The sequence below is a fragment of the Mustela putorius genome, unplaced genomic scaffold (assembly GCF_011764305.1).
Source record: "Mustela putorius furo isolate JIRA1106 unplaced genomic scaffold, ASM1176430v1.1 tig00000382_pilon_pilon_pilon, whole genome shotgun sequence".
NCBI classification, from domain to species: domain Eukaryota; kingdom Metazoa; phylum Chordata; class Mammalia; order Carnivora; family Mustelidae; genus Mustela; species Mustela putorius.
Genome location: NW_025421367.1, coordinates 2,226,245 through 2,802,960, shown reverse-complemented (window position 1 = coordinate 2,802,960; position 576,716 = coordinate 2,226,245). Strand labels below are relative to the sequence as shown.

The 576,716-nt window shown below is 38.5% G+C and overlaps 5 protein-coding genes, 1 long non-coding RNA gene, 1 other non-coding gene and 1 pseudogene across 22 annotated transcripts; 3 read left to right on the top strand and 5 right to left on the bottom strand.

Moving 5' to 3' along the window:
• Positions 1-28,519: 28,519 nt before the first annotated feature.
• Positions 28,520-41,152, bottom strand: LOC101693112. The gene is made up of 4 exons (XR_001180057.2): positions 40,884-41,152; positions 33,196-33,316; positions 32,320-32,567; positions 28,520-30,414 (listed from the first exon to the last, which is right to left on the bottom strand). It is a non-coding gene; the product is annotated as an uncharacterized LOC101693112 (long non-coding RNA).
• A 111-nt stretch (positions 41,153-41,263) lies between these two features.
• Positions 41,264-165,546, top strand: HERC3 (HECT and RLD domain containing E3 ubiquitin protein ligase 3). Of its 4 annotated transcripts, XM_045079375.1 has the most exons (27): positions 41,264-41,386; positions 44,043-44,104; positions 54,079-54,346; positions 96,357-96,516; positions 101,127-101,203; positions 102,241-102,243; positions 102,403-102,462; positions 103,434-103,525; positions 104,631-104,761; positions 105,529-105,689; positions 107,858-107,934; positions 112,324-112,448; positions 114,252-114,311; positions 116,831-116,942; positions 117,570-117,759; positions 119,603-119,766; positions 119,899-120,012; positions 128,016-128,039; positions 128,133-128,222; positions 128,994-129,164; positions 131,229-131,372; positions 132,272-132,438; positions 134,672-134,738; positions 135,231-135,313; positions 161,298-161,481; positions 161,711-161,813; positions 163,825-165,546. In XM_045079375.1, exons 3-27 carry the CDS (start codon positions 54,121-54,123, stop codon positions 164,031-164,033), a joined length of 2,994 nt encoding a protein of 997 aa, XP_044935310.1. In that variant the 5' UTR covers positions 41,264-41,386; positions 44,043-44,104; positions 54,079-54,120; the 3' UTR covers positions 164,034-165,546. The 4 variants fall into 4 exon arrangements, with proteins under 4 accessions (XP_044935310.1, XP_044935308.1, XP_044935309.1 ...); XM_045079373.1 differs by having other exon boundaries at positions 102,241-102,462; XM_045079374.1 differs by lacking the exon at positions 114,252-114,311 and having other exon boundaries at positions 102,241-102,462.
• NAP1L5 (nucleosome assembly protein 1 like 5) lies at positions 142,998-145,006 on the bottom strand. The gene has a single exon (XM_013058079.2). It carries the CDS (start codon positions 144,884-144,886, stop codon positions 144,308-144,310), a length of 579 nt encoding a protein of 192 aa, XP_012913533.2. The 5' UTR covers positions 144,887-145,006; the 3' UTR covers positions 142,998-144,307.
• On the bottom strand, positions 154,345-154,435 carry LOC123391882 (annotated as a pseudogene).
• LOC123391887 lies at positions 160,113-160,206 on the top strand. The gene has a single exon (XR_006606571.1). It is a non-coding gene; the product is annotated as a small nucleolar RNA SNORD21 (small nucleolar RNA).
• Positions 165,547-189,147: 23,601 nt separating the features above from the next.
• FAM13A (family with sequence similarity 13 member A) lies at positions 189,148-556,073 on the bottom strand. Of its 13 annotated transcripts, none has more exons than XM_045079369.1 (25): positions 555,870-556,073; positions 502,413-502,602; positions 495,535-495,744; positions 465,160-465,337; positions 398,594-398,747; positions 368,353-368,439; positions 324,039-324,202; positions 298,985-299,026; positions 272,523-272,564; positions 255,807-255,848; positions 252,757-252,936; positions 247,390-247,576; positions 235,041-235,117; positions 234,609-234,651; positions 223,955-224,102; positions 215,118-215,328; positions 214,544-214,682; positions 213,672-213,753; positions 212,678-212,898; positions 211,969-212,052; positions 204,197-204,292; positions 202,022-202,105; positions 196,420-196,616; positions 195,738-195,839; positions 189,148-193,714 (listed from the first exon to the last, which is right to left on the bottom strand). In XM_045079369.1, the coding sequence occupies exons 2-25, from the start codon at positions 502,567-502,569 to the stop codon at positions 193,588-193,590; spliced, it is 3,054 nt and encodes a 1,017-aa protein (XP_044935304.1). In that variant the 5' UTR covers positions 502,570-502,602; positions 555,870-556,073; the 3' UTR covers positions 189,148-193,587. The 13 variants fall into 13 exon arrangements, with proteins under 13 accessions (XP_044935304.1, XP_012913494.1, XP_044935302.1 ...); XM_013058040.2 differs by lacking the exon at positions 555,870-556,073 and adding an exon at positions 528,970-529,197; XM_045079367.1 differs by lacking the exons at positions 202,022-202,105; positions 555,870-556,073 and adding an exon at positions 528,970-529,198.
• On the bottom strand, positions 316,690-318,102 carry LOC101691414 (phosphoserine aminotransferase-like). The gene is given in 2 exon segments (XM_045079372.1): positions 316,690-317,384; positions 317,387-318,102. Coding segments are annotated over 2 exon segments (1,197 nt in total). The 5' UTR covers positions 318,027-318,102; the 3' UTR covers positions 316,690-316,827.
• A 245-nt stretch (positions 556,074-556,318) lies between the features above and the next one.
• Positions 556,319-559,669, top strand: TIGD2 (tigger transposable element derived 2). Its single transcript, XM_004756084.3, has 2 exons — positions 556,319-556,688; positions 556,863-559,669. Exon 2 carries the CDS (start codon positions 557,749-557,751, stop codon positions 559,324-559,326), a length of 1,578 nt encoding a protein of 525 aa, XP_004756141.1. The 5' UTR covers positions 556,319-556,688; positions 556,863-557,748; the 3' UTR covers positions 559,327-559,669.
• The last annotated feature ends 17,047 nt before the right edge of the window (positions 559,670-576,716 follow it).

Here is a 576,716-nt window from a genome sequence, read left to right as displayed (position 1 = left end):
TTCCGCATATGGCTCTTGGGTCCTTTGGCTCTACGGTGTTGCTCAAGTTTGCTGTTTCCTTATTAATCATGTCTTAATGATTTATCCATTGATGAAAATGGGATTGAAGTTCCCTACTGTTACTATTTCTTCCTTCAATTCTGTTAATATTTACTTTATAAATATTGGTGTTCCAATGTTAGATGTATCCTCTTGATGAATTGACCCCTTTATTATTATATGATGACCTTTGTCTCTTGTGACAGTTTTTGGCAATTTTGTTTGATAGCCATCTTTCTCCGTGTCTTCTCATGGTCTTTCCTGTGTGCATATCTATTTCCTAGTCTCTGCTTCTTATAATAACATTAGTCCTGTTGGATTAGGGCCCACCTATATGATCTCATTCTACATTATTTACCCCTTTAAAGGCTCCATCTCAAAATATATAGTCACTTTCTGAGGTACTAGGGGCTGGGATCTCAACATATTAATTTGGAGGGTCACAATTCAAACTCTAACATTGCTCTTCCTCTCTTCCGGTTCCACTAGCTTGGTAAAAAATACTTCAGCTGTACAGGATTTAAAAGAAGGTGATCAAACATCTTAAAGTCTCTTAATAGACTTTGTAATACATATTTAAATGTGTTTAATTTTTAAAAGGAAGCCATTTACAGAATTCTCAATTATGAGGGAATTATATATGAGAAACATTCATTTTTAAAGTAATGATGGCTCCAAGGAAAATATCTCTTTTCTCTCTTTAAAGATTTATTTCTTTATTTGACAGAGAAATAAATCATAAATAGGCAGAGAGGCAGGCAGAGAGAGAGGGGGAAGCAGGCTCCCACCTGAGCAGAGAGTCCGATGCAGGGCTCAATCCTAGGACCCTGAGACCATACCTGAGCTGAAGGCAGAGGCTTAACCCACTAAGCCACCCAGGCGCCCCTGTTTTCTCCTTGTATATACTTGAAGGTAACTTGACCATAAAGAACTTTTATAGTCTGAACTTTAAAAAAAAAACTTTAAAACTTAAAAAAAATTTTTTTCAGGAAAAATTCTAAACTAAAGCATAATACAGAGTTCTCCTCATGTAACTATGTAGTAATTCAAGTACTTTCTTTTTTTAAAATTTTTTTTAAAAGATTTTATTTTTTTATTTATTTGTCAGAGAGAGAGATCACAAGTAGGCAGAGAGTCAGGCAGAGAAAGAGAGAGAGAAAGAGAAGGAAGCAGGCTCCCTGCTAAGCAGAGAGCCCAATATGGGACTAAGCCAAAGGCAGCGGCTTAACCCACTGAGCCACCCAGGTGCTCCTCAAGTACTTTCCGTATCTCATTTCTCCTTAACAGTGGTATAAATGTAAATAATGACCAAATATTTTAGAAGGGACTTCCTTCCCCTTTGGGAAACAATCAGTTAAGAAATGCTTAACTAGGGACGCCTGGGTGGCTCAGTGGATTAAGCCGCTACCTTCGGCTCAGGTCATGATCTCAGGGTCCTGGGATCGAGTCCCGCATCCGGCTCTCTGCTCAGCAGGGAGCCTGCTTCCCTCTCTCTCTCTCTGCCTGCCTCTCTGTCTACTTGTGATTTCTGTCAAATAAATAAATAAAATCTTTAAAAAAAAAAAAAGAAATGCTTAATTATAGTAGACTGAAAACAACTCTCAAATATCAGTGGCTTGGAATAATGAGTTTATTTTGTGTTCATCTGTTAGGTTAAAATATATGAGAGCAGCAGTACTTTAATCACTTTTGAACTAGGGATACTGCAAGTCTGTGTAGTTAACCCTAACCCATAACGGTTATAGATTGATTGGGGTCTCTTCTCCCTGTCGTCCTTATTGCTCTCTTTTTGCCAGCGAAGATGTTACTGGTTACTTTGAGACAAGGCAAGGAACCTAAGAAAGTCCACACATTCCACTTACACGCAAATATTATTGGCCAAAAACGTCACAACTCTATGTCTAACTTCAGTTGGCTGGTGGAGTACTATCTAAATGTTAGGAAGAAAGAGAACTGGAAATACTTGTGACTACCAGATCTGGTAATATTTATGTCACCATCAGCCAGTAATAATGATTCTTTTTTTACTTTTCTAGTCCTCCCATGCATCATAGAACCTGATTTGAAAAATCATAAGACTTCATTAATCAGATCATTGTTGTTGGCTTTTGTGTGTTGTAAAAATGGAAACACCCTTGACATTGTTAATCCCAGATGAATTTGATGTTATTTACATAGACTTTGTCACAGAGATCACAAATAGTTTTTGGACCTTGCTGTTGTTGAAATAGTAATTCTGCAATAATTGTCATGTTCCTCCATGATATATAATGTAATTCCTATGCTAGGGATATTTTTTCAAACTTTTGCTTGGTCTAGAATTGGAATTACACAACAGATGTTGAAGAAACCATGTTTTGATAGTTTCTTTACTTTTTTCGGTCTCTCTTATTCCAAACTTGTCATATAATATGATTTAATATAAATAATATAAAATATAATAGTTCAGATGATACCTATGTTTAATAATGAAATAGATGACATCTTTATTAAACTGGCTGGTCCTATTTGTCAGAAAGAAGTTGCTGGTCTAGTGAAATTCTAGTTCTAATTTTGTATTCTTTGTTAGAATAGTGGTGTAAGAATTGTGTTATAACTTTTTGGTTAAAAATTATAACAAGTATCTACTTAAAAATTATAACAAGTATCATATGAACCAATATCAAAGGAATGTATACTTGTAACTTTCAGTAATGGCTTTCTTTATTTTTATTTAAAATTTAGTTAACATACAGTGCAGTATTGATTTCTGGAGTGGAATTCAGTGATTCATCACTTTCGTATAACACCCAGTACTCATCACAAAAGTGCCCTCTTTAATATCCTGGAACATCTATCTAGTCCAATCCCCACCCACTTCCCTCCATCAGCCTTCTGTTTGTTCTCTATCCTTAAGGGTGTTTTATGGTATGTTTCAGTCTCTCCTTTTTTCCCCTCTTCCAATATGTTCATCTGTTTTCTTTCTTAAATTCTACATGTGAGTGAGATCATTTGGTATTTGACTTTCTCTGACTGACTTAGCTCATGTAGCATAATACACTCTAGCTCCATCCACATTGTTGCACGTGGCAAGATTTAATTTTTTAAAAAAGATTTTATTTTCTTATCTGAGAGAGAGACAGAGAGAGTATGAGTGGTGTGAGGGACAGAGGAAAAGGGAGAGGGACTAGAAGACTTCCTGCTGAACAGAGAGTCCCACATGGGACTCAATTCCAGGACCTTGAGATCATGACCTGAGCCAAAGTCAGATGCTCAACTGACTGATCCAGCCAGGTGCCCCAAGATTTCATTCTTTTTCATGGCCGAGTAATATTCCATCATATATATAGATATCTATATATGTCTGAAGATATATATATATATATCACTCTTCTTTATCCATTCATCAGTCAATGGACATTTGGATTCTGTCTACAGTTTGGCTATTTTTGATCATGCTACTGTAAAAATCAGGGTGCATATACCCCTTCAAATCTGTATTTTTGTATTCTTCGTGTAAATACCTAGTTGTGTAATTGCTGGATAATAGGGTTGTTCTTTTAACATTTTGTGGAGCTTCTATACTGTTCTCCAGAGTGGTTGTACCAATTTGCATTCCCACCAACTATGCAAGAGGGTTCCCCTTTCTCCATATCATTGCCAACACTTGCTTCTTATGTTGTTAATTTTAGCCATTCTGACAGGTGTGAGAGTAACAGCCTTTTTTTTTTTTTAATATTATTTATTTATTTATTTATTTAGACAGACAGAGATTACAAGTAGGCAGAGAGGCAGGCAGAGAGAGAGGGAGGGAAACAGGCTCCCTGATGAGCAGAGAGCCCAATGCGGGGCTTGATCCCAGGACGCTGGGATCATGACCTGAGCCGAAGACAGAGGTTTTAACCCACTGAGCCACCCAGGCGCCCCGAGTGACAGCTTTATTGAGATAAATTCATGTATATACAGTTTACACATTTAAAGTGTACAATTCAATGTTTTTTATTATATTCACAGAGCTGCACACCCATCACCAAGATCAATTTTGAAACATTTTTATCATTTTGAGAAGGAACCCTGTACCTATTAGGAGTTACTCTTCATTTCCTCACTCCCATCACACCCCTGGCCCTAGGCAACCACTAATACACTTTCTGTCTCTACAGATTTGCTTATTCTGGATATTTCTTATAAATGCAATCATACAATAGATAGTTTTTATGACTGGTTTCTTCAATTTAGCATAATGTTTTCTAGGTCCATCCATGTTGTAGCATGTAAATCAGTACTTCATTCCTTTTTATTGCCAAATAGTATCCAATTCTACAGACATACCACATTTCTTTATCCATTCATTGGTTGATAGATGTTTGGGTTGTTTCCAAGTTTTGGCTATGAATAATGCTGTTATGAACATGTGTTAAAATTTTTGTATACCTTTACATGTGTTCTTATTTTATTTGTGTATGTACCTAGAAGTAGAATTGTTAGGTCATATGATAACTCTGTATTTGACTTTTAGAGGAACTTGCAGATTGTTTCAAAACAGCTGTCCCATATTACAGTCCTTTCTAAAGTTTTTTTTAAAAAAAGTTTACATAATATCTATACACAACATGGGGCTTGAACTCACAACCTGGAGATTAAGAGTTGCACAGTCTACAGACTGAGCCATCTAGGTGTCCCCACTATTTTAGATTCTTAGCAGCAATGTTTGAGAGTTTCAATTTTCCACATCCTTGCTAGAACTTGTTATAAGTCTTTCTGATTATAGTCATTTTAGTGGGTGTGGTGTAGTATTTCCATGTGGTTTTGACTTACATTTCCCTAATAGCTAATGATATTGAGCATCTTTTTGTTTGTTTGTTTGTTTATGGCCATTTATGTGTATGTTTATTGACCATTTGCGTATCTTCTTTGGAGAAATGTCTGATCAGCTCCTTTAGACATTTTTCAATTGTGTTCTTTGTCGTTTTATTATTGAGCTGTAAGAGTTTTATATTCTGGATACAAATCTCCTGTGAAATATATGATTTGCAAATATTTTCTCTCAATCTTTGCATTGTCTTTTCACTTTTTAGTGGTGTCCTTTGATGCACAAAGTTTTTCTATTTTTCTTTGTTTGTGGCTTTTCTGTTTTGCTCTGAGAAATTATTGCCTAATACAGATTCACAGAGATTTATACCCATGTTTTCTCCTATGACTTTCCTAATTTTAGATCTTACCTTTAGGTCTTAGAACAATTTTGTTAAATTTTTTATATGGTGTGAGATAGAGTCTACTTTTAATCATTTGGAAGCAAATGTATAGTTATCCCAGCACCATTTGTTGAAAAGACTATTCTATACCCTTAATGTATTGTGTTTGGAGCTTGGTTGAAAACCAACTGACTATAAATGTGAGGGTTTATTTCTGGACTCAAAATTCTGTTGCAATGATGGATATGCCAGTACCACACTGTCTTGATTACTTGTAGCTTTGCAGTAAGTTTTAAAATTGGGGAGTATGAGTCCTCCAATTGTGTTCATTTTCAAGACATTATTTTGGCTACTCTGGATCCCTTGAAATTCCATATGAATTTTAGGATTAAATTATCAATTTCTCCAAAGAAGCCAGTTGGATTTTTTGCTAAGGAGTATTGCTATCGTTATAATATAAAGTCTTCTGGTCCATGGACATAGGATGTCATTCCATTTTTTTAGGCCTTTAAAAATTTTTTTAAATGACTTGTAGCTCTCAGAGTATGAGTTTCACACTTTTTGTTACATTTATTCCTTAGTATTTTATTCCTTTTGATGCTATTACAAGTGAAACTTTTCCCTAATTTTCAGTTTGTTAGGGAAACATAAAGCTACTATAGACATTTAGACATAATATAACATAATTTAGACATGTAGACATAATTGGTTCTTATTTGTTTATTTTTAAATATTTTATGTATTCATTTGACAGGGAGAGAGAGAGTACAAGCTGGGGGAGCAGCAGGCAGAGGGAGAGAGAGAAGTAAGCTTCCCATGGAGCAGGGAGCCAGATGTGGTGCTGGATCCTAGCACCCTGAGATCATGACCTGAGCTGAAGGTAGACGCTTAACTAACTGAGCCACCCAGGTACCCCTATAATTGATTTTTATATGAGTCTTGTATTGTACAACCTTGCAGAACTTATTTATAATTTTAGTAGTTTGTTTTTCACTAGATTCCTTGGGATTTTCTGTGTATAAGATTATAACATCTGCAAATAGAGATACTGATACTACTTCATTTCTTTTTTTTAAAAATACTACTTCATTTCTAATCTGGATGCCTTTTACTTTATTTTATTGCCTAATTTCCCTTTCCAGAACCTCTAGCACAATGTTGAATAGAAGTGGCAGGGGCAGTTATCCTTTGTTCCTGATCTTAGGAGGGAAAATTCAGACTTTCACCATTAAGTATTATGTTTGCTATGCGTGTTTTGTAGGTGCTATAAATAATCTTTTTTTAAAAATTTTTGATTTATTTATTTGAGAGAGTGAGAGAGACCACAATCATAGAGGAGAGGGAGAAGGAGGTTCCCAGTGAGCAGGGAGCACAATGTGGGGCTCAATTTCAGTACCTGAGATCATGACCAGAGCCGAAGGCAGACACTTAATGGACTGAGCCACCCAGGCACCCTGTAAAGAATTTGTAATTGTCACATTCTTCTCTTACACAGTTGCATTACCTAAATATATTAGTAGAACAGAACTTGGTAAAATTGAGAGAAACATTAAGCAAAGAATAGGATTACTTCTTGTTGTCTACTATGTAACTATCGAACATCTTCATCTTTGTTCTTGCCCTGTCTGTAATCTCCACTGAGGAAAGTGACCCACCATTGAACCCCACTGTCTGAGCAGCCATATTTGATACTGTGCTATGTTCCTTCCTTCCCCACCTTCCAATCCCCTTTATTGGACTGGAATAACCAACTAACCTAAGGACAACTAATCCTTGGGTGAGATCGTTATCTTCATCCTCTGAAGCCAGATTCAGAAACATTATTTTCATCAAGCGAATACTCTTTCTCATGATTGAACTTAATAAACAGAGGGAAGAATTTGTCGATTACTGGTGCAAATTCTAGCTGAAAATTTATGTGGGAGCAGAATCAGGTTGGCAGGCCATAATAGATCATGTATAAGCTAAAATTATTTTTTAAAAATAGAAATTATAAGTAAGCAACAATAGTTATTAAAGCAGGACAGGAAGAAGTAGGTACATAGGCTAGAACTAAGTAACACGAATAGCTGAATAGTAGAGGGAAAATTCTTGAACTCTCGCATCTCAGGTTTCTAGAATGAGCTTAAATTCAAAACCGGTCTTCTTTGGCCCTCGTTCTTGGAATCCCATGAAATCCTAGTCTTCTTATTCCTTCACATGAGCTAACTTTAAAGTCTTTATTGCTAGTAAGTAAATGAAATAACTGAAAGACTCAGGATAAGTTCATCACATTTGACAATTTTTTTTTCTCAAGTGAACTGAACTCTAAAGAGAAAGACATGGGAAAACAGAATGGATAGTAAAGAATGAAATCCATGAAAATAATGAAGAAGGAAAATAGAAGAACCTTAGGGTCCTTGCCCATAAGCAACCCATGTTGCCTAATGTTTTTGCTGTTAGTTGTTAGAAATGTGGGTAATACTGAATAAATAATTCCTATTCAGGAGAAATATTTGCTAAGATGGTAATAATAAGATTATTAAAATGACAATATTGTGCTTGATAAATTATTCAAGGATAAGGCATTTGGGAAGAAACCTTATTAATGGCAAACATCTCTTAAGGGTTTAAAATATTATGGTGACAATATGAACTACAGACTATATAAATGGTAAGAGGCTGTGTCTTGGCAGCTAGCATATGGTCTTAGATGAAGAATAAAGTAATTGTGAAGACGAGTTAAATAAAATGATTGAGATTAATTTAATTACAGTTGGTCTTTAAACAATAATGACTATTTAGTCTTGGTGAACAATTGAGGTGTAGGCTATAATTTTTCCAGCTAAATTGGATTAATCCTTCTCAGCTGCCAAATAAAGTTAAAGGACTTTGCTAATTAAAGATAGGAAGAGTTAATGATGGGAAGAATTTATCTGTCATTGAGATTGGGGCAACTTTTGATATGTTAGAGGAGTGTATGAGAAGTTAATGAGATACCTTGGCATGTAGTTGGGAAAAAGATAAGGCCTAGCTTCAAGGGTATCATCAGAATTATGGTAATTGAGGTATGGGGCTTACATTCCATTTATTGGCCCAGTAATCATGCCTTGTTAATTATAGCAAATATACTTAAAAGTACTGCTTTTAGATGGTGGTTTTGGCTAGGGTGTTAGTTTCTAGGCTTCCTCAAGCTAATAGTCATGGAAAGCCAAACACGGGATCTAGAATTGAACTAAATAAAACAATTACCACAAGGTGAATTTTAATACTGTAATAATTGCTATAAACCAATATTTTCAGAGTATGGATTCAACAATTGAATTAATTGAGTTCACTGAATTGTAGTGGAGTATAAAAACATGAGAGTTTTGCATTTTCCTGCAGGTGTGAATCCTTCAAAATAACTCTTGTCATTCATATTTATGATTGCATATTATATTAATGAGTATCCTCCAGAGAAACTGAGCCAATAAGATATAAATATAGAGATATAGATATATAAAAGATTTATTATATGAATTGTTTCATGCAAATATACTTCAAGAAGTCCCACAATCTGCCATCTGCAAGCTGGAGAACCAGAAAGCTGGTGGGATAATTCAGTGCTAGTCTAAAGGCTGAGAACCAGAAGAATTGATGTCTTAGTTCATGCAAAGAGAACAAATTCTCCCTTTCCCTGCCTTTGTGTTCTATTCAGGTCCTCAAAGGGAATGGGTGATTTTTATCCATATTAGTGATGGGTTAAAATCCAAGATGGTGACTCTTCACTCAGTCTATTCAAATGGAAGTGTCTTCCAGAAACATCCTTACAAGCACGCCAGAATGTTTACCAGCCATCTGGGCATCTGTTAGCCCAATCAAGTTCACATGCAAAATTGACCACACATATCCAAGTCATTATGAGGCAGTTTGAGACATGTCAAAACACATGGTTTTTTAACATGGAGGGTTTGCTTTCAAGTGGCCATTGAGTGTGCCACAAGTAGGGACTTGATTAAACTCGTGAAATTATGGTGTTATGTTTTTATATGCTAATTATTAATCATTGTAATAGAGTTTGACATAAAATGCTCTTGTGAAAAAAGAATGAAGGGCACCTGGGTGGCTCAGTTGGTTAAGCAACTGCCTTTGGCTCAGGTTATGATGCTGGAGTCCAGGGATCGAGTCCTACATGCAGGCTCCCTGGGAGACTCTTCTCCTGCTGACTTCTCTCTTCTCATGCTTTCTCTCTCATTCTCTCTCTCTCTCTCAAATAAATAAATAAAATCTTCAAAAAAAGAAAAAAGAATGATATTTAGTATATTTATTAAGAATAAAATCATCATATTTTACTAGCAAGACATTTCAAGTGGGCAGGAAGAATTTTTCATATAGCCCAAAATAAATTTAAATTTACTTATCATTCTGGTGTGATTATGTTTGCTTAAGTCAGGATTCAGGTAAATCCCATCATCATCAGAGTCTAATATATTCCTTCATTAAGTTTGATATGATGAGAAAAAGAAGAGAGAAAAAGTATAGTAAATGTTACCCTAAAGGAAATTAGTGGCTTGTTAAAGTCTGGTGAGAAGCTTCTTAGTTTGTAGTAAGCTTATCTAGGTGGGAGAACAGAGTAGCCTGAAAAGCTAGATATAGTGCCTATGAACAGGTTTCCAATTTATATTTATAATTGGATCAAATTTGGGGAGATGGGTCAGAACAGGAGTTCAGAGTCAGACTCAAGCAGTGGTTAGGAGCTTTGAAACTGATTCTATTGGAAGCTCTAAAAGTATGGAAAAGAATTGTGGTTGTTCATTCTTTGTTGATGGTAGCTTTCCACACAATTCCTTGGCATGATGCATAGTATCTTTCTCTTTTTAAAAGAAGATTTTATTTATTTATTTATTCGATCAGGGGGAAGCCAGGGAGAGGAGAAGCAGGAGAGGGACAAGCAGACTCTGACTGAGCCACCCAGGTACCCTGATACATAATATCTTTCTAGCTTTTCAAGCATCTTGCCATTCTCCAATATTCTTTTTTTTCCCCAAGATTTTATTTATTTGAGCAAGAGAAAGAGAGAGAGAGCATGTGCGAGTGCAAGCAAGAGCAGGGGGAGGGGCAGAGGGAGAAACAGACTCCCCCATGGGTGCAGCGCCCCTAGCAGGGCTTTATCCCAGGACCCTGAGATCATGACCTAAGCCAAAATCAAAAGTTGGACACTTAACTGACTGAGCCACCCAGGGACCCCTCCAATATTACTTATTGAAAAATGAAGCAATTCAGGTAACAGTAATTGTATTACAGGAGATTCCCTAGAATTCCTAAACCACAAGTGTAATTATGAAAAGCGATAATTTTGAATTTAGCACTCTGTCTAAAAATTTGTGCAAACATTTGCAATTATGGATTAAAACACGAATAAAGTGATAGTAATCCTTAGGAGCTCTAAACCACACTTTTTTACAACATCGATTGCAAATACACTTGTTTTGGAAGATGGGTTTGTTGAGACAAACACTTTCAAAGGAAATAAGCAATTTAGCTACATGCAATCAACATTTCTGAGTGCGTGTTAGGTTAGAATAATCGCTGCAGTAAGAGCTGTGGAACAGGCATCCTTCAACTACCACCTTCTCGCAAACCTCTGCCTCAGATCAGTCACAAATCCTGCAAGTTCTCCTTCTTTATCCTGGCCTTGACTTAGACCCTCACTCGCACTCAGTTCCAGCCTCATGACTGCTCTTGCTTGCACATCCTTCTATAAACCATCCTCCATCCTGCCACCATAGCTATCTTTGTAAAACACCAATTAGGTCATGTTGAATGCCTGTGTAAATTTCTTCGATGGTGCCCTGCAGCCTTCAGAATTAATTTTCCACTCCTCTGTATGGCACAAGCCCTTTTTATTCTCATTTGAGTTTCTCAAGCCTTGTTTCTCACCACATGTTCTCATGTACCTTCTGTTCACACGCAGCAAGCTATTTGCAGTTTTGCAGAATGACCTTACATCACTCCTTTCCCTCTATGTAGCTCTTCCAGGTTCATTTCTTTCCCCTCCCCTCTTACCCTTCTTCTTCTTTCTCTTTCTTTCCCCAATCTGAGTTAATCACATCTTCTCTGGGCAGCTAGAGCCACCCCCTCATACTGCTATCATAACGCTTTCTGTATTGACCTGTAATTGGTTAAACTGCTTGCATCTGTCACTGGACAGGAGTTACTTAAATACAAGGGCTGTTTATTTCCTTTCTATTTACTTAGTGTTGGTGCAGTGCCTGGCTCATAGCGTGGACTCATTAAGTGCTCAAATGTGCAGTCAAACCTGCATCCTTAACATCTCTCATCTAAGTCCTCCCTTCAGTCTCCACTGCCATCATCTTAACTTAGTCCCTGTTGCTCACTTGGAATCCCAACACAACCTCTGTCACCACTGTGTTTAGTCCTTCCCAGTGATGTTTCACTCTTCATACTGTCCCCAGACCCACTGTATCATAATGCTTTCCTTTCTACTATTTCTCCGGGACAGTTCTCCACCGACAGGGATTTTGTCCTGTTCATTTATCCAGTTGCTGATCGGTCAACATCTGTTGACCATGTAAATGAAGGACATATTTGATACAACTCGATATATTACAGTGGAATTTTATTTACTTCGTTTTCCAGTGATAATTGCTTTGTTGATCTAAGAAATCTTAATGGCTTTCAGTTAAGCAACTGGCTCAGAACAAAAGTGTCATATTTGTATTCATTCCAAGAGACATTTTTGCGCCCTGGCTGTGTTTCAGCTAATATGCTATATTGCTACACTTGATTTTGTTTTCCTTAACTGTATAGTCTCGAAATTATTCCTGTTAGACTTCTTCTGACCATCTGTTTATCAAAGTCACTTTGAATTTTCTTTATTCAAAACATTAGTAACCCTTTCAACCTAGTGTATACTACAAACCAAATAAGCCTGCTTGCTATGCCACTATTTCAGATCAAGCACAAAAATCTTAAATGGCATTAGCAAAAGAATGACTTCCAGTGACTGCCTTTTGATCCCTCTGCCAGTGTAATAGGAAGTCAGTGACAATTACTGTGACTTAACTTCTAATCTGTTGTGTTTCTACTTAATAATATCACTAATAAGGTTTTGTTTTGATTTCTCAATAATGATCATGCGATTTCCACACCAAATTCAAATGGGAAATTTTCTTTGCTAGGAGTTGCCAGTCTCTATTAGAAGACGATGCGTGGGGGCGCCTGGGTGGCTCTGTTGGTTAACAGACTGCCTTCAGCTCAGGTCATGATCCCGGAGTCCCGGGATTGAGTCCCGCATCGGGCTCCCTACTTGGCGGGGAGTCTGCTTCTCCCTCTGACCTTACCCCTCTTGTGCGCTCTCTTTCTCTCTCATTAAATAAATAGAATCTTAAATAAACAAAATCTTAAAAAAAAAAAAAAAAGAAGAGGATGCTTGGGGGCATGTGGGTGGCTCAGTGGGTTGAGAAACTGGCTCTTGATTTCAGCTGGGGTCATGATCTTAGGGTTGTGGGACTGAGCCACAGTCGAGGTCATGCTTACTGGGGAGTCTGCCTGAGATTCTCTCTCTCTCTCTCTCCCCCTCCACCTGCTTGCATTCTTTCTCTCTTTTTCTCTCTCTAAAATAAGTAAATAAATCTTAAAAAAAGGTTCTTAAAAAAAAATGATGCTCGTTCAGAAAATCCATAGCAGTATTTCAAAGTAAATATTTTTCTTTTGAAATGTGAACTGCTATTTACTTTTGTTGACTTTTTGGTCATAATGGGATACAAAGTTATGAATTCTTGTTCAACTAAACTAAAGTGGTGTTGATTTTCATCTTATTAAATATAACGACCTAGTATCTCTATTTTTATGTTTCTAGTTATTTTTTTACTCATTAATACGAGACCTGAATTGGGGCCTCTGGGTAGCACAGTTGATTAAGCAACTGACTCTTGGTTTCCACTCAGGTCATGATCTCAGGGTTTGTTTTTTTTTTTTAATTTTTTATTTTTTATAAACATATATTTTTATCCCCAGGGGTACAGGTCCGTGAATTGCCAGGTCCACACACCCCCACAGCACTCACCAAAGCACACCCCCCGCCATGTCCATAACCCCACCCCCCTTCTCCCAAGCCCCCTCCCCCCAACAACCCTCAGTTACACTGTTGGTGGGAATGCAATCTGGTGATCTCAGGGTTTTGACGCTAAGCCCTATGATGGGGTCTGTGCTCAGTGCGGAGTCGGCTTAGGACGACTCTCTCTCCCTCTGCTTCTCCTCCCACCGCCACATTCACGCTATCTATCTCCCTCTCTCTATCTCTCAAATAAATAAATATATATATATATATATTTAAAAATATATGAGGGGCGCCTGGGTGGCTCAGTGGGTTAAGGCTCTGCCTTCCGCTCAGGTCATGATCTCAGGGTACTGGGATCGAGCCCCATGTCGGGCTTTCGGCTTGGTGGGAGCCTGCTTCCCTCTCTCTCTCTTTCTCTCTCTCTCTCTGCCTGCCTCTCTACCTACTTGTGATCTCTCTGTCAAATAAATAAAATCTTTAAATACGTATATACACATATATATATATTATGAGATGTATATTTTGAACACGGATCTACAAGCAACTTATTAAATTGTCCAATTGCTTCGTGGTTCTATAAAATATTTATATAATAATAAATATAGCATTTATATAGTAATAAATATAGTATTTATTTATTACTGACTCAGTAATATCATAGAATTAATGCTTTTTGTCTAGAGTGCTTGTTTTCCTTTCCTCGGGCTACTGTAATAAGGTACAACATAGTGGGTACCTTAACAACAGAAATTTATTGTCTCACAGGTCTGGAGACTGGAAGTCTGAGATCAAGGTTTTGCAGATTTTGTTCCTCCTAAGGGATGTAAAGTAGAACGTGTTCTATGCCTCTTACCTAATCTCTAGTAGCCTTAAGCATTCCTTGGCTCATGGATGGCATTTTCCTTGAGTCCACCTGTTGCCTTCCTTTTTTACATGTCTCCGTGTCCCAATTGTCTCTTTTATCAGTACAGGTAATATTGGATTAGGACCTCACCCAATGACTTCATCTTAACTTGGTCATCTACAAGGACCTTTTTCTGAAAAAGGTCACATTCACAGATACTGAGGGGTTAGGACTTCAACATATATTTTTAAAATGATTATTATTTTAAAAATCAAAATTATATAGAAGATGGCTCTTCTCTTACCCTTCCTAGGTGTTATGAATGGTAACTTCGGATTCCCAGTCATTTTAGCTCTTTGATTGTTTCCACAGTTCTAGACATTGAGGTTTGTAGAATGAATGAAGAACACCTTCCTGAAAATACAATGTCCGCTCCTAGATTGCAAGTGATATGGTTTGTAAAACTTCAGTAATTCTTTCAGGATACCAACATATTCTTGGTTTTGTTTTCAGTACCAATCTCTCTTTAATAATAACATTGGGAGTGTGTAAGTGGCTCAGTCAGTTAAGCTTCCAATTCTTGCTCTCATCCCAGGTCTTGATCTCAGCGTGGTGAGCTCAAGCCCCTCCTTGGGATCCACCCTGGGTGTGGAAGCTATTTAAAAAATAAAAACAAATAAACAAACAAACATATAACATTGACATTTAAGGAGATACAATTAATGTTTAAGGGTATAGTTCACAGCCCTGCTATGAACGATACTGTAGCATCATGTCATGTGGTTTGTGGAGTGAGTTTATTGGTAGATGGTTGCAGTTTCGAGTAAGGTAGTAAGTTATGCTCCAGGGGCCTACCTGGTTTCACTTTTCTCATGGTTACAGACTGCGTACACCAACTGGCCATCTTGAAATGTAGGCCATGGGAAGGGACGAGGAAAATGGCAAAAAGGAGTCCAGATGGTTTAGCATCAGCTGGTTATCACTGGAAGGAACACACCTCTGTCTTCTATTTCTCCAATGCCATTTTACCTTTAAAGAACTATTGTTATGTCCTCATCATAATTCTGAAATAATATGGCTTCGCTGCTCCTAGTTGACTCTCTTGGAGTGATTTAAGTATTGGAAGGCTGGTTCTTATCACCTTGAATTCAAACAATCATAGAATCCAAAAACTTTGAATTAGAAGTAATTTTCCCATTGGTGGGTTCAAAGTTCCAACCTAGTGCACAGAGCTGGGCCATAGCACCCTGCAAATGGGGTTTTGTGCTACTTTAAAATAGGGAGAAATCAACTACAACTGACATTTTACAATATAATACTAAACAGTAAATACTAAGTCTAATGACGATAATATAATGACTTCCACTCAAGAATTTATGTTTATGCATGCCAAGGTTAAAAAAAATATCGAAGGCTTAGATGTATCCATGTACTTGGATATTACATTAGGCAAGACGGATATCAACTTGGTTCTCTAGGCTTGGTTCTCTTGGTTCTATAGTCCCTCAGAGAAGGAACGTTGTATTTCGGTCAAGTGTGGAAAGTTACAAGTGAGGAAGTTAAGAGTGTAACAAGATCTGTAAAGTTCTCTGGGGTAAGGCAAGGAAAGCTTCCATGATGAAGTGACATTTATGCCAACACTGTGAGGATGAGAAGTTAAGCATTGACAGAAGGAGGAGAAGAGTGTTGGGAACAAAATCTACAGTATGCACAAGGGTCTGGAGGTCAGAGAGGGCATGTTATTGGTGATTCTTGCAAAGAATATAACCAGTTATTCCATATTGTATTTATTTTACTTATTCAATTACAGTGTGGCTAATAGTCATGAACAGAGATATGTAGATATAGAAAACTTTAAAGAAATATTTTATTTATTTTTATATGAGAGAGAGAGCAAGCAGGGGGGTGCACAGAGATAGAGAATCTCAAGTAGACTTCGTGCCTAGCACAGAGCCCAGCGAGGGACTGGATCTCATGACCTTGAGATCATGACATGAACCGAAATCACGAGTTGGACGCTTAACTGACTGAGCCATCCAGGCACCTCTAGAAAGCTTTCTTTTCAATGAGCTTAACTGTGAATCATCATCTACTCCTTTCATTTTTTTATAGTGTTCTCCCTCCATCATCTCAGTGAAATTTCTCAGTGATAGTCAATGGTTCAAGGTCCCCCAGTTCAGGTTTTATTTATTTCTTGAATATGATAAGCTGTGTCTATTATTATGAGTTTTCTCATAATTCTCACAACAACCTTGCCCGCAAGTGTTATTATCTCCAACTTATAAATGGGGAAACTGAGTCCCAAAGAAGTTAAATAATATATCCAAGATCACACATGGACAGATGTCAACTCCCATCCGTCAGCTTCCCTAGTCCATTCTCTTTCCATTCTGCTTTACTGCCTATAAATTACACAGTGGATTGTGAGAAGCCAAGTTTCCAAGCACGAGTTAAGCTTTTTGAAATTGAAAGTCTCAGTCACAAAACTCCCCCCCCTTTTTTTAAATACTTTATTTATTTATTTGTCAGAGAGATAGAGTACAGGCAGGCAGAGTGGCAGGCAGAGGCAGAGGGAGAAGCAGGCTCCCTGCAGAGCAAGGAGCCTGATGTGGGACTTGATCCCAGGACGCCGGGATCATGACCTGAGCCAAAGGCAGACGCTTAACCAACTGAGCCACCCAGGCATCCCAAGACTCCCCTTTTCTATTCTCCTCTCATTCCAGTGAATCTTTACTCCATTCCCCCATGTATGTCACTGCCTCTGAAAAACTCATCTTCACTGAAGAAAACGAGCAATTCTTTAAGCCCCAAAGTGCTTGATTTACCTGTTTTAATAATTAAAAAGGCACACCATCAGAACTTTTGTTTCTTTAGATATATTCATTCTTTCATGCATCAGTTTAAATCAAATGTCTTATTGAGGTAGTCAATGGCAGAGAAAGAAAAGAGAGGAAAGGGAACTAATAATTCAGAGCCCCTATGCTAGGCCCTTTATGTTAGACCCTTTAAAAGACAGTAGCTCATTTCATCTGTAGCATAAATGTAGGGTTGATATTATAATTCCCACCTAACCAGTAAGGAAATGTCAGCACAGCTGCCGACTCTCTCTCATCTCTAAGTATCTAGTGTCCATAACTTTTCTATCGTGCTATGCTGATCATTCATTTATTTCTTTCAACATTTTCATTGAGAGATTCTATGTGATAGAGACTATTGAGATGAGAACTGAACTCAGTATTTTATGTTCCAACTGAATCTTTATGGGTGATTGGTAATTTGTGGCATTAGCCCCTGGCACATAATAGGATACTATTTGACACGTGGCATACTAATTTAATTTTCACCCCAGAATTTGGCCACTTGTCACCATGTCTCCATGCAGTTTATATCATTTAACCTTTCTCCTTAAGGATACCATTTGGGGGGCGCCTGGGTGGCTCAGTGGTTGAGCCGCTGCCTTCGGCTCGGGTCATGATCTCGGGGTCCTGGGATCGAGCCCCACGTCGGGCTCTCTGCTCGGCGGGGAGCCTGCTTCCTCCTCTCTCTCTGCCTGCCTCTCTGCCTACTTGTGATCTCTGTCTGTCAAATAAATAAATAAAACCTTTAAAAAAAAAAAGGATACCATTTGGACTTATTATTAATTTGCCCCCACTGGATGCAGTCACATAGCCAAAGGACCCATGAAAATCATTGTGTGTGTGCCTTGAATATTGATCCTCTGCTCTCCAGACCATACAGTTCTGTTCTTCCAGGCCTTTGTATCTGGCCAGGAGAAGGATCTTGAAGTGTATGGACCTGGTGGCATTCCCCAGCATCCCAGTTGCTTGTGTTTGGGAATTGGACAGCTTCTGCTCATGTAGGACTGCCCATGTGTCTGTCGAGGACTTCTACTTCAGTTTTCTTCTTTGGTTCCTCTATTGGTTATCATGCTGCTCCCCTAATTTAATTCTGAGTGGGAGGGAACATGTCTATGCAGAGTATACTGTCTGCTTCTCTCTACTTTATTTTTTTTTAACACTCCTTTCTCTACACCTCACCTTCCCAAAGTGGTGTGCAAACTGGAGGTTCAGGTACAGAGTCTCAGGTATATCTAACCAGAGGCTTTACACATGTAAGAATTTGATTTATATCATACCTGGGACCCCATTATTCTTAATAGGCCTTTGATATCCTCAGGCTTGTGAGATTTGTTGGTCCAAAAATCTGCCATCCTTAACAATAAGCATTTTGGAATCTTCAAGTAACATATACTTGTGCTGTTATCTGACTCCAGTTTGAATATCATTTAGATGTAATTTTTCTGTAAATATTCTGACTACTTTATTCCACCTAAACCAAATGAAAAACATGGGAAGTCTATGAATTGATGTTAAAATTAAATACAAAATGGAGACCAGACTTGTAAATTCTCTGGGTGATAAAACCATGTATGCTCTATAAGCAAAACTAAATATAACTTATTTCATGGACACAAATAATAACTTACTTAGATAATTTCTTGCAAAGGCCTCTGTTATCATAAAAGAATTGTCATCTTCCTAAAAACAGTGTACAGTAATCACTTTTAACCAATTCCCTGCCCTGTGGAAATGCCCCACTATAATAGCCAATCATTGTAAAGGTTAAACAACTTCCTGATTTTCACTTTCTAAGCCATCCTGTAACATCCTGTAACCTGGATGGGCTTCATATTAGTTTTAAATTTGAAAGCTCCCAGTTCTAGAACTGTCCTTACATGCACAGTAAAGTCTTATTAAATACTATTTATTGATCTGGTGGTTTTAATTTTGCTATTTATGAATTTTGGGCCAGTTATATGCTCAACTGTGCCCCTCCAAAATTCATATGTTGAGGCCCCAATCCCTAGCACCTGAGAATGTGACTATATTTGGAGATAGGCTCTTTCTAGAGGTAATTAGTTAAAATGAGGTTGGGTGGGCCCTAATCCAATATTATTAGTGTTTTCATAAGAAGAGGAAATTAGGATGAAGACATACAGAAGGAAAAGACCATGTGAAGATGGAGAGAAGGTAGTCATCTATAAGCTAAGGAGAGAGACCTCAGAATAAACCAATCCTGCTGCTACCTTGATCCCAGACTTCCAAGCTCCAGAACTGTGTGAAAACAAAGTTCTATTGTTTCAACTACTGGTCTATGGTACTTTGTCGTGGCAGCCCTAGCAAACTAATACAACTGACTTTCAAACGTGGCCAGAAGGTGTTGAGGATTTTCAGTTTAGACACTCTCAATTTAGGTAATACAATACAGTACCAAAAAAATAAATCCTCCAAAATAATCAGCTTTGACAATGTAGTTTTCCTGATGATGTAAATTTATACTCTACTAAGGAATAAGCACTCAGAAATTTGGAGGGATGGCCCTTGTTCCCTTGGTTGCAGTTAATGAACAAGGCCTTAAGCCATCATCTAACTAAAAATTCTTTTCAAGATTTTATTTTTAAGTAATCTCTACACCCAAAGTGGGGTTCCATCTCACAACCCTGAGATCAAGAGCCTCATGCTCCACCAACTGAGACAGCCAGGTTGCCCCTAAAAATATATTTATCAGTATGTAAAACTGATATAAGTGCAGTTTTTTCCCCCTTCACGAAGCCTATAAAGTTACATACATGGGAACATTTTAATCATAGATTCTACATTCAAGATAGAGTTGGTAATTTGATTCTGTTATCTGAAAATTATATTCTGGAGATACTTTCTCTCGGGTATCAGATGCCAAAAAGTATGGGACAAGACTGTATAGGGAGGAAAAGAACAGGAAAAGCATTCACTGGATTTTAATCAAAACAATTTGTTGAGGATTGCGCTTTACTAGAATGAAAGATATGTATATGTATAAAAACTAATTAAGACTGCTTTTGGTGGTAAAGAGAAGCAGCTGGGTTTTAGCATTTGTGTGTATTCAAGACCGGTGTTCGCTAGAAAAAGGAAATCCATGGCCATTTTAGAAGGAAAATAAAAACGTAGCTTACTCATCAGTCATTAAAAACATCCTTTATGTGCACACGGAGCATAAAACTCATTAGGCTTATAATCCAGCTACTTCCAGTTTTTATAAAGCTTGATCTCTTGATCAGATGCATTTTTAGTTGAGGACTTTAAACCTGATGTTAGAAATTTGTATGATGCAATTATCTATTTTCACTGCCACAGACAGTTTCACTAGGGCCCCTTGAACCATGAAATTCTGACTTCTGGAATTCTGGGATAGGGTGATGGGATGGAGACCCAAAGAGTTCAGGGCTTCCTTTCACCCCGTCTTTAGACTGATTTGAAATCTAACAACTCTGAGAATCTGGGAAAAGGAAGATCCTCCCAACAGATTCACTGATAGCCCTAAAGGAGAGTTTCGTGCTATAATCTGCCCTTTCCAAAACAAATCAGCAGGAATAAGGAGAAAGTAATGATTTTAATCTTTTTTTTTAAGAGATTTTATTTATATATTTGACACAGAGAGAGTACGTGAGGGCCAGAGACAAGCAGGGAGAGTGGGAGAGGGAGAAGCAGGCTTCCTCGCAGAGCAGGGAGCCCAAGGAGGGGCTCCTTCCCAAGACCCTGGGATCATGACCCGAGCCAAAGGCAGAGGCATAATGGACTGAGCCACCCAGGTGCCCCAAGAAAGTTATAATTTCAAAGGCAAACTGACCTGCAGCTGTTACAGCTTTTCCTAGCTGTCCACAACAAACCCATGATGTTCCAGAAAAGATGAAAACTTTCAAACCCCCCTTCCAAAAATGGTAGGGTTTCAGAGTCTATTGCCAGGATCTAAAAAGAATTTCTACCGTCCTTGAAGCAGCACAACAAAATTGAAAAATGAAAATAGTTGACGGACCCTGTGCCTATGCTGCCTGAAATGGAATGCTCCTTCCTATTTGAAAGCAGTTGTAGAAGCCCCTCTCTCATGTTCTCTTCCTCCCATGCCTCGAATGGGAGGGCACCACCTTCAGAGGCTGGCGGATTGCAGGTTTCCCTATTCCCACCTCCCTCCACCCTCCATGTGTCTTATCCCCTCTGACAGGATAAAATCACTCATATGACAGACCACTTACTCCTTAAAGTAGTAATCACAATTATTGTACTTAATTGTGATAAAATACACATACAATAAAATTTACTATTTTAACCATTTAAAAATGTACAGCTCATTAGAGGGGAAATATATTCACTTGGTCTGTGCAACCATCACCACTACTTATCTTTAGAACGTTTTTGTCTTCCCAAATTAAAACTCTTTTCCCATTAAATACTAACTCTCCATTTCTCCCTGGCAGTGACCATTCCACTTTCTGTCTCCATGAATTTGACCGGTTTGTATGATATAGGTACCTTGTAAAATGAAATCATACCATATTTGCCTTTTTTAATAGCTGGATTATTTCACTTAACATAACGTGTTCAAAGCTCATCTATGTTACACCATTTCCTTCATTTTTAAGGCTTTATCGTATTCCATTGTACATATAGATCACATTTTTTTATCCAGTCATCGATTGATGGACATGGGTTATTTTTACTTTTTGGCTATTGTAAATAGTGCTGCTATGAACATTGTGTACAAATATCTTTCTGAGACCTTGGTTTCAACTCTTTTGGGTATATACCCAGAAGTGGAATTGCTAGATCGTGTGGAATTAACAATTGTTTTTAATATTTCCAGAAATTTTTTTTAAAGAGTTATTTATTTATTTGAGAGAGAGAGAGAAACAGGTGAGCAGGGAGAGGGGTTGAGAGAGAAAGGGAGAGGGAGAGAATCCCAAGCAGGCTCCCTGCTGAGCACAATTCCAAGAGTTTCACCACATTATCTCATCTAAACTGGGACCACCCTATGAGGTAGGTACTATTACCATCTCCATTTCACAACTGAAGAAATGGAGACACTAAAAGGTAAGGCAGGGGTCCACTTTTAAGTCAAATTGAATCAAATCTCATAACCCTGAGATTATGACCAGAGCCAAAATCAAGAATTGGATGCTTAAACGACTGAGCCACCCAGGTGCCTCAATCTCCATAATATTTTTAAAAAATATTTTGCTTGGGTGTCCTGGAGAATTTTTGTTTGTTTTTGTTTCACATCTTACTTAGACAAGATATAAAACTTCAGATCTGGATAAACTTAACTCAGTTTGAAGTCTCTGATCAAATTTGATTTTCAATAATAGCTGGTGCCAATTTCTAAAAAGGCTTTATTGGAATAATAAGGACACTAGATGACAATCACCTGTTGAAAAGTATTGAAGTCTAGATACTTTTGGCAGAACACCAATGAAGATCCTTTTGTATAGGATTTCTCCTTTTCACACAATGCATAATCTGTATTCTAGAGAGTTGGGACATGCAAATCGCATGTCAATATGATTATGCTAAACACCATGTTGCCCTCAGGGTTTAAAAGCTGAATACTTATTTGGTCTCACTGTCAGTTGAGGACTCCTCTTTACCCTGTCTAATCCGACAAGCACCAGCAGCTGACACAAAGGTGATGTCACTTGCTCTCCTGTTTGCTCCCCTGTCTACTAAAAGCCAACAGCGTGAGGCTACAATGCCTTTAAGAGTCAAGTCTCTAAAACAATAGAATTTAATAACCTCAAGTAATAATAAAGAGCCCTCATCTACACTGACGTTCTTATGACTTTTTTCTTCTTAAAGTACCGATTTACAGCATGGATTGGTACATAAAATATTCTGTACATAAATATTTACATAAAATATTCTGTAAAAATTTGCTTTACATAAGGCTCATTTATGTGGAAGGCATTAACTTATCACTGTCACTTTATTCCTAAATTTGAAATGTGAATCTTTTTATTTTTTTTAAGATTTATTATTTATTTTAGAGAGACAAAGTTTGATTGGGGGGAGGGGCAGGGGAAGGGAGAGAGAATCCCAAACAGACCTCCCTCTGAGCTTGGAGCCTGATTTGGGGGTCCATCTCATGACCCTGAGATCATGACCTGAGCCGAAATCAAGAATCAGTTGCTCAATCGACTGAGCCACCCAGATGCCCCAAAACATGAATCTTAGAATTATGTATATCCCATATCCATTTAATATTTCACTTAATTTACCAAATCCCTCTTATAAGTGGTGAATTATCGGGATGTCACAGGATGGACAAACCCAATTCAGGTAGTATTCATTGTGTCAGCCAGTGTGCTGTGTGCTGGATGTATACTGCTAAGCAAAGATTAAACACAGATGCCCCCTCAAGGATCTTATCCTCCTGATTTACATTCTAAAACCTGTACCTCTTTCAATCTGCTTCACCTTAGGAAAGGGCATTGCTGTCCAACCAGCGGCTTTAGCCAGAAATCGTGGACTTTTCTTTGGTTTCCTCTCTCAAACCCCCGCTTCCACTCCCTTCTCTTCTTCCTCCAAAATAGATCTTGGCCATATTCACTTCTTTTCATCTCTGTTGCCATGATCTGAACCCAAGCCACTACCATTTAGAGCCTGGATTACTGTATTAGCCTTGATGGTTTCCTAACTCGTCTTTCAGGGTCTGCTATTCCTCCCTTTCCATCCCCCTTTTTGTTTAATTATTCTTATTTTTTATTATGTTATGTTAGTCACCATACACTATGCCATTAGTTTCTGATGCAGTGTTCCAAGATTCATTGTTTACATATAACATCCAGTGCTCCATGAAGTACGTGCCCTCCTTAATACCCATCACTGGTCCAATCCATCCATGGACCCCTCTCCCCTCTAAAACCATCAGTTTGTTTCTTGGAGTCCACAGTTTCTCATGGTTCATCTCCCTCTCTGATTTTGCCCCCCCCCATTTTCTCCTTTCTTCTCTTAATGTCCTCCATGCTATTCCTTATATTCCATAAGTAAGTGAAACCATATAATTGACTTTCTCTGCCTGACTTTGTTTCACTCAGCATAATCTCCTCCAATCCCATCCGTGTTGATGCAGAAGTTGGGTGTTCATCCTTTCTTTCTTTTTTTTTTTTTTTTAAAGATTTTATTTATTTGCCAGAGAGAGAGAGGGAGCGAGAGCGAGCACAGGCAGACAGAATGGCAGGCAGAGACAGAGGGAGAAGCAGGCTCCCTGCCAAGCAAGGAGCCCGATGTGGGACTCGATCCCAGGACGCTGGGATCATGACTTGAGCTGAAGGCAGCTGCTTAACCAACTGAGCCACCCAGGCGTCCCGTGTTCATCCTTTCTGATGGCTGAATAATATTCCATTATGTACATGGACCATATCTTCTTTATCCATTTGCCTACTGAAGGGCATCTCAGCTCTTTCCACAGTTTGGCTATTGTGGACATTGCTGCTATGAACATTGGGGTGCATATGGCCCTTCTTTTCACTACATCTGTATCTTTGGGGTAAATACTCAGTAGTGCAATTGCCAGCTCATAGAGTAGCTCTATTTTTAATGTTTTGAGGAACCTCCACACCGTTTTCCAAAGTGGCTGCACCAACTTGCATTCCCACCCTTCCATCTCTTGCCATCTATCCAGGAACGGGTGATCTGTTTAACATTTCCCACTCCCCCACTCAGTGGCTTTTTACTGCACTTATAATAGAACTAAAACCCCTGTAACAGCTGGCATGGTACGTCCCTGACTTTTTCTCCAAGCTTCCTTCTGCTCTCTGCTCTGCCCACTCTGCTCCTGCCACACCGGTGAGCTGGCAATCCTTTCAGGACTTTGACAATGACGAGCTCTTCTTAGCCTCAGAACTTTGACACATGCTGTTCCCTCTGCCAGGGATGATCTTTCCCAGCCCGGCAACTCCTCACATCCTTAAGACTTAAGCTTAAATGTTTTCTCTTCAGGGAATGATTCCCTGAAAATGCTGGATAGGTCTCCCCATTAATGTGTGTGTGCGTTTTACCTCATCAAGACTTCTGCTCTTTCTTAGAGTATTTTTTCTTATTTCTTATTATCTTATCTTATTTTCTTATTTCTTATTGTAAAAGCCTTTGTCATGCACAGAACAGATATTTTCCTAGTAAAATGTTGCCTTTTAACTTTTTTCAGGTTTAATTTTCTGTTCTAAGTTTCAAGTAATAAAACCCGTTAATCTTTTCCATTTTGTTTCATGGTACCATCCTTAGAGACTTTCTTCTCCACAAAGTTTTGTAAGCAATCACTTATTATTTTTTTTCTGAAGTTTTTGTTATTTCTTAAACTTTTCTGGAATTTATTTGCTATATGGTGTAAAGGTGGAATTCCTCGAGTTGTTGGCTGTGGCAATTTCTTCTCTCCTCCAAGGAAGAGGAGTTGCTACGGATTGGTAACGTTTTTGTTTGTTTGTTTGCTTTGGATTGGTAAAGTTAAAGGACATTAATTGAGTCATGCTTTCTCAGAATAGAGTCTTATGCTTGATGTATAAATAAGATTGTAGTGGGGATTAGAATAGGAAGATCTAAGACTTGGATGTGAGTGTTGGGGCAGAAATAGAGGACATAGGAAATAATCAGCTTAGGCAAAGGCGCTTGTTCACCAAGCTTCTGACTATTCCCTAAAGTTCTGCATTGAAGTCTGGCATTAAAGTTTTATGTAATAGCAAATATTTGTTTGTTGTAGCTTCTGTTTTTTTTTTTTTCTTAACAAAGTGCTTATTTTTATTTGCATCTTTCCTTGTGGACCTTAAGGGAAGAGGTTGTTGACTTAGTTTCAGGTGTTTCTGGCCAAAGATCATATTAATTACATCTTCCTTTTTCAACTCCCATTATACATTTGTTTCTAAAAGTATTTTTATGATATTATCTTCAATCAAGTGAATATTTATGTGAGTGCTACATATATATGCTGATTTAGGAAATTTTTGCCTTATAATAAAGTATCCTTTATTATAAAGGATATTTATTATAATAAAACATCCTTTATGCATGTATAAAGTAGGGTTCTAATACTGAAGATAGTTTCAGGTAATAGCTATTTAAGTAGTAGCTGTAAACCTAATCATATCTAGCAGTAAGTGGAATGGACTTTTCTGTCTCCATAAACAGACATGTTATCATAAATTGGCCCCATAGAATGGTGATACCAAAGTGAGAGCAGTGTTTGAGGAAATGATTTAAAGGTAAGAAAGGGCCCTAGCCTCAGCAACAAAAAGAAATAAAGGAAATAAAAAGGCATCCAAATCAGCAAGGAAGAAGTCAAACTTTCACTCTTTGCAGATGACATGATACTCTATGTAGAAAACCCCAAAAAGTCCACCAAAAAACTGCTAGAACCAATACATGAAGTCAGCAAAGTCACAGGATATAAGATCAATATACAGAAACCTGTTGCATTTCCATATACCAACAGTAGCAGAAAGAGAAATCAAAGAATCTATACCATTTATGATTGCACCAAAAGCCATAAGATACCTAGGAATAAACCTACCCAAGAGGTAAAAGATCTGTATTCTGAAAACTATAGAACACGTATGAAATTGAAAACAACACAAAGAAATAGAAAAACATTCCACGCTCATGGCTTGGAAGAACCAATATTGTTAAAATGTCTATCCTACTCAAAGCAATCTACACATTCAGAGAAATCCCTATCAAATACCAACAATTTTTTAGAGCTAGAACAAACAATTCTAAAATTTGTGTGGAACCAGAAAATACCCTGAATAGCCAAAGAAATGCTGAAAAAGAAAACCAATCTGGCAGCATCATAATTACAGACTTCAAACTGTATTACAAAGCTATAATCATCAAGACAGTCTAGTACTGACACAAAAACAGACACACAGATCAATGGAACAGAATAGAGAACCTGGAAATGGACCCTCAACTATAATGTCAACTAATCTTCAACAAAGCAGGAAAGATATCTAGTAGAAAAAAGACACTCTTTTCAACAAATGGTGTCAGAAATATTGGACAGCCACATGCAGAAGAATGAAACTGAACCACTTTTTTACATCATACATAAAAAAATCCAAAATGCATGAAAGACATAAATGTGAGATAGGAATCCACCAATGTCTTAGAGGAGAACATAGGCAGCAACCACTTTGACTTCAGCTGTAGCAACTTCTTACTAGATACATCTCTGGAAACAAGGGAAACAAAAACAAAAATGAACTATTAGGACTTCCTCAAGATAAAAAAAACTTCTGCAAAGTGAAGGAAATAAACAAAACTAAAAGACAACCTACAAAATGGGAGGAGATATTTGCAAATGATATCTCTGATAGTTAGTATCCAAAATATATGAAGAACTTATGAACCTCAACACCTAAAAAAATAAATAATTCAGTTAAGAAACGGGCAGAGACATGAATAAACATTTTTCCAAATAAGATGTCCAGATGGTCCACAGACCACTGAAAAAATGCTCAACATCACTCATCATCAGGGAAATACAAGTCAAAACCAGGATGAGATACCACCTCATACCTGTCAGAATGGCTAAAATTAACAACATGGGAAACAATAGGTCTTGGTGAGGATGGAGAGAAAGGGGAACACTGTTACACTGTTGGTGGGAATGCAAACTGGTGCAGCCACTCTGTAAAACAGTGTGCAGGTTCATCAAAAAGTTAAAAAGAGAACTACCTTATGATCCAGCAACTGCAATACTAGGTATTTATCCTAAGGATAAAAAATACTGATTCAAAGGGGCACATGCACCCCAATGTTTATAGCAACATTAGCAACAATAGGCAAACTATGGAGAGATCCCAAATGTCCACTGACTGATGAATGGATAAAGAAGATGTGGTATACATATCCAATGGAATATTACTCAGCCATCAAAAAGAATGAAATCTTGCTATTTGCAATGATGTGGATGGAACTACAGTGTATTATGCTAAGTGAAATAAGTCAGTCAGAGAAAGACAAGTACCATATGATTTCACTCATCTGTGAAATTTAAACAAACCAGATAAGCATAGGGGAAGAGAAGGAAAAATAAAATGAGATAAAAACAGAGAGGGAGGCAAACTGTAAGAGACTCTTAATGATAGAGAACAAAGTGAGAATTGCCAGAGGGGAAGTGGGGGATGGATTAAAAGGGTGATGGACATTAAGGAGGGCACTTGTGATGCACTGGGATGTTTTCGTAAGTGATGAATCACTATAGTCTACTCCTGAAATGAATACTACACTATATGTTAACTAATTTGAATTTAAATTAAGTCCTGGAGAGAGAAAATAAATATAAGAAAGGGTTATTTCTTGGTCAAAGTAGCTTCTTACTCTATTTACAGAATTATAGGAATAGTGGATTTTAGAGATTCAAAGGGCTGTGAGATTAATCAAATACAACTTCTTCCTTTTTCTTTATTTAAAAAAATTTTTTAAAAAGATTTTATTTATTTGACAGAGAGGCAAGCAGAGAGAGAGGGGGAAGCAGGCTCCCTGCTGAGCGGAGCCAAAAGCCTGACATGGGGCTCGGGGCTCAATCCCAGGACCCTGAGATCTTGACCTGAGCCAAAGGCAGTGGCTTAACCCACTGAGCCACCCAGGTACCGCATCCTCTTCCTTTTTCAAATAGTAACTCAGAAGTAAAGAAAGCAATGCAACAGACAGATTCTTGAACACAGATTAATTCTTTGTGCCAACACTTGATGAAGATCCGCTATTTGCCAGCCATTACCCTTAGGTGTTTCCATAGTTAATCAAATATAAATATTCTCTAAATATCTTAATAGAAATATAAATAGTTTGATGGAAGAGAAGGTGTTCATTTGTATTCCAGAATGGGAAATAGAAAGTGGGAAGGACCAAATCTGAAACATTATTGGAATCATCTCTTATATGATTAATTATTGTCATCAACAGTAATAGTGATAAAAGATACTGATCTTACAATGTATATGGTATATTTTAATGCATAAGAAATAGTCCCTTCCCTGAAAGAATTTTTAATATGGCTCATATGCTAAAGAAAGTAAATAGAAGAAAAAGGAAGGGGAGTTAACATTTATTAAGTGCTGTATGCTGAGCATTTTAAGTGCATTGTTATTACATTGAAAGATCAGAACATTCCTACGATGAGAGTACAAATATTATCAGTTTTATAGATAGGGAAACAGAGGCACGAGAATGGAAATTGACTTCTCTAAGATCATATGGTGGGAAACTGGTGGAGACACATAAATAACATGTAATAAATGCTAGGGACATCATGTTCATAAAAAGTGCTATAGGAAGTCAAATTGTGGGTTGGACCTCCAGAGGGTTTCATGGAAGAAGTGGGACTCATGTCAGCCAGTTAGGGAAACGTTGAAGTAGTCCAAGGGTACAGATAAGGACGAAAACTAGGGTTGAGGAAGAGGTGATGTAGAGTGTGGTAGGCTGAATAATGGTTCCCCAAAGATGTCTGCATCCTAATCTCTGGAACCTGTAAATATGTTCTCTGATATGGTAAAAGGGACTTTGCAAATGTGATTAAGGATCTTGAGATGGGGACATTATCCTAGATTTGAAATTCCTTCTAGGAGAGAATAGCCAAATATTAAGCCTTATTGCATTTAAGACAGATGAGCTTATCTGATTCTTAGATTTGGTCAGCAGTTAAGGCAAAGGTTCATAATGAAGAGGATGAGGAATACATAGGTCCATCCCTAGATGGAAAGAGTCCATAAATACTTTTAGAATGGTATTCATAATTATGTGAGCAAATGTACCATTTTTGTGGAGACAACATGTAATGCCATCAGATTCTCAAAAGGGTAGAAGATTGAAAACGAAAGCTTAGAATCATGCGCTAATGGCCTGGGGTGCCTGAAGGTGGAGGAAGAAGGGCAAAGGGGAAGAAGCAGCAGAAAGGGCAACACGGAAACCCCATATTCATTTCTTTTTTGCTGTAGATTGATACCACGAATTCCTGCTCCTCTTTTCCCATACTAGACCCTTACAGCAGGACTTTTTGTGTTTCTAGACCCAGTTTGCCAAGAGGCTGCAGAGCTCATTCTCTTAGTAGTTCTTTTATTTGTTGACAATGTGTTCTTTAAAAAATTCTGTTTTGGTGTTTTACCAAATATTTCATCTATATTTCTCAAAGGACTTTTCTCAATATTACAAACACTATTATCTCTACAGAATGGATATTAAAATAACTTGATATATTATCATTGGCAGTCTCTCTAAGAATAGATGAGGTATAGAAAGCTTAGGGAGCTTCTAATTAATAGCCACTGTTTTGGTTTTTTTTTTCAGTGATATAAATCATGGAGTTGCTTAGTTGGTCTCCTAAGTAAAATGTCTCTGTGGTTAAATTTGATGTCTGTTCTGTATACTAAGAGATCCTTCTCAGCGTAGCTTAGATTCAGCATAGCCAAGTCCACTGAATGCTTCAGAGGCAGACCTGGGTTCAGAATTTCTTCCCTAAACAATAAATAAACAATAAATTATATTATTATACTATATAAATATTTATTAAACAATAAATAACAAAATAATAAGCAATAAGCAATTTTTAAAGATATGTATTTATTTATTTGACAGAGAGAGAGAGAGAGAGATCACAAGTAGGCAGAGAGGCAGGCAGAGAGAGAGGGGGAGAAGCAGGCTCCCCGCCAAGCAGAGCACCGGATGTGGGACTCAATCCCAGGACCCTGAGATCATGAGCTGAACTGAAGGCAGAGGCTCAACCCTCTGAGCCACCCAGGCACCCCTAAATAAACAATTTATTTAAGTAACTCTTTTTTGACCTCTGTATGGATCAAAACAGTTTGTATTTTGTTTTACAATGTAATGCTGACCTGGGGCACCTGGATAGCTCAGTTGGTTAAGTGTCTACCTTTGGCTCTGGTCCAGCAAGCCTGCATTGTGCTCCTTGCTCAACAGAGAGCCTGCTTCTCCCTCTCCCTCTGCTGCTCCCCCTGCTTGTGTGTACCCTCTCTCTGTGTCAAATGAATAAATAAAATTGTAAAAAAAACCAAAACAACATAATGTTGGCTTGTTATTTATTTATTTATTTATTTTTAAAGATTTTATTTATTTATTTGACAGAGAGAGAGAGATCACAAACAGGCATTGAGGCAGGCAGAGAGAGAGAGGGGGAACCAGGCTCCCCACTGAGCAGAGAGCCTGATGCAGGGCTTGGATCCCAGGACCCTGAGGTTATGACCTGAGCCGAAGGTAGAGGCTTAAACCACTGAGCCACCCAGGAGCCCCTAATGTTGTCTTTTTAAAAAATAAAAATGATTGTCAAGATTTCCTTAAAAAATACTATGAAAAATCATTAAAAAGTACTACAAGGGGGGGTGCCTGGGTGGCTCAGTGGGTTAAAGCCTCTGCCTTTTTTTCCCAGGGTCCTGGGATCAAGCCCCGCATCAGGCTCTCTGCTCGGCAGGGAGTCTGCTTCCCCCTCTCTCTCTCTGCCTGCCTCTCTGCCTACTCGTGATCTCTGTCTGTCAAATACATAAATAAAATCTTAAAAAAAAATAGGTACTACAAGGGAATGGACTTGATGGAGTTTCCTACGGATATGACTGATTTTCTTGGGTCTTCCACTGACATGAAATTTCACTTTAACAAAGTCTTACATTGTGGGATAAATAAAATAGAATTAAATATTTCCCAGCTTCTATGTTACACTCATTCATAAAGGGTACCCGTTCTGCTATAAGATCAATGAAAACATGATTTGTCTTTGAAATGACTAGAATTTCAAGGTCAAGTCTTATATACACAAAATCTTACATAATTTATATGTTTTCTGGATGAAACTAATATGGAACTCTGGGTTTACTGCTACTATAATAAAATACCAGGTGGATGGGGCACCTGGGTGGCTCAGTGGGTTAAGCCTCTGCCTTCAGCTCAGGTAATGATCCCAGGGCCTGGGATTGAGTCCTGCATAGGGCTCTCTGCTCAGCGAGGAGCTGCTTCCACCTCTCTCTCTCTGCCTACTTGTGAGCTCGTCAGTCGAGTGAATAAATAAAATCTTAAAAAAAAAATAAAATAAGAGAAAGTATACTTTGTAAAATGGACTTGGCTAACCTACATTTGCTTGCAAAAGGATGTCAATGTTTATTGGAAAGATCTAGCCAGGGAGTTTAACTCCCTGTATATCTTGATTGAGAATAGACTTTGTCAGTTTGCAAATGTCATTCTTTTTGATTGCGTTGATACTTTGGGAAGGACACATCAGAGCTCTCAGGGCAAGGGAGCTCTCAGCTAAGATGCCAGACAAATCTCGAAGTCAATCCTGGCAATCACCCTGGTCACAGATGCCACAGCTACTGCATTAAAAGCCTATTATACTTTTTGCAGCAATGTACTTACCTCTGTACCACAAACTGGGTGGCTTAAAACAACAGAAATGTATTCTCTCACAATTCTGGAGGCTGAAGTCCAAAATCAAGGTGTTGGCAGTTTGATGCCCTCAGGAGGTTCTGAGGGAGAATCTACTCTCTATGCCTCTCTTCTTGCTTCTGGTGGTTACTTGGCATTTCTTGGCTAGGAGACACCCATCACTCCAATCTCTATTTTCACATGATGTTTTTCTTATTTGTCTCTGTGTATTCACATGGCTTTTTTTAAAAAAGGATTTTAAAAAAATTTATTCATTTGCGAGAGGTAGAGAGACAGAGACTGAGAGAGCACAAGTAGAGGGAGAGGCAGAGGGAGAGGGAAAAGCAGACTCCCTGCTGAGCCAGGAGCCCAACGTGGAGCTTGATTCTAGGACCTGGAGATCATGACCTGAGCCAAAGGTAGATGCTCAACCATCTGAGCCACCCAGGTGCCCCCACATGGCTTTCTTAAAAGGACATTAGTTCGGTGCCTGGGTGGCTCAGTGGGTTAAGCCTCTGCCTTTGCTTCAGGTCGTGATCTCAGGGTCCTGGGATCGAGCCCCTCATCGGACTCTTTGGTCAGTAGGCAGCCTGCTTCCCACCCCACCCCACCCCCTGCCGCCACCTGCCTCTCCGCCTACTTGTGATCTCTGTCAGTTAAATAAATAAAATCTTTAAAAAAAAAAAGGACTTTTGTTATTGGATTTAGAATCTTCCTAATTCTCATTTTATGATCCATGATCTCATTTTAATGAAACTAATTACATCTGTGAAGACCCTCTTCCAAATAATTCACATTCTGAAGTTCCAGGTAGACATGGATTTGGGGGGAAACTATTTAATTCACTACACCTTCCAAGCTACTTACCGTAAGTACAGGGTTCATCAGTACAATCCATCAGAAAATAATGCATAACATCCAGCATGCATGTTTCATTCCAGGTACTGGTCAGGTGGTTCTCTCTTGTTCTAGGCTGATAGCCATATATCTAGGTTGAAATTTTATCCAGTTACTCAAAAAGAGAACCAGGCAAGAACTTGGATGAAATAGTACAAATCTACTTCTGAAGGCTATGAAAGAACTTGAAGTACATGCTTATCTGATCGTTGGTCAATAAGGTCATTTTCTTCTATAAAGCCTGGGACTCACTGGTACACATAAGGTGACTGATGACAAAGGTGACTGAACCACAATGGATTATTACAAGTCATGACACTGTTTTCTTTTTGAGAAGTGCACAATAAAATGCCTTCTATTGATGGATGAAATAAATTCTGATACTTTGTCCCCCCTCCTTTTTTTAAAAGATTTACTTATTTGTTGGGTAAGGAGGGGCAGATGGAGATGGAGAGAGAGAATCTTAAGCAGGCCTCATGCTCAGCATGAGACTGACAGAGAACTCAATCTTGATCTCACGACCCTGAGATCATGATCTGAGCCTAAATCAAGAGTCCGCTGCTTAACTGACCGAGCCACCCACGTGCCCCACTTTGTCTGCTTTTTATTTTTCTATGGAACTTGGCGAACCATCAACTGATTGTTATTGGTATGTGCGTGTGTGTGAATAAGAATATGATTAACAACAGTCTAAGTTTGTACAGAACTTCCTTCCTGCAGCCTTTTATTTCTGGAAGGTGTGTGGGAAGATTGAGGAGTCACATGACATTAAACAATTTTAGAAAGGACCAACAACCCTACTCATAGATTTTTATGCATTTAGGTAATTTTTGATGTTCATGTTTAGAAACATCTTACCTGGGGCGCCTGGGTGGCTCAGTGGGTTAAGCCGCTGCCTTTGGCTCAGGTCATGATCTCAGAGTCCTGGGATCGAGTCCCGCATCGGGCTCTCTGCTCAGCAGAGAGCCTGCTTCCCTCTCTCTCTCTCTGCCTGCCTCTCTGTCTACTTGTGATTTTTCTCTGTCAAATTAATAAATAAAATCTTTAAAAAAACAAAACAAAACAAAAAAAAAACGCTGAGATTCCTCAGTCTTATTTAGAAACGTCTTACCTAAGCTGATTTTCAGATGTGGGCTATGTGGCTTTTTATTAGAATTTTTTTGTTTTAATTTTAATTATTCAAAATTCTAGTCAAGAATAATTCTTGTTAATTAACAAGATTAAATCTTGTTAATCCACATATTCTAGTCAAGACATAAGGTGACTTATTAATACAGTGAAAACAATAAAATGAAAACCAAACCAAAACAACCCCATTATTGGTAAGGAGGTTGGACAAGGGCTACTTAGACATTGTATATGTATTTAGCTGGTACCATGTTTTGTTAGGGAATATTGGCAATATTCTTTTTATTTTTTTTAAGATTATTTATTTATTTATTTATTTGGGAGAGAGGCAATGAGAGAGAGCATGAGCGAGGAGAAGGTCAGAGGGAGAAGCAGACTCCCCGTGGAGCTGGGAGCCCGATGCGGGACTTGATCCCGGTACTCCGGGATCATGACCTGAGCCGAAAGCAGTCGTCCAACTGACTGAGCCACCCAGGCGTCCCTATTGGCAATATTCTATAAAGTCTTAAGACTCTGCATTTTGCCTGACCTAGCAATTATTCTCGTAGGAATTTTTCTTAAGGAAATAATCAAAGGTGAGGGCAAATATTTAGTTATATTCACTATGCGTAGCTATGTTTGCCCTACTGCTTATAGAATGCAAAGAATGGAAAAGAATGGAAAATGAATACACAATAAGAAATTGGTTAAATTACAGTATATCCATTTTGTAGGTATATGTAATTTACATACAATTTAAAATGATGTTGTAGAATATTATTTAATTCTATTGAAGATGTTAAATATATTGTTAAATTCAGAAAGCATTGTGTAAAATGTAGAAAATGAGCCACTTTTAGAAATGTATATATGTGTGTGGGGAAAAGACAAAATAATAAGAACTAAAAAAATGTGGTAGACTGATCATTTTTATTTTCTTTTCTTATATATACTTTTGTGAAGAGAAAAGCAGGTTTGTTTTTCTTTAAGTAGGTAAGAAAATGAGTACAATGGGAAAATGTCATAGAAAAGTTATAATGAATCTTGAATTGAGGTTACTTCTCAAAATGTATGCAATAAACTTCTGTACAGATGGGATATACATTTTGTTCCAGGCTTTCAAAAGCCCATGGAAAGAGGGAAACAGAAATAGCCATAGTATCTATAAGATGATTCTATAGTATCTTAAATATCTGTAAGGTAAGAACAATTTGTTAGTCAACAATTTAAAAGCAAATATAATGGCTGACTTCACTGGGCTTTTATCTATATGTGGGATGAAGACAAATGCTGGAGACCAATGGAAAGTTAAATACCAATGATCAGTTCTCCTTTATATAAAGGGTAGCCATAAAGTTTGGAAACACAATACTATTTTATTTTTTTATAGATTCTTATTGTTATTTTATATCATATTATATAACAACCTTACAGATAGAACCCCCTCTGATTACTTCCTTCTTCCTGGAATATGTTAAAGATATAGGTTCATTTATTTATTTTAAAAAACTATTTATTTATTTATTTATTTATTTATTTATTTATTATTTGACTGACAGAGATCACAAGTAGGCAGAGAGGCAGGCAGAAAGAAAGGGGGATGCTCCCTGATGAGCAGAGGGCTTGATCCCAGAACCTGAGACGAAGGCAGAGGCTTTAACCCACTGAGCCACCCAGGTGCCCCCATTTATTTATTCTTAAAGATTTTATTTACTTGAGAGAGACAGAAACAGAGACAGCTAGCACTAAAGGGCGGGGGCAGAGGCAGAGGGAGAAGCAGACTCCCTGCCGAATAGGGAGCCCAGCTTGGGGCTCAATCCCAGGACTCTGGGATCACCACCCAAACCAAAGGTAAACACTTAGCCAACTGAGCCACCCAGGTGCCCCAAAGTTTATTTAGTAAAAATGAGAGAAGTCAACTGAGACAATACATTAAATATGCTTCTGCTAGGTTTGAGGAAAATGAATTACTGCATCACACTCCATGCAACCCAAACTATGCATTGCCCCAAGGGATAACACAGTGTATCAGGTAATGTCATGGAACATATGATGTATCATAACGGTAGAGCAAGAAACCATTTATTATGCATATTCACCTGTGTTCCTTGAATTTATGGCCAAGTTATAAAGCTGTCTAATACTGTTTTATGCATGCCCTTTATAATTCCATAGGGTCACTTTAGCTTTTCTAGGATATAATAAAATTCCTTAAATTTCATTTGACCCAGATTTCATCTTTAACTTCAAAGAAAGGGGTTTTTCATTTTGATGATTTTATTTTGATTTGACACAAATGAACTTCTGGAGATTTTTTTTCTTTTCTCTCTCTCTCTCTTTTTTTTTTTTTTTTTTGCATCTAGAAGGGTAAAACAGTTGCCTGATTTTTGGCAGTTAAAATCTGCACACTCTGCAGCTACACAGCAATAGACATGCTCTTTACTGTAATCCCCCAAGGTCTTATTTTGTCAGTGCAGTCCGAGTGCTAGGTTGGATGCCACTTCCAAGGATACAAAAGTTTTGGGACCTTGTAAGAAGAGAAATTTTCAGATGTCACTTCCTAAAGACTTTATTGCATAGGTCTTCAGGGACAAACTAAAGCTCACCCTTAAGGCTTTCTTAGGAAATGCTCAATCATCCAATGTTTTTTTGTAACATTAATTGATATTAACCTATATGATATTACTGAGTTTCTAATATTTAAGGTAAGGTGTTTGTGCTTCATCCAAATGGACTGATTTTTTAAAAATGCAAAATTAAACTATGAATAGTTTCAAGAAACACAAAGGAATAGTCATAAAGCCTGTAAGCTCTTTGCGGTAAGGAATAATGCTTCTTATCCAGCAATACATACAGAAGACATTAACTAAATATTTAATAATTATTTGATTGATGGAAATATTGATTTACCATGATATTTTTCTTCCAAGTTATTTTTCACAGTAATAAATCAATGCTGTATGTTATAGGACAGTTTTCAATAAGCTTAGATAATGTAGCCTGGGCATATATGGGCTTCTTAGGTAAACTATATTAAGCAACAAAAAAGAGTGAAAACATGTAAAAAATGTTTAAGAATGAATTTTTCCTTTGAATATTGACTACATGGACAAAATGAGTATTTTGGGCGGTGGAGGGACCAAGAAACACCTTTGTCATTATGTAGCTTTACAGAGTACGCACATACTGTCAAATAATCATTGGTTTCCTTTCCCAGAGGTGAAGACACTTATCGCTTCAAAAGTATACCTGAAAGACAGAATGTTGTGGCTAACCTATTTTTTCACCACAAGTCTGATCTGTCTCTAAGTTTACCAAGTTCATGTTTGTCTGCCAGGTAAATAAGTCAAACACAGAAAACAATCATCATTAAACAGTCTTCCTACTGTACTGAGAATTTCTTTCAATTTGAAATAGGCACAAGCATTTCAAAAAGTGAGCTGTAAAAAATGGTGCGAATGGGTATCTGTTCAGGTGGAGATGTAGCAGCATTGGGTATCATCCCCTTGTCACTGGGGATTCCTCATCTGTCCAGAGCTAGAGCTGGACTACATATCCCTTCTGCCTGTCAAAAGTTACAGTTACAATTTATCACATCTCTTATTATTTATTTTTTGTTTTCCAACACTTGTTATTGTAAAAAATTTTTTAAAAGATTTTATTTATTTATTTGAAAGAGATAGATAATGAGAGAGGGAACCCAAGCAGGGGGAATGGGAGAGGGAGAAGCAGGCTCCCCACTAGTAGGGAGCCCCATGTGGGGCTCCATCCCAAACATGACCTGTCGAAGGCAGATACTTAACCAACTGAGCCACCCAGGCATTCCAAAAACCCCAACCATCTACCTACCATGGAGAGTCTATAATTAACATCTTGGGATACTGGATTTATTACATGTATATCCAGCTATCCATCTCTCTATCCAGCCTTCAATCCATCTTTTAAAATGTACATTTCAAAATAACTTACAGATATCAGTATACTTCCTCCAGTGTACATAGCATTAACTGGAAGTCAGTTTTGTTTACAGTTATTTTTTAGGTTTTATATTTAACATGAATGTTTTCTTTACATAACATTTATCTTAGTTAGCAACTATGTACTCCTTGGTGCATTGATGTGGTTAGTGTTTGCCTCCCCCTTGAAGGCAACAGAAACTGTGCCATTTTCCTCACCAAGAAATCCGCAGGAGCTGGCAGTACAGTAGATGCTCAATATACAGTATATTTGTTGGGGGAACATACGCGAAGTCAGAAAGAAACGGATGGAAGATGGAGCTATAGAAATGCAAAGAAAAAGTAAAGTATGGTCTCTCAAGCCAGTTTAAATATGTTATTAAGACTATTGTTGGTGCTCAGTCAGAACGGCTAAAATGAACAAGTCAGGAAACAACAGATGCTGGTGAGGATGCAGAGAAAGGGGAATCCCCCAACACTGTTGGTGGGAATGTGAGCTGGTGCAGCCGCTCTGGAAAACAGCATGGAGGTTCCTCAAAAAGTTGAAAATAGAGCTACCCTTTGACCCAGCAATCACACTACCAGGTATTTACCCTAAAGATACAAATGTAGTGATCTGAAGGGGCACGTGCACTCGAATGTTTATAGCAGCAATGTCCACAATAGCCAAACTATGGAAAGAACCTAGATGTCCAACAACAGAGGAATGGATAAAGAAGATGGGGTATAGATACACAATGAAATACTATGCAGCCTTCAAAAGAAATGAAATCTTGTCATTTGCAACGACATGGATGGAACTAGAGGGTATTATGCTTAGCAAAATAAGTCAGTTGGAGAAAGACAACTATCATATGATCTCTCTGATATGAGGAATTTGAGAGGTAGGGTGGGGAGTTTGGGGGGTAGGGAAGGAAAAAATGAAACAAGATGGGATCTGGAAGGAGACAAATCATAAGAGACTCTTAATCTCACAAACTGAGGATTGCTGGGGGGTGGAGTGTAGGGATAGGGTGGCTGGGTTATGGACATCTGGGTTATGGGAGGGTATGTGCTATGGTGAGTGCTGTGAAATGTGTAAGCCTGATGATTCACAGACCTGTGCCCCTGGGGCAAATAATACATTATATGTTAATACAAATAATTTTTAAAAATCCTAAAAAAAAAAAAAAGACTATTGTTGGTGCTGCGGCCATTCAAAGCCATTTTGGTAAATGGAGCAGGACATGCTTATTAAGGAAATAGGCATTTTATGTTGGTTCAATTAAGAAAATAAAATGAAGTACTCCAAGTATCTTCACTGATCATTCTACATGTAAGTAATTTCCTAGGGTTCTGGATGTTTATTTAGTAAGGAAGCTGACAGTACTCCGGTTTGTACATACTTAAATCCCAACTTCAGGCTCGAGACTTTGATACCCAACTTCTTCCTCAAGATGAAATTTCTTATGAAAACACTTAAGCCATGGGACAAATATATTGACCTAAATGCTGACTGATTATAAACCTTATATTTGGCACATGAATCACACAGAATCTTGCTCTCTCCTTCTCAACCATGGGAAACCTCCCTTCCTACCCTAACTCCTCTCTGGCTATTAACCCAGTTCCTTTTTGTGATACCATCTCTTGACGGGGATTATGTCTTTGTGAGATATCTACATTTCTGTGAAACTGTATAAGGGAATCTTGCTAATATTGTCCCCACTGTTTCTAAAGGTGTCCAGTGTGATTCAAACTTCAAAGGCTGAAATTTTCTCAGATGACCTTAGCTACCTGATAATTTGAGATTTTGCTTTTTCTTCTCTTTCTTGTCTCAGGAGCATTTGACAACCTGCTTTATTTCATTGAGAGTTCCTAGGTCAGCCAAGATTGACCCATCCCCACGCCTCAAAACTTTTTTTTTTTTTTTTGGCTTGGTGAATCTATTAGATTTCCAGAACAGGTAACTGCAGACTTGACCTGATTTGAACGTCCTTGGGAAGTATCTGGCCTCCTTCCCAGTTCAAATGACAGGTTACAGAAATTCATCCACTAGGAAAGCCATTCTTTTGGGTTAGAGTGGTACTTCCCCAGTGTGTTCTGCTTCTGTGCTTCAAATTCAAGGGAGGGGGGTGAGGTGGGGGGGGGGGACAACAGATACATGAAGCCGTGTCTGTGAGAACGTTTACTTCAAAAGGACAAGGACCACGGGAACTCTGACAGCATTGTGACCTTGGGGAGGAGAAGAAAGCTCTGAGATTCAGTGCCAGGGAAAGGAGGGGAGGACAGATTTCTTTATCCATCAAAGAAGCCACATGGTGTCTTTCAGATAAGATTTAAGATCTACTCAGTGACTTCTCTGCATGCCCCGCCAGCCCCCACTCTCCAGCCTCCCAAGCCCCGCTCGCTCCCGCAGCACCGCTCTCCGGTTCGGCCCCCCCAACTCTCCTGGAGGGCCCAGGCGGTGCGGGCCTCGGCACCCGGCTTCCTTCCCGCCTCTCTCCCACCGCGCAGCTCCGCGTTTCAAAGGCTCCGCGCCTCCTCCAGTCCTCCCGAGAGGAGGTACGAAACAGAAGACTGCTCCCCTGCGGGATAAAACGCTTCATAACTCACCCTCTAGATTTTCCTCCCATGCTCAAGGCTTTCGGTCACCTCTGCATAAATATTAAGACCCAGAACCTGACAAACCGACCGCTGATCAGTCGCGCTCGCTTCCCCGTCGGAGAAAAGCAGTCGCGTTCCGGCGCGCGCGCTCTGGGTCGGCCGGCCGCCTCCCGGCCGACACACGCCCGCGCCGCTGTCCCCTCGCGGGGCCCGCAGGTCCTGTCACCTCCGCCTGCCCCCGCCTCCCTCCCCGGCCTGGGCCTCTCCCCGCCTCCCGCCCGCGGATCTCGCCGCCCCGCCTCCGGCGCCGCCGCGGCCGCCATTGGTGCCCATCCGCCCCAGCAGGGCCCCCATTGGCCGGGTGGGAAGTCACTCGCCCAGCGCATTCCGCCGCCCTCAGGCTTGCGGGGAAACTTCCTTATTATTGTGACGCCGAAAACGGAGAAACCCCGAGCCGGGCCGGAGGGGCTGTCACAGTCGGAATCCCGAGCGGCGCTTCGGCGGCCGCCGAGGTACGCGGGTCGGGGGCCGGGGTTCCCGGGAAGAAGTCAGCGCGGCGCTGCATCCGCGCGACCGCCGCGTTCCACCCGGCGGGGCTGTCCGCTCGCGGCTCCCGGAGGGGCTGCTGGGGCTGCTGGGGCTGCTGCGGCTGCAGGGCGCTCCCCGCGACGACCCGGAGCCGCGCGCGCGGGGAGGTCGGGGCGCGGTGGCTGCGGCGCCTGCGGGGCGCGGGCGGCGGGCGGCGGGGCTGCGCCGGGCCGGGCGCGCTAGGTGCCCTTCGGCTTCGCGCGCGCCTCCCCGGCGTTCTCGGGGCTTGCCCTGGGACCGAAAGAGCCCCCGCGCCCAGAAAGGCCGGAAGCAGCCTTAGAAATGGGAGCGCCCCCCACCCCAACTCGGCTGCGTGCAGACCGGGAGGAATTGCGACGCAGAAAGTCAAAAAGAGGATCCTCCCCTTCCTCCTCGCCTGTCCCCATTTGAATGCCGAGGCTCCGGTGACACCCTCGCGGTGAGGGACACGGACGTTTCCCGGCGTCAAGGGACCCGGCGAGGCCTCCGCGTTTTGGGGGGAACCCCGGCGGCCGCGAGGAGTTTGCACTGAGGACGCGGGGCTCGGGAGTCCGGGCTGACAGCGCCGGCGGGGCCGCGGCGTCCGGCACCACCCACCCGGCGGAGGCCGTACCCGGCTCGCTTCGCCTGAGTCCGCCTGCGGGGCGGAGCCGGGGCGAGGGTGTGTGTGTGGACACGTGTGTGTGTGCGTGTGTGTGTGTGTGTGTGTGTGTGCGCGGACACGTAAGTGCGTGGACGGACGCGGGGGTGTCAGGAGCTGGGACGTTCGGGGGCAGGTGGCACTTGGAGTCCTGTGTAAACGTGTGGAGTGGGCTAACGGGACAATTGACAGGGACGAGCGTGTGTGACCTGAAACCGACGAGCCGGGGAGCGCGGTAGAGCAGCACCTGAGGCAAACCGTGCCGTGACTCTGGGTGTGCACCGCGGCCCCGGGGAATGTGTATTTGAACTTTGCTTTTGGTCTGTCACGGCTTGGGGCTGTTTTCTGATTATTGTTCTTTAGCTTTTAAATCAGCCCCATTAGGAAGTCCCTTGGATTCAGAGCTAAGCAAGCCTTCCAGGATTTTGCTTGCATTCGTTACACACGGAATGCTTTAGCAAAGACGATTCGAGAGCTCTCTTCCATTTTTGTATGTCTTCTGGCTCCTTCCACAAATAGGAAGCTATTTCTAGACCCTTTCATTTGATGATCTGATAACATCAAGTGAGCTGATTTTTAACTCCAGACTGAGAAGAAAGAAAAGTGAAATAAAATGAGGATTGGCAGCCTTTTAAAATGCAGTGACTCTGGAGAGAGAGGTCTTGTTTTAGTAGGCAGATTACTGTGAAGCTGTCTCTTCTTGTACTTTATTTTATCCCGGGGCCAGGGGAATTACCTTATAAATCAGAAAAGGGGAGTAATATGTTTAACCTCCTTTTAAAGCAAAATAGATGAATTACACATTAATGTCTTACCACACCAAGGCTAGGAACTTTCTGGAGAAGGTATGCAGGAATCAAGGAGGAAGGCTCACAGCCTCTCTGGCAAAACTCCTCCTTTAGCATGTAAAAAAGAAACGGTCCATTAGCATACAGTTTTACTTGTTCTGTAAGTAGTTGGGTTTTTATTTTTGAAAAAAGAAACAGAGATTCTAAAATGTTCCCAATGGTGTGGGGAGTTGTTGGTTATAGCATTTCGTTCTGAGTAACTAATTTAAATTTCTTAAGATTTGCATAAGAATTAAAAAGATTTTTTTAAAAACGTGAGAGTTGCACTTCTCTTGGAGATACAAGATAGTTTTGCTGCAGTTTCAGAAATAAAAGTAATATTCTCCAAATTGGATGGGAGTTTCTACATAAGAAGATAGAAATAAAGTTATGATGATACTACATTAAAATTATGGACCACTTTTTCTTTTGGGAGATTTAAGGTGCCTCTCAGTCTCATCTTGTTTTGCATGAAAGAGGATGTGGTGATGACAGGAATGAAAGAGAAAGTCTTCAAAACAGTTCTGGCAAAATAAGCTATAGTGTTTGTGGTACATGGAAAAAATGGAGGAAAAGAGATAAAATTGAATTATTTTTCAAAATTTTCTCTTTTTAACTGAAATGGGAGATTTAAAAATAAAGTACTTTTCCCTTTATATTTACTACAAATGCCAGTAATTTTTTAAGGTGCTACCTGTGTCTTAAGTTCACTTTTTTTTTTTTAAGATTTTATTTATTTATTTGACAGAGATCACAAGTAGGCAGAGAGGCAGGCAGAGAGAGGGAGGGGGAGAAGCAGGCTCCCTGCCAAGCAGAGACCCTGATGCGGGACTCTGTCCCAGGACCCTGGGATCATAACCTGAGCTGAAGGCAGCGGCTTAGCCCACTGAGCCACCCAGGCACCCCTCAAGTTCACTTTTAAAGGTAACATCTTTGGAGTTGGTTAGAGATGATCTTATTTTGGTATTTAACCAAACTCCTGTTTTAAGGTGCAGTTATTGGGGAATATTTAAGTTTGCATAAATATAAAGATGTTCTTATTTTCAGTAGTTTGCTTCTCATTTTCTTTTCAATAACATGAAAGCACTTTGTAGCACTGTGCTAATGTTAATTATGACTTTTTTGAACTTGCAGGTCTTGGAGGTGAGGGAAAACCATTCTGGCTTCCAGTCCGAATGCCAAGGGTGTGACCTGTGGTGAGTTACCTAATTTCTCTGAATCCAGTTTCCTCCTCTTGTACATGGAGATAATATCTGACTCACAGAATTGACAAGAGGATTAAACAAGATAAACTATGTAAAGGACTCAGGTTAGTATAGCTCCTAGAAAGGGACCTTAACAAATCCTTAATGACGTCCCTCTGCTGTGATGTAGTGAAGAGAACAAGGTGAGCCCAGGAAGTAGGAGACCTAGTTTCTGGTCTCTGCTTCAGCCCACTCACTTCTCAGAGGGACCAAAGTCATTTGGCCTCGGAAGGTTTCAGCTGCCATTAAAATGAGGTTAGGAATGAAGTCTTTTGCCTAGAGGTTGGATCAGGTGGACTTTCAAAGTATTTTTAATAAGATGATCTCTTTGATAATATAACTCTCTTCTCTTTAGACATTTACTGCATTTGGAAAAAGTACTTACTGGTGTCAGAGCCCTGTGTTTCTGTGTGTGAATCAGTAATTGGATTAATATTATTATAAGTCAGGGTGGATATGGTGGAAAATCTGTCTGTCTATGAGATTGTTTTCCTTGCCTCTCCCCCATCTCTGGCTAACATAGGTTCTGGTTTCCTATAAAGATGGCCGGTGATTCAGCTAATATAAGCTCACTAACTTTAGGCAGTTTTCTTTAAACCTGTATTTTCTGAAAGTGGTGAAGGGGTAGAACTTGGCTTCATTTTGTTTGTGAGATGGTATCATGTCGTGTTTAAGAGCACGGACTTTGGAGTCTGGATATGAATCCTGCCTTTGCCACTTACTAAGTTTCTATTTCAACTACTTATATACATGTAGTGTTTTGGGCACTTGACCTTGCTAAGCCTTGAGGTTACTGTAAAGGGCAAACTAAATAATCTGTGTGAAGTTCCTAGCAAGATTCAGATACATAGTAGGCTTGCAGTAATAGTAACTATTTTTCTTTATTTAGCAACTGTTTATTGAGCCCCTAACAGTGTGGCAGACACTTCTCTGAGGATTGGGAAATGAACAAAAGAGGCTCAGTCCTTCCTTTCCGGAGCTTATGTTCCTGAGTTCTAGCGTGCTGGGGGTACTGAGAACCACTACCCTGTAATGATAATAAAAGCTTCGATCGTAGAAGGCATTCTGCTTTCAGATCTGCTAAAACATGGTTAGGAGGGTGCATTTTAGAATGCAGGAAATAATTATTTTTTTGTTACTGCATAGGGGAATGTTTCTCTAGTATAACCTGGTAAACAAAACTGTTAACAAACTTATGTTGTGGGAGTGCTGGTTTTCTCTGATCTGGGTTCAGGTCACCAGGACCCTTAGCAAGCAGCTGCTGGGCTCCTGCACTTTGCTGAGAACTGGAGATACAGAGATGAGTGAAACCTATCCCTGCCACGAAGAAGCTCCCAGCCTCTGCACAGGAGGAAGAGTGGTGGATGAGATGCAGGAAGCAGCAACAGTACCTCCATAGTACTTTCCAGTTTCTTTTACTGTGAAGTAATTGTAGACAATTACTTCATAAGACCTAAGACATAAGACAATATATGTAATATATATGCTAAGAGGCAACAATAAAAGAACAGAAGCAGAACATCAGCCATGCTGTCAAAACTCCCATCGTGCTCCTTATACTCTGTACCCTCCAACTCTCTTGGCTCCAAAATCATTACCTTGTATATTTCAGGGGTTTTTTTTTTTTGTCTTGTTTTTGTTTTTTTTGCTTTTCTTCAAAGCTTTGCCACCACTAATATTTTTATCTACAAATACTTGTTATACTTGTGTAACATTTTTTTCCCCCTCAACATTGCTTTCAAGGTTAGCTTCAGTGGTGGTTGTAGAGTGCATTTATTTTTGATTGCTGTGCCACAGGGCATCCATTTCCTTATTGATGGACATTTGGTTGTCTTTGTTTTACCTGTTTCAAGCAGTGCTGACCTGTACATCCTTGTGCATATATCTTAAGGTACCTGGCCATGGGGTCCTTGCTTCATTTTACAATAAGGTTGCTACTAGCTGTATATGACTTGGATTAAAATTAAAAGTGATTTCAGGTAATTTCAGTCCCTAAAGTGCATTAGCCACATTTCAAGTGTTTAGCAGCCATGTGTAGCTAGTGTAGTGTAGCTGCCTTACTGGACAGTGCAGGTATGTAACATTTCCATCTTAGCTGAAAGTTCAGTTTGCAGTTTTCACTCATCTTTGTATCTCCAGTTCTCAACATGGTGCAGGAGCCGCATAGGTCCTTGGTAAGTTGGACTGTGCAGGTCATATGTGTGGGAGTGAAACTGCCATGCTGTGGCTTTTCACATCTTCACCTCCACTGGATAATGCCAACTTGTTTTCCAAAGTGGTATGTCAATTTACACTCCCACCAGCTGTGTGTAAGAGCCCTGGTTGCTCCATATTTTTGACTTGGCACTGTCAGACTTTTCAATTCTTGTCAGTCTGGTCAAGTGTCTTTTGAAGGCAGCCCACAGTTTACACAGACAGCAGAGAGCTTGTTCTTCTAGTTTTATGGAGCCCAGCACCAGCTAGTGAAGAAGGTCCCACCTGTAATGAGATCATCTGGGGAGGGCTAGAAATGGTTCCTGTGCTGCCTAAAATAGAGAACCAAAGTCCAGCAGAAGTGAAGGAGAGAGAGAAAGCAGCAAGGAGCAGATTCTCATGATTGAAAACTCCTCTCTGCTTTCTGTGCCATTTCTGTCTGATAGCAATATTTTTAACAATATAGTGTGTCATCAGAATAATAAATCTCCTTTGTTACTGGAGTTAATTCTGCATTTGAATTTTGACTCCAGATTTATTTCAAGCTTGGATTTGGGGAGGGCCTGCAGAGCACTAAAGCCTTGGGCATTGCCTTTTCCTGCTGTTGAAAAAGAGCCCCCTTTCCCCCATACATCATGCAGGTAATGTCTTCTAAGCTTATTTGAAACGACGCTTATCCCTATTATGAATGAGATTAAAAGTTCTGCCCGAGTGTCATTTAGGTTTCAGTGACTTTCAGACAAGGAATAAGAATCAGTCATTAGGCTGCTGTGTGCCTGGTTTGATTAATAAGACAAAGTTTAAGAATTACAGTTTATCTTTTAGCACTTACCTTACTAGGACTAATAAAAAGAGCTTTATCTACTCCCACTCCACCCCCCACCCAGAATTTGAAAGAGTAGACATGCAAAAAACTTTCTCCTAGCAACCTGGAATCCCCTTCATCAACGTTATGACAGATGGTGTTTGTGCTGCTTTGCTGTAGCATGATTTGGTGGAACACAGCCAATGCTAACCGCGGGGAGGATGAAAGGAGTCATACCCCTAGCCCCTTTTGCGGGCTGTCCTGTTTGCTGAGGGCCTCGGGGAAGAGTACAAGGCCTAGGGAGGTACAGGTACAGCAGTTGACATTTACTCCTCACTTAGTCCTGTGTGTTGGGCATCATGCTAAGCGCTCTTCTCCCCATTTTAGAGACAGGAGACAGGAAACAGTGGCTAAATATCTTCTCCAAGGCTTTACTGCTAGCATGTAGTTAATTCAGGCTTGAACCTTAGTCCTTTTGACCCTTAAACCCTGCTGAGATTATCCTGAATCTTTTACCAAAAATAGATGAGGAGAAGGGCTGGGAAAAGTACCAGGTGAGACATAGAGGGAACAGAACGTCTTCCTTCCTTTTGCTTTGTGACCGGGAGATCAGGCAGGAAAAGGAGGGGCTGGGACTGCAGTGGCTGGCGTAGGTGCCGAGCCAGAGTGCAGTCCCGGGTTCTTCTGCAGCACTGCTCGTAACTGTGTGTTCTGGAAGGAGGGAGAAGATTCCACTCCTCCAGGAGCAAGGGAGAGACAGTGAGTGAGGAAAAATAGGTGCAAAATGGCAAGTGATGAGGAACACTGCTGAAGCTAGACTTTAAATTCACGGATGCCAGTGGCCACTAGAGCTGCGGGTTCTTCCAGAGTATACTTTTAAGTGAAAGCGAGATTAACGCTGGTTTCTGCACCGCCCTGAACTTCTCTCCTGAAAGCTAGATGATTTCAGTGCCTCCTGCTAGAGGTTTGGCAGAGCTTCATGATGACCTAGATCACATTTCTAATTAGGATTTTTAATCCATTCATGGGAATACATTTTATTTGTGGTTCCTCGTTTGTTACTCTTCCTAGTAAGTAGTTGTTATTTGACTACTTGAAAATTCCCTTACTGTAACTCAGGTGGGGAGGATTTTTGATGTTTTCTTGAATAACAGTTCTAGTTGTCTTTTTTGAAATAAATGGTAGTTGAATCAGGCTGAGGCCACACGTCAGACGGCTTCCTCAGGCTTGCAGCTGGCCAGAGCACCGAGAGCTCAGCTGCTTCTCAAGGACCGACTCGTGCCAAACAAACTTACAAGAAGCTAATACATCCAGGATGCCAAATTGATAATGAGAAGTAGAATGCCAGGAAGACTGGGACACTTGGGTCAGCTGATCACGGTGTTCTTTCCCCATAGTGGAAGCTGCCTTGGAAACCAAGTTATTTCAGGTTGCTTGTTAATCATGGAATCTACGTAAGGCAAGTGGCTGGGTGAATTTAATGACTAACGTTACGGAGTCCTATCTACCCACCTCCACTCTTGGGCAGTGATTACTTAGCATTTCACCCTTTCCCTCTGCATGGTGCTGGAGACATTGGGAAGTTCTGACCCCTTGGCTACTTCCTTATTTTCTAGGTTCCTTATTAGATGACATAATGGTCATGAGCATAGACTCTGGGCTTCAATCCTAATTCTGCCATTGCCTAGTTGTGTGAATTAGTCAAGACCCTTCATTCTTTTTTTCTTTTTCTTTACCTTTATCCTTTTGTTTTGTTTTGTTTGTTTTGTTTTTGGTTCCCCTTCTTTTCATTTATAAGTTAAACATGATAATAGCAGCACCTACCTCACAGAAGTGAAATAAGTTAGTATCTATGAAGCACAGAGCAAAAGTGCCAGACTCAGAGTCAGCTCAAATTAAGTCTTACCTACTGTTATTAAAAATAATGTAATTATTAATATTATCGGTCAGGACTTTTTAAAATTTCAAATGACAGAAATCTAATTTGAACAAATCTTATTTATTTATTTGATAGAGAGAGACATGGCTAGAGAGGGAATACAAGCAGGAGGAGTGGGAGAGGGAGAAGCAGGCTCCCCACTGAGCGGGGAGCCCGATGTGGCCCCATCCCAGGACCCTGGGACCGTGACATTAGGGGAAGGCAGACGCCCAATGACTGAGCCACTCAGGTGCCCCAATTTGAACAAATCTTAAATAAACAAAAAAGGGAGATTCCACTATCTACCGTTGATTTTCGTTGTTTGTGGTAGTTACTTTCCACAAAGCCGCTGCAAACACTGAATTCATGAGTACTGAGCTATGGCTTCTCTAGAGATATGGGGTAAGTGAGGTTCCTGCTAAGAGCCTCTGCTTAGTGGGTCCATGTATAACCTCATTTTGTGTGTGTTTTATGTGCATTTCTCTTTAGGCACCTAGGTTATTTATGTATATATTTTTCTTTTCTTTTTTTTTAACAAATGATCAGTTTGTATACAAGTGATCTATCTATCTATCTATATATATATATATATACATATATATATAAACATTTACAAATTATATATATATTTATAAATGATCAATTGTAGACAATATTTCTTTATGACAAAACACTAGCCAAGAGAGTTTTTAGCATTTTTCAGATCCTTGGTAATGTGATGGTGTTTCCTTTGGCCCCCAACCTGCCAGCAGTGCTGTCTACCACACATGCTGCTCATCTCATGAATCCCCAGATTCAGCTACTTTTCCATCTTCTCTGTGGCTTCCATGTGCACTCTATGGGTTACAGTAGCACTTTGCGCAACCACTGTGTGTAGAGATCAGTGAATGCCTTCTTCCTTTCCTTAGATACATCCCACGCTTGATGGAGTATCATTGAACTCACAGCCACTAGCAGTGTCCCTCAAGCTCGAGCGAAGCTTGTCTAACCCATGTGTTTTCTCTCTGAGCTATAGCACAGCCTTCCTGGACTTAGGAACACTGGGCAGCTCCAGTGCTGTGCTTGGGGGCATTCTAAATAGCAAAATCACCAAAAAAACTATAAAAACCTGAAAAGTGTGGCACAAAATAGATGGCAGAAAGACCACATCTTTACAGTATGAGAGTTGAAACGAGAAGGCAGAGCATCCTCTTGTTCGACTTCGGCTGGGAACGTGCACCTGGGTGACACACGGTGACCGGTGCCCCGATCTGAGAATGGCTGCAGAGGTGCTCCAGGTATTGCTCGTGGATTACAAATACATTGAGTGAGTAGGTAGATTCGCGTGCATGGAGTCCACGAATAACGAACAGCTGCAGCTAGGAAGAGGGAAGGGGGTGGTCCTGTCACCAGGCAAGGGGGGATCCCCCTCTAAGGAACAGTACTGGGACTCGTTCTGTCTCTTGTGTTTGAAACTCTGGCTGGGAGAGTCGTAATGTCTCAAAGGCATCCTCGTGTGGCAGGGACAGAGCTTCCAGCAGCTTCCGTCATCCTTCAGAGGCAAATGGCAGTCTTCCTTTAGAGTTCAGTGACTCTGATCCTATCCCTGAACCAATCACAATGGCTCAGGGGGCATTGGTTTGCTGCGGTCATGTCTTGTGGTTTACAGGTGGCCTTCTCTGGCTTGGTGGGGGTCATGTGTATGGCTTATAGGGTTTTTTTTTTTTTTTTTTTCATTTATTGGGGTGCCTGGGTGGCTCCCCTGGGTGGGTTAAGCCTCTGCCTTCGGCTCAGGTCATGGTCTCAGGGCCCTGGGATCAAGCCCCACATGGGGCTCTCTGCTCTCCCTTCCTCTCTCTCTCTGCCTGCCTCTCTGCCTACTTGTGATCTCTGTCTGTCAAATAAATAAATAAAATCTTTAAAAAAAATTATTTATTTATTTGAAACAGAGAGAGAGACCCGGGCCAAAGGCAGAGGCCCAACCCACTGAGCTATCCAGGCACCCCTGGTTTTTTAAAAACATTTTATTCATCTATTTATTTGATGGAGAACACGAACAAGTAGAGGGAGCAGCAGAGAGGGAGGGAGAAGCAGGGAGAAGCTCAATCCTAGGATCCCGGGATCATGACCCGAGCCAGCAGCAGCCACTTAACTGAGTGAGCCAGCCTCCTGCCCCTGGAGTGGTGTTCTTTGATTGGCTTGGCCAATCTTATCCTTGTGCAAGAGAGCAGTGAATTTTTGTTACTAGGTGAAGAGGGACTTGGATAAGAAAAAGCAGTTGATAACACCCTTGAGGAATATTTTTTAAACCTTTCTTATTCAGAAAGATTGCGTCACATTGAGTTGCAGCTTTATTTTAGGTTAAGTGGTTTTCAGCCATGTGCCTTCCCCTGTTTGATGAGTAGTGTTCCTTGTATGAATATACTATAATCTGTTTATCCAGCTTCCTGTTGATGAACATTTGGGTTTCTGCCATTTTTGTTTAGTATGAATAAAGCTGCTGCGAGCATTGTTTGTAGATCTTCTTGCAGACATATAATAATAGCTTCTTGATGTCATATTTTTAGATGCACTTTTTGTACTTGGCTGGTTAAGGGGATGGCTTAATGCTACAGCTGCCCAGTCTCAGCCATTATCTTTTAATTCTGACTAGTTTCACTCTTAGAGGGCAACTTTATTTTCAACTTTGCAGGGCATCCTGTATTGTATCCTGACGACAGTTAGTTGTTCTGCAAGTAATTTTTGTGTCCTTGCCCCTGTAGGTGACTGGTAAATCTGCTTGGGTAGTGTGCAGCCCAGTGGAGAAGACTGTGGAAATTGGCCTCAGGCCTAGATTCGAAGCCTGGTTCTGGCGCCTTCTAGCTGTGTGACCTTGAGCATGCTTCTCAGTCTCTCTGAGGCTTGCTTTACCTGAAAATGAAGCTAAAAATAGTACTTATGGCACACGATTGTTGTGAGGATGAAATAATATAAAATGCTTATTAGCACAGCGACTGTTGTGTAGTAAGCTCTATGATGCTGCTTAGGTAATTATTGGTAGGCGGGATAAGGTGAATTCATGAAACATTAAAAATGATGAGCGAAGTTAGTTGGGAAAATTAAATTATGAAAAGATTATGTGATTTTGCTGGTCTTTTAACATGTATATCCTACCCCCCCACCCCAGCTTGTGTTTCATCTTATGTCCCTTTGTAATTAACTCAAAGAATAACAGTTAAGCTGAATGTCCTTTTAGTTCGAGAGTCTAGACAAGGTATAAAAATCTTGGGAAGAAACAGAACTTTGTGATTAAGAAAGTATCTTGAGATTCAGTTTTATATTTATTTTGAGTTTTCCATACCTTTCCTGAAAGCCTTAGGAGTTCAAAGAATAAGTCAGATAACATTACTATAGGTAGCCAAATAATATTCTCCTGTATGGAAGTACCCCATTTTGTTGATCCATTCCTCAATTGATAGGTATTTGGGTTTATTCTTGCCTTTTGGTATTACGAGTAATGCTGCTATGAACACTTGTATACTATTTTTTTTTTTTTTTAAGATTTATTTGAGGGGCGCCTGGGTGGCTCAGTGGGTTAAGCCACTGCCTTCGGCTCAGGTCATGATCTCAGGGTCCTGGGATCGAGTCCCGCATCGGGCTCTCTGCTCAGGGGGGAGCCTGCTTCCCTCTCTCTCTCTCTGCCTGCCTCTCCGACTCTTGTGATTTCTTTCTGTCAAATAAATAAATAAAAATCTTTAAAAAAAAAATTAAAAAAAAATCTTTAAAAAAAAAATTTAAAAAAAAGATTTATTTGCGAGAGAGCGAAAAAGAGCATGCATGCACTAGAGGATCAAGCAGACTCCCTGCTGAGCAGGGAGCCTGACACTGGACTCAGCCTCAGGAACCTGAGATCACGACCTGAGCCAAAGTCAGACGTTTTACTGACTGAACCACCCAGGTCCCCCTTCTGGGCAAGTTCTTGTGTGGACATATGTTTGCAGTTCTCTTGGCTATACACCTAGGAATGAAATTGCCAGATCATATGGTAGCTATATATTTAGGCTTTTGACAAAGTGCCAGAATATTCTCCAAAGGACCAGCACATTTTTTACGTTCCTCCCAGCAACCTAGAAGTCTCTCGTTTCTCCACATGCTCACCAACATTTGTTATTATCTGTCCTTTTGATTATAGCCATTCTAGTGAATGTGAACTGGTAGAGAGCAATGAGATTTGGGTTTTGTTTATATTGAAAGGGAAGTATAAATTTCTAAAAGGTGGGGAAACTTTGGACTGGAGTCAGCAGCGATCAGCCAAGAGTTGATTGAGTAGCTGCAAAAGCGAAGAGGTCTCTTATACTGGGGTCCCTAATTAAGGGAGTTAAAATCTGGCTGAAGAGTTAAGATACAGAGAAAGTCTCCAATCAAGGCAAGACAGAGGTTGTGTCAGAGGGATGCAGGCCACCTGTGGCTGGAATGACCCCTAGAGGGTTTTAGGTAGGAAGTGAAGCTTGACTCAGAGCCACAAGGATGAATAAGAAGAAATGACAGAGAAGATAACATTTTTTTCTTCATTTTTTGTTTATGTTTCAAGTGGTGAATTATTACTATCCAGGCTAACCTAAAGGAGTTAATTAGTTCAAAAAATTTCAAAACATGAAATAAGCAGAAAACTCAAAAGGGGCACGGTGAAATGACAGGATGAAGTTAGTAGGATAATTTCCAGACTGTTATTGCCATAATGGTTTGCAAATAATGTTTTAGTGATTCTCCTGTACTTGGAGTTTCTTATCAGCGATCTAAAAGTCACATTTTGTCTGTGTTCACTATTCATTTATACAAACAAAATTTGTTTAGAAATTTTTTTTAAACTCCTACTGAAACACAAAAATAGTATCATTACTGTAAATATTTTCCATGATATGAATATGTATTATTTTGAGATGCAAGGTATCTGAAGAATATTAAGAGGAGGTATTTTTTTTTAAGTGATTATATTTATTACTTTAAAGTGATTTTCTCTGACCCGTTTTTTTCTTTAACCTTTTTTTACAGAACTCTCTTCTAGGCTACATGACTCCCTGAAGGATCAGAACAATGTTATGTTGGGGATATTGGTCTCTGGGCCAACCTGGGATCAGTACCAACCTGCAGGGGATTGTGGCCGAGCCACAAGTGTGTGGATTTATATCCGATAGAAGCGTCAAGGAAGTGGCCTGTGGAGGAAACCACTCCGTGTTCCTGCTGGAGGATGGGGAAGTTTACACCTGCGGTTTGAACACCAAGGGGCAGCTGGGCCACGAGAGGGAAGGAAATAAGCCAGGTGAGCATGCCTAGTCTGCCTCCATGATTGGTGAGAAAGCTGAGAGTGGGTTGAAGATCACCTACCCAGTCGATTACCTGCACCTCCCTGGTGCAGGGATCCTTACCGTGTGGAACTTTTGTGTTCAAATCAAGTCTTTTTGTGTGATATCCTTTTTTGTCTTATTAGATAACGTATAGAATATCATTGGCCAGGGGAGGGAGGTTGATGAGTTAGTTCAGAGTTAGAGAAGGATTTTCCCCAGTAATCGAATGCTACGACAGTATGATCATTTTGTGGATTTGTAACCCTCACACAGTCAACATCAGAAACGTTTTCCCTGATTGCATATTCACTCACCAGCTTTTGGCAACACACTTTCCGGTAGCATTGTGGGATGAGCACTGTGCTGGGTATGAAGAGATAGGTGAATGGGAGGTGGTTATGGTGTGGCTGTAGGAATTCCCCATGGAAGGATGTGTGAGGTAAGTTGAAGACTATGCTGGAAGGAGCCAGGGAGCAGGACCCATTCTGCCTTCGGGGGTCTAGTAAGAGGCACAGTTGGACTTTAGCAAGTGTGTGTGTATGCATGCCTTTGGCAGGAACACCCAGTTATTGCTCACACCTGAGTGTACCCTGTGACTTTTTTTTTTAAAGGCATAGCTGTCAAGGTGCCATCCTTGTTGAGGGAATGTTGAATAGTGTGGCAAGATGTGATGGAAGGTGCAAGGGGCTGTACATATAGGGTCTGTCCAGTGATTTTATTTTCTTCCCACTTTTTCTGTGTGAGTTTGACCTTCAGTATAGATGTAGCAAGAATTTATGAGGTACTTTCTCGTCTTGGATTTTTGGAAGGGGTGGTGATGATGTTGAAATGGGTCTCCCTTTGGTGAGAAATGATAAGGAAGTGTGTTCAGTTGTGGCCGTGTTGTGTTTTTTACACTAATGTGGGTGTGTGTCATTTTGTTGTTACTTGTTATCTTTTTTATTCAATCCAAATCAAGTGAACGTACAGAAGCTTGATATCAAGAACAGCCTTGATATTTTTTTTTCTAGATAATTTTACTCTTTTGTGTTTGTCTAGGAGGGTCAGTTTGGCATCAGGATGAGCTCAGTTTTTTCCATGACACATTGTCTTTCTCCTTTCTCATATTTATTCCCTCCCATAGCAAGTGGCTGTGTTCCATAATTCACCTGCCCAAATGTCAGTATTAATTTATAAATTTATAATTTGACCATTGGATAAAGGGCTGTAGGGCTTTTTTTTTTTTTTTTTTAAAGATTTTATTTATTTATTTGACAGAGAGAGACAGAGCCAGAGAGGGAACACAAATTTGGGGAGTGGGAGAGGGAGAAGCAGGTTTTCTGTTGAGCAGGAAGCCTGATGCGGGGCTCCATCCCAGGACCCCGGGATCACAACCTGAGCCGAAGGCAGACGCTTAATGACTGAGCCATTTGGGCACCCCCAGAGAGCTAATCTTAAGCAAAATTATGAAGTATGTGAAGTATGATTTGTGGGCTCCTTCCCCATTCTTTGCCTCAAGGTTCCCTCATTGGAGCCCTCCCTAAGACATCCCATCAGGCCTACTCACCTGGAGCAAATCTCAATGTTCTGTCAGGGCTTTATGGGCCCTGGGCTCTTAGGATTTCAAGGAAGGAGTTTGTAGCATGGGCCGTATGTTTGTACACCTTTATATGTACAATGTACCTGATGCTACCATTTTTCAATGTTAGTAGATTCTGTTATTCATTAAAATAAAAATTCGATAATGGTGCTGCCAATTCCTAATTGAATTAATAATTCTTATCCATTATGTGTTTTACCAATGAACATAAAAGTATAATATGTGGGAAAGTTTTTTGATTTCTAAAAATGGTTTTCTTTTTGGAAAAGAGTAAAAACTAAAGCCTTCTTTCCCTTCCCTCTGTTAAAACTCACATGAAGTTCCTATTCTTGCCCCAAGTGAGAGCAGGAATCTAACCATTAATGCCTAGAGAGGGATTAATGGCAAGTCACATTCCCAGAGCTCACTTCTTCCTGTGGGAATGCGAATGTTCAGCCAGGACTTAGAGGCTTTTAAGGCCCATTTCATACCAATGATCCTCAAAGGGTTTGTCCTCACCATGGCCAGCCTCGGAGGGAGGATTTTGGGGACCAGGAGGAGATCTTTCCAGGACTGCAAAGATGACGCAGTTAGGGTGGACTCTGGAGTCAGGCAAAGCTGGTGTAGGTGTTACCGGTCTCTGACTGAGTTTCTAAGCTCAGTTCCCTTTCCTGTAAAAGGAGACTCACTCCCTGTTGTAATGTAGCTCTTGACGCAGTAGATTCAAATCATAAAGACAACTCAGCAAAGCTACCAGTGCCTGTGAGGGCTGCCCTGCTTCCCCTTCCTGTCTGTCTGCTCTGTGACTCTGCCCTCTGTGGCGGCCTCCCCCACCCCACCTTTGTCTTAGAACCTGGGGTGAGAGGATCTGACCTGGGGTGGCTGGTTAGAAAGGAAACAAAAAGCTTGCAGTCCAATGATGGCAAGGACCCGTGGGAGGCACCATGGTGAACGCATCTCAGTGCGATGCGACATTGTTCCAGAGGAGCCTCCTGACAGCTCCGTGGAGCTGGCGGTGGGTGGTCTGTGGGCTCTGGGAGTGAGTGAGCAGGAGCAGTCCCTGCTCTTGCCTGCACACTGGGTCAGGCCAATTCCTGAGCCTGCAGCCGCTCCCTGTAGGCAAGGCTGAGTGATTGCAAGAGACTTGAGCTAGAGGTGCGTGGAGAAAGAAGGCTTTTGGATTCAGCCACAGAATCCAGCCCATGCTTGTAATCTAAATTTGTAATAAGCAAGGTCCTAGTGTAAATAACAGTAGATTCCAGAAACTTCTGTTGTTGGTTAAGCTTGTCTGTTAATTATAAACTCCATAGCAGCTGTGGAATAGTTCTTCTTTGAATGGAAAGATTATGTGGGTGGGCACCTCCCTCTCTTTTAACTTTTTTTTGTTGGTAGGTTTGTTCTAAATTGGGGACTGTTTGGGTTTATTTTTAATGACTGGAAAAAAGAGAATGAGCTTGTTTTCTCCATGTGTTTATTGAGAACTGTGACCTGGAGAGCCACTAGGCAGAGAGGGGAAGTCAGTGACAGACCCTTTTTCAGGCAGCCACTGCTGGCCCCAGCCTGCAGAAACGCTACTGCCAAGGAACCTCCGTGCTGTTTGGGGAGGGAACTTGATAGAAGACCACTTTCTCAGGACACTTCTGGGGACAGTGGGCAGATTTATGATTTCAATTCCACACCATTGCCCAGACCAAAGGACTTTGTAGGGTGAAGGATTAAAGAGAGTGAGGGGGAAGGAAAGGTGGAAGAAGATGGGGTAGGGGATGCACCGGGATGATGGGATGAGACTCTTCTGTCGGAACATGTTCCTTGAGGGGCACCTGGGTGGCTTAGTTGTTAAGCGTCTGCCTTGGGCTCAGGTCATGATCCCAGGGTCCTAGGATTAGGCCCCACATCAAGCCCCGACATCAGGCTCCCTGCTCGGTGGGAAGCCTGCGTCTCCCTCCCTGTGTCTCTCTGTGTTGGATAAATAAATTAAATCTTAAAAAAAAAAAAAAAAAAGAACATGCGCCTTGAGTCTGTCCTGCTGGTGGTTCAGCTTGTACACACTGTCTCTAATTGTCATGGTTGCAAGGGACACAAACTCATTTTTTGAGGAGGAATCCTATACCTGTGACATAGCAGTGGTAAAGCACTCCACAGTGATTTTAAAGGGTTTCTTTTTTTTCTCGAGAACATGTAATAGTTACCTATTGCTTTTGCTGTTCCCGAGGCTACTGTGCTTTTCTTGTCGCCTCATTTCTCTTATTTCTTAGTACTTACGTGACCACCTTCCTGTGTGTATCCTGTGTGTGATGAAGAGAGGGCATTTCAAGGACACAGCAAATCCTGAAACTCCTGGATATGAAGTTCTGAGATTTTCCCAGTGTGTTGGGCAGCCAGGGATTCTAGCTTAGTTGTCTCTGTGACGCATTCATTTGTGCTTTGGCCAAAGGCAAAGAGCCCTGTGATTCCCAGAAGCATTTTTTATGGGCAGAATTTCAATGTCCCATCTAAATTCAATGTCCCACTTAAAAAAAAACAAAACCAAAAACCAGTTGAATTATAACTGTTCTGTATGACTTTTCTCTCCCTCATTCTCCGCATCACATTGTGATTATCAACCTTACCTCTCCTCCCAAATCAGGGATAAGTTTCAGTGATGAAGGGCATTGTGGGATTATTACTAATTTCCTCGTGTTTTTGCCCATGAATTCATCTTCTAATTTCTGACAATATAGAGTCACAGAATTACAGGAAGACTTGTGTGCCTCCCCTTCTTTTTAAATTTTTAATTTTTTCCCCCTTCTTAAGAAAGCAAGCAAAACATGAGTTTTTTCCCCCAAAATTATGATATTTTTGTAAGTAAAGTGACTAAACTATAACTGAACATTAAGCACATCTTGAAATATTTTTTGAACTAAAATAGAAATTGGTTGCCCGTAGGAGAAAAATTCAAAAATTTTACCTTTGTTTACTCTGCTTCTCTTATTCCCACCCAGCCACATTGTCAGCACTGTATTCTTCAGACAAACCCACAGGTCTCCTCTCTTCATGCATACTCAGATTTTTCATACGGGGATTTTAGCTTCAGCTAATCCTTATGTTATTCGGGATATCTGCATTTATGTAAACCTCTTCCAGCCTTTCTTTCTGTTTTGAGTAGGCAAGAACTATGGTAGGTGCAATTATTTCATCTAACTTCACAATGTTAAATTTTTCAAATTCTGCATTGACATTCTGGGAAGCCTTTTCATAGGAAACCTCAAAGGTAACCATTTATAAGCAGACTTTAACATTTCTGTGCAACCGGGTTTGATTCCTGTCTATGATTCATTCCTTTTTTCCTTGCAGGCAATTTAATCCAATTCACATTCACATTTTGTATTCAAACTAAGCATTTCCATAATGCCCATTCCCATATGTAACAGCTCTCCCACTGTTTGATAAATGAGGTTTATAAAGCGGAATATCTCAAAAGTGTCAATTTCCAGAGCTGTGGTTGCTGCTAACCCTGGTAGAAGTAACACTTTCAACTAGTTTATCAAGTTCCTCTCGGGCATCTGAAGGACGTGGTAACTCGGTCATGTTGATCAGCTTTTGGGGAAAAGCAAACTAGCTGAGTTGGAAGGAAAGGGAAGCCACCCTGTAATGACTTCCCATTACTGAAGTGCCTGTTTCTTCCGGCATGACTCAGAAATAAAAGGCAGAAGGTGCCATAGGAAATGTTCCTATCTCAACACTGTCTTGTTAGGAACCCCATCCCTTTCTCATTAGGAGTGGCAGGTGGTCCAGGAGGCTGTGAAAACCTTTCTGATGATGATGATGACGATGGCGGTGGAAGTAATCAAACCCTATGGGATGTGGTGACTTCCTTTTAGCTGAGTGGACAGCTTTCTAGTTCAGAGGCCTGGAACTCAGGAGCCAATGTCATTCAATAATTTTTATTTTCTGGGGTGGGTCATCAAAATTTACTTTTTCCTGTCTGTACTCAGCCTAGTTTCTTTTTCTTTCTCTCTCTCTCTTTTTTTTGTCAGCCTACTTTCTTTAAATATACCTGAAAGTTTTAGAAAGTACATACTTATTAATGAGCATATTCTTTATTTTTTAAGATTTTAAAAATTTTAATTGTTTGACAGAGCGTGAGCACACAAGCAGGGGGAGCAGAAGGTAGAGGGAGAAGCAGGCTCCTCGCTGAGCAGGGAGGCTGATGGGGGTCTCTATCCCAGGACCCTGGGATCATGACCTGAGCCCCAAGGCAGCTGCTTAACTGACTGAGCCACCCGGGCACCTCGGCATATTCTTTAATGTGAGGTGTTATTTGTGACTTTTAAAAATTTGCAGTGTTACTTTTAACTAACAGTGGTTTGCATTGTGATAAAAGAGATTGAGTTCATTTGTTAATTTAGAAATGGTTAACTATAGGTATTATAATCTCTCTTCCTCTGGATGAGCTTGACATTTTTAAGCTGATTAATCCTCATTATAGTTCTATAAAGTAGGTCAGTATTATATCATCCCAGGTATAGTAAAGGAGAACAGGAAAGGGAGTTGAGTTTCAGTTTTGCTTGGGTGCTGACAGTTTGGTTTTAGTGATCGTAGAATTTTGCTGGCTGCTTGGAAGAAAACAATAGAATTTTATTCTTAAAACTGTTTCTCTTGTTTACTTTTAATCTCCCCTCATTCCTTACAAAAGAAACAAAAGGGTAGAAACTGGGCTGCCAAGAAGCTTGTGTACTTGCATTTATTGGTTAAATGCCAGATATACTCAGGGTATTTTGATTAAAGGTATAGAGAAACAATTAATTCCCTTTTCATCTTTAAAACCATCAGGTGACTGCCAGCCAGTTCTTTTATGCTCTTTTGACTGCCAGATATCTGGGGGAAAAACACACATGATCATTCATATCTCAGGCTGATATATTTTATTTTGCCTTGCAATTTGCCTCTTGTTCTTTATTCCTTTATTTCCTTGAATTACTTCTTATCATTCAGTCATTGATTCAGCTGATATTTACTGAGTGACTAGACTACTAGGTTCCTCATTTGTTGCCATTACTGTCAGAACACACTGCATTTTAATTAATTAATTAATTAAGAACACACTGCATTTAGTGCGGATCCTACCCTTTGGGAGTTTACAGGCTAGGTGGGGATGTAAAATGTGTTCCTGTTGTTCCTGTAAAAATTACATGATCCCGTTCATTGTGTGTGGAGCGAATGACCAGGGTCCTAAGTGTGTCCAAATGGGAGTTGTAGTGAAGAGTCAGGTTTGAGTCAGGTCACCCACAGTGCTACATTCACGTTTCTCACGGTTGCTATCTTTTACAACCACGCACATACAAAGTTCAAGTTTATCTTATGTTTGTGAGCTTGTGGGAGGAGGGAAATCTAGCTGTCGGAGTAGGGGCAGTTTTCAGAATGGTGTCATTCTCCAGGGATTTTTCATGACGTTAGTGGGTCAGTCCAGCCTTTGCTTCTGAATTTTTGTGTTGCAGTAACAATTTTGTCATTTTGATGATCTCTGGTATACCTTGGTGGTCTGTGAGCTTGATGGGTCTAGGATAGGTAGAGTGTTTTTGGAAAATTTATCAGTCTGGATGCTATATGTTTATTTAGCTGGTATTTTACAGTTCTTCAGGAGCTACTGGAATCTGAGTAAATACCCTTCCATAGCATGTAATGTTGATGTCTTTGGTAATTCTCCAGCAGATACGCTGTCCCCTGTCCTTGTGGATTTTGGATTAGTTTTTCACTCATTTTAAGACATGTCTTGCAATTTCTTTACAATTATTAGATGACTCATAGTAGTTGAAATTGTTATTGTGAGTGATTTTAATTTGGAGTGTTAGCTAATTATGGGAGACAGTCTAATGAGTAAGAGGATGGACTCTCGACCAAGCTTCAATATTGTAATCCTGGCTTTGCCAGTCACTGGTTGTGTGATTCTGGGAAAGTTGCTTAACATCTCTGTGTCCCGGTTTTCTTAGTCATAAAGCATGGATAATAATATCTACATAATAGGATTTCGTCAGGATTTAATAAGTTTATCTCAGGTGTTTGGAATAGTGCCTGGCCTGAAGTTAGGACTCATGTGCTCTCAGTAGTTGTAGTAGTTTGTGGTAACATCTTTCCCTGTAATGTTTTTGATCTTATTATTCTAGCGTATTAAATTAATAAATTCATTACATATATATATATACCTAAAAACGAGTACTTTGATTACTTTTTTAGTAATCACTATAGGATTTGATGAATGGCCTATGCATACAGGGGAGGAAGATGCTATAGATGCTATAAACCAGGGTCATTACGAGAAGCTACACACATTATGCTAATTTTTGTATTTTGAGTTTTCAAGGATAGTCTTTATTTTCAACTTTTTGGGGTCTTTTACTTTAGGTCCTAAGAAAAAGACCTTGCATATATATTGGGCACTGTATAAAAATGGGCTATCCACATATGGACATATATACATACATGTTCTCTTTATGCCATGGTTAACATTGCCTCCAGCATTCTGATCCAAAATTGCAAAGGGAAGTGAAGTGAATTAGGCCCCTGTGGACATTACAGTACACTAAGGCTTACTGTGTGATGCTCCTACAGGACTAGAAGTGGTTTGGCAACAGCTAGCCAGGTGATTTGATATTGCCACAGTTCCGGAAAATAGGGTGCAACTGATTTATGCTGAGCCCACCTGAATTCTGGGTGTGATTACTTTAGGCTTCTTGTTCTCTTTGATGGAGGTAGATCTTTGAGCAGGGATCCAAATGATGTGAAAGAAGGTAAGTGGTTTTCCTTTCTGCATTCTGCGATTGCCTAAGAAGAAATCTCTTTGGAGTCTGAACCTGTCTGACCCTGGCTTTTTTTTTTTTTTTTTAAGTGGGCCTGTGTGTATGGCCAGGATGCTTTCAGCTGCAAGTAACAGAATACTAAGCTACATTTCTGCAGGAACAATGAGTAAAACGTAGGCTCTCTTTATAGAAAGTTCTAGGATTGGTTAAAGTAGCACAAGGACACTGTCAGGCTTGCAGGTGCCTGCTGTCTTTTTGTTCTGCCATTTTCAGTCTGTTTTCCTTCTTCCTTGGGCTTTTCCCTTCATGGTCATTAGGTGACTGCCGCAGTTCCAGGCATCACATTCTCACACAGCTGTATTCAAAGGCAGACGGGAAGGGGAGTTTTCTTTTGTGTCACCTTTCAAAAATGGGGAAAACCTTGCTTAGGACCCCCTTGCATACACCCTCCTTTGTCTCATGGGCGTGGCCTGGGGTATGGGCCTACCATAGACTAGTCACTGGTGTGCCTGAGTTAGTGAAATAGGAACTATCAGTTTGGCATAGTCAAGTGTCATTTCCTAGGACTGGGGAGGAGCCCAGCAGCCCTAAAGATTCTAGTGCAAGGAGAAAGTGGGTGATGGCTAATGGGTAAGCAACAAGAGAGAAGGCCGATTTCATATTGTGTGCAATCTAGGCTCTTTGACACCTTAAAGTGGAATCATGGCATCTTCCTTTTGCTCATATTCTCATCTGTAGTTCCTTTCATGAAATCAACAGCAACACCTTAACTTTGGCCGTGAACAAAACTGATGGCTGTCATTATGAGGCAATGATTTGGTGGTGTTTAGTATATATGACACGGAATTGGGTATTTCTTTTTTTTTTTTTTTTAAGATTTTATTTATTTATTTGACAGAGAGAGATCACAAGCAGGCAGAGAGGCAGGCAGAGAGAGAAGGGGGAGCAGCCTCCCCACTGAGCAGAGAGCCCGATGCGGGGCTCAATCCCAGGACCCTGGGATCATGACCTGAGCTAAAGGCAGAGGCTTAACCCACTGAGCCACCCAAGTGCCCCGGAATTGTGTATTTCTTAAGAGTATCTTAGTTTTGTATTTAGTTGCTAATGCATGGTAGGTACATAGGGTAGGAAATGTGTTAAATAAATACAGGTCTCATAGGTTTTACTATTTTGTTATGTTGCTGTGTTCTGTATGGATTCTGGGAGATTTCTGGGGTTTGGTCAGTAAAGATCAGAATGATCTTTATTTAAAGAAGATCACAGAATTTTAAGGATGGAGGATAAAAGAGTGACTTGAATGATCAATAATTCCATTTATGAGGCTTCACAGAACTAATATTGGATTTAGTATCACACAGCAGAACTTCTGTATAGGGAGCTACAATAGACTCGGCTACTTCAGCTCAGTAAGCTTTATCAGTTTAACCCATTTTTTTTTTTTTTTAAAGATTTTTATTTATTTGTGAGAGAGAGAGAAGAAACACGCAGGGAGAGGGGCAGAGGGAGAAGCAGGCTTCCCACAGGGAGCCTGATCCCATGATGTAGGACTCCATCCCTGGACCCTGGGATCATGACCTGAGCTGAAGGGAGAAGGTTATAACTAACTGAGTCACCCAGGCGTCCCCAGTTTAACCCATTTTTAGAAAGACTGCCAAGATCATGAGTGTCCTGAGAACAGTGCCTTTAGCAAGTAGTACCATCTGGGTCATGAATCAGGCATTCGTCAACCAAATTTAAAATCATGCAGTAATGCAAACACTAAAGTATAGCCTTTCCCATACCTCCCAGCCCTTACCACCACCCCTTACCCCAGGGGTAAGTACATTTCCAGGTGACTGTGAATATCCATTTGTTAATAGAATTGATACACATACTTTCCAGTGACAGTTCTTTTTTTTAAACCAAATGTGTAGGTATGAGTTTATGTATATGGAAGGGGTGGATGGATGGGGGTGGAATATTGTAGTGATGCGGAGTTATGCTCCTTGCCAATTCTCTAGCTCACTGATGTGATTTAAGGTCTTTTGGGTCTGATTTAGAGCCTGCATTTATCCCCAAGTGCTTTATCAGCAAGGGTCTGCTTTGCCAATATGTTGTTTTTTGGATGCCATCATTAGCCTGTTGTATGGAAAGTTTTATTTTCTTTCTTTTGATATTTTTCTCCGTTGATACTCTATCAGCTATTGAAATGAAAACATTTGCAGTGGACTCAGACTTTCAAAGGAATATGATTTACTTCGTTAAAATTCAAGAGTGAGAACTTTCCATGAGGTCTAGTCACAATAGCATCTCAGCTGTCAACTCTTTGGGGAGTTGTACATGTTGCTATAGGAAGAAAGTTATAAGGCTCTTTTTTTCCCTCTTAAGGTGACAACACTAACAGTGACTATATTTCTTGTGCTGTACTTTTCATCGCCGTGACTTATTCATTCTATAACTGGAAGCCTATACTGCCTACTCCCCTTCTCCCATTTTGCCTACTGTCCCCACCCCCCTTCCCTCTGGCAACCACCAGTTCTCTGTATTTATGGATCTGGTTCTGTTTTTTTGTTTTTTCTTGTTTGTTCATTTGTTTTTTAGATTCCACATATAAATGAAATAATATTTGTCTTTCTCTGAATTATTTGACTTAGTACAATACCCTCTAGGTCCATCCATGTGGTCATAAATAGCAAGATCTCATTCTTAGGGCTGAGTAATATTTTACTATATGCGTATACACCACATCTTCTTTATCCATTTATCTATCAATGGATACTTGGGGTGCTTTCACATCTTGGCTATTGTAAATAATGCTACAGGACACATAGGGGAACATATGGCTTTTCTAATTAGTGTTCTTGTTTTCTTTGGGTAAATACCTACTAGTGAAATGAATGAAATTTTTGTTTTTAATTTTTTTGAGGTGCCTCTGTACCATTTTCCATAGTGGCTGCACCAATTTCAGGCTTTTATTTTTTTTCTAACCTCTTTTCAAAGTCATATTAATGAGAGCTTGCAGAGAATTCTTAACCATTTAAAGAATCTGTTTCCCACTTGGCATGGATTTGTGTTTAATGTCCTTTATCACGTGAGAAGACTTTTTCACTGATTGGTTGCATCGACCTAGTGCTGTATGGATAGTGCTGATCGTGGTTGAACAGATTGAGCTGAATGAGACGGCAAGTTCTCCGTTTTGCCTCTACGCAGAGGCTATGGGACACAACAATCAAAGTAGCAGAAGAGCATGGGGCTCATTATGGCCTTAGACGCAACTTCCCTGGTTTCTTTTAAGGAGTTGTGGGCTGCTTGCTGATGGGCTGCTGTAGGTCTCCTCCAGCCCAGCTGAAAGTAAGAATATTGGCCACCAGGAGAAGAGAAAGGAAAGGTAGGAAAAGTGAAGCTCGCAGTCATGCTGAGCTCAGCAGGAGGCACAAGTGAACTGCTCTTTTTCTTCACCCGGAGGAAAGAATGCTGAGGTAATTATGGAATGTTTTTGTTTGTTTACTGTGGGGTGGCACATGGTAGAGGTGCCCCAAACCGGCTAGTCATTCATGGGGAGTTGGAAGTTCTTGTGTGGTGTCATTCTGCGTGTTAGCCCATGCTTTCCCCCTCTTTCCGTTTTTTGTTCTTCACTGAAGATCATTTCTGAAGCACAGAAGCTTTGGTATTTAGTATTTCCATGTGGAGACATTAGTGGTGAACAGTATATGAGTATACATTTTCTGGCTATTTTATGCTTTCCTTTTGGTCACTGCATATAATTCAGATCGACTGGATGCCTCTCTCTTTACATTCTAGCTTGTCGTAAAGCATTGGCTGTCTTCTTATATGGAAAAGGACTCATCTATAGGCTTTGTAAAGCTTCGCAAATAGCTACTTTTTATATTTATAAACTGACATAAGGTGATTAGGAGTAGAAAGGGGTGGGCCAGGCCCCAGAGAGTAGTAAGTGATATTTCTTTTTCCCCGACTGTTCTGTCTCTCTGTGTCTCTGTGTCTGTCTCTCTCTCTCTCTCTCTCTCTCACACACACACACACACACACGTGCATCAGGAGCACAGGTTGAAGGTGGGGAGAGTGCTAGTACACTTCACCTGGGATTGGGCAGGACCATTGGACCCATAGAATTTCTTTCTCTGGTCACTGTATGAGCTCAAGAAGAAACCAAACTCCTAGTCTGTTTCTTCACTGCCCATCCTTTTGGTAAATCACTTTATGAATTAGCATTTACCAGCCTTGATTTAGATGTTTAGGGTCAGAAAAACACTATTTCAAATTTGTCCACAGTTTAAATGTGCCATTGACTTTGGCAGTGTTTCAGCTAAACAGAGCTGTCTAGAGACCTTCTTAGGACTGACCCTCAAGTGTCAGTGTTGGGGGTGGTAGTGGTATCAGGCTTCAGTGCATATGGATGAAACCAACCAGTGACAGCTCTGGGACAAGAAAGACTGGAGGGAGCCCAAGACTCCAATGAATTCTTCTTGGTTCTAGTTTAAGTGCCTCCTCTCTGTCCCTAGCCCTGGACTGGTTGTCATCATGACCAGACCAGAGCCACAAATCTAGAAGCCGCTGTCGGTCATCCTTCGCTTCTGTTGTTCCTCTTCCCTTATGGAATTCTTGACTTGGAATTTTGTATGTCTCAGCCTTGTGTAATTTGCATGTTTATATTAAGGATGAAGGCACTTTACACTTTTAGGCAGAATTTATTTTTGGTCAAGATTGCGTGGTTGCCCAGGTGAGTGGGGCATATGATACCAGAGCATTTCAGTGGGAAAGGATAGTTTAACTAAATAAGTGGTGTTGATATAGTTGGCTGTTTATCTGCAAATAGACCCAGACCCCCTATCTCCTTCCTTAGTCAAAAGTAACTTCTAGATGTATGAAGGACGTAAATGTAAAAAGTAAAACTATGAAAATGATAGACAAAAATTAGGGGGATGTGTTTAGAATTGGGGGTTCTAAAGTGAGACAGGTGGTCCAGAAACCACAAAGGAAATGATTGACAGATTTGCATGAAATTAAATTTTTTTTCTGTGATATAAGGCATTCATGAACAAAACCGAAAGGTGAATCTAGACTGAGAGTAATCATGCCATGAATTGCCAGATGAAAGTTTCGTATCTCAAATATAACAGAGCATCTTCAAGTTGTTAAGAAAAAGATAAGCAACCCTGTCATAAAATGGACATTTTACAGAGAAGCACTTACAAATAGCCAATGAATAGATGCAGATATGTTCAGGGAAATGAAGATTAAAATGAGATACCATTTTTTTTCATCCATATGATTGGCAAAAAATTTCAGAGAGTAATATCCACTGCTCACCAGTATTGGAAAACGGGCGCTATCCTGTGCCTGTTGAGAGAGTGTGGGCTGCTGCAGTCTTTTTGTAAATCAGCTTGCTGTATTTAGTAAAATTTAAAATGGTTATACCTTTTGAATAAGCAGTTCTATTTTTAAGCTTCCTTACACAAATAAAAATGCTAATCTATAGCAGAAGGAACTATTTCTAAGGATGCTTACTGCAGCAGTCTCTCAGTGGCAGAGTAATGGAAACAGCTTTCTCATACTTGAGGGAAGAGGTTGAAGAAATCAAATGGACAGTCACAAGTTCAGGCTTTAGGTGCCGTCTTTATACCATTGACCCACAGACCCACAAATTATTTCCAGCCTCATTTTCACCAAATTCCAGACTTGGTGTCCATTTAAGTCTCCACTTGGATGTGTAATTGGCATCTTAAATTTAACAGATCCCAAAGCCAAACCTGATTTTTCCCCTCAAGCCTGTTCCCCACCTTACTTTCTCAATTTTTGTAAACAGCAGTTCCAGTTGTCAGGTCAAAAACCTTGAAGCCATCCCTGAACCCACCTCCCTCACTTCACTATCCTGTGAATTTCTCCCCCTGCCCTACCAACTCCCAGCACCTCCTGTTTCCCTTCCCCACTTTACTTTTCTTCACAGTGTAGGCCTATCTCATATACTGCTTTCTCTCTGTCTTGTCTCTCTCTTATATTTGTTTAAGCTTCGTGAGGATCGAGGCTGTTTTGTGTCTCCCAATACCTAGAATCGTGTCTGGCATCTGTAAGTGCAGCCTTCAGTAATTATTTCTTGAATAAATGAGTGATTATATTGTAGAAAGAAACAAATTGCTAATTAAGGAATATAAAATCCCTTTTTGTATAAGTGAAATCAAGCCAAATAAGTCAGAGAAAGACAAATGCTATATAAGCTCTTATGTGTAGTTCCAAAAAAAAAGGAGAGAGAGAAAGGAAAAACTCAAGCTCAGAAGTGCAGAAGGCACTTCTGAGTGCCAGGGGCAGGGGTAGGAAGGGGTGGGTGAAACAGGAGAAGATGGTTAAAAGGTGCAAACTTCCGCTTACAAAATAAGTTCCGAGGTTGTGATATATAGCGTAGTGACTTTAGCAGATAATATTGTGTTTTTGAAAGTTGCTAAGAGTAAGTCTTGAAAACTCTCATAACAAGAAAAAAAAACGTAATTAAGTATGGTGATGGATGTTACCTAGACTTACTGCGGTGATCTCGCGGTATATACAAATATCACATCCTTATGTTGTACATACTCTAATGTCGTATGACAGTTATTCTTCAAATCAGGAAATCTCACTGCAGCTCCCTGAAGAAAAGTCAAGTCACAACTTTACTGGAAAAAAAATGGTGTCCGTTTGATTTTTCCTTCCTGTGACTCCTCCGTGGAATTTATTTCTAGATAGGCTTATACAGCTTCAGCTGTCAGGCATTTGCTTGTTAGCTTGCAGTAATCTCCATGTCTACAGGGGTGAAGCTGTGAGAAAGGAGGGTACTCCTAGAAAGACTGCCTGCACTCCTATAGGAGATTGGCCTGATTTCCTTTGGGGAAGATGTTTATGAAATCAGCTGTAAATACAGTTGACTCTTGAACAACATGGGTTGGGGGTGCCGACCTTGTGTAGTCAAAAATCTGTGTATAGCTTTTGCCTTCCCCAAAACTTAACTATTAATAACCTACTGTTGACTGTAAGCATTACTAATAACATAAAACATCGATTAATGTGTGTGTTGTATGTTATATGTATTATGTACCATATTCTTAGAATAAAGTAGGCTAGAGAAAAGAGAATATCGTTAAGAAAATCATGAGGGAGAGAAAATACATGTATACTACCATACTGTATTTGTCAAAGAAAATCCACATGTGAATGGGCCCATGCACTTCAAACGTATGGTATTTAGGGGTCAACGGTATATTGTTGGTATGGAGGACCCAAATATATTGAGTATTGATATCCTACAGGTCTTTAGTTCCCTTACCCAAATATTTATTGAGTTTCTTTTCTATCTTCAAACTCTAAGTATTCCAGAATGAGAAGTCATATGGTTACCTCTGTGCTAGATAATTATACTTGCATTGCAGTGACAGACTGCTGACTTAGGCTTGGACCCATCCTCTACCCTGAGACATCTTTGTTTTTAATAATAGCTTTATTGGGATATAATTCACATACCATATAATTTATCCAGTTAAGGTATACAGTTCAGTGGTTTTTAGTATATTCACAAAGTTGTGCAACCATCACCACAGTCAGTTCTAGAACATTTCATTACCCCAAAAGAGACCTCACACCATTAGCAGTCATCTAACTTTACTCCATGCCCCAACCACTGGCCTTGGGCAACTGCTAATCTACTTTTGGCCTTCACAGATTTGCCTATTCTGGACATTTTATATAAATGAAATCACACAGTATGAAGTCTTCTGTGACTGGCTGATTTTAATTTTAAGATTTATAGCATGTATTTTAATTTCTTTTGTTGACAAATAATATTTCATTGTATAGATATCCCACATTTAGTTTCTGTGTGGTCTATTGATGGGATTTTAGGATATTATTAATAATGCTGCTATGGACATTTGTGTACAAGTTTTTGTGTAGATATATGTTTTCATATCTAGGAGTGGAATTGTTTGGTCGCAGAGTTAACTAGGTTTAACTTTGTTGAGGAATTGCTGACTACTTTTCCAAAGTGATTGCACCATTTTACATTCTTGTTAGCAGAGTATGAGAGTGTGAGAGATTTTTAAAAAATTGAGTCTGTCCATAAGAGTACCTACCTCAAGAGTCCCTGGTACATAGGAAGCCGGGAATAAGTGCTAGAAATTTTAGTACTAATGATATAGTGGGTGCTTCCTGTGCAAAACAGGTTCAGAATCAATGCAGTGTTTTGTGTGGCAAAATGCATATAACGTAAAATTCACTATCCTCACTGTTTTTAAGTGTACAATGCAGTGGTATTAAATGCATTTGTAAATGTTATGCTACCATTACCATCATCTGTTTCTAAAATTCTCTTTCCATCTGAGAAGTGAAACAGTCTCATTCCATGTCCCTCTTCCCTCAGGCCCCTGGCAGCCACCATTCTGAGCTCTGATTTTTGAATACTTTAAACTACTTCATTTAAGTGGAATCATACAGTGTTTGTCTTTTTGTGATTGTCTTATTTCATTTAGCGTCATTGCCTCAAGTCTTGTCTGTGTTGTAGCATGTGTCAGAAGTTCCTTCCTTTTCAAGGCTGAGAGATACTCCGTATTGTGGTCTACTGCATTTCGTCATCCATTCCTCAGTTAGTGGATGCTTTGGTTGCTTCCATGTTTTAGGTATTGTGAATAATACTTCTAAGAACTGGGGTGTACAAATGTCGTTTTGAGACCCTGCTTTCAGATCTTTTGGGCATATACCCAGGAGTGGAATTGCTATATCATCTGATAATTCTGTTTTTAATCTTTCAAGGAACCCCTATCCTGTTTTTCATAGGGGCTGCACCATTTTACATTCCCGTGCGCAGTGCACAGGGCTTCCAGTTTCTCCCCATGCTCATAAACATTTGTTATATTTGTTTTTCTGATCGTAGCCATCCTAATGGGTGTGAGGTGGTATTTCATTATAATTTTGATGTGTTTTTCCCTAATGAGTGGCAGTGTTGAGCATCTTTTCATGTGCTCATGGGCCATTTAAGTATTTTTGGAGAAATGTGTGTTCAAGTTGTTTCTGCTTTTTGAATTGGGTTGTTTGTCTTTTTTGTTGTTAAGTCTTAGGAGTTTTCTATATATTCTGGACATTATTCTCTTATCAGATAGGCAAGTTGAAAGATTTTCTCCCATTCTGTGGGTTGCCTTTTTATTCTGTTGAAAAGAGTCTTTTGATGCATATATATATATATTTTATTCTCATGAAGTCCAGTTCACCTTTCTATTTTCTTTTTTTTTTTTTTTCCTGTGCCTTTGGTTTCATAGCCAAGAAATCCAAATGCCAAATCCAGAGTCACGAATAGCTTTTCATTGCAGTCTTTCTTAACATTAGAATTGTTTGGACAATTAAAACACACACACACACACACACACACACACACAATATGTGGTCTTCCTAAATTTGCTGATTCAAGTAGCTAGGATGGACCCAGGTATATGCATTCAGAGAAAAGTCTCCCTTTTAAGTATTGACTCTAAGGAAGCTGTTCTAGGCCCTCTCAGGCTGGTTTGATTACTCATTCTTTGTCCTCATTATATGATATACACAATTTTGTCATTGGATTTACCTCATTATAATATAATCTTTGAGTCTGTCTCCTGTTAGAGATTTTGAGTCATGATGAGTGGATGAATGGATGGCTGGGTGGGTGGGTAAATAAATAACCAGGCATTTATCACTCAGGACACATCTTGGATATTCCCTCTTCCAAGAAGCCTCTCTGTGGCGCCTGGGTGGTTCAGTCAGTTAAGCCTCTGCCTTTGGCTCAGGGCATGATTCCGGGGTCCTGGGATCGAGCCCCTCATCAGGCTTCCTGCTCAGTGTGGAGCCTTCTTCTCCTTCTCCCTCCTCCGCCTCCTCTCTTCCTGCTTATGCTCTCTCGCTCTCTCTGTCAAATAAATAAAATCTTTAAAAGAAAAAGTAGCAGCCTCTCCTCTCTCTCCCTCATGTGCAGGCTGGATTAGATGCCTGTCTCATGGGCTGTCTTTAGCCTCCTGCATGTGGTGCTGTAACATGAGTTTGCATGCCTTGTTTGCTCTTCAGTTAGAGGGAACTTGAGTTCAGAACCATATCTTATTTGACAGCTTCCCAGTGGCATTGGGAAAACTGGACAGCAACATGCATAAGAATGAAACTGGACCACTTTCTTATATCATACACAAAAATAAATTCAAAATGGATGAAAGACCTAAATGTGAGACAGGATTCCATCAAAATTCCAGAGGAGAACACAGCGGCCTCTGTGACTTTGGCTGTAGCAATTCTTATTAAACACATCACTGGAGGCAAGGGAAAACAAAGCAAACATGTACTGTTGGGAGTTCATCAAGGTAAAAAGTTTCTGGCAGGAGTGCCTGGGTGGCTCATATGGTTAAGCGTCTGCCTTTGGGTCAAGTCATGATCTCAGGGCCCTGTGATCAAGCCCCACATCAGGCTCCCTGCTCAATGGGGAGTCTGCTTCTCTGTCTGCTTCTCCCTCTGCCCCTCACCCCCACCACTTACTCTCAAGTAAGTAAAATCTTGAAAAAAGAAAAGTTTCTGTACACCAAAGGAAGCAATAAAACTAAAAGGCAGCCTTTGGGATGAGTGAAGATATTTGCAAACGACGTATCTGATAAGGGGTTAGTATCCAAAATCAGTAAAGAAATTAATAAACTCAATACCCCAAAACCAAGTAATTCAGTTAAGAAATGAACAGAAGAGATGAATAGATATTTTTCCAAAGAAGACAACCAGATGGCTGAAAGACACATGAAAAGGTGCTCAGCATCCCTTGGCATCAGGGACATAGAAATCAAAACCATGATGAGATACCACCTCACTCCAGTCAGAATGGGTAAAATTAACAACACAGAAAACAATAGATGTTGGTTAGGATGTGAAAAGGGAACCCTCTTGCACTGTTGGTGGGAATACGAGCTGGTGCAGCTGCTCTGGAGAACAGTATGGAGTTTACTCAAAAAGTTAAAAAGAGAACTACCTGCAATTGCACTACTAGGTATTTACCCAAAGGATACAAAGTACTGATTTGAAGGGATGCATGTACCCCAATGTTTATAGAAGCCATATCAACAATAGCCAGACTGTGGGGGCGCCTGGGTGGCTCAGTGGGTTAAAGCCTCTGTCTTCAGCTCAGGTCATGATCCCAGGGTCCTGGGATCAAGCCCTACATCAGGCTCTCTGCTCAGCGGGGAGCCTGCTTCCTCCTTTCTCTCTCTGCCTGCCTCTCTGCCTACTTGTGATCTCTGTCTGTCAAATAAATAAATAAAATCTTAAAAAAAAAAATAGCCAGACTATGGAGAGAGCCTAAATGTCCATTGACTGATGAATGGATAAAGAATAAAGAATCAAGATGTGGTGTATATACACAATGGAGTATTATTCAGCCATCAAAAAGAATAAAATCTAGCCATTAGCAATGGCCTGGGTGGAGCCTAGTGTATAATGCTAAGTGAAGTAAGTCAGAGACAAATACCGTGTGACTTCACTCAGGTGGATTTATGAAACAAAACAGGTTAACATATCGGGGGGAAGAGAGGGAAACAAACTCTTTTTTGGGGGGAGGGCTTGATCAAAACAAATACATATGTATTTATAAATTTTTAGGTTTAAACAGATCATTAAGTAATTGGGTAATTTTCTTTTTTTCCCCTTCCTTTTATTTAACATATAAGCTATTATTTGTTTCAGGAGTACAGTTCTGTAATTCATTAGTCTTAAACAACACCCACCCACCATTTCACATACTCTCTCCACTGTCCATCACCCAGCCACCCCATCCTCCCACCCGGCTCCTCTCCAGCCACCCTTGGTTTGTTTCTTAAGATTAAGAGTCTTTTAACCATAAAAGACTCTTAAAAATAGAGAACAAACAGAAGGTTGATGGAGGGATGTGGGTGGGGGATAGGCTAGATGATGATGGGCATTAAAGAGGGCACTTGTTATGATGAGCACTAAGTAAGTGATGAATCACTAAATTCTACTCCTGAAAGCAGTTTTGTACTGTGTGTCAATTAGAATTTAAATAAAAATTGGGGGGGAAAACCCCATATCTTAATTTTTTTTGATCTTTATATAGAATCATTTAAAAATTTTTTTTAAAAAAGATTTTATTTGACAGAGATTACAAGTAGGCAGGCAGAGGCGGTGGGGAGCAAGCTCCCCATTGAGCAGAGAGCCCGATGCAGGGCTCAATCCCAGGACCCTGAGATCATGACCTGAGCTGAAGGCAGAGGCTTAACCCACTGAGCCACCCATCGTCCCATCTAATGTATGTAGAATCTTGTAGATGATAAAACCATACTTTATTTGGTGTGTGTATTACATTTTAAAATCAGCTTTATTGAGATGTAATTTACATGCATTAGGATTCACCAGTTCTAAGTGTGTAATTTAATGGGTCTTAACAGTCATAGAGAAAAAGATGGCCACCATAATCATGATAGAGAACATTTCTTTTATCCCAAAACCTTTCTTGTGCTTCCAGTTTTTTCCCTACATCTACTTTTTGTTGTTATAGTTTTGACTTTTCTAAGATTTTATGTAAGTGGAATCATAAATAATCTTTTGTGTCTGGCTTTTTAGATTAATGCTTTTGAGATTCATATATTATTGCATATGTTAGTAGTTTATAGGGTTTTTATTGATGAACAGTATTCCACTTTATAGATATATCACATTATCCATTTATCAGTTAGTGGACATTTTTTCCCCTAAATTTGGGCTGTTTTGAGCAAAACTGCTAAGAAAATCTGAGTATGATTTTTTGGGTAGACAATGTATTTTGTTTTTTCTTGGGCAAATTCCTAGGACCTGGTTTATATGGTAACTCTGAGAACCTGCCAGACTTCCACAGTGACAGTACTGTTTTAAATTTGCCAGCAGTTCATTAGAGTTCTAGTTGCTCTCCATCCTCACCATCTCTTGATACTGTCTATCTTTTTAATTTTAGCCATTCAGATTGGTGTGCAATAGAATCTCATTGTGGTTTTAATATGTATTTCACTAATGACTAATGATCTTGAGCAACTTTTCACATGCTTATTTTAGCACAAGAAATAATATATCTTAATAATGTACCTTATTTTTAGCAAAGTATATATTCAAGTATGTTACCCATCAAAAAAGAAATCAATGTGCTTACCTTAATTTTTTTAAAATAAATTTTATTTTTAAGAATCTCTACACCCAGTGTGGGGCTCAGACTCATAGTCCTGAGATCCAGAGTCATTTCCTCTTCTGACTGAGCCAGCCAGGCATTCCACTGCTTATCTTAGTCTTGAGGTATGATAGTTATCTGTATATTCAGGGTGTAAGACTTTTATCTAATATTTTGCAAATATCCCAATCTGTGGTTTTCCTTTTCTTTTTTTTTTTTTTTGACAGTGTCTTTTGAAGAGAAAAAAAAAAAAACCCAAAACAAAAAAAACTTCACTTTTCCAAAGAACAAAAATTTTTATTTTGATGAAATTCAATGATCAGTTTTTACTTTTAGGATTCATGTTTTTTGTGTTGTAAGAATTTTACCTAACCCAAGATTATATTGATTTTTCTCCTAAGTTTTCTTCATCAAATATTATAGTTTAGGTCTTATATTTACGTCTGTGATCTTCAATTTGACATTTTGTATGTTTGTGATATAATGCTCAAAGTTCATTTTTTGCATATGGATATCCATTTTTAGCACCATTGTTGAAAAAAAAGACTTTAGTTCCCACTGAATTACCCTGACACCTTTGGAAATTAGTTGGCCAGGTGTGTACTGGTCTATCTCTAGACATTCTGTTCTGTTACTCTGCTTATCTACCTTTAATCAGTACTACACCATGTCGATCACTGTAGCTCTGTAGTAAATTTTGAAAGTATGTAGTGCAGATAGTCTAAATCCTCTGACTTTGTTTTTCTTTTTCAGACTATTTTGGCAATTCTCGAAATAAGCCAGTCAGAGAAAGATAAATACCGTATGATTTCACTCATACATGGGATTTTTTTCAAGATTTTATTTATTTATTTGTCAGAGAGCGAGAGCCAGTGAGCAAGAGAGCAGCAGCAGGGGGAATGGCAGGCAGAGGGAGAAGCAGCCTCCCCGCCCAGCAAGGAGCCTGATGTGGGACGAGATTCCAGGAACCTGGGATCATGAATTGAGCTGAAGGCAGATGCTCAACCAACTGAGCTACGCGGGCGTCCCTCGTATGTGGAGTTTAAGAAACAAAACAGATTAACATAGAGGAAGGGAAGGAAAAATAAAATAAGACAAAAACAGAGAAAAAGGCTAACTGTAAGGGACCATTAACTATAGGGAACAAACTGAGGGTTGCTAGAGGGGAGGTGGGTGGGTGGGTGGGGTAACTGGGTGATGGACATTAAGGATGGCACGTGATGGAATGAGCACTGGGTGTTGTATGCAACTGATGAGTCACTGAACTGTAACTCTGAAACTCATAGTACACTATATATTACTTAAATTGAATTTCAATAAAAAATTTTAAAAAAGAATATTTTGGCTATTCTGGGTCCTTGGATTTGCATATAAATTTGAGAATCAGCATTTCAGTTTTTATTAAAAAGACTTCTGGGATTTTCATTGGGATTACTTTGAATCACTAGACCAATTTGGGGAGATTGACTTTTTTTTTTCTTTTTAAAAGATTTTATATATTTGAGGGAGAGAGACAGATAGCGAGAGAGAGCACAAGCAGGGAGGAGAGGGAGAAGCAGACTCCCTGCTGAGCTGGGAGCCCGATATGGGGCTTGATCCTAGAACCCTGGGGTCATGACGTGAACCACCCAGTTGCCCCTGAGATTGACATCTTAACAATATTGAATCATTTGATTCATGAACACGGTACATGCCTCCATTTTCTGGTCTTTAATTTCCTTAGCAGTATTTTGTACGTCCCAGTGAATAGGCTTTGTACATATTTTGTTTCTAAGTACTTCATATATTTGATTTGATTATACATGGTATTTTAAAAACAATTTAATTTTTAATTTCTTTGGTATTATATAGAAATATGGTTAATTTTCTATAATTGATCTTGAATCACCTTGTTAAACTCTCTTAACAGTTCTGGTAACATTTTTTTTATGGCTTCCTTATGAATTTCTACATAAATGATAGTGTCATCTAAAAGTCAGTTTTCTTCCTTCCATCCATCCATTTTTCCTTTTATTTCTTCCTTCCCATGTGTTTTCTTTCCTCTTTCTTCCTTATTTTACTGAGTGAACTCTAGTACAGTGATGAATAGAAGTGGTAAAAGTAGATATCCTTGCCTTGTTCCTGATCTTAGAGGGAAGGCATTCATTTTCACCATTATGTGTTTTGTTAGCAGTGGGTTTTTCTTGGATTCCTTTTATCAAGTTGTGAAAGATGCCTGATACACTTACTGATTTTTTTTTTTTAAAGTCTGAGTGTTGAATTTTGTGAAATGCTATTCTCAACCTATTGAGGTGGTTATGGATTTTCATTTTTAGTCTGCTGAGTGATAAGTTATATGAATTGTTTTTGTATGTTAAATAGAACTTGCAGGGGCACCTGGGTGGCTCATTTGGTTAAGTGTCTGCCTTCGGCTCGGGTCATGATCCCAGGATTGAGCCCTGCATGGGGCTCCCTGCTCCGTGAGGAGCCTGCTTCTCCCTCTCCCTCTGCCTGCTTGTATTCTCTCTCTCCCTCTGTTAAATTAAAAAAAAAAAAATCTTTTAAATAAATTGAATTTGCATTCTTGGGACAAATCTCACTTGATGACTTTGACATATTCTTTTTTTTGATCTCTAAAAATTTGGCAAGGTTTGTGTGTCAGCATTCATGAGGATTATTGATTTTCTTTTCTTTTACTGTCTTTGATTTTGTTCTATCGGCAATGCCAGCCTCATACAATGAGTTGGGAAGTGTTCCCTTTAGTTTTCTGGAAGTTTGTCTATATTTTATATAGGCTTATTGCAGGTTATTATTTCTTCTTTAAATGGTTTGTAGAATCACCACTGAAGCCATCTGAGCCTAGAGATTTCTTTGGGGAGCATTTTTAGTTACAATTTAAATTAAAAAAAATACAGGGGTAGTAGGTTACCTATTTTGTCTTAGGTGAGTTATCATAGCTTGTGTCTTTCAGGGAATTTATTTATTTCACTTATGTTGTCACGTTTTCCCAATGTTCCTGTTATTCTTCTCATGTCTGTAAGACCTGTTTTTCTTTTTTTTTTTTTTTTTAATTTTTTATTTTTTATAAACATATATTTTTATCCCCAGGGGTACAGGTCTGTGAATCACCAGGTTTACACACTTCACAGCACTCACCAAAGCACATACCCTCCCCAATGTCCATAATCCCACCCCCTTCTCCCAAAACCCCTCCCCCCAGCAACCCTCAGTTTGTTTTGTAAGATTAAGAGTCACTTATGGTTTGTCTCCCTCCCAATCCCATCTTGTTTCATTTATTCTTCTCCTACCCACTTAAGCCCCCATGTTGCATCACCACTTCCTCATATCAGGGAGATCATATGATAGTTGTCTTTCTCTGCTTGACTTATTTCGCTAAGCATGATACGCTCTAGTTCCATCCATGTTGTCGCAAATGGCAAGATTTCATTTCTTTTGATGGCTGCATAGTATTCCATTGTGTATATATACCACATCTTCTTGATCCATTCATCTGTTGATGGACATCTAGGTTCTTTCCATAGTTTGGCTATTGTGGACATTGTTGCTATAAACATTCGGGTGCACGTGCCCCTTTGGATCACTACGTTTGTATCTTTAGGGTAAATACCCAATAGTGCAATTGCTGGGTCATAGGGCAGTTCTATTTTCAACATTTTGAGGAACCTCCATGCATTTAAAGAAGAACTAATTCCTATTCTCCTGAAACTGTTCCAAAAAATAGAAATGGAAGGAAAACTTCCAAACTCATTTTATGAGGCCAGCATCACCTTGATCCCAAAACCAGACAAGGATCCCACCAAAAAAGAGAGCTATAGACCAATATCCTTGGTGAACACAGATGCGAAAATACTCAACAAAATACTAGCCAATAGGATTCAACATTAAAAAAACATTCAACATTAAAGTACATTAAAAAGATTATTCACCACAACCAAGTGGGATTTATTCCAGGGCTGCAAGGTTGGTTCAACATCCGCAAATCAGTCAATGTGATACAACACATCAATAAAAGAAAGAACAAGAACCATATGATACTCTCAATAGATGCTGAAAAAGCATTTGACAAAGTACAGCATCCCTTCCTGATCAAAACTCTTCAAAGTGTAGGGATAGAGGGCACATACCTCAACATCATCAAAGCCATCTATGAAAAACCCACCGCAAATATCATTCTCAATGGAGAAAAACTGAAAGCTTTTCCGCTAAGGTCAGGAACACGGCAGGGATGTCCATTATCACCACTGCTATTCAACATAGTACTAGAGGTCCTAGCCTCAGCAATCAGACAACAAAAGGAAATTAAAGGCATCCAAATCGGCAAAGAAGAAGTCAAATTATCACTCTTCGCAGATGATATGATACTATATGTGGAAAACCCAAAAGACTCCACTCCAAAACTGTTAGAACTTATACAGGAATTCAGTAAAGTGTCAGGATATAAAATCAATGCACAGAAATCAGTTGCATTTCTCTACACCAACAGCAAGACCGAAGAAAGAGAAATTAAGGAGTCAATCCCATTTACAATTGCACCCAAAACCATAAGATACCTAGGAATAAACCTAACCAAAGAGGCACAGAATCTATACTCAGAAAACTATAAAGTACTCATGAAAGAAATTGAGGAAGACACAAAGAAATGGAAAAATGTTCCATGCTCATGGATTGGAAGAATAAATATTGTGAAAATGTCTATGTTACCTAAAGCAATCTACACATTTAATGCAATTCCTATCAAAGTACCATCCATCTTTTTCAAAGAAATGGAACAAATAATGCTAAAATTTATATGGAACCAGAAAAGACCTCGAATAGCCAAAGGGATATTGAAAAAGAAAGCCAACGTTGGTAGCATCACAATTCCGGACTTCAAGACCTGTTTTTCTGATATAGATAACTTGTGTATTCTTTCTTTGTTTCCTGATTAGACTAGGTAGAGGTTAGTCAATTTTACTGATAATTTTAAAGAGGAAGTTTTTGGGTTCAATGATTTTTCTTTTTTTGTTTTCTATTTTATTGGTTTGTGCTGTTAATATTTTTTTCTTCTACTTACTTTGTGCTTAATGTATTTTTTTTTTCCAGTTTCTTAATGTAAGAATTTAAATCACTGGTTTGTCATTTAAAATCTTTTCTTGGGGCGCTTGGGTTTCTCAGTGGGTTAAGCCTCTGCCTTTGGCTTAGGTCGTGATCTCAGAGTCCTGGGATCGAGCCCCACATCAGGATCTCTGCTCAGCAAGGAGCCTGCTTCCCCCTCTCTCTCTGCCTGCTTGTGATTTCTCTCCCTCTGTCAAAAAATCTTAAAAAAAAAAAAATCTTTTCTAATAAGCATTTCATGCTAAAAATTTCCTTTTAAGCTTCACTTTATTTAGTAGTATTCTACAGATTTTCACTGGATCTGTTCTTATGTAGTATTCAAAATACTTTGTAATAATTTCCCTTATGATTTCTTTTTTGACCTATGAATTATTTAGAGTATGTAGTTTAATATCCAAATACATGGATATTTTACTGACATTTTTCATTAATGATTTCTAGTTTAATACTCTATGCTCAGAGTACATATTTTGTATGATTCCAGGCCTCTTAAAATTATTTAGATTTCTATTATAGCCCCAAATATGGTCTATTTTGGTGAATGTTCTGTGTGCAGTTGGAATGAATGTGTATTTTGCTGTTGATGTGTAGAGTGTTTTATAAATATCAATTAGGTCAAGTTGGCTGATAGTGTTGTTAAGTAGTCTATATACTTACTGATTTTGTGTCTGCCTGTTCTATGCAGTAGTGAGAATACAATGTTTATATCTTTAACTATCATTGTTTATTTGCTTATTCTTTTTGCTCTCTAAGTTTTGCTACAGATATTTTGGAACTGTGTTATTAGGTATTTACACATTGAAGATTATTAGGTTCTTGATGAATTGTTCCTTTTAATGTCATAAAATGTCATTCTTTATTCCTGATAAAGTATTCACTGCTTTGAAGTCTACCTTACCTGATATGAATATAGTAGCTTCAGCTTTCTTTTGATTAGTGTTAGTATGATGTATTTTCCCCATCCATTTACTTCTCATTTTTCTGTGCCTTTATGTTTGAAGTGGGTGTTTTATTTTTATTTTTTTTAAGATTTTATTTATTTATTTGACAGACAGAGATCACAAGCAGGCAGAGAGACAGGCAGGGAGAGAGGACGGAGCAGTCTCCCTGCTGAGCAGAGAGCCCATGCAGGGCTCAATCCCAGGACCCTGGGATCATGACCTGAGTGGCAGGCAGAGGCTTTAACCCACTGAGCACCCAGGCACCCTGGAAGTGGGTGTTTTAAAGACAGCATATAGTTGGGTCTTGCACATCAATGCAGTCTACCTTTGTTTGATTGGAGTTTTTACACAGATGTGTTTAAGAAAAAATAGACAGAAGACTGCCAATTTATTTTTTTTATTTTTTATTTTTTTAACGATTTTATTTATTTATTTGACAGAGAGAGATCACAAGCAGGCAGAGAGGCAGGCAGAGAGATAAAGAGAGGAGGAAGCAGGCCCTCTGCTGAGCAGAGAGCCCAATGCGGGGACTCCATCCCAGGACCCTGAGATCATGACCTGAGCCGGAGGCAGAGGTTTAACCCACTGAGCCACCCAGGTGCCCCCAAGACTGCCATTTTAAATATAAAGTAGAGGGATCTTGATACAGAGATGTTTCACCTGCTGTGATAAAATTTTATCCAAATCTATAAAAATCAGTGGGATTAAGTATCTTTAGGAAGCCCCTCCAGGAGCATTTTATCTTGCATTATGATTATACATTTTTACATTTATTGTTTATAAGGTAGCACACAGTCTAGAATTGGAAAAATAACCTGCAAGGTTGGAAATGGTCTCCTATTGTTAAGTCACATTAAAGGGAAAGGATTTGAATTGTTGAAAAAGAAAGTGACTAGGACAGGGAAGTGGTAAGGAAGTTAAGAAGCTTTAACTTTTTTTTTTTTTTTTTTTTTTTTTTTTTTTTTTTTTTTTTTAATTTTTTTATTTTTATAAACATATATTTTTATCCCCAGGGATACAGGTCTGTGAATCACCAGGTTTACACACTTCACAGCACTCACCAAATCACATACCCTCCCCAATGTCCATAATCCCACCCCCTTCTCCCAAACCCCCTCCCCCCGGCAACCCTCAGTTTGTTTTGTGAGATTAAGAGTCACTTATGGTTTGTCTCCCTCCCAATCCCATCTTGTTTCATTTATTCTTCTACCCACTTAAGCCTCCATGTTGCATCACCACTTCCTCATATCAGGGAGATCATATGATAGTTGTCTTTCTCTGCTTGACTTATTTCGCTAAGCATGATACGCTCTAGTTCCATCCATGTTGTTGCAAATGGCAAGATTTCATTTCTTTTGATGGCTGCATAGTATTCCATTGTGTATATATACCACATCTTCTTGATCCATTCATCTGTTGATGGACATCTAGGTTCTTTCCATAGTTTGGCTATTGTGGACATTGCTGCTATAACTTTTTTTCATACTACTTAAGTAGTCTATGTATATTGCTCACAATTTAAATACCTATAAAAAAACAAATAAAAAATACTCTTTAATTCTACTACCCTGAACAAAAAACAGTTACTGGTCTGAAATATATCCTTCCAGTATTTAAAACACAAGTGTAATTTTAAAAAATGTAGTCATATCATATTACTTCTTTGTAACCCTTCTTTTCCATTTTATGTCTCATGAGTATTTTTATGACGATTGTTTATACTGATCTGTATCAGCCTTTTTAATGACTGCATATTTCTATTCATAGCATATAATCCCAATTTACTTCTAATTTTTTTTTCTGTTAATACTAATGCAGTGTACGCTATTCCTTTAGGATACATTTATACAAATACAAAACCTTTTATTCCCATGACTTATTCATTCTGTAACTGGGAACCTGTTATTTCCCATTCCCCTTCATCCATTTCCCATCCTTCTACCCCTTGCCTCTGGCAACCACCAGTTTGTTTTCTCTTTTTATGGGTTTATCTCTGTTTTTTAGTTTTATTTTTTAGATTCCACATGTAAATGAAACCGTATGGTATTTGTCTTTGTCTGACTTACTTCATTTAGCATTGTTCCGTCTAGGTCCATCAGTGTTGTCGCAGATGGCAGGATGTCATTTTTGATGGCTCAGTAGTATTCCCCAGTACCTATATACCACATCTTCTTTATCCATTCATCTGTTAGTGGATAGTTGGATTGCTTCTGTAGTTGGCTCTTGGAAATAATGCTGTGGGATGCGTGTATCTTATCAGTGGTTTTGTTTTCTTTGGGTAAAGACATAGTAGTAGAATGATTTGATCATATAGAATTTCTGTTTTTAATTTTTTGAGGAACTGTATACTGTTTACCATAATGGCTGCACCAGTTTACATTCCTACTGTGCACAAGTGTTCCTTTTTCTCCATATCCTCACCAATGTTTGTTCTTTTTTGTCTTACTGATTCTAGCTATTCTGAAGGTATAAGGTGATATCTTTTTTTTTTTTTAAGATTTTATTTATTTATTTCACAGAGAGAGAGAAGTAGTGAGAGAGGGAACATAAGCAGGGGAAGTAGGAGAGGGAGAAGCAGTCATCCTGAGGGCTCGATCAAGGACTCTGGGATTATGACCTGAGCCAAAAGCAGACACTTAACAACTGAGTTACCCAAGCACCCTTGTAAGGTGTTATCTTATTGTGGTTTTGGTTTGCATTTTCCTGATGATTGGTGATATTGAGCATTTTTTCATGTGTTTGTTTGCATCTGTAGGTCTTTTTTGGAAAAATGTCTATTCAGGTCCTCTGCCCATGTTAAATCACATTATTTATTTTTTGATATTGAGTTGTATAAGTTCTTTATATATTTTGAATATTAACCCCTTACTGGATATATCACTTGCAAATATCTTCTTCTAGTCAGTAGATTGCTTGTTGTTTAATTGATGGTTCCCTTTGCTGTGCAAAAGCTTTTTATTTCGGTGTAGTCCCAACAGTTTATTTTTTATTTTGTTTACCTTGTCTTTAGCAGACATATTTAGAAAAATGTTACTAAAGCCAATGTCAAAGAAATTATGTTTTCTACTAGGAGTTTTATGGTTTCAGGTCTTATATTCAGGTTTTTAATCCATTTTCAGTTACTTTTTGTGTATGGTGTAAGAAAGTGGTCTATTTTCATTCTTTGAATATTGTCCAATTTTCCCAGCACCATTTATTGAAGATACCATGTTTTCCCCATTGTATATTTTTGCCTCTTTTGATTAAATTGACCCCATATAAGCATGGGTTTATTTCTGGGTTCTCTGTTCTGTTCTATTGACCTATGTATCTGTTTTTGAGGCCAGTACCATATTATTTTGGTTACTACTACAGCTTTGTTGTATCTTGAAATTTGGGGTTGTGATACCTCTAACTTTGTTCTTCCTTCTCAAGATTCCTTTGGCTATTTGGGGTCTTTTGTGGTTCCATAAAAATTCTAGTTCTGTGAAAAATGCTGTTGGTGTTTTGATAGGAATTCCATCAAAACTGTAGATTGCTTTGTGTAGTATGGACATTTTAACAGTATTCTTCCAGTTCATAAACATGGTATATATTCCCAGTTGTTTGTGTCATTTTCAATTTCTTTCATCATTATTTTATAGTTTTCAGAAGATAGGTCTTTTCCTTCCTTGGTTAAATTTATTCTTAGATGTTTTATTATTTTTCATGTAATTTTTTTAAAAGATTTTATTTATTTATTTAACAGAGATCACAAGTAGGCAGAGAGTCAGGCAGAGAGAGAGGATGAGAGAGAGGAGGAAGCAGGCTCCCTGCTGAACAGAAAGCCCGATTCGTGGCTCAATCCCAGGACCCTGGGACCATGACCTGAGCTGAAGGCAGAGGCTTTAACCCACTGAGCCACTCAGGCACCCCTCTTATCTTTATTATTTTTCTTCTTTCTCATGCCCTTGGGTTTTGTTTATTCTTCTTTTTCTAGTTGTTTTAGGTGTAGCGTTACATTATTTATTTGTGATTTTTCTTGTTTCTTGAGGTAGTCCTGCATTGCTGTAAATTTCCCTCTTAGAGTTATTTCGAGAGCATCCCAAAGATTTTGGGATTTGTATCTTCATTTTCATTGTTTCCATGTATTTTTTAAATTCTTCTTTAACCTATCCACATTTATTATTTTTTTAAAGTAACAGTTTAATTGTATATGAATATAGAGAGACAAAACTTGGTTATTGGTGATGGTTTTCATTACTTTATTTCCCCTGCAGGTAATGATAGTATCAGAGGAGTTGTTCTAATGAACAAATAGTGTGTTAGTAGAACTTCAGCTTCATTAAAAGTAAATTCTCCACCCAGTGTGGGGTTCAAACTCACAACCCCATAATTGAGATTTGTATGCTTTACCCACTGAGCCAGCCAGGAACACGCCCCTCCCTCCCCCGCCCCCACTCCTCCTCAGTTTTTAAAAAATGCTTTCTGTTGTTGTTCCACTTGGATGCTTTTGATTTCTCTGTCTTCCAGGTCACTGCTCTCTTCTCTCTCTGCTCATCTGTTGATTCCCTTTAGTGTACTTTTCATTTCAGTTATTGTATTCTTCAGCTCTTATTCATTATTTTTTATATTTTTTATCTCTTTGTTGACATTCTCAGTGAGTTCCTACATTTTCCTCTCCAGTCCGGTGAGCATCTTTATGACCATTACTTTAAACTCTTTATCAGGCATGTTGCTTATCTCCATTTTGTTCTTTGTCTAAGGTTTTTGTCTTGTTCTTTCATTTGGAGCATATTCCTCTGTCTCCTCATTTTGCTTGATTTTTGTGTTTGTTTGTATGGGTTAGGCAGAACAGCTACTTCTGAACTTGAAGGAATAGCCTTGTGTATGGTCAGCCCTGTGTAGACTGTGTGTGCCTGGTGACTTTGTTTGTCCGCTGAAACTGTGGGTGGCATGGGCTTGCAGACCAAGGGCACTCTGTGCTGAGGCTGCCCTAGTGGGATGGTCAGAGCTGAATTGGGTGTGATTGTGTTGTTCTTTGTCTCTCTGTATAGAAGTTGCCTTGGCAGGACTTGCTAAAGCTGAAGTGGGTATAAGCTGGGGGATTCTGGGGTGCCCAGAATAGGGGACATAGGAGGTGGGGCAAATGGAGCCAAGGTTGATGTGGGCCAGGATGTTCCAGGGCACTCTATACAGGGGACATCCTGGAGATCCTGGTAGAGTGACTGGAGACAAGGTAGGGTATGGGCTGTGGGCTCCTCAGTCATTCCATGCAGAGGGTGCCCTGGTAGGGCAGCTGGAACAGAGGCAGGCATGACCTGGGGTTCTGGGGTGTTCCATGTGGTGGGTGTGGGGTGGCCAGAGCCAAAGCTAGCCAAAGCCAGGATGTTGGAGCAGTGTGCATCAGGGGAACCTTAGTCATCTGAGGCCAAACTAGTGCAGGCCTGGGGTGTCCTAAGGTACTTTGTGCCTGTGTTCCCTTGGTGCACTGGCTGGAGCTATAATGAGCTCTGATCAGGGGTCTCATGGTGTTGTATGCTGGGGCCACCTTAGTGGGATGGCTGGGGCTGGTGTGGGTTAGGGGTCTGGGGCTCACTGAGGCATTAGGCTACTCAGGGTGCCTGGACCTTGTTCTCATCCATGCTTTCAAGGTGGAAGAGGAATGTAAACCATGGGGCTCTCCTATCCCTCAGACCTGGAGAGAGAGTTCCAGCAGTTCTCCCACCATTTGGTGCAGTTCTAGAGCTGATCTTTTATGTCCTAGTTGGTCTTTTAAACCGAGGCTTTTTCCTGTGCCCCATGGTAGACAAATCTGCCCACGGTCCCTCTATTTGGGGACTATCTGTCTCCACTGCAGTTCACAGTGTTGGGGTGGTGGTTCCCTTTGTTACTGTTTCCTCTCTTTCTTGCTGTTCTCTGTGTGGTCTATCTTCTGATGTGCTGAAGCTGTTGAGTCAGCCCTTGGTTCTTCTTCAGAAGGAATTGCTCTATAAATAGGTGTGGCTTTGGTGTGTTCTGTGCAGGAAGTGATTTCACAGTCTTCTTACCTGGCCATCTTGAACCAGAGCCATGCCCCTCTATTAAAATCCTTTTCAAGCATCAGATTATGCCATGATTGACAGTTCTGAGTTCCTGAAAATAACTGAGTCACTGCAGCTAATCTTATTCTGACTGGTGGTAGTGCCAGTGACTCACGAACACAGTCTTCTTCCCTCCCATTGCCTGCGACAGGCCTCCATATGTTCCAGGCGCCTTAGTGTATCTGGTTTATTGCATCTGAAAGCATACATGGTAATTTGAAATTTATGGCTTTGAGAAGAAAATATTCTCAGAAGCATTCTTCAGAGTGTGTAAGTGGTTTCATCATCATCATCATCATCGTTGTAGTCATTGTTTTGGCGGAGAGGGTTGTATATGAACGCTAAAGCCCAAGGTAAAATCACCTGTCTCTGAACTGAGAAATACTACTCTGAACTCTATTATACCTGATCTTTTTTTCTCATTCTTCAGTTGCAAAGATTTGGTTTAATGGTTGTTTGAACTTGGACAGTCATACATAGGATTAAGCAAATAAACATTTGATATTCCTGGATAATTTAAATGGAGTATTAGCCACTCAGAGATGCTGCCTGTCTCCAGGAATCCAGCACTTCACTGTAGAGGAAGGTTAACTATAATTTTAGTTGGAGCATTTGTGGGAGAGATGTGCCTTTGGGTTTTTTTTTTTTTTTTTTTTAAATTTAACCAAGTTGTGGACTTTTCCTGATTAACTAAAATATACAACAAACAAAAACAAAACAAAAAGGCCCACATGTACAGGAAAAAAATGTTATTTTAAAATTCTGGCTCTGGGTTTCCAGTTTCAAGAAGGATGGGGTAAGCACACTTTTTTCTCTCTCTTCTGCTGAAGGCAACAGTGAAACCTGGACAGAAGGCATGGAGTAGCTATTTGAGGGCTTTGAAGAGCAAATGATGGTGGTTGGATTGGGAAAGAAGGCCAGAATTCAAAGTACCACTGGATTGCCATGTAGTTTCCCATGTCCCGCCTCCGGTCCTCCGGCCATTTGGCCCAGAGGCAGGCACAGCTGTGGAAGTTCAGTATATAGGCTAGAGAGCAGCAAAGGAGCCCCAGGAAACCTGAACATGTTGGGCTGATTTCACAGACTTCAGGGAAGGAGGACCTTCGGAAAGCAACTGCATATAGTCATCTGTGAACTGCTGGGCTCATCCCTGAGCTATTTATATGCAGATCTTATCCTACTTAGCATGTAAATGACTCTAAGAACTGAACTAAACACAGACCACCACTCACATTCCAGACGGGCCTCTTTGTGGTGCACACAGGACACATGTGAATGGCAATGCAGAAGCTTTGAAAACTACAACACAGCTGTCAACATTTTCCAGAAAATATAAATAAGAGCATATGAAAACCCAGGAAAGGGGCACCCCTCAGAATGGGTTGGTAGTGCTGGGGGACACTACCAGGGGATAGCTGGTAGTGGCTCAGTTGGTTAAGCATCTGCCATCAGCTCAGATCATGATCTCAGAGTTCTGGGATTGAGCCCCGTGACGGACTCCCTGCTAAGCAGGAGCCTGCTTCTCTCTCTGACTTTGCCTCTCCTCCCTCATTCCTGCACTGGCATGTAGATCAAAAGTCCAAATATATCGGATGAGTCTTCCAGGCATTACATTTAGTGAAAGAACCCAGTCTTGAAAGGTTAGAAACTATAGGATTCCATTATGTGGCAGTATTGAAAATATAAAACTATAGCGCTAGAAAACAGATTCGTGGTTGCCAGGAGCTAGGGATGAGGAGAGTGTGTGACCAAGGGACTTTTTTTTTTGAGTGATAGAACTGTTCCATATTTTCTTTGTGACATATGTCTAAAATCATAGGCTTGTACATAATAAAAGATCAGTTTTACTGTACAATGAATAAAAAAATTTGTTTTTGAAAAACTGACTCTGGTTTGAATGTCTTGGCTCAGAAACAGGACATAATTCCTGTTGTGGAGAGATCTCTTTTATTGGGGGTGTAGGAAATCACTTTAAAGTGTGAGCTGTATTACAGAGTTGAGATTCCACTGAACATAGCCCAGACTCCCCGTCTCCCAAATGTTTAGATGAGAATAATTATGAAAGTACTTAGAATATGGCTTAGGACAAGACTGATAGAGAAGCAAACAATGGAGAGAGAGCCTAGTCATGTTACAGGAAGACAGGGGACTCCGGGAGGAGAATCTAGGAAATTCTTTTTTGGGGATCTGGAGGAGAATTTGGATGATGTTTTATTTTGAGTGGTTTGCTGAGCTAGTGTTTATTTCCCTCATCCCAGAGCTTCAGTGAAAGTCAGTTGCACCCCTCAGAATGGGTTGGTAGTGCTGGGGGACACTACCAGGGGATAGCAAATGTAGCAGAGAGAGGCAGGGTGGGCACTAGGGCGAGTCCAGTGGGAAACAGGAACGGGGGGGTTGGGTGAATGTGAGGACTCAGAATCCACAGAATGGCAGGGCAAAGCACAACATTTCTCACAGGATGGCCCTGCTTTTGTTTTCTACTCTTAAAAGTGCAATCTTTGGGTAAACAGTTTGGGGAAACTCAGAAAAGAGACATTTGAGTAATGAGAGTTTAATCCCCCCCCCCTTTTTTTTAGTTTAATCCCTTTTGCCATACAAACTGCTGACATTTAATTTATTATTGTTTTGGGGCACCTGGGTGGCTCAGTGGGTTAAGCTGCTGCCTTCGGCTCAGGTCATGATCTCAGGGTCCTGGGATCGAGTCCCGAGTCGGGCTCTCTGCTCAGCAAGGAGCCTGCTTCCTCCTCTCTCTTTGCCTGCCTCTCTGCCTACTTGTGATCTCTCTCTGTCAAATAAATAAATAAAAATCTTTAATTTATTATTGTTTTATTAGTTAAAAATTTAGGAGCAAATATGGAGCACTAATTTTGTATATTCTCCTTGCTTTCCGTCCAAACTGCAAACTACTGACTGTATTTCTCATCTGAACAATGAGGAGAAAGTGTCCATTTCCCATTTTTCCTATGTAGGCTAATCACTTCACTGTTAACTTTTACCAGTTTCATAACTGTCTAATCTTTTTCCATGACAGAATATAATACAGCCTAGTAGGTACAATGGGTTCTGAAGTCAGAAGGACCTGGGATCCAGTTCTAGTTCCTCCACTCATTAGTTGTGAATCTTGGCCAAATTACATATGTCTTCTGAGATGGGGCTTATTACAACCCTGCCTCACAGGGTTGTTGCAAGATTAAGTGTTGGCACCATGCATCTACCCTCTAGGCTCGTACCATCCTTCAATGTTACCGTCCTTTGGTGGTTCAATGCCCAATTCACTGTTAACCCAAAAATACATTAAAAATTCGGTGGGTTCAGAAGTCAAGTAGAAATCATCATAATAATGTAAGCCCACCTGACCTGCTGACTTGCTCTAAGCAGTACCCCGCATTTGCTCCCGTCTGCCTGATTATCTTGGCACGTTCCAAGTTGAGAACATAGCTAAAGACTGTTAAAGACTTGAAAGGGTTGCTATGAGAGGATCAGAGAGAAAATATACTTTTTATCCTCAAAAAATGCCAAATATTTCTTCAGTGTGTTTAATTATTTTAATGTGTGGGTTGAGATTCTGTCATGATCTGCAAAATATAGCATAGAGTCTTGACAGAATGAACCAGAGAGACTGTGTGTGAAAATGTGCACTATAGTCTGAGCGTGACTTCCCACTGGAGCAGGGGGGTGTTCAGGGAGAATTGTGGATGAAGCCTTCATTCCCACATTGGCCTGACCTAGGGAGTGGGTTCTACAAGAGGGATTATGATTTCACTGTAACAGATCCCCAGTCTGAATCTGATGAGCTTAATTTTCTGGCTAGAAGAAGCAAACAAGTTGCACTTGGTGCAGTCACCGGTTTGATTCTTCACGCATCTTTCCCTGATGGAATGTTGCCTTTGGGGCTGCAGGTCTTGTTGTGGCAGCAGGGGCTGGATATCCGTTTAGATGGCTAATACATGGTGGGGCGGGAACTGATTTGTCTTAGGTTTGACCAGATCCGGAGTAAATGGTACTTGGAATAGAGATATGCCCTTTTTGAGGCTGTTGAGCTGTGGTAAACAAGATCAAAAGGAATGGTACTGATAGGTTTTGAGGCAAGAAAATAGTGTCAGATCAGGTAGAGTGTCCTGCCAGACAGTGGAGAAACTTACTAGTATCACATCAGGCTGAATGTTAACATCCAGGCAGGAAAGGCTAATGGTTGGCATAGGAAGTCAGGTATTAGGGGACAGGCCTCAGTCATGGCTCACGTGTTAGGCCAGGTACCCAGGCCCAGAAGGCCGTAAAAGCTGCCCAAATCCTGGAACTGTGGTACAAGGTGGATATTTGATCAGAGAAGTAGAGTCTGAATCACCCGAGTTAGGAGTTTCTTACCTTATTCCAAAGTAAAGACAGGACTGTTCCTAGTGTGGGAGGCAAAGCTGAGTTGGGTTGTAGGGCCCAATAGTGAGTAGAGGTTAAAGAAGTAGGGCAATGGGAACTATAGGAGTTAGAGCATCTTTAGGAGATTTCTCAGACATGAGCATATTTTTGGTTGCTTAATTAAAAAAATTTGTTTTTGTTTCCAAGTAATAAATTTATACCAGCTATCTTTAGGTCAAACAGAAGCTCACTGCCTCCCCTGCAGTCTCTGTAGCAGAGACCATTTCTTTTTTCTTTGTTTTTTTTTTTTAATTTTTTATTTTTTATAAACATATATTTTTATCCCCAGGGGTACAGGTCTGTGAATCACCAGGTTTACACACTTCACAGCACTCACCAAAGCACATACCCTCCCCAATGTCCATAACCCCACCCCCCTTCTCCCAACCCTCCTCCCCCTCAGAGACCATTTCTGTCAACAATTTTAGCTCTTTCTTTTAATATTTACCTTTTCTAAATGACATGCTTATAATGCTGTTTATTGATTTTTTTTCAATATTGGACATAGTGTAGAGATGCTGGGGAAGTTTAGCATTCCTTTATATTCTCCGCCTACTCTTTCCTCTTCCTCACCCTTAGATGCTCATCCTTTCGCCAATAATTGATTGCTTAAATCAATTGACAATTAAGTTTTTGATTATGCAAATTATATTTATTTGGTTATTTTGGTTCTGTCTTCAATGATTGCTTTTATTTCCTATAAAACATCTTATTTGTTTTCTGGAGTTAAGTATCTTTTTTTTTTCTTTTGCATTGTAACTTCTGTATTTTCTGACAGAATTGTAAAAGTCGTAACAATATAAAACTCATCAGATTGTATTTCACTTTTCACCTTGGAAACATTCCTTCAACTTTGCCTCTCATGGACTTGCTACATAATAGCTGTTTTGGAAATGTTCTTCACCTCTTGTTATGTAAGATTTCTGTTTCTTGGATCCTGAATCTTCCTTTGTTTAGGAGGCATTATCTTATGGTAACTTTCTGAAAGAGGCAGCTTTGGAGGTAAAATATTTTGAGAGCTTTACATGCCTGAAAATTATTTTTTTTTCCCTCTCTCCTCACATTTGATTCATGGTTAGTTAGGTATAGAATTCTCTGTTGGAAGTCATTTTCCTTCAGAATTGTGAAGGCATTGCTCCATTATCTTCTAGTTTTCAGTATTGCTTCTGAGAAATCTAATGCCATTCTGATTCCTGTTCTGTTGTGTATAAACTGTTTTCCTTTCTAGAAGCTTTTAAGAGTCTTTTTTGGTGTTCTAGAATTTCAGGATGAAGTCCTCTGAAGTAGGTCTTTCATCAGTCATTATTCCGAGTCCTTCATAGGTCCTATCAATGTGAAATTTAAGTCCTACTGAGAACATTTCTTGTGTTTCTTCTTTGAAATGTTTTACCTTGTGTTTTCCCCATTTTCTTTATGGAGTTCTTATTTTTCCATTATGGGACCTTTTGAAATAAACCTCTCATTTCTTTTTTCTTTTTTTTTTAACCCTCTCTGTTTTGCTCTTTGCCTTTTTGTTCTATTTCTTGGAAAATTTCTTTAATTCTTTTTTTTAATTTAAATTTTAATTAGTTAACATAAAGTACAATATTGGTTTCTGCAGTAGAAGTAGTGATTCATCACTTACATACAACACCCAGGGTTGATCACAACAAGTGCCCTCTTTAATATACATTCCCCACCCATGTCCCTCCATCAACCCTCAGTTGTCTGTTGTTAAGTCTCTTACGGTTTTTTCCCCTTCTCCTTTTCTCCCCCTTCCCATATCTTCATCTGTTTTCTTTCTTAAATTCCACATATGAGTGAGATTACATGGTATTTGTCTTTCTCTGACTGACTGACTTCACTTAGAATTATACACTCTAGTTTTACCATATCATTGCAAATGGCAAGATTTCATTTTTTTTGAAGGCTGAGTAATACTCCATTGTATGTGTATACCACTTATTCTTTATCCATTTATCAGTTGATGGCCATCTCTCCAAAGTTTGGGTATTGTTGATAATGTTGTTGATGTTGATGATAATGTTAATGATGTTGATAAACATCAGGGTGCATGTAACCCTTCGAATCTATATTTTTGTATCCTTTGGGTAAATACCTATTAGTACAATTGCTGGATAATAGGGTAGCTCTCTTTTTAACTTTTTGAGGAAACTCCATACCGTTTTCCAGAGTTGGCTGCACCAGTTTCCATTCCCCCCAACAGTGCAATAGGGTTCCCCTTTCTCAGCATTTTCACCAACACCTGTTGTTTCCTGTGTTGTTAATTTTAGCCATTCTGACAGGTGGGAGGTGGTATCTCATCGTGGTTTTGATTTGTATTTCCCTGATGATGAGTGATGTTGAGCATCTTTTCATGTGTCTCTTAGCCATCTGGTTGAATTCTTTGGAAAAATATCTATTCACGTCTTCTGTCCATTTCTTAACTGGATTATTTGGTTTTGGGGTGTTGAGTTTGATAAGTCCTTTAGAGATTTTGGATACTAACCCCTTGTCAGCTATGTCCCTTACAAGTATCTTCTCCCGTTCTTATAGACGGCCTTTTAGTTTTGTTGATTATTTCCTTCATTGTGTAGACCGTTTTTTAAAAAAAATATTTTATTTATTTATTTGTCAGAGAGAGAGAGAGAGGTCACAAATAGGCAGAGAGGCAGGCAGAGAGAGAGAGGGGGAAGCAGGCTCCTCGACGAGCAGAGAGCCTGATACGGGGCTCCATCTGAGGACCCTGAGATCATGACCTGAATCGAAGGCAGAGGCTTAACCCACTGAGCCACCCAGGCACCCCGTGCAGATCATTTTTATTTTGATGAAGTCCCAATAGTTCATTTTTGCTTTTGTTTCCTTTGCCCTTAGAGACATGTCTAATAAGAAGTTGCTCTGGCCAAGTTCAAAGTGGCTGCTGCCTGTGTTCTCCTCTAAGATTTTGGTGGTTTCCAGTCTCACATTTAAGCCTTTCTTCCATTTTGAATTTATTTTTGTTTTTGGTGTAAGGAAATGGTCCAGTTTTATTCTTTTGCTTGTTGCTATACAGTTTTCCCAAGACCATTTGTTGAACACTGTCTTTTTCTATTGGATATGCTTTCCTGTTTTGTTGAAGATTAGTTGACCATATAGTTGTGGGAATTTCTTCAATACTTATTTCCCGTTTTGCTTTTGAAGGGGTTTTGTCTTTAATTTGTGCTGCCATATTTTCATTTTCTAAGGCGATTTTGTTCCTCAAATGTTTGAATGGTCTTTATCTTCTATTTCTTTAACAACTTAATTTTTTTTTTCTGCTCCCAGCATGATCCTTATCTTCTGAGTTCATATTCTGTTTTTTTTTTTCTCTTCTCTTTTCATGTTAACATTTTCCTCATATGTAATTAACCTTGCCAAAGCTTTATTTTTAAGAGTGTGGTTCCAAGACGTGAGTGGAGCTGTATGAGGGCAAAGCTTGTTAACTCAGAGGAAGCTGGACATTTCCTTGGAGGACCCACAGATGTCAGTATCTGTGGATATTCTCTTTTGGGCTTTTTTCTTAGAGAAATTTTCCGTTTTCTCTGCTCGGTATGAATGAGGCTGTGTTCTGGAATGTTGGGGAAAAAGGTATTTTCTAGATTAGGGAGGGAGGGCTCTGGGAAATGAGTCTTATTGTTCCTGGGCAGAATTTCACTCAGTCCCACTACTTTAAGTAATATGCCTCATTCTCACTCACCTCCAGGCCTCTCTGGTTCAGTATCTCCAAATAGTAAACCTTCAGGCTTCTCCCTGGAGAGAAGCACCAGTCCCATGGCAGAACATCTGAGATGTATGTGCTGCTACAGGCGTATACGCTACCCAGTGGAGTGAACTGATAACTTGTAGAAATGTATGAAATTTATCATCTCTATAAATACTCAGATTTAGTGGTTCTTTCTGAAAAACAAAACTGCCTAGAAGGATAATGCTGTGTAAGAAAATCTTGTGTGATTCCTGTTTCTAGGCTCTATATCTTCCTCCTTGGTTTGGTCTCTTTCAGAGCAAATTGGAGCTTTGGCAGATCAGCACATTGTCCATGTGGCATGTGGCGAGTCTCACAGTCTGGCCCTCAGTGACCGGGGCCAGCTGTTTTCTTGGGGCGCAGGGAGTGACGGTCAACTAGGACTCATGACAACTGAAGACTCGGTGGCAGTGCCCAGGTAAGAAGGTCACAGACAGGAATTTGAGTTTCCAGAAGTCAGTTTTATAAATACTCTTTCCTGCTGTTGCTTTGTGAGACTCTGCTTTGGTTCTGCTTTCTCTCTTTAATTGCTGTTTTTTTGTTGTTGTTATTGTGTTTTTGGTGCCACTCCTGTGCCTTATACTTTATAGCACTTGTCACAAAAACTGTAATTATTTATAAAAGTGTCTGTCTCCAGTTAAAAAACTGTGAGTTGTTCAGGAATTGTACTTTATTTATTCCAGTAACCTACTTGTTAGCATAGTGTTTGGAATTCAGTAAATGTTTGAATAAAAAAAGCATCTTTTCTCCTGCTGTACTTACTAACCTTTAACTTAAAATTATAGACCTAAATCAATCACTCAATTAAGGACTCTAAACTCAAATCAAAAGGTTGACCCATTTTCTAATATTAGCCATCATGAGCATTACGAACCGCTAAAATACCAAATGTACAAAATTATTTTTTACACAAAAATACTAATACAGTGTTTTTTTTTTTTAAAGATTTTATTTATTTATTTGACAGAGATCACAAGTAGGTAGAGAGGCAGGCAGACAGAGAGAAGGAAGCAGACTCCCTACTGAACAGAGAGCCCAATGTGGGGCTCAATCCCAGGACCCTGAGACCATGACCTGAGCTGAAAGCAGAGGCTTAACCCACTGAGCCACCCAGGTGCCCCTAATACAGTGGTTTTAAGACTTTTAAATATTTACTTTATTTCCAGATATTAGGTGATTTAATAAAGTATCCAACAGGCACTTCACCACTAAGTAAATATTTGAAATACTGAAGTTACTTCCAGATGCTCTCCTTGGGGGATGGAGTCTAAGTTTGTGGAGGGTTCTTGGTGATCAGAGAGGCCACTCGCTTATTTCCATCACTTTTTTCCTGTTCTTTTAGATGACCAACATAGAGCACACCCCTACTGTCATACTTGCACATCTCTGTAACTGTTTATTTAATGACTATTTGTCATACAAAGCTGGGAACTTTTGATGACGAGACCTGGATTATGCATTTTTGCATCACCATTGTTAAGGGTGTCCAGCACATTTATTGTTTGTTACAAGGCTGTGTAATAAGTGGCCTCTCCACCCCAGCCCAATTATTGTCCCCTTTAAAGGACAAAATACTTTTCTTCCTCTTCCTTTTCTGCCCTTCTTAGATTTTTGTCACTTTAATCAAAAGTTGTTTTAAGGAAAAGAGGAACATGGAGGTAAGCGTGATTTGACTCATTTCCTGACTTAGAACAGGTAATATCTTGGATTCATTTTTCCAAAAATTAGTTGAATTTTGGGGAAGAGAGAGAGAGAGTGGCAATAAGAAAAAAAAAGGGTACTGTATATATTTTAATGAAATTATGTAAATATTAAGGAAAAGATTTATAGTGTAAATGACAAAAATATTTCACTTGTTGATGACCAGAGATTTAGAGATTTTTAATGGCATTTCATTTCTAAAAACGAAGTAGCCTGTGTTATAGTAGCAGTTTAATTTTCAATAGCCATGTCTAAATTATGGATGACTTTTGAGGCTTTGGTCTGTGTATAATTTTGTTATAACTTAATTGACATAAATTTCTTAATTCATACTCTAGTCTTGTAGAAAGGAACATAGCTTTGAAGTCAAACTGCCCTCACACTCTAATACTGGTACTATTATTAATTAGGTGAGTGACCTTGGGCAAATTCTTTTAACTTGTCTAAGCCCTGATTTCTTCAGTTGAAAGTGGAGTGTTGGGCGCCTGGGTGGCTCAGTGGGTTAAGCCATTGCCTTTGGCTCAGGTCATGATCTCAGGGTCCTGGGATCAAGTCTCGCATCGGGCTCTCTGCTCAGCAGAGGGCCTGCTTCCATTCCCCTCTCTCTGCCTGCTTCTCTGCCTACTTGTGATCTCTGTCTGTCAAATAAGTAAATAAAATCTTAAAAAAAAAAAAAAGAAAGAAAGAAAGTGGAGTGTTGGGGGTGCCTGGGTGGCTCAGTGGGTTAAAGCCTCTGCCTTCGGCTCAGGTCATGATCCTAGGGTCCTGTGATCGAGCTCCGCATCGGGCTCTCTGCTCAGTGGAGAGCCTGCTTCCTCCTCCCTCTCTCTCTCTCTCTCTCTCTGCCTGCCTCTCTGCCTACTTATGATCTCTGTTAAATAAATAAATAAAATCTTAAAAAAAAAATAAGAAAGTGGAGTGTTGTATTGTGTACCTTATGTTGCTAGGAGGGAAGAATGAGATGCATAGGTAAAACACATCCCATGCTTGCACTCTTTACATATCCCTCCTCTCTACGCAAGGCTACAGTTTCCCTGTTTCTTGTTCTTTTGACCTGCTCTCTTTCTATAACCAATTATGACATTTGTGACAAGGCTAGCAGTCAACCCATAAAGGGAGAATTATGGGGAATTTGAGTGAAAACTGGCCAGGAGAAAAAGGGCTGTTACTGCATGAAATTTCTGAAACATAGGTCCCCTAGGCAGTAGTGCATTTTCCAGTTTTAAAAAGGAGTTGGGTTCTACAGACTATTGGTAACTGTATAACTTGAATGAATGTCCAGGGAATTATTCAGAGAGGCAAAAAATCCAATCCCAAAAGGTCACCTACTATATGATTTTATTTATATAACATTTTTGAAATGACAGAATTTAAGAAATGGTGGGTGAATTAGTGGTTGTCGGAGGCTAAGGGGAGGGGAGGGGAGTAGTGGTCTAAGAGTTTAGCAGGAGGAATCCTTACGGTGTTCAGCTGCTCAATACCTTGACTGTGGTGGTGGATACATGAACCTACACAGATGGTAAAATTAATATACAGAATTGAGTACGAATAAAACTGGAGAAGTGTGGAAAAGATTTGTAGATTGTATTAATGTTAGTATCCTGGTTATGATCTTATTATTCTAGTCTGAGAAAATGTCACCACTGGGGAAAACTGGGCAAAGTGTAAAAGAGCTCTCTCTGTATTATTTCCTACAACTGCATGTGAGTCAATAAAAAATAGTTGGGTTCTATTAGATACTAAATTTGTATGTGAGTTCTGTTTCATAAGCTTTTTGTATGTGAGAAAAGGAAACAGTGACAAAAGTAATACCTGCCTCTCAAATAATCACTCAAATGTCACTCAAAATAATCTACTCCCACACTGGCCTCTGTCTTCTAAGATGCCCCTCTCCCGAGAGGACGGCCATCTGGCTCTTCTGTTCCCACGGCATAGACTTAATGAAGAGGATGGTGGCAGCTTGCAGGCTATTACATTAGAGAGCAGGAGATATTCCCAGGTGTCCAAGTCTGTGGGCCAGCACCGAGCATCGTTACGTGGACTTTTTTGTTTGTTTTTTCCACAATCCTGTGAAATAAGTGCTTTTCTTGTCCGTGTCTTTCATATGAGCAAGCAGAGGAGCAGGATTTGAAAAGGACTCTACGATCTTCCTCTTACCATCCTAGGGAATTTGGGTTTGGTCCTTATTTTTTAAAAATTGTGATAAAAAAATTGTGGTAAAATACACATCACATGGGATTTTGCATCTTACCCATTTTTAAATGCATAGTTCAGTAGTATTAAGTCTATTTATGTAGTTGTGTAAACAATATCCAGAAATTGCAAAAATTTATCTTGTAAAAGTTAGTCGGTACCCCTTAAATAATAGCTCCCCATTTCTCCTCTCCCAGCCACTGGCAAGCAGCGTCAAACTTGATTTGTATGAATCTGACTATTCTGGGTATCTTTCATAAGCGCACTCATAAAGTATTTGCCCTTTTTTTTTTTTAAAGATTTTATTTATTTATTTGACAGACAGAGATCACAAGTGGGCAGAGAGATAGGCAGAGAGAGAGGAAGGGAAGCAGGCTCCCTGCTGAGCAGAGCCTGATGCTGGCTCGATCCCAGGACCAGGACTGGGAGATCATGACCTGAGCTGAAGGCAGAGGCTTTAACTCACTGAGCCACCCAGGCACCCAGTATTTGCCTTTTTGTTACTGGGTTATATCACCTAGCATAATGTTCTTGAGTTTCACCCATATTGCAGCATATGCAGAATTTCCGTTCTTTTGAGGGTTGATTTAACATTCCCTTGTATGAATACAGCACATTTTGTTTTTCCATTCATCTGTTAATGGACAATTTAGTTGCTTCTACCTTTTGGGCACTGTGAATAATGCTATTCTGAACATGGGTGTACAGATATCTTTTTGGGACCCTGCTTTCAGTTCTTTTAGATGTATTCATGGAAGTGGGATTGCTGGATCATTGCATTGCCCTCATTTTGAAAACCACATAGACAGCAGCCACATTCCTAGGGATCTCTCTTTTATAGCTTATTCCACATTTCCCTCGACTGGAGAGGACAAGGTTGGAATTAACAAGAGTGTGGTAATGGGATTAAGTGCAGATGTGTTTTTTTGTCTTGTTTTTTGTTTGTTTTGTTTGTTTGTAACTGCCTAGGAGGTAGGAAGTTAGTGAAAGATCTAATAGAATTATTTCATGTAAGATTATGCATTTAATTTTAAAAAGTCTTTTAGGAAGGGTGTTATTTATTACCACTGTTGGGAATATTTCTCGTCACTGTTTGTGAATGCCTTCTTAAGAAGAAAGCCTTTTCTGTTTTAGGTTAATACAGAAGCTGAACCAGCAGACGATATTACAAGTTTCCTGTGGCAACTGGCATTGCTTGGCTCTTGCAGCTGGTAATATAACATTGAAATACATGCTAATGTTATGTTAATTTGGGAACCATTTCTCTTTGCATTTGTGTGTGATGTTATCTAACTGGACCCCTTTAACACACTGGTCCTGTTGGACAGTGGTGTTTCTCAGACAGCCTTTGTGCAGCTCATACCTTTTTTGGGGTGTGGACAGTGAAGGAGGTGTTCATCATTGCTCTCTCAGGGAAGGATGAGAAGGAGGCAGGACTGAACCTCAGTGTTCTTGAACATATGGAAGATTGGTTTTTCTTAGCTTTAGTCACTCTCAAGCTCCCAAATAAGTGAAAAGGAGGGAGGGAGTTAGGGAAATCTAAGTTCACAAATAATACTGTATTCCATGTTAGAATAAATTTGATGGGAACTCTGTACCAACATGCCATGCTTGATGCTCTGTGAGAGAGTCCAGCTTGAAGCCTGGACCTCCTAGTCCTGGGGTTCATGATCTTGGTGTGGTTAGAATTAGTTCAGTGCCCTTAGTGGATCTAAGCCCGGTAACTGGCCTAGTCATAACTAAATTGGCTTACACATTTAATTTTTTCTTTTCTTTATATAAATGTTAATAGCCTTTGAAGGGCAGTAAGATTCAATTTATCTCTCTGTTGTAATGACAAATGGGAGTTTGGGTTTGGCAGTCTTTTTTTTTTTTTTTTAAGATTTTATTTATTTATTTGACAGAGAGAGAGATCACAAGTAGGCAGAGAGGTAGGCAGAGAGAGAGGAGGAAGCAGGCTCCCTGCTGAGCAGAAAGCCTGACGAGGGGCTCCATCCCAGAACCCCAAGATCATGACCTGAGTTGAAGGTAGAGACTTAACCCTCTGAGCCACCCAGGTGCCCCAGGTTTTGGCAATCTTCATAGCTTGAAGTGTCTCTGTCCCTTGCTCTCAGGAGGGTTTGGTAGGTTGAAGGGGAGCAACTAACAAATGATTCTCCTGGGCCACTAAGTTGTTCTTACGAGGTTATTTTTGTGAAAGGAACTTGTATCCTGTCTGGTAACACCAGTCACCCTGTCTTTATTTCAGATGGTCAGTTCTTCACATGGGGAAAGAACAGCCATGGGCAGCTGGGCCTGGGAAAGGAGTTCCCCTCCCAAGCCAGCCCACAGAGGGTGAGGTCCCTGGAGGGTATACCCCTGGCTCAGGTGGCTGCAGGAGGAGCTCACAGCTTTGCCCTGTCTCTCTCAGGAGCAGTTTTTGGCTGGGGGATGAACAATGCAGGGCAGCTAGGGCTCAGTGATGAAGAAGGTAAGTAAAGTCTTTGTATGTATCTCTTTAGTTCAAAAACACTTTAATCTGTTTAACACATTCTTCTTGAGAATCTTCTGTGCGCTGGCCCCATGTTAGGTTCTAAGGGTGCAGGAGTGAACAGAACAGATGATACGCTCGACTTTGTGGAGACTGCACGCTGGTGGGTAGAAGTATAGTACGTCAGATGTGTTTGAGAGGATGGTGTCCTGTTTTATATAAGGTTTCCAGAGAAGGCCTTTTTGATAAGATGTTTGAGCAGAGCCCAAAGGAGGTCAGGAGGGAGAAAGGGGACATGTAGCTATCTGGGCAAAGAACGTTTCAGTCACAGGGAGTGGGGTGTGTGGAGTCTGTACTGTGGGAAGATAGGTGGCGTGTTCAAGAGGGGAATGAGTGAGGGGAAGAACAGCAGAGCTGCTCAGAGAGGTAGTATAGGCACGATGATGTGGGGCCATGGAAGGCAAAGGAAGAAGTGTGGCTTCCGTCAGTGAAAGGGGAAGACAGTCAATATTTTGAGGAGAAGACGGATCCAGTTTAACTTTGGCGAGCGCAGGCCCCAGGGAAGCTGGAAGACCAGTTCGGAGGCAGTGGGAATGAAGTTGGTTATGAATATACTGTGAAGGGGGTGGTCAGTTGGTTTTGCTCATCGTTGGATATGTGGTTGAAGGGAAGAGAGGAAAAGTGGGAGGATGAAGTTGCCATTTATGGAATGAGGGAAACTCTGTGTGTGTGTGTGTGTGTGTGTGTTGGGGGCTGGCGAGTGGACAGCGTTGGGTGGTGTGGGGACACCATGCATTAGGTTTTAGATGTGTTCAGAATGAGGTGTACATTAGATACTCCAGTGGATGTGCAGACAGGAAGCTGCGTATGTGTCAGGGATCCAGGAGGACTCAAAAGTCACGCTAAGATAGTTGTGTACGTTTCATCTCAAAACTAATGGGAGTGACGTTCTGATTTTTCTCTTATTGTAGATCGAGAGTCTCCTTGCCATGTGAAACTCTTACGAACGCAGAAAGTCGTCTATATTAGTTGTGGAGAAGAACACACAGCAGTCCTTACAAAGGTAAGGGACTCAGAGTGTTTGGGTTTGTTCTGTGATGGTTTGGTGTTGGGTATGGCAGAGATGAGGATTGTTACTCGATTAGTTTTGATAGTATCTTTTAGAGTAGTGATGGTGTTTAAAAACAGTTCAGTATAAATAACCTTGAAGTATAGTATATGGCAACATTCTGTGTTCCTCTAAAACCATTTAAATATGTGAAAAATACAGAGCAATGTACTTCATGTCTTAAAATTATCAACCTCTTTTTTCTAAAACTATCACATGCAGAGAGAACGAAAATGTATTTTTATGTTGAACAAATACTGTTAAAGATTCACTTTAGTAAAATGTCTTAACATTTCTTCAAGCACAGCTGTTAAAGAGTAGCTAACTGTGGTGAGTGCTGTGAAGTGTGTAAACCTGGCGATTCACAGACCTGTACCCCTGGGGCTAAAAATACATTAAATGTTTATAAAAAAATTAAAAAAATTTTTAAAAAGTAGCTAACTATTGAGAGTAGAAGGGGGGTGGGGTTATGGACATTGGGGGAGGGTATGTGCTATGGTGAGTGCTGTGAAGTGTGTAAACCTGGTGATTCACATACCTGTACCGCAGGGCATAAAAATATATTATATGTTTATAAAAAATAAAAATTATTTTAAAAAAAGGTAAATGATATCTTAAACAGTGATCATTGAAAAAAATTTTAGAATAAATTCATTTGTAAAGGAAAAAAAAAGTAGCTAACTTACCAATGGGTTGTAGAGCATTTAATTTCTTATATATGAGTGATTGTGCAAAGTCATCTCATTTCACCTATCTCTGTTTCCCCTCATTTTGTTTTGCTTCCTAGCACATCATTGTGCTTTGGAAATTTGCAGATGGCACATGGTCCCTTGAGCAGTGCTGTCTTTGGTCCATAAAGATATAGTTCTTAATATCTTTTTTTTTTAAATTACTTTTCTACTTAATGAACATTGCAAAGAAGGCATTTTGGTGAATGATCAAGTGAGTGTTGTGTTCTTGTACACACTGTTGTGATATGAATCTTGTGTACAGAGGCTTTTCAAGGGGTGTACTCAAAACTCAGATACAATGTAGTCATGTCATGTTTTTCCCTTGTTAGAGTGGAGGTGTATTTACCTTTGGTGCGGGTTCCTGTGGACAACTTGGACATGATTCCATGAATGATGAGGTTAATCCAAGAAGAGTTCTGGAGCTGATGGGCAGTGAAGTAACACAGATTGCTTGTGGCAGGTGAGTGCCCTGAAGAGTTTCCTAGTGTCTGTTAAGACCTTGAAATGAATCTTGTCTTTGTAATGACAGAGCATGTGGTTAGACTTAATCATTAACATTTTTTTTTAAAGATTTTATTTATCTAAGAGAAAGAGAGAGAGCAGGGGGAGGGGCAGAAGGAGAAGCAGACTCTCTGCTGAGCCTGAAGCCTGGAGCCAGGATATAGGGCTCAATGCCAGGACCGCTGGTATCATGACCTAAGCTGAAGGCCAAGGCTTAACTGACCAAGCCTCCCAGGCACCCCTCTGACTACCAGCATTTTAAGAGATCTTGGCTGCGTACACAGCTACAGTGAAATTTGGAGAAAGTCCTATCCGAGTAGAGTATGGCAAAGACAGGTTTTAGATGAGGGGAGCAGGATGGGGACATGAGACTTATTTTGGGATAAAGACTAGCAGGGAAGAAGACATGAAGAAAGGAAAGTGAGAGAGCCGCAAAGAACTTCTTGGAAATTTTGCCTGGTGTACCCTGCTTCTTCCCTGTCATCTCGAAGGCCTGATGCAGCTGGTCATTCAGCCTTTTCCAAGTGCTGCCATCTTCCTCATTGCTTAGAGTCTCAGAGATAATGGAGAGCCAGCCACTGCAATAACAGTCAGAAGTCAGTGTGGGGCATTTCTAGGGGGTACCCAGAGACAGTGCTGTGCTCGTGTGGGGGTGCTGAAAGTCAGTCTCAGTGTATATCACTAGCAGTAGAAACTATGCTGATATATGAATTTATTTTTCCCCAGACAACACACCCTAGCCTTCGTGCCTTCTTCTGGACTCATCTATGCATTTGGTTGTGGAGCAAGAGGTCAATTAGGAACAGGGCACACTTGTAACGTTAAGTGCCCATCCCCTGTGAAAGGGTACTGGGCCGCTCATAGTGGCCAGCTTTCAGCCAGAGCCGGTAAGAGCGATTTTCATTGGAATGTAATGTTATTTTAAAATATAACAAAATATTGTTTATAGAGCACATATCTGTATATGACCTTGGAGTCTTTTGGAGGAAATGAGTATGAGAGCTTTTTTTTTTTTTTTTAACATTAATCAACAGTTATTTGAGTAGTTACTATGCATGAGGGTCTATAATTGAGATACTAGAGATCTCAGTTGAGAGTAAGCAAAAAAAAAAAATCACGTTATTTTGGCCCTAGGGACCTTGGTAGTGGTGTATAAATTTTATTTGTTATTATTGCTGTTAATAAAAGTTAATGTTTATGTAACCAAGCTCTATTACTTACTTATGCTAAGCACTGAAAACAACCTTAAGAATTCGTGGTTATTATTTCATGTTGTAGATGGGGAAATTGAGTCTTAAGGAGGTTAAGTAACTTGTCAACATCACAGAGATTTTGGGGGCAGGAATTAAAACTAGGTCTGCCTCACTCTAGAGCCTGTCCTCAATGCTTATGCTGTTAGTTTCCTTTTGCTTTTGCTATTCTGATCATAACATGACATGATTTCTTTTTATGCCATTGTTTTCTTCTCTTAAAAAAAAATAGTTAAATAACACAGCGTTCATTTCATTGGAAATCAAAGTAAGTCAGTCACTCAGTATGAATGACTTGAAATAATGAATCCAGCAGCTGACAAGCAGCTGGAGAGTCATTAAAAAGAAGTGTGATTTAATAATAACTTGATTTTGAAGACTATAAAGTGACTTATGCCTTGATTAGGATTTTTTTTAAACAATAACTACCATAAGTTTCCTACTAGATTATAAGAAACTTATGTGCAGGGGACTGAGTCTTCTTTGTAAAACCTGGGTACAGCACAAGGCCTGGCACAGACTTCTCAGTCAAGAAAGATTTATGGAATGAATATATGAGCATATAAAAATGCAGTGGAACTCAAAATACAAAATAAATAAGATTTGGTTTTGATGATGTTCCCCAAAGTGAAAGAATGGCTAGGTGTCCTCTGCCGTTTGAGAATTTCTTTTACACCAAGGCGTTGTAGACATGCTGGGAATGCATGTATTTAAGAAAAAAAAAGCAATTTCATAAACTTAGCTGTTGTATAGGTTAATTTGAAATCACAACTTTTTGAAGTTTGATTAGAACCTAACTTGTGTGATCATAAATTTGTGTTTGGATGTCTGCCAAAATGATTTTATAACGTAAGTAGATAAATTTCCATTCATCATGTAAAGGCTGTGGTTTTAGGACCCTTCATGGGAGTGTGGGAGCACAGAGGAGGGCATCTGGGAGTATTCCGGTTAGAGGAAGTTTGAGCTGTGTCTTAAAGCCTGATTTGGAGTTAGCCAGGTAGAGGACTGTGAGAGAGCGAGCAGTAGTGAGTAGCACAGAAGCACCATGGCCGCCGCGCTGTAGGAGGCACCATGGTGGAAAGTACAGTTTGCATTGAGAGTGGTGGAAGGAAAAGATGTAGAGACAGGGGATAGTGCGGTATATTGGGAATGAAAGCAATGTTGGCGGTGTTGGAGGGTCACCGTGGATGGGAGATAAAGCAGAGAGTAGGAAACGGAGGTCCTTGGAGGACAAGCGTCATCCTGGAGAGGCTGGAGAACAGCACACTCAGACAGTGTTACTGTTGATATCAGTGACTTTTATTTATTCATTTTTTAAGATTTTATTTATTCATTTGACAGACAGAGACAGCGAGAGAGGAAACACAAGCAGGGAGAGTGGGAGAGGGAGAAGCACGCTTCTGGCCGAGAGGGAGCCCTATGCAGAGCTGGATCCCAGGATCCTGGGATCATGACCTGAGCTGAAGGCAGAAGCTTAACGACTGAGCCACCCAGGCTCCTCTAGTGACCGTTTTAAACTGCACATCAGTGGCTGGAAAGATTAGAATGAAAAATGGAAACAACATCCTAGCTTGCTGTTGGGGAGGGGCTAGGGGGAGAGTTGGAGGGGAGAATACCATTTTGTACATTTATTTTTAATTGAAGTAGAAACAGTTTTGGGCACAGAGCCAGGAGAGGTTTCTTCCTTGACATAAATAAAATGGATAGGAAAGCAGTCTGAAGCATATTTTGGAGTATTAGGAAAGGGGATCAAGGAAAAAGCTTAATTACTGAAAAATATGCTCTTGAAAAAATTTTTTTGACAGATCGCTTTAAATACCATATTGTTAAACAAATCTTCTCTGGAGGAGACCAAACTTTTGTACTTTGCTCCAAATATGAGGTAAAAAATTCTTTCGACTATTATTTTGGGGGTGGAATAATGGTGAACCAGTATTTATTTTAATAAATAATTACATGAGAGCAATATTACTCTTTGTTTCTACCAATTTTATCTTATTAAGGTAAGCCAACTGATCTTGAAGATGTTCTCTCCATTTTGCTTCCTTGAAGTGCCAGTAATTTTCCTGGTATTTTAATCATAGAGTTCTAATTTATAATTTAAAATCATTTGTTTATGTCTACATTTGTTCCAAAAGATATTTAAGGAGGCCTAGAGAATTCATACTTTGGCATTATTTGACTTTCCCTTTCTTCCCTATTAGGTAGCAACAAATGATGGGTACTTGAGAACTTAGTGGGTTTGTTTGATGTGATTGAGTATATGCTAAATATAAAAGAGATGATGCAATATTCAGATATCCTTTATTATTTATCATCTGCTCATAACACCACACTAAAATTTCACATTGTGTCCTGCGTCACTCTAGTGGGTAAGTCAGGAAGAATGATGTTCCAGTATCTTTCAGCATTGCAGGTAGAGGAGAATATGGTCCAGATAATAATCTGTGACAGAGCAGTAATCCCTCCCCTCCTCCTGGACAAGGGAAGTCATTCTGAAACCTGGGACACAGTTCTGTTTTCAGCCCTCCACTCCCTTCCTTGCTTTTGGGCACCCTCCCCTCCCCTCCCCTCCCCCACCCAATTTTATTCAACCAGCTTGTAGGGAGGACCTACTATATATCGTGCATGGATCCTTACCCTCTCATGGAACAGCAGGGAAGAGCTGTTTGTGATGATAGAGGAGTCAGAGTTGGTTGGGAAGAAAATAGGAACTGTGGAGACCGGCGGCCCCTTTGAGTCCTGGAAATTTCTCCCCATTCATCTGATACTTTGCCATCTTTAAATACACAATGTTCTTGCCTTCTAGTCAGTGAAAGTCTGTGATTTGGTAGAAGAGGTTATGCTGGAGCCTGAGGCTGCAGGTTGGACAGTGGAAACTGACAACTAGATATTTTCCAAGTCAGGAGCCTGGAGAAGGTTCTGTTTAGTGCTGCCATCTGGGGTGATTTGGAACTGCTGCTTTAGACCTATTTTGGGCCCAGCTTCAGTGCTTCACAGAGAAATCTTGAGGAAAACAGAGATTATTTTGCATTTCTTCAAAATGCCAGTGAAATGAAATACGAAAAGCACTGAATCTCTGTAGGATAGTAACTTTTGTCGACAAGTAGAGTTTGAAGCATTCATTTCCCTAAGAAATTGAGTTGAATAATATTATCCAATTTTAATTTGCCTATGAAAGCCAGTATAAAAGTCAGTTTTATACTTTTATAAATATGAGATCTGATCTAAGGGGTTGTTTTTAAAATGTATTGCAGTTAGCACCATTGGGACTAGAAAACAAAACATTGATGAAAAGGATATAAAATAATGCCATATTAGAGAAATAGGACAGTGAAAAGTTAAACAACTAATAAGAGTGGTCTGCATTAAAAATGTAAGATAACAAAAAAGAAACTAAAAGTTGACTATCCCTTAGGAAGGTGTTACTCACTCTTTAGAAGTGGAGGCTGTACATATTTACTTAGACACTGTGAAACAGACAGTTTAGACACAGTTTAGACTGAGAAAATCACGTGTTTACTGCGTTACCATAACACCTGAAGAATCACTTAACCTAAGAGAAAGCGTCTGTATTATGATAGGCTCCATTTTTATAAATGCAACTCCTTCCGCTAACGCCAGGTCTCAGATAGAAGAGGGGAAGGGGGGAGTTGCGTACAGATACTGCTTTCCTACATTGGATTCCACGTCTTGGCAATTTAGGGAGTGCAGGGCATAGTCCCTCCTTTTCCTTTTATGTTGTTTGCTGCATAGGCTTGAAGAGGGAATGTGCTTAGGATGTTAGGTGTGCTTGTGTGTGCGTGTTTAAGCTCATATGCCTGCAAACCAGCCTAGGTGACGTAATTTTCTTTTCCCAACGGTTATTCTCAACCTCGGTTGCCCACAGAAATCACCTAGGGGATTTTAAAAAAACACTGATGTCTCTCAAGACTCTGATTTAGTTGTCTAGAGTGTGACTTAGCCGTCAAGATTTTGAAAGCTCTGGTGATCCAAAGTTGGGAACACCCTAGATCAAATTTTTTTTTGGCCTGTATATAATTAGAAGACACAGAAAATTGATAACCTTTTCTTGGGTCTTTAAGTGATTCTGAGAGTATACTTCATCAAGTCACCTGTAGTTTATTGGACGTATGATGAAGAATAAGAAAATAGTTCCATATTTATTTTAAAGTAAGTATGTGTCAGAGTCTGTTCAGCTTCCCTGTGAATGGGGAGAGTCATTAAAAAGTAGGCAACAGTAGTTTTAAGACCAGGGTGAAGGGGCAGTCTTGCTTGTCTGTTTCCAAGTGTCCGCTTTATCTTGTGATTTTCCACTTTTGTTCTCTTATAACTGTCTGTGGCCATTTTAGTAAAGTATGATCAAGACCCAGATGATCAGAAATTTCGGCAAATGTTTCCAATTTGTTACTTGTTACATGTGCTCTTTCTTTCCCCTTATTATGATATCTTAACTCAAAACTAGGGGACGTAACCAAGAAAATTTACTTTGGAAGTTGTCTTTTTTAAAAATTTTTTTAAATTTTTTATTAAGATATAAGGTATTATTAGCCCCAGGGATACAGGTCTGTGCATCGTCAGTTTACACACTTCACACCATAGCACATACCCCCGCAATGTCCATAACCCAAACATGGAAGTTGTCTTTTTATGTGTCGGTACAAAGAAGAAAAAAAACAATCATCTTATGAATTGATGGATGAATGGTTTAATATAATTGTTTCTCATTTTTCTAGTGACAGTAATGGGGGTATAAAGCACTTTCAACTTTTTCTTAGTTCTATATCAGGAACAGGATTTGGGAAATATCAGTTGAATAAGATACATTTTACAAAATAAAAGTGCTTATTTTTTATTTTATTTTATTTTTTTTAGATCTTTCTGAATAAAGGATATAGAATGCTGTGCAGCACTGGGAATTTTTTATTATTTTTTTATTTTTATTTATTTATTTATTTATTCGCAGTGAGAATGAGTTTATTTTTTAATTTATTTTTTATTTATTTTCAGCATAAGAGTATTCATTATTTTTGCATCACACCCAGTGCTCCATGCAATCCATACCCTCTATAATACCCACCACCTGGTACTCTGACCTCCCACCCCCCCCCGCCCCTTCAAAACGCTCAGATTGTTTTTCAGAGTCCATAGTCTCTCATGGTTCACCTCCCCTTCCAATTTCCCCCAACTCCCTTCTCCGCTCTAACTCCCCATGTCCTCCATGCTATTTGTTATGCCCCACAAATAAGTGAAACATATGATAATTGACTCTGCTTGACTTATTTCACTCAGCATAATCTCCTCCAGTCCCGTCCATGTTGCTACAAAAGTTGGGTATTCGTCCTTTCTGATGGAGGCATAATACTCCATAGTATATATGGACCATATCTTCCTTATCCATTCATCCGTTGAAGGGCATCTTGGTTCTTTCCACAGTTTGGCGACCGTGGCCATTGGGGTACAGATGGCCCTTCTTTTCACTACATCTATATCTTTGGGGTAAATACCCAGTAGCACTGGGAATTTTTAAGGTTATTATTGACATGTCCTTTCTGCTAGCTTTCTTATAAATGTATAACTGTATACCTGGAACAAGAAATTAAAAGGCATTAAGCTTTCATAGATTATACTGTACATTATAACTGAACTTTTTAATGATATATTTTGTCGGAGTTAGTTGAATAGTTATGGCAAATGATTACTACCTTAAAAACCTTGAGGTTATAGTGATTCAAAGCAGAGGGGAAAGAAGTGTGGAAAAGCCATATTGGGCTTGTTTCTCTGGTGAATAGTCTCTGAGACTGAGATTTATGTTGAGAAAGTTTTTTGGGGTGGGGGGGTAGAAGGGCATCTATTTGGGGATGAAGGAGGTGGGGTTGGGTAGAGGGAGAGACTGCAGGTCAGTGTAACAGAGGCCTCAGCCAGTCTCCTTGGGAGTTCTGAGGTCAGGTTGGCTTTTCCCCAGTCCTGAGTAGATGGGAGGGGGCTAGGCCTTTGTACTCCACCTCTTCCTGCCACCAGATGTTGAAGGGGTGAACCATTAGCCCCAGAACTTAAGAAATTCGAAATGCATTCAGAAATTCGAAATGCGGAGAGCAGCCCAGCCAGTACCTGTCTGGAGCTGACACCTGCAGTGGTGAGGGAGTGAAGAGGGGTATGTGGGCAGTGCACCCGCACTCTATGAAACCCAAAATGGAGAATATGTCAGCAGAAAGAGAAAAGATCCATCCTACATAATTTCTCTTTTTTACTGTTTTACTTAATCCTCTAGAATTCTTCCCCTGCCGTTGACTTCAGGACGATGAACCAAGCACATTACACCAGTTTAATAAATGATGAAACCATAGCAGTTTGGAGACAAAAACTCTCAGAACACAATAATGCAAATACAATCAAGTATGTGGCTGCTTGTTTTCATTTTATTTTTTACAGGGTATATTGGAATGTTCTAGCTTAGTAATTTCCCTTACTTCCATATTGAGGTTGTAAATATACATGGAATTTTTTATTTTAGGGAATCCTTTTTTTTTTTTTTTTGGCCACATATTTCTTGAGGATTTAGTGTCCTTAGGCCCAGAAAACATAATAGATTGTTCCCCCATTCTCTCAGAGTGTGTCCCTTAAACTTACCTTGTTCATATCTTAAAAATCCTGACTGATGAAGGTGAGTTGGCCTTTCTGCTAAAAAAAAAAAGCTCAGGGTTATGGTTGTTTGTCCCCAAGATTTTCTTCATCTGCATAACCCAAAGTATCCCAAAAGTAAGACAGCTGTTATCTTACCTAATCTTGAATAATATTTAGCATTTTTACATTGAAAATTGATTAGCTGAGATGGCACTTTAATGTCAGGTTGAGAAAATCAAGTGAAAAGGATTGAAGCCTTTGACCAAGTTTATTTTGTTTTATTACTTTTTAAAAAAGATTTTTATTTATTTATTTATTTGACAGAAAGAGAGATCACAAGTAGGCAGAGAAGCAGGTGGAGAGAGAGGGGGAAGCAGGCTCCCTATTGAGCAGAGAGCCCGATGTGGGGCTTGATCCCAGGACCCCGGGATCATGACCTGAGCCAAAGGCAGAGGCTTTAACCCACTGAGCCACCCAGGTGCCCCTGATCAAGTTTATTTTAAAGGAGAATTCTGTCCTGCACATTTTTATGCATTTTCATTGACTTTCCTTAGCATTTTCATTTTTCTGCAGAACCTAGTAAGTGAATGAATCACACTCTGTCTACTCAGTGGTATACACTGAAATGGGTATAATACATCTTGCTTTGTGACATAGAATACAGTAGGGCAAATGACCAGGGCCCTAAACTTTGGGCTGTACCAAGGGATCCTTGGGAATGACCTCCAGTAGCTCATGTCCTCAGAGTTTCTCTAACCCTAAGTGGCTCTGATAGGGAATTCAGTCTGGGAGGATGTAGGGGTAAGGGAAGAGGACAAGACTCATCCAGGTAGGGGCAGGTGGCTTCCCCTTTGCTGGGACCTTGACAGTTGACTCATTCGAAGTTTTCTTATTTATAAAATGAGGGGATGGAGGAAGTGATCTCTAGAGAACTTTCTTGAGCCAGATTCTCTCATTACCAGCAATTACCGCAACCCCCTCCTTAACCACGTTTTTGTTGTGTTTCTTCCCTTTTCCATATACTAACTGAGAGGGTCCAGGACTCTTCACACACAGCTTTTTTCTGGGCTCTCAGAAACTAGCTGTTTTCCCAGAACCTCTGTTATATAGGTAATAGGGATAAACACTCATTTTCACTTATTTTCAATTTCTTTCTCAGGTAGGAAACACGATAGAAGGAAATGGTTGTTCATTTATTATTTTGCAAAGACAATTTCTGTGTTTGGGAGATAACAGCTGAGCTTTTCTTTTGTGATTATATGTTTGGAGATGAGCTGGGGAATATCTTAGATGGTTGATGGTGGAAGGTTGTTCAAGATGGTAATCAGTGCAAGAGTCGTTCTTTCAGTCGCTTGGTACTTTTGATTTTAACACGACTTATGGAAAATTTAAGTACTTGTCCATTTTGAGACACAGTGTTTCTCCACAGCAAGAGTACATTTTCCAGGGATTCATCTGGCTAGGAAAGCTGCTGTTAATGAAATCCTGGACTAGATAACTAACCTGTTGTTGAGGCTTGAATAACTATTTCTTTGTGATTATTAAAGGCTTGCCCACCTTTTTCTTTCTGAGCAGTGGTGTTGTTCAGATCTTATCTTCCGCAGCCTGTTGGAATGGAAGTTTTCTTGAAAAAAAGTAAGTGATTTAGAATCTTAAAAAAAATACCCACATGTGATGCAAAGACTTCTGTTCTCTTTGATGCTGGTTGGCCTTAATTCAGTGGATAGGCTGATGATTTGTGCAAAAACTGGAATGCCTAATAATGATGAACAAGAGGATGTCAGGAAGGGCAATGCTGATTCATGCCTGGTTGGCAAAGGTTAGCAAAGAGCGAGACTATCTCAGAGAGAGTTGATGTAATCAACAGCAGGATTTCTTAGGGCATTCTAAAATGTTACCCCCAACATGTGTACCATATTTGTTTTTAAATCCTTAATTCTTCAAGTAATCTCAGTTTCATTGGATTGCTTTCCCAGAGGTTTTACTCTTCTCAAAAAGAGCGAGCTTAGGGGGATGTTCCAAGGAAGCTGTAGAAGCTCCTTGGACTTAGGTCTAGCTTAGTTCACCAGGGTGTGCCATTTGGGCTGAATTTCCAAGTAGTAAATGGCATTTCCTTGCTTGGCCTTACCACTTTTGCAAATATACCCCTTGGGAACCTCATGCAGCAGAGCTCTTTGAACTCTGGTGATCCCAAGTCCTGATCATCTCTAGTCCTTTTTTGCCAGTGACCAGGTGAATGAAATCCCAAGAAGATTTAGAATTCAGTTCTGTGTGTGAATCCCACTCCATCCCCCACCAAAAATTTATGTCCCTACTTGGGTTGCCAGAGGTCAATTCAGAAACTCTCTTCAGTGTCAGCTAGAGATTGCCAGGTCATGTACTTATATCATTAGGGTGGCTGAAATGAGCTCTTCCAGTTTATTTCAGACTTAGTATTTAGCCTTTTCCTCCCGGGAAAATATCCTGGATTGTGCTGATGTTGGTCTTTTAGGACCGTGGTTTTCAACCGAGGGGACATTTAGCAATGTCTGGTGACATTTATTGGTTGTTCCAATGGTGGGGGGTAATACTGCTGGCATCCAGCGGGTAAAAACCAAGGGTGTTGCAAAGCACCCCACAATCCTATCCATCCAACAAGGAATTATTTGGCCCCAAAAGTCAATAGCACCAAGGCAGAGAAACCTTGTTCTAGAAGATTAGGTTTTTATGAAGGGTTGGAATGGCCCTTAGCCCGATTTGTCAGGCTATTCATCTTTAGTTTCATAAATTCCATAGAGATGTGGCTAAAGTCTTTTTTTTTTTAACTGACAGCTGTGCTATTTCAGGAGTCCTGCTTATGTAGTTTATGCAGAATGCCTCACAGGAAACCAATTAAAGTGAAGACCATTTTTACAAAGCATAAATACATTTAGATAAAATAGATAAAATATTTTGTCTTTTCTTAACAGCATGGCAAAAAATACCTCAAAGCATATGGAAGGTTACATAAAGGACACCAGAATTCATTTCTGTGTTTGGGGTAGATTTATTTTTAGAGTAAAAATAACAAAAGACCCAACAAACAAAGCCCAAGCATCTCTTTATTTGACCATTTAAGCTTCAGTACATATAATTATGATTTTTTTAATGTTAGAAAATCTACTTATGTTTTTATAAATTACAGCATTGCTGTCAGATGGTGTTAAAACTGTTTGAATGTGTCCATTACTCATAAACAGTAGCCTCTTTTGCAAATGCAGAGTTCTTTTGTAATTAATAGATGTGGTAATGTTCAAGAGTAGGAATTTAAGAGATATTCTCTAAAAGTCTCTAAAAGGCCAAGATTTTATTTAAGGTTAGAAAAAAATGATTAGTTGCTAGGAAGTTAAAAAAACAGTAGTGGTGAAATTAGTCCTTAGGTGTATGTAATTGTATCCCCTGTGTAAACTCAGAGAGACACTAACTTTGTATTTGTTGTAGATCTGCTTTTTTAAAAAAATTACTGAGAAAAGCTTTAGAGGAAGTTTGTTCTGCCTGCCATTTGTTGATGAGTGGGCCGGTTTGCACAGGGGGTGTGTTTTGCCCCTCAATACGGCATCTATCTCTAGGTCAGTGTACCAAAATTACAGAAAAAGGCAAAAATTCAAGAGTAAATCAGGGAAATAACACTCTGCTTATAAATTTCAAGATAGCCTCAAATGGAAATGATGATCCTTGCTTGTACTTTGAATGGAAAGAAAGAAAACTTGAAAATTTTAAGATCATCTTGACAAAGGGGTTCCAGAGCTTGATTCTGTGGGACTTTCTTGAAATGTAGTTTTATTTGCCTTTTTTTTTTTTTTTTTAGATCTAGTTATTTGACAGAGAGAGACACAGCAAGAGAGGGAACAGGAGCAGGGGGAGTGGGAGAGGGAGAAGCAAGCCTCCTGTCGAGCAGGGAGCCTGATGCGGGGCTCAATCCCAGGAACCTGGGATCATGACCTGAGCGGAAGGCAGATGTTAAACGACTGAGCCACCCAGGCGCCCCTGAAGTGTAGTATTTTTATGCAACTTGTCCACTAGGCAAACTTTAAATCCAATCAGTAGGGACAGACTATTTTGTTTCCCATTTCTAATTCCTATCAGAGTGTTTGCTTTGTTTTCTTTTATTACACACTTTTAAAATTTTTGTTTAGAATTGATGAACATTTTAAAACAAGTCCCAAAATCCCTGGGATTGACCTGAACTCAACGAGAGTGTTATTTGAAAAATTAATGAGCTCTCAACACTCCATGATTCTAGAACAGGTAAGTTCCTTACATTTACAGAGTGTATTTAAAAAAAAAAAAATGCATTTTTGCATTGCAGTGATTCAACTTTCTTCTTTAAAATTATTTTTATTAACATATAATGTAATATTTGCTCCAGGGGTACAGGTCTGTGAATCATCAGGCTTACACATCTCACAGCACTCACTGTAGCACATACCCTCCCCAATGTCCATAACTCAACCACCCTCTCCCTACCTGCCTTCCCCCGACAACCCTCAGTTTGTTTTGTGAGATTAAGAGTCTCCTATGGTTTGTCTCCCTCCCGATCCCATCTTGTAGTAATTCAACTTTCAAGAGAAACAAAGAGTAAGATAAAAAGGCAAAAATCTTTTATAAATCTTAACTCTAAAATATTCACTATGGGAATTTGACCTTCCTTTGGCTTTCTTCTTAGCTTAACTCTTTCTAAGCAAATGCCCTCCCAGAGTAAGGTCTGCAGGGGTGGGGATTTTTGGCTTTTTGTTCCATTGATGTATCTCTTGAGTGCCCCGGTGCATATACTGAGTGAATGGGAGTTGAGATATCGAATACCTTATATTTAGAGGTAAGGTAACTAAATCTCAGGCACGTTAGAATTTCTCAGTATTCTTTTCTTTCATGCAGATCTTGAACAGCTTTGAAAGTTGCCTAATTCCTCAGTTGTCGAGTTCACCACCAGATGTTGAAGCCATGAGAATCTATTTAATACTACCGGAGTTCCCCCTGCTCCAGGATTCCAAGTATTACATAACGCTGACCATTCCCCTGGCCATGGCCATTCTGCGGCTGGATACAAACCCCAGCAAAGTATTAGGTGAATTTGTGAATCTCAATACCAGTGGTTTTGTACTTTTTATTTTATTGGTGTGACCACTGACTCTCAGTGGACTGAGAGCCGAGCGAGAATCTATTTGTTGCCATTTAATATGCTTACCATTCAGATCTTACCTTTCTTTGCTGCTTGTCCTCTAACTGGCCATATTTGCACGATGAGCAAATTGAACCATTATTTACGTTATTTGAGATGATTCATGCCAGACTAATCTTGATTTTTAAATATTCACAAGGTTAGATTATGCAACTTTAAACTACTTTTTTCATCTCCTACCTTTGCTAGTTGTTAATAGCATCTCAAAAATTATTGTCCCTCTGTTGCACTTTCTCCCTTACCTAATTTAGGGGGTGGGAGTGAAATGAACAGTTTGGTGTGATGCACAGGTCTCCAAAAGAGGAGAGGAAGAAAATGACCTAGTGGAGACTTACCCAATGTTTGTTCTGTTTTTCTTTTTTAGGACAGTTGAGTCCACACTGATTTTTGCAGGCCACGGACACTTTGCTGAGATAAGAACCTTCCGTTCCTCAGTGAATTGGAGAGTGTCTCTCATGGGAGTAGCGCCTGAGATGTTTTTGTTAATCAAGTGCAGAAAGTCTGTCACCTGGCTTTTCCCTTTTATTTATTTATTTATTTTTTCTGGTAAATTTTTTTCAGGTGTTCATTGCAACTCAGTAACTTCTGCGTTCCATGTGGACTAGGATGTTACTTGAGTGTGTCTCCCCATGAGTAAAGAGACCTGTGTTCCTGAGGATGGAATCCCGGCTTTTCCATATTGCTTCCACCTTTGCAGAAGATTTAAAACAGAAATAATAAAGCACTAGGAATATGTTAGTTCTTCATTTTGCTTTTTTTAAGATTGAAGCCCCGAGGGGCATATTTTTTCAGGTATTCTAGTAGACCGTGAGGTAGAGGATGGCGATCTCCGAAGGAACATTACCTGATGTTTAAGTTTTGGTTTTCGTTTTTGTTTTTTGGTGTTTTTTTTTTTTTTAATTTTAATTTTTTCTAGGTAGGGCCATGCAGAGAGATCAGAGTTGTTAAGTTTTACGCTTGTTTTTAACTGCTAATTAAAGTAATTTAAATTTAAAAGAATATCCCAAAGTGTATGGAAACCACTGCAGGTACCCATTCACACAAAGATTCATGATTATTAGTATTTTGCCCTTTCTGTTTTCTGTATTCCCCCTATCACCACCTTTATATTTTTGCTGAAATATTTTTTAAAAATAACAGACATCCTATCATTTCATCTGCTAAGTATTTCAATATGGCTGAATTCACTTCTGACAATGTGGAAACCAATGCTTGAGCCTTCTTCTCTGGTTATGAGAAAGCACGGTTTGGGGAGAAACAGAAATAGTAGTTTTCCACTAACATCCCCCTTGAAGGGAGGGTGTGATTGCCCTGTGTTCAGGGGCATGTGGTCCTTTGCATCCCCGGCACAGCATGTAGGTGGAGGCAGAGGTGAGGGGGGCAGCAAGAATGAGGAGACGTGAATGCTCCTGCCCACAACAGGTGCCTCAGCATCTTGTCCATATGGACCTTTGGAACTGAATTTCTAGCTTAGCTCTCTGAATGGGTCTTGGAGGGGGGAAAAAAAATCAGATCAAGCATTACACAAAAAGCTCGAGGGATTCTTTTGTAGCTCCTGCTCTCTCCAGAAATGCTTTAATGGATTCTTTTTAAAGTCAGCTTTGGGAAACCGTATTTTAGACTAATGTTCATTTTTTAGCTGGAGCGGTTTTTAGCTAGTAGGCAGAAGACATAAACACTCGATCAAGGATAATGCTGAAATATGTCTTTTCTTTCTTTCTTTCTAAAGATAACTGGTGGTCTCAGGTATGCCCAAAATATTTCATGAAGCTGGTAAACCTCTATAAAGGTGCGGTCGTTTATCTACTGAGAGGAAGAAAGACATTCTTAATTCCTGTACTGTTTAACAATTATATTACAGCAGCTCTCAAGCTCCTAGAGAAGTTATATAAGGTGAGCACAGAGAGGAGCCTGTGGGGAGAGGGCTGAGTAGATGGTAGGCTCAAATGTCCTACTGAGGTTTTCCATGGAAAGCCCTCTTTGACTTGTCTTGTTTTTAATTTTCTTTATTTCATTCCTCATCAGGTAAATCTCAAAGTGAAGCATGTGGAGTATGATACATTTTACATTCCTGAGATTTCCAGTCTTGTGGACATTCAGGAAGACTACCTCATGTGGTTCTTGCATCAAGCCGGCATGGTAAGAATTCATGTAAAGCAGATTTTAAAGCTTTAGTCTTTTCTCAGAGTACAAATTTGGGCAAGAAGAGCACATCTGAGCCCCAGATTTATCCCTGACTATGGTATTAATGTCACAGTGTTTTGGCTGGCTTGGCATTCCTGAAACTTTTGAAGTGCTCTGAGAAATCATAAGTGGTCAGTAAGGATTCATAAATGGGTAGTCAGCCAGAATGGTTAAAATCTTAATTAGTTGGCCAACATTTTATTTATTTATTTTAAGATTTTAAATTTTATTTTGTCAGTGTTCCAAGATTCACTGTTTATGCACCACACCCAGTGCTCCATGCAATACATGCCCTCCTTAATACCCACCACCAGGCTCACCCAACCCCCACCCTCTCCCCTCCAAAACCCTTAGTTTGTTTCTCAGAATCCACAGTCTCTCATGTTTTGTCTCCCTCTCCAATTTCCCCCAACTTACTTCTCCTCTCCATGTCCCAATGTCCACTGTGTTATTCCTCATGCTCCACAAGTAAGTGAAACCATATGATGATAGACTCCCTCTGCTGGCCTTATTTCACTCAACATAATCTCTTCCAGTCCCATCCATGTTGATACAAAAGTTGGGTATTCATCCTTTCTGATGGAGGCGTAATACTCCATTGTATATATGGATTATATCTTATTTACCCATTTGTCTGTTGAAGGGCATCTTGGCTCTTTCCACAGTTTGGCAATTGTGGCCATTGTGCTATGAACATTGGGGTACAGATGGCCCTTCTTTTCACTATATCTGTATCTTTGGGGTAAATACCCTGTAGTGCAACTGCAGGGTCATAGGGTAGCTCTGTTTTTAATTTATTAAGGAATCTCCACACTGTTTTCCAAAGTGGCTGCATCAACTTGCATTCCCACCAACAGTGTAAGAGCGTTCCCCTTTCTCTACATTCTCTCCAACACTTGTTGGGTTGATTCTTTGTTTTGTTGACTGTTTTCTTTGTTGTTCAGAAGCTTTTGATCTTGAAGAAGTCCCAAAAGTTCATTTTCACTTGTTTCCTTTGCCTTTGGAGACATGTCTTTTTTTTTTTTTTTCTATTTTTTAAAGATTTTATTTATTTATTTGACAGAGAGCAAGCAATCACAAGTAGGTAGAGAAGAAGGCAGAGAGTGGGGGCCAAAGACAGATGCTTAACCCCCTGAGCCACCCAGGTGCCCCTGGAGACATATCTTGAAAGAAGTTGCTGAGGCCGAGGTCAAAGAGGTTACTGCCTATGTTCTCCTCTAGGATTCTGATGGATTCCTGCCTCACGTTGAGGTCTTTTATCCATTTTGAGTTTATCTTTGGGTACAGTGTAAGAGAATGGTCGAGTTTCATTCTTCTACATATAGCTGTCCAATTTTCCCAGCACCATTTTTTGAAGAGACTGTCTTTTTTCCACTGTATATTTTTTTCCTGCTTTGTCAAAGATTATTTGACCATAGAGTTGAGGGTCCATATCTGGCCTCTGCACTCTGTTCCACTGGTCTATGTCTCTGTTTTTGTGCCAGTACCATGCTGTCTTGGTGATCACAGCTTTGTAATAAAGCTTGAAATCAGGCAACGTGATGCCCTCAGTTTTGCTTTTCTTTTTCAACATTTCCTTAGCAATTCGAGGTCTCCTCTAGTTCCCTACAAATTTAGGATTGTTTGTTCCAGCATTTTGAAAAGTGCTGGTGGAATTTTGATTGGGATGAGTTGGCCAACATTTTAAAAATCAAGGTATCTAAAGTATTGACACTGGTAGGAGCAGCAAGTAGGATGGTGGTGGCTGGGGCCTGAGGGAAGGGAAATGGAGAGTTGTTTAGTAGCTATAGAACTTCAGTTTTGGAAGAGGAAAAAGTTCTGGAGATCTGCTGTGTAATAATGTGAACATAGTCAGCACTACTGAATTGTACACCTAAAAATGGTAAAGATGGCAAACTTTATGTTAGGTGTCTTTTACTACAGAAAAGGCAAGATGCTTAAAATGAATTTGTAGCTTTTCTTGAAACTTGGAATATCTGGCAGCATAGCCCATCCTCCCAGATGGTGCCATGGGTTGGAGTTCAACAGTGGCTCTTTAGATGAGGTTTCTATGTGCCACAATCCCCACTGCCCCTCAATTTTGACATTAAGGAAAAGATCATTTGCTAATTACCATCTTCTAATAGGTAGCTTACTTCAGTCATCTCATGTTGGCACCTGAACCCTGCAGGCCTCCTCTGATTTGGGATTATGGGTGTGACGATGTCACCTATCCCTGACCTAGCTGTCACCGTATGTTAGAGGTACCGCCCACAGGACTGCGGATTCCTGCCTGCCACCATGACTTGGCAAGGAGTGCCCAGTTTGATTGCACACTGGCCTGGGATCTCTGCCAGGGTGTTGAGGACCGACCTCCCCTCTGTGGCATGTGTGTAAATTGGAGTTATGTCAGGAAATAGAATGAAGATGTGGTCACTGTACTTAGTGAAGTCATGTGCAGCAGATATATTTGATGTGAGTCCTTGCCGGTTGAACAGATCCATCACCAATGTTGAGACAGTATTTTCCCTGTAGTGTTTTTGGAGGTCAGTAATGGTCTCTAATAGCAAGGTGTATGAAGAGGTTTATTTAACGTAGAAGATTATTTGGTTTGTCAAATAAGAGATGATCAGTGCTAGAGACAATAATGTGTTTTTAAAATTTAAATTCAATTAATTAGCATACAAATAACATATACTTTGGTATTTGTGTCGGGGGTACAAGGCTGTGCCTGATCAGTCTTACTACCCAGTGCTCAGTACAACACACCCCTCCCCAGTGTCCATCACCCAGTTACATGGTTTTTTGTTTTTTTTTAAATATTTTATTTATTTATTTGACAGAGAGAGATCACAAGTAGGCAGGGAGGCAGGCAGAGAGAGAGGAGGAAGCAGGCTTCCCAATGAGCAGAGAGCCCGATTTGGGGCTCGATTCCAGGACCCCAGGATCATGACCTTAGCCGAAGGCAGAGGCTTTAACCCACTGAGCCACCCAGGTGCCCCTATTTAGGCTCTTTTGTTTCTAGGTAAGGAATTGGAGGCCCACAGAAGTTAAACAATTCTTCCAACTGTTTAAGCAATTCAGCTAGCTTCATAAAAGCCAGTTCTTCTGACTTTGAATCTACCCTTTCTGCAACTGGATCTTGACTAAAATACTTCTAATGAACCCTAGTTCTCTTTGCCACTGAAAAAGAAGTTGCCAGTGTTAGAAATGTAGATGATCATGATAGCAGTCTGTGAATGACAGTACTTAAGTGAGCAACTCTGGCTTTCTTTTAGATTCCACGTAGAGGTGATGCCGTCTAGTATCTGTCTTTCGCTGTCTGGCTCATTTTACTTGGCATGATGCCCTTCAGGTTCACGAATGTTTTTGTAAATGGCAGGATTTCCTTTTTTATGGCTGGATAATATTCCTGTGTGTGTGTATGTGTGTGTGCATGCATGTGTGTGTGTGTACACCACGTTGTGTGGCGTTGTGTGTCAAATGTTTTAGCGTGGTAGTAGCTGAGGCAGTCCAGTGTATAGTTCAGAGCACATGCTCTAGTCAAAAAGAACTGGGTTCAGATCTCAAAGGTGGCATACCAGCTCTGTCTCCTTAGGCAAGTTGCTTAATTCCTACAGTCCTGGTATCCTTGTTTGTAAATGAGAATTATGATGGTCTAGTGAGAATTATCTGGAGAAAGCATGGAAAGGTATTACTTGGCAGAGTGCTCAGTGTGTGGCATATAATAAACCCTCACTGACTAGTTCTCAGTAAGCAGCTCTGGGGCACCTGTGGTGTGTCGTGAACTGCTGGTCACTAGGGATGCAAATGTGTAGCATCTGGTGGTGGCCTCTATGGGTTAGTCAGTGAAGAGGCAGCAGTGAAAAAAGGTGTTACAAAGCTGTGTTGCTCTTGTGTGGAAAGGGCAATGGAGCACAAAGGGAACATTCTAGAGTGGCTGATTTTTGCCCATTTTAAAGATTTATTGTAATTTATTCCAGAGAGAGAGAGAGAGAGCAGAGGAAGGAGCAGAGGGAGAGGGACAAGTGGACTCTGTGCTGAGTGTGGAGCCTAATATGGGGCTCCATTTCAGGACCCTAAGACTTAACCAACGGAGCTGCCCAGGGGCCCTGATTTTCACTCATTTTAAAGAAGAGGTGGTAGTGGTTTGGTTCTTTCAGTTCATAAACTGCCATCTTCTACACTTGAAAACCAAAGAGCACATAGAACAAGTGGCTTCGCGGGCTGCCCTAGAGGGCAGCGCGAGGGAGAAAGTGAGCGACAAAGTAAATGCTTCCCAAGTAAACACAAGAACTGACTTGACATCTTGCTGGATATGTCACATGGGGCAGCAGTCCGGCTCTAGGTACCGTGTTGTGCATGGGCGAGACAAGGCCACTTGTTCATTCAGCATCAAGCTGTAATGCAGGGAAGCCAGACTTGTCTGTAGCAGGGACAGGAATGCCCGGTGGCAGGCCCTAAGGCCCTGAGTGAGCTGTGTCTTCTCCTTGTGCTGCAGGTGTTTGTACAGTACCTCCTGTCCCCAGCCAGCCACAGCCACACTTAGGAAATGTGGATTTCTATTTAAAAAAGGAGAAAAGGGTATTCCCAATTTCCCACTTCTGCACCATGTACTTATTCCATGCTTCTGTTTAATATACTTTTGAAAATGAAATAAGGTCACAGTCTAATCCCATCTCAAGCAGGAGCACTTGAAGTATGATCCGTTACCAGTACTTTGCTACTTTTATGTTTGTCACACTCATTCTGGGGCGGTGGATGGCCCAGGACAGGCAGCTTCCTCCCCAAGAGGGTCGCGTATCTTACCAGTTCACGCTCACGCTCCTACCTACGTTAGGGAGAGCAGCTGTAGAGCAAAATCCTAACACTGCTGTTTGAACATTCATTTCCTGTAATACAGAAATGCCAGGACTAACAGCATTTCTAAAATAGCATTTACAGAATAAAAATCAGTGAAATTAAATGATTGTATTTCAGATTCAAAAACACATAGACTTATAAAAAATTATAGACCTTTTATGGATAAACAGACCTTCATAGGGATGCTTGGGTGGCTCAGTTGGCAAGGTGGCTGGCTCTTGATTTCGGCTTATGTCATGCTCTTGGGTGGCTGGCTCTGTGCTAAGCAGGGAGTCTGCTTGAGATTCTCTCTCCCTCTTCCCCTCCCCCACTCTGGCGCTTGTGCTCTCTCTCTCTCTAGAATAAACGGGTAAATCTTTAAAAATTTTTCAAAGAAGTAGACCATACCGTTCTGTTCCTTCTTTTGACCGAATAGCCTTCCTTTGCCTTCTTTAGAGCTGGCACTGTGGTTCTCCCCTGTTTGGGGGAGGGTCTCACGGACCATCAGCTCTCTGGCCTTGGCTCTTGCTCCTAACCAAGGCAGTTCTGGATTTCTTGGGAGGCAACAGACCAAACCCCAATACCGCTCCAGGAGAGGGTGGTGACCTTGCCCTCCATTTAACTCCTTCCCTCCTGCAGAAGAGACATCTGCCTACTTCCCAAACTGGGTTCTTGCAGGGGTAAAGAGGTCAGGTGAGGGGCTGGGACTGAGGAGGTAGATGTTGGAGGAGGCCTGGGTGGGCTCTTGCTGGGACTTGCAGCAAGAGGGCAGCAGCATGGTCTGAGAACAGCAGCAGGCCTGGAGTGAGCTGGGACCTTCAGACAGCTGCCAGCTATGGTCTGAAATAACTGTACTGGCCAGCAAAAACACCCGTATTTAAGAAGACTCGGTCTGCTGCAGTGCTGTAATGCCCACAGCCGTTCTTGTGGTCACTCTGGTCACTTCTCTCCCAGTCACTTTTACATTTGAAGATTTCAAAACTTTATCTTGCTTTATAGACCAACACACGTTAAAGATCTTTTTTGTCCCTTGAGAATAAGCAAATAACCATAGTTCTGAATATTGCCACCGCTTTTTAAAAAATTATTAAAATTTTTTATAAACATGTAATGTATTATTAGTCCCAGGGGTACAGGTCTGTGAATTGCCAGGTTTACACACTTCACAGCACTCACCATAGCACATACCCTCCCCAATGTCCATAATCCCACCACCCTCTCACTATCCCCCTCCCCCGGCAACCTTCAGTTTGCTTTGTGAGATTAAGAGTCTCTTAAGGTTTGTCTCCCTCCCAATCCCATCTTGTTTCATTTATTCTTCTCCTACCCCCCAAACCTCCCACGTTGCATCTCCCCTTCCTCATATCAGGGAGATCATATGATAGTTGTCTTTCTCCGCTTGACTTATTTCGCTAAGCATAATACCCTCTAGTTCCATCCACGTTGTTGCAAATTTGCTACCGCTTTTAAACCCACTTCCCTAGGATGCTTCTACCTTTTTCAGGTACCTAGACTAGAAGGTCACTTTGTGAAGGGCTGTTTTATGGTATGTGGCCTTTTTTTCCTTTTTTTTTTTAGTGATTTAAATTTTTAAATTCCAAATAATTAGAAATGTAGGTATGAGGATGAGCTAAATTAGTCTGGATTATATATGCATGATTCCTTATCTTGTCTCACTGGACTGGAATCCACTCACAGTTAGGGTTTCTTAGTCTAGAGAAATGTTCCAAGATCTCTAAAGGAACCTTTATATAGGTTCCTATATATAGGATAATTTTAATGAAAATGGATGGATTTTAGTGAAAATTGCTATTAAATGATTTCATCGAAATATACAGAAACACAAAAGGAGGTAGTTAAACCCTTCTTATTTAGTAGCCTTTAACAATTATAGAGCCAACCAAATCTATAAATTAAATGCAGACAAAACTCTATAATCAGTAAAATGCAGATTAGCCTCATGATGAAATGTGACAGCAAAAACATCTTATTGAAACCCACTGCATTGTGGGGAGGAACTGCCAGCTGTCTGTCAGGCCTTGGTGCCTGAATTCCCGCAGCCTGCCGGCCCTGGGATGACTCAGCTCTATTCTCTTTTCAGAAGCTATTAAACATTCTTTCATGCAGTGGGCCAAGACTGTTCCTGGCCTTTTCTTGGGCGCAAATGCATCACTTACAGAGGAAGGCTGCTTTTCTTCTTTTTCTTTACCCTTGGACAATTAAGCATATATAATGTGACGCCAGAGCAATCATTAAAATAAATGGAAATCATCTTAATGAGGTTGTTCAGAATGCATTTTCATGATTTTTTTTTAGGATATTATTTTTAAAAACTCACAGAATTTTTAAAAATTCATAGAGCACTCTCAGATCTCTGAGAGTAAGTCTGCAGTTTTCTGTCTGAGAAATACTGCTGATCAACAGAGTGTATATTGTTGACATTTTTGTTTCGATTAAATCAATCAATGTTTGTCACATAACCTAACAACTTCCAGAAAAAAAAAAAACTTTTTTTTTTTTTGGTAAATGGTAACAAACCTTGTTGATATGTTTCATTTGTGATTTTTATTATTTATTGTTATTCCCGTCCTTAGAATTTTATTTAGATTTATTCACATATTGATGGACTATCTTCTACAGGCCAACCACTAGTCTAAGTGCTGAGTCAGGGACAGGTTTCCAAATACTTGTTTTCTCCTAGTCGTACAGTGTGTGTTTGTGTGTGTGTGTGTGTGTGTGTAAGATGAAATATGACACCAAATACAATGCAGTCTGCATCATCCATTTTACCCAATAAAATTAATATCTGAAGTCAAGGTTGTAAAGTTCCTGTTTTGGAATTTGATTTCTTATAAAAGAACATTCCGTTAATGCTGTAAATTATGGAGTCAATGAAATGGTCTTTAAAGGTCCTTGAAAATTTTTTAGAATTATTTTCATATTTTTTTCTTAGTCTGTACCCATCAAAATATCTGGTCTGTCCCATCAAAAATCCAGTCAGCCATCTAAAGGACGTTCGCTCTCTGCCTGGGCAGAGATTGGTTATATGTTTTGTTATTTATATTTTATATTTGCAGGGGTTAGAAATTTCAGGTTTTGCAATCCAAGTAAGAGACTTTTTATTTTTCTTTATACAGAAGGCTAGACCATCTATAATACAGGTAAATCATCCATTTTTCATTTAATTCTATATTTTTCCAGCAGTATTCTCTGTGAAACACTGTAATATTTGCCAATAATATATTTTATTCTAGGATACTGTCACACTTTGTTCCTACCCTTTCATCTTTGATGCCCAAGCCAAGACCAAAATGTTACAAACTGATGCTGAACTACAGATGCAGGTATCACATTTTAAAAATGATTTCTTCTTCTTACTGTGTTCTGTTCATCCTAAGCATTCCATTGTAACTTTTACTAACAGGAAAGAGTCTGTTTAGCTTGTAACTTTCCTTATAACTTTTTAGAACTACTATAAATTTTTTCAGCAATTTTATGTTGAATGTAACACCTCTGCACGAATGCATGTTTACCTGGATCTGGGGTTGGCAAGCATTTTCGTAAAGGGCCATATAATAAGTATTTTAGTCTTCCTGGGCCATGTAGTCTATCTCGACTATTTAGCTATTTCATGTTGTAACATGGAAAGCAGTGATTGACAGTAAGTAGATGAATGAGCATGATGTTTTTCTAATACAATTTTCTGTACACTGACATTTGAATTTTATATAATTTTTACATGTGAAGTTTTTTTCCCCCCAATCATTTAAAAATGAAAAAAACATTGTTATTTCAAGAGCTATACAAAAACAGGGAACAGGCTCGGTTTGGTCTGCAGTCCATAGTTTGCTGCCCTGGTGTAGAGCTAGGGCAATAATTAAATGGACCTTAATTATTGAATAAAAACTGAAGTTACAGAGATTTAATTTATTTTAAATATACACTTCTATTATAAAATATAATTGGTTTTGATAAGCTTACTAAGACATTTGTGAATAATCCAAATCTACCTATTCTTATTGTTGGTGGGTATATCCCTTCGTTCACCCCTCTCTCTCTCCGTCTGTCCATCTCTTGCTGTCTGTATAATTGTGTTCTTGGGTGTGCTCTTCCAGGTGGCAGTCAATGGAGCTAACCTGCAGAATGTCTTCATGCTTCTCACCTTGGAGCCTCTGCTGGCCAGAAGCCCCTTCCTCGTCCTTCATGTTCGCAGGAACAATCTCGTTGGAGATGCCTTAAGAGAGCTGAGCATTCATTCTGATATTGACCTGAAAAAGCCTCTCAAAGTGAGCCCTTCATTTTATTCCTCTATCTTCCAGGGTTTTCATTAAACAGTGTTGAAGAAACAGCAGAGGTCTTACGATTAAAATTGTGGAGTATAGCCATTCATGATTTCTTTCATCCTTTTACAAGAATTTGATCACCTCCTTCTGTCAAATCGTCGAGCAGAACATCTCAACATAACATCAGATAAGAAAGCCAGTGGATTACTTGAGGGATTATAGGGCTTTCTTTGTCCGCCCTCTTGGGTGTACCAGCTCCAGCTCTCCAGAAACAAGCAAGCAAGAGCAAGACTAGGTGACACTCTCTAGTCAGGAAGGTTTTGGTTGTCAAATATTGAAGAGAAAGAGATGGTAAATGGAATAGACGGGCCAGGAGTGCTAACAAGACAGACTCCATCTTCGGCTCTCCATCTGTTTATGTTTGCTCAGTGACCACTCTTGGTGCTACATATTTCAGGGCCCTTGGAAATTAATATACATACCTTAGAATTCCCCACCAAGGCCCGGATGGGGGAGAAAGAAAAGAGAAAGAAGGGAAAAAGTAGAATGGAAAGGTAGTGAAATTGTCTGGGAAGCTGTTGACTGATCATGATAGTTACTCTTAGTACCCTGAAATTACTGAATTAAAACTTTTTCTCTCCTCATAGACTGTGCGTGTTCGTGTTACTACTTACTGTATTCCTAGGGCGCTTAGCATAATGCTTGATACCAAATAGGTGTTCGATTAATATTTAATGAATTATCTGAAGTGGGTTTTTTTTAAGCCCTTTATCTTTCCCTTCCGATGATTTCCAGATCTCTGTCGCCATTCCTGTTGTAAACTCTAGTTTCCAAAAGGTAGTTTAAGTAGGAAACTGATGATAGTTTAAGTAGGAAACTGACGATCTCCACGCTATTGTCACCCTTTCTAGAACAGCCCCTGAGTGGCATCAGTATCCTGCATCTGCCTGGGAGTTCTCCCTGGAATTTCTGGGCTAGATTTTTGATACTGCAAAGAGAGGGGGCTCCCTCTTTCCCCTGTTTTCAATCAGTAATTCTGATGAGACTCTTCTAAGTCTCCTGGTGACATCTGCACAATCGAAGTCCTAGTGTTTGTCCTCACCTTTGCTCCTGTCCACGCTCTCAGAAGTGTGGAACTCAGACACAAGGATACACTTTTTCTAATGCTATTTTTTTGCTGTGTCTGAGCCCTTACCTGTAAAATGAGGCTGATAATAGTAGTCTCTACGCATGAGGCTGTTCTGATTAGGATAATAGAGTTTAAATACTGGCATGTAACAGACTTGCAATAAATCTCATTTGTTGGTTTGCTGCAGATGTCACTGTGATGATCCTTATGGGGCCAGGATGCCCTCTATAGGTCTGGTTATAGCCCCTTACAGAACCCAAGTCTGCCTCCTTAAGATGCTCTCCTTCCTTCATATGCATCAGTTCCTTCAAGAGCCCCACAGAGAGAGATTTCTTCCAGAAAGTGTTCCTTTACTCAGTTTAATCATTGCTTTTCTCTATGCACCAGAACATTTACCTCTCAATGTATTTGACTCTTGGAAAATAAAATATAGGGGTGCCTGCGTGGCTCAGTAGTTAAGCATCTGCCTTTGGCTCAGGTCATGATCCCAGGGTCCTGGGATTGAGCCCCACATGGGACTCCCTGCCCAGTGGGGAGTCTGCTTCTCCCTCTTCCCCCACCCACCCCTCCTCGTGCCCTCTCTTTCTCTCAAATAAATAAAATCTTCAAGAAAAAAAAAAGAAAAAAGCATATTCTCCAATTGATTATTTTGTTTGCCTTACTCCCCGAAATAGATGGTAAACTTTCCCTGGACATATGGTAAACTTCTGACCTCCTTTGTATTCCTTGGAGTACTAGTAGAAATTTTGTGGGTCTGTAAGTGCTTTGTTAATAATCAGCAAGTACACCTTGTAGTTTTCATTGCATCAGCGTATTCTCTGTTATATATTTCTTCCTTTGTTCTGACTTTGGAGAGTTTGCAAAAAAAAAAAAAAAAAAAAAAAGATTAAACATCAAAGGTTTCCCTGAAGTATTAATTTTACTTTCATTATTTTAAGGTAATCTTTGATGGTGAAGAAGCAGTGGATGCTGGTGGTGTCACAAAGGAGTTCTTTCTTTTACTGTTAAAAGAACTTTTGAATCCTATCTACGGAATGTTTACCTACTATCAGGATTCAAATCTTTTGTGGTTTTCAGATACGGTAAGTTAGTGATATTGCAGTTAAATGGAAGGATTGTGTTAGACTTTCTTTTTGTGGTCAGACCAGTCCCCTGACTTCTGACTTTACAAAGGGGAGCATAACAAAGATAATTCCAACAGTCTGAATAATGTAGCTCATCTTTATTTTTCACTCGTTGACAAGATCCCACCCCCATTTCTCTTTCTGGTAGGTAAGATCCAGGTTTTGTTATTCTTTGAAGGGTAAAAATATGAACACTGTGATACAGAAGTGAGTTTTATGACATGTGGAAAGTGATAGGTACATCTTACTTTAATAATGTGGTATGTGTGTGAACACTTACACAAATACAGGCACACATGTTATTTTTGAAAATTCAGTAGGAGAGTTAAGCTTCAAATGGCATCTAATTTTAAGTAGACTATAATTTAGTTCTTTTTTTCCAGTGGAGTTTTCTTCCTAGAGCTGTACTGTTCTAAAAAAGCAGCCATTAGCCGCATGTAGGTATTTAAATTTAAATTTTACTTAGTTAAAATTAAATAATATTGAAGATTTCTTTCCAAAATTGTGCTAGCCACATGTCAGGTGCTCAGTCGTTGTAGCTAGTGAGCTGGGGGATGATGGCACGGCATAGCATAGACTGTTCACATCAGTGTAGAAAGTCCTGTTGGATAGCCTTGCTCTAGAAGATTATATGCTCTTCTCTGTGTCGCTAGATGAGCTGTAACTGCTGGACTTCCTCTAGGTTATGGGTTTTGGTGGTATTGCAGGGTGTTTCCCTGCCTCAGAAGATAATTAAGAATTAATGAGGTCTTTATTTTATACGAAGATATTCTGAGGTAAATGGCAGTGTTTTGAGGGCTGCAAGCCGTGCATTCCTTTTTTAAAATTTTTAACACGTTTGCATACATACTGAAAAGTGTTTTGTAGAGCACAACTGGTTCCACTTGATTGGCATAACATGTGGACTAGCCATCTACAACTCCACTGTGGTTGATCTCCACTTTCCGTTGGCTCTCTACAAGAAGTTATTGAATGTAAAGCCTGGCTTGGAAGATCTAAAGGAGCTCTCACCCACTGAAGGAAGGTATGAAGCTGAAAGATGGGGAACTGCTCTGGCTGTGCCTGTGCCACAGGGATTCAGGGTTGAAAATACCACATTATCAGACCATATGGCTAGACTCTTACAATGTAGATGGGCTGCTACTCACTTGAGGCATTGCCTATAGCAGAGGAGGCAAAGGAAAAGGGAGGCTGTGGGTGCCCAGGGGTACAAAAAAATCTCACTCTTCCTTGTCCTGAACAAAAACAAAGAGTGGAGACTCTCAGGGTCTGGAAATACAGAGGGAGCAAGTACAAAAAAGGGAGTATTTTAAAAAATTTTAATTGAGATATAATTCACATACCATACAATCCACCTACTTGAAGTCTACAATTCAGCGACTTCTAGTATGTTCAGAGTTGTGTAGCTATCACCACAATTTTAGAAGATTTTTATTGTACGAAAATGAAACCTGGTACTCCTTAGTTGTCATTCCCAGTCCCCTCATCCGCAAGCCCTAGACAACAACTGATCTCCTTTCTGTGTAGACTTGCCTAGTCTGAATATTTCATATAAATGGAATCATACAACACGTGGTCTTTTGTGTCTGGCTTCTTTGAGGCAGCATGTTTTCAGGGTTCATCTGTGTTGTAACATGTGTCAGTAATGAATTTCTCTTTGTTGCCAAATAATAATCCATTAGTGGATATTGATGACCCTGTGTTCATCCGTTCATTAGTTGTTCCCCTTTTCGGCTGGCATGGATAATGCCACTATGGACATTCTTGCACAGATTTTTGTGTGGATGTAAGTCTTCATTCCTCTTGGGTGGCTACCTAGGAGTGGGATGGCTGGGGCCATATGGTAGCTCTGGGTTTAGTTTTATGAGGAACTGCCAGACTGTTCTCCAGAGTAGCGGAGCCATATTTTTATGTTATTCTCTTTCTGGCTCTGAAAAACCCCTTTGATTCTGAGTTTTTTTGCCTTGATTTTAGGTGGCATCAGATATATAAAAAACACCATACCCTTGGATTTCTGTAAACAGTATAATCCTTTTGGCTTCAACAAGAAGCAATAGCCCCTTTTATGGAGAATGAGTACCAATATTAAGATGGAGATAGAGAAAGGGCCATTTCTGATGTTCCCTCTGGAAGGGAGAGCCACACCACCTGTGTAGGACACCAGTACTGAAAAACCAGGAAGGATGGGAGGGGTGGGGACACAGAGGGAAGAGAACATTTAGAAGGAATATTGGAAAACAGCAGACGAGACTCTGGCATTGTTAATTTTCGGGGTGACTGAAGAAAGTCAGAGAGTGGTTGAAGTGTGTGTGATTCCCCTTTGCCAGCCTGGCTGAGGATATTTTTGAAGTAATGATTCTGGCTGGTTTAACTGGTGGTGGATTTAAATTCCATGCTAAGAATTTTCTTCCTTGGAAACTTTTGATGAAACTGGACCCGGAGCTCACTGAAGAAGAAAGTGTGAATGAGGTCTTCTTACAAGAAGGTATTCTCTTGAAAGCTAGGATATGATCATTGTTGGTATAAACATATTCTTGTTTTCAGAGGGCCTGTTTGTGTTCTTTATTATGTCAGGTAATAGAGTATCTTTACCCCACAGAGCCCCTTGCATTAACAAGTCAGCCAGTTAAGATTCCTAAGTGGATAGAGGTGACTTTTTGGCTTTCTTATGATGGGAGGATTATTCTGATGCATGTGGGTAAAGACATTCTCTAGGGCCACTGGAGTACCGTGTCCTTATATTTTGACTTCCAAGCAATACCACAGTTAAAAGAACACCAGTGTGTCAGATATAAATCTATCTGAACTTCTTCATAAATCTAGTAAGTCTTGGCAGTGGGAAGAGTATAATTAACAAATGTCTTACAGGTCTACTGCCATACTTTTCCCCCCCCTTTTAAAATATTTTATGTATTTCTTTTAGAGCAGGGGTGGAGAGAGCAGGGGGAGGAGCAGGAGAGGGAAAAGCAGATTCCATGATAAGTGTGGAGCCTGGTGTGGGCTTGATCTCATGACCCTGAGATCATGACCTGAGCCCAAACCAAGAGTTGGATACTGCCCCAACTGAGCCACCCAGGTGCCCTTGTCATATTTCTTTTTAAGGTATAAACACTTTTCTGTCAGTCTGGATTTATGTTTATCCTAGAATCTTCTTTTAGTTTTTCCTTACACAGATTCTGGATATATAACTAAAGTAGAAACATTATTACCATGTCTAACTTGCCTCTCTTTTCCTTTCTCTATTCTTTCTCTATTAGGAGTCTTCAAGAACTTTTAGATTACCCCGGGGAAGATATTGAGGAGACTTTCTGTCTCAATTTCACGGTAAGGATTTCCACAGTTTCCTTCTGATTGTGGCATTCCCTTTCATCATGCTCACAAGTTGTAATGAACATACAGTTGTTTTCCAAATCAAAGAATAAATTCAGGGTCTTCTCTGTAAAAATTTTATTTTAGTTATAGTGTCTTGATTGTTAAAGGAGTTAAGTAAATTTGTTGAATAAATGAATGAATGATTCATCTGTGAACTTAACATTATGAAATATTAGTCTTCTTTACTCTTGATACATAGATTTCTAGAGTTCATATCATTTTCTCTTTGCTTGCATTTATTGGCAACTGCATATCTTAAAACACAGGATATCTTGTTAAGGTGGTAATGTTTTCTGAATCAGGTTCTCTTTTCCCAAGAATTTCCTATGTAAGAAGTAGTGATTAAGCTACATTTGTTCCTAAAGCTTCTCTCAGTCATTTGGAGTCTAAAAGGATAGGTGGTAAACAGAATTGAAACATCTCTTTTTTTCTCCTTACATATAGATTTGTCGAGAAAGCTATGGAGTGGTTGAACAGAAGAAGCTGATACCTGGGGGAGACAAAGTAACTGTGTGCAAGGATAACAGGTTAGTCCTGACCCCAGACCCTTGCAGATGTTGCTACTTTATTTCTCTGCATTTACACTTTTAAGACAGAGATTGATGTTAAATCTTAATCCCTGCTGCAGAGGAGGCAAGGGTAAGAGAGCAAGAATTTGTAGATTGTAATTAATTTTTCATATTAGAGGAGACACTAGGCCTAGATTCAGGAGATGACTGTTGCAGATCTAGAAAAACGGACAAACCTCTTCCTGCGTCCTTGCACATTTTTAAAGACAACCTGAAGACTGTGAGGTCTAATGTAACATTCAGTAACCCTCTTTGTCATGTAAACCTTCCAGACTATGCAGGGGGCCTCAGCTTTGGGGAAAGTAAGTGCCCAACAAAAATGGTTTCAGATGATGGAATTACCTTGATTCTAGGAACCTAATAAAGAGGTTAGTCTTGTGACAAGCAGGTGTTCCAGTCAAGCCCTAATAAGAATCTCTTGGAGGAAAAAAAAAAAAAAAAAGAATCCCTTGGAGCTAAATGTATCATCCTGTCTTTATCTGAATAACATTGATACTTTGTTCACAGTAAATGATCTATTTATTTTTTTCACATAAGAACAGGCTTATATATTCCTTGTAGTCTGATTTTTTTTTTTTTTTTTTTTTTTAAGAATAGGGAAATGTATGGTGGATCAGAGTAGATTTTTGGCACAGAAGGTTTCTCTTATAGTTTTGATGATTGTTTTATCAGGTATATATGTACATATCTGCCTTTAGTTCTCAAAGAATATCTGAGCTTTTGCATCAAGTTTCAGACAAGATAACGTGTGCATGATTTTGTGGAAGCTGCCAAAGGGCTAGGCCTGTGGCCCAAGGAAGGGAACATTCAGAATGTCTTTATATGGTGGTGAGTCCTCAGAGAGCTCTGTGTGTTTGGTACACTGAGTGGCACAGTGACCCAGTGCAGGCGAAGGCCCTTTGTGATGTAGTCTTCACTTGAAGCAGTTCTTGGGACTTACAACTCCTTCTTGAATAAATGAATGAATGATTCATCTGTGAACTTAACATTATGAAATATTAGTCTTCTTTACTCTTGATACATAGATTTCTAGAGTTCATATCATTTTCTCTTTGCTTGCATTTATTGGCAACTGCATATCTTAAAACACAGGATATCTTGTTAAGGTGGTAATGTGATGTATTTGTGAAGTATTTCCCTTAGAGTACTTTTTGTCTCTGCTTTTTTCCCTCTCTCTTTCTGGGTCTGAGTTTTTTTCTCTTCCTGTCTCTGCTTCTCCTTCCCTATAACTCTCACTGTCTCTCCTTATTCAATAGATATTTCTTTGAATCATCAGTTGAATTGACTGAATAGTTGGGAGATAACATGTTCAGGAATACTGAGATAAAACACAGTCTCCTTAGGGTGTAAGCTGTTGTCATGTGCAGCCATACTTCAAAAGTGAAATAGACTGAATTGGGGGTTGAATCCGAAGAGTTCAGGAATAGCAGCTTGGACACATAGACCCAGGAGGTCAGATATGGCATAGAGTTAGGTTGCGAAACCTACCTACCTGTTGGATAACAGAAAGTAGCGACAAAGACCACAGTGAACAGTGAAAGCCGCTCCATAGAGTGATGGCTAAATCCTGGTTGTTGTATCAGGGAGAGAACAGTGAGTGGGTGTGTGTGGCGTGTGGGTACTGGTTGGGGGCTTTGCCAGGGGAAGCTTCATTTGGAGGACCCACACTCGTTTAGCCTTGGAGGTTACATTGTAGAAGTCTTTGGTAAATAGAGAATTAGACTTCATTCAGCAGGTAGTAAGAAGCCACTGTTTGTGAGCTCAGGAGTTATGGGATAGAAGTTGGTTCCTGGCAGACATTGTTTTCTCATCTTCTTTTCCTTGTCCACTGTTTATATCTGCTGCTGACACCATCTGCTGTTGCACACTCATGGATAGTGCTTAACCCCAAGTAGTGCTCAGAATCAGTGTGGAAGAGCATGCTTTTGTTTAAAAGGCGTGTTGAGGAAATGCTTGGGTGGCACAGTCAGCTGAGCATCTGACTCTTGGTTTTGGCTTGGGTTGTGATCTCAGAATCATGAGATTGAGGCCTGTGTTGGGCTCCGTGCTCAGCACAGAGTCTGCTCAAGTTCCTCCCTCTCCTCTTCTCGTGTGTGGTGTGTGTGTGTGTGTGTGTGTGTGTGCATGCTCTCTCTCTCTCCCTAATAAATAATTAAATCTTTAAAAACATGTGGGCTCCTTTTCTCTTACTTTGCAGTTGTTGGCCACTAATTGACTTCGGGGCTGCTCCTACAACACATTTTCAGTAAGGATGTTCTGATGACACACAGTTTCCTTAAAAGAAAGGCAGTACTTAAATTCAAGAGAATAAAGAGAAGGGAGCCCCCGTCATTCTTTAACTTGTATTATGAAGCTCCTTTGTTACCATGACTTCCAAAAAGTAGCTTCAAAAGTTTTCAAGTCTTTGTACAATAGAGAGTGTCGTAGTTTTAAAACTTGCCAGGCAGAGGATGGCGGGCTCCTGTTTTGATTGCCAACATACTGTGTTTGAGATTAGCGTGTGGAACAACTTCTATCTTTGGTGAAGTTTATGTTTTGACGTTTCTGGGTCACTAGCACTCGTTGAGCACACAGTGAACTCATCCATGCTGTTTTCGGCACTGTTGTGCATGCCTTTGTACTTGTGACAGGAGGCAGACCTTATTTCTGTCACACAGTTACCTACTGGAGAAGCTTCTGAGAACCTTGTGTGGTTACTGCCGCATTGCTTAGTATAACTGTCATGGTGAAGGACAACTAGGAAGATACAAGTGAATTTCTCTTCTTTTTCTTTTATGCTGCAAAAGCAAAAATCTTATAAGCAAAGCATACTGAGACCCTGGTAAGAAATGTTGCATACAACTGTGAAAGATGAATCATTGCAGCTCCTTTTCCCTTTTGTCTAGTATATGTCATAATCTCACCACTGGGGGGGGGGTCCTTTTTGGGTATTTCTTAGATGGGTCTAAGAAAACTAGATGAGGGGCGCCTGGGTGACTCCTTTGGTTAAGTGTTTGCCTTCAGCTCAGGTCATGATCCCAGGGTCCTGGGATTGAGTCTTGCATCGGGCCTGCTTCTTCCTCTCCCACTCTCCCTGTTTTTTTTGTTTTGTTTTGTTTTTTAAAGATTTTATTTATTTATTCGGCAGACAGAGATCACAAGTAGGCAGAGAAGCAGGCAGAGAGGGGGGAAGCAGGCTTCTTGCTGAGCAGAGAGCCCGATGTGGGGCTCGATCCCAGGACCCTGGGACCATGACCTGAGCCAAAGGCAGAGGCTTTAACCCACTGAGCCACCCAGGCTCCTCTCCCACTCCCCCTGTTTATGTTCCCTCTCTTCCTGTGTCTCCCTCTGTCAAATAAATAATTAAAAATTTTTTTTTTTTTAAAAAGAAAACTTGAAAGATAAGAATAATGTCTGCTGGATTTTAACTTGTAGGCAGTTGAATATACAGATACTGCTTAACAATACTTTCTTAACAGATACTTTCTTAACAGTTATTTGCTGAGTTAACAGTAAGGTATTTGCTATCACCACTGCCCTGGAGGAAAATGCCAGAAAGATACCAATTCTTTATCCATAATTTATTACATTTCATTTGGTCTTAAGATTGCATCCTATCCTTGAATAAGAGCTGCAGATAGTCAAATGAGTTACAAGCATCCAAGTAAAAGAACATCCATAGGTGATGGCTGGTGGCTACATCATAGCCAGCTATTGCCACAGCTGGTAATCACATCTGAATAACGACTACTCATGGTTAAGTATTTCTCATACTCTGTAACATGGTGTTATTATTATTAATGAAAAATCCACATGTCATTCGAGGTTTCCCCAAATTGACTTTAATTTAATGTAGTCAAATAAAATTGATGTGTTCTCCCATTTCTGCCACGTTAAGAAAGGGATTGAAAAACAGTAAAAAGATCACCCAGTGGGGCACCTTGGTGCCTCAGTGGTTTATGCCACTGCCTTCAGTTCAGGTCATGATCTCAGGGTCTTGAGATGGAGCCCCACGTGGGGTTATCTTCTCAGCAGGGAGCCTGCTTCCCCCTCTCTCTCTGCCTGCCTCTCTGCCTACTTGTGATCTCCCTCTCTGGCAAATAAATAAATAAAATCTTTAAAAAAAAAAAAAAAGAAGAAGAAGAAGAAGAAAAGTACCTTAAAAAAAAAAGATCACCAGTAAGGAGTGTGAGGCTTAACGTAAGTGCTCCAAAGGGCACCCAGATTCTATAGTGAGAACCTGAGGAAAAAATCCTACATGACAGACACCTGTGGTTCCTTAAGATCTCCTGAAGTTAGGACTGCTGACAGACTTGTCAAGTTGATGTCTTGAGATAATCTATTGGTGTAATCTTTAAGATCTGTTTGTATTTGCATTGGGCTGTTTTAGGATAGCAGATGACTAAAATGCCAGTCACATTTCTTGAGTGCTTACATTTGTCTAAGTACTTCACATGTAATCCTCCCCACTATACAGATACGGAAACTGGGCCACAGAGAGGCACAACTTAATTGTTCAGGGTGACGTAGCTAGAAGTGTAGGATTCAAAGCCAAGCATTGGGAGTGAGATGAGAGCTTGTGCTCTGTGAAGGTCCGCACCCGCCCTTTCAAGGCTAAGACCAGGACTTGAGTCCCCTCCCCAACCCAGGAAGAGACATGACTTAGAAGTTTGCTGTTTTCCTTTCAGGCACACTATGGGGTTTAAAAAACAAGGTTGGCATAGTTAAAAATATACTGTGAATGTATAAAATTATATGTCTGAATTTTTAAACTTCGCTTGAGACAGTGCTTATATTTACTATGTTATTACAAAGCCCTCATGGACACCCTTAATAATGACTGCACAGTCTGCCATGTGGATGTGTGTGTTCTACTGTCTTGCTCCGGGGTATTTGGCTTCTAAGTTCTCTTTTGTTTCTCTCCCCCTTCCTTTATTTTTAGTAAGACCTGTCAAGTATCTTTTGTCTAAAGCTTTCTTTGCCTTTAAAATTGCTTTTTAATAAGATCCCAAGGGTGAAATTGAATTAGTGTATGTCATTTTCAATTGGTTGATAGATGTTGTTGCTGAATTGATTTCACTAATGAATTATATATCAACTTGCATATTATCATCAATGTATGAGAGTACTCATTTTACCTAATCCTTATAAGCACTAAGATTCTCTTAAAGAAAACAAGTAATAAATTCTGTTGCACTTGTAAAATTTTGCATTTCTTACATACCTAGGCTACTTTTCATATTCTACACAGCTTTGGTGCATTTTCCTGTGAATTAGATAGAAATGGACAATATTGTGAATGTACTAAATGCCACTGAATTGTTCATTTAAATGGTTAATTTTATGTTCTGTGTATTTCTCTTCAATAAAAAGTGTTTGTGTACCTGTGTATGCATGTGCAAATATGTCTGTGTCTGCCTTAAGTGTGAACTTTCAGGCAGGGAGAACTGCTGTGTCATGCTTTGGCAGTGAGCATCAGGATGCGACACTTTCCTGTGTAATGCTCTCAGAGACCGAATTGAATGTGTAATGCATACTGCTATTCTTCCCGCCAGTTATTTTGTGCATTGCTGACAAATTTGAGCATATAATGGATTAACGCTGAGTGATAGTGTTTGACCCACTTTGAAGGCGGGGTATCCTGCTAGATGTTAACATGCAGGTTTTATGACTGCCTGAGGAGCAATCAAATAAGCAGGGCAGGAAACAGAGGTAAAGATCAAGCCAGTTAGGAAACAGTGGAGACGGCCTGACATTGTGAAGGGCATCCACAAGCATCCCCGTGTCCTGGGAAATGTGGCCAACGGTGGTGTGTTTGGTAGCTAGAAAACCCCACAGTTAAAGTCTTGCCCTTATTGGAAGGAAGACGGCTGGTCCGAGCACTCGGCTGGGAATGCCTGTGTTCTAGACCTCACTGAGCCCTGGTGCTGCCCTCTCAGGACGTGTCTTTCTGCCCCAGACAGGGCTATAGTATTTCTTCTTTTTAAAGCAGTCTGCTGGTGTCCTTTATGTCTTTCTGTATTGGGACTAAATGATTTTCATATGGTTTGTGGGTATTCTTTATTAAGACCACTAAACCCTTTGCCATTTGTTATTTATTGTATATTTCCAGTTGTTTGCTTTTGAAAAAATGGGGTGCTTGTGTTTAAATCTCTAGAATGTATTTATTTCTGTGTTGTCCTGTCTGTTGATTATTTCTTTTGGTCTTATATCACCAATCTCAGCCTTTCCCTATCCAGTAATTGATAAATACATCATATACTCTCTTCACTTAAAAAAATTTCAGGTGGGGGGAGGTCTGTATTCTAAGGTAGAAATCTGAATTATTCCCATATTGCTAGTTTCCTTAGCTATTCTTACAGGGGGATATTAGATTAATTATATCCAGTTTGGGTTTTGATTTGAAGTGTGATAAATTAAAGGTTACTTTGGGAAGAATGAACACTTTTGTGCTATTTAGTCTTACCATCCAAAAGCCTGTTTTAATTTCTGATTTTGTTTTTCCTTTTCACATAAGATTACACATATTTTTTATTAGAGGTTGTTTTTTTTATATTTTGATTTCTTATTTCTATTGTGAAAAGTCTTTCCATGTGTTTTGACCATTATTGGTACCTAGAAATGGTTAATAGTTTTTATATATTTATATGGCAACTGGTCATTTGCTCAGATCTATTCAATAATTTTCAGTTGATTCTCTTGGGTTTTCTATATATAACTATCTGCCTGCAAAAAAATTTTTCCCCAATAATTACCTTATTTGTTTTATTCATTTTTGCTTCTTTACTAGATAGACCTAGAAGAATATTAAAGGAGTCTCTTATTCCTAGAGATAAGAAATATTGAATTTTATTAGTTTTTGTTTCCATGAAGATAATCCAATGATTAAGATAATTATTGACTTCTTATATAATACGTTATTTTGATTTTCCCTTTTGGTTGCCTGGCCCTAATGATGATTAATAGTACATTAAGGTTTAACTCTGCTATTGCAATAAGCAACAGGTCAGAGCTGCCTGCCAGTCCTTAAGGTAAAGCAGCATAATTTCACGTTTGCATAATTTTAACCCTTAAGAGAAATGGAAGAAAATCCATCTGAGTTTTTAATTTTTAAGGGTGGGGTCCTTAATTTTTAAATTATTTTGCTTCATTCAAGATGCCCAGATATTAACTTGAAGTAGCCTTTTTTGGATATGCATAATATCATATTGAAAGTCTTTTATCTCTTCTGGGAGGAAATCAAAATCTGATTTTATATTGAGGAAACCAAAATGAGATAGGTTATTGAATTTCCTGTTTCTGAATTAAAGATGACATTCTTCTCTGATGAGGAATCATAAACAAGAATATAATGATGTCCATCCCCCCTCTTTTTGTACCTGGGAAGGGAAGGAGGATTGAATTTCCAATCAGTGTCTTTATGTTTCATGTAATAAAAAAATAATAAAATAATAGCTGAAATTTCTTGAGCACTGAGTGTGTGTCAGATACTATCCTGTAGACTTTGTGTATTAACTGACCTCTTCTCCATAATTGTGAGGAAGGGGCTATTATTACCCCTTTTATAGGAGAAACTGAAACAGACCGACTGAATTGCTTAAGGTTCATTGCTTATAGGGGCAGAGCTGGGATTTGATTGCAAGAAGGCAGAGTATTTGAGTCCTTTTGTTTTTTAAAAATACTGTTTTATTAACACTACAGTGGTAAACAACTTTGTTTCTTTTTAGATCACTGAGTCACACAAAATTCAAAACCCACAAAGAAGCTAAGAGTTTTTACATTTAACGTGTCCTTCCTTAAAATCCTTAACTGTATACCAGTCTGTCCTCAAGCAGTACAATTTGAATATGCACCATTTTTTAATTTAATATGTCACATTTACATAGCAAAATAATGAAGGCACAGCTAATACAAGCAAACTTAAACCCTTCTACTTCTGAGCTGGGGGTGGGGACACACACTTGGATTGGTTCTTCAAGTATTTATTTTTTCCAAACATTAGCTTCATTGAAGAGTTCTGATAATTTTCACAGCTACATTCTAAAAGCTACATGACAAAGACGACTTCACAAGGATCAAACTACATAACACTGAATACATGCTTTACAGGATTTGCTACATTCTACATCGTTTCAAGTAAATTAATATTTCTAGAATGCTAGGTAAAGGGATTTAATACTTAAACATTTGGGGTTTTTTTGTTTGTTTGTTTGTTTTTACACCTTTGTAAATAGACACTACCAAGAGAACACATAAACATGAGACTGTAAATAACAAACACATATGTTGACAGTATTATACAGGTTATACACCCTCCTTCTCAGAACCATGTTGCTTGTTTAAACTCAAATATTCAGAACATTCTTTAGAATTTGAAATGGCAGTTTTCCAGGCCTCATTAAACAGTACTGTCATGATCTCCATCACAGGCTTCCAGGATTCCATCACTCTTCTCCGAAGTGTAAAGCTGATGGGTTACAAAAGCAAAGTCTTAAAGATGAGATTCTTCTGGGTTCTGTTTTTTCTGCACTGGAAAATGTCCGGACTAAAGAAACTGAAGAGTTAAGCATTGAGAACATGTTCAGTCTTGGTCTGGGTGTTCTGTGTGTAGTGTGATGACAGTGGAATGAACAGGTTTCAAAGTGACATTCTTTACTTCACATCTACTTGACACCCTTAATAAGTCTCAGTTGCAGTCCGTGCAGAAGAGATCATGAAAAAAAAAATCATTTTAAATATAACTTGTTTTCTTCAACACCTTTTGATATATTTATTGTGTTCAAAATGAAAAATTTGAAACGGGCTGGCCAGGATCTGATTGCTTCAATTTACTATACTTTTAGGTAAGAACGCCAGAATTGATTACATTGTATTTTGGTCCCAAACCTGAGCCTTATTAAGTCCACCAATATTGAAAAAAAAAATAGTGGTTTTGTTTCCGTCGTCATTCTCCTCCTCAATCTCTGCCCCCGCTTATTTCTTGGCGTCATCAGGCACTGCAGAGTGGGGACCCTCATCTTTGGCCGCCGCAGCCTCTGCAGCAGCCTCCTCCTCCTCCTCCTCCTCCTCTTCCCCCTCCTCCTCATCCTCGTACTCTTCCTCGTCGTCGTCCTCCTCCTCCCCCTCCAAGGTCCATGCACACCCCTCCATCTCACCGGTGAGCTCCTGGATCTTGGCAAGTAGGGGCTTATAGATGTCGTTATACTTTTTTTCCAGAGCCTGAAATTCCTTATCAAATTTGGCTTCTATCTTATCGCATCGCTTCTGCAGCTTTTTGAGGGCCAGGACTCGGCATTTCACCGAATTAGGCAGGCTCTCGATAAAGTCATTTTTAGGCTTTGGTGCATTCTCCGCGGGGGTCTGGGGCTCCTCCGCCGTCTGACCGGCCGCGCTGTCGGAGTCCCCAGCCGCGCTGTCAGAGTCTCCCCCCTGCGCTCCGCCTTCCGCCATTACCTCCTCCGCCGCCGCGGCCGCCTCCGCTGCCGCCGCCGCTGCCGCCGCCGCCGCCGCCTGGCTTGGCTCCGCGGGCCCCTGGTTTTCCGAGTCAGCCATGATACCGGGGAAGCTGCAGAGGTCTAGGGTGGCTCCCGCAGAGACCTGCACCCGAGCTGCACCAGCGAGATCTTGCGGATGCGGCAAGTGGCGGTGACGTCGGCCGCGGCAGTGACGTCGGCCGCGGCCCCGCCCTTTTCTCGCCCGCCCTAGACTGGCTCCCTGCGATCAGCTGACGGCCTTGCCCCCCACACTGCGCCAGCCTCCCCCTGTTGCTACCCTGCCATCCTCCCTAGCACTGCAGCTGACGTCAAAACCGGTGTCTTGGATACCCTGCCCCCCATCCACCCACATACCTGTCCCCCTCACCCCCCGTAGAGCTGGGCTGGGAATGGCAGCAGGTGTCCAAGGCCCCTTCCTAGGAACTGCTCGGATGGCCTCAGCCTTTTTTACTTTGCTCCTCTAGCCCACTGCGGTCCTTCTGTACAGCGGTCAGTACATCTGTCCTGGCCTTTGTCTGCATGACCCATGCGGGCGTTGGTCTGGTGTCGCAGGCTTACTCTTGTGGAGTCAGCTTTGTCACCTTTCTGATGCCTGCGAATTCCTTTCCAGAAAGCGAGGGCATGGCAGAGCAGACTCCCTTCTACTGCTTCGGGGAGCTGGGTGCACGTGTGTGGAGAGGGCCGCCTGTATGTCCACATGCCCACTCAGCAGCCCTGGTTGGTCCTTCCTCGGCTTAGTGGCATGTATATGCGGGGCAAGGTCTCTTAGCGAGAAGGACCTCGGAGCAGTTTTGGAGCCATTTGGATAGGAAATGTCAGGACCCTTGGTATTCTGGAGTATGTTCTAGAAGGTCCCTCAGACTCTTTGGCCTGAGGACAGGAATAAAGCTGGAGGCAGGTGGAAGAAAAGCAAGTCCTTCTAATGCCTGGCGTCCAGGGCAAGGGCCGCGTCTTCTCCATGTTAAAGCGTGTGTTAAGGAGCGCTGTTCACCGGGGACACGGAGACGCTCCTGTGTGCTACAGACATGGGCCCCCAAGGCTCTCCACAGTTCAGCATCTGCTTTGTGGTCTTGCTGGTGATTTGTATCTGAGAACGTTTAAAAAAAGAAAGAAAAAGAAAAATTTCTCTTAAAAAAAGAGAAATCTCCTCTAATAGCAAAGTGAGTCCTCGTTTTATTTCACTTCCTTATCTTGCTTGTAAGACCCAATGATAGCTTCTTGAATAAGGATGAGGGCTCATATTTTAGGTATGGAAGAAGACATGATCCTTCCAGGGATTCCTTAGGAATGTTTTCAAATTCAGTGTTATTGATTCAAATGTTTGTCTTTCACTATATTGGGACTTACTGAAGCTCTTCCATATGCTCTTCCAAGCATATGAATGTTAAGAAATTACTTCCCCAAGTACATTTGGTGTTATCTTATGGTTTATAAGAATATTAAATTATCTACTAATATGTAAAGCACTTAGTGTTGACACATAGCAAGCACTTAATGTGTTTCAGTGTTTTTTTTTTTTTTTACAAATGACATTCATTAATATGCAAGAATAACCTGCAATAATACTCCCTTTTAAAAGGACATTTTAGTGCCCTTCCCCAAAGAAAGGAACCATTTACAAAATGCCTGATATATTCCAAATAGCAAACATTCTAGGTTTTTTTATTTATGTATTTGTGATTCTTGTTTTCTATTTTACTTTCTTAATTCTGCTGCACATAATTACTTTCCCTTTTTTGTTACCATTTGTAGCGACTAGGTTTTATTGTTAGGCTGGTATTTTAGTTTTAGCTCTGTGGGAATGTAATGTGATAACACATCTATACTTAGTTGGCTGACACTATACATATTCTATATATCACCCATTGTTAGAAGGTGATCCCTTGAACTAAGAAGTCACGTTGAGATCAGAAAATGAAGCAGGCTACTTCAAACAGTTGACACAGAGTTTTATACAGGGTGACTTACTGGTAGGAGGATCAGGCAGAAGACAAGCCATGGTAGTTGCAGAGCCACTCTCCACAAAATCCAGACCTTCGTGCCCAGATTCTGGAGTGAGGAGGTGCACAGAAGGGCACTGTAGTGAGATTGAAGGGTTCGCATACACCTCAAAGGGCTTGCATGCAACTAAGTGCTAGCTAATCTTTAATTTGATCTTGTGATACTACTGGTGCATCAGGAAGGGGAAAGACCGTTTTATCTCTAACAGATTCATGGGAGGCCAAAGCGGGCCTCCCCAATCTGGGCCTTGGTGGGGAATTCTAGGGTGTGTATATATATATATATATATATATATATATATATATATTAATTTCCAAGGACCCTGAAATATGTAGCACCAAGAGTGGTCACAGCAAACATGAACAGATGGAGGGCCAAAGATGGAGTCCATCTTGTTAGCACTCCTGGCCCGTCTATTCCATTTATCATCTCTTGGTGGCTGCAAGTACCTTGAGGTTAGGAATGCTTTTTTACATTTTAAAGATAAGGAACTTAGAAGCAGAAAAATAAAGCAAAATAAATATTTTGTTAGTATATGTATTACTTGACTGGCAGAATCAGAGGCAGAAATGGGGCTTTCTAATGCCTATAGTGTAGAGGTTGTGACAGCCCAAATTTTAATAAAATCCATTTGACCTACTTGACTTGCTTGAAACAAATAGGATACGTTCACCTTTCAGGATGTTTATGTTGCTGTCTTTAAAAAACTTAAAATTTAGTGTTAAGCAGGCTACTTTTTTCAAATGTTCTGTTCTTTTGAGATATAATTCACAATATAATAAATAGATATATTTTGTGTATAATAAAAAAATTTAATTGTGTTAATTTATATGTAATAAAATTCACTTTGCTTTGGCAAGTACAGTGATGTAAACACTACACTAATTGAGATGTAGAACAGTAACATCATCCCAAAAAACCCTTCATAAGCCTTCCCTTAAGGTCCAGCCCTGGTGATCATGGGCCCCTCTCTAAAATTTTTTTTCCAGAATGTCCAGAAGCGGAAGCATATGTGTGTAGAGTTTTGAGTCTGGCCTTTTTCACACAGCATTATGCCTTTGAGATTCATCCATGATGTTGTGTACACTAGTAGTTTGTTCCTTTTCGTTACTGAGTAATATTCCCCTTTAGTTGTTTCTCATTTTTTGTGATTACAAAAAATGCTACAGTGAATATGTTTTTATTTCTTCTGGTTATGTACCTAGAAGTAGACCTGTTTAGTCATATGGTAAATGTATATTTAACTTTTTAAGAAAGTTCCATAGTTTTCCAAAGTGACTATACCATTTTGCTTTCACACCACAAGGTATGAGTTAAATTACTCTACATTGTCAACAGCATTTGGTATCATTGGGCTTCTCCCCTCACCCCTCCAATCTAATAGGTGTGTGTAGTAACCTTAATGGCTAATGATGTAGAGTATCTGCCAATGTATGTATGTGCCATTCATAGATGTTCTTTGATGCAGTGTCAGTTTATATCTTTTGCCCACTTTCTGAGTTTTTTTGTTTTCTTATTTTTAATTGGTTTTACATATTCTAGATACAAGTCCTTGTGAAATACTTTCTTCCAGTCTATGGCTGTCTTTTTCTTTAAAAAAAACCAGAAATTCAAAATTTTGATAATTTTTTTTTCTTTTATGGATTGGGTTTTTGGTGTCATGTTAAGAGATCTTTGCTAAATCCAAGACAGTAAAGATTTGTTCCTATGTTTTCTTTCTTTCTTTCTTTCTTTCTTTCTTTCTTTCTTTTTTTTTTTTTTAAGATTTTACTTATTTGACAGAAAGAGAGAGAGCATGCACACAAGTAGAGTGGAGGGCAGAGGGAGAGGAAGAAGCAGACTCTCTGCTGAGCAGGGAGCCCGATGCAGGGCTTTATCTCAGGATCCTTGGGATCATGACCTGAGCCAAAGGCAGCCCCTTAGTGGACTGAGCCACCCAGGCATCCTTCTTTCTTTTATTTTTTGTTTAAATTCAGTTTATTAACATATAATGTATTATAAGTTTCAGAGGTAGAGTTCAGTGTCTCATCATTGCATATAACACCTAGTGCTCTTTATATCACATGCCCTACTTAATGCCCATCAATCTGTTACCCCATCCTCCCACTTCCCTCCCCTCCTGCAACCCTCAGTTTGTTTCCTATGATTACGAGTCTCTTATGGTTTGTCTCCCTCTCTGATTTCAGCTTATTTTATTTTTCCCTTCCTTCCTCTGTGCTCTTCTGTTTTGTTTCTTAAATTCCATTGTATGAGTGAAATCATATGATAATTGGCATTCTCTGATTGACTTAATTCGGTTAGCACAACACCCCTAGTTCCATCCACATTTTTGCAAATGGCAAGATTTCATTTTCTTTATTATTTTTTTAAAGATTTTATTTATTTATTTGTCAGAGAGAGTGAGCACAGGCAGACAGAGTGGCAGGCAGAGGCAGAGGGAGAAGCAGGCTCCCTGCTGAGCAAGGAGCCCAATGTGGGACTTGGTCCCAGGACACTGGGATCATGACCTGAGCCGAAGGCAGCTGCTTAACCAACTGAGCCACCCAGGCGTCCCAGGATTTCATTTTCTTTCTTTCTTTCTTTTTTTTTTTAAAGACTTTATTTATTTATCTGACAGAGAGAGATCATAAGTAGGCAGAGAGGCAGGCAGAGAGAGAGAGAGGAGGAAACAGGCTCCCCGCTGAGCAGAGAGCCCGATGCAGGACTCGATCCCAGGACCCTGAGATCATGACCTGAGCTGAAGGCAGCGGCTTAACCCACTGAGCCACCCAGGTGCCCAGGATTTAATTTTCTTGATGGCTGAGTAATATTCCTGTGTGTGTGTGTGTGTGTATCCCACATCTTCTTAATCTATCCATCTGCTGTTGGACATATGGGCTCTTTCCATAGTTTGGCTATTGTGAACATTACTGCTATAAACATTGGAGTGCAGGTGTGTCTTTGGATCACTATATTTGTATCTTTGGGGTATATGCCTTGTATTGCAATTACTGGGTCATAGGGGAGCTCTATTTTCAACTTTTAGAGGAATCTCTGTACTGTTTTACACAGTGGCTACAACACCACTGCATTCCTACCAGCAGTGTAAGAGGGTTCCCCTTTCCAACATTTGTTGTTTCTGGTGTTAATTTTAGCCATTCTGACTGGTGTGAGGTGGCATCTCATTGTGGTTTTATTTTGTATTTCCCTGGTGATGCTGAGTTGTGTTGAACATTTTTTCATGTCTGTTGACCATTTGGATGTTTTCTTTGAAGAATTGTCTGTTCATGTCTTTTGCCCATTTCTTGATTGGATTATTTGTTCTTTGGGTGTTGAGTTTGATAACTTCTCTACAGATTTTGGATACTAACCCTTTATCTGAGCAAACATTTGCAAAAATCATCTCCCGTTCTGTCAGTTGGCTTTTGGTTTTGTCAGCTGTTTCTTTTGCTTTGCTGTGCAAAAGCTTCTTCTTTTTTTTTTTTTAATTATATTTTAATTTTTTTCAGCGTAACAGTATTCATTATTTTTTTCACCACACCCATGCCCTCTCCAATACCCACCACCTGGTTCCCCCAACCTCCCACCCCCCACCCTTCCAAAACCCTCAGATTGTTTTTCAGAGTCCATAGTCTCTCATGGTTCATCTCCCCTTCCAATTTCCCTCAACTCCCTTCTCCTCTCCAACTCCCCTTGTCCTCCATGCTATTTGTCATGCTCCACAAATAAGTGAAACCATATGATAATTGACTCTCTCTTCTTGACTTATTTCACTCAGCATAATCTCTTCCAGTCCTGTCCCTGTTGCTACAAAAGTTGGGGGCATCACGTTACCTGATTTCAAGCTTTACTACAAAGCCGTGATCACCAAGACAGCATGGTACTGGCATAAAAACAGACACATAGATCAGTGGAACAGAGTAGAGAGCCCAGATATGGACCCTCAACTCTATGGTTAATTAATCTTTGACAAAACAGGAAAAAATATAGAGTGGAAAAAACAGTTTCTTCAATAAATGGTGCTGGGAAAACTGGACAGCTATATGCAGAAGAATGAAACTCGACCATTCTCTTACACCATACACAAAGATAAACTCAAAATGGATAGAAGACCTCAACGTGAGACAGGACTCCATCAGAATCCTAGAGGAGACATAGGCAGTAATCTCTTCGATATCAGCCACAGCAACTTCTTTCAAGATATGTCTCCAAAGGCAAAGGAAACAAAAGTGAAGATGAACTTTTGGGACTTCATCAAGATCAAAATCTTCTGCACAGCAAAGGAAACAGTCAACAAAACAAAGAGGCAACCCACGGAATGGGAGAAGATATTTGCAAATGACAGTACAGACAAAAGGTTGATATCCAGGATCTATAAAGAACTCCTCAAACTCAACACACACAGAACAGAAAATCATATAAAAAAATGGGCAGAAGATATGAACAGACACTTCTCCAATGAAGACATACAAATGGCTATCAGACACATGAAAAAAATGTGCAAAAGCTTTTTATCTTGAGAAGTCCCAGTGGCTCATTTTTGCCTTTGTTTTCCTTGCCTTTGGAAACATGTCTAGCCAGAAGCTGCTGCAGCCAAGGTCAAAGAGGTTGCTGCCTGTGTTCTCTTCTAGGATTTTATTGGTTTCCTATCTCACATTTAGGTCTTTCATCCATTTTGAATTTACTTTTTTATATGGTATAAGAAAATGGTTCATTTCATCCTTCTGCATGTGGCTGTCCAATTTTCCCAATACAATTTGTTGAAGAGACTGTTCTCCATTGGGTATTCCTTCCTGCTTTATTGAAGATTTTTGGACCATAGAGTTGAGGATCCATTTCTGGGCTCTCTATTCTGTTCTATTGATCTATGTGTCTGTTTTTGTGCCAGTATCATACTGTCTTGATAATTAGAGCTTTGTAATAGAGCTTGAAATCGGGCATTGTGATGCCACCAGCTTTGGTTTTTTTCTTCTTCAGCATTCCTTTGGCTATTCCAGGTCTTTTCTGGTTCCATACAAATTCTAGTATTATTTGTTCCAGCTCTAAGAAAAATATTGATGGCATTCTGATAGGGATTGCATTGATCCTATAGATTGTTCTGGGAATCATAGACATTTTGACAATATTTGTTCTTCCAATCCATGAGCATGGAACATTTTTCCATTTCTTTGTGTCTTTCTCAGTTTCTTTCATGAGTGTTTTATAGTTTTCAGAGTATAGATTCTTTGCCTCTTTGGTTAGGTTTATTTCTAGGTATCTTATGGTTTTTGGTGCAACTATAAAATGGGGTCAATTCCTTAATTTCTCTTTCTTCTGTCTCATTGTTAGTGTATAAAAATGCAACTGATTTCTGTGCATTGATTTGGTATCCTACCACTTTGCTAAATTCCTGTGTGAGTTGTAGCAATTTGGGGATGGTGTCTTTTGGGTTTTCCACATAAGAGATCAGGTCATCTGTGAAGACTGACTTCTTCTTTGACTTCTTCTTTGCCATTTTGAATGCCTTTTATTTCTTTTTGTTGTCTGATTGCTGAGGCTAGGACTTGGAGTAATACGTTGAACAACAGTAGTGATAGTGGACATTCTTGCCATGTTCCTGACCTTAGGGGAAAAGCTCTTAGTTTTTTCCTGTTGAGAATGATTTTTGTTGTGGGCTTTTCATATATGGTTTTTATGATACTGAGGGTATGTTCCTTCTAACCCTATGCTGTGCAGAGTTTTAATCGATAAAGGGAACTGTACTTTGTCAAATGCTTTTTTGCATCCATTGAGAGGATCATATGGTTCTCATCCTTTCTTTTATTGATGTGATATATCACATTAATTGATTTGTGAATGTCAGCTACCCTTGCAGCCCAGAAATAAATCTGACTTGGTCATGGTGAATGATCCTTTTAATGTGCTGTTGGATCCTATTGGCTAGTTAGTATCTTGGTGAGAATTTTTACATCCATGTTCATCAGGGATATTGCTCTATTATTCTCTTTTTTGGTGGGGTCTTTGTCTGGTTTTGGGATGAAGGTAATGCTGGCCTCATAGAAAGAGTTTGGAAGTTTTCCTTCCATTTCTATTTTTTGAAACAGCTTCAGAGAATAGGTACTGATTTTTCTTTAAATGTTCGGTAGAGTTCCCCTTGGAAGCCATCTGGCCCTGGACTCTTGTTGGGAGATTTTTGATTATTGCTTCAATTTCTTTGCTGGTTATTTATTTGTTCAGGTTTTCTGTTTCTGCCTGTTTCAGTTTTGGTAGTTTATACTCTCTAGGACTGCATCCATTTCTTTCAGATTGCCTAATTTGTTGGCCTGTAGTTGCTCATAATATGTTCTTAAAATTGTTGGTATTTCTTTGGTGTTGGTTGTGATCTCTCCTCTTTAATTCATGATTTTATTTATTTGTGTCCTTTATCTTTGCTTTTTGATAAGTCTGGCCAGGGGTTTATTGATCTTATTGGTTCTTTCAAAGAACTGGTTCCTAGTTTTGTTGATCTGTTCTGCTGTTCTTTTGGTTTTTGGTTCTTTGATTTCTGCTCTAATCTTTATTAATTCTCATCTCCTGCTGGGTTTGGGCCTTATTTGCTGTTCTTTCTCCAGCTCTTTTAGGTTTGGTTACATTCTATATTTCTTGTTTCTTGAGAAAGGCTTGTATTGCTATGTATCTCCCCTTGAGGCCTACCTTTGCTTTGTCCCAAAGGTTTTGAACAGTTGTGTTTTTATTTTCATTTGTCTCCATGAATTTTTTAAATTCTTCTTTAATTTCCTGGTTGACCCATTCATTCTTTAGTAGGGTGCTCTCTAGCCTCTGAGTATTTGAGTTCCTTCTAACTTTCCTCTTGTGATTGAGTCCAAGTTTCAAAGTATTGTGGTCTGAAAATATGCAAGGAATGATCCCAGTCTTTGGGTACCAGTTGAGACTTGATTTGTGACCTATATGTGATCTGTCTGGAGAATGTTCCATATGCACTAGAGAAGAATGTATATGCTTTTGCTTTAGGATGGAATGCTCTGAATATATCTGTGAGGTCCATCTGGTCCAATGTGTCATTCAAAGCCCTTGTTTCCTTGTTGATCTTCTGCTTAGATGATCTGTCCATTGTAGTCCATTGCAGTGAGGGGGGTGTAAAGTCCCCTAATATTATTGTATTATTATTATTATTATTAATGTGTTTCTTAAATTTTGTTATTAATTGGTTTATATGGTTGCTCCCAAGTTAGGAGTATAAATATTTACAATCGTTAGATTTTCTTGTTGGATAGACCCTTTAAATATGATATAGTATCCCTCTTCATCTCTGTTAGTCTGTGGTTCAAAATCTAATTTTTCTGATATAAGGATTGCTACTCCAGCTTCCTTTTGATGTCTTTTAGCATGATAAATTGTTCTCCACCTCCCTCATTTCAACCTGGAGGTGCTTTTGGGCTTAAAAGGAGTCTCTTATAGACAGAATATCAGTGGATCTTGCTTTTTTATCTAATCTGATACCCTGTGTCTTTTGATTGGAGCATTTAGCACATTTACAATAAAAGTATCCATTGAAAGAAAAATATGGGATGCTTCACAAATTTGTGTGTCATCTTTGCACAGGGGCCATGCTAATCTTCTCTGTATCATGTGCTACCGAAGTGAGCACCCGCACCTATGTTTTCTTCTAGAAGTTTTATAACTTTAAGTTTTAGATCGCGGTCCTTATTGAGTTAGCTTTTAATATGGTATGAGATGTATGGATATTATACTCTTTGCATATGGTATCGTGTTGATCCAGTACTATTTATTGAAAACACTGTCTGTTGAATTGCTTTTGCAAAATTGTTGAGAATTAAGTGACCATATTTGTGTGGGTTTATTTCTGGGCTTTCTGATTCTGTTGCATTGATTTATATGTCTGTCCTTTCACCAACACTACACTTGATAACTGTAACTTTATAATAAGTCATGAGATTAGCTAATGTTCAGTTCTCTAACTTTGTTCTTTTTTTTAAATTGTTTTGGCTCTTCTAGTTATTTCACCTTCCTATACTAATTTCAGAATCAGCTTAGCAAACTTTTTCAAAAACCCTTACTATAGTTTGAATTCAGACTTTTAAAAGCCACTGGCAATGGATATAGTACTTGCTCTTTCAAATTTATGTGTTTTAAAATGTCACCTCATTTAATACATTATATGTTAATTTAAAAAAATCACAGTTAAAGAAACTATATTAAAAAATAAGTCAAGTGATCAATTATGGGAAAGAAATTCTGTAACGAGGTGCTTACTGCTTAGTTTGTGCTGAAGGTTTGGGAAATCTGGGAAATAGATAAATGGGAAAAGAAATGACAATCTTTTTGATGGTTGGATGTCACATCATCTTTTCATTACTGTTATTTTCAGTATGTCAAATTGTATCTTAGGACTTTTTGGCACTTCACAGATATCTCTTAAATGGTCTCATTTTCTGGGCTTTATGGACTCGAGTATACAACTGGGACTGCTGTAACACAGAATTGTGAATACATGAGCTATCATGTTGTGAAACCTTGATCTCCGCATATTGTAATTTCGCATGTAGCTGTCACACTAGAAATGGAAGAATCAAGGCAGGGCAAAGAGAAGGCACTTAGGTGAAGTGATTGGGAGCACACGTCTGTATTCAGACATCTGGCTTCAAGTTCTGTCCCTACCCGGGTACTAGCTGTTTGTCTTGGATTCATTTCTGAAATTGGAATAATGACAATTTACTTGAAAATTTTTGAAAATGGAAAATAATTGAAAATTTATCTCTGTAGTCTCAAAAAGCTGTTGTCTTAAAATTTATGTGTATTTATTTTTATTGGGACATAATTCTCATACCATTCACTCAAAGGTAGTTTTGCATGTTCACCGAGATAGTGTGTATCTAAGAATTTATTGCTGTGACTAACACCTAATACACTCTGTAACTGTTAATGATCATTATAAAAGAAAAGGATGTGTTGAGAGCAATAGTGATTGACATATAGAGATTAGAGTCTCTGTTTGAGTTTGCTAGGGCTGATGTAACAATATTCCACACACTAAGTGGCTTAATGATTTCTTATCTCCATTCAAGAACAAAGTGTTGGTAAGGTTGATTACTTCTTGGCTTGCATATGGCCATCTTCTCCTTTTCTCTTTTGCATTGTCTTCCCTCTGTGCAGGTTTCTTTGTCCAAAATTTCCCTTCTTATAAGGACACCAGTCATGTTGGATTAGGGCTTGGCCTGATGACCTAATATTATCTTGATTACCTCTGTAAAGATCCTGTATCTAAATAAGATCACCTTTTGAGGTACTGGGGTTAGGACTTCAATATATGAATTTTAGGGGGACACAGTTCAACTTATATCACTCCATCCTCCAATTCCCAAAAGTCATGTCCTTCTCACCTATGGTCACCCTATTCCAACATCCCCGAAAGTCTTAACCTATTCCATCATCAACTCTAAGTCCAAAGTCTCATTCATGATGCTTAATTTTAGGTGTCATCTTGGCTGGGCTATGGGGTACCCAGATATTTGGTTGGATATTACTCTGGGTATGTCTGTTAGGGTGTCTGTGGATGAGGTTAACATTTGAATGGGAAGTTGAGTAAAGCAGATTGCTGTCCCTTATGTGCGTGGATCTCATCAGTTGAAGCCCTGAACAGAACAAAAAGGCTGAGTAAGAAGTAGTCCTCCTGTCTGACTGCCTTTAAGCTGGGACCTCAGTGTTTTCCTCCCTACAGACTGTAGCAGCAGCATCAACCCTTCCTGAGTCTCAAACCTGCTTGCCTTTGCACTAGTAGAATGACACCATTGGCTCTCCTGGCCCTGCAGCTTGCTGACTGCAAATCTCAGAGCTTGTCTGCCCACATTTATATACATGTATATGCACACACACGCACACACACCTACTGGTTTTGTTTCTCTGGAGAACCTTGGCTAATATATCATGTAAATACCATCTGAATCAGGTATGGGTGAGTTTGATTAATCCTGAGGTACAATCCTTCTACAGCTGCAAATACGATCATGGGCACAGGAATAGGATGGACATTCCCTTTGTAAAAGGGAGACATCAGGAGAAAAGAGGTCATAGGTCCCAAACAAGCCTTAAACCTAGCAGGGAAAATTTCACTAAATTTTGAGGCTTGGAGAATAATCCTCTTTAGGTCTAGGTTGTGTCCTCTGGCCCATGGGGCTGGCGATCTTGCTCCGGGAGGGGAAGTTACTGGCTAGTTCCTCCACCCATGCCCATGGCAGCAATGATAGGCTCACTGGACTCTGATTTGCCTTTGGGTCCATTTTTCCCTTTTCTTAAAAGGTAACACCCGTTTGCAACTGTTTGGTTCTTTAGGCTCATTTCATACCAGTAGATTCCCAGAGTCCAATAGCCTTCATTCGTTTTGTCCAGCTCTGCTGCTTTGGTGCACACTGGCAGTGTTTCTATTCTTGAGTTTAAAACAAAACAAAACAAAACACTTTGTTGGCTTCTCAGGCAGTTCTTGGGGGTCCAAGTGCATTTCTATTCCTAGCTTCTCCTGAGATGATTGGTAGGATTCCTGAATCCACATGCTTGATCTCATCAAATCATGGTTCAGCCATGCCCTTGGCCCTGTTTCCAGAGGGTGTTATCTGGATAGGCTTAAGAATTTTCCAAACCTTGAAGTTCTAATTCCTTTCTGCTTAACAATTCCTCCTTCAATTTACCCTTTCCTCTTTCATTTTACTCTGAGCAGTACAAAGAAACCAGACCACACACCTTGAGTACTTTGCTAGGCAATCTCCTGAGTCAAATATCCAAGTTTATCACTTAAATTCTCCAAAACACTAGAACATAATTTGGCCAAGTTCTTTGCCACTTTATGACAAGATTGCCTTTCCTCTAATTTCCAATAAATAACATGTTCCCCATTTCCATCTGTGACATCACCAGAAGCATTTTAATACTCATATTTCTTGCCAGATTCTGCTTATGATGCATGCTTATTTTCCGACAACAAAAGCTTTCTCTACAGCTCTCCTCTTTTCATTCTGAGCTTTCACCAGGATCTCCTTTGTCGTTTCTATCAACTGTCTCTTCAAGGCAGTTTAGGCTTTTTCTATCAACTGCCTCAAAACTCTGACACCTATATCCATTACCCAATTCCACAGCCATTCTACTTTTTGTGGGGGGGAGGGGGATGGGTTCTGTTTATTAAAATCCTGTTGCTCCTACTGGCCCTGTGTCCCGCCTCCATTCCTGTGGTTGGGGGGAAGGAAGGGCAACCTTTCCGCTGGTCCCCATCAGCCATCAGAGACCGGGGGCCACAGCTGCTCCTCCAGCAGGGCTATGGTGACCATGAGGCCACCCCCCAGCAGCAGCCCCATACCCTGCAGTAAGTAGCACATGGAGCATAGGGAGGGGCTCAGGAGGTCGAAGCAGGGCTGGTAGCCCTACATTTATAGGTAGTTGCTATTATAGTACCCACTTCCTGGTATGAAAATCTGTATTAGGCTTCTCCAGAAAAACAGAGCCAGTGGGAGATGTATATACATGCATATATACTTACACAGTTACACCCAGCTGTCCACGCACCCACTCACACATACACACACACACACACACACACACACACACACCCCAGGCTCACCCATACCCAATTTAGATGATATCTACATGATATATCAGGCTTCTCCAGAGAACCAGAACCAGTAGGGAGCAGTGTGTGCACACTTCATGTACATACGGGTGGGCAGACAAGGCCCAGGAGTGCAGTCAGCAGGCTGCAGACTCGGGAGAGCTAGTGGTTGTGGTTCTAGTGCAATGGCAGGCGGGCTGGAGGCTCAGGAAGGGCTGGTGCTTCTGGTAGGGTCTGCAGGCAGGAAAACAGTGCAGCCCCAGCTCCAAGGCCACATATATGTGTGTGTGTATATACATACATATATAGAGGAAAGAAAGACAAGAAAGAAAGATCCTTGGGTATCTGCCCATGTGATTGTGAGGCTTGCTGTTGGGAATGTTCAGAGTGGGCTGGCAGGCTGAAAATTCTGGCAGGAATGGAGGCTGCAGTGTAGATGCCAGAGTCTTTCCTCTTCGGAGGGTGTGGAGGACCTCAGGCTTTTGAGGCCTTCAGCTTATTGGATGAGGGCCTCCCACTTCATGAAGACTGATCGGCTTTACTCAATGTCTCCTGATACAGATGTTAATCCTATCTAAAAAATACCTTCACAGCACTGTCTTGACTGGTGTTTGCTTAAGTTAACTGATTACTGTAGCCTAGGCAAGTCGACATATACAATTAACCATCACCATCTATAATTAAAAAATCATGTTGATGGTGATTCTCTGAGGCAGTTGTACCAGGAAAGTCCTCTTAGTTTTATCCAGTGGGTTTTGAGAAAGTGGTCCATCAGGTGCGGTGTGAGAAACGTTGAGAATCTGTGGTAAAGATGTGTAAAAATCTTTCTGTGTTAGTAGCTTTTATTTTAAAAAACTGAACATTTACCCCATTTTAAAGATGAGAAAAGAGAGGCTTAGTAGTTAGCATAGAGGACATGGCAGAGCCTGGATTTGAATCCCTGTCTGCTTCACTGCTCCACTGTATGACATGCCTGGTGGCTAGTTAGGGGTGGTGGTCCTGGAAGAAGTGTTTTCTTAGAGGAAACAAGACGTTCAAGGGTAGTTGTATGAAGTACGATACTACAGTGAAGGATAAGTGGAAAGGAATCTGTCTTCATAATGTCAGATTTTTTTAATTTTTAGGAAAAAATTTTAAAATACAGAAAAGTACAGACTAAACTGACAGACCTCTTTGTGTCTATGAACCAGAGTCAATGGTGTTTGCCTCAGATTTTGTAATAAAACAATGACGGAGATTCCCGCGCCTCCTCTCACTCCCTTCCCGCTCTTCCAGCTTCCTTTCTCACACTGGCTAAACACTGATGAAGTTGATGCCTGTTCTTTCCGGTTTCTATACGTTTATAATGTGTGTATTAAGACCAATTAATTATAGCTTTCACTTTAAAAAATTACCCATTTCTTATGTACAGCATATGTAGAATTTCACACTTACAATAAACAAGATCTTATAGCCTTAAACCATATAATAATCATTGCTAATATTTACAAAGCAGCCTTGGTTCTAAGAACTTTACATGTATTAACTCATTATTTTTTGTAACAGTTCCTTGGGTTATGTACGCTTATTTTTCCCATTTTAAAGGTGAAGGGATTGAGGCACAGAGATTAAATAACTTACCCAAGGGTCATAAGATGTAAGTAGCAGAGCCACCACCTCTTGTAGTTAGTATTGTTACAAATGTAAAAAACAAAACAAAACAAAAAAAACCACTGAGCGGTGCCATCCCACTAACTGAGCAGTCAGTAGTTGGTCCTTTGGTTGCATCTGATGCAGTCTTGATTCAAGATGGGACTGATGGCAGGGAAAGAAAAATGTAAAAAAACAACTTACATAAATGCTGTCATAGTGTACTTAACAATCAGAAACTTGGGTTTCACTCAAACACTGATCTTGAGATTCTGTTCATTTGGATAAATACGGGCCTAGTTAACTCCATCAAAATGCTGTGCTTTATGGTTCCTATCTTATGGCCATACCATCTTTTTTTGGTCCATTCTCATATTAATGGATATTTAGTTTTGTGTCTTCCAATTCTCTGTATTACAAGAAAATGCTGCAGTGAACATCTGTGTATTTGTCTCGTGCACTCTCTCTGGGCCGCCCCCTGGTGGGGGAGTAGCTCAGTTAAAGGGTATTTACAGTTTCAGCTTTTTCCAGATGTTGGCAACTTATTCTCCCAGATGTTTACGTCTCAGTTCAGTTGACATCTCCCACTAGCGGAGACTGAATGCATACCGACGGTGGCCAGATTGTGTATACAAATAGAACTCTGACCTGCAGCCTGCAGACACGTGCCCAGGAAACCAGCCCCTTATCTACAGTAAGCAGCCCAGGAAGCTGGCTTGCTGTGAGTCTGACATGCAGGAAATCACTGTTTTAATTTGCATTTGACTGATTATTAATGAGCTGGAGCCCATTGTATAAGACAATCCTTTCCAGAAAGGAGTTAGGAAATTACCTTTTAGAATAGGTGAGGATTCCAGTAGCACATGGTTTAACTTTGCTTGTTTCTGAAGAGAAGGGAGAAAGCCTAGAATCGTTATCCCAGACTTTTTCTTTAAAGCAGACTTTTTCTGCTTTTTCTGCTTTTTCTTTAAAGCAGAAAAAGTCTGTATTTTTTTTCCAAACTAAATTTTAAGGAGGACAGTAAGCAAGATGAAAACGAGCTCCTCAGGTAAAATGGTTCCACCTGCCTGGCCTCCCCTACTTCCCGCCAGTCTCCCCTGTCCCCAGATCACCTGAGGCACTGGAGGAATCCTCGGGCTGGCTGGTAATCTCCGGGATGCCTCCTGACGTGAGAGTTTAATGAAATCCCATTTTTCATCTCTCTCCACCCCAGAACTTCTACAAGTTTTCGGGCTAACCATATTCTGTTTCTTTGGGCTTCTGGCAGGCAGGAGTTCGTGGATGCTTACGTGAATTACGTCTTCCAAATCTCAGTTCACGAATGGTACACAGCCTTCTCCAGTGGCTTCCTGAAGGTGTGTGGTGGCAAGGTGCTTGAACTCTTCCAGCCTTCCGAGCTGCGGGCTATGATGGTGGGGAACAGCAACTACAACTGGCAGGAGCTCGAAGAGGTGAGTAGGGACGGTTTTGTCTTTACCTCCGAGGAAGCAGCTGTGGCCTGCCAGGTGGGCCCAGAGCCTGGTCTCTTTCCAGGTGGTCTGTGGTTGAGGGGGCATTGGAGGTCTCCTAATCTCACTGGTTATTTCCTCCTCTCCACTGCAAACGGTGCACACAAATGTATGTCCTCTGTAATATTCTTCTTCTTTAAGATAGGATTTTCTCTTTGTCTCTTTTGGGCAGACTGCCATCTACAAGGGTGATTACTCAGCCACACATCCCACTGTGAAACTATTTTGGGAAACATTTCATGAGTTTCCATTGGAAAAGAAGAAGAAGTTTCTCTGTAAGTATCAGTCATGTTAACATAGTGCTTGTCCACGCGTTAGTGTTGCCTGTGGTGGAGGGTGATCTACCCCACAGGTCAAGGTCTTGTAAATGAAAAAGAGTAAGTGAAGGAAGTGTATTTCTACTTCTTGTCTTAATGAGACCTCAGGCAAACATAGGTGGTACTTCCTTATTTGATGCCTAATAGGATGTATTGCATGAAAAAAAGAAAAGAAGCATTTTGCTGATTTTCAGTTGCTTTTAAAATATTAGTTATCTTATATGTGAGTATTATGAAATATCACGTTGATAGAATCTAATTCGATTAACGTCCCTTATCTCTCTAGGCTTTTGAAAATTTTGCAGTGTCTGCTACAGATGTAACTGGGGAGATAGGATTTACAATAGCTTTATTGAGATAGGATCCACAGAGCATATAGTCCACCCAATTAAAGTATATGATTCAGTGATTTTTAGTATATTCACAGAGATTTGATCCTGTCAGTAATTTGTAGAACATGTTCATCACCTCAGAAAGACACCTTGAACTCAGTAGCAGTCATTCCCCATTTCCTCCTGACCTATCACCCCACCCGGCCCCCCTTACCATCTGTTTTCTGGCTCTGTGGATGTGCCTGTTTGGGACATGTCACATAAATGGAATCATACAAGATATGGCCCTTTGTGACTGGCTAGGGGACATTTGAGAAGGGTCATATATTTGGAAATGAGAATGAAGCCTAATTTATGTCAACACATTCAGCCTTTCAAAAATAGTTGTAATCTTTGTGTCTGTATATAATCGGGGTCAGAAATTTGCTAGTGAGTAGTATACAGTTTTTGTTTATATAAAATAAAACAATGTGCTTTGAAAGGCAGTCCCTTTTGCTTTATAAGCATGAGCATAGCTTAATATTAATGCAAGATGTACCCCCAGATTCTACTGCTCCCACCGAGTGAGGATGAGAGGAGGTAGCAGGGAGAGGGCAGGCTCATACAAGAATGCTTAAAAAAAAAAAGCCCTGCTTCTCCTCTCCCTAGTTCCATTGGCTCTTATGAACAGTGGTCTATAAGTTAAATGACAGGTTAAGGTTTGTCAAATGACAGGTTAAGGAGCTTGTAAGGCTCTACCAACCAAGAGGAGTGTAGCCATGGAGATTTGTTAGAAGAGTTTTTTCTGTTCAGAGATCATTAGACTTGTGGAAAGTTTTAGTAACTCTACAGATATTGGCAACAATGTTTATATACCACAGCCTCAGGTAATAGGTTTTTTGAAAGTGCTTCTTAACCAATGACTTTTTTGTAGTAATTCCAGCAATTTAACTCTGAGGTTATGTATTGCTAGAAAACATGGAAAGAGAGCTGCATTGGCCTCTTCCTCTCTCTCTCTCTTTTTTTTTTTTTTTTTTTTTGCCAAGTCACAGTGTGTTACAAGAGTGAAATGTCTAATACAACATCATTGTTACTCTTTTGGTTTAAGAAATTTAGGAAAAGGAGCCAACAGATACCAAATGGATATTCCCTAGCTCAGGAGGTATATACACACTAGACCCTTGGCCACAGGAGACTTTGAAGTCCCATAGATGATGGTCTTCTTCCTGGCTTTCCTCTGAGATAAGCTCTTTACCTACGTCAGGAATTCCCTTCCTCTCTGATTTTGTGAAAGCTCCTAACATTTATGAGGACATACATTTGAGGCCATTTTTAATTTGAGGGCATTTTAGGGCATCTTTCATTTAGATGGATGATTTGTGTCCATGTATATAATCAGGGTCTGAAATGAACTAATGAAAAACAGAATTTTTATCCATATAACACCCCGCCATCTGCCCCCAAGATTGAAATGCAGTCAGCCTCTTGCTTTGTAAGAATGAGCGTAGGTGAATATTCATGCCATCCATATTGGCACCTAGAAGTGTACTTCTCATGCGAGCCACAGGGTGTCATGCGGTCCTCTCCTTTCTGTGCGGGGCTGCAGAGAGAAGCTCCTGGACTGCGTAGCTGGTAATGGCCTTTCCCTTTCTCCTCAGTGTTCCTCACGGGCAGCGATCGCATTCCCATCTATGGCATGGCGAGCCTGCAGATTGTCATCCAGTCCACAGCCAGCGGCGAGGAGTACCTGCCCGTGGCCCACACTTGCTACAACCTTCTTGATCTCCCCAAATACAGCAGCAAAGAGATCCTGAGCGCACGGCTGACCCAAGCCCTTGACAACTATGAAGGGTTTAGTTTGGCTTGAGGCTCCACAGTGTGCCCCAGATTTCCCTCCCTTCCTCAGTGTCCACATGGAGGCCCATACAGAAAATCATGGGGAAGGGAGTTCTATTTTTTTATTGTCTGAATGGGTTGGGACTTTTGAATCCTGAACCTGGTTGATGTGTTTCTGGGCTTGTGAACAGGAAGCAACCTTTCTGAAAAATCAGGGGTTGGGGATGGGGGTGAAAAATTGGCATTTTTGTTTTTAAACCAAATTACCTAGTAGTGTTCCTTGCACTTGTGAATATGTTGCACTCTGCTGGGAAAAATGGCAGTGGCTTTTTAACCTCTCATTTCCCAAATGTCTCTCTTAGCCCTGCTCTTTCCTCACAGTGCTTCCTGTCCCTCTCGTTCCTCCGCAAGAATGATTTTGACTGATGCGCCCTTTCTCACCTGCACGTGCAGAACGGCTCCTCTCTCTGCAGACTTGGACATGCTCCTGGCTTGTTGCAGCCCTGCTCTAAGGACTAAGGAGGCAAGGACTACTTCAGAAAATCCCAAGTCCCACAAGCTGAATCTGGGTCCCTTCTTTCGTTAATTTGGCTGAACTCTTTTGAGAATTCATGGGAGCCTTTATGAACAGATTTTGCTTTAAAAAGAAGTTGTTGAGGGACTAGCAGCCTCTACCTGGCTCTGCCTATTCCTGGACCTGCTTAGAGATGTGCAAAGCAGCTCAGCATTATAGCTGAGCCAAATTTTATTTTGTTGTTCAGCCAAGTCCCTTCGACAATAAGGTGAGGTGATAGACCCCCTACTCCTTCAGTTATCTGGCTTTTGGAGCAAGTTGCATTACTTTTTTAAAGAGTATCTTCTCCAAGGAAAGTAGAATTAATAAATTTCTTGTTCTCTTTCCCTGTCAAATTATGCCCTCTGCCTCTTTCTCTTTCCTTCCTCTCCTTCCCTTTCTCTCTTACTCACTTCATCCCATTGTTTCCTGACTTAATGCTCCCTTCCTGTCCTTCTAGTGGATGCATGCAGTCTATTTTTTTAATTTCTATTTAAATTGCAAAATTTCTATTTTTTTTCCTTTTCCCTAATTGCTAACATTTAAGGACATTCTTTATTATGGGACTTTTGTTTATTGCATTTGAAATGTTTGTTTACAGTGGGATTTCGGGGGGGCATTGTGTTTAGAGCAAATATATGTATCAAAAATAACGACATGCTCAACCTACTTCATCATGGGATAAGAAAATTCTACATGATCAAAGAATCCATGTCAGCCTAATTTTAAATTCCTAGTCACTAGAGGAAAGACTTATTTATATAAAAGGAAGTATTTATGAACCATGATACAGCATCAGATCTCAATGAAGGATGTAGATTTTTGCTTTTCTTTTTGTTTTTAAAACTTATTTCAATTGCTAAATTGGTAGTTTTTTCAGTCTTTATAATACAAGATTAAAAAAAGATATACAGTTATATGAAATGTTTATTTTCTATGTGTGTGCATATAGTTCAATATTATGCAATAAATTTGGTGTTTTAACTTAAAATTATTTCTTATTGTATTTGCAGAATGGGTAGCTTGCTTTCAGTAGAAGAATGATCTACTCAAATAATAAAAGGTCAAATTTGGTTCCAGTCCTAATAAAGTAAGACCAAGCACTAGGGACATGGAGAAGGGAGCAGGTCAGGATAGCCCGAAGGGTGGAGGGGATTTCTGAAAGTTGTGATAGGTGAAAAGGCATTTCACGTGGAGGGGAGGGTTTAGAGAAGGACAGGAACAACTTGGAGAGCATCAGGGGAAATAGAATAATGGTAAGTAAGACGAAGGGAGGGGAAAGAAGGTAGCTTTGGGGCTGAGGAAGCAGGCTAAGCAAAGGAACTTGAGTTGGTAGCCACGCAGGATTTGTCGAAATGTTCAGAACTTTGGGGTGGGGGTAGGAGGCAGTGATAGGACTTACGACTGGTTTAAGAAGAAAACTGGATGGGGGTCCATTTGAAGGAATTAATCCTTCCCATTCTGAGAGCGGTGAGAGAGGTAGCAGTAGAAGAGTGCATTGCAAGAGGATCCAAAATGATAGAACAGAAGACCCTCATCTCTCCTTCTCCATGATCACAAGTCTATGCCAATCTGTACAGCAGTTCCTTCTGAAAAACAACTGAGGGCTGACAGAACAAATCCTGCACAGCAGGGGTTGGAGGGACCACGTAGACAACGACAGGAGACACGGTAACAAGAACCCCCAATTTTAATGCTGTGAACTGCACTGGGGAGGGAAGAGACTACTAAGGGACTATGAGCAGATTTTTCTGTCCTGGGACACAGAAAAACTGTGGCTTAAAAGGGCAACGAGAATATAAAGGAACTTACCCTCCACCAAACAGTGGGATGCTGGAGAAGCTAGGCAGTGCCAGTGTTTATGTTCCCCCTCCACCTTGATAGCACAGAAAGGAGCAGAGTCTGGGTTCCCTAGCCACCACACTGTCCTCAGCAAGCCCTGGATCCCTAGACCACATCAGCCCTGGCCACTCTGGGGCCACAGAAAAAAAAATAAAACATGGTTTCAGGAGCAACTAGAATATAAAGGAACCAGCCCTAAAGCTCTACCAGTGAGGGACCTGCAGAATGCACTCTGGGGTCTGAGAGGCAAAATAAAGAAATAGATAGATAGATAGATAGATAGATAAATATATAAAATTTGTTTATAAATTATATAAATTTATATATATTTACATCTCCCCTCCACCTTGATAGTGCAGATGGAAGCAGGATCTGGGCCATCCCCTAAAATAGACTGCACAAGGTGGCCCCAGTACAGCATATGCTGGGACACCCCTGAATGTCACCCACCGTAGCTACACCTCTCTCACCATGGTGCAAAGCATCCCAGAACACTCCAGGCCTGAACCTGTTTGGCTCAAGTTGTTTTGCCAGAACCCCTGGGGAAGGAGTGCCGCCAAGACCTCCCAGCCTGGCACACCTCAGCTCCGGTTATCACAGCTAGGTACCCCCAGGGTGGAGTACCCTGGGAGCCCTTTGCCCAAGTCTTCATCCACTCTGGCTCTGTCCTGTGCAGAGTGCCCTGAGAATCTCCCCCACTCCCCGCCTCCCCAGCTGTGACCATTTCAGCTGTAGCCATCCCACCAGGACTATCCCAGTGCTGAGTGCCTTAGAGCCCCAAGGCTGTACCTGCTATAGTTCTAGCCAGCTAACCAAAGTAAACAGGCATGGGCTGACCGTACACAAGGCCATTCCTTCAAGTCTTGGAAAAGCTGCTGTTCTGCCTAATTTGTAGAAATACAGAAAGTCAAACAAGATGAGACAGGAATGTGCTCCAAATGAAAAAACAAACCCTCAGAAAAAAAAATAAACAGAGATAAGCAACCTACCTGATAGTGTTCAAAGTAATGGGCATAACAATGGCTATTGGACTTCAGAGAAGAATGGATGAGTGGATTTTCAACAAAGAGATGGAAATTATACAGAGAACAATCAACATTGAGGAATACGATAGCTGAAGTGAAAAATACACCAGAGGGAATCAACAGTAGAATGAAGGATGCAAAGAATGGATCAGCAATCTGAAAGGGTAATGGAAAGCGTGTAAACTGAACATCGAAAAGAAAACAAAAGTGGACAGGTTAACAGATCTCTATGATAGTTTGAAGTGTACCAACTTGAATATTATAGAAGCCCCAGAAAGAGAAGGGGGTTGGGGAGAGGGAAGGAGACAAAAAGCTTACTTGAGTAATAGCTGAAAACTTCTCTCATCTTGGGAAGGAAATACATCCAGGATACACAGAAAACCCCAAATAAGATGAACCCAAGGAGATCCACACCAAGATACACTCTAATTAAAGTGTCAAAGATTGGGGCACCTGGGTGGTTCAGTGGGTTAAGACTTTGCCTTCGGCTCAGATCATGATCTCAGGGTCTTGGAATTGAGCCCCACATCGGACTCTCTGCTCAGCAGGGAGCCTGTGTCCCCCTCTTTCTCTGCCTGCCTCTCTGCCTACTTGTGATCTCTGTCAAATAAAATCTTAAAAAAAAAATAAATAAAGTGTCAAAAATTAAATACACACTCTTAAAAACAGCAAGAGAGAAACAACTAGTATATACAAGGGAAACCCCATGAGTTTATTAGATATTTTCAGTGGAAACTGCAAGCTAGAAGCAAGTGGCATGATATATTGAAAGGGCTGAAAGGAAAAAAACTACAACCAAGAATATTCTACATGACAAGATGATCATTCTCATCAGAATTGAAGAAGGGAAAAGGAGTTTCTCAGGCATACGTCAGATAAAGGAGTTCATTATCACTAAACCAGTATTACTAGAAATGTTCTAGGGAGTCTTTAAGTAAAAAAGGAAAAGGTCATAATTAGAAGAAAGAAAACTGTGAAAATAAAAACATGAGTAAAAGCAAACATGCCGTATAGGTACTATATTCAATCACTAAAAAAGCTAATGTGAAGGTTAAAAGACAAAAGTAGTAAAATCAATGACATTTAAGAAATTAGGGACTCACAAAACAAAAAGATGTAAAATATGACCTATAAATAAAGTGTGGATGTAAGGAGTAAAAATCTTGTTGAGTATTTGTTTAAACTTAAGTGACCATCAACTTAAGATAGCTTAATATAGACTGCTATATATTTAGGATATTTTCTATGAAACTCATGGTAAGGACATACCAGCAAACTCTAATAGATACACCAAAAAATAAAAGAGAAAGGAATCCAAGTGTAATATTAAAGAGAGCCATCAATTACAAGGAAGAGAAGGAGCAGAGAAAAACTACAAAAATAATGAGAAAACAATTAATAAAATAGCAATAATTACATACCTACCAATAATTACATGGCCTAAATGCTCCAATCAAAAGACGCAGGGTAACTGAATGGGATAAAAAAAAAAAAAAAAAAAACAAGACCTATCTATATGCTGCCTACAAAAGCCTTGTTTCAAACTTAATGACACATATAGACTAAAAGTAAAGGGATGGAAAAAGATATTCCAGGCAACCGGAGATGAAGAAAAGTTGGGATAAGCCATATTTATATCAGACAAAAAGACTTTAAAACAAAGACTTACAAGAGACAAAGAAGAGCATCACATAATGATAAATGGATCAATCCAAAGAGAGAATATAAAAGTTTTGAATATCTATGCACTTAACATCAGAGCCCCTGAATATGTAAAGCAAATATTAATAGACATAAAGGAAGAAATTGTCAGTGATACAATAATAGTAGGGGACTTTTAACACCTGATTTACATCGATAGATAGATATCCAGATAGAAAATCAATAAAGAAGTAGTGGCTTTGAATGACATATTAGACTAGATGAAGTTAAAAGAAATACAGGACATTCCATCCCAAAGCAGCAGAATACACATCCTTTTCAAGTGCACATGGAACATTCTCCAGGATAGATCACTTGTTAGGTGACAAAACAAATCTCAATAAATTTAAGAATACTGAAATCATATCAAAGATCTTTTCTGACCACAACAATATTAAAGTAGAAATCAGTTACGAGTGGGGAAAAAAAATCCCAAACTAGAAAAAACCTACAAATATGTGGAAGCTGAACAACAGGCTACTGAACAACCAAAGGGTGGAGAGAGAGAGGAAGTTAAAAAAGAATACATGGAAACAAATGAATATGAAAACACAATAGTCCAAAATCTTTGGGACACAGTGAAAACTGTTTTCAGAGGGAAGTTTACAGTTGTACAGGTCTATCTCAAATCTCAAGAAACAAGGAAACTCTCAAATCAACTTTACACAGAAAGTAGAAAAATAACAAAGCCCAAAGTTATTAGGAAGAAGGAAGTAATAAAGGTGAAAGAAGAAATAAATGAAATAGGGGGGAAAAAGGATGGGGGAGAAAGAGAGAAAAAAAGAAGAAAGATCAGTGAAATCAAGAGCTAGTTCTCTGGAAAGATAAAATTGATAAACCGTTAGCCAGACCCATCAAGAAAAAGAGGACTTGAATAAAATCAGAAATGAATGGGAAGTTATACTGACACCACAGAAATACAAAAGATTGTAAGGGACCAATATGAAAAAGTATATACCAAAAATTGGACAACCAAGAAGAAATGGATGAATTCCTAGAAACACACAATTTTCCAAAACTGAATCAAGAAGAAATAGAAAATCTGAACAGATCACCTACTAGTAATGAAATTGAATTAGTAATCAAAAAACAACAGAAAGTCCAGGACCAGATTTCTCTACAAGTTAATTCTACCAAATATTTGAAGAGCTAATACCTATTCTTCTCAAATTAGTTCAAAAAATAAGAGAGAAAGGAAAGCTTCCAAATTTATTCTAAGAGGCCCGCATTACCCTGATATCAAAACTAAAGACACAGCAAAACAAACAAAAACCTACTTTGTGAACATAGCTGTAAAAAAAATCAAAATTTGGGGCATCTGGGTGGCTCAGTCGTTAAGTGTCTGCCTTCAGCTCAGGTCATGGTCCCAGAATCCTGGAATTGGGTCCAGCATGAGGCTTCCTGCTCCACAGGAAGCCTGCTTCTCCCTCTCCCACTCCCTCTGCTGTGTTCCCTCTCTCACTGTCTCTCTCTCTGTCAAATAAATAAAATCTTTAAAAAATCAAAATTTTATCAAACTGCATTCAACAATATATTAAAAGGATCACTCACCATGAACAAATGAGATTTGTTCAGGGAGGCAAGGATGGTTCAATATCTGCAAATCAATTAACAAGATACATCACGTTAACAAAATGAAGGATAAAAATCATATCTCAATAGATGCAGAAAAAGCATTTGACAAAATTCAACATCCATTTATGATAAAAACTCTCTACAAAGAGAGAATTTGTGTTTGAAGGGAACATAATAAAGCCATATATGACAAGCCCACAGTTAACATCATACTCAATGGTGAAAAACTAAGTTTTTCCTCTAAGATCAAGGACAAGACAAGAATGGATACCCACTCTTGCCACTTTTATTAAATATAGTACTAGCAGTCTTAGCCACAGCAATCAGACAAGAAGAAAAAAAAAAAAATCCAAATTGGTAAGGAAGAAGTAAAACTACCAGTATATGCAAACTACATGATACCATATATAGAAAACACTAAATACTCTGTCAAAAATCTGCTAGAATAAATGAATTCAGTAGACTTGTATGATATCAAATTAATATACTAGAATATGTTGCTTTTTCTATATACTTAATAACCAAGTAGCAGAAAGAGAAATTAAGGTAACAATCTCACTTACAGTTGCACCAGAAAAATAAAATACCTAAGAATAAATTTAAGCAGAGATGAAAGACTTGTATACTGAAAACTATAAAACATTGAAATTAAAGATGACACAAACAAATTGAAAGATATACCATGCTCATGGATTGGGATAATATTGTTAAAATGTCCATATATCATCCCAAAGTGATCTACAGATTCTATGCAATCCGTACCCAAACACCAATAGTACTTTTCACAGAAGTAGACAAATGGATTGTTAGAATGAATTAATATATGAAACCACAAAAGACCCCAAATAGCCAAAGCAACCTTAAGAAAGAACAAAGCTGGAGGTATCACAATCCCAGATTTTAAGATACACTACAAATGTTATAATCAAAACAGCATGACAGTGTTACAAAAATAGACAAATAATGGAGCAGAATAATGATCCCAGAAATAAACACACACCTATATAGCATGATGTAGAAAAATTGAATCACTATGTTATACACCTGAAACTAATGTTAACACTGTGTATCAATTATACTCAAAAATTAAACAAAACTCATTGAGAACAAGATCACTGTGATCCCTCTGAAGCCAAGGATCAGATTCTACACTGGAAATTGAGTCTGTCATCTTTAAGACCATCACTGAGCATGGGAAATGGATGAATCCACTAAATACCGCAAAGCTCCTCTACCATTTTTAAGTTGCTGTTTTCGTGATTCAGCATTTACTGGGTTGTTGTAAATCTTTGGTTATTTTCTAGAGATCTAGTGAGAGTTTGTTATGACAGCTTAAAAAAAAAACATGCTTACATGGTCAATCTATAAAAAATGATGCAAGAATATATAATGGAGAAAAGGCCATTTCTTAAATAAATGGTGTTGGGAAAACTGGACAGCTACATGCAAAGGAATGAAACTGGATTACTCTCTTATATACAAACATAAAATGAATTAAAGACCTAAATGTGAGACATGAAACCAGAAAACTAAAAGAAAACACAGGCAGTAACCTCTTTTGCATCAGCCTTAGCAACATTTTTCTAGATATGACTCCTCAGGCAAGGGAGAGAAAAGCAAAAAATAAAACTATCAGGACTATACCACAATAAAAAGCTTCTACGCAGGAAGGAACCATGAAGAAAATGAAAGAGCAGCCTACTGAATAAAAGAAGATAATTGCAGGGGTGCCTGGGTGGCTCAGTCAGTTAAGCAGCTCCCTTCAGCTCAGGTCATGGTCCTAGGTATCGAGCCCTGCATCGGACTCCCTGCTCAGTGGAGAGCCTGCTTTTCCTCTCCCTCTACCTGCCGCTCTGCGTAATTGTGCATGCTCTCTCTCTGTCAAGTAAAAAAAAAAAATCTTAAAAAAAAAAAAAGATATTTGCAAATGATATATCTAATGAGGAGTTAATTCCCAATATTAATATAACTCAACACGAAAAGTAAAAGAAAAAAAAAAGATTGATCCAATTTGAAAAATGGGTAGAGGACCTAAATAGACATTTTCTACAAAAAGACATACATGACTAACAGATACGTGAAAAGATGCTCATTATCATTAATCATCAGGGAATACAAACCAAAACCATAAAGAAATACGACTTTACATCTGTCAGAATGGTTAGTATCAAAAAGACAAAAAATAGGGTTGGTGAGGATGTGGAGAAAAGAGAACCTTGCACACTGTTGGTGGATATATAAATTGGTACAACCACTGTGGGAAACAGTATGGAGGTTACTCAAAAAATAATAAGTAGAAATACCATATGATCCAGTAATTCCACTACTGGGTATTTACCCAAAGAAAATGAAATCGCCAGTTCGAATAGATATATGCCCCCCTCCCCATGTTTACTGCATCATTATCTACAATAGTTAAGTTAGAGAAGCACCTTAAGTGTCCACGGATAGAAGGATGGATAAAGAAGATGTGGGGTGTGTTTGTGTGGAATATAAATCAGATATAAAAAAAGAATAAGATCTTGCTATTTGCAACAACATGGATGGAACTAGAGGGCATTATGCTAACTGAAATAAGATAAACACCATATGATTTCAGTGATATATGACATCTAAAAAAACAAAACAAATTAAAAAAAATCCACCCAAAACAAGTAGTATCATAAATACAGAATAAAAAACTGGTGCTTGCCAGAGGGGAGGTGTTTGGAGCGATGGATGAAATTGATAAAGGGATCAAGAAGTTCAAATTCTCAATTATAGAATAAGTCACAATGATGACAAGTACTGTATAGGCATATGGTCAATGATATTTTAATTACATTGTAGGGTTAAAGATGGTAACTGCACTCAATAAAACTAATATATTCTAACAGCTAGGGTAACCGAGGCAGAAGATAGTATTAGTGATCTAGAGGACAAACTGATAGAGAAAAAGAATCAGGAGAAGACATGGGACACACAGCTTAGAAGCCATGAAAACAAAATTAGGGAAATAAATGACACCATGAAATGTTCCAATATCAGAGTTATTGGGATCCCTTAGGGGGTGGAAAAAAGACAGAAGACTGGAAGATATAGTTAAACAAATACTGGATGAAAATTTTCCCAATCTGGGGAATGGAACCAGCTTTCATGTCCTAGAGGCAGAAAGAACACCCACCAAGATCGATGAATCTAGAAAGACCTCAAGGCACTTAATTGTGAAACACATGAATCGTAATTTTAGACAAGAGCATCTGAGGGCAGCTGGGGGAAGAGATTCCTTACTTACAAAGGAAGGTCCATCAGAATAACATCAGACCTGTTCACAGAAACCTGGCTGGCAAGACATATTCAGGACACTAAATGAGAAGAACATGCAGATAAGAATACTTTATCCAGCAAGGCTAACATTCAAAATGGATGGAGAGATAAAGAGCTTCCAAGACTGGCAAGGTTTAAAAGAGGATGTGACCACCAAGCCAGCACTACAAGAAATATTAAGGGGGGTTCTATAAAAGAAGAAAGAACCCAAGAGTGACACAGACCAGAAATTTACAGAGATGATCTATAGAAACAAGAACTTCACAGGCAACATGATGTCCTAAAAACGTATCTTTCAATAATCACTCACAACGTGAATGGCCTAAATGCTCCTATAAAACAGCACAGGATTGCAGATTGGATAAGATGACAGGACCCATCCATATGCTGTCTACAAGAGACCAATTTGGAACCTAAAGATACATCCAGACTGAAAGTGAAGGGATGGAGAAGCATCTTTCATGCCAATGGGCCTCAAAAGGAAGATGGGATAGCGATTCTCATTTCAGATAAATTAGATTTTAAACTAAAGACTGTCAGAGATAAATAAGGACACTTCATCATTCTTAAAGGGTCTATCCACCAAGAGGATCTTACAATTGTAAATATTTATGCCCCCAGTATGGGAGCAGCCAAATACATAAGCCAACTGTTAATCAAAATAAAAAGTCGTACTGATGTGAATACATTAATAGTAGGGGATCTAAACACATCACTCTTGGTAATAGATCATCCAAGCAGAAAATCAATAAATAAACAAGAGCTTTGAATGACACATTGGGCCACATGGACATTATAGATATATACAGAACATTCTACCCTAAAACAGCAGAACACTCATTCTTCTGAAGCTCATATGGAACTTTCTCCAGAATAGACCACACACTGGAGTCACAAATCAGGGCTCAACTGATACCAAAAGATTGAGATTATTCCCGGCATACCTCAGACCACAATGCTTTGAAACTGGAACTCAATCACAAGAAAAAGTTTGGAAGGAATTCAAACACTTGGAAGTTAAAGACCACCCTGCTTAAGAATATTTGTATCAACCAAAAAGTCAAAGAAGAACTTAAACAATTCAAGGAAAACAATAAGAATGAAGACACACCAGTCCAAAACCCATTGGATATGGCAAAGGCAGTCCTAAGAGGGAAATATATAGCCATCTAAGCCTCACCCAAAAAATTGAAAAATCCAGAATACACCAGCTCTCTTTACACCTTAAATAACTGGAAAACCAAGAGCAAATTAAGCCAACCCCATGCACAAGGAGGGAAATAATCAAGATCAGAACAGAGATCAATGAGATAGAAACTAGAGAGAAACTAGTAGAACATATCAACGAAACTAGAAGGTGGTTTTTTGAAAGAATAAGATTGATAAACCACTGACCAAACTAATCCAAAAGAAAAGAGAGAGGACCCAAATTAATAAAATTATGAAAGAAAGGGGAGAGATGACAAAAAACACCAAGGAACAGAAATTATTATCAACAGTTACATGCCAATAAGTTAAGCAACCTAGAATAAATGAATGCATTCCTGGAAACCTATAAATTTCCGAGACTGAAACAGGAAGCAATTGACAACCTGAATAGACCAATATCTAGTAATGAAATTAAAGCAGTGATTAAAAACCTCCCAAAAAACAAGAGCCCAGGACCTGATGGTTTCTCTGGGCAATTCTACCAAACATTCAAAGAAGAAATAATACCTATTCTCCTGAAGCTGTTTCAAAAAATAGGAACAGACGGAAAACTTCCAGACTCTTTGTATGAAGCCAGCATTACACTAATCCCCAAACCAGGCAAAGACCCCACCAAAAAGGAGAATTTCAGACCAATATCCCTGAAGAATATGGATGCTAAGATTCTCAGCAAGATCCTAGCTAATTGGATCCAACCGTACATTAAAAAGACTATCCACCATGACCAGGTGGGCTTAATCCTTGGGAGCCAAGAGTGGTTTAACATTTACAAATCAATCAACATGATAGAACAAATCAATAAGCGAAGAGAGAAGAACCACATGGTCCTTTCAGTTGATTCAGGAAAAGCATTTGACAAGATACAGCATCCATTCCTGATTAAAACACTTCAAAGTATAGGGATAGAGGGAATATTCCTCTATCATAAAATCTATCTATGAAAAACCCACAGCAAATATCATTCTCAATGGGTAAAAGCTGGCAGCCTTCTCTTTGAGATCAGGAACATGACAAGGATGCCCACTCTTGCCACTGTTGTTCAACATAGTAATAGAAGTCCTAGCAACAGCAATCAGACAACACAAAGAAATAAAAGGTATTCAAATTGGCAAAGAAGAAGTCAAACTCTCTCTCTTTTTGCAGATGACATGATACTTTATATGGAAAACCCAAAAGACTACACCCCCAAACTACTAGAACTCATACGGCAATTCAGTAATGTAACAGGATACAAAATAGGAAATGTATTTTGTACAAAGTACACAAATCAGTTGCTTTCTTGTACACTAACAATGAAAATATAGAAAGGGAAATTAGAGAATTGATTCCATTTACTATAGCACCAATAACCATAAGATGCTTGGGAATAAACCAAACCAAAAAGGTAAAGGATCTGTACTTGAGGAACTACAGAACATTCATGAAAGAAATTGAAGAAGACACAACAAAATGGAAAAGCATTCCATGCTATGGATCAGAAGAATAAGCATTGTTAAAATCTCTATACTGCCTAGAGCAATGTATACTTTCAATGCCATCTTGATCAAAATTCCACTGGCATTTTTCAAAGTGCTGGAACAAGCAATCCTAAAACTTGTATGGAACCAGAAGAGACCCCAAATTGCTAAGGAAATGTTGAAAAAGAAAAACAAAACTGGGGGCATCATGTTGTCTGATTTCAAGCTTTACTACAAAGCTGTGATCACCAAAACAGTTTTTGTGCACTGGCAAAAAACAGATACATAGACCAGTGGAACAGATTAGAGAGCCCAGATATAGACCCACAACTCTATTGTCAAATAATCTTTAACAAAGCAGGGAAAAATATACAGTGGAAAAAAGACAGTCTCTTCAATAAATGGTGCTGGGAAAATTGGACAGCTATATATAGAAGAATGAAACTTGATCATTCTTTTACACCATACCCAAAGATAAACTCAAAATGGATAAAAGACCTCAATGTAAGGCAGGAATCTATCAAAATCCTAGAGGAGAACACAGGCAGTAACCTCTTCGACATTGGCCATAGCAACTTCTTTCAAGACATGTCTCCAAAGGCAAAGGAAACAAAAGCAAAAATGAACTTTTGGGACTTCATCAAGATCAAAATATTCTGTACAGCAAAGGAAACAGTCAACAAAACAAAGAGGCAATCCACAGAATGGGAGAAGATATTTGCAAATGACATTACAGACAAAGGACTGATATCCAAGATCTATAAAGAACTCCTCAAACTCAACACACGTGAAACAGATCATCATGTCAAAAAATGGCCAGAAGACATGAACAGACACTTCTCCAAAGAAGACATACAAATGGCTATCAGACAAATGAAAAAATGTTCATCATCATTAGCCATCAGGGAGATTCAAATCAAAACCACATTGAGATACCATCAACAAGACAGTAAACAACAAGCATTGGAGAGGATGTGGAGAAAGGGGAACCCTCTTACACTGTTGGTGGGAATGTAAGTTGATGCTGCCACTTTGGAAAACAGTGTGGAGATTCCTTAAGAAATTAAAAATAGAGCTATTTATTCCAAAGATACAGATGTAGTGAAAAGAAGGGCCATCTGTACCCCCAATGCTCATAGCAGCAATGGCCACAGTTGCCAAACTGTGGAAAGAGCCAAGATGCCCTTCAACAGATGAATGGAAAAAGAAGGTATTGTCCATATATATAATGGAGTATTGTGCCTCCATCAGAAAGGATGAATAACCAACTTTTGTGTCAACATGGATGGGACTGGAGGAGATTATGCTGAGTGAAATAGGTCAAGCAGAAAGTCAGTTATCTTATGGTTTCACTTACTTCTGGAGCATTAAGGAATAACACAGAGGACATTGGGTGAAGGAGAAGAAAAATGAATTGGGGGAAATTGGAGGGGGAGATGAACCATGAGACTGTGGACTCTGAGAAACAAACAGGGTTTTTGGAGGGGGGGTGGGGGTTGGGAGGGCCTGGTGGTGGGTATTAAGGAGGGCATGCATTGCATGGAGCACTGGGTGTAGTGCATAAACAATGAATCTTGGAACACTAAAAAAAAAATTAAATTAAAAAAACTAATATACTATTATAATGTGCAAGTAATATAACATTGTATGTCAGCTATCCTTCAATAAGAAAAAGAAAATAAGAGAAATGAGAGAAGTACAGGCATGGGAGCTTGAAAGGAAAAGGAGAAATTAAAGATAAACCTGAGACTTGTTAGGGGCACCTGGGTTGCTCAGTCAGTTGAGTGTCTGACTCTTGATTTCTACTCAAGTTGTGGTCTCTGGGTCATGATATTGAGCCCAACACTAGTCTGCACTCGCTAAGTGTGGCGTCTGCTTGAGATTCTCATTCTCCCTCTCCCTCTGCCCTTCCCTCTGCTCTCTCTTTCTCTTGTTCTCGAGGGTATTATGGTAAGTGAAATAAGATAAACACCATATGATTTAAGTTATATGTGAAATCTAAAAAACCAAATGAACAAACAAAAACAAACAGAATCATAAATACAGGCAAAAAAGCTGGTGTTTGCCAAGGGGAAAGGGTTGGGGCAATGGGTGAAATTGATGAAGGGGATCAAGAGGTCCAAATTTCCAACTATAAAGTCATAACAAATAAGTCAAAATAAATAAAATCTTATAAAACAAGTCAAAATAGAATGTTTTTAAAAATATTATACTTAAGAGACACCTGGGTGGCTCAGTTGGTTGAGCGTTTGCCTTCAGTTCAGGCCATGATCCCAGGGTCCTGGGATCAAGTCCTGTGTCAGGTTCCTTGCTCAGTGGGAAACCTGCTTCTTCCTCTGTCTGCCCCTCCCCCTGCTTGTGCGCTCTCCCTCTGTCAAATAAATATTTTAAAAATATATATGAGACTTGTTAATTTAACAAATGATGCTATTAACTCACTTACATGTATCAAAAGTGTGTGAAATGCAGCAAAAGTATGTTCAATAAATTTTTTTTTTAAGATTTTATTTATTTATTTGACAGACAGAGATCACAAGTAGGCAGAGAGGCAGGCAGAGAGAGAGAGGAGGAAGCAGGCTCCCTGCTGAGCAGAGAGCCCAATACGGGACTCGATCCCAGGACCCTGAGATCATGACCTGAGCCGAAGGCAGCGGCTTAACCCACTGAGCCACCCAGGTGCCCCTGTTCAATAAATTTTTAAAATCAGTAACATTGTATTGTTTTACCAGACCTAATAAATGGCTTGAAGGTGGTAAAGAGAACAGGAGCTTTCCATTAATAAGTTCAACAAATATTCAATAGCTTACATAAGTGCTAAATTCGAGGGGAAAAAAGCCTGCCATGTTTAATTTTGAATGGAAATAGTCAAGTCACTCTAAATGTCTGGGCCATGGGGTCCCCATTCACAAATGAAAAGATTGGGCCAGATTTATTTATTTATTTATTCTAACATAAATTCTATAAGTTCTCACAGTAACCATAGAGTAAGAACCATCAGTAGCTTCACAAAAGATAAAGGGAATGAAAGTCTACCACTATGAAAAAGTCATCAATTTACAAAGGAAGATAGCAAGTCAGAAAAAGGGAGAATTCAAAACAGCCAGAAAACAATAAGATGGCTTTAGTAAGTTCTTACCTGTAAATGTACTGAATTCTCAAAAGACATAGAGTGATTAGATGGATGAAAAAACAAGCATACGAGGAAACAAACAAAAATAAGACCCAACAATGTGCTGCTTACAAGAAACTCACTTCAGCTTTAAGGACAAACATAGGCTCAGAGTGAAGGGACGGAAAAAGTTATTAACACCAGTGAAAAATGAAAGAGCAGGAGTAGCTATACTTATATCAACCAAAATAGATTTTATGCCAAAAATATTAACAAGAATCAAAGAAGATCATTGAACAATGACAAAGAGGTCAATTCACCAAGAAAATCTAACAATAATAATTATATATGCATCTAACATCAGAGCACCTGAATATATTGAGAAGATACTAATAGATCTAAAGGGAGAAATAGAAAACAGTACAATGATGGTAGAGGACTTCAATATTCCACTTTTAACAATCGGATAGATCATTCAGACAGAAAATCAAGAAAAATGGGACTTGAAATGTACTTTAGACTAAATGGGCCAATATATACAGAACATTCTTTCCAACAACAAAATTCAGATTCTTCTCAAATGCATACAGAACATTCTCCAAGAAATATCATATGACAGATCACAAAAGAAGTCTTAGTAAGTTTAAAGTTTAAAAAGAATGAAATCATACCAAGTATCTTTTCCAACACAATGGTTTGAAACTAGAAATCAGTAACAGGTGGAAAGCTGGAATATTTTTAAATATGTGAAAATTAAACAATGTATTCCTGAACAATGAATTAAAAAAGAAATCAAGAGGGAAATTTAAAAAGACCTGAATCAAACAATAATGGGAACACAACATACCAAAATCTATGGAATGCAGCAAAAGCGGTTTTAAGAAAAGTTTACAGCAATAAATATCTACATTAAGAAAAAGCAAGGAGCATCTGGGTGGCTGTCAGTTAAGCATTCGACTATTGGTTTTGGGCCAGGTCATGATCTCAGGGTTGAGCTTGAGATCAAGCCTCTATCCTGGGCATGTGGAACCTGCTTGGGATTCTCTCTCTCCCTCTCCATGTGCTACATACCCACCACCCATGTGCTCTTCCTCTCTCTCTCTCATTCTCTCTAAAATAAATAAGTCTTGGGGTTTATTACCTGGGAGGCTCAACTGGTTAAATGCCTCCCTTTGGCTCAGGTCATGATCCCAGGATCCTGAGATTGAGCCCTGCGTTGGGCTTTCTTATCAGCAAAGAGCCTGTTTTTCCCTCTACCTCTCCCCTCAGCTTGTGCTCTCTCTCTTAAATAAATAAATAAATAAATAAAATCTTTAAAAAAATAAAAAATCTTAAAAGATAAAGGAAGGACCTCAAACAATATAATTTTACACCTCAAGAAACTAGAAAAGGAATAAAGTAAGCCCAAAGTTAGCAGAAGGAAGTAAATAACAAAGATCAGAGTAGAAATAAATACATTAGAAACCAGGAAAACTATAGAAAAGGTCAATGAAATTAAGAGCTGGGTTTTTGAAAGATAAAACTGACAAATGACTAGCTGGACTAAAAAAAGAAAAGAGAGAGAGAAGACTCAAATAACTATGTAAATGACAGAGGAGACATTACAAGTGATACCACAAAAGTACAAAGGATCATAAGGGACGATTATGAACAATTATACAACAAATTGGATAACCTAGAAGAAATTCATAAATTCTTAGAAACATAAAACCTACAAAGAATGACTCATGAAGAAATAGAAGATCTGAACAGACCAGTAACAAGGAAGGAGATTGAATCAGTAGTCAAAAGCCTCCCAATAAGAAAAGCCCAAGACCAGATGGTTTCACTCATGAATTCTACCAAACACTTAAAGAAAATTAATGCCAATATTTCTCAAGTTCTTCCAAAAATATGGAAGAGGAGGGACACTCCCAAACTCACTTTTTGAGGCTAGCATTACCCTATATCCAAAGCCAGGTAAGGACACTACAAGGAAAGTAAACTATAGACCAATATATATGGTGAATATAGATGCAAAAATTCTCAAGAAAATATTAGCATACCAAATTTAATAGCACATTTAAATGATCATACCCCATGATCAAGAGGATCCACCCCTGGAATGCAAGGATGGTTTAATGTATACCCACCAATAAATGTGATACATCAAATTAACAGAATGAAAGATAAAAATAATATGATCATCTTGATTCAGGAAAAGAATATAACAATACAAGATAACTGATAGGAACTGTCAACAAATTGGGACTAGAAGTAACATACCTCAACATAATATAGACCATATATGATATACCTACAGCTAGCATTACACTCAATGTGAAAGGTTTAGAGATTGAAAGCGTTTTCTTCTAAGATCAGGAACAGATCAAGGGTGTCCACTCTCACAGGTCCTTTTCAACACTGTACTGGCCAGAGCAGTTATGCAGGAAAAGGGAATAAAAGACACCTAAATTGAAAGTAAATAAAATCACCTTTCTTTACAGATGATATGATCTTATAGATAGAATATTCTAATGATGCTACCAAAAAAAGTTAGAACTAATCGATAGATGAAGTTACAAGATACAAAATCAACAAACATAAATCAGTTGTTTCATATACCAACAATGAAATATCTGAAAAAGAAACAATCCCGATTATAATGGCATCAAAGCCATACTTAGGAATAAAGGGGGTGAAAGATCTCTATACTGTACACTGAAACCAAAAAACTGTGATGAGAAAAATTGAAAAAGATGCCAAGAAATGGAAAAATATTCTATGTTCATCAGGAGAGTTAATATGTTAAAATGTCCATACTACCCAAGCCATCTATAGATTCAATGCAATCCCTATCAAAATTCCAATGACATTTTCCCCAGAAATAGAAAAACAACCCTAAAATTTGAGTGGAACCACTAAAGGCCCAGAATAGTCAAAGCAATCTTGATAAAGAAGAATGAATTGGAGGCATCACACTTCCTGTTCTAAACTATACTAAAAAGCTATAGTAATTAACACAGTATGGTATGGCATAAAACACACACACATTGACCAATGGAACATAAACAAGAGTCCAGAAGTAAACCTTTGCACATACAGTCTACTAATATTTGACAGGGAGCCAAGAATACTCAGGGAGGAGAAGTCTCTAATAAATGATGTTGGGAAAATTGGATGACCACATGCAGAAGAATGAAATTGGACCCCTATCTTACATCACTCATAAAAATTAACTCTATATAGCTTAAATACTTAAACCTAAGACTTGAAACTTTAAGACTTCTAGAAGAAAACATAGGGAAAAAACTCCTTGACATTGGTCTTGGCAATAATTTTTGGATATGACACCAAAAGTCTAGCAACAAAAGTAAAAATTAGTAAGTGATTATATCAAACTAAAAAGCTTCTGGACAGCAAAGGATACCACCAACAAAATAGGCAACCTACAGAATGGGAGAAAAGATTTACAAATCATATGTCTGAGAAGGTATTAATATTCAAAATACAGAAAGAACTCCTATAACTCAGGCACAAGAATACCAAACTGATTGAAAAATGGGCAGAGGAACTGAATAGAAATTTTCAAATAAGACATACAAAAGGCCACAGATACATAAAAACATGGCTTCCAGCACTTAAATATCAGGGAAATGCAAATAAAAACCACAAGGAGGTAACATCTCATACCTGTTATAAAGGCTGTCATCAAAATGATAAGAAAAATATTGGTGAGAATCTGTAGAAAACATGGGAAACATGTGCTCTGTTGGTGGGAATATAAATTGGTATTTTGGAAGACAATATGGTGATTCCGCAAAGAATTAAAAAATAGACCTATGACACAAATCAGCAATCCCACTTCAGAGTATATACCCAAAGGAAATAAAAACAGAAAGAGATATTTGAACTCCCATGTTCATTCCAGCATTATTTATAATAGTCAATATCTGGAAACAACCTAAATGTCTTTCAATGGGTAAATGGATAAAGAAACGTGGTATATAGATGCAATGGGTTATTCAGCTATGAAAAAGAAGGAAATCCAGCCACTTCAACAACATGAAAGAACCTTGTCAGTATTATGTTAAGTGAAATAAGTCAGATAAAGGCAAATGCTACATGGTATCACTTGTATGTTAAATCTAAAAAGCCAAACTTGGGATACCTGGGTGGCTGAGTTGGTTGAGCCTCTAACTCTTGATTTCTGCTTGGGCATGATTTCAGTATCATGGGATCGAGCACTGCAATGGGCTCCATGTTGGGTGTGGAGCTTGCTGGGGCTTTTCTCTCTCCTTCTGTCCTTCCACTTTCCTGAACAAGCTCTCTAATTATAAATTAACTAGTGATAATAATTTAAAAAAGCCAAGCTCATAGAAACAAAGAGTAGAATGGTGGTTACCAAGGACTGGGGGGTGGGGTGGGGTGGGGTGGGTAGAGGAAGCGGGGAGATGTTGGTCAAAGGGTACATACTTCCAGTTATAATGAACAGCATGGTGATTATAGTTAATAATACTATTATATACCTCAAATTTGCTAAGAGCATAGAGCTTAAATGTTCACACTATAAAAGAGAAATAATTATGTGACATGATGCGTGCATTAAAGTTATGGTGGGAATTATAAGTATATCAAATCAACATGTTGTATACCTTAAACTTATAAAACATTATATGTCAATCACATCCCAATAAAACTGGAATAATAAAGGAAAAAATAGGCAAATCATAAATGACCAGATGATAGACGTAAAGGTGGAACATAAAGGGGTCATATGACAGAATACCAAAATAGATTTGAGGTGAAATTCAATGAACAGAATATTTTATGTTTTGAGTCAAGCATAAGAGAAAAAGTAAAGTAAAATTGAAGCCAACCTGCATAATTTCATCATGTCCTCTTGAAAAGAAATGCAAGCTTTTGATGTCTCAGTTTTCTTTGGCTCTTAAAAATGGAACCAAGCAGATTTGAAGCCAGTTGTTAGGTCTCTAAAAGATCTGGGAACATCATGGCCACATTGTCTTTGATAACCTTAGCTTTGTCAGTACAGAAGGTTGCTTGAGTTAGGAGTCTTCTGGTTCGAGAATATCTCCATTTTTAAGAGATGCCTTTGTGGAGCATTGATAGGAGCCATTGGTGGGCTTTGCTTACAGCCTTATCTTGGGGATGAGGATTTCACAAAGTAGAGGAGCTTGTAGTAAGGAAGAACAGGTTCTGCTGTCTTCATAAAAGGTGAAAATTCTCTTGTGGATCACATCAAGGGAGTTCTCCAGTTAGAAGTGACATAGAAGCTACCACCATGTCTTTCTAACCAAAACCGTTTTGGTCAAAAGGATTAGTTAACCTCATAGAGCAGAGTCCTGTGAAGACATGGGAAATGCTGGTCTCCGACTGTAACTGTCTGCTTTCGGGTGCTAATCCAGCCTAGCTCAAATCAGGTAGGGCTGCTTGCCCACCCTGAGTCAGGGGTGAGTTTATGTTTCTGGAATGTTCTTTACCCATGCAGTGAGAAACCAGCAGATGCAACAGAATACGTGCTGGAGGCAGTGTTTACCCAATTGTGGGCAGACTCTTTGGACCTGTGTTAATAACAGGTTCTCCTACTGTTAGACTGATCTAGGCTTTGGCACTTTGTGTCCTTCCAAAAGTAATGGAGTGTGTACCTCCTTAGTTATGTGTATCATTGAGAAAATTAGTTCAGATGTCAGCTTTTTTCTTTTCTTCTTTTTTTTTTTCTTTTCTTACAAGAGTGGCTGGATGCTTGGCAGGGTGCATAATCACATGGTCTTTAGATCTTTTAAAAGCTGATTTTCCTGGGCCTAATCCCAGGGGAGTTGGATACACGCTCTCTGGTAATTACTGATTCAGCTCCCATGGGTGTTGAACTGAGAAATTTAAATAAGAATTACACACACACACACACACTCTCAGATGATGGCAAACATTAAACCATATTGGTCTGTCATGGTCACCTCTTTTCTAGGATTAGGAGAGAAAGCAAGCCCAAGATCAGATTCAGAAATAACTTCATTCTCCATGATGTCGTAAAAGGCCAGAGTTATTGAGGGTGAAGGTGAACAGTAAGTGCCAACTAGGTGTTGGCTCATGGTCCCAGCAGGACCAGCCTACCACTGCCAAAGGGTTCTTATTAAAAACGGGTCTCCTGACCTTTCGTGCCTGGACATCCTCAGGAGCTCAGATGTTTGTGCCGCAGGCTCAAGGACTCTCAAGTTCAAATCACTGGCACATTGTTTGGAGTTTCTGAATTTCTGAGGTAATGGGGGACAGGGCTTCACTCAACGAGACAGTAAAATCATTTGAACCCACAGCCTGACGGATCGCTGAGCAGGGGCACCTTCAGTTTGCCCCTGTGCAGGGTGGTGAGAGAGTGGGGTACCCCAAACTTGATGACGTTTACTGTGCTGGTTAAGAGCACGCCCTGTTCGGAACAGCCCTCCTCCTGAGAGTATGCTTCAGTTTTAGTTGTTTAAAAATACACCCTGAGACAGAAATTTCAGGACACTAGGTGTCCTAGAATCAGTTCAAAGGTTATTCTGTTCCTTCACAGGAGTCTGGCATTCCCACCTCGGTCTCATCTGCCGTCTCAGACAGTAAATTCCTTTTATGTGTCTGAGCAGGTTTGGACCTCCCAAAATGTTCTGGGGAGTAGAATTAGAGCAGTTTGCCCTGCTGTGTGAGGGAAGGAATTTAGCAAGCATAGATCTCTCCTGAGAAACTGCACAGAAGTTTTGATGCAACTTGTTGGGAATATTAAGTCACACTTTAATTTTCCTTTCAAGAGAATGGGTCGGTGTTCCCATAAAATCTTTCTTACCCCATTAGCATGAATTTATGCTTAAAGTGCTGGAGGTATACTCTGTTTATGACTCAGTACAAACAATCAGAAGGTGAGGAGGGGGTTTGGGGGGAATATATTTTTTTTGTAGCGGTTCAAAATGTCTTGTTGGAATCTTTGTCTCAGTAACTTGCCACCAATATTCAGTGAAGATTTATTGTGTGCTTACCCTATATGTGCATCCGAGTAATTCCCGTAATAACCCTGTAAACTGCTACGGGTTATTCCCATTTTTCAGAAAAAGAAACAGAGACAGGGAGAATGAGTAATGTATCTAGACTGTACAGCTAAGCAGTCTGTGGTCTGAGCCTTCAGCACCCAGCAGTATTTGGCCTCTACTGCTGTTGTTCAATGTGGCAAGCTTTGTTTACCTAAGATTTTTGGAGGTGCTCATTTCCATGCCCAGGATGCAGCCTGCACCCTCTACTCAAAGCAGGGCCTCTGGACCAGCAGCATGGCAGCCCCAGGAACCTGTCCAAAAGGCAGAATGTCAGAGCACCTTCCGGCCCCTGCCCCCGCCCCCGGGGCTACTGTACCACAAGATGCCTACACATTCCCACACAGGCATGGTGGAGTTTGAGAAGCAGGGCTCCCTGCCACCAGAGAGTGGTATGTTCTTCGTACTCTCCCTCCCTGCCCTCCCCTCCATCTAATCTGGTGGAGTAATTTTAAGTTCTTTAAAAGTAACAATTACAGAAAAATCACAATGTCTCAAAATATCTTACCAAGAGAGTACTCAAAGCTGTATAACTGGAAACGTGACAAGGATTTCTGAGCATCTTTGAATTGCTTTTGAGACAGTCAGGAAAAATCCAAACATCTAAAAGACCACAAATTTTTAAAATGCGCAGTAACATACTCTTCATACACACATGGGCCCATATGAGACCTGGAGGTCCCAGGGGTCTTAGAGATTCTGTTCTTGGTGGGGTTTGCATTGGGCCCCATTCCCTGAGCAGATGTCGCTCAACACGGAGCCACCCTGTGGGAGAAGCCTTGTTGGTGGAGAGGAAAAGTGAGAACCAAGCTGTCAACAACCCCAGTTCCTGCCAAACCTCGTTTGTCTGCCTGCCAGCCAGGATTCTGAAAATGTGTTTGGGAATTTTGACTTTTGGGTTTTACTGAATATGAAATTCAGCCGTGATGAGTTGACCTAGCCTAGGGATAACTGTGATATATTTTGTCTTACACCATTCAGAACCTACTTCTAGAAGTGGTAATAATGAGGCCATTGAAAGAACTGGAAGGGACTGCCTCTCTCCCCCCGCACCTAGGTCCCCATTCTGAATTCCCATTCGGGTAGTCCTGGCATTGCAAACTGTTACAAGACAGGAGTGAGAACATTTGCTCTGGGGCTGGGGTGGAGGTGGGGGCAGGGAGGACTTCGGAGGACCCCTGCCGTGTTTGTGGCCAGTATCGCTTTCTGGTCCTTAATAGGGACAACATCAGAATATGACTTAAGAAAACGGAGGGAGGATCACTAAATGCTGCCTGTCACTTCTGCCTACATTTCACTACTTTGGACCCAGTGTTTCAAATGTTGAAATTATTGAGAGCGAGCCTCCGTTTTGGCAGAATGGTATTACCCTACACCATCGTCAGCTGTCCTGGGTCTTTGTTCCCCCGAAGACAGATCTCTGCTTGAATTCTGGTGTCAGCACTAGGATTTCTCAAAGACTTTCTCTTTTTCCTTTTATTTAAATTTCAGGTTCTGTATTTTTAATGTTCGCTTTTTTTTTTTTTTTTTTGTCACTTGGAGCCTACATAACATGTACAGTTTAAGGAGTACCGCCCAGTCACAGGTGTGTGTGCTGAGCTGCGAGCTGGGGCGGGGCTTCTGGCGCTCTTACCCTGGAGAGCCTTCCTGGCGCGCATGCGCAGGGCCTGGCCTGTGGCAGGGGGTAGCTGAGGGCGAGATGCTCCCTTCAGACGGAGATGTGCCTTATCTTCCGTGTCACAGTTTTCTGCTGGCCTTCTTAGCTTGAGAATCCTAAGTGGCTAATGTATTTACTATGATGGTCTCAGAGACTTTGGAAATAAGCAGGATTTTGTTTTTGTTTTGTTTTGGTTTTGGCTTAATGCCTTTGTCTCTGGACCCCTTAGCCCTGAGAATCCTTTCATTTTATTTTTTTAAGCATTTAATTAGTTTTCACACATGTATACATCTGTGAACCCATCAGCCCATTTAAACAGTGAATGTATGCATCCACTTCCCTTGTGCCTTTTTCTAATCCTTCCATCCCGAAGCCAAGCATCTACTTTCTGTCACTATGGATTACTTTGCATTGTTTGGTTTTAAGGCAGCTGAGCCTAGAGCACAAACCCGTTTTTCTACCTAGAACCACGACCATGCTTAATTTGTAATGAGTTTGCTTCACCTTCCAGTGACCTCTCTGGAGACAGAATAAAACTTAACTCTCATGAGGCTCCTGGGGGGCTCACGGCACAGCCATGATTCCTTACCCAAAGGAGACGTCAGACCCCACAGGCAGCTCAAACGTTCCCGACTCTGTCAAAAATTCCGGAAGAGTCACAGTTAAAAATATTTTATTTAAGTTTATACAAAATACAGTCATGTACAAAAGTGTGCACAACTTTTTCATTCGGTTTACATTTTAAAAAAGGACAACTGTAATTTCAAACACGTTCTGCTCACATGTCGTGTAAACATTGTTCTGAGCCCATATTATTAATGAAGATTGTATCTACTCTTGGAGATTTTTGTGACAGCACGTATAGGTGCTTTCAGATTGAGAATCAGATCTGCCTCACCGATTTCTCCAGCCACGTGCAGGAGCCCGACCGGGCGGATTCCAGGCAGAGGAGAATCTCCAGAGATGGAATTGTGATGTCTCAGCCATAGTGACTTGGAGCTGGACATATTTCATTTTACACACATGTTTGTGCAGATCTGTACTGATCTCTGCCGATGTCCATACTTCTATTATGAGGATCATAAGGCAGAGGAATGCAGATGCCCAGGGGCACGGTCCTACTCCACCAAGGGCCAACGCCACGAGGCCGCACCTGCCACACACACGCTCTCATTGTCAGCTTGCCCCGTTGACCATGTGAAGTGTTAGGATGCATAATCCGAATAAACGTTTGAAAATACGTTTAGCTACTCTTACGGCAAAATGTACTCTTCAGGTCATTTTGGGGGTCAAGCAGAGGAAAAATAAAAGCAGGGAATAAAAGGAAAGAAAGCACATTGTGAGTTCTGCTGCACCTAAAGGCTTCACACTTTAGTATGGTGTCATCTCTCCCTTTGGATGTACCCAAGTGGATACTGAAAAAGAATGTAAAGGAGGTGTTGGTCTTAGTGCAGAAACCATCTCTCCCCACCGAGGGGTGAAAAAAACCCTCCAGGAAGCAGTGTGTTGGGAAGATCCTTCTTGAATGCAAGATAGATTTTAGACTACAGCCAACATTTCATAAAGCAGTTGATAGTTTATGGCATCAAAAGTAGTAAGGTTAAGAAAAGTGGCATCTTCATGATCAGATTAAGAATCTCTTTGAAAAGGTGAATCAACAAACTGAAATCTGATTTTCCTTGTAAATTGGACCAGTTCTGTATACTGGGCCCAGTTCTTTCTGCTGAGAAATAGGAAGTTCTAGAAAGAACCAATGTAATCGATACCATGGCGGCCCCTTTGATAAACCTAAGTAGTCACCTTATTAGGAATTCCAAGCTTAACCACATTCACAAATGCTCAGCCCTCAGGGGGCTATAAGACTGCTCTCCTCAGGACAGCTCAGTGCAGTATTTATGAGTCTACCACAGCCTTGCGACAATTGTCCTGGGCTAGAAGTGCCACACCTGGGACGGCCTCTTCGGCTACCATGCAAGCATTGCATCAGAATGAGAAGAAGCAAGAATTACACTAATGTTACAAATAAAGACGTGGCGGATCCCCATCTATACGATGAGTGGTAAGATTTGACTTTAAATAGGCAACTAGAGGGAAGAAATCTAATTTTTAGCTCTCCATGCATGATGGCTAGGAATTAAAAGAAAAACAAATCAGTTCTCCAGTATGAAATTTGGTTTGGTCTTCTGTGGAAATTTTCCCTGAATTCAGGGAGATGACTGAGGTTGTGTGAGCTTGCTTTTATTAGCACAAGACAAAGCAGCCGTCTGAAAAACTTCTAAGCAGGCCCTTCTCCTAAACCTTGCACATACATGTCTGAAAAGCAAATTCAAACCGAATGATTCAGAGATGAAATGCAGTAATGATACCATACTGACTGAACATAAACATCCATTTCAATGTTTACTCCTGAACACACAAAAAGCAAATGCTTGTGAAAATGACAAGCCTCTGCTATTTCTAATTCTTACAATCATACAATCAAGTTTATTCATGCTTCACCTTTACTTATCATTGTTATTAAAAAACACCTGACATTTCTTTTGTTGGCGTGTGCTAATAAACACACACACATTCCCAAGAGAGCAAAGGAAAAACCCCCGTCCAGAGCCTTCTGTATGAAGCCAATTAAGATGACGCCTCTAGAGCCTTGAGACCCTGGGCTACAGAAATGGTTGCTGTGGAAACAAATTTGCCTCAGCATTTCTGGCAGAGCCGGCACCTACCGCCATGCCTTCAAATAGGATCGAGTGTAAACGGCGATTAAGGATCGCCCTTAATCTGGGTGCCCTTCTATGAAATTAATATAGAGGAGAAATTACAAAGGAGAACATGACATTCCATACACAATTTATTTGACTGTAACTTGGTGTTTTCTTTTATTTAATCATACAAATTTGAATGGGTGTCCTGGATAAATCTTTTATTTAATTTACCTTTGGCAGAAACAATAGATTTCAAACATTTAGTAGCTCCTCATTTATATAGCATGTTTTAAAATTCTGTAGCATATTAGTATTTTCAAAACAATATTCTTATTAAACAGATGTGCTTTAAAGTTTAACTGGTAATGATTTGATTTATATTATAGCTTATTTAAGAGAATAATTACTCAAAAAGGACAGACTAGACATGGATTTCTTTTAAAAAATACAATTTTTGGTCATGTGAATGATTCATGTTCAGATTTCAAAAATAGAAAACGTCCTAAAGTGCTTAATTTTATTTATAATATAACTCCTTGAAATTATAGTGATCTGCAATGTAAACAGTAGAGCAAAGAATACCAAACTATAGATTCATGTACATTTAAATCTGTAGATTATGTACCGTCTTTAAATGTGTGGATTAACACAGGGCACTTCCAACACACAGCTCATGCTTCTATATGATTATTTTTAAGAGCAAACTTAAAGGTATTCTTTCCCCCTACTCCTGACTTAGAACAATTGCCAACTACAGGTTCTACCTCACTTCAGCAATGGAAAACAGCGCTATCACTACAATCTGACCAGTTTCTCAAGAACCCATTTCGAAACTGATGATGGGTCAGTAGAGTTTTACATTTTTATTTTCTTCTTACCACACTGAACAAAATGGTACCCTTGAGGAAGGTATCTCTCAAAGCCAACAGGAGGGCAGTAGCCTTGCTCTCCTGCTCCTCCTGACATTATCTTCAACAGGCGATCCTGCCGAAGTGCCTTCTCTCGGCAGCCGGCGGCTGGTGTGCGGACACCTGTGCTCCAGCCCACAGAGCGCAAACAGTGGCCTTGGACCGACAGGCAGAGACAGAATTCACTTTCCTCGGTGCAGACACGGAAGGTGAAAAAGTAACAGCAAATCACAAGGTGACATCAGCACAGTGAAGAGATGAAGGATTTGGTGTTTTAAATTCCCTGGTCTTCCCCAAATGTCTAATATAGACAGCTTTGTGACACAGTCTCTGAAAAAATTATAATCCTAAGTGACCACACACCATTCTTTTTCTCTTTACACATGATCGTGAAAATAGTGTGATTTAGATTCTGCCTTGGGCTGAGTTCTGAGGGCTACATTTACCCCTTGGTGAGGGGATTTTAGTGCAGGTTTACTTTTTAAAAAAACATTAAACTCTAATAAGAACTCAGAAGGCTTAGAACACAGGCTCTTACTCTCTCTCTTTCTCATGATCCTCAATACTTAAGCTAAGAATTAAGCAAGATCCTTTAGGTTTGGCTAGAGTCAAAATTGAAACCAAGCCCCAAAGAGGATGCTGTAGCATGCTGGCCTTGCTTAGTGTTGGATGTGAAAATCTGAGACTGATTAAGTGTAATCTATGTCCAGGAAGGAATTTTCGAGGCTCTTCACCCTGTTGCCTGATTTAAAAAATCAGCATGAACATAGCTATATTCCCTCTGTCCTCTGCAGATGATCCAGTCCTACTCAGGGATCTCAATTCTTCGTCAGCTGAGGAAGTCCTGAAGCAACACACCACCCAACAGGCGACTGCACTGCCATGCCGGGTAGATGCGGCTTCCGTCTACCTGAGAACCTAAGGGGAACAATTCGCGCTAGGGGGAGAGGTGCAGCTCTGTGGGAAGCTCACAAGAGTGGCCAAGGCAGCAAACAGGGCTCCGACGCACGTTCCCACTTTACCGGGTGCAAAGAGGACATGGACCCGCACGGCGAGTTCGCTCTTCAGAGTGGAGTCCTGAGCTGGGCTTTGTTTCTTGTTATCACAGTAGACATGTTCCTCGGGTATCCGGGGAAGAACTGTGCACGTTCTCTGTAGACGAGTGTGTCTCCACGGAGTGATTCGTCACTGCCAGTGTTAGGAACGCTTCCCCTTGTGTCTCTGTGCACCTGGGGGATCTTGACTTTTCCTTACAAAATTCTTAAATCCAGGCAGGCTGCCCTCTTCCATCCAGGCAGTTTCTGAGGCTGGCAGCGAAAACGGACTAATCCCAAAGGCCTGGAGGCCAAAGGGCTACATGCTTTGCAGGTCCAGCTCCAAGGCTGCCTTCCAGTTTGTGCAGAGGTGCTGTTGACAAGGGGAGGCGGGCGCCAAGCTCAGCTTGCTCCTGTAGCCCCTCCGTGCGGGCTGGGCTGGGGCTGTCCCCTCACATGGACTTGGAATCAGTGTCTCTCTTGCTGATGAGAACCTCCAAGAGCCTTAGTTTCGCCTTTATGTGCTTATATTCACTGTATTCTTCAGCCATGGGAATGCGGTCTTCCTTCTGGACATTTCTAGTGGAAACAAAGGAAAGGGGGCTGAGGATCACTGTCTGTCCCTCCTAGATGTACTGTTCATCAGGTGAATTATCGTCAGGTAGGATCTGCAGTTTATCAACCTGTAGAATCGGTGTTCCCAAGTGTCCCTGGGTATCAAGACTGCAGCTGGGTTTACATAAGCAGTGACAGATTGCTCCCCTCGGAAGGCACCATGCACATGAATTTTTTGAGTTAACCTGGCATCCTGTAGAATGGTGGGAAGGACTAAAAACTGTAGAAAAATTCTCTCTCTGCTGCTGGTATGTATGAATGCACATTGGGAGTCTCCATAGACTGAAATCCTTTATTTACACTTAATGCCTTCTCACATTTATGTACTTCATTTAATGAACCATTAAGTTTCTAATTAGCAATTGGCATACCCATAATTTATAGGCTTAAAAAAAGATAGTTAATATCCTACTTATTATAAAATTAGTCTTGGAATTCAGCAATTGGGTCACATAATACTAATAAGTCCTTATAGGTGACTGAGTAATTTTATATGCATACTTTTAAATATGTGCAAATATTAACTGAGAGCTTACTGCAGGTCAAGCACTGTGCTAAGTATTCTGTCCCCATGGTCTGAGTGAAGGGAACAGCAATCTGATAGTTGGCCTCACCCTGCTCTTCAAGGGACTTCCCTCTCCTCAGATATGAAATAAGGGAACCAGATTTAATGAGGACTGAAGTCAGAGTTTCAAATTTGTATGATGAGACACCTGGCTGACTCCGTTGGAAGAGCACGTGACTCTTGAGCTCAGGGTCATGAGCTGGAGCCCCATGTTATGTTTAGAGATTACTTAAATAAATAAAAACTTAAAATAAAACCCCAACCTTGCATGATGATTATAAATTCCCATCAGCTATCCTTTCTTAAAACTTGTGAAGTTTGTACATCATTTTATATAGTTCCTCATGTACAAGATAGCTGTGCATAAAGCAACTGCAATTACATGGAAAAAAGATAGACCAAGAATATGTTTAGAAAGAAGAATGGGATGGAACAAACATTAATCCTGGTTTGTCTTTGGCTTCTTCTTCTTTTTTTGCCTCTTATTTCTTTTGTCTGCCTATTGATATTTTCTAAGTAGCCTACAATGCATGGGGGAAGAAAAGCAAATATGTAGGCACAAAAATTCATAAATCTTAAGAAAGTCACCATAAGATCCAAATTAGGGATGCTAAAAAAATAAATATATGTAATATTTGAAATAAACTGGAACACAACACATTTTCCATGGTGAAGTTAATGTTTATGGTGGGTTTTTTCCTCAATACTTTTGAGAAGCATGAAAGGGGATCTTTTAAAGAGAAACTATATTTACACATTTAAATAGCTTGGATTAAAATGAAATCATCTTAAGGTATTAACACTTAATGTAAGAGATGCAAATCTATTCCCTGCCCTACCCTCGTCTCATGCTGTGAACAGGTATGCACTGTGTGCGGTCGCTCGCAAACAGGTGTGCTATTCCTTAGGATGATGTTTTACAAGGCTGATTACCTCCTGTCTTGGAACTCACTCGGGAAAGGCACCCTGTTTGTCTTGGGGACTTACTGCTTCTTGCACGTTTTTCATTCAAACCCAACGATCACCTTTGCTTTTAAAATAAGCCTAAAAAGCTGCCCTTTCCTTATTTCTCCTTTTAGCCTATGAAGACAACACCTCCCCTCCCCAAACCAAAACCAAAAAGCAATGCTATCAATTGGAAACATAGCTCCAAGTTGCTCATTTGAGATTGGAATTTGAGGTGACAGGTTGGTTGTGTAAATGTTAGCTGAATTTACATCAGTCTTGGAGACTAACCCAGGAGCATTTCTTGCTGAAGGACCACACAGCCCTCCCCCTCCCACAGTGACCCTCCAAGGGACTAGGCTACAGGCAAAATGCAGAGGCTTTCCAACTTGGGAAACACTGCAGAGATACGACAGGAAAAAAGGAGGGGTGTGTGTGCAGAGGGGCAGGAGTTAGGGGAGAGGAAAGAGGCACTACCTTCCATTTTGTCTGAAAAAAGTGTCTTCAAAATCACGGAGTTTCTTTCGAATCCTTTTCTTTTCTTCTCTCATTTCCTGAAGGTGTTCCAAGAGTTCTGGTCTGAGAAGGGCAGAAATTTTTGAGAAAACTGAGTTAAATCTGAATTGTTATAAAAACAACGAATGTGCAACTCGATAGGGGCTGTGGAGACCAGGGGAGGATGTAAATGCAAGAACTGGCGGGGCACTGAGGGACAGCAGAAATGGCGGTCTTCCATCCTCTGCATGCCGAACGTCCTGACGACAGGTACGGCTCCTGGGCTCCCGCCAAGTCCCTGCTGCTTATGAATCCTTAGCGCTTGTGGGATCCCATGGCACTTTATCGTATTTTGCTTTGAAAGAAAGATGACACCGGCTCTTGGTACGTGTTAAATGTAGAGCTGTGGAATACAGAACTGTGCAGTGCCATCGGGAGACCTGGCTGCTCATGCGAGATCTCAGTGCTCCCTCCAGGGACAGGGGATGGAGAACAGAGAACACGAAGTCCGAAGCTAAAAAAGATGCACTGTTCTAACCATGTGGATGTCCCCCAGGTAAATCACTTGTGTTTTGTCAGACAACTTATTTAAATAGAAAGGCTAAAATATTTAAGAGTGGTATTTTCACTCCAACATTTCAACAGCATTGCCGACAGGACTTACATTGAAGCAGCATGGAGATTTGAAAGCCCGGTGTCCTGGCTGCACTTCGATGGTATTTTATCATCCATTGGGGAAATAAACCCATCAGCATCATCTTCAAATTGGTCCAGGAAGCAGCGTGCACTGAAATCGGTCTTCAGAGTGACCGTGAAGTCTGGCTTTGTGTTACTATCATCCTCCGAACCCTCATCTTCTTCCTGGAGATGCACAGCAACCCCGATTAAAACCTGGTTACTTTTCCTGGCACTCCTGCATTGTAAGTATCATGTAACATAACGGTCATTCCGACACCATATGGTTTCTTCTGTATCTACACTTAGCAACACATACATACATTATATCCATCTATGGCTGAAAGTCTACATGAACACGGTAAGTAACACCAACAGTAAACACAGTTACTCAGTAAGGGAAAAAACTCTAACACTATAGAAAAAATTGGTATATAGCACAATGAACAGCTGTCAAGACTGAGGGTTTGAAGGAACCACCATTATAATTTATACCCTGAATCAACTGAATCTCAAAATCCCCAGCTCTGGGATAATACATAACAAAATCCACCACCAGCCATCAGTGTTTTAGGGATTCCATTAGTTGTGGGCCTTGGACATTATTTTTTATTAAACTATCAACATCTACAGAAATGGAACAATATAATATTTCTATTTAAGAGTTGTGATTATAAAATATTTTGTGGTTTCTGATGCACAGAGTTTAGGAAAGTTTTGAGATCAAAACATTTATGTTCTCGTGATTGGAATCCTAACATGCTTTTTTTTTTTTTCAAGGAACATCCAAGGGCCACAGCTGTATTTTCCAGCATCCAAGATTCTAAGAAAAGTATGATATTCTCTATCTTGGCAATGGAATTAGAAAAACAATGAAGTTAAATTAGAGTTTCTTAGTGCCAATTTAAGTCTAAGGATGAAATCATATCAGTCTGAATGGAAGATTTTAAAAGAAGCAATTTACTGCCAAAATATATAGTCAGAGCAGATGAGAATATCCTAATAACTGGAAAATTTAAAAAGTGGTTCAGGGCACAGCTACATGAACAATAGCAAGTATAATATCAATTGTTCCAGTTAAACCAAGTGACTCCAGCACCAATGCAACAAATTAATCTCAGGAAGCCGGTACAGTTCCATTGGTAGTCAAGGTACAAGTATGCAAACTGCCTGTGGTGGGTTTTCTTACCATAAAGTTGCTATGTTTGCAATGGTGCCTCTGACGAGAAATCAAGCGAATAAACAAACAAGACAGGAAAAACAAAACAAAAAAAGGACCAGTATAAAACTAGGACGAAAGTACTGCTCTGAAGGCATGAAGATAAAATTGGTAAAAACTAGGTAGCTTTTTCAGATTCTCTCTGCTGTGACTTCAGATCGCCCATCTCTTCAGTTGGAGTAAATGCCTCATGGTTCATTTTTAAAAACTGAAATTATTAAAGACATTTTTAAATGTATAGAATAAAAGGAACTTTTAAAATTAGTAATTTAAAAGTTTCTCTCTTGCTCTCTTTCTTTCTCTCTCTCTCTTTTTTTTTTGTAAAAGGAGGTAACAATTCCCACCCTCTGCAATTTTTAGAAGGATTGCTTGAGATAAGGTATGTACCTGGTCCAGAGGCTCCAGATCAACTGTCTGACAACGCCACACCCCCTGTACTCCCGCCTCCCTGGATGAGGAAGGCCAGGTGGAACCACCTGGCCCTAAACTCTGTGGAGGCAGGGATTTGGGTCTGTCCATTCACAGTTTAGAGCTTAGCCAATGCCTGCATATGGTAAGTGCTTAATTAATGTCTGTCAAACAGTCCAGCAATCCAGTTTTAAAAGAAAAATACAAATTACTAGAAGAGAGTATTACAGTCCAAGACTGATAAGAAATAAAATCAGGTGTCTAGGCCTAATCAGTTATATCCCAAAGTTTTAAGAGAACTTAAAAACTTGAGAATGTGTCTTGCCTACATTGGGAAATCATGTATTCAAAGATGAGGCTTAAGAAAACTATTCTCATCAAGCTGCAAAAAATCATAGGAAAAAAAGAAATGACAAACTATATCTTGAAATTATATGACCATCTAGTTGTGGCTATTGCATAGATCCTAGAAGGAATGAACACATAGATAATATATGAACAACTAAAAAAGAGTCCAAGATCAACAGTGACTAGCAATGGCTCCCTTAAAACAAATGATGGAAACTAACCATTTTTCCTTTTTTGATAGGAATGGCATAATATCTGGGATTCAATAATTAATGAGGTGAGCTGATCTATGAAAGGACGCTGATAGGATGCCTGGCTGGCTCAGTTGGTGGAACATATGACTCTTGGTCTCGGAGTTGTGAGTTCAAGCTCCATGTTCGGTGTAGAGATTACTTAAAAAAGAAAATTTTCAGACAAACAACAACAAAAAAAAGCTGACTGTGAAAATCTGTACAGAGTGATGATGCAATGGTGATGTGAATCTGAAGGGAAGTCTATAGCAGGTTCTTGACCTAACCCAGCCTTACTCAATATTCATCAACCACTTGGGTAAAAGACCCAAAAGGTATATTCACAAAATGCATAGATAATACAAAGAAGGGATGGATATTTGGTGTGTTGGAATACAAAATCTAGATTTAATCAATTTCATGGGGCTAGAATAGAAGTGTGGCCAAAAAAACTCCAGGTCCTACAATTTAGGTCAGAAAAAAAAGTTGGACATCAATGACAAGCAGCCCATGGAAAGTGAAGCGATGAATTGTATCAATCAGCAGTGAGACGGGGCCATGGGCAGTGGTTTTCATCTGGGGGTGATTTTGACCCTAAGTGGACCTTTCGCAAGGTCTGGAGACAGTTTTGGTCACAACTGGGAAGGGGGTGGTTGTTGGGCACTCCTGGCATCTTGTGGCCAGAGGCCAGCCCCCAACGACAGCAAGCTATCTGGCCCCAAAATGTTTACAGTGCGGAAGCTGGATGCAGCTCTCTAGGGATGCTGCCCTAGAAAGAGAACGATGAACCCACAACACACTGAGAGTCACGCAGGCATGGACTAGTCAAACAAAGGGCCCCAACCATCCAGGTAAAGATCAGGACTAGTCCTTGGTCCACTGTCTATCTCGCTGGTGAAGTCCTACCTAAAGCACTGTTCAGTTCAGTGTATCAGAGGGACAGAGATAGACTGGTGTGATTAGAGCAGAACCACGAGGTTGCTGGAAGGTCTGCGACAAATATCGCATGAGGAATAGTAAGAAGAACTTGGAGAAAAAAATGTCCACAGGCCGTGGGTAAGCGTGGACAGGGCAGGCGATGGTAAAGGTATGGAGGGCTCTCAAGGAAGCAGCAGTTACACTCACTCCCATCTTGTTCCAACAGGCAACACTCAGCCTATTACATAGAAAGCAATATATGAATAATAACTACAAATATCGTAATTTTAAATTATCTTTATACTTATCAAACTTATGCATTCTGAAACTGCATGTCATATAATTATTATTGACTCTTAGTATTCTAATACTGATAATGATACAACTAATAATATAATATAAAATAAGTTTTTAGTTACTATTGATGCTTAGCCCCATGGAATGAGTGCCCTTCTCCATTGCCGTAAATTTTCCAAGCTTGAGGACAGAATCACTTTGTAGAGATTGTGTCTCTATTCTGTCAGGTAAGTTTTAAAGGAAATTCTTATGTTGGATAGGAGAATTGACTGGACTATCTCTAGGATCTAGGAAGATCTAGGTCTTCAGAAACTGGGCTGGTTCTACTTTACACACATCTGTTTTCCTACCATAAGCATTTAAAACTAGGGGTGGCTTTTAAGGAAACCACCTTGATACAATCTTCTGATCTGAACCCACATCAAATTCTAAATTGTCTCAGATTTGTCAAGACTTAGTACAGTCCAAACATATGCTAATAAGCCTAGCCAGTTGGAACAAAATGAACTAAAAGACAACACTATTTACAAAAGCAATGTAAGCATTGCAAAATTATCTGAAATTTTGACTACCACGTGGGCCAGAAGAAGAGCCATGGCCAAAATATACTTGTGAAAAAAATAAACTGAGCTGAACAAGAAGATTTGGAAGAATGCCCTCTTTTAAAAAGTGCATCATTAATATATCTTCCATTCATTTAATGAGACAATTATTAAATATCATATTTTGGATGTGTTAAAGAACACATTTTTATCTAGTAACAGTTCTATTGCTCATTTTCAATACACAAAATTGCCCAAATTTCTTCAATTAAGGTGACTTCATTCTGATGTGAAATTACCAGCCAGACAAAATTTTTCTTCTTTCATCAACATCAAGTCTTATTATAAGAAAATAGCTCCAATTTTTAAAATATAATAGAGCATATTTGCCTAATTGTTTTGTTTAGAGCACTTTTATAGAATGAATTCTAGGTAAAAGAATATGATAGTGAGTGTAATCGCTGTCTACTACCTTATAATTAAGTATATGAAATACTGAAGGCCCCTAAGAACAAAGAAAAGGGAAAAAATAAATTAAGATCAAAGACTGTGCAGCCTCTAGTACCTTACCTCAGTCATAACGATGAGGACCAGGCAGGACAATGGAGTGGTTCTCAACTCGTGTCCCTTGTGGGAATGAGGCCCTTGGGTTCTGGGATACTATTTCTAACTACAGTAGATAAATGACCACCCCAGGCTTAGGACTTTCCCAGAAATATGATAAATGAAACTCCAATTGCTAACAAACAATCACTGATTGATTTAAAAAAAAAAAAAAGATTCTGTTTTTTCATTTCTAGAACACTATGGAAGGCAGTCCAGTTCGTTAAGTCACTTAGAAACAAAACTGCAAAAGAGGCTGATTGTGGTCCAGGCCAGGTAGGTCCCAACAGAGACACAGACAGAGACCCGGGGGCATGGAGTCTACTTCCTGTTCTCGCTAAAGGGGCCGCTGAGGACGAGGATTACCTGTATAGAACCCATAATTACTCCTGGGGTGAAAAACACCAGTGCACAGATTCCAGTGGCTGCTGGCGATGGCACTGCATTCACAGATCAGGAGATTATCAACTGAATCCCGAGGACTACATGTGCCAGGGGCAAGGCAAAAGGCAGGAGGAGTGGGTGAGTCGGCACCAGAAAATCGGGCAAAGGCAAGGAAGATACCTGTCTGCGAAATGATAAATTTTTTTGTCGTGTGCTATCTAGATTGCCTTTGTTAATTCTAGGTTTTCTAGAAACTCAGTAAATACGATTTTTAGGAAAGTTACCCAATGAGTGCACTGAAAAAGTTTCTGGAATACAGAAAATCCATTCCAAATAGAAGAAAACAACCCAAAACATATTGTGACCCCTGCCCCCACCAAATCCCTGAAAGCAAAATGAGAACAAAACAAACGACAGCAAGGTACAAAAAAAGCAGGGGGATGAGATGAAACGAAGGAGATCAGCTTGGCCCTAGGATCAGTAAGGCGGGGCTGCTGGTGGTTGGTTAAGAGCCACGGCTGATTCTGAAGGCACAGCACAAGAGCCGCGGCCCCATCGCCCGCTGCGCCCCGCCCTCCCCCTCATCCACAGGAGGAGGGGAGGCAGGGAGAGAATGGAAGCCAGTTTGGGAGATGTCTTCACCTTTATCTCCTTGAAGAAGGAAGCCGTTTCGCCCTCGATAATTGGCTGCAGCAAAGGGCTTCTCCGCTTGCTGGAGGGGGATCCCTGTGACAGGTGTGGACAAGGTGGTTATACTCTGAACCCCTCTCCCTTGCCCTCCAGGCCTCTGCCTCCTCTGGGTCACTAGGATTCATCACTGACTTTGAACTATACACCCTAACCCCTCCCCGCCAAACAGTCCCAGGAAAACCGGAGACAACCAAAGTTCTTGTCTGAGGCGCTGCTTCATTCCAGAGCCCACAGCCCCAAGCCAAGGAGGCCACAGGGCAGCAAGACTAGCCCATGAGCATGCTAACTGAATGCAGAAGGAGTCTGAGGAGAGACACTGGCCTGCTCCTCCTCTCTGCTCCTCCCTGATGACAGAGGAACCCAGGAACCCAGGAACCGTCAGAAGCTTTGAGCACAACATAGGCTGCTGAGGGGATTCAGATGTTGTGCAGCCTCCCTGCTGTGCATTTTCCTCATTGAGAGACACCTGCTGAGGGCACACAGGGCTCCTGACTGGACAAGGAAAGGAGTTCCTAGATTGAATTCTTTTGTTGGTTAGTTCACTAATTTATTCTGGGAAGAATTTCTAGAGAAGTCGCTTTCTTCTAACACACCTGCCTGAAGTCGGCCTGAAGTTTGGATCCTCCCTCATTCCTAGGGGCAGATACACTGTTAAAAGTAATACAAAGATGTTATCTTAGAAATAAACAAGGAGGGGCACCTGGTTGGCTCAGTAGGTGGAGCATGTGGTCTTGATCTCAGGGTTTTGAGTTTGAGCCCTACGTTAGGTGTAGAGATTGCTTAAAAAGAAATTTTTTTTTCTTTTTTCTTTTTCTTAGGATTTTATTTATATATTTGAGAGAGAGAGAGAGCATGTACACGCACAAACAGGGGGAACAGCAGAGGGAGCTGCAGAGGGAGAGGGAGAAGCAGGTTTCACACTGAGCGTGGAGCCTGAGGTGGGGCTCAATCCCAGACTCTGGGATCATAACCTGAGCCAAAGGCAGACACTTAACTGACTGAGCCACCCAGGCACCCCAAAAAGAAAATCTTAAAAAAAAAAAAAAGGGGTCCCTGGGTGGCTCAGTGGGTTAAGCCTCTGCCTTCACTCAGGTCATGATCTCAGGGTCCTGGGATCAAGCCCCGCGTCAGGCTCTCTGCTCAGCAGGGAGCCTGCTTCTCCCTTCTCTCTATGCCTGTCTCTCTGCCTATCTATGATCTCTGTCTGTCAAATAAATAAATAAAATATTTTAAAAAAGAAAGAAAGAAAGAAACAAGAAGATTTAAAGCAGGAGCTGAACAGCAGCAGCTAAGATGGCCTCCATTTTAATAACAACATAAAAGCAAGGCTGTGGCTACTTATTAGAAAGTTTAAAAGTCAGCAGAGAAAGCCCCCTGTACTCCCAGAGGAGAGCACTGGGCCAGAGGCAAAGGATGCCCCAGGAGATGGACAGGGCAGTAAGGCTCACTCACAAGCTGGGTGGAAATATAGGGGGAAATGCTAGAATAAATATGGAAGGAGGGCAAGCTGGCCAGTGTCTTAAGACAAGATGCTGTTCCATACTCTGGACAAAATCAAAATTCGGAGGCCAAAAGCAGTTGCGTGTCAGTCAGAGGATGGCAGCAGGCGACACCAGCCGCCCAGGTACTAGCCTCCCTCCCTTTAGTTCCACCTCAGCTTCTCTAGAGCCTCCCCAAAGAGGCTGCTCTCTGGAGGTCCTTAGGATTTCTCCCTGGAGAGGATTCCCAGTGGGACTATCCCTCTCTTGGAGGGAGAGAGAAGATTTGGGACCGGAGAGGCCTCTGGACTAGAGGGGCCTAGAGAAAGCACAGCCCCGTCCTGCTGGCGCTCGGTCTCTGAAGCAAGGGTAGGGGGTCAGCCCAGCACCAGTCAGACCGACGCCTACATCAAAGCATGCTGCCCGGAAGAAAACAAAATTCTAGCAGTTTCAGATTTGCTCATTTGGGCAAACGTAGTCTCAGAAGTCTTAGATATATTCTTCATGCCCCAAGCGGATGGGCCATATGTATTCATGCCAGGATCAACTATTAAAGCCCACTCCTCAGTGAGAAGGCAGCGTGGGGTGCTCTCACCACAGCCAGGACCCACCCCGCAGGCGATCAAGCACAGAAAGGTGCCGTACTCACAATGATGGGGATGGTGTTGGCTCGGGACAGGATCTGCTTGACCAGCCGGTATCTGTCGTACAGTGGCTTCATTACCTGACGCTCATTCTTGCTTACCTGAAAACAAGAGCACCAGGGCTAAGAAGCTGCCTCCGCTAGTCAGGCTAGCAGTGGCTCAAGCATGTTCTGGGCCTGGGGGAAATCCAGAGGATTCAGCTACACTTCCCCCATTCTTGCAAAACTCATGTAAACGGGTGGTAGTATTTAGTCAGAGAACGTTTAAAATATCTACTTCAGCAGCAGATCTTTGGAAATCACTCCATCGTCATATTGCTTTTCCTCAATCAAAGCTATGACCATGATTGGTTCCCTGTTTAAACTATTCAAAGTCATTTACAATTTTCCAGATCCAGGGAAGAAGAAAGCATGTATTTCTATGATAATCCTTAAACTGTGCAGCTCTGTGATCAGTTTTTATTACTTTTGTTTTACAGGTCTTTCTCTTCCATGAAGTTGTTTTTGTTTTAAAGGACAAGATTCTGGCAAACCGTAGGTTTTCAAAACACCCGTCAGTAGACTGCATGGATGGTCTCCTCTCCAGGGCCCTGAGATCTGGCAGAGCATTCACAGACATAGAAGGCCTGTGTCCACAGGCAGTGGGGAGGAACGAGCCGAACCCCCTGGTATTGTACAAGAAGCCCGTCATCACTTGCTACCTCTTCTTCCTGTCAGACCTCAAGCCCCAGAGAAAAACCAGGGTGTCTCATCCCTCTTTGCCTAGTTCCCTATAGCCTGGAACGGCCTCCTCTCTCCTCCTTGGATTGGCAGAGGAGCCACCTCCCCCATGCAGCCTCCTTCCAACACTTCTTCCCCACTCTGAGAGACCTCACACACCTCTGTGTCACCTACTGCAACCTGTGTACACTGCATAACCCCACCCGTGCTTTGCTAGCGACCGAATGTGCATGTCCCCTCCAACCTAGTGCCCCATGGGATGGTATTGGGCATTGGGGCTTTGGGGGATGGTAAGGTCATGAGGGTGGAGCCCCCACGAATATGGGTAGTGCCCTTGTAAGAGACCCCAGGAGGTCCCCTGACCCCTCCTGTCATGTGAGGACAGCAAGAAAATGGCTGCCTGTGAACCAGGAAAGGGCCCTCACCAGACACCGAATCTATCAGTTCCTTGCTCTTGGCCTTCCCAGCCTCCAGGACTATGACAAATAAATCTCTGTTGTTTATAAGGTGCTTGTGTATGGCATTTTATTACAGCAGTCCCAGCAGATGACACATTTTATACTCTACAGTAACTATCTGTTGGCACATCTGTCTCTTCTTCAAGACTCTAAGCCCCCTGAGAGCGCAGTACGTGTTTCTGGATCCCTGGAAACTATCTCAGTGCCTGACAAAATGGAGATATTCCATTAGTATGTGTGAAATGAGAGAGTATTTCAAACATAAATGTGTATGCCAAGTGCGTAGGTATGCATGCATTTCCCTTCTTTACTTAAATGTCAACAGAGATTACTTAAATCCCTTCTTTCTGTATTTCCTCTTTGTTTCAAGTTTGCGGTCTGTCTGCGGCACTTTATTTCCCCTGGACACATAAGGCAAGAGTTACAGAGGTAAGGAAGAGCAAATGGTATTAGGGGCCTGCTGGGCCTTCCGCTCTGAAGACAACTGTGGGTTGGTTATGCACAAATGGATTATTCCTTTGTAACCTTTTCTATCTGCCTTTCTCAAAGTGGTCAACAGTAAGTGATCTTTGGCCGAACTTCACCTGCCAGGATAGGTCACTCTCATTGGGCAGAGACATCTTGTGGACTTATTTTCTATGAATAGCAATAAGAATCTTTTCTTTTTCTTCCTAATAACACAATATTGAAAGACACATGGCACTTTCCTATCGTTAGCTGCCATATCAAAAGGAGTTTTAAAACTGGCATTTCATAGAAGATGACCATCCAAAATGAAAGGGAACAGAGAAGTTATATTACATCAGAAAGACTGAGGATCAAACAGTAGATGTTCCTACTAGACGCGCCTACCGCAATGGCTAACATGAGACAACAGATGGTGTCAAGGGTCAGTGAGGATGCGGAAGGACTGGAAATCTCCTTCACTGTTGCTTAGAGCGGAGCACGCTGGACCACTATTTGGCAGTGCCTGCTAAAGTTGCACATGTGAGTCCTCGGTTCTGCTCTTAAGGGTAAAAAAACACCACCACCAAGTGTGGCCTCAAGCTCACCAAGAGACACAGAATAATGTTCACAGCAGCACTACTTAGAAAAACTGCAAACTGGAAACCACCCACACGCCCAGCAACAGAACAGATACGCTCCCCCAGCTGAACACTGCACAGCAATGAGGATGAGTGGGCCACAGCTACGGGCAACATCATATACTGACCTCACAAGAAGACAGCCGCGTAAAATAAGCCAGATACTACCGGCATGAGAGTACTGTATGAGTCCACTTAGTAAGTTCAGAAAGAAGCAAACAGAAGTTAAGCTTTAGAGTCAAGATGATGGTTTTCCTTGGTTGAGCGGAGGTCTTGGTATTGACTGGAAGGGGACAAGGAGCAGGGCTTCTGGAGGAGGACTGGCAACATTTGTTTCTTGGTCTGGATGCTGGTTACCTGGACTCGTTTACTTGGTGAAAATGCATCAAGACACATATTTACACTTTGGGTCTCTTTCTGTATTTACGTTATACTTCAACCGCAGTTCAACCACAGCCACAGGTAAGTCCGAGGAGTAGAAACGGAGGGGCCTGTATGATCTCACGTATGAAACGACACAGTTCAGGACTGGGACACATGGAATCACTTTTTACACACAATGTATAGCCAGGAAATGTGTTGTGGGTGAGGTTAAGGCACATCCTAGCTGTCAACCCATGACATGTGGTGAAATACTGCGCACGATCAACAATCAATAGTTCAGTGGACAAAAGACCTAGGAAAAATAACAATAATAAGGAGCTAGCATCTCCCATTGTGGACTCGCATCCTATTCTTTGCTGCTTGGCAGAAACATTTCTGGATTGTAGAAGCAGAGTGTGGATTTTAGGAGGAGACTTTGCTGGTAAAACCAGCCAGATGTGGCAAATCTGACAGAAGCCTGTTTCCTCTCTACTTCTTTGTTCACATTTTCTAGTTGGAGCAGATGAAGAGGCTCATTGGCTCAATTCTTTGGCTAATGACACTGATATTTAGATTTTCTATGAATTGTTCATGTTTTAAACTGATGATCCTCAGGAACTAATCACCTGTGAGTGATTTGATAAAGTCTAGTTTCTGACTCTGGTCTCATCCTATTTCCACCAAAGTTAACACTGGCATTTGATAGAAGTGTCTAAACACTAGAAATATTAGAGATCTTTAAATCTGAGCAGTGAAAAGAATTAATGCTACTGGATTTACACCAGCATTATTTTCATGATCTGTATCTGAAGCCAAAGGCTTGGTGATACTAAATCATAAAACCACATCACATGCAATTATCAGAATTGGATTTTTTAGTAGAGCCAGAATCTAGCCAATAGTTCCATAAACAAAGCAGGGCCATGGCTGAACTGTTAAAAAAAAGGGGGGGGGGAGGGGGTCAGCTGATATTAAATGGACCATGAGAAAACTGGAAGTTGATATCTCTTATTCTTGAGTCATTGGCTGCTTGGAGATTTTGTTATTGATGATAAACAAAAGAGCCAGTAAAATTCTCTGAGCTTTGATTTCCTGATTGGTAAACTGCAGAATTCAGATTAGAAAATCTTTGTGATCTATACTTGCTTGGAAATGACTTTAGGCCAAGCATGTAATACATCATATTTTCTATTACACTTTCACTCCTCTTGCTTCAAACCTTTATTAAATTTTCATTTAGGTGGGAGCTCTGAATGGCTTTCCAATGTGTGGGAATAGGGTTATTACTAAGATGTATTTTTGTGCACAAATCAGAATAACATAAAAACCTAGATGTAAACTTCTAAAGGGCAAAAGCAGCTCCTCCAATTCTGTCTTTGCCTTAAAAAAATAAAAAAAAGATTATATCTATCTATCTATCTATCTATCTATCAACCTATCTATCTATGTGGAGAGAACACATGAGTAGGGGGAAGGGGAGAAGGAGAAAGAGAATCTCAGGCAGACTCCATGCTGACCACGGAGCCCAAGATGGGCTTCAATCCTAGGACCCTGAGATCATGACCTGACCTGAAATCAAGAGTCAGACGCTTAACTGACGAGCCACCCAGGTGCCCCAGTCTTCATTTTTGATTAAAGAAATCTTCAGTGATCCCTTACTTCTCTATTTGGTTGCTCTATAAAGTCTCAGATAATATTTCCAGGTACCAAGGGAACATCAGCCAATAGTTAATCCACATTTAAACAGGGGAAAGTCTTTGACACAATTACAAAAGGCCCAATTAGACAACCGCATTTGCCTGCCTTTATCTTTTGTGATGGTTTCTGTCTTAGCCTTAAATAAAACTTCTTTATAGAAACACCCATTCAGGCTCTGTTACCTGGACAGTGTGCCACACAGGTGAAAGAGAAAATGACTCAGGATTTTAATATGGAGATAAGGACAGAATTAGAACCCTGGAACGTCAGAGTTAGAAGAGCCTTATTTTTTCATACGATGAAACTAAGCCCTGGAGAGGGTAATGACTTGCCCAACGCAATAGATTTGGGTCAAGAGCCCAGGTTTAAGGACTCCTAGTTGTTTTCTTTCCATTCACAAATAAGATATGAAGTAAAGTAGGATCATAAAACAGTGAAGACATACTAAAATGTCATGATTCCTCTAAGAGGGTTTGACCAAGTCATTCTCTTGATATAGAGATTTCTGCCTTCCAGGCTCAGAGCTCTGTCTAGGTTGAGCTCACAAGACCTCTACCTATAAACAGCGGCTAAAAGCACCACTTTGTGAGAAATGATGCCACAGACAGACGAGAAACTATATAGCCTCAAAATCTTACTAAAACAAGTGGCTTGAGTTTGTGTGTGGAGGGTACCACTGAGTCATAAAACTACGCGCAGGAGAAGACAAATGAGATACATTCTTATAACTACTGCATTTTGGCCCATCAACTCAGAAAGAGACAACTCTCTCCTCTTTATTATCAGGTAATAATAGTCGACTGGGCAAAGATCAGATCATCCCAAATAGCAGATGGACAAAGGGTAGTATATATATATAAGGCTTCAGAGTCTCATTTAAATTTGTACAGAGTGTGTTTCATGTCATGTTAGTTCCCAAGATGTTAGAGCATAACATGAAAATATACTGATGAGGAAGAGACTCAAGGAGAAACCAGAAGCTCTGAGAAGCAACACATTCATTCTAGGTTGTCATCAAAGAGCGATGTGTACCACAGTGACCTGAAGTTATGAGTTGTACTTTCTGTGACATGGTCTTTTGATGAGATCCTGAAGTGTTGAAAGGACGTGCTTTCACAATAATTAGTAGGGATTTATGTGCCCTTGAGTAACTGAGTGTGTTTTGTTTCTCATTCACGTGTCACTCTGTGGATTGTACTGTTAAAGCAAACAGCCTTGTTTAAAAAAATGTACAAGAGCAGCACACAACTGTTTTTGGCCTATGATTCTGACAGTCAGTCATTGTCCTTTCAAATCTGTAGACTCAGCAAAAACGCATGAGCTTTGAGCACCTGCTTTTCTAAAAACAAACAAACAAACAAAAACCAAAAAAACCCCGCTGGGGTTTGGAATGATAGGCTAGCTCTGAAAACCCACGTATTTTTCTTTTAGGAAGAGGGTTGCCCAAATGGTATTTACAGTTCAGGGTCCATGGCAACACCACAGACCTAAGAATGAGAAGTTTACTCTTTGATTCTCACACTGGCCAGATATCAAATGAACTCTGTTTTTCCTGAGGAGGCTGGGGCACCATGTTCCAGAGGGAGGCAGAGAGTCTGACCACGAACCAGCAATGAATGCTACTTAAAGTTCTAGAGCACTTGTTCCCTGCCCAATGAGATGTTAATATCCAGACCCAAAACGGTCTCCTTCCAACATCTAAAAGAATGATGAGAGAAAAGCAACTAACAGAGAAGGGCGAAGAACTAAGATTTCATATTCCTAATGATAAGAGCACTAAAACAGGTATGTTCTCTCTCCATCACTTAATAAGAAGATGGCCGCAGATAGCAGATCATATACTTGTAGCAGAAATGACAACATTATTGACTGGGGAACCCCTGAGCCACCTGCTAAGCTACCCAGCCCACTTCCTCAGTGCCAGATAGCCCACAGGTAAATGTGTCTGCACATGACTGAACTGTCCATGACAAGCTACAAGGGGCAGCTACGGTACAGACAAAACACTCAACTCCTACCTCAGTAGCCTAGAGCTCCAGGGCTGGCCTCAGTAGGACTGGGATCTGACTCTTGGTCTGCTGATCCCGGAAAGTACACAAGTTCCCTCCTCCTTCTCCACCTTCCTGGTGGCCACAAGGAGATCTACACTTCAAAGGCTCTGAGCCAACAGTGGAGAAGGGGCTCCTCTCTGCTAGAAGGAGTTCAGTTCTACTTCTCCAAATTTTGAATCCTCCAGAAGAAAAGGACAAGTTTCACAATATGTTTAAGCTCCAGTACATTTACTATTTGGTTCAATGCCTTTGAAAAATCCAAAACAAAACTTGGCCTCAAATGTGACCATTATCCTGGAGCACCAGTATTTTTCCACTCTAGGGATAGGCCAGTAAAATCAATCATCAGCAGCCCCACTGGTTTTTTTTTTTTTTTTAATTTAAACCTGATACATTCAGAACCAAAAATACCACAGATGATGCATTCCACAGTTTATTGGGGCACATTATGTCAGGTGTTTGTGCTAGATGCTGACATCAGGCACCCTTTTAGATGAACAAAACCCAGAACTCCTGCCCTCACAGATCTTAGAGTTTGGTGCAATATTCTGGAAGCTTCTTTATTCAAAAGAGTATATTTTACATGAAAATACTATCTCCATTATATAGCCAGGGCTGGGACTGGAGAACAGACCTCTGCATTTTGGCTGTATACAAATGCTTCTGGGAATATAAACTTCCTGCTTCTTTATAGCTGCTCTTAAGAACTTGTTCTGTTGGGTTCTTGACAGCACTCTCCACAGAATGTCACCGAAAGTAACTGACAAGGATATCTGATTATGAGTTTCTTAAGGAATAGAGCAGAAGCCTACTGTGCCACGGTCTCCCCCAGGACTAATGATCAGCATGCAATAACCACACTTTATAACAAATGGCTCTCAATGCTTCCTGTTGCTAGGAAAAGGCAAAGTCATATTTTGGATTCCTCACACTTCTGGTTCAGGATGGTGCTTGAAACTTCTCTACAGATAAACACTGGCCTCGGCTACACTGAAGTGAGATTGAGTTTTTGGGCAAGTCATACTAATTTAACACCTTCATTTTAGGGACAAGAATGTCTTGAGTCAGTGACAGTTTATGGGGGCAGAGCTAGGGACAGGGAAGCCTCTAGAGCTTTGTGTACTCATCTACAACCTACACCCCCCTCCACCACTGTCCCTCTGAAGCAGAACACTAGTGACTACATGTTAGCGGCAAACTTGTTTCTTTGGAACTCAAATTCAGCATCTGCTCAACAGGGGAAATGTCTCCTCAGTTTAGCCTTCAGAGAGCTTAGGTCTGCTGAAAATAGGAAGTCATCTCCTAAACATCAGGAAAACTCACGTATCAAATACTGAACATAGAAGATTCATTTCTAAAGCCACACAGTTGGCCCAAGCAGGAAACCCAGTCCATTCACATACCGGCCGTCCATGAATGCTTTCGTAATATAATAGAGCTTTCTGCAGGGCCACTTTCTCGTTGGCAATCTGGTCTTTGGTCATATCCTGAATATACACAAGAAGAGAGAAATCAAAGTTGGGGAAACATTTATGAACATTCCTGCTTCTTTCGGTAAGCAAATTTCCTCAAGGAAGGTTAAAAAGAATCCTCCTACAGTTGTTCCTAGGAGCTCTATTCAAAGCTCACTTAGGAATTAGCTCTTCCTGGCTTTCTGCTGGCAACAGAGAAAGCAGAGCAGAGCCATCGTCTACTACCTGTGGCTCCCATGTGGCAGCAAAGGCATGCTGAGGTTAGCGAGGCTGTCAGGCACATGGGGCTTAGCTTAACAGCCCAAGTGATGACTACAGTCACGTTACACAGTCCCAAAGGGTCATCTACAGCCCTTCTACTCCAGAGACATCAAACCGTCTGTTAACCCCAATGGCTTCTTTTTGCAATCTCTATATGAAAGTGTTCTGCTTTCAAAGGGTCATCCTAAACCAAAGTACTAGCACTGAAAACATTCTCGGGCTGCTCCATCTGCTTCTCCAGACATTTAAGAGTGTGGGGAATGAAGGTGTGGGAGGTCTGAGCAGATGTCACTGTGTCCCCCACAGGGACCCATGTGTCGGGCCCTATGTCTCCACCATGTTGACTAGCAGTTGGCTTGGGGCTTCCGAATCCCCACACCTTAATGTCCTCAGGACGACTGCTTTCTGCCCGCTTCTCCTGGAGCTTCCTCTGGATGGATTCCAGGGTGGCCTCGACGCTGGGCTTTACAGCTTTATCGATGAGCTCTTGCTTCTTCTCATCTTCTTTCTCAAGCTGGGAACCGAAACTCTTGGGCAGTGTGTTGCTTCGCTGCCGCATCCTGGGGGTTAGGTCCTCTTCCGATATCTTTAGTTTGGACTCTAGTATGAAAACATTTGGGGGTGGTGACATATGAGAATTGATGTCTGCTGAACCTGTTGTTTTTCTGTGGTGTTAGTAACCATGTAGCCCCATCTTTTTTTTTTTTTAAATAGAAAATATCTAATTATAACAGTAGTTGAAATCCCTAGGTTATTATGTAAAACCTGAGAAAATGCTAACATCTTCTTGGACTATCTGGAGTGCTTCCCTAACCGGAGTTCCTGAGAAAGCTTTAGCCACGTAACATCCATGCTTTGGCCACACCCACAGGTTTGCTGTTCTCAGAACGTGGTAGATGTTTCTATACCCACTCCCTCACTGTTGAGTAGCACTGACTGATCCAGCACCTCACTCTGGCCAGCTTTCTCTGGACAACTTACAGATGTCATTTTGGAATTATTTTCCCTTTGTATTCCATGTGGTTGTTTATATGACTATCTTCTAAGAGACAGCATGCTTTGGAGGGACAAGGATCCAATCCTTTTTGTGTTCCTCCATGCTTACAGGTCTTCTCCTAACACCAGAGCAAATGAAAAGTCATGATTTAGTTAAATGGGGAAATGCTGCAGAATTTGCATCTTAGCTGACCCCGGTTGTCCTGTGATGGAGACCATGGTGAGGCATGGGGTGGGTGTGCTCTGAACACCCAGAAGGCTGGGGAGCACGTCAAGGAATTGTCTTCTCTGAACTATTTCAGCAGTGGCACTCAGGATGCGGTGATACCGTGAATCTGCAAGTGAAAATCATGGCGGAGGTCTAAAACTTTACCTACCTTTAAGCTGTTTCCGGAATTTGGCAAGGTCATTTGTCCATTTTAGAACCTCTGGATTGGCTGCTTTGTCACTGTGGGAAGGCTGAGAAAAGGAAAATCTAATGTAAATGTATACGAACTGGGGCAGGGAGCCCAGCGTGGGGCTCAATTCCAGAATCCTGGGATCATGACCTGAGGGGCAACTGAGCCACCCAGGTGCCCCATGATCAGATCGTTTTAAAGAGGAAGAGAAAGTCGAGTCCCACTGGGAAAAAATTCAACATGAACAATCAGAGCAAACATCATAAATGTTATTCCATTATCTTTCTTTACATCTGGTTATTTTTGATGCTTTCAAAGAATCCCTCACAGGCAAAATGCTGGACTTCTATGAAGTCCACGGTCCTGCTTCAGGAGTCAGAGGGTTTAAGCTGTTGGGCTAACAGAATGGAAAGCAGAGGGGGGTACTTTTACGTTGGGATCACCACGTAAAATGCCTTTCTGCCACTCCTGGGGGCAATGCTTAGAGCTGAGAGAGGAATGAGGTCAGTACCGATGAAATTTTAGAAGATAATTTCGAACTAAGTTTTAGCCAAAATAAAGAGTCATTTAATGATCTTTCCCATTCCTTCTCACAGAATTTATAAGAGGTCAACTAAAACACCGAATCATTTGAAAGAATACCCAATTTAAGGAAAATGCTGATGTATGACGTCTGGGGCTTCTCAGGGTTTACTATCCAGTTTTTATCGTCTTGTTGTTATGAGGCTCTCTAGAAACCTCCCTTAACTTTTTGTCACTTTTCCAAGTTGCTGATATGCTGGCATGAGGGTACTGTCAGGGGACCGGAGGGCATGGGAGGGGACAGGACAACCCTGCGAGGAGACACTTACTCTGTACTTCCTCTCCTCTTCAAATCTATCTTCGAACTTGCGGATCTTCTTTTTAAGGCTCTGAATCCTTCGCGTGAGCTGGGCTGGCGTCAGGTCCTCCCGCTCGTCATCATAGGACCCGAGAGAGGAGCTCCGGCGCCTGTGAGGGACATCGAGTGGGGCACTCATTGCCTGCATAGGGGCTTGGGGGTGGGGATGCAGCACGGAGGGATGGGGTCCCAACGGTCTCCATCCTCTCCAATAAAAGGAAGTGTACTACCAGTTCATTTCGTGACCCCTGAGCTCTCTATGTCCCACCTATCAACGGGTCTAAGTTTCTCTTGCTCACATTTACAATTAGCAAAGGGAGGACTGAAATATGCACTGCAGACCTAAAAGTTAAATTTTAGATAGCTCTGGAAAGGAAGTGCTAGTGGAGATGCAGTATGTGGCACTCTAGTCGGGCCAACTGAAAAACGGAGCAACAGATCCCGTGTCCTAGGATGGAGTATTCCCAATATGCCCTTCTGCAGACCTGCAACACCATTCCCATTCTTCCTAATGATGCATTGGCTTACCGGCAACACAAACATACCTCATGAAAGAATGGGAATTTGGGGGAGAAGGAGGCACTTCCGTGTCATCCAGGTATTGCCTGCTCTGCCCATAAGCGTAGAACCGAGGAGAGAGCATGGGGTCACTGTCTTCATCCAGAAGCTGGCGAATCAGGCGTCCGGCCTGCGGGGAGAGGCGTGCTTCATCAGAGTCCACGTTCTCCTGCTGCCATGAGAAGGTAGGGATGGGCTCTGCAAAATACAGAGGGGAAGAAGTCAAAATTGCTCATGGAAGCATAACTGTTTCCCAAGTGTTCTGAATGCTTTAGGGGGCACTGAATTTAAATGCAAACAACTCGCATTTCAGATTTAAGGTTCTGATGAAGGACACTATGCCCCGGCTGGCATCACCAATATATCTGACAGCCATGTCATTGCTTGCTTTCCAAAGAGAAGTTACTAGGGTCACCTGGAGGAATGACCTTAAAGAAGGAGAGCAAATACTGCATGCTTCCAACTTCCCTCCCCGGTCAGAGACAAGGACTGTCTCCCAGGTGAGGGCATTAGGGAGAAGCAAAGCATGGGCATCAGGGGGTGAGAGATTTGGCATTGTAGCTGCACGTCCCTCACTGGAACAACCGGGAAGTCACATTTGTCTTGTGAGAGCCCATTTACCTAGGAGTCTGCACCTCCCATTTAGGGCTTTCAGTAAGCTGTTCATGTGCTTCTGCTTAGTGCTGGGATTAGCATGTGTAAAATGTGTGTTTTGCACTTGAAATTTCAGAAGCTGCTCAAGACCACAGTTAACATAAGATGCTTACATAAATTAGTCAAAGAGAAAAAGAAAAAGAAGAATGCTTTACAAAGGGTAAATCTGTACAAATTATTTTAGACAGTCTTTAAGAAAAAAATACACTCGGGGCGCCTGTGTGGCTCAGTGGGTTAAAGCCTCTGCCTTCGGCTCAGGTCATGGTCTCAAGGTCCTGGGATGGAGCCCCACATCCGGCTCTCTGCTCGGCAGGGAGCCTGCTTCCTCCTCTCTCTCTGCCTACTTGTGATCTCTGTCTGTCAAATAAATAAATGAAATCTTAAAAAAAAAAAAAAAGAAAAAATACACTCAATGCAACATCCCGATTTGTCATTTTTGGAGGGAATGGGGTAGTATTTATTTCTCTTTCCTTCAAGATCCAACTTAGTATGCATTAAAAAAAAATCCTATCAGATTTGAAAGACAGATCTCAGATGATGTAGGGTTTTTATTTATAGCAGTCCCTGAATTTAAATAGAAGGTAGGCTTTAAGTATACTTAGGGATTAGTGTGATTTACACAAGGCTGGGATCCGGCCATGCTTGGATCGTTCCTTCAGCTATCAAAGTGTTTATCAGATCTACTAAACTGTCTTAAGTGCTTGTTCAGTATTTTATTTAAAAAGATCATATCATAATCATAGAACATCAGAGCTGGTTGAAAGTCCATGCACTATCTAATTTAGTGATTTCTCAACCCCAGCTACACATTAGCATCATGAAGGGAGATGCACATAACTTCTAATGCTCCCCCCCTCAGCCAACTAAACAGAATATTGAGGTGAGGGCCCAGATATCAACCTCCCCACCTCCAGTACTTTAAAATCTGCCCAAGTGATCCTATATGCATTCAAGTTTAAGAATCACAGAGTCAACCCAACAGATTATAGACAAGGAAACTGAAACCTGAAGACTCTAAGAGCAAATATCTAATCAATGACAAGACTTGGGACAAAACGAAATCTCCTGACTTGAAGGACAGTGCTTCAATTTAGTACATGCCATATGCCCCAATCACAAGGATGATTATCTGAAATTTTTGAAGACCCCACAGTAGGGGAGTTAAGCATATTAATGTAAGCAAAAATTGACCTTATGTGGAATGAGGTCCATAGGTTCTCATAGTTTAAAGAGAATGAAGTTCTCTGGGAGCTCAGATGGTAATATAAATTATTTTTTAAAAATATGGAAGCATTGTTAAAGACAGATTCCCCCCCCCCCCACTACTCTCAAAAAGTGGCAGGGAACATTCTGGTAGACATATCTGGCTAAATCTGGAGGTTTCCAGAAGTTGCCCCTCATTTGCACTAAAGTTTACAGAAGGCTCCTCGTAAGCATTAGGGCTCAGATAGGAGCTCTTTTATGCAAAAAACTGAAGAACAGTGAGGGAAGGATAGGGTAAGAGGAAAGTAATCCCTAGAGAAATAAGAAAAGTGTAGTGCTAAGTTACGGAAAATGGAACTATGAAACTGACCAGACTGTATCTTTAATTTCATGATAATTCTTAAGACAGCAGGGATTTTCTGTAAGGACTAATATCAACAGAGCCAGGCAGGGAAAGAGTTAAGAGGCAGCCAGTAATAACCTCAGGGCAGAGTGGCAAAGTAGCAAAACAAGTGGGGGGAGGCCAAGTGGTGTGCGGGGGACAGAGGGCACAGGCAAAGCAAAGTCTGATGTTGGTATTGGCACGTGGGTGTGCTGGCTAGTTGGACATTTCTACTCATAGCAGTTTAGTTTGAAAAGGTGTTACCTTAGATCCTGAAATCCTTTAATTTGTCTGAACCTAGCAGAATATCTCTTTAGAAATATCACAAGTGAGCTTTCACTTTTCGGTTCTGTGTCCTCTGCGTACAAAATGAGAGTGTCTGTGACCATTTTCCAACCAGACCTCCATTAAGAAAGGTACCGTGATCCTGAATTAACAATACAACACGAATCATGGAACAGAGTTACCCTTGTTTGCGGCTTTGTGGAGCCATTTATCAGATTTCCTTTGCATCAACACAGACTCATTCCCTACCGCTCACTTGAATGATACAGATAAGAAGACCCAGTATGCCCTTTTCTTAACATCACCAGTGCTATATACGAAATACGAGCTGAATTCTAGCTTATGGGTGACATTTCTCTTAAAGGATATAGTTAGCATAAATGAATTCACTAAAAAATGACAAATGTAAACCATTATGAATTTCAATTAACAAAGTAAAAGGTTATGCTGCATCATTAGTATGCATGTAGAACAGGAGTGAAGTTTCTCACCCACCCAACATTAAATGCTTGCATTTTTCTCTTCTCTCTCTCTCAGTTTCCATGGATTAATTCATTTACTTTTTATTGAAATATAATTAATATACTGTGTTATATTAGTTTCAGGTGTATAATATTTAAGAATTCCTTGCATTACTCAGTGCTCATCAAGATTAGTGCACTCTTACTTCCTTTTATCTATATCACCCATCTCCCCACCCTCCCTCTGGCAACCACCAGCTTGTAGGTGAGAGTCCATTTTTTGTCTCTTTTTTCCCCTTGTTCATTTGTTTGTTTCTTAAATTCCATGTAAGTAAAGTCATGATAGTTGTCTTTCTCAGTCTGACTTATTTCACTTAGCATAATACCCTCTAGACCCATTCATGTTGCTGTAAACGTCAAGATCTCTTTCCTTTTCTTCTATCGAATTATAATTTAAGGCTCTTATAATTTATAAAATTACACATAATATATAGTTCAATATAACTAAATCAAAAATGCCAACTATTCTTCGTTTGTAATGATCTAAAAATACAAGGCCTATTCATGTTTTGATAGTTGACACTCAACTAGACAAAAAAGGAAGAACTGAATAGAGCAGTGTCTACCGGACAGTATGCCCAATTGCACTGCCGACCTAGAGATTCAGTTTCGAGGATGCATTCACCGACCACTCCCAGTGCCTAGTCTGGAAAATAGTTTATATTTTAATCAGTAATTCTAGAGCAATGAAATGGACAAATATATTGCAAGGAAAGTATTCAAACGGAAAACAGAAAAGATTAGAGGTTTCAAATTAGATTTTCATCTTAAAACACCACATAAAAGAAATGTGTTTTTATATCCAGACCAGAATTCCTTAAGTTCTGTGATTTCAGCCGTGTGTCTTGTCACAAAGAACGCTGAACATAAATATGGCGTGTCTCTCTATGGAAAATAGAGAGACTGCTTGGCCGGCTGGATCCATTTGCTATACAAAAGAAAATGGGCTACTAAGATGATTTATTGAAGAAACCTGCTAGAATTACAGGAGCTGATGTCTTCCACTTCTCATTTCCAACTACATGCTATTTAGAGGCATTACGCCCTGGCGCAACATCATGCCGTCTTTCAAGGTGGATCCTTGGTGGGGCGAGGAGGAATGGGCACATCCCAGACGCTGGAAGATGTAAATCCCATATAGGGAGGGAAATCCCATTATAAAAATTTCCTTGGGGCACCTGGGTGGCTTAGTGGGTTAAGCCTCTGTCTTTGGCTCAGGTCATGATCTCAGGGTCCTGGGATCGAGCCCCACATCAGGCTGTCTGCCCAGTGGGGAGCCTGCTTCTCCCCACCCCCGCCACTCGGCCTGCCTCTTTGCCTACTTGTGATCTCTGTCAAATTTTTTAAAAAAACTTTAAAATTTCCTTAGTGTTCCAAGACTTAACAGTGGTAGTACTATTAAACTGTTCAGTTAATCTTGCAAACAAACTCTCAGAGTTAGAATAAACCTTAGTTGTCAGCTTTGTCAATCCCAATTTAATCTTTCTATCTGCTTTGTCTCTATTTGCAAATTTAATAAGTGGGTCCTTAATTGCTCCATTCAAGTCATTAATAAAATGTGTGGAACAGGCTAGAGCTGAGGACTTTCCTAATGAGAATACCCCTATTTGTGTCAACTTTGATCTGTGTATCTGCACATTTAAGTACTGTTGCTTAATCAGTTACTAATTGACTCTGTTACCTGTCTGCTATTCCTTCCAAATCTGACAAGGCACTGGAGTCCCTGTAGAGGCCCAGCTGAGGTCTTTTTGAATGAGACATTTCCTAATCTAGAGTTAATCTCTCTCTCTCTCTCTCTCTCACACACACACACACACACAGAGGTTGATTTGTTAAGATCTGTCCTTGGGCAGCAATGGAGGACCCAGTAATTATGGACTCCTTCTCTGTGTTCAGAGCCACCCACTGTCATTAGGTAGATCTGGGCTCTGGTTTCAAAGAAGTCCAACTTAGTCTGGTTTTTCCTGAAACTACACTTGGAAACATTTATGGAAGACAGTAATAACATCAACTAACACTCATGTAATGCCTGTTAGGTGCCTGTACTGTGCCAAGCACTTTGCAAATCCTAGCTCACTTAATTCTTACAACAAGCTTACTAAGTGAATACTATAATATCTGTTTACTCATTATTGTCTGTTGTTAGGCCTATTTATTTTTATTTTAAAAAAATATTTATTTATTGAGATAGACAGAGCATGAGCAGAGGGGGAGGAGGCAGAGTGAGAAGAAGTAGACTCTTCGCCAAGCAGGAAGCCCAATGTGGGACTCGATCCCAGGACCCTGAGATCTTGATCTGAACCGAAGGCAGATGTACAACCAACTGAGCCACCCAGGTGTCCCTGTTATGCCTATTTAAAGATGGAGAAACTGAGGTCAAAACTGTAACACATTTAGTAACTTGTCCACAAAGCTGCTAAAGTAGTAGAGCTGGGATTTGAACCCAGGATGTGCCTGGTCTTAGCCATTATGGCCCACTGCTTGCCAGGACACAAAACTGGCGTTGCTGAGAAAGAGGCATCAGAGAGGAAGTCAGGAGATTTCATTATCCTGAATCATCATTTTTCTTCTTTAGGCCTCAGCTTTTTTACCTGTATAATGGCAGCATCCATTCAAAAGGTCTTTAAGATCCTTTGCTTTTTCATCATTCTTTCAGAGACTTTTAAAGGTTATTTTTGACAAGTAGCAAGTAATAAATAAGAAGCATAAAGTATTTTAGCCCTTTAAAAATGTTCTTTTGGGGCACCTGGGTGGCTCAGTGGGTTAAAGCTTCTGCCTTTGGCTCAGGTCATGATCCCAAGGTCCTGGGATCGAACCCCACATTGGGCTCTCTGCTCAGCGGGGATACTGCTTCCCCCTATCTCTCTCTGCCTGCCTCTCTGTCTACTTGTGATCTCTGTCAAGTAAGCAAAATCTTTAAAAAAAAAAAATGTTCTTTTAAGTTTAACTTCACCAGGACAGCTGAGTATTTAAACCTCAATACTTCCACAAATACTTCCAAATCAACATGAATTGGCTGATTAGGAACATTCTAATTATGCAATTCTGAAGGGCTCTACATAACAAATAAAAGTACATTTGATTTGTGTACTCATTTAATTTTGGAGAGTGGCAGTAATAAAATAATAATACGATGTAGATAGGTCAAAAAAATGTGCCCTAGTACATAGCTACATACAGAGAGAAAGAAAAAAAGAAAAAAGCATGTATTATGTATCTGCCAAACAGCATGATTAGACTCTGATCCTACGTTCACTTTGACAGGATTCCACTCTAGGTAGGCTATGGAATCTAATCATCGGGTTCATTTCCTTTTTTTGTTGCCTTGACACACTCTGGCCCAGAAGCCAGAGAATGTCACTGCCGCACGGGAGCACCCAGGGCTGAGGCTAGCGCCAGCAGACTACTCACTGAGGACCATCACACCTGACATTCTGTCACTCTGCCTGGATAGGAGAGTGTGAACTGAGGTGTGGGGATGGGGACCAGCAAACACTACACGGGGGCTGGGAGACTGGTAAGGGAGACTTACAGACAGATTCTGGCTCAGAAGGTTTGCGTAAACTATTAATTCCATTTATATATTTGGTTTCACTTTCACAGATTAAATTAGTGCAAAGTGGATTCCTTACTGCGAAGCTACCATTAAACTTGTTTGTTTCTTATTGAGGCTATAAAACAAGAGTAGTATTTTAGCGATTGGACTTACAGCTCTCATCTGAACTACTCTTTATATGCAACAATTCCTTTATTTTGACTGCACTTACTATAATAATATCACATGAATGTTTAAAATAAATATATGGTAAAAAGGGGCTACTGAAAGCAGTAACCAAATGATCAAAATGGCCTTGAAATGAATCAGTGTAGATTTTTAAGATATGCAAGTTCAGTAACGCAGTAATTGGCAAAAGTTAACACAAGTCCTTTCATAAATTACATAGATAACATAATTAGCATTTCCAAGCCTATTGTATTTCCTCCCTGATAAGCTTTTTAAAATTCCATCTAGTTGGTTCCTTCAAATTATTATTATTATTATTATTATATTATCATTTAGAAGAGAGTTATTTACATTAAGTAATAAAACAGTTTTAAGGAAAGTTAACTTCCAACCATCCTGGGAATTTTCATTCTGGCCTCTTCACGTATGCTGGAAGAGTTCACAAATTTATGACTGATCAAGATAAAAATCATCAAACTGAGCCCATTTCAGGGGGACTAGAAGAGTCTCCGTGCCCCTTTACTGAATATACCAAGATAATGTGGCTAATTTGAATTCTGTCCAAAAATCCTAGTTTTTATCTAGAGTTTTGTGTTACTGATGAGAGGAGACCGTTATTCCTGAAATCCAAATACAGCACTTGTTTTGACTACTGCTTTTTTCGTTTATTGGGCCACAGTAGCTACTATGGGACTTTTTTTGGTGGTGGTGGGGATTTGTTTTTAATGAATTTAAAACACACCTGAATATCCCAAAGTGCATAAAACAAAAGAAGAACAATAAAACACTACCCAGGGATGTACCACTGAAATTAAAAAGGAAACAAAACAAACACCCTGCAATCTTTTTCTAGTGACCATATCATGAGCTGGGAAGGTCTGAGAAAATCTCCCACCCAACTGCCTAATTACATGGTAAAGGGCTAGAACATGTTTCTTGAATTGCAAAGAGGGAGAACTAGAATTTAAAAACAAAACAAAACAAAACAAAACAAAAAAACACAAAAAAACCAGCTTGTTTTTGCTGCACCAAGCCCTGGGTGCAAGAGCATAGAAGGATTACTATTTTTCACCTTGTGTCTGTTTAGATCGTCTTTTGCTCCTTCATCTAAATTCACTATCACAAGTACTTTCTGGTTTAAAGAGGGTTGAGGGAGAACACAAGGAAATCCAGGCGCTTCGGAAAGGGACTGATTTCCTGTAGCTGTGATTCTCTGTGTGGTCGTGTTAAGTCGTGCTGCTATTCTGAAACCAGGCACACAATTTCTCCCTCTTTGTAGCCTCCAAACACACCCATCGTACAGAGGCAGCCGGGCGTGCATTCTGGATACACGTTGACACAGGTCTGGATGCAGACACATGGATAAGGAAGGAAGTGCGGCTTGACGGCACCGCTGCCAGCACCTTCCTGAAATGCAGTTTTGACAAGATGAGGATACCCTCTTCTTCCTCACAAGTCCATTTTTAACCTTTTGCCAAAAATCTCTAGGAAAACCAGCCTTCAACACTGCATTATTGCAGGCTTTCCATTGGAAGCACTTTTTTTTATACAGTTTTCTCTTTGATGACAAATCCCTGATGCTGGCTAACACGGCTTTTAAAAAATTCTGTCCATAAAGACAATCACAAAAGCAAAGCAAACTGAATCTTTCTTGAAAAAATGGGAGGGAGATTTAATGAAGGAGGCAGGGGGTTGGCATGTAGCGGCTCCCAGCCGAAGTCCTAAATGTGCACGGCTTGCTCAGTCCTGTGCTCGGTGCTACCAGAGGGGAAACACACAGGTAGCGGCACTCCTGGGGAGTTAAGAAATAAAGAAGACTGCAAGGTGACACTACAATAGAGGGCAAGCACATTTTCTTTCTTAGATTGCAGTGACTCCCGGCAACATTTAATGAGACACATTCCCATACCAGGGAAAGGATCTGCAGTCATTTAGGAATGCAGTTAGTCCTACACCCTCTGCTTTCATACATCCATGTGGTGACGCCCCTCTCATTTAGGCTACTTTATATACGCTTTTCCGATATGAAATCATCCAAACAGCCGATGGCCCTACCTTCCCAGCTCTTGTCATCACACAATGCAGTCAGGTCGAGCTCAGGCACTTGGGAGACGAAGCTCTCCCGCTGGTCGTCGGCATCTGGAGTCCTCTGCAGTTTGGAGTCAGGTACGCCGGGGTGCTCCTGGATCTTCATCGCGGGGGTCTGTAATGACAGCACAATGTCTCTGAGGAGCTACGGCTCACCAACACCCACAGACGTCTGCAGCAAGTCCACTCTTTCTGGGGGAAACCTCCCAGGCTGTGGCAGCGGCTGCACCCAGTACAGAAACCAAAATCATAGCCTGATGCCCCTGGATGCTAGCTGGCCACTGGCATGCAAATCGCCACCGTCCCTCTGTGCTCCTTTAACTTTTCTTCTGCGAGAAAGGCAGGAGGGTTTCCCAGAGCCGCTGCTCCTGGTAACTGCAGGCAGCTGACGGTCTTGATGGTGACTGATTGGGGCCGGGAAGGAGGGAAAGGAGTTTGTGTTTCCTTAAAGGAGTAGGGCTCTGCAGACCGTAAACAACAAAATCCCGCGACTGCTGTTGCTAAGGCTGGAGAAGCAACATGGTGTCTCCAGCCTGCAGACTTCTTTGCTCCTTAGGTAAACAGTCCAGCAAGGCCCAGAGGCTGTGTACACGGACGCTCTCCTGTTGGCCCCGGCAGAGGCTTAGATCAATTAAGCGGGGCTAGCTGCGCGTTCCCAGATTTCCTGTGGTTGTTTTCACCCGAAGTGTGGGGAGGACAGACTATTTATGGAGGAGCTCTGGGTATTAAAGCATTGTTGCGCAAATTCAAACAGCACAGGGGTTTGGCGGCTCATCTGGGCTAGCCTTAAGGAAGACAGATTATGGAAGTAAGCCAAAATTACATAGGGAGCGGTTTTTTTTTTTTTTTTTTTTTTTTTTAAAGAGTAAAAAAGCCAAGAACTGGCAAGTCAGCAATGCATAATTTATATCTTACAAATATCCAACTGTCACTTGTTTTCGTACTATTTATCCAGCCTGAATATTAAATATTCAGCTACACTTGGTTTTGCTCCTTGGGGGCACCTACTCCTAGGCAGGGCTATCTGGGGGAGGGGAAAACTCTCTCCTAAAGGCTGCTATTTTAGCTACGTGATTTTATGCAAACAAAATTCGCATTGAAATTCGTTCATTTTTTCTTTGCTCTTTTGGCATCTTATAAACCCAGCCACTGTCACTTTCCCTTCTCTCCTAAGATTATAAACACAAGTATTTACTTACAAATATTCTTCTCAAGTAGCACAGATTTGTACAAAAGATTTTCTTGGAGAATAACTGGAAATTCATTTTAGCAAATATAATAAAAGAAAAAAAAGAACCCAAACATGTGGAAATCATAAATGATTCCATTAATGCATGAGAAATGTTCTTCTGCTTAAAATAAGCACTGTTAAGACTACCAGCTACTTTTAGTAGCTGTTCAACTCACTTTGATATCACCAGGGAATATTCTAGGGGCTTTTACTATTATATTTCCATAAAATGATACATGAGGACCGCTATTTTCTTCACCACATTGGGAATAAAATGAAATACCATCCATCAGTTTCTGATGAGCTACTAAAGTCAGATGGAATCGTCAGGTAAATCCGGGGTTTTAAGACACTTTCAAAATGCCGCTTGTCTATTGGGTGAAAACCAGATTATGCATTTATGCTGTAAGAGTTATTTGTTCCTTGAGCTGAAGCCTAAGTGGACCAGGGCGGAATGACAAAATCCGGACCTCAGCTCATTAATAACTTTGAAGTCACGTAGAGTGCATGCGTGCGTGTGTTAGAATATGCATGCAGCAAATAAACATCTTCTTAGTAAAGATTTCTAACACTCATTCCACTTAGAGACATACAAACAGGAAGACTATAAGAAATATGATTCCATGATGCAAGCACACATTCCCGAGGAGCGTGTGCTGGCCTCCGGCACTGCACTACACGGGGACGTTTGCGGGTCTTGCGGACAAGCGGACCAGCATGGCTGACAGTTGCTGTGTTTGGCGCTCTGGCTGAGCTGCTGCACTTCGCTGAGCCTCCATTTCTTAGTCTGGGAAATGGGCATGAACAATTCCAATATAGCAAGGTTCTTTTGAAGAGCTAGGAAAAGGCATGCAAGGCCATTAGCACAGTGCCTGGAGCGTAAGGTACACACAGAGGAGGCCCTCGGTCTCTTCATCATTTCTAGGCACCATGGGAAGATGAGGAAAGCACTGGCACATCTCCAAATACCAGAGAGAGGTGCTGGAGATGAGACATGTTTCATAGCCATTCAAGGTGAACCATGCTACCTGGAGGAGGGGAGTTCTCAGCGCAGGATGAGAAAAGAAGCCACTGGGGATTCTCATCATGAGTCAGCAACAGCAATTCTGTTTTGGGGGCAGTGTGGGTGAGAGGGGTTGAGGAGGAGGAACAGGTGCAGAGACAGGCCCCCTGGGGTTCGCTGGTCACAGCAGGGGAGCACAGGACAGAGGGATGGCAGGTGATGAGGGTGTAGGGTGAACTCACTGGACCGAGCTCACTGGACTGAGAAAGGCCTTGCGTGCTCGGCTAAGTCTGGATTTTAGCCTGGGGTTGATAAGGGAAAGCCATGGAAGGAAACAGAGTAACAATGGTGAAACGTGTTTTCCAGGCTGAAGCCTTACAGATGGGAGTGAATGCTGGTGGGAAGACCTATAAGCCTAAGCATTGGGTTCTGTAGGCAGCCTGTGTCCCTTCCCAATGCCAGACACTGGCTTTGCTTCCTGCCATGCCTGTGTCCACTCAGGGTACTCAGAGACCTGTGGTGCTTGACATGTCACATGTAAAATACTGAAACTCACATACATACAAACACACATGTAAAAACGTGTACTGTTCATGATTGCTACATCTGTATTAGACCCATTACAAAGGAAATCAAGGTTACAAAATTTTTTCTGCATCGGAATTAGTATCCATTTTAAAGAAAGCTAAAATCAGAAAATTAATTTTTTACCCTCCAAAATGCAGAGATGTCTTCATTTCTTCGACAACATGGGTTGGCGCAACTCCTCTGTGCTGGGCTCTGTGAGCCACACAAGCTCCTTACACTGAAAGAGCTGAAATTCTGTGGAAAAGGCTCAAGAATGCCCAGTGGGGTTCTAAGAACAGTTGATTGGGGTGCAATAAACAATGGACGACCTTGTGAATTAGTGAGCTGCCCCTCACAGTGCTGAGATGAAGTCGGCGAGTCGGGCATGCGGGAGAGGGAGACATTACTGCCCTGGGTAGGAGGCTGGAACAGACAACCCCTAAGATCCTCTTATTCTAACGAAGAGAATCAGGTCAGAACTCTATCAGTCTATTCAATAATAATATATATCACACGATATATACTTATTATAGGGCCACTGTGTGCAAGAGATACAAAGATAATATTTACTCATTAATTCAGCTAATGATTTTTGCATACCTACCACATGCCAGACAATTTTCTAAACACTGGGGATACTTCAGAGGAGACAATAAAGTCTGTCCTAACAAATCTTATAGGAAGTGACAGTAAGCAAAGAACAAAATGTCAGGTAGTGGCAGGGACTATGGATAAAACTAAAGCAGAGTAAGAGAGGTGATGGAGGTGGGGGTCATGGTTTGCTATTTTCTATCCAGTGGTCAGGAAAGGCCTTTCTTATGAGGTGACATATAAGCAGAGGTAAGAAGGAAATGTGGGAGTGAACCTTCCATGGGAAGAGCATTCCAGGAAGAAGGAAAGCAAATGCAAAGGCCCTGAGGCATGGTCATTGTGTTTAAGGAACAGCAAAGAGATCAGTGTGTCTGGAGTCACTGTGTAAGGGTGTTTAGGATGTGCCACATAGAACAGGGTATCACTCACATTGTAGACCTATGTTAACCTACACAAGCTTCTGGACTTTTCTGGCCTGATTTCCCACACAGCAGGGGAAGGGTCTCTCCTACATAAACCGCACCAGCTTGCACAGCACAGACACGCGTGGCACAGCACTTGCCAGCGTGTCCACATGCCCACCTCTGTCCTGCTGTGCTGTGATCAGTCCCTGGGGTTGCTCTTTCACTGGCCTGCTGCTCCTGTAGGCCTGGTTCCGAATTTCTGGCCTCACTGGTCTCACCAGCACCTGACGTGGTTGCCATTCCTGGGGATGCACAGTGGGCTGCTGGTGTGGGCCCAGGGTTTCTGCACATATGGGAGCTAGGGCTCCTGCTGCCATGGCCACCCACGGTGAAGCTGTTCAGGGTCTGAAGCAATACATCAGCATGGAAACTACTCTTCCCTCAAACAGTTGTTAGCTTAGATGGGATGGGCCACCTCTCCAGATTGTCCCACCCTTTGTCCTCGTGCTCATCCTATGGCACTGTCCTTGTCTATTGCTCCTCCTAGATGGTTCATGTTTAAATGTCAAAGACATTCTCAAGTACCAAAATATTTCTGGTTTCAATTTTTGTTGTTTACATGTTTTATGTCTTCAGGGAAAATGCAGAGTAAATGAATTACAGCAGTCCCCCTTCTCTGGGGGGTTACATTCCAAGATGCCTGGTAGATGCCAGAAACTGAGGAGAGGGAAGAACCCTAGAGACACTCGGCTTTTTCCTATACATACGCACCTATGATAAAGTTTAACCAATAAGTTAGGCATAGTGAGATAAACAGTAGCTACTAATAAACAGAACAATGATACTGTAATAGATGTTGTGTGAAAGTGGTCTCTCTCTCTCTTGCCTTTCTGCTTCTTGTGATGATGTGAGATGATGAAATACCAACAGGAGGAGATGAAATGAGGGTGATGATCGGGACGCAGCACGGGGCTATGGTGACCTTCGGGTGGTAGGTCAGAAGGACAATTATCTGCTTCTGGACCAGGGTTGACTGTGGGTAACTAAGATCTCAGAAAGTAAAACCACAGATAACAGGGGACTACTGCAATTTCACAGTTTTCAGCTCAGAGATCCCTGGGCCACGAGGTCACACACCAGACCCCCGTCGAAAATGTACCATACGGAAACACACTGCATATTCTCAGCTCTCAGGAGAGACAATGTAGTACGGCAGATAGGGGATGGGTTTTCAAATCAGAGTTTCAATACCAGCTGGTCAGCTGCAAGATCTTCAGTGAAAACCTCTCTGTTCTTGGCATTCTTTCTTTGAAGCTTTTTTTCTGTCATGTAAGTGTAAGACTTCATAGAGTTGTTATGAAGATTAAATGAAAAACATGTCTAACAATGGCTAGCCCATAGTAGTTGTGAAAAAAAAATGCAATTTCCAATTATTGGGTACCTCCCTTCCACATTCATTCCTCTGCAAGTGTTTATTGGACACATAGGATTACAGGAATTAACAAGGTGTGGAAGGAAGACATTGAACATACAAGTGTTGTAACAGAAAAAAGCAGGCTGCTAGGAAGCAAATACTCAGAGAGCTCACCCTGCCTGGGGCTTCAGGTGACAGCCTGTGTTCAGGTCAAGGAAACACTATTAGATTATTAACCTGATTTTTGTCAAGACCTGTCCCCCCTGTCTAACTGGACCTGGCTTTTCCAATCGTCAGACTTCATTGATCTTGCTCCTATCGAAATTCAAATAGTTGGTGAATTTTTGCTCCTTCTCTTCCCCCTCCCTGCACAGGATATAAAGAAGGAGCCTAGGAGAGTAGCAGAGCCGGGAGCGATACCAGGGAGTGCACTGTGTAATGCAGTTTGCACAGGAAGGAACCACACAGTGTTAATACAAGAACCACATGGAACCATAAACATTTACTGTTTGGCCTGACAACAGAGGAAAATGGACATAACAGAGTTCCAAAATTCATGGGAATTCCAAAGCATCAGTAGCCTTTAGAGACTGGATGAAATGGGAAGTGAATCCAAACAAACAGAGCTTTTAAATTATTCTGGTTCTAACATTAAAACCAGTAACAAAATCCTAATGCTTCCATGGAACTCAGCGAGGTTGCAGTAACACAGTGATTCATTTCATAAATACTTGTTGACAGGATATTTCAGAATTTACCTCAAACCTGCTCAAGGCAAATAAAAGCCTTAAGATGTTTCATGATTAATATCAATGCTCAGTCTTGATTAGAAAGCCTTGTCTTCTTTCTCTCTCTCCCTTCTTTTACTTTTGTTTCGAAGCAGGATAGAAAAGGGAAATGGTCTTTTGTTTATTATGAATGTCTTATTTGTTATCAAAGGTATGCTTCTAAGCTCTTCTAAGCAGTAGGCTTAGAAAGCATAAAGAATGTAAAAATATTGCAAAAGAATTTAACACTTCATTAGCCTTATACTTCTGACATAAAATGACCTCTACCAGATAAGGTAATACCCTTCTAAGCACTCAATAGTTCTTATAGGTTTTGCTTTCTTGATAAAAAGATTAGATATAAGGTTACAGTTTAAATGTTCTGGATTTCATACAGAGGCATGAAATATTTCCACAATACAAAATAACTTATCAGAAGGAATCAAACTGAAGCATAAGATTTAAGCTCTATTGTAAATAGAACTTTAAAAATCTGTATTTTCAGTGATATCTTTTGAAATCTAGAAATTGTTAGTTTTAAGGACGACCTTTCTTCTGGATACTTCCAGAAATTCACCGAGTTTAAAAAGAAGCAAAAGAACAATGACTGGACTCCAACATGTTCAGGGAATAGTACACTAGGTTATTCCTTACACTAGCTCATTTCATACAGCCCAAAAGGGTCATTTTATTAAAATGTCCCCCCTTTAAAACAGTCAACAAAACCAAAAGACAACTGACAGGATGGGAGAAGGTATTCACAAATGACATGTCAAATAAATGACATATCAGATAAAGGCTAATACCAAAAATCTATAAAGAATTTATCAAACTCAACACCTAAAAAAAAAAAGTAATTCAATCAAGAAATGGGCAGAGGACATGAACAAACATTTCTGCAAAGAAGACATCCAGATGGCAAACAGACACATGAAAAAGTGCTCAACATCACTCAGCATCAGGGAAATACAAATCAAAACCACAGTGAGACACCACCTCACACCAGTCAGAATGGCTAAAATCAACAAGTCAGGAAATGACAGATGTTGGCAAAGATGAGGAGAAAGGGGAACCCTCCTACACTGTTGGTGGGAATGCAAGCTGGTGCAGCCACTCTGGAAAACAGCATGGAGATTCCTCAAAAAGTTGAAAATAGAGCTACCCTACGACCCAGCAATTGCACTACTGGGCATTTACCCTAAAGATACATACGTAGTGATCCAAAGGGACACCTGCACCCCAATGTTTATAGCAGCAATGCCCACAATAGTCAAACTATGGAAAGAGTCTAGATGTTCATCAACAGATGAATGTGTAAAGAAGATGTCATATATATATATATATATATATATATATATATATATATATATGAATACTATGCAGCCATCAAAAGAAATGAAATCTTACATTTTGCAATGACATGGATGGAACTAGAGGGTGTTATGCTAAGCAAAATAAGTCAATCAGAGAAAGACAATTAGCATATGATGTCCCTGATATGAGGAATTTGAGAGGTGGGGGGGGGAATGAAACAAGATGGGATCAGGAAGGAGACAAACCATAAGTGAATCTTAATCTCAGGAAACAAACTGAGGGTTGCTGGGGGTGGGGGGTAGGGATAGGGTGGTTGGGTTATGGACATTGGGAAGAGTATGTGCTATGCTGAGTGCTATGAAATGTATAAGACTGCTGATTCACAAATCTGTACCCCTGGGGCAAATAATACATAATATGTTAATAAAAAAAATAAAATGCCCACCTTTTGAAAACCTACCCACAGAAATGATAGTTTTTAAGTTTTGGCATTCTAAGGGATTCTTAACTTTTTTCCAATGGCCATCTGAGATCTCAGGCAGATTTCCCATTAGGTGATTAAAAAATTAAAAAGATGTGCAACAAAGGGATAAACCCATGTTCACTTTTCAACACATGCATTCAAACGAAAACATATCTATGGCCGCAAAATGCTTATTTCAGAAATAAAGTCGCAGTTGTGCCTGCATTTGCGTTTGAGCCACAGATTCTATGACCTGCCTCTCTCTGTCTGTGTTTCCCTCTAAGGAGCATCTCTGAGACTGGGTTTAATGTTTCACATTCTCATGGGAATGCTAGTCAAAAGAAGAAAGACCACTTTTCCTCAATAGTTGGCATCTGTGGCCTTAATCTTACATGAATCTAAGAGCATATAAGGAAAATTTTAAAGGATGGTATTAATGAGGACCAACTGTCTTTATGGAAAATGACACTGGAAAGAGCCATCTGTGGTGAGCACGTAAACGCTGGCTTCTCAATCTGGTGCCATAGGAGACGTGAAATAAAATACCGATTAGGCAGAATTCTAGGAGGGATAACCCAAGTCTAGACTTACTTTTCATCTCTGACATTTAGGAATTATTGTGGCATTGCCAGAACACTAGATTAACTATTTAGGTTGTTCAATAAGTTCTAGAGGGCGCCTGGGTGGCTCAGTGGGTTAAGCCACTGCCTTCGGCTCAGGTCATGATCTCAGGGTCCTGGGATCGAGTCCCGCATCGGGCTCTCTGCTCAGCGGGGGGCCTGTTTCCCTTCTTCTCTCTCTGCTTGCCTCTCTGCCTACTTGTGATTTCTCTCTGTCAAATAAATAAATAAAATCTTAAAAAAAATTAAGTTCTAGAAAGGGCTACACATATTCAACAGTAAACAATGACATCACACTGTAAACAAGGGAAAGGGCTTTAAAAATGGAAAACTGATCTTTTCACAGTCCGTCACTAATAATCAAACATCTATTTCCTTCCATGAAAGAAACGCATGTTTTTCAGAGTTGAAGCATCACCCCAATCTTGTGGAGTGATGTCCTGTTTTTCTCCTTTGGGGCAGTTGTAAAAGAAAGGTGACATGGAGAGCTCAGGCTGGATTTAACTCACTGCCTAAATTTAGCTCCTAGCTGAACGTATGATGACAACCACGATTATTAATAGTGAATGCTTACGGGGTGGCGGCAGTGGGCTGGGTGCTGACTGGCATCTGCACATGGCTGACACATGTAAGAATAGGACCTGGCACATGCAAGTGGGATTTGAGATTTGTTTCCCCATGATTCATCCACTGCCATGGGAGCTGTCCACCAACATACCGAGGCAAACTGAGTTCAGCACGGGTTTAGCCACTTGGCTAAATCAGCCGCTTGGAATTTATGAGTTAATGTTATGGCGTCTATCCACAAAGGTTGCTCTTTACCCTTTGATCTCATAAAGGAGCACAGGCGTAAAAGGGAGGAACTGAGAGCACTGCTCTGGGAGGCTGGCAAGGCAATCTTCTTTAAAGTCACGTTCAATGGCGCGATGAGTAAGTGCTTGCTGCGAGCAGAGGAAAAGAGCAGAGAAGGATGCAACAAGAAGGAGACTAAAGCAACGCTTATCATGGGGGAGGCTGTGCTCTGAAAACAGGTACCTGGTGTCAGGGAAAAAATGCCAGCTGGCCGCCTGGGTCCCAAAGAAGGAAACTAAAGGAGTGGGGAAAAAGAGATGAAAGAAGAGAGAGGCTCGGCAGCTGTGAAGTCAGAAGGAGGAAGCATTCTCCTCCTATTACCTGGTGAGGCTGAAGAAGTTGACAGAACAAAAACTGAAGAGAGGGGACAGGATGAATCCACAGCACTGGCAGGGAGCGGCGGGGAGGTGGCGATTCATTTCCAGCAATTTTATGCCAAATTGTACACAAGTGTGTGTTTTTCTAAGAAGAGAGTCCACAGCTTTTAGATGCTTAACCTCTTGGATTATAGAATTCCAAGAGGGGTAGGGACTGCCGCTGTTACTGACTTGTAGCTCCTAGCCCAGTACACGTGCAGGGCAGGACTCACTAGATGCTACTAACTCCATCAGTGCATTAGGACGATGTCCAATAAAGATTAGGAATCACTGGGTTAGAGGGACAGTTCTATATATTACTCTTATTTCAAGGGTCAGAATTCAAGAACAGGCTGAAAAAAGCTTTAAATCTTGCCCAAGGGAAAAACTGATAAAAATACTGAAAGTGGAGTTGGAGGCATCTGGACGTAGATTATATACACATATGTGAATGAAAAATGGGGTTGAGCACACCGAATGAAAGCCAGAGTTGGGAACGGGGAAATCACATGGGTCAGCACGGTGATGCTCTCAGAGAACGAGGAAGACAGGAAATAACCAGAATTTTAAGATACAGACAGCATAAAAGAGTTAGATATTTTTTTGCCATGGTTTACTTAAAATGAGACAAAACTCAGAAAACAAATGGGGTTTAATAACTCACACTGAGTCTATCTTAATTTGAAAATTAATGAGATAAATCTCAGTGACAGATCCACTAAATTTATTGTTTATTTATTTCAATCACTTAAAAATGCATAAAAACATGGAAGATCACAGCTTTTTGTTTTGTTTTATGGATAATCTAAAAGGAAATCTCCACCATACTGAAGTTTCTCTTTGCAAGCAAAATAAAGGAATTTAAAAGCAAAAAGAATATGATTTCTCAAGGAATCTTTACATTTCAGCACTTGCCTTTCTGACCAAGCACAGTCTGTCAATCTCATTATCCCGTATCGACAGGCTAATAGTGCTTCACGTTTGCTCTCAGGAAGGTACGGAGAGCCCCATTACAATCACAATTTTGTCAGCTACTCACCTCAAAATGCTGGGTATGTCTGCCGTCTTTTTCATCTTCTTTACTATAAACAACAGCAACAACAACAAAATATCATAAAATGTCAGTTTTTGAACAATGCTTTTCATCCAGTGAAATTATGATTTCATTTACTTTAAAAAAAAGTAGGCTGAATGTCTCTAAATTAAATTCTTGTAAAATTTAAACAAAAGAGAATAAAAAGTCAAAATAAAACAAAACTAGAAACACAACCATGAGTAGGGTTATTTGTCTTGAACAGCACCACGGCAGATTTTCTATTCTAAGCATTTTCCTTGCTATAAAATACTATTGGTAAACATACAGACCTTTAATTCTTTCTAGTTCTTGAAATGCACATTGCATTAAGTGAGAAAAAAAAGCAAGCTATTCATGCTCTTAATAAGCAATGTGAAGAGAAAACACTAAAATTACCTTTCATCAGACATCAGTTCAACATTGTCAGGTCCAGCCCTCTCATGAGAAGGTGTGGAATTGAGGCTTTCCATATTCTGTAATAAAACAAATCATGGTTACCCAATAGGAATGGTAAAAAAGAAGCAATAGCAGATCCTCATCCTCCTTTATTTAAAATAGAAAAATCAGATAATATACAGATATGAATGAATTCTAGTTCTCATATTTCTATCTTTGTTAAAACTAGTAAAATCAGGAAAGTTTCATATGTGCTGTTTGCATAGAATTGGATGGTGAATTTTATCATTCCTTTAATGAAGATATCTGATACCATTGTGGAAACCATCGTTGTATCCTATAATGTCCTTGTTAGGTATCATCCAAGTCTTACAGCTAAACATAGCAAAACCCAGACTGTCAGAACATTAGGGTAAAATTAGAATTAGAACTGAGGAATCTGACCTTGAATCCTCTCTGAAACCAATGGAACATTCATTGCTCATTTAACATATTTTCAGGATAAACTGCTAATATAATGTGGGATAACATATAGCTTGTACCCAAACTGCTCATTATCCATGAATAGAAATGGTGTTAACATAAGAACCTTTCTTTCTGTGATATTTAACATTAGTCCTTGTGTTATTTGCTAGGATGGAAAAAATATAAACAGGAAACTTACTTTGAATAGTGTGTATTTCAGGCTCACCAAGAGAGCTTAACATTTATCAGGAGGCAAACCTGTAAGGTTTTTTTGACATGGCCAATGCTTTCTGAATATAATTCAGGTGACTGAGCACAACATAAGTAAGCCAACCCCATGAAGGAATATTACAAAAAAGTAAACAAGAGCTCATTTATATTCAGTAAACTAAAAAAAAAGAGCTGCCTTAGAGATCTGAACCCAATTTTCACTTAACTCAAAGATTCATACCTGCTTTAAAAGGACATTAAGTACAACCAACCTATTCTATGTCATCAGAATGACACATATAGAAGCAACATGTGTTCATCTACATATTTATAACCTCCCATTGTGAAAAACCTTTTACAAAGTAAATCTGATTAAGGTTCACAATATTCCTGTGAAGTTGACATATATAAAAATCCTCACAAAATAAACACATAATTAGAGTAGAAAACTAATCTTTGGCTTGGTAGATGAATGAATTGTTTTCCATTTATGTTGGTTTGGCTAACTGATCTGGAATTCTGGAAGTTTAAAACCCTGGGCTCCAACAGACAGTAGAAACAAAGGGAGACAGAGCACAGCATCATAGAATGGTGCCTCTGGAGTTGGATGTTGGGTTTGAATCCTACCTCTATCATTTACCAACTGTATGAACCTATTTGACCCTCAGTGTCCACATCTGGAAACTGGAGATGGCAAAATAAACATAATTACATAGGTGACCTTGAAGATTAAAGGAAATAATGCACGTAAAGAACATGAATAATACCTGGTACATTTAAAGGATATTTTACTACTATTTCTCCAGATAAGGCGATGCTCCAGATAGCGTCTGTGTCTGCCATTACTAAACATCAATTTACACACTTAGATAATTTACACAGTTCATTTTAGAATGGATCTGAGAAATAAAAATTATGACATTTAATTTTATTTACATTTTTATAACTCTAAAGTTTGAGTTAGAAGAGGCCTCTCTGAATGGCCCTCCTTAAACTGGCATAATTGCTCTTATTACCTGAATGTGATCTTCCTGATAAAGGGGGTTATGGCTATGACAAAGAATCTGTGTTTGTTCTCACTGGTGATCTTCAATAGATTATCAAAAACTTTAGTGTAAGATCTAGTGCAATAGCATTAGTTTTTTTCTAAAGCTCTGAAACCTGAATTCCTAGGGAAGCATAACCCTCTACCCTCAGATCGTTTTAAAACAGTGTCAATGAAATACATAATTAATTATATGCAAATGACTACTTCAGAATAAATAAAAATCTTCACCTTGAGGCTAGGAAATATTCAGAAAGAGGAAAGAGAAAGTAAACCACAGTAGTATTATATAAACTAAGATATTTCAGTAAAATTTTTTCCCTATACAAAAAGAACCAAGATATAAATGCTTATAGGTTCTGAGAATTATAGAAAAAAGACAGTTATGTTATACAGTGGAAGACTTTGCAAAAAGCAGTTGTAAAATGTGAGAAAGTCTGGCTGATGTCCAGGGTTAAAACTAGTAAGCAGTAACTTGGACTTCCTCCCCCACCCACTTATTTATTTATTTATTTAATTAATTCTTATTATTTTTTTTAAATTTATTTAGTCAGAGAGAGAGAGCGAGAGCGAGCACAGGCAGACAGAGTGGCAGGCAGAGTCAGAGGGAGAAGCAGGCTCCCCGTGGAGCAAGGAGCCCGATGTAGGACTCGATCCCAGGACGCCGGGATCATGACCTGAGCCGAAGGCAGCTGCTTAACCAACTGAGCCACCCAGGCGTCCCTCCCCCACCCACTTTTTAAAAAAATGTTTGATCCCTATGTTTAAGAATTCCCCAAGGATCTGTTTTCTATGGATGTAATAGACAAAGGATGACTTTCAATATTGTTCCATATTCCTCTCTAAGGCTTTACAGTAATTCCAATTTTCATGTTGTCCACACATTGGAGACTACTGAATATTCATAAGCTGCTCTCACTAACGCGGTAGGCAAGCACACAGTGTTCCTTCGCTAAGGCAGTTGTCCCTATACCTTTTGGACACAGGAACATATCAAGAACGTGTTACAACTGTCAGCCTATCTCATTTTTCTCCGGAATGAAACAAGTGTAGTAAAGGTCTCTGAATACAGTAACAGAAGTACCATTCATTTCCACTAGGGGAAAACAAGTGATAAATTCTAACTTCCATTCTTTGCCTAAAGTTTAGGGAGGGAAGATTAAGACAAAGAGATCAGCAACTCCCCCCACTTCACTGAGATGGGAGAAGGGAAAAATGGAATGCACAAGTCAAAAGAACAGCTGAAACGCAGAGGCTTCCACTGTATGGGAAGTATGCTACTGGACTCTCAAATGTTCTGCAGCTGTAATAGTACTTGTCTTAGTGGAAAACACAGACTCAATGTCTTTTGGAAGTTTCGAACTGTTTTATGTCCCAAACACTTCTCTAGGTGTGGTAAAACAGTAGCTTATTAATGTTTGCATTTATGAAAGGTTAAAGTAATAAAACTTATAAAAATGTGTTATTGCATTGATTTTTACTTTAACTGATCTTCTAAACTCAGGATCTTTTTAATAGGTAATTTTAAGAAATAGCAAAGAACAGATTATGACTTTTTAAGAATAATTTAATGTAACTGCTTCTTGAATTGCATGGAAAAAGAAAACAGATAAAGCTTGCTTTATTTAAGTCTTACCAGTGACTTTCAAAACACACAGATGTGCTATGACAGAATTTATTTGGACAGTTTTTGGGTGTCAGAAGGAACTGAATTTTAAGAACCACCCTCCTCAACTATAAAAATAACCTCAAATCTAAAAAGAGCAAAATCCTTGAAAAAATTAGCTTTAGACTGTGGAATTTATTTTCAATTGTTCCCCGTGGCCCCCTCTCTATTGAGGCATTGAAAGCTGGGCTCAAAACCTGTTTGACCACTGAAGCCCTTGAAAACACTTGGAGCAAAAACAAATTTGTCTTCTAAAACCGTAAAATGCTGACAAAGCCTTTATAGAGGACACTGAAAAAAAAAATGTTTTCCCTCCATATACAAACAGCTCAGTCTGAAGGCTCAGAGAACACTGCTAGTCAAAACAGGTTCATTATTCTAACCTTGAGCTCTAAGAGAAGGAGAATATTTGATACACTCTCATTACAAAGGTGTAATGTGCATATGAGTTTCTTTTTATACCTTTTCATACATTTTATGTTTTACTGCTTAAAACAACTGTGTAACTTAATCCATATTTGAAAAGAACTACTGATACAATACAAGGATGCGGATAAAAGAGCTTGCTAGCTATCCACTGAAATCTATCTTCCTTCCACAGAAATGAAGTAGCCACATGCCCAGTAGCAATGCTTTCGCCAGTCTCTCTGGCGGTGAGATATGGCCATGTGACTAACTCTTCAACAGGATGCACAATGCAATATGTGTGTCTTCTAGGTCTGGCCAAACAAGCTACCCCAGCAGGCACATTCCTCAACACTCACACTCTCCTTCTGTGAGTGGGACAGGAGATAAAACCACCATCATTCATTGGAAGTTGCTTGAAGTTGACAGGGAGGAACATGGCCTGGCACAGAGCAAGTCTTCTACTTCTCTCTCTGGCCCTCAACTTCTATTTTAGCTTGTTACGGGAGAAGGAACATTTACTGTGTTCAAGACATTGTGTTTTGGGGCTTCTTGTTATACAAGTTACCCTAAAAACTATGGCAACCATTCATGTGCTCCTTTTTTTCCCCACACATTTTTTGGAAGAGTGCTGAACTCTGCTGGGCACTGGGGAAAGTGAAGCAGACAATGGTTCTTCTCATCGTGACTTCTGTGTTTTGGTTACTGCTCCAACTGTAGTTTGCTACACTGTTAATATTATCTTTATTTCTAAGGTAGGTTCTTTCTGAATGATAACGCTAAACATTAATTGGCCAAACATAAAATTCAAAGTGGTCAGCATATTCTTTCCCTATTCAATACGATGCAAAGGAAAGAAATTCTAGATGTATGTATAAAATGTGGTGAGCTTAAAAAGCTAGAAGAGTATTTATTTTTCTTAGATGAAGAGGTAGGTTGTGGTTAGAACATAGGGACAGACCTTTGGTGTAATGTAAACCACAGAGTTGGGCAAACCATTCAACTTTCTGATGAAACAATCTGTAGATCAAAGTAAGTTACAATCAAACTCCTCCACCCTTCCTCCAGGCTCCATCCCGTATCAATTACTCAGGAACATTGATCCTGCAATGGATCCCCTTCTCTTATACATCATTCCCTCCTCTTTTGGTTTATCTTGCCATATCACTGTGGTTTTTTTTTTTTTTAAGATTTTATTTATTTATTTGAGAGAAAGAGAACATGAGTGTGTGTTGCGGGGCAGAGGGAGGGAGAGGGAGAAATGAATCCCCACTGAGCAGGGAACCTGACACAGGGCTTGAACCCAGGACCCTGAGATCGGGACCTGAGTCAAAGGCAGATGCTTAACTGCTGAGCCACCCAGGTGCCCCCATGTCACTGTCTTTAAAACCCCTCTCTTGATCTTGCCTTATCTTCAGCTGCTGCTGAAGTGCACCCCTAAAGTGCCAAACCTGTTGAAAAAACTTTCCATACCTGCAGTACCCAATTCATTTCTCTCAATTCTTTCTTGTACCTGTTTAACTAGATGTTTTCCTCTCTCTTCCTCCCAAATCTACTATCAAGGTAGATGTGGTGCGCTATAAACGTATGAAATTACTATTCACTTACTATTCCCATTTCTCTCTTCTGATGTGCTCTTAACTGACATCTAATAAGGCTCTTGCCCACATGTTTGCACTGAATTTTGCTATTTGCTCCTTCTTAATCTTTTCTGCTTATACCTTCTTATCTGCCTACCCACTCAATGTCGGTATGTCCCAACACACTGTCATAGCTCAGACCAGCCCAAGGCTTTAAATGCCACCTGGTGCCAAAGACTTCCAAACTTATTTCATCTCTCCCTTGAACTCCGGATTCACGTATCTAACTGCCTACTTGATTTTCTACTAATAAACATCTTGAGCTCAACATATTTGAATGGAACTTTAATTTTTCCCCGCGAATCTGCCCCTCCAGTAGTTTTTTCCATCCTTCCAGCTAGCTTTTCCAAAGGCGACTCTGAGACCTTTGGGAAAGCCAGCTGAGACACCCCCCTCTTTCTTCACACCCACATCCAATTTATTAGAAAATCCTCTTGTTTCTACTTTAAAATACACCCAGGTCTGACCTTAACCACCTCCACAGCCATCATCCTGGCCTAAATCGATATCATCTCCTGCTTAGATTATGTCAATTATTGTGCTTTAGTGTTTGCTCGTCCCTTAACACCTCTGGGCTGTTCTCCCCCGTCCTCCCGGGCTATTCTTAACACAGTTGCTAGAGTAATTCTTTCAAAAGGTACATCAGAAAATGATTTTCTTCTCTCTGGTCCTCTATGCCTCCTCATCTCACTCAAGGTAAATCCCAAAGACCTAAAAATGGCTACAAAGGCTAAAGGGATCAGTACCCTCGCTACATCTCTGGACTCATGTCTTAAAATCACCCTCAACTCTGCTCTAACCAGAGTAGCCCCTTGCTTATCCTCAGCAGGCTAAGCCTGCTGCCTCCTCTGCCTTGGAAGCTTCTCCCCAAAGCTCCGGACAGCTGACCCCCTCACCTCGTTTACGTCCCTGCACAATCTCAGCGAGGCCCGACTCGAGTATCCTCTGCATAACATCAATCCTACACCTCCCACCACTTCCTGTCTTCTCTGCCTGCTCCATTTCTCTCCACAGCGTGTGTCACGATCTGAGGATTTTCTTGGTTCTTATTTGATCCTATAAAGAATGTAAACCTCATGATGGCTGAGGGTGTGTCCATTTTGATAACCAATGTGTCCTTGGTTCCTAAAAGAGAGCTCGTCATACAGTTAGTTATAATTGAAGGAATGAATAATTTTAAATCAGTGGCCTACAATGTTGGGCTTTTTGACATTATATTGATACCATCCAGAGAGTCACCTCAGATAATTTTTGACAGGAAGTCTTGCTGAGTTGTAGAGGATTGAAAACAAAGGCTGAAAATTGCTGCATTAGGTAGAGGGCTGTTTCGCCGAGGTAAGGTAGCGCGGGGCTGGGAGTGGGGGCAGGTGTGCAGACGTGCTGTTCTAGGGCAGTTATAACAAGGGCCTCAGAGATGTGACAGCAATACAAAGGGACCAGGGGAACCTTCATAACATTTTTAAAGCAGAGTCAACTAAAGTTGACAACAGACTGAAAAGGTGGAGGACACCTCAAGGACTGGGAGCAAGTCCAGGAAATGACTTAGTAAAGGGCTGAGAAAATGATGGTGCGATGAGATCAGATGGCTTTCCTGGTGAAAAAGAGATTAAGGAGGGACAATGAGTTTGGTTTCAGCACGTTGACTTTCTCTAAGAGAGGGGGGCAGGGGCAGAGGGAGAGGGAGAAAATCTCCAGTGGACTCCCCACTGAGCACAGAGCCTGACATGGGGCTCGGTCTCACAACCCCAAGATCATGACCTGAGCCGAAACCAAGAGTTGGGCACTTAACCGACTGAGCCATCCAGATGCCCCTAAATAGATGTTGTTTATAAATAACAGAGCTATTAGACTATGTTTTTGTTTCTTTATATAATGCATGTAATGCTTATTATAGAATTAGTGTCAGATGGAGAATGTTTGGAGAACAGAGGAAGGAGTAACAGTTGCTTCTAATACCACTACTTCCACCATCATACAATCACTTTAGCACATTTCCTTGCAGTCTTTTTTCCTGGGAATGAAGATTTTTATATGTAATTTATATATACACACATATACCTATATAATGTATACACACATATATGTATACATGTAGGAATGCGTGCACTGTGTATATTGCTTTATAATCTACTTTTAATATTGAGGGATGATATAGGGGAACCCCACCTCCACCACTTATGTGTGACCTTGGAGAAGTTCTTTACTCTCCTCTGCCTTATTCTCCTCACGTTTAGAATGAGAGTTATAATAAAAATAAATCCACCTTCTGGATTATTGGGAGGATTAAAATTGATAATAAATATAAAACCCTTAAAATATAACTTGTCAATGGTTTTTATTTTATTACAAAGTCTTCAGAATCCTAATTTTATTGAACTGACACACAAATGTTGCTTAACTTATCTGACACTTTTGAACATTTAAATTGTTTCTAATTTTCCATAATTATAAAAAGGCTTGTGGTGAGCAAATTAATACATGGTCTTTGCATATTTAAGTAGAACCAAGTGGTATAAGTACGATTACTGGATAATATGCATGACTGACTTGGGACTTTTGATTCAAGCTATTAAATTGTGCCCAGGAGAGAAAGCTTTTAGCGATGAAGCTTTTTCCTAGGCCAACAGAAATGAGCCAATGAAGGGGAAGCCAATGAAAAGGAGAAGTGAGAGAGCGCATGTATATGTTTGCACACGTGCATGGGTGTGGGGTGGAGAGATGGATGTAGAAGGTAGAATTTACAAAGATACCCCTTCATTTTAGAGGTTAACCTTAGACATCAGAAAAACCATGTTACTATTTGAGCAGGTAAGAAAAAAATAATGAGTAGAGTTCTGGAGACATTTTGAAGCAGGAGTGAGGGAAGTTCCTGAAACACAAGCTGTATATGTTAGTTCATCCAAATAAATCAGGAGATAAGGTTTTCCTCTGAGAATGACTGATGGGCACAGGCATAGGCCAAGAGTTTAAAAAGGGAAGAAAAGTTTGGGACTGTGGCAATAATTAGAGATACGACAGAACACTCTAATGTCACTTACTACCCTCGATTTTTAAGCTCTGAATTATCTGTAGTCTCTTGGTCTCTGCTGGTCATGACAGTCTAGAGAGGCGAAAGTACAAGGGGGAACATGCCCAGACGGTTCCCACTTTAGAGATGCCAAATCTGTAAGATGCTTTTTTTGGTCTACAGCATATTCTCCTGTGTTGTCTTGTGGGCTGGTGTGATCAGTGTGAAATTATTAGTCACTGTGTTCAGTTACTCTCCTCTCACTTTCTCTGGAAAATGGCTTTTGCTCCCATCTCTTCATCCAAACTGCTTTTATTAAGTGACTTCCAGTTTGCTAATCCCAATGGTCAAACTCTCAGTCTTCTGCTCGAGCCATCATCTGACCTTTTTGCCCCCGAGACACTCTCTTCACTTGGCTACCAAGGCACTAAACTCACCTTCTCTGTCTTCTACTTTGCTGATCTCGTAAATCTCCTTCCCTGGTACCTTCTCATTTCCCCGTCTTCCAAATGTTGGTGTGTCTCAGGGCTCACAGTCCCTGAGTCAACTTCTCTTTCCAGTCTAAACTCATTCCCTTGGTCATCTCACCGAGTATACTGGCTTTAAATATCCTCTATCTGCTGATGACTCCCACATTGTATCTGTAGCCAGGATTTCCCCCCCTAAACTCTTTGCCCAGAAATCCACTGGCTTTCTTGATATGCCCTCTTGGATATCTAATGGGCAGCTTAATCTTATGTCCAAACTGAACCCAACCTTCTGTCTTCTCTATCTCAGTTAAACTTGTAACACAAATCTAGTTGCTCAGGCCAAAACCCCTGGAGTTATCTTTGACTCCCTGATTACTTTCACACCACACAGGTAATGTCAGGAAACTCTTGTCAATTCTCCTTTCAAAACACATGCAGAATCTTTACTATGTCATGACAACTGCAACGTACCCCTCCAGAAGGAGTTTAGTCAGTGTGAACAGTGCCCCCTCGGGAAGTGCATCGTACAGCCTGCAAGGAAATGGATGTTGACTCTGGTATCACCTTAGTTCAAACCATCATCATCTCAAATCTAGTTTATTGTAATAGCTGCTTAACTGGGTTCCCTGTTTCTGCCCCTGCGTGCTTACTGTCTATGCTCAACAAAGTAGGTAAACAAATTTCAGTAAGCCAGATCACTGTTCTACCTAGAACCCTCAAATGGATTCTCATCTCACCCAGAATGAAGGCAGAGTTCTCACAATGATCTATGAGGCACTACTTCATCTGCCCATCCTCTCCTATTACCTCTTTAATTTTGCTTACTCTCTTCCAATCACAATTGGGTCTTTGTGGTTTCTTGAATGTTCCAGAAATGTGACTGTCTCAGGGCCTTTGAACCTACTATCATAGTATAGCTTGCTTCCTTACTTTCTCTAAATCTTTACACTCAAATGTCAAATTCTTAGAAGGTCCTTCCCAGACCACTCTATTTCAAATTCCACCTCCAGCCCCCTCATGATTCCTATTCCTATTTTCTGATTTAGGTTTCTTCCTAGCAGTTATCAATCTCTAATATATTTTGTGTTTTACTTACTTATTCTTGATTATTGTCTGTTAATACATCTAGTAGGATGTAAACTCCATGAGGAGAGCTACCTCTGCCGATTTTTCTCACTTCTTTATCTCCAGGACCTGAAATATTTCTTGGCACATAAAGGCATATAATTACGTATTATTATTCCCCTCACCCCCCCACCGGCTGACCCAACTATAGAAATAAATGTTTAGTCAGGGTGTAAAGAACTTGAAATGGAGTAAGAAAAGGTGTTGGGGAGAGTTGGGAAAAGTAAAATTAGGACGTTAAACATAAAGGACAAGTTAAGATGCACCAACTTAACTTTTAAGGTGTAGTCTAAATACTTGTTATGTTCCCTGGCTCTTTGCTTTGTGGTTAGCTGTGAAGATTAGGTTTAAAAATTTATGGAATATGACAGTTAGAAAAGCTCTTAGAGAACACCCTCACTTTAGATGAGGAAGTTTTTCTCCTGAGTTGTGCTGGCAGGTTTTTCAATTATTCATTGCAACAAAGACATGGTCCACTTGGCTCACTTACGTTAATAGGTGACATTCACAATCCTGGAATGAGGAAACTGGCAACTAAGGTGGGGGCAAATCCTTTCATGTAAAAAGACTGGATAGTAGAAGGCTCTCCCACCCAAACATTTTTAAACAAAGAATATGTCCACAGTTTTATGGACACATATTCTAAGGAATAAATGTACTTTTTCACTTTTATTAGCTATTTCTATCTATTTAATTTAAGATGCCATTCCTGGTGGGAAAGAAAATATTAATGGATTAAGTCATGTAAAAAGGGATTGAAATAGAGAAGCACATCTTTCCAAAGAAGTCATCTGTTGGATTTTTAGTTGTAATCGCTTTGGCAGATAAGCAAATTGTGAGCCAAATAAACTGCTAATGAAATTAGCACCATTTATTTTATTTAAAAATTTACTTTTCCCCTCAATAAGAATTATGTTAATGTTAAAAATATTTAATGCGTGCAATGGTTCCAAACCTTACATTCCTTATTTGGAGTGTATCAGACTTGGGCCTGCAGTGGGTGATTGCTTCTGTCTCTGTTAGCTGGTTACTTTACTTCTAGAAACAGAATATCAAGACAGTTGGAGGAAAAGGGGCATCTGGGTGGCTCAGTAGGTTAAGTGTCTGACTTCAGCTCAGGTCATGATCCCAGGGCCCTGGGATTGAGCCCTGCAATGGGCTGCCTACTCAGTGGGGTGCCCATTTCTCCTTCTCCCTCTGCCTGCCACTCTCCCTGCTTGTGCTCTCTCTCTCTCTCAAACAAACAAACAAACAAACAAATAAATCTTTTTTAAAAAAAGGACATTTAGAGGGAAAAAAGAAATTAACATGTTTCCCTGGATTTGCATTTATGTAGATTTTATTAGGGCAAAACTGGGAATCTTCTCCAAGCATATTCTGAAATTGACAATGGAAAACAGATGGCTTATAAGTTTACTAAATGTATAGAAAACCCAACATGGAGCTAAAAGCTTGTCAGAGATAAACTAGATCAGAGTATTTATACATTGAACATTAAGAATGGGCACTACCTATTTTTATTATGGGGATTCCAGGTCATGTTCTGTTATAAATTTTATCTACAGTTTTTGTTGTTGTTAATTTTTTTTAAAACTAAAGGAACTAAGAAGACAGGCTTTGGTTCTCATTTCTCAGAGAAAGTGAAGAATATACAGAAAAGGATAATGTATACTAATATTTAAACTGAATAAATATTTACTGTCAGAAACTACTTGTAATAACTTATACAGCAAATCAATGATCCAGGGTTCAGAAGTGAGGTAACTCTATAAGAGGTTGACCTTTTTTGTTTTTCTTTCTGATTAATTTGGAAGAAAATACTTTGCAGAGTATAGATCTGAGCTAAATTTCTGACTACAGAGATTTCTGTACACAAAGGGAGTTGATCCTTTTTCCCCGTGTAGTTTTCTTTCACCAGGCTTAAGTTCATTATTATTATTATTTTTTTACATAACTATATTTAAAGGATGAATAGAGTGGGAGAAAATAAAAAATGCTTTAATGACAATATTCCAAAAATACAATTTAAAAATTCTCAAAAGAATGAGATAAAAATCCTTTGAGTAACATGGAAAATCAAAGTGTGCTGTCTCTTTTTCTTTTGGCAGAATATAATCTTTCTCAGCTTTGATTTTTGTATTTGTTAAAAAGAAATACAAGTGTGTATACTTAGTAGCTTTGAGGTCTTCACAACTCATATCCTACAGTTCTCAGAAACTCACGATTGAAATTATTATTTTTTTTACAAAGCAAGAAAAAGAGATGTGGTATTTCCTAATTGGTTACAAGTAAAAATTTTATAGAATTTTTACTTACCACAAGACCATCTTGGTTTTCACTGAGTTCAGAAAGTTTGGAACTGGATTTCTGACGTTTAGGTTTGCCCCGTTCTCCAATGTAACCAGAAGTATTTTCATACAATTTTTCCACTTCCTGAGCATTCAAAATACAATCTTCAAGGCTGTTGAACCCAGATGGAATATTTTCTTTGTTGACAAGTCCCCTTCAATTAAAAAAAAAAAAGCTTAATTTTAAAAGGTAAAAGGGACATTTTAATGACACTGTCACTGCATCACATGGGAAATCAGGAGAGTGCCCAGAAATTCCAGTTTCCCTCTTCGATAAAAATCTGAGCACTGTGCTACTCCTGAGACCACTTGGTGCCAAATAAATCACATTACAAGAGAAATTATTCCTAGAGGCAAACTGGCAAGGACTCTGTTTCTACCAATGAACAACTTTTGAGGTTGTACCCAAAGTAATTTATATTCAAACAAGGAGAACAGTGCAATCTTACAAAAAAATTTCCTATTATTAACAGATTATACACACACACACACACACTCTTTAAAGATTTATTAATTTATCTGAGAGAGAGAACTCGCATGTACATGGGGGCAAGGGCAGAGGGAGAGAGAGAATCTCAAGCAGACTCCCTACTGAGTGGAGAGCTTGACACAGGACTCCATTTCATTACCCTGAGACCATGACCTGAGCTGAAATCAAGAGTTGAATGCTTAACTGACTGAGCCACCCAGGATCCCTGCTACACACACATTTTATAATACAATGTGTGGAGAAAAATCTGAAAAGGAAATATGATGTCTTTTTTTCCTTGAATGGAAAAAACTGTTTTCCCAAATGATAAAGACAATTTAGCACAGTAGAAAAGCATTAATAACAAACTCTTGACTGCATTTGATAATCTTGATAGAAACAGTGTAAGTTAATAAAAACTGTGGAATATAAAGCATTTTAACTGAAGTATGGATTTGTCATGTCCCAGTACAAGGAATTTTAGGATGTAAACTAACTGGAGGTCCTTCATGACTTAGTTTTTTTTTTTTTTTTTTTTTTTAAAGTTTTCATTTATTTGTTTAGCAGGGTGGGGGTGGGGGAGAGAGAGAGAGCACAAGCAGCAGGAGCAGCAGGCAAAGGGAGTCGAAGTGGGTCTTGATCCCAGGACCCTGGGATCATGACCTGAGCCGAAGGCAGTGGCTTAACCAACTGAGTCACCCAGTGCCCCGTTCATGACTTAGATTTAGAAGCAGATGTGAATGTCATAACTACAGAATTTAATCACTTAATATTCTTGAAATTGCTCTGAGTATTTTAAACATTTCCTTAAGGAGTTTTCATAAAGTTAAATTACTTAGCAAACTGTTTGTTTTTTTACTACATCAAAGGACAAATTAAGCCATCAGGGTAGCATAATGGCATGCCCAGGTATAACTGAGTAAGGTCTCTCCCTTATGGTAGGACTGAGTGAAGGTAACACCCTAACCACTTATAGCTATATTTTGAAATAAATGAGCTCTAAAGAGCAAAGCAGATGACTATATTTTACCATCGGTTCAACCATATACAAAAATGAAATACCATGTTAAATATTTATTCTGCCATCTAAATTCACATCCTATCTTAGACGGGCTTATCATGGAGGCAAAACTATGAAATAAATATGATCCTAATATTTTCAAAGTTATAATATCTTTGGTGATTTTTAGCACTCCATATTCAATTTAGTCTTATTTTATATACTTTAAATGTAAGTATATGTACTTAGTGAAATTATAGAAAAGATTTATGCAACAAATATTAGAAATACCCCAAGTATAAAATCACAAAAGGACAAGGAAGAGCAGACAGGGACTAATACGTACTCGTGCAGACACTCTTCAAGACACCTTTCTATGGATGGCTGGATGAATTTGGTCTCAAGTTCAAAATTAATTGTTCTACTATATAAATTCTATGTATCACTCTTCATACTTCTAACTCCTGTGGTATACATCCCATTAAAATATTTTTCATGGGGAGGGTTTATGTTTGAAAGCAATTATGACAGTATTGTGTTTCCCCCCGAATTCCTCTGCTGAAGCCCTTACCATCTGTTAATGTGATTGTTTTTGGAGACAGAGCTTTTCCAGAGGTAATTAGGCTCAATGAGGCCATAAGGTGGGTGCTCTAATCCAATTTAGCCTCTCACTTTTATCTAGAGTTTCTTCCCCATCTCTACAGACACACTTAATGTTCTGGCTATACTCAACTATTTACCATTCCCCTAATACAGCACTGTTTTTGTTTGTTTGTTTGTTTGTTTGTTCCTTTTTCTTTTTTTACTTTGAAGTTGGAATTTAGTATAGTATTTATATAACAAATATGTACAAATTTCCAGTTTATTGTATTTTGGACAGCTGAAACCATTTTCTTTTCACCTAACTACCCTTTGCTTTTAAGAAAAATACTTAATATAAATTTTTCACACATACAGAGGGGACACTATCACAATGAATTTCAATATACCCATCACCAAGAGTCATCATTTCCATGCACCTGCCAGATGGCGAGTTTTTTAATAAATAAACTGAACCCCTCTGCATAACGAATATATTGCTTAAACTCTGATATCTTTATGATAGCAAATAATAAGCCTGATCAATCATTTGCACTAAAATGAAATATTTATAGTCTTAGTCTATCTCCTGTACTTATTTCAAAACTCTGCTCTGATGACTTTAGTACAGACTTCATTGACCTTAATCTTACTCTGAAATGTGGTTATCATTGGCTTCAAGGATATATATTTTTTACGTGGTTGCAGCTTTAAGTTGTTAGGAGGCACAGTAATAGACAAAAATACAACAAATTTCTAATTTTTAAAAACTCTTTTGAACCATTCCATACAGTTAACAGTTTTGACTAGAATAAAGCCTAGCTTAGAATAAAGCCTACCTTTTAAGCAAAGCTTGATGAAAATCTTAGATCAATGAATCAATTATATGTAGGTATATACTAGGAAAAAACATACTTACAATAGGCTATAATAATGATTCTCAAATTCTGCACAATCAGTGATATATCATTATATCTCCTGAGGACATACTGGAGAGGACCTTCATGGGGACAAAAATAGTAAGGTCTGGAGCCCTGAGATAAGGGCCATCTACCCCCCCCCCAGACCTGGTGAGCTCAGAGAGGCAATTCAGTGTGGACTGGGAGTTGAAGAGAAAGGACTTTCAAGGTGTGTTAATTACCTAGCGTGTCAGATCAGGAAGACAACATATGCCTAGGAGGCTGAGGCCAACAGGGAGCATAGGAAGGGAACTTCCGAGTGTCCAGACCATGCACCAAGGAAAAAGTAACAGTGAGACTATAAGTTACCATGGCCACACACGGTTTGCAGCCCGAGATTTACTTACTCAGTGTCCAACTCTTGTCTGACCATAGTGAGTGACCAGCATGAGCAGTGAAAAGAAGAATGGGAAGAAAGAAAAAGAAGAAAAGAGAAGAAAAAACAAGGGGAAGGTTAGAGTTTCTCAGATTGTTAGGTTAGTTGGTTTCTAATGTTCTTTGTCTCCTTTTGTTCTCCTGATATTGATAGTAGAATATGATCAAGAGAACTTAGAATAGAAACATACCTGGACGTGGGAAACTCTGAATTCTGCAGGAAAGGTACTCTATGTTCCATATTTTTCTGCTGCCTGTTCATTTGGACCTTACCCCACTGTGCTGTTCCCTGTTGCCGCCATGCACCCACCATCAACAGTACCACCGTCTGCTCAGTTCTCTCTCTTGTGCTTACTACCACTTTCAACCTCTGCTTGCTATCCCTCTGTCCAAACAAAGAGGGTGGAAAGCATGATGTCGTGACACACTAAGGATATTTTAAAAATACAATGTGTTGCCACATACTATTTGGCAAAAAATGAGACAGAGGATAAGAACAGTATTAAATAATTTGTACTTGCTGTGTAGCACAATATAGGCAGTACATGGGCTAATTATACTCCTAAACATTTTCTGTAAAGCTTAGTCAGGAGCTAATTTTAAATGTAAACACCTCCTGTATTATAATTTTTCTATTTTCTGAAGGTAATATTATAGCACTCCCTCCTATCCAACAGCCCCAAGGCAATTTTTTTTTTAAAGTGCTGCTTAGATCACTTAAAAAGTCAGTGGTCTATATCATTGATACTGCTTTATTTCTAAAATCACATTTGCTAGCATGTCACTTAAACAACTTCATGATATGCAACGTGGTGTTTGTTTATACCACTTATCTTTGGCGTCTTTCTTTAAGCACAAAGAAGTTTCCTCTCCCCCCACAGCCCTAAGATTTTTGATGTGCATTATGAATCCAGGTGAAAAGGAATGAGGGGGACTAGGATCTGATTTACTCTTTGACATTTCATCAGGAGTTCAAAACAATAGCTTTATAGAGACTAAATGCTATAGTAGATAAAAACAAACTTAAAACTTTCAGGAAAAAATACATGAATGCAACTTTATTTTCTTTGACATTTAAATGATGACTACTGAAAAATACAGAAGATTAACTGTTTATTTGTATTTTATCAAATCCTCTAATGGAGACTAAAGTTACTTATGATACTATTCTTGAAATTCACACTGTGGGAAAGCTTAAAATTAGTCATTATGATAATAAAGAACTTGAGCATTTCTTCTTCTGATTAAACTTAAGCTCTACCATTCTGACATTGAAGTGTAGTCAACTATTAGAGTATTACGGTGATATTCTAGTATTGCACCAGGCCAATATAGTAGGGAAATCTGTTGATTTCACAAGTTAGTTTAACAACCAAATGAAAGTTGTCTAATAAGGAAAAAATCAGCCTGTGATGGCTGGGGCCAGGGTGCAGTCAGCTGGGTACCTGACTCTTGGTTTCTGCTCCTGTCAGAATCTCTGCTCAGCAAGAAGTCATCTTGGGCTTCTCTCTTCCTTTACCCCCCACTCCCACCTGCAACACACGCGCACACATGCTCTCTCTCGCTCAAATAAATAAATCTTAAAAAAAAAAAACAAAAACAAAAACAAAAAAACAAAACCACCTCTGGACAGGCATGTGGGAGTTTTTTCCTCCAGTGGTTCAGCATCCTTCTAAAGAAGATATCCATGAGGAAGCCCTGAAATGTATTAAATCAGAGGTGGCTTCCTACAACACACATCTAGACAACACAAAACATCCAGACCCAACTGAAATGTTCATTTAGTCCCTTACACGTTTCCAAATGTTAGTGAAGTTCAGAATAGTCGAAAGGAAATTTTATAGTTTTAACCTGAATACTGAAATGGGAATGGCTATAACATAGTGACTAATTCAGGTGTGTATTTTTAAAAGGAGAGGAGAAAATGCAAATAAAGCTCTAATGCCAACTCACATGTCTCTGCCACGTCGGACTTCATCCTGCTCTTTGGACTGGCGGCGGCGTTGTCTGGCAGACAGGGCCGGAGATGCTGATGACGTTCCCGATTCTGAATCCTCTGAACTTTGGCCTCCAGAGCCGTTAACATCAAAAAGATGCTGTTCTACTGCCGACCGGATGGTTCTTTCCAAGAGTCTAATGAAAGCAGAACACAGAGTCCATCAGGCAGTCAAATTTATCAGTGATTGCCTTTTAAAACTTATATCCATAATTTTGGAATATCAGCATTTCCTACGACAGATCTACCACAGCTTCATGAACAAAGACAGCATATGAGACATCTCAAAATATCTGCATCATGTGTTAAAAATAAAACCCAAAACCTGACAAATTCTACCAGTTTGATCACTGTGTTTCTCATCTTCGTAGGTCCAGGATGACTGAAATGCTCACAGCAAGCCTAACAACATTTATCAGAGGCATTCAGGAAATAAGGGTCACTTAATATGAGGCAGAATGAGGAAATACTTTTTCCTCATAGAATAATAATAGACCTATTCTTACAAAGGTGAGTTCCGTCAGATTTCATACCAGCTCTGCAGAGGAAGACAGTATAGTTTACAAAGCAAACTGGCACAAATGATTTTATGATGCCTATTATCTATTTAGAATCCCTTTAAGATAGAATTATACAGGCAATAATGCTATTAAAATGGAAGACCTCCCCAGAACAATTACTACTTAGAAAAAGAAAATCTTTTTAAACCTCCATGCAATTAAACTGTGATGTTAATAATTGAAGCTGTATTCATACAAACATGTGCCACTAATATGTGTTACTGAAGATGGCAGGGTAGATTTACTTCATCTAACATGAGGAAATACTTAAGCACAGGGGCTGAAAAGAGTACATGGTGAGTTAGATAAGGTATCCTTTTTAAAGCTATATAATCTTTTAATGTGTCTAAGCCTTCTTTTAAAAAAATTTTTATTTAATTTTATTTTTTTTTAGTGTTCCAAAATTCATTGTTTATGCACACTCAGTGTTCAATGCAAAATGTGCCCTCCATTCTTTTATCACCACACTATTCAATTTTGGATAAGCTGGCATGGAAAATTCTAAACATATACTCCTCAAATCATAATTTTCTGCACTTGAAAAAAGGATCACATCCAAACTCATCAAACTGTACACACATTAAGTATGTGTAGTTCCTTACATATTAATTTGACTTCAATAAGGGTATTAAAATTTTTAAAAAGAACCACATATTTATTTTTAAAATGTTCAGATGGATTTTGAAAAATTTAAGATACTTAGATTTTCCAAATGTAGTTTAATAACAGACACATGGTAATCTCATTAATACTACTTGAAGACAATGAACAAATATGGTCTAACTTGGACATTACAACTTTTATATTTAGGGGGTCCTGGGTGGTATGGCCAGTGGAGTGCCCAACTCTTGGTTTTGGCTCACATTGTGATCTCACAGTTGTGAGATTGAGCCCCAAGTCCTGCTCTGTGTTCAGCACAGGGTCTGCTTAAGACTTTCTCTCCCTCTCCCTCTGCCCCTTAGCCTCCGAAAAATGAATGAATGAATGAATCCTTAAAAAAAGAGAGTTTTTATATTTAGAACTCCACATCCCAATGATTCAAGATTCCCTAATAGTGGTCTATAGGAATGTGAGTGAATTAACATATACAAACAAACCCCACACCTTTTCCAAACTATACAGACAGATAAGAGGTAAAAGCTATTAGGAAATACACAAGCAGGAACATATATATTATGCCTCAGTATAATTCTGGAATCTCTTTAAAATTCACAGAGCTAAGAGAGGTTGGTCCAGCTCTCTCATTGTTTCCTCACCTAACAAAGAAGAAGAAAAACTCCCAATTCATCCTATTAGATCCAAATTCACCCTACTTAGTGCTTCTTTAAATTATTCTCTCTTCTACATTATCACACCTTTTCTCCACTTCCTCTTGATCCCTGTTGATGGAAGATGCCCTAAAAAGGTCCATTTACATCTCACAAGGAAGAAAGAGAGGTGGGTGTGATGGAATATCTTTGAGCAAGAAACTATTCACGAACCTTTATCTAGTGCCTAATATAACCAGGCACTTTCCTAGGTGTTAGGGATACAGCCATGAAAATGACAAACAAGGTCCCCATGTTTATAGAGCTTCCTTTGCTATGAGGCAGACAGGTAATAAATGAATCATGAACTTTCAGATAGTGATAAATTCTCTCCAAAATGATGCAGGGAATTGGAGAAGAACTGTGGGTAGTCAGGGATGGCTTCTTGGAGGAGAGGACACTTGAACAAAAAAGTAAATGGTAAGAAAATGAATGGCCAGGCTGAGAAACAGTGCAAGAGCTCTGGGGCAAATATAAGGTTGGCCTATTCCAGAAACAGAATGTCACGTGGCTGAAGCCTAAGGAGCAATGTAGTCAGAGAGGGAGGCAGGGGCAGGTAACTGGAGCTTAGGTTTTAGTGTACACGCAGCTGGTAGCCTTAGGAAGGAAGAGACATGTGACAGGCATCATCAGTAGGGCACTGTCCCTGCCCTATGGAAAAAGGACTTGTTGCCATCATTGATTTGCTTTTGATTCTGTGTCCCTTTTAGATGGTAAAGTCCCTGAAGGCAGAGCCAGAGGCTTACTTGACATTACACACCTAAAGCTACCCTTGGCGTATCACAGTTATTCAACAAATGTAGGCTGATTAAAAATAAGAAGTAAAGACATTGTACTGCTTTAACCTTTAATGGCATCCTCCGCTGAAAGAGATCTCTCCAGACACGTATTTTGTAAACAGTAATGGACTCTGTCATTATTTTGACTGAAACAAAAATCTTGTATGTTCAAATTGTTAGGCTGTCTCTAGTCATACATCCACACAGAAGCTCAAGCAGGAGCCCTTCTTTAGTCCTCTTCTCTCAGTGGTTTTACAGATCATCATAGGTTGCTTATGGCATTCATTGTCCAATACTATACACCATTAGAGTAGCTTTGTTTCTGTTTGCTAAGTGGGAAAGGGAAACCCAAGTAACTTACTCTCCAGTTGCTGAAACATTGCTGACTTGGGATACATGCGTGCTGTGGGAAAGAAGCACAAAGAAAGTCAGATTAGACAGAGCATGAGACTGTGCACCAAACATCTGAAGGGGCTTCCAGACTGAAAGTATTAGCTAGACTCTCAGTGACCCACGCACAATGTTTAACCCACCTACCGACAGACGCTGACTTTCACTTGTTTCTGGAATTGGAGAATGCTAAGTGTTTATTCCTGAGTCAGTACTGAGTGTTTACTCCTGAACAGTGTCCCCCCTCCCCTTCCATTTTAAAGACATCCATGATGGACTGTTTCAAAGCGACCTTGAAAAACCATCTCTACTCCCCCTACTGGCCCTTGAGCTCCTTCAGCATCTTTTCATTTACTCAAAATATTACTACAATGCCACTGACTGTCTTCTGCTACCAACTCTACCCATTCCCTGTTCTCCCGAGCCCAAATCTGTTCCCTCCTCTTCCACTCCCTCCAGACCTGCAGCCAGAAGAAACTTTCTAAAACTGCTCAGAACAGGTAGAAAGCAGCAGGAACCACAGGGGACAGGGAACAAGCAAGCAACTCTAGCTTCTTTCCTTTTTTAAATGTATCATTAAAAAATATTTTATTTATTTGAGAGAGAGAACATAAGCAGGGGAAGGGTGGAGGGAGAAGCCGACTCCCCACTGAGCAGGAAGCCTGACCTGGGGTTGATCCCAGGACCCTGAGATCATGACCTGACCGGAGGGCAGACACTTATCTGACTGAGCCACTAAGGTGCCCCTACACAACTATTTCTAAGCCACCTTTCTTCCTGAGTTCCTCGAGATGGAAGAATGCTTCAAGCTCTATGTTTCATCTCAACACCTAATTTATGGCCCCTTTATTGGACACTTATAAATTTCCTCTACTTTTCTGTTTCCTCCCAAACCTGAATTCCTTCAAAAGCATTACAAAGTATTCAGCCTAAAGCGAAATAGTGAAACTATAGAACACTCTATGATAAGCACTCTTGCCTGCCCCCTGTGTTCATATAACCACAATGAGGTTGAGTTCAGCAGCAATTTCAGCTGCATCAATATCAAGATTTTCTCACGGTCTGCCCTCCAGTGCTTAGTCAACTTCTAAATCAAGATTCAAAAGTCTGTTCAAACAAAAAATCTTCCATGCTTGTCACACTATAGGTTTCCCTAATAGATACAACGGTTTCCTTTGCTCCACCTTCTTTGTAGAAAACACTTGAAGAAAGCGACAGGGGTTAATGACTGATGCTGATGGCTGCCTCCCAATCACCCCAAACAGCCTTGTATCTACCATGCAATTTTGAACACAAGAACATATTTAGTTTTGTCTTTTTTAAATCTATCTGCTGGGTTTTTCTTCCACGTACATGGGTATTTCATCTCTTTCCACCCAGAATCTAAGTGCTTCAAGGGAAAGTATGCTATTTCTCTTTTTCTTTCATTATACTCTCTACTGTTATCACCACTATCACCACTGTCAGACCCAGCCTACCACTCACTATACAAGAGGTGATCAGCAGACACTCACTTTTCAGCCCAGAGAATTTCCTTAAAAAAGAGCTGTAGCTCTTTGTTCCGGCCACAAACCACAGCCAAATCCCAGAAGAGACACAGAAAATAATGCTACTGTTCACAAGGGAAAGTGATGAGAAAAACCTTTATAAATGAAAGCAAATGAAAAAATAAATGCATTCTAATACTGAGTACTTAACTATGTTTCAGACACTGTGTCGAGTATTTTGTACATATATTTTCCTGTTTGCTGTTTACAATAACCCATTTGGGTAGGTACTATTGTTTTCTCAATTTTCAGTTGAAGAGTTTAGAGGTTAAGTAACTTGCCCACAGTGACAGAGCCAAGTAGATGAGCTGGAATTTGAACCAAGAACGTTTTAGCTCAGAGTCTAAGCTCTTAATCACTACACTAGCCATTCAATCCATTACTCAGTAGAAGAAAAACTCACTAGAATCATCTTTGTAGATGGAGGCCTGGACTTAGGTATTTTACTTTGCTTTTAATCACAACCATTTTTCTCATCTGCCTCACAATGCCTGTTATTCACAGTGGTTCCCAGATTACACAACCAATAATATATCCTTTGCTCTTCTCTGTCCTTAACTGGAACAGGCAGTCCCTGCTTTTGATGCTTTGTGGCTCACCCTCTGTAAAGTCAACACTGTGTAATTAACTTCTGTATTTTACTTCTCAATGTAGTCACACAGCCTCAGTTTGGGGAGCAGGGCCCATTGGGAATGATGGCTCTGGGGGGACACAGAAGAGGGGAACACATTGATCTGATAGATGCTAAAAATATTCCAAAGGCAAAGAAGTATAAGCAGTCAATTAGTCCTCCGTGCTGTCTCAGAATGAGTAGATGTACACCTTTTCTCCCTTCTTTACACACTTTGGCCTGAACTTCTTTTTGCTTATTAAAGCACACACTGATATTTTTATGTTTCTTTGTGGGGAGGTAGGGGGCAGGACACACACACACATACACACAAAAGGTGAGGAAGAAAGAGACAAGAAAATGACCTCAAGCAGAAACAGGTTCTGCGATAACTAAAGCCATGTTGGTGCTTCTCAAATTCTAAAGCATATCGGAGTCATCCAGGATCTCGTTCACTCAGGCTCCGATTCAGCACCTCTAGGTCTCAGGAAGGTGAAGCTTCCTGAGAAGCTGAAATTCTGCCTTTTTAACAAATTCTACAGTGATTCTGATGCTGTTGATTTGTGGAAGACACTGATTAGCAAAGCTGTAATTCCCTGAAACTAAGAGTCTTCAAGACTTCAATTACTTAGATATCACAATAGCTATTTTTAAACATTCTAATCTAAGTGAAGAGGGTATGCATTGGAAAGCTTACACTAGCATAAGTGAATAAAAGGCAACACATCAAGATTTCCTCATAGCTTAAAGAAAAATGACCTAAGCCATCTAAATTTTTTAAAAAAGATTTTATCTATTTATTTGAGAAAGAGAAAGAGAGCACAAGTGGGGAGGACAGGTGGAGGGAGAGGGAGAAGTAGACTCCGCAATGAGCAGGGAGCCCGACATGGGGCTTGATCCCAGGACCATGGGATCATGACCTGAGCTAAAGGCAGAGGCTTAACTGAGCCATTTTCAGAATGCAAAATAAATGAATAGATTGATGACAAAAGCAAGGAATTAAATCATATTCAATTTTGTTAATATGTTGATCTTGGGTCAAATTTATGATAATTTATAGTTTTACGTTTCTTTAATAGTCCTTTACAATTTTTGGTATACTTAACATGTTCATATTTTCATGTTTTTAAATCAGAGTTTCTCTAAAGAAAGTATTCTGAGAACATGTTCCACTGGGAATCAGAAAAGAGAAGTTCTGGTCTTTGTTCCGCAGTTAATTAGCTGAAATCATGGATTGTTGGTTAGCCTGGCTGTTCTGGGTGGGTTTCTTCACACAGAAAATGAAAGACTTGGCTAGTGGTCCCTGTGGTTTTCTTTTAGCTCTAAAAGTTTACTGCCCTAAAGTTTGAATCACCACAAAAGGTTATAACTGCATATTATGACAGTTTCAGTCATAGTTATGGTTTATTAAATACCAATATAGCTTTGGTCAGGTATCCAGCCACCTGTATAGTTCCTGTGGGATGTGCTTAATAATCCACCAATAGCAAGATTTCTAAAAATATTTAATGACAGAAGTAGGGGCTATTTCCATAGCTATAATTCACTCATGAAGGTAATTCTAAGAAAAACGACAAATGGGCAATAAGCAAATAAGTTAAAGTGAAAAATACAGATTTCCTTTGTCTACAATGGAACTTGCTTTTGTCCTCTGCAGAAAGCGAAGGGAAATGAATTTTTTTTCCGAGCCCTTGACTGATCTGATAACAAAGTTTCCTACTTATGCAGTATAAACACTTGAAGATGGAAGAGATCATTTCTTAATGTTGATAAAGCAAGTATTCAAAACTGAAAAAAGATAAGTCTCTCTGTGGACTCCAGAGCTAGGGTGAACTTCATGACCCAAGCCTCCTGTGAGTGAGGACACAGCTGCATTCGCTATTGGTACAGTCTTTGAGAACAGATTCTGAGCCTACTCTGCAATATATTCTACGGTATACTTAAATATATTTAGTCTGCATCTCTATTAACCAAACCTAAACTACATTTCTGGAAGCCCCACACGCTCAACAATACTAGTCTATAAATTTGCATGTTATAAGATGCACAGAATGCCTGTTGACAAGTGATTCTTTAATTAGATCTCTCGATTTGAAATAAAGAAATCTACATATAAAAAGAAAGAAATTTCAAGTCTACTAAAATCCGACATCTTGAAGAGGCACGTGTTCTCTTTTTTTATACATTCTCTTACTTCAGAATGTTCTCTTCTGCGGTATATAAATATTATTGTGGTAAAGTATTATTGTTTCAATAGGAACTATTAGGTGAACAGAATTATCCTTTTTTTCCCCTCTAGAATATTTACATTTAGTGAGTTTTAAAAAAAAAAATAAGTCAGGATTTAAAAGACAGTTGTGTGATGTTTAATTTGGGCAAAGATGAAGATCGTTGTAACTAATTATCAAAATAGCACGAAGCTCCTAATTTCTCTGTTTAACAGAATATAATATTTTTAGTATTATTTTAAAATACTAAAAGTTGATATGCAGCATCAACATTATAAGATGAATCCAGTGTTATTTATTATAGTTGTAACAGATTTCTAATTAAAACTTTTTCATTAAAACCATGTCTTCCATGGACAATGTCATACATTAAAAGAAATACCCCTGATTTTCAATATTTACTACGCTTTAACTTTTAGCTATGATTACGATATACGGAAAGTTAATGGAGCATTTATAGGTATTCAAACTTTGGCAAAAATTGTATTACCTTTTTGTGGTAGTGTTATAGATAGTTTGGATCTAAAAAACGTAAGAGTTTGGCTTTAAAGCATATACTATGCATTAAAAAAAGCATATACTATGCATAGAATACTAGAACATAAATTGAAAACATACTACATTGATATTAGTAGGAGGAAAATGTTTATCCTCAAACTTTTTCAAAACTCACAATTCATATTCCTTTAAATATTAGAACTGTTTTTAAGAAAAAAAAACTATTCTTCATTCCTAGAATATTTTGATGATCTATTAAAATCATTTTGATGATCTATCAAATATTTTCTAAAAAATTAAATAGAGCCTATCAAAATATCAAAATACTTACCTTTTGTATAGCTTTTTGTTCAGGCCCTAATTACTGGAGTTTTCAGTTTTACATATTTAGCATGTTTTTGCATAAAAAAGAAATTCAGAGTTTTAGTTTTTGGACTAAGGTCTTTGTAAAGGAAAATTATAAATGAAATTAAATATTTCACTATAATCATTTAAGATGAGGAAGTTGAGGTTCAGAGAGGTTTAATATCTCATTCAAGTTTACACAGTTCTGATTCTATCTCGTGTAATCTGGCTTCAATAAGGACACAATCTTTCTCAAATAATGCTGTTATTCATATAAACCTTTGGCTATACATCTAGTTATTTTCTTAGAGCAGATTATTCAAAGTACTTTTTTGGGTTCAAATAGAATTTTCTTTTCAAAATGTACATTCCAGAAAATTTTTTATTTCTAGATTTTCACGTTTATCAGTATAAAATTCTATCAAGCAGTCTTTAATCTTTTATTTTTTTTAAATTTATTTATTTATTTGATTTCTTTGCCTTTAGAGACGTGTCTTGAAAGAAGTGGCCGATGTCAAAAGGGGATACTGCCTATGTTCTCCTCTAGGATTTTGATGGATTCCTGTCCCACATTGAGGTCTTTCATCCATTTTAAGTTTATCTTTGTGCATGGTGTAAGAGATAAGAGTTTCATTCTTCCATACATAGGTGTCCAGTTTTCCCGGCACCATTTATTGAAGAGGCTGTCTTTTCCACTGGATATTTCTCCCTGCCTTGTTGAAGACTATTTGACCATAGAGTTGAGGGTCTATAACTTATTTATTTATTTGAGAGAGAGAAAGAGGGAGTAAGTGAGGGGGAGAAAAAAGAGGAAAGGAGAGAGAGAATCTCAGGCAGCTCCCTGTTTAGTGTGGAGCCTCATGACCCTGAAATCAGGACCTGAGCTGAAATCAAGAGTCAGACCCTCGACCGCTTGAGCCATCCAGGCACCCTGAACAATCTTTAATTTTTTAAAAACTACTATATCCCTTCACCACAAACTTCAGTTCTGATTATTAGTTTTGTACTTTTCTTTTTAAAGTTTACCAGAGGTTTTTCTATTTTATCATTTTCATTTTTATTCCCAAAGAGCCATTTTCTGGATTCAAACATCAATTCTGTTCTTTTTCCCACTTATTATTATCAAAACCTTCTAAATTTCTAAGAGGTTGCTTTTCTTCTTTTATATAGTTTTTAAATTCTGATTGGGTGGCTCATTTATTTTAATTCCTAAGAAAGCGAAATCACCACTTAAAAAGAGCTTAGATCCACAAATTTTGGTATGTATGTTTCCCCTTTTTCTTATCAATAGTCTAAATTAGTTTTTATTTCCTCTCTGAATTTTTTCCTCCTTTAGGAGAGCTTTCATTGGGTGACTGGAAATTTTTTGTTATCAATTACACCATGGTCAGAATACATGACTGCTAAAATTTCTACTTTTTTAAAAAAGATTTTATTTCTTCATTTAAGAGAGAGGAAGAGCACAAGTGGGGAGGGCAGAGGCAAAGGGAGAAAACGACTCCCCATTGAGCAGGGAGCCCGGTGCTGGATCCCAGGACCCCAGCATCACAGCCTGAGCTAAAGGCAGATGCTTAACCAACTGAGCCACCCAGGCAACACTAAAATTTCTACTCTTCAAGAATTTCCAGATACAGGTGAATAATTCTTTAGAAAGTAGTAGGAATTCTTGTGCACTACTTACAGGGTGCAAAGTTTAGTATGTAATGCTCATTTATTTTAAATCTCATTGTTATATAAAATTCTCAGTGTTATTTATTTTCTAAATTTTATTATAGACATATAGTTAGATGTATAAGTTCTATATTTCAAATGTGTTTGCCTGTTTACTCTTGTTAAGAGTTTAAACTTTGATCATTTGAAGCTGTGCTATTTTATACATGTTTATTTATAGCCTTTATGTGTTTAGTCCATACTAAATTAAGTAAGTCCAGGTTTGTCTTGTTTCACAAATATGAACTCTAGTTGTCCCGGTATTAATATTGCTCTCTCTGCTTTCTTTTTGTTCGCATTTGTCAGATATAAATTCTAGATTTTTCTTATTAACCTTTCTGTGCCATTTTGTTTCAGGTATGGCTCTTTGGAGCAAAATATAGCTCAAGTTTTGTTTTGTTTTGTAATTTTAGTTTTTATCAAAGAATTTGGCCATGTATATTTATTGTCATAGTTGATGTATTTATTCTACTTTTGTTTTGCTTTATGCTTTCTATTGTGGGAGCTTCCTTTTCCTATGATTTCTGTCTTTCCTCTTATATTTTGAAGAGATTTAAATTTCTACTGGTGGTTGCTTCTTATACTCATATGTGTCTAATTATTAAAACTAAGACAAAAACCCCCAAAACAAAAAACTCAAAACTCTTGACTCCTGCGTCTATTCTCCTACCTTCCATGCAAGACAAAAGATACAGAATTTTATTACTTTCTTTGTCCTTTCACCTATGATTCTAATCGGTTTCTACCACTTAATTAAAAAAAATTCTTATAAAATTCATCTCTTTAATTAGCTGGGCATAAACTTTGATTTCTACTTTTATTTCAACTAGTATGTTTTTTCCTTGGAATTAGAATTTTTAGGTTGACTTTCTAATCTCTGACCTTCATATCTAACATTATTTCTATCAGTTTTTTCTTATCCTTTGCTCTTCATTCTGGAGGAGCTTCTCAAGTTTCTTTCTCATCGTGTACTTGATTTATTTTTAATAATTTCTGCTCTTCATGGTTTCCTACATAGTTTTTGAAATCTCTGCTAATACATTTCTTGGCTCTCTTTTCCCTCCCCTTTCAGCTATTCTTCTATGTCTCTAGCCTTGTAGTTGTAAACCTATTCTGCCCTTGCAGGTTCCCCCTTATGTTTCAGAGAGGGTTGGTGATGTCCTTAAGCATTTTTGGGAGAAGATTAGTAATATTACTTTTCAAGTTTTCTTCTGAATCATGTAAAAAGCAATTCTCTGAAATCTGTTTTTACACTGAGTCCTCAGGGTAAGTCATCCTTTCTCTTAGTTTGTAATTTCTCTTTATAAGTTCCAAATAGCTCTCTGTGTTCTGTGGTTCTTGAGGAGAATCCATCAATTCAGGCAGGTCATTACCAAAACCTGGGTGGGTAGATTGTTCTTGTTTATTTCATCATCCCTTGGCTGTATGCAGATGCCCGCTCATGAATTTAGATTTTAAGGGCCAAAATATGAGTCTGCCCTAGAACAATCTATGATGCTTAAATAGGTGCACTTCCTATTTGGTCCAATTTTCTGACTAAGCTGGAGAATTAGGAATAAATTTGTACTTTGTTTTTGTACAGTGTACTCTTGAAAGCACTCATTATGCCTGGTAATCTTCCTTCCTTTTTATCCTCTTCTCAAATGCTTTAAGCAACTGAACATCCCAGGGGGATAGTTTTGTATACTAAATGTTCTAGTCTTTGAAGAGATGTTGACATAAAGAAGCTAAAGGGGGGCCGAGAGGTGAAAAAGAATATGCAGTTCAGCTCGGAGTGGTTCAGAAAGTAACTTTCTGTTCAATAGGGGGAATGTCACTCATTTTTCTAGTTTGTGCAGTAGACAAAGGAAGGAATCCAATTTAGTTTCCCATCCCCCATTCCCTTCATTCTCTCTTTGTGGCCATCTGTATTGTCTAGATGGTGGAACTGAAGTCTATAAAGTGAAAATACATTTCTCAGTCTATCCCAGTGATGTAACCTTTGATACATGGGTTTATCATTGTTACAAAGCTGTCTCTAGTTTTTGTCTTTGATATCATCATTAGAATTTAAATGGGAAGCCTGGGATAGTTACATTAGGTAAAGCTGGTCTTTTACTTGTTTAAATTAAAGATTTATATTTTATTCAGATCTGAAGTTCTTATAAACAGAAACCTATAGGAAGGCAAGAAGGCTGAAGAATGAAACAACAAGAGCTCTAGATAGAATGGTCATAAAGGTGTCATTACCTGACAGTCAGTTTTTCCTTTGCTTTATCATGCTGATGAAAGACATGAGGAGAAGCATAAAAACCATAAAAATTTATATACTTTATCAGTATAGTCTAATAAATATGCTCAATATTTTAATTAACAGATTGAATAAAACTCAGAATCTATACTTGTCTCTTACTAAGTAAAAAAAATATGATATCAAGAACTCAATATTGAATCCCTAGAGAATTATATGATGAACATTATTTAAATTTATAACCATTCTGCAGTATAAAATAGTACTTGCAGTAGTTGTCTGGTTTAGTGGTTTTCAGCTAGGGGTATGCATTAAAATCTCTTATGTGACACTTTTCTCCCCTCAAATTTCTTGTGGCAAAACACACATAACGTTCACTATTTCAACCATTTCTTAGTGTACACTTCAGTGGCACTGAGTATATTCACATTGTAAACTCATTCCATTCAGCTCCAGAACTCTTTTCATTTTCTAAAACTGAAACTCTATTCCTATTAAACAGTAACTCTCAATTCTCTTTCCCCCCAGCCTCTGGCAACCACCATTCTACTTTGTGACTTTATGAATTTGACTACATTGTCCTTCACATTAGGGGAACATACAGATGTCTTTTTTTTTCTCTCTCTCAAATGTCTTCTGTTTGTTTGTTTTTTTTTTTTTTAATTTTTTATTTCTTTTCAGCATAACAGTATTCATTGTTTTGGCACCACACCCAGTGCTCTATGCAATCCGTGCCCTCTCTAATACCCACCACCTGGTTCCCCCAACCTCCCACCCCCCACCCCTTCAAAACCCTCAGATTGTTTTTCAGAGTCCATAGTCTCTCATGGTTCACCTCCCTTTCCAATTTCCCTCAACTCCCTTCTCCTCTCCATCTCCCCATGTCCTCCATGCTATTTGTTATGCTCCACAAATAAGTGAAACCATATGATAATTGACTCTCTCTGCTTGACTTATTTCACTCAGCATAATCTCTTCCAGTCCCGTCCATGTTGCTACAAAAGTTGGGTATTCATCCTTTCTGATGGAGGCATAATACTCCATAGTGTATATGGACCACATCTTCCTTATCCATTTGTCCGTTGAAGGGCATCTTGGTTCTTTCCACAGTTTGGCGACCGTGGCCATTGCTGCTATAAACATTGGGGTACAGATGGCCCTTCTTTTCACTACGTCTGTATCTTTGGGGTAAATACCCAGTATACAGATGACTTTTTGTGCCTACCTTATTTCTCTAGGTATAAATGTCCTCAAGGTTCATCCATGTTGTGTCTATCAGAAGCTTCCTCCTTTTTTAGTCTGAATAAGACTCTACTGTGTATATATACTGCATTTTGTTTATCCATTATCCACTGATGGACACTTGGGTTGCAACCACCCTATGAGTATTACAACTAATGTTGCTATGAACATGGATGTACACATATCTCTTTGGGATCTTGTGACCCTGTTTTCAATTTCTCTTCTTCTTTGCCAACACTTGTTATTTTTATTTTTCAAAGCAGCTATCCTAATGGGTGTGAGGTGAGATACCTTATTATAGTTTTAATTTGCATTTCCTTGATGATTACTGATGTTCAGCATCTTTGCATGTGCTTATGGGCCATTTGTACAACTTCTTTGGAGAAATGTCTATTCAAATTATCTTCCCATTTTAAAAATCATTTTGTTGTTGTTGATTTTTTGGAGTTCTCTATATATTCTGGATATTAACCCCTTATCAGATAAATGATTTGCAAATATTTCCCCCCATTCTTCCTTTCCTTTCTGCTGATAGTCCTTTTTTTTTTTTTTTGATCTGTAAAACTTTAAAAAATTTCATGAAGTCCGATTTGTCTACTTTTTATTTCCTGTGCCTTTGGTGTCATAGCTAAGAAATCACTGCCAAATTCAGGGTTGTGTATCTTTTGCCTGATGTTTTCCTTTAAGAGTTCTTACAGGCTTAGTTCTTACCTTTGGGGCTTTGATCTATTTCAAGTTAATTCTTCTATACGATATTAGGTGAGAGGCCAATTCCATGCTTTTGCATGTGGGTATCCTATTTTCCCAGCACTTATTGTAGAAAAGACTATCTCATGATACTTATTGAAAATATGGACACCCAAAACCACTCAAGGCTCAGAATCTTGGCCAGTGAGATCCCAGCACCTTTAAAGTATACAAAGTATGTATCATAATGATGGTGTTATCAAAAAACAGAATATAAGAAAAACATGGAGCAATTGGATTCATGCATTATTAGTGGAAATGCACTTAGAAATGGTTAAGATGGTGAACTGATATTAGAAAATAATTAAAAATGGTTAAAATGATAAATTTTACGTTATCTATATTTTGTTGTTTGTAGTTACCCTCCTGCCCCTCTCTCAAAAAGAGCTCCACAGGCAGAGATGCTGTGCTTCCTTAGTTGAGAAACACTGTTCTAGTTAAAAAGGACAAAGGAAACAAATAATGTTAATATATAGTTATTTGTGTCTAAAGACACCCAAATATCTAGGGTGGGAAAAAAAGTAGATAATCAAGTAAATAGCCTGCTTGTTCACTGCACTTGTTAGTCAACAACAAATATAATGCCTGATATATTACGCTTTTCTAAACTATCCCAACTGATGAGATTTTTTTTATCTCAAAATGATAATTAAGAAAACGTACAACAGAGTCAAGAAGAAAAAGAATCTATTAACATTTGATAAAGCATGACCAAAAAAAAAAAAAAATCATCATAAACCTACAAATTCCAGCACAAGTTGTTTGGAAAGATAATCCCCGAAGAGTTATTCATAAATGCTCTACAAAAACTTTTCTACATATCAGGGTAGGAGTGGTGTCACATAGTTTTCTGATCCCATCTAATGTCAGGTAATGTTTTAATCTCAATTTATCCAAAGCTAAATTTTTCTTCAACATAAATCTACCATTAAAAGACTTTCACAAATTAATTACTCCTGGTTTCAAGGAATAAAAATATTAAAATACTGAAGAATGAGTTTCTATTCCAAAATCTTATTTAGATACAAATCTATCTGATGTTCCTGATTCAGGAAAATCAGAAAACGTATACATACTGACAGTGACCCTAAGCTATTCCAAATCTGCTAAAATAGTAATTTAGCTTTAATTTGTATCTTGTATACTAAAACTTGGGCTGAAATTGATGAAGATGGTCAATTTAAGAGTTTTAATGGAGCACAAAATAAGAAAGAAAAAGCAGAGGATGATTAGGGCAGGGGCTAAAAGGTAGGTGTTAGGTGAGCAAGGAGCCACCACTCAGAGGCCAGGTGAGCTGTTTAGAGCCAGTGAATAAGACTGGTTACAGGTACGTAGCCCCTAAAGCACATTTAGGATTTTGATAAAGTGCAGGCAGGGACAGGCTTCATATATAGGCTGTACGTATCATCCATGCATACAAACTGTATGTATAATCCAGAAATTTTTTTAAGAAAAAGGAATTCAAATGTAGAAGTTGGATGGGACAGGACAGGTTGGGATGGGGTCAGGGTAGGACCTGAATCCAGCCTTAAGGAATGTGAAGGTAGTACGGGTGAGGCAAGGGAGGATGGAGAGATATGGAGGAATAGAAAGTAGAGATTCAGAGCCTCAGTCCCAGTGGAAATAAACACAGAAGTCAAAATAGGAGTTTGCAGACTGTGAAGGCCCCGACCAATAAAAGTGGAACTAGCAACAGATCCTTGCCAGATCGGACCGGAAGACAGGCAAGAGAATTCAGACAATAGCATGCTGGACATGGCACAGAACACCTACAGCAAGCTGCTAATCTGAGCAATTGAGATGGAGGTGCCTTTCTGGGAGTCCAGCCGAGCCCATGAGAGCCCCGGGTATGGACATCCTCGCCAAGGACGTTCTTCACCTGAGGTCTGCAGGTTCTTGTCTTTTCTGTAGCAATCTTGCTAAGGGTTTGGTATAATCTGTTCTTCCTTTTCATTTCCTTAATCACTTCAACAGGGTGCTAATCTCTAATGAGCATGGAGGGAACAATGATACCCGCTGTTTGAGCTACTGTAGCTGCAGGCATCCTGCCACAGGAGACGGCAGCAAGTGCAGATTCGTAGCTACTATTTCTCTCCTTTGAGGGGAAAAAAGGACAAATAGTTCTGGTGAGTTAGGCTAGGGTGGAGAAGTGTTGAAATTACAGAAGACAGAGTTCTTACCACAGCAGATATTTAATCTAGAATGAGAATATATGAGTGTATGTCCTGCCCGACTACAGAAAAAACTGAAGGCAACTGAAATGTATAGTAGACTGCCATGTGGTTCAGACATGACTGCTTGTAACAGAGAGTCGTAATCACAGAAACTGGAATTCTACGAGGTGAAAAGTGGAGCAAGGTAACGACTGCAATGGCCTCTGTGGCTCCCGGTTCCTGAATTCCACCTGCCTTCCCCAAGCCATAGAAAGGGCCTGGAACCTCCACTAATGCACTGTAAGTTCTCTGCATGCTCTCCATCTCTATCCTCTACCACACAGGCAGACTCTAACTTCATTATAAAGAATGCACCTTGTCTCCACTCCAAGAGCTGGATGCTTGTCCGATGTCCTGTATCTGAATTCCTTTATGGATCATCTCTTCTCCTCCCTCTGACACGGGAGCCCTGCTGTGCCCTATCTTCTGTTTTGATCCAGTCTTCCTGAGACTGCCCACTCCCAGACCTGCAGTTACTGAGTTTTGCTGTTCTACCTCATGCTGGACCTTTCAGAATAAACTACCTTCTGAATATCCCACCCCTGACCAGCTGCCCTAACCCATCCCCTCTGCCTATCTGCCTGTGGCTGGATCTACTTCTGATGAGTACCCAGCTCAACCAATGTGTCACATCTCTTGTTTGGACCTTACCTCTCTGTCTACATGCCACCCCCCCACCTCAAAAAAGCCCCAAATCAAATCCCAAAAACCCTTGACCAGTAAACGCTGTCAAAATATAATAAATAGCACTCAACATTCAATATTCCTAGTCAGGAAAAATATCATTTTCCAACTACCAATCACTTTTTACTTCCCAAAGCCGCAGTAAACATGATTTTGGATTTTATTTTATTTTATTTTATTTATTTTTTTTTTAAAGATTTTATTTATTTATTTGACAGAGAGAAATCACAAGTAGGCAGAGAGGCAGGCAGAGAGAGAGAGAGGGAAGCAGGCTCCCTGCTGAGCAGAGAGCCCGATGCGGGACTCGATCCCAGGACCCTGAGATCATGACCTGAGCTGAAGGCAGCGGCTTAACCCACTGAACCACCCAGGCGCCCGATGATTTTGGATTTTAAAAGAGCCAATTTAATTTTTTAATCATGTTGACAAATTGTTATGAAATTCATGAGTCTTGGAATAACTGGCCTTTCTGAGAATTGTAGGAAGGGAATCTTAATAAAGTAGAAGAAAAAGGAACGGAAGACAAAGAGACCACAGAAATATAAGTACACTTACAACATTTAGGTACTCATTTGCTCTTACTAGAGGTAGTGCAAAAGTGCACTAATTTATAAATTAAACTGTCAGTAGACATGCTATGTTTTTAGTTCAAAAATCTGGAAGAACTTTAATTATAGTTAACAATCCTGTATTTTTTCTTCCACTTAAATTCTCTGTGTTAGAATAACCCAGGAAGAGTTAATCTCAAAGCAGCCATACAAATAATTTCAAAACAAAACAAAACAAATAGATTCTCCCTATTTCTTGTCAAGGAGATAATTTTTAAAAAGTTGAATTAACTTGTACCAATTTACTTCTTACATAATTTCTAAGACTACCATGTAGTTATTCAGAAAAAGAAACTATATTTGAAATTTTAATTTCAGGACAAATAATAATTATTTTTTTCATTTATGAAATAGCTCCACTTATTTAAAATTTCCAAAGGAGTGCCTGATGGTAACTTCCTTTTTCTGCAAATTTACCTCTCCTGTACATGTGGGTTAGTAGGCATATTCATTGTTTTTTACTACTTCCATAAGATTTTAGTTTTTATGTCTCAAATAGCTTCTACCAAGTGTTATAGTACAGAATTCCTTTTTCAAGACATACTCTTAGTCTAAACAATTTAAAAAATCATCATATTAGAAAACACATAATTGTGTGTCTCTTAAGGTCTTAAGACTTATAAACCCTTTTTTCCCCATCAGCTTTTTAAAATTGTTAAAAAGACAAAATTTAGTACCATGTAAAACATAGACTAATATTGCCTAGAGGAATAAAAATAAGACAGAGGTGGGGGACCAGGGTGGCTCAGTGGGTTGAGCCTCTGCCTTCAGCTCAGGTCATGATCTCAGGGTCCTGGGATGGAGCCCCACATCGGGCTCTCTGCTCAGCGGGGAGCCTGCTTCCCCCCTATCTCTGCCTGCTGCTCTTCCTACTTGTGTTCTCTCTCTCTGTGTCAAATAAATAAATAAAATCTTTAAAAAAAAATAAGATAGAGGACAGTTCTCATTTGCTGGCATGAGCTGGTGCTGTAGTCTTCTGTATCATGTAAAATTTAATTTCCGTTAATATAAGATAACCACTTGTTTGATATTTCTGTGTGTATTTACATAATGAATACCAGAGTCACCATGTACTCGGCAACAACATCCTCTTGTGTTTATAGTAGCTGTATAGTTGAGGTAGCCTACAAACCAAAGTATGCTGATTTGGTTGGCAGGAAACCAAAGTGAATCAACTGGACCACCATGTTGTCTCAGACTAAAACCTCAGATGTTCTCTCTTTTGCCACAATGTGATTATGCAATATGCTTTGAGTCGCTGAAGGGCGGAACAGTACTGAAAAGCAGTTACTTGGCTAAGACTAAAGTCTTATGACACATTTCTGAACTATTGTTGGTTGAATTAAAGCCCAACTCTAACTCTGGGACTATCACAACAAATCAGATTTAGAAATAAACAAACTATGTCTCTCAAATCCTGACATCTTTTAAAGAAAGTAGATTTCAAAATTGCAGAAAGAGTTTTAACATCTACTTTGAATTCTGTAAACTCACCTGTTTTAAAATAGTTGTTTTTCTGGCTTCATAAGCTTTAGAAAATAACCCTGCACTCCACGAACTTGCTGAATACTCAGTTTCACAATCCACTACTGTATAGAAAACGATCTAACATAGTTGAAGCTTTGTGCTCACACCCCTCCCCCACCTGCATCTATGCATGGAACAGAAGTTTTTAAGATGTAGGTAACAGCATAATCATTCGGCAGTTTCTAATGTTTAAAATAGGTTTAATAGTTTAAAATGGGTACCTTGCCATTTTTGAATTTAAATAAAATAAATTAAAATAAAATAAATTAAAAATAAAGTATCTTATTGTAATCTTTTTAGCTCTACTAAATTTAAGATTTCTTAAACCAAAGAGAAGAAAAACACTGCATGAGGAATATTATGAAGGTTTTCAATAAGCTTAGTTTGGCCACAGTGTAGAATACTCTATTGAAAAGAATTAAAATGGGCAAATAAACGCAAAGAAGCCCTACCCCTCTTTCATTCCCTGTAATAGAACAACAAAAATCAAATAAATACCTCAAATAGAAAGGCGACATAGGTCTTTCATCTTCCTGTGAACTAAAAGGAAAATAAATTTTGTATTAATTTCTGTTAATATTTTAACATATCAATTTTACTAAAACCCTATTCTTCCTGTCAGAAATTCTATTTTGACACATGAGAGCTAATCTCACAATGGAGTAAAGTTAGTAAAACATCCTCTACCTTGGACCTAGCCAAGGTCAATTACTTCTTCATGGGAGACCATCAAGAGAGGTTTCTCTCAAGATTAGCCTCAGGCAAAAGTCAGTCACATCACTTTTTCAAAAGGAAGCTTTTTACTACCTTATTTCTACAGACCCCATCCAAGTTCCACACATTATACATAAACCCTTAAAATGATTGCATACTCAATTATCTCAATAAAGTTAATTATAGTTCATTACCATGATGATGAAAGTAAGAAACAGACAACAAAATATTCCCGTTAAGGGTGAACCACTTCAGGAATGATGCCCTAGCAATGAAAGATGCATCAGCAAACACTGGCTTGGTGTCTTCTGTATTTACTCTAAGTATTAACGAGTATGGATAGCGTGTAAGGACGTAACTGAAATTATATAACTAGTTTACAGTCTTCAACCAACACAATAGTGTACGTTCTTCAAACACAACAATATGAAGCTTAATATAAAAGTATTTTAAAAAATGTAAGATATATACAATACTTTTCTCCTTAACATATGTTTTTCTTCTGATAAATGACTTCAAAGCAAAGAATGAGTCTCTTTCCCTTAGTGTCTGCTGGAGTGATCACACAGTCATAAAATTTACTTTTAAACAGCACTCCCCTCAATATATGACTAAGTATCTATTTCTACTAATTATGTGCATCATTAAAGAGATAAAAGTAGAAGAATAAACTATTAGATAAAGGCAAAAAGAAGACCTAATATTTCTTCTTGTACCCCATGGTTAATCTTATACACCTCCTGGGGTGTCCACCACCTTTGGGGAAGCAACTAGATAACTTCAGTTTTCCCTCTCTTGGCTTATTTTTTATTTTCTAAAGGATCACTGATGAAAAGAGGAAAGTTTGCTTCTGTTGGTAATATTATCCTGGCAAAATCTCACTACACGGTTATATTGTAAAACACATACACACATACACACAAACACACCTGTCCAAGAAGTTGAAAAGGTCTTAACATTTTAGTTGGAAAATGGCACATAAACAATGACACACTATTTTTCATTCCTGCCTGATTTTGGTTTCCAGTTTCATTATAGCTTAGCTACTCTAATGTTTATGTTGCCAAAGACTTCAACGTTTGTAACCAGTTGTGCCAATTCTTCCTAAGTGGTGGGTGAACGATGGATCAGCTTCATTATGGACTCTAATGTGGGTGGACTGAGGACACAGCTGAAGAGTCAGGTTGCACAGCTGAAGCCTTAGAGGTGACATTTGGGAAGTGTCCACTGGGAGCAGGGCTATTACAGGAGGGGACTACTTTAAGCAAAACTGGTACAAGGAGCTTACACAGTGGTTTCAAAAAATTCCTTGAGAACACTGAACCAAACAAATTATAAAATATGTTGGAGTTGGCTTTCCTAATCAAGGATTCACTGTCAAAAAGTATTAATTATGACCAATACTATGCAAAAAGGCGGCAACTAAAAACCTCTAATGGTTTTATTATTATAGGCACATTGCCTCCATGTGTTATAAAGGGGGCAGTGTACTAAACATTCTTATGCCCACAACAGACCCTTAACTCTAACATGCAACACATTTTAATGAAATTTAACAAGGGTACTTTAGTGAAGATTCAATTAGCAATATGGTTGGTTTCCTTGGAACTTAGAAGTGCTTTTGGGAGAAGATTTAGATGGTGCAGAGTTCTAAACACAGCTGTTGGTATGTTTTGGCTAATGTTTATTTTGTGTGCATGTGCTAAATTTCTTTGTAGCAAACAGAGGCAATCAAAATCAATCCTTTATTCTCTTACATCTTTTCTCCCTCACACATGTACTCATTAGCCAGGTGCTACTTACTGGGTGTTCCAACATTAATTAACTCGTGTAACTCCTTATCAAAACCCTTCTTGGTACTTGTTCCTCAACTCAAGGTAAGTAAGCTCAGAGGGGTGCAGGTCACAGGTCACACAGCCAGTGACGTGTGAGTTATTGTATTACAAGTTAGTCCATTTCTGTCAGTTACCATCTTCCCTTCAGTCTTAAGACATCAGAATATGGGGGGGGGGTTGGTGAATAGGTGAAGAAAACTAATGTGATGACCAGTCTTCATGGCAGCAGCCCTTAGCAAGATCTCGTGGAGTTTATATCCCCCATATCATGCTTCTGATTATAATGACTCTTCACCAACCTTAGTCCATTCACGGTATATGATGATGGGCAGCATGTGTAAAGTGCCTATTTCATTAGAATGTACTGGCCATATAAGAGTATCTCCTGATAGATACATGAGTTTTTAATCTTAAGCAAGTATTTTTCAGGCTGTACCTGCCTGAAAACAAGGTAAAGTTGTTAATGAAAGATGAAATCAGAAATTCTTAATTTTTTGACTAATTTTACATGCTCCCAAAAAGAAAGTGTAAATACTGCAATTTACATAAAACAAAACAGACTCAGTAGTAGATTTACTCAAATCAGCAGCAGTCAACAGGGCACCGACCCATGCACAGTACTCAAGAAGAACAACAGAAATCAAAAAGAAAAAGAAAATAAATCAATTTTGATAGTTAATTTGCATATCTCTCTTTTTCCTTTTCATCAAAGTACCCTTTTCTTGGGTTTTTGTAACTTGACAAGGGTATAAATTCTGAAACAAAACTGAAGCACTGACTTAAAATTAAATCAACTAATTCTAAAAATCAATTTAAGGCACTGATTCATTTTTTTAATCATTTATTTTTAAAAAGGATTTTTATTTACTTATTTACTTATTTATTTGACAGAGAAAGACAGTGAGAGAGGGAACATAAGCAGGGGGAGTGGTAGAGGGAGAAGCAGGCTTCCTGCTGAGCAGGGAGCCAGATGAGGGGCTCCACCCCAGGACCCCGGGATCATGACCTGAGTGAGCCAAAGGCAAACATGTAATGACTGAGCCACCTAGGTGCCCCAAATGCACTGATTTTAAAGACAATTTTAAGAAGAAATGGCTAAGGACAATTCTTCCAAATAGAACTGAGAAAATAAACTTTTCCACAAAATTTACATTTAGAAAAAAGTCACCATTTCTACATTTGTACAAAATGGGTATTTTACTATTGTTACAGGCCCCAAGTATCTATTTATAGGGGTTATTCCTGTTCCTGGATTTATGCTGATTTAATGGCAGTGCAATGATATTAAATTAGTCATAATTTTTGGTCTAAATTTTAAATTGAGAATTCTGACTCATTTTTAATTTTTTAAAATAAGCACAAATACTGTGAATGAAAAAGCGAGTGCGTGTCATGAAATTAAGTCAATGACAAACTCTACTAACTTGGAATACATTCAATTTCATCCTTGGTTACTAGTATAAACCCCAGGTTTTAATTATTTCTTGTTTGCTAACTCTGAATAATGGCCAAATTAAAGTCGCCAATCAGTTTATCTTTTTTTTTTCTCTTTTTTAAAATTTGAACGTACACTGAGAGATTTGGGCAGGCACTTTGTGCAGGTCAGGCAATCATAATCAGGAGCTTAACTTCTTCAGGCATGTGGTCATATATGCTCTCAAAACAATGGCCTCTGGGAATAACATTTATCAAATAGACCCAAGTAACAGTCCAAATCTAGGAAGCTACAATTGAGAAGGGCAGTAACAGATAAAATGTTTTTAGTGGGGTCCTAATAGAATTTATTTATAGGGCTTAATACTGGTAAATGCACAGCAATGAATCACACCTAGACTTTGTTTCTTCAAGAGTTGCACTAATTTCTAACCAGAAGGCACAGGATACAATGTTTATCAATTTAATTACACAGCAAGCTAATGGATATCACAAAATGTGTAGCGCTTTCTATGTCTGAGAAAAAGCAAATACTGTTAGGAGAATCCTAAGAGTGTGGTATTCAGAAGGGACGTTCCACAGCTGGCTCAAATCACCATTCCATTCAATTCCCTTCTGAACTGTTCTGATAAATGTTCCAATGAGTCCAATATTCTAATTGGTCATTGTGGCTGGATACCAGAAAAAGAAAAAAAATGAACATCATCTGCATATTTAGTTACACAGTTTGAATTTTCAAGTGATTGAGCTAGAAGAAATAGTTTGCAAGTGCTCCTTGAGTACTGAGGAGAATTAAAAAAAAAAAAATCAGGTAAATGCTAAGGATTAGGTTCTACTCATGGAAGAAACTAGGAAAAATCATCCGTGGGGGGCTAACACAAAACAAAGAGCAAAAAAGGGGAGATAGGGAGCAAAAGGATACAATTAAAAGTATTAAGTAAGCATTCCCCCCCCACCCTGGAATTAAAGGTTTTTCTTCATGTTGAGAATTTTCTTAGAGAATGATGAGGTGAGTAAAATTAGCACATTTTCTTCCCTTCCTTCCTTTCTCTGCAAAGCCTCAAGTGCCACACTTCCTTGACAGCTTTTAATTTATGCCCAGTCCTAGACATGAACCATGGACCACTCCAACACGGGAGTGATATAGCAGCTGGTGTGCTCAGAGTTTTGGTTTGGTCCCACTTAGGGATATGGAAAAGAAAAACAATCTCCCTGTTCTTCTTGGGAAACAATTGTAAATGCTTTCAGATTGGTTTATAGCTAGGTGTTTGCAGCTATAATTCTGGGAAGTATTTCTATAGATGTAGGATACTGTATTATAAGTTTTGTTTAGTTGTATTATTTGCATGCTATGACTAAGAATACGACACTTCTCCAGTAGAAATAAAAACAACTTATTGAAGCTTAAGAGCAAATCAGTTTTCCTGACCAAAGGTTTAATGCAAAGAGCTGAAGCTCTTAATAGTCACAGGACATGAATTTTTAGCCAACACTAAGAGCTATTATTTTTGAGGCAAAATAAATAGACCAAACAAAAAGACTTGCAAAATTGATAACTTTTTTCTCAATAAGACAGGAAAATGTTTTTACCACTTTCTTGATCGCCTAGTGGGAATCTGAATATATTGGTTATGGGTTGAATTGTGTCCCTTCAGAAAGATATGTGGAAGCCCTAACCTTCAGTGTCTCAGCATGTGACCTGATTTGGAAAGGTCTTCACAGAGGGCATCAAGTTAAAGTCATCATCAGCGTGGGCCCTAATTCAGTATAATGGGCACCCTTCTAAAAAGAGGAAGTTTGGACACAAACATAGACATGAACATGGGGAGAACACCGTGTGAAGACAGAGCTGTGTCTTCATAAGCCAAGGAACCCATAGATGCCAGGAGGGAGGCCTGGAACAGATCTTTCTCCAGAGCCTCAAGAGAGCACATGCCCCTGCCAACACACTGGTATGGGATTTCTGGCTTCCAGAACAGTAAGACAATACATTTCTGTTGTTTTAAGCCCTTCTGCTTGCAACAGCAGCCCTAGAAAATGAATACATCTACCAAGTTTTTTCCCCCTAAATTCAGAAATAAGAACCTCCCTAACAAAGGTGTCTCCATCTTACAAAAAGGTTGTCTGTGAAAATTCCTTTATAGATCTGCTATGACTCGAATTGATATTTAACATTCACATGGGGATTTGATCTCCAGGACTGTAGTAAGCTCCCATTCAAATGAACTATCTTCAATAAGTAGTCCAGATACAATATTTAACAAAATTTTTTTAAAGACAAACTTTTGGCTATGTTTCAGTTAGAAACACATTTTACATCTTTATTCATACCCATAGAATGGACACAAAATTTATGAAGTTATCCTTTGTTTGGATAGTTCCTTTTTCTTTTGTCCTTCCTTCCTTCCTCTCTCTTGCTTTCTTTCCTTGTCTCTCTCTTTTTCCCTCTTCCTTCCCTTTCCCTTTCCTCTCCTTTTCTTTCTCTTTCTTGTAGGCTCCACGCCCAGCCTGGAGCCCAACACTGGGGACTTGAATTCACAACCCTGAGATTAAGACCTTAGCCAAGATCAAGAGTTGGGCACTTAACCAACTGAGCCACCCAGGTGCCCTTGTTTGGATATGTTCTATTGTGATACATTTTACGTATGTAAAATTATATAAAATACTGGTCACAATCTGCTACACTGATTTTATGACCACTAATAGGTCATGACCCACAGCTGAAGAACACTGTTCTAAAACACTGTGCCAACTACACTTCTCTCTTGCTTGATATATATAATGCACACTCAATGAATGTTGTTGAATTAAGATCTATGTTCCCATAGACAGAAACAAAACACTCTTTCTCTGCCCCATTGCCAGAGTCAGCTCTGGGCCAAAGAACCACAGAACTTGTCCAGTCTGGATGGCAGATAAGCAGATAGGAAGCGGTCCCAGAAAAATCCAGTAGTGGGCATGACAACATAGTTCTAGAAAGCCTTGGAGAAGTTGACAGAGTACCTCCAAGTCTCTTTTAAAGATTCTTTTCCTGGTTGACTCAGGAACACATAGTCTCTTTGGATTCTTCCCGATTTTACGACTGTGACATTCTTTATCAGCCTGTGTCCTGTCTTTGGAGTAAAAAAACAGACCGGGAGGGAACAAATGAACATCTCATTCTATTTCACTACCATCCACCTAACTACTTCCATCTCTGGATTCCCTTCTGATGAACATCAGAGATTTGAAGGGATGGAGGGTGTGCACGCCAGGGAAGAGCTCCTCATCAGGGAGGGGGAGGTTCCTTTATCTTTGCTTGTGTCTCCCCTTACACTCAGAAAGTCCGGAGTGAAGTAGAACTATGTGCTGACGGCCTGATGCAGCCAGGAAGCTCACACTGCACTTTGTGGGGGGGGGGGTCTCGGCTGGAGACATGTGTTGAAGTAACAGAACCGACTCTCCTTAAAGAACTTTATTCCTAGTCCCACATTTGGTCAATCACCAAATTGTGCTTATTCTACCCCCATCCACCAAAAAACAAAAACAAAAAACCAAAACAAAACAATTCCCTGCTGCCCATACCAGTTTATTGTTGATACTCTACCAGCTTCACACTCCTAACTTAAAAGCCTCTGCCACTTTCCCAGTGCTTTGGGATACAACCAAAAGTCTGAATCTGGCACACAAGGTCCCTCCCTAATCTAACATACCTCTGTAGACCACTCACTACACTTTTGTAAGTCCTCCTCTTTGTGCGTGCTGTTCCCTCTGTCTTAAACGCTTCCTCCACCTCTCTCGGCCTGGTGAATATTTTATCGTGCAGCTCAAGTGTTGTCTAATCTGGAAAGCCATCTCTGGCACCCTGGAGAGGGCGATGCTTCTTCCTCCAGGCTCTGATATACTGTTCATAGCTATAAATGAGCAACACAACACCAGAATTCATGAGTTCAGACGCGTGCCTCACCTCCTGAATATGTTTTTATGTTTCTACCATCTCAAGCATCCAGCAGGGTACTAGAACACTCCAGATGTTCAGTCAGTGGTGAGTAAAACTAGCATCGTCAAGACTTTGCTGAGTGCTAATGCTACTGTTTGATATGATATTTTGAAAACATGCACTCATTTTTTTTAAAGATTTTATTTATTTATTTGACAGACAGAGGTCACAGGTAGGCAGAGAGGCAGGCAGAGAGAGAGGAAGAGAAGCAGGCTCCTCGCCAAGCAGAGATCCCAATGTGAGGCTCGATCCCAGGACCCTGGGATCATGACCTGAGTCGAAGACAGAGGCTTTAACCCACTGAGCCACCCAGGCACCCATCATTTTGAAAACATGCACTGTTTCTTATTTGTAAAATTAACTGGGCCAGCTAGGAGTATTTTCAGATATGTGCATGTTGATTATTTTAAGTTATCCTATTCCTTTCTATTCAAAACTTAGTGAAATCACAACTATGCCATGGGTCTTCTCCTGTCCTTAAAAACAAGAAATTAATTTCTTTTCTTCAGTGGCACAACTGAGGTGGGAATTCTGCCACTATGCCAGTAATGTAAACACTGTACTTTCTGTAGTGTAGAGGGAACCCAGAAACGGATGTGTTCAGGCAAAGTAATAGGGCCTTGCTACACACTCTATCTGTTTGTTCTGGCTTGAGAGCAGGAAAAGAAAATTATTTCACTTCACTGCAAACCCAAAGGTTGTTTGGGGCTTAAAGAACTTTTTGGTTTAGTCACAAAGCTATTTTCAAGGCAGCTGGAAGCTTTCATTTGTCTTTGAGATTCTTGTTCAGAAAAATGATGTGTATCACTGATTGCCTTGGGGAGGCAATAATTTAGAATGCTATGTACAGTCATTTTCCTTATGGTGGAGTTGATATTAGTAGATGAAAAAATATTTTTAGAACATGAATAAGTAAGTTAAAATATTTCCTAATCTTTAGTTAAATAGATTTAAAAAGACTATGAGGATACATGCAGGAGGAAATAAGGAAAGAGTAAGTTATTTCTACTAATTTTTAAAAGAATTACCATTAGGGCACCTGGATGGCTCAGTTGGTTAAGTGTCTGCCTTTGGCTCAGATCATGATCGCAGGGACCTGGGATCGAGTCCTACCTCGGGCTTCCTGCTCAGCAGGGAGTCTGCTTCTCCCTCTGCCCCTGCCGCCTCCCCCTGCTAGTGCACTCTCTCTCTCTCAAATAAAGTCTTTAAAAAAATTACCATTACAAAATCATTAATGATTTGTTAATATAGTTTTTATTTAACAGATATTAATTTCCCAGAGTGTTAAGTCTGAAAGTAGATTTCTCGATGGAGACAAAAATATGCAGAGAGCAATGCAAATTATCTTCTCATCTTTCCCTTAACGAACCCTTCCTCTGCCGGATACAAGGGCTCATTCAGCATTTTTTGAGTAGCTACCATGCATCAGAGCCAAGGAGAGGTGCTGCAGATACATAGGCTAGTAAGATAGGGCCTAAATCCTTACAGAATTTATAGGCCAGGGAGAGACAGAAACTTGACATTTGGTAATGACTATGAGAAAAGGATACACAGCTACTACGCGTTGAGGCCTCACCATAACAAGTCAAGGCTTTGGGCTCAGAGCTTCACACACATTTTCTTAGTCGACCCTCAAAGACACCTTTGAGAGAGGTAGCACTAACTGGATTTTTTTCGGATAAGCGAAACAAGTCTTAGAAAGGGTGATTCACCAGGGGGGGAGGCTGGAGAGCCAGGCACGGGTGGGGTTCAAATCCAAGTGTGTGGAAGGCAGAGCTCCAGATCTTACACTCAAGCACCAAGCACTCTGGCGGGGTTAGGTGACATGAGGGACACTGGGAATGATTTTTGAGGGTCATGGAGGCATTTCCAGGAGGAAGAGAATGGACAGGGGATTCCTTAACAAAGAGAAGACACTGTATGAAGGCAGGAGGTGGCACGCAGGGAGCTCAGCACTGTGGACGCGGCAGGTGTGTGCCAGGCAGAGGCCCCGGGGGCCAGGCACCCTGGAGTTTCTGCTAAGTCAAGGAACTGAAAATGAAGGAGAGTCACTGACAAAAATACTACACGGTGTATCAATGGTCTGCTCTGGCTGGCTGCTGGTTCCTAATCTCGGTTTCAGGGGCTATTTTAATCTAGACGGCGAAGTTATATTTCTTACCATGATCATGTTGCTGACAGCAAAATACTAATGTATCACTTGAAGCTCTTTCGAAACCCTTAACTTTTTCTAGCATTTTAATTCCACCGAATATGATTTGAGTAAGGCAGTTCAGTTCTTTGTTTTTATTTCCATTGAGTTCGACTTTTCTGATTTTTGTTCTTATAGCTGATAAGAAGATACATGATTTCTTGACCCCAAACCTTAAAGGTTTTTTAATCAAATGTATCCTGTGTCTCTGCTCTCCGCTACTGCCCAGTATTTTTCTTCTTTAGTTAGGTATCTTAATTTCCAAAATCAACTTTTTGGGCTTTGTACTGTTTTCTCCTTCCTTCCTGGCTTGCCTGCTTGCTTCCTCCCTCCCTCTCTTCCCTTCCCTATCCCTCCCCAGCTATTTCCCATTCACACGCCATTCTTCTGTGAGACGTAAAAGCAGGTTCCACCTCGGCCTAAGGGTTATAATGTAGTGTCCAGATGAGGCAAATCTTTAGAGTCAGAAAGTGGATGAGTGGTAGCCTAGAGTTGGGATAGGGGGATTATAGGGAGATTGACAGTTGTGTTAGTTAGTTTGGGCTGTTCTAACAAGACACCACAGATGGGCAGCTTGAACAATAGAAACATTTACTTCTCACAGTTCTAGAGAAGGCAAGTCTAAGACTACGGTGCCAGCATAGTCAGGTTCCGGTGAGAATTCTCCCTGGCTTGCTGGCTGCCAATCCCTGCTATATCCTCCCATGGTGGGTTTGGAGGATGGGAAGGAGTGAGTAGTCTGGCCCCCTTATCTCTTTATAAGGACACCAATCCTATTACGGGAATGCCACCTCTATGCCCTCATCCAAACCCAATTAGCCCCCAAAAGTCCCACCTCTAAATATCATCACACTGGAGATTAGAAATTAGAACTTCAACATGTAAATTTTGGGGAACACATTCAGCCCACAATAGGGGTTGACAGCTAAAGAACACAGGGTTTCTTTTGGGTAATGAAGATATTCTAAATTGCTTGTAGTGATGGTTGCACAACCTTATGATTTTACCAAAAATCACTGAATTGTATACTCTATGCAGGTGAATTATAGGGTTATATGAATCATATCTCAATAATGCTAATATCAAAAAAGGTTTAATTTCCAGTTCTTCTTAAAGAATAATCCTTTTACAAAGTTTCATACAGTACAAACTATTTCTTTGGCCATTCATTTTGATCATCACATAAATATATAATTATCATAGGAAAGAAAGGGGATAGAAGATTTTGAGAGTTTCAAGAAATTTGATTCCATAGGATTTTTTAAAAAGATTTATTTATTTGAGAGAGAGACAGAGAAAATCTCCAGCAGACTCCCTGCTGAGCGTGGAGCCTGCTCTGGCGCTCCATCTCATGACCCTGAGATCATGACCTGAGCTGAAATCAAGAGTCAGGTACTTAACTTACTGCACCACGAGGCACCCCAATTTTAATGACACGTTGTAATGACACTTCCTACAAACCATTTTTTAGGTCACTTCATCCAGTGAAATGGAATGTAATGCTAGAGCATCACCCTCACTGTGTTAAACAGTCCTGCATTCAAGGAATTGAAAGGCATTGCAAGTATAAAAATCAAGAAAAAAAAAAAAACCACAAGAGAAAAGCAATATACTACTCTTTAAGTCTGAATAGTTTTATCATTTACAAAGAGCTATCATATTCTTTAACTCTAAAATTGCCCCCATAAGTATGTCAACTATTATCATCTCATTTTATAGACTGAAGAAAATGACCTGAGCAACCAAATTCATATGGCTAGATAGCTCTCAGCATCTGAGTATGTTTTTATGATAGCAAGTTTACTACCCTTCCTCCGCTTTCCCTACTGCTTTGTGCTGAATACCCAATACCTCCACTTTTTCCATGGTTAGACTCGGTTGATCTCCGTAAAATTTAAAAATGTTCTCATCTTAGTTCAAAATATCTTCTTTATTTGGAGTACTTAGCAAATATGTAGACTCCAGGGAAACTATAACTGTCCTATGAGAGTAGAGCCCACAGAGATCTTATTTCTTCAAATATAGACTAGATTAATGAAGTCTAAGTTTAGATACACAACCCCATAAGGGTTAACCCAGATTTGATGTGGGGCAGCTTTTAACTCCATCTTTGACTGTCTCTGTGTAGGGGATGGGGGACAGGGGCGTTGGTTTGCAGGCAGGGAGTGCTATCCAAGTGTCAAGTTAGTAATAATACAGGTTTAGAGACAAATTAACTGGTGGTGTCACCACAGGCAGTAGAGGGCTCTCTAACACTACACAGAAGGTACACAAGCAGGACCATCATTACCTGGGGTGTTTCCTGGTCAACTCCCACATCATCCCAGTTACCAGTTTTCTTGTTTGCAAAAGGTTATTCTAATAACCTGTACTTAGTAAGACCAGATGAATTCCGCTGATGAGAGGTTTCAGTGAAGTTTTCCCCTGTTGGGTCCCTAATACATGCTAATTAACCCTGTTGTTCTGTGTCTTCTCAAAAGAACCATTGCAATTTTGAAATTATGATTAATTTTGCCATCATAAAAGAAGGAATCAGTAGTATATATTGAATACCAAAATCTGATAGAGTAATGAACAAGAAACTTACATAAATGTTCTTAATTTCAGTTTCTACTTTGACAAGTAAACCAGGGAAAGAATAGTATGCTAATACATGAAAGCAGACACCAATGCATTAAAAACAAAGGAATCTAAATTAATCACCAGGGTTCCTAACTTCATCTTCCATCATCATTCGCTGTGGATATAAACTGAGTTAGTGGCTAACGGAAAGTTAATCTAGCAAATCAAAATACTGTTGTGAAAGTTGAGAGTTTTGTCATAGACATAAGACTTAGGGTTAAGATTTGTTTCTTAGGGATGCCTGGGTGGCTCAGTGTGTTAAAGCCTCTGCCTTTGGCTCAGGTCATGATCCCAGAGTCCTGGGATTGAGCCCCACATCGGGCTCTCTGCTCAGCAGGGAACCTGCTTCCTCCTCTCTCTCTGCCTACTTGTGATCTCTGTCAAATAAATAAATAAAATCTTTAAAAAAAGAAAAAGTCTAAGTGGATTAAAGATTTGTTTCTTAGCCTACTGAAATCTTTCTATACATAAAATAGAGATTCTAACTATAGCCTACAAAATATAAGGAAAAAAGTCCCCTCGGATATAAATCATGCAAAAAGCCTGAGGTATATGTAAAGCCTGGAATCTGATAAAACATACTATCTCTTTAGTGACAGAAGGTGAACATAGTCACCTGAGTGAAGAAAACTTTTTTTTAAAGTAATCTCTATACCCCACGTGGAACTTGAACTCATGACCCTGAGATTAAGAGTCACATGCTCTACTGACTGAGTCAGCCAGGTGCTCCAAAACTTATTTCAATTCTTAATTTAATATGGTTTCCCCATTTATTTTATTATTATTTTATTTCTTTGGGGGAGCTTTTTCAGATGGCAAGAATATCTATATAGTGCTAAAGTGTACTGAGTTTTATCCTTTGGTATAACAAGTACATATAGATATTTTAGTATTTTTAAAAAGAATGGAGACAGTCTAAACAACTCAACAGATATGTAATAAGATCTCATCTTTAAGCCATTTAAAGTGAATTGTAAGAATGGAGTTCCTTGCTTTACAAAGGTTCACATTCTAAACATTCAACCTCTGTAGTTTTCTCTAAATATCATGCGTTTCTAAACAGTCAACTCCATTCCTGAAGGTCTACAAATTACAATAGGTAATAAACAGATGGCAAAATACATTAAAGGGAACCAAGGTATTTATTTTTTCCTTAGCTTGCAAACACATCTGTTATTCTCATCTCAGACACAGATTAGGAGTAACAAATTTATCTTCTACATAGTTTCACAATATGCTAAGAAAGCCTAAAACGTCACCCATGAAAATTGTTTAAGCTAAGCAGACATTAGGGTTAAAAACATGCCCTCTAATAACATCATACACATAGGATGTTGTCCATGTTACCAATGTAACAGGCACATCTCTATTACTATGCTAATCATACTGTCCATTACTGCACTCACCACATGTGTTGTAATTGTCTGGTAGTATGACTGCATCTGCCCTAGCATGTGACCTCTTTGAAGCAAAGCTTGTGTCTCAATTACCTCAGTATCCCTGGTAGTATAGACTGTTTAATATATCTGAGAATACTGTAAGCATGCTTTGTTTGTTATAGTTTTAAAAACTTTATGTATTTGAGAGAGAAAGAGAATGGGGCAGTAGGGCACAGGGAGAGGGGGAGACACACACACACACACACACACACACACACAGAATCCAAGCAGACTCTGCATTGGGCGTGAGCCCCAAGCAAAACTCTACCTCATAACCCTGAGATCATGACCTGAGCAGAAACCAAGAGCCAGAGACTTAACCGACTGTGCCACTCAGGTAGCCATAGTATACTTTGTTCTAACACGGAACACTAACACCTAGTAGATGAAAGCATGGATTATTAAAAAAACACTTATAAAGTCATGATATTAAAGATGTTATTTGGGGACGTTGAGTAGTATAGCGTTAGATTCTTATATATACCTGCTGTCAATGGCTTTACACAAGCTACAATCATTAACTAGAGTTTAGATAAGTGTTTCCCTGAGTGTGTGGACCATTAGTGTCAGATTTGCTTTCAGGAAGCTTGTTAAAAATGTATTTACTTTCCCTGTCACACCCAGATTCAGATTCACTAAGTCTAGGGAAAGAGGGGAGCTTTTCCTATAAGCTGATTTAAAAAAAATGAGTTTCTCAGGTAATTGTCATGCACTTAAAGTATGAGAACCATTGGCCACTCTGCTCAGTACAAAATAGGGAACGTGAATTTGACTGATACTTGAAGCTATTCTTTTACTCACCCACTTTTAATTCAGTTTCTAGCCCCTTACTGCTGCAAAACAGAACTGAGCAAAGCACTCATGCCATCAGTCAGCATGCATTTCACAAGGCTCTGCAAACTACATGCTTCAGGCAGCGTTAATAGCAGGGGCTGAGGCCAACAGTCATCATTACTAGAGACTCCCAGAAATCCTTAGCCTAAGGCACTGAACTGGGTTTGGAAGAAGCAATTACACAGGGGAAGAGGAAAGTTTTCTGCATAAGCATCTAAATTCACAAGAGATCCTTAAGAAGGAGAACTACACAAACCTGCTCCTTGCCTTCAGGATGTTTATAATCAAAGGCAGGCATAGGCTGGAAGGGAAGAATGCAGGGTAATCAATCAAATGAAATTCTCAGACCACAGACCAGTGAATGCACCAATTAGCATTCTTGAATGCAAATTCAAATTATTCCTCTTACAGAGGCTTACTAACTAACTAACAGTGCAAAATAATTCTGGAAATTATGCTAATTTGATTTCAGCTTTCATTAACTCTCTAAGCAAGGTTTTAGTGGTACAAAGATCTATTTTCTTAAAAATATTTACCAGTTACATTATCAAGATGCTTATCACAGAGTTCAGTAATAGCCAATGTTCTTCTCTAGAAAATGATTGCTTAAGACCCTTAAGACTGCAGTCATTATAAGCAAAACAAGTCCTCAGTTATAAAGCCGGAAACCAAATTGAGTCTCCAAAAAGTGTACGTTAGTTTTATAGTCTGTTGGACACTTCAAGTATGTGGCCCTTTCCACTGGGTTAATAGAGAAGAATTTCAGATCTATCCACGAACCACTGTCTGTTCCCTTGGGTTATTAATTTTTAGAAAAGGAATTCCTGGGACACCCCATCAAGTTCCCATTGCAGGGCTCTTAACAGTTCAGTGAAAGAATAACAACTACACTGGTCTCTGTCACAGCATCCATCTGCAGGAAACACGCTGCAAATAAACACTGAATTTTTCTTAACCTTATTTTCACTGTTGAAACATGAATTCAGTAAAATACTGGTGGCATAGGTTTTAAAATTCAACTTCATTTTTGTCTAGATTTTTTTCCAGCCTTATAAACTGTAATTACCACTTGATTTTTAAGATCATTTTCACTAATAAAACACTTTATAGTTTTCTTAAAGGAAGTGTTTATATCAAATCAAATGGTACTGCATGAAAGGCGGTTAATGTTGAAGTATAATAATATGATTGCAAAAGTAATTCTAAAAAGCATAAAACGTGACCTTGGGCAGCTCTGAGACTTCCTCTGTGCCTCAGTCTTCCGATTGTGAAACTGGAGGACTGGACTCTAGTCCTCACAAAGGTGACTTCCAGCCTGACCACTCCAGGATACATCATTCACTTATTCCTTCACCAGCAATTTGTTTGTTTGTAACAAGCCCTTTTGTTTTAATTTACCTCTCTCTGCTTTGGTATAACTCTTCTGCTCCGCCCTCCGCAGTCCATACTACAATTATTAATGCAAAAACAGAACCCAGTGCTCAGTCATTCTTACATAGCAGTTTTTTTTTTAAAGGTGGCATTTGTGTAATAAATCTACCTAGAATTATTTATGGTGAAATTCTGGCCTTCGCATTTGTGTCCATGTATTGTAATGTACCTACTGACAGAAAATCCTTGCTTAGATCTGGACTCCAGAAGAGAGGGATCCTAACCTGCCTTTTTAAAAGGTCTCTCGCCTACAGACATCCTATCAAATGAGCTGAGAGCTTGCCACAGCTTCACAACACTGTGAAGGAGCTGATTCAGTTTTTTAGTAAACCCGTTCTATACATTCTTTCATTTCTGTTTTCCTTCAGAGGTCAGAGATGTTTTCTTACATGTATTTTCATCCAAGGAAGGAAATAACTGAACACAACATCATCAAGTGAGAAGCACAAGAAACTGGATGTCAATGTCAGTAAAAGCGGCAGTATCATATTCAGAGTCTTCTGGTCTCGGGAAGGACATCACGGACGCAGGGCTCCACACGCTTGCAGCACGCTACTAAAAAATGCCAAGTACTGGCAAAGTTACATGGTTTCATACAACTCAGAAAATGCAGAAGAGAATAAAATAAAACACACAGGAAAGAGTACTACCTTTGCAGAGGCATGATTTCACAGGCCATCCTTGCAGACGCGATTGCCAGGGACCCTCACAACTGGCTCTTGCACACCGATCTGGCCGTCGGTGGGAAGCGGCTTCTCCCGGCGGCTGAGCGGGGCTCGGGGCGGGACGGCAGACTGCACCTCGCAGCTGGAGCGGCCACTGGCGCTGCCCTTAGCCCCTGTGCGGCCGCTCCCAGCCTCCAAACTTCTTCAAGCAATGCTATTTTATCGGCTGCCTCTCTACACTTACACTGCAGTCCACTTTGACCTTTTGTTCCAGGGAAGCAGCTGAAACCTCCAGCCAATCAGCGGGGCAGCTGCCCTGGTGCTTAAAGGCGCTGTTTCTTTTGCTCCTGCTGCCGCCCGCTCCTGCTCCTCCTCCTCCTCCTCCTCCTCCTCCTGTTTCTCAGGGGGCTTGCCTAATTCTGGTAACTCGAAACTTTCCTCTTAGCGAATCCGCAGACAAGCTTGTCAGTCTGGGGAGAGCAACCAATAACTGCGGCCAGAGCAAAGAGTCCCGTACTTAATGTTACAGAGACTGCCAAGGAGGAAATCCATTTGTCAAGGAAAGACATCGCCTATGAAACTAAAGGTTTCTGTGACACAAGGCAAGACCTAAGCTCCATCCCCTCTCTTCCTTTAAAAAAGAAAAAAAAAAAAATCCAAACAAACCGCTGGCATTGGAAGGCACGATACTTTTCTAGAAGGAAGGCATGCTTCTAGACCCTTGCCCTACCCACATTTATTTCCTGCTGTTTGTTTACCCTGCAGTGGTTACTAGTCACTGGTGACATCACCCCAGGCACGTAGCTCACACTTCTGGGGAGAATACATGTCCTAAGATTGTCCAGCTTCTCAAGGGATCAAAGTGTCTACTCCCATGAAAGTTATTTCAACTTACCATCTCTGCACTTTATCTTTATAAAAATTGAATGTGCTTAAAAAAAAATTGAATGTGTTTATTTGCATAATCATTTCCCTCTAAGAACATTAACAGCATGTTTTGGTTGGTTGCTTATTGAGGTATTTATCTAGTGTTCTATTGGTCTATATAGCTATTTGTTTATTTTTTACAAGTAACACCAAATCAATTTTTCCATAAGGTCTGCTAAACGCCCGTTAATTATCCGGCCTTCCTTGCAGTTTCTGCTTCAGTACAGAATACTGAAGTGTTATTCTGAGGAACATAATTGCTAATCCATAGATTTTATACACTGCAAGAACAACATAAGTACATTTTAAAAAAGATTTCTTTCACATCACGAGGGCTGCAAGGAATTTATAAGAAAGCCCAGAGCATCGCTTTTCATAGGATAAAGGGCAGACGGCCAGAGTCCATGGTGTTGAGAAACAGCAGGGGCTTAAAGGTCCAAAAGGTAGCCTCCTCCCCTGTAGTTTTTCCCAGTTTTTTCCCCACAGACAACTCATAATTCTGAATTTAGAACACAAAATCCTACTGTGTGTCCTTTTCTTTATTATACCTGCTAATAAAAACATTTCATTGTCTGACTAAATCTACTTAACCATATTTATGAAAGTGGGTTAGTCATCCTGAAACTTGTGTTCAGATATTAACATAGAATATTAATGACTAAATTCAGCCTTTTAAAACAGAAGTTGACTTAAGTTCAGACTTTAATTAAAATTAATATATTCCTTTTTTGATATTAGATTGGGAAATTCTAATTTGATTCTACAACAACTTAGTTCTGTATATTTGCTTACATTTATTTTTCAAAATGCCTTTACATCTTGCTGAACACTTTGGTAAACTGCTTGAGTTAGAAAATCATGGTTAGGGTGGCTGGGTGATGGACATTGGGGAGGGTAGGTGCTATGGTGAGTGCTGTGAAGTGTGTAAACCTGATAATTCACAGACCTGTACCCTGGGGCAAATAACACATTATAAAAAAAAAATAGCCACTTTAAAAACTGGCTTTATTTTTTAAAAACTTAAAAAAAATGTCATGGTTATATATCATAACATCTTCATTGATGAGTACAGTAGGTACTAGAAAATTAAGTAATTTGTTCAAATTTACATAGGAAGTCAGTGGCAGAACAGAAACTGGATTCACAGCTTCTTAGGTCTGCTCCCAAATCCTGCCACCTCACAGTGCTTACTCTAATCTATATGTATATGAGTTTTTAAATATTTTGTCAGATACAGATAGGTTGGGAAATACAGTTGGCCATTGAACCACACAGGTTGAACTGTGCAGGTCCAATCACGCATTTTTTTTTTCAGATATAGTACAGTGCTGAAAATGTTTTCTCTCTTCCTACTGATTTTAACAACATTTTCTTTCTCTAGCTCCCTTTATTGTAAGAATACAGTGTGCAATACATATAACCACAAAATACGTAAGACAGTTATTCAAGTTATTGGTAGGGCTTCGGGGAGTCAAAAGTTGTATATGGTTTTTCGACGGCACAGGGGTTGGTGTCCTTAACCCTCGTTGACCAAGGGCCAACGGTAATTAAAGTTCAAATGACAGAAGTAATATTTTGTCTTTTCTGATTTTTACGAACACATCAATACTAAATGGCGAAAATGAGTTCACCAATAAAGACCCCAGCATCAGTATGGTAAATTAAACCACAATTTACATTCATTAATTAAACTGTAAACTACAATTTACATTCATTACCTACTAAAGATGAAATACTGATGAATAGGGGGGCATTCAAATTTTAACACCTGATTCCACTTATGTTTCCTGATAAATTAAGTCTACCTTCCTGATATATTAAGTCTAATATGCCATATTACTAGTGACATGTCAATGGTTATTTTTAAAAATTACTGACCACTGTAACTCAGTAATCACACGCCTTTTCAAGTTTCATCATTTATTTATAACAATTCCTCCTCTTTTGGACTCTCGGTTTCTTTTCTGGGCATTGCTTGATGATCATTTAGGAATGTGTACCTGGACCACAGCTCTTCCTCACTACCACACCCACCAAGGACTCTCTGCATCAGGGATCTACTTTGCTACTTTCCATTGCTAACATCCTCAGAGCAGTTCCTCAGTCAGCCAGCAGGAGCGCCATTCCCCTGAACTCTACCAGTTCTAACTACTCGAACACTGATAGCCTGCCCGCATTTGCTCCACACTTAGCCCCTTCCCGTGCATCACTCAACCCCCACGATCCTGCCTCCCCCATTCCTCCTCCTCTACCTTAGCTCTCTCTTCAGCAACAACTGTTCTTCTGTCTGCAGAGGATAATCTGCACCCAAACCAACAGGCATGCAGCTTAAAAAAAGGCACATTCCTGGCTCTCCTCAGCATTTAGTTATTTCTAAAATGGGTTCACTAGCTTCCTCGGTGTCTTCACCCTTTCTAAATCCTGCCAGCTGGGTTTTCTACTGCCAGACTACTAAACATTGCAAAAGAAAGTCACATAGCCCTGGAAACTAGTGGTACTAAAAATTCATGCTATTTAACCTCGGCATGAACCTCAATTCTGTGTGGCAACTTTTTAGTTATCTTAAATGATTTTTCACTGCATTCCCATAGAAACTGCTGCAGGTCGTCAGCGCCACATACCTGAAGCTCTCTCAGTCACACATTACCTCTCCTCCAAAATTTATTCAGAAAGCCAAGATCATCAAATATAAGTGAGTGAGTACCTTAAGTCTTTGGTCTTTTTTGTTACACTTAACGGTTTAAGTGCACCCCTGCTCCCCATATATACACATCATACACACGTCTTCTTCTATTTGACTTCTTTTTTTTTTCCTTTTTTTTCTATTTGACTTCTATTTGACTTTTTCCTAGTCTAGGAGAAAAGGTCTCACTCACAGGATGCCAATTTCTTATCTACCTTCTGGATATCATCATTTTCTCCTTTCTCTGGAAGAAGCTTGATCTCTCCTAGATCTTAACTATAGGCCCCTTTCCAGTAGGTGTCCCCCAGCCTTAAAAAGTTTTCCTCAGCGGCCCTGCTCTCTGGTGCTAGTGCTGTTTCCCCCTCTTTCCCAATGACAGACTTTCCCCGAAGCCTACCTCTGCCGTGCCCACTTCTGCATAAATTACTGACTTCCCACCACATGCCAACAGACTTGAGACTTCATCACTTTTCTGAAACTGCTTTAAGGCCACCAGTGCTCTTTTGACTATGAAATGCCTTTTCTTGAAGCCCTTTCTACTCTTTTTTTTTTTAAAAAGATTTTATTTATTTGAGAGAAAGAGAGCATGAGAGCGAGCACAAGCAGGGTGAAGGGCAGAGGGAGAGGCGGGGTCCTGGCTGAGCAGGGAGATTGATGTGGGACTCAATCCTGTGAGCCAAAGGCAGACAGTTAACTGGCTGAGCCACCCAGCTGCCCCCTTTTCTACTCTTAACTTTTCAGAAACACTCACCCTCGGTTTTCCGAGTCTTTGGCTCCCCTGCCCTGTCATCTTTCCCAAGAATTCCCCAAATGTCCCTGATGTTTCCATCCTTTTATTTCATTTGTCTTTCCTTCTCTCTTACCAATCCTCCCTGCCCTGCCTTCCAGACCAGCACCATCCAGTACAGACATTTTATTAGGGCGTAATAAGTTGTGTTCTGGAATGAGGCTCCTGGAGAGTGTATCCTGATTCTACGACAGACGAGCAGTGTAAACTTGGGCAGGCTGTATATTAAGCTCTGAAGTTGCTCTGAGGAATAAATAAGATCATGTATGTAAAATAAAAAGAATAGTCCCTGGCAAATAATAAGCACTAAATCATTATTAGTATTATTATCCTAATCAACACTTTGAAACCCTCCTGTTATATGACCCTCACATTTCTCTTCCTCCTGGCCCCTCTCGTTAATGATGTTGTTATGCTCTTTATGAATCAGATTCAAAGCGTGAATCATCTTTCCTTCTCCTCCCTTGCCTCTCCTTAAGCGAAGCCGTTGACTGGCTTGTCTCTTTAATCAGCTGGCCTCGGTCATCTGCAGTAGGATGATGATCCTTCTGCCTCCACTCAAACCCCCTCCAGTGCATGCATTTCACTATTAGAGTGAGTTTCCTACGGTGACTGTGATCTGCTCACTTGGCACTCACCCTTCTGCTCAAAACCTTCATTAGCTCCCACCACCTCTTCAATGAACCCCTATTATTTAATATGATGATTAAGACTCTCCACCAATTAACCCCAACTGACTCCTCCAGTTCAGCTGCTTATATTTCCTAAAGAAATCACTCCAAACAAACCTGGAGACTATTTTTGAACCTGCTCTAAATTTTTCTATCCCAAACATGAACATTCGTTCATACTTCATGCTTTTCCTTCTGTCTGGACTATTTTACCATTTCACTTTCTCCCGGCAAAATTCTATGTATATGTCAGTCAGGCTTAGGACAGTTAGAAGAACTCTCTTTCCCCTTTTAAGTCCTATAGCCCTTTGCATCCCTAATGATATTTATCTTTTCTCTCCCCTCAACAATTTTATTATTATTTGAATCTATATATTACTTCCCTATTGTAATGTAAGATCTCTAGGATGAGAACTCCATCTTCCTGTAGCAACTACACAGAACAGACAGTAAGTGTTGAATGAATTCATTGATAGGTCAAACACTCTTCCAGAAACAGAAGCATAGCTCCTTTGATTAGATTTTAATTTATCAAGCAATATTTCCATCCACTTTTTAACATATCCCATTGTAGACCTACACTTAAGATAAAGCAGATGCCTCACCCAGGTTCAGGTAAAGAATGATAACCAGTAATTGACGAAAGAAATAAATCACTGAGTTTAGACATTGATGTGCAAATAGAGATGACAATGTAAGATTGTTAAGATTCTATCCAAAACTTTTGAAAGCTTTAAAGCATTTTACATTATGCAGTTTCTCCTGGATTGTCTATTTCCCTTACTACACTTCAGCTGGCTTGTAGACCTCTAATTTTCTTACATAATTTCTTCATCAGATTCCAAGTGTTTGGTAATACATGTGTTTGCCCTTGTGCTATCAAGAGCAAACACTGCTCCAAAAATGATGTGGCTTCAGTTGTTTCAATTTCAACATCAGTTTGAAGCAATCCAAGAGCCAAGAACATTTCTTGGTCACATTAGTTTGCTTTCATATATTGTTTTAAAATCAAACCGATTTATTTCCTAAAACAAAAGGACATATTAAGACGAATTCCTTCTTACAAGTTTGGTAACAAGGTGCTAATTCTTAGGCAAAGTTTCTTCCTCATATTTTTATCCATCTTTGTAAAATGCACTAAGGAGCAATGGCTTTCACAAGACAGTGACACAGGACTTATAAATGGTAATGACTAAAGCTGATAGGAGTTTTCCATAATCATGAAGCCAGTATTTTTAGGGTACATATAATTTCGATACTCTGGTACTGCTGCACAGGGTCCTGATTAAACTTGCTCTCTGGCAATCTCTGTTAGAACGCTAGCAAATTCCAGAGCTCAAGAAAACATCATCCTCAACCAACAGCAATAAATGTCAAAAAAAAAAGGGGGTGGGGAGAATCTACAGAGGTCGTATATATGTAAGGCAACTATCATTTCTTAAGAATCTATGCTGTGCTCGTTTTAATAGATGTGGAAAGGAAGAAGTTAATTAACTTGAACACTCAGCTAGTAAATGGCTCACATGAAGTCAGCATCTGAACGCCATATTTCCACTACATAATAGCTCTTACAGATAATAAAGTATTACAAATACCTATTGATATTACATATTATCAATAAGCTCCAAGAAATAAAGAATTCTTTTTTTTTCTTTCGGTCTGAGGCTTATATTTAGATGAGTCAGTGTGTGTGTGTGTGTGTGTGTGTGTGTGTGTGTATTGTAATATCTTATACTGCTTATTTGAACCAAAGACACACACTGGATGAAAACAAACGTCTTCTGCTACACTGAGTCAGCACTCTGTGTGTGTGTGTGTATGTGTGTGTGTGTGTAGTGGTAGCAGCCAGCTGTAGCTGCAATGTGGGAAGGAAGTGACTGGGCTGTTGAGGGAAAGAGGAAGACAGAAAAAGATGGAAAAAATGAAGCTTTAAGTGGCGTTCTTAAGTGTATTCCTCTTATTAAGAAATTAATATACAGAAATGACAGATGGGCTGTCAGTTGTTTTTATGTAAAAAAAAAAACTACAGTGTTTAAGAATAATTATTAAATCCTTATAGAAGATTTACTTTAGAAGTCAAAACTGACACTCAAGCTAAGTGGAACAGGGAAATTTTCTACTTAGGTGAACTATTTCTTTCAGTAACAACAGAAATCAACCTGCCTGCATTACTTAAGGCTAAAATAAAAAAAAAGTTAAGAAAGTCAACATAATTATTTTCTCATTTATTAGGCTTCTCTATAGAAGAAGACTGTTGAAAAAAATCCCATGGGGATAGAAATTATATAGTTGGTTTTCCAAAGACACCCTCTTTAATTCTAAAGGTGGATCTTACTTTTAATACTGTGTGCTGGCTTATATCACTAAAATATATTTGACCAGCTTTGCTGGACCTCAGATGGCTAGAGGGTTCATTTATTTAGGTGCTAAAATCCTACAGGGTGGCAGTGAGGGAGTAGCAAGAACAGTGCTTTAGCAACGAGGCAGGGTTTCCAGGCCTCCACACCTGGAGATACACTACTCAGGCTGCCCTTCTCACCCCCCTGGCAGCTTTGATTTTACTAACTGGCTCCAACATTCCCAATATAGAAAATAAGATTTAGAACATTCCCCAAGAAGACTGAGTAATGATTTCAAATGGAAAGATGAGTGTTTCTATTGGATGGTACATGAATACACAGTTCTATAGAAATTCATACAGAAGCTTTCTCTATTTTTTTCCTTTACAGAAGTAAATTTCTTGTAACAACTGAGGGACTGAAATTTCTCCATAAAAAGTGGCTAAAAATAAACTCTTTGAGACAACTTACATAATTGTTCCCCAACTTTCTGGGACAGAGAAAAATCCACATTTTTGCCAGATGGAATCTCAGTGAGTGATGACTGCCAATAAATAAGCGCTCAAGCACATTTTCCTGGAATGGGACCCCGTGGGCATGACTTTCTCCAAATGTCCCTTGGGAGTTCAGATAATAGTGTTTCTGTTCTTCTAAAATAAGTCATGTCCCACACAACAGCTGCTACCACACCTGAGATCAGCCGCCTTAAATTGTCCCAGTGAACTTTCACCCTGTTAAATGATATTTCTTGGCAGAGGAGAAACAGGTTTCAGCAGAGGTTCCTTAGAGAAATGTCAGAGTTGTTCAGTGTGATATGGTAACCGGCAGACTAATTCTGTAGCCATATATCATCAAATAAACCTCATACTTCCAAGACTTGAAACACTGAGCACAAGCACAGAATCTCTGAATGTCAACACACAGGCTGGTCATATTTATTTATTTACTTCAACACAAAGCATTGTGCTTTTCTTTGAAGCAACCAAATAAATAAGTGAAAATATATTTAAAAACAAAGTAAGAGGAAGTAGTGATTATTTGTGTTACCAAGAATAGGTCACATAAAAAAAAAAAAAGGATCACAATCATAGTGCCTTAAAGTGTCAACATCCCTACTGCATTTTAAACGATCTGATTTTTTAGAAGTGCTTTTAAATTCAGTATTTCAGAGAACTGGGCCCATTGCGTTCATTGTGTATGTGCTATATCTTCTCTACCTAGTGCTATTCATATATAGAACATTATTAGAATTCACAATAAAACCAAAAAACTTTTTCTCCATTGAATTTTAGTGAGGAGATATGTAAATTGAAAAAAATTCAAATAAATAAGAAATAAACTGGATGTATAATTACTAAATAAAGCTTATAAAACCAATGATTCCCTCCATAGGCAATGCAATTGATTCACTATTCAAAGAGATATAGAAAATGCCTTGAAAACCAAATTATAATTCTACAGTGACTTTCTAGAATATTACTTCAGTAAGACAACTCTAAAACATAAATCAATCCAACTTTTAAAGTCTAGAAACAGCCTAGTAAGATACTTTTAAACAAATATGAGTAACTCTGGAAATAATATCATCCTAGATTTTAAATCACTCCAAGAAACAGATAAATAGTATAGAATTTGGCCAAACCAAGTAATAATTGAATGTATTCTTTGTCATTGAGTTAAAATGAGATAATATTATCTCTTTCCTTTCTGTCCATTAGTCCATGACTGATGCCTGTTCTTTTTCATGCTCCCCACCACCCCCATTTAAAGTTGTATTATTTAATCTCTGAATTATAGCATTTTCTTCTTAATAGGTTTTGCTGAGTTTAGTTTTCTCTACCCTCAATCCAGATTGTACAGATTTGATATTCCTAAAACACTGCTCTAAAAATGTCAGAAAGCTCTGAAAGTTTTTCATAGCTTACAAAGTAAAATCCAAATTCTATACACACCACCCTATTCCTCTGTTTTCACACTCACGACCTTTCTCCTTCACTGGAACTGGGGGTTCAGGCAAGCTGAACTGTCCTCGCCTGCTGTCATGTCTGCTTTCCTGCAATTTCTATTTGAGGCATTTCTCCTAGCCAGGAATCCCCTCCTGGCCACATACCCACTGAACCAAAGCTCAGACTGCCTGGGTTTCTCATATGCTGCCCCATCTGATTCCTCCATTCAGGGGATTTTATCTTGAATGAATGAAGCCATAATTGCCAAGTCCAAAAGAAGTTCTCACTCTACACAATTTCTCTAAAATATGACAATTACTACTTCCTCCTTGAAACATTTGACATTCTTGATTTAAAAAACAAAAAAAAATTTTTCTTATTACAAATTATATAGTATATGTTCACATACACATTTACAAAATATAGACAAGAAAGTAAAAGTCAAACATAATCCATCACTTACCTAACCAGTGTTCCATGTGTTTGTATACATTCCACTTCTCCTCTGTATATATAATATATAACATATATAATTATATACAAAGATGGGACAGTGTGAAGGTACTTAACGTTATTATACTCTATGCTTCAAAATGGCAGATAAGGTAAATTATATATATATTTTACCACAATAAAAAATATTGGATAATGTACTACATACTATTTTATAGCACATTTTATATAATAATCAGTAATATGTTTCTAATCCTCAAAAATATTTTCTATGCTTGTCTTATCATATTTTTATCCATGATAATGATATATATATTTTTTAAATATTTTATTTATTTATTTGACAGAGATCCCAAGTAGGCAGAGCAACAGGCAGAGAGAGGGAGAAGCAGACTCTCTGCTGAGCAGAGAGCCCGATGTGGGGCTTGATCCCAGGACCCTGGGATCATGACCTGAGCCGAAGGCAGAGGCTTTAACCCATTGAGCCAACCAGGTGCCCCGATAATGATATTTTTAATCATTTGGTTCAAGTAGTGACTACCAGATTTCTCCACTGTAAAAGGAGAAACATTATCTGTGAGATGATCATTGGAGACTGTGAAAGTTTAGACTCCAGACATATTGTGAGCATCTATTTTGAAGGCAGAGATAACAGGACTTGCTGATGGATTGGTTGAGAAAGGGTAGAGGAATCTCAGATTTTTGGCTTGAGTAACTGGTGAATAGTGGCACAATTTATTGAGATGTGGAAAAACTTGCGTAGAAATGGGACTGCCTTTTTTTAGGTGGAAGTATGAATTGGGAGGCCTGTTTTATATAGACTGAGTGTGAGATATTTATTAAATATTTGAGTGGACTTATCAGGAAGCCAATAGGCAGGACTAGCCTCATGGGTACATGAAATATGCAGTCTCCTGGGGCCCCATACTGGGTTTAACGCTCTGGTGTTGCTGTCTTCAAATTTTTGATAATTTTAAACAAGGGGCTCTGCCTTTTCACTTTAGGTGGGGGGGGCAACCCAAATTTAGTAGGTGGTAGCACCAATTGGATATATCAATTGGGAGTACGATGGAGAGGCTGGAGGAAAACTAACCTTTGCAAGGTCTAGAAACAGTCTGCAAAAGAAGACAGATTTTGCAAATGAGACTAAAAAAGCATATTCAAGAAGACTAGAGGGAAAAGAGGAGAGTGTGGTATTGCAGAAGCAATGTGAAGAAAGTTCTTTGTAAGGGAATAATGAGTTGGGTCAAATGTGGCTGAGCAAGAGTAAGGTGAGAATAGTAGATTGATCTCTGGATTTGGCAGTATGGAGACTGCTGGTGTCCTTACTAGGAACACTTTCAGTGTTGTGTGGGTTGAAGAACAGGAGGAATGGATGTTAAGAAAGCAAGTAGGTATACTCCTTTATTGGAGATTTGCTCCAAAGGAGAAGAGAGATACTCTTTCTGGGCAAGTGTTAAAAAAGTGTTGTGAGTTATTATAACATGTTTTTATCCAATGGAAAAAATCTAGAAGGAAATTGATGTCAGAGAAGGGAGGTGATTATTTGAATATCATCCTTAGGTCAATGAAAGGGAATGGGATTCAGAGTACAAGCACAAGGGTTGATCCCAGAGAGGTGCAAGTTTAGTTCATCCACTGTAATAGTACAGAAGGCAGAGTATAAGGGTATAGATATGAATACCTTTGTAGATTTGGGAGGTAGGAGGGTAACATCAGTCTTTTGTGATTGTTGTGTGAAATAAGATAAAAACTTTGGATTGTGCCATAATATTTTATAGATCTAAGCCATGTCCATTTCTTTATTAAACTGAGGTTCATGTTTTCAGAAAACAAAGGCACTGGTGAAAGAAGAGAAGAGCTAGGATGCTAACATAATTTTATTTTTGTTTTTCTAAAATCTGGCTCAGATTGTTGATAAGGAGACCAAAAAGACAATTCCATGGGAAAAGAATAGTCTTCTTAGCAAATGGTGCTGGGACAACTGGATATCCGCATGCAAAAGAATGAAGTTGGACTGATGCCTCATACCACATATAAAAATTAACTCAAAATGTACTATATACTTAATTTTAAGAGCAGAACTATAAAACTCTGAGAAAAAAACATAAACATAAATCTTTGTGACTTTGGATTAAGCAATGGTTTCTTAGATTAGACATCAAAATCATAAACTAGAGAAAAAATAGATTACTTGAACTTTATCAAAATTAAAAACTTCTGTGCTTCAGGGAACATTATCAAAAATGTGAAAAGACAACCCTCAGAATATCAAAAAATATCTGAAAAATTGCGTATTTGACAACAGGCAGTATCCAGGATCTATAACTAACTCTTTTAGCCGGTAAAAAGACAACCTGATTTTAAAAATGGGCTATTTGAATTGCCATTTCTCCAAAGAAGATATACAAATGGCAAATAAACATATGAAAAGATGTTCCTCATTATTCCTTAGGGAAATGCAAACCAAAACCACAATATGACACCATCCTACACTCAGCAGAATGGTTGTAATAAAATAGACACTAACAAGTGGTAACAGAGATGTGGAGAAACTGGAAATACCATACACTGTCAGTTGGAATGCAAAATGAAGCATTCACTTTGAGAAGTAGTTTATGGGTTCTTGAAAAAGTTAAACACAGCTTACTATATAAACCAGCAATGCCACTCCAGCCATGTACATAAGCGAACTGAAAACATAGAAAGACTTGTACACAAATGTTTATACTAGCATTATTCATAATAGTCCCAAAGACCCAGCAACCCAAATGTCCCTCAACTGATGAATAAATAAATAAAATGTGGTGTCCGTATTCAACAGAATTTTATTCAGCCTCAAAAAGTCATGAAATACTGACACGTAATATGGATGAACCTTCAAAGAATGTCCTAAGTGAAAGAAGGAGAGGCAAAGGACACATATTGTATGACTGCATTTAGATGCAGTGGCCAAGAGTTGGAGCTTCATAGAGATGAGAGGCCACTGACCATTCATGAAAAGGAACAAGGGCACTCCAGACAAAAGGAATGATGTTAGCAAAGATGCAGAGGTGTGAAATTATTATGGCATCCTTGAAATAATGTGGTTGCAATGCAGCCTGAGCATAGGATAAAGAACTGTGGTAGAGTAGGTAAGGAAGTAGATTGAGCCAGATTTTTAAAGAACCTGAATTCCTTGAAATTTATTCAATGAGAAGTCCTCTTGGCTTTTATAGCACCTCTCTTATGCCACTTCTCAACCTCTTACATTATTTTTGTTAACTGTGGATGAATTAGCCTCACTAAATAGACTGGGAGACCCCTAAAGATTAGAGAGCATGCCTTAGTTCTCTCTGGTTTTGCAGGGCCCATTGCAAAATGTGCCCACCAGGAGTTTGTTGACTTTGAATTACTAAAATAAATTTAGTTAAGGCCACAGCAGTCCACATATACTTTGGTGATTTACAGGCTACCAAAAATTATCTGCATGTATGAAAATAAATTTCCTTATTGTTAATACCATCTCTTTCATCAACCACTCAAACTAAAAACAAACTACATTTTCGTTAATTGAACATAATAAAAAATAAATAAACAAAACAAAAAACCAAAGAATAAACCTTACCAAGAACACAGTTAACAAATTTGTATGTTTTATGTATTATATACTGTGTTCTTATAATAAAGTAAGCTAAAGAAAATGTTAAAATCATAAGACAAGATTTAAAAAAAAGAACTTTGAAAAAAACCTTTTTAAATTGAAGTTTGGATCTCAGTGAAATGTCAAAATTTGAACAGTCAGAGCAATTGTACTAGAGTGGCAGTTTTGGTGAATGGGTAGAGAATTATTTGTTCTTTAATAATCAAAATACTTAGAGAAATATCAGAAGCTTTCATTTTAAACCACAAGAATAAAAGGAGACTAAAGTTAAATAATGGAAAATATTTTTAATAGGTATTCAGCTTATATGAAAAAGTTCATCTGAGAAAACCTTAGAATATTTATTGTGGGAGCTGGCGGTGGTTAAGAACAGATTAGAAAACTATCTGTAAAGATAGAGATGTTTTTCTAACCCACTCTGGGACCTTGGGGCCTTTTACAAACCTACTTTTCTATAAACCTTCATTAGTAAGGCCAAAGAGTAGGAGTGCTCTGTCAGGGCAGTATGTGGGGAAGTTTACCACTGTGCTTTTCACAAGGCGGTTTCAAACTCCCCCTTCCCTACATGGGAGCTACTCCAGTAAAGCCTACAAGGTCAGCAAAACAGTTATATTATTTGGTAATTTTTCAAACAGTATGGTTAGGAATATTGTAGCTAAGAATTCTAATTTCATTTGATGTTCACTAGTCAGTTCAAGATTCTGAACTTGGCCCCCCGTATCAGAGTGTGAGACACTACAGGAAACACACACACATGTTCAGGAAACAACTGGAGTGCCCTTTATGAAGTAAAAACATGTGATGGTTATGACTGCTTTTTGTGGCTGGCTGGACTTTAGAAATAAAGAAAGTAATATTTAATTTCAGGACTTAATAGATCAGGATGCTTGAAGGACAATGAGTATGGTTAAAACTGTTGAATATCAATTCATTATTAGTATCATTTAAAGCCTGAATCTTATGACTTATACTACTTTTATATGAGACTAAAATATGAAGTGTTGTTTGGCAAACATCACGAGGAACACACTTTCTGCCACAGGAGCAGAAAGTTGCAGAGACTGGTTATAAGTGTCATAAAACAATGGATTTTTCCTGTATAAATAAGCAACATCTTACTGATAACAGGGACAATATCAGGGTCAGAGTCCTGGTGGGGAGATGGCCCAGAGATTAAGCGGGGAAGACAAGAAAGCAGAGTTTTGACTTGTGTGGTATCTCTAAGGGTAGGCAGTACAAGGTTCCCTGGCATGAGGTGAGAACTTTCCAAAGACCCAAAGAGAGAAAACTCACACATAAAATTCTACTCTTTCAGAATCAGACCTCAACCTCTGAGGTGTAGGTCAGCTAGATGAAGAGAATGGAACTTAAACTCAAACTGAGCTCATTTAATAATAATAACACAACAACAGGAGCTAAGGCAGCAGCAGCAAACAAAGTAGGTGCCTGTTAGGTAAGTCCTGCTGTGGATGCAAAAACTACCCAGGAGACACACTCCCTTCTCCACCAGGCAGTCATAATCAGGTTGAGGAAGAAAGTAAAAGACACATGAAAGGGTAAAGAAATTCAAGATATAGGACAGGCAGGAAGTAACTGTAAAATAATCTAGACATATATTAATCTCAGCCTGTCAATAAAACATGTAAACTTGGATAATTTGTCTAACTCAAAAAATATTTGTGAAATGAATAGTCTTCTCAGAATCATGATTTCTTCATCCAAAGTTACTTTTCAGATACAAATAAATCTTTTTACAAAGCTACTTGACAAAACTGTGATATAGGCCAAAAAATGTCACATGCAGGGTTATTATAATTTTTCCAGCATTGTTGAGGTATCATTGACAAACACTAAATTGTATATACTTAAGGTATAAAATATGATTTACATATACATTGTGAAATGATTACCACAATTAGGCAAATTAACACTTTCATCCCCCCACGTAGTTATGATTTTGTTTTTGTGATGGGAACAATAAAGACTAACTTTACCAGCAAATTTCAAGCATACAATATAATATTATTAACTACATTCATCACATTATACATTATATCTGCAGAACTTATTCACCTTATAACTGAAGTCAGTAGCCTCTGGCCAGTGTCTGTCAATTTCTCCCTGCCTGTAGTTCCTGGCAACCACCATTCGACTCTCTACTTTTGAGCACAACTTTTTTAGATTCCAAATATAAGTGAGATCACACAGTATCTGTCTTTCTGTATCTGGCTTATTTCACTTAGCATAATGTCCTCTGCATTAGAAGTGGAGGATTTCCCTCTTGCATGTGTGTGTATACATTACATTGTATACATACAAGAAATATACATATACACACATGCTGTATGTATACACAATGGAATATTACTTCTACCACTTTTTAATACCCTTATCCACTGACAGACACTTAGATGGTTCCATATCTTAGCTATTATAAATAATGCTGCATTAAACACAAGAGTGCAAATATCTCTTTGAGATACCGATTTCATTTCTTTGGCCATATACCCAGAAGTGGAATAGTTAGATTGCATAGTTCAATTTTTAAGTTTTTGCGGGACCACCACACTATTACCTGGAATGGCTGTACCAATTTACATTCTTACCAACCCAGTGTACAGAGGTTCCCTTTTCTCCACATCCTCACTAATACTTGTTATCTCGTCTTTTTAATAAAAGTAATTCTAACAGGTATGAGGTAGCTCATTGTGGTTTTATTTTGCATTTCACTGATGACTAATGACATTTTCATATATCTGCTTGCCACTCCTATAATCTTCTTTGAAAAAAGTCTGTTCGACCTCTTTGCCCAGTTTTTTTAAAATACCCATTACCCATTGAAAGCCCTTCCCCCTACCAACCTCCACTCCAGTAATCATCAGTTTGTTCTCTATAGTTAAGGGTCTATTTTCTGGTTTGCCTCTCACTTTCCCCTCCTATGTTCATCTGTCTTGTTTCTTAAATTCCACATATAATTGAAATCATATGGTATTTGTCTTTCTCTGACTTACTTTACCTAGCATAGTATTCTCTAGCTCCACCCACATCATTTCAGATGGCAATATTTCATTCATGGTTATGGCTGAGTAATATTCCATTATAGATAGATAGATATAGATATAGATATATGTATATATACACACATGTCCCACATCTTTTTTTATCCATTCATCAATGGACACTTGGATTTTTCCATAGTTTGGATATTGTTGATAATGCTGCTATAAACATCAGGGTATATGTACTGCATCAAATCTGTATTTTTGTATCCTTTAGGTAAATAACCTATTAGTGCAATTGCTGGGTCATAAGGTAGTTCTATTTTTAACTTTTTGAGAAACCTCCATACTATTCTCCAGAGCAGCTGCACCATTCTGTTCTCTAGAGCTGCTGCACCATTCTGTTCTCTAGAGCTGCTGCACCAGTTTGCATTCCCATCAACAGTGTAAGAGGGTTCCCCTTGTTCCCCCGGCCTTGCCAATACCTGTTGTTTCCTGTGTTGTTAATTTTAGTCATTCTGACTGGTGTGAGGTGATATTTCATTGTAGTCTTGATTTGTGTTTCCCTGGTGATGAGTAATGTTGAGTGAGCATCTTTTCATGTGTCTGTGGGCCATCTATATGTCTTCTTTGGAAAGATGTCTATTTATGTCTTCTGCCCACTTCTAAGTTGGATTTATTGGTTTTTGGGTATTGAGGTTCATACTTTTAAAAATCAGATATGGATACTCTTTATCAGATATGTCATTTGCAGATATGTTCTCCCATTCCAAAGGTTGCCTTTTAGTTTTGTTGATTGTTCCCTTTGCCACGCAGAAGATTTTCAAACTGATGAGTCCCAATAGTTTATTTTTGCCTTTGTTTCTGTTGCCAAGTTTCATTCTTTTACATGCGGATATTCAGTTTTCTAAGCAATTTACTGAAGAGACTATCTTTTCCCCACTGCATAGCCTTGGTGTTCTTGCTAAACTATATTTGTGTGACCTTATTTCTGGGCCCTCTATTCTGTTCTATTAGTATATGTTTGTTTTTATGCCAATAACATACTGTTTGATTACTCATAGCTTTGTAATACAGTTTGAAATCAGGAAATGTGATGGCTTCAGCCTTCAGCTTCATTCTTCATAGGATTTCTTTGGCTATTTGGGGTCTTTTGTGTTTCCACATCAATTTTAGGATTTTTCTAGGAAAAATGTCTTTGGAGTTTTGGTAGGGGTTATACTGAATCTGTAGATCTCTTTGGGTAGTATAGGCATTTTAACAACATTAATTCTTCCAATCCATAAACATAGGATTTGTCTTTTATCAATTTCTCTTATCAGTTAGTTTTCAGTATACAGATTTTTCACCTCCTTAGTGAAGTTAATTACAAAATATTTTATTCTTTTTGATGCTATTGTAAATGAGACTGTTTCCTTAATTTCTTTCTCAGATAGTTCATTGTTAGTGTATATAAACACAACTGAATTTTGCATATTGGTTTTGTATCTCACAACTTTACTGAATTTGTGTATTGGTTCTAACAGTTTTTTGGTAGCATTTAGAATTTTCTATATATAAGATTATGTCATCTGCTGAGACCATTTTACTTTTTCCTTTCTGATTTAGATGCCTTTAAACTTATTTTTTTTCTTGCCTAATTGGCTCTGGCTAGAACTTCTATTACCTCATTTAACAGAGGTGATAAAATGGGCACCCTTGTTTTTATTTCTGATGAAGAGGAATAGCTTTCAGGTATTCATCAGAAATTATGATGTTAGCTATGGCTTGTTTTATGTGGTCTTAATATGTTGAGGTACATTCTTTTTACTTAATTTTTGACAGCTTTTAATAATAAAAGAATATTTAGTGTTGTCAAATCCTTTTTCTGCATCTACTGAGATGGCCATATGATTTTTATCCTTCCTTTTATTAATGTGGTGCATCATACATCATATTGATTTGCATATGTTGAACCATCTTTGCATTCCAAGGGTAAATCCCACTTGATTAATGTGTATGATCCTTTTAATATCCTGGTGAATTTGGATTCCTGGTAATTTGTTGAAGATTTTTATATCTCTATTCATCACAGATATTGGCCTGCAATTTCCTTTTCTGTAGTAGCCTTATCTAGCTTTGGTATCAGGGTAATTTAGGCCTCATAAAATGAGAATAGAAGTATTCTTTTCTCTTCATGGGGCGCCTGGGTGGCTCAGTGGGTTAAGTCTCTGTCTTTGCCTCAGGTCATGATCCCAGGATACTGAGATCGAGCTCCTCATCAGGCTCTCTGCTCAGCAGGGAGCCTGCTTCCTCCTCTCTCTCTCTGCCTGCCTCTCTGCCTACTTGTGATCTCTGTCAAATAAATGAATAAAATCTTAAAAAAAAAAAAGGATTCTTTTCTCTTCAATTTTTTTGGAAGAATCTGTAAAGGACTGGAGTTACTTCTTAAAATGTTTGGTAGAATTTATCCAGGACATCATCCAGTCCTTGCAGTTTATTAAGAAGCTTTTAATTACTGCTTTAATGTCCTTACTTATTATTGATTTGTTCATATTTTCTATTTCTTCATGATTCAGTCTTGGGAGACTGCATGGTTTTAAAATTTATCCATTTCTTCTAAAATATCCAATTTGCTGGTGTATAATAGTTCATTGTAGTCTCTCATGATTCCTTGTATTTTTATGGAATCAATTGTAATGTCTCCTCTTTTATTTAGAGTTTTACCTATTTGAATTCTCTTTGTTCTTGGTTAGTATATGTAAAGGTTTGTCATTTTTGTCTTTTCAAAAAATCAACTTTTAATTTTGCTGATCTTTTCTCCTTTTTTTCTAGTGTCTATTGAATTTATCTTTGCGCTAATTATTATTTTTTTCTCTCTGTTAACTTTGAGCTTAGTTTTCTTCTTTTTCTAATTCCTTGAGGTGTAAAGTTAGGTTAGTTATTTGAAGGCTTTCTTTTTTTCTATATAGTCACTTATCACTATAAACTTCCCTTTAAGAAATGCTTTTGCCATACTCCATGAGTTTTGGAATGTTGTATTTCAACTTTCATTTGTCTCAAAATACTTTGAGATTTTTTTTGATTTCTTCTTTTGTCCACTGGTTTTTAGGATTGTTTTAATTTCCATATATTTGTGAATTTCCCCCTATTATTAATTCATAGTTTCATACAATCTAGTGAGGACACCTAAGGTTTCAATACCCTTAAGTTTGATAAAACTTGTTTTGTGGTCTAACATATGTTTTAACCTGGAGAATGTTCCATGTGTGTTTGAAAAGAATGCGTTTTCTTTCTTCCTTTTTTAAATTAATTAATTTTTAAAATAAACATATAATGTATTTTTATCCCCAGGGGTACAGGTCTGTGAATCGTCAGGTTTACACACTTCACAGAACTCACCATAGCACATACCCTCCCCAATGTCCATAACCCCACCACCCTCTCCCAACCCCCGCCCCCAGCAACCCTCAGTTTGTTTTGTAAGATTAAGAGTCACTTATGGTTTGTCTCTCTCCCAATCCCATCTTGTTTCATTTATTCTTCTCCTACCCCCTTAACCCCCCCATGTTGCATCTCCATTTCCTCATATCAGGGAGATCATATGACAGTTGTCTTTCTCCGATTGATTTATTTCGCTAAGCATGATACCCTCTAGTTTCATCCACGTCATTGCAAATGGCAAGATTTCATTTCTTTTGATGGCTGCATAGTATTCCATTGTGTATACATACCACATCTTCTTTATCCAAAGAATGTGTTTTTTGTGACCACTGAATGGAATGTTCTGGACAGTTCTATTAGGTCCATTTGATCTACAGTGTCTTTCAAGTTTGGTGTTCCTCTGATTTTTTGGTCTGGATGATTTATTCATTGTTAAAAGTGGAGTACTAAAATCTCCTATTATTGTATTGCTTTCTATTTCTCCCTTTAGTTCTGTAAATATCTGCTTAAAAATATAGGTGCTTAAAAAATTAGGTATATATGGATACATATATATTTATAATTACTATATCATCTTAGTGAATTAAAGTCTTTACCATCATATGGTGACCTTCTTTTTGTCTTGTAACAGATTCTGATTGAAAGTCTATTTTGTCTGATGTAAGTATAGTCACCCCACTCTCTTTTGTTCACTATTTACATAGAATATCTTTTCCCATCCTTTCATTTTCAGCCTATGTGTCCTTAAAGTGAATGTCTTGTAGGTGACATATTGTAATTATATTTTTATCCATTCAGATATGTGTCTGCTAATTGAAAAATTTAATCCATTTACATTTAAAGTGTATTATAAATGTAAATAATAAGATGTATTACTGCCATTTTATTGTTTTCTGCTTTGTGGTTGTTTTATTTCCTTTTGCCTGCTGTCTTCCTTTGTGATTTGTTGATATTTTGTAGTGGTGTACTTTGATTTCTTTTTCATCTTTTGTGTAGCTACCAGAAGTTTTTTTCTTTGCAGTTACCATGAGATTTACCTAAAACATCTAAATAGTTACAGCAGTCATTTTAAGCTGATAACTTTAATTGCATATAAAAACTTTACAATTTTACTTCTCCCTCTCTCCAACATTTCATGCTATTAATGTCACACTTTTTTTTTTTTTTAAGATTTATTTGTTAGAGAGAGAGCAAACAAGCACAAGTTGGGGCAGGGACAGAGAGAGAAGCAGACACTCTACTGAGCAGGGAGCCTGATGTGGGGCTTGATCCCAGGACCCTGAGATCATAACCTGAGGTGAAGGCATCTGTTTAACCAACTGAGCACCCAGGTTCTCCACACATTTTAAAAATATTATATATCCATTAACAAATTATTATAGCTATGTTTTTATACTTTTGTCTTTTACATTTTATACTAGAATTAAGAATTAAGTGATTTACATATTACCAACATAGTGTTAGATTATTCCGAATTTGACTATATATTTATCTTTACTAGTGAGTTTTATACTTTCATATTGTTACTTAGCTTCCTTTTCTTTCAACTTGAATAACTCCCCCTTTGCATTTCTTGTAAGGCATATCTAGTTATAATGAATTTCCCAAGATTTTGTTTGTCTGGGAATGTCTTTATCTCCTCTTCAATTTTGAAAGGTACAGATTCAGAAAACACACACAACTTTGCTGGGTATAGTATTCTTGATTGGCAGATTTTTTTCTTTCAAACTGAATATATCACCCTACTTCTTCCTGGCCTACATCAAGGTTTCTCTTGTAAAATCCACTCCATAGACTTGTTGGGGGGTAATGAGTTGTTTTTCTCTTACTGCTTTAAAAACTTTGTCTTTAACTTTCTAAAAAACTTTTTTTTTTTTTAAGAGAGTGATTGTGGGTGGGGGAGGAACAGAGGGAGAGAGAGAATTCCAACCAGGCTCCACACCCAGCACAGAACCCAATGCAGGGCTTGATCTCATTGATCATGACCTGAACCAAAATCAAGTGTTGCATACTTAACAGACCAAGTGACCTCAGTGCCCAACTGTGTCTTTAACTGTGATGATTTGTATAATGTTTGAGTTATCTTGATTGCAGTTCTTCACTTCATGCAGAATGATGTCCATGTCCTTTCTAAGACTCAGGCAGTTTTCAGCCATTATTTCTTTAAATAAGTTTTCTTCCCCTTTTTGTCTCTCCACTCCTTCTGGGACTCTCAAGTTGAAATATATTCATTCACTTGATGGTATTCTATAGATGCCACATACTTTTATCATTCTTTTTCCTTCCTTTTTTGTTTTTGTTCCTGTAATTATTCTAAATAACCTATCTTTATTTGCTGATTCTTTCCTCATGATCCAGTCTACTGTTCTCTGTTCAAATTTCAGTTCTGTTATAATATTCTTCAACTTCAGGATTTCTGTTGTTCTTTCTTGTGGTTAATTCTTTATTAAACTTGATTTTTTCGGTATTAATTCCCTGATTTCACTGTCTGTGTTATTTTGCATCTCTTTGAACTTTTTAAAGATGATTATTTTGAAAAATTTTCAGAAAATTTGAAGATCTCTATTTGGGTTTGGTTACTGGAGCTTTATTAGTTTCCTTTTTGTGGTATCATGTTTGCTTAGTTCTTTGTGACCTGTGAAGCCTTGTGTTGGTATCTTGCATCTGAAAGAGAAAGCACCTCTTCTGGTCTTTACAGACTGGTTTTGTCACAAAAAAATTTCTTCTTTTGGGTCCCTGGGCTGATGCTACTGCCTCTGGGATTTCAGTTGAGCAGGGGTGAGCCAGGTCATGTGGCTGCTGCTGGGTCTGCGGTAGGAGTTTGCAGTTGACAGGCCTGATCCCTGGGGTGATGGAACTGTCTTCAGAACCTTGGTCAGTAGGGCTGGCACTGAGACAAGCGTTGACTTTCAGGTCTGCAAATAGTGGGCCTGTTACCAGGTGTGCAGATGAGTGTGGCTCCTGTCAGGTTCCTGGGAGAATTCCTGCCAGCTCCCTGGGAAGTTCCCTGGGTCGGCAAAACTGGACTGAATTACTGACAGGGGCTGGAACTGAATCACTGGGTTGCTTCAAGGTCAACAGTCAGGACTGAGTCTGCAGTCTTGCCTCCAGGGGTATGGATGGGTGTGTCTCCTACCAGGTTCCTAAGTGGTTAGGACTTCCCTTGGACAATGCCCAATGGGGTTGGAGCTAGGTCACAAGGCCACTGCAGGATATTGTCAGACAACATTTCAACAGGCCTGCCTCTAGGCAGTGTGTCTCCCATCCCATCCCTGGGAGGGTAGGAGTACCCGTAGACCACAGCTGAGAGAGGCTGGAGCCAGCACAGCTTCAGTATCCTCGGTCAGACTGAGGTTGGAGGATCTGCCTCTGGGACAGGGACAGGTCTTTCTCTCACCGGGTCATTGGGAGGAAAGGATTATTTCTGAACTAAGGCTGAGAGGGGCTGGAGCCTAGTCATATGGCACTTCAGGGTCCACAGCTGAAACTGAGGTCGGACCAATATGGGTGGGTGTGGCCCCTCCTTGGTTGCTTGGAAGATGGTGCTAGCAACAGCAGTAGGGCCAAATGTGGCTGGAGCCAGGCCTGTAGGTAGACTGGGCTGTTTTCTGGGTCTGTAGCTTACAAAACTACAGTTTGTGAGTCTACCACCTGGGTGCAGGCATGTTCTTTCAAAATGGACTTCTTCAGTCTTGGGCTCTACTAGGGTTTTGCAACCTTCTACTTAGATACTGAAGCTCCCACAGAGGCACTTTTGTCCATGGATAACTACCAACTTACTGTTGCTGTGGGGGGAAATGAGATGGGGGCTCCCTATTTTATCATTTTGCTCTATAATTTTTAAGGCAAGTATCAAGACAAAATACTATTAAATCAAAATACAGGGTCTAATCTTAAAGAGAATATAGGCATACCTTGTTTTTTTGAGTTTCACTTTATACACTTTGAAGATACTGCATTTTTTATAAATTGAAGGTTTGTGGCAACTCTGCATTGAGTAAGTCTATTGGTGCCACTTTTCCATCAGTAGTTGCTTACTTCATATCTCCAGGTCACATTTTGGTAATTTCACAATATTTCAAACTTTTTCATTATTATTATTATATTTGTTATGTGATCTGTGATGATGACTCACTGAAAGCTTAGATAATGGTCAGCATTTTTTAGCAATAAAGTGCTAAATGTTAAAATTACATATATTGTTTTAAACATAATATTATATAGCATACCTAATAGATTATAGTATAAATTTAAATGCACTGGGAAATAAAAAAATTTATTTGACTCACTTTACTGAGATATGTGCCTTATTGTGGTCATCTGGACACCAAACCTGCAATGTATCTGAAATATGCCAGTGTCTGGAACTGAGATGGCCCCAGAAAGTGTGGGTTATGTGGTGGCCGTAGGGATGAGAAAAAGGCAAGCATAGAGCTGAGGGAGAAAAAACTGTTAAGACAAGCAGAGGATGGAGCAAGGAGTCTCTCGTAGGCTAGGCACATGTGAGTCACTCAGTAGTTCTGAGCAGGAATATGACCTTTTTAAAAGTTCCTGGGTCTGCTGAGGTGCTAAGGAGTGGAGTAGTAATGAGGCAAAATAAAGACAGTAAGATAGTAAAAAAGTATTTGGGAATTGGCTGGCTATGGGCAGATGATGGGAGAGGGAGCAAGGGAAGGGTCTGAGGTACAAGAGGGATTAGGTTGACCAGTCTGCGAGTCAGAATGATGTGTTAGTATGGCTCAGTAGAGAGTTCTGAATAGGAGAGACAGGCATAGAAGACACTGTATAGAGTTAGAAGTTGAAGATGGAGGAATAGGCCCAACTTATGTGGAGAATGAATCCAGCAGGTTAGTGAAATGCAGAAAAATGTAATTATGTAAGCACAAGGTGATGGAGGCCTAATTCAGAACTGAGCTCATGGGGGGGATAATGGAGATAATGGAGAAAGGAATGTTGGAGATACTGAAAATGAAATACTGATGAGATTTGGTGACTGATTATAGAAAAGATTTTGAATCTTGTGTTTGAGAGAATTAAACCCACAGCAAGTGAAGAGGAAAAGAGGAGCTGAGTTGTGTTTGGTATGGTAAGCTTATGGTAAAGGCTGAGGTAGAGGTAGCTGACAGGCACCAGAATCTGAGAACTGAGTTCAGGTCTGAGATACTGTACTTGAAAACTACCATGCTGGGGCGCCTGGGTTGCTCAGTGGGTTAAAGCCTCTGCCTTCGGCTCAAGTCATGGTCCCAGGGTCCTGGGATAGAGCCCCGCATCGGGCTTTCTGCTCAGCGGGGAACCTGCTTCCTCCTCTCTCTCTGCCGACTTGTGATCTCTGTCTGTCAAATAAATAAATAAAACCTTAAAAAAAGAAAGAAAGAAAGAAAGAAAGAAAGAAAACTACCATGCTGTGCCTAGATTCACTGTGGAAGGGACAGGAGACAGGGGAGCAGGAGGCCAAAGAGGGAGACCCGAGGGTCACTGAATTTGGAGGTGGGAAGGAAAGGGCAAGAATATCACAGGGGGAAGCCACTCGGGAAATAGGAAATTTTCAAGGATAGGTGAAGCACCACAATACATTCAGTATGACGAAGACTGTTTTTTAAAAAGTGGAAAGTATGTAAAAATATATTCCCGTGTAAATACATTGAAAGAAGTCTGGAAGAATATAAAACCAAATCTATAATAGTCCTTTACCCCAAGAAGAGAGAGGAAAAAGTTAGAATTATGGAGCAAGTGATTCAGTGGGAGCTTAAGCCTTTTTGGTGAGGTTTTTAATTTTTCTAAGAAGAATGTATTCACTATGCAATTCAGAAGTACTGAAAACAGAATAAATGGACAAGAAAGCACTTTTAGAGTAGAACAACTCTCTCAGGCAGAAATATTCTCTCAAGAAAAGATTTGTCTTTAATATACATTTATAAGTGACATATTGTAGCCTACCTTACTTATCTATCAAGTTAAAAATAACTCGGCAACACAGCTACTTTCTTTAGCTCTACCTGCTTCATCATATTATTTTAAATAAATAATTGGTAAAGTGGTAACTTTATTTATTCTGGTTGCAGAAAATGAAAGCATTTTAATCACTCTTAATTGTTTCTCACTTTATGCAAGAACCAGGGCAAAACTTTCATTGTAGATGAATGGAGAATCTGTCCTACAGACACGTCTGTAGGACACCCACCATGGGGAAGGAGACCATGAACGCCTGTTGACATAGAAGCACACTGGGTAATTTTTCTGCTTCTGAAAATTGACCTATGACTTTTTTTGGTGAAACTCCCAAGATGGTGGAGCTTTTTTCTTTCTGCTTCTATGTCTCCCTGAAATACTGATCATTTCAATAACTTTTGATTACAGCAAATCACACCTTAGAATTCTTCCAGATTCCAACCATTCAAATAGCTTTATCCATCTTCTTCTCCCTCCTTATGAATCAACGTTCTGTTCAAGAGTAACTAATCTTTATTCCTGCCACCAGACTCTGTTATAGTCAGTGAAAAGTCTGAAGGAACAAATTATTTTAAGATTAACAAACATAACTTTCTCTGTTGTAGCATTTACTTATAACAATAGTTGCATAATTTGCAATCAAGTGATATTCTTGTTAGATTATATTCATTTCTTGCCCCAGCAATTGTTTGGTTTTCTGATATTTGTTTTTTTTTTTTTTTTTTTAAATAGCAGGTAAGGAAATTTATTGACAAACGTTTAGATGTTTTAGGACTTTCATGTCTTCCACACAGTCAAGAGAAATACTGACAATGGACAAACAACAGGGAAAAAACTCTTCAGCAAAGGTTCTCCAGAACTCACAGCATCACTGGCCAAACACTATAAAAAACTCAAGTGAACCAACAAGAAGGGAGCTTAACAGAGAATTTTAATTTAACAGCTTAACCGAAAAAAAAAGAACATAGCAACCAAGCAACCTTCTCTTCTATCCACTAAAAGGAACATAAAAGGAAACCAGAGAACTTCTAAACCCTGTGAAGCAGGTATTTTGGAGAGAGAAGAGAGAGAGAAGGGACACACCATTGCAAGCGTTAACCCGTAACACGTGAGATTAAGGATTCTAACAAATTCTCTTTAGTCTCTATGTGCATCCCCAAGAACCGTATTATTAGAAACAGACTGCACAGAGATATAAACTATTTGGTATTAAAAACAGACTTTGCTATGTGAACATATAGTATGTCACTTTTATCTCTTTAACGAGAGTAACAGGATAAAGAAAGATCCCCCAGCTTGCCCTTGAGCCTGGAACCCCTAAACATCACCACACAGGCAGTGTGAACCCGAATTACCAGGTACAGAACCCAGGAGACGCCACCATGTCATTTTGTAAAGGATCAAGACTCAGCACCTGTTGAATCCCCGTCCTCACCCAGCCTCCTTGCCCTGCCTGAGTGTCTCCAGAAATCAGTAACTTCAATTTGCATCATTAAGGCCACAGGCCGGTTTGAATATTGAGATCTAACTAGAAAAAGTAGCAGCAAAGACAAAGTTAGCTAGAATTCGCTAGAAAAGCTAAAGGGAGATTTTTTTTTTTTTTAAATGCTTCCAGTTCATGTGAGAATTAAGGTGGAGGCCGTTAAACCCACCAGCTTTGCAGAGCTGTGGATGTTCTGCTGTCGTTATTTAAAAAAAAAAAAACAAAAAACTGAGATCTGTAATAAGCACGTTCACTCGAGAAAAATACCATGTTTGCTAGGTTTCTGTCCTCATTCCCAAGTTACTTTAGATTTTATACACTGTTCAAGGGCAGAGTATATACTGGTCAAGATGTGTTCATAGCTGATGCATCTCCAGAAAGTTCTTCATGAAGGCCGCCAGCTTTTGAACATCCTCAATCGTGACAACATTATACAGAGAGGCCCGGATGCCTCCCACAGACCTATGTCCTTTCAAGGAGATCATATTGAGTTCAAGAGCTTTATCAAGAAATCTTTTTTCTAAAGCATCGTCTCCTTTGGCATTGCCAATGCGGAATGGAATATTCATCTTGCTTCTATACTTGGGCTCCACTGGACATACATAGAATCCTTGAGAATTATCAATAATATCATAAATCATCTGCGATTTGATGGCGCTGAGCTTCTCCATGGCTGCGGCCCCGCCATTGTTCTTAATCCACTCCAGGACCAAGCCCATGACGTAGATGCTGAAGCACGGGGGCGTGTTGTACAAGGAGCTGTTTGCAGCCTGTACTTTGTATTCCAGGATCAAGGGGCACTCTCGGAGCGCGAACCCCAGCAGTTCCTCGCGGATGATCACTACGGTGACCCCCGCAGAGCCCACGTTCTTCTGTGCACCGGCAAAAATCACGCCGAACTTGGAAACATCACTGGCTTGGAGAGGAAGTTTGAGGACATGTCGCAAACCAGCACTGCCCCCTTGACATCAGGGATAAAGTCAAACTCCACTCCGTGCACGGTCTCGTTAGCGCAGTAATACACATAGGAAGCGTCCGGGCTGAGGTTCCAGGTGCTTGGATCTGGGATTTTCGTGTAACTCCCAAGTTTGGGGTGGACGATATTCACAGTCCCGAACTTCTTGGCTTCTTCTGCGGCCTTAGCTGACCAAGAGCCAGTTATCACGTAGTCAGCACACCTTCCTGCTTTCCGGCCAATCAGGTTTAAGGGGACAGCACTGAACTGGCCAGACCCACCTCTTTGCACAAAAATCACCTTGTAGTTATCTGGAATGGCTAACAATTCCCGCACAAGATTCTCTGCGTTGTTAATAATCTTGGCAAAATCCGACGATCTGTGGCTCATTTCAAAAACACTAATCCCAGTTCCTTTGTAGTCTAATAGTTCTTTTTGGCTCTCTAACAATACCGAGCGCGGTAGCTTGGCAGGCCCGGGCCCGAAGTTGACCACCTGCGTCGGGGCGCTCATGGGGCGGCAGCGTAGGCGACAAGGACAACGGAGAGAAGCGTGCGTGGCTGGTATTTGTATTTTTAAAACAGTGTTATTGAGATCCATATTTTTCAAGACTATGGTTCAGTGATTTTTTTAGTAACTTACATTTTCATCCCACCAAATAAGGTCCTTCAGGGCATTTACATTAATCTCTGTGCCTCCCTGTTCCCCCAGAACCAGACAATCACAATCAACTTGCTGTTTTTTTAAAAACTTGCCTTTTCTGGACTTTTGATATAAATTCTAATCATGTAATACTTGGTTTCTTGAGGTTCCACTCTGACTTTAGAGAATGAACCTAGAGATTTTCCTTTTACCTTTAAGAAAATCACACATTTAAAGAAATACACTGCCTTTCAAAAAGACCATTACAGTACATACTATTTAACTAAAAACCTAAAAATATTAATTCTTTTCTTTATTTAAATTCTAAAATTAAAAAGATTCTGAAGGTAATAAATATAGTGCTAGAAACGCTCGAAAGGATCACTTAACTATTGTACATGCTGAAACAGATAGTAAGACGGCTATCCCTGAAGCTTCAAATTCTTTTAACATCTCAAACATTACCTATAATAGAACCTTTTTCTTTTAGAGCATGGATATGCAGCTTTCCCTTCCAGGAAATTTTTTAAGTGGCCTATTTCTTAACATACTAGTTAATGTTTATAGTTTTTCTTCCTCAGCATCTTTAAAAGGAATGAGAGTATCAGGTACACCAAAAGGAACTGGAATGTGCCAGCCATGCTTAAGGGATGTACTTGCTCAATAACCTTCTCATTTCTGTGAGTGCCTCTAACCCACTGAACTTGTACACTGTACTTACACTGTGGAGAAGGACAGGCATGGGCTCCTTTGAAGCTGGCATGCCAGATCAGATATTATGCTTTTCAGTCTACTGTGAATTTTAGTAATACACACATCTTAATTATAAAAAAAAATTTTTTTTTAAAACTTTTTTAAGAGAAGGAGAGAGAGGGTGCAGGGAGGGGCAGAGGGAGAGAGAGAATCCCAAGCAGGCTCTATGCATAGCATAGAGCCTGATGTGGGGCTTGATCTCACAATGCTGAGATCATGACTGAGCAGAAATCAAGAGTCGGATGCTCAACCTAACAAGCCACCCAGGCATCCCTACAAAAAAGAATTCTTAACAGTATTTTAGTAACTGCTGCTGTGAGTTTTAGAAAGCTAATGCTTTCACTGAATTAAGTACTCTGTCTTTGGCTTAGAATTCAGTATTAAATAGAGCATTCCACTGAACTCTAACAAAATCAAGAGTTACTTATCCTTAAGCTTTTTTCACTGAATCAATCTAATTGTGAGAAATTCTATGAGGATTAGAAAAATGATTGTTGTTTATATGATTATATCCTCAATGCCATTTTTTGACAATTATAGAAATACAGAAAAAAATGATATTCATCTGAATAAATAATGTTCCAAGCTAGAAATTAGCCAATAAGCAGTAAGTGATATTGGGCTCTTCTCTTGACTCACAAAACATCACATTTTAAGTGTGTTACTCTCTTTGCTTTTATTTTTGTTGCCACTAACTGAAGATTAGAAAAACAATTCATATTTCTACTACATCTTTTTTTTTTTTAATTTATTTATTTGACAGAGAAAGAAACACAGTGAGAGAGGGAATACAAGCAGGGGGAGTGGGAGAAGGAGAAGCAGGCTTCCTGCCGAGCAAGCAGCCCGATGTGGGGCTCGATCCCAGGACCCTGGGATCATGACCTGAGCTGAAGGCAGACGCCTGACGACAGAGCCACCCAGGTGCCCTGTATTTCTACTACATCTTAAGAAGAAATGAGACGCCCCAGAAGAATTGAAACAAAGGAGAAAAAGACCAAAGTGAGACAACCTGGGGCAAAAGTACTGGACAAGGCTTCAACTCTAAATATTCAAAGTTATCAAAGAACACTGTTGGCCAAAAACCGCTCCTCAAAAGCCTGAGAAATCAGCTTTAACCTGTTGTTTAAAAATTCACGGGACAATTCACCATTCTGGAAATCTCAGTACCAAAGGTTCTTTCTTGGTTGTTAGCTGATAGGGTAACTCTGCTGAAAACCAAACCATGAGTATAAACGTGGCACACTGATTTTAAAGTGCAAAGAGAATGTTTTTTGTTTTGTAAAGTAAACGAAACTCATCAGATCATGGGTCAAACAAGAATAGATTTTTGTTGAATTGTTTTTTTTTTCTTTTTCAAAGAGCAACTAAAAAATAAAAGACAAAAACAAGAAAAAGCCCAGCTAAATATTTCTCGACAATTCTGCAAAAAAAAAGTTGGTAAGCCAAAATAAAGTTTGTATTAGGGGCACCTGGGTGGCTCAGTCGGTTAAGCATCTGCCTTTAGCTCAGGTCATGATCCCAGGATCCTGGCACTGAGCCCCACGTTGGGCTCTCTGCTTAGTGAGGAGCCTGCTTCTCCCTCTCACTCTCCCTCTGTGCCCTCTTTCTCTCAAATAAATAAATAAAATCTTTTAAAAAAACTTGTATTAGATAATGGGCTTATATTTAATACACATTGCCAACCTTTTTGTTTTAAGACTGGTGCAACTAATGAACTGTTAAGGAAAAAAGTAGAAACACACACACACACTTCTAATTTATTTAAAATTTATGAACTAAATAATAACTTGTTCTAGAAAGTAACTGCAAATGAAAACCACCTCATAAGTTTATTTAATGAAAATTGGCCTAATATTCATTCTGTTACTTCAAGATATATAAAGGATTTAAAGTTTATTTTCAATTAAATTTATTTTAATTATCTCCACCTATTTTGTGACAATTTTCTTCACAATCTATTAAATGGTATGTAAAAAGTAAACTCTCTGCATGGACACTACAGAACTTGGATGAGATCCTACTGCGTGACGGTGAGCAGCACGGTTTCTACCTAAATCTCTAAGGTTGCCAAGTGTGCAGGAGTAAGTCTTCAAGGCCATCCTTTATGAACTTAGAAAGTATATAAAAAATTCATAAACATTAACACACATTTGTTTCAACTGGAGATATGCTGACTGGCGGAACAAAGAGTTGTCAGAGCAACGTTAGCTGTGCCGTCTCTCCATAATCTCACTTCTTGATTTGTATCTCAGAAATACAAATTCATTCTCCAAACAGGAAGCTCTTTTCTTGTTACCTTTAGGAGCAAGAAACTTTTTTTTTTTCCCTTTCATTTTCTGACTGGATGAATAAAAATGATGATATAAACTACTAAAATTTGAATTTTTCTTTTCATTGCTTTACATATGGCATTCCTGGCATAATTCTCTGCCAAGTAATTTGGGAAGATAACATCTACACTAGTGCTTCTCACCCAGACACTTGGCCTTGATATTTAAACTAGAGAAGAAAACTCTGAAAAGGGCCAATGTTTCTGTGTCCCTTCTTCTTTTCGGAACTTTCACACTGCCCAAGGCCAGTTCCTCCATGGGTGTCACCCTTACCCCTCAGCGGTGAGGGCTGCACACTGCCCTCCCCTCCCTGCTCCAACACAGCTGCCCACCAGGTGCACAGCCTGCTTTCCTGGGTGGGGGGGTTACCCCCGGCTTCCAAATTCCCTCTGAACACCTTGTTCCATGACCTCCCAGCTTATAAACCAGTCTCTTTTCCTCCATGGACTCTGTGTATTACACACACAATCTGCCTACATTCCATTTCACTCATTATTATAATACCCCAATTGGAGTCAAACACACACAAAAACAATCCCAACCCCTTCTGGTCCAAGTCCACTCCTGGAAGCAACAGCCTGTTCTCTGCCCTCCCTCAAAGCACACACTTGTCCATCCGGCCTCTCTCAGAGGCTGGCAGGTGGTAGTGGATCGGGGGTGTGGTCTTTTCACTCATCTTCCCCCAGCACCCCAACCTCTCCTTCTGCACTGGTGCCACACCAGCTTTTATAAATCCAAGTCTGCTTAGATCTTTTGCTGCCTTATATTCCTGCCATCACATTCTGTCATTTTCAAGAGAAAAATCCAAAGTCTTGCGTACGGGGGATAGTTTTTCACAGTCTTATCTATTTAGCTCAGTACCTTAGCCCACCTCTAGCCTTGCCTACCTCCTAAACTCCAGGTGTCCAGAATCTGCAGCTGCACCTGAGGTTCTCCTCCTGGCCATCCTCCCCACCTTGCATGCCCCAGCACATGCCTTTTTTCTTCTTTTTTCTTTCTTGAGAATAAGGAGCATCCTTATTCTCAAGTCCCCTGCCCAGTAGATTTCTACTTTTCCTACTACTGCCAGTTCACAAGTCGTCCTCTTTCTGAAACCACTCTGACCCTCTTCTCCCAATGTGGTCTGTGCTCTTCCTCTCGCCTCACACGGCACCCTATGTCCTGTATTAGAAGCTCTTTAAAAACACCAGAATCTTATGACTTTATCACCAGCCCTTTTCCCACTGCTTGGACAGTGATGGGCACCTAGTGTATGCGTGCTTACTAATCATACCAATTTTTATTCACTTTTCCTCTGTCTTCCCAAGTGCAGGACTTAAGTCTCTCATTGTCTGAACTGTCAGCACCTGGCAAGGAAACGCCACATAAATAGACCTCTGTAAAGATTAATGACTATTGAAGGAACCAATACTATAACTTCCTCCAAACTCTCCCTGTCCAAATTACCATGGTTCCTATCACCTATCCCACCTAGCTGAAACTTTTACTGGCTTCCCATTACCTGGAGGATGAAGGCCAGGGGTTTCCTTGCTCACTGCCATTTTTTTTTTTAATTTTATTTATTTATTTGAGAGAGAGAGCTTGAGCACATGAGCACAGGACTGGGAGGAGGAGAAGCAGACTCCCCGCTGAGCAGGGAGCCTGATACAGAGCTCCATCTGATCCTGGGACTCTGGGATCATGACCTGAGCTGAAGGTGACACTTAACCAAGTGGGCAACCCAAGCGTCCCCCTTGATTGGTTCTTTTGCATAGAAATGCACATTTCCTTGACCCTCACACACTTTCTCCTCCTATTTCACATATCAACTTAGGCTTTCCCTGCCTACTCAAACTGTCTCTGCCTGAGTCTGTGACATTCACCTGATTAGTTTCTTAATATGCCCACTTATTAGAGCTGAAATGATCTTCACAGGCTTTTTTGTTTCTCCTAAGTGTTTTCCAACACCCCCCTCCCCCGCACCCCCAAACACAGGGCCCTGGTTGGCTTTGTTCAATGCTGCATCCCTTGTTCTAGAGCAGTTCCTGGAACCAGAGGTTAGATGTTGAGCAATTGTTCAGTGAAGGAAAGATTAAATGCGAAAATATTTCAGGTTGGCATTCAAGGTCGTCTCTGACTTGGCCCCACTCTATTTTCCCAGCCTTATCTCCAACCAATTTCCCATATGACACCCGTTTGTTATTTCCCAAATACTTCTCTCGTGCTTCCTGTTGGGGCCTTCTTTTTCTTCCTATTTAAATTCTCTTCATCTTTTATACAAATTCCCTCTTTCATAATGCAATCTAAAGTGGTAAGCTCTTTAGCTGTATTATTTGTTTAATGTTGTAAATACTTTTCAATTTTCTCTGTCTTGTAATGAACTTTTTTGGAATGGAAATAAGTTTTTGGATTTTTTTGGAATGGAAATATGTTTTAAGTTATAACAAAAGATTAAAAATTCTTAGAAGGAAAAATTATCTATGCTAGGAGTAAATAAGATTCAGATCCAATTTCACCTCTTTTAAGAAAATTGCATGCCTTCTTCAAGTATACAAAGAGGTTTGTTTTCGTATAATTTGCAACATAATAGCTAAAAGGCTATATGCAAAATTTATTAGTGACTGTTGGTCCTAGTAACAACTCAGATGTCCATTTTAATTGCAAATAATATTGACCACTGAACATATTATGAAAAAGCAACCCAAAAGTAACTCATCCAGTTTTTAACCCTGAACCCACTACTATAATCTAATTGACTAAATAATTTGTCTTAAAATACAAACAAAAAATATATATAATAAACCACAAACATTTCTAGTGATAAGAACTATTAGGCAAAAACATGTGAGCCTAAACATCAGAGCAGACAATACGACATATAACATGTAAATAAAAGAAACACGCCAACCTGGATACCAGCTTTGCAACATTAGCATCCTCTGCTGAATTCATGTCATCCCAGCAGGGTTTTCTACGACTTAGCCGCAGGCTGACCTGAGGGATGCCATCACAGAGCTCTGGTTGTGGAACTCTGTGAGCCTGAAGAGCTCCCTCACTCCTGGATTTGGGGATCTAGAAAATAAAATTTAAAAGAGAGAAAGATTTAAAAAATCTTTCAAATTAAGTTACTGAAGATAATTTACTCTAATTAGTAACCTAATGTATTTTTTTTAAAGATTTTATTTATTTATTTGACAGAAAGAGATCACAAGTAGACAGACAGGCAGGCAGAGAGAGAGAGAGAGAGAGAGAGAGAGAGGGAAGCAGGCACCCTGCTGAGCAGAGAGCCCGAAGCGGGACTCTATCCCTGGACCCTGAGATCATGACCTGAGCCGAAGGCAGCAGCTTAACCCACTGAGCCATGCAGGTGCCCCAGTAACCTAATATATTAATAATATTCCAGAAAAATATCAACCTAGGTATAGAATTTAAAATACTTAGAAGAACTGTCATATGGCAAAAGGCACAGGGAAGAAGAGTAACCAATACTTTCCTGGGGAATGTTCAAACCATACATAGCCCATGTCCCCATGTCCCTCTCCTGGATTCTGATACAAATCTTCCCCAGGATCACCCGCCCTCCCCTCCCCATTCTGTGTAATGAGAGATTATGGGAGTATATCTAACTAGCATCCTAGAGTGAAGGTAAGAAAAAATAGAAAAAGGCAGGGGAAAAAAGGGGCTGAGAAACACTGAAATGAAGGATGCCATAGTCAGAAAGGCATCCAGAAATATTTACTACCAACAAGTAAAATATATACCAGTTTGCTAATAGTTCCTGTTGTAATCTTCTTTTATAGGGCAAAGTATGGTATAATACATTTTTAACTAAGGAAATAACTAGGCAAAACCCCACCTTTTTAGTTCTCTCATATCTCTGAAAACATGGGTTGCACAGTAGCAAACAAACACTGGTATATTGACTTCTCTTATCAGATGTTTTGGGTTCATTCCAACCTCAGAAATATCCTCATGCTTTTATATTAGATCAGAAGGAGTATGAATACAACCCATGTCCTTCTCCTAAAATTGTGTAAAAATCATGTGAGTGTTTCAGGAAAGATTCAAATCCTTGGATCAGCTGTATTTGTTATACTGGAAGCTTTTTCTCATGTCAAAGCTTGCTTGCTTGCTTGCTTGCTTTCTATTTATTTATTTCAAAGCTTTCTTATGCTTGTCCTTCAACTGGATGGAATGTCACCCATTCATCACTGGCTACTTACCAACTGCCTAAGACCAAACCAAATCTTAACCTCCTTTGAGGTTGAGATAAGAATCCACTGTCCACAGAGCTTTTCTAATTAACCTCAGGTCTTAATGACCTTTCTGAACTTTGAATTCCTGTAATACACCACCACAAAATCTATGCTTTATTTCATGTCATCTGATACCTTCATTTTAGTTGTTTTATGTTTCTAGGTTATATGGCCTCAACCAGAGGCCTGGAGACAGAGATTATAGTGTCATGTTCTTTTTCTTTCTCTCCTCTCCCTGTCTTTCTCTACTTCTTAAGGATATCATTATTATTATTTTTTTGCACTTGAATTTTTACTTATTTACTGATTTCTTTGTTGTTGTTGTTTTTTAAAATTATTTATTTTTTAAAATTTCTTTCCAGTGTTCCAGAATTCATTGTTTATGCACCTCATCCAGTGCTCCCTGCAATACATGCCCACCACCAGGTTGGGTGAGCCTGGATATCATTATTGTTAATGTTTGAGCCATCAAGTCTAGCAAAGTTCTGAACCATTAATATTTATTGTCAGACAACACAGTTTTCCACTACAAAATATACCCAAGATAGCGAATGACCAAGAAACTAGAATAACAGGCAATTAAAAAAAATAATATGGGGACAATTATAAGCATAAATATTCAATAAACTCATATCTTTATGAGGATTACATAAAAATAACTTTGAAAATAATTTAGCAAATAGTTACATTTAGTACAGAGCAAAGTAAACACTCAGTAAAAACTAGCTTTTATTAACATTGTTGTTATGTGAAATTTGCCTGAATCTGATGATTACTAATGAACTATTCCATTGCATTTCTCTGTAGAACTTTTATACGTTCATGAAAATCAAGGATAGCAAGGCAAAATTTTTTTTAAAAATACGAACTACAGAGTTCATTGATATATTTGCCAAGATTATTTATGAAAGAAATATTAGGCACCTGGGTGGCTCAGTTAGTTGAGCATCCAACTCTTGATTTTGGCTGAGGTCATGATCTCAGGGTCTGGGATTAAGCCCTGCACTGGGCTCCATGCCCAGCAGGGAGTCTGCTGGAAGTCTCTCTCTCCATCTGCCCCTCCCCCGACTTGTGTTCACTCTTTCTCTCTGTCTCTTGAATAAATCTTTTTTAAAAAAGAAATATTTAGATAAACAGCAAGAGAACATCTGAAAGGTACAAATATATGCTGTTACGTATTTCATAAAGGGAATCTTTTTGCATGTGATTATTTTTCATAAGAATAGACAGGAAAAATAAACACACCGAAAAAGCAGAGAGATTTCAAACTAATTAGCTAAAAAAAATCTCATACCCAGACTTAATTCTCTCTTAATATTAAAACAAATACAAGAGCAGTTGTTTGGCAACATTTCATGGTGTTAAAATAAGGACACAGCATCTTAGGTTCAGTGATAATTTGGGAATTCTAAATTCAATTCAGTAGTTTATGCAAAGGATAAATATATATATATATTTTTTCAGATTTTAATTATTTATTTGACAGAGAGAGAGAGAAAGCCAGAGAGGGAACACAAGCAGGGGGAGTGGGTGAGGGAGAAGCAGGCCTCCTGCCAAGCAGGGAGCCTGATGCAGAACTCAATTCCAGGACCCTGGGATCATGACCTGAGTCGAAGGCAGACGCTGAACTGACTGAGCCTCCCATTGACTGTGTCCCATTGAGCCCCCCACTGACTGTGTCTCCCCACAAAGGAGAAATATTCTAAGGTAAAAGGTAATATGCAACTGATTCCATTTCTGTCAGCTTATATTAAAGGAGACTACATAATGCAAATCACTTAAAATTCAGATACCAGAAACTACAACAGCTACGTACACAGAAAGTATATTTTTGTGATGATTTAATCTCTATAGAAATAAACAGGACTGTCATTAACCATAAACTTCAAAATATAAACTAATTATTAATAATATATACCAAAGAAGTACAAAGGACTAAACTTGTGCACAGAACATGAAAATACCACATGAAGTTTATGAGAGAACAAAATTGTTAGAAAAGAGTAGTGTAGTAACTGTAGACTACTAGCACTATAGAGTGTGTGTATGTGTATATATATTTTTTTCTTTTTTTTTTTAAAGGAATGCATGTTTTTAAAGGGGATTAATGATATAGTCTTGAAGATGTACCTTGAAGGCTATACATTTTCATTACATAAATTACTGTAGGAAAACTAGATGAAATTTTAAAACCTGCTACCTTATTGATGTTCTCAATTTTAGTACAAATGTATGAACTTTGAGAAAAGGAAGGAGGTCACTTTCTTTGCCTTAGCTGGAATTGAGCTTTTTAGAAACACATGATTTGAGCCTTGGCCTTATTGGGTTGGTAGAAGAGATAGTTTTATTTTTATGCTCTGAGTATCCATCTCAGATTGTGTCAAGTTTAGCGGCTGACTCTGAGATGGTACTCAGTACTCCTTTCATCATAACTCTCAGAGGAGAAGTAGGACCTCAGTCATCCAAGGCCAAGGATACAAGGAGACATGCTATTACAGTTGTAGTTTAAAGCAGTGGTCCTTACCAGGAGCCAGTTTCTGGAGACACTTCTGGTTTGTCATGCTGGGGGTGAGGGTGTATGCTACTGGAATCTAATAGGTAGAGGCCAGGATTGTGACTAACCCTCTTTAAATGCTCAGGACAGCCTGCCATGAAAAAGAGTTATCTGGCCCAAAATGTTAGCAAAGCTGGACCTGAGAAACCCTGCCTCAGAAACCTGACTGATGTAACTCCTCTCTTTATACACTTTTCTTCTGGTTCCACCTTCCCATTTTTGCCATTGGCATGCTAAGAGGCCCAGATCAGCTATAGGTTTAGTGGAAATGGGCCAAGGGGTCACCTAGACCTGCACTTTCTAATTAAGGGCTGTTCCTGATTCCATGAGGTTCAGCCAAACTCTGTGGGGCTTTTAGTCCTATTTAGTCCAAATAGGACTAAAAGTCTTACTCTGATAAATGAAGCTGATGTGCTTGGAGAGACCCACCTGCAGCCTCCCTCATGACATGCAGCTACAGTAGGCAAATGGCCAACAATCTGAGATGTTGACTGAGGTGGCCAGCTTTCTCTTTCCACTGGAGATATGCATTTTTCACACCACACTTTGCTGCTCTATTTTAGTGATTTCTTCATGATAGCTTTTGTTCTTTTTCCTTTTTAAAAAGATTTTATTTATTTATTTGACAGAGAGAGACACAGTGAGAGAGGGAAGACAAGCGGAGGGGTGCGGGGGGCAGAGGGAGAGGCAGGCTTCCTGCTGAGCAGGGAGTGATCCCAAGACCCTGGAATCATGACCTGAACTGAAGGCAGGTGCTTAATGACTGAGCCACTCAGGCACCCTAATAACTTTTGTTCTTGAAGGTGAAAACTATAACCCGCCAGCCCCTTCCCCACCACTGCCACCCACCTATGGAAGATATTTTGCTCAGAAGAATCTGCCACTGACTGAGTTAAGGATCTAGGCACATGCTGTGTGATCTGTGCGTATCACTGAAATTCTAAGAATTCCAGGGATTGTAAAAAGAGCACATTCCATGCATGTATTTGCAGGCACGGAACAGACTAACACAAGGAATTTGAGCTGCTCTGGAGTTTGAGATGCCATGGGAATAGAAACCCAAGAGTAACTTTTGACAATGTAAAATTAGGAAATATTCTCTTAGGTGTTGCTGCTGTTACTGTTATAAAGATTTAGTGAACATTTCTCTGAGTTAGGCATGGTTCCAAGACTTGATTTACGTCAGTTAATCCATTTAATTGTCACAGCAACACAAAGAGGCAGAGACTATTATTATTACCATCTAACTAATGAGGAAATGGAAGCGTCAAGAATGTGAGTTATTTGTCCCATTGAGTGAGTGGCAGTGCTATAAACCCAGAGGGTCAGACCTCAGTACTTGGGCTTACCACTACTTTCTGTATTTGGTTACATGTGAAACATTAGAATTGCAAGAAGAAAAGAAACTTTGGGATGAAAGTCACATTGCATCCTGTATTGCAAACCATTTTCTTCTCCTCTTCCTCCTCCCCCTCCTCCCCCTGCCTCTCCTCCCCCTCCTCCCCCTGCCCCCCTTCCTCCCTCCCCCTCCTCCTCCTCCTTGGCATTAGTAGTTAAAACTCTTTTTAAATTGAACCCTCTGGCATTTACTGAACCATTCTAGCAGGATAATCATGGGGAAAAAATCAGATAGGAGGATAAAACTATATGAAAAATGTATTCATCATTTTTATGATAGGCCAAAAAATGTAAGCATTTTAGTCAAGTTACTATCATAGGTAATTATGGCACATCTATATGATGAAGGATCATTTAATCATTAAAATGTCTCTAAAGTTTGTAATGAGACTGCAATAATTGTGCTATAATATATAGTGTGAGCCTATTTAGCAAATAAAAACGCAGAGTTACATGCCTCCAATAAAACTTAGGTCATCTCCATACTTAAAAAATTTCAAAGGCCAAAAAACAAATTCTGCCACAGTCAACACTACAGATGTTTTAATAGGGTCTCATCTTTAAAAATTGAATGAGAAATCTAGCCACGGATTTCTCAGCCTGTGAATCAAGGCTCTGATTTACCCTAATACGTGACTAACAACATTAAAAAATAATGTGCCTCAACTTAATATTTGTCCATATGAATCTCTCAGTGTGAGGGCACAATAGTAAGTCCTAAGTATGGGCCCTGTCTGCCCCAGGCAAGTGCAGGGTAGGAGTTGTCTGCTCTGCAGGACTGAAAAAGAGGGATAGCAGGTGAACCAGAAGGAGGAGGAGCTCAACTGACTGGCCAAGGACCTGTCCCTTGTCAAGCATAAAAACCTATTTTTTGATCTTAAGAGTCATCCTAAGTACTGGCCAATTGTTGAACTTGCATTTCAAAATGACAAAAACTAAGTCTGTTCTTTTCATCATCAGGTACTTTGCTTTGAGAGGTGTTTGGAACCAGGCAGAAAATCACAATCAAGGCTCAAATGATGAAGGAAACTGTGATAGAAGGAACCCGGAAAGTTCATTTTTAACATTTAGACTTCCTAAAGAAAGGTTATTCGACTTCCTCATTTCCTTGATCACTTTCCTCCTCCACTTGTCATTTGTTTAGAGAGAGCAAAGCCTCTTGCCTTCCTTCATGGTCACTGAACTCACAAGCTTCTTAACAAGAAATGGTGACATAACAGAGTATGAGAAAAGAGATGTTCAGCTCTGACTTTTTTTTTTTTACACCTTTTTTGTTTAAAGAAACATGAAAAAAATCCTCTGAGAAAAGCCTTTGTTTTTAATAAAAAAGTCCAAGTTGGCTTTTTAATGGTGAGGTTTATTTACTAAATGGTTGCAATTCTCCTGATAATTTGATTAATTTATTATGTGTCGGCTACAGTGCTAACTGATGTTCCAGGGTGTTTTCTGAGAAAGTTATTAATATGCTTTAGGGAATTTTCGGGGGTTAGTTTCTTGTACATAACCTTTCCCTCCTTTTTTTTTTTTTTTGTGAAAAAATGGGTCAGTGTTAAAGTTATAACTAATTAAAATATCTTGATCTAAGCTCTAGAGTGAGTCTGTACTGTAGAATAAAATCAGTTTAACTTTGTGAGCAAAACTAAGAAACTGTACAATTTTTTAAAAAGTGTGCTGTGAAATAGATGAGATCAATTACAGGTCTGCAGTACAGCCCAAGCAAGAGCGCTTAGCACCTGGTTTTCCCCAACTGCTCCCTCCTTCCCTCCTCTGCAGAAGTAAGTGCCATCACAGCAGAGACTTCTGTCTGCTTTGTTAATTGCTGGAGCCCTGACTCTTAGAACAGTGCTTGGCAAATAGCTGGCAACCACTAAATATCTGTGCAATCAATGAACAAATGAATGCTCAAACTCAATGATTTCATCTACCTTCCTCCCGGAAACATGGAAATGTTGACAGATTATCAGGTGATACCATAAAGCCCATTAATTCCCCTCTGTAAGCAATACGCTTATTTTAGCAGTTTCGTTTATGCTCACTTTCAAAACTTGTAAGTTAATTTTAAAAATAGCATTGGTATGGAAATGGGAAGAACAGGCAGGAAGCTTTTACTTGGACTACACGGCCCCATAGTAGAGCCATGTGTCCTGGGACATGGGCTCAAGGCAGCCTCACCTTAGAGAAGACACTCCCAGAGACACAGGGCAGTAAGCTGAGGTCTCCTCATATCCACACAGGCCAACTACTGTTTTACAAAGTTACTCATTCACATCTTTGACTTCAGGTCTTTTATGAGGAAAAAATTCAGGCAGAAAGTAACTGCACAGAAGACTTTCATAAATTTTCCTTCTATTAGCAATATAAAAACTTGCTTAAAATTTTTTGTCATTTATTCTTAATAATCAAAACCAATGATCAATCAATGAGAACATTTATCATCTCATCCTAAATGCAACCTTTTGGCTTCATGTTCTTGCTAACTTAGAGGACAGGATCACGCAGGGTGATGGGACCTTAAAACAGGATATTCTGGAAGCTTATTCCAAAGGGAGATTACGGACACTAGAAGGAATGCCATGCAGGAGTGGTTCTTACACCCAGAAGTGCACATCGGAATGTCTTCTGTAGATTTTAAAAAGTACACCTACCTAAATTCATCCTACCACCCCACTTCTGGTCTCAAGGAATATCCCTGAGATGGATGCTGGGCAGGTGTATTAAAAACCACCACAACAAAACACCTTAAAACAATATGTGCTGCTGATGTGAAGTTTTTAAACTTGCCAAGAAGTAAATAGGGTTTTGAAAATAAACGTTAAGGCAAAAAAAAAAAAAAAAAAAGAACTTAAATGAACATTAACTGAATTGTTTGATTATAGCTGGACATATTAAGTTTCATGTTTATATATGAAAAATTAAGAAATTAGATGTTTATTTCAGTACCACTCAGTTCTTGGGATGCCTGGGTAGCTTAGTCAGTTAAGCATCTGCCTTCGGCTCAGGTTATGATCCCAGGGTTCTGGGATCGAGCCCCACATTGGGCTCCCTGCTCAGTGGGGAGCCTGCTTCTCCCTCTCCCTCTGCCCCTTCCCCCAGCTTATGCTGTCTCGCTCTCTGACAAATAAATAAATAAAATCTTAGAAAAAAAGAACCACTCAGTTTTTGAGCTGAAGAGAGGTCTACTCCAATTCCTTTATTACAAAAATGAAGTCCAGGGGCTCAGAGAACTAAAATGAGCTGCCCAAAATTGTACAGATAGTGGGAAAGTCGGCTCTTAAAACCTTTCTCTTGGCTGAAGTGACAGTGAAAAGTAAAGTAATAATGTATAAAATCCAGGGCAAACAGAATGATTAGTGGTAGTTTAAGGAGGCCACATGTCTGCTGTGGCCTAGAAGGTAAGCAGATGGCAACTCCTCAGGCCAGGAGCACACTGCAACGGGGTGTGGAGTTGGAAGCTACCTCATAAAGTCTTGTTGCCATCCCCAGCCTGATGTGAAGGTTTTGTTTATTTCAGAAAAATACATTTCTATCTTGTTTAAGTCAATGTTGTTTGGGGTTAATTCATATGCAAGGAAACCTAATCCAAACTGATGCAACATTTTGCTCAAATACTACTTTATCAGTAAAGCCTTCTTTGACATTATATAACAAAGAGCAGAATTCTCCCTTACGCTCAATTCCCCATTTCCTAGATTTTGCTTTCTTTATCTCCACTCCACATCATGCCATCTGACATACTGTGTATTTATTTAAGTTTATTTGCTGTCTTTTCCCCCTAACCAGACATAAGTTCTATGAGGGCAGGAACCCTCATGGTTTTGTGTTACAGACATGGTGGGATAGAGGGAGGGCAAGGGGAGGGCCAAGGAAAGGCACAGCCCACCTTAAAGGAAAACCCAACTGCTTAACTCTTACTGGGTCAAAATTTAGCCCCCTGGTGACACATTGCTGCCTGGGAAGTTAGGGAAAGTAGTTTTATATCACTGTACCCCGCCAAGCAAGGGAGGGAGAATAGCTCTTGGGAGGCCACTAGCAGTCTTCACCACAGACCTAAAAAAAAAATAAAGTATCTGAAAAGGATGTCTGGGAGGAGCATTCCAGATAGAGAAAAGAGCAGAGCAAAGTCCCGGGATGAAACATGATTCTCAAGTCTGAAGAACAGCAAGGAGGTCGCTGTGGCTGGAGGTGAACGAGTATGAACATTGGCAAGAGATGAAGTCCGTGACGTGACAGAGGGCCCAGACCATGTATACTTGTAGGCATTTTAAACATTTTTGTTTTTACCCAGAGCAAATAGAAAAATTTTTGGAAGATGCTGAACATAAAAGTGAACACATCTGACTTTCATTTTAAAAGGGTCTTTACTGCTACATGGAGAAAAGACTGTAGAAGGGGCAGAGTGATGCAAGCAGACCAACTAGGAAGTCATGGAGATGCTTGTGGCTTTAATCCAGGAAGTGGGGAGAAGACTTTAGATTCTGGATATATCCTGAATGTGGAGGCAACAGGATTAGCTGATGCTCTGGACATGGGGCAGACATGAGTCAAGGATGATGCCAAAGTTTTTGGTCTGAACACTGAAAGGAAGAAACTGTCATCATGGAGTTAGAAAAGATAGCAGGAGGTACAGATTTTGTGGGTAAATAAGGAATATATAGCTTTAAACATGCTTAAAACTTTAAACTAATAACTTTGCGCATGCATAGTTTGAGATGCACGTAACATAGAGAGGTGGAAATGTCATTTAGGGAGTTGAATATAGTGGCTGGAGATGAGAAGCTTCAACTAAAAATACAAGTTTGGGAGTCATCTATCAGTAGTAATTGGTATTTAAAAGCTAAGTAATTAGAAGAGGTCAACTAAGGAGTGTATCTAAATAGAGACAGGAAGAGATCGACTACAAACTGATATCCCAATTATGCCAAGGACAGAGAGAGAAGACTCAGAGAAACTGAGGAGTGGACAGTGAGGTAGAAGGAAAAACTAATAGAACGTCCTAAAAGGCAAGGGCAAAGACTTTTAGCAAGGAAGGGACAAATACAGTTGCCATGTAATCCAGCAATTCTAAAACATTCATCTACATAAAGACTTGTACACGAAAGTTCAAAATAGCATTGTTTGTTATAGATAAAAAGTGGAAATAATTCATACATCCATCAACTGATGTATGGATAAGCAAAACGTGTCTGTCTGTAAAATGGAATACTATTCAGTTATAAAAAGGAATGAAGTACTGATGCATGCTATAACATAGATGAATCTCAAAAATATTACACTAGGTAAAAGAAAGCAGACATAAAAGGATACATTACTCCATTTACATGAAATGTTGAGAATGCACAAATTTACAGAGATAGAATAGCTCAGTGGCTGCCAGGAATGAGCAATGGGAGGTACTGCAGATGGGTGCAGGGTTTGTTCTTGGGAGTGATGAAATGTTCTGGAATTAAATGGTGTAGACAGTTGCACAACTCTGCAAATATAGTAAAAATTACTAAACTCTAATTTTAAAGGTTAATTTTATGGTATATAAACTATATCTTAGTAACACTGTTATTTAAAAAAGGAAGGCATGATCAAGTGCTTCAAATGCTCCTGTCAGGGTGAAGAGGATAGAAATTGAGAACTGATCCCTGAATCTGGCCATGTGGTGTCACTTGACAAGAGCTGCTTCATTCCACAGTGGGATTGATTAGAGGTCTAGGAAAAAATAGAGAAGAGGAAGTGAAAATAGCAAGCTTATATAGTTTCTTTCAAGGAGTTTTGTTGGAAGGAAATGGGTGATTGCTAAAGGCAGCTGTGGAGAGTCAAGGGAGAGGTTTGTTTTTTGTTTTTTGTTTTTTTGTTTTTTTGAAATAAGAGAACAAATATTACAGCATATTTCTATGCTAATGGCAATGATTCAGTAGACAGATGAAAAACTGATGACCCAGCAGAGGGAGGAGAGGAATCAGGGAGCAGAGTGCTGGGAAGGGTGTGAAGGTATGGGCTCTGGTTCACAGTGGAGGGCTGATCTTGGACAGGAGAAAGCTTGGCACACTATTGTAACTAGAAGAAAGGAGAACATGGCATGGGGACAGGTACAGAGTAGATGTGAAGGTGGGAACAGGTGGATATTCTCTCTTCATTTTCTTTGTGAAATAGAAAGTAAGGTCATTATCTGAGAGTGAAGGGTGAAAAGAGGAATGCTAGAGGTTAAAGACCAAGAAGGAAGTAGAAAACAGTTGTCTAAAAGAGAGGAAGAGTGGAAGACTGGAGAGTGTGGCAGTACTGCCAGCAATGAGGGCTGACCTGAAGTTGGTACTCATGTACTTAAAGTGAGACCTCAAACCTAAAGCTAGTAGAGGGAAGAAAATGACAAAGATGAGGGTGGAAATAAATGAAACAGACTAAAAAATAATAGAAAAGAAGGGGGTGGGATTATGGACATTGGGGAGGGTATGTGCTTTGGTGAGTGCTGTGAAGTGTGTAAACCTGGTGATTCACAGACTTGTACCCCTGGGGATAAAAATATATGTTTATAAAAAAAAAAAAACCCAAAGGAAGAAAAAAAATAATAATAGAAAAGATCAATGAACTAAGAGCTAGTTTTTTAAAAGATAAACAAAATAGACAACTTTTTAGTTATTTTTTAAGATTTTATTTATTTGACAGAGAAAGAAAGAGAGAGAGAGAGCAAGAGAGGGAATACAAGCAGGGGGAGTGGGAGAAGGAGAAGCAGGCTTCCGGCTGGGCAGGGAGCATGATGTGGGGGTTGATCCCAAGATCCCAAAATCATGACCTTAGCTGAAGGCAAACGCTTAATGACTGAGTTACCCAGGTGCCCCAACAACTTTTTATTTCCCCTATAAACATATAGGATAAATAAATCATAGTTATGTGCATCGATAAGCTTTGTAAACCAACAATAAGGATAAAATATAAATTAGAATATTTGAAAAAAAATAGGATTACTATACATATGAATTCTGCCTGCATGATTTGAATAATAAAGATGGTTAATAAATAGTAAAACACACACACACACACACCCCAGACAACTTTTAGCTAAACTCACAAAGGAAAAAAAGAGGACTCAAGATTAGAAATGAGAAGACATACAACTGAAATACAAATGATCATAAGAGTCTACAAAGAACAATTACCTGCTAAACAAACTGGACAACCCAGAAGGAACATAGGTTCCTAAAAACATACAACTTACTAAGAATCATTAATAAATGGAAAATCAGAATAGACTGATGCTAATAAGGAGTAAAGATTAAATAAGTAATGAAAATCCTCCCAATAAACAAAAGTCCAGGAGCAGATGGGTTCACTGGTAAATTCTACCAAAAATTCTTAAGAAAATATTAGCAACCTGAATTCAATATAAATTAAAAAGATTATACATACTGATCAGGTGAGATTCCAGGAATGCTTCATGGCTCAACATCACCAAATCAACATGATACATTATATTAACAAAATGAAAGATAAAAAAATCATGTGATCATCTTAATAGAAAGAGAAAAAGTATTTGAGAAAATTCAACATAGATTGAAAACTCTCAAAAAGCATTCCTGAACATAATAAAAGCTATACATAAGTCCACAACTTAACATCATACTCAATAGTAAAAAGTTAAAAGATTTTCCTGTAAGATCAATAACAAAAAAAGGATGTCCACTCTTGCCACTTTTATTCAATGTAGTGCTGGAAGTCTTACCTAGAACACTTAAGCAAGAAAAAGAAATAAACAGCATCTAAGTCAGAAAGGAAGAAATAAAACAGTCTTTGTAGGGGACATAATCTTATATATAGAGAACCCTAAGACTACACCAAAAAAGTGTTAGAATAAACTAGTTCAGTTAAACTGTAGGATACAAGATCAATATATAAAAATCAATTGCATTTCTATATACTAATAATGAACCATCAGAAAGAGAAACTAATCATATTAATAACTGTATCAAAAAGATTAAAATACCTAGAAATAAACTTAACCAAGGAGTTGAAAGACCTGTACACTGAAAACTAAGATACTGAGGAAAGATAGTGATGATGACACAAATAAGTGGAAAGATAATCCATGTTCATGCATTGGAAGACTCAACATTGCTAAAATGTCCATACTACCCAAAGCACTACAGATTCAATACAATCCCTAACAAAATTTCAATGACATTCGTCACAGAAATAGAACAAATAATCCTAATATATGTATAGAACTATAATGCCTCTCATATAGCCAAAGCAATTTTGAGAAAGAATAAATCTGGAGGTACCACATATCCTGATTGAAAAATATATTACAAAGCTATAGTAAACAGAACAGTATGGTAATGGCATAAAAACAGACATATAGATAAATGGAACAGAATAGAAAGCCCAGAAATGAACACACACACAGATGGTCAATTTATTCATGACAGAGGAATCAGAAATATACAATGGGGAAAGGACAATCTCTTCAAATAAATGGTGTAGGGAAAACTGGACAGCCACATGCAAAAGAATGAAAATAACCCTCTTAGACCACACACAAAAGTCACCTTAAGGCAGATTAAAGACTTCAATATAATAGCTGATGCCATAAACTAGAAGAAAACAGTGGTAAGCTCTTTGTTACCAGTCTTGACAATGATTTATTGGATTTGACACCAATAGCAAAAGCAGCAAAAGCAAAAATGAACCAGTAGGACTATATCAAACTAAAAAGCTCCTATACAGCAAATTAAAAGAACAAAACAAAAAGCAACATAAGAAATGGGAGAATTGCAAATCATCTTTCTGATAAGGGGTTAATTGCAAAATATATGAAAAGCTCAATAGCAGAAAAAAAAAACTTATTTAAAAATGGGCAAAGAATCTGAATAGACATTTTCCCAAAGACATACAGATGGCCAAGAGGTACATGCAAAGATCCTCAACATCTCTAATCATCAGGGAAATGCAAATTAAAATCAGAATGAGAAATTGCTTTATACCTATCAGAAGGTTAAAATAAAAAACACGAAGAAATAGGTGTTGGAGACAATGTGGAGAAAAGGGAACTTTTGTGCACTGTTGGTGGCTTCTTAAATTGGCATAGCCACTATGAAATGCAGTACTTTTTGTTTCCTCCAAAAGTTAAAAACAGAAATACCATATAACCGAAGAATTTCATTTCTGGGTATTTATCTGAAGCAAGCAAAATCACTAACTTAAAAAGATATCTGCACTTCCATATTCACTGCATCATTATTTACAACAGCCAAGACATGGAAACAACTTAAATGTCCATTGAAAGATGAATGGATAATGCAGTATGTATATATGCCAAGGAATATTACTCAGCCACAAAAAAGGGAAGTTCTGCCATTTGAGCCAACATGGATGGTACTTGAGCGCATTATGCTAAGTGAAAGAAGTCAGATAAAGACAAGTAAAATATGATGTCACTTAAATGTAAAATCTAAAAAACATAAACTCCTAGATACAAAGAATAGTTTCGTGGTTGCCAGAGACAAAAATGCCAAACTAATTTTATGAGGCCAGCACTACCTTGATCCCCAAACCAGACAAAGACCCCATCAAAAAAGAGTATTACAAACTACTATCCTTGATGAACACAGATGTGAAAATTCTCACCAAAATACTAGCCAATAGGATCCAGCAGTACATTAAAAGGATTATTCACCATGACTAAGTAAGATTTATTCCTGGGCTGCAAGGTTGGTTGAACATCAACAAATCAATCAATGTGATAAAACACATTAATAAAAGAAAGAACAAGAACCATATGATACTCTCCAATAGATGATGAAAAAGCATTTGACAAAGTACAGTATCCTTCCTTGACCAAAACTGTTCAAAGTATAGGCATAGAGGGTACATACCTCAATATCATCAAAGCCATCTATGAAAAACCCACAGCAAATATCATCCTCAATGGAGAAAAACAGAGCTTTTCCACTAAGGTCAGGAGCACGGTAGGGATATCCATTATCACCACTGCTATTCAACATGGTAGAAGTCCTAGCTTCAGTAATCACACAACAAAGAGAAATTAAAGGCCTCTAAATTGGCAAAGAAGAAGTCAAACTCTCACTCTTTGCAGATGATATCATACTTTTTGTGGAAAACCCAAAAGACTCCACTCCAAATCTGCTAGAACTTGTATAGGAATTCAGTAAAGTGACAGGATAGAAAATCAATGCACAGAAATCAGTTGCATTTCTTTATACCAACAACAGGACAGAAGAAAGAGAAATTAAGGAGTCAATCCCATTGACAATTGCACGCAAAACCATAAGATACCTAGGAATAAACCTAACCAAAGAGGCAAATAATCTATACTCAGAAAACTATAAAGTATTCATGAAAGAAATTGAGGAAGACACAAAGAAATGGGAAAATGTTCCATGCTCCTGGATTGGAAGAAAAAATACTGTGAAAATGTCTATGTTACCTTAAGCAATCTACATATTTAATGCAATTCCTACCAAAATACCATCCTTTTTTTTTTTTCTTCAAAGAAATGGAACAAATATCCTAAAATTTATATGGAACCAGAAAAGACCTCAAATAACCAGAGGAATGTTGACAAAGAAAGCCAAAGTTGGCGGCATCACAATTCCAGACTTCAAGCTCTTTACAAAGCTGTCATCATTAAGACAGTATGGTACTGGCACAAAAACAGACATATAGATCCATGGAACAGAATAGAAGGCCCAGAAATAGACCCTCAACTCTATGGTCAACTAATCTTCGCCAAGCAGGAAAGAATGTCCAATGGAAAAATGACAGTCTCTTCAACGAATGGTGTTGGGAAAATTGGACAGCCACATGCAGAAAAATGAAACTGGACCATTTCCTTATACCATACACAAAAATAGACTCAAAATGGATGAATGTCCTCAATGTAAAAAAGAAATCCATCAAAATCCTTGAGAATAACACAGGCAGCAACCTCTTCGATCTAAGCCACAGCAACTTCTTCCTAGAAACATCACCAAAGGCCAGAAAAGCAAGGGCAAAAATGAACTAATGGAACTTCAGCAAGATCAAAAGCTTTTGCACAGCAAAGGAGATAGTCAACAAAACCAAAAGACAACTGACAGAATGGGAGAAGATATTTGCAAAAACCATATCAGATAAAGGGTTAGTATCCAAAATCTATAAAGAACTTACCAAACTCAACACCCAAAGAACAAATAATCCAATCAAGAAATTGGCCAAGGACATGAACAGACATTTCTGCAAAGAAGACATCCAGATGGCCAACAGACACATGAAAAAGTGCTCCACATCACTTGTCATCAGGGAAATACAAATCAAAACCACAGTGAGATACCACCTCACACCGGTCAGAATGGCTAAAATTAACAAGTCAAGAAATGACAGATGCTGGTGAGGATGCGGTGAAAAGGGAACCCTTGTACAGTGTTGGTGGGAATGCAAGCTGGTGCAACCACTCTGGAAAACAGCATGGAGGTTCCTCAGAAAGTTGAAAATAGAACTATCCTATGACCCAGCAATCGCACTACAGGGTATTTACCCTAAAGACACAAATGTAGTGATCTGAAGGGGCATGTGCACCTGAATGTCTATAGCAGCAATGTCCACAATAACCAAACTGTGGGAAGAACCTAGATGTCCATCAACAGATGAATGGATAAAGAAGATGTGTTATATATATACATATATATATATATATATGTATATATACACACACATATACACACACACAAACATACAAACAATATGCAATACCATGTAGCCATCAAAAGAAATGAAATCTTGCCTTTGCAATGACATGGATGGAAGTAGAAGGTATTATGGTGAGCGAAGTAAGTCAATCAGAGAAAGATAATTATCATATGATCTCCCTGAGATGAAGAATTTGAGAGGCAATGTGGGGGTTTTGGTGGGTAAAGAAGGAAAAAATGAAACATGATGGGATCGGGAGGGAGATAAACCATGAGAGACTCTTAATGACACAAAGGAAACTGCGGGTTGCTGGGTGGAGGGGAGTAGAGAGAGGGTGGTGGGGTTATGGACATTGGGGAGGGTATGTGCTAATGGTGAATGTTGTGAAGTATGTAAACCTGGTGATTCACAGATCTGTACCCCTGGGGCAAATACTACATTATATGTTAATAAAAAATTAAAAAAAAAATTTAAAGTTGATTACTCAGGAACACATAACAACCACAAATATGTTTGTATCTTAAAAGAAAATTTCAGAGGGAGGAGTCAAGATGGCGGAGAAGTAGCAGGCTGAGACTACTTCAGCTAGCCGGAGATCAGCTAGATAGCTTATCTAAAGATTGCAAACACCTGAAAATCCATCGGCAGATCAAAGAGAAGAAGAACAGCAATTCTGGAAACAAAAAAACAACCACTTTCTGAAAGGTAGGACCGGCGGAGAAGTGAATCCAAAGCGACGGGAAGACAGACCCTGGGGGGAGGGGCCGGCTCTCGGCAAGCGGCGGAGCAACAGCGCACAAAATCAGGACTTTTAAAAGTCTGCTCCGCCAAGGGACATCGCTCCAGAGGCTAAACCAGGGCGAAGCCCACGCGGGGTCAGTGTGGCCCCAGGTCCCGCAGGGTCACAGAAGGATCGGGGGTGTCTGAGTGTCGCAGAGCTTGCGGGTATTGGAACGGGAAAGCCGGCTACAGAGACAGAGCCGACAGTAAGCTCGCAGCTTGGTGTTACCTTGAAACGGGTCACAGGCTCAGTGAGCTCAGAGCGCGGCCGTTGGTCAGGCAGACGGGAGTAACTGGGCGCTGTTCTCTGAGGGCGCACTGAGGAGTGCGGCCCTGGGCTCTGGGCTCCTCCGGGCCGGAGACCAGGAGGCCGCCATTTGTATTCCCGTCCTCCGGAACTCTATGGAAAGCGCTCAGGGAACAAAAGCTCCTGAAAGCAAACCCGAGCGGATTACTCACCCCGGCCCCTGCTAAGGGCGGTGCAATTCCGCCTGGGGCAAAGACACTTGAGAATCACTACAACAGGCCTCTCCCTCAGAAGATCAACAAGAAATCCAGCCAAGAACAAGTTCAGCTACCAAGGAGTGCGGTTTCAATACCAAGGAGAGCAGCAGAATTCCAGAGGAGGAGAAAGCAAAGCACGGAACTCATGGCTTTTTCCCTGTGTGATATTTTTTAGTATTGCAGTTAATTTAATTTTTTTCTTTTTCATTTTTTGTTTTTTTTCTCGCCTTCTGGTAAATTTTTTTTAACTTTTACCTTTTTCTTTTTTAACGTTTTTTAACTAGTTTATCCAATATATATTTTTTTTCTTTTTTATATTTTTCTTATTGGTTTTCTTTTTTTTAATTCTTTTCTTTTTTCTTTTTCTTTCTTCCTTTTTGAACCTCTTTCTATCCCCTTTCTCCCCCCTCACGATTTGGGATCTCTTCTAATTTGGTTAAAGCATATTTTCCTGGGGTTGTTGCCACACTTTTAGTATTTTACTTGCTCCTTCATATACTCTTATCTGGAAAAAATGACAAGACAGAAAAATTCAACACAAAAAAAAGAACAAGAGGCAGTACTGAAGGCTGCCTTTGGTAATATGTCAGATCTAGAGTTCAGAATGACAATTCTCAAGGTCCTAGCTGGGCTCGAAAAAGGCATGGAAGATATTAGAGAAACCCTCTCGAGAGATATAAAAGCCCTTTCTGGAGAAATAAAAGAACTAAAATCTAACCAAGTTGAAATCAAAAAAACTATTAATGAGGTGCAATCAAAAATGGAGACTCTCACTGCTAGGATAAATGAGGCAGAAGAAAGAATTAGTGATATAGAAGACCAAATGACAGAGAATAAAGAAGCTGAGCAAAAGAGGGACAAACAGCTACTGGACCACGAGGGGAGAATTCGAGAGATAAGTGACACCATAAGACGAAACAACATTAGAATAACAGGGATTCCAGAAGAAGAAGAAAGAGAGAGGGGAGCAGAAGGTATACTGGAGAGAATTATTGGGGAGAATTTCCCCAATATGGCAAAGGGAATGAGCATCAAAATTCAGGAGGTTCAGAGAACGCCCCTCAAAATCAATAAGAATAGGCCCACACCCCGTCACCTAATAGTAAAATTTACAAGTCTCAGTGACAAAGAGAAAATCCTGAAAGCAGCCCGGGAAAAGAAGTCTGTAACATACAATGGTAAAAATATTAGATTGGCAGCTGACTTATCCACAGAGACCTGGCAGGCCAGAAAGAGCCGGCATGATATTTTCAGAGCACTGAATGAGAAAAACATGCAGCCAAGAATACTATATCCAGCTAGGCTATCATTGAAAATAGAAGGAGAGATTAAAAGCTTCCAGGACAAACAAAAACTGAAAGAATTTGCAAACACCAAACCAGCTCTATAGGAAATATTGAAAGGGGTCCTCTAAGCAAAGAGAGAGCCTACAAGTGGTAGATCAGAAAGGAACAGAGACCATATACAGTAACAGTCACCTTACAGGCAATACAATGGCACTAAATTCATATCTCTCAATAGTTACCCTGAATGTGAATGGGCTAAATGCCCCTGTCAAAAGACACAGGGTATCAGAATGGATAAAAAAACAAAACCCATCTATATGTTGCCTCCAAGAAACTCATTTTAAGCCCGAAGACACCTCCAGATTTAAAGTGAGGGGGTGGAAAAGAATTTACCATGCTAATGGACATCAGAAGAAAGCAGGAGTGGCAATCCTTATATCAGATCAATTAGATTTTAAGCCAAAGACTATAATAAGAGATGAGGAAGGACACTATATCATACTCAAAGGGTCTGTCCAACAAGAAGATTTAACAATTTTAAATATCTATGCCCCCAACGTGGGAGCAGCCAACTATATAAACCAATTAATAACAAAATCAAAGAAACACATAAACAATAATACAATAATAGTAGGGGACTTTAACACTCCCCTCATTGAAATGGACAGATCATCCAAGCAAAAGATCAACAAGGAAATAAAGGCCTTAAACGATACACTGGACCAGATGGACATCACAGATATATTCAGAACATTTCATCCCAAAGCAACAGAATACACATTCTTCTCTAGTGCACATGGAACATTCTCCAGAATAGATCACATCCTTGGTCCTAAATCAGGACTCAACCGGTATCAAAAGATTGGGATCATTCCCTGCATATTTTCAGACCACAATGCTCTAAAGCTAGAACTCAACCACAAAAGGAAGTTTGAAAAGAAACCAAATACATGGAGATTAAACAGCATCCTTCTAAAGAATGAATGGGTCAACCAGGAAATTAAAGAAGAATTGAAAAAAATCATGCAAACAAATAATAATGAAAATACAACAGTTCAAAATCTGTGGGACACAACAAAGGCAGTCCTGAGAGGAAAATATATAGCAGTACAAGCCTTTCTCAAGAAACAAGAAAGGTCTCAGGTACACAACCTAACCCTACACCTAAAGGAGCTGGAGAAAGAACAAGAAAGAAACCCTAAGCCCAGCAGGAGAAGAGAAATCATAAAGATCAGAGCAGAAATCAATGAAATAGAAACCAATAAAACAATAGAACAAATCAACGAAACTAGGAGCTGGTTCTTTGAAAGAATTAATAAAATTGATAAACCCCTGGCCCGACTTATCAAAAAGAAAAGAGAAAGGACCCAAATAAATAAAATCATGAATGAAAGAGGAGAGATCACAACTAACACCAAAGAAATACAAACTATTATAAGAACATACTATGAGCAACTCTACGCCAATAAATTTGACAATCTGGAAGAAATGGATGCATTCCTAGAAACATATAAACTACCACAACTGAACCAGGAAGAAATAGAAAGCCTGAAGAAACCCATAACCAGTAAGGAGATTGAAAGAGTCATTAAAAATCTCAAACAAACAAAAGCCCAGGGCCAGACGGCTTCCCGGGGAAATTCTACCAAACATTTAAAGAAGAACTAATTCCTATTCTCCTGAAACTGTTCCAAAAAATAGAAATGGAAGGAAAACTTCCAAACTCATTTTATGAGGCCAGCATCACCTTGATCCCAAAACCAGACAAGGATCTCATCAAAAAAGAGCTATAGACCAATATCCTTGATGAACACAGATGCGAAAATACTCAACAAAATACTAGCCAATAGGATTCAACAGTACATTAAAAGGATTATTCACCATAACCAAGTGGGATTTATTCCAGGGCTGCAAGGTTGGTTCAACATCTGCAAATCAGTCAATGTGATACAACACATCAATAAAAGAAAGAACAAGAACCATATGATACTCTCAATAGATGCTGAAAAAGCATTTGACAAAGTACAGCATCCCTTCCTGATCAAAACTCTTCAAAGTGTAGGGATAGAGGGCACATACCTCAATATCATCAAAGCCATCTATGAAAAACCCACCGCAAATATCATTCTCAATGGAGAAAAACTGAAAGCTTTTCCGCTAAGGTCAGGAACACGGCAGGGATGTCCATTATCACCACTGCTATTCAACATAGTACTAGAGGTCCTAGCCTCAGCAATCAGACAACAAAAGGAAATTAAAGGCATCCAAATCGGCAAAGAAGAAGTCAAACTATCACTCTTCGCAGATGATATGATACGATATGTGGAAAACCCAAATGATTCCACTCCAAAACTGCTAGAACTTATACAGGAATTCAGTAAAGTGTCAGGATATAAAATCAATGCACAGAAATCAGTTGCATTTCTCTACACCAACAGCAAGACAGAAGAAAGAGAAATTAAGGAGTCAATCCCATTTACAATTGCACCCAAAACCATAAGATACCTAGGAATAAACCTAACCAAAGAGGCACAGAATCTATACTCAGAAAACTATAAAGTACTCATGAAAGAAATGGAGGAAGACACAAAGAAATGGAAAAATGTTCCATGCTCCTGGATAGGAAGAATAAATATTGTGAAAATGTCTATGCTACCTAAAGCAATCTACACATTTAATGCAATTCCTATCAAAGTACCATCCATCTTTTTCAAAGAAATGGAACAAATAATTCTAAAATTTATATGGAACCAGAAAAGACCTCGAATAGCCAAAGGGATATTGAAAAAGAAAGCCAACGTTGGTGGCATCACAATTCCGGACTTCAAGCTCTATTACAAAGCTGTCATCATCAAGGCAGCATGGTACTGTCACAAAAACAGACACATAGATCAATGGAACAGAATAGAGAGCCCAGAAATAGACCCTCAACTCTACAGTCAACTAATCTTCGACAAAGCAGGAAAGAATGTCCAATGGAAACAAGACAGCCTCTTCAATAAATGATGCTGGGAAAATTGGACAGCCACATGCAGCCACATGCAGAAAAATGAAATTGGACCATTTCCTTACACCACACACATTGAAGGACCTCAATGTGCGAAAGGAATCCATCAAAATCCTTGAGGAGAACACAGGCAGCAACCTCTTCGACCTCAGCCGCAGCAACATCTTCCTAGGAACAACACCAAAGGCAAGGGAAGCAAGGGCAAAAATGAACTATTGGGATTTCATCAAGATCAGAAGCTTTTGCACAGCAAAGGAAACAGTTAACAAAATCAAAAGACAACTGACAGAATGGGAGAACATATTTGCAAACGACATATCAGATAAAGGACTAGTGTCCAGAATCTATAAAGAACTTAGCAAACTCAACACCCAAAGAACAAACAATCCAATCAAGAAATGGGCAGAGGTCATGAACAGACATTTCTGCAAAGAAGACATCCAGATGGCCAACAGACACATGAAAAAGTGCTCCATATCACTCGGCATCAGGGAAATACAAATCAAAACCACAATGAGATATCACCTCACACCAGTCAGAATGGCTAAAATCCACAAGTCAGGAAATGACAGATGCTGCCAAGGATGCGGAGAAAGGGGAACCCTCCTACACTGTTCGAGGGAATGCAAGCTGGCGCAACCACTCTGGAAAACAGCATGGAGGTTCCTCAAAATGTTGAAAATAGAACTGCCCTATGACCCAGCAATTGCACTACTGGGTATTTACTCTAAAGATACAAACGTAGTGATCCAAAGGGGCACGTGCACCCGAATGTTTATAGCAGCAATGTCCACAATAGCCAAACTATGGAAAGAACCTAGATGTCCATCAACAGATGAATGGATCAAGAAGATGTGGTATATATACACAATGGAATACTATGCAGCCATCAAAAGAAATGAAATCTTGCCATTTGCGACAACATGGATGGAACTAGAGCGTATCATGCTTAGCGAAATAAGTCAAGCAGAGAAAGACAACTATCATATGATCTCCCTGATATGAGGAAGTGGTGATGCAACATGGGGGCTTAAGTGGGTAGGAGAAGAATAAATGAAACAAGATGGGATTGGGATGGAGACAAACCATAAGTGACTCTTAATCTCACAAAACAAACTGAGGGTTGCTGGGGGGAGGGGGGTTGGGAGAAGGGGGGTGGGATTATGGACATTGGGGAGGGTATGTGCTTTGGTGAGTGCTGTGAAGTGTGTAAACCTGGTGATTCAAGACCTGTACCCCTGGGGATAAAAATATATGTTTATAAAAAATAAAAAATTTAAAATTAAAAAAAAAGAAAAGAATAAATGGTAAAATCACACAAAAAAGAGAATTTCATAATAAAGAAAGTAAATATTTACAAAATCAACAGAATAGATAATTCTCTAGTCAGAGATTTTCTTTATTTTTAGCCAGAGATCTTAATACCCACTAAGCATGTCATAAAATAAGACAAAAATATCTCTAAAGATGTACACAATTGCTAAAATAACCTTTAAAACATAACCAACCACCTTGACTTCACTGATATTTGAACATTATAATTAAAAAATTGTAAGATACACATTTTTTTCAAGTGCATATGTAATATTTACTAAGTCCAATCTACCACCAAATCATAAAACAAGTCTCAGTAAATTTAAAAAGATTAAAACCAGGGTACCTGGGTGGCTCAGTTGGTTGTGTCTGGCTTTGGCTCAGGTCATGATCCCAGGATCCTGGGATCAAGCCCCACACTGGGCTCTCTGCTCAGCAGGGAGTCTGCTACTCCTTCTGTCCCTCACCCTGTACATGAGTGTGAGCTCTCTTTCAAAAAGAAGTAAAATCTTGGGGCGCCTGGGTGGCTCAGTGGGTTAAAGCCTCTGCCTTCGGCTCAGGTCATGATCCCAGAGTCCTGGGATCAAGCCCCACATCAGACTCTCTGCTCGGCAGGGAGCCTGCTTCCACCTCTCTCTCTGCCTGCCTCTCTACCTACCTGTGATCTCTCTCTCTGTCTGTCAAATAAATAAATAAAATATTTAAAAAACGAAACCCAACCAAAGAAAAAAAAAACAAAAAATAAGTAAAATTTTTTAAAAATGGTCAAAAGCTTAAAAAAAAAGAGATTAAAACCACATAGAATATGTTCTCTGATCACAACAGAATTAAAAATAACAATGAAGTGTCTAGGAAATGTCAAATATTTGAAAACTCAAAAGTGAACTTCTAAATAATCCACAGGTCATTCGAAACAGAACAAATAATGAAAATACGCTGAAGTTTTTGTGATGTAGCTAAAGAAATATTTATATTAGAAAAGAAAAAATATTATGTCCTAGTGTTCTACCTTAAGAAACTACAAAAAGAAAAGCCAAGTAAACCTATACATAGATGTTGGAACTACAAAGCTTCTAGAAGGAAACAGAAGAATATCTTTGTGACTTGAAATTAGGCCAAGATTTCTTAGGACTAAGAAAGCAATAACTAAAAAAACAAAACAACAAAAAAAAAAACCCAACAAATTAGACCATCAAAATCAAAATTTTTGATTATAAGAAGACTCCATCAAAGAAAATGAATAAAGCTTCAATGTGTAAAAAATACTCACAAAACATTTATTTGATAAATGATTGGTATCTAGAATATAAGGCACTCCCACAACTCAATTAAAAAAAAGAGAACTCCATAGACAAATTGGGCAAATGATTTGAATAGATACTTCAAAAAGAAACATATATGAATGGCCAATAAGCATATGAAAAAGTACCCCAAATCATTAGTCAGCAGGGAAACCCAGATTAAAACTAAGATACCACTAGGCATTCTCCAGAATAGCTAAAATGTAAAAGATGGAAGAAGTCCTAGAAAAGAATAACCTAACTAAAGCAACAAAAACAACAACAGCAACAAAATCCAGAACAGTTGTTCCTTCTCAGTGACAGAACAGGGATCAACTGGGTTGGGGCACCAGGTAACTTTTTGAGGTTTTGTCAATGTTCTACAACTTGATAACTATTTGGATGTTTAATTATCTAAAGGAATAAAAGTGTGTAAATTGTTAATATCCACAAAATGATATATTTAAGATGGTGTATTTCACTATACAATCTTATTTTATACTTTATATCAAAAAATAAATAAATTTTATATCAAAAAGTGAATCAACATTGAACTCAAACTTTATACTCAAGTATTTAGAGGTGAAGTGTATGGGTATATGTGGCTTAAATTGAAATACATCAAACATTGAATGGATTAAAAGATGGATAAAGGATGAATATATAGATCTATGTGTAATAAATGCACACAGCAAAATGTTAATTATATAATCTGTGTGTGATATATGTGTGCTTTTTTTTTATATATGTGCTTACTGTAAAATTCTACTATCCTAAAATTTTCATAGTAAAATATTGGGCGAAATATATAAATAAGAAATCAATGTAGTTTTATTGACACTGATTTCTAATATGCCAAGTCTAGTTTTCTGAAAACATATTCTCTTTTAAAAGGAACCGGGCCTCCTTGGAGAAATGGCTAGTTAAAGGTCAATGACAGGAAAAGTATGAAGTAAGCTTAAGATTAATGAGTATATATTAGAAGTACACAGAAGCCAGTTTGAAAAGTCTCCGACAGGCAGATGTGGGACATTTTAAACAACCAATAAGCAAAAGGCTTATCAATCATGGAATTACAAAAGAATCCATGAGTTAATGAAAATAGTAAAAAGACCAGGGGTGGGATGGGTGGACACTATTCTTTACAGAAAAATACCTGGAAATAAATATAGAAGAAATACTAGAATTAGAAAAATTTGTATTCCCAGCAAAAAAATGATTTAAAGAAGGATCATCAACATATGCTACGACTTTATTATATAAGTGGTGGTGGAGAATAGGATATTCAGTCGGGGTCTAAAAATACTTATCACACGTGAAGAAAAGTCATTTTACAACAGAGAGATCTGGCAGACACTATCTCAACCAAATGATCAAACTTAGCATCATCAGATACTGAAATATGCAAACATTATGTTTCCTATTGAAATTCAATGGGAAGCACAAAACAAAAAGATGCACTTCTATTGTATGCAAATGATGAATCACTGAATTCTACTCCTGAAACTAATATTGCACTGTATGATAACTAGAATTTACATAAAGATTTGAAAAAAGTAAAAATTAAAGTTTAAAAAAAAAGATTAACTTCAATCTACTAATGAAGAAACAGATAACTCAAGACTGTGGAGCATTTCACAACAGAAGCTGGCAAATTATTTCTGTACAGGCCCAGAAAGTAAACATTTTAGAATTTGTAAGCTGTAAGGTCTCTGTTGCAACTATTCAAGTTTTGTTGTGGTATGAATGGTGTGGCTGTGTTCCAATACAATTTTATTTACAGAAACAGATGGGTTTTGAGCAATGGGCTGTAGTTTGCCCATCTCTGTTCTGTCCCATGATAATTGCCTGTGAGTCTGAAAAAATAAAAGTCAAATCAGGAAAGAAAAAAAAAAAGGAGAAACTACATGGCAATAAAACTTGATGTTTGATCCTTGATCTGACTGTACTTTTAAGACATTTTGGGGACAAACGTGGACATTTGAATAAGGACTAAAAATTACATTTATTTATTGTATCAATGTTAATTTCCTTCAGTATAATAATGGGATTAAGATAATGTCCTTGTTTTTAAAAGACACATGCTGAAGTTATGTCTGAAAATTATTTTCAAAAAAAGAGAGATAGAGCAGATATAGCAATACGTTAAAAAAAAAAATAAGCCATCTAGTGAAGTGAGTCAGTCGAAGAAAGACAACTATCATATGATCTCCCTGATATGAGGAAGTGGAAATGCCACATGGGGAGTTTGGAGGGTAGGAAAAGAAGAAAAAATGAAAGAAGATGGGATCGGGAGGGAGACAAACCATAAAAGACTCAATCTCAAAAAACAGACTGAGGGTTGCTGGGGGGAGTGGGGACGGGATAAGGTGGCAGGTATATGGACATTGGGGAGGGTATGTGCTATGATGAGTGCTGTGAAATGTGTAAACCTGGTGAGTCACAGACCTGTACCCCTGGGGATAAAAACACATTATATCTTTATTAAAAATTAAAAAAAAAATAAGCCATCTATTAATCTGTGTTCATCAATAAAATGGATATGTAGGAGAAAAGCCACAGCAGTTCACTGAAAAAAACCAAAAAACAAAAGACAAAAAAACCAAATAGCTCAAAGGGCAACACACAATGGAAATTTTCTTGAAAACCATAGCTACTTTTTGAAACTTCAAGGAATATAACCACATTTTATTTTACCAAGAACCACTTCTAAAGTTTCAAACATGTAGGTTAAGATCAATTTTGCCAAGGATGTTAAATACTAACACTAAACTGGTCTTGTCTCCATTTTCAAATCTTGAAAAAAGAATAATTCCCAGGCAGCCTTTAATTTTTGCTGAAGTCTAAGTGATAAATATGATAGTTTGCCTGCATTTGCCCTGGGTCAAAGTCTATAATGAATCTTCAGTCAAAATATTTTTATGTTAGTCTTAGTACTTTATGAGAGAAGGTCCCTACATTTTCTCAGTCTATCCCAAACTAAACTCATCCTCCTCCTAGCCCACAAACAAGCCTTTCTTCCTTCAGTGCTCTTGTTGAAGGTAAGAAACATCCACCCACTCTGATCTGGAAGGCATTCCTCTAAGGCTTTCCCTACTTACCTTCTTTTCCTTCCTATCATTTTAGTTTAGGCCTTTCTTATGTTTAATTTGGGCAACAGCTTCCTACTTTTTTTTTTTTTAAGGTTCTATTTATTTATTGGCTTGTTTGAGAGAGAGAGAGAGAGAGAAAAGAGCAAGCATTTAGGAGCACATGGGGAGAGAAAAGGAGAGAAAATCCCAAGCAGACTCTGTGCTGAGAGCAGAGCCCACCACAGGGCTTGATCCCATGACCCTGAGGATTATGACTTGAGCTGAAACCAAGACCTGGATGCTCAGCCCACATAGCCAAGCAAGCGCCCCTAGCTTTCTACTTTTTAATCCACTATGTCTGTTGACAGGGGTGATTTGAGTTTATTCACTGATTAAAATTGTTCAATGGCTTTCTACTCCCTATAGTCTATAGAAAACTTTTCAGACTCTTCAGCATTGCATAATTTCATCAAACTACTTCTGCAGGTCATTTCCTGCCACTTTCCTAGACACACTATACACAGTGAGACCAAGATTTTTCAAGTCTATAAACATGAACATTCTGTCCTATACCTCCCTGCCTTTGTACACTCTTATAAACATGCCTTGTTAAAACACTGAAGTCCTATCTTGGCTACTCAGTACAAATATAATTTCTCCATGACTTCAACATAGGCAAAGTAGTAGTAGTAACCTGCCTTCCTCATAGTTTACCTATTATAATACAGAGATTATGTGTTCTCATTTATGCCCCAAAGTGATCTATATGCTAATGTTTTTTAAATTTGGATCTCTGTCCTACCTTCTCTTCTAAGCTCCAAACTTACTTCCAACCATCCTCTTCAATTAACATCTCCATTTGGAAGACAGGGAAACTAAAGCAGAGAGCTCATGGAGCACACAGTGGGACCAGGGTTCAAATGCTTAGGTGTATGGTCTCCAGCCAGCTCATTCTCCAGACCAAGAACCCAAGAGTCATCTTTGACACTTTCCTTCATCTCTCACACGAAATGTATCACTAAGTTCTAATTCTGTCATTAATAAAGATCTCAAATAAGTCTACTTTTCTTCATCTCTACTCACTCCAGACTTCCATAAATTATTGCTTGGATGACTGCAATTGCTTCCTAATTGGTTTTTCCATTTCCACTTTTGCTCTCTCCCTGACTGTATTCAGTACATAGGAGCCAGATTTATATTTTCTGAACATAAATTTGGTTATAGTTTTCCTTGTTTAGAGTATATAAATGGTTTACCATTTCATTTTGGTGAAATTTCCAATGTCTTAATAGACTATAAAGGCCTTTCTTTAGCTTTATGTGGAGATACTCTCTGCATCTCTCACAGGGCTTCAGACTTCTCCCAGTGGCCAGTTTCACTTCATCGAGCCCCAGGGCCTATTCACACTATTACGAAGTTTGCAATTCTCTCCCCAACACCTACTCTCACTCCTCTTTGGTCTCAAAAGAAATGTTCACCTCTTGAGGGAAGTGCCCTCATTACATGTTGTCAGGGCACTCTATTTTCCTTCATAGCAATTTAAATAATTTGCAAACAAATATTTGGAAGTTATTCTATATTCCTCACTAGGTTGAAAAATCCCAGTATCAAGTTCAACATCTAAATATTCAGCTTCTAGTTCAGCGCCTGCTATAAGAAAGACAATTAAATATTTTGAAAAAGCAAATTAATAATGTGAGCTAAAATAACATAGGCTGAATGCATGGTAAGACAAAGAGAAGAAATAATCAAAACAGACATAACTCAGCATGAAATGACCAAAAGACCAACATCAGAAGGTGGGCAAAATTTAGAATATGTAAGCAAAATCACTATGGGCCAAGATGCAAAAGAACCAGTTGTAGTAATACGTGTAATTTATGTATTTACATTCTCTTCAATTATGCCAATTTTCAAAATCCAAGATTAACTCTAAACTGAAACTTTGGTATCTAAATTTATGTTTCTATCCTGAGCTTATGATCTAACACAAATTATTTGTTTGCTTTCTTCTTCCCTAAGGACACAACATTTCTGTTATGAAAATGAACAATAATTATTAAAATTTAAACTTGAATAGCAAAGGCAATCTTAAAAAGGCAAAGCAAAGCTGGAGATATCACAATTTCAGACTTCAAATTATATTGCACAGCTGCAGTAATCAAAACAGTATGGTACTGGCACAAAAACAGACACAGCTCAATGGAGCAGAATAGAAAATCCAGAAATAAACCAAAAATTTCATGGTCAATTAATTTTTAGCAAGGCAGGAAAGAATATCTGATAGCAAAAAGAGTCTCTTCAACAAATGGTGTTGGGAAAACTGGACAGAAACATGCAAAAGAGTGAGACTGGGCCACTTACTTACACCATACATAAAAATAAATTCAAAATAGATTAAATATCTACATGTGAGACAGGAAACCATAATAATCCTAGAAGAAAACAGAAGCAGTAACTTTTTGACATCAACCTTAGCAACTTCTTTCTAGGTATGTTTCCTGAGGCAAGGGAAACAAAAGCAAAAATAAACTATTGGGACTACATCAAAATAAAAAGCTCTGTACAGCAGAGGGAACAATCAACAAAACTAGAAGGCAACCTATGGAATGGGAGAAGATATTTGCAAATGACATATCTGATAAAGAATCAGTATCTAAAATACATAAAGAACTTATACAACTCAATGCTCAAACATAAATAATCCAATTAAAAAGTGGGCAGAAGACATGAACAATATTTTTCCAAAGACGTACAGATGGCCAACAGACACATGAAGAGATGTTCATCATCACTTACCATCAGGGAAATGCAAATCAAAACACAATAAGATATCAGTTCACACCTGTTAGAATGGCTAAAGTCAACAACACTAGAAATAACAGGTGTTGGCAAGGGTGTGGAGTAAAAGGAACCCTCGTGCACTGTTGGTGGGAGAGCAAACTGGTGCAGTCATTGTGGGAAAAAAGTATGGAGCTTCCTCAAAAAGTTAAAAATAGAATTACCTTACCATCTAGCACTCACTCTCCTGGGTGTTTACCCAAAGAATACAAAAACACTAATTCAAAGAGATATGTGCACCCCCTATGTTTACAGTAGCATTATTTACAATAGTCAAGATATGGAAACAGCCCATGTCCATTGATTGATGAATGGATAAAAAAGAGGTGGTGTATATACAGTGGGATATTATTCAGCCACAAAAAGAAGTAAATCTTCTCATTTGCAGTGACATGGATGGAGTTAATATATAATGCCTAGTGAAATAAGTTAGTCAGAGAAAAAAAAATACCACATGATTTCATCCATATTTGGAATTTAAGAAACAAAACAAACAAGCAAAGGGGAAATGAGAGAGAGAAAGAGAGGCAAACCAAGAAACAGACTCTTAACTATGGAGAACAAACTGATGGGAGGTGGGGGAGGGTGAGATAGGTGATGGGGATTAAGGAGTGCAGTTGCTGTGATGAGTCCCTGGTGTTGTATGGAAGTACTAAATCACTATATGGTATATCTGAGACTAATAAAATATTGTATGTTCACTAACTAGAATTTAAGTAAAAACTTAAAAAAATACACAAAAAATAAAAAAATAAAACTTAAAAGGAAAAAACCCAAACAACAAAAATAAACCTAAAGAGTAGGTTTAGGTTTATTATTAAATGAAAAAACCCAAACAACAAAATAAACCTAAAAAAAATTACTAAGATTGCAACTGAGAACTAAAAGTACATTACACTGAAAGATATTTCATAGAAATGAAAATGTAAATCATACAGAAATAGATGGAATTCCATCATATGTGATTTAGAACCAGGTCTTATTTTTCTGTCTTCTTTGTTCACAAAGATAACACCTAATGCTGGCAAGGATATGTGCAATTAGCACTCTCATATTTTCCAGTGGTTGTGTAAATTTTTATAACTCTTAGGTAAAAGTTTAACTTAGCAATAAGTTTTAAGGGCCATAAACATATAACTTTTGAACTAGTGAAACCACTTTTAGCAATCTATCCTGAGATATAATTCTAACTAAGAAATAAAACTCACGCTGAAAAGTATTTGACCAAACAGTGCTTAAAATACTGAATAATATTATAACATTGAAAACATCTGGAACACAAAATATGACAATGATCATTACTGTTACTATGAAGTGTTACCAACACAGAAATGCTTTTAACAAAGAAAACTGCTTTTAAAACATGAATATATCTGTCTCAACTACATCCACATACATGTAAGAAAAGATTGCTTTAAGAATCTTTCCTAGCATTTATAGAGCTATTTAATGCCTATAAATTCTGGGTACAAGAGTCCCCAACAATCAAGCAAATTTATATCTACATGTGATAACATGGGACAATGAATAAACATCTGTTATCACAATGAGCAAAAAGTCCAAACTCTCAAGGCCTGATGATATGAAACTTGCATGTAATTTTCTATAGCAATAGCCACCTTGTAGGTAGAGTGTCAGATTCCTAGAATACTCCATGAAAGCCTACTTAGCTTATCATATTGAGAGTTTGGTAGGCTAGCCTGATAAAGTGCTTTGTTTCATATGCTTAGTTGACATATAAATTGGTTTTCAGGATGGCTGATGCAAGTAAGTTGAGTGCAACTGGATTTTTTTACATACAAAACATGTCTAATATTGGTATCAGAATAACAGCTGTCAACATGGAGAAAAATACGGTCACTATAAAACCAGTTCAGAGCTTTCACACTTAAAAAAGACTGAGTTATTGGGTAAGAAGGAAAATAAGAATAAAAAAAAAGAGGTAACTTTCACTAAGCCCTACATGCTTACTCCATGACCCAGGCTATATACCGACAACTTACACAGATTATCATTCATTCTCACAACTACTTTGCAAAGGAGGTATATGCAAATGTAGTATACAGGACTAGAGCAATGGGAGGCAATATGAGGGTAAAGCGTTTGAGCTTCATGATCAAATGTCATCTGTCACTTATCTATATAACCTTGGGAGAGTTAATAAGCCTAAGCCTCTACTCCATTTTCTCATCTATCAAGATGGAAGGAAATGCAGAAGACTGACTCCTGTTTACCAAAGATTGGTAAAGTTCCCTCCAGATTGATCCTAGAGTTGTATTTCCTGTCCCTATTGTGATGGGTTGGGTAATGGGATTAGTCTGGGCAATGAATTATGAACAAAAGTGATAGAATTGCTTCTGGGCCAGAGCTTTTAATTGTCAGTGCAAGATTCTACAGGATTCTTCTGTTTTCTTTGGGCACAGTAACTGGCCACTGAGACCGGCTGCTCTGTCAGTGACGTCAACCTGTTAGCACAGGCAGCTGGGCGACAAGCTGAGGCAGCTTGTCAATCTAAATTGGGCAGGCAGGATAAGCAAGAAATAAATGCTTTAGGCCATTAGGATTCTGGGTTTGCTTATTATTGAGGTATAATGAAGGCTATATGGACTGACAAAGATCATTTCTATCCTATAGTGTTTTGACAATTTAATGAAGTAATACTTAAAGTATTTTCCACAGTGTCCAGCATAGAGTAAATACTTTGTGTCAACTATATCATGATTACATTGTTCTCTCTCTTTTATAAATTAGAATACCGAGATATTAAGTATTCTGCAATGTACCTAAGGCTACACTACATTAAATGACAGACTTGCTTCTGTTAGACTATAAAGCCAGAAATCTTTTCATTCCTTTTTCTTGTCATGTGACCTAGGGAAAAAAAAAAAAGCCTTCTAGTAATTATCTTTTTGTTCATATTTGTGCCTTTTTTGTTGTTGTTTCAAAACCTTCTGTTACAGGAAGAACTGATTTCCTTTTATTCTCTAAATTAGTTTTTTCTTAGTTTAATGTTTATTTCATTTAATAAATTTTATCCCATAGCATGGCAATCGTTATGCAAGATTTAATAATCAAACACCTCTACTATTTGGCTACAACCTCTCTTTCAGAATTTATCTCCTACTACTTCCGTTTATAAACCTTCTGCCCATGGCCTATAAATCTTACAGAACATAGGATGCTCATTTTCTCCTTCTGGTCTCTGTTTATGCCACTCCAACTGAAATCCTTCCTCTGTCCAGTTGTCCAATTCTTCTTTTTAAAATGTTGACTTAAATTCTCATTCTTCTACAAAGCTAGCTCTAATCAATTTCGTAGCACATACAGTCTATTTTACTTATTTGAAACATAATTTCCTAAGATCTTATAAGATAGCTGTGTACTGCAGGGGCTTAAACCCTGGAAACTGTTCCTGGGAATCCCTTGTCACTAGGGTTCTGGTTAATTTCCTCCAATGAGGAATTCTGAGATCTGGAAGGCAGAGGAAAGGATGACCTACTTTGGGTATAATAACTAGCTCACAGAACTTCCTGAAAGCAATTAGATCAGAATCAATTACATGTCACATTTTGGAAGGAATTTACTGTCAACCCTTCAAACCACATTTAACAAACCAACTAATGGTCACCACTACCATGAAAAAACCATTAGCACCGACTTAGGAAACGTCTCTGCCGTTCAAGAGTTAAAACAATCCCTGAGTCACCAAACTTCCTCAAACAGGCAGCAAGCTGTAGTCTAAGAAAGACACACTCCCTATACCCGCTTCAAGGGCAATAATGAAAAGGAGGGGATTCTAAAAGGAGAAGGCAGTGGCCAGAGAGAAAACAATGGAGTTCCTTGCAGAAAGCAGAATCTAGGCCTGATCAAAGCACTGCCCCGGCTTCCTGTGCACGTGCACATCCTGGTGTGTGAACGGGACTGTTTTAGTGTCCCATTTGTATATGGATGTGTGAGGGGAGAAAGGGACATTCTGTCTTTTTACTTCATAGATTCTAAGATCAAGAGGAACCGTGTCTTGCCCTGACAGAGTACTGATACATCACCCAGAAATTTGAGAGCTCGTGCTAGTTGTAATGACTGGTTGGTTCTTTGGAGTTTCATCCTTGCAGAAGGACTGAGTGTTTTCTGTACAGTAAGAGAAATGGAAAAATATATTTGGCAAACAGAAGGATGGGCTGGGGCAATAATAATGTTATGTATTCCCCAACTTCCATTTCCCTCTCCTCTTCCTAGGCACATTGGAAAGGTACATTTTGCAGATTCCCATGGATGTTACTAAATTCTGAAATATGAGTAGAAGGGACTCTATGTGCTGAGGTGATTAAGTGCCTGTGAACTTCGCACACGCTTCTTTTCTTTATTCACTGCCAATCTTAGAACCAAACACTTTTTAGAGGACACAGGTGAAGAATGGAAGCAGCCTGTATCTCAGTCACTGCTTTGGGGCTTGCTGCTTACCAATTCCTCTCTACCTCCCTCAGACAATGACTGGAGTGGGAAATAAAAAAATAAATCCAGTGGTTATAGGGATTTTTGTTATAGCAGTCAGCATTAATAACTTTGATTAGACTTTGGTCATAATTGTAAGACAAGGCAAAAGTTAGAACAAAAAGGCCAGTGAGATCTTTAGGGTCAGTGAAAAATCAAAGAAATCAGGCTAAAACTTGATTGTTTGAAAAATAGGATGGGGAACCCAACCACTGATCTGAGATCAGAAAGTCAGTCTAGCACACGTGATGTTTTGTATACATGTCTAGTCTCCAACCTATTCCTTTAAGGTAGGAGACAATGGCTTTTCAAATTTGCATCCCTATCACCTGGCATGGGATATAATGATGAAATAGCCAACAATTCAGGGTGTTTATCAAAGCAGGGCAGATATGCAAGAGGGGATGTTTCAGGCTGGAGAAGAAGGTCAGGGATCGGGTGTATAAACCCAGTCTTAGCAAGCTGGGTGGTCAAGACTATGAGACCAGGCTGGCTATATACTAGATTCCATGGGAATGCTAATCTACAGATACTCTCATAAGGTCCTTCTATTCCTTGACCTATAATTACAATTGTTTATAGTAGCTGGAAAGAGAAACAGGAGTTAAGCAGGCCGAATTACTAGATTGAGAGATAACATAGGTATACCCAGATATATGGTATTTTGCATTATTATTTAAAATAAGGTTTTAATCCTGTATTATATTTTTACTTGATAGTGTAATAATAATATATTATAAATATATTTAAAAATCTCACAAAACACACAAAAATTTAATCCAAGTAACTAAATCTACCAGTCATTAATTCTAAAAAGATTCCAAGAGTTCAGTGGTGATTTCGGAAATCAACTAAAGAATATGCTTATAATAAATAAGAGATTTAATCATAAATATAACTCTAATGATAAATGAACAAAATTATTAATTTTTTAAAATCTCATGCTGCTAAGCACTGAAGGGATAGCTTTGCAAAGTGATTTCCTAAGATAATGGAAGAGACAAAAAATAAACAGAGAATGTTACCTATCATCCAGTACCATCCAGAGAGTTGGCAAGATACAAAGAAATTTTCTATCTAGTAAAATAAACATATATTCATATACATAAACATATGGAGGCAGAAAAAGCAGATGGAAAATTATTTTAAGAAAAGCTGAAGAGAGATTAAATCAGGAAAAGATACATATAAAAAACCCAAAGTCTTAAATTCCAGATATAATTATGTGTTTAATGGTTACTGAACCCCTTCCAAATGAAAAAAATGTACTAAATTTGACTAGATTCTTACAAAAGCAAATTTCCCATAACCACACACACACACTCGTTGCTTTTCATATAGAGTAAGAGAAAAAAATTGATTAATTCATTTGTTCATTCTCAAGAATTTATCAATGGTTCACTACGTGTCTGGCATTGGGAAAGTATTACCAAAAAAAACAAAATAAAACAAAACAAAACAGAACACATAAAAAGGAAGGAAGGAAGGAAACGACAGAATTCTAAAAGAGAGTTCTCAATATAATAAAGGACCCTGAACACATCAAAGAAGGCTTTTAGTAAATGGAGCAAATATAGTCAAAAGAAGAGATCCTCAAGCTTCAGTGTCAAACCACACAAAAAAATATTTACAATACACGGTTATGGAGGAAAAGGTCACAGACATTAGAAAAAAAGATCTACCTTATGACGAATAATAGATACAAAGAAGAAAGGAAGTAATAATGAGAGATCAATGAAATGGAAAATGATGATACAACAAAGAATCAACAAAAACTAAAATCTGGTTCTTTGCAAAGACTAATAAGTCTGACAAGCTATCAAAAGCAAACAAGAAAAAAGCTCCCAAAAGATATTAAAAATGAAAAAAGTTTAAAACTACAGATAAAATAAAGATTTTTAAAAGTAAGAGGAAACACTGAAATACTTTATGCCAGTAAATTGAAGTAAAATAGGTAATATTCCAGAAAATATAACATCAAAACTAATTCAGAAAAAAACAGAAAACATGAATAGGATTAAAGATAAGCATTAAAGATACCGAATCAGTAGTTAAAAATCAACTCACTAAAACAAATTTTAAAAGTAATATTTAAATTAAAAAATAAATTAATAAAGAAATTTAAAAAACAAAATTTAAATAAATCAATAAATCTCACCAGACCCAGATGGTTTTATAGGCACATTCTGCCAAATATTGAAGGAACTGATAATCCTGATCTTAAATTATTTCCTCACCTCATGTTGTTAGAACAGTATACATAACCTTTACACCCAAAGCAGACAAAACGTAGATGCAAAAATGCTAAACAAAATAGAAGCTATCCAAAAGTTGCAAGGTATTTAAAAATATGTACCAAGGACACATGGGTGGCTGTCAGTTAAGCATCTCTTTGCCTCAGGTCATGATTCCAGGGTTTTCCAAATCAAGCCTCAAGTCCCCCCATCTGGCTTCCTGCTCAGGTGGGGAGCCTGCTTATATTCCTCTCCTTCTACAACCTTCGCTTGTGACCTCCCTCTCTTTCTCCTTCTCATTCTCTCTCAAATAAGGAAATAAAATCTTCCAAAAAAATGTGTAAAAAAATATGTAACAAGATCAGCTTCAGAACTGATCCAGTGATGCATTACTAGTTTAAGTTTAGAAAAATTTTCAGTATATCTCCCCCCACAAGAAAAGACTGAGAAAAACCATGCAATTATCTTTACAGACACAAAAGAAAACACCTGTTAAAAGTTAACTTTCACACCAGATAAAAATTATAAACAAACTATAAATAGAAGGGAACCTCCTTAAGCTTACAAAGCCTATCTAACAAACACTTAGAGCAAATATTATAAACCTGGTAAGTGTATGTGTGAAGAAAAACATATAATGAAAACATGCTGACACTAATTACACTCAGATGAAACAAAAAAAAATTAAATATTTTGTTCATTTTCAAGTTTTTATTGAAGGTCTGTCATATGCCTGGCATTGTGAAAAAATTCCAAAAAAAGAAAGAAAAAAATATGCCATGATGATACTTAAAAGTCAAATGTAGAAACTTTCCCTTAAAATCAGGAAGGAATTCAAGAAGGCATGCTATTGCCATTTCTATTTAACCTCTAGAACATAGTACAAGAAAAAAGATATTAAATGATCAAAGGCACGAAAAAAAGCAAATGGGCTCATTATTTCCAGATGATATGACTGTCTACAAAGGAAATCAAAGAGAAGTTATCAACAAAATATTAGAACTAATGAGAATTTGGCAAGGCTTCTTAATATAAAAGTCAACAATAAAAATTAGTTACAACATTAAATACCAGTAACAAAGTTTGGAGACATCATAAGTATTTCACTTATAATATGTACAAAATGTGCGCTACCCTAGGGCATTTAAGAAGAAATCTACACTATAAAAAATCAAAAGACATTAAAGAGGTTGTGAGCAAGTGGAGAGTTCTACGATGGTCATGAATGGAATACCAATTCTCATGTAATGATTCTATCAATTCACTTAAATTCTAACCAAAATTTCTCATGAAACTCGACAATATTCAACTGCAAAGCAATAGACCCAAAATAATTTTCAAGAAGGGAAACAGAACTGAAGAAATTGGTTCTACCAGATATCACTAATTAGAATATTGTGGTAATGACATGAGTTAAACCAATAGAGCAAACAATAACACAGCCCCAAAACACACATAAAACATTTGACATATAATGGAAAGGACATTTCAAAAAGTGGGGAAAAGATGAACTATTGAACAAATTTGCTAAGTTGATTGATTTTTATACATAAAATCAGATTCCTACTTTATGTTTTAGAGAATTCAACTTCAGATGGATTAAGACCAACATATATGCAAAGCAAAATTTAAAACCTTTGGAAAACAAAAAGACTTTCTTAATGACCTCAAGGTACATGAGGATTTCTCAAACAAGATGTAAGAAACACAAAAACTAAAGACTAATTAATTTGACAACATTAAAATAAAAAGCTTTTATACAGGGGCGCCTGGGTGGCTCAGTGGGTTAAAGCCTCTGCCTTCAGCTCAGGTTATGATCCCAGGGTCCTGGGATGGAGCCCCACATCGGGCGCTCTGCTCAGCGGGGAGCCTGCTTCTTCCTCTCTCTGCCTGCCTCTCTGCCTACTTGTGATCTTTGTCTGTCAAATAAATAAATAAAATCTTTAAAAAAAAAAGGATGATGAACTGATTGCTAAAAATAATTCACAGAAAAACAAATAAAAACAACTTATATACCATAAAAGAAGGTTTCTTTAAAAAAAAAAAAAAGCTTTTATACATTAAAAGTCACCATATTCCATATAAAAAGAAAACTAAAAAATTGGGAGAAAGTATTTGAGACACATATAACTGACAACAGCTAATAAACTCACACAGATTACTCAGAAAAAAGCAAACAACCCAATAATAAAATTGGCAACGACAGGAAAAAGTAGTACACAGATTAATGATCACAGATATGACCAAAGCTTAATGAGCGCATGAAAAGCTGCCCCCATAAAATTAATCAGGATAACTACATTACAGTGAAGGTACAAATTAACCCAGAAATCTGAGTAGCTTAATAAAACAGGTTTATTTCTCAGTCATTACACAAATTCAGTGGAATTTGACGGGGCTCTCTGCTTCATAAAAACCACTAAAGGACCCATGCTCCACTGTCTAGTTGCTGTACTGTAAGAAAGGGCTAGAGAATTATGCACAATTTTTGAATTCTCTGCCCTTGAAGTCACACTCATCATTTCTGCTCATGGCCTACTGGCCAGAAGTAGCTAGCTGGCCTCAGCTAACTGCAATGGGGTTGGGAAACATTGGAGAAACACATAGGTAATGAGTGAATAATAAATGTCTCTGCCACAACTAGAAGTTAGAGAAATTCAAGTTAAGGCAACTGCAAGATGCATCTCACACTCATTAGACTGGGGAAACAATAACTCTGATATTAGTAAGGGTTGGTGAGGATGTGAAAAATGGAAACCGTCATCTTCAGCTGTTAAGCATGTAAACTGGTACAACATCTTAAAGTATTTGCAAAGTTGGGACTAGTTAAAGATGTACATACTTATGACTGTACTTCCCATGTGTGCACAAAAGGTTTCATGTGAAAATTAGTCACTTAAAAAATGTTTGTATTGGGGCACCTGGGTGGCTCAGTGGGTTAAAGCCTCTGCCTTCAGCTCAGGTCATGATCCCAGGGTCCTGGGATCGAGCCCCGCATCGGGCTCTCTGCTCGGCGAGGAGCCTGCTTCCTCCTTCTCTCTCTCTGCCTGCCTCTCAGCCTACTTGTAATCTCTGCCTGTCAAATAAATAAATAAAATCTTTAAAAAAAAATTAAAAAAATGTTTGTATTGACAAAATATTTGAAATGATCTAAATATTGAAAATAGCCTAAATACTGGAAAAATATGGAATGATACCTAAATAAACTTTCATATAGTCTTGCCAAAAATGAATATTGTTAGAGCATATTGAACAGAAAAAAAAAAGCTCTACATTAAGTAATTAACATAGTGTCTGGCATTTGATCAATGTTAGCTATAATTATCACCATTACTTCTACTATTACTTTTATTAGAAAAATAAGGATGCAAACTAGCTTGATGCAGGGAGATGCATAGTAGAAATAACATTAACTGGGAAAAAGTAGAACATGAATCAGAATGTACACATTAATTAAGGCAATGTACAATATATGCATGACCATCAACAATAGTTTTAAAAATAACTTAGAAGCTTGGTAAAATTTAATGCTTATTAAATTACTCTTTATATTAATTCACTTACTGAAAATTATACTGCCATTAAATTTTCTCAAAACCCTACATCATTTAAAATTTCTAGTTTACTTTGCTAGTAGATAGAAGTACTTTTAAAAACACTTAAGAAAATACAACTGTGACAACTATTCTCATTATTGAGGAAAATCTCCATAAATAATTCATGATACATGAAACCATTAACCTTTGAAAGAAAAATAATTTAACAGTTGTTGCTATTACAACAACTGTATTTGATAACTGCATTATCCTTATCACATATTTTTTAGTTAATATGACTTTGTATCCTAAAAGAAAACTCCATAAAAGCATTAAGAGAGTCCAATGACTAACTAAAACTATTACGTGCTTATAATTTAAATTTTTATCAGCATAGTTTTATCCACTGATAAAAGTCAGGAACGACAACACATAACCTTTTATTTTATACCTTCATCCTAGCACTGAACAAATTTGATATTCATTCTCATACAGTGACCTGACCTTCAATTCTTTTGCTGAGGTCAAGAACACAGCAACTACACTGGGAAGTCCAGAACATACCCACACCGTAGAGAGAAGGAAAATAACTGTCTACCCTCGTTTCTGGGTTTATACTGAGGCCAATGAATATGGCTTATGAGGCTTGTTTAGAGTACCTGTGTTTAGTAGAAAAAAGACTGTCTTCTGTAGTCTTAAGTGTTTCAGGTCATAGGAGCTGTGCCTTTCTATGCTCTATACCTCTTTATGAATCTATTTGATGTTCTCTTCATCATTATTCCAATTATTTGCTTGCATACATATTCTACACAGTATTAGTATTGGGCATGAAATGGTCAAAGAATATTCCTTGAGCTACCAAGCTGCCAGGGCTGGTGATCCTTGCTCATCCTGGAGGTGTCATGGCACTGTGAAATGGAAGTATCCTTTTTTTTCTTTTTTTTTTTTTTTAGCTTGGACTCAAATCAAGAAGTGGCTTTCCTATCCAAGGAAGAGAAATATAATCCTTCCTATGCCTAAGAACAGTGACAAAAACTGGCAGAGGGAACACAGATGGGGACAGATGGCTTAGACTAGAGAAACATCTCCAGAGTCAATGGAAATATGCCATTTCTGGATTACCATTTTACATCTCCAGCCATATAGGGATCACAGATACTTAGCTGTCCAATGCAAACACAGCTGTAACTAGAGATATCTGAGAAAGACGGCTATGCAGGCCAAATGGAGTAACTTTAATATCAACGATACACATCATTCTCATAGCTCACAAAGTCACTCTAGAAAGGACACATCAACCATATTTTGAAGATGTTCTCAGCTTTTAGCTTTCAAAGATCAACTGGGAGAAAAAAACCTCAAGATACAACCCTGGTGAAAGAGTCAGTTCTTTATAATCTCTTATAGCTCACATGCTCTGCCTCATATCTGGGATTTGAAATTACAAGGATTTTAATGACCCATAAACTAAGCAGAGCTTAGTTTGCTCATGTAAATGTAAACTTGGTTATGTAAAGCCACAGAGAAGCTTAAATTAAAAACCAAAGCTTAACTAATGAAGTAATTTCTCTACTGTATTAGTTTATTCATGAATCATACAGTGAGACTCACAGAGGATAATAAATACACATTATTGATTCTGTACATACCTGAAAATTCCAAATAGGATTAATTTCATAAAAGTAATACAATCCCGTCAAACAACTTTTATGATGGGTTTTGAGATTATCTTTATTTAGGAAGTAATCCTTCTAGGGTCTCATCACATAACGGTAGTTACACTAATATATGGAATTAATAAGTAAATGCTACCTAATAATTTCCCTCCAATCCTACCCTTTTCAAGGTATTTGTTTATGAGTGTATTTTTTACACTGAATTTTTATTAATTCACAATAAATAAAATTTCTATTATACATTTGAGTTAATTACACATAGGTTTGCAGACACAAATATTTCAGAGAAAAAGATACAAAAAATAATTTGTATCTGAAAAGGAAAGCATGCTGGATAGTTTGGGTAATTTTCCAGGTAAAAAATCAAGGTGGAATAGGTTTTATAAAGAAAGGTTTTTTTATTTCTTTTAAAAATAAACCAGACTTACTATAACCAAGACATTAAGTAATGAACTCAATACTTCACTTTATTTACCTTTTACAGAATTAGTTTTACAGTAAGTTGCAATTAAAATCAGAGATTAGAATTCTTTTAAAATTTTGCCTACAATGGACTCGGGAAAATTTGGTGAATATTTTTTTTTTTTTCAGAATGGGGAAAATCAATAGCTCTATAAATGTTCTGGTGGCCAGTTAGGAATATTCGACAGACCCAAATAAACAGAAGAACTTCTACTTAAAAGATTAAAGATTAGGAAAGGAATTCTAAAATTAATGCAGTAACTTTTCTGGTTAGACAAATGATCAAAGAAATTTTCATGACATATGGGTTAAAGGGGTTTCTCTTTTCACTGGCAAAACAATTATATGTATTTTGTATTTTTCTTAATAAGGAAAACAAAATTTTATATATTAGACTCTTTATTCTGTCATATGTATGATCTTATTTCTTCCTGGTTAAAATTTACTTAATTGATTATGTGTTATTTTCATAATTATGAAAGATCAATAAACTGATTTCTATTTTGAAAAAGAGAAATGACAGTTGGAAATTGTAATTTACCCCTCAAAGCAATCAAGGAAAGACTACTACATTCGACTACTTCCTATGATGTAGGCTGCAAACAATTCTGATTTAGAAGAAGCAAAGCCATGGACTAAAAAATATCACTGTCAAATAAGAGGAATATCTTGAAAATTTGGGGATGAATATCACCTTTGGTTAAATGTACTAAATAAAAATTGCTTTTTATGCAACCAGGTCCAAAAATAAAAACAAAGATAAAGGCTGAGGGAAATGCAAGAAACAGAGTATGGAAACAGGAGAACATCAAGATTCCTGCTAAATGTTTCTCATGGTAAACCAAAGGAATAGACAACTTACCCTGGATTTTAGAGATGGTTTTTGCGTATCTCTTTCAAAGTCTTTTGTTTGAAGGGTGTTAGGTAAGGGGTTCTTACAACTGGCCTCCTATAAAAGAAGTACAAAAGAAATATTAGAAACCAAAGAACATTACCCTATCTGGAAATTACAATGTAGTGAAAAACAATTTTCTTATGGGAGACAAGGCATTTCTGGATTGAACTATATATATCAGAAGCCACTGAGATTTGTCATGAGGAATAAAAATGTTTCCTTTCTCATTTGTCACCTACAATAGTGAAGTAAGGTAAGATGGTGATGGAGTAGGTGTGGGACACACAGAACATATATATTCAGAGATGACCTTTGAGAGTCTCATCTACACTATCCACTGATAGCACCCCTCTTCTTTGGAGAATTAGGTAGTTAATTCTCTAAGATATCAATCACCAAACTACTGTTTTTTACAAATGGGTTTTGATTACTTTTTCTTAAACAAATTCCTTCAAATAGTTTAGCAAACCACTGCTGAATAGTGGTAGTTTCATATCAACATCCTGAGGAAAAATTTCTGTGTATTTTGTTCCCAAAATTACTAAGCTCCTAAGTCCTTGGTTCACACCAAAATAGTACTTGCAAAGCTAGCAGAAATTACAAGGAGGCAGCTCACATGGAATTGGATTTACTGTTTATTTCTACATGCTAAATAAAAATAATAATAATTTCATTTAAAAAATACAATGTAAGGCCTTTCTACTACTATTGCCACTAATTTGGATAAATTTTCCATAAGGGATTTCATTGCCAAATTAAGAGAGATAAATATATATAGGGAAGATTACAGACAACAATAAAACTAAGGAAAAAAAAAGTTCAATTTCTTTCACTTGCTCTATTAACGTTGACCTCTGTATCACATTTCTTCCCTTATTTTTTACCTTTAACAGTGAACTTGCCCATTATCCACCACTCCATTATCAAAATCATGGATTTTCACCCCCAGTTTACTTAAGGGTTAATTAATTATAATCTTTTAAAGAATATTTTAGTCAAATGCTTTACAATATTATTAAATTTTGCTGAGATTTTACTTAATTCTAAAGAGAACACGATATTATTAGTATAAAATATCCTTAAGAAAATACTACTACTACTTGCTACTATAAAATATGTACTGAATCTTAGGATATATGAAGCACTATATTAAAGTCTTTGCATTAATGCCATTTTTGCCCCTACATCGTATTATCATCACTTCCCTTTTAAGGATAACATAAAATCTTACAGAAGTTAAGTAACTTGGCCAATGTCACATAGGACTCATAGATGGCTCTAACTTTATAAACTTGTATTACCTTCATATTATATCTCCAATATCTAATATATGTGACATCTTAAACCACTAGTTTGTAGAGCCATAACATTTTATTTATTTTATATATATACATTATATATTTATATATTTTATTTCTTTTCAGTGTAACAGAATTCATTGTTTTTGCACCAAACCCAGTGCTCCATGCAATACATGCCCTCCTTAATACCCACCGCCAGGCTCCCCCAACCTCCCATCCCCCCCGCCCCTTCAAAACCCTCAGATTATATTTTAAATCCAAAAGTTCTAAAAAATTAGCTAGTCTGCCCCACTCCTAATTTTACAGATGGGGGACTAGAGGACATCTGAGGTGATGTGCCCAAGATCCCACAGAGTGGCAAAGCTGAGACCCGTGCCTGGACCACAAGGCTGTACATGGCACCTGTTACCAGCTTTGTGCTAGGGAGTGATATGACCAGACTCAGAGGGCATCAAGAGCCTCCTCTAAGCTGGGGGAGGCTGTGGTACTGCCAACACTTCTCAGCTGCCTGTGGTCTCACGTACAGCGCTACAGAAGGACCCATGGGTACATTTCTGAGCTCTCCAAATAAGCAAGCATTCCAGTCCTGCCCTTTCCCACAAGTCACAACACCTGCTGGCCCTATGCTGCTTACTGGAAATAGTGAATGAACCCATTCCCACTTCTGACTCACTGTGAGAGGGATCAAGTATATTCAGCATGACATTTAGGGGATCCAAGTGATTAACTGTATAATCTATTGCGTAATTTGACTACACTTGGATAATATAATCATGCTTAATCCTTCAACCCCCTTTTAAAACTACTGGGATGTAAATGTTAAAATGTGATAAGAAAAAGGACTGACTCTTAAGGGAAGCTAACAGGAATTGCTGACCTTTGTTTATGATTGTCTGAGTGTTTACAAATGCCTACAATTCTTTCCTCCTTATGCACAGGCTAAAAGGGATAGTGTTTCTTTATTACTCTTATCTCCCCCACCCTGTCCCTGTGAATTAATGAGTACAAATGTGATAGTTAGCATTCCCTATAAAACTCTGAAAAACTTTTCTGTAAACTTATAACTGAAAATGCCACTTACATGAATTAGGTTTTTTTTTGTTGTTGTTTCAGGACTTCACATTTAGACAACAGAGACAAAATGAAATTTAGTAGTCAGGGCACTGAAGTGGCAATCAAGAGATTTGACTTCTCATCCTGGGTCTCTAACCAACCAGCTCTACGAACCCAGGCAGGCATTTTAACCTTGTGGACATACCTTGGTTCAAAGATTTCTAAAACAAAGGCACTGGATTAAATGAGCTCCAAGAAAATTTTCCGGGTCTTAAATTTCAAGATTTTCAGATTCTTTCAGGAAGAAGCAATATTTGTTGACAAAAAGGTAACCCACCACCTGTTCAGAGTTGCATTCCCAATGCCCCCACCAGACTGCTGCAAAGTGCTGGCCTCCACCCATGTAATGGGCAGTGAGCCCAGGGGATCTGGAGCCACAGAGGGAACATCTCCTGCAGCGCTAATGTTACTCAGATTTCTGGAGAAAATTAATACATTCCACTAGTCGCTTAAATAAGTACTGGAAATAACTTCACGTATTCTTTAAGACAGATATATTATGGAGTTAAGAGAGAAGTATTTTTAAGATAAAACTTTTTCACAGTTATGTCTTTAAAAAGCCATTTATTCTGATGGGTATATACCTAGGAGAATTAAAAAAAAAAGGTCCATGGTCAACTAATCTTTGACAAAGCAGGAAAGAATGTCCAATGGAAAAAAGACAGTCTCTTTAATAAATGGTGTTGGGAAAATTGGACAGCCACATATAGAAAAATGAAGTTGGACCATTTCCTTATACCACACATGAAAATAGACTCAAAATGGATGAAGGACCTCAATGTGAGAAAGGAATCCATCAAAATCCTTGAGGAGAACATAGGCAGCAACCACTTCGACCTCAGCCGCAGCAACATCTTCCTAGGAACTCGCCAAAGGCAAGGGAAGCAAGGGCAAAAATGAACTATTCGTATTTCATCAAGATCAAAAGCTTTTGCACAGCAAAGGAAACAGTTAACAAAACCAAAAGACAACTGACAGAATGGGAGAAGATATTTGCAAACGACGTATCAGATAAAGGGCTAGTGTCCAAAATCTATAAAGAACTTAACAAACTCAACACCCAAAGAACAAACAATCCAATCAAGAAATGGGCAGAAGACATGAACAGACATTTCTGCAAAGAAGACATCCAGATGGCCAACAGACACATGAAAAAGTGCTCCATACCACTTGGCATCAGGAAAATACAAATCAAAACCACAATGAGATATCACTTCACACCAGTCAGAATGGCTAAAATTAACAAGTCAGGAAATGACAGATACTGGCAAGGATGCGGAGAAAGGGGAACCCTCCTACACTGTTCGAGGGAATGCAAGCTGGTGCAACCACTCTGGAAAACAGCATGGAGGTTCCTCAAAATGTTGAAAATAGAACTGCCCTATGACCCAGCAATTGCACTACTGGGTATTTACCCTAAAGATACAAACGTAGTGATCTGAAGGGGCACGTGCACCCGAATGTTTATAGCAGCAATGTCCACAATAGCCAGACTATGGAACGAACCTAGATGTCCATCAACAGATGAATGGATAAAGAAGATGTGGTATATATACACAATGGAATACTATGCAGCCATCAAAAGAAATGAAATCTTGCCATTTGTGACGGAATGGATGGAACTAGAGGGTATCATGCTTAGCGAAATAAGTCAAGCAGAGAAAGACAGCTATCATATGATCTCCCTGATATGAGGAAGTGGAGATGAAACATGGGGGGTTAAGAGGGTAGGAGAAGAATAAATGAAACAAGATGGGATTGGGAGGGAGACAAACCATAAGTGACTCTTAATCTCACAAAACAAACTGAGGGTTGCTGGGGGGAGGGGGGTTGGGAGAAGGGGGATGGGGTTATGGACATTGGGGAGGGTATGTGCTATGGTGAGTGCTGTGAAGTGTGTAAACCTGGTGATTCACAGACCTGTACCCCTGGGGATAAAAATATAGGTTTATAAAAAATAAAAAATTAATAAAAATTAATAAAAAAAACAATGAAAGCAAAAACAAAAACAAAAAAGTCCACACAAAAACTAGACAAATAGTCATAGCAGCATTATTTATAGTAGCCAAAAAGTGGAAACAACCCAAATGTCTATCAAATGATGAATGGATAAAGAAAATATGGTATAGGGACACCTGGGTGGCTCAGTTGGTTAAGCGGCTGGCTTCGGCTCAGGTCATGATCCCAGTGTCCTGGGATCGAGTCCCACATCAGGCTCCTTGCTTGGCAGGGAGCCTGCTTCTCCCTCTGCCTCTGCCTGCCACTCTGCCTGTGCTTGCTCTCACTTCTCTCTCTATGACAAATAAATAAATAAAATCTTTAAAAAAAAATATGGTATACAATGGAGTATTACTCAGGTATAAAGAGGACTGAAGTATGAATACCTGCTAAACATAGATTCACCTTGAAAACATCGCATTAAGTGAAAAAAGCCAAACATAAAGCAACATGTATTGTGTGATACCACATATATATTAAATGTCTGGAATAAGACAGTGACAGAGTGCCATTAGTGGCTGTAGAGGCTAGAAAGAGGGGAATGATTCCTAATGGGTCCAGTCTATATGGGTTTCTTTTTAGGGTGAGAAAAATGTTCTGGAATTAGGTAATGGTTGCACAACTTGGTGAACATTCTAAAAAACATTTAGAATATAAATACATTTTATATTTTAAACAGGTTTATCTTACGGCATCAGAACAATATCTAATTTTTAAAAAAATAAGTCATTTATTTTTTGCACTCCCAGAGCAAAGGAAAAGACCTTGGGTTTGTTTGCACTCCTCCCTTAGAACTTCTCTGAAAAGGTTTGAATGGGGAATGATTCGTGTTTATAAGTATTAAAATTTATGTGGACATAAGAATTCACTTAATGAATATTAACTGAACGCTATCATGTGTGGCATTCCAATGCTAGTCATTGGAGAAAATAATGATAAACACATCAGACCTGATTATGGGGTATATTTATATTTAAACATTTCATCTGCTTAAATGAGAGTGAACTGAATTGACTGCTCACTCTAATGACTTTTGTGCAATAACCAATTGCTTAAACTAGCTGTGTCACCTTAGTATTCTGAAAACACCATTCAAAAATATAATAGGTCTCACTATTCAACTACTAATGCCATGAAAAAACCGACAAGCACTCCCTGCTTCTTCAGCGGAGCACGCTACTCCCCAGTTATTCACAGGCTTGCTTCCTCATTTCATCCAGGTCTTTGTTCAATTTCACTGAAGAGAATTCCTTTCCTGGAACACCTTATCTAAATTTTCACTGCTCTCTCCTCCCACTTACGGCTCTCTCTGCCCCTACTTTGTATTTCTTCATAGCCATCAGCAAAACCTGACTTTAATACTTACTGATTCTAAAACTGATAGTTGCCAGAGGGGAGGGAGTGTGTAGCATGGCAAAATAGGGGAAGGGGTGTGGGAGATACAGCCTTCTGATTATGGAATGAATGGGAATAAAAGGCTCAGCATAAGGAATATAGTCAAGGATACTGTAATAGTGTTGTAGGAGGGCACATGGTAGCCACAGTTGTGGTGAGCATTGGACAGTATATAAACTTGTTGAACCACTATGTGGTACACCTGAAATTAATCAACATTGTGGGTCAACCATACTAAGGAAAAAAATTAAAAGAAAATACCGGTTCTAATTCTCTATCTCACCCTACCCTGTGAGAGGACTGGGTCAGTCTTGCTCATGAATAGATCCACAGGGCTAGAACCATGTTTAGCACATAGTAGGGGCTCAACTATTGAAATGAATGGATAAACCAAAGGAATGAGTAATATCCCTTTTCTAACCGTTCATGATCCCCTGGCCATTCTTCCTGTTTTTAGTTCTCTCCTTAATCAGCTTACATTTCATGATTCTTCATTCCTTTGCTAATACACTTAATTTTCTTCATCCTGTTTCTAACCATTGTATTCATCTGGAAAAAGTACAACATTGGATGAACCCAGCTATATGCCTTCTCTGTGCTGGGAATTAAGCGAATGAAAGTGATTGGGGAAAAAGTATATAATTTGTTGACTGTTTCATGTTAAATTTATTACCATAAATCTTAAGTGAGTCCTCTCTAATGCACAGCAATTCTGCTATACTTCTTTAGTAACTTGACTTTCTATCCTCCCACAGGATCTTTTATGACCTTTCTTTTCTCAAACCCCTTTCCTTCCATTATCACTGCACAGCTCATTGACAAAACAGAGCACTGGAACAGATGCTACTCCCTCCCCCCGCCCCGCCCCATCAAATTTACAAACCTGTCTACAGACATTCCATCCCTCCTGCCTTCCCTCCAGTTACAGTGAAAGAGAAGATGCTGGTCCCATCATGCCCTCCACGTACCACTGGGGATCTTATCTCCTCTTATTTTCTCAAGGATTTCACTCCCTCAATTAACCCCTCATTCCCTTTCTACTAGATCGCTCCCATTAATCACAAGCATGCTCTGGAATTGTTATCTTTTTGGCTTGTTTTTAAAAACAATACTTCCTTAATCTCATTCCTCCTACTAGTTATGGTCCATTTCTTGGCTTTCCTTTATAGCTAACTCCTTCAAAACAGCTATCATCACTATCCCTACTTCTTTATTTTCAAAGCCCTCAATTCTGTTTTGTTTCTTGTCACCACTCTGCAGAAAGTGATGAAACAATTCCAGCTTGGTCTCCTTCTTCCTCAGGTTCTTAGCAACATCTGATTGAGGCAACTAGTTATTCTTGTTATTCTTGAACTACTCTCTTCCGATAGCTGCCAGGACATCAGTAGTAGGAAAAAAAAAAATCCTATCTCACTGACCAATTCCATATAGTCCCCTTCGTTGCTCCTTCTCCTCTCTATAATAAATTTATTTATTGCTTATTGGTTAATTTTTTGCTTCATTAACTAAATAGAAGTTCTATGAAAGCAAATGATGGGTTTCCTTTACTCACTACTGTGACTACAATGCCACAGAAAAGGGCCTAGTGTAGTAGGAGCTCAATAAATACATGTTGAAAAAATGAAGTTGGCATGATGCAGGAGTTGATGTAAATCAGTCTTCCTTTCTCAAATGGTACAATGATCTCAATCACTCTCATGGATTTTAAATCAACCAATACGCTAATAACTCCCAAATTCCACTTGTCTTTGATGTTTCTCCTGAGTTCAGGTCACTTTTATTGACCTATCTACTTGACAACTCTACTTGGCTGTCTAATAAGCTTCTACTTAGTAAGTCCAAACCTGAGTTTATACTTTATTAGCAAAAAACCATCTGTCAGTCCTTGAGTCTTCCCCTGACTGGCAGAGGGCACCCAGTTGCTCAACCCAATGTCTTAATCTACCTTAATTCTTCCCTTTCCTGCCCACATCAAATCCACCATCAAATGCAGTAAAATAAACTGGGATTCATTTGGTTATATGTACATAGTCACCCCAGTCATAGCCATCGTTCACCTAAATTATTTCAATCATTATACCTTCTACAAGGTTTGTATACGTAAATGGAATGATGTCACTCCTCTATCAAGGTCTTACCATTATTCCTGGACTGTAAACACTTTGCCATAGCACAGTCCTGACTCAGCTCTTCCCTACTTCTCTAACTCCCAACTCCCACCATTCACCCTCTGCCTCAATATGCCTCATTAGCCTTCTTTTACTCTGAGCCCCTTCCTACCTTCAAGTATTCAACATTTATGTTTTCTCTTTCTGGAATGACTTTCCAGTCTTTTTTTTTTTATTAGCACGGCTGCTGTATTCTTATCCTTAAGCTCCTCTGTCACTTCCTCAGAGAGACCTCCTTTGATAATTCCATCTCAAGTGGCTGTCCCTGACTATGCTCTTCTTTTATTAACCTGCTTTTTAAAAATCACGGTACTTATTCAAATTTGTAATTAACAATTTTATTTATATTTCTTTGTCTATTACTCCCAGTAGACTTTGAGGTTCATGAAGGCAAGGATTTGATCAATGTATCCTTGGCATCTAGTTGGTATTTAGTATGTATTTGTTAAATGAATAAACATAGCAATGTTGACTCCTACATCTCCCATCCCATTAGTATTAATCTCCAGCCATTAAAAAATGTGATGGATTTCTATGACATTAGGAATCAGATAATAATACATTTTCTTATGACCTGAGTAATATAATGGTGGGTGAGGATAGGTTGAAAAGAAGCTATTATGATAAGGGAGATAGCTGTCAGAGAGCTGTATTTGGTGTGCTGGGGTCCAACCCACAAGTGATTTGGTTAGACTTAGTGACAAGGAGAACCAATGAGAGAACAATATTGATATGACTATAAGTTGAGACAGCAATATTGAGATGATCACAAGTCGAGGTAATAGCATGTGCCTAAGGCCTTCTATAGAACAGAATGTACAGAACACTGCTATTTTGCACACAACCAGAACCCAAATAATGTGACTGGCAGATTACAGACTAGTCTTTACAATTCCATAAAACTCCCCTCTGACTTATTGCTACCTGCAAAATAATCTTAATTTTACTATAAAGAAAAAGATATGTTTTCTTAAAATGCAAAAGCAATAGGATGTTATCTTTACATAAATAAGCAGAACAAATTGAATAGGAAAATAGTCCTTTCTAGACCTTCATTACGTATACTTTGGGGAAGAAATCTGTGATTCTTTGGGTTCGATCAGGGAAACAATTGAAGTGAGACGTAGTTAAACTCTGGATATATTCTGAATTTATTACATTTACTTTGTAAACTGCAACTATAATTTTCACAGATAGAACCTTAATTGTCATTCAAGTATATTACAAATTGCTTTGCAGAAAATGGTAAGTCAACTTAAAACCGGAACCAGCATGGAATTATCACAAAAACTGGTTAAATCAAAGATCATTTTCTACATCATTAAGCTTTAGTGTTTGAACACTAGATCTTAATATTTAGGGTTTCCTGTAGCTCTTCTGTCACCTCTTTGGAAAGGCTCTCCTCAAAATCAACTTCCCCAATTACTATAAATCTGCTTTATTTTTGCCACAGTATTTATCGCTTTAAGATTGGTGTAGGTGTCTGTATGTTATTGCGGTGATTTCAGATCTAATCTTAATATCTGTACTTTTCTTTGATAATCTAGTCCACTATGCTTTCTTCATTCATAGTCTTGACTTGGAGAAGCTCTACTTTTTTTTGCTGTGCTGAGCGGTTTGAAAATAGTGATTTACCATCATAAGCAAGCTAGCAAGTGCGAGACTCAGGACCTTTTCAGTTGCTGTTCCCTCTGCCTGGAATGTTCTCTTGCCCCAGAAGTTTCCATAGCTTGCTCCACCACATCATTTGATCTCAGCTCCAATGCCAGCTCAGAAGGACCTTCCTTCCCTTTTCTGTATGAAACAGTGCGCTGAACTTCCCTCTCTTCTTTCATATACCATTAATATCAAGTCCTCAAGGGTTTAATATTCTTGCAGAATCTATCATCAAATGGCATATTAGTTTCCTTAATTGTTTACTGTGTCCCTTGGACTAAAGTCCAACTCCTTAAGAGCATGGATTTTTTTTCCCCCAGTGCTATTTCTTCAGCTCATAGAATACTGCCTGGCTTCATAGCAGGCATTCAATAAATGCTTGCTGAATGAACAGACTCACGAAACAAAAACAACCTCTTCTGATTCTTCTCTCTTTCAGTTTATCCAACTCATGGATGTCAAATTTTCTAATTTAGAACTCCAGTGCAAGCCACTCCTTTCCTGACAAGTTTTAGTTCCTTCCACCTACTGGAACAAGTTTAAACTCTTATGTCTGCCATCTACAGGCCTTCAGCCCACTCTTCTTGTCTAATCTGCTCCACACATACATTATAACCTGGATCACTTGTTGCTTGTACCAGTTACTTATGTGCTTGTCCCATTCCCCATCCCTGACCTTAATATGTAAAGGGAATTTTAATCTTTTTTGCCTCTAACAGCACCAAAGTGGATGACCAATTTTTTGCATGTCTGGTATTCACTTTCCCTTCTTTAAGGGAAGACGGAAGAAATTAACCTTCTCCTACTGGTTACAGTGTTTCTTTCTCTCTCTCTTTTTTAAAAAATTTCTTTTCAGCAACAGAATTCATTGTTTATGCATCACACCCAGTGCTCCATGCAATACGTGCCCTCCATATTACCCACCACCTGGTTCCCCCAACCTCCCACCACCCCTGCCCCTTCAAAACCCTCAGACTGTTTTTCAGAGTCCATTGTCTCTCATGGTTCATCTCCCCTTCCAATTTCCCTCAACTCCCTTATCCTCTCCATCTCCCTATGTCCTCCATGTTATTTGTTATGCTCCACAAATAAGTGAAACCATGTGATAATTGACTCTCTCTGCTTGACTTATTTCACTCAGCATAATCTCTTCCAATCCCGTCCATGTTGCTACAAAAGTTGGGTATTCATCCTTTATGATGGAGGCATAATACTCCACAGTGTATATGGACCACATCTTCCTTATCCATTCGTCTGTTGAAGGGCATCTTGGTTTTTTCCACAGTTTGGTGACTGTGGTCATTGCTGCTATAACATTGGGGTACAGATGGCCCTTCTTTTCATGACATCTGTATCTTTGGGGTAAATACCCTGCAGTGCAATTGCAGGGTCATAGGGAAGCTCTATATTTAATTTCTTGAGGAATCTCCACACTGTTCTCCAAAGTGGCTACACCAACTTGCATTCCCACCAACAGTGTAAGAGGGTTCCCCTTTCTCTACATCCTCTCCAACACATGTTGTTTCCTGTCTTGCTAATTTTGGCCATTCTAATGGTTACAGTGTTTCAATCACAGTGTGTCTCTGACCAACCTCACACTGATGTAAATTAGATCTCCAGAACTTACCTTGCAAAACTGAAACTCTGTACCCCTTAACCACACTTCTCATGTGCCCCTCTACCAGCCCCTGTCAACCACTAATTTACTCTCAGCTTCCAGGAGTTCAACATTTTAAGATTTCCACATAAAAGTGAGATCATTTCCACATAAAAGTGGTATCTGTCTTTGTATGACTGGCTTATTCTGTGTAGCATAAGGTCCTCCAGGTTCATCCATGTTGTCACAAATGGGAGAATTTCCTTCTTGTTTTGACTGAATAATATTCCACTGCAGATATATACATCATATTTCATTTCATAATCTGTCAATGGACATTTACATTATTTCTATATCTTGGCTATTATGAATAATGCTGCAATAAACATAGGACTGCAGATATCCCTTTGAAACACTGATTTCATTTCCTTGGTTATGTACCCAGAAGAGGGATTTCTAGGTCATATGGGATCTCCACCAAAAAAGTACAAGGCTTCCCTTTTCTCCACATCCTCATCTATACTTTTTATCTCGTCTTTTTTATAATAGCTATTCTAACAGATGTGAGTAATATCTTGTTGTGGTTTTGATTTGCATTTCCTTGATGATTAGTGATTTGAGCACCTTTTCATGTACCCGGTAGCTATTTGTATATTTCTTTGGGAAAACATCTATTTGGATCCTTTGCCCACTCATTTTATTATTATCTTTTGCTATTGAGTTATAGGATTTTTTTAATATTAACCTCTTATTGACTATATGGTTGGCAAATATTCTCTCTCATTCTGTAGGCTGCCTCTTCCTTTTGTTAATGGTTTCCTTTGCTGTGTAGAATACTACAATGCTTGAGTTTTAGTTTGATGTAGTCTCACTCATTTTTGGTTTTGTTGTCTGTGCTTTTGTAGTCATATCCCAAAAAAAAAAAAAAAAAAAAAAAAAAGTAAATGGAGTTAGAAAAGAAAAAAAAAAAAGAAAAAAGAAAAATCATCACCATAATCACATTCATAGAAGAAATCTGATTGGCAATAAACATGCAAAAAGAAAAAAAAAATCATTGCCAAGACCAACATCAAGGAACTTTCCCCCTATGTTTTCTTCAATGAGTTTTATAGTTTGAGATCTCATGTTTAAGCCCTTACTCCATTTTGAATTACTTTTTATGTATAAGATAAAGATCTAATTTCATTCTTATACATGTAGATATCTAGCTTTCCTAGAACCACTTATTGAGAAGACTGTCCTTTATCCATTAGGTATTCTTGGCACCCGTGTGGAAATCAGATGACTAAAGGTGCATGGATTCCTATTTGGACTATTTCATTCTGTGGTCTATATGTTTTTATGACAGTATCATACAGTTTGATTACTATAGCGTGATGCCACCAGCTTTGCTCTTCTCACTCAAGATTGCTTTGGTCATTTGGGGATTTTTATGGTTCTGTATGAAATTTAGGGCTTTTTGTCTCTTTCTGTAAAGAACACCATTAAGATTTTGATAGGGATTGTTGCACTGAATCTGTGGGTCATTCTGGGCAGTTCAGACATTTTAACAATATTAATTCTTCCAATCCATGAACATGGGATGTGTTTGCATTCATTTGTGTTATCCTTAATTTATCTCATCATTGCTTTATAATTTCTAGTGTATCAGCCTCTCACCTCTTTGGTTAAGTTTATTCCCCAGCATTTTATTGTTTTTGTTGCTAATATGAATAGGATGTTTTCCTAATCTCCTTTTCAGATACTTTGTTGTTTGTATATAGAAACATGATTAAGCTTTTTATGTTGATTTTATAACATATAATGTTACTAAATTCATTTATTAATTTTACCAGTTTTGGGGGGGTTATAGTTTTAGGTTTTTCTATATATAAGACCATATCATCTGCAAAGTGACTATTCCACTTCTTTTCACATTTGATTCTTTCTATCAAGCTATCTATCAATTTTTTAAACTTGTTCTGACTAGGGCTTTTGGTACTATGTTGAATTGAAATGCTAGGAATGGGCATTCTTAGCTTGTACCTGATTTTGGAGGGAAAGCTTTCAGTATTTGCCCATTATGATACTACATGTGGGCTTGTCAGATATGGCCTTTATTGTGCTGAAAAGTAAGTTCTTTCTATACCAATTTTTAAGGGATTTTATTATAAATGTTTTAAATGTTTATTCTGCTGAAATGATATATATACTGAAATGATTACACTTGTTTTTCTTTTAGTTTTGTTAATTTGGTATATATCACATTGATTTGTGTACACTGAAATATCCTTGTATTTCAGGAATAAATTTCACTTGGTCATGTTGTATGATCCTTTAATGTGCTACTGAATTTGGTTTGCTAGTATTCTACTGAGGACTTTTGCATCTGGGTTTCTCAGTGATATTGGGTTGTAATTTTTAAAAAAATTTATTTTAGAGAAAGAGAGCATGAGCAGGGGGAGGGGCATAGGGAGAGGGAGAGAATCCTCAAGCAGACTCCCTGTGGGTGTAGAGCCTGACATGGGGCTCCATCTCAAGACTCTGAGATCATGATGTAAGCCAAAATAAAGAGCTGGACATTGAGCTGACTGAGCCACCCAGGAGCCCCTGGGCTATAGTTTTTTTGTGGTGACTCTGTCTGGTTAGTATCAGGGTAATGCTGATGTCATAACATGGGTTTGAAAGCATGCCCTCTTTTGCTTATTAGAATAGTTTATGAAGGATTCGCATTGCTTTTTTGTTGTTGTTGTTGTATCTTCTGTGAGAATGAAGACCATTCTCAGCAATCAAAGTATCAATGGTTCAGAAATGTTGACATCACTCTGAAGTGTTGTTTTAAGCACTGTTTATGTGAAGGGTCCCAGGGGAACTCTGCAGGGGGATTTTAATCTCATCAATGTAGAACTCCATCTCCTTGAAAAGAAAAAGAAGAGGCTCTGGGTTGACAAATGGTGGGAAAATAGGAACTGACCACTGTCATATAGAACATGATTGAAATGTTAACACTGGGCTTCCAAGATGAGGTCTGCATATGTTCCCTTCCCCAACAACGTCATTATTCAGGACAATGGTTTGCTTGTTGAAATCCAAAATCTCATGGGCGAAAACTATAGTCACAGGGTTTGGATGAGGCTAGCTATTGCTTATTCAGTATCTCAAGCCCAGAAAGATGAGTTAATTCCCAAAGGAAACAACACTGAACTTGTATCAAATTCAGTTGCTTTAATTTAGAAAGCCACAACAGTTAAAAACAAGGATATCGGAAAATTTTTGGATGGTATCTGCTTCGGAAAAAGGAAAGGTTCAGCAGACTGATAAAATCTAAACTGTCCAGCTACAGAAAGAGGAGGATGTCAGATGATTCCTCTGACTTATCTATGATATTTTAAAGATGCAATAAAAGTTGGATATTAAAAAAAAAAAAAAAAAAGGAAGAGGACTAGTATTAAATCTTCCTTGAAAGTCATCTGGTATTGAACTTTTTATTGTTGTTTTTGTTTTGTTGAACGTTATTTGATTACTAATCCAATCTCCCATGTTTTCTATTTCTTCTTCTTTTTAAAAAAATTTTTATTTTGTTTTTCAGTGTTCCAAAATTTGTTTATGCACCACACCCAGTGCTCCATGCAATATGTGCTTTCCTTAATACCCACCACTAGGCTCACCTAACCCCCCACCCCTTTCCTCTCCAAAATCCTGTTTGTTTCTCAAGAGTCCAGAGCCTCTCATGGTTTGTCTCCACCTCCAATTTCCTCCAACTCACTTCTCCTCTCCATCTCCCAATGTCCTCCATGTTGTTCCTTATGCTCCACAAGTGAAACCATATGATAATTTATTTCTATTTCTTCGTGATTCAGTTTTGATAAGCTGTATGTTCCTAGAAATTTACTTATTTCTTCTAGGGTATCCAATTTGTTTGCACATAGTTTGGTCATAGTAGTCCCTGATGATCATTTCTATTTTTGAGGTAGCCATTGTAATATCTCCTCTTTGCTTCTGATTTTGAGTCTTCTTTCTTTTCTCTTAGTTCTCTTAAAAAACTCTAAGAGTTTTTTCTTTTACCTTCCACACAAAACCTAGCTTTGTTGATTTTTCTATCATTGTTCTTTATTCGTGCTCTAATCTTCTTTATTTCCTTTATTCTGCTAATTTTGGGTTTACTGTGTCCTTCCTTTCCCAGTTCCTCGATTGTAAAGTTAGGATGTTCAAGAAATTTGTTTTTAAATATAAGCATTGATCACAATAAACATCCCTCCCAAGCATCTTAGATGTCTCTCCTTCCTTTTTTGTAACATTTTATAAATTTTGGTAAGTTGTATTTTTATTTATCTTAAGATGCTTTTTAAATTCTTCACCCTTGATTTTTGACAGTTTGATTATAATATGTTCAACGAGTGTTGAACTGGTCCCATTTGAAGTCCTTTGAACTTCATAAATATGGATGCCCATTTCCCTCCTCAAATTTGGAAAATTTCAGTTTTTTGTTTTTGTTTTTGTTTTTAAACAAACTTTCTACCCCTTTCTCTGTGTCTTCTCCTCTGGGGCTTCTACAATGTACATATTGATTTGCTTGATGTCTCATCAATCCTATAGCCTCTCTTCATTCTTCTTCATTCTTTTTAATCCTGTGACTGGTTAATTTCAATTGACTTATATTTGAGTGTGCCAATTCTTTCTTCTGCTTGACTAAGTCTGCAGTTGAAGCTCCCTACGGCCTCTCCCTGCGCCCACCCCATTTCATTCATTATATTCCTTGCTCAGAATTTGACTGGTCCTTTTTATAGTTTCTCTTTGTTGAAGTTATTTTGTTCATGTATTATTTTCCTGATTTCATTGAGCTGTCTACCTGCATTTTCTTACAGTTTGCTGAGCTTCTTTAATTATTTGTCAGGCACTTCAGAGGTCTCTGTTTCTTTGGGGGTCAGTTTCTGGGAACTGTCTCTGTTCCTTTGCTGCTGTCATGTTTTCTTGATTTTCGATGTCATTTATTACCTTGCATTGGTGTCTGCACTCTGTTGTTGTGTAAGCAATAGCAGAGACTACAGTGTTCCTCAGTACTGAAGGCTATGGTTGTCCCTGACGGCAATGAGGGCTGCTGGGGTCCTTTTGCTCTCCTTATCTCCATAGAGGGAAGTAAAAGCCAGTAGGATCCTTCTTGGTACAAAGCTTTGCTATGGCCCATGGGATAAGCTGATATAGGTAAATTGCTTCCTACACTTGTCCTTGTGGCCGTTCTTGGTTTTTGTGCTCCACTTGGTTGCTGGAGCTTCTTTGCTGCACCCTGATGCTTTCCAGAGATATTTCACTCATTAGTAGTTGTCAAATCATTGTTTTTGCGGGCAAACCATGGCCAGGGCCTCCTATACTGCCATCTTACTTGTGTGCTCAGCTTTGCTTTCTATTCTACGAAATACCTCTTCTATTTCCAAATAATTCTTTAACATTTTCTTTGTTTTTTTAAGACTGGCTTTAGCCAAAGTTGCTTTTTTGTTGTTTTCAACCAAAATACTTTAAATCATATAAGTATTTATTGCGGTATCACTTCATAGTGTGGTCACTCAGTAGAAAACAATGGAATCAAATCTTATAATAATGATGATGATGAAAATCAAAATATAATACTGGCTATCACTTATATAGTACTTACCACATGTGTGCCATTTTTTCTAAGTGCTTATTATATACATTTAGTTGACCCTAACAATAACCTTATGAAATATACACTTTTGCTACCTAAATTTCTTATATATAGAAACTGAGATACAGAAAGCAAAAGTAGATTGTCCAAGTTCACACACCAAGTAAGTGGCAGAGCTGCAATCTGAAACTAAGGAGTCTGTCTGTAGAGGCCTGCTATTAACTGTATAAAATAATGGTTCTCTAGAAGAATCCTTCCTATCTAATTAGATAAGGAAAGGTTGCATGTTAGGTAACCCCAAAATGAAACTAAAATAGGAATATTTGAAAATGATGCATATAAATAATATATATATGTTTTACTTTATAAGTCATCAATGTTCATTTATTTTCCAGTCTTTTAATGTGAGCATTTTTTAGACATGTCTAAGAGCTTGGAATTCTACACCTTCTTCCTTGTATAAGCCATAATCATAATATATCCCCTATGTGGAGTAACAATATAAAGCTTTTAAATCTTTATCAAGTCTCTCCAATGTACTCAACTTATCTTCTACAACAGAAATAATTCTTTGTGTCCATCCCTTTGTGTCCTCCATGTCCTCTCTTTATGTACCAGGAAGACTACATTTCTAGCCTCCTTTATAGTTAGGTTGGGAGCAATAAGACTAAATCTGCTCAATGGAATGTAAGAAGTATGTTAAGCCACTTCCAGGTGTAGTCATAAAATTATTCCATATTATTCTCAACTCCTTTTTTTGCTGAAGCAACTTTGAAGGACGGTTTGGACAAAATGGAGGAGAGTTGCTCAACTCACTGCGCTGTGGAGTGAGAAATAACTTGGATTGTATTAAACCCCTAAGATACCAAAATCTATTACAAAAGCTTGTATTAACTACTCTGACACCGTTTTCCTACAAATAACTATAATGTTGCATTAACATTGCATTTGTTTAATTGAATTATGAAGGACCACAAATAATAAACTTGAACGAATAGTTTTAGGAAAGGACAAACAACTCTTGGATAGCATAAAGTAAAACTGGTGATGGACAGATATGTAAGAGGGTAGCTTATTAGTCACAAGCCTTCAGAGTTGCCATACTGACATATGCCATACTGCCATACTGACAGGAAAAAAAAAATTAAAAAAAAAAAGCAAATTCAGAGAACTGATTAATCTGGCAAATTAGTTAGATGGAGTTCTGTTAAGCAAACTTTTATTGTATACTCTAGAAATGTCTAGAAACGTGAAACAGTACTAATTCCCAAAAGAGTTACATGACTTTCCTAGGATAAATTTGAGTTACCTTTTACTTAGGTGTACATAATGTAATTCAATAGACTTTTGAGTAAATATAAGTAACTAGAATAACTGCTTTGCAAGACAGAAGAATGCAAGAGTTACTCTACAACTTTTAAAGAAAAGCAGAAGGATAAGTAAATAGGAGATATTGTTCTGACCCTATCATACAATAAAGAGAAAAAAGCAACTCACCTAAGGCAAAATGTGAGACTTGTTCTAAGGAGAAAGAAAGCGCCCTAAAACGATAGAGGAGATGGGGATTAACTGCACCTGGAGGATGAGGATTCTCACTGAAGGAGAATTTGTGATGTCGTAGGTTGGACTCCCACCCACTCAACACAGATTAGATCTTGCAACAAGGATTGAGGGCAAGTAGTTTATTTGAGTGGCTCAGCGGTGAAATGGGTTATAACAGAGGGAAATTACCATTATGAAGCTAATTGAGTTTTTACAGTAGTTTTGAGGCTCAGACTTTAGGGCCACAAAAGCATTATTTCAACCAAGCAGTAAACAAGCTGGGAATTTATACACCCATGCTCCTCAGTCATTGGTTAAGGGCTGCCCCTGGAGGGATATTCCTTTCTAGGCACTTCTGGCTCACAGAAATAGAAAGTCTATCCCTAGGAGACCAACTGAAGAAAACAGCAGGAATTTAGTACTAAAGCAAATTCAAGTAATTTTTTGAAAATCTACAAATATTCACACGCCATTTACGAGGGTCCTTACCTGTCAAATACATAGAATGTAATGATTCAAAATAGGCAACTTCTGGGGTGCCTGGGTGGCTCAGTCAGTTAAGCATCTGACTCTTGCTTTCAGCTCAGGTCATGATCTCAGAGTCATTGAGATCCAGCCCTGTGTCATGCCCAGCATAGAGCCTGCTTAGGATTATCCCTCTCCCTCTCCTTCTGCCCCTTCTCATTCTTTCTCTCCATCTCACCCTGTCTTAAGTAAATAAATATATAAATAAATAAATAAGTAGGCAACTTCTGAGGTGTCAGTTCCAAAATATTGCCATCTTACTGTAAGTAGTTTAAAGGTTGTGGGGCATAATGATGTTTTCATAAGCAAAGCAATTTAGTCTGGCTTCTGTTAAGTATTCATAATAAGAAAGAAGGAAATTAACACCTGGCAGATATATCTAATCTATTCTAATGATTCCTGAGCATACATGACTTTCTAGTGTTTATTTGTAAACACTCTACAAAACAAAATGTCTGGGGAAAAGAATTAACAGCTATCTGAATTGTAAATATGTGACTCTGATCTAAACACTGGAGTCATAGAAGTATCCCAAGTTAAGCAGTAACTTCTAATACTACTTTTATTACTCAATGCTTTACATTCATCGATAATCTAATCAGTCACCACTACTAGAAAGTGCCTATTTGAGACAAGAAAGCATTCTATTATGCAATTTTATGTTTGTTTCTTAAACATCATTCACTATTTTTAGCTTCAAACTCAGAATCAATCTAAAATGTACAGCTCACTGTCCAAAGAAAGGTTTGATCTGAAGACATGAGCAAATAAATTTTAATTTATTGCTACCTCTGAGTTCCTAGGTAGTCAAAATGATAATAGTGGAAGCTACAAGTTAGTCACTTTCACTATGTAAGTTCATCCCACACAGAAAGATAACACAGCCAAATCACAAAGCATCAAACAGCATAAAAACCGAAACATTTTTTATTTCCTATTTTGACTCTACTGCTCCCAGTCTGGAGTATTCTTGAGGGGCTATAGAAGAGTTTAGGAGCAGTGAATGCATAAAGGACTAGAATCAGAACAGAAATCTTCCCTGACACTGTATTACTATAATACATATTGAATAAATGTATAAATGTGCATGGCACAGATATTTCAACTTAAACCAAAACCAAGGTTTTGGTTATTCCTATACTTGGCCAGTAATTAGTACTTTGAATTTAAAAACCCAGCTCTGTCACTTACTGCTCTTGACCCTGAGTAATTTGCTCTTTAGACTTGCTCAAGTTCAAAGTAGAATTAAACTCATCTACTTCACAGGGCTACTGTAAGAAGTAAATGAGATAATATGTACAGAAAAAGTCAGCGTAATCCCTGTCATAAAGCCTCCTCCCTTTTGCCCCTGTGCTCCTGCACTGATTTTGTGTGTTTGTTATAGACTTTAAGTTCCTTTTGGGGAAGGGACAGGTCTTATTTATTTTCTCAAGAGGCCTACCCCTTAGTCCAGAGCTTTGCACAGAGTAGGTATCAAATATATAAAAAAAGTGAATGAACATTTGTTGAAGTTAATTTGTTTAGACTGTAGCCCTAAATGAAAAACAAAGACACATACAGTGTTCTTGAGCATGAAAAAGATAAGGGAAATAATTTAGGATGTGATCTATCAGTTTATATTACTTTTACTCTACAGGAATAAGACTGAACTTTGTAATCAAACTTGCCATACCTCATACCTCAAACTAATCACTACGAAAGGTTATTCTAATATTTTGCTTTTGCTCAGAACATTTTTTAAAACTATTTTAAGTTTGCTTATGAGTCACACAGTAAAATCAGCATAATTATTTTATAGGCAGTTTCAATTTTAAACAACCTAGTTAATATTTAATCACTATTCCCCAACTTAGTGATTTGCTGTGGCTCAAAATGACTACTGATTATTTCCCATTATCAAATGTAGCATTAAAGGACAAGGATCTCCCAGTCCAATGATGACAATGTCCAATAGGACACACAATGACATGTTCTGAAGTTAATTTCAAAGAAATTCCTCAAGCTAGAAGGAGCAGTAGTGACATTGTCCAATAGACTGCCTTGCAAGATGTTTATTTAGAATACAGTGATACTGGGGCGCCTGGGTGGCTCAGTGGGTTAAGCCGCTGCCTTCGGCTCAGGTCATGATCTCAGAGTCCTGGGATCGAGTCCCGCATCGGGCTCTCTGCTCGGCAGAGAGCCTGCTTCCCTCTCTCTCTCTCTGGCTGCCTCTCTGTCTACCTGTGATTTCTCTCTGTCAAATTAATAAATAAAATCTTTAAAAAAAAAAAAAAAAAAAAGAATACAGTGATACTCATTTAAGTACCTCCAGATCAACTGAGCAACATATTAAACACATAATTCTGTGTATTATATATAGGGCTCATTAGCCTTATTAAATATATATAAACGTAATTTGTACACAAAGCATATTTATACACAAAGTATATAAACAATATATGTATATACTAGGCAGACCAGGCTCACTTCCTTCCCAACTACCTCAGGATCTGCCATCCCCCGGATAAATTCAGGGCCAATGGGAACAAACCATCATATCTTATTCTTCTCCTTTATCCATCTCCTTCAAACAACCTTCTGTTCTCCACTTCAGTCACTTACGCTTGTGAACGCAACCTATATCTCTTCATCCCTCCAGAATGCTCCACCTCCAAAATTACTAATGTAGAGAACTACTCTGTTCACAGCCCACCACTCTTCTAGCCTGCTTGCTCCCATCTCAAATATTCTCTAGCCTAACTGGGGTCTCTAGTACCTCCTCCTGTGTTGTTCTTTCATATCTTAACTCACGAGTCAGCTCTTCTCACCAACTTCACTACCATTACCCTGGCCCAAGCCACCATTGTTTCTTAACCAGGCTATTGTGATAAACTCCCAATGGGTCTCTCTGTTCTGTCTATCCCTCTCAACAGTCTATTCTCTGCCTACTAGCTACAGTAATCCTTTTAATATGTAAGTCACGTCATGGCACTCTTTTGCACAAGACTAATAAAATGCTGTCAGAATAAAAGTCAAAGTGTTTACGATGACCTTTGAGAGCATCCATGATCTGTGTCTTGTTGCCTCTTTGACCTCATTTCCTTTGACCTTTTCCCTTGCTCCATGTAATTCAACCATACTGGCCTTCTCAACTGCTGGAACAGACAAAACAGGTATCCTCCCACCTCAAGGCTTTGTACTCCTCTTCTCCCCCGTATGCAATGTTCTCTCAAGTGTCTTCATGGCTTGCTGCTTCTTCCTTCAAGTCTCTGTTCAAATGTCCCCATGCAAATGAAGCATTTGACCATCTTATTTAAATGAACAAATGTCATTCCCCTACCTTACCAATATTCTCCCTTTCCCTGCTTTTTCTGCACAGAACCTATCACCACCTGACATACTAGTTTCTTAATTATCTACGGACTATGGTTTATTGTATCTTCATTAGAATATAAGCTACTTCATAAAGGCAGAGACTTCTGTCTGTTGCTTACTGATGTACTCCTTGTGCTTAGAACAATGCTTTGCACATAGCAGGCACTCAATAATTATTTAGATTTAATAAATTCAGCTTAGATTACATGGTGCATTATTTGAAACATATTTAAGCCACCAAATTTTGTGTATGTAAAAACCTGGACGAAGGTAATTCTTGAATGAACAGAAAGGAAAGTCTTCACTGCATCTGCGATTTAAATCCTCTTATGAAGAGAGACTCTAGAATTATTTTGAAGCTAGAGAAATTAAGCTATAGTTGTTAAAGGTCTACTTGAAATAACCTAGTTATTTAGAAATACAGATCTGACCTTCCAATTTGGCAAAATAAAGGTGCTTCGACTATGCTTCTTTCTTGAAACCTACAAAACCCAAAAATAATGAAAAAGAGAAAAGAAAGCTGCTCCTTAAGCAAGAAATGGCCATAACTATAAAGAACCAACTATGAAGACTACTTGCCAAATTCAGCAAAATGTGGATTAAAATGCTCAGGGCAAACGTACATTCTGAGACCTCCAGCAGACTATAGATTTCTCCAAATGTCACAATCCAAACACATCTATCCAAAATTCCTTTGATTAAAGTAACAAGATCTAGTGGATATGCCCAAATCATTGCAGACTCTGGAAAAGCCTTTAAAGGGACTTTAACTCACTTTCAGAGAATGAGAACGTGGATTTGAAGGAGTTCTATAGATAAACATTTTTTCCTTATTTTTACCTTGGCCCCCAGTACAGGCCTATCTGGAAATGAGGCTGATGAATGCATTGTACAAGACATGATCAATTTTGCAGCACTGACCAGAGTCAACAGAGCAGAAAAGACATTGGGCTACTCCCCTGAGAGCTTATTACAAAAAGGCTTCACTGGAGAGCCACACCAACTTCCTGCTTTGCGTCCATGCGTGCGCGCGCGCACACACACACACACACAGTAAAAATCTAAAGTATAGCTTAAATTAAATCCATCTTGTTCTTAAAACCTTTCATCATTCTTCTATTCTTGTAATTGTTAACCCCATAGTTAAGCTGCATACTGGTTCACTCTGGTATGTAGCTCCTGTGCTACTTCCTATGGTCTGGCCAGAAATGTCTGATCACCAGTACACAAAGAACACATGATAGAAAGCATATTCTTCTCCTCTAAGATTTTCTGTTTCCTCCAGCAACTTGTTGAAATCCCATTTTTCACAGAGCCACTTAAATACTTTACTGTTTCATAAAACTTTCACTTCAAAAAAAAGTAACTCATTTTCAAAAAACATATCTGAATAGACACTTAAATACTAAAATCATACTTTTCCATCCATTGAAAGAACAATCATGTTCAATTCTTGCCTTTCCAAGGACAAGAGGATACTTAATATAGTCATAATAATAAAAAAACTATAATAGTGAATTAATTGCAAGAAATGTCTAGAAGCAGTAACTCTTCTGTCATGAGTAACATATCTGTCATCCTCATTTTTCTGCTTTGGACTCTGTTTTCCTTCCATCATCAAGCCTGATTCCCTTTCAGGTAAAGAGAAGTAAGATAATATCATAAAGGTGATGTGAACCTAATGATTTTTTTACAAACTAAAGTTTATTGAAAACTTGCCATTTTTATTTCATTTAATCATAACAAAAAATAGCCAAATTAGTTAGTGATAGTTTTCCTACTTTATGAATGAGGAAACCAAGGTTGAAGGAGAGACTGAATAATTTGCCCAGAGGCACACAAACTGGAAGTTCTAACCTATTTTGTCTTATTCTAGATTAGAATAAGCTTTGTTGCCCTAAGCTTATTGATAAAATATATCTACTGAAGTATTCTTGACCAATCATTTCAAAGTAAGCCAAGGTCTTCATCAATTACTCTCATCCTATGTTCTCACTCTCCCCCCCCGCCCAATTTAATACTTCATATTCCTATTCTATTGAACTGGCTTTGAAAATATTTTCACAAGCATTAATGGTTTGAACCCCACAATAAATCTATAGGATATTTGCCATTTTACATAACACAAAACAGAAACAGGTAATATAAATTACCCAATAATATTGCTGAGTAGCCAGGTTACAAATATAGACTGTCTTATTCTATTTTCTGTGCTCTTTCCAGAACTGTTAAATTCTTTAAAAGTATCTAGTGTCTTTTCTTAAAATAAGTCAGTCATGAAGTACTCAGTGAACTATGATGTCTTTAATTTTATTCAATTATTTTGAAAATATTCATTGCTACTGATTTTATACCATGTACAAATTGTGACCAGGGACGTTATTTTCAGTAAAAATGAATAGAGTCCATCTACTGAATTCAAGCAATTTTCAATGCCAGGCACTGAGCTCTACAGCTTGACACCAGGAGGCCTGAAATGACATTGCTTCCACGATCATATCAAAGATAGCTTAGTACATCAAGTGTATGGGAAGGAGTGGTGGGAAGGAAGTGTGAAAACGTAGGCTGGGTTCAAATTATGAAACCTCTTGTTTGTCTTGCTAAGACTTGGATTTTATAATCTAGGAATAGATGAAGAAAACCTGCTGAAGAATTCTGACATGGGAAGTGACATGTTCATAACTGCATACTACAGAAGAATTACAAGGATTAATCAATCCACAAATCTGACTGCTTATTAATATTACCAAGGAAGCCTTTTAAAATGCAGGTTTGGGGGCGCCTGGGTGGCTCAGTGGGTTAAGCCACTGCCTTCGGCTCAGGTCATGATCTCAGGGTCCTGGGATCGAGTCCCGCATCGGGCTCTCTGCTCAGCAGGGAACCTGCTTCCTCCTCTCTATCTCTCTGCCTGCCTCTCTGCCTACTTGTAATCTCTCTCTGTCAAATAAATAAATAAAATCTTAAAAAAAAAAAAAAAAAAAAAAAATGCAGGTTTGGGGGCCCTACGATGAGTTTCTGACTCTCGGTTTGAGTCACCAGGTGACTGTGATAATGAGCCAAGAGCACAAATCTCTTGCCTGGATAAGAGGCTTTGGGGAAGTAGTAGTGGGGGGGTGGGGTGGGGAAAGATTGAAGAGATACTTAGTCCACAGAATTAACAGGTTTTAGTGGCTGTTGGACACCAACCTGGAGCAATTGTGTAGATGGATGGGCCATTCATTAAGACAAGTGGAGCATTAGATCTTCAAGGACAAGAAAGATGATGAGACTTTCTCATCACAGGCCATGAGATAAGCAGGTGCTAGAGATCACTATGCAGTCAGACATGTATGTATGGTTTGCCAGGCAGAGCTCTGCACTGAAGACCTAAGAATGACCCTAGGAAATAATAATATTTAATTCTGACTGAGAATGAAGAGTCCTCAAAGGAGACTGAAGAAAGGTCAGAGAATAGGAAGATGACAAGAATCATTCAATATTCATTCACATAGTTAATAGAGAAAGTTTTGTTTGGGGACATGGGAAGGCCTAAATTTCAAGTAAAGGCATCCTAATTACGTACTGCCAGCAAGAGTAGGAGACAGAACAATGACAGAAAAAGGTTTATTTACTTAAGGCAGAAACAGGTTATGATCAAGCTTGTTTTTTAGGCACAGAACTCTTATCATACTGTAAAAATGAATAGAGTCCATCTCTATTGGATGGGGCTGCCTCTAGAAGGGGCAGAACCATGGGGAAATGTGTGACTGTGATAAGGTCCTAATCTAAAGCAGAGGTAATGGATAGGCAAAAGACACCCAATCCAAGAGACGGAAGACAGAATCTGAGTCCCTGTGGGAATGGTAGAGGGAGGAGGAGTCAAGGCTAAACTAAGGATTCTAATCTGGCAGGCTGGGGACTGGCAAATTAGGGTTATAGAAGACAGAACACAAGTTTTGGGGATGATGTTTTCAGTGTGAGAAATTTGAGGCACCAGTGTGGCATTTTACAGGTAGTGGGAAATACAGTTCTACTGTTCGTCTGACAAGCCAGGGCTCAAGTTATGATTTCAAAGTCATCAGCAGTATGTACGGTAACTAAAGTAAAAGATGGTCACCCAGGCAAATATGTATTTAGTGAGAATAAATGCGCAACAGTGGTGATTGTCAGAAGAGTCAGAATGTAGTACTCAGTACCAGAGATAATGCTGCATATACTGCCTGACCTATTCCAAGAGCAGAGAGACCTACATTCTTTATTCTGCATACTACTGGTATACTCCACGAATATATTTTTGGTATTTGGGGGCAATTACATTATGCTGACATCTCTTAATGTGCTAGAAAGTAACTAAAATCTGTGGATGAAAAAAAGAAGAGAAATGGGTGGATGGTTTTCAATTTAACTATTATCTCCTCTAGGCTATCTTTGCGCAAATCATTTTATAAACCTAAGTATAGCACTTTCCAATTATACTGGCTGTATCAGATATAATGCTCTTGGTGCAAGAAACAGAACACTCCACTAAAACTAGTTTATACTCTGAGGATCTTTATTTCCCTCATGTAACTCAAAGTCCTGAGGTTTGTGTGTTCCAGGTTGGTTCAGCACATCAGCAATGATGAGGAACCCACCCTTTCTCCTCCATTAACTGCCAACTTCCGTGTGTCAGTGATACCTTCATCAAGGGCAGAGATGGTGGCAGCAGCTCTAAGCATTGTACCATCAGGTGATAACATCTGAAAGCAGGATGGAAGAGATGGGCATCTTTCTCAAAGGCCTGCTACCTTTCCTACTTTGTAATTAAAAATTAAAAAATAATTTACATTAAGTTAAATGGATAAATCTTAAGCGTAAAGTTGCATGAGTTTTGATAAATGCATACACCCATATAACCCATATCCCTACTGAGATAAAGAACATTTTCATTACGCCCAGAGAGTTCCCTTAGGCATTTTCCAAGTCAGTCACAACCATCAGAGTCAACTATACCCAGAGGCAAACCACAGTTCTGGTTTTAACTTAAATCATTCTTTTTAATCAGGGATGAGAATCTTTCCCAGAGGCCCTCTGCTCGCTGCATACTTTGCCTTACATCTCCTTGTAGAACTGTCTCGATCTTCCTTTTAAGTCAATTACTACCTAAGAAGGATGACTGTCTAGACCCTTGTGACTCATCTATCCCTGGCAGCTGTGAGAGTGACCCCTCTGACCTCAGCACTTTGCTGCAAGCCCAAATAAAATGCTTTGTTTGTTTGTTTGAAGCAAGAAATAAGAGAGAAATGGCTGTGTACACACACACACACACATACACACATACACGTTTCATCTTATTGATCTACATATCCAGCCATCCAAAATCCGATCTATTTTTCTGACTTTATTTCACTTGCAAATGTGCCAAGTATAGTCTCATTTAAGTCAATGATTAAAATACTGAAAATAACACAAAAAAATGTAGAGACCTGCCCCAAAGTTAACACCAGTCCACACTTAAAGTACCTCGTCCTGGTCCAAAGGCAACTAAACTTACATTATCTGAGCTCCAAATCTCCATATAGTCCACTAGGATATTGTGAGGAGCTTATGCAATCCTTTATGACTCTGTTGCCCATACTGGGGTGTACAGAGGTGTGTCAGTGGATAAATTTAGTACTTCTTCCCCTTAAAAGCCCTTTTCTATACTGAGATAAAGTAGTTAGATATATAGTAGTTTCCATGAGCCTAAGCTTATTCTCAGCTCATTTTATATGTCTGTCATTCATGTATATTCATCCCTTGTTTTGTGCCAGTTTTTTCTTTTTGTACACATTCCTTCAAAAGCTGAGCTCATAAGCATGATCAGAACATGTTTTCCAGTTTTTTTCAGTTTCCTTCCATTTTTCCAATCTTTCAGTATGTTAATGATTTCATTTTAAGCCTCCCATTTCCTTTTTAACCCAGCTTCCTTTCAGTTTGTATCTAATATTTCTATGATTTTAGGAATTTAAAAAATCTGCTTTCTAAACACTATCCAACTTTATAAACCTAACTGTGATCAGCATGTTATTTTTATAGACCCTAAAATGGCACTGGCATATTCCATTAAAATAATTTTTGTAACCTCCATTTCATCCTTACTGGCTGAAACTGGGGTCCAGAACATCATACTCCCTTGTAACATAATCTACCCTCTGAGATGAGACTATCATGAAGATCAGTAAAGAATGGACCAACTATTTTGCTTTAGCAGAATGATTCTTCCACAGTATAAAAATGTAGTTTCCAACCACGACCTTTATCTCCCTCTAGGCCAGATCTGAAACCTGCATTAGGAGAGTAGCAGTCTTATTTTTCACCTAGCTAAAATAATCTGTATTTGACTCTTTGTATGTCTTATCTATGTATGTCTTATCTATCTACTCTCATGCTAAGTTCTCCACCAGACTTAAACCTAGTAGCTCAATGATTTCCAAGCAGGAACTCCTTCCGGGTATTTCAACAGGTATCATTTTATTTGCACAGCATAGAACCTTCTCTTGGCACATTCCAGTTAATACCTGCATCTCAGCAAGTTTGTCTTGCCTAGGTCTTATTTTTCTATTTTCATTTATATTTTAGGCTTATCTTATTATCTTATCAGCTCTAGTTGAAAAGTACAAGTGTTAAAAAAAATGTATCAGAAATACAGCTGAAACAAAGTTAATTACTTTTTAATATTTTAAAAAGATACCTTTGGAAAGTAGTACTACAGGAACTAGAGGAACAAATTAAAGATATTTTTTTCTATTTAAAAAAATTTAATTTTTTGGTAGCAAAACTGGTGTATTCTTTCCCCATATTCTCTCATGTGAATCACTGACACATTATCTCAGCTATTGTGTTGCCTCCAACTTAGATTATACTTGATTCTCATTTTGTCATTTTAAATGTGCATTTTTCTTCCCTTCCCTCAAATTTTAGTTTAGAGTTCTCTTTATCAGTTTGGGAAGATTCCAGGTAAATGCTTTCCTTGCAGATGTGTTATACTCTTTATGGGGAATCTGTTGTATTAACATAAGTCCTGGTTAAGAAAACCTAGTTTTTGGTCTTCTTTTGCTTTTTTGGAAGGGTGCTACTTGATATGCTTTACCTTTTATTTCTTCCTCAAAGTCAGAGTCTCAACTGAAAGAAGAGATGAAAATACCCCTTCAATGATCAAAACAAGTGCTTGGGCTTTATCATTCATTACCATATGAATCAACTGGTATAATGCAGTCTGTGAACAGGTGTTTCAGGAAACCTCCCCTAAGGGAACCTCCCATATCCACTCCATCATGATTTGCCTCAAATATAAATGAGAAAGAAGTAAGATGCCTTCCCTGGAGGATTTGATTTGGTTTATCCTCAGACTTTCTTTAGAGACATACATGTATTTCCCTAATGTATAAAGGATAGGTTATAAATGATCAGCCAATGTATAAAAAGGTGGAGGTAAGTATTGTCAAGGATTCCTTAACAGCTTATAAAAATATTCTCCTTTACCGATGATAGTTGCCAGGAACTATATATGTGGGACTTAAAATCTGAGGTTGAACTTGAAAGTGTGCCAGACACAAGAGCGACAAAAAGACACAGTAATATTATCTTCAGGAATTTGCAGTCTACTCAGTAAGCTAGCACTCCTGAACACAGCCATAAGAACGAATCCTTGCTGTAACACTAGACTTCTATAAAAATCAGTGGGTGGTGGGCTCACATAAGTGATTTTGAGAGGATTTTACAGCAGCAAGGAAACATCAATTATCCTTCCACTTTAGGGGAACATAGATCAGTTAAATACTTGATACAGAGGACATATTTCACAACAGAATTCAACAAACACAGGAATAATAATCTAAAATATGTCCATGACATTTTTATGATAAAGAATAATTTAAATAAAATATCTTCCATTCAAAATATAAGCAATACTTAAAGATTATATGTCAAAGTTATTTACCTTTACTATGATAAGCCTAGCCAGGTTTTCACATCTCTGGTTATCATTTTCTGTATACTCTACTTCAAACAGAGTATTATAATTTTCTAGTAATTTAGCCATTATCTTGTTGCAGATGTCTTGTTCTTTCATGCCTTCAAGCCCAGGTGGCACACTAGAAATAAGGAGGAAAAAAACGAGAGGAATTATTTCATAAAAACAAAATATGATAGCACAGCTGACTCAGGCATATATTTTGACATCTCCTATATGATTGATCAACCTTCTTATAAGGACACATGCAATTTTTAACAAACTCTACAGTGACATGTAAGATGTTTCTGGGACAAGATCTGTATCAATAGCTTGTGCTGAATAAGAAAGTACATGTTCAGGAAGAAGGTATAGATTAACATGGGTGCCATAATGCTTTGTATATATTAGAAATTGCCACACATAAGTGTAGTGATTAAAATGAAAAAGTGATTAAAAACAAGTGTTATAACAAAAAGAATGAATGTTTTATCATGACAGAAAAAACTGCATAAACAAAAGCAACATAATCTTTACTGAAGGACTTCTTAGATAGTGCACGAAAAGTATAAAAGTTAACGAAAAATATGAATACTTCCAGAAAAAAAATACTGATTACTGTTGAAGCAGAGTTATGGGTATATAGAAGATTTATTATGCTATATACTATTCTCTCTTTGGGGTATGTTTAAAAATTTCCTAATAGAAAATAAAAATGTGCATGGGACGCCTGGGTGGCTCAGTTGGTTAAGCGGCTGCCTTCGGCTCGGGTCATGATCCCAGCGTCCTGGGATCGAGTCCCACATCGGGCTCCTTGCTTGGCGGGGAGCCTGCTTCTCCCTCTGCCTCTGCCTGCCACTCTGTCTGCCTGTGCTTGCTCTCGCTTCTCTCTCTATGACAAATAAATAAATAAAATCTTTAAAAAAAAAAAAAAAGAAAATAAAAATGTGCAAAAGATCTTCTGAATGCAGAAGACACCATAAATAAGAAACACAAGCTACAGACATGAGTATCTCTTCAGTAACAGGGACATTAATGGTAAGACTTTGCAAAGAATTCCTACTACTCAATAAGGAAGTAAATTAAAAAAAAAAAAAAAAGAAAGAAAGGGCAGGAGTTGAAAAACTCATAGAAGAAAACAGGTGCACATCAATAATCTTATGATGCAAAGATACTCAACCTCATTGAATAATCAGTGAAAATGCATTTAAAAAGCAACACTGAGGTGTTAATACCCATCTATATTAGTTTCCTGTGGCTGCTGTAACAAATTACCATGTACTGCTGCTTGAGACAACAGAAATTTATTCTTTCACAGTTCTGGAAGCCAGCAGAGTACAATCAGTATCATGGGGTAGAAATTACGTTATAAGCAGGACCACACTAACTGTGGTAGCATTCCTTGACTATAACTGTATCACTTCAATTTTCAATCAAGGCCAGCATCTTAAAGTTCTCTCTGCTCCATCTTCAAATGGCCTTCCCTATGTGTTAAGTCTGGAAATAAAACCCACACTTTTATGGTCAATTAATCCATGGCAAAGGAGCCAAGAATATAAAATGGGGGAATGGACAGTCTCTTCAATAAATGATGGAAAAACTGAACAGCTATGTGCAAAAGAATGAAACTGAACCACTACCACACACCATACACAAAATCAACTTAAAATGCATTAAATATGTGAATGTAAGACTTGAAACCATAAAACTCCTATAATGTAAATATCATGTAAGCTTCAAAAATGTGCTGCCTTTCATTAAAAATGGTGGATGACTTAGAGAGCAGAATAAAAAAAAAACAAGAGTGTGAAGTTGAAAGCCATGGAGGAGTATTTCCAGGGCTTGAAACCTAGTCAAGAGATTCCCCACATTTGCCAGACTGGATATCAGAACTATCATTGAGTCAACCAGGAAATAAAAGAAATAAAATGTACATTAAAGCACTATTGCTCAAAACCTGTAGGATGCAACAAAAGTGGTTCTAAGAGGGAAGTTTATAGCAATACAGACTTACCTCAATAAGCAAGATAAATCTGAAATAAACAACCTAACCTTACCCCTAAAGGCACTACAAAAAGAACAACAAACAAAACCTTAAAACCATCAGAAGGAAGGAAATAATAAAGATTAGAGGAGATTTAAACGATGTAAAAGCTAAAAACAAACAAACAAACAAAAACAAAAAACCCCACAAAAACAATAGAATAGATCAATGAAACAAGGAGTTAGTTTTTTGAAAAGATCAACAAAATTGATCAACAAAACTCTATACAGACCCATCCAAATGGGGGGTATGGAGGGTAGAGAACTCACAAAATCACAAATGAAAGAGGAGAAATAACAACTGACACCACAGAAATACAAATAATTGTTAGAGAATACTATGAAAAATTAAATGCCAACAAATTGGACAACCTAGAAAAAAATGGATAAATTCCTAGAAACACACAACCTACCAAAACTGAAGCAGGAAGAAATAAAACTTTGAACTGATTACCAGAAAAGAAACTCAATCAGTAATCAAACAGAAGTTCAGGACCACACAGCTTCACAGGCAAATTCTACCAAATATTTAAGAAGAGTTAATAGCTATTTTCTCAAACTATTCCAAAAAATAGAAAAGGAAGGAAAACTTCCAAATTCATTCTATGAGGCCAGCATAACTCTGATACCTAGGCCAAATAAAGACACCACAAAAAAAAAAAAAAAAAAAGAACTACAGGCCAACATCTCTCATGAACATAGTTGCAAAAATTCTCAACAAAGTACTAGCAAACCAAACCCAACAATACATTAAAAAAAACAATTCTCCATGATCTAGTGGGATTATTCCTGGGTTTCAAGGGTGGTTCAGTATTCACAAATCAATCAACTTGATACATCACATCAATATAAGAAAGGATAAGAACTAAATACTCATTTCAATAGACTCAGAAAAGCATTAGACAAAGTAAAACATCCATTCATGACAAAAACCCTCAAAAAGTAGATTTAGAAAAAACATAATGCAACAAAATAAAGTCTGTATATAAAAGACCCACAGCACTTTTGACTGGGGTGCCTGGCTGACTCTGTCAGTGAAGTGTATGACTCTTGATCTTGGGGTCATGCATTAAAGCCCAAGTTGGGGGAGGGGAACCCTATTACACTGTTGGTGGGAATGCAAGTTGGTGCAACCTCTTTGTAGAACAGTGTGGAGATTCCTCAAGAAATTAAAAAATAGAACTTCCCTATGACCCTGCAATTACACTCCTGGGTATTTACCCCAAAGATACAGATGTAGTGAAAAGAAGGGCCATCTGTACCCCAATGTTTATAGCAGCAATGGCCACGGTCGCCAAACTGTGGAAAGAACCAAGATGACCTTCAACGGACGAATGGATAAGGAAGATGTGGTCCATATACACTGTGGAGTATTATGACTCCATCATAAAGGATGAATACCCAACTTTTGTAGCAACATGGACGGGACTGAAAGAGATTATGCTGAGTGAAATCAGTCAAGCAGAGAGAGTCAATTATCATATGGTTTCACTTATTTGTGCAGCATAACAAATAGCATGGAGGACATGGGGAGTTAGAGAGGAGAAGGGAGTTGGGGGAAATTGGAAGGGAAGGTGAACCATGAGAGACTATGGACTCTAAAAATTAAACAATCTGAGGGGTTTGAAGTGGCGGGGGGGGGTGGGAGGTTGGGGTAACAGGTGGTGGGTAATATGGAGGGCACGGATTGCATCGAGCACTGGGTGTGGTGAAAAAACAATGAATACTGTTATGCTGAAAATAAATAAAAAATAAATTTAAAAAAAAAAGACTTCTGAAAAACCCACAGCAAACATCATCTTCAATGCAGTAAAAATGAGAGCCTTTCCCCTAAGGTCAGAAATAAGACAAGGAATTCCACTTTCACCACTTTTATTCAGTATAGTACTAGAAGTCCTATTCACATCATCAGACAGCAAAAAGAAACTAAAGGCATTCAAATTGAAGGAAAAAGTAAAACTTTCACTATTTGTAGAGGACATGATACTATATAAAGAAAATTCAAAAGACTCCACAAAAAACAAAAAACAAAAAACCCAGCTAGGACTGACAAACGAATTCAGTGAAGTCACAGGATACATTAATGCACAGAGACCTATTGCATTTCTATACACCAATAATGAAGCAGCAGAAAGAGAAACTAAGAAAACAATCCCATTTATAAGTGCACCCAAAATAATAAGATACCTAGAAATAAGCCTAACCAAAGAGGTGAATGACCTGTACTCTGAAAACTATAAACATTGATAAAAGGAATTGAAGATGACACAAGGAAAGGAATGATATTCCATGTTCATGGACTGGAAGAATATTGTTAAAATGCCTATAATACCCAAAGCAATCTACACATTTAATGCAATCCCTATGAAAATATCAACAACATTTCTCACAGAACTAGAACAAAAAATCCTAAAATTTTTTTTTTAAAGATTTTATTTATTTATTTGACAGAGAGAAATCACAAGTAGATGGAGAGGCAGGCAGAGACAGAGAGAGAGGGAAGCAGGCTCCCTGCCGAGCAGAGAGCCCAATGTGGGACTCGATCCCAGGACCCTGAGATCATGACCTGAGCCGAAGGCAGCGGCTTAACCCACTGAGCCACCCAGGCGCCCAAAAAATCCTAAAATTTGTATGGAATCATAAACGACCCCAAATAGCCAAAGCAACCTGGAAAAAGAAAAGAAAAGCAATTCCAGACTCCAAGATATATTATATAGTTGTAGTAATCAAAAGAATATATGGTACTGGCACAAAAAATAGACACATAGATTAATAGGTCAGAATAGAAAACCCAGAAATTAACCCATGATTATATGGTCAATTAATCTTTGACTATAAAGAATATCCAATGGAAAAAAGACAGTCTCTTCAACAAATGGAGTTGAGAAAACTGGACAGCTACATAGAAAAGAATGAACCTGGACCACTTTCTTACAGCATACACAAAAACAAACTCAAAATGGATTAAAGACCTAAATGTCCATCAAGGATAAATGGATAAAGAAGATGTGGTTCATATACACAATGGAATATTACTGTGTCATCAGAAAGGATGAATATCCACCATTTGCATGGACATGGATGGGACTGAAGGGGATTAAGCTAAGTGAAATAAGTCAAGCAGAGAAAGGTAATTATTATATGGTTTCCCCCATATGTGGAACACAAGGAATAGCATGGAAGACCACAGAGGAAGGAAGGGAAAACCAAACGGGAAGAAATCAGAGAGGGAGACAAACCATGAGAAATTTTGAACCTGGGAAACAAATTGAGAATTGCAGAGAGGAGGGGGGTGAGGAGATGGGGTGGCTAGGTTGTGTGTATTAAGAGGGCACGTGCTGTGATCAGCTCTGGGTGTTATACGAAGCTGATGAATCGCTTGACAATATATAAAAAACTAATGATGTACTACTATATGTTGGCTAACTGAGGAAAAAAAAAAGATATGGCATACACAGACATAGGAATATTATTCAGCCTTTAAAAGGAAGTAAATCCTGCCTTTTATAACAACATGGATGACCTTGAAGGCACTATGCCAAATAAAATAAGTCAGAGAAAGACAAATACCACAAAAAATTTCATGTATATGTGGAATCTAAAACAAATATTCAAGGAACAAAACAAAAAAAATGAAGTCATAGATACAGAGAACAAACTGATGATTGTCAGAGGTGGTGAGGGATAAGCAAAGTGGGTGAAAGTTGTCTAATGGTACAAACTTCCAGTTATAAAATAAATTTCCTGGGGATGTAATGTACAGCATAATGACTATAGTTAATACTGTATTGTATATTTGAAAGTTGCTGAAAGAATATCTTAAAAGTTCTCATCATAGGAAAAAAATGTTTGTAGGTATGTATAGTGATGGACGTTAACTCAGACTTATTGTGGTCATTATTTTACAATATACACATATACTGAATGATTATGCTATATACCTAAAACTCACATAATGTCAATTACATCTACATAAAAAAGACAAATATGTGAAAAATGTAAAAATGCTACTTTGTGTTTTGGGGCACAAAATATATAAAGATATAATTTTGTGACATCAATAACTGAAAGAGATATGGATGGAGTTATAAAAGAACAGAGTTTTAATTTGTTCTGTTTTTCAAGTAATCTCTAGGCCCAACATGTGGCTCAAACTCATGAACCTGAGATCAAAAGCTACACGCTCTACCAACTGAGCTAGTCAGGCACACGAGCAGTTTTTGTATATTACTGAAGTAAAACTGATACTTATTCAAATTCTTAGTGTTATAAGTTTAGGATGTTAGATGTAATCCTCATGGTAACCATAAAGAAAATACCTATAGAATGTAAAAAAAAGAGAATGTGAAGAGAATTTAAACATTATACTGCAAAAAAATTTAACTAAATACATAAGAAAATAGTAATGCAGTAAATGAAGGACAATAATACTGTAAGGTCATAGAAAACCTCTAGCACAATGACACAAGTCCCTCCTTAACAATAATTACTTTAAATGTAAATGGATTAAATTCTCCCAAAGATAGAGACTGGTAGGATGAATAAGAACACATTGTCTAACTATATTCTGTCTACAACAGTCTCACTTGAGATTCAAAGCCACAAACAGGTTAAAAGTAAAAAGACAGAGAAAGATAATCCATGCATATTAAGTGAAAGAGAGCAGGAGTGGCTATAGTAATATTATACATAATAAACTTAAGAAAAGCTTAAAAGAGACAAATAGAGTCCTTATATGTTAATAAAAGTTTGAATACAGCAAGAAGATATAACAATTATAAACACTTACACAGCTAATGACAGACTATCAAAATATATGAAGAAAAAAATGGACAAAATTTAAGGTAGAAAAAAAGTCTATGAGTTCATAGAGTTCAAACAGTTCATGAGTTCAATACCCTACTCCCAACAATGGATAGAACAACCAGACAGAAGATACGAAATGGAACACTTAAAAACAACAATCAAACTAGATCAGACACACACAGACTATTTTACCCAACACCAATCAGAATAATCACTTTCCTCAAGTGTACATGGGACATTTTCCAGGATATACCATATGCTAGGCCACAAATTAATCTCAATATATTTAAAAAGATATTCATTTTACAAAGTAACTTCTTTGACCACAATGGGATGAAGTTAGAAATAATAACATCAAGGAAATTGGAACATTCACAAAATTGTGGAATTATGTTTAAACAATCAATGGAACAAAAAATAAATTTAAAGGAAAATTAGAAAATATTTAGAGATGAATGAAAATGAAAACACAACAAAACCAGAATTTATGGGATGCAGCAAAACTAAGCCTAAGGAAGAAATTCATAGCTATAAACACACTAAAATGTAAGAAAGATCTCAAATTTAAAAAACCTAACTTTACCACTTAAAGAACTAGGAAAGAAAAAAAATTAACACAAAGCTAGCAGAAGGAGAGAAATAATAAAGATTAGAGCAGAGATAAATGAAATAGGGAAATAGCAGAAATATCAATAAAACCAAAAGTTGCTTCTTTGAGAAGATCAACAAAGTTGACAAACTTTTAACTAAATGAACCGAAGAAAGAGAAAGGGGTGCTCAAATTGTTAAAATCTGAAATTAAAGTGGGGATATTACTACTGATTTTATAGAAATAAAAAAAAGAATTGTAAGAGTATACTATGATATTTGTACACCAACAAACTGGATAACCCAAATGAAATGGACAAATTCCTAGAAATACTACCCTACCAAGACAGAATCATGAAGATATAGAAAATCTGAAAAGACCTATAAGAAGACTGAATCAATAATCAAAAATTTCCCAAAAGAAATGCCCTGGACCTGATGGCTTCACTGGTAAATTTTACCAAACACTTAAATTAATACCAGTATTTCTCAGATATTTCCAAGAAACTGAGAAGGAGAAAACACTTAACTCATTCTGTGAGACCAACATGACCTATGTCAAAGCCAGACAAATACTACTATAAGAAAACTATATGCCAAAACGCCTTATGAACAATGATGCAAAAATTCTCAGCAAGATACTATCTACAGAATTCAGCAGCATGTTAAAAGGGTTATATAGCATGATTTACTCCTGGAATGTACAGATGGTTCAACTACAAAAATCCATCAATGTAATAAGCCACAGCAACAGAAAGTAGGAAAAAATTCCAGATGGTCATCTTGATTGATGCACAAAAAACATCTGACAAAATTCAACACCCTTGCATCACATCACAAGAAACACTCAATAAACTAGCAAAAACAGAAAAATATCTTAATACAATAAAATCCATATATGAAAAGCCCTTAGCAAACATCATATTCAATGGTGAAAAAATGAAATTTTAATTTAGAGCAGTAACAAGGCAAGGAGGCCTGCTTTTCACTATCCAACATAGTATTGGACATTCTAGCCAGAGAAATTAGAAATTAAAGACATTCAAACTGGAAAGCAGGAAGTAAAATTACCTCTGTCTGCAGATAATATGATCTTAAGATCCGCAAAGGTTACACAAAAACGTGTTAGACCTAAAAACCAAATTAAGAAAGGTAGTAGGATACAAAGTCAACAGAAAAAAATCAACTGCACTTCTATAAACCATGAACTATCTGAAAAGGAAATCACAAAACTATTTCATCTGCAATAGCACCAAAAGGAATAAAATACTTAGGAATATATTTAACCAAGGAGGTGAAATACTTATCCAATGAAAACTACAAAATGCTGGTGAAGGAAATTAAAAAACAAATAACTAGAAATATATCTCATGTTCATAGATTAGAAGACTTAGTATCATTAAAAGGCAAATATTAACCAAAGCAATCTATGGATTCTATGCAATCTCTATCAAAATTCCAACAGTATTTTTTTTTTTTTTTGCAGAAATAGAAAAGCCCTTCCTAAAATCCATATGGAATCTCAAGTGATCCCTGATAGCTGAAACAAACTCAATAAAGAACAAAAATAGAAGACTCACATTTATTGATTTCAACATTTACTACAAAGCTACAGTCATCAAAACAGTGAGGTATTGGCATCAAGGCAGACAAATGGAATACAACAGAGAGCCCAGAAAGGAATCTTTGTTTATATGGTCAAATCAGTTTTGACAAGGGTGTTAACACCACTGAATTCAAAATGGACTATCTTTCAACAAACACTACTGCAAAAGCTGGATATTCGCATGCAAAAGAATGAAATTATTCTGTTACCTAACATCTTATACAAAAATTAATTCAAAATGGACCAAAATTCTAAAATGATAAAACTCTTGTAAAAAATACAAAAAGCAAAAACTTCATGACATTGATTTTAGCAATGATTTCTTGGCTATGACATGTATGGCACAGGCAACAAAAGAACAATAGACAAATGAGACTTCAAGAAAATTTAAAAATTTTGTGCATCATGACACTATCTATGGAGTTAAATAGATAATCCACAGAATGGGATAAAATATATGTAAATAATATATTTAATAAGGAACCAATATCCAAATTATATAGAGAACTCCTAAATTTTAACAAAAAAGAAATCTGATTTAAAAACTGGTAAAAGACTTGAACAGACATTTATTTCTCCAAGGAAGATATACAAATATCCAATAAGCACAAGATATACAAATAGCCAATAAGCTGTTCAGCATCACTGATCATTAGGGAAAATTCAAATAAAAATGACAATGAGATATCACCTCACACTCATTAGAATGGCTACTATCAAAAAATCAGAAAAAGACAGGTGTTGGAGAGGATGTAGAGAAACTGTAACTCTTTTGCACTGTTGGTGGGAATATAAAAGTATAGCCACTATGACAGAAAATATGGCAGTTCCTCAACAAATGAAAAATAGAATTATCATATTATCCACAAATTATACTCCCAAAAACCTGAAAGAGATTTTTGTACATCCATGTTCATAATAGCATTATTCACAACAGCTAAAATATGGAAGTAATCCAACTATCTATAGCTAAATAGATAAGCAAAATGTGGTATAGACATATGATGGAAAACTATGCAGCCTTAAAAATTCTGCAGAAGAAAATTCTGCTATGCACTACAATATGAATAAACATTGAGGGGATTATTTTATATAAAATAAACTTGCCATTAAAAGACAAATACTGTATAATTCCTCTAACAAGAGGTACCTGGAGTAGTCAAAATCATAAAGACAAAGTATAATGGCAGTTGGCAGGGGTTAGGGCCGGGGTGAGGAGTTACTATTTAATAAGTACAGAGTGTCAGTTTTACAAGATGAAAAAAATTGGAGGATGGATGTTGGTGATGGTTGCACAACAGTGTAAATGTATTTAATATCACTGAATTGTTCAATTAAAAAGTATTAGGATGGTAAATTTTAGTTACATGTATTTTACCACAAAACAAAACATTCACAAAAAAAGGAAATGCATCTACCTCTACATTACGCATAAGACAACTGAGAACACTGACACCTGGTTATCATGACTCCTGAGTTATGACTGCTGGATGAAAGTCAGATAGTGATGAGGCAAGATAGATTTGACATAATCATATTCACCTTAACAACATGTTGAAGCTCTGCATTACTGGCATCACAGCACTTAAAAGATTGTTTATTCTCCAACAGAAATACCTTATTCTACCCTCCCCTATTTTAAAAGAAACTTTATTTGAGAGAGAGAGAGAGCACTAGAGAGAGCAAGCACGAATGGGAGGAGAGGGAGAAGCTGGCTCAATCCCAGGACCCTGAGATCATGACCTGAGCTGAAGGCAGATGCTAACAAAGTGAGCCATCCAGGTGCCCCTAGAACTACCTTATTTCCTTTATTATATAAAGTTTAGATCTAGATTAAAAGCAAACATCAAAAGAATTATTTAAAAAATAAGTCATATTTTAACTTTCTGTTAAGTAAATTTGAAGTTTATCCTTAAGAGAAGATTTTACTTATCTACATGTTCTGAAGACACTTTTCATGAATATCATGCCAAAAGTCTGATGTGGTGTTTACTATAAAATTTTCAGTGTCGTGATGTGTCTCATACTCAAGGGTCATGTGTTATGCACATCAGATGGGACAAAGGCTGAAGACTACTGCGCAGTCTAAGCATTCTCAGTGGGAGTGGTACTGTCCCCAGTTTGGATAAAATGGTTCTTAGAGTAGGTGAAAGAACTTACTCTTCTTAATATACAAAGTACAGCTACATAGAGTACACACAGCATATTCACGATGTTAAAATTTAGGGAGGATGGAGGAGAAGTGATTAGGGAAAGAAAAAATCTAAGAAATCTCCTTGGGGAAACTTCAATTAAAAAAAAAAAAGACTGAACTACCATCCTTTAGTCCCTACTCTAGTAAGTTACTTTTAAAGTTTAATATTGGCTTTGAATACAGGATCCATTGGGGGTGAGTGAACAATATAGATAAAAGTAGGACTCTCGGAGCAAAGCTCCAGGCAGAAGGGTCAAGGGAAGCATTTCAGATTCTGAGTTAGAATATAAGGGTTCAATACCTGGCTCCACAACTTAAAGCTGCTTAACTAAACCTTCATTTCTTCCTTCATAAAATAGACATGTTGGCAATATTAATGTTGTAGGGATCTTTTAAGAATTGAATTTTTAAAAATTTATTTAAAAAAAATAAACATATAATATATTTTTATCCTCAGGGGTACAGGTCTGTGAATCACCAGGTTTACACATTTCACAGCACTCACCATAGCACATACCCTCCTCAATGTCCATAACACGATCACCCTCTCCCTATCCCCCTCTCCCTGGCAACCCTCAGTCTGTTTTTTGAGATTGAATCTTTTAAGGTTTGTCTTCCTCCCAATCCCACCTTCTTTCATTTTTTCTTTTCCTACCCCCCCACTCCCCCACATTGCATCTCCACTTCCTCGTATCAGGGAGATCATATGATAGTTGTCTTTCTCTGACTGACTTATTTCGCTAAGCAGAATACTCTCTAGTTCCATCCACGTCATCGCAAATGGCAAGATATAATTTCTTTTGATGGCTGCATAGTATTCCATCGTATATATATACCACTTCTTTATCCAATCATCTGTTGATGGACATCTAGGTTCTTTCCACAGTTTGGCTATTGTGGACATTGCTGCTATAAACATTCGGGTGCACATGCCCCTTGGGAGCACCACGTTTGTATCTTTAGGATATATACCCAGTAGTGCAATTGCTGGGTCATAGGGTAGCTCTATTTTCAGTTTTTTGAGGAACTTCCACATTATTTTCCAGAGTGGTTGCACCAGCTTGCATTCCCACTAACAGTGTAGGAAAGTTCCCCTCTCTCTGCATCCTCGCCAGAATCTGTCATTTCTTGACTTGTTAATTTTAGCCATTCTGACTGGTGTGATTTGTATTGTGGTTTTGATTTGTATTTCCCTGATGCTGAGTGATGTGAAGAATTTTTTCATGTGTCTGTTGGCCATCTGAATGTCTTCTTTGCAGAAATGTCTGCTCATGTCCTCTGCCCATTTCTTGATTGGATTATTTGTTCTCTGGGTGTTGAGTTTGATAAGCTCTTTATAGATTTTGGATACTGGACCTTTATCTGATATGTCATTTGCAAATATCTTCTCCCATTCTGTTAGTTCTCTTTGGTTTTGTTAACTGTTTCTTTTGCTGTGCAAAAGCTTTTGATCTTGATGAAATCCCAACAGATCATTTTTGCCCTTGCTTCTGTTGTCTTTGGCGATGTTCCTAGGAAGAAGTTGCTGCGGTTGAGGTCAAAGAGGTAGCTGCCAGTGTTCTCCTCAAGGATTTTGATGGATTCCTTTTGCACATTGAGGTCCTTCATCCATTTTGAGTCTATTTTCGTGTGTGGTGTAAGGAAATAGTCCAATTTCATTTTTCTGCATGTGGCTGTCCAATTTCCCCAGCACCATTTGTTGAAGAGGCTGTCTTTTTTCCACTGGACATTCCTTCCTGCTTTGTTGAAGATTTGTTGATCATAGAGTTGAGGGTCTATTTCTGGGCTCTCTATTCTTTTCCATTGATCTATGTGTCTGTTTTTGTACCAGTACCATACTGTCTTGATGATGACAGCTTTGTAATAGAGTTTGAACTCTGGAATTGTGATGCCACCAACTTTGGCCTTCTTTTTCAATATTCCTTTGGCTATTTGAGGTCTTTTCTGGTTCCATATAAATTTTAGGACTGTTTGTTCCATTTCTTTGAAAAAGATGGATGGTACTTTGATAGGGATGGCATTAAATGTGTAGATTGCTTTAGGTACAATGGACATTTTCACAATATTTGTTCTTCCAATCCATGAGCATGAAACATTTTTCCATTTCTTTGTGTCTTCCTCAATTTCTTTCATGAGTACTTTATAGTTTTCTGAGTATAGATTCTGTGCCTCTTTGGTTAGGTTTATTCCTAAGTATCTTATGGTTTTGGGTGCAATTGTCAATGGGATTGACTCCTTAATTTCTCTTTCTTCTGTCCTGTTGCTGGTGTAGAGAAATGCAACTGATTTCTGTGCATTGATTTTATATCCTGACACTTCACTGAATTCCTGTATAAGTTCTAGCAGTTTTGGAGTGGAGTCTTTTGGGTTTTCCACAGATAGTATCATATCATCTGCGAAGAGTGATAGTTTGACTTCTTCTTAGCCAATTTCAATGGCTTTAATTTATTTTTGTTGACAACAAAAGAAATTGCTGAGGCTAGGACTTCTAGTACTATGTTGAACAGCAGTGGTGATAAGGGACATCCTTGCCGTGTTTCTGACCTTAGTGGAAAAGCTTTCAGTTTTTCTCCATTGAGAATGGTATTTGCAGTGGGTTTTTCATAGATGGCTTTGATAACATTGAGGCATGTGCCCTCTATCCCTACACTTTGAAGAGTTTTGATCAGGAAGGGATGCTGTACTTTGTCAAATGCTTTTTCAACATCTATTAGGAGTATCATATGGTTCTTATTCTTTCTTTTATTAATGTATTGTATCACATTGATTGATTTACAGATGTTGAACCAACCTTGCAGCCCTGGAATAAATCCCACGTGGTCGTGGTGAATAATCCTTTTAACGTACTGTTGAATCCTATTGGCCAGTATTTTGGTGAGAATTTTTGCATCTGTGTTCACCAAGGATATTGGTCCATAATTCTCTTTTTTGATGGGATCCTTGTCTGGTTTTGGGATCAAGGTGATGCTGGCCTCATAAAATGAGTTTGGAAGTTTTCCTTCCATTTCTATTTTTTGGAACAGTTTCAGGAGAATAGGAATTAGTTCTTCTTTAAATGTTTGGTAGAATTCCCCCGGGAAGCTGTCTGGCCCTGGACTTTTGTTTGTTTGGAGATTTTTAATGACTGTTTCAATCTCCTTACTGGTTATGGGTCTGTTCAGGTTTTCTATTTCTTCCTGGTTCAGTTGTGGTAGTTTATATGTCTCTAGAAATGTATCCATTTCTTCCAGACTGTCGAATTTATTGGCGTAGAGTTGCTCATAGTATGTTCTTATCATTGTTTGTATTTGTTTGGTGTTGGTTGTGATCTCTCCTCCTTCATTCATGATTTTATTTATTCGGGTCCTTTCTCTTTTCTTTTTGATAAGTCTGGCCAGGGGTTTGTCAATCTTATTAATTCTTTCAAAGAACCAGGTCCTAGTTTTGTTGATTTGTTCTATTGTTTTTTTGGTTTCTGTTTCATTGATTTCTGCTCTGATCTTTATGATTTCTCTTCTCCTGTTGGGTTTAGGCTTTCTTTGTTGCTCTTTCTCCAGCTCCTTTAGGTGTAGGGTTAGGTTGTGTATTTGAGACCTTTCTTGTTTCTTGAGAAAGGCTTTTACCGCTATACATTTTCCTCTCAGGACTGCCTTTGTTGTGTCCCACAGATTTTGAACCATTGTGTTTTCATTATTATTTGTTTCCATGAATTTTTTCAATTCTTCTTCAATTTCCTGATTGACCCATTCATTCTTTGGAAGGATGCTGTTTAGTCTCCATGTATTTGGGTTCTTTCCAAATTTCCTCTTGTGATTGAGTTCTAGCTTCAGAGCATTGTGGCTTGAAAATATGCAGGGAATGATCCCAATCTTTTGATACCGGTTGAGACCTGATTTATGACCCAGTATGTGGTCTATTCTGGAGAATGTTCCATGTGCACTAGAGAAGAATGTATATTCTGTTGCTTTGGGATGGAACGCTTTGAATATATCTGTGATGTCCATCTGGTCCAGTGTGTCATTTAAGGCCTTTATTTCCTTGTTGATCTTTTGCTTGGATGATCTGTCCACTTCCGTGAGGGAAGTGTTAAAGGACCCTACTATTATTGTATTATTGTTGATGTATTTCTTTGATTTTGTTACTAACTGGTTTATATAGTTGGCTGCTCCCATGTTAGGGGCATAGATATTTAAAATTGTTAGAGCTTCTTGTTTTAAAGACCCTTTGAGTATGATATAGTGTCCTTCCTCATCTCTTATTATAGTCTTTGGCTTAAAATCTAATTGATCTGATATAAGGATTGCCACCCCAGCTTTCTTCTGATGTCCACTAGCATGTTACATTGTTTTCCACCCCCTCACTTTAAATCTGGAGTTGTCTTCGGGTTTAAAATGAGTTTCTTGTAGGCAGCATATTGATGGGTTTTGTTTTTTAATCCATTCTGATACTCTGTGTCTTTTGATTGGGGTATTTAGCCCATTAACATTCAGGTTAACTACTGAGAGATATGAATTTAGTGCCATTGTATTGCCTGTAAGGTGACTGTTATGTATATTGTCTCTGTTCCTTTCTGATCTACTACCTTTAGGCTCTCTCTTTGCTTAGAGGACCCCTTTCAAGATTTCCTGTAGAGCTGGTTTGGTGTTTGCAAATTCTTTCAGTTTTTGTTTGTCCTGGAAGCTTTTAATCTCTCCTTCTATTTTCAATGATAGCCTAGCTGGATATAGTATTCTTGGCTGCATGTTTTTCTCATTTAGTGCTCTGAATATATCATGCCAGTTCTTTCTGGCCTGCCAGGTCTCTGTGGATAGGTCCACTGCCAATCTAATGTTTTTACCCTTGTATGTTACAGACTTCTTTTCCCAAGCTGCTTTCAGGATTTTCTCTTTGTTGCTAAGACTTGTAAATTTTACTATCAGGTGACCTAGTGTGGACCTGTTTTTATTGATTTTTGAGGGGCGTTCTTAGCATCTCCTGGATTTTGATGTTTGTTCCCTTTGCCATATTAGGGAAATTCTCTACAATAATTCTCTCCAATATACCTTCTGCTCCCCTCTCTCTTTCTTCTTCTTCTGGAATCCCAATTATTCTAATGTTGTGTCGTCTTATGGTGTCACTTCTCTCTAGAATTCTCTCCTGGTGGTCCAGTATTTGTTTGTCTCTCTTTTGCTCAGCTTCTTTATTCTCTGTCATTTGGTCTTCTATGTCACTAATACTTTCTTCTGCCTCATTTATCCTAGCAGTAAGAGCTTCCATTTTTGATTGCACCTCATTAATAGTTTTTTTTATTTCAACTTGGTTAGATTTTAGTTCTTTTATTTCTCCAGAAAGGGCTTTTATCTCTCTGGAGAGGGTTTCTCTAATATCTTCTATGCCTTTTTCGAGCCTGGCTAGAACCTTGAGAATTGTCATTCTGAACTCTAGATCTGTCATATTACCAATGTCTGTATTGATTAGGTCCCCAGCCTTCGGTACTGGCTCTGGTTCTTTTTTTGTGGTGAGTTTTTCCACCTTTTCATTTTGTCCAGATAAGATTTGCTTTCTCCTCCTCTGGAATTCTGCTGTTCTCCTTGGTGAGTGAAGTTGGTCTTGGCTGGGTTTCTCTTTGATCTTCTTGGGGAGGGGCCTGTTGTAGTGATTCTCAAGTTTCTTTGCCCCAGGCAGAATTGCACCACCCTTACCAGGGGCCGGGCTAAGTAATCTGCTCGGTTTTCCTTTTGGAAGCTTTTGTTCCCTGAACGCTTTCCATACAGTTCTGGAGGACAGGAATGAAAATGGCGGCCTCTCAATCTCCAGCCCAGAGGAGCCGAGAGCTCAGGGTTCCGCTCCTCAGTGCGCCCTCAGAGAGAAGCGCCCAACTGTCCCCGTCTTCCAGGCCTCTGGTCACGCTTGAAAGAAAGCACTCAATTGTTTGCACTTGGAGAAAAGCGCCTTGTCACTTCCGTCTATGTGGCCTCCAGCCACGCTCCAAGCTCACCCAGCCTGTGCCCGGTTTAAGGTAGCCCTGAGGTGAGAGCTCACTCCTTGGCTTTGTCGCTATAGCCGGCTTCCCCGCTCTAATACCTGCAAGCTCTGCGACACTCAGACATTCCCGGCCCTCCTGTGACCCCGCAGGACCTGGGGTTATGCTGACCCTGCCTGGGATTCCCCGCAGTTTAGCCTCTGGAGCGATGTCCCTCCATGGAGCAGACTTTTAAATGTCCTGATTTTGTGCTCTGTTGCTCCACTGCTTGCCAGGAGCTGACCCCTCCCCCTGAGGTCTATCTTCCCTTCACTTTGGATTCACTTCTCCACAGGTCCTACCTATCAGAAAGTGATCGATTTTCTGTTTCTAAAATTGTTGCTCTTCTCTTGGATTTCCTGTTGGATTTGTAGGTGTTCGCACCGGTTAGATAAGCTATCTAGCTGATCTCCTGCTACCTGATGTCATCTCAGCCTGCTACTTCTCTGCCATCTTGACTTTCCAAGAATTGAATTTTTTAAAAGGTACATGAAAAATACTTTGCAAAAATATGGGGTCAAAAATAATGGTTACCAGGGACTGGGGTGAGGGTAGGGGTTGACTAAAAGGGACACAAGCAACTGTCTGGAATAATGGAAATGGTCTGTGTCTTAACTGTGGTGGTGGTGTGTGGTGATAAATTCTGTTAAAACCCATAACACTATACTCATACTGATGCATTCTACACTATAAAAATTGTGCCTCAAGAAATCCAACTTTTGGGGCTGCCTGGGTGGCTCAGTGGGTTAAGCTTCTGCCTTCAGCTCAGGTCATGATCTCAGGGTCGTGGGATCGAGTCCCGCATCGGGCTCTCTGCTAGGCAGGGAGCCTGCTTCCTCCTCCCTCTCTCTCTCTCCTTCTGCCCATTTGTGATCTCTGTCAAATAAATAAAATCCTTAAAAAAAAAAAAGAAATCAACTTAAAAAAAAAGTACCAACCTGAGGCACCTGGGTGGCTCAGAGCGTTAAGCCTCTGACTTCAGTTCAGGTCATGATCTCAGGGTCCTGGGATCAAGCCCCACACCCCACGCCTGCCTCTTTGCCTACTTGTGATAACTGTGACAAATAAATAAATAAAATCTTTAAAAAAAAAAAGTACCTTGCCAACTATAAATAACCATACCAATGCAGAGTAAGATTTTGGTTTTCACAGTAACACTGTTGGTTTACACTGAACTTGAAATTGGCTAAAATTCTCTAGTTTTTTTTTTTTTTTAAATGGATGGCTATTAAACCAGGTCTTTCTGTTCCTGATTCCTCACAATAAATATCTGCTAGTTCTCCATTTATTTTTCTCATTTATGATAGAATAAAAGAAACATTTGCATAGTCACCTTCAATATTTTATTTCTAACCTTGCTATTCAACATACTATTCTTCTCACCTTTGTTTCATTAACTACTTTCATAAGGATAAAGTCTTCTGCCCTAAGCTAAATCATTAATAAAAGGCTTAAGCAGATGAAGATTGATGATATACTTCATTTGTAACCTCTCCTTGGGCTGTCATCATTTGATTCATCCATTACTGTAGAATCTGACTGTTCACCCAGGCCTGAATGTTCCTAATTGCATTATCACTAGATCACATTGCCCAATCTTGTCTACACACATTCTACACAAATATTATGTCCTTAACTTATTATTATTTTGCAATTAAAAATGCTGACATGCTGGGACATTCCGCCTTATGTGGTTCTTTGCAAAAGAAAAAAAAACTATTACTGAAAGTAAATGCTGGAGGCCAAATTTAATAACCATTTTAAAAGGTGTAGAAGTTTCCCAATGTTTACTGTCCTATCTATGAATCTACTGCAATTGACTTATACATTGATATATTTGAATGAAAATTTAATGGAAATGAAAAGTTGGAAGATGTTTTTTAGAGATAACATTCAATAATAAAGCTCCTTATGTTTCTTAGAACTGAGGTGAGGCAGTGGAAACAAAGATTTCCAGAATTGTTTTTGTACCTGGCCCCACCCTGGCAATGTTTCCGTCTTAAGAACTACTGATGTTGGTGTTTCCAGGTATTCAATCTACATTATGTATGTCGACTTCCATCTTTTCTCCCTCTCACTGCAGAGTTTATTAAGAGTGCCACTTAAAAGCCAGTCAATGAGTTAGTCATTTCTACTCAAAAGCACTAACAGAACATAAAATTTCCTAAATAAAAGTTCTAGATGATTATACATCAAAAATTACCTAGCCATGTGTATCTACAAATCAGTATTTTGGGTAAAAGGAAAAATCTTACAGGAATTGATTGGTACTTTCAAATATCCAGATGTTTGACATCAAGTTACTAATCATTTCGGCAGATTCACAATTTTTGAAAACTTTCTACTGGATAACTAGATATGTTTCAATTTATTTTGGGTATATAGATACATGGTTTCAACCACAATAGTGAAAAAAAGAATAACTGATTATTATTCTTAAGGACAGTTGATATTAAACTTAAAATAATAAAAATTAGATAGGAGCTGATATGTTTAAGCACATGAAGATTGGGGTATTGTTACTGTCATTTTTGGTAGTTCTCCAAAGACTTGCCATGCTATATATTATAACTAAGTATCTCCTTAAGTGTTCTAGAAAAACTGTCAATAGTATAGACCTAAGGAGAACACTGACGTAAAGGTAAAGGGGTGAATGTGGTTTTTCTAAACCACTACCAGAATTAAGAGTATCAATGTCTCAGAGATAACGTTTACTGAAAGCATCACAATTAGAAAGGGTCTAACAGACTCTGGGTGAAGAGGAGTACCCCGATTTAAAATCTGCCTCAAATTTTGCATCACTCCCATTTTTTATTTAAGGATGTGGCTGATGTTAAAACAGCAGATTAACAGGGATGTGTTAATAACTCTACTAAAATCTTGTTAAACTGTAACACCCAGAAGCAGCCAGGGATCTCTGGAGTTCCAGATAACCTGTATTAGACAGGAAAGCCAGAACATGACAAGAAAGGATATGTGGACTGGAGTGGGGTTCATGTACAGAGGTGTCAGCCCTTTGCTGGTTGCTCTGCTATGCTGTAGAATACCATAGCATAGCAGGAAGAGCAATGGGCTCAGGGCCAGAGGGAGAGTGCTCCTGTGGTGCTTCTGTTGGTTTTCACACTTGTCACCTGGGCCCCTCACTTTCAACATCAGTACCTGAATGACACCTTGGATCTCCTCCATTTCTGTAATTCTACTTTTCTCAAGAAGTACAATGTGCAGTTGGGAGAGTGTGGACTACTGATGCCTAGTGATTAAAAAGCAGAGAAGGTGACTGACTGTATATGGATGCCCAAGTTTTACTAACTTTAACAAGATGTAAGGATTTTGTAGAAACTCAACTTTAGGACAACTTCTCATTTTAAAGCATGAGGTGAAAAAAAATTTTCACTTTCCATTTAAAGTCTTAATTTCAGGGCCTTATCTAGAAGAAATTTTTCAATTTCATTGTTCACAGGGAGTATCAGTCTTAGTCCTGGGCTTGCTTATGAATTTTATCCTGACCAAAAGCAATTAAGACCAGACTGTTAACAGTCTCAAGGCCTCAAGTATTTTCCAGTGTTATTTTTTTTTTATCATTTTATCGTGGTCTTAGCATCTGATGATACAATACATTTTCAATCTTACAGCTTTTATTCAAGATATTCTTTTTTGCCTGTAAAATCCTTCTTCTCCTTCTTCACTTAATTAAGTCTCATTATCTTCCAAGATTCAATGAAATGATGCTTCCCCCCACTCGCCACCATGCCATCAGAATTAACTGCTGCTTCTGTATTCTCGCAGAATTCATTTAATTTTCTAGCATGGCATTTATTAGATTCTATTTTGTATCATGACTTGCTGTGAAGATATTTCTCTCCATTACACTGTGAGTATCTGAAGGGTAGGGGTCTAATTCATCTTAAATCTCCAACAGAGCCTAATACTTACAAAAACTAAAAAAAAAAAAAAAAAATTACATATTCTTAGAAGCAAAACTTATCTTTCTAGTTCCTTTCCAATTGAACTAAAGAGTTACTTGCCATTTTCTGTTATGATTAAGTTCTAGGGATTTAAAGCACAGCATGGTGATTATAGATAAAAATACTACATTATATATTTGAAAGTTGCTAGAGAATAGATCTTAAGTGTTTTCAACACAAAAAAGAAATGATATCTACATGACACAATGGAGGTGGTTAGCTAATGCTATGGTGGTAGTCTTTTTGCAATATATAAGTATATCAAATCACTACACTGTACACCTTAAGTTTACAATGTTATGTGCTAATTATATCTCAGTGAAGTTGGGAAAAAATAAATTCTTAATGGCACCAAAAAATGTGAATTTCCCCCTTGTACATAAACAGACTATATGTTTGTACTATATAATATAAAATACAGTGTAAAGAATATACTCAATGCTCTTATTGTTTGTATCAGAATGAATAGTATATATGACACATTTCATCTCCAGTGGAAAGAAATAGTCTCCAAATTACCAAGTTATAGGCAAAACCACCCAGCTTTGATCTAAATAACCTTTGAGAAGGAACAACAGAAATGTTTCCAAATGCGCTAAAAAAACAAACAAACACTGGCAATATTTTTAATAAAATCAATACCAAGAAACCCATGGTATTCACCAAGAGTTCATCTTGCAATGTTCCTGAAAATAAAGGAACACTTGAGATTCTTCATTGCTATAGCATCAATCCATTTTCAGGTCTCAGTAAAGATGCATAACAGCAGTTACCAAAACAGTTGGGGTGGGGGGGGGAAGCAGCTTAGAGTCTAAAATCATCTTTACAATAATTTGAAAGAAATTTTTTGATACCATGCCCAGATTTATGGTATCTGACAGCAATCTAGCTAAAAACTGTCAAGAGTCTCATAAATCTTAGTTAAAATACGGTGAAAATACCGTATTTTACAGTAAAATAAAAAAACCAAAACCAAAACCAAAACCAAACCAAAAAACCCTATACTCTGTATAGATACATGAATCTTATTCTAAACCTTAGCCCAGTAAATACTACAGAAACCTTTCTTCAAGTAGTACACTTGACTAATACAAATTTCAGCTCTCTGCTTCTTTTTAACTATGGTTTTTTAAAAAGCAGGTAATGTAAAATTTGCCATCTTAACCATTTTTAAGTGTACAATTCAGTAATGTTAAGTATATTCACATTGTTGTGAAACAGATATCCCAAAATTTTTCACCTTGCAGCTGAAACTCTATAGTCGTTAAACAACAACATTGCTTTTCCTGATCTCCCTAGGCCCTGGCAACCAACAATCTATTTTCTGTTTCTATGAATTTGACTACTTTTAATACTTCACATAAGTGTAATCATACAGTATTTATCTTACTGTGGACCTTTTCACTTAGCATAATGTCCTCCAGTTTGCATCCATGTTAATGCAAATGACAGAACGCCCTTTTCTTTAAGGCTGAGTATCAGCCATATATACACACGCACACATATATATGTGTGCGTGTGTATATATATTTGCCACATTTTTTTAATCTATATATCCAATCAATTGCTGTTTTGTTGCTTCTGTCATGACTAATGTGCCCTGCCTCTTTTTATAAGGAAGTGTTAGACAGCAAGAAATATTTTTCTAATTTAAAAAATTTTTGCAGCTAAGTGTTTAAATGGCAAGACAAGAAAGAACAGAATAAGAACAATGAAAAAATTCTAAAGTCAGCCTTTACCAACCAAAATTCTAAAGTCAGCCTTTTCCAAAATGCCTGGAAATAACAAACATTTTCTGTTTACGTCCAGAAAAATAAAAGAATAAAATGTTAGACTTCCTGAGTTTAGCGGGTCTGCCAATAGCTAAGCCAAAGTGGGTCTTGAGAAAATCCAAAATAAGACAACTTAATTTGGACAACACATAATACCTTATAAGGTACTACACATTTCTGTATTTTTTCAGCCAAAGGACATTTTATCAATTTTCCAAAAAGGTAAATGCTTTATCAGTAGCAAAAATGAAATGGATTCATGAACTTACTTCTTTTATCTGTTCCTTTAGGGCAGCCCAAGGGAATCCAGGAAAATGCTACTGACCAAGTAGAGTTAGAATACTTTTCTAAGTGCTAAACTGTCAGCTATCTATCCATAAATCTAACCATTCATCCGCCCACCAATTAATCAAAGTACCAGAGGCTAGGCAAACACTGACACCTCTAGATGGTTAAATCATATTCTTTCCCAAAAGAAGTTTGCAAGTGGCATCAGGGGGAGTAGAGAAAAAAGAAAATGTTAACAGGCTTAAACAGCAATGCAAAAGATGACAGGGATACACAATATATGTCTGTTCAAAATGCTATGATAACTCAAGAAAAGTTATTATTTGTTATTCCCACCACCACCCTTTCCCACTTTTCTAGCTATTACTTTCTTCATTATAATCTCATTGGGATATCAGTCTGTCAGGTCAAATCAGTACTCAAATCAATACAAGGTCAAGAAATTCCACAGTGCTTCTTTAACAACCCTCACAGATTTGTAACTTTCACAAAGATTTTCTTAAGATTGGATGCTACTTACTCTTTATTATTTCCTCTCAGTTTCAGTTGCAGCAGAGCACCAGATAAAAGACCCCTCATAATTTCAAAGTAAAATCAGAACATTTATATAATTTACCTAAAAAGAGGCAAGCTCCAAGTAATAAATAGTTGTGTCTTAAAAATTCACATTGTAACTCTGATAACCATAAACACTGATAAAATAAATAGAAGGTGATACTAACAAATGGAAATATATTCCATGCTCATGGATTGGAAGAATTAGTATTGGTCCAGTGTCCATACTACCCAAAGAAATCTATAGATTCAATGCAATTACTACCAAAATAGCAACAGCATTTTTTCATAGAATTACAATAAACAATACTAAAAATTGTTTGGAACCGTAAGAGACCTCAAATTGCCCAAATAATCCCAATAAAGAAATAAGCTGGATCTATCACAATCCCTGATATCAAGATATGCTACAAAATAGTAGTAGTATAGTACCAACACAAAACAGACACACCAGATTAATGGAACAGACTAGAGAGCCCAGAAATAAACGCATGTTTATGTGGTCAATTAGTCTATGACAAAGGAGGCAAGAATATACAATCCGGGAAAAGACAGTCTCTTTAACAAATGATGTTGGAGAAGCTGGACAACAACTTGCAAAAGAATGGAACTGAACTACAACACCATACACAAAAATAAACTAAAAATGAATTAAAGATCTAAATGTGAGACCTGAAACCATAAAAACTCTAAAAGAGAATACAAGTAGTAATTTCTCAGACATCGGCCATACCAACATTTTGCTAGATATGTCTCCTGAGGCAAAGGAAACAAAAGCAAAAATAAACTATTGGGACTACATAAAAATAAATATCTTTTGCACATGAAAGGAAACCATCATCAAAACAAAAAGGCAACCTACTGAGTGGTAGAAGACATTTGCAAATGATGTATCTGATGAAGGGTTAAGATTCTAAGTATATAAAAAATTTGTACATCCCAATGCCAAAGCAACAAACAATGCAATTAAAATATTTGGGCGGAAGACAAGAACAGACATTTCTTCAAAGAAGACCTATAGATGGCCAACAGATACATGAAAAGATACTTATCACTTCTCATCAGGGAAACGCAAACCAAAACTACAATGCAATCTCACCTCACACCTGTCAGAACGGCTAAAATCAACAACACAAGAAACAACAGGTGTTGGCAAGGATGTGGAAAAAAAGGAACCCTTGTGCACTGTTGGTGGGAATGCAAACAGGTGCAGCCACCATGAAAAACAGTATGGAGATTCCTCAAAAAATTAAAAATAGAAATACCCATGATCCAGTAATTCCACTACTGGGTATTTATCCAAAGAAAACAACAACACTAATTTGAAAACATATATGCACCCCTATGTTTTTGGCATTATTTACAATAGCTAAAAAATGGAAACAACCTAAGCGTCCATTAATAGATGAATGGATAAAGATGTGATGTGTGTGGGTGGGTGTGTATACATATACATATAAATATATATATACATACACACACACACACATATATATAAATGGAAGATTACATAAGTCACAAATGGATGAGATCTTGTCATATGAGACAAAGAGGAATGGACCTTGAGGATATAACGCTAAGTGAAATAATCCAGACTGAGAAAGACAAATACCTTATGATTCTACTCATATGAAGAATGTAAAAACAAAACAAAACAAAAAAACTGAGGAAGCAAACAAAGAACAGAATCAGACACATAAATATAGAGAAGAAACTGATGGTTGCAAGAGGGAAGGGCAGGCAAAATGGGTGAAGGGAATTCGGGGATGCAGGCTTCCAGTTTTAGAATAAAATCAATGAAGGGAATAAAAGGTACAGCATGGGGAATAAGGTCAATGACATTATAATAGCATTATATGGTAAGAGATGGTGGGTACACACTTGTGGTAAGTGTAGCATAACTTATAAACTTGTTGAATCACTACGCTGTACACCTGAAACTAATGTAGCATTGTGTGTCAACTATACTTAAAAATCTTTTAAAAGTTCACATTGCAGGTTAGCCACCTAGACTACAGAACATATTCTCTCATTTAAAAAAAACAGGAGCAAGCACGGTGTTTAGATTCTTATGTCACACTCCAAAAAATCAGTTTAACATATATATTAGAAGACATACATTCCTCACCACATAAGTGAAACTAGGAGAGCAAGTGGAGCATATTGTGTTAAAAAACATTTCTGTGTATTTGTTCAGAAACTGGAAAAAAGTAACAAAGAGAATGATACATGGAAGAAGTAGAAAAGGTTTATTGAGTACTTACTATGTATTGGACACTGTGCTAAACGTTTTGAATACATAACTGATTTGATCCTTACAACAGTCCTAGGAGGAAGATGCTGGTATAACTACTGTTCTGTTAGAGATAAAGCAAAATTATGCAAAGTGAAAAAACAGGATGCTAGAGACCACAGACTGTGTGATTTTATTTGTATGGAATGTCAAATAAAGGAAAATTTAGAGAGATAGACAGTAGATTAGAGGCTGACTGGAGACAGAGTCAAGTGTAACTTGTTGAGTCAACTTGAGGGGTCTCATTGAGAGTAAAAATGTTCCCAAGCTGTTTGTGATGTTTGTATCGAATTTACTAAAAATTCATTAAATTGTGTACTTGAAATGGGAGAATCTTAAAATATGTAAAAATAAACCCCAATAAAGCTGTTAAGAAAAAAAAAAAAAGATGGAAAAACAGGCCTAGAGTTTAAGGAATTTACCCAAGGTCACTATGTTACTTTCCTATTATTGCTATAATAAATTACCAAACTTAATGGTTTAAAATAATACAAATTATTATCTTACATTTCTGGAGGCCTAAAGTCGAAAATGGGTCTTGCAGGGTTAAAATCAAGCTGTTGGCAGGGCTGCATTCCTTCCTGGGGGAAGAATGATTCTCCTCCTTTCTAGCTTCTAGAGGCTTCTTCTTGAATCATTCTGACCTCTCCTTCCATCATTGCATCTCCTTCTCTGCCTCCCTCTGATAAGGTCCCTTGTGATTACACTGGGTCTAAATGCATAATCTTATCTCAAAATCTTTCTCTTAATCACGTCTGCAACATCTCTTCTACCAGAGAAAGTAACATATTCACAGGTTCCAGGGATTAGGATATGGACATCTTTGGGGGTTATTCTGTCTGACTGCAGTCACTTCTCCAGGCAGATTTAAAGCCAAATCCAAAGCTAGGCAGTCTGAGTACCGCTTGCGCCTGCGTTGCATGACTACCCACTCCCGGCCCACAGGAAGAAAGCACTGGGACAGTTCTGAAAATGCCTTCTCCAAATAAACTGGACACTCAGAAAGAAAGGATTCTGGGGTCTTTTTTTCTTTTTTAATTCAATTAGCCAACATGGTACATCATTAGTTTCAGATGTAGAATTCAACAATTCATCAGTTGCATGTAACACCCAGTGCTCATCACATCATGTGGACACTAGGGTTTTAAAAGCAGCTTTCATTCTTCAGAGTTCTAGGGGCAGCCATCTCAAATTTGAAGTGGTTGCCAATTCACATATATGGAAACATTTGTACTAAGACAAGAGCAATTTCCCACCTCCCTTCAAGACATACATGACAAAGCTGTAGGAAATCCTTCAGGAAAATAAATGTTCAGTTATTGTCTTTCTGCCTCATTCTTATTGTTTGCTTTCTTTTAAAAATAAATAGCACACTTCTCAACATCCTCAGGCTTATTTGATTTGTGAGTGAGAATGACAGTTTAATAATGTTATCCTAATTTTGAGTGGAAGTGTAACTGAAGATATAAGAATAATTTGTGATTAAGTTCAACTATAAAACAATAAAGAGAAAAACAAGGATTAAAAACCAACCTGCCCAAATGATTAGAAACAATCCCTTGATTCTACTACCTCAATATCATTTGCTTTAACGAAAGAAAAAATACATGAAAGAGTAAAACAACGTTTTTTTCTTTTTTTTCCTACTTAAAACCTCAGTTGAAATATTAAGAAGAGGGTGCCTGGGTGGTTCAGTGGGTGCCTTCGGCTCAAGTCATGATCTCAGGGTCCTGGGATTGAGAACCGCATCGGGCTCTCTCTCTGCTCAGTAGGGAGCCTGCTTCCCCCTCTCTCTCTGCCTGCCTCTCTGCCTACTTGTGATTTCTCTCTCTGTCAAATAAATAAATAAAACCTTAAAAAAAAAAAAAGAAATATTAAGAAGAGCACCTAAGCAATCTCATGGAGGGAAGAGAAAAGGAAGAAATGTATAGAGGTATACCCCAAACCCTTTTTATTTAAAAATTCTTTTTCTTTGTCAAATAACTTCTTTATCATGATCATTAGAATGTTAATTTTTAACATAAGTAGAATAATAATCTTGATATAATATCACATTTTTTGATCAGTTGCCTAGCCAGACTTAACTGGAATACTGTCACTGTTTATTTTCTGGGTTTCCCCCTCCCCTGCATGGCTTTCCCAATACCCTGCTTAAACTACAACCCAAATGTAGGGTTTCTTTCTAAATGCAGGCAATGTCTCTTGCAAAACTGCTTCTTGAAAAAATTTACAGATATTGAACACGTATGCAATGATTAAGTTTTGTGCAAGTTGTAACACAAGGAACAGTTACTAAAAAACACAAATGCTAGTGAGAAGAAAATTCATGAGCACACAAAATTACATCTTATGGATATTGATAAACTGCCTAAGAGTCTTAAGAGGCATAAACATCCATTTGCATTAATTATTTAATTAATTTAATTTATTTATTTGTGAGAGAGAGAGAGCACGCAAGTGCGCACAAGCAGGGGGAGCAACAGGCAGAGGGAGAAGCAGGTTCCCTGCTGAGCAAGAAGCCTGATGCAGACAGATCCCAGGACTCTGGGATCACGACCTGAGCCAAAGGCAGACATAACCTACTGAGCCACCAAGGCACCTCTGCATTAATTCTCAACACTTCTTTAAGAAGGCCTTCCTCTTATAGCTTGTATTCCAAAGTTCATGTTAAATCAGTTTCAGAATATACATTCTGTAAACACAATGATTAAATGGTGATTTAATTCCAAGTTACCTGAGAGTAGCCAATAAAATCCATAAATTTTAAAATACCTTATATTGAAATGGAAAAAAAACCAGAAAACAATATAGTTGCCACAAAAGCTTTGAAACAAAATACTCATTTGAAAGAGAAAAGAAAGCAATAAATTTTGCTTTACCTTCAATTCACTTATTCACTTAACACTAACTTCTACATTTATCAAGAAGGGGAATACATCGAAACTAATTTCTGCCTTTATAGAACTTCCCTTTAGTGGTGTGGGGAGGAGGTTGAGGAGAACAGGTTAATAAATACAGAATGTATCAAATATTTAACCTCTCTCAAATGAGGGCACTTGAAGACTCATTCAATAGAAACCCTTTTGTTTCATTCCATTTGAAGAGTTCCAAACATAACTTTTTAATTTTAATACTGTTTAATTCCACGGCAGAATTTATGGAATCTTTTTCTCTTCCACATAGATGTTTTATCAAGCTTTGGTAAGTGGAAGGAGAAACGCACAGGTTTGGGGAAGGGTGGGGAAGAGAGGGAAGAGAGAAGGTGAAAGAGGAGAGGCAGGGTAAGGAGATAACTGGGTAAGAGTCAGAAAAGAAGAAAGAATCAAAGAGATTAAGGAAGAGTCTGAATCAGCATTTGTATGACAGAGGATTTCTGACAAGAGAATGACCTAATTCATGACTTGTGAAAACAGAAAGATAAGAGCAAGAAGGCAGCATCTGCAGACTTTTCCAGCTGGGAGAGGAAGGAGGTGGGGGAAAACACCGGGAATCGGGAATCAGAGAACTCAAAGATGGGAGAATTTAACTGCAGTGGAGTAAGGAGTAGGCTTCTGCAGTGGGGCTCCAGAGCAGTGGGGATGGAGGGGTGTTGGGTGTGTCACCAAGGAGTTCTGCCATTTGTGTCTGTGTATACAGATGTCCCTTTGTGTCGATCACGAAACAGTCATCTAATAGACTGTAGATTTTAATTTGATCACATAGCTAGAAGTCTGGGAGATGTGTATAGGATGTGCACTATCCATTCAGAATAACCGTCAACCTTTCTGGACCTTTCTGGTCCCTGAAATGTGAGTGGATAGTATTCTAAAGTTGAAAACAAGCTAAGTCTTCATCGAGAAGGTACTAATTATAAAACAAAGGAATACTAAAATTATTACAACAGCGTGTACAGATTAATGTTTGCTGACATAGATATTCACAGCAAAGTAAGGACAGAAAGTATGAATACTTCTTTTATATAAAATCCCTTTAAATTTCCGTGTAGAGATTTCTAAAAGAACTTTCAGATGGAATACTGAATAGCAATAGGCCACTGGGTAATTTTTAGTTTTTCTTGTTGGTAGTATTTTCATTCCTTCCAAAAAGTAAGTGCCATTTTAATGAAACTAATAATGTTACTTAAAATTTTTTTAAAGCGATGAGAATATATGCTTCTATGAAGCAAAACAATCTGATAACAGTATCATTACCTCACCCAGACCAAACAAACAACCTCTAATGAGATGTTCCCTTGTTCAACAGCAAAAGATTGGCCACCCAAAGAGAAATTACTAACACTCTTAACAGTTTCATTTGAAACCCTTTTTAGTAAGGATGAGATAATTTCACCTCAGTGTTACCTCTAGCAAAACAACATTCATTAGTAAAAACACATTACTAAACATCAAAGCTTTACATAAAATTTTTTATGACGAAGTCAATAAAAATATATAGAAGAAAGCCTCTTCCACCTCTGAGTAGTGTAAGTGGCATTCCTGTTTGTGACTCTTTTGCAAGATATTTAACCTATTTACCCTTAGATGAATTAAAATCAGTTCCTGACAGTACTGAAAATTCATTTGATGCCATAAATTTGTTACATAGTATGTTTAACCTTTAAAAAAAAAAAAAAAACCCAGAACTAGGTTTCTACTGAATAAGTACTGCTGATATGAGTGATTTTTTTTTCTCTATATATAATGGTTGCAAATTTCCCTATAATAATAGGAGCAGAATCTCCATTCAAAATCTTTTTTTAAAATTAGATTTCATAGCTCCTTGTTTATGATTGAGTGGTCAAATGATCTGCTAGGTGGTGCTAAAAGTAATAAATAATATAGCAAGATACTTACATAATTTGAAACATGCTGGACTGACATTAGGGTATTTCAAGCTTGCACACATCCACATTTATTTAAAAGGCACAAGCAGTAAGTGAGTCATCAGATGGGCGAGCCAATAAATAAATGAATGCTTCATGTAAACTGGTGTACAGTACACTCCTCAGGCAGGTTCCACTGAACAATAGCACCAATGAAAAAGAGAAGCTGTAAACAACTTTGCTTGTGCCAAAAAACCTCAATAGGTTTGACTTCTATTCAACACAAACACAAACTTCCTGAACAGTCAACAAGAAATTAAGGGAGTTGCAATCTGCCTACCTAGATGAGGCAACAGGCTACAACCATAGAGTAGATTTGCATCTCTTTCATATGCTTGAGAATAACCAGAACAGTTAATTTAAAGAACATGTAAACAGCTCATTTTGATCCAACCAATATTTACTATGCACTTATTGTTTGCTTTCCTGGTGGGAAGTGGTTCAGGCAATTCCAAGACTAAGGGCAAGACAGCCCCTACTATTATCAAGTGTCTATAATGGTGTGAGAAAATTATATAAAATATCATAATAGAGTATTTCAATAAGAAAGGTACAAACTACTGTAAGGTCACAGAGTTAAGAACTGTGTATTTTGGAGGATGGCTTGTCTGTTTAGGTGTTAAAAGTATTAGTAAAGGTGTTAGAGGAGGTAGGATTTGATAGAGTTAGAGACTGAGTAACATAGTTAATTCAACTACATTTTCCTGGTCTATCTTTTACAGAGAGCACCAACTAGTAGGCACAGTCAATCAGGAAACTCCCATTCTGTGCATCTTGGTAATGTTTTCTCACTGTCTCTTCTGACATAATGGAAAAAAAATCACACAGTACAACTTTACATCTTTAATCTTCTTTTCTAATTGAACAGGCAATACTCAGCATACTTTAGATACTGCCATATATAATAAATGCTACAACTTGAGCAGTTCTATCATTCCTGTTCTTCCGTGTGATGAGCACCCTTGTTTTCAGTGGGACAGTGCCTTCCATGGAGAGAGAAACAGAGACATTTATGTATTATTCATGAATTACAAGGTGATCCAAAGCAGACTCTGCATTTGCTTCATACGCACACAGCACTTCTAACCTCAGAATGTTCCTCTGTCAAGAATATACAATAAATTTCTCTTTCAGACAAAATGTCCCAGAGATACTTCAGATGGTGGAGGAGTAGGAGACCTTAGTTTCATTTGGTCGCAGGAATTCAGGTAGAGAGCTATCAAATCATTCTGAACACCTGCAAACTCAACCGGATATCTAAGCAAAGAAGAGCTGCAACTCTACAAATAGAAAAGCAACCACTGGGGCACCTGGGTGGCTCAGTCTATGAAGCATCTGCCTTTGGATCAGGCCATGACCCCGGGGTCCTGGGATCGAGCCCCAGGTCAAGCTTCCCCTCAGCAGGGCTGCTTCTCCCTCTCCCCCTGATCATGCTTGCTCTCTCTTACTCTCTCTCTCTCTCTCTCAAATAAATAAATAAATAAATAAAATCTTTAAAAAAGAAAAGGAGAAAAAAGGCGACCACTTTCTGCAAGGCAGGAGGTGCTGAAAAGCAAATCAGAGGTGATATATGGAAAGACAAATGGTGGGGAGGGAGCCTCTGTCAGCTGGCTACTTGAAAGTGATGCAGCCCTGGAGCATAAAATCAGAACTTTTAGAAGTCTGCTGCAGTGACGGACGTCCCCACCTGAAAGGTGATCAGGTGATGAAGTGGGGAAGAATGCTAGGCATGACAGTGTGATCTCAGGATCCTTGGGATCACAGAAAAACCAGGGTGCCTGAGTGTGGTGGGGCTCCCAGGCATTGGAGTGGGAAAACCAACTCAATCAGAGAGCCCAGAATTGGGCTCTCAGCTCGGGGTTGTCATTATACTGGAACTGTAGCTCTGTTGGGTGACTGTTTTCCAGGTAGGGGCTCAGCCAGTGGCAGAACAGTGCAGAGAACCTCCTTCCTTCTACCCAGGAGGAGTGGTGTGGTGGTGCACCACAGGAGTTTGCAGGGTTTGGAGTCTTAAAATGGGGTCATGTGCCTGAGATAGAAATGCTTGGTCACAGGCTAGGTGAGCACGGAATGTGGACAGAGATCGGGGAGACACAAGGGACTGACTGCTTTTCTCTCAGGGCACACTGAAGAGTTGGGCCCTGAGCTTTCGGCTCTGGGGCTGGATATTGGGAGGCTGCTATTTTCATTCTCATGTTCTAAAGAAAGCTTCATGGAAAGCCTTCAGGGAACAAAAGCCACACAGAGAAATTCAGAGCCCCTACTGACCCCCTGGCAAGGGTGGTGGGCTTCTGACTGAGCCAAAGACACCTGAGAAACAGCGCAACAGGCCACTCCCAAGAAGATCAGCAAGAACAACCAGCTTAGACCAAGTTTATTGATCCCAGAGAACTGCAAAACTCCAGCACTGGGGGAAAATAGTATATAGAATTCATGGCTTTTTCCCTTTTTCTTTCAATTTTACTTTCTTTCCTCTTTTCTTTTTCAACCAATTTCTTATTTTGTTAACTTTTTTAAAAGTCTTTTTAAATTTTCTTTTTTACACTTAATTCTATCCTTTCATTGTATTTAATTATATATATATATATATATATATATATATACATATACATATATACATATATAATATTTTTCTTTCTTTACAATTTTGGGATGCTGTTTCTTCTAACAAACAGACCAAAATACACCCAGAATCTAGTGTATTGCTCTGCTCTCTTCACCTAACTGAACATATTCTCTTTTTTAAAATTCTTTTTTAATTTTCATTTTTACAGTTACATTCTATCCTTTCAATGTATTTAAATTTTTGTGTATATTTGTTTTTCTTTCTTTATAATTTTGGGATATAGTTTCTTCTAAGACCAAAATACACTCAGGATATAGTGCATTGCTCTGTTCTGTTCACATGCCTGTTTATATACTTTCCCCTTTTTCTTTCTTTCTTCTTTTTTTTTTTTGGTCTACTAATTTTCATTTTTATAGTTACAGTCTATTCTTTAATATATTTAATTTTATTTTTGTACATAGATAAGCTATTTTCTTTCTTTACAATTTGGGATCTAGTTTTCTCACAAACAGACCAAAGTACACACAGGATCCAGTGTATTGATCTCTTCTGTTCACATGTCAGATTAGAGTATTTTAAAAAAATTTTTTTTCCCCAGTTTCAGTGCTCTTCTGATTTGTTTAGTATATATTCCTCTAGAGTTGTTCTTGACATTTTAATATTTTGTTCTCTTGCTCATCCATTCTTCTCTGGACAGAATGACAAGATGGAAAAATTCACCTCAAAAAAGAGAACAAGAGGCAGTACTGACTGCCAAGGACCTAATCAGTATGGGCATAAGTAAGTCGTTGGAACTAGAGTTCAGAATAATGATTATAAAGATACTTGCTAGGCTTGAAAAATGCATAGACAACATTAGAGTATCCCTTTCTGAAGAAATACAAGAACTAAAATCTAGGAAAGTCAAAATAAAAAAAAGGCTATTAATGACACACAATAAAAAATGGAGGCTCTAACTGCTAGGACAAATGAGGCATAAGAATTAGTGATATAGAACACCAAATGATGGAGAATAAAAAAGCTAAGAAAAAGAAAGATAAATAACCACTGTATCATGAGAGGAGAATCTGAGAGATAAGTGATACCATAAAGTGAAATATTACTAGAATAATTGAGATCCCAGAAGAGGGAAGGCAGGGGGAAAAAGGCATATTGAAGCAAATTATAGTGAAGAACTTTACTAATCTGGGGAAGGAAACAGGAATTCAAGTCAAGGAGGCACAGAGAACCCCCTTCATCACCAACAGAAATAATTCAACACCTCAACATAGGACAGTGAAACTTGCAAGTCACAAAGTTTGCAAAAAACAAGGAGAAAGAGATAAGAAAGACAAAGAGAAAATTCTGAAATTAGATTGAGACAAGAGGTCTGTAACCTACAAGGGCAGAAACATTAGACTGGCAACAGACCGATCCACAGAGACTTGGCAGGCCAGAAAGGACTGGCATGATATATTCAGGCTGTTAAATCAGAAAAGTATGCAGCCAAGAATACTATATCCAGCTAGGATGTCATTCAAAACAGAAGGAAAAATGGAAAGCTTCCAGGAGAAATGGAAATTAAAGAAATAGTGATCACTAAACCATCCCTGCAAGAAATATTAAAGGGGATTCTCTAAGCAAAGAGAGAACCCAAAAGTAACACAGACCAGAAAGAAACAGACAATATACAGGAACAGTGACTTTACAGCTAATACAATGGCACTAAATTCATATCTTCTAATAGTTCCTCTGAATGTAAACAGGCTAAATGCCCCACTCAGAAGGCACAGGGTATAAGATTGGATAAAAAAAGCAAGACCCATCAATATGCTGCCTGCAAGAGACTCATTTTATATCCAAAGACTCTTCCAGATTTAAAGTGAGGGCATCGGGTGCCTGGGTGGCTCAGTGGGTTAAGCCACTGCCTTCGGCTCAGGTCATGATCTCAGGGTCCTGGGATCAAGTCCCGTGTCGGGCTCTCTGCTCGGCAGGGAGCCTGCTTCCCTCTCTCTCTCTCTGCCTGCCTCTCCATCTACTGTCAAATAAATAAATAAATAAAATCTTTAAAAAAAAATAAAGTGAGGGCGTGGAGAACTATTTATCATGTTAAATAAGAGAATCAAGAGACATCAAGAGAAAGCTGGAGTGGCAATACTTACATCAGTCAGATTAGATTTTAAACCAAAGACTATAATAAGAGATGAGGAAGGACACTTTATCATAGTTAAAGGGCCTATCCAACAAGATCTAACAATTGTAAATATGCCCCAACATAGGAGCAGCCAATTACATAAACCAATTTTTAATAAAACTAAAGAAACATTAATGATAATAATACAATAATAGAATATTTTAACACCCTACTCACTGCAATGGACAGATCACCTAAGCAGAAGATTAGAAAGGAAAATAGGGTTTTGAATGACACAATGGACCAGATGGACTTCACAAATATATTCAGAGCATTCCATCCTAAAGCAACAGAATACACATTCTTCTTGAGAGCACATGGAACATTCTCAGAATAGATCCCATCCTGGGTCACAAATCAGGTCTCAACCAGTACCAAAAGATTAGGATCATTCCCTGCATATTTTCAGACCACAATGCTTTGAAACTTAAACTAAATCACAAGAGGAAAGTTGGAAAGAACTCAAATTCATGGAGGCTAAAGAGCATCCTACTAAAGAATGAATGGATCAGCCAGGAAATTAAATAAGAATTAAAAAAAAATTTCATGGAAACAAACAAAAATGAGAACAACAGTTTAAAATCTCTGGGATGCAGCAAGGAGGAAGTATACAGCAATACAGACCTTTCTCAAGAAACAAGAAAGTTCTCAAATACACAAGCTAACCCTACACCTAAAAGAGATGGTGAAAGAACAGCAAATGAAGCCTAAACCCAGCAGTATAAGAGAATTAGTAAAGATTTGAGGAGAAATCAAAGAAATAGAAACCAAAGGAACAGCAGAACAGATTAATAAAAACAGGAACTGATTCTTTCAAAGAATTAATAAGGTTGATAAACTTCTGGCCAGTTTTATCCAAAAGAAAAGAGAAAGGACCCAAATTAATAAAATCACAAATGAAAGAGATCACAGCAAACAAAGAAATACAATTATAAGAACATATTATGAGCAACTATATCCCAACAAATTAGGCCATCAGGAAGAAATGGATGCATTATTAGAGACATATAAACTACCAAAACTGAAATAGGCAGAAAGAGAAAACCTGAGCAGACCCAGATCCAGCAAGGAAACTGAAGAAGTAATCAAAAAATCTCTCAACAAACAAGAGTCCAGGGTCAGATGGCTTCCCAGAGGAATTCTACCAAACATTTAAAGAAGAATTAATGCCTAATCTGAAGCTGTTTCAAAAAATAAAAATGGAAGGAAAACCTCCAAACTCTATGAGGCCAACTCTATGAGGCCTCACCTTGATGCCAAAACCAAAGATGTCCCCAAAATGAGAATTATAGACCAATACCCCTGATGAACATGGACACAAAAATTATTGTCAAGATGCTAGTGAACAGTATCCAACAGCACATTAAAAGGATTATTCACCACAACTGAGTGGGATTTATTCCTTGGCAGCAAGGGTGGTTGAACATCTGAAAATCAATCAATGTGACACTACATTAAATAAAGGAAAGGACAAGAACCATGTGATCCTTTTAGTAAGTGAAGAAAAAGTATTTGAAAAGTCCAGCATCCTTTATTGATTAAAAATCTTCACAGTGTAGGGATAGAGGGCATATACTTCAATATCATAAAAGCCATATATGAAAAGCCCACAGTGAATATCATTCTCAGTGGGGGAAAACTGAGTGCTTTTCTCCTATGTCAGGAGACATGGCAGGGGTGTCCACTCTCACCACTATTGTTCAACACGGTACCAGAAGTCCTAGCCTCAGCAATCAGAAACAAAAAGAAACAAAGGGCATCCAAATCAATAAAGAAGAAGTCAAACTCTCACTCTTCACAGAAAACATGTGGAAAACTCAAAAGACTCCACCCCCAAATTGACAGAACTCATACAGGAATTCAGCAAAGTGGTAGGATACAATACACAGAAATCGGTGGAATTTCTATACAGTAACAATGAGACAGAAGAAAGAGAAATTAAGGAATTGACCTCATTTACAATTGCACCAAAAACCACAAGATACCTAGGAATAAACCTAACCAAAGAAGCAAAGGATATGTACCCTGAAAACCATAAAACACTCATGAAAAAAAAAATTGAGAATGACACAAAGAAATGGAAAAATGTGTGTGTGTGTGTGTGTGTGTGGTGTATAACTGAATTTAAATTTAAAAATGGCCTTTCTATAATTTAAAGGTCAGATGGTGAGGCAGAAGAGAAAATAAATAGCAATCCTTTCAGAACATTATGAAGGAAGGAAAAATGTTCAAATTTTGTGGCTACCTAAAATGCTGAAAAGGAAGCTAAATACAGGCAAAACTATCTTACGTTCAGTAGTATTCAGTAGTGGGAACACTATGTAGTATTCAGAAGTGTGAGGTGTATTCACACTGCTGTAAAGCAGCTCTTGAGCATATTTTCATCTTATAAAACTTGTTTAGCTGTCCTTTTCCCTCACTACCCGGGCCCCGGCAATCACCACCCTACCTTTTGTTTCTGTAAATTTGGATACACCACATAAGTAATGAATTTATCTTTTTGTGATTAACATATTTCACTTAGTGTAATTATCTTCCAGGTTCATTCATGTGATAGCTTCTGGTAAGATTTCTTTCTTTTTTGAGGCTGAATATTTCCTTGTATGGATATACCACATTTGTTTTTCCATTCGTCTACAAATGGACACATGGATTGTGGCCACCTCTTGCCTATTGGGAATAATGGTATGAACATGAGTCTGCAAATATCAGTTTGAGACTCTGCTTTCAGTTCTTTTGGGTTAATACGCAGAATTGGGATTTCTGGATCATATAATAGGTCTACTTTAATTTTTGAGCAACAGTTTGAAGACCTTTATGTGCTTTTTTGATTACTAATGTGGTTTCCAAACCAGATTCCTACATAGTAAGTTCTAATGAATAGATTATTAATATAGTATAGATTAAAATAGATTATTAGTACAGTACAGATTAATTCTGGATAATTGTTTGTTCTAAAATAATGAAACATTATTGTGGGCCACATTCTTCCTTTTCCTAGAGCATTAGAAACAAAATTTATCCCTCATATTCATTCACTGAACAAATGTACATTGAGAAGTACTATGTGCAAGCCATTGGCACCAGAACAAAACAATATAAAAGTCTCATTTTCTCCTATCCCTTGTCACCTCTGATCTCTTTCCGAAAGTTAAGAAATTACAACATTAGGGAGACAATAGCTGGTAGTTGTGCCTAGAGGCTGGGTTATATTTAACTATTCCCAACACAGAACGGTTTGTTTTTTCACCTCATTATCTATTATCGATTCTAGGATGTAGGTTCAACTAAAGTTGAATCCCTAACATTCTGTTACCATATTCATTATGTTTAGTCCATACAGGCTTATGATATTCTATGGTAAAAGGAATCATATCAGTGCTTCTTCTAATGAACCACAAGGAAAAAAAAAATTCTTATTAACAGGAATGTTATACCGAATTAGGCACCACTGGCCTACCTCAGACATACGCAATGTGAAATATTACAGTCACCAAAGTAGAATCAAAACATTTAACCTGCTTGAAAATGATGTTTCCTCTTTAGTATTCTGTAACTCAGCACCTTATTTTTTACTCCACAGCCCTTATTATATTTGGTAATTAAAAAGTCGAGAATGCAGACTGATCCCTCTACCCAGATTCAGATCTTGGCTCTTTATATTATTAGCATGAAAGCCTATAAATTACTTAATCTACACGCACCTATTTCTTCATTTGTAAATTCTGGATGTTTCTTACAGGGTTATTATTAGGATTAAATGAGTTATGATTAAATGAGTGTGTCTGTCTCCTTCTACAAAAACATAAGTTCATGGAAAGCAGGGAGTGTATCTCTGTTGTTCATCTACTGTATATCTGCTGCATAGTATGATGCCTGTGACAAGGGCTATGCTCAATAAAAAGTCAGTGAAGGAATAACCTCATTCCCTTCCAAAATTGTAAGGTTTAGAAATGAGAGACATTTCCGCCTGACTTCCAACATGACAAAGGATGATGGGGGAAAAAAGTAAGTGGGACAAGCATTATATCATCAAAATTTTAGGGGAGAAAACCCCAACTCTGATCAACAGTCAGAGATTCACACTGTGGGCATGGGTGGGTAAGAGGAGAATAAGGGAAAGGAAATTCTTTTGGATCTGTAAGTGAGCAGATACTCGGATGTTAGCAGGAGTTTTATGCATATTTTTTCCTGACACTCATGCCCCTCAAACAGTGCCTAGTGCTGCCCCATGGAGAGGACTGGCGGAGTGACGGAGGCCATGGTGATGTGTTTATGAGTTTCCTCTCCACAATTACAGTCCACTGCATACTTACTTTTCCTGTTTTTTCCCTTCCACAAAGGACCTGCCATAATGTCAGTGCTTATTGACTCAAGGTTTGTTGACTCAAGGTGGGAGGCTCTGGGTCCAATGGCTAAGATGAGCAGATATTAAGAACTATTTGCATTATTGCTAATATAGTGCACATACAGAACACACCTTTCTTAAGGGTCAACTTGGCACTGTTTGTGTTCTGAACAACTAAGGGGGGTATGGGCCAGACAGTCATTGTTTTCCAACATAGCAAATATGATAATATAGGATCAGTAGCAAGGTAAATTGATTTTTTTTTTTTACCTTCAAATTTTCTCTTTGCCCTGACCTAGAATCAAGTTTTGATGAAGTACAGAGACAGTACTTACTTATCCACAATGAAACTTTGTTTTGAGTTTAGAACACTTGGCTGTTGTTCTCAATTCTCAATCCTTTTTTCTGCCCCAGGTGCACAAGAGTATATACACTGCTCTTTTTTAGTGGAAAGGGAATCTCTGACTTAATTTCTGGAAGTATTTTGGAGGTTTTTATCCTGTCACTACTTCTCTCCCCCTTCATACTCCCCTCCCCCAAACACACACTTCTTACTTTGTGTTCCTGCCCTTTTTACCTTATCCAGCATAATGGGTATTTAAACTCCAGGATGTAAGAGCTAAATAATTGCTTTAATTTTTTTTTTAATCAAGTGGCATTTATTTTCCCTATTCTCAAACTATTATTTATTTAATGAGCCAAAATCCCTGTAACACTGTTAGGGACTTTGGGGTCACATCATAAGGTACAACCAACCTTTTCCATCAAAGGAACACACATTTTAACTAAGGGGTTATAAAATATTTGTGAAGAAAGAAAATAATGTTATCAGTATAAAAGATGTTCCAAGGAGGTCATATAATTGAATGCCATAACAGTAACAATTAACATTTAAAGACATATCATTTGTACATTAGCTCATTAGATTTTATCCTGAAGACAAGTGTCTGCAGTAATTTTCATAATTTCTATGTTAAATATAGGAAAGTATAGATCAGAAAAGTTAAATGACGTGTACAGGTGGGATAGTTTTTAAATGGCAGAGATGGGAGTCTACCCAGACCTTAATTCCAGGCGCTAGACTGAATTCTTAAACAGGACGGGAAGCTCATGGATAGGATAGGCCTCCTGGAAGATGCTGGGAAGCAATCTGGCTAGCCGACAGACTGGTAAGAAGGTTCTGCTAGGAGTTAGGAGGGGAAAAATATGGGCATCTTTGACTGGAAGAAAGCTGTGAACAATGCATGTAAGTGGGAGTATAATGAGACAGTTTACACTGAGCCAAAGACTCAAGGCAGGAACAAAGGGACCTATAGTGGGGTGGAAGCCAAGGCTGTCTAGGGAGAGCCTTGCCTGCCAGAGTTGAATTTTTATCTAGGCAACATCAGGCTTTGAATAGAGAAGCGACAGGACAAAGACCTCATTTTAGGTGCGGTAATATTGGTGTTGGGAAAAGAGAGAAATAGATGTACTATAATGGAAAGATGAAATCAGACTCCCAAGGGACAGATCCTTGCTCACTCAATCAATGATTAGTTGCAAGATCTGGGACTGTCAGAGCACTTCACTGGCATTGTTCTCATCAGAAGACAGTTTTGTTCTTTTGGGTTTTTTTTTTTTTTTTTTGAATGAGAATCAAATCAAATAGCATATATGAAAGCACTTTTAAAATTATAACATGCTACACAAATGCAAAGTACTATTTCATATATTAATTTGAGCCACATAGGAAGATCCTTAAGGGAGAAATTTCAATTGGTAAATTATTTTAATAGTTCAGAAGAATAGTACAGAATAGGGTGATGATAGGAAAAATTTAGAAGATTCAGGATTTGAAAAACATTATAAAGGAATATAGTAGACAGGCACCGCTAGTTTATCATGAGGGTCAGTGAGAGAGAAGGGTGCTGATCTGCCTGAACAGAACAGCAAAAATAGAACCAATTAGAGGCTGACTGTGAGGGCAGAGGTGACAAGTTAGATCCCTGGACAAGTAAAAAACAACAACCAGGCTCATATTGGAACAAGAGAGAGGACAGGGCTCGGTAGAGATATGGGGTCTGGACCTTCTTCTCTATTCCATTTCACTCTCCCTCTGGCTTCTCTTCCACATGATTTCAAGTGTTTAAAACCCTTCCAGATCTGCTCAGTATTCAATGCCTAGCCCTACTCCCCTTGGCAATACCACCATCCCCTTTTACCAGGACCACCCTGATGGCTGGCCCACTGCCCTCTACACATCTCCCACCCAAGACAACTGTGATCTTTTACAAAATGTGAATCAGACCATGTTGCTCCCTGCTTAAAACCTTCTGGCTGCTTTCCCCTGTGCTGAGAGTGAAGTCTAACCTCTTCACTCTAGCTGAGGAAGCCCTACACAATCTGTCCCAGCCTTCTTTTACATCATCATTTCCTACCATTTCCCAGAAACAGACCTAGTTTCTGTTTCTGGAACATAACAAGCTTATCCTCATCTTTGTGCCTTTGTACTAAGTATTTCCTCTACCTGGAAAAAAAAAATAAATAAAAGGTAAAACTTACTGAGTGCTTACTATATCCAAGCAGTGTAGGTGTCTTAACCCACTTACGTTCCATCTCTATAATGTAAAAGCTAATAATATGCTCATTTATAGAGGAGGAAATGAAGTTTCAGAAAGATTCAGGAAAGTATCCCTTGGGTATACAATTAGTACACAGCAGGGCTTGGAAGGGAATCCAGTCAGTGTGGCACCAGAGACTACGTTCTGAAGCATTTTCTAACCTGAGATTCCCATGTTCCTGTTCTTTGCTTTGCTGACTTCTTGTACTTCAATTCTCAATATAAGTGTCAGCTCTACAGAAAGGCCTTTCTCTGACTTCCTCATCACAAGTGGTCATCGAGGCCCATGCTGTTAAATCATCCCATCCTCCGCCATAGAAGAGTACCTGTCAAATACTTCCTGAATGAATGAGGATTAAGAAAAGTCTGTTAAAATTACAATTTTAGATTGTGAGGTAGTTTCAAAATAACACATTCCAACCTTCTCTTTTATATCTGAGGCGAGGTGATGAAAAGATGTGTTGGATTCCCCAAGTACTGAGCCATACAGCCATGAGGCAAGCACTTGAATGCAATGCTAACAACCAGTTTGTTAATCTTACTATTTTGCTTCCAACTCTGAGGGGGCTTGGTAGTGTAATTCCAATAAATTTTTGATGATTAAAGATTTATTTTATGCTTAATTAAGAACAGAACCATTAGGAAACTAAAATATATATCATGCATATTTATATAGATCAATCTTTATCTGCATAGATATCTTTATCTATGTACACATATAACCGGCTCATTTTATATGTAGGTTTATGCTTTTTTTTTTTTTTTAAGATTTTATTTATTTATTTGACGGACAGAGATCAGAAGTAGGCAGGCAGAGAGACAGGAGGAACAGGCTGCCTGCAGAGCAGAGAGCCCAATGTGGGGCTTGATCCCAGGACTCTGAGATCATGACCCGAGGCGAAGGCAGAGGCTTTAACCCACTGAGCCACCCAGGCACCCCTTGTGCTTTGTTTTCATATTCCTACATCACTACAAACACTTGGTATTTTACTTTGATCTAATTTTGGCCAGTCCTAAGGATGTGAAGTGATAGCTCTTAAAAACAATCCTCTGATTACTGAAGAGTTTGATTATCTCATTATACACTTACTACTCTCCTATGAACTATCTATTCATCATCCTTTGTTCAGTTTTCTTTGCCATTCGGGAGTTTGAGTTTTATGTTTTGTTTTTGTTTTTATTTTTTGTATATTCTAGATATAAATCTTTTGGTAGTTTTTTTTTTTTAAGATTTTATTTATTTATTTGAGAGAGAGACAGTGAGAGAGAGCATGAGCAAGGAGGTCAGAGAGAGAAGCAGACTCCCTGTGGAGCTGAGAGCCCGATGCGGGACTCGATCCCGGGACTCTGGGATCATGACCTGAGCCGAAGGCAGTCGTCCAACCAACTGAGCCACCCAGGCGTCCCATCTTTTGGTAATTTTAAACATTGCAAGTGTCTTCTCTGAGCCTGTCATTTGTCATCCTTTATTGACAAAAACCTTTAAATTTTGATGAAATAAAATTCATTTTCTGTTTTCTCCATATGGTTTGTGCTTTGGGATTTTTCTTTCTTTTTCTTTTCTTTCTTTTTTTTTTTTTTTTTTGCAAGATGTTCTTCCCTTCCCCTAGATCACAACAGTATCCTTCTCTATTTCTAGTCATTTTATAATTTTTCTTCTCCTATTTAGACCTTGAGTCCATCCAGAGTCTATCTTTGGACATGATGCTAGTTAGGTATCCCATTCCCTTTTATCTCCATGTAAAAGAAGGCAATTTCCAACACCATCTACTAAAACTAGTGCATAGGTTTTAGTTTATGTGTAGGTTTACATTTTGAGCAAGTAGAATTTATAATATAAGGACTAAAAAGGAAAAGGGCTTAGATTCACTAATATTTTGCTCCTCTTTGAAGCCATTTTTTTAAAAAAGGAAAACTAAGGGGGTGCCTGGGTGGCTCAGTGGGTTAAAGCCTCTGCCTTTGGCTCAGGTCATGATCCCAGGGTCCTGAGATCAAGCCCCACATCGGGATTTCTGCTCAGCAGGGAGCCTGCTTCCTCCTCTCTGCCTGCCTCTCCGCCTACTTGTGATCTCTGTCTGTCAAATAAATAAATAAACTCTTTAAAAAAAAAAAAAAGAAAACTAAGTTGTAAAACTAATAACCTAGTGTTGCTCTATTTCAATATTAATGAAGCTTAAAATATTCCAGTCTTTAAACTCCTGGATCATCACACTTTCCCATCATCCACACTGTCTGACATAGGTAAGCAAAACCCAAGCTCTAAGTTATATACCAGGCTTTGCACATCCAAGATTTTTACTTTATTTTTTAAAAGATTTTATTTATTTCTTTGAGAAAGAGAAAAGGAAAGCAAGTGGGGGGAGAGAGAGGGACAAGAAGATTCTGCACTGAGCCCAGAGCCCAATGTAGAGTTCAGTCTTACAACCCTGAGATCATGACCTGTGCCAAAATCAAGAATTGGACACTTAAATGACTGAATTACCCAGGCATCACATCCTAGATTTTTAGTACATCAATCTCACTTAATCTAGTTCTGCCATTTCTTAGGGTAAACATGAATTCTCCAGTAAGGGAAGCACTTTCATTTCTTCATGCAAACCAGATTTTATGAAGAGAGAATGAAGATGTGTACAGAATAAGGAAGGGATAAATTCAGGGCATAGCTGAAGATAAACTACTATTTCCCTGAGTCACCTTGGTTTCTCTCAGATAATTAGATTTGGAATAGGACCAAAGATAGAGAGCCTAGGGCTTAAGAGTTTTTATGAGACAATAAAAATGTCTGAAATCTCAGGATTCCAAAATGCAACATCAAAAACTCAAACAAAATGAAAAAAACCCCTGAAGACTACAAAATCAAAATTGGTAAATACTTAAATATCTTAAAATATAATATTGTGTAAGTTAATCACAGATCAATAAAAATCAATTTTAAAAATATATTATGATTAATATGGATTGTGGGTACACTTGAGATGATGTGGTGTGGAGGTGCCAAAAGCAAGAGAGTTTAGGGCCTGGGAGAGTCTCTGAAAAGATGAAAAACAAAAAAGGTCTAGAAATGCAACACACCAAAATAAATGAAAGGAATATTTGCTTTTTATGTTAAAAATATGTCTATAAGAAAGATTAAACCCCTAGGTTAATCGATGTTCATAGAAATTACATTTTATAGTAGAAATCAATATTGCAGTAACAAGCAAGGAAATAATAGTACCTAGCTTTATAGTCCCTGAGCTCCTCTCTCTCCTAAGACACTGAGTTATGTCCAATTTAAGAACAAATTCATCATTTTAATACTGTCACTGATCTGAAACACCATGATGGGTAAATTTGCAAACTGCAGAGAATTCACTGTTTTTTAGAAAATCACTAAGCAATAATAATATTAGTACATTCCAGGAACTGTCCCAGGTTTCACATATATTATGTAAATATATATATATATTCACATATACACTTAAACACATACATGTTCATAATACCAACCACTATGTAAGATAGCTCATATTTTTATCCCTAAAGATAAAGAAATGAGGGGTTAAATAACTTGACTCAAGTCCCATTCTTAGAAAGCAATGGAGAGAAGTTTAAAACTGAGAGTCTGGTGATATTGCCTTTCTTCATAAAATTATATAAAACCTCAACTGTAAGTCTTATTACATCTTGCTTTATCACAAAATCATTGTTTTGTTGGATCATTGTTCCCATGATCAAACAAAGTAATTCTCTTGGCTCTTTAGAAGCGAAAAATTCTTGCTTATTAGCAACATCAAGGAGAACAAGATACCATTAAGACTGGTCTGCTTTTAAATATCCTATTAGTCTTTAATCATGACTGGAGTCTCTTTATTTCTTTGTAATAGTTAAGTTTTTAAAAACCAAAGTGATTTAACCTACCTGAGCCCAATCTGACACAAAAATGTTCAAATCAACTATGTATACATAGCAAACATAGTATTCAGTCAGATTCTCTAAAACTCATCTAAAATTAGGTCATTGTTCATTTACATGCTGCTTTTGGTATCTAAACCAGAAAACAAATCTACCTTCACATTTACCCCCTTTTACTCTCTCATGGAAAACTTAGAGGTGGCATAAAAAATTTAACAAAGACTGTATGACTATGCGGGCATCAAAAAACCCCGAAATCCTGCCATTTGCAATGACGTGGATGGAACTAGAGGGTATTATGCTGAGCGAAATAAGTCAATCAGAGAAAGAAAATTATTATATGATCTCTCTGCTATGAGGAATTTGAGAGGCAGGGCAGGGGGTCGTGGGGCATAGGGAGGGAAAAAAATGAAACAAGATGGGACCAGGGAGGGACATAAACTAAAAGAGACTCTTAATCTCAGGAAACAAACTGAGGGTTGCTGGGGGTGGGAGGGGTAGGGACAGGGCGGCTGGGTTATGGACATTGGGGAGGGTATGTGTTATGGTGAGTGCTGTGAATTGGGTAAGACTGATGATTCACAGACCTGTACCCCTCCATAATTACATTATATGTTAATAAAAACAAACAAACAAAAACAAAGACTGTATGAGATGGTAAAAAGATGAGAAAATTGAGTCAGTCACAATTTATATTACTGCAACTTGAATGAGTACTAATTCCAGACACAGAGTTTCTTTTCTGATTCCAAAGAGTTAATTTCCCTATGTAACATTTGGTTCTCATAATATTTTCTCAATGAGTATTATTCAGAAGATTTTCTTTTGGAAACTATATAAAGTGTTATTATGTGCCTGCAATTATTGGCTTGAATGACCTCTACATCTTCAAATCTAGGACATATTCCTCAGTTCTCTGTCTTCTTGATCCCTTTCTATAGTTCACCCTTTTTATTTGAAGTTCTATTTTTTTTGGCTTTGGTGCTGCTACACTAGCTTATATTCCTATGATCTCTCCAATGTTTTTTCCCTAATCCCTTAACTGTGGACATTCTCCAGGATGCTACTGTTCTTGGAGAATTTGTCCATTTTGTTTTCAAGAAATAAATTAGAATGACTTCTAAACTCTAGCTCAGCCCCCAGATTTTCCCCTAACTTAATTACAGTTGCCTATCTCCAGTTCCCAGATGGAGAGGTCTTGGGAAGTAGTACCAACAAGTTGAGGCTCCCTAAGAAATTACAAATCATTAAAGGCTTTGAGTTGCCCTGAGAGAGAAAAGGGATAGTCTTGAATGGAGGTTTTGTAAGCGAGAGTGGGGTATGATCATATCTCTTACATAGGTAATTCTAGCAGTAGCACGAATTGGGATTGAAGTGGGAAAAGGAAAACCAGAAGTTATCAAAACCAGCCAAAGAAGAGATGAAGAGGTCTGGCAGGGGGATGTGAAGTGGATTAAAAAATGAGACATTTAAGTCAACGAAGTTTGAATGACGCACAAGCAAGCCACGTCTCTGGCATACACACTCATATATTCACATGATCAGGATCTCCATTATTCTATGGCAACACATATCACAACTGTAATTCAGCAATTATTTAAGGAATCTCCTCTTTTCCCCATATAGTATAGTTCCCTGAGTGCAGAACCATGATGTTTAACCAACATTTCGTACATTGCGGCTGGCACATGGTGTATGCTTTAAAAATATTTGACAAATAAATAAATTCACCAATTTAGTAAATAACAATTACAGAAAACTAAAATAACAATAATCTTATGGCTGCAAAGAAATTTACATATCTAGTAGCAAATAGCAGGTTAGAAAAATTAAGTGATTTGCTTGAAGTCATAAAGCTAGTTAATAACCGAGAAAGGAGAATTCTGTTCCTCCAAGACTGGGTCTCTTTCCATGAGAGAAAATAAAATACAAGTATATTTGCAGAAGGCAGGCATAAAGGTATTAAATAATAATTTCTGAAGACTATTACGTAAGTGTACATACACACTCCCACATACAATGTTGAGCATAAATTTGTCACTGGATTTTGTCAACGGCTAAGAAACGTGCCTCTCTCCCTTCCTATCTTCCCTTCTTTCTTTCTCTTTATTTCCATATATATTTGTATTTATATATTTTTGTATGTATGCCTAAATTTGCCACTTGTCATCACTGCATGATGACTCAGGGAGTTTAAAAGGTCACAGCTATTTTCAAGATTATGTTGAACAAGACGTATGGCATTAGTTTTAATTTTGAAGTCTTACAGACAGCAATAACAACCCATTAGTAAAACAATCTTGCTTTTACTTTTTCTTTTAGAGACATTTAAAATAAGAAAAAACAAAATTATTAGAATATGCATTTGCTTTTTTCTCCCAAAGAAAAGACTATTTGCTTTAAATTCTTTCATTTTTTCAAGCCTGTACTTTATACACACACGGGCCACATCAAGGCAAGTGCTACAACACAGATCATTAATCCCACAACCCATGACTGGCAAGAAAAAGTATGGTGCAGTAAACAACATCTGTAATAGTATCTTTTTAAAAATGTGATCTAGTAGAAAACATAGCAGACTAGGAGTTCGTAGACACCCTATTCTTAGTTTTCCTGCTTTGCAGCTCTATGACTTGCAGCCATCGGCACCCACCCCCACTACCAGCCACCCCATGGAGCCTCACGTCAGCTTTTATAAATGAAATCATCTGGCTTGCTCTCTAAGACTGATAGGAAAAATAAACAAATCATGAATGTAGAAGTCCTCTGAAAGTATGCTAGTAAAGAAACATGCAATTTTAGTTTTTAAAGTAGTGTTTAGCACAGTAGTGTTGATGTCTTCTGGCTGGGCATTTCTCTTTAATAAATAACCGACTGACTTAAAGGACCTCAAATTTATGCTGGACTATATATTTCTCCAAATGATCATTAACTGCCAGACAGATGTTATTGCTTAATCACTGCATTCCCACAGAGACTGAAGGGCTCCAGGGATTATTTTTAAAAGGATAAGAAATCTTTGACTCCAGCCCCAATCAGCAATGTTCAACCACTAAGCCTCGTTATGTCTCTAGAGAGGTATATTCCAGAGAAGAGTTCACACATTTTAAAAACATTGCATCACAGTGATGTGGTAAAAGACCTACAAACCATCTATTTCATCTTCTCTCAGATCAGCACTGACTTACAATGTTGTAACCTAAGATGAGCAGGGAAAAAAAAATCACTGCTCCTTGCGATATAACAAAGCAAATTATTTCACATAAGCAAAAAATGTAAATTATACTGTATATTTTTTAGTACTATTGGTTGCTTATATCATTTATTACAAACAAACAATCAATATGCTGGCAAACCACTTACAGATCTACTGCCACCTCTCATGTGAGACCAAGGTCAAAAAACATCTTTTTTGATTACCTATGTTTGAAAAACCAAGGTTTGAAGTATCATTATTACCACTAAAGTAATACAGTTTACCCTTCACACAGAATATCAGAGGCAACAGTATGTATGATTTATATAAACTTATAAAACATCATGATTTCTGAAAGAAAAGTGGACATCTAATGGAAAATTTACAGTACTATTTTCAGTATGCATATTTTAATTTCTTAAGATCCAAATTAATGGTCTTAGCTGATAATACTAGAAACAGACTTGAGCTTACTATTAAATTATATGAATTTCAGGCCATCTTGAAGGAGAAAAATAGCAGTTTTACATTGTCAACTTAATACTTCAATCCATCTGATAACAAATCCAAGGAACAATAGTAATGTAGAAATCTTTTAGCTCCAATTTGATTTTTACTCTCCTTAAAAAGCAATCGATTATTCTCTTGCCTGTTTCCAAGTTTCAATTAGAATGGACCAAAATAAATTCCATCAGTTCTATTTTAGCTCTGTAATCCTAAAAACTGATATTTCATATACTTCAGTTCTTTATCCATAAAAGTATGAGACTATCAACTATGCTTTTGGATGCCCCATGAGAAACAGATAATTGTACTTGTTGTACACACACAGAATTTAATAAATACAAGTCTTTCATCTTCTGTATAAAAAGACCTTACTACGAGCAATTATAAAATAATGTAAACCAATGGATTTCAGTGACATGGGAGAGATTTATAATTCAATGTTTTATAAAAATGCAGGATTAAAAATGTATATGAAATAGAATATTGATAAAATTTTTAAAAACTATATACACCTGGGGGAAAAGCTGGAAGAAGATAGGTAAAAAATTTAAAGTCATTAATTTTAAGTAACACAATTAGTGGATGATTTTTCACTGTATACCTTGCAATTTTACATATTTTTTTTCAAGCTTCTCCAATTTTATAAAACAAAAATACATAAGTAAAGACTGGACATCAGTAAAAAAAATACACAAATTAAAAAAAAGAGGGGATATGTCCTTTTATTAAATGAATGACTCAATATTAAATATTTCAACTATACCTGAAAAAACCTAAAAGCTCATTGGGAATTTTTGGATCTAGAAAAATATGCTGAAGTTCTTTTGGGAGAAAATATGCCCATAATTACCCAGAACAATCCTGAAAAAAGGAGAATTAAGTGGAAAAATACCACACATGTCATTAAAATATAAAGTGCATGAAACTAGCACCAAAGAAGCAGACAGAGAAGCATAGCAGAACAGAGCTCAGAGAAAGCAAAAATATATTTAAGAATTTGATATAATGATATGTGCCATTTCAAATTATTTGGCAAAGCGTGACTTATTCTCTAGATACTGTGTGGCTAGCAGGTTAACCATTCACTGAAAAGCTGTATCCTTAAATCACACTTTTTTTTTTTAGAAAATGATTTTGTTTATTTATTTGACAGAGAGAGATCACAAATAGGCAGAGAGAGGGGGAAGCAGGCTCCCCGCTGAGCAGAGAGTCCCATGTGGGACTCTATCCCAGGACCCTGAGATCATGACCTGAGCTGAAGGCAGAGGCTTAACCCCCTCAGCCACCCAGGCACCCCCTTAAATCATACCTTATTCCAAAATAAATTTCACTAAAATTCAGTACCTAAATGTTAAAAAATGGCATATATCCTAAGATAAAATTTAAGAAAATATTTAACAACTGTTAGATTCCCATAGCATACCTGTTGTAAAACAGTGTTCACACATATTCTAAGTATAAATATTAAAATACAAAACCTCAAAAACACAGTTATTGGTAAATATTCTTACAACCTTCAGATTGAAGGCCTTTTAAGGATAACATCAAACCCAAACAACACAAATTGATATATAGGTTTATTAAAATCTCTCAACTTCTTTATGGCAAAAGAATTATGAGGTTTTAAGCTGAATTATATGAATTCATATAATGTGAATTGTAATTATATGAACTACAAGCTGTGAAAAATATTTTTAATGTAGGACAATAAATTAGTAGTGATACTCAAAAGGAGGTCCTACAAATCAGTAACAACAATAACAAAAACAACAAAGAGAGCCATCATAGAAAAACTGAAAAAAAAGAGTGAAAAGGCAACTGACAAAAGTAAAACTATTTGGGAAATAGGCTTGTAAATATGTTAAATCTCACAATAATCAGATAAGCAAGAATCTTAAGAAGAAATAATGTTCACTTATTCTATTGGCAAACATATCAAGGCAGGATACCATTGGTGTTGGAGAAAGTGTGAGAAAGGAGACACAGTCCTAGACTGCTGCCGACAGCATGAACTGGTACATCCTCACAATGAAGAAAGAATTTGCTAATACGAATATTCCTTGACCAGGCAAGTCTACTTCCAAAAGTACATCCAAAGAAAATAATTAGTAAAGTGTGAAAAATGTGTGCTCAAGAATAGTCACTGAGATGCTGTTTATAGGGGAAACATTTACAGAGCAGTGATTCAAGCTTGGAGCTCAGGAGCCAGCCTGTCTGGATTCAAAATCCTGATTCAAATTTCTTCTTAGCCATGTGACCTTGAGCAAGTTATAATTTCTGTGCTTCAGCTTCTTCATGTGAAAAGGAGAGGTAAGACTAGTACCTGCCTCATACAGTTCTGAGGATAAATAAGCAAAGAAATGAAAAATACCTAGAACACTACCAGGAATCGGGTAAGCACTCAATAAATACTACTGGTTATTATAACTGAGAAAAAAAAAAAAACACCATCAGATTCCCTTTATAGGGACAGCTTAAATAAAGGATATTGATCAAAGGATGAAAATGCAATACTGTAATAAGAAATGATGATAGAGAATTTTAAGTATGGAAAAATGCCATGACAGATGACATTACATATTAAAAAGAAGGTTGCAAATCAGTATTTTATCACCCTATCTTTAATCAGACATCAATATAAATATATATGTGAGCATGCAAAGAATATGGAAGCACATAAGCCTAAGTATGAATAGTGACTAGGTTTGGACAGTAGAATTACAGATGACTTTAATCTTCTTCCTTATTCCTGGGTTTTTTGGTTTGAAAAAAGTTGTTTTTTGTTTTTTTTTTTTTACAATGAACATATGTTACTTTTGTAATAAAAAATAAACTTACACCCATTTGGGGGAAAAAAGACAACGCAAAGTTAATTATCACAGTTACAAGTGACAGTGGGATAAGATAGAATTAAGGCAATGAGATAACAACTGCAAAGTTTAGGTACAGATTTCAGCAGAGACGGGAGGAACCTTCCAATCATCTACTCTTTAATATGCCAAAAACATGTTTATGGAGGATAGTAGTAATAAGTACAATTGTGCTAAAAACTAAATGAACAATTTGGATTTTATAAATAGTATGCTAATGAGGTTATAAATATATTACTATGTGAAGCCAGAATTGGGTTTCATTTTTAAAAATTTTAACTATCTACATTTTTCAATCCAAATTACCAATTTTCTAAAAGTAACATTTGGGCTGCAAACCAAACAAAGCTGCTTAGTAGCTATTAGCAGATAACATGATGGCAACATTGTAGGCTTATCTGGTTACACATCCTGTTTGTGTCTACAAATTTAGCTGATCTCATCTAATATTTACCGAAGTTGTCCAAATACCCAATTACATATACATACACACAAAGATTATGAACTACAGGTTACAAAGTTAGTGATTTGGTACCACTAACTTACTGTGTTATTTTTCTGTAAGATTTGAAGGAGCCCCAAAACAGTTTTAAAATCTTTTTTATAAGCCAAAATGTGACATCTTGGATTAAGGCACAAATGGGAGGCTTGATTCAAACTCTAAAATTCCTTTAGCTCTTTAAGGATCACATATAGTTATAATATTGCTGATTACTTTATTGATTACATTGATACACTTGTTTCAAACAATAGGATTAATTTACAAATCTGTAGAAAAAAGGCAAATGAAGCAAAGAAATGACACGGAATTTGATCAAAATGTCTCATCATCACTAGGAATGAGCAAATCTAATTACTGGAGATTACATTTTCATGTTATTGATGTTATTAAATGATGGAAACTAAGTGTGCACAGTAGGTTTAATGGAAAATGTCAAGAATATTAACAAAAAAAAAATCTCAGCTAAAGATCATTAGGGATCTTTACTATCTTTGTTAATGCCATTTAACAAATACATTTTTCACTTTAAATAACAGTAGAAACAAATACGTAGCTTTTTCTAACATTCTCAGCTTTTAGTACCTTTTTGTCAAAGGAAACTTCAATTCAAAGTAGTCATATAATAGTATTGGGGACATATAACATTTACAGAGGAGTTGCTATTTATGGGGAACTTAGTTTCCAGTCAGCATGAGAAAAAAAAAAATCATGTAGAGCTAACATTATCCTTCAAAATACTTAAAGTATAACATCTTTCATCATATTATAAGAAAACAAAATTTCCTCCTGTTTTGGAACAGTGTGCTCTCTGGTAGGTGCAGAGTGCCTTAAAAATTCTCAAAAAAACCCCACAAAAACAAAAAAAACAAAAACAAAACGAAAAACCCCAACAACCCTGAGGCTGAGCCAAGGTTAAGGATGTTGGTGCACTGTTTTGGAATGGGGTATGAGGCAGCACCAGTGGGGAAAGAAGGGAAGTAGGGATGTGAAACAAAATAAAATATCAATAGGTACTTCACAGAGAAACCACAAACCACACAACAGTTTGCTTGACAGATGCTTTGTTTGGCAGCCTGGAATCCACCAGATTGGCTTTAAGAAGAAACCACGGGATAGAGTATTCTGTGGGAAGGAGAAAGAAGCATCTACCTAGCTCTCTCCTAATTTCTGTTTCCCATTGGCAAGGTTCACTCAGAGGGATTTAACTGTTCTAGACTTTCAGATTGCCTTATTCAGCTCATCTGGCAACCCATCAGGAATTCAGAGCCTAGTACAGGGTCCAATGGTAAGGAAAGCCAGATACTCAGTGCAAGTGGCTGGTTGACCCAGCTTCAAGGCAGCAACATTCCCAAGGCAGGTAAAAGGTCAAACACTGGTGGCAGATTGGTCTGGGAGGTGCGTAATGCCGAGGCAATCTGAGGACATCATAAGACTTGTGTCTGCTACAAATACTAAAGTTGAAGAAGTTGGTCTATATTTAGAAGTTTTATTGGACAAGAAAATTTTTCTTTAAATATTAAAAAGTATACTCAATATTGTAAGAAGCTTGTACCAAATATAATTGAGGTAAGAAGAAATTCATGACCCTGATCTCATGTTTCTAAGGAGCCCAGTTCACTAACTGGTATGATGGACAGAATCTGTAAAACCCAATCTTTCCCTCAATTTTAAATTTTTTCAGTTAAATGCACATGTTTTCCGACACTACTCTAGTAACTGAGTACCATGAACCAAGACTTTCTCTTATGGTCCTGCTTAAGTTTCAAAGCAAATCTTGGAAGCCCCATTTTACAGAAAAAGTAATAGAAAAATAAATAATGCAGAATGTCAAGCTAACCAAAATGCATAAGACTAGATTAAACTTTCTTTTTTTAGGTCATACCATCCAAACCACAGAAAATTCAGTACCCATTTTTAAAACTTTCAAAACTTAGGGAAAGCAATTCCTGCTAATCTCTGAGAATAATATTCCTTTGGAGGGCTTTTACTGGTCCTAGAAATGAGAATATTAGAAATTTCCTTAGAAAAGTCATATATAACATATACAGCTTACAGTCCAATGTTTGCTTCATAGAAAAATATTACTGAGCTATAGTATACTATAAAAACATTATTATCACATTATAGAAATATAGTGGTTTCTGTGGAGTGACATCAGATTTCCTCTTCATGTTTCATTCATTACCCCAGCTGCTAGGAGTATTGCCTGCTTATGGCCCATGGCTACCCCAAGATCATACAACCTCTCTAGGCACAGCTCATCTCCAGTGATTGATGGAAATGGGTTAAATGGACCAGTCTCCTTAACTCAATTTGAGGTATCACTGAAAGGCCATCTAACTTCTAAGTAAATTGGGGACTGATTGAGGCTTTTGTTACAACTGCATGAAAATTCCATTTCTTCTCCTTAATCCTACATTTCTCTTATGGTTTCCATGGGTAGCTCTAAAGAGCATTACCAATACAATTACTGTTTGAAATCTCAGTCTCAGGGTTTATATCTTGGACAATTCAACCCATAACAAAAAGTGATACAGTAATATTGAAAGTAATGTTCTAAAATGATACTGAGAGGAAATTCATTTTAAATGTGTTTATAAGAGGATATAAAGGCTAAAAATAAATAAGACCTCATAGGAAAATGGGCAAAGATAGGAATAAACAATCATGAGAAAGAAAGGCAAATGGCCCTTAAACAGTTATCCAGTAGAGATGAGTAACTTCGTAATAAAATGAATGTGACTTAAAACTATGTTAGCACCACCAATGAACAAAAAACAAAATTAAGAAAACAACTGTATTTAGAATAGCACCCAAAAGAAATATCTATTAAGATTCAACAAAAGAAGTACAAAATTCATAATCTGAAAATGATAAAACATTGTTGAAATAAATTAAAGAAATGGAAATATATCCCATATTCATGGATTAGAAAATATAATATTGTTAAGATGTCAATACCCCCTAAATTGATGTACACATTCAACAAAATTCTTATGAAAATACTGCCTGGCTTTTTTACATAAACTTATAAGATGATCCTATATTCACTTGGAAAACCAAGGGACCTAGAATAGCTAAAAAAACTTGAAAAGAAAAACAGGTATAAATCGACTTTTCCTGATTTCAAAACTTACTAAAAAGCTACAGTAATCAAGACAATATGGTACTGGACTAAGTATAGATGTACAGAGATCGATGGAATAAAATTGAGAGTCTAGAAATAAACCCTGTCGATCATAGTCCATTAACTTTCAAAAAGACTAAGATTATTCAATGGGAAAAATAGTACTTTCAAGAAATGGTACTAGGGTAATTGCACCTCATGTGCAAAGGAATGAAATTGTGCCTTCCTTACATGGCACAAAAATGAACGTGAAATGAACTTCATGATGAGAAGAGTTAAAACTATAAATCTCGGGACGCCTGGGTGGCTCAGTTGGTTAAGCAGCTGCCTTCGTCTCAGGTCATGATCCCAGCGTCCTGGGATCGAGTCCCGCATCGGGCTCCTTGCTCCGCAGGGAGCCTGCTTCTCCCTCTGACTCTGCCTTCCACTCTATCTGCCTGTGCTCACTCTCGCTCGCTCGCTCTCTGACAAATAAATAAATTTAAAAAAAAATTTTAAACTATAAATCTCTTAGAGAAAATATCTTCATAAGTTAGGCAAAACCTTCTTAGATGCAACACCAAAGCATAGGCAACAGGAAAAAAAATCATATACTGAACATCATCAAAATTTTTTAAAAATCATGCTGAAAAACACACAACAAAGAAAAGAAAATAGTTGGGGATTGCTGGCAGATGACTGACTAGAAGGACCCTTACCTTACTTCATACAACGGTTACAACCAGATAATATTTATATCACGATAAGTAACCCAGAAAATGACCTGAAGACTGGCAGAACAAACTCCATAACTAAATGAAGAGAAGAGGCTATATTAAAGAGGGTAGGAAGGGCAAAGATAGGGTCCAGAGCTAAATGGATCCAAAGGACTGTCCTCTGAAGAGAGGGACACCACTAATGTGAACAGGGGAGAGAAAAAGATCCTCATACCAGAGAACACACATGGGGCCAAATTTCATGAGTTCTTACAACCAGTAGGACTTAAAACCTGGACATTTAAAAATCAACAGACCCCTTTGGGAGAGCCAGGAGGACAAGAGGAAACTGAGTCTCCATTTTCAACAAGACAGCATAGAAACACCCTGCACAGATTCAGCATAGAAGCAGCAGTTTGAAAAACACCTGGGACATACTGGAGGGAGAGATGTTTACTAATCTCAGAGGGAGTCCCGAAGGGACAGAGATCAATGGGAGACTCCTCCAGGAGCAAAAGAGTTGGCAGGTGCCACTTCCCTCCCTGACCCCCAGCATAAACTCACAGCTACCTGCAGAAATCAGCATGATGCCTATACTAGCTTCCTAACTTGCTAACACTGTGCGTCCCTTGCCCCCTCCAGCCAGGCTTGCCTCAGTCCCTTCCCAGCAGGTCTGCTCCTACAGAAAATCAGCACAAACCTTGCTAATACCATGCCTCTCCTCACATCACTTTGTGGATCCACTGGCACCAATCTAACTGACCTTGGTCTTGGCAGTGGCAAGTCTCCTCTTCAAGAGGACCAACTGCAAAACTTGCTAACACTATAAGTCCTGCCCCAGCTCATGTTGCAGATATGCCCCTTCCAATATGCTCTTGGCTAGAATTCATCCAAAGTGGTGCCACAAGCCAGGCAGTGTGCAAGCAGCCCTTACAGAGGCCAGCACTACTGCAGAGGAACTCCTGCCTCAGGGAAAGGGAAAGATAACCAGTGAGATTGGCTCCAGCAGTAGGCTGGAGACAGACATCTGGTATGACTACAGTCCTGCCTACCAGTGAAAGCTTCCCAGGAGAAAATTCAGGGAAAGAACCCTGCAGTTCGGTGTTACCGCATCTCTGACAAATGAAAAAGCAGCTCAGCCCCAAGAGCAGGGAACAATAAACACACATAGGAAACGTGCCTCAAGTGCCAAGTTCTAGTGAGTAGGGTGATAGCATACTTCAGAACAGGACCTCTTCTTCATAAGGTCATTACTTTCAAGAGCAAGAGACATAGCTGAATTTCCTAACACACAGAAACAGACCTAGAGAGTTAGACAAAATGAGGAGACAGAGGAATATGTTCCAAATGAAAAAAAACAGAACAAAATCACAGCAAGACAGCTAGACAAAATGGAGAGAAGTAACTTGCCTGATAGAGAATTTAAGGTAATGATCATAAAGATACTCACTGGACATGAGAAAAGACTGGAAGACATCAGTGAGACCCTTAACAAAGAGGTAAGAAAGAATCAGAGTTAAAGAACACAATAAATAAAATAAAAAATACACTAGATGGAATAAATAGTAAATTAGAGGAAGCCGAAGAATGGATCAGAAGCCTTGAGGACAGAGGGATGGAAAGTAATTAAGTTAAGCAGATAAGAGGAAAAAAAATTATGCAAAATGAGAATAGACTTAGGATACCCAGCAACATCATCAAATGTAATAACACGTGCATTACAAGGATCTCAGAAAAGAATATAGGGCAGAAAATTTATTTTATGAAATAATAGTTGAAAACTTCTCGAGTCAGAGGAAGAAAATAGAAATTCAGAGCCAGGAGGCATAAAGATCCCCCAACAAAAACAATCCCAAGAGGTCCATACCGAAAAATATAGTGATTAAAATGGCAAAAAGTAGTGATAGAGAATTTTAAAAGCTGCAAGAGAAAACAATTACATATGAAGGAAACCCCATAAGGCTATCAGCTGAAAGGGAGTGGGACAATAAATTCAAAGTGCTGAAAGGAAAAAACCTGCAGGCAAAAAATACTCTATTCAGCAAGGCTATCATTCAGAATAAAAGCAGAGATAAAGAGTTACCCAGACAATAGTTAAAGACATTCATTACCACTAAACCAACCCTATAAGAAATGTTAAAGGGGACTCTTTGTATGGAAAGGAAAGACCATATGTATGAGCAAGAAAAGTAGGAAGCACAAAAGGAGTGTTTATATAAATCAGTCGAGGGACTCACAAAATAAAAGGAGGTAAAGTATGACACTACATATCTAAAACATGGAAGGGGTGGAGTAAAGAACAGGTTCAAACTTAAATGACCATCAACTTAAAACAGACTGCTACTTGCAAAAGATGTTATATACAAACCAATGGTAAACACAAATCAAAAACCAGTAATAGATATGCAAAGAATAAAATTAAGAAATCAAGTATATCACTGAAAAGCCAAATAATGAGAGAGCAAGGGAAGAAAGGAACAGAGAAAAACTACAAAATCAACCATAAAACAAGTAACAAAATGCAATAAAAACATGCTATCAATAAATACTTTGAATGTAAATGGACGAAATGCTCCAATCACAAACACAGGTGACTGAAATGGATAAAGAAACAAGACCCATCTACATGCTGCCTAGAAGAGACTGATTTGAGACCTAAAGACACCTGCAGATTAAAAGTGAGGGGATGGAGAAATATATATCATGCAAAAGAATGTCAAAAGAAAGCCAGAGTAGCAATACTTATATCAGACAGAACAGACTTTAAAACAAAGACTGTCACAAGACATATCACTGTATAACCATAAAGGGAACAATCGAACAGAAGATATAACTGCTGTAAATATTTATGCACTAAAGATGGGAGCACCCAAATGCATAAAGCAGTGAATAACAAACATAAAGGAACTACCTGATAGTAATATAGTAACAGTGGGGGGACTTTAAACACCCCACTTACATCAATGTAAAGATTGTCCAAATAGAAAATCAACAAGGAAGCTGTGGCTCTAAATGTACCAGAGGAAGGTAACAGATATATTCAAAACATTCCCTCCCACTCCCCCCGAAAATCCCTCCTGAAACAGCAGAATACACATTATTCTCAAGTATACACAGAAATTTCTCCAGAACAGATCACATATTAGGCCACAAAACAAGTCTGAACAGATTAAAAAAGATCGAAGATATACCATCCATCTCTTCTGACCACAATGCTATGATATTAAAAATCAATCATAAGAAGAAATCTGAAAAGCGCACAAATACATGGAGGTTAAATAACATGCTACTAAGCAATGAATGGGTCAACCAAGAAATCAAGGAAATTAAAAAGTATATGGAGATAAATGAAAATGAAAACACAATAGTATGAAATCTTTGGGATAGAGCAAAAGCTGTTCTAAGAGGAAAGTTTATAGCAATACAGGCCTACCTCAAGAAGGAAGAAAAATCTCAAACAACTTAATGTTATATCTAAAGCAGCTAGACAAAGCACCAACAATACCCCTAATCAGCAGAGGGAAGGAAACAATAAAGATTAGATCAGAAATAAATGAAATAGGAACAAAAACAAAAACAAACATAAAACCCAAAACAATAGATCAATGAAACCAGGAGCTGGTTCTTTCTTTATTTAAGATTTCATTTATGTATTTGAGAGATATTGAGAGAATGAGTGGGGGGAGGGGAAGAGGGCAAAGCAGACTCGCCGCTAGCAAGGAGGCGAATGTGGGACTTGATCCCAAGGTCCTGGGATCACGACCTGAGCCAAAGGTAGGTGCTTAACTGACTGAGCCATCCAGGTACCCAGGAGCTGGTTCTTTGAAAAGAAAAACAAAATTGATAGGCTTTACCTGACTTGTAAAAAAAAAATTAAAAAATAAAATTAAAAAAAAAAAAGAAAGAAAGAAAAGAAGGGCTCAAACAAATGAAAGAGTAGAAACAACCGAAACCACAGAATTGCAAAGGATTAAAAGAGAGTACTATGAAAAATTATATGCCAACAAATTGGAACTAACCTAGAAGAAATGGGTATTAAATTCCTAGAAAAATAGAACCTCTCAAAACTGAATCAGGAAAAATAGAAAATTTGAACAGATGGATTACTAGCAATGAAACTGAATCAGTAATCAAAAAACTCCCAATAAACAAAAGCCCAGGAACTCACAGTTTCACAGGCAATTTCTAACAACATTTAAAGAAGAGTTAATACCTATTCCTCTCAAACTATTGTAAAAAACGGAAGAGGAAGGAAAACTTCCAAATTCATTCTAAGAGGGCAGCTTTACCCAATATCAAAGCAGATAAAGACACTACTATAGAGAACAAACTGATGGTTACCGGTGGGGAGGTGGGTGGAGATACGGGTGAAATAAGCAAAGAGGATTGAGAGTACACTTATCCTGACCAGGACTGAGTAACAGAATTGCTGAATCACCACAATGTGCACCTGAAACCAATATAACACTGTAGATTGACTATACTGGAATTAAAATGTAAAAAGGAAATGAAAAGGCAACTCAGAATGAGAGAAAATATTTGTATACCCTATATTTAATAAGGGACTTACATCCAAAATTATGAAGGACTTCTAACTCAATAATAAAGAAAAGCTGATTAAAATTTGGGTAGAGAATCTGCACAGACATCTCCCCAAAGATGTACAAATGGCCAATAGATACATGAAAAGATATTCAACATCTGGGAAATGTAAATCAAAACAATGAGATACCTGGGTGCCTGAGTGGCTCAGTCAGTTAAGGATCTGCCTTCGGCTCAGGTCATGATCTCAGGGTCCTGGCATCGAGCCCCAAGTTGCAGGGAGCCTGCTTTTCCCTCTCCTTCTGCCTTTCCTCCCCATTCCTGAGCTAGCGCGCTCTCTCTCTCTCTCAAATAAATAAATAAAATCTTAAAAAAACAGAAACAAAACCAAAAACAATAACATACTACTTACCAGGGAAATTCCAAAATTCCTCTGAAAGAGAAAATTTGATAGAAAAATAAAGGAGCACAAGAATGAGGCATATAAAAGCCAGAAACAAACTCATGTATGTGTGCAAAGTTAATATGTGATAGAGTTGACATTATAAATTAGCAAATGCTAATGCTGCTCAATGTATTATTTGGCAGCAATTAGCTATCTATTTGAAGAAAATCAAACTGGATCTATACATGACACATGATAAATTCTAAATAAAAGTGAAGAGGTAATCATAAAAAACTATAAATAAAACAGAAGAATATATATTGTAATATCTTGGTTATTATTAAGACAATATTTTAAGTAAGAACTAGTATTCAGGTTTATTATTAAGCAAGATACAAATCCCAATAAACAGAAAAGGGAAGAGTTGACAAATCCAAGTAAATTAAAAATTTTAAAAATTTTAATATAATAAATCACCATAAAACTAAAAGGCAAACAGAATAAGAAAAAAGTTCTGTAACTTTTTTAGCAAAGAATTAATTTTTAGAAAACCTAAAAAACTCCTATAAAGCAAGAAGAGCCACAGATATAAAATAAAGTAAAAAGCAAGCACAAGACAGAAGCAGAAACTACGGAGAAACACAAATACTAATGCCACCCATCACATAAATCTAAAATATATATACAATCTCACAAATAATTCAGAGAGCATTTTTTCCCATTAGATCAAGAAGTATTTAAATGTGTGTTAAAACTCAGTATAGCAAGGTTACAGGGAAAGGAGTATTCCTAAACACCAATGGAAGAATAATATAAATTGTTATAGTCTCACGAACGGCACCACACATTAATTTTAAAATGCATAAATCCCTCAGCCAAGCAATTCCACTTATAGGTTATCTATTCTAGAGAAATAGTTTCGGATGTACATAAAAAGTTACAACACTCAATATGTTCACTACCACTCTGTCTTAATAAGAACTGACACTTCAGTGCTTATCATTACAGGGAAAATTAACCGAGTTAGGGAGAATTCATGATATTCAATAGTTAAAGAATGAGGTATGTAAGTAGAGTGGTATTATAAGTTCCACTGCTACTGTAAGAAAAATAAAGCTTCAAAATACATGCATCACGATCAGACTTACATTTAAAAATTGAAGATTTATGGCCATGTTCAGAAATAAGGAAGGAAGGCTATCTACGTAGTGGTTATGGATTTTATCCCTAAGAAGGAGAGGTTGGCATGGGATACTTTAGTTTTATCCTCTATACCTCTATATTATTTGAGTATTTACAATGATAATATTACATGATCATCTAAACTTAATAAACAAATAACTGGAATTACATGTTGAAAATCTGTAATTACAGAGCCACCCAGAAGCCCAGCATTGAGAGTACCGAACATTCACTTTGTTGGTGAATTTGAATTTTTGGTGCACTTTCGTCCATTTTATGATCATAAATTTCATAGCCAATACCTTTTTATATCTGAAATTTTATGTTCTTTCAAAAGTTAACACTATTTCATGAGAATGTTCTCTTATTTAAAAAACAAACAAACAAAAACTCTTCCTTGTCTATTGACTAAGACAATATATTCACCTTGGGTATAAGAAAAGCATTTCCTTTGTTTGTCTTTTTGTGGTTCATGTGACAATTATCCTTGAATCTTAGTCCATACATGTGATAAAGATGGTCAGTGGAAAGCTAAGTGGAAAGCTAAGTGTGGTCACTGGAGTTCAAGTGTTTGCTTTTCCTTAAGCTAGACAGAGGAACTTCAAGAACAACATAAACAACTTTTGCCTCTTTAAAATCAAGCAGATAAGGGAGACAGTATAGAACTTGGTAAGAGCTCAATAAACAGCTCTTTTATTTTTATTTTTTTAAAAGATTTTATTTATATATTTGACAGAGAGAGAGAGATCACAAGTAGGCAGAGATAGAGGGCGAAGCAGGCTCCCCGCTGAGCAGAGAGCCCAATGTGGGACTCTATCCCAGGACCCTGAGACCATGACCTGAGCCAAAGGCAAAGGCCTAACCCACTGAGCCATCCAGGTGTCCCAATAAACAGTTATTTTAAAAATTACACTCTATCTCAATGAGAAAAGTGCCTAGTGGCAACTTCTATATTTGTAAGTTTAGAAATACATACCAAGTCGATCACACCAATACACCTGTACTTAATGCCATTGAACTGTATACTTAAAAATGGCAAAATAGTAAATTTTGTTAAGTATATTTTACCACAATACAAAAAGCTTAAAAGCTATACTGATTAGTAGAGCCTATAGTAAAAATTCATTACTTATTTGATATTTGGTTGAAGCAGGTTATCAGAAATTCTAGATCAAGGCCAATTCAGTAAGTTAGCCATGAAGTGTTGATCTGTGTGTTACAAAATAAGCTCTCTAGGGGCACCTGGGTGGCTCAGCTGGTTAAGTTTGACTTCAGCTCAGGTCTTGGTCTCAGGGTCCTGGGATGGAGCCCCATGTTGAGTTCTGCACTCAGTGGGGAGTCTGTTCTTCTCTTCCCACTCTTCTGCATGTTCTCGTGCTCTCTCTCATTCTTAAATAAGAAAATAAAAGCTTTTTAAAAAACCTATTCTATTTAAAAATTCATTTTCACCTCTCTTAGAATCTAGGGTTTCAAAATTACTGAAAAGTTTTCTGCTTAATTTCTTACATGTAGATCACCAAAGGTTTATTCTGAGCATAGGAGTAAAAAGAATAAATACAGTTTATTTCTCTAACACAAAATTCATGAGTAAGAAGTTAGTGCAGCTCATGTTTGAGATATTTATTCATAAGACCCTAACGTATCCTCTGAAATGCTACTATTTAAAATTTAAATCTCAGGATGCCTGGGTGGCTCAGTTAAGCATCTGACTTCAGCTCAGGTCATGATCCCAGGGTCCTGGGATAGAGTCCTGCATCGGGCTCCTTGCTCATTGGCTAGCCTGCTTCTCTCTCTGCTTGCCACTCTCCCTGCTTTTGCTCGCTCACTCTGACAAATAAATAAAATCTTAAAAAAAATTTTTTTAAATGTAAATCTCTAAGTTACAATGGGAATAGTTATTAAAATAAAACTTCTTGGGGGCACTTTTGTGGCTCAGTCGGTTAAGCGTCTGACTCTTGATTTCAGCTCAGTTCATGACCTCATGGATCCTGAGATCCAGCCCCGGGGAGGCTCTGTGCTGAGCGGAGAGACTACTTGAAGATTCTTTCCCTCCACCCCTCCAGGCCCTTGTGTGCACATGTGCTCGCATGCGCTCTCCTCTCTCTCTCTCTCAAATAAATGCTTTTGTTTTTTTTAAACGTAGAACTTCCCGCCGTAGGTTATGAATGTTCTGGAACCCTGGACTACTATGATCTAAGCCAGAGTTTATACTGAACAATTATTCTGAGGACTGTAATATTTGTAGTTCTGGGTTGATGAATGAGTCTATAGATCAACTGACTGTATAAACAGATACACTACTTTAAAAATTGCTGAGAATTTATGAGAGCTTTTAAAGTGTGAGTATATTCTTTCTCTGTCCTTATAACTAGAAGAAATATGTTTGATAACAGTGGAGATTAATAGGTTAATAGGAGAGTTAAAAGAAAAGTCCCTGGATTTCAAAATCATGTTTCACATATCAACAATTAAAGACCTTTAAGGAATAAAAAGGAAAAGAAAATAAAAAGTTTTACAAAAATTCTTGTGGCCAGTGTGATAGCACCCGCCAAAGAGAGTTTATTTATTCCTAAAGTCTAGTTTATTCCTAGAAAACAAATGTAGCAAAGGTTACGTTTTTCTGTCACTGACAAAATGAGCTTGTATTTTTCTATTAGCAATGATTTTATCACATTAAAAAATTACGCAATATATTGTACTCCTTCCATTTCTGCTAATCGATGCTTCAGATTAAAATGTTTAAATGTCCTTTTTAGTGAAAGTAAAACATATTTCCAGAATTCTAAATAAAGTTGTTGGAAATATTGTAAATTATGGCTTTCATGAAAAGGCGTATGTGTCGTTTTCAAAATTGGGATGAAAATCAAGGCTAAAATGCCCAATAGCAAGATAGAACTCCTCCAATATAAATTGGCTGACTTTTCAGTCTGAAACATGATTCTACAACCCAAGTGATTTCAGGCAGTAATAAAGAAAAAGTGGTATGTAATAGTAAAAGCAAAACTCCACTAACTTACTGAAAGCAATTTGGCCCAAATACAGTGGCGAGATTGTGAACATTCATGCGGTTCTGCACATGGTGCTTGGCTACTTTTGTCAAGAACTGGCATAGGTACTTGAGGAGGCAGTAGTGGGTGTCAGGCAGCTCTTTTATTAAGTCTCTTAAGCTACTCTCCTGAGCATCATTTCTGTCATCTGGAAAGAAAAAGAATAAAAAACGCTCTCAGGCATACTGCATAGTAACAACAACCAAAGCACAGAGGCATCGTAAGGTCTAATATTTTATTCAGGAAAAATTCCTAAAGGCTTAAATAAGCCCTTGAGAAAAAAAGGGGGCAGTTTTGCCTTTTCTTTGATATTTCAGCATTGAACTTATTTTAATGTTAAAGATTTACTAACTCATTCAAGACACCCTGAAAATTAAAGCTTTACTAATGCATAATATGGGTTCGTATTTCACTTCTGTGTGTCCTTACCCAAAATTAAGATACAGGTTGGCTTTTTATCCATAGTGGAACCTCCTATTTGATTACTGTCTTCAAGCTCGTTAAAAACAAGAATCTCTTAGTTGAATAAAATTTAATACAAGAGACATTCCTTGGTCACCATGAACAAGATTAAACTTAATCATCAGGAAATCTGTAGCCAGAGGAAACTAAAGGAAACTTTTAATCCCTACATAGCTTTTTATCTCTCCCATGTCAGAGTTTAGAATTTAATATGTGCTTATCATACAAACACCAAAAATATCTCACAGTGAGCCAAAATTCAGACAGACATATGAAAAGTTTCCTTCCATTCTCAAAGACTTAAGGGTTTTATTAATATCTAAATACAGAAAAGTTATTTTTAAAAATTGTATACTACCTTCTCTCAGAGGCAAACATAAATATTTTATAGCAAGGACTTTAGGGGAATAATCACAACCCATCTATGTCTAAGGCAATGAGAACTTAATCCAGTTACTACTAATATACATTGGATTCCTTAACTTCAGTCAGTTGCTTTAGCCAGTCAAGTGAATAAGAAACAGCAAAGAGAGGCAAATGTGATACAAAGGAAGTGGATTAGTCAGTGTTACAAAATTTATGCATAACATGAGGCCATCAGAGGAAGCGAAAATCCAGAAAACATTCAGAAACTCACAGAAAATGCTGCTAAGTGGCCAGAGAGCAAGGATCAGGAAGGTGGGTTCAAGAGTCCCTTTCTGGGTTAGGATCTGGGTTCTGCCACCTGACACCTGCGTGACCTTAGACTTTAAACCTTTCCTCATTTATAAATGGGAATATTAACTACCTCATGAGGTTGTGATGAGGATTAAGAGTTTCAATTTACAAAGTACCCAAACCAGAGAGGTTGCCTCATGGTAAGTGCTATGTAACTACTTGTTAAACAGAGTAACTTCTTTTACTTTACCTTAATTGATTTGGTTTTATGAGAGCGCTGAGGTATTAATGAAATGTCTTTTAATATGAACCCATTTCACCTTTATGAATGTTAGAATAAGGGATGCCGCCAAAAGTACCAATGCCAAAAACATGTAGACTTCAATCTGTTAAAATCGTTTTAGAGAACATTCTATTTCTGGTTGAAGTAACTATTTCTCACTGATCACCAACAATGTGGTCCAATAACCACTACAGGGTTTACAGAAAAACAGTTTCTTGATATTAGAAAATTTTCACATTAAATTACTTTTAAAAAAGAAATCATATACAAATATTTCAATAATCCCTAAAAATATGTAGTGTGTTGCTTATGATGGCATTATTTTCCACTGTATTATGATCTTGACTATATAAGAAATAGAAATAATTAAGTTTGGAGTGATTAAAAATTTAAAAACTACCCCTTGCTCATACCTTTATGGTTAGAAATAAATATGAACTAAAAGAAAATGAATTCTACTTTGCCTTTTTAATTTTCTTACTGTGACTAATCCAAAGTGAATCTGGATGTTTTCATGGGTATGTACTGTCTGTTTAAAACTATGGTTTAATTCTAGCATTTGAGGATACAGGCAACAGCATTCCTACAGCCTTGATAATGGGCCATTAGTCTTCTGGCTCTGAAATGAAACCGCAAATCCTAAGGCAGGCAATGTGTGAAGACACCAAATTGAATAAAACAAATATTGAAAACAGTTATGAGTTTATGACAATAATAAGATCTTTGAAAGAGAGGGAGAACTTTCATCACTGACTTCCAATTTTTGAAATATGATAAATAATTTTCCCAGGAAATAAACTGGCAAGTAATAGGAAGGGAGACAAATACAGTCAGAGAATCTCAAATGTAACAAAACAACATAATTCCTTTAGAGCATAAATGGAAGAATCACCAAATATCTTCTCAAAAAGAAAAAGCAGCTGAAGAGAAAATACCTTCCATTTCCTATGATGGAAGATAGACTCATCGATTCACTCACTAGGCGAGTATGCGAGTGTCCTCTACCTCTGAGGCTTTAATCTCAACACACTCACTTCTCACTTTGAACCCTGAATATTCATAATTTACCTCCTGACTCTGTTCACATATACTGACAGTGCAGTAAAGGCCTGATTTATTAACACAACATTTTTTGTCACCTCTTTTCCTACTAATAATGTGTTAACATACCAAGAATCTGTAATTTGTGTTGTTTCTAGAAATGTGGTAAAAATCGCTGCTACCCCCAGCCTGCAGCAATCTTATAGACAAGATTTCCTATACATGAGATTAATTGCTCAACACCTTTAAAAGAGGCTTCTAGGGGCGCGTGGGTGGCTCAGTTGGTTAAGCCTCTGCCTTCAGCTCAGGTCATGATCTCAGGATCCTGGGATAGAGCCCTGCATCGGGCTCTCTGCTTGGTGGGGAGTCTGCTTCTCCCCCCCTCCCTCTGCTCTCTTTCTTTCTGTCTCTTTCCATCTTGCTCTCTTCCAATAAATAAACTCTTTTTTAAAAATGCTAAATAAGGGGCACCTGGGTGGCTCAGCAGGTTAAGCCTCTGCTTTCGGCTTGGGTCATGATCTCGGGGTCCTGGGATCGAGCCCCACATCGGGCTCTCTGCTCCGTGGGGAACCTGCTTCTTCCTCTCTCTCTGCCTGCCTCTCTGCCTGCTTGTGATCTCTGTCTGTCTCTCTGTCAAATAAATAATATATATATATATATATTTTAAAAAATGTTAAATAAAAAATAAAGGAGGCTTCTAGAGGAATGCCTAGCACAGCAAGTGGGGGCGGGGGTGGTTGGAGAGGAAGCAGTATTGGTATAAATGTGCCTTTTGATGCCTCAGAGCAAAAGCTTATAATAATTACTTTATTATTGCTTGCATTGTTTTTTGATTTACTGATACCTAAATATAATAAACATCACTTGCCATTTGTGCTCTTGCATCAATATTAGTAATTAGAATACCTCTAAGTTCTCACATTATTAAAAAAGCAAGCAAGCCTTCTATTTTTGTGAACATTTATTCATTATACTTATGCTGTGTGTAATATTTATCACATGCTTTCTGTGTGTCTGGCATTCTCTAGGGATATAGCACTGAAACCAAACTTCATGCTTTTATAAAAGTTACAACATGATGGGGGAGACAAATAGTAGTCTCATAATATATATGTGAGTGGAAATGTAAATGCTCTGAAGAAATTAGGCAGGATTAGGAGGAATAAAAGCAGTGATGTAGAGGTGGGAATGTTATTTCATTCAGCAGGAGCTGGGAAGGCTACTCTGACATGGTGACAATCAAGCAGAGAGCTGAAGAAAAGGGAGAATGCTTAGCACATGCTCAGTGCTACTAATCAGTAGAAATGGCAAGGGCCATGACCAAGTGCTGGGAGAGTGGAGGGAAGTGAAATCAGGAGACAGTTCAGGAAAGACCCAGGGAAGATCATTACAGTCTTATTATAAACCATGTTCCCACCCCCTCAAACCTGAGTGAGGGCTTTGAGCTGTGAGATTGGACTTATAGGACCAGTCTGGTTGCTGTGTTGAGTCTGGACTGTGAGGTGCACAGGGGAAAGCAGGCTGCTGAGCTGGGAGAAGATAGTCCCAGAGAGAGAGGCTGCTTGGTTGTCCTGGAGCAGGGAGATAGCAGTGAGATGGTAAGCCAAGGGCCATTCTGCATATAGTTCATATCTTGTTTGCTTTACATATGGAAGATGTTTGTTTTACATATGAAAAATGCATGCATGGAATACACATTCAGTCATTCAACAAATATTTACTGAGTGGCTCTTCTGTGCCTGGCACAATTCTAAGCATTTGGGATACATCAGAAAACACAAACAGAAATCCTTGCTCTCAGGGAACTTAGATTCTAGTAGGTGCCACCTTAAGCGATAAATACAATAATTAGGTCTAGAGTGAAGTCAAAGTACATATGGTTGGAGTGAGGGTAGTGATTACAATATAAATAAAATCGTCAGCAAGGCCCTAATGAGAAAATATTCAGTGTTTACTGGCAGTTTAACAACAACAACAAAAATCCACAAACCAGCAAATGTAAGCTCCTCCAGAGTTGGTTGGAGGCTGAGGTTTAAAGGTGTTTTAAATTCCTTCAATGCCTTACATATAAAAAGTGATAAATAGTTTTGATGGCCTGATACACACTTTTAAGATACACAGATAGTTACACAAACTAGCATACAAATAAAGAGACATCTGTATTCCAAATAGATCTTGAAGAACGAATAATTTAGTCTATTTACACAAAGAGCAGAGCTGAAGCATTAAGTTAGAAGGGGATCACAGAGTATTCAAACGATAACAGAAGTGTCATTTGGTGGTCAGAGGATAAGGACATTCATCAGTGAAATTCCACAGAAGGGCCTCTGAAACAGAAGTGAAAAGCACCTCTGAAGTTGCATTAAAATATTTTAACTGCTGGGGTGCCTGGATGGCTCAGTTGGTTAAGCGTCTGCCTTCAGCTCAGGTCATGATCCCAGGATCCTGGCATCAAGCCCCTGATCCTGCTCCCTGCTCAGTGGACAGTCTGCTACTCCCTCCCACTTTTGCTCTCTCTTGCTCTCTCTCACTCTCTCTCTCTAATAAATAAAATTTTTAAAAAATTTTTTGACTATTTAAACTTATAGTTATTTCTAGAATTTAATTGGAATAAAAATTAGAATATGTTATAATTTATGAGCCAAAAGGTTTAAGGAAACTTTGCAGATGGAACAATGGTTAATAATTGAAATAGTCATCATATTCCTTAACATTAATCTTTTCCTAGGACGAGAACTTTCTCCATTAGTGAAAGGAGTCATTTCAAATTACACATATTTTCTTGAAAGCTTTCATTTGTTGTTGGGTAATTTTCATCCATTTCTCAAGCTAAAACACAAACATACAAGCACAGTATACATAGTATATGGAGAAAACTAATCAGCACTTAAGACTGTACCATAAAAAATTTTTGAGTTCCAGATTAAGCAGCAAACATTGAACCACGTGACAAGTATTTGTTCTCATTAAAAAAGATTATGATCATAATCCACAATGCTGAACCTATCTCACGAGATGGCACTTAACCCTAATCTGGACATTTATCGTGGTGCTTGCCGTGAGCTTTGATTTCTCAATGGCCATGAAGTTATACTCTACTTACAACCTTAGCCTGAGGGGGAAAAAACAGAAACCAAAAAACCCAAAACAGGCAAAATGCTAATCTCTACCATGATATATCTCAGAGCCATGAGAAGGTCAGCCATTAAAAGAACCAAAATATTTAGTTTTGTGGCACCAGATTTATCAAAGTAGCTTTTTATTTCCTCATTAAGCCTCACAAAAAATTTATGAAAACTTGCTAATCTGATAGAACAATAAGCTGTTGCTGACTTTGAAGATGAAGAAAGGTCACAAGCCTGAGCATGTGGACGCCTCTTAAAGCCTAGAAGAAGCCAGCAAGTAAACAGGAATCTTGGCCTTACAACACCATGGAATGAAAGAGTGCCAAGGATCCAAGAGTGCCATGGAAGCAGCTTCTCTCTGGGAACCTTCAGATAAGTACCCAGGCTGACCAACACCTTGACTTTGGCCTTGTGAGCCTGGAGTAGAGACACCAGCTGAGCCCACAAACTTCTCACCCATAGAATACAGAGATAATTTGTGTGGTTTTTAAACCACTGAATTTGTGGAAATCTGTCACAGCAGCAACAGAAGCCTAATACATCCCCAGTTAGAGAGGACTAGACTGAAGGAGATGAATTAACTTGTCCATGTTCACACAGTTCCCATGTAGCCAAGCTGCAATTCATCAGTGGCAGTCTGACCTCAGAGCTTGTGGTTTGATCAGTGCACTCCCACAAAGTCAGATACTGCTGCTATCATTATCACAGAGCAACTACTACCCGGTCTCGTACATGTAAATGTTTAACAAATGTTTCCTGAATCAACAAATGAACAAGCAAAATTGGTAAGTAGTGGGGGTGGGAATCTTAATTCACTTACATAAATTATAGCTTCATAGGTCCTGAGGTGTATGTGGAGGAATGTTTTAATAAAAACCTCCATGAATGGGTACAAAATGTTTTGTAGCATACATGAGAACAAAACATGAATTATGTTTCCTTCTAAATATGCAATTGGTAAGAATGGGGAAAATAATCTTACAACACCAGCTACACTGGATTAGACTGGGTTTTATAGCTATATTTTATACCCCAAGAATGGAATAACTTCTTTAGACTGACAAGAAGCTTATCTAAACAACATAATTATATTTTCTAGTTAATGGAATTGGTATATTTCTATATAAAAGGAAAGGTTATATATTTACAACTTTCTTGCAACCCTTGTCCATGACAAAGTTCTCAGGTCCTCACACAAATTTCTGAAAGGACAGGATGATAAAGTAACTGATAACATTTATAAATTACAGTCTTTTCTTAGACATTAGTGAAACTATGAATCTTATCTGATTAGATTCTACAAATGCAGAGGTATGCTTATTACCAAATTAGCCAATATCTACACTGATACTTCCAGCTCCCAGAATGAGCCTGCACAGAAAGGCAAGGCCTACAGGATGAAAAAAAAAACTAGATGATACTTTAATACTCACAGTCCCATAATACTCCCAATGATACCTAAATAGTATGTCAGCAAGTCTGTTCTGCGGGCATTTACTGAGTGCTGAATGCTTGCCAATGCGGGCAGACTGGCATAGATAAAAACACAAGAAATACATGAAATAATCTAACGTCAAAACTGGGAGCTCAAAGCAGGCTAGATATCAGATACAAGCATTTAACAGCTAAAGAACCTGTTTATGTGGGAACGTCAGCACACAGGAGAATAGAAAAAAAAATTATAGCACTTCGGAAGGGGAGCCTCCCACAATAAAATATGCTAATCTTGAACAATATTGGCAATATCCCAGCTAACAAACTTGGCTCTTTCCATAAATCTAGTGCTATATTAAATGGGCAAAGTACAGTAAGTAACTTCAATGGGAATCACTTTACCACTAGTTTCCCACCCTCTAAAAGACTAGTGATTAAATGCTCAGCTGTAACGGGACTTATTTGGTGTCATATGAGATAAGCCATCAAACTCAGGGTTCTTAAGCCTCTTTTGGAAGTTGCCTCTTTCTCCCCTAAGTCCTCAAATTGTTTACGAACTCAGTGTAAAGGCTGATTATTTCCACGGGTTTAGCAAAATACTGGTATTGAGAATACAGCTTAACAGCATTAGGGCAGAGCTATAGGCGCCTAGCAAGTTGATCATCTGTAATTCCTTCAAACTGATATTCTTTAAACTTTCATTATTTTACATGACTTGATTTTCTACTAATACAAATTTTATATATATAAATATCAATACATATAAATATATACTTATATATTAAAAATTCATTTATTAGCTCTTCTATTCCTCTTCCAGCTCACTTAAGATACTCTTCACATAAAACCATTAGTGAAAAATACATATTTTACTGAGGATTTCATTCAATTCACAATTCATTCTAAAAATCCCTACTAGACAGTATCATCTTGGCCTTTAAGCAGCTGGTCTCCTCTCTGTTTTCCCTCTTCAAGCTCATCATCTTTCTACTATTAAAAATTCTATTCCCTGTACTACAAGAATAAAAACACAGACAATAATAGGTGTTGGCAAGGATGTAGAAAAGCTAAACCTTCATTCATTGCTAAGGGAACAGAAAATAGTACAGCTATCTTGGAAAACTGTTTCTTAAAATGTTAAACAATGTCACCCTTTGACCCAGCAATTCCACCCCTAGGTGGATACCCAAGAAAAATGAAAACATATGAGTCGGGGACTGCCTCCGGCCGGGAAAGTCCCCGCCATTACAAGAAGGTGCTTGGCTCACTGCTAGCAAAGTACGCTGCAAGTATACGATGAACTTTCTGGTGAAGCCCGCCTAAAGGAGGACATAGTTATTGGCTGTATCAAATTTAATCAGCATAGTAACAGGACTCTCATTGGCTCTCCCCATGGCTTGACCCCTTATTGGTCACCCTGCTGTATATAAGCTAAGGAAGTTGATTAAATAGACGGAAATGAAGCATTAACACCATACCAGGCTCGTTGTCGTCCTTGCGGGCTGAGGGCGACAAATGGTGCTGAGACCCGGGAAATATTAAGAAAAATAGAAAAACCTTGCAAGGGAGAAGTCCGCAGGTAAGCGGGGAAGGGACCACGATCAAAGTGGTGGGAATCTTGTACAAGACCGCAATAAGAAGCGGGGCGGCCTTAGAGCCGGGATTTAATAAGTCCGCAATAAGAAGCGGGGCGGCCTTAGAGCCAGGATTAAGCAGCGAGTATACACGGAACAGCCATTAGGTTGGGATTCTAATTATGGGATCTGGACTGTCAAAGTCAAGGTTAGAGGGTTCCCTAAAGGACCTTCTAAAGGTCAATGGCACGCCATTAAAAACGAAAACTGCTAGGACATTCTTGAATACAGTTGAGACAGTGGCGCCTTGGTTTCTGGACGAGGGCTTGCTAAATATCCCCCAATGGGACCAGTTAGGTGAGGATTTTAAGAAGAGGGATAAAAATAAACCATTGCCGCCGGGAACGTTAGTTATATGGACTCTAGTCAGAGGGTGCCTGGGAGGATATAAGCCGAAATGTGATTCAGTTATTCAGGAGGGCGCTGAGGCACTCGAGGAAGTGAAAGAAGAACGCTCATCTCTTGCTTCGGAAAGGAGTAGTAGAAATGTCGGGGGAGGAGCTAGAGTGGAAGTTCAAATTAAAACCAGACCCTCCCTGTTCAGCAGTGACCCCTAGTGCTCCGCCTCCTTACAATCCCCTGGCGGGGGAGATAACATGTAAATGTCATCACTCTGCCAATGAGGATTGGAAGACCGCATGGAGGGGGGCCAATAGCAGCTCGATGTTCCCAGTTCTAGAGGACCAAAATCATCAACGGTATCACCAGCCCTTGGAATTTAAATTAGTTAAACAATTAAAGGAAGCAGTCATGCAGTATGGCCCTCAGGCAGCATTTACTATTTCTCTAGTGGAGTCCACAGCAGGCATGAATTTAATCCCCAAAGATTGGGGGAATTTAGCAAGGGCAGCCCTCTCTGGAGGGCAATATTTGGTCTGGAAGACAGCATGGCAAGAGCATTCCCAGGATGTTGCACGGCGTTATGCCGCGGCAGGCAATCCACAATGGAATCTGGATATGCTTATGGGCATGGGGCCATACACTGGTAAACATGACCAACTGCAATACAACCTTGCCGTATACATGCAGATTGCGGCTGCCAGCTACCAAAGCATGGAAAACCCTCCAGGGCAGTGGGGACTTGCAGGGTCAACTATCTAAGGTGATACAAGGACCAAATGAAGCATATGCTGATTTTGTTGCAAGATTGATGCAAATAGCTGGGAGAGTATTTGGGGATGTTGACACAGCCATGCCTCTAATTAAACAATGGCCTATGAGCAAGCCAATAAATGGTGTAAAGAGGCCCTTAGGCCATGGAAGGCTAAAGATTTAAGCACATACATTAAGGTATGCAGGGATATTAATGACAGTGTTATTCAAGGACAAGTACTTGCTTCAGCCATTACTCAAGGCCTTCAGGGCATTCAGCTATCCCAAGGTAAGGGCGCTAAAGGAAATTCTGGGGAATGCTACAAATGTGGAGCTCAGGGGCACTTTAAGCGAGAATGTCCTGACAGCAAGGGTCCCCCAACAGTAAAGCAACCTGGCATATGTCCTAGGTGTGGCAAGGGTACACACTGGGCGAATGAATGTCGCTCAGTAAAAGATATTCAAGGTAATCCACTACCCCCAAGGAATTCAAAAAACGGGAAATGGGGCCCATCACCCCAGGGCCCTCAAATGTATGGGGTGCTTCAACAGGTAGCCCGCACACATTACCCGCCGACGAGCCAAGGCGGGCTACAAAAGGAAGTGCCGGATTGGACATCCGTGCCACCACCAGATTTGTACTAACCCCTGAGATGGGAACCCAGGTGGTGGAATCGGATTTTAAGGGCCCACTGCCTGTGAACACTGTAGGCCTATTATTAGGGCGTAGCTCCACAGCCCTTGCTGGATTAATAGTACACCCTGGAGTAATTGATGCTGATTATACAGGAATAGTCAAAATATTAGTGTCTTCCCCTCGTGGCATTACAGTTATCAGTCCAGGTGATAAAATAGCACAAATTATAGTGTTACCAAGCTGTCATAAACTATTCCCCAACACAGAAAAATCCCGTGGACAGAGGGGTTTTGGCTCCACTGGCCCGCCCCTCACATGTCTAACACTTGGAATGGAGGCTAGACCTCTTTATTCTCTGTGGATCAGAAATAAAAAATTTATGGGCCTTCTGGATACCGGGGCTGATCGTAGTATCATTAATGAAGTTGATTGGCCAAAAGATTGGCCCCTACAAAGGGCTGATCAAACCCTTAGAGGCCTAGGGGTTGCCCAAAGTCCTATGTGTAGTGCTGCTACATTACCATGGAAGGATTATATGGGACAAAAAGGTACCTTTTACATAGGGCATATCAGGGCACATACAGCTCTCCCCGGCCCCTTGACGGAAGGCAATCGCACTGCAGATATGTTAACCAAAGAGCAATTTATCTTCACTTTAATGGAAAATATTCAACAAGCAAAACAATTTCACAAGCTATTTCATGTTAATGCTCTTACTCTCAGACTTAAATTCAACATAACAAAAGCTCAAGCCAGGGACATTGTAGTCTCTTGCAAAAACTGTGTTACCCTCTTGCCATCCCCCTCCTTAGGAGTTAACCCACGAGGCCTGTTACCCAACCATATATGGCAAATGGATGTTACTCACATCCCTGAATTTGGTAAACTAAAATATGTGCATGTTTCCGTGGACACATGTTCTAGTGTCATATTCGCCTCTATCCATGCTGGGGAAAAATCCAAAGATGTCATTTCCTACTGCCTTCAAGCCTTCGCTGCTTGGGGTAAACCTCGACAATAAAAACAGACAATGGACCTGCATACACCTCACAAGTATTTCACGGTTTCCTTACTCAACTAAACATTACCCTAAATCATGGTATTCCCTACAATCCTCAAGGACAGGCCATCATGGAACGTGCCCACTTAACCATCAAACTCTTTTAAAACAAAAAGGGGGAATAGGGGACACGTTCCGGTCCCCTAAAGACAAACTAAATACAATTCTATTTATTTTAAATTTATTGACGCTTGATAAAAACGGTCAAGCAGCAGCTGAAAGACATTCAGCCCGTATGGATTCTTACCCCAAGCCCTTAGTTCTTTGGAAGGATATCCTTACGGGACAATGGAAAGGCCCGGATCCTGTATTAATCTGGAGCAGAGGTTCCGTTTGTGTTTTCCCACAGGACAAAGACGTGCCGATTTGGATTCCAGAGAGATTGGTCCGGAAGGCCCCTGAGAACGAGGATGAGGACAGAGGAAGCCGTGATCCTCCTACTGTCATGGGGGACTCTGATATTCCTAATTCCCCCGACAGCGACACGTGAATTATGGGCTATTCTGAAGGCTTGGCCCTATCCTTTACCTTTAACTAATTCTTCCTTTATCTTCCCCCCGTTCTTCACTAGCTGATGTACTGAGTGTTGGTTCTATTGTTCCTTTTTCTGCGCTTTGTGTTACCCCTGTAAAATTCTCTTAATTTAATAAGGCCAGCAATTCCTCCCAACAGCTCTCTTAGTATTTGCAGGGTACTTGGTCTGACGATTTTCAAAATTTCACATGAATCCTTCTGGCTGAGATAACTTGAGTAAATAGTATGCGTGTGCAACCAGCTTCCCTTCCAGAGCTATTTCCAACATTCAGCAATATGTTCCAGTTCACCAAAAATGGGCTGGTACAATTGGTCATCTTGTCTTCCTCCTTATTGGCATTCTGCTTCTATTCAGACGTTCACCAGTGGAGAACACAGCAGCGAGAGCAGAGCCGAGCTATAGCACAAGCCCCTATGTCAATAGAGGCTGGGACATCTCCCCAGATGTGGCTAAGCATGCTAGATCGGTAGTCAAAGACGGGTAAGATCAGTAGAGAAACATACCAACCTAAGACAGGACAGAGATCATCGATATCTTGTGTCTGATGACGGGTAAGGATGTTTTCTGCTACTGACGACCTAAGACAGGCACGATCTCTGCCATAAAACAAAAAAGGGGGAGATGTCGGGGACTGCCTCCGGCCGGGAAAGTCCCCGCCATTACAAGAAGGTGCTCACTGCTAGCAAAGTACGCTGCAAGTATACAATGAACTTTCTGGTGAAGCCCGCCTAAAGGAGGACATAGTTATTGGCTGTATCAAATTTAATCAGCATAGTAACAGGACTCTCATTGGCTCTCCCCATGGCTTGACCCCTTATTGGTCACCCTGCTGTATATAAACTAAGGAAGTTGATTAAATAGACGGAAATGAAGCATTAACACCATACCAGGCTCGTTGTCGTCCTCGCGGGCCGAGGGCGACACATATGTCCCTATAAAACTTGTGCATAAATGCTCATAACAGTATTCATAATAATCAACAGGTAAAAACTACCCAATGTCCATCAATGGGTAAATGGATAAATACGGTATATTCATACAACAGAGAATTAGCCTGCCATAAAAAGGAACAAAGTACTGATGTTCCAACATGGATGAAACTTGAAACACATACTAAGTGCAAAAGGTCAATCACAAAAGACCACATATTGTGTGCCTCCATTTACATGAAACGTTGCTAAGTCCAGGTACATCTGTGTAGCCAGAAAGATTAGTATATGTCTAGGGCTGGGAGAAGTGGGGGAGGTGAAGAAGAAGGAATGGGAGTATCTGCTAATGGGTGTGGAATTTCTTTTTTTTTTGGAGTGATAAAAATGTTCTAAAACTAAATAGTGGCGATGGCAGTATTCTGAAAATACTGAACACCACTGAACTATGTACTTTAAAAAGGGCAATTTTATGTGTATAAGTTGTATGTCAATAAATCTGTTCTAAGGAAATTCTGTTGGCTTTAAAATCAAGTATATAAAAAAAGAAAGTTAGAGGAGACCTTTTAAACATAAACTTATCTACTTTTCCTCTTAACACCTCACTAAAATGACAATGAAAGAATTTTTAAAAGGTATAAGCCATCAGCGCGCGCGCGTGCGCAAACACACACACACACACACACACACACACACACAAAACAACTAGTTGTTCTAATGCAGATTAGCTGCTCAGCCACAGACTCTCTATCCAAGTTTTCATAATCCCACTCACTACTCCATGCTATCTCCTAGGGTCAAAAAGGAAAATAAAGATATATAATGGGCTCGGGAAACGAAAGATCTAGTTACCAGGATCTACAATCTTAGAGATCATGGGGGGTTATATAGACAATTTATTTTCCTGTCACAGGAATCTGGAGGTAAGTAGAACCAATTGGAATGTCATCAAATATATAGAGTCAGGTGTGGGAACCTCGTTTTCCTGGCACGTTTCCAATTTATTCCAGTGGAGGTTTTGCACATTTGACTGACTGGCTCCTTGGGCAAATATGCAGGTGGCAACCTTGAACTCTTCTCTGGATTTAAGTCTACCCAGAAAAACCAAAGTTTATATATTTGGCATTGTTTATAGAAAAGCTAAGAGGCACATTCTGAAAATGGAAAGGGCTTAAATATGGAGTTTAGTGTAATGATTCTGGTTTTTCATAGAAACAAATTTGAGGGTTGAATAATTTCAAAAGAAAAGGAATTTCTCAGTAAGAAGGAATTAACCTGGGGAAGGAAATATGTCGGATACTTTCTATGGAGCTCATGCTATCCAAAGAATGATTATGTAATAACTAGTATTGTAACTAGCCAACATTTGCATGGTATTTTAAAATCTGCAAGGCAAAACTCCAACAATATAAATGGCATTATGATACATAGTATGGATAAAAGACAGGCTTAACTCAAACTTACTCTAGTGAATTCCTCATGTAACAAAGAAAACCATAACTGAATCTTAAGCACAATTCAGTTTATTTAATTAGATTTCTTTACAATTAGGCACTGTACTGACTAAAATGACCCTATTATTAGGGTGGTTTTCTTAAAAAAAAAAAAAAAGGTTGCTGTCTAAATTATCAAATTCTCATAAGCTAAAATTCACAGGCTCTTAACTCTCACAAACTGTTTGCACAGCTGCTACTATAAAACTCTGTTCCATTTAAAATCAAGTACAGAGGGAGAAAAAGGAAAGGGAGAACATCCATTTTAGGAGGATTGATCACTTGTGTTTATCTTCTTCCCCAGAATCCACTAAAATTACAGTAAGATGTTTAAAAAATATAAGCACCAAGGACAGAAAAGAACAGAGAAGAGAGAGGCAGATGATATTTCAAAAACATCTGGGAGTGAATCCAAGTGACTGAAAAATCCCGGTATGTTCAAAGCCTATCAGGCTTAGATGAGCCCTCTCCCACCCAGTGCATCCAGGCAAGCACGTGGTCAGGCAGGAGGGCTGAGGCTTAGTCTCTGGATACTGTTAATGGATTCTTGTACTCCAGATAGTGAAGAGCTAGAGCAAGAAGAACAGCTGAAAATGTGAGGACTAGTGAAAATCTGCTAAGAAAGAATGGGCCTCTTAGCACACTTCCTATTTCTCTGCTCTTGAGGAAAACAATGGCTGAAGAGAAAAATATGCCCATATAGAGACATCTGTGGTTCCCCAAATCAAATTGGTTACATTTCCCTCCATCTATATCCACTACTAATCCTTCTAAAGCAAAGTACCCTTGTCCTCATATACAAATGTTTTTCTTAAATCACAATAGCAAATATCATGTATGTTTATATGAAGAGATGCACAAAATCTCACAGACAAAACTAATATAGGGAAAAGAACACTTAAACAAAAACAAACCTTTGTTAGTATTCCCAGAAAGATAAGATTAGGAATAGGATGCTTTGAAAAAGAAATAGCACTTATATTTTGGATATTAACAGCATAAAACTAAAATTTTTAAAGTGAGGTTGGAAAATAAAGTTGAGAAAATTTAATAGAAAATAGAATTAAAGACTGTGATAGAACAAGCATTCAAGATGGTGACACAGAAGATTCTAAGCTTATCTCCTCCCAGAGATAAAACCAATCTACAGCTACACATGGAACAATTTCCTTTGCAAGACCTGACAAATAGCGGAACAGCACCTGCATAACAAAGCATGAAAGCAGCACACTGAGATAGGCAGGAGAGGCAGGGACCTGGTCTCACACACATAGAAAAACCCACCTCAGGCTTAGCAACCACAATAAAGAGGGATTTTAAAAATATGTAGCTTTTTCCTCAGAACCAAAGAATTTGGACACCCCAACTCTTGGGATCTGCAATGGAGAGAGGCTGCCACAACATCTGGCTTTAAAAACCAAGAGAGTTTATATTCAGAAGAATCACAGAGCTGTGGGGAATGGATAGCCCACACTGAAAGGGTACCCCAAGACCCAATGTACAAATAGTAGTTTCAACAGTTCTTAGATCCACTGCTAATCTGAGAGAAAAAAAAAATCAAATAAGTGGAGACTAAACGACATGCTACTGAACAACGAATGAGTCAATGAAGAAATCAAAGGAGAAAACAAAAAATACCTGGAGACAAATGGAAAAGGTAATACAACAGCTCAACAATCTGTGCAGGAAAGTAGTAGTAATAGGGAAATTTAGAGCAATTCAGACCTACCACAAGAAAAAAAAATCTGAAATACATAACCTAACTTTATACTTAGGAACTAAAAGAAAGAATAAATGAAGCCCAAATTAGAAGGAAGGAAATAAAAATCAGAGCAGAAATAAATGAAACAGAAAATAAAAGGACAATAGAAAAAAATCAATAAAACTAAGAGCTGATCTTTGAAAATATAAACCAAACTGACAACCCTTTAGTTAGACTCACCAAGAACAAAGAAGAAAGCACCCAAAATCAGAAATGAAAGGGGGAAAAGTTACAAGTGATATCATGTAAATTTAAAGATCCCAAGAAACCACTATAAACAAGTATATGTCAACCAATGTTGTAACATAGAAAAAAATGATCAATTCTGGGGCACCTGGGTAGCTCAGCAGGTTAGGCTACTGCCTTTAGCTCAGGTCATGGTCTCAGTGTCCTGAGCTTGAGCCCTGCATTGGCCTCTCTGCTCAGCAGAGAGCCTGCTTTTGAGCAGAGAGCCTGCTTCCCCTTCTCTCTCTGTCTGCCTCTCTGCCTACTTGTGATCTCTCTCTCTCTATCAAATAAGTAAATAAATAATCTTTAAGGAAAAAAATGATCAATTTCTAGAAACATGCAATAGTCTAAGATTGAATCCAGAAAAATAAAATGTCTGAATAGACCGATTACTAGTAAGGATATTGAATCAATAGTGAAAAAAAGTCCCAACAAACAGAAGTCCAGGACCAGAGAATTTTACAGATGAATTCTACCAAACATTTAAAGATTTAATACCTATCCTTCACAAATTCTTCCAAAAACTGAAGAGGAAATAATCCTTCCAAACTAATTTTATAAGGCCAGAATTGACCTGATACCAAAACCAGACAGGGACACTATAGAAACAAAATTTTAAGCCAATATCCCTGATAAACACTCATGTAAAAATTCTCAGCAAATTATTGGCAAACCCAATTCAACAATTTATTAAAAAGATCATGCACCCTGATCAAGCTGGATTTATTCCAGGAATGCAAGAAAGGTTCAACATCTGCAAATTAATCAATGTGCTACACCACATTAACAAAATGAAGGATAAAAATAATATGATCATCCCAATAGATACAGTAAAAAAAATTTGACAGAATTAAACATCCACCTATGATTTAAAAAAAACAACTTTTAACCAAGTGGGAATAAAGGGAATTAAATATAATAAAAGCTGTATATGAAGAACCTATAGTTAGCATCATACTCAAGGGTAAAAAGTTCAAAACTTCTTTTCTTAGATCAGGAACCAGACAAAGATGGATACTCTCACCACTTTTATGCTACATAGTATTAGAAATCCTAGCCACAGCAACTAGATAAGAAAAGGAAATTAAAAAAATTCAAATTGGAAAAGGAAAAGTAAAACTGTCACTGATACCATAATCATAATACCATGTATCAAAAGCAGATGACATAATACCATATATTAAAAAGCCCTTAAGTCTCTACCAATTAACTGTTAGAATGAAATCAATAAAGTTGCAAGATATATCAGTGATCTGTTAGTTAAACACTAATAACTCTAAGAAAGAGAAATTAAGAAAATAATCCCATTTACCATTATATACAAAAAAATACCTAGGAGTAAATTTAAACAAGGAAGTGAAAGACCTGGACATGGACTACTACGAGATACTATTTAAAGAAATTGAAGAAGACACAAAAAAATGGAGAGGTATTCCATGCTCATGGATCAGAAGAATTAACATTTTTTTAAATGTCCATACTATTCAAGGCAAGCTCTAGATTCAATTCAATTCCTATCAAAATTCCATTGGCATTTTTCACAGAAATAGAACAAATAATCCTAAAATGCGTATGGAACCACAAAAGCCTTGAATAGCCAAAGCAATCTTGAAAAAGAACAATGATTGTGGTGCCATGCTTCCTCATTTCAAATTATACTGCAAAGCTACAGTAATCAAAACAATACAGTATCATTATAAATACAGACACATAGATCAATGCAACATAACAGAAAGCCCAGAAATAAACCCATGCATATAAACCATGCATAATTTTCAAACAAAGGAGCCAAGAAAATACAATGGGAAAGGACAGTCCATTTTTTTTCTTCAGCCTCTTTAAAAACGTGTTTATTTTTTAAAAAATCAATTGTGTACAGAGTGTTTCATAGTTTTTAATTCTCAAAACAAATACCCAACCCTCTACCCCTAGCACTCCCTGCTTCACTGTTCTTTGTGGTAATCCACCATTTTCCCCTTACAGAAAGTTAATGGCTCAGAACAGACCATCCTACAGAATTTTTCAACATTAACACTAACTTTTCTATTGGAAAAGTCTTCAAATTAGATTATATATGTCTCTTTTCCCCTAAAGAAACAGCCTAGCTTTTATAAGGATGGCTGTTAAAAAGTAAGTAACAGTAAGCACACAAAGTTAGTTTAACACCACAGGGGAATTAACTGTATCTACTCACTCCCTAGAACCAAACTGATAAACTGTGCCACACTTGATTATATATAGTAGTATGACTGAAATAACCAAGCAAAAGATGATATGTTCACAACTTATATTTAGGTGATGATCACAGGTTTATGCAAGTAGATCAGTCCAATAAAACAGTAATAGAACAAATAGGGCAAGATGGATACCACCATTCCCCTATCCCTTTGCCAAAAGATTTTTGATCCATATAGCAACAGTACAAACAGAACATGTAACTATATGTTAATGTTGCAGAAAAGTAACATTTAGGGAAAAAAGCTATTTATCTGTAAATACTTCAAGTTGCCTTCTTCCCCAGTGATAGCAAACAGCTGATGATAAACAGCATTTATTTCAAACTGGTACTAAGGGAATGGAAATGCAATTTTTAAAAAAATCAATGGTTTGTACCCTGGAATTGAAATTTCTTGAACTAGAAAAAGTGATTAATACAATAGCACTTTGTAAAAGTCTTTAAAATAGTCAACCATAAACAGATTCCTTTTTCATATTCAGAGCTTGCTTCCATCAATGTACAACAAAGTATACCTGGCTCCAACCCTTCCTTGCCTTAATCCATCTTAAACCTTTAAAGCAATAAAATGCTTTACTTCCAGTGTTGCTGCAAGTACTGTATTACCATACCCCTATTACAGAGCTTTAAGAGCTCAAATCAGGCAGACACTGATAGCCAAGATCTGCTTTTCGTAGTTGAAAATAGAACTATCCTATGACCCAGCAATCACACTATGGGGTATTTACCTCAAAGATACAAATGTAGTGATCCAAAGGGGGTACCTATACCCCAATGTTTATAGCAGCAATATCCACAATAGTCAAACTATGGAAACAGCCCAGATATCCATCGACAGATGAACTGATAAAGAAGAAGTGGTATAGGAGCACCTTGGGCTTAGTCGGTTCAGTGTCTGCCAGGGTTTCCAGGGTCCTGGGATCAAACCCTGTATTGGGCTCCCTGCTCAGCAGGGAGCCTGTTTCTCCCTCTGCCTGCAGCTCCCCCCACTTCTGTGCATGCACTCTCACTGTCAAATAAATGAATATCTATTTTTTAATCTCATTTTATTTTTTCAGTGTTCCAAGATTCATTGCTTATGCACCACACCTACTGCTCTATGCAATACGTGCCCTCCATAATACCCACCGTGTACCTCCCAAAACCTTCAGATTGTTTCTCAGAGCCCACAGTCTCTCATGGTTCATCTCTCCCTCCATAAATAAATAAAAATCTTAAAAACAAAAGAAGATGATGTGTACACCCACCCACACCCACACACAATGGAATACTACTCAGCCATCAAAAACAATGAAATCTGGTCATTTGCAAAAATGTGGATGGAACTAGAGGGCATTAGGCTAAGTGAAATAAGTCAATCAGAGAAAAACAAATACCATATGATCTCACTGATATGTGGAATTTAAGAAACAGAGGATCATAGGGGAAGAGAGGAAAAAATAAAACAGGACAACATCAGAAAGTGAGTCAAACCATCAGATACTCTTAATCATAGGAAACAAACTATGCTGGAGGGGAGGGGGTAGGAGGATGGGTAAGTGGGTGATGGACATTAAGGAGGGCAGGTAATGTAATGAGTACTGGGTATTATGTAAGACTGATGGATCAATGAACTCTACCTCTGCAACTAATAATACACTAAATGTTAACTGAATTTAAACAGAAATCTGCTTTTCATGCCCATAAACTTATTAATAAGCAGCATAAACAGTATATCACATTCTGTAGCATATAAATAAGAAATATCCACTTTAACTGGCAATTCTGTTCTACAGGCATCTTTAAAAAAATTATTTTTGCATAGTTTTAAGTGCTACCAACAATCACTAATGTGAAATACTTCCAAAAAGAAAAAAAAAAAAAACAAAACAAAACAGGGACAATCTCTCTAATAAATGATTCTGGGAAAACTGGACAGACACATGCCAAAGAATGGAACTAGACCACTATCTTACAACATACAAGAGACTCAATCAAAGTAGATTAAAAACTTGAATAAAAGACCTGAAACCATAAAACATCTAGAAGAAAAAATGGGTAATAAGATTCTTGATATTGATATTGGTATTGAATTTTTGGATATGACTCTAAGAAAACAAAAGCAAAAATAAGGAGACTACATCAAACTAAAAAGCTTCTGCATAGAAAGAAAATAAAACCTACTGAATGGGAGAAAGCATTTACAAACTATATATTTGATAAGGCATTAATATCCAAAATATATGAAGAACTCAATCATCTCGACAGCAAAACAAACAAGAAAAACAAAAATCAAAATTTTAAAATGGGAGAGGATCTAAACATTTTTCCAAAGAAGACATACAGATGACCAACATACACATAAAAGTGTTCAATATCACCATTATCAGGGAAAGGTAAGTCAAACCCACAATGAGATATTACCTCATATCTGTTAGAATAGCTATTATCAAAAAGACAGAAAAGAAGTGTTGGAGAGGCTGTGGAGAAAAGGGAACCTCCATACACTGCTGGTGGGATGTAAATTGGTGCAGCTACTATGAAAAACAGTATGGAGGTTCCTCAAAAAATTAAGAATAGAATTACCATATGATCCAACCACACCACTTCTAGGTATTTATCTGAGGATGATAAAAATGTGATCTGAAAAGTTATATGTATCCCTACAGCATTTTTTTACAGTACCAAGGTATGGAAATAGCCTAAAGGTCTGTTGATGGATGCATGGATAGAGATACACACACTATATACAATGGAAAATACTACTCGTCCATAAAAAGAGGGAAATTTATGATTTATAACAATATGGATAGACCTTGAAGATGCTACTCTAAATGAAAGAAGTCAAACATATAAAAAAAAATTACACATGATTTCACTTCTATGTGGAATACAAAAAGTAAAACAAACCAAACTCATAGATACAGAGAGTTAGACTGGTGGTTATCAGAAGTGAAAGGGTTTGGGGCTGGAAGAAACGGTTGACTGTATGTTAACAGATGGTAACTAGACTTATTGTGATGATTACTTTGTAGTACATATGAAGACTAAATTACTATGTTGTATACCTAAAGCTAACATACTGTTATACAGCAATTTTATCTCAAAAAAGGCGGGGGGGGGGGGAGGCAGCAAAAGACATTTACAGAAAAATAAGATAGATAATACAGGAAAATTTCAAAGACCAAAATGCAGTATTTTCCAGATTGAAGGGACTTACTGAGTGCCTGACACAATAGATGAAAAAAAGACTCCAGGAAAGAGCAGGCCCAGGAAGAAAGATTGGTGAGAGAATCTCAGAATCAGCACTGCTACCAAATTAGGTGGGAGTGGAAGAGAAAAGGGCCAAAGAGGACTCTCCCCAGAAATAAAGAATTGATAAATTATTTGAAAAATTTTTGAAAGCTTAGGAGATCTATTGGAAAGATTTTGCAGTTTGAAAAAAATCTAAAGATATGTTTTCACTCACGTAATTTTCTACCAACCTAAGACACATATTAACATTAAGTAGTACATCACATACACTCACACACTCTCTCACACACACACACTCATGTAGTCATAACAAATCAAACATTAATTAGGACATCAGCTAAACTTGTCATGTAACACTACTGGAAGAAATTATTAGGAGTAAGTTACATTGTCACTTATTAGAGCTAATTCTATATATTTTATAAGCAGAGTGAAGAGATAATGTCTACAAGAAATTAAGATATAACATTATAAGAGAATTATCAAATGGAAGCAAAAACCAAAGAACAGCTTAAATAAGTGAAATCTGATTTCCTCTAGGAAAGAACTGCCAAAGGGTATGTAGGGGTCAGTTGGTTTTCTTTATGAATCTCTCAATGTTATTTGATTTTTGTTATTTGATTTATATGCATCTATTACATAAAATACTTTTTTTAAATAAAGGAAAAATATGTTCAAGGCAATTAAAATATATTTTATTCAAAGTAATAAGATTATTTAAGAATGGTCATTCCAATGTTTGATTCATTTTACTGAAAGATGACCTAACCCAACTATATTGATAGCCCACCCAACACATATACTGCGCTTAATGTTGAAATCATGTACCTGTGTTTTCCAAATGCTTTTGTTCCTATAATCCTCTCTTCCTAGAGGGCACACTGCCTGTGGGCATTCTAGCGGTCCTCCAAAGTCCAGCTGAAGTATTACCTTCCTCCTCCACAAAGTTCTTCTGATCATCTGTCTTACAAAGAGTTTCTCCCTCTCAACCCTACTCTGTTCTGTGGATCCTGACGCACTACGCATATCTCCTATTCCCAAAAATACTACTAGCTCACTAGCAGAACAATATCCTAATTTTTTTATACAAGCAATAAAACACTAAAGCCAATGCCCTCACCTGAAATTAGTAATTGTAAAGGAATTTTTTAATTATAAATTTTATATACATAACCAGCAATGTTTATTTGAAGGCCTCAATCTTCATTAAAATCATAAATAATATTAACAAAAATAAAAATTAATAAAGCTAATAAAAAATATTCCCAAATCCATCTTGTGTCATTTGCCAGCTCGACCAGTAATAAAAAATTAAAGTAGTTTCAATTAACTGGGGCAAGAATTTTGAAATCTTTATTTTAACTTGAAACTGAGGCCCAATTTTATTTCTTTTTTTTCCTCTTTCTTAATCATTAGGCAGAAAGTGCACTTACTCTTCTGCAACTCTTTTATAATTTAAAGAGATGGAGAAGTGAATAAGAATTTGAGATTGGGAGTAAAAAAGTGGAGGGAACTGCAATAATGGCTTGCCTTCTTATAAACAAAAAAGCAAGGGGCAAAGGCGTGGCTGAGAAGGAGCTGAGACAGAAGCAAGGCCAAGGAAGACTGAATTAAAATGTGAATTCTGGGGCACCTAAATGGCACAGTTAGTTAAGCATCTGATTCTTGGTTTTTGTTCAGGTAGTGATCTTAGGGTCATGAGATGGAGCCCAATGTCGGGCTCCATGCTCAGGGTAGAGTCTGCTTCAGACTTTCTGTTCCTCTACCCTTCCCCCCAATCAATCAATCAATCAAGCAAGCAGATTCCTACATCCCAACTCTACAGAGGATGATTTAATAGGCATATGATACGACTTGATCTCTAGGGTGCCACAGTTGAGAAGCACTGGCTTAACCTTTATTGAATATTTATTTTTGTTCTGATTCTTTGTATGGATAAAATCAGTTTCCACAATGAGCTCAGGAAGTACGCCCTACTATGATCTCCATTTAACAGTTAGGAAAACTAAGCATGGTAGTTTTAAAATGTCTACAAAGCCTGTCACTTCTCCCTTCCAAAGATGGTATCAAATTCCCCTCCCCTTGAATATAAGCCAGATCATTTACTCGATCTTCATGAATAGAATGTGGCACAAAAGAAGCTGTGTGTCTTCTGAGGCTCAGTCATTTAAAATGATAGCTTTCATCTCTCTCGAGGTGCACATGGCAAGAGAAGCCAGCCAGTACCCAACTGGAGAGACCTGTAGAGAAGGGACCTGTGGCCTCTGGCCATGAACTGGCACTGAACTGGAGGCATGTAAGTGAACCCCCTTGGAAGCACATCTTTTAGCTCCAGTGAAGCCTTCAGATAATTGCAGCCCTTGACACATCCTAACAACTTGACAGACCCTGAACCAGAACTGCCCAGCTAAACTACACATCAATTCCCAACCCACAGAAACTGTGAAAGAAAATAAGTCTTTACTATAGCTTTAAGCCACTCCATTTTTAAAGAAAAAGATTTTATTTACTTGTCAAAGAAAAAGAGTGAAAGAGCACAAGCAAGGCGGGGTTGGGGGGGGCGAGGCAGCAGAGGCAGAGAGAGAAGCAGGCTCCTCGCTAAGCAGGAAGCCTGATGTGGGACTAAATCCCAGGACCCTGGGATCATGACCTGAGCCAAAGGCAGACGCTTAACCAACTGAGCCACCCAGGTGTCCCTAAGCCACTACATTTTGAAGTAATTGTTATGTAGCAATAGATAGCTAATACACCAAGGCACAAAAAGGTTAAGTAATTAAGTAGCTAACAAATGGCAAATGGAGATTTGAAACTTGTCAGAATGGATCTAGATCCTCTGCTCTGTGCCATGTGGTCTAATGTCTTCCTTCAAAATGAAGATTATTCTGCCTATACCTTATTAAAGCTGGTGCTGTGATGAAAAGAAATGATATAAGTATCTGCTAGCTTTTAAACTGACAAGTCAGTAGTTATTTAGAACCTATTGTTAACACTAAAGGCATAAGTTCTTAAAAGAGAATATTAAAATTGTAACAAAAAATGTAAGAAATTATTTATACAAAACAAGAAAACACAACCCAGTAAAAAATTTTTCCTATAGAAAAATCATTTATTTTAAACTCATTTTGTTGCTCTTAGTTATGCAGTCATTTATGATTTCTAAGACAAAAGCATCAATTTTATAAAAATTTTTCACCTAATCAGCACCCACCATAGGCTTTTGCTATTTTTTACTCATACATTTATTAAATTGTGATACATTTGTAAAAACACAGTGTTACGGACTAAATTTTGTCCATACAAAATTCATAGGTTGAAGCCTTAACCCGCAATTGATTATATTTGGAGATAGGGCCTTAAAAGAAGCTAATTAAGGTTAGATGAAGCCATAAAGGTAGAACCCTAGTCTAATGCACTGGTGTCCTTGTAAAAAAGGAAAAAGGCACTAAGAAAGCTCACGCAAAGAAAAGACCACGGGAGAACACAGTGAGAAGGTACCATCTATAAGCCAAGGAGAGAGGTCTTATCAGAAATCCCCCCTACCAGCACTTTGATCTTGGACTTCCAGCCTCCAGAACTATGAAAAAACAAATTTCTGTTGTTCAGATGAGTCTACATATAGGACTCTGAAATCCACATCTTTAGCCTTTACCCTTTTCCCCTCAGCACTGACAGTCACTTGGTCATCCTTCTAAAATGAGCTCCTCTTCATGGCCTCATAATTACCTGCCCCTTGTGACTTTTATTATTTATATTAATGGACCAGTTGTCAAGATGCCATATCAGGATCTCTCTTCCTTCTTCAATAGCAATAGCAGGATGTGAGAAAGATGATCAATAAAGCACCACAAAGAGATCATCAGACCCTATCAAGCTAGTAGAACATGAGCCTTTGGCTTAAGTCCCAGATTCACCTGGAGACAGGAAAAGGAGCATTAGTCAGCTGCAAAAGGTTCCTAGAAAGTTCATGCTTGTGCTTCTTCCTTTCCTGACAAAACTTCAGGTCTGACAGGCTAATGCATTTTAATAAGTAAAGGCCCTAGGTACAGACAGGAAAGATATGAATTACTGTAAGCAAAACAAAGTAAAGGCCCTAGGTACAGACAGGAAAGATATGAATTACTGTAGGCAAAACAAAGAAACAAACAAACAAACAAAAAAACAGTTGCCACAGGTCTCTGCAAAGCACTTAGTTAGTAGAGAGCTCTCTCTGGTGATACTTCAACTTTATCTTAAAGCTTTCTTCCTGATTTATTAGTTTCTATTCACAACAGTGTGACAAACTGGCCTTCTGGCAGCATGGCCCTCCCCAAACATACGGGCATCAGGGTTGGGCCACCACTCTGCCCCTCCTCAACCCACTGTACTTCAAGTCACATCAACTCAAAACCATAGGGTTATCTTTGACTCCTTTCTTACTCTCATTAACTACTGGCTGCCCTGTTTGTGTTTTCTTTAAAATCCCATTACCCATTTCTGTAGGGATGCTGAGAAAGTTCTAGAGATGGATAGTGGTGGTATCTGTACAAAAGTGTGAATGTACTTAATGCCCCTGAGGTGTGTACTTAAAAAATCAATACAACAGTCCATTTTATGTTACATATACTTTACCTTAATTTTAAAAAGTTCCACTGCCAATTATTTGTTAGATACAAGTCCTTAGGACCAAGACCTAGGTTTCTATGGGTCGTCTAGAGGTTTCCCTGCACCTTCTCATCTATCCATCTCACATAGCACTGCTAAAAAATACTGCTTCCATCCTAGGACTTCTTTCTTCAAAAATTGACTGTTTGAAGGTCAATATTAATTCCTTAATCAAACATTAAAAACACTCTACCAACTAGTCAAAGCCTCCAATTATTTGTTTGTTTGTTTGTTTTGGAGAGAGCATGACTATGTGAGGTAGAGAGAGAATCTTATGCAGGCTCTTCGCCCAACAGAGACCCTGACTCGGGGCTTGGGGCTCCATCTTGAGAGCCCCAAGCTCCACGATCTCTACCCTGAGCCCAAATCAAGAGTTGGATGCATATCCCACTGAGCCACCCAGGATACCCCTCAACCTACTTTTAAAATTAGCCCATTTGCTAATTTCCTGTAGCTATGCACAGCTCTGTTAGACATTTCTGTCTCACACTGATGGTGTTTTTGCTCATGCCTTTTTCCTTGCCTATATGATTTTCCTCTCCATCCAAAGTTATGTGCCCCATTTTACTTTTTCCACAAAGTGTTCTCTGACTGCCATAATCCAGACTGATTTCTCTCTCTCTTTGTTACCACTGACTGGATGTTCTTACCACTCATCTGAAGTACCACAGAATACATACCACACACATTCTACCTCCTCAATTAAATCACACACTCCTTAAAGTCAGAATGCTTAATCTTTTATTTCTTAGTAATATCCTGTGTCTATGTAAGAGAGGCTAAATAAATATTGATGGACTGATCCAATTTCAACTCATCAGTAACAACAAAAAACATCCATTGTAAGATGGACATATTTGCATTTATATTACAAAGATTTTCAAAAGGGAACACTCAAATAAAGGGATTTCTAATTAATCCTAAATGAAATGGATGGTATCCTAAAATCTTTTTATTGCTTGCAGTCCACATCTATTCCCAAAACATAACTGAGATTGTTAAAGAAGAACAGATACGTTATTGGCCCACCTAGGTAAGGATAAGAGATTAAAAAAACAACAACAACAACAACATGAAATATTGCCAAGCTGAGACAATTATACTGGAAACCTCAATCGAGAGAGGCGAGTTGTTGCAGTCAGAGGTAAGTTTAATAAGACCACAGGAAAGGATGATCACTGAAGTGCTTTAGAGTCTCTCCTAAATAGGAACTGCCTAAACCAGGGCTGTGCCTCAAGCAAAAGGTTCTGGCAGACATCAGTTTCAGAAGGAAGTTTCTGATAAGTACCTGGTATGCAGAAATATCGGTCTGCTAACTAAAGATACAATCTCAGAGCCTGAGACACCAGTCAAGTCTAAAGTTGATAATCTGGTATATAAAACAAAGAACCTAAAAGGTGTTCTTCCACACACAGGATCACTGTTGATGTGCACAAAGGAGGATTCAGAGCAGCAGCGAGGCTTAGAGGCGGCACTCGGACTGTCCTCAGTGGTTTAGCTTAGGTGTCTGAAAAAAACTCTCAGTTGAGGCTCTACAATTCTAGCCCACAAAGTATGGAAGAGAGGATCTTGATGTGAGAAATTATAAAATACCTTGCTCTTTACACAGGATAGAATTTAGAATTTGAAGGCCATATATATATATATATATATATATATATATATATTTTAAAGAAATCTGGCATGGGGTTGTGACAGAATATAAAAGCTATTTAATCTGCTATTATGAAGACTGAAATATAAAAGTAGGGTAACCTTAACTAAGAAGTTTTATCAAAACACATTTATGACATATTTATTACACTTTAATGGCCAAGTGTAACATTGCCTTTAGTGAGCCTAAAAAGAGCCTTGCCACTTCCAGCTTTCACGTGACCAGCTGTCGCATGTGCCCCTCTACTCTAAGAGTACCAAATACAGTGTAAACCAAGAGAAGCACCATAGCTCTTTTCTACCTGAATTATTAAAGAGAAATTTATTTTCAGAGGCTATATGATCTGATAGCTAAAAGCATACTTTATTCCCTCCCCTCACTTAGCAGCTTACAACTAGTAGGTACTTCCATTAACATCTCCTTTATTAAACATCTCAGACCTCACCCTAAAAGTTTTTAGGAAGTGAGAGAATACTACTCCCAAGGCCAAAGTCAGTATCTCTGCCCCATTCAGAATTTGTTATTTGTGCATAATCACACAACTCCTTAAGTTGGGTATATAACCAGCCTTACTTCTAGAATGATATCGCTTGCTTTTAATGATGCAAATCAATTTTTCTGCCCACCAGAGAGAAAGGTCATTAATGAGAAGCTAAATTACAAAGAAGAGCTAAAGTATAATAAAATATTACTATAACATAACAAAAACACTAAAACATTCTCTTTACCAAATGAAAGCTATTCTAAGTAATGTCATAAAACCATTTAAAATTCACTATTCACATTCACTATTCACAAATATTAGTATAGTATCATTAATATTAGTATCTTAAAATTAAGACATACTATTAATAAAGATTCTTAGTAGTACTATTTGATTACTAAATATTTTGTATGAAGGACAAATTTAAATCTTCAACTAGCTTTTGTAACAATTATGTTTAAATGACTTACAGAAATTTATCCTAAAACTTAACATCTCCATGACAAGGATAAAATATTGTTATAAGAATCAGTTAAGGAGCAATAGCTACCTCCTTCAGATCCTCATACATAGAAACATGAAAAAGTTCTTTTTCTAATGAACAAGGCTCACACAGGTCACTTACTATCACTTACCGATATAGGAAGCTTTATTAAAAGCACTTAGATGACCCGAACAAGTGGTCCTGCAATTTTCGCTTTTCTATTTGATCACTGTTTTTCAGTAGACTACAACATACAACATGGCCTTCTCGCATACCCACTCTTTGGCATACCACATGGGAATAATTACACCGCTGCTTTAAAGGAATGTGGTTTTAAGTAATATCCTTTTTAATCTGGCAATTAGCACTCTTAAAAATGTATGTTCTCTTTTTCACTCTAACCTGGAACAAATCAGGAAAGAAATGCTTTTCAAGACTAAATCATTTTTCTTGCTATATTTAAGAGAAAGAACTAAATAATGATTATGACTATAATTACTACCTTCAAAAATCAAGTTTCTGGGGCACCTGAGTGGCTCAGTGGGTTAAGCCTCTGTCTTCAGCTCAGGTCATGATCCCAGGGTCCTGGGATCGAGCCCCGCATCGGGCTCTCTGCTCAGCGGGGAGCCTGCTTCCTCCTCTCTCTGCCTGCTTCTCTGCCTACTTGTGATCTCTCTCTGTCCAATGAATAAATAAAATATTTTTTAAAAAATCAAGTTTCTTCATTAAAAAAAAAAAATCACTTCATAATGCAATCAAAAACCAATTTTCTTCCAGTTGTGTAAAATGAACACAATTTTTAGGACTCAATCTTGCTTATGAGAGAAAAACAGCACACCACTGGCCTTTCAGTCTCAAAGGTCACTAACAAATATAATTAATTAATTAATATTCCCTACATAGAATTTAATGCCTTATTCTCACTCCTTCTAAGATAATCACTAGTCAGGAAAGAATTCCTTTGGCCCACAAACATTAAGGCTTTTCAATATTAACTATTCATCTGCCAACAGTCTCAGAAATTACACTTACTAGTGGTATTTCATAATCAGTTTAATATTATTTTAGGGTAGAACATGGGGGCTGCGAGTAAGTAAAATAGAAAGATGGTAGTGACAGAGAGACCGCTAGTATTTAAAGGCTTCGCTTAATATTTAAAATGTAGGTGCTTAATACAGAAAAGGTTAGTTTTAGCTGAAAAATAAAACTGGTTGAAGCACTAGAAAGCTTGAACGGCACTAACCCTGAAAGAGCTGAACGAATCGAGGGTGCAGGGCCGCGGTGACCACGCTCCCCGGCAGCTCCCGCAGGAAGAGCTTCAACAGACTGGCCGCTGAGCAGACGTCCCCGTCTTTCCCAAGCTCCACCGGGGCTCCACTCTCAAACTTCCACCGGAGCTGTTCCACCACTTTCACGTTGCCGTTTACCCTGAAGAGGCCTTCCTGGGTGAGTCCTGGAGCAGGGGAGCAGACCCACAGAGAATAAACAGAGGTCTCTCACAAACAGACACTAACTCTAGAGAACAGTAGCCGCAAAATAAATAAATCTCCCTACAGGATTATCCAGTACTGCAAGATGTTCACATTTTGCAAAAATGCTTTCCTACGATAATAGATCTTCACACTTACTATGGATCAACTGAAGAGATCATATGGGCTTGTTCTAAAAGCTGACCTCTAAAAATAAGGTTAAGACACACAGAAATATAAAACAGATGCCATTCTACAAAGAAATTGCATTCATATAATCAGTACATTACAGAAACTTACCCTGGGCTCCAACAGCTGCTTAGCATTTAATTAAAACTATTTAAAAAAGAAAAAACTAAAATGTATGTAAGAAACTTCTTAACTGTATGTGATTACCTTTGTAATAATTAAGAAATATTCTTTAGTATTCATTGAATTGCAAGGATAAAACTCTAGGAGATTACAATGTAGCATAAGACAAGTTGCTTGTCTTCTCCGAGTTGACAGGGGATATTATTGTTGGCGGGGGTCAGCACAGAAGGCTCCCTAAGGGAATTTTCGATGCTTTGCCCCATCTTTGTCTAAAGCATAAGGAAGATGGGAAGACTGGGGCTGAAGAACTGTGAAGCTAATGAAGTTTAAGCTTCAGGGCCCCTTCATTTATTTAGGTCCTTTCCAATGCTTGTCCCTAATTCTTATTCTTAATTTTGTATTCGTCTTCTTAAAAAGGGCCCCCAAAGGGTTAAGCAGCAGGAGACATAAAACCTGGATGTATGCCTGAAAAGAGGAATATATGAATTAAGAGGCAGAGATAGGACAGCATAAAGGAAGATAAACACATGGAAATGGGGGAGTGTTTAGGTCAAAAAGCGGTGAGGTAATAAAATGGAAGAAATGGGTTAAGGCCACAAATGGCAAGTTCAACAGCGAAGACGTGGGATGCCCAGCTGCCTCAGTCTGTAGAACGTGCAACTCTTGATCGTAGAGTCGTGAGTCTGAGCCCCACATTGGGAGATCTTACTTAAAAGATCTTACTTAAAAAGACTTTCTCATGGGAGCATTAAGGGGTACGGAACACAATAAAATCAAGGAGTACAGAAGATCTTGCTAGCTGAGAAGAGAATGGAGGGCAGAAAGCTTGCCTTAGGGAACCACATTCTACCCTAGGCAGTAAGAAAGACAGATGCCTATGGGAAGGGCGAAAAGGAAAGAAAAAAGTTGATTGAATAACTGAGTACAAAAGGGAAGTAAGGAAGAGGAAGAGTTGGAAGGTAATTTTAAGGTTTAAAAACTAGGAAATCCAAGAAAAAGGACTGTGAAGGATAAGGTGAAGAGGGGTTGAGGGATGGTGTAGCTGGCTTAGGGGAAAGGTAATGATTTCCAGCTCAGGGTATTGGGTTCAAGGAGACAGAACCCCATGGAGGAAAGCCAGCCAGCCTGTGGAGAGCCTAGTGATGACATTTAGCAGTGACGGAAGGACTGAAGCCCACTGGAATTATTTAGATGAGGGGGTGTTTGTTTATATTAGTTTGCTTCTTTTTCTTACCTGATAATTGTATTGCTCTTTCTAAAGAAAAAGAAGAAAGCTAATTTCATACTAGAGAGGATATTAAAACTATTTCCCCAACCAGTGTCACCAGGGCACCATGTAATCAGAGGAGATACCAGTCAGAACGTGTGGCAGGCAGCTTCTCAAATGGCCCCAAGGATGCCCATCTCCGGGCGCCCACACCAACGTGGAATCCCTTCCCCTTGCTTGGGGTCTGGATCTAGTGCCTTGCTTCTAACCAGGAGACTGTAACAAGATTATGTGATTGGGTTCTAATCTTGGTTTTGACCTTAGGTTATACAAGACTGATGTTCATCTTACTTGTTTGTTTCTCTCTGGCTCTGCGGGCTTAGTCACTCTGATGAATCAGCGGCTTTTTATTTGGTTAGCTACCTCACGAAGAGGTCCATGTGTCAGGGAGTGGAGGGTGGTTTCTGGACAATAGCCAGTGAGTAACTGAGACCCTCAGGTCGACAGCCCGCAGGGAACAGAATCCTGCTAACAACCACGTGAATGGGCTTGGAAGTGAACCTGCCCGCAGTCAAAGTACTGTTATGACTAAAGCCTCAGCCAACACCAGACTGCAGCCTTCCAAGAGCCCCTAAGACACAAGATATGACTGGACTGTGCCCAGATTCCTGACACACAGAAACTGTGAGATAAGAAACACGGTTGTTTTAAACTACATGTTTTGCAGTAACCTGTTACACAACAGGTAAATATGATGCCATTTCCTTTAATACTGCAGAATCTTGGTTACTGAGAGACTTCTGTTTAACTCATTTTTAAAGCTTTCAAGGTCTGTTTCCTCCATTCTACAAGCTTTATCTGTAACTTCAGAAATGTGTACTAACTTCAACAGACAGCACCCAAAAAATAGCACCCATCTCTGGTCAAGGCCCAAATCATGAAAATTTAGAATTCTACTTATCTACTCAGCTCCTGAGCCTGTTTTTAACCAGAAAATGACTCTTGGACCTGATTTCACAGTGTTGTTCTAGCTTTGACCTTAGGTTTTCTTTTCCAACTAGGCTTTTTGACCCTTCCCTCAAATAAATATTTCCAGTTATTCCAAAATAACTACCCAGCTCTAAGAACTGGCTTTGGTCCTTCAAGGTCCCTGGATCCCACTGCCCTTTACTGGCAGAGAGATAAGGTATTAAGGAAGTCACTGAGGTTCATGCTTCTCAACTATTTTTTTCTGTCCCTATTCCATTTATTTGTTTAACTCTCTTCCCTCAAAAATATTTCTCACCCAAACAATTTTTATGCTACCCAGTGATTTTCAACTAGGGGCACCTTACCCCTGGTTCTATTATACTTAGGGGGATAAAAAACCCATACGGTTTTTAAAGCCCCTAACAATTTTATAATATATCCAATACCCATATGAGGCTTACCAGATTTACCACCTCTCAGTTTTCCTACCTCAAATTTTTAGGAAATGGTGATTGTAAAAGAAATGTTTAGAGGAAGGAGATGCTTAGAAGGCTTTGTGAAGTTATTCTCGTATATTTCTGAGATTCTCTTATATTTTATTTCAGGAGGTACAGGTTAATCAACATGAAACAGCAACTTAATAACTGGTTTAACAATGAAAAAAATCACATCAATGAAATAACATCTACACCATTGACAGTCACCTTCCTGTACAATTGAGATATTTATTTCAAAATAGTATGAATATGTTAGAAACTGAAAATGCCAGAAGTCAGAATTTGCTGAACTAGCACACTTTGGCCCAGAAAAGAAGACAATGTATGAGCATATTCTGACACCTGGTGGTAAGTGGAGAGTTCTACACTATTTAAAATGGTATATCCCATAGGATCTTCATGCTAAAGAGAAGGAATCCAGTTAACACTATCAGCAAGATTGGTTATTTTCAAACAGTATAAAGATGATCTAGCTAATAACTTGTAAAATTTTCTTCAAATGGGAAAAATCACGTTTTTTTTCTTTTCTTTCTTCCTTTTTTTTTTTTAAGGAAATAAAGTTCAAAGTCTTTTTAAAAGACCATCATATAAGACCTTAATAAACCCTTTCTGTCCTCATATTCTTTCATTACAAAGAGTTTTCCCTCACATTGTTAAAGGTCTACATGTACTGTGGTCATACTTTGATGTTTAATGTATCCACCTAGGGTTAAATAATATGACCAATCATCCCTACCTCTGATACCTTACAGAGGGCCTACTGTATAGTGCATTGTAGGTGCACAATAGGGAGAGGTACAGTACATATCTGTTGACTTAAAAAAAAAATACAAAATAATTAATGAAACTAGTTGAAGTACCTTGCCTACAAACTTCATTCTGCCCTTCAGACTTCTACAAAGTTTTTGGTTTGTGAACATGGTAGTTTCAGACATAGTAAAGAACTTCTAGTTGTCTACACAATAATTAACTACACAACCTTTGAAAATATAGGCTAGGTGCCCTACCCACCTTAGCTTGCCAAGCCAAGAGTCTGATTCCATGCATCAGAAGTATCACCAATGGATGGGTATTCTGAAAAGATTCCACTAGTGATTCTATTTCACATTTCTAGGTAAGAATAAGTGATTTTCTATTTTACATTTCTAGTTAAGAAGGACTGATTGAACCTTAAAATATTTAGTTTGCATTAACCTGAATATACCTAACTAACCTATAACTATGGACAAGAAAAGATAGAAGAAAACCAATTCCTAATTCAGATTTTGCCAAAATGTTCATAGAGTGATGTTGTGAATTTAGCTGGCTCAACTCTTAAAGAGTTGATTATAAATGCACATACTTTTGACCCAGGTCTCCATATACACCCACCATGCTTGAAATGACCTGTGAGAAAGGCTGGTCACTGAATCCTTGCTTACAGATAGCAAAAGACTGCATACAATTCAATATTCATCAGCACGCAACCGCTTAAAGAAATGATATGTGTATCTGGCCAGTGTGTAAGGGAAAAAAGAATTACATGAGTAAAGCTTTTTATGCAATATGGAAAGATCTCTACAATATACTGCTAAATGACTTTTCTAAAAGATTTATAACAGTGTGAATGGTATGCTGTATTTATGTTCACAGGGAAAGAAAGAACATATGCATATATGATTATATATATTCATAAAATATCTTTGTAAGACTATGTCAGATGCTGGTGAAGTAATGTTGTTTTTGAGAGGGGAAATGAATAATCAGGGGACAGGTTTTAGAGGGAGAGATTTTTCAGTGCATATCCAGTATTTTGTACCACATGATATTAACTATTCAATAATTTCTTAAAACTTAAAAATTTTTTAAAACTTAAAAATGAAAATGATTTTACATAAGTGTAACCCAAGAGGCTATAACTCAGTCACTATTAGGTAAAAGATCAGAACACTGACTATACCAAAAACCAAAATATTTTAGGTAGTTATACTTTGTATTCAAATGAATAATATTAAACAACCCTATTTAAGAGATTAAATGAATTACCTAGAGATCCATTTATATCTAAATGAGTAGCATACAGTTTTACTCAATACTGAGTATTTCTGAGATCTTCAGAGCTCTCACAATTTAATGTGATTTCAAGACCCTGGAGGTAGAGGCCCCATCTTCCCGCTATACTGTATGCTACACCTTTTTGGTTTAACCTGTTTAAAGTATTTGAATAAACCCGGAGCTCTTCTCTAAGAATCTTACCTGTCTGCAGCTTACCATCCTCTAAAAATAAGGGGATAGCGGCTATAAAGTAAGGGTACAAGCCTGGCTCTTCAGTTTTTGGAACAAAACATCATTTTGTCTTCCACATACCTAGTAAACTGAGCAAATAGTTGCTTTTTCAGTTAACGCAAAACACCTGACCTTTTGAGGGCTGCACTACGTGACATACCCTTCCTGTCACAAGCTGACTCACATTCCTACAGAGGAACAGATGCACTCTGTTTCTCACGTATTTCCAATAAAGGATTGTTCTTAGTACGGGGGAATGGACTCGTAATCATGGGAAGATAAGGAAACAAACTGCACAAAGTACAGAATGCCTCCGAAGTCTCAAGTTTTACCTTTAAAAATTCTTACTAATTTTAAACTCTATTCTGCAATGAGTCTTTTGTGTAGAAATGTTGTTTCACTATAGAAAACAATGAAAATTCCAAGCTTTTCCCCCTCACAAGTGTTCCTTCCCGAACCTGCTAAAGATTATTGACATTTATTATGTAGTTTGGATTTTTCCTATAATATTGCCCTAGTTTGAAAAGGATGAATGTAGGGGATATGGAAGAATTTTCTCTCTACTTATCCAGGTTTTTAAGTCCCATTTTAAATTAAATCACTTTAAAAAGCTGTGAGATAGATCTTAAGAACAGATTTATCTTTTTATCATTCAATGAACTATATTATTCTCCAACTTTTTTACATGCTTAATTGTATCACTTCAAAAGTAAATGACCCCCCATAATAGGCTATATACCAAAATTCTTCCCCCTTTTTTTAGTATCCCTACCAAGCTTATGAAAGCAATCAAGGCATCCGGTATGTTCAGGATTGAACTCAGCTGAAAAAGATAACCCAGAAGTGTTTTGTTTTACTAAAAATTACTCAGTTGGAATCTATTGAATCAAGAGAAGTCACTATTGTTAGAACAGTGTATTTTATTTAATTTTTATTTTTTTAGATTTTATTTGACATAGAGAGAGAGCATGCACACACACGCACATGCACACACAAGCAGGGGGAGCAGCAGAGACAGGGAGGAGCTGACTCCCCACTGAGCAGGGAGCCTCATGCAATCAGATCCCAGGACTCTGGGATTATGACCTGAGCGTCAGGCAGAGGCTTAACCGACTGAGCCATCCAGGTGCCCCAGAACAGTGAATTTTAGAACTCAAAACTAGGAATCATTCCAAATTAGAAACATTCGGTTTCATGGTAAATTGAACAGTGGTGTCAAAATAACATTACACCGTAATAATGCTCTTAGTGTCCTTTTTAAAGGAAAAGCTGTATTACATAATTTGATATTCTAAGAAAGATATTTTAGGGAATATACTAACACACGGTGAAGCAGTTCACATGGAAACCTTCTTCTCGTGTACAGGAACAGTAAATGCAACAGAATGAAACTGCGACTTACCATGCTTCACCAGGTACTCCACTATAGTCCCCACTATAGCTGGAACGCCGTTCTCCGTGAGCCCCTGCTGCTGAAGATCTTGGAGACTGACTCCAAATAACTTCTTATAGGTCGAGCTCCTCGGGTCATCTAGTGGCACCACCACTATCTTTTTCATGTCTTCTTTCAGCCGAACCGCTGCTTTACTTTGCTTAAAAAAACAAAAGAAAAAAGAGCAGTCAGTCATATTTACCACAGGAGGTTGCATGGCTACCTGAATTGAAATGCAAGCGTCCGGAGACCCATAGGAGGGGTTCTTCACTAATTTTTACTACTACTCAAGTCAAAACTACTAAAATCTCTCACAGGTTGCCCAGTGTTATAAATGGCATATACTGATAGAATAGTTAAAAGAAATGAAAAATGAGAAACCTAAAGCCACAACTTAACTGTAGCTAAGGGAGGAAGCAATAAATACACTGCAGTAGCTAAGATAGATTATTACAGTTACCAGGGGGTGTGACCAGAAGCACCTGGTTAACCGGAAGAGAAACTCACACAAGATCACTGAAACTCCATGTAGATCCTAGAACCACAAGAGGTTTCTGAAGATGAAAATCTATCTAGATGTCATTTTAAAGTAGCTTTAATTTGGAGACTTAGAAAAACTACACTTAAGTAGAGTGAACATTTGTTTCTCTGATTTAATTACATCTGTGAATATCTCTTCAGTATTTTGGCACATAAAATCAGCTCAGTTCTCAATCAAGTTCAAAATATTCCATCTCTGAAATGGTAACATCTCAGGTAGTCACAATTTAAACATTTTCACAAGACTCTACATATTATAAAGTTAAAAAGTGCAGCTTATAATTAACTGATTCAAATTATCACTACAATGAAAAATCCACAAAAAAATGTTTCTTTTAATGGAAATTTGTACTCTAAGGGAGTATTACATTATACCATATTAAATTTTATCTTTTATAACTAAATGAGGGATTTTCTTTTTAAAGCATGTGTGCTATATAAACATTATGTATTTATGAGTCTAAACACTGAAAATCTGGAAAAATGCAAACCGTCTTATCTGGGGACAGAGGCAGTGGATTGGAGGAAGTTTTCACTCTCTGAGAATGAATGTAGCAACCAACCAAAGTGTAAATATTGTAAGTGCAAGCTCCTGTAGTATTACCACCTAAAAGTAGAAACCTTGCCTCCAGTTCAGAATTGAGGAAACCAAGATCAGAGTTAAGTAATTTAGCAGAAGTCACAGAACTAGTAACTTTCATCTTCCTCTAGGTGCATTTTCCTCTCAAAGTGAGATTTATATTAATGTCCTAGTGCAGTTTGTATATAATTATAGTAACATACTATAATCAACTCTGTATATGACCCAAGGAAAGGACCAAGTTAATTCTATAATCTTGATTTTGAGTATGGTCCCTGTATTTTCAGTTTGATTTTGGATCTTATAATCTACAGAATCAAACCAACATCCATTGAGATGCTTACCTATTTTGGTAGGTCATATATGAAAGCCAGATTCTTCTAGTGAAAATTCAGCAAATGTAAAGTTATAATAGAGATTTAGTATCTACTTATCATTATAGATAATACTACAGATTTAGTATCTATTAATATTATTTTATCATGGTATTAGCTACTACAGAGTACTAGTATGGGCAGTAACTATGACCTATTGCTAAGGAAATTATTAATTTATCAATTAAGCCAAATTTATAATAGCTAATAATTTTTTGTGAGGAATCAAAAACCTATCAATCTCCTTCAGCTGAACATATGAGAAATTTCAGTCAACCAGGTGTATCTGGTGAGCAAGAAGCCACAAAGTAACCAGTATTAATGAAACTTTGAAAATACTCTCAAAATGTCACATTAAAAACAGCTGGCAATATAAGGTTAAATCCTACAGATTTTTTTAAATTTAAAAAAAATTTTTTTTCTCGGTGTTCCAAGATTCATTGTTTATGCACCACACCCAGTGCTCCATGCAATATGTGTCCTCCTTAATAGCCACCAGCAGGCTCACCCAGCCCCCACCCCTCTCCCCTCCCAAACCCTCAGTTTGTTTCTCAGAGTCCACAGTCTCTCATGTCTTCCCTTCCGATTTCCCCCAATGCACTTCTCCTCTCCATCTCCCAATGTCTTCCATGTTATTCCTTATGCTCCACAAGTAAGTGAAACCATACGATAATTGACTCTCTCTGCTTGACTTATTTCACTCAGCATAATCTCCTCCAGTCCCATCCATACTGATACAAAAGTTGGGTATGCATCCTTTCTGATGGAGGCGTAATATTCCATTATATATATGGAGCATATCTTCTTTATCCATTCGACCGTTGGAAGGGCATCTTGGCCTTTTCCACAGTTTGACAACTGTGGCCTTTGGCTGCTATGAACATTGGGGTACAGATGGCCCTTCTTTTCACTATATCTATATCTTTGGGGTAAATACCCAGAAGTGCAACTGCAGGGTCATAGGGTAGCTCTATTTTTAATTTCTTAAGGAATCTCCACAGTTTTCCAAAGTGGTTATACCAACTTGCATTCCCACCAACAGTGTAGGAAGGTTCATCCTCTCCAACGCTTGTTGTTTACTGTCTTGCTGATTTTGGCCATTATGACTGGTGTAGGGTGGTATCTCAATGTGGTTTTATAAATCCTGCACACTTTATCTTACTTTTGTCTTATCTTCTTATAGGGACAATACAGCATAGTGTTTTGGAGCATGGAACCAGGCTTTCTGTTTCAAGTTTCATTCTGCTCTAATTCACTGTGAACCTTGGACAAATCACTTGACTTCTGTGTGCCTATTTCCCCATCTGAAATGTTGATGCTAAGATTTCCTCTCTCGTGTGGATATAGGAGACTGAAATGAATTCATATACATAAAGGAATGAGAAGAGCACTTGGCATACTAATTATGGATTGTTACAAATCATTACAACCATCATCACCATCATCCTTATTCTTCCAGGAAGTTATCCTGATTTCTTCTTTAGAAAATGGAGATACACTCAATAATTTCTATACTCAATGTGCATCCAAAGTTTGCTGTTTAAGAAGGCATCGTGGTCATATGATAGTTGTCTTTCTCTGCTTGACTTATTTCGCTAAGCATGATGCAACATGGGGGCTTAAGTGGGTAGGAGAAGAATCAATGAAACAAGATGGGATTGGGAGGGAGACAAACCATAAGTGACTCTTAATCTCACAAAACAAACTGAGGGTTGCTGGGGGGAGGGGGTTTGGGAGAAGGGGGTGGGATTATGGACATCGGGGAGGGTATGTGCTTTGGTGAGTGCTGTGAAGTGTGTAAACCTGGCGATTCACAGACCTGTACCCCTGGGGATAAAAATATATGTTTATAAAAAATAGAAAATTAAAAAAAGAAAAAGAAGGCATCGTGGTCAAGACATGTTTGGTGGGTAGTCGGATAATCTAATTATTCTCTATATATCTCTAATATCCTAAAATATGTAAGAATGACTTCTGAATGATACATATATACAAAATTGTTCCATCTGTATCAGAATTCCCAAAGCTTTTATTAGAAAGTCAAGGTTTTCTTGGAAATGCTTGGGTTTAACACCTTGAATTAGTGCTCTTTCTGCTAACGCCCCTGCTCTTCACTCCATCCTTTAGTCAGAACTGCAGACAGCAGGTTAAGTCTCCTGTTAGTAGACAGTGTAGAGAAGGAATCTTGGTGTTACAGATTAGAAAGTTTTCAAGGAAGAGCCAGGCATGGACCTCACAGACGCTGAAGAGATTGCAAATTAAACCAGCTGTTTACTCAATATAAAGCCGCACCACACTGAAAATTTATATGTAATCATAATGAAAGAATCTCTGTTTTCAAATGGTAAGTAATTCAGGTTAACATTTTAAAAATAAATAATGTTTAAAAAAAAACAACACAATGAAACAAAACTACTTCTAGAGTCATCACAATCTGTCAGTGACCACAAATATATAATAAAGTCTAGCCTGGTTGGTGAAGAAATCAGCTAGCAGAAAGCAAGGAAATGTTACCAGTAGTTTATGCCTAAACTATATACTACCTCAGTAGTTTATACCTAAGTTATTTAAAAAATATTATAGCAGCTTATAGCAAATATAATGATCCCTTCTGGATGGGGTGCCTGGGTAGCTCAGTAGGTTAAGCCTCTGCCGGTTCAGGTTGTGATCTCAAGGTCCTTGGATGGAGCCCCACATGGGGCTCTCTGCTCAGTGGGGAGCCTGCTTCCCCCCTCTCTCTGCCTGTGTCTCTGCCTACTTGTGATCATTCTCTCTCTGTCAAATAAATAAATAAAGTGGAAAAATAAAGTGACCGTAGAAACAAAGTCATTTATGATTAATTCTGCATAAATAGTCTGGGACTCTTAGACAATGATATATCATTACTGCTTTATAAATGTAAAAATCTATGGAATTTTACCTTTTCAAACATGTATCTTACCTTTCTTGATTTAAAATAAGCTAAAAATAATGGCTAATTGAAATATTCTGAGTCAAACTTAACTCTCTAAACTTTGCTTTGTGTATATTACCATTCATCAAGTATTTGTTGGTTTGGGGTCACCTAGTCTCCACTTCTCCCCATTGTCCCTTTTTTTCTAGTAACATATCCTAACTACTGTCTTTTGGGTAAGGACTATAGCCTTATTGTGAATAACTCTGCAGGGACTGCCACTGAAAAGGACCACCTTGTCTTTAGCAAGAACCAGCCTCAGGCTCCCTACCAGATTCATCAGACCTTTCTCTTTTGCAGGCCACCGAAGCCTGAGTGGATTGTCACAAGCACAGAAAACGGCTAGAGCTAATTGGTTCCAGCTGCAGTGTTCTCACAAGCTGTTAATTAACCATTAGATTAACTCTTGCCACCTGCATTGTTGGAGCTGCTATGGTCCCTGAGCTGCCCTGACACTGGTGCTTCAGCTGTTCTTTCCACGTGGTGATCCACTCCATAAGCTGCTACTGAAGTTTCTTTGGCTTTAAGGTAGCCAGATGTTCTGAGGCAGATTGACAAACAGACACAGACATCTGATCAAAGTACTTTGAAAAAAATAAAAGAATCAGAGCATATAGAAAACCACGATTTTAGTAAAGAGAAAATCAGAAGGATAAGGATAACGATAGCACATATATGAAGTTTTCTGACCATGTCATGGCTTCAGATACTTGAGATGGTTTCACTTGTTAAACCCTGGAAAAGAAATACTAGCGGGGGTGCCTGGGTGGCTCAGTGGGTTAGGCCGCTGCCTTCGGCTCAGGTCATGATCTCAGCGTCCTGGGATCGAGTCCCACATCGGGCTCTCTGCTCAGCAGGGAGTCTGCTTCCTCCTCTCTCTCTGCCTGCCTCTCTGCCTACTTGTGATCTCTCTCTATCAAATAAATAAATAAAATCTTAAAAAGAAAAGAAAAGAAATACTAGGAAGGAAGAGCCTTCTGTGATCCCCATTTTACAGAAACACAGTGGATCTAAGTAATGTGCTCTAGGTCACATCAAAGAGTCACACTAAAGCAATCTGATTCCAGAGGGCAGACACTTTATTCTGCCTCCACAAAAGATGTGGTGAGGACAAAAAGCACATGCTGGGCAGTCCAGTGCCCTTGTTAGAAATGAGAAAAGTCCTAACCTTTTGGAACAGGAAAATAAAGTCAGATATGCTCAGAAGCAACATCAATATTTCTGATATTAAAACACAGAAAGAGAATACTATCAATCTTATAAATGGAATGAGTTTTTGAATAGCTAACATCCACTGGGTGCTGATGTGTGCCAGCTCTCTTGTAAGTACTTTAAAATCAACATCTCTAAATTTTAAAACAACCCTATCGGTGGACATGTTTACTATGCCCACTGGGACAAGGACTAAGGCACAAACAAAAAGGAAGCTGCCCAAGTTTACATGACTAGTAAGTTTTAGAGAACATAACCCCAGGTGGTCTGGCTCCAGCACTTGAGCTCTTAACCAAGACACTGTACCAGAACCTTCAATATTGGTTTTACAGGGACCCAAGGGGACAACAACTACATGTAGCTCTTTGTTTGCAGAGCTTAATAGAAAATCAATTTGAGACTACTAAACTCAATAGCTTATGTTGCCCTAAAGCAATCCAAGAATTTAAGTACCAAGATTTTAAGGTACTTTGAAGAACAATCAGATTACATCACCAGTTAAATTCGGAGCCAGGGGCCTTAAAACTCTCTGGAATTGGGACTAGAACTAATACATCTATCCAGGAATGTGGACAGTAGAAAGCCATTCCACCACCAAACAAAAAGAGTCCAAGGAAAGCACAAGATCAACCTGAGACTTCTTGTTCCAGAAAGCAAGGGAATGGTCAAGGACTAAAAGGATATGTCAAAAAGAACTGTGGGCCAGATTAAACGGGCTCCTACTGGCCAGATCTAGAATAGATGGAACACCAAGAGTAACAACTGTAAGTGATTATAATATACTGTGCAAATAAAAATGAGGTTTAGAAGAGAAGGGTTTGGGGGCACCTGGGTGGCTCAGTGGGTTAAAGTCACTGCCTTCAGCTCATGTCATGATCCCAGAGTCCTGGGATTGAGCCCCACATCAGGATTTCTGCTCCACAGGAAGCCTGCTTCCTCCTCTCTCTCTGCCTACTTGTGACCTCTGTCTGTCAAATAAATAAATAAATAAATAAATAAGAAGGTTTTTTTGTTTGTTTATTTGTTTTTAAAGTAAACGTTCTCCATGCAGAAAATCCTGCAGCCAAATATAGGAAAAAAAGCAGAATCAAAAAAATCAACTTCCACAAATCATTTACCAAATGATCCTATCAAGGATTATGAATAGACACTAAAATGTCAAGTGAAAAATGGATGGAGAACAGGAACTTCACAACATCAAAGATCACACAGTTTTTGCAAGGGGAAAAAAAAAGCTGTCTTTACAATTGATATCCAGGTATATTCACTTTAATTCAAAAAATCAAATTTATCATGAGAAGACCTGACATTATGTGCTCCTGATGTAACATGCAGAACACCTCATTTATAAAGTATTCTTGCTACAAATGTTTAAACTTATGTAAATATAGCCTCTAAATCTGATAGTCTATAAGAAATACAAAAGCTAAAAAATAAGTGGAAGAGACCATGAGAAAACAATCTAGACAAATCCAAAATGAGGGACATTCTAACAGACAACTGGCCAGGACTCTTCAAAATATCAGTATCATGAAGGAAAGACTGATTCTAGATTTAAAAGGAATTAAAATACACAAACTTTAAATGTAATATATGTATCTTGATTGGTTCTTTTTTTTTTCTTGATTGGTTCTTGATTTAAAAAAAAAAACCTTGTCTCTTTGAGACAATTGGAGAAATCTAGATATGTGTTGTATATTATTAGATGGACTTTCTATAAATGTTTTTAAGTATAACAAAATTGTGTAAGATCTAATTTATTTCACCTTTAGAGCGTTCTTTATTCTTATGAGTGCATGCTGAAGTAGGGGTATAGTGTTAAGTCCTCAAAGACCGTAAAATCGAATACAAAATGTATTCATATATATGTATATATTTATATATATGCTATGTATTTATGCACAGAGAAAGAGTGGGCACAAATAAAGTAGAAAGCAAATATTTAAATTTAAGTGGACAATATATGAAATGTTTATTTTACTATCCCTTTAACTTTTATGAGTGCTTGGAGTTTTTTTTACTAATAAAAATTGGGAAAAATAGGAACCTCTCATAGAGACTCCCTACTAAAAACAGTAACACAATTTTGACAGTACAATTAGGAGGGAAAGAAACATATTTTCTTTAAATTCCAATTAAAAAATAATTACAACAACTGTGGGTTATTCTTACACAGAGACCTAGACAATCATATTAACTTGGATAGTGTTGGATCATTGGGAAAGCACTCTCTCTGAAATTAGAGTACCTTGGGTTTGAAAACCTGTTTGCCACTGACTTGTGTATTCTCAGCAGGAATGTCAGCCTCTGGCCAAATGTGCAGCTTTGGAGAGAGGCAAAGGCAACAATAAGAATGACCCATGGTCTCTGTCCAGCCGTTAATAGCTGAGTCAAGTTAGGGGTCATTGGGAGGACAAGTACTGAAGCAAAATCATCATCACTTTCAGCCTATTGAGCTTATAAAATTTTTCATGTACACCAAGACTGAGTCCTTATCTATTAAATGCAATAAGAACACCTACTTTAAAGTGTTAGAAAGTTTAATAAGATGATGCATGTCGAAGTACCTATCGCACAACTAGAAGAGAGTCAATCATAAAAAATGTTAAGAATTTCTTTAGGGGTAACCAATTCTTTGAAAAGACACTGTAGCACAGTTTGTAATAGGTTACTAATGGGTCATTTTTTTTTGTTCTTCCCCATTAACAGAACTCTGATTTTGCTTGATAGGATGAGGAACAAAGTACCCAGTTAAAATATACCATCTTCCTTACAGCATTATATCCTTATAGATATGGATGGCCATATACCTAGGTTTGCCCAATGAGATACAAATGGAAATTTCTAGGACCACCAGAAAAAAAATCCTTTTATTAAATAGGAGGACAGCCTTCTGATACCCATATCCCTGTTCCCTGCTGAGATCACAGATATAAGGCCTGGTAGCCATCTTGTGACTATGTAGCAACCCAGAAACTAGAAGCTAAGCTCTAGGACAGTAAAATAGAAAAACAAAAGGGACTTGTACCCTGAGGAGATCATAGAGTTCACTCAGAATACTTATCTTTATACTTTTTTTTTAAACTTAAGGGGGAAAATCCAGTTACAAATAACATTGTCAGAATTTCAACATTTATTGAAGATTTGTTGTTAAGGAAATAAAGAGCATTCTATAAAACAGTTTTTTCGAAATCTAGCTTGTTAATTCTAAAAATCAAAGCAGTTGAGGGGTATCTTATTAGTTATCCTTAGACAATCTATCGATATCTACATGGTTTGTAAGACTAAACAATAGTTCTTGAGCTAGAATCCATGGCTAATGAATCCAACAAAATACATGAAACATTCTACTTTTAGAAAGCATAAAGTTGACACAAATGAATGAAAAAATAACCCATGCTCAGGTATCACGAGAATATTGTTAAAGTGTCTATACTACCCAAAAGCAATCTACAGATTCAATGCAAATCCTATCAAAATTCCAATAGCATTTTTCGTGGAATTAGAACAAATAATTCTAAAACTTGTATGCAGCTACAAAAGTCCCAAATAGCCAAAGCAATCTTGAGGAAGAACAAAGCTGGAGGCAGCATGCTCCCTAATTTCAAACTATATTACAAAGCTATAGTAATGAAAATAGTGTGGTATTGACACTATTAAAAACACATAGATCAATCTAACAGAATAGAGAGCCAGAAATAAATCCACACATATTTGATGAATTAATTTACAACACAGGAGCCAAGAATATACAATGGGAAAGGACAGTTTCTTCAATAAGTGATGTTGGAAAAACTAGACAGCCACATACTAAAGAATGAAACTGGACCACTATATTATACAATGCACAAAAATTAATTCAAAATGGATTAAAAGCTTGAACATAAGACCAGAAACCGTAAAACTCCTAGAAGGAAACATAGGCAGTAAGCCCCTTGACATCACTCTTAGCAATAATTTCTTTGGATTTGATACCAAAAGCAAAGCCAACAAAAGCAAAAGTAAGTAAGTGGGACTGCACCAAACTAAAAAGCTTCTGCACGGCAAAGGAAACCATTAACAAAATAAAAAGGCAACCTAATTAATGAGAGAAAATATTTGCAAATTGTATCTGAAAAGAGGTTAATATCCAAAATGTATGAAGAGTTCATACATCTTACTAGCAAAAACAACAACAAAAAAATCTCACTAAAAAATGGGCAGATCTGAATAAACATTCTTCCAAAGAAAAACCAATAGCCAACAGTTTTTTGGAAAGATGCTCAATATCACCAATCAGAGAAATGAAAATCAAACCACAACAAGCTGTCACCTCACAGCTGTTAGAGTGGATATTATAAAATAGAGCTAAGTGCTGGCAAAAATGTGAGAAGGTAAGCCTTGTTCTCTTTTGGGGGGATTTTAAATTGGTGCAGCTACTATGGAAAAGAGTTCCTCAAACTCTTTTTGAGGAAAAGGTTCCTCAAAACTAAAAATAGAACTACTGCATGATCCAGCAATTCTACTTCTGGATATTTATCCAAAGAAGACAAAAACACTAATTCAAAAAAGATATGTGCACCCCATGTTCACTGGAACATTATATGCAGTAGCCAAGACATGGAAACAATCTAATGTCCATCAAAGAATGAATGGATAAAAGAAAGCGTTATTTGTACTTATATGTATATCTACATAAATATAGATATACACATATATACACATATGTTTACACACACACACACACACACACACACACACACACACACACACAGTGGAATATTTAGCCCTAAGACTGAATAAAACCTTTCCATCTTTGATAATATGGACGGACCCTAAGGGCATTATGGTAAATAAGTCAGAAGGAAAAAGACAAACACCCTGTGAATCCAAACAAACTTTTACAGTGGAATCTAAACAAACAAGCAACCAAGTCCATAGATACAGAGAACAGACTGGTGGCTGCTAGAGAAGGCATGGAGAGGTGAGCCAAATGGGTGAAGGGAGACCAAACAGTACAAATCCAGCTATTAAATAATTAGGTCAGAGGGATGTGAAGTACTGCATGGTGGCTACAATTAATAATACTGCATCTTTGGAAGTTGCTAAAAGACTATATCTCAATCACAAAATTTTTTTTGTGATGAGAATTTCTAAGTATGGTGACAGACTAGACTTACTACAGCAATCATGCTGCAAAGTATGAAAATACTGAATCATTCCATTGTATACTTGAAACTAACATAATGTCCTACATATCAATCATACCTCAATTTAAAACATCATAATCTCCAAGGAGGTCTATGATGGAAAAAAATTAAGATTTAAGAATCTTTATACATTTATAGAAAAGTTAGGTTTAATCAAGAGAAATGTTTTTAAAAACCTGATTTCTCTACGCAAATAAACTGTACTTAAAAATATCTTAGATCATCTTGTATCTCACAAGGAAATTCAACTAATGTCTACAATTCAGGCTAAAAAGATTAAAAAGATAAGTCCATATGTTATCTCATATTTTTGAAATGTTCAAGAAACCAGTAAAAACAAACCCAGTAAAAATCTTGCAAATTCTATCACTTCTGAAACCACACGGATTAAGAAGAGGATGAAGAAAAGTAACATGAGAGAAAAACTGTAAACTCCAATTTGTATGTAAGTGATGCTAAAGGTGAAGATGGGGCAGGAAGCATACAGTAGATATCCTAACAGCACTATGAGGTGTTTAGAGAGAGCCAGTAGGAACACAGCACTGAAAGGTCTTTAAACTCTCCTACGATTTTTCTTTAAAGACAGAATATACTTTGAGAGGGAGCTGAATATACTTTGAGGGGGCTTAACTGCTTAAACGAAGAGGACAAAGAAGATGCAGAAAGTAGGGACAAGGGGCAGATATCAGGAAGCACTAGAAAAATACACCACTTACATCACCATAGGTTTGATTCCCTTGGAGAGCAAGTTTATGGAGAAAAGACAATAGAGCCCTCCTGACTCAGGATCACTTACGAGAGGCAAAACAGAGATGGGCAAACAAGGGCCATGCTTAAGAAAATAGTCCTTTTGGTAACAACAGAGGGAGTGCCAGGGCTGTGTAACTTGAAAAGCTGTATTGGCCCCCCATCAATACACTGCACAGGAACCTCTTGCTACTGATATCACAAAAATCCATCTCACTGAAATATGAATAAGAAAAAAGTAACATTACCAATAACTATATGGAGATAGTTCTTTAAAAAAGTATTAAAAAGCATCATGACTTTCCTGAAATAGCTCATCACAAAACCCTTACCAAGAAGCAGATGGAAACTGTAATCTAACAAACAGAACTAACAAAATGAATAAAGAAATGATACCAAAAGACAGGCAGTAACAAGATAATGCCTACCACTCAAAAACGAAAAAACCAAACAACCCACTTTAAAAATGGGCAAAGAAGCTGAATAGATATTTCTTTAAAGACAATATAAAAATGCTCAATAAGGAAATATCAATCAAAACCACAGTGATCACAAGCAGTAACCACTTTAACATCAGCCATACCAACTTCTTTCTAGATGTCTCCTGAAGCAAGGGAAACAAAAGCAGAAGTAAACTATTGGGATTGCATCAAAATAAAAAGCTTCTGCACAATGAAGGAAATGATCAACAAAATTTAAAGGCAACCTACAGAATGGGAGAAGATATTTCCAAATGACATATCTGATAAAGAATTAGTATTGAAGTCTATAGAGATCTTATCAAACTCAACACCCTCCAAAAATGAACAATCCAATTAAAAATGGGCAGAAGTCATGAATAGACATTTTTCCAAAGAAAATATACGACAGCCAAGAGACACATGAAAAGATGCTCAACATCATCATGGAACTACAAATCAAAACTACAATGAGATATCACCTCACTCATGTCAGAATGGCTAAAATGAACACAAGAAACAACAGATTTTGATGAGGATGTGGACAAAAGAGAACCCTCTTTATACTGTTGGTAGAAAACACTCTGGAAAACAATATGGAGGTTCCTCAAAAAGTTAAAAATAGATTTATCCTAAAATCCAGTAATTGCACTCTAGATATTTACTCAAAGAATACAAAAATACTAATTCAAAGGTATACATGTACTCCAATTTTTATAGCAGCATTTTCTACAGTAGCTAAATTATGGAAACACTCCAAGTGTCCATTGACTAATGAATGAATAAAGAATGGTATACATACACAATGTGGTATTACTCAACCACAGAAAAGAATGAAATCTTGCCATTTGCAATAACATGGATGGAAGTAGAGTGTATTATCCTAAGTGAAATAAGTCAATCAGGGAATCAGGGAAAGAGAAATATCATATGATTTCACTCATGTGTGGCATTTAGAAAACAAAAGAGTAAGAGAAAAAATGAGAGAGGCAAACCAAAAAACAAATTCTTAACTATAGAAAACAAACTGATGGTTACTGGAGAGGAGGTGTTTGGGGGTGGGGGTTAAATAGGTGATGGGGATTAAGGAGGGCACTTGTGAGGAGTACAGGATATTATATGGAAGTGACGAATCATTACATTGTACACCTGAAGGTATATAACACTGTGTCAACTGGAATTTAAATGAAAACTTTTTAAAAAGATGTGACATTAAAAAAAAAGACAAAACCACATCAGAATCATTCTTCAGTTTAATGAAAACTAAACAAAAACCATAGTGAGATACTGCTTTACATCCACTAAGATGGTTATTAAAAAACAAAAATGAAAACAAATAACAACAACAACAAAAACCCAGAAAACTAGTCCTGACTAGGATGTGAAAAACCTGGAGCCTTCATACGTCACTGGTGGCAATAACAATTGTACTCTAAGGAAAACTGGTGGTTCCTCACAAAGTTAAATATAAAACTTCCCATGTGATCCAGCAATTTCACTTCTGGATATATTCCTGAAAGCCAAGGACTCAAGATACTTATAAACCTATGTTCACAGCAGCATTATCCCTAATGACAAAAAAAGTAAACACTGTCCAAATGTCCATCAACAGACGAATAAAATGCAGTATGTGTATACACAGTGGAATATTATTCAGTTTTATAAAGGAATGAAATTCTGACACATGCTATAACATCGATGAAGTTTGAAAACAGTATCAGAGTGAAATAAACCAAATAAACAAACAAAACCAAACAAAAATTCCATGTTTCTACTTATGAGATATCTAGGAGAGGCAGATTCATAGAGACTGGAAATAGAAGAGCAGTTACTAGGGGCCAGGGGGCAAAGAAGGGAATGGGCAGATATTTAAGGGGTACAAAGTTTAGGATGAAAATGATGCAAAGTTCTGGAAATGGATAATCATAACTGTTACACAACTTCATGAATGTTCTAATGCCACAGAACTGATTTCAAAAAATGGTTAAAATGCTAAGTTTAATGAGTTTTATGTTATGCATATTTTGCCATAATCAAAATAAAACTAAATGAATTGATTACAAATTGAATTGATTACAAAGATGAAATGTAAAAATTTAGGGAAGAGATAATCAGTCCATAGGAGAATGTGAAATGGAAACTGGCAGAACCATGAAGGGAAGAAAAGGAAAAGACAAGAAAAAAAAAATTTCAGAAATGAAGACTAAATTATCAAGAACACAAAGGAGAGTATCTGTTAACAGCATAGTAAGGGAAAGAGAGGACACAAATGAGAAAAGTAGACATAATGAAACATTAAAAAAAGAATGACAGGGGTTTTTTTAATTTAAATATTTTTTTAAATTTTTTATTTTATTTTTTTTATAAACATATATTTTTATCCCCAGGGGTACAGGTCTGTGAATCGCCAGGTTTACACAGTTCACAGCACTCACCATAGCACATACCCTCCCCAATGTCCATAATCCCACCCTCCTTCTCCCAATCCCCCTCCCCCCAGCAACCCTCAGTTTGTTTTGTGAGATTCAGAGTCACTTATGGTTTGTCTCCCTCCCAATCCCATCTTGTTTCATTTATTCTTCTCCTACTCCCTTAACTCCCCATGTTGCATCTCCACTTCCTCATATCAGGGAGATCATATGATAGTTGTCTTTCTCTGATTGACTTATTTCGCTAAGCATGATACCCTCTAGTTCCATCCACCTCGTCGCAAATGGCAAGATTTCATTTCTTTGGATGGCTGCATAGTATTCCATTGCGTATATATACCACATCTTCTTTATCCTTCATCTGTTGATGGACATCTAGGTTCTTTCCATAGTTTGGCTATTGTAGACATTGCTGCTATAAACATTCGGGTGCACGTGCCCCTTCGGATTGTGTTTGTATCTTTAGGGTAAATACCCAGTAGTGCTATTGCTGGATCATAGGGTAGTTCTATTTTCAACATTTTGAGGAACCTCCATGTTGTTTTCCAGAGTGGTTGCACCAGCTTGCATTCCCACCAACAGTGTAGGAGGGTTCCCCTTTCTCCGCATCTGCGCCAGCATCTGTCATTTCCTGACTTGTTAATTTTAGCCAAGAATGACAGGGTTTTAAGAGATAATTAAAGTATCAGTTTTAATGAGTCCCAATATAGGGTTATTGGAGTCTCCAAAGAAAAAAAACAAATAATGGAGTAGAATACCTAAAGATGTAATTCACAAAAACTATGTTTCAGCAGAAGCCCCAAATCTACAAACTGAAAAGACACACCTTAGACTCAGAACAGTTCACATGAAGATCTATTCTAGGGAAATTACTAGACTAACAATAACAAAGAGTCCCTTGGGCAGCCAGGGAAAATATCATATCATAATAAGGAAAAAATAAAACGAATAGCCTCAAACTTAGAGATTGCAGTATTTAATGTCAGAAGACAACAGAACAAGACTTAAAAATATTTAAGGAAAGGGGCGCCTGGGTGGCTCAGTGGGTTAAGCCTCTGCCTTCAGCTAGGGTTGTGACCCCAGGTCCTGGGATCAAGCCCCACTTCGGGCTCTCTGCTCAGCAGGGAGCCTGCATCCCCCCCTCTCTCTCTGCCTCCTGCTCTGCCTACTTGTGATCTCTGTCAAATAAATAAAGAAAATCTTAAAAAAATATATTTAAGAAAAGACTGCAGGAGCCAAGTTCAATAACCAGGCAAGCTGTCCTTTATCTAAAACGCTATAGTTTGAATTTACAAAAGCTAAGAATACTTGAACCTTCCCTGAGAAAACCACCAGAGAACAAACTTTAACCAATTAATAAATGGCTGGGGGGCTTTGATGAAGTGACAAATGAAGAAATTTTTAAAATTTAAAAAATTTTTAAAGGCACGCATGGAACATAAAAAATGAATTTTGGAATACTGAAATAAAATAAAATAAAATAAAATGAAAAAAGGTAAAACAATTTAAAAGTTCATAATTTTAAAAAAATGAACCATGTTATATGAGGAAGGAATGAAAAACCTTCTATGATTATACTCAAACAGGAAGATTTGGGGTTGAAATACTTTCGAATTTTGAAAGAGCAGTCATGTGGTGCAGAGGACAAAACCAGAGAGTGAATGGTAGCTATCTGGAAACAGATTTTTCAGACATACAAAGAAGAAATAATAATCACTTCTAAAGACAGAATAGATATTCTCAGGAGGTGGTGACGATCATAGTAATCAAAGGTAGGCAAAAACAATGTAATGCTATTTACCATCCTTTCTATTCATGGAAATTTTTTTGAAAAGAGAAAAAATTGGTAAGAAGTAGTGGATGTAAACTGATTAAAATTTCTGGAGGCCAATTTGGCAATGCCTAAGAAAAACTGGGGCTTCTTCCCAGGCTGTCCTCTTTTAGTCTAGACTCCCAAAGACAGGGGAGGGGCAAGTAATGGTGAGCAAGACTTCTGTCTTATACAAAGCAGACCTCTATATATTCACAATATACTGTTATTTGAGGGAGGTAGTATAGACTACTATAAACTAATATCAAGTCTAATCTGTTTTTAAAAGTTTTTATAAACTCATAGAAAAACTATAGGATGTAAGCAAACATGGTACGTATTACTGTTATGGAATCTTATTTTCTCCTTGTTACTTATTTCTTAAAATTTATACCCTAGACATATATCACTATTATAGCAAGAAAAATGAAAGGTAATTATAAAAAGTTAAATTTTCTACATAAAATGAGGTCAAGACCTACTGCTAACTTCCAGTGATAGACACACTTCCAACACAAATACAAAGCTGGACAAAATGGTTAAAAACCATCATTTCAGGGATCTAGAAACTAACCAAAGGCCAAAAAAACAAAAACAAAAACAAAAAAACAAAAAAAAAAAATCGGGAGACACTTATTTGTGAAAAAATGATTAAGTTTAGTGAAGAATAATGGGAGCTTGTGGCACGCTTGCCTGGGCCTACTCCAAACCCTTCCTACACCCCTGGTGGGATTGGCACAACAGTAATGAAACCAGCAGTTTTGGTTCTGGCTGAATTAATCTGAAAGACAAAACAAAACCTCTACTCCTCGTGGGTCATGTATCTGAGAAAGGACTTGTATCATAATATACAAAAAGAATTCTTAAAATGCAGTAAGAACCAACAACCCAGTATTTTAAAAAAAGGACATAAGATATGGACAGATATTTAACCAAAAAAGATATATGAACAGGAAAAAAATTTTATGAAAAATGTCCCACATTATTAGTCATTAAATAACACTACAAATTCACTAGAATTGCTATAATAATAGAAGAGTAACAATATCTTATGCTGACAAGTGTGTGTAGAAACTGGGATTCTCATACTGATGACCAGCATGTAAAATGGTGCAGTCATTTTGGAAAATATTTGGCATTTTCTTAAAGTATTAAACATAGAGACGCCTGGGTGGCCCAGTCATTAAGTGGCTGCCTTCGGCTCAGGTCATGATCCCAGCATCCTGGGATCGAGCCCCACATTTGGCTCCCTGCTCAGCAGGAAGCCTGCTTCTTCCTCTGCCCTCCCCCTGCTTGCATTCCCTCTTTTGTTGTCTCTCTCTCTCTCTGTCAAATAAATAAATTAAAACCTTTTAAAAAAACATTAAACATAAATTTAGTATATCATCCAGCAATTTCACTCATGGGTACTATCCTAACACAGCATTATTCATAACAGTAGGAAATAGCCCAAATGTGACATATCAGATAAAGGGCTAGTATCTAAGATCTATAAAGAACTTATCAAGCTCAATACACCCAAAACAAATAATCCCATCAAGAAATGGACAGAAGACATAAACAAACATTTCTCCAAAGAGGACATGCAAATCGCCAACAGACACATAAAAAAATGTTCCATTGACATCAGGGAAATACAAATCAAAACCATAATGAGATACCAACTCACACCAGTCAGAATGGTTAAAATTAACAAGAGAGGGAACAACAAATGTTGATGAGGATATGGAGAAAGGGGAACCCACTTACACTATTGGTGGGAATGCAAGCTGGTACAGCCACTCTAGAAAACAGCATGGCGTTTCCTCAAGAAGTTAAAAATTAAGCTACCTCTGACCCAGCAATTGCACTACTAGGTATTTAGCCCAAAGATACAAATGTAGTGATCCAAAGAGGTACCTGCACCCCAATGTTTATAGCAGCAATGTCCACAATAGTCAAACTATGGAAAGAGCCCAGCTGTCCATCGACAGATGAATGGATAAAGAAGATGTGGTATAGATACAATGGGATATTACTCAGCCATCAGAAAGGATGAATACTTACCATTTACATCAATGTGGATGGAACTGGAGAGTATTATGCTGAGCAAAATAAGTCAATCAACAATTATCATATGGTTTCACTCCTATGTGGAATATGAGAAACGGTGCAGAGGATCATAGGGAAAGGGAGGAAAAACTGAATGGGAAGTCATTAGAGAGGGAGAAAAACCATGAGAGACTTGTAAGTGTAGGAAACAAACTGAGGGTTGCTGGAGGAGAGGTGGGGGGGGATGGGGTAACTGTGTGATGGGCATTAAGGGTGGCTCAGTTGTTAAGTGTCTGCCTTTGGTTCAGGTCATTATCCCAGGGTCCTGGGATCGAGCCCTACATTGGGCTCCCTGCTCAGGAGGAAGCCTGCTTTCCCTCTCCCACTCCCCCTGCTTGTGTTCCTGCTCTACCTGTCAAATAAATCAAATCTTTAAAAAAAAAAAAGGCAACTGTAACTATATTATTGTGTATTCATGCACCCTCTTTTTGCTACTTGATCAATTTTGGAGGTCCTTCCATATTGGCAGATACAGCTGTTTAGTATTACATTATCTAGAGATACTGTAATTGATTTAACTGATCTGATTTACTAATATTTACTAATTTATAGTTCTTGCTATTACAAGATTTTAGCAAGGAACATTCTTTTTTTTTTTTTTAAGATTTTATTTATTTATTTGACAGATAGAGGTCACAAGTAGGCAGAGAGGCAGGCAGAGAGAGAAGGGGAAGCAGGCTCCCCGCTGAGCAGAGAGCCTGATGCAGGGCTCGATCCCAGGACCCTGGGATCATGACCCGAGCCGAAGGTAGAGGCTTTAACCCACTGAGCCACTCATGTGCCCTAGCAAGGAACATTCTTGCAAGCATTTTTACATAATTGTACAATCACCTGTAAGATAAATTGCTAGAGATGAGATTGCTAGATCAACAGGTATACAAAGTATACATTTTGACACATACTGCCACATTGCCCTACAAAGATGCTCCACTGGTTTACAGCTTGATCAAAAGCATGTAAGATTCTTCTGACATCCCTGAATAATATAAACACTTTAAAGTTTGCTCATATTTAACTATGAATGAGACTGAACAATTTTCTTATGTCTATTAGTACTTGTATTATTTGTGAACCTCCTACTCATAAGCTTTGGTTCATTTCCTAATGACTTGTTTTCTTTTTCTTACTGATTTGTACAAATTTTTCTATATTAAAAAGACTAATTTTTGTAATCATGTATGTTGTAAATATCTTTACTAGGTTTCTTTTGGAATTGTGTTTATGCAATTTGGGATTGTGCAGACATTTTAGTTATCTGTCAGAAAAATTCACCAGTCTTTTTCATTAGGGTTTCTCATTTGGTTCTCCTTTACAAAGACATTCCTTGATCCCAAATTATTGTTTTATGGTTTCACTTTGGTATTTATATTCTTATTCTGTTTGTAGTTTAAAGAGTAAAGAAGAAATCCAGCAATTACTTTTCTCTGAGTAGCCAGCCATTATTATTAAACGGTTTTAATTTCTGTTAATATCCAATATGGTAGACCCTCCAACCTTAACAGTCTTGAAGTAGCTGTTAATAATCTGAAGTTGTACAATCCTTTCCCATAAACCAAGCACTGTGAATGATAAATCTTTTTAAAATCTCCAATCTACCTGCTAGTTACACAGACTCAAATATTTAGTTATAGAACTTAAATAAATTATGCTATTACTTGCATACCTCTTTATAAACCAGTGGAAATCCACGGTTACAGGTAAAAACTCAAGCTGGCTTTCTTACAGTTGCTAGTTCAGAAACTATTGCACACAAGCTTCTTATCTTTAGAATTTCATTTGCCCAAATCCGCTTTAAGATTTTAGATCAAAATTAATGTAATTTATTATCTTAGCAAGTCTCCTTTGCCCAATTACCCCATTCTTTCACTATGTTTATATGCTACTTCATGCTCCTCTGCATTATTCACCACTGTCACGGAAGCTTCCATATAATCTTCTGTAGATGGACATTAAACCAATACACACAACCAACTGTGCTTCAAAGAACCTGACCCCGAAATAAGCAACCTAAAAACTTCCGGAATTTACTGATACTCAGACACTAAACTTGACTCTGATTTTGTTTGATTTTTGAATTCTGTATGGCAGAGATGAAAATACTTCCTGCAATACAATTCAGATTTGCATAGGAAAATTTACATGCCTTTATTTGCTTGCTGGTAATCTTGTCATCCTATAATACCTCATTGATTTATTGTAGAAAAAAGCAAAACTAAAAGTTTAATCCTGTTTAAAATTTGGTCTAAATTCAATAATATCAACAGTCCCTTCAGACCACAGAATTCTTTTTATTGTGAAGAAGTAAAATCCACCCATAATGACAGTAGTACAGAAACCACCTTAAGATAATAAAATAGGCTGCCACATAATAAAGATAATGTTCTTATGAAGTTTTCAATGTATTTTTACAGTACAGTTTTATTTGATTCTCATAATAATCCAATTTAGGCTATTATCCTTCTTTAATAGGTAAGAAAAGAGAGAGGTTGAGGATCTTGCTCAGGGTCAAACAACCAGTAAGTGGCTGAGCCAAGATTCAAAGCCATGTGTCCTGCCTTCTAACCCTGCTTCATTCCAGTTCACGACAAGCTTCCTCAGACCATCGCACAGCGAGCCGTTACATGATGAAGTGTCTCAGTTAAGATGTTTTAACTGCAAGTAATTGAAATTCTAGTTCAAACTGGCTAAAATAATAAGGACATTTATTATGCCATTATACTAATACAAAGGAGTTCAGGGGAAGGAAAGATTCTGAGCTGGTAGATTCAGTGGCTCATGAATGTCAGCACTGTTCTGCCATTCACTGATGTATTAAGTTATCCTAAAGCTGCCTTCCCTCTTGATCCAAAGATAAGGTATTTGTCAGCAGCACCTGGGGTGTCTGATTTCTTGTTTATATTCAGTAGGGGAATTAGAGACTGATGGCTTTATCCCAGTCATGGAGCATACATTTCCCTCTGATTTAAGCAATTTAGGTTATGGGCCAGAGATAGTGTTTATAAATATTCCACGAGATATTTCTCTACATTTCCAAACCACCTTTGCTTAAACGGCCATATATGACTAGTTCAAATCAATGAACTTTGAGAAGAGAAACGAATCACTTCCAGGACGAGGCAGGTAAAAGCATGCATGCCTCCTCCATCTCCTTTCTTCCCTGATATAAACCAGGAGATACGTGGTCACATGCTGAAATAGCAATTGTTTCACAGAATGGAGGCAGCCTGGATACTGGAGTCACCGGACGAGCACAGAGTCTGTTAACCTGCATCAGATTTTGAGTAATCTACAAATTCATCTGTTTCCCTGAGCTACTGAGATATCTTTCAGGATTTTCCTGTTGGGTCACTCGGTGTTAATTACCCTGAATAAAGCAGATTACATGCAGGGAAGGCTATGCCCTGACCAGCCTACACATCATCTCAGATGGAATGATGTGCAGAGTTATACCTGCATTGACTGCATGCAGCTTGATAGTAAGAAAATTAATGTGCTGTTCAGTTGGGAGACTCAAAAGTACAAAATACTTATAATTATGTTGCTCATTCGCATAAATGGAAAACTGTGCTATTATCACAAAAGCACCATCAAAGACAGAATCCCTTTGCAGACATGCCTTTAGCTTTTAGAAGGTCTTCAAAAGATCCATTTAAAAATAAAATATGATAGGGGTGCCTGAGTGACTCCGTCGGTTAAGCAGTTGGCTCAGGTCATGATCCCAGGGTCATGAATCGAATGGGCATTGCGCTCCCTGCTCAGCGGGGAGCCTGCTTGTGCTCCCAAGCACGTGCTTTTTGTCTCGGTCAAATAAATAAAATCTTTTAAAAAAATAAAGTAAAATACATTTAAGTCATGCATTAGCACAGAAAAGAGAGGTGAAACTGCAAAACCTAACATTTATTTAACAACTACATCCTAGCCCTGAGCAATAGGTAAGAGATACAAGTAAGATATGACACCTTGTGTCCAAACTTTACTGTCTGCTAGTAAGACTAATTAATATAAGTCAAGGAAGATGAACAAAATGGTGAAAGCTCTTTAAAATAAACTATCAAGAAAGCATACTGCTTAGTAATGTTTAAGATCAGAGTAAAGTGATAACAGAACCAAGATTGAAGCTCAGGTCTGCCTAGCTCCAAAGCCCATATTCTTTCTAAAACTCTAAACAAACAAAACAAAGACAAGAAAACACAGGAGGTGGGGAAAAAAGTGAAGAAACTCATCGCGACATTTAAGAAACCTAAACGTAGTCTGTGTGGGATGAATTTGGAACCAAACGTCAAAGTAGAAACAACAAAGATTACTATGATGGGTTTGGAACTTGAACTTGAATAATACAACAAACAAATATTAGGTAAGAAAATTCAGTTTGGCTAAATAGAGAACAAAGAGAAACTATCAATGAGGAGAAGTCTAACTAAGTATTAACAATAAGTAAGGAGATAGCATGGTAGACAGTCAACATAGATAATTAAATAGAGAGAGAAGAACTAACTTAGGCATCTAACATTTATGAGACACCAAATATTCATGTCTTAAATCAGTTACCCATTGATTACACCCATGCCGGCCCCATGTACAGTCTGCCTGAGATATGCGATAAAAATCCATAGTTGTGGGGCAGCTGGGTGGCTCAGTGGGTTAAAGCCTCTGCCTTCAGCTCAGGTCATGATCTCAGGGTCCTGGGATTGAGCCCCGCGTCGGGCTCTCTGCTCAGTGAGGAGCATGCTTCCCTCCCTGTCTCTGCCTGCCTCTCTGCCTACTTGTGATCTCTCTCTCTCTGTGTCACATAAATAAATAAAATATATAAAAAAAAATCCATAGTTGTTCAGGAGTATATTAGCAAGTTACAGCTATAACTGGGCACACACTTGCCTCTGATGATAAAGCAAGCAAGTTCCCCATCTGCTGGGGACCTTGCTCCCATTCAGTACTGGTCTTTGTAAAATCTGTTGTGGTCAGGAAAGACTGATGTGGTAGAGAAGATGAAAGACAGGACAGATGAATATTATGTAACACAGGACGCAGAATATGCACCTTTCATCCCACTGAAACCCTTTCTACATAGGTAAGCCTAGCTGATCTTTCCCTCCCTGCTTTGTGCTGCAAAGTGACTCAATAAATCTGTGACCAGAATATCTTAATATGGTTTGTGAGCCTTTCTGTACCAAGACCATAGCTCCTGCCTGCATGATGGGATAGATGTAAGGTAGCTGAGGACACTGGGTGTTGAGGCTACAGGAGTGAAGGGGCTCAAGTTAGGGACAAAGGCTAAGGATACCCTTGGAATTATTCCCAGCACCAACAAAAGTTGGAGGTGTCAGGAGGAGTGGACTGCAGGGCCCTGATGATACCAACAGAACTTGTCCATCAATTCGCCAAAGGTCTGATACCTGAACTCACCACAGACAAAATATCCAGAGAGTAAGAATCAACAGGCATGTACTCTAGGCCCCTCTTTCTCCAGCCATTAGAATATGCCAGCTCCCACTCTCAACCCACCTGCCTCAAAACACGCAGAAGCCACGTTAGACAGAATAGCAGGAGGCGCAAGAGGTCTGGAAGACTCAAGACTTTCCTGAGATCTTGAATCATCTCACCTAAGTGACCTTTAAAACTAGAAGAGAGTAAGGCAATATTAACTGGCAGGCATCGTTTTCATTTCCCTGGATGTGGTTTATTGAAGAAAAAATAGATGTTAATAGTGAAGAAGGTACAACTTCTTCATAAATATGAATAGTAATACAAATAAAATTTTGAGCCCAGTGTGGTTTTACTAGCAGCACTAGTAATATGGAAGAGATAAAAGGAATGAGGAAGAAAAAGGTGGTTAGTCAAGGAACACAGAAATGGAATGTCTTTGAAATAAGTCTGCCCCATGTCAACATATAGATGCATGCGTGCACACACTACAAATATCTGACACTCTTTTTGTCTAAAGAACAACTATTTCTCATGGTGAACACACACACACTGGAATATTACTCAGATGTCAAAAAATTAAAGCTTGACCTTTGCAACAATGTGGACAGAGCTAGAGCATACTATACTAAATGAAATAAGTCAAGCAGAGAAAGACAAGTATAGTATTTCACTCATATGTGGAACATAAGAAATAGCACAGAGGATCATAGGGGCAGGGAGGGAAAAACAAGACAAAATCAGAGAGGGAGACAAACCATAAGAGACTCTTAACTCTAGGAAATAAATTGAGGGTTGCTGGAGGGAGGAGGGGTAGAGGATGAGGAAATTGGGTGATGGGCATTAAGGAGGGCACATGATGCAACGAGCACTGGGTGTTCTATGCAACTGATGAGTCACTGAACTCTACCCCTGATACTGATAAGACACCATATGTTAATTAATTGAATTTAAATAAAATAAAATTCTTAAACAACAACAACAATAATTATCTTCAGTAGCAGGATACCTGAACAGTTGCTAACATAAATGTCTAGGTAAAGAAGTCCCAAACTAAAAACAAGTATACTAGCCCCTATGTTTTATTTGATTAATTCTCACTTTTCTGCCAGAAACATTAAAAATTTGTTCTCCAATAGCTGTGTTTTTCCAGAAACACTACACTAAATGAAAACAAACATTTGCTCCTAAGAACTGGGATAGAGCACAAAGCCTAACTAACCTAAAGTTTAAGAATGGGAAAGATCGAGAACTCCTCTCGGTCTAGTGCTCCTCTACTACAGTGAATAATCTTTTAAATTGTATGATTTTTGTATCCACCTTAATGAAATTTTGTGTATACTCTGGATTAAAATAAGGAAAAACATAGAGTTTCCTACATGGGTCTGCCTGCATTTCAGTCAAGGTAGAGATCAATGCATGCAGGCCAAGAAATAAGGATTCCTCACAGGCAAGAAATAAGGATCTAATCAGAGATGACTGCAAATCTCCTAACAAATACGTCGCCCTGCTGCCTCACATGCCACACATTTCCAGTCCTGAAGTGTTTTATAAGACTGGGAAGATAACCACATAGAAACCTGGATGCTCCAAGCCTCAGGACTAAAAGGACCAGAGACACCCAGACAAGGACACAGGGTACCGAAAAGTTCCAGGCGCATAAGTGAGGGAGTTTTACCAAGAAAATTCAGTCTGTGGGACTGATATACAATCTGGTGATCATTTGGGGCATATGTGTAAAAAATTGCCCAGATATTTCTATATAAATATTAGGATGCCATCCAAAGCTACAATAAATTGCAGCCATTTCTGAAACTTAAAGGAGGGGGAGGGAAGAGGTCGAACCTAATGTAATGATACAAAAGTGAGTGGTTAAGTTGATAATAAAGAATAAGATACTTCTCACGTAGCTCATTTAGAGACAAATAACAATGCTCTCTTGGAATACAACACCAGCTTGAAATATAAGTATGCTAAATATACACACATTTTCTACACACTGAATAAAAATTTAAACCCCAGCATTCTGTGATATGTATGATTCACAATACCTGGCCACTTGCAAAAAGTTATATATAAGCAGCAACAGAACAGCTTTTGAAATCCATTAATTCAGCCTTAGAAGTATACACATTTTCCCCTGGATCTTACATCGGTGTTAGTTACTGATGCTTCTACATTGTAACGACCAGAAATTTTTACAGTCAGTTAAGGATTCACAAACGGGTACCAAACAAGCTCTTTCCCGGTCCCTTTCAGCAACCATGCTGAAACAGAAACTCTAGCATTACTAACTGAAAACAAAAATGTGACTAGAAAAAGGTCATACACAAACTCAGAAGGCACAAATTAATGGTTCGTTTAATTCATTCTCCGGCTAGCCTCTAGATTTTTCCAGTAACTGCCATTAAACATTCCTGTTTTACACATTCCGAACAACAAAGTCTGAGATGCTGGAGAGTGCTCGACTTTTAAATCAGGCTGACTGAGCTGAGGAAACTCCCGCAGGCAGAGGCAGGCATCTCCCTTCATCTTTTTTGGAAAGGCAAGTCCAAAACGCTGTTAAATTCCTATCTATTCAAACGGGCATAAAGTAAGGAACCTTCCCCCACCTCCCAGAAAGTAAAGACAGAATCACGTAAACATCTCCTCAGAAGCAGGAGGGCAGCAGCCTCTCCTCAGCCCCGTGGGGTCCACAGAAGACAGGGGCAGGCTGTACTTACACAGATGGCGAGAGCGCCTGCCCCCATTCTCGCAGGAAGTGCCTGGTAGAAGTGATGAAGCCCAGAAGAGAGCATCAAAATGACAGCGGAATATGAAAATTCCATTCAGTAGAGAGGCTCTCATTTGAAAACAAGCTCCGGATCCGGAGGCCTCACGGCAAGCGAAGGGCAGCTCCTAACATTTTCGGAAGTGAGGTTTTGCTTCTCATTCGGCTGAACCCACATGGCTGGCAGGACAGCCTGGAGTTGAAACCTGATCCAGAGCGTCTAGTATTGGCAAGCCCAGGATGTCATGTGACATGGGCCTTAAGTTGCTGACATCTTTTTCTTAAACCTGACTTGCCAGATACCACACACAGGCTTTCTCTGTTCAGAAAAACGCCAATCACCTGCTGGCATTCTTTAACAGGATTTGGTGCAAAACGTGAAAATGCAAACTTGCTTCCTCCTGGCTACTCCTAAGAAAACCTCACATAGTCACACTCAGGTTGCAATCTGCAGGCACATTCCTCACTTTTCTGAGGCACTTTTCACTTCCCAGTGCCCCTTAGAAACCAGTGAAATTCTATCAAAATTTTCTTCCCTCCGCTTTTATTCTATCAGAATTGTTCTAAATGAAGATAATCATTTCATGTAGCTGCTACCACTTCTAATTACTTTTTAATTATCTTATTAACATAGAATGGTGATGAACATAAAACAACATGTTTCTAGACTTCCACAATTCAACCTGTGTGATTTATAGTCTGAAAAATAAGCCTCTAGTTGACCTTTCAATAATGTCCTACTTCCTATGCTGTGTCATTAAAAAATGGAAGACTTCACAATTTCCAAATATCTGAACTGATAGCTAAAATATCATTTTTATGTAAGCCAGAAGAAAACTATTTTTTTTAATCACCACTTTTTTAATCAAATCTTTTTTAGTGGCACATTTGAGAGAATGTTGGCTAACACTACATGAGGAGTTTCACTTTTCCCAATTCTAAAAGACTTAAATTGCCTCCAAAAATAAAACATAATAAAGTCATATCTTAAGGGGGTGGGGTGGGAAGACAAAGGAAGCCTGAAATCAGTTCTCCATTTAATATTTCGCTTCAAATCTAGTATACTTTGTATATGTCTAGTCAACCAAGAGTACCACCCAGAGCAAAGCCAAGATAGAAAATTGTGATAAGCGGGACACCTGGGTGGCTCAGTGGGTTAAAGTCACTGCCTTCGGCTCAGGTCATGATCCCAGGGTCCTGGGATCAACCCCTGCATCGGGCTCTCTGCTCAGTGGGGAGCCTGTTTCCTCCTCTCTCTGCCTACTTGTGATCTGTCTGTCAAATAAATAAATAAAAATCTTAAAAAAAAAAAAAGAAAAAGAAAGAAAATTGTGATAAGCAAGCTATAGGACATGACAAAGTACATTTTACTTCTATGCATGCATATAGAACACTGTAAACATTACCTCCGCAAAGGCAGAACAACACAATCCCATACAATGGAATGGGAGTAGGGGAATGGACTTCTCCACTGAAAAATAAAACTTTTTTTTCTATACCACCTAATCTAGATTTTATCATTTCTATGTACTCACTAGAAAACTAGTCTAACTGCTAAAGAAAATTATAAAACTTTTTCTAATACATTAAAAATGTGTCTCCTTTTTATGTTTATATAAGTATTATCAAGTGAAAAATAAAAATAAAAGCCTGAAGGTTAGGTCACCTAGAGGCTCATCACCCAACATTACCCAATCAACATTTATTACCTATGCTGGGTCAGGCACTCTGCTATAGAAAATACAATGATAAAAAAAGACCTAGGACCTTCTCTCATGGATCATCCAATGGGAGAAGGGAGGAATGAAAACAAGTAAATAAAGCTTTTTTTGTTGTTTTTTTTTATTTGACAGAGATCACAAGTAGGCAAGTAGAAATCGAGTTTTTTTCTTTCTTTCACAGTCTGTCTAGTTTTATTCCATTTCCATAATATTTGAATAACTATATCTTTATAATTTACTTAAATAGCTGATAAAGATAGCCCTCTCTCATCTTTTTCAAAATTTTATTGCTCCTTTCCAATCTTTCATGATGGATTTCAAAACCATTCAGTAATGTTAGATCATGTTAGAGTATCAAAATATTATATTCATATTATTATTATTTCTAACACATTTAAACATCTTATTTCTGTTTTAGATAATACTACACAATGATGACAAAAAATCTAATCCTAATTTTCATGAATTCTAACGTACTATTATAAGGTAAAATTAGTACCATGACAAGTTTTTATCCTTATTCTTGGTAATGACTACATTTCACTGCAGAAAAAAAAAAAAACCTAAATAGGCCATTTAACAAAAGGCACTAAAAGACCTTCTTCACATCAAACAATGTTTCTCCATGAAATGTATCTGAAAATAGAATCTCAAATATTTGAGATGCAAGTGATAGTAGAGTCCAATTCCAAAAAGTTCTCTGAGCAGGCAAATATATATATTCCTAAGTATTCATTTACAAGAGTCTTAAGATACATAAGCCACAAACAAAAGATTTGCTGATCTAAAATATGAGCTGTGTTTCCCCACCCCCCAAGAACGAATAAAGGAATTGTAGAAAGTACTTTTCAGAACAGTTCACTCTGGAGGGCTAGTTCCATGACTACTCCCAGAAATGCAGAATACCAGGTCAGGACAAAGGATGTCCTATTTTCAAGATCGTGGGCTCCCTGGAGGAAGAAGTCAAGGGGACTTCACAACTGACGGTCAAGCCCACAGAACACTGTCATTCAAATGATCCTCTAACCTGGGGAAGGGTGATAAAGGAAGCTAAAAAAGGCCAGGTTATCCTGTAGCCTCCAAAAATCTGAAAATACTTCAAAGTCAAGCTCTCTGATGTTAACTGGCAGAGGTATCAGTTTTCAAAAGACAGGATCTCTTCAGCTGAAGTAGCACTAACAGTTGTCAGAAGAACAGCAGTAGTCAGCAGATATAGTACTGCAGGCCATTAAGCAAGAGACTAGCAAGTATCATGGGGTGTGGTGCTTGTGGCATTGACAGCATCCCCACCTGATGCCCACTGGAAATGGGACATTGGAGGCTTTTCACCCTGAACTCTGTCTATACTCCAGCTTTACTTCTATCTCAGCTATATCTCCAGTAGTATCCTACCCGGACCGTAATCAATGTCATCCAACCACATAGGAAATCAGAAGTCACTTAGTTAACTATTTATTATTGATGTACTCTCTCTTGACAGAGAAGTTCAGATATTTTGGTTTTGATTCCTTAGCAGTATAAAACAAGAATACTTGTTCTAGGTCAGGAGTCAGCAAACTATAATCTACAAGCCTCATGTGGCCACCACAGGTCCAATCCAGCTACTCCAGACCATCTCTAGTGGCACCCATCTGTTTACATATGGATGGCTACTTTGGTACTATAGTAGCCAAGGTTAGGAAATGGAACAGAGACTGAAATGATGGCCCTCAAGGCCTAAAACATTTACCATCTGACTACTTACAGAAAAAGTTTGCTGACCCTTGCTCTGGGGTATTCTGTAACATTACTGGGCATGAGAATCCTCATGGAGCCATAGAAAGAATATCCTATGGGCTTTGGTTCCTTGAAAAACAACAGGAAGTAGGTCTTTCTTGGGTTTATTAGTCTACTTTGTTATGACTGCTCCGTTACCTGACCTTGGGGCTATTTTTACCTTCTAATTATTTTCTGAAGGATTTTCCAAAAAGAGGTCCAATTCATAATCTGATGCTCATATTTCTTTTCTGAAATCTAGATGTATTCTCATCCCATTTAAGGGAAAAAAATTACCATCCTCCCAGGAAAAGATTGATTGTTTGGCAGCCATGGTAACAAATAGCCAACATAATTTATTTTTAACCTGTTCAATCAATCAGCAACTTGCCTCAGTAAACCAAGTGGTTTTGCAAGCCAACTGACCAGTAACAACCCAATCAAGAAATGGCTCACTCTAGTAAGCAGGACTTCAAATGTCAACCAATCAGAAATCGTCGCATCGAGTAACCACTCTTCTTCCAATGATGTCACACTCCTGAAAACCCACCCGTCCTAACTCCCCACTTTTCAAAAACCCTATGTAGTTATCATCAGTCTGCTCTGCTCAAAAAGACCAGCAGAGCTTTCCCCCACTATGATAGTCAATAAATTTACCTTTGTCTTTTTGTCAGGTACACAATGCTGGTCTCCTCATTCTTTGACATGCCTCTAGCTTAGACATCCCAATTCCAGGGGTCATTATTTAAGCCCCACTGTTTGACCTGCATCTATTACTACCTCACTAACTTGCTTAATGTCCCTTTATCCAGCCCTACTTATGGCCCAACCTTAACTCTTGGCATGTCTCTTGGCTAAGGTTAGACTGCTGGATACCATTCCCTAACCTTCTTTGGAAGCCAAAGCAAGTCCACTTTGCCAGTGTCCACGGAAGGAGAGATTCAGACCCTGGGCTGTGAGAAGTGAGCAAGAGTGCTAATGGGAATGGGATGGTCCATTCCTCAGGCCTGGGAGACAAGACAAGAGCACTGTTTTCTTTTGAAAACAATTTATTTTTCCATTACATTTCCTAAAACCATATTTTTACTTCTAAACTTCAAAAGCACTTAATGTACAATGTGCATCTATTACCATTCTACTAATTATGGCTAAGACAAGATATAAAGAATGGTGTATTACTTGAGCTACAAAGTATATGGAGAAAAAATTTTAGGACACAATTTGCAAATCTTGAGAAGGTATTCTGTTTGGCCATTTTATCTCCCTGCTTAATGATCTGAAATACCATGTACCTAGGTGGGAATTACCATTACTAGGAATAAAAATCAACACAAACACTTTAATACCCATTGTTCTTTACTCTGCCTGTTCCACAGTTTATGATTACCTCATGGCCCCCGAAGGCACTTGAATCTTAATCCTTCAATTAGTAAATACAATACACAAAACTGTATAATCAAATTTGAAATGGATTTGATGACAGGAAAAAATGTGATGGAAGGAAGAGACTGGAACTGGAGCTTCAGGCACTAGGTGTTGAGGTGACTTCTACAGGTCATTGATGAGGACGGCAGGGGAAGGAGAGAGCATTCTAATGTGGGTCTATGTGGTGCACAAAAAGATATCAGCATGAAAAGTAAGGGACTTTAAACAGAAGAATAAGAAATCTTAGCAGAATCCCAAATAGTAAGAACCTCCGTGGGTTCTTAAGTAGAAAATAGCTTGACAAAAGTAGTGCCAGGTTAATCAGAGGTCTGACTAAAATATACTAGAATAAAAAGGAAACTTCATGTAAATAAATGGACCCTGTTAACAAATGCCCAGCTGAGAGGGAAATATCTTGAATTTAAACACTGAAAGATAAATCACAAACTTTGTAAGAAAGAACTTGTAAGACTGAGAATTGACTTTATATAAGAGGCAAAAGAGGTGTCATGTAGTCAAGAAAAGCACGAAGGAGGATTCTAATGTTTGATTTCCAAGACAATGAAATACTGCCTAATACATAGGGTATCTTAAACTCTAGTCTGCCTGGCAAAGTTCCAATTTATGGTTGCTGATTCAGTTGCAATTATGAGTAGCATCCCCTTTCAGTGTTTCTGGAAAAGCTGAGGCTAAGGGAGGTAACAGCAAAGGGCGAGACCAGGGCATTAGAAGGACTCCCTCCTGCCAGCATCCTAAGAAGATAGTAATCAAGACTTCCATTTTTATATGTGGAATCTTAAAATACAGAAAGAAGAAAAGAATGCCAGTCGTGTAGAGAATAATATCATAGAGTCTAATTAGAGTCCTAGAAGGAGATTAGAGAATGGACTAAAAAAAAATGTTTTTGAAACTAAGCTGAAAATTTTCAATTGATAATAAACATTAACCCTCAGCTCTACAACATTTAGAAGGATAAAGAAAACCACACATATTTTTGACAGTGCTAACCATGAGAGTTAAAGGAAAAAAACCTTAAAAGTAAATCAGAGAAAGATATTTTGCCTTTGATGGAACAAGAGGAATGACAACTTGGTTCTCATAGGAAATACTGGAGACCAGAAAATAATGGACTGATATATATGAATTATTTTTGAAGGGGGTGGGAGAAGGCAAAGAAACTCTTACAAAACTAAAATGACATATCCCCAGAGAAAATATTCTTAAAAAAAAATGAAGGTGAAATAAAAACATTTTGAGATAGATGAAAGCTGAGTGAATTTGTCATCAGTCAATTCACACTGTGAGAAATGCTAAAAGGCATTTTTGGGTGAAGGGAAGGGATACCAGATGGAAAAGCTGGATCTACTAAGAGGAATCAGAAATGCTGTAAGTGGTAAATATGTGGAGGCAGGTTTGATTTTGAGCAGATGCTGTGGGTGTCTTATATGATTTGCTGTGATTTGCTGTCACTGGCAACCAGGGACAGCTCAAAGATGGCTCTTGGGTGCCGTGAAGAGATGCTGGGCAGCCTCGTCTTCAAGCTTAAGCATCTCCTAAAGAAGCTATATGAGATTGTGGGAGATGAAACGATGAACTTCCAGTCCTCATCACTTCAGATTTCCTTGGGGGATGAAGGCATGGTCAGTGATCCTTGGATTTTGTATTGTTCTCTCATCTGAGGTTTAAGTTTTCACTCATTCATATCAACCCTATAAAGAAGAAAAGGCCACGTGTACAATTTACCAAGCTGTCTGAAATGTAAAATTCTTAAAATTTAACTACCTTGGAGAAAGTAGGATAGATATCCTAGAACCATCCTTAAGAGGTAACAGTCTTCATGAGGAGTGATCAAGAGTGGCAAGAAGGGAGGCAATGGGTAAAAAGTTAAATGGATCCAATTCTGTACTTGAGGGTGAAATACATTTTAGAGAAAAAGAGCTAGCAGAACAAAAAAATCTAAATATTCAGACCGAGATTAATTGAACTTCAACTTTATAAAAAGGACAATGCCACGAGAACACTAACCAAAGTCCATGACATCCCTAGGGACTTTTCTAAATATCACTCCCAACAGATGGCATTTCGATATGATCCTTCACTAAAAAGTCTCTCTCTTCATTGCAAAGATCTTTTCACTGCTGGCCCTGTGCGTTTTCACCTTGACAACAAGGCTTCATTCCTCTACCTCTAACTCCAACACAAGGTCCTATGGGCCAGTTTATGAGATGAGGACCAGAGAAGGCTTACGCTGACCATCTCAAAATATTCCACCAGGAGATATTCTGGGCCACCACATCCTATAAAGGAAGCTTTACAGAAATATCCATTTTCGGTTTTATAAGTTTTATTTGAAGATCTTAAAAAATGGTTTAAAAGAATCACTGTCTCAGTTTAGAATATTTATTATATAGTTACCCTACTAACAGAAGGAACTGATTAGCCAGACAACAGAACATGTTTGAATAGGAAGTTGCATTTGATTTCAGGAGGACTCCAGAAATCAGTCACACAGTGGGAGGAAATTTCAGTAGCAAGTATACATTAAGAGCCTTTTCATAAATATCTCAAAGGCTGCTTCAGCCTTCCTTGGCTTCTTTAATCATCATAGCCTATTTATTCTATCTCCGAAAAATTTTTCAAGCCAATTTCCTCTCAATTCTTCCAGCCATTTTTTTTAATTAAAGAATTTTTAAATGTTGTGCCTCATCAGCATTCCTTTGGTTCAACTACACTACTAACTACACTTATGAAGCAGATTTGATTATGTTACTTTCCTGCTCATTTCTTTCTCTTTAGGTCTAAAGGCTCCTTATATTACCTTCAAGGGATCTGTGATGATCCAAGTAATTATATCTGAATTTTGAGTGTATACACATGGAATTGAGCATCTATTTTCATATTTTTAAACTTTTTTTAAAGAATAAACGCTGCTGGCTTATAGATTAAGTTCCAAACTCCTTAGCATGGCTTTCAGAGTGTTTCAAAATCAAATTCCATACCATTTTTATCCCCATTACATACCTTAAATTCTAGCCTTTCTGTTGTGGTGGGCTGGATAATACCCCCTACCCCCCGCAAAAGATGTCCACTTCCCAGTTCCCAAAACTTGTAAATACATCACTTTGCATGACAAATGAGATCTTGCAGGTATATTTAAGTTACAGATTTTTTTTTTTTTTTTAGGATTTTATTTATTTATTTGACAGACAGAGATCACAAGTAGGCAGAGAGGCAGGCAGAGAAAGAGGAGAAAGCAGGCTCCCCACTGAGCAGAGACCTGAGCCGAAGGCAGAGGTTTTTAACCCACTGAGCCACCCAGGCGCCCCTAAATTACAGATCTTGAGATGGGAAGATTATCCTGGATTCTCTGGGCTCAATCTAATCATATGGGTTCCTGATTTCAGATTTCTGATCTCTAGAACAGTAAGAAAATAATGTTGTGCTGCTGGAAGCCACTAAGTTTCTGGTAATTTGTTATAGCACCAATAGGAAACAAATACATTGTTGTTCTTTAAATTAAGGTGAACACTGTCTCACTTCAGAACTTTTGTTTATGATCTTGTATTTGCCAGAAATTTCTTTGCAATTTTTTTTTTTCAATGCCCAACACCAATGCCACTAGCATTCCTGACTATCACTGCTTCTCTGTACGGACATATGGCTGGTTTAAACCACTAGTAAAATATTTACACATGGGATTGTTATAGTTTGCAAATCTACCTTTCTTGATTGAAATCTTTTGAGGACAGAGTAATATCTTATGGTATTTCCTCCCAAGCCCCACAACAAATATTTGTACAACTAATGCATTAAAATGTGTGGTGATAAATCTTTGGTTGTCACTGGAAGCACTTTAGGACTCACTTCCAAGTCAGGATAAGAAATAGGGATCCCATGAGTATCATCAGAAAAAAAATTGAAAATGTGTGAGCATAAACATGATTTGTAAGGGATTTGAAATTTTTTTTTTAAGATTTATTTATTTGACAGAGAGAGATCACAAGCAGGCAAGAGGCAGGCAGAGAGAGAGGAAGGGAAGCAGACTCCCTGCTGAGCAGATAGCCAGATGTGGGACTCGACCCCAGGACTCTGAGATCATGACCTGAGCAGAAGGCAGCAGCCCAACCCACTGAGCCACCCAGGCGCCCCTGTAAGGGATTTTAGAAGAAAAAAAAATCCAGAGATCTGAAAAAGAATGAAAAATAATAGTGTGAAAAAACAGATGAAAGTAGTCAAAAGGTACAAACCTGCATTTCTAAGATGACTAAGTCTTGCATATGTAGTGTTCAGCATAGTGACTATAGTTAATGCTGTCCTTATATTTGAAAGCTACTGAGTAGATCCCAAAAGTTATCATCACAAGAAAGAAAAATCTGTATGTACAGGGATGTGAGATGATGGATGTTAACTAAACTTACTGTGGTGGTCCTTTAGCAATATATTTATTACCAAATGTTGTACATCTCAAATTTATAGTTATATGTCCATTTTATCTTAATAAAATGGAAGAAAAATGATATAAATATTTTTAATCCTATAAGAAAATTGAATTACAACCTATAATTACATTAATATAAAAATGTGTAAGAAGGAATAAGCTGGAGTATAGTACTCATGGAAAGATAGGTTTGTAGCCCTTAATATTTGAGTTCATTTTCAACATTTTTTTTACCAAAAAGATTCCACTAAATTTTTTCAAATCCTTCCTCAGAATAAAGATTAAGTTGAAATTCTTGAGGAAATTACTTTTGACTTTTGACTTTTTAAAATAAAATTCCACTCTTAAAATAATCATGTATAACTTATGGCTGGCATAGCCCTGACCCACTACAAGACTAATAAATAATACAGTTTATATTTTTTAAAATCCAGAAATTAAAAAAAACCCTTTTGTTATATATAAAACATTATTATAATTCATATATGTATGGAAAAAATAAGAAAATATTCCTATTAACTGAGTAACTATTCCCAGAATTAGAATTAAAAGATGTTTAACCTCATGAAGGGAGTGTAGGAAGAATTTACTAATAACTGTTTATTGCCAAAAGCTTTCACATATGTTCTCATTTAGTTATGACAATTCCACAGCAACCTATTATTTATGTTTGTCAAATGAGACTGAGGCTCAAGGGAGGTTCAGACTTACAAAGCCAATAATGGGCAAAGCTGGGTTTCAAACCTATGCTGAGACTTAGGTTTTCACAAATGCATTAAGTTAAGAAAGGTAAATCCCTGTTTGGAATGCACCTGGTTTCCAATTGTGAATAGGCTAAGGGCAATGACATGAACATCACTGCCAATTACAAGGTATAAATAGCAAACCAATATTCCAACTGAGAAAAATATTAGAACAAAAAGAGGTGCCTTTAGAGTTTTTTAAAAATACTATTAAAACACATGTATTTATATTATCTCATTTAATCGACATGAAAAAAAGCTAGGAGATAAAGGCTGACATCCCCATTTTACAACAACAACAAAAAAAACAATGGAAACTCAGAAACCAAACTACTTGCTCAATCACACAGCTGATAAAATGTACATACAGAATAGAAACTCAAGCCTTCACTTATTTACTCACTTAACAATCAAATATTTACTAAGACAATACCATGTGCCAATTACTATTGCAGACTATGTTTCTCTCCAGTGGATTATTTTTAATGGATATAACTTCAATTCCTGGAAGCCCTTAAACTCATATGAGTTATAATATGCTAGGCTGTCATGGGTCATGAACTATTAGGAAAGATGGAGGGTTGCTGCTATAGGACTGCTGTGCATTCATGTGGCAGTCAACTGTTTAATAATATCTCACATGACTATAGCTGTAATAGTTTATTATTTATAGACAAAAATTGGTGTTATATCTCTATTTTATATATAAAAATGTCCTTCTTCATTGAACTATAGCAAAACTCCTACTGATCAAACACTTAACTACTGCAACCGGAGATAAATCAATTTCCTAATCATTGACATCAAAAAGCCTCAAACTAGGGAGGCTGAAAAGATGGCAGAATGAGAGAACCCCAAGCTGATCTCATCTTATAGATACAAAAAGATAACACTTACATCAGTATAAATAACCTAGAAAATGACCTGAAGACTGGCAGAACAAACTCCACAGCTAAAAGCAGAGAAGAGGCCACATCAAAGAGTGTTGAGAGAGTGAAGACACAGTAGGAAGTGAAATAGATCAGGGCTGTTGGGGGCTGGGAGGTGAAGGGGTACAGAGGCATGGAGAAGGGCAAGAAACATGCTATCAAATCGAGGAGGCTGCACAGGGAAAATGAATCCCCATGACTTTTGGCTCCGAAAGCCAGGGGGACCCAATTTTGTGAGTTCTTCCAACCAGCAGGACTTAATTCCTGGAATTTAAAAAAAATCAGCAGCTTGGTTCTGGGAAAGCTGGAATGGCAAAAGGAAGCCAAGTCCCTGCCCTTAAAGAGACAGCACCACAAAGAGCCCTCTGATGATACAGCATAGAAGCAGCAGTTTGAAAAATGCCTGGGGCATATGGGAGAAAGAGCTCTTTACTCATTTCAGAGCATGTTCTAAAGGGGCAAGACTCCACCAAGAACAAAGATGTTGGCAGGTACCAATTCCCTCTTCTGCCCCTCAGCATAAACACACAGTGTTGACATTCACTACTTACCTTGCTTACATCAGCCCTGCTCCCTCACACTTCAGTAGATCAGCCATTTCCAGTCACACTTGCCACAGTCCTATTGCCATGGGTCCCCACAACCCAGAAGACCAGATCAAACTTTGCCAATACCATGTCTCCTGATGAGCATGCTTTATGAAGTGTTGGTCCAGGTGATAGTGGTATGGCAACAGACCCTGCAGAACCCCACTGCACACCGTGCTAAAACTGCACCTGCCCCTCCACCCCACACCCAGCCCTGGAGCTGGTGGCAGCCAGTGTCATTTCACAAGCAGACTGACACACACATTTTAAAAACCATGCACTGGGGCCAGGAACCAAACACTGTCACAAGAGGCAAAAAGAGACTCTGCAGAAGAGTACAGGGCACATGCAACACACACACAGGAGACACTCCCTGAAATGACAGGTTCTGGGTAGCAGGGAACTCTGCACTGCACGGCACTATAGGACCTCTTCTTCATTAAGCCATTACTTTCAAAAGCAGGAAGCATAATTGACATTCCTAACACACAGAAACCGAGCTAGACAAAATGAGGAGACAAAGGAATATGTCTCAAATGAAAGACCAGGACAAAATCACAGAAAGAGACCTAAGTGAAATGGAGATAACTAATACGTCAGAGAATTTAAAGTAATGATCATAAAGATACTCACTATACTTGAGAAAAGAGTGGAGGACATTAGTGAGACCCTTAACAAAGAGATACCAAAAGAACCAGTCACAGGTGAAGAATACAATAAATGAAATTAAAAATACAAAAGATGAAATAAGTAGCAGGCTACAAGAAGCAAAAGAATGAATCAGTAACCTAGAGGACAGTAATGAAATGTAAACAAACTGAGCAGGTGAGAGGAAAAAAAAGTTATGCAAAATGAGAACAGACTTAGGGAACTCAGTGATTCCATCAAGTATGATGACATTCACATTATAGGGATCCTAGAAGAATAAGAGAGGGAAAGGGTCAGAAAATTGGGAGAAATAATAGCTGAAAACTTTCCTAATTTGGGGAAGGAAACAGATTTCCAGATCCAGGATGCACAAACAGTCCCTAACAAAATCAACCCCAGGAGGTCCACACCAAGACACATAGTAATTAAAATGGCAAACAGTAGTGATAAAAAGATAATTTTAAAAGTAGCAAGAAAAAATAAGGTAATTCCATACAAGGAAACCCCTATAAGGCGATCAGAAGATGTTTCAGCAGAAACTTTGCAAGCCAGAAGAGAGAAGCATGATATAGTCAAAGTGCCAAAAGAGAAAAATGTGCAGCCAAGAATAATCTACCTAGCAATGCTAATATTAAGAACAAAAGGAAAGAAAAAGAGCTTCTCAGACAAATGAAAGCTAAAGGAGCTCATGACCACTAAATCAGCCCTCTACAAAAGGAGGACTCTGAGTGGAAAGACCATGAGTATGAGAAGTGGGAAACACAAAAGCAGTAAAAATAAATATATCTATAAAAATCAAAGGACTCACAAAATAAATGGGTGTAAAATATTACACCACGTACCTAAAATGTGGGGTGGAAAGGAGTAAAGAATAGGCTCAAAATTAACTCAATATACACTATTATATGCAGAAGATGTTAAACACAAACCTAATTGTAACAAGTCAAAAACCAGTAATAGATATGCAAAAAATAAAGAGAAAGGAATCAAGTATATCACCAATGAAAGTCAATGAACTATCAAAGAGTAAGTGAAGAAAAGATCAGAGAAAAACGAAAAAAACCACGAAACAAGTAACAAAATGGCAACAAACACGTATCTATCAATAATTTCCTTGAATGAAAGTGGATAAAATGTTCAATCAAAAGACACAGAGTGATGGAATGGATAAAAAAGCAAGATCCAGGGGCGCCTGGGTGGCTCAGTGGGTTAAACCTCTCCCTTCAGCTCAGGTCATGATCTTAGGGTCCTGGGATTAAGCCCCGCATCGGGCTCTCTGCTCAGCATGGAGCCTGCTTCCCCCTCTCTGTGCCTGCCTCTCTGCCTGTCAAATAAATAAATAAAATCTTTAAAAAAAAATAAAAAATTTAAAAAATTTTTTTAAAAAGCAAGATCCATCTATATGCTGCCTACAAGAGATTCATTTCAAATCTAATGACACCTGTAGATTCAAAGTGAGGGGATGGAGAAATATTTATCATGCAAATGGATGACAAAAGAAAGCCAGGATAACAATACTTATATCAGACAAAACAGACTTTAAAACAAAGACTGTCCAAGAGACAAAGAATGACACTACATATGCATAAAGGAGACAATCCAATAAGAAGATAACAATTATAAATACTTATGCACCCAACAAGAGAGCACTCAAGTATATAAAGTAGTTAATAAAAACATAAAGGAACTATCTGTTAGTAACACAATAGTAGGGGACTTTAACATACATGGACAGATCATCTAAACAGAAAATCAACAAGGAAACAACATCTTTGAATTACACATTCGATGATACATTAGGAATATTCCACCCTAAAACACTAGAATACACATTCTTTTCAAGTGCACATATTCTCCAGAATAGATCACATATTGGGCCATAAAACAAGTCTCAACAAATTTTAAACAATTTAAAATTTGGGGTTTGCAGCAAAACTGTCCTATGAGTTTATAGCAATACAGGCCTATCTCAACAAGCAAGGAAAATCTCAAACCTAACCTTTCACCTAAAGGAGCTAGAAAAAGAACAACAAACAACCCCCCCCCCCCAAAAAAAAAACCCGTGCAGAGGGAAGGAATAATAAAGATTAGGGCAGAAATAAATGACAGAGAAACTAAAACAAACAAACAAACCAAAAAAACCCCAAAACCAATAGAACAGACCAATGAAACAGAGAGCTGGTTCTTTGAAAAGATCAACAAAATTGATAAAACTTTAACCACACCCATCCAGAGAGAGAGAGAAAGATAGAGAGGGACAGAGATGGATAGATAGAGAGAGGACTCACATAATTACAATTGAAAGAGGAGAAATAAAAACGGGCACCAGGGGCACCTGTGTGGCTCAGTGGGTTAAGCCTCTGCCTTCAGCTCAGGTCATGACCTCAGGGTCCTGGGATCAAGGCCACATCAGGCTCTCTGCTCAGTGGGGAGCCTGCTTCCCCACCCCCCTGCCTACCTGTGATCTCTCTATGTCAAATAAATAAATAAAATCTTAAAAAAAAACCCACACAAAAATGGGCACCATAGAAATACAAACAATTTTTAGAGAATATCATGAAAATTTATATACCAACAAATTGGACAACCTAGAAAAAACAGATCAATTTCTAGAAACATACAGCCTACCAAAACAGAAGCAGGAAGAAATAAAAATTTCACCTGATTATTAGTAAAGAAACTGAATCAGTAATCAAGCTCCCAACAAACAAAAGCCTAGGACCACATGGCTTCATAGACAAATTCTATGAAACATTTAAAGAAGAGTTGATACCTATTCTTCTCATACTATTTCACAAAATGGAAGAGGAAGGAAAATTTCCAAATTTATTGTATGAGGCCAATGTTATCCTAATACCAAAACCTGGTGAAGACACCACAAAAAAGAAATACAAGCCAATCTGAAGAACACAGAGGCAAAAATCCTCCACAAAATATTAGCAAACTGAATCCAGCAATACAAAAAAAAAAAAAAAAAAAAATTCAACATGATCAAGTGTGATGTATTCCTAGGATGCAAGAGTGGTTCAGCATTCACAAATCAATCAACATGATACATCACAACCACAAGAGAAAGGATAAAAACTGTAAGATTGTTTCAATAGATGCAGAAAGACATCTGACAAAGTACAACATTGAATCATGGTTAAAAACTCGCAGCAAAGTATGTTTAAAGGGAACATACATCAACATAATAAAGACCTTACATGATAAACCCACAGCTAACATCTTACTCAATGGGGAATACCTGAAAGCTTTTCTACTTTTATTCAACATTGTATTGGAAGTCCTACCTGGACCAATCAGACAACAACAACAAAAAATAAATGGCATTCAAATTGAAGATGAAAAGAAGTAAAACTTTTACTATTTGCAGATTACATGATATTATACACAGAAATGCCTATCTCCAAAGACTCCAGCAAAAAAAACTGTTACAGTTGATACATAAATTCAGTGAAGTTGCAGGATACAAAAGTCAAGGTACAGAAATCTGTTGCAATGCCATACACTACTAGTGAAGAAACAGAAAGTGAAATTAAGAAAACAATCCCATTTACAACTGCACCAAAAAAGAATAAAATATTTAGGAATAAACTTAACCAAAGAGATGAAAGGCCTGTGCTCTGAAAACTATAAAACACTGATTAAAAAATAAAATTCAAGACAATGAAAAGAAATGGAAAGATGTTCCATGCTCATGGGTTGGAATATTGTTAAAATGTCTATAATACCCAAAGCAATTACAGATTTAATGCAGTGCCTATCAAAATACCAACAGTGTTTTTCACAGACCTAGAACAATCCTAAAAGTTGTATGACACCAAAAGACTCCAAATAGCCAAAGCAATTTCAAAAACAAAGAAGAAAAGAAAGAACAACAACAACAAAAAACACACAAAAAAACCAAAAAAACAAACAAAAAAAATCCTGGAGGAATCATAATCCAAACTTCAAGTCCTATTACAAAGCTGTAGTAATCAAAACAGTATGGTATTGACATGAAAACTGACACACAGATCAATGGAAGAGAACAGAAATCCCAGAAATAAATCCACAATAATATGGCCAATTAATATTCAACAAAGAAGGCCAGAATATACAATGGGGAAAAGACAGTCTCACCAACAAACAGTATTGGGAAAACTGGACAGCTATATGCAAAAGAAAGAAATGGGCCACTTTCTTACACCATACAGAAAAATAAATTCAAAATGAGTTGAGGACCTAAACATGAGTCCTGAAACCATAAAAATCCTAGAGAAGGGTATAAGCAGCAATTTCTCTGATGTCAGCTGTAGCAACATTTTTCTAGATATGTCTCCTGAGGCAAGGAAAACAAAAACAAAAATAAACTATTGGGACTGTATCAAAATAAAAAGCTTCTGCACAACAAATGAAACAACCAACAATTCTGAAAACCTACTGAATAGAAGATATTTGCGAATGACATATCCAATAAAGGGTTAATATCCAAAATATATAAAGAATGTATACTACTCAACACACAAAACCCCTAAATAATCCAATGAAAAAATGGGCAGAAGACATGAATAGACACTTCTGCAAAGATATATAGATGGTCAACAGACACATGAAAATATGTGCAACATCACTAATCTGGGAAATGCAAATCAAAACCACAATGTGATATCAGCTCACACCTGTCAGAATGGTTAAAATAAAAAACACAGGAAACAGCAAGTACTGATGAGGATTTGGAGACAAAGGAGCCCTGAGTGCACTGCTAATGTGAATCCAAATTGGTGTAGACATTGTGGAAAACAACACAGAAGGTCCTAAAAAAATTAAAAATAGAACTACCCTATGATCCAGTAATCATACTACCGGGTATTTACCAAAAGAATACAAAAACAGTAATTCGAAGGCATATATGCATCCCTATGTTTACTGCAGCATTATTTACAATAGCTGGAAGCATCTCAAGTGTCCATCAATAGATGGATAAAGAAAACATGTGGTGTGTGTGTATATATATATATACACACACACACAATATAGATATTATATACAATATATAGTGTATATATATATTATATATATAAAAATATTTTTCAGCCATAAAAAGAATGAAATCTTGCCATTTGCAACAATATGGACGGAGCTAGAGCATATAATGAAAAAGCAGAAGAACAGGGAAAGCTACCAAATACATTGTACAAAATCAGCAATACCCTGATAATACCAAAATCAGTCAAAAATACTACACACACACACACGCACACACACAACAGACCAATATCCCTGATAAACCTAGATGATACACACACACACCCCCCATATACATACACGCACACAGGAGTATTATGCAGCCGTAAAAAAGGATGAGATCTTGCCATATGTAATAACAAGGATGGACCTAAAGGGTATTATGCTAAATGAAATAAGTCAGACCTAGATAAATGCCCTAATGATTTAATTCATGTGTGGAATGTCTTAAATGAATCAAATGAATAAACAAAAAAACAGAATCAGATCTATATTACAGAGAACTGATGATTGCCAGATGGAAGGGGGGCAGAGGAATGGGCAAAATGGATGAAGGGAAGTGGGAGATACAGGCTTAAGATGGAATGATTAAGTCACTGGAATGAAAGGCCCACCACAGGAACACCATCAACAGTATTATAATATCATTGTGTGGTGACAGATGGCAGTTACCCTTGCAGTGCACATAACATACAGAGAGGCTGAATCACTATGCTGTGCATCTGGAACTAATGTAAAATTGTATGTCAACTATACTCAAATAAATGTTTAAAAACTCACCTAAAACCTTTCTCTTCTGTGACTGTAGCAATGACAAGCTAAAATCACCCATTGTTTAAAAAAAGAAAACCAACAACTTAGGAACAAAAAGTTCAGTGCAAAATTAACTCCTGTATTGTGTTAACAGAGATCTTTGTTAAATAAATCAGCCTGTTTCTTTTTAACAGTACTGGAAACAAACTGCCCATTGAAGTGAGAAATTTTAAAATTCCAGTCAGCTTCAAAATGATGGCTTAATAATCCCATAAGTTTCTTCTCAACAAGCAATCACGTAATTGTACATCAATTTCGGTACATGTTGATAGGGGACTTTCCAAATTGTTAGGTAGTTCCACTATTACATCCCCAAAGGAAAAGAACATAAGGGAGAGGGAAAAACAGAAATTTGTGAACACTACAAGTTAAGTTTAGAGAGAGAAGAGCTGGGGGGAAAGTATGTATATGTGGGTGTTGGTGGGTATGGATATATAGGTGTATTTATGTGTGTATACATATATATTCAAATTATTAACTCTAAAAATCTGCCCAAACCACAATATTTGTAATATGCTGTGATTTAGGATTAAAGCAAAGACCGAAAATGTGCATCTGTTTTGGGTTAAAGAAATAAGAACCCTGAGGTAGTTTTGTGAATCCCTTAGTAAGTACACCATAGTTAATTAAAAAAAATAAGTACAACCATAGATATATAATCCACCCTCATAAATGCTCTACAGTATCATTATATGTGTATGAATTAATCTGGCCTTTCCCACCACAGTTGTCTCTTAGCTAGCTATAACTCCTTTCAAAGCCTCCTTTCTTAGTTTAAGAGATGATAGGTATTTCCTTCTAATTAAAAGATGCAGGAAATAATAAAATTAAAGCTAGTATTAGTGCTTAGTGCAGAGTGTTAGGTACTCTGCAAAGTGATTTAAACACATTATTTCAGTTCATCCTTATTAACAAAACCACAATCAGTATGATTTTTACTCCCATTTTCCAAATGTGAAAGGTTTTATAAAACCAATAGGAGATTCCATTGCTGATAGGTGGCAGGAGTACGAACCAGACTGTTTCTGGAACCCAAAAAGTTTATCACTAAGATAAACTTTTATTTTATCACTTATTTATCACAGCTTATCACTAAGTATTGCCTATCTGGTCTCTTCATTTTATTGTTTACATGCTTCCAAAACAATGATTGAGATAACTGTAATATAAAAAGAGAGTTACCATTAAAACATTAAAAATTTTAAAATACAGTCAGTAATAAGAAAACGACAAGCACTAGGAAATCAAAATGAATTACCTATGGCAATTAAAGCACATTCTTAAGCTGACAGATTTGTGCAAGTCAGTGCTAAAATGGACATATTGAGTTCTTAAGTCAGAAAAAGCTAGTTCATCTGGAAGTCACATTTTTTTTTTCCTGACGTTAAAAATACTCGGAATTTATCATATGAATCCTTAAGTAAAAGGACAGTATCTTCCAAAGAGTATTTTCTTTTTTTAAATTTTTTAAATTTACATACAATGGATTATTAGCCTCAGGGGTGCAGGTCTGTGAATCTCCAGGTTTACACTTACCTTCCCCATTGTCCATAACCCAACCACTCTCTCCCTACTCCCCTCCCCCCAGCAACCGTCAGTTTGTTCTGTGAGATTAAGAGTCTCCTATGGCCAAACAGTATTTTCAAGATCAGTTGGGCTAAAAACACAAGATACTCCTCAGAAGTTTATTATGTCTCTCATCTAAGAAAGCCAGTGGAGGAAGAGTAAATTGGATTATTCAGCACTCAAAATTGTAACTCTATTATAATCAAGATAAAAACTGAGCTAAGGAACTGGATCAACATTTCTCCCCCCCAAAAATACATAAATATAAAAAATACATAAAAACATAAATATTAGGGGCGCCTGGGTGGCTCAGTGGGTTAAAGCCTCTGCCTTCGGCTCAGGTCATGATCCCAGGGTCCTGGGATCGAGCCCCGCATCGGGCTCTCTGCTCAGCAGGGAGCTTGCTTCCCTTCTTCTCTCTCTGCCTGCCTCTTTGCCTACTTGTGATTTCTATCTGTCAAATAAATAAATAAAATCTTTTTAAAAAGAACCATAAATAACAAATAAGCACAAAGTGACTCTTGAGTCAGTCATCAGAGAAATGCAAATCAAAACCACAATGCCATACCACTTCACACACACTAGGATGATGATAAATCAAAAAGATAATAACAAGTGTTGGTGAGGATGTGGAGAAATTGAAGACTGCTACAGTCTAAATGTTTATGTCCCTCCAAAATTCATATGTGGAAATCCTGATGCTCAGTGTGATGGCATTTGGAGGTGGAATCATGAGAATGGGACCCTTGTGAATGGAATTAGTGTGCTTATAAAAGAAACCCAGGGGCGCCTGGGTGGCTCAGTGGGTTAAAGCCTCTGCCTTTGACTCAGGTCATGATCCCAGGGTCCTGGGATAGAGCCCTGCATTGGGCTTTCTGCTCAGCAGGGAGCCTGCTTCCTCCTCTCTCTCTGCCTGCCTCTCTGCCTACTTGTGATCGCTGTCTGTTAAAAAAATAAATAAAATCTTTAAAAAAAAGAAACCCAGAGATCCCTTACCCTTCCCCCCATGTGGAAAGACGCAGAAAGAAGGAACCATTTCTGATCCAGGGAGTCCTAACTGGCCATCACACTGAATCCGCTGGCACCTTAACCTTGGACTTCCCAGCCTCCAAAACTGTGAGAAATAAATTTCTGTAGTTGATAAGCTACCCAGTCTGTGGTAGTTTGTTCTAGCAGTATGAATGAACTAAGACAGGGTACCCATACACTGTAAAGATGTCACCTGCTTTAGAAATAGCTCCTCAAAAGTTTAAACATAGGAGCACCTGGGTAGCTTGGTCAGATAAGCATTTGCTTTCAGCTCAGGTCATGATCCCAGGGTCCTGGGATCGAGTTCCATGTTGGGCTCCCTGCTCAGAGAGGAGCCTGTTTCTTCCCCCCTATGCTCAAGCTCTCCCTCTCTCTCAAATAAGTAATTTTAAAAAATCCTTTTAAAAAAGTTTAAATATATGACCCAGCAATCCTAATCTGTTATATATCTAAGAGAAATGAAAACATATATCCAAATGTCCGTATGGTTCCAATTTTAGTATATGTGCTGCCGAAGCGAGCACCCAAATGTCCGTATGTACAAAAGCTTGCACATAGATGTTGATACCAATGTTATTCATAAGCATCTAACAATGGAAACTTAAATGTCCAACAACTGATGAATGGATTAATAAAATTTCATATGTCTATATAATGGATTATTCAGCAATTAAAAAAATGATGTACTGATAACATACATAAAATGACATACTGATTCATCCTAGAAAATGAACCTTGCAAACTTTATGTTAAATGAAAGAAGCCAGCCACAAAGTACACATATTATATGATTTTATTTATATGAAATGTCTACAACAGGCAAATCCACAGAGACAAGTGGCTGCCAAAGGCTGAGGAGCAGGAGAGAGGGTTGGGGGCGAGAGGGATGGGAAGTGATTGCTAACGGTATGGGATTTATTTTTGGGTGATGAAAACTTTGAAAATTGATTGAAGCTGTTTCAGAAGCATTATCATGGGGCCTTTTTAAACTAGAAGCATGGAAGCCAGGTATTAATAGTGGTCATCTTCAACCGTAAGAGAATCTAAGAATTGCATTGTGATATTATCTACATAACTAAATAAGGGATAGTCTCAAAGCTGAATAAGTTTATCTACCAATGATTATCATTTAAGCTTTTTGGACCCTAGATCCTTTGAGGATTTGCTGAAAGCTTGGAAGAAGTTAGGCATCATGTTACCCTGAGGAGCCTAAACAGCTTCATAGACATTAGAGGAGGACTCTCTATGACTGCGGTAAAATAAGACAAAAAACAAGATCACTGCACAATTCCGTTTGAATAGAAATTTAAGAAGGGAGTGGGAACTGCAGTGCAACCACAAAAATGACCAAACATCCCCCCGTCCTAGCTTGCAGGACTGACTACCATGACTGACTACAATGACACTCTAGCCTCGCCCTCTAGATTCTGGAATAAAAATTAAGATACTCAAGAGTCAAATTGCTCCTGCCTTCTGAGAGCTCCCAATCCAGAAGAGATTCCTTACTTCCTGAAAGCCTCCCTAAAATCACCTTACCCAAATCCTGTAACAAGCTCCATGGTTTTCCAAAGTAAGGCTGGGTCTCCCTTGCTGCGGCAGTAAGCCCAGTTTTGGCAACAGGTGTATTCCTGGTAATATTTGGCTGATGAGAAGCAATAATAAAATATAATACGCTATTAAGAGTACATATAAACTTTTATGTATATTAGGACTTACTGTTCTCATTAAAAAATGTATACACACACACTATATATGAGATAATTACATTGATATAAGAAAGACAACGGCTACACCCCAAAATGTTTAGAGTTATTATCTCTGAATGCTGGTATGCTTGTTTTCCTTTTTGCTTTTCTGTATTTATTTTCCTTCAAAGATGGTTTACAGAAGAAAAAAAGTGGAGGGTAGAAGAAAAACTCCCTTCTAAAAGAATATATTATTAGAGGGAAGAACCCATATTCAAAATGGTTGTCAGTATGCAAGGTGTTCAAACTTTAGTATGTTAGAATCACTTGGGATGCTTGCTGAAAATCAAAAATTCCTGGGCTCCATCCTTGGAGTGAGCCCCAGAAGCTACATTTTGGACCCCAGGTGATTCTGACCCATCAGGTCTGAGAAGTAACCTTGGGGAGAAGCAGGGTTTTTGTTTTTGCTTTTTTAAACATTTTTTTGAAGATTTATTTATTTATTTGAGAGAGACAGAGAGCAGCATGAGTGGTGCTTGTGGAGCACCACGAGGTGGAGGGTGCGGAGGGAGGGCAAGAAGCAGACTCCCCGCCAAGCCAGAAACCTCATGCGGGCTCCATGCGGGGCTTGATCCCAGGACCCTGGGATCACAACCTGAGCCCAAGGCAGATGCTCAACTGACAGTCACCAAGGCACCCTGAGGAAAGGTTTCTAGACAAACTAGAACATAAGGATGTACAGATTAACAGAGCAAGGAGAGGATGTTGTAGGCTTGTAGAACAACAGCAAGCAGAGTCAAAGCCCGAAGCTGCAGGTGCTGAGGACAGGGAGCATGTGTGGTCTGGTGGTGTGCAGCGGCTTTCAATAAAATGGATCTGACCAATCTAAAGGGACTGAGGGCTCATTTAGAGAACAGCTGGAAACCAGGCAGGTTTCGAAAGGTAGAGTGGGTACACAAACTTCACTCAATTTCCAACCCACATTGCCACCATCACTTAGCAGATCACCAGTTTCCTCGATATATGTCCACAAGTTTTTCAGAAAGCAAGTATAACTTTTCCTTAAACATTTCCACCAGCAATTTTTTTTTTTTTGGACTGTATTAAAATTTTCTATCTTCCTAGGAACTCATCCTCTTATCTCTGCCTATGCTGCCAGTGAACTGACAACCTATGGTCAGCCAACAAGGAAACCTAGAAAACAAAATGAAGTTTAAAAGCCTCCTAGTGGGCATCGAAAGGACTCAAGACTATGAAAAAAAATCACTATCTTTCAATATCATGTTAACAACTTCTTAAAAAAAGATAAAGGATTTTCCAGTGAGTAATCTGATCTTTCACTTGGTTCCAGAAATTTTCAAGTGGAAGAGTATTTCTACTTTTAGCCATATAAAAGGAATTTTTATATTAAAAATGAATACCTCAAACTTTTGTCTATAATACAAGGTAAAATAATTTTACAGCTAAAAGAGACTTCAAAGAACAAGTTTTCATTTTAGTTCTACATCCTGTTTGCCCCCCACACACCCACATGCCTGCTTGTGCACACACACTCTCCAAAAGAAAAATAAATTATATTTTAGAAATTCCCCTGAAAATTGAATGTCCCTTAAAGTAGGTGAATAGTATATGGTTTTTGTGAAATTATTTCAATTGACAGTAGTTTTCAATTATTGAGAGAAATACTACTTGATATTAAATCGGTTTAATGCTGATATAACAGTATCATGCCCTTATCTTAAGCTTTAGAGTAGCTAATTTGAGTTACTTATACAAAAATCTCCAAATAAATGAGGGTCACTGATAAAGTAAATGAAACCCAAAATGAAAGAAGTTCCTTTAAAAGTCACAATTTACTCCACCTAGAGATTATAACACTATTACTATTGTAACACTATCAAGCATAAAGCATACTACTGAAAATGAGGCCACAAAATGTATTTGCATTGATATTATCTCAGCAAGAAAGGGAATTTGGAGCTTCACTTTCAGGTGAATTGGAGTAGCTTCAGAAAACCAACCTTCCAACCAACCAAAGGCTATGTCTGATGAACACTGTTGCAGATTTAAGGTACCCTCACAACTAGAAGGCCTTTTTGGTAGGTTAATGTCAAAAATTCCATTTTGGGGAGACTGGGTGGCTCAGTGGGTTAAGCCTCTGCCTTCAGCTCAGATCATGATCTCAGGGTCCTGGGATTGAGCCCCACACTGGGCTTTGTGCTCAGCAGGGAGCCTACCTGCCTCTCTGCCCACTTGTGATCTCTGTCAAATAAATAAATAAAATCTTTTTTAAAAATTCCATTTTAAGAAATGACAACTTTACACAAAAATCATCAGTTTTTCCTCTTTCCCCATCTTTGAGAGTTAAAGACCTCACTTCTGATGGTGTGGCAGAGCATGTTGCTTTTAAAACCAAACAGGTCTGGCTCTACTCTCCGTTCTGCCACCTACGTTTGATAGATTCACATACTTTTTAGCTTTTGTTTCACTGTACATAAAACAGAGGTATCCCCGATAGTACAAGTATTAGGATTAAGGGCTATCATAAGAACCTAGAAGGAAAGAGATACTGGGGCAAAACTCCCTAAGAAGTGAAATGTCTTCTGATTAGAGAATAAACTGCAACGAACAGTAAGGGATAGTTAGAAAAAAAACAAAGGATACAAAGTTGCTCTGTATGATAAAGGAATAAGAATCTTCAAGATCTCACACACAGCTGAGAGGGAAGGCGAGAGATGATCTTGAGATAGAAAAACGTTGGAGAAAGGAGAGGATGGCATAGAAAGATGGAATAAGGCTATGACCCAAAGAGAAGAGCAGACAGTAAGAAGTTACCTGTGGCCAACCTGGCTCCTAACAAAACATGTTCTATTTTAAGGTTCTCCCCCCCCCCACACACACACCTCTTGTACTTGAATATAAATCCGCGGCAAATAGCATCCCTTCCCCTAATAAAAAAGAAGTCAGAGAAAACTAGCTTCTGTAAAGACACAGCTGTCTAGGGTTAAATCTCATTAAAAGTCAACTAAATACAACCACCTTGTGTGAGGTGTTTTGAGGAAATCAAGGCGTGTGGGCCGTGTTCCAGAGCTGAACTTACACAAGGTGATGAAAAGGGAACCGCTCTAAGAGATAAAGGCAGGAGCAAGCTGGAGAAGCAGCAGAAACAGGAAAATGATCCAAGTGGTATCTGGAAGGAAATTAAACCCCAGAGATACTGGCGGAGGGAGAGAAGAGTCAGGGTTTGCTTTATTTAAATATATAATTGGACCCAGTGACGCCAGTAGGCTGGCGGGCAAGGGGAAGCCAGGCTGCTAACTTCTGCTTACAAGCCACCTCCGCTGGTTAGCGCTCAGAAATGTCAGCTCTCTTCCCGTGTGAGGAATGGGTAATGTATCAGCTACAACTGTTTTCACGCTTCTTACAACTGCGGGGGGTGGGTGGGGGGAGGTAAACTTTTGAAAGTGATACAAAACTAGCATAAAGTTGTACTTTACCAAAAACAGTCAACCCACGATGCCAAAACTGCCTGGTTGATCGATCGGGTGAAGGGTGGGGGAAGGGGAGGTCTACCTTCAGGAAAAGCAGGTATTTGTCAAAAGCCACTTCGCAGCTTAACTAGGAGCCCAACGATTTTCCCTCACGCCAGACACAGCGCGGCTGCGGTTTTCAGGACGGCAACTGAGCAGTTTGGGCGGGGGAGTCAGGCAGTTAGAAGGCTTAGAAGGAACATCTCTTTGCTGCAGTACGAATGCTCAGGTCAGTTCCCTTCTGAAACGTTTTTAGCAACAATCTGGCCTTTGCAAATAAATGACGAATTACTGTGCTACTTTATGTTAACGAAAATGGCTAGACATTTACGCTCAGGTATTGGAGAAACTTTAGCCTTTTCCAATTTTCAAAGTATTATACACACACACACGCCAGAAAGAAAAGGCTAAATGCGTTTCCTTGGTAAACAGGTGCTGCGGGAGGAAGGTGCAGCCACTCCCTTCCCCTGGGAAGGCTCCGAGGGCCCCACAAGGAACCGAGTCCGGGAAGGGGGAAAAAGCGTGGTTCATCGCAAAGGTTACTAGTGCACAGGTGCTGGCATTCGGCCCTTTTAGAATGCCAAGATAGAAACGAACGGTATCTCCACTTACAATAAACCAAGGGACTCTTTGTCAAACTGCAGTTCCCTTTTATTACCGAGAAGCAGAAGGAGTAAAGGGGCGGCAGGAAATTCATGAGGGAGCCTCCCACAGCCTCACGCGTCTCCCAGGTGCAGTCGGTTTTGCACAGGGGCCCCTTCTATAGTGACTGTGACTTAAACCCTGGAGCAGCGCACCCAGGGTGGAAATAGTCGACACCCGGTTTGACCAACCCCTCCTGCGTCTTAGGGACCCCGGGCTTGCTCAGGTAGGTGTTGCAGAGTGCAAGCCCTATAGCTCCTCTCCTGAACCCGGTCCCCAAGGGGAGCCAGCTTTCCTGCCCTCCGCCAGCGGGCGCGTCCGCTCGCTCCTACCTTCGCTCATGATCCTGGCTCGGACTGACCCAGTCCCAGCTGGCGGGCGCTGGGAGGCGCGGGTGCAACGGCCGCTATTTGTAAACACGCCCCACGTGCGCTCGCCCAGCCCCATTCGCCTTCGGCTCGAGGCACCTGAGGATGCGCAGCTTTCTCCCGAGCCCTCAGAGGGTGGTGCAATTTTTATTCCACCTGAGAGTGGAGAAAGCCTCGCCCGCAGAGGAGAGCCACTGAAAGAAGGGCCAAGACAGAATGGACTTGTACCGCCCCCTGCTGGTCGGCGAACTAGTTGGCAGCCCGGAGCAGTCAGGCCATTAGTGAAACCCACGCGGCGCCTAGAGACGCTGCAGTGGCGGCCCCGCCCCCTCCCGCCCCCTCCCGCCCCCTCACTGGAGACTCCGCCCCCACGCCGCGCGCACTCGCCCGCGCAGGCCCCGCCCCCTCGCCGACACAGCGTTCCTGCGGGGGCGCGCGCGTGCACCCTAATCCCCCGCCTTCCGGCTCCGGCGGCGACGCTCGCCCCTCGCCGCCGCTGCCGCTACCGCGCCACCAGTGTCAGCAACCCTCTAGAGACTCCATTTGCTTTCAGGGCAGTCTGGCCGCCGCGCTGTCTGGCGGAGAGCGATGCCCCCGGCCCGCTGACTGGCGTCCCCTGGGCCAAGCGCTCGCTCGCTGCGGCGGTGACACCCTGGTCGCCGGCGTCCACGGAGGAATCCGGGCTCCCTCCGCGTGAGCAAAGACGTCCCGCGCTCCGGAGCTCGCCCTGCGGGGAGAGGCCCTCGCTAACACGGCTTGTCTCTGACCTCTTAATTTCAGGAGGTAGGCAATTCAGGTCCCGCTGTCACTCCAGATAATGCCTAAAAGCATTATTTGTCGGATTTTGTCATCACACTGATAGGCGGCGTTAATTTTCTCAGTACAGTTTCAGGATAGATATGAGTAATGCCACAGACCCTGATATTGAAAAAAAATATTTTTGGTATTTTCCTTTAGGTTTCGGAGGCACCGAGTGCTTACACAGCTCCCCACAGGAACTACTTCTGTTGGCCCATCGAGGATCATCTTTCACCAGGATTATTTTAACATCTTCACTGAGCCTTCCACCTCATACCCTCTGCCATGAGTTCTGATTTCTACCAATGAAGTTTTTAATGCTTTCTTTAATCATGTGACACCACCTCTTGTCCACCTTTTGCCTTTCCAGTTGCCAAATACATTAGGTGTAAGTTTGTGTCATGTTAAAGTACAAAGTTTTCTGCTTGTCCATTTTCACCTTATTTGCACTGCTCACTTCTGTCCAGCTTGCTTTACCTCGCTTGCCTATGATTTTCATAACCACTCACTTGATAATCTCTAGCAGTCCTGCCTAGAAGAGGCAGCATTCCATACAGTGCACTGCCTGACAAAGAGGTCAAGGGATGAGTTTTTCCATTATTTGTTCCTATACGTCCTGTCTACAAGTCCTCTCTTAAACTATTCCCTAGCACATTTCCCAAAATAGCCCCACCTGAGTCTTAGTTCCTTTAGCAAAGTATCTCATCTGTAATGATGGCAAGAACTGAATATAAAATAGGACTGTTTTAGAGACCTTGTTGGTACGGTATTAGTTGCAATCTCCTTTGAGAGTGCAGTACAGGAAAAGACCTCAAACTGAGTGAGGAGGAAGAAAGAAGACAGGGTTAATTAAAACTAGTCCTTGTAGAAAGAACTTTGTAGGCTTTAAAACAGCGAAGTGAAGAAATTCTTGGTAGGCCAGGCTTGGAAATTGAGCAGCACACCATCCATCTAGGTCTAGGTGGGGTCAAGAAAGGGATCGTAAAACCCCATTTCCTAGTCTCACTATATTCAAGTCTAAGTTGTTAAATATCTTGTTCTTAAAATGTTGGGGAAACGTAAGCGTGTGGTGTTGACAATTAAGGACAAGCTTGACATTATTAAGAAACTTGAGGAAGGCATCTCTTTCAAAAAGCTTTCTGTGGTGTATGGAATTGGTGAATCCACAGTTCGTGATATTAAAAAGAACAAAGAAAGGATAATAAACTATGCAAACAGTTCGGATCCTACCAGTGGGGTATCCAAACGTAAGTCAATGAAGTCATCAACATATGAGGAACTGGATAGGGTTATGATAGAGTGGTTTAACCAACAGAAAACAGATGGGATTCCAGTGTCTGGAACAATTTGTGCAAAACAAGCCAAATTCTTTTTTGATGCTCTGGGGATGGAAGGTGATTTTAATGCGTCATCTGGCTGGCTAACTCGGTTTAAGCAGCGCCACGGTATTCCAAAGGCTGCTGGTAAAGGAACAAAGTTAAAAGGAGATGAAACTGCTGCCAGTGAATTTTGCGGTAACTTTCAGGAATTTGTTGAGAGAGAGAATCTACAACCTGAGCAGATTTATGGTGCTGATCAAACTGGATTGTTCTGGAAATGTCTACCATCAAGGACATTAGCTCTTGAAACTGAGCAAAATACCTCTGGTTATAGATCAAGCAGAGAGAGAATCATTATTATGTGTTGTGCAAATGCCACTGGTTTGCACAAACTTAATCTTTGTGTTGTGGGAAAAGCAAAAAAACCCCGTGCATTCAAAGGAGCTGACCTTTCAAACCTTCCTGTCACTTATTTCAGTCAAAAAAGTGCATGGATAGAACATTCTGTTTTCAGACAGTGGTTTGAAAAATACTTTGTGCCACAAGTGCAGAAGCATTTGAAGTCTCAGGGGCTTCTAGAAAAAGCAGTGCTTCTTTTGGATTTTCCCCCAGCACATCCAAATGAAGAATTATTGAGTTCAGATGATGGCAGAATAATTGTGAAATATTTGCCACCAAATGTCACAAGTCTAATTCAACCTATGAGTCAGGGAGTTCTAGCCACAGTAAAAAGATACTACCGAGCAGGACTTCTCCAGAAATACATGGGTGAGGGAATTGACCCAAAAATGTTTTGGAAGAACTTGACAGTGTTGGATGCAATTTATGAGGTATCAAGAGCTTGGAACATGGTAAAATCAAGTACCATAACCAAAGCATGGAAAAAACTTTTCCCTAGCAATGAAGAAAATTCAGGCATGAACATTGATGAAGGAGCTATTTTAGCAGCTAACTTAGCAACGGTTTTACAGAATACAGAAGCCTGTGAACACGTTGACATTGAAAATATTGATCAGTGGTTTGACTCTCGGAGTAATGATTCAAGCTGTCAGGTGCTAACTGACAGTGAAAGTGCTGAGGACCAGGCCAAGCCTGCAGAACAAAAGCATTACAATAAGACTAGAAAAGCAGATCTGAATCCAGAGAAACATATTAGCCATAAAGCTGCACTTGAATGGACCGAGAATTTATTGGATTATCTAGAACAACAAGATGACATGCTTCTGTCTGATAAACTGGTATTACGGAGGCTTCGAACGATAATAAGAAGAAAACAGAAGATCCAAAATAACAAAAATCATTAATAATACTCTTAAGTGTGTTTGTATCTTTGTGACTTTATCTGCAGTGGAACTTCATTATCATGTTTGAAGTGCTGTGGATTTCAAGGCTAAATGCATTTTATAAATGATTTTAGAATTAGACACCATTCTGGATTACTTAAATTACTGCCCTATCATGTTGATTCTAGTAAGTGAGCATTGCCCTATAACTTGTTTGTTTACTCTTTCTAATCTGTATTATAATAGTTAGATCATAAAGTACCTGAGGCCAGGGATCTTTTGTCTGTTTTGTGCCTGAATTTCATTGTGAGTAATAGACGATCATGCACACTCTAGGCAATCAATAAATCTTACTTAAATTGAATTTTTATGACTTTCTCTGAACTTCAGTTTCCAAATGAAATATGTTGGGGGGTAAGTTTCTGTTTCCATGATGTTATCACCTGCTGAAAGTTTTAGAGCTTAGCAAAAATTATGCTTGATGTATTTCACTGTGAAAGCAGAGAAATAAAGGAAAATAGTCTCAAGCTTAAATATGGCATTCTATACCAACAGTATTTGGGCAGTCAGCAGTTCATTTTGGCCATCTCTGAATATAATGAAGGAAGAAGAAATAAAAAAATGTCTCCAGGGAAAGGGCTGGCACTTCACTTTTATTCCATGTGACGGTAGGGAGAGTTCCTTCATAGTTGTGGAAAGAATGCCATCCCTGTTCCAGAAAAATAGATTTTGGTTCCCAAACCATTATAATTAGAAGATATAAGAGTTAAATTTTATTACCTTTTATTTAGATCCTTGATTACTGTAGATATACCAATCGTTTTTCTCTTTATTAAGCTGTTTGATATTATGTAACACTTAAAAGCTTACAAAGTATGTCATTAAATTTTCATAGCATATTTTTTGGTGAGGATACTGAGAACATAAGCATACATATAATTTGTGGAACCATCCATCTCATGAATGGTGGACTGAAATTAAACAACATGAGAAAGACACTATAGAAGACTAAGGGCTGTGTGACCATGGCAGGTTATTTAACCCATATGTAAAATAAGAATACATGCTTTAAAGAGTTTTTATGAGGAGCAGATGATTTGATAAATGGATTTTAAGTAATACTGGCTTAGAACAGACCTAGCTCTTTTTTATGTGCTAGCTCCTGTTACTGTGTTGCTGAAACTATGAGTTTCAAAAGTTTTGCTGAACAGATCCGGTGCTGTGACTCAACTGTGATGTTGCTGTACTGGGAAACCCTTTAAAGGGAAGTGAGATAAAAGACAAGTAACTAGCTTTGGTTAAAATACAATAATAATTTATTTCAGTGAAAACTGGAAGGTTAATCCAATTTAGAAGTCATTTCCTGACCATCTACTGCTAGGCACAGTGAGGTATGCAATCACATTTGAAGCATCTTAGGTTGAATTATAAAAGAAATGGGAAAGGAATTGTAATTTCTTTACTCCCTGGCCTGCTAATAAAATAAACAGATGTTGGTGTTGTCTATAGAACAGGATCTATGTTACTAGTATTGGCATAATTCACTGAAGTAATAAAATACTTTTAAAGTAGATAAAATAGTAAGTAGGACATTTGAAATGTTTTATCAAATTATCGTAACATAGGATCAGTGGAAAAATTCAGAGCAAAAGCAACGTGAAAGAAAACCCTGGTTATAGTAATTAAGCCCAGCCATAAAAATGGAATTTTGTTGTGATTGATTGGAGATTTTAGGGCCCCTGACCATTCTTCATGAGGCTGTCATTAGAACATAGGATTCTGCCTTTTTGAACTGAGGCTTTGGTTCAAGAAAGGCTGTTTAAGAAAACCAGTAAGAATCCACTTTCTTTGGGAAAATTAGTATATTAACACAACTTTATCATCTTACACAATTTTAGTTCTTGGATAGGCCTGAGGAAATGAAGCTGTAGATGGATGAGTCCTGAGGCTATTTTGCTTCTTGGAAACTAAGGGATTCTGAAACCTAATAATGGTAAAGACATACTTGAATGTTGCTTTGCACTTCTTTGTATTATCTTAAAGAATAATACATCAGTTAATTGGGAAACTTTGGGTGCTCAGTCAACATAGAAGAGTTGGCAGGGCCCAGATCAACAGCCACAGTCAATTTAAGCAGAATTATAGGATGATAATGGCAGTTTTTCTGGTATTCTTTCTGTTTTCACTCTAGCTTCAGGCTGGGCTGTACAGTCACTTCATCATGAATTTTCCGGATTTAGGGAGGATCATAGTGGACTAAATAGCCCAGATGACATGAAGCAGTATACAGCTACTTAAATCACAGACTCAGAGACGCTATCCCTCCAGTGATATGGCTAGAGCCACATAAATCAAAGCCAGGACCTGCACTCCCAATTTGGAGCTCTTTAGGAAGGCCATCTCCACTTCTTACCTGGTTGTTTTGCAAAGTTGACCTTTTCTTATTTAAGTACATACTTTAAATCCTAAGCAATGATATCTGCAAAGTCACAAGTGTTGTGTGCCAATCCTGGTCTTTTTCTAGTTCAAATTAAAGTAAATGTAAAACAATCATTTTTAACAACTTGTCCATTTGTAACCTAAAGTCACCTTGCATACCTCATTGTCACACTGAGAAACGTTGGCCGAATAGGGTTTTTGAAGACGAACTGGAAAGTGAACACCAGCTTCTCTGCTTTCTTCCTAGATAACCTTGGCAGCTTTCTGATCCTCTCTGAATCTACTTCTTCAAATGTAAAAGATTGGTAGGTTATACAGGCACATTCCAAGCTTTTACAAACACCCAACTACTGAGCAACCCTATGGCTGTTGATTGTAAACTCCTGGTGTCCACGCTTGGCCCAGGCATGGGCACACCTCTTGAGGTCTAAGGCACTGCCTCATCAGTGGGAATGCCGGCTGGGGTGTCTGCATGACTTAGGGGGCAGTGCTAAGCCCTACCCCTCCCAAGCTCCTGGGACTACAGTATGTGCTGTCAATCACAGGGACCCATTAGTAAAAACCAAAAAACACAGTGGGGTCTGCTCCAGCTGCAGTCTCAGATAACAGGACTCAAAGAGAAATGGGTTCTTCCAAGCAGTTGAAGACATACTTGTGAGATGATAAGCTCCTGTGCTAAAAGAAGAAATGCAAACTGCCTGTGCAAATTCAGTGGGGGAAGTGAAGGTAGATTTAGACCCAGTCATGAAACAGCACCAGCAGGACTAGCACCAGCACCAAAAACACTGTCTCGCTCTAATTGATGAGTCTAGGAGTCACTGGGCCTGATTTGCCCTGCAACATCCTAGTTTACAACTAGTTCTCCTAGGGTAAGTGTTCTAGTGCCCCTTTTACTTTTAAGGGTATCCCAGTGTAGAGGAGAAGAAGATGGTTTCCCCAGCAATGACCCAGAGAAAGGAGTTGATCTGTCCAAAGTCACACAGTGACCAAAAAGGGAGTAGAAGTTCCTCTCACCTCCAGACAATGTGGCTTACTGGCCAAGGGTACAGGCTCCCTCTAGACAATGAGCCTCCCAAGAGATGGATTGTAATCTCTGTCCTACTTCATCCTGGACCCCAGCACAACACCTGCCTTCTTGACACATGTGGTAAATCTCTTATTGAAGTTCTGTCTCGGAGTGCCTGGGTAGCTCAGTTGGTTAAGCAATTGTATTCGGCTCAGGTCATGAAGTTCTGTCTTCTGGAGGACGAAGAGTGTCCCTACTTCACATGCTGAATGTCTTCCATGTGCCAGGCATATTTTGTGATCCTCAAGACCAATTGTGTGAAATGTAATACTTCATCTGTTTCACAGGGAGCCCCCAAAGGGAGCTGGTAGAGACCCATCCAAATATTCATGTTTGAGACAAGGTCAGAAATCTCAGCCCTTGAAGGAAGCTGTGGTCCTCTGTTCCCTCTTGTTGTAGGAATCTATGAGTTACTCAGCCAAAGCCTTTCTTCACACCACTTTTAGCATCCAGAAATGTGTTGGGTGTGTGTGATTCCAGAGAAAGCTTCCACTAGTAGTATTCCCCAGATGGTTGAGTATCACTGTAAATCCACCAGGCTCATAAAATCCTTGAATGAAGTTCCATGCAACTGACAGGCACAGTCACCATGAGGGCATCTTTTTAGTTTCCATCTGATCAAAAGATCAGTCCTGAGGGTGGGGAGGTGGATCCCACCATGTCTCTACATGTCGCCAGGGTGGCCACCATCCCTTCTACATGGAAATCACTCGGGGCACTGGAGCCCATCACCGTTGGTGGCTCCTCACTGTTTCTCCTTGCATGTCAACCCAAGCCCTAGCCCACCTAGCTTTCATGCTTATGTCAAGGATGTACTTGTTTAGTATAATTTGGAAAGCCAGAAACAACAGGTATTATAAATGCATAATAAAGTGTGTAAGAAATACTGTTTTCCACACTTGTATTCAAAGTAAAGATGGATATGAACATATATAGTATAGTTCCTTTATGGAACTTTAGGTGTGATATATGACTATCCCCTACACCTTTGGACATAGACCAGAATAAAAATCCCACAGGGATTTTTATTTTCATAGTGACCCCATAATGAGATGATCAGCTATTAACACAATAGCTAATTACATCATTGAAGGATATTTTAGAGTCACGGCACAGAAATTAAAGAAATCTGTGAGATTTTGGAACACTTAACTTTTTTTTTTTAAAGTTTGAAGAGAAAAACTGACTGTACAGTAGCCTCATTAACCTATGAAGTAACCTCTACGAAAGTGCTTTTATTCTCATGGAGAATCTTAACAGCTGAACTCTTAACCAAATCACATCTAATTTATTTTAAGACTAACAAAAATGATACCTAATTATTTCCTCCATTTCAGAATATGTTGATCTTGTGGAGCTTATTTACAAAGAAAACACAATTACCTTTGAGCCTAAAAAAAAGACATAGTAAACTTAAGGCAAACAGTTTTTCTCATTTACTGAAACAATTTTTTTTGTCATAAAGTTTTAAAGGTACCTTTTTCTTAATGAGAAATGTCTGATGTTATGCACATAAACTTAGTGTGTTAATTTGCGATGATAGCCCAGATGGTTTATTTAATTCCCCTTTGGCTTTAAAAAATTAGCTTCAAAGTTTAATTCAATGGGAACTTCAGTAATCTATGAGATCTAATACGAACTAATATACTTTAAGCTATTTCAAAATAATCACAACATAAAGCTGACTCGCGAAATATAATTGTATTTTTTAAATAATTGTAACTATGGGACAATAAGTAGAGATAGTATTTCCATTTTCTATTAATCTTATTTTTGGGACTATTTGCTGATTGACTTTAATATTTGGGAGAGTGTGTATCTCCTCAGTGGATTAATAAAATACTTCACCTATAGCACGTAAAATATCTAGTTCTTTTCTATAAAAACTAGAGAATGCAGGGTTTTTTCCTGCACTATACAAATACTCAGTACTGTAAATTAGGCTCACATCAATTGAATAGGCACATACATAAAAAATTCATTTCTACCATGAGAAAAAAAACTATATTTCATTGATTATGAGATACACATTTTATTATTTATGAAATTGGGATACTTCTTTTTTTTTTTTTTAAGCATTATTTATTTATTTGGGGAGGGAAGGAGTAGAGGGAGAGAGGCTTAAGTAGATTCTGTACCCAGCATGGAGCCCAATGCAGGGCTCATCTCACAACCCTGAGATCAAGGCCTGAGCTGAAACTAAGAGTTGGAAGCTTAACCCCCTGTGTCCCCCAGGTGTCCCCCAAATTGGGCTACTTCTTACAATCAGTACCATCTTACAATTATAGTTGACAGCATTTTTGTCTTTTTTAATGATACGTAAAATATTATTTAGATTCCATGAAATATGATAAAAATGTTTTGTGTTAATCTTGCTTTCCTTTGAAAATAAAATAATGCAATACATAAAAATTTTCCATTTAGTAAATTTGTATTTATAAAAGCATAATTATATATTCTATTTGATATCCAAAGGTTAAATATTAACAAGATAAGCTAGCTTCAGAAGTCTTATTTCATAATACTTTCTATTGCTCACATACACAATTATGTTTCACTAATTTAGGGGAAAAGGTGAGGTGTTCCTTTTAATCACAGAATTTTTTAAAAAAATGTAGCTTTATTTAAATTTAATAAAATTTAAATTTAATTTATTAAATTAAATTAATTTTAAATTTTATTTAAATTTATTATTTAAATATATAGAATAAATTGTAGAATTATCAAAGTGTAGCTAAGCAGTGGTTTTACTGGCCATACTAATGATACATTCTAATGATTCATATGTGGATTAATTTTGGTAAGAGATTTCTAGATTGTTGAAGAATAGCATATTTTCCTTGTTTCTTTGTTTATCCATATAACATACATAACTGTTTTTTAAAAAATAATTTATTCATATTTCCTTAGGTTTTTTTTTTTTTTTTTTTAAGTAAGTTCTACACCCAATGTGGGGCTTGAATTCATGATCATGAGATCAACAGTCACATGCTTTACAGACTGAACCAGCCAGGCACCCTAAGATTTCCTTAATTTTAACCTAATTCCAGGATCCTATCCAGGAAACTATGTTACTTCTAGTTTTCATATCTTCTTAGACTCTTTTTGGCTTTAACAGTTTCTTAAAATTTACCTGTTTTTGATGACCTTGACAGTTTTGAGGAGTAGTGGTCAGATATTTTGTAGGATGTCCCTATATAATAATTCTTATTGTTTTTCTTTGTGTATTCCTTGCTTACTCTAACATAAAGCAGATTACGAAAGTGCCATGTTTAATGGTACATTATAAGAAATAAAGGTATGCGGGGTGCCTGGGTGGCTTAGTCAGTTAAATGTCTGCCTTTAGCTTAGGTCATGATCTCAGGGTACTGGGATTGAGCCCCACGTCAGGCTCTCTGCTCAATGGAGACTCTGTTTCTCCCTCTGCCCTTCCCCCTGAATCATGCTCTCTCTCGCAAATAAATAAAATCTTTTTAATAAAATAAGAAATATAAGTATGAGAGAGAGAGAGACAGGTTAATTTTGTTGAGGATCTGGGAAGGCTTCTCACAAGTAGAACATAAACTTGCCCTTGAAGAAATTGGTTGTGTTTTTGGCAGGATAGGGAGAATGAATATGAGCAATGCAGGCCATATTCTAGTAACAAACTGACATAATTTCAACATGTTTATCAAAGGTGTAATTAGAAGTAACAATGTAAAGTTTTGTAGCAGGCTGAGGATTGTTTTTCCCTCCTGAAACCACCTGGGTGTTTTATAATTCTGATACTAACTATCCAGAGTTAGACTCTATAGGTTTAAGGGCTCCATTCTACAAGACTTGTCCTCATTTTTTATGTGTGTTGTAGATATCAGGCCCCCGCTAAGGTTACCCACTTCTGTCTGGCTTGGTAACAAAGCTGGGGTTTTCCACACATATACCATTACTATTACAGGTTATTATAAAAGATATAGATGTCCAGCCAGATGTAGGGACACACAGGTGAGGTCCAGAAGAGTCCTGAGCCAAGGACCTCTTTCCCTGTGGAGTTTGGTATGCCAGACTCCCGGCACATAGATTTGTTTGCAAATTTGGGAGCTGCCTAAATCCTCTTCTGTAAACATTTCTATGAAGGTTTAATCATGTGGGTATGATTGACTAAGACACTGGCCACTGAAGAATAACTCAGTCTTCAGCCCCTCCCTGCTCCCCCCAAGTTGGGGTGGGGCCAAAGATTCCAAGCTTCTAATCAAAGCAACCAGCCCCTATCCTGAAGCTATCTTCCAGCCCAACAAGAGTCATCCATTAGAACAATTACCACCAATGTCAAGGTAACCTTGAGGAAAAAAATGGAGAATGAGAAGGCACACGTAAGTGGAAAAGCAAAAGTGTCAATGTTTAAATAAGAAAGAATAAAAGATGGAGACTGAAATGCAGAGAGATGAGCAGGTCTTTTGAGGGAGAAGTTGGAGAAGGAGAAGGAGAATGTACCCCTTAGAATCACTGTCGTTATCTTATTTGTCAATCCTCTAAAATGACATAAGTACACACAGCCATCCTAAAAAGCAAGGTTTCTAGAACATTATAAGCATTGTTGGGAATTGTTTAACTTCCTATTTCTAGACTTCCCTGCTCCAGTTAAGCCAATTTATTCTCATTTTGGGCCCTATTTGACACTCTGAACCTAGATTTGGTTCTAAAATGCCCTCCTTCAGTAGCTGATTTTCACTCTTTTGGTCCTTTTTGTTGCTATTTCTGTAAATGTACTCTTACCCTCTTTTGTGGCTGGCAGTTTTCTTTTCTTCTTTCCTCTTGTGGATCATTCATTTGTTTCACTAATACTTTTTTGAACAATGTGCCTTAACAAATTTAAGCTCCAGGACAGCAGGGACCTTAAGTGTGTTGGCAATGTTTGTGTGTATATTCAGTTCCTGAGTAGTCCTGGCACAAATGTCAATAAACGCTGCTTGACAAAATGAATCAGTATTATATTGAGCACTATGTACATGAAGACAAAAGTTCTGATTCTCAAGGATTTTACAATAAAAGAGTGGGAGAACATAGTTTATTCAAATAAATATAGTAAAGAACTGTTTAATGAAAGTCAGAGGGGAGACAGTCTCCCATAAAGTTGGGACCAGAAAAGACTATATCTTCAGTGAAAGGGAAATGGAAATGACCTTACAAGGAGGGGCAGTAAGAAAACTTTCCTGTCTTGACCTTGGCATTGGGTGGGAGGAATAGAAACATTTTTTTCCTGAGAATTTGTAAACACAAGCCTGATTTCATAGGGTTGCAATATGAATTTACTCTATCTGTGTGGTCCCCAGACAATGGAACTGAGGGTTTAGTTTAAGGTGGCCATGTTTGCAGGACATTGGTAGGAGTAACACAAATCCTCTCTGAAGGAACACAACTTCAACACAGGCCTCCAAAAATTTCCATGGATAAAGTTCCAAAGATCAACAGCTCACAGAGAGCAAGAGCTCACAAGGCACCAGGTGTCAGAGTCGGCAGAAACAACTGAGAACAGTACTGGATACGACTTAGACTCTATCTACTGGAATTGTTAGGTATAAAAGGCAAGCATAGCAAAGTTCAGTTTATATAGCAAGACTTCAAACTATGAGCAAGGAATAGGAGACTTAAAAAATAAAAGATCAAGCAGATTTAAAAAGGAATTCAGTAGAAGTTTGAAAATAAACTATAGCTATCATTAAGGTAATTAGTCCCCGTGACCCTTGTCAGAGCAGGGCCATTTGAGGAATGAGGGCAGAATTTGGTAACAGTCTGCTAAAGAGATCATGGCAGATGTGGTTTTTTTGTGTGTGCTTTTCTGCATGTGTGTGATATTTTACAATTTTAAAATATTAAATAGAAGATAATGAGTGATGAAAAAAATAAGAAAGGTGAGTATAGACTATTTCTAGTGGCTTTTAATGGTGTCTAAACCTTGATGGTGGTGCAGAGAGAGAAGGACTCCCTTCCTCCTTCAGGATATCTCATTTCTCCCAGATACCAGTTCTACCTCCTTCTCTTTGACTAATGGAAAATGGAGAGGGCAGAAAGAGAGGGAGAGTGGGAGGGAGAAAGGGAGAGAAAGGGAGGGAAGGAGAAAAAAGAATAGGAATAGGAACAAAAGGCAAAGTGAAGAAGGAAAAGGGGGAGGGGAAAACCCATATGACTATAGTGAGGGATCCCCTGGTCCCTCTGATAGACTTTGTCTATCAGGCAATTGGAGAAAAATATAATGGGGGAGAGAAATGGGAACCATGGGAAGCACATCCTAAATCAATCAACTTGAAGATTAGCATTATATTAAGATTTAACTTTTTCACTGTAAATCATTAATTAAAAATTAAAAATTTAACCCTAACCTTATCCTCTAGAGGAACTGGATTTGAACCTAACCAAAATTGACAAGCTCCATTCTGCAAACCTGGAAACATCACTGCCTCTTAAAAATAAAAAGTAAAGTAGGGCATTCAGTTGTCAGCTTGAATTACTTTTCCTTTTTTTTACAAACATAGTTAAATCCTCTCAGAGATCCAGGCCTAGGACATGGGGAAGGACATGGAGCCTACTGTTAGAGTTCAGAGATCTATGGACACATAACTCATCTTCTTGATTTTGTAGTACTAAGGATTAAACATTTATTCTATGCAACTTCTTTGAATGTAGTTCAAAGTCACGCTAAATTAAAAAGGCATGACCTGATTTCCAGACAAATATAACAGGTATGTTCATTTTAGCTCTTTGTAAAATGGTAAGCATATTTTATTTCAAATTGAAAAAAAAATAGCATAATTATGTAATTGGGAGCAACATTTCTCAATTTTAGTGATTGTCCTCTCATCTTACTTTCCAGAGTAGCTTAGAATGACCATTGCATTTCTCCACATTGTGCTGCTTGAAAAGTAACCTGATGTTGGGGTGTTGTATTCTTTTTGACTTACTGTAATGCAAATGTTATACTCTGACATATACTGGTTTAAAAGGAGGAATGTGAAAGTTCATGGGCCACTAGACTCCACAGTGCAGAGAGAAAGTTGGCTTTAGGTATTGCTTCACTGAGGACCTACCTATATTCTTAGGGTTCATCTTTGGGGTCAGCATTCCCTGTAAGACAACCTTCACTCCAGGCTGGCTCTTCTCCAGCCATAAGAGTATTGGTGAGCCCCAAGACCCATGTTCTTCTCATACAATCAGATCTATCTCTAGCAAATGTCTCCTCATCCCTTCTTGGTTCTGATGACTAATGTGTGCCACTAGGCCAGAGCTATGGACAGGGGGCATGGGTCTGACTGCCGGGCTTCACTGAATCAGGGCCCACGGCTCTCAGGGATAGGGAAGGGAATTGTGAGACATGATTTTCAAATAAGACTGAAAGTACCATTACCTCATATTTTAGTAAGAGGAATAGATGTTTGGTGGCAAACAAACAAACAAAAAACAAAAGCAAAAACAAACAAACAAACAATTGGCTTGGGCAAATACTGGTCAAAGTTGGCTCTAGAAAAAATACTGAAGGGTAAAATTGGTATTTTCACTCAGTTTGAGTTCTATTTTCCATTAATATTTTACTCATGCATAGCCTAAGATTTCTAAAGCAAGGATCATTGTTAATGTATATTTGACTTCAATCTACAATGGCTTGCTTATATATTGTGTATCAGTGAAAATCAATGAGCACCAAGGACTGGGTTCTCACTTTGACATGTCAGTTTATATTGGCCCTGAAATTTTAGAAGAAAACAGCTTTTCTTTAATGTTAAAATATAGGTAGAATAATATTGATGAAAGTAAGATTTTACTCAATAGAAAACATTCCAAAAAAAAGCTTTTATTATTCATCAGTTATTATAGGCTCATACTATGTTTTCATACTCATTCCTAGCCCATAAAATAAAAAAATAGATGTTTAAAGTCTAATGTCACTGACCAGAATTATATATTTTTTCCAGAATTATATTTTTATATGAACCAGTTTAAAAGATAACTATAATAAAAATATACAAGCATGTTTTACTTGTTTGTGTAATTTGGTCAAGACACAATGGCCAATTTCTCCCTTCCCTTTGTCACTCTCTTCTTATTTATTTAGCAATTATTAAGTAACTTCTACATCCCAGGCACTGTTTCAGGAGTTGGGAATATAAGATTAATGCTTTCTTATATCATCCATAATGGAAACCCAATCACACACTCAAAATGAAATATTGTTTTCATGGATTATAATTAGAGAGGAATGATATATATGTAAATGAATACAAAATTATTATTATTCCCAGTATAGCAAGGGTAATATTCTGGCTTCCAGGAGGAAGAACTGATTTTATTTAGATGTATAAAATCTCAATCTGAAAGAAAAGTTTCTGTTCAGAACTAGAATTGTACTAGAGGTTTTCTCTATCACCATCCTTTACTCCTAATGGAAACAGCTCAAACCATTATTAGGTAGAAAGAGGATATGGATCATCTAAATAGGGTTTTCCTAAAATATGGGACAGTTTTGTAAAGTAAGGAAGAAATAATTCTAACCCTATTACTACATATTATTCAAGCTTAACCACTAAAATAAAAATTCATATATGTGAAACCATCTTATATTAATACAAATGAGAAGGCAAATATATAGTTTCTTGGGTTAATCTATTTTTTTCCCCCTGGGATATTTGAGGTCACAAAACCAGGGCCTGGGAAAATGATATTTTAATGAAATTCCTACAAAAAGATGTCTAGAAGCCTTGTTGCTTCAGATGTAGCAAAACAACATCTGATTGGCAAGTAGCCATTTTGGGTTTTCTCCTGCTTGGCCAGAGTCCTAAAATTAGTTTCCACAATGTTCTATCCCCATATAATCCTTGTGCTATAGAGAGGCACAATTATAAGGTGGGCTGACTGGATTCCGACTGCCTGAGTTAGAATTCTTGCTCTGCCGTATGCTAGTGTGTGGTTGTTCTCTCCATTTCTGTTTTCCTCATCTATACGATGAGGATAGGAACAGGACCTACCTCTTAAGACCAGTATGACTATTATATGATTTAGTATATGCAAAGTACTTAGAATGCCTGGCACATAGTATGTGATTGGTTAAATACACACTATACACACACAACACAGAAAATTCTCTCATGTTGTATGGTCAAACTAGAATTATGGTTTTATATTTCCCTTATATAACTACAAAGGAGTATTTTATTATTTGACTTATCTTATTCACTGAGAACTAAGGAGGATTATGTCTAATCCTTCAAGTTTTCACATATACGTACACATGAACTTTCTAAGTCTTCGACTTAAGATGTCCATCAGAAGTATTATGAATACTTGTATTAGTAAGTGTTTTATAATATTATATTTGTGTGTGCTCCTCAACAAGTCCACAATAGGTATAAAAATTCATGAGTAGCATGAAAATAAAGGGGTCTCATTTCTGGTGACAGCTTCAGAGTGGTGTTCATTTTTCATTTCTGAGCACATATTGGCAATGGGAATTTAAAGACTAGAAAGAAGCTTTCCACCTGGCTTCAAAGAACAGCCATAGCATACTTAGGGAACTCAGGAATGAATGCAGGAAAGATGTTATGAGGCATGTGGGACTCTTGTTCTTCATCATTTGAGAAATATGTGGTGTCTCTTAACCAGGGCAGTACTGTATTCCTAGGAGGCGTTCAAGAATGTGAAGATACCTTAAACTTACACAATGCTATTTGTCAGTTCTATCTCAATAAATCTGGAGGAGAAAAGAGATGTGCAGGTGCTACTTCCTTTAACTGCTGACCAGCCATATAACCTTGAGGGAGTCCTGGAAATGCTCTGGACTTCAGTCTGCTCACTTAGGAACAGAAAGATAGAATTTAAGAAACAAAACATGAACATAGGGGAGGGGAGAACAAATAAAATAAGATAAAACACAGAGGAGGCAAACCATAAGAGTTTTAACTCTAGCTAACAAACTGAGGGTTGCTGGAGAGGAAGTGGGTGGGGAATGGGGTTAAAGGGTTCAGGGGAATTAAGGAGGGTACTTGAGGGAGGGAGCACTGGGTGTTCTATGCAACTGATGAATCGCTGAACTATACCTCTGAAACTAATAATACACTGTATGTTAACTAACTTGAATTTAAATAAAATATTAAAAAAAAACCCCATAACAGTAGAAGTCCCTTTCACCATTACTTGTTGACTCGAAAGTCTAAAGATAGCTACTCTGCTTTTTGTTTAACAATAACTTAACTTTTCAGCAACATCTTCTCTAGGTGACAGTGTTGTGATAACCCACTTGAAGCCACAACTGTGTACAAATATTGTCTTGCAAATATCTATTAAGTCTTTAAGAAAAAAATTTCATTTTAATTGGAGTAAAAAAATTGAATTCAATTTTTAATGTGAAATTATTATTATTTTTTAATTTAATAGATCTGTACTATTTTTCAATTTACTCCTATTCAAGACCACTATAGAAAGCTGTCTCTAAAAAAGTGAGAGTATATAAAAATTCAATTATAACTAATATTATCATATTTCTTCTTTTCAGAAATAAATATCAAGTAATGCACATGATAACAAAAGACCTATTTGACCAACAAAGCTAAAGATCTCCCTTACAGAGAAAATTTATCAGCAAACTCTGACCATATTTAGAGTCAGTCAATTTCAGTATTTGTGTCTTGAACCTAATAAAAACTGTAACTCACCCAAAATTATAATACTAAATTTGTACCTTCTAATAAAGGTTAACTGATGCATAGCATATTTTTTATTTACTTTGTGAGCACCTAAAATTTAGTTCTTTCATTTTTATTATATAACTACTTATTTTTATTATATGACTAGACTCATTCTATATAAGGTATACATTCATTAAATATTGATGTTAAAGTATTGACAAAGAAATTCAGTACAATACACTCCAGTTTTGCTTTGCTAAAACCCAAGGACAGGAAGTTCCCCACATAACATTTTTCCTTTTAAGAAAAGCAGTTTGTTGTCAATATTATGCAAGCCCCTGTGTGAAAATGAAGTTAATGTATGCTCCTGAGACCAGTGGAGACCACCTTCCTTGTGAAAATATTTTATCCGTTTTGAGTCAGGAGAAGTGCTATTTAATTGTGCTCTGCACATGGGCATTCAGTCCATTCTGACTGACGCACTGGTCTGCCCTAGCTTTGCAGTTTCATATTGTGACCCAAAATAAAATGCATAAAAGCCATTACTGGATAGCATCTGCAAACTGCATCCAAAATAGACTTCTAAAAAAAGAAAAATCCCTAAATACTTGAGCTCCTGATTGGAACAACAACAAAGTAAGTTTTTGTGGCAAATGAACTAAAATAAATAGAATTGTTTCTTCACCCTCCAACAGCCTTTTTTTTATCCATGTTATTGTTTAAATATACCCTTATCATAAGAGATAAAAGGACATGTGGGAAGGTTTTTTGTTTGCTTTGTTTACTTTGTAAGAAAATAAATTACTTTTTATTTGAAAAGAGTCTCTTCTTTATAAATCTTTAAAGTTCTAATTTCCAAATAATTGTTACGTCTTATATCAAGTTACTGCCAACTGGTTATAACAGCTAATTGGAAAAGCTAAATGATCATTTTTAAATATTTTCTCAGGAAACATAAAAAATAAATTCTAGCAGTATATGGCTACCTCAGCTCTTAAAGTACTTTTTATAACAGATAGGAACACATGGCCATTCATTCATGTTATGAACTGAATTAATTTTGAAGAGTTAAAAATTCTAGATTTTAAAAATAGTTAATTTTTCTCATTAAAATGACTGTGTGCTTATTATGAGTTTTGGATAATAATGAAGGTAAAAATTAAGAAAAATATATATCACAGCCGCTTTTTCCTTTTGGTGGGGGGGCATGCACATGCATGAGCAGGGAGGCTAGGGGTTGAAGGGGAGGGAGAGAGACTATCTTAAACAGGCTCCATGCTCAGCACGGAGCCCAATGTGGGCTTGCTTTCACAAACCTGAGATCATGACTTGAGTTGAAATCAAGAATTGGAGCTTAACCGACTAAGCCACCCAGGTTTCCTAAAATATATATCACAGCTTCTTAAAGAAAATCATAGTTAATATTTTGGTATATATATGTCTAATGTTACATTAGATATATAACATGTTAATTAAGTGCATTAATGTTTTTTAATTAAATTGTATTCATGCAGATTAAATTCATATATATGCAAAGTAAATTATGCAAAGTAAAATATAGGCATATTTTAAAATAAAGAGTACTATAAGATTTATGATAGTAATCCCCTCCCTTTCCTATCCTTGAGCCTCTTTCCCCAAATTCAACAATTGCAATAGTTTTAGGTGGATTTCAATATTGTCTCCCCATCCAGAGATGTCCATATCCCTAATCCCCAGAACCTGTGAATATGTTACTTTACATGATAGAAGGCATTTTGCTTGTATGATCAAATTAAGCTTGCTTGAGATGGGAAAACTTCCCGGGGTTATATGGGTGGGCCCAAAGATGTAATCATAAGGATCCTTCTAGGAAGGAGGTGGAAGGATCAAAGTCAGTAATAGGAAGTATAATGATAGAGGTTGGTGTGATGCAAGAAGTCCAGTTACACTCCACCTGAGCACCTAGCAAACAGCCAACATCCTCTGCCAGCCAAGAGAGTGAGTGGCCTTAGACTTCAGCACTCATGAGCCAAATAATGCAGGTGGCCTCTAGAAGGTGAAAAAGACAAGGAAATGGAGTCTCCCTGCACAGCTGCCAGAAGAAACCAGTCCAGCAAACACCTTGACTTTTTCCCAGTCTAACTGATTTTGGATTTTTTACTACATGACTATGTATAACTATGTATACTATACATATGTGTTGTTTTAAGCTGCTAAGTTTGTAATAATTTGTTATTGCAGCCTGTAACTTTTTCTTGGAACCCTGTTCTAATTTTTTTTCTCCAATGGTGTAGATTGCTTACTTATTTCTTTGAAAATACAATTAAAAAAAAAAAATCAGGTTTCCTCTTGTTCATTGTCTCTGAGTTTTGGGGGTCCTCTTTCCTGGTTTGTTTTTCTCATTCCATTGTTTTATTATCTGAAGGTAGCTATTTATATTTAACGCTGAAACCCTAAAAAGCTATAAGAAAGCATTGTCTAAGTGAGAAGATTTATCCGTAGGAAAACTTTGGTACGTAGAAGGTAATTGATGGATATTTCACTGAAAGCTCCCTGTTTCTGTTCCTGTTGCTTCATAATAAGTTACACTAAAGTTTTGTGGCTTCTAATAATGATTTTATTTTGCTTAATACTTTCATTGGTCAAGAATTCAAGAGGTTCAGCCAGGCAGTTTTTAACTGGGGTGTCTCACAGATTTGCAGTCAGCTGTCAGTTGGGATTGTGGTTATAACCAGACTCATCAGGCCCATGGTCTAAGATAGGTCCTTCATTTGGCCGGCGGATGATGCTGGCTGTCCGCTGCATGCTCATCTGGATAATCGACTGGATTGTTTACATGCGGCTTCTAGATTACAGCAGTCTCAGATTTGCCTCCTCTGGATCCCAGAGCAAGCAACCCAAGAGAACAAGGTAGATGCTTCTTGATCTTTTCTGACTGACCGGCAGAGGTCACACAGTGTTATTCCTCTTCATTCTATAGGTTGAAGCAGTCATATGGCTATCCAACTTTAGGGGGACTGGATATAGACCCCCCACCATTCAATTGAAGAAGGGTACAGATTTGGGAGCTTAATTATTTATTCTGTTCTATCAATCTATTTGTCTATCTTGACACCCATACAGTAGATTTGTAATAAATCTTGAAATTAGGTGGTGCTATTTTCCCAAATTTGTTATTTTTCAAAGTTGATTTGAGTATTGAGGTCCTTTGTATTTTCATAGGAATTTTAGAATCCATTTGCCAACTTCTAAAAAAAGCAGGGAGGAGAAGATTT

Excerpts from the sequence above, each read along its gene's own strand:
- TIGD2 (XM_004756084.3), top strand. The coding sequence starts at position 557,749 with ATGTTGGGGAAACGTAAGCGTGTGGTGTTGACAATTAAGGACAAGCTT.
- HERC3 (XM_045079373.1), top strand. The coding sequence starts at position 54,121 with ATGTTATGTTGGGGATATTGGTCTCTGGGCCAACCTGGGATCAGTACC. Across the intron at positions 117,760-119,602 it reads AAACCCCAGCAAAGTATTAG|ATAACTGGTGGTCTCAGGTA; the intron begins GTGAATTTGTGA and ends TTCTTTCTAAAG. Across the intron at positions 131,373-132,271 it reads TTTTGTGGTTTTCAGATACG|TGTTTTGTAGAGCACAACTG; the intron begins GTAAGTTAGTGA and ends CATACTGAAAAG.
- FAM13A (XM_013058040.2), bottom strand. The coding sequence starts at position 529,074 with ATGGAATTTTCATATTCCGCTGTCATTTTGATGCTCTCTTCTGGGCTT. Across the intron at positions 324,203-368,352 it reads AACCATCTCTAAAATCCAGG|ATCCCCAAATCCAGGAGTGA; the intron begins GTAAGTTGTCTA and ends TTTATTTTCTAG. Across the intron at positions 204,293-211,968 it reads AAAGCATTCATGGACGGCCG|GTAAGCAAGAATGAGCGTCA; the intron begins GTATGTGAATGG and ends TCTTGTTTTCAG.
- NAP1L5 (XM_013058079.2), bottom strand. The coding sequence starts at position 144,886 with ATGGCTGACTCGGAAAACCAGGGGCCCGCGGAGCCAAGCCAGGCGGCG.